Source organism: Mustela putorius, unplaced genomic scaffold (assembly GCF_011764305.1).
Source record: "Mustela putorius furo isolate JIRA1106 unplaced genomic scaffold, ASM1176430v1.1 tig00000139_pilon_pilon_pilon, whole genome shotgun sequence".
Classification (NCBI taxonomy): domain Eukaryota; kingdom Metazoa; phylum Chordata; class Mammalia; order Carnivora; family Mustelidae; genus Mustela; species Mustela putorius.
Window position 1 is genome coordinate 14,781,630 of NW_025421293.1, and position 534,917 is coordinate 15,316,546.

Sequence of the window (534,917 nt, forward strand, 5' to 3'; positions counted from 1 at the left end):
GGTCTTTAATAAAAATTATTAGGGACAAGGACAGAAGACCTGTCCCAGCATGAAGGAGACTGCACATATGATCATGGATGGGACCCTGAAACAAAAAGGAAAAAAGAGACACTGACAGTTGGCAAAGTCCAATGGAGTCTGTGGACTGGACCTTAATATCGCTTTGATACTGACTGCCTCATATGGATGGTTACAGACTGGTTATGTAGGGGTGTCTGCTCTGGGGAAATATACATGCAAACATTTCAGGTGATGGAGAATCATGTCTATAGCACATTCTCAAATGGTTCAGAAAAAGACTAAGGAAAATGGGTATGTACATGTACGAACACACACTCAGGCACGATTCTTGTTACTTGTGAACTTGCCTATCTGCTAAAATTTATTTGTAACTCCAAAATCAGTACTTGAGGTACTTCAGCAATTATGGGCCAGCATGTGCTAAGTGGCAAAAAACTTGAGTTGCCTGAGAAAACACACCTCCAGTCAGGGTGGGACAAGATGACACTGGCCTTTCTTGTTCCAGCACTGATACGGTAAATAAGCTTCCATTCCGTTGCCTATTTAGTGTTACGGTCTTCACATTTTTGGCCTTTCTGGTGGCAATCTTGCAGTTTCAAGTGGCCCTTAAGCTGGTGCTTAAGGGCTGTCCGGTTTCCTAAGTACCAGGGCTGCGATGTACCTTACAGAGAAGAGCCGCAGACAGGCTGGGTTCGGGCATGACTTACATACAGCACTGCTGGCCATGAGTTCAATGTGAACAAATCAACAACACATCAGTGCAAGTTGTCTTTAAACAGAAACACACATAAAACAAGGTTAGGCGGTGACGGCTGGGCGTGGCCAGAGGCTTCCAGGGAACTTGACCAGGTACCCCCAGAGCATCCGCTCATTCAGTTCGCTGAGACTTCACACAGTAACCCGCTGGGAGACAGAAAACCCACCACGTACATTTGGGGGAGTGGGCAGGAGGGCGCAATGGAACCGGTAAGGAGATATGGTAAAGTGACCCCATGAGAGGACTGTGGTGGGTCCCAGTGAAGATATGCAGAAAGGGGACACAGTGAGGAGAGGCAGGGAGGGGACCCAGTGAAAGGATGCGGGGGGGGGGGGTGCCCAGTGGAGGGAAATGGTGAGGGGGGCCGATGAAGGGACATGGTGAGGGGACGTGGGAAGCGGAACCAGTGAGGTGATGCGGGGAGGATCCCACTGAGGGGACCGGGGTGAGAAGACGCGGTAAGGGGACGGCGGTGAGAGGACCGCAGTGAGAGGACCCGTGAGGGCACCGCGGTGAGAAGACCCGCTAAGGGGACCGCAGTGAGAGAACCCGGTGAGGGGACCGCGGTGAGAGGACCGCAGTGAGGACCCGGGGAGGGGACCGCAGTGAGAGCACCCAGTGAGGGGACCGCGATGAGGGAACCGCGGTGAAGAAACCCGTGAAGCGACCTCGGTAGCCCCCGGGTAGCCCACTAGGCAAGAACAGGGAAGCTCTCCGTCAAGAGCTTTCCCAGGGTCAAGGCCCCTACCCCACTCGGGGCGCCGCTCGGCAGTGCCGGCTGCGTACCTCGCGGTGTCCCCTCTGCGGCGCGGGCTCTGCCTCCCTCCGCGCGCTGCTCCCCGTACGTCAGACCCCTCCGCACGTCTGCCGGGGGCCTCAGCTTCGCCGCCGTGACTCAGCTTTCCCGCGCCGCGCAGTCGGCCAAGAGCGCCTGCGCGGAGCCACTTCACCGTGACTCAGCGGCTCCGAGAAGCGGCCGGACTGTTCGAGAAGGGAGGCGGTGGAGCGAGGAGTGGCGGGTCCACGGAGCCGCGGGAGGTCGGGATTGGCCGGCCGGGCCGTGACGTAATCTGGGCGCGCCGGGAACGCCGAGCCTCCGCGGGGCGGGATTGGCCGGCCGGGTGGTGACGTTATTGGGGCGCGCCGGGCAGGTAGGGGCCCCGGCGTCTCTCTGAGCCCTAGGAAGCGAATAAATGGCCGGAGCTTTGGCGGTATGCGATGCTTCGCACTTCCGCGGGCTTGGACGGCGGGGCGCCGCTCGTCGGATCCCATTTTCCCCGGCTTTTTGGACTCGTCCCCTGCGGCTGGCCGCTGGAAGGGACATCCATCTTCCCGTCTCCGCCGCCTCCTGCTCGCCTCCGCAGCCACCCGGACGCCCGACTAGAGCCAGGTCCGGGGACGGGTGCGAGGCCCCGGGTCGCAGGGCTGGGAGGGCTCCAGGTGCCAGCCGAACGAACCCACGGCCGGGGGCTGGGCCGGATGAGACAGCGACGGGCTCACCTGCCGCCGGCCTGCGCTCCGGGGCGCGGGCAGTGGAGACGTCGTGCGCGCTCGGGACCGGAGTGGGTGGGTGCTGGGACGGGAGTCACAGCGTTCTCTGAGGGTGTGGAGAAGCCGTGACGGTCGGGGCAAAGGCCCCTTCGGAGGAGTGACTCTGAAGCACGATCCGAGGGGAGGAGCGGGGGGGTGGGGAGACTGGGGACAGCACGGCGGACGCTCCCCGGAGTGGACGCTCCAGACCTGACTTCTGGGGGCGGGGAACTGGGGACAGCACGGAAGACGCTCCCCGGAGTGAACCCTCCGGACCTGACTTCTGGCGGGGGAGGGGGAGCTGGGGACAGCACGGCGGCGTACGCTGCCCGGAGTGGTTCCTCCGGACCTGACTTCTGGGAGGGGTTCTTGAGAGGGTTGTGGGTGCTAGGTCCTGGAAGGGATCTATCTCATGAGGCCTGTTAACGGACTCCAGTTCCCTCTGGAGCGCAGTAGCTTCACCCTTCGTCCACCTGCTTTCCACGTGAGTTAAGCGCTTGCTCTTCTCCCTTATCAACTCCGGGTTGTCATTAGGGAGCAAGTTCTGAGTAAACCTCAATGCATGAGGGAGTAGAGAACAGCAGGGACAGAGCTGAAGCTCTTCTAATTCCCGTGATTTGGCGCCTGGCAACGGTTTTGTGTGTGTCAACAAGTATACTCACTCCATGAAACTGTGGCCCAACTTTTGGCCGGCGTTTGTGTAAGTTGAATATGGAAAACCCCTGTCAGCGTGAGTCAGAACGGTTTAGCCTGAATTCCGGGTGAGATTCTTCAAGTAGGAAATTAAAAGACCCAAGAAACAGTGGCTGTCCTAATAGGGTGGATTCTGAAGTATCAGCATACTTGTACTCAAACTTCTTTTTCTCTTTGCTGAAAAGCAGCAAGAATTTGTGATGCTTTACTGCCCTGCGGGGGCCAAGGATGACTCGGGAATTGAATGCTTCCCACAGAGCATGTTTATTTTCTTAGCCCTAAGTTATGAACTCTGGGGACTAAAATGATGGCCATCTTTCCTTACGTAACTGTTTTAATTCTTGTAGGTGATCCATCTCTCTGTCATCTGTGTTTGGACACTTCCAAATAATGGAGTTCCCTGATTTGGGGAAGCATTGTTCAGAAAAAACTTGCAAACAGCTAGGTAAGCACTATTAAGAGAATGTTGATAGGCAATGTGTGTTTTGTTGGCTGTTTAGTCAGGAAGAAGACTGTTTTATTAATTAGCTATTCTCTGGGTCTTGGCTCTGGTGGCTTTTCAATATTGAGAGGCTGGCCTGAGGTTCGGTTTCTATTCAGCACTGTTACTCAGGGTCTGCTGAAGGCCAGGTACCACGGCCAGGGCCAAGTGGATACAAGTGTGCTGATTATATATTTGTGATATTACATGGGATGGGGCTTTTTTGAAAAGGTAGCTTTAAAGGGGCACCTGGGTGGCTCGGTCAGTTAAGCATCCTACTCTTGGATTTTGGCCCAGGCTGGTGAGAAGGAGCCTGGAGCTGGGCTCCTGAGCTCAGTGGGGAGTCTGCTTAAGTTTCTCTCTGTGCCCTCCCCCTACCCCCTGCGGCCTCTCTCTAAAAAAAAGAAATTAAATTAAAAAAAAAAAGAAAGAAAGAAAAGATAGCTTTATAAGTTCTTCAGTTTTGCTGGCATTGTGAAATTTATGATCCCTGAAGTTTTTCTCACGTGTTTTTCTCCTCAAGGATATATTTGGTAGGCATAAAGAAATCAGTGTAGGTAAATACCTGTTTAATGTGCTCTAGAATTCTTTGGTCCTAATTTTTAAAATGGTATTGTTTTTTTGTTTTAGATTTTCTTCCCTTAAAATGTGATGCATGTAAACAAGATTTCTGTAAAGCCCATTTTACTTGTGCTGCACATAAATGTCCCTTTGCATTCACAAAGGTAATTTATCATACTTTATTCCAATGAGTCTTGTTTTTCATTGTCTAAAGCTGTGCTGTCCAAGTAGTAGACATTAGCCACATAGCTAATTAATTAGCCATATAGCTAATAATTTCATTCAAATGAAGTGAGATTTAAAATCTAGTTTCTCAGTCACATTAGCTACATTTCAGTTGTTCAGCAATCGTATGTGGCCAGTGACTACTGTGTTGGACAGTGCAGATGTGGCGTGTTTCCACCATCATGGGGAGTTCTAGATGGCACACCTCTAAAGCAACAGGTTTCATTTTTAGGGGCTCTTAAAGTCAGATTGTACCTAAACCTTCAAAGCTTGCTTTGCATGTTAAAATATTCTGTTCTTTTGATTCATTATGCTGAGAAAAAAACAGGAGTATCTTTGTGAAGTGCAAGAAATACTTGACAAGGTATCTTACCTGGGAGGTATTAAAAATGCTTATCTGGGGGTGCCTAGGTGGCTCAGTGGGTTAAAGCCTCTGCCTTCAGCTCAGGTCATGGTCCTGGGGTCCTGGGATCGAGCCCCGCTTCGGGCTCTCTGCTTAGCAGGGAGCCTCCCTCCCCCTTGCCCCCCGCCTACCTCTCTGCCTCCTTGTGATCTCTGTCTGCCAAATAAATAAATCTTTTTTTTAAAAAAAATGCTTATCTGGGGGGCGCCTGGGTGGCTCAGTGGGTTAAAGCCTCTGCCTTCAGTTCGGGTCATGATCCCGGGGTCCTAGGATCGAGCTCCGCTTCAGGCTCTCTGCTCAGCAGGGAGCCTGCTTCTCCCTCTTTCTCTCTGCCTGCCTCTCTGCATACTTGTGATCTCTGTCAAATAAATAAATAAAATCTTTAAAAAAAAAAAATCCTTTAAAAAAATGCTTATCTGGGTAACTTTACAGTCTTGTGAATCTTTTTTTTTTTAATTGTATTTATTTATTTGACAGAGATCACAAGTAGGCAGAGAGGCAGGCAGAGAGAGAGGAGGAAGCAGGCTCCCCGCTGAGCAGAGAGCCCCATGTGGGGCTCAATCCCAGGGTCCTGAGATCATGACCTGAGCTGAAGGCAGAGGCTTTAACCCACTGAGCCACCTAGGCGCCCCATCTTGGGAATCTTTTTAGGGCAAATAGTACCTGGTAGAAACAGGAAGATGAACAGGACTCTAAGAAAATCAACTTGTGTGAGTCCAGAGGTGTAATACCTCTGTTACTGACTTTGCACGTGGCCCCCAGCCTATATTCATTTTGTTTCTGGTGGTTCAGAGGTTATTTTAGTGACTTCTTTGGGTCTGTACTGCTGCTTCCCTAATGGCAGTTAGAAACACGAATGACTTAGCATTATTATGTGCTTTCATTATTGTTGGCCAAGGTCTGACCCTCCAGCATTTTCTAGGTCATCATGAGGGTGTCGGGGAGGGTGACTCATATTTACCAGGCCCCGATGACTAGGCCACACAACCCAGTTTATTTGTTGGCTGTGACCTCCTCATGTCTCTAGATAGGGAGAGTCTGGTTAGAGATCATTAGTAATGCTTTATTTCTCAATTTGGCAGACTTGTCATCTGACTTCTGGGTGACCCTTCAGCTCAGCCCCTACAGACAGTAGGCCCCATTAATTCTGTGATTATCTGTTTGGATGTCAGTTGTCACCTCTGTTTTCTTGCGGAGCTAAGTTTCTTTAGCTCCTGCCTTGGCTCTAACTGCTGGGCATGTAGCCACTGGGTGCCTTGTTCTTCCCTCCAGAGCTGCACAGTCTTGGGCTTGGGTGGTCATTATGTACCTGAGAGCTCAGCCTAGCTGTGTGTTCCCTTGTCAGGTGAGTGAGTCTCCCTGCGTGTGAGAGCTGCAAAAGGATTAGATAGGCTGTTGGCAATTGAAGGCAACCAGAGGGTCTTTATGGCTAGTGTTTTCTTCTTTTTCTCCATTCTGAGGGCTTTGGGCTGCTTCACCACTCACTGAGATGATGCTGGACAGAGCCAGGCTGCCCTGAGACCAGATCAGTTTCACCAGCTTCTCTCCATGGCTGTCTTTTACTAATTGTTTCAGGGTCATTTGCACAGTTAGGTAATAGTCTGTCATGTTTAAATTCCACTAGATTCCACCTTTGGCAGCTCTGCCCTGAATCTTTAGGGTTCCCTTACTGTAAATCCTTTGTGTTAACTGTATCCCCTTCTAATGAGTAGTCGAAAGATCAGTGTGTGTTCACTATGTGATTTTCAATGCGTTATGCTGTTGTACCTTTTTCTTTCGAGTTTTGATTGTCTGAATCTGGAATATTCTCTTATATCATTATTTTTAGGATGTTCAGGTCCCAGTGTGCCCACTTTGTAACAACCCAGTCCCAGTAAAAAAGGGAGAGATACCAGATGTGGTGGTTGGTGAGCACATTGATCGAGACTGTAATTGTCATCCTGGGAAGAAAGAGAAGGTAAGGACGAATTTTGTGACTGTTGGTTTTCCTTAGCGGGGAAAGGTCGATTATCTAACTGTGGTCTGTAGTACTCATCATTTGTGTACAAAATAAAAGTTTCCCATGTTGTCCTGGCTTGGGTTCTTACGGTTATATGAACATGCTCTGAATATCAGAATCTACTTTGGGATTTGTTTCCCTTATAGGATTCTTACCTTTTTCTCTCAAGATGGAGCGTTAAGGTGTTTCTAGAATCATTCTGTTAATGTGTACTTTCCCTAAGCTCGTCTAGGAAAACGTAAAAGGATACATAGAATTTGAACATTCAGTGTTCTTGCTTTTGTAGTGTTAGTATCTTTGTGAAAGCTCTCCGTTTGTTCATTTGGAGTAAATCATGTTAGGAAACACAGTAGGCCCTATTCTCCACAGCAGGTGCTTTCAACTTGTTTGTTGGCTCCGACTCCTCCTGAAATACAATGAAAATGACAGGAAGCAGATTCTTTTTGCTCGTCTTGTTTGGGGTACTTCCTTTTTCTCCCAAGTATGTGTCTTGTTTTCTTTTAAGTTTGTCTTGTTCCCTGTAGTTTTGGGCATTGTGTGTTGACCACAGTGTGGGCTGAGCATCGAGTTCCCTCCCCCTGTTCCCATGTGGTCAGGTCTCTTGCCACCCCTGCCCTCCCAGCAGACATGGTGTGTGCTCCTGGACCAGTGTCCCAGTTCTCCATAGGTGAGAGATTCCCTCTGCATTTCTCTTATGCTAGATCCTAGTTTCCTGCATCTATCTCCCTTACGAGGGCTCTCTAACCTCCTGTCTTGTGCTTTTCTTTCTTAGTTTTCACCTTATTTGGGGAGAGGCATATCTTCCACGTGCGAAGGACCATGGAAGATAAATGGGAGGTTGTGTATGTCGCAGGGTCTTTGTTCTCTGTTATTCCTTGCTCAGCTGCCTGGGGGTAGCAGCCTGGCTTTAGAATCTTTGTTTGAATATATTTGTGGGCGCTGGTTTGTTTTCTTGCTGGGAATTTCCCAGCTGTTCTCCATTGGGCCTTTGTGGGACCAGTTTTCTGTCTGTCAGCTTGAAGGCTTTCTCCTCACCCCATCCCTTCTCTCCTCTGCCCCATCCCAGAGTTCCGAAACTTCACCCTGACTGTTCCTTGTGTGGATGCATTCTCATCTGTCGTGCTCTGTAGACAGTGGACCCTTCCAAACTGGAAGCTCCAGTGTTTCCATCTGGAATGCCATATTAGATTCTTTGATTTCCTCTAGACTCCTGTCCCTTGGGTGCTGGGCCTCTTGGATAGGTCTCCTTATTTCCTCTGTAAGTTTCCTTTCCCTGTGAATTCTGCATCCGGGGTGTTTCTTGTGCGTCCCAGTGAATGTGCTCCTCACGAGCTAGGCTGAAGCCGAGTACTCAATCGCATGGTGGCGGCAGCTTGGACTCTCACCTTTGCTGTGGGTCTTCTGCCTGGTCCACCTTCTGTGCTCTGTGATTTCAGGTCTTTCTCTTGGGCTAATCGGATTCCCCTCAGAAGGCATTCTGTTCCCTGCCCGGAGAGCGTGCTGTGGCTTCCGGAATTGTGGAGCTAGGTGGAGAGAGCTCTCGCAGCTCCTCTGCAGGGAGCGTGAAGTCCTTACTGCCTTCTGAGTGCTCATCCTGTGTTTCTTGTGCTTCCCCTGCCCATTGATGACCCTCCCAGGCCAGCAGCCTCTCTCAGACCCTCAGCCAAGCGTGCGCCTGCTGCTGGGCTCAGGTGCAGCACTGCAGGTCTGTTCTCATACGCGCTGCCACTCCTGTGGTGGTCCCATGGCACCCTGAGCGGCTGCTACAGCCAGTTTCAGATATATTGGGAGTTTTGTTTATGTATAGGGGTGTTTCTTGACCTTCCCCACCAGCTTACAGTTTGGCTTTCTTGTATCTGCCAGGTTCATTATTACTTGAGTGCTTTTTCCCCCTAAAATCTTATAACTGTTTTTTTTCCTCCTAATCTTGGTCCTTGTGGGTTTATCCCTTTTCAGAAAATCTGCTGCTTGTCATTTTCATTGTATTTCAGGAGTCAGAGCCAGTATACGTGTTCAGTTCTCCTTCCTTAACCAGAAGTCCAAGGATCCTCAAACTGAACTTGCCCTTGGTTGACAGCACATAATGTGTGCCCTCTCCCCTCAGACTGCAGATTCTCAGATGCTCAGGCCTTTCTGGGGTTTGGTCTCAGCCAGCTCTACGGCTTGCCCTTCCCAAAGGCCCTACCAGGTTACTCAGGTTTGTTTTTCTGAGATGCCCTGCTCCTTTCTTACTGCTCTCCAAAATAGCATATGGGCTTTCAAGGAGCTCGAGACTTCAGGAAATGGGCATTTGTCAGGCTTAAATCTCAGTTTCCAGTCATGAATCCTGGTTTATAGTTATAAACTACCTGGTTATGTTACATTATTTAATGTAATAAGTAGAAGTTTTGTTAACCCCTGCTTGCTGTTTTCAACCTCCAACATGACAGAATAAGCTCTGTATGCCTTAGCCTAGCACCCAAAACCTTTTATTCACCAGCCAACCCCAGTCCCCTCCATAACCCCATTCTCTCTGTGAGTCCTTAGAGCTTTGCCCTCCAATCATTCTGGAACTTCTAAAACCTGCCTGCCTCTATATAAGACCACAGCTGCACTTGGCATGCTTTCCTCCTGAACTGACAGGGTCAGTTGACAGGGTCTTCCTTGTTCTTGGCCCACCCCAGATTCGGGACCCAAGTCCATCCCCTGTCCCCACGCCTGCATGCACATGTTCCAGTCACTCAAGGCAGCTTGTGCCTACCCATCTTTGCTGGAGAGCTGCCCTTGGGCTTCTAGATGGATACCTTTTGGCCAGCATCCTTGCTCTACAGAGTCGGCAGTGCCTGGGAATTTATATCACTCCTTCACCCCATCCCTATTGCCCCCTGCGAAAAAAACCCCGAACCCCAAAAACATAATGGGTATAGAGACTACAGATTCTTAGCTCCATGGAATGTCTTCACAGCCCCTGGAACCAGCTGCCTTCTATATAACTGGCATGATTCCACAGTCTTGGTCCCCACTCCTGTGGAGGGTTTTTTTGTGTGTGTGGTGTTTTGTTTTGTTTTGTTTTGTTTGGCCTGAGAACACCTCCAGTCGTCCCACAGGAATCCCCAACTTAAGATACTGCTTTTGTGTTTGTTAAAACTTTGCCGTCTCCTTGGTACTCACCTGTGTGCTTGGCAGATGTTTGAATGAAATCTTGACATCTTCATTCCTTGTAGTGAAGAACCATTTCTCGTTTAAATGTTGGTAGTCTTATTGGGGCTTGTTAAATAATTGCTTATTGAAGCAATTCTTGCTTTCTCAGATTTTTACGTTCCGGTGCTCAAAAGAGGGGTGCAGGAAGAAAGAGATGATGCAGGTGTCTTGTGACCAGTGCCATGGGAGTTTCTGTATTCAGCATAGACACCCTCTGGATCACAGCTGCAAGCACGGGGGCCGCCCCATCGGCGCAGCTGGGTGAGAAGCGAAGCTGCCTGTGACGTGCTGGCTCATGTACAGGGACACCCATGGGACCGCCTGACCCCCATGGTGGGGATAGGGCAACTCTGAGCATTTACCGAACTAAGTTGTTGAGGTGGAATATTTGTTGTAGGAGTTTGGATGAATATAATCTAAATTAAAATTGGATTTTAAATTAAAGTTGGATTTTAGTTGTGTTTCTTCCTGTGGCTGCCAAAACAAAGCACCATGGCCTGGGCACCTTCATCAGCAGTTCAGTCTCCCTGCTCTAGAGGCACAAGTCTGAGATGGACATGTGGTGGGGCGGGCTCCTCCCAGAGGCTCTGGGGTAAGCCGGTTCCAGGCTGCGCCCAAGCTACAAGTGGTTTGCTGGCAGCCCTTGGCATACTTTGGCTGTGGGCATCTCTCCCCCAATCTGTGTGTCCATCACTTAAGTTTTCCTTGTGTGTCTATGTCCATATGTCCCCATTTTATGTGGACATGGTCATACTGGATTAGGGTCCCGCCCTTCTCCAATCTGAGCACATTTCAGCTAATTACACCTGTCATGACCTTACTGATAAATGTCACATTCTGAGGTCTTGAGTATTTAAGACTGTGAGGCTATCACTTTGCTGGGGACATAATTCAACCTGTTCACAAGTGGTATAACAGAGCATCTTTCTCAAGTCAGTGAAAACGTTTTCCTGAACTGGCAGTGGAATGCTAAAGTTTACCTTTTCGTTCCTGGTAGTTTCTCAGGTCGCCCCGCACGCAGCTCTCCAGGTGAGTGATGAAGGGGTCGATGACTGTTGGTCTGACCTTTCTGAATAGGTGCACAGCTGCCCGAGCCTCTGAATCCAAGCCATCGGGAGCATTAAACACACTGTCCACCAGTTGGCTGGCTCGGCGACTCAGGTATGGGTCTGGATGGCATGCACAAGGGCAGGTGCTTTGTACCGGGGGCGTGGTTCTTGTCTGAGTGACCAGCACTGCAGAGTCGTTGCAGTACTATTAATAACTGACTGGTTAAAATGATGTGCTCGGGGTGCCTGGGTGGCTCAGATGGTTAAAATGATGTGCTCGTCCATCGGCTCAGTGTAAGGAAGGCTGAGAGATCTGGATATGAGTTTTCTCAGGCCCTGAGTTACCAGCACAGTTCATTCCAGCACAGACCGTATCAAGAAGTAACAGGTCTACAGCTGGTTGCCGAAATACCTTATTTAGCCTAGTGCTTTTGTGTGATGCATTGCTCCTGGTTAATCAAGACAAACCTAAAAAAATAAGCTGTTCTTCTGTTCTCTTTCAGGTGGAAAGTAAAGAGGTGATGGGACTATGTCAGCCCACAGTGGCTTGGTGGCTTGTGTGTATCACTGTAGCAGGGCAGGTAGTGTTGATGCTGTAGTGGCTCTGTACTTCTCCTCGCAGGTAGTGTGGAATGCCATTAAAACTTTCCCAGTAAACTGTACATGTTTTGGCAGAATAAACAGAAGGATTTTGATATTCTAAGTTAGGCTAAGCTACTCCATCAACCTGCTTCCTCCAAATAAAGTGACATAAAGGTTGATCTGGCACACTCGGATCCTTCAGAGGGCGGCTCTGCCCTGGCCTGAGTCCCTCAAGAACAACCCAGCGTTCTGGAAGCCTCTGTCACTTATACAACCACACAGCTGATTTATTCTGTCTTCATCTTGTGGCTGAGGTACCTGAGCCCAGGAAAGGTGGGAGAGGCCGTGGGCCTACTGTGTTAAGGTCCTTGTTCAGAGGTGGCCCCAACACACAGTCCCTATTCCACTGAGCAAACAGCTCTGTGGCCATACAGACTCAAGTGCTGGGCTTACACTGACAGCCTCAGTCCATGAAGCATCCCCATGTCCTGTGACCCTGGGCACTGGGAAACTGAAGCAAGATGTCATTTGAGTTGGGTTCTGATCTTAACCCACTGGTCATCCACCTAAACATCCAGACCTCCCTTTGCTCTTGTCCAGGCGATGACTTCTGCTTTTAGAGCCTCAAAATGCAAAGCAGGGAGAGGCTTCTGTTCAGTTTCCATTCCAAAAATAGGTGATCAAAACTATTTCTGTGGGCTTAGTTGGTGGTACGTGTTCTGGACCAGTGGTTCTCACACTTCCCAGGCTCGTAATTGTGTGGAAGGCTCCTCCGAAGGGTGCTGGGCCCCACTCCCAGAGTCTTCTGGTTCTGTGGGGCTGGTGGGCCTTGAAAATTTGCACTTCTAGCAAGTTCCCAGCTGATGCTGCCGGTCTGGGGACCCCACTTAGCCAAATAACTTCTCTGTACCCGTGCTGTCCAGTACATGGTGACTAGCCAGAGTTTATGGAGCATGGGAAATGCATTTGGCACAACTGGGGTTGAATTTTTAGTTGCATTTAACTTAAAGGCAAATTAACTTGTGCTTTTTAGAAAACTCTTCAGTGTGTTAACTATGGTATGTGAGTCTTCTTTCATCTATAAATTTTAAATAAAGGTCAACCCTTTCTCATGAAAACATAATACCCAAATTGAGAATCAAAAACACTGAGCTTTGAAGACAATACCAAAAAAAGTATGTGATTGTTGAAGTTATTTACATGTTGAAATGCTAATATTTTGGGTATGATGGATTAAATAAAGCAATAAAGTTGATCTTACTTGTTCTTGTTTTAACTGTGGCTACTAGAAACTTTAGAAACAGGTAGGTGGCTGGCATTATATTTCTTTTTCTTTTTTTAAAAGATTTTATTTATTTATTTGACAGAGAGATCACAAGTAGGCAGCAAGGCAGAGAGGGAAGCAGGCTCCCTGCAGAGCAGAGAGCCCGATTCGGGGCTCGATACCAGGATCCTGAGATCATGACCTGAGCTGAAGGCAGAGGCTTAACCCACTGAGCCACCCAGGTGCCTCCTATTTCTTTTTCTTTTTTTTTTTAAACAGTTTCGGGGTTTTTTTGTTTTGCTTGAGAGACAAAGAGTGAGCACAAGCATGAAGAGCAGCAGAGGGAGAAGCAGCCTGATTCTCTGCTGAGCAGGGAGCCCAATGCAGGGCTTGATCCCAGGACCCTGGGATCATCACCTGAGCGGAAGGCAGACACTTAACCAACTGAACCACCCAGGTGCCCTCCAGCATGTTATATTTTTTTAGTGTTAGAAGTTTGTATGCATTTTTGAGAAAAATGTCACACGGTTTTGTGCTCTGTGTTCATGTCTGCAAGGTAGGAAGGGACTCACTTTCCTTATCTGTTGCAGTGCTTCTGTGGCAATGTTTGAGAAGCACCAGGCGGTAGGAGGAGCTTCCCAAGCAGGACAGGATTGCATTTGCTCAACCACTTGAGGAGGACCTGGAGCGAGCTGGAACCTGTTGGCTGTAGTTGACCTGCAGACAGCCACAGGGGTGATTGGGCGTGAGTGGTGTTCTATTAACAGGTGCCACGGCATCCTGTGTGTTCCCTGCCATTGAACATCTCCAGGGCAGAGGGTCCTTGGAAGCTCAGGTTGGATGTCTCAGACGGAAACCCGAAGCTTTGCTGAGAGGAGTGGGCCTCCAGTGTTCACTCTGTCCTGGGTCCTCTTCCCAGCCCATGAACCCACCACCCCCTCCTCTCCTAGACAAGTGGGCGTAAAAGCCAACCTTTTGAGGGTGTCTTGCCTACCTTGTCCTAGGGAATTTGGATTTGTGGCAGATGGGAGTGATTATTGATCTATAAGCTGGGTGTTTTCTTGCTGGCTGGGACAGACACAAAGTGGGTGTCCCGAGTCTATCTTGGCACCTGGACCCAATCAGCAGGTGACAAGCACCATGGGAGGCAATGCTTCCTGCCTGGGTTGCCTTCCTGCTTTCCCCTGAGTTGGCCTTGGGCTGGCACCAACCAGCTCTTCCTGGGCGAGGCCCAGAGCCAGGCTGCCCGTCGTTGTGGTGTCTGGCCTCTAGTCTGCAGCCTGGAGGGACTGGCCACTGCCTGCCCAGCGGCATGCGGCTGCAACATCAGACATTCACAAGGCATCACCAGAGGCTGTCCATCTGGATGGTGGTGAGGGCTGATGGGAATGTTGGTTGCTTTGGGGAAGTCAGGTGCAGTGTCACAGGGAGATTGGATACAAGAGCCATCAGCCCCACGTCAGCGTTTGTAAGTCATCCATGATGGGAGGGATTGGGGTTATTTTAAATGTATTTTTAATTAAATGTATTTTAATTAATCTCCTGTATTCATTCTTTGCAATAAGCCTAAGACCAAACTCAAAACATAGGCTTGAAACTGGCCTCAGTTGCCTGAACTGGCCTTGGTTCTCCAAGCTTCCGGTCTGAGAGTCAGGGTCTCTGGCATTCATCCAGCGTTGCAGATGTCTGGAGGCGGTGGTGGTGTGTTCTGGGGAACGTGCTGAGGGAAACAGGTCCGACTTCTCTATTTGGTCTGCCAAAAACTTTCCTCAGGGAGGTTTTGATTTGCTTTTCTGTATTTTCCTGAAGTGATGTAGACTTCTGATCGCGGTAGAGAGTGTAGAAAGTGCAGTGGGGAGGAGAGTATCCGGCTGAGGCAAGAGGTGGTTTGCTGTTGGTTTCTAATTTTTTTGTCTTGAGTGTGTCTGCCTCTCTAGGACGTTAGGGGGAGCTCTGCCCAAATCCACAGTTGCAGAGTTTATGCACAACCTTGTTCTAGGTGATGAGATCTTCTCTTTTGAATGCACCACCAGCTAAGATTTTCTTGAAATAAATACTACAAAAGCAACCTTTTTAAATGGTCTTTAGTAAAACAACAACAAAAACATGCCAACAGGCAGAGCAGTTGGTTAATTTTACATTCTGTAAAATTATCATTCTGAACTGAAATAAAGCTACTTATGTAAATAGCTTCGCTTTGGCTCAATCTTAAGAAGAAAGTGCACTGGGGCGCCTGGGTGGCTCAGTGGGTTAAGCTGCTGCCTTTGGCTCGGGTCATGATCTCAGGGTCCTGGGATCTAGTCCCGCATCCGGCTCTCTGCTCAGCAGGGAGCCTGCTTCCCTCTCTCTCTCTGCCTGCCTCTCCGTCTACTTGTGATTTCTCTCTGTCAAATAAATAAAATCTTTAAAAAGAAGAAGAAGAAGAAAGTGCACTAAGAGTATCTGTGGGCCAGTGTCTCCCTTCCTGCTTTCCTGTGAACATGCCCTGGAGAAGGAGAGCATTGAGAAGGGCCGCTGTTTCCATAGCACTCAGGAAGCTTATGGGATGGCAGGGAAAAAGTCAGGTCCTCTGTATAGAGCGAGCAGCTGTTGCTGCATACGTGCTGCCCAGATGTGAGATCGTGGCTGTCATTTGGCTGAGCATTCGTGTCATTCGCCTCCCCCCACAGACGGGTCCTCAAGCTGCTGTCCCACAGTGCCAGCTACAGAGCCCTGACCACAGGCAGACTCTTTGGTCTGTTGGGGCATGTGCCCTCCCGCCCATCTTCCCACTGTCATATACCCCTGTCTCATGGAGGGTGGTGACCCTTGCACGGTTTGCCTAAAGCAGGGGTTCTCAAACTTGTTCTGAGCCTGGTACTCTGCCACAGTGGTGTGTCTGTGCTGGAAGCCTGCTGAGCTGGAGGCCGCGGTAACCTTAGTGGACAGGATCAGATCCATCTCAGCATCCAAGGGTGAGATGGAGTTTGTAGGAAGCATGACAAGTGGAGAAAACAGTATCACTCATTTTTGCTGAGTTAGGAAAATTGTAAATTAGGAAAGCAGTTTTGCTGACTTGAGACTAGAGACCCGTAGGGGGCGCCCAGGAGTGTTTGGCAGGAGTTGGGCTGGATGTGTGTGGTTGGAATTCCTGCCGCAATGTTGGGAGATGGCACCATCGTCATGTTTCCTGATGGTTACTTATTTCAGCTATAAGCCCAGAGTAGGATCATTTCAGATTTGACCTTTCTTTACTTGGTAAACGGATTTTTTAGAGCAGCTTTGGGTTTCATGGCAAAACTGAGCAGAAAGCACAACCCATATCCGTGCTGCCCTGCCTCCTCCATATCCACATCCGCACTGCTTTGGTTTGCTGTGGTAATTCAGAGAGTAGGGAAGTCGGCCTCAGCACACGTTGCTTCCGAAAGCATGAACTCCATCACAGTAACGAATTCCAGAGCCGTTGTGTGTGGCCGGAAGGAATACAGACTTGATGTGCTCTCCTGTTGTAAGGTTGGCACTTGTATGGTTGCACTATAACGTGCCTTGGTTGCAAGACCGGTAGGGGGCTCCCACCTGGCAGATGTGGAGACTAGCTACCAGGCTGTAGGATGCTGAGGAATCCTTGAGGGAATTTTAAAATTATGGACATGAAGGGTGCCTGGGGGGCTCAGCCAGTTAAGTGCAGACTCTCAGTTTTGGCTCAGGTCATCATCTTGGGGTCCTGAGATCAAGCCCCACACTCAGCACAGAGCTTGAGATTATCTCTCCCTCTGCCTCTCCCATGCACCCTCTCTCTCTCAAATAAATGAATCTTTAAAAAAAAAATTAAATAATCAGATTACAGACATCGGGGGCTCCATCCATGGACCATATGACTCTTGATCTCAGCATTGTGAGTTCAAGCCCCATGTTGGGCATAAACAATATGTTAAAAAAATTACAAACATGTTACTCTCAAAATGAATAATATAGTAATCTGATCCACAACCTAAAGTGATATTTCTGGCCGTTATAAGGTAGAGAATGCATTAGGAGGACAGAGTGGGTGACCTGAGTGCCTGGGGTGGAACCCTATAATGGACGAGGGCAGGAGACATGGAAAGTCTTGCTGTTAAGTTAACAAGATGTCCAGGGTGACTGGGAGGAGTGGGGATAGCACCTTGCTTTTCTTGGTGGCACTTAGGCTCTGTTGGGGGTGGGCAGGGTAGTGAGCAAGGGAAGAGGTTTGAAAGGAAGAATCCAAAGTTGGGCTGTGAGCATGTTCTTGTTGAGATATTTACTGGACTGCTGTGTAAGCCATGTAAGCAGGTGGGTAAGCGATTCCAGGGGGCAGGGTTGAGATCAGAAACAGGATTTAGAGTCACTGGCATATGGTTGGATGGAAAGCTATGGCAACAGATGAAATCACAGTGGAAGAGAGGGAGAGGGAACGAAGACCTGGCACTGGGCCCAGACAGAGTACTAGGGAATAAAGATCTGGAGGAAAGGAGAAGACAAGGGTAGTGTCTCAGATCTCTGTAACATAGTGTTCAGTGAAGTAGGACGTGAGATATAATTTCCATAAAATCATAAAACGTATGTAGCTCCTCTAACAATGTAAAAGTTTCAAGAGGCGACAAGATACAAAACATGCTGCCATCAATAGCCCTCATTGCCATAAATGACGATCAGAAGATACAAAGAGCAAAATCCCATCTACAATGGCAGTAAAGACAAAATACTTAGGGATAAACCCAACAAGATCTATGTAAGACCTAGAGCGGACAAAACTTTAAAACACGAAAGACACAAAAGTAGACACAAACCATCGAGACAGGCCTGTTCTTGGAAGACAGCATCATAAAGATGTCCATTTTGCCTAAGTTAATTTTATTTTTAAATTATATCCACCAATTTATTATTTTATTCTCCCTTATTTTTAGTTCTTTATATATAGAAAGTAAAGATAGCAAAACAGCACACAACCTGGACAACAATGAGTACTATTAAAGAGAGTTGGTACACGACCACTTTAACATAAAGACCAACTCTGCTCCAAAAAGTAGAAAGTTTCCCACTCCCTAAAAAATGTTATCAGTTGCTATTTTTTTTAAAAGGTTTTATTTATTTATTTGACAGAAATCGCAAGTAGGCAGAGAGTCAGGCGGTGGGGGGGGGGGTGGAGAAGCAGGCTCCCTGCTGAGCAGAGCCCAATGCAGGGCTCTATCCAAGGACCCTGAGATCATGACCTGAGCCAAAGGCAGAGGCTTTAACCCACTGAGCCACCCACGTGCCCCCAGATGCTATTATTTTAATGGTCAGAACCATTTTAAACTTCATCACCTCTCTTTGTCATTTTTTGTTTGTTTTTTGGTTTTGTTTTTTTTAAAGATTTTATTTATTTGTTTGACAGATCACAAGGAGGCAGAGAAGCAGGCAGAGAGAGAGAAGGGAGGAAGCAGGCTCCCCGCTGAGCAGAGAGCCCTACGTGAGAGGCTCAAACCCAGGAACCTGGGATCATGACCTGAGCCGAAGGCAGAGGCTTTAACCCACTGAGCCACCCAGGTGCCCCTTTGTTTTTGTTTTTTTGATAGCAGTTTTGACAAGTGCCTTTGTAAGAGCAGTTAATCTACTTGGAAACTTGGCAGTTTCCAAGTTTTCTATTTTCCTTCTAAGTGTCCTTGCAAAGTGTGTGACTATAGAGCTCAAGGCTTAGAACGGTTGTGTCTTTCCTGATTTTTCTGTGGTCTGCTGTTCATTTTGGCTAGCCTAAATTAATTTTAAATCTAAGAGGATCCCAATAAAAATACCAACAAGCTGCTTCTCTGGAGCTCCACAAGTCGGCACCGGAGTCGTGGAAAACTACACGTGGAGGAAAACTGAAGGAGCACAGGATGAGAGTCCTGCTTGGTCTCACGGCTCACTGTAAAGCCTCCTGCGGAGAGCAGCGCAGTGGGCACAGCAGCGGGCAGCCCGTGTAGTGGAGCAGGAAACCCTGAAACCCAAATGCATGTGGAAACTCAGGTGTGATAAAAGGTGTATCTTGGGCATATGGGGGCTCTGTTGGTGAAGGGTCTGCCTTCGGCTCAAGTCAAGATCCCAGGGTTCTGGGATCGAGCCCCGCCTTGGGCTCCCTGCTCAGTGGAGAGTTTGCTTCTCCCTCCGCCCTTCCCTCCCCGACTCCTGTGTGTGTGCTCTCTCTCCTGCAAAAATAAATTAATAATTAAATCTTATGAAAAAAAAATAAAAGGTGTATCTCAAGTCCGTGGGACCAAGATGGGTTTTTTGAACAGCAGTGTTGGTTCAACCAGGCAGCCACTTAGAGAAAGGTCACACTGGCTCTATACCCTAAGTCACACACACAGAGGGACCCCCATCAGAAATGTGAATGTAAGAAGTGAAACCAAACAGGGTATGGGAAGAAAACTTGGGTGAATTTCTCCAAAACTGTGTATGGGAAAGGCTTCCCCACAATGATTCAGAAGTCAGAGGGATGAAGGAAAGGGCTGTTAGTGTCAAAGCACAGTTGCATTGTGGAGAACAAAGGACAGGTGACAGACAAGGACAAGGTATTTGCACATACATCACAGGTGAAGGTTGATATCTCTAATAAAGAATGGACACACTAAGGGGAGAAAAGATTAGAAACCATAGCAGGGGCGCCTGGGTGGCTCAGTCGCTTAAGTATTCACCTCAGGTCGTGATCCCAGAGTTCAGGGATCAAACCCCGCATCAGGCTCTCTGCTCAGCAGGGAGTTTGCTTCTGCTTCTCCCTCTGCCTCTCTCCCTGCTCGTGCTCTCTCTCTCTGTCTCTAATAAATAAATAAAATCTAAAAAAAAAAAAAAAGTTAAAAGAAAAAGCAAATAGGAAGATGGGTGAAGAATGAAGTGACGTAAGTGTATAAAGATGATCCTGGGATATAGAAAGGGATGTTCCACCTCACTTGAGTTAGGAAAGATGTAAATTAAGACCAAACTGAGGTCCCATTTCTTAGATTAGATGAGCAGAAATCCAAACTCGAACGGCATATTCTATTGACAAGGCTGTAAGCAAGAGAGGTGTCCACACATTGCTGGTGAGGATGCCAAGTTGTCAACGATTATGAAGGAAGATCTGGCTATACCCAGCAAAACGGTATTTGGCAGTCCACCCCAGGAGCCAACCCTGAAGGCATACCACCATGAACAGTAAAATGCAAGTGTGCACGATTGTTCAGTGCAGCCTAATTTACAATTGCAGAGCTCGAGACTGAGTGCCCGTGTATGGACGCTGATTAAATGAGCCACAGTCAGTCCACCCACGGGGCCCCGCCAACCTGTAGGAAAGCATAAGAGGACGCCTGTAAATTGATGGAAGATTTCCAGGATGGACTGTTGGCTCGAAGGAGCAGGGTGCAGAGGAATGTGCGCAGTGCTGGCTGCGGTATAGGGAAGAAATATCCACACACCTGCTTGTTTTTGCCAGAGGAAGCTCAGAAAGGATAAACCAGAAACTAAGAAGGTTGGCTACTTACGTGAGGTTTCGTGGATGGGAATGAGGTAGAGGGTTGCGAGCATTAGAATACTTTCTTGTGCAGTCTTAACGTTTGGACTCCTCCTGTTGTTTCACAGATTCAACAAAGTTCAGCAAGACGGCAGGGGGTGGGGAGCCCCGCAACTGGAGAGACACAGACACCAACAAACAGCCTTTTTTTTTTTTAAGATTTTTTTTAAAAATTTATTTGACAGACAGAGATCACAAGCAGACAGAGAGGCAGGCAGAGAGAGAGAGGGGAGGAAGCAGGCTCCCCGCTGAGCGGAGAGCCCGACGCGGGGCTCGATCCCAGGACCCTGGGATCACGACCTGAGCCGAAGGCAGCGGCTTAACCCACTGAGCCACCCAGGCACCCCCAAACAGCCATTTTTGATGTGAATAAACACATTTTTGGAGGAACAAACACAATTTTTTTCATGATAAGAAACCCACAAAATTCACCATTTTAACCATCTTAAAGTGGATACTTCAGTACCACTTAGTACCTTTTCAGTGTTGGGTAATCACCACCACCATCTAGTTCCAGAACATTCTCCGTGTCCCCGAAGGAAACTTCATACCCATTAATATTCCCCATTCTTTCCACAACACCAGCCCCCAGCAACTACTAATCTACTTTCTGTCTCTGGATTTGCCTGTTGTGGACATTTCAGGTTAATAGAAATACACAATATGTGGTTTCAAAGAGCCTGTGGCTTCCCTTTTACATGCCCTTCTGTCCACTTGCCCCAGGGAAGCCAGCTGCCAAGTGAGCTGCCCTGTACAGGGGTCCCCATGACAGGGAACTCAGGGAGGCCTTTTGCCAATGGCCAGTGAGAACTGAGGCCCTAAACCCAGTGACCCTTGGAGAGTGAATCCTTCCAATAGCCACGTATGAGCTGGGAAATGGACTGTCCCCCAGGCAAGACTTCTGATGAAACCACAGTCCTGGCAGACAACTTGACTTCAACTTTGTGAGGGACCATGAATCAGAGGCACAGGGCTAAGGCACATGGGTGTTCCTGACCCCTCAGAGACTGTGACATGAAGCTGCTAAATTTATTGTTTTAAGTTTTGTGTTCATTTGTTATGCAGAGATAGAAAATACAATTTTCTGCCTTTTGGATTTGGGAGGCAGCATAGACCATATTTAATATGACCACTATTCATTTACTGGGAAACTTGGAAGTCGTTGGTGTTGAGTGAGGCCCAAAGCAAAGGAAGGCTCAGCACCAGATCCAGTTTGTGGCGCAAGCTGTCCTGCACTTGGGCCACATAATTTGGAAGGTCCAATAGAGCTAGAGAGGTATGTACATGGTAGCTGAGACTGTGTGCGTGTGTGTGTGTGTGGTCCCTGGCACCATCTCCTAGAGCTTGGCACAAAGCCATGCCCTCTGCTGCAGAGAATTACAGAACATCCTAAGCAGCTATGGATGTGCTACCTTGCCTTAGAGACTGAGCACCTGGCCGTGGACATCATCTGAGGATGTGACTAGAGCTGTCCATCAGGAGCAGGTCATTTTCAGACCCCTGAAGTTACAACGTTTGGTGAATGTGTCAGCAGTCCCTTGTATGGTGAAAGTGGTATCTTATTTTTCTGGATTTCCTATCACATTGTGTTGTCTCTTTGTGTACATGGCTGTTTCCTATTGAATGCTGGACATAATATGAGTAATTACAATTTGGGCTATGGAAACACTATACTTTGATTCTAGGGAGGTTTTACCCTTTTTTCTTTGAGCAGACTAGCAGCATCAACAGTAAACCCTGTATCACCTGAATGCAGTTTCAGAGTTGGAGTGAATTTAATCTGGATTTTATGAAGTCCCTACAAGCCTGGTCTACTCTGGTTCTATTCACTCTTACAGTGTAGCTGTTCAGGGTCTCAGCTCAAAGATGGGGACATTTACAAGAACCCTACCCCTTAGGAGCCCTAGCCCAAGCTGTCAATCTCTGTTCGGTTTCTAAGCCTTCCTGCTGCCTCTTCCAGAACTGACTGACCCCTGAGTGGAAAATGTTGCTTGATGTCAGGGGTAGTACTCTGGGTTTCCTTTTATCCCGTCAGAATATTTCACTCCGATGGCACAAAACAGCATTTCTTTTAAAGTTTTTTAAGTAATCTCTGCACCCAGGGCGGGGCTCAAATTCATGACCCCATGATCATTCATGATCAAGACTGGCATCTTCCACTGACTGAGCCAGCCAGGTGCCCCTAAAACAGAATTATTTTTAAACGATTATATTTTGGCCAGCTTTTTTTTTTTTTTCCTGTTCTCAATGGGAGGCTCACCGGAATCATTATCAGAGCTTTTTTTTTTTTTTAAAGGTAAAACTAAACAATATATTACACATTTATATATTTTTACATTATATGCTGTTTAAGCTTATGGGAGGAAATTTCTTGGCCGTGTGGCCGCGAGGCCATCGGGGCAGTTTGAAAACAGGACGGTTTTCCTGAAGTGAGCAAGGCTGGACGTGCTCACACGGGCGTGAGTGGGAGGGCGGGGAGCGACCGCACCCGCACCGCACTGCACCGGGGGTAAGGTGGCTTGTTACCCGAGCCACACCTGTGCGCGCGGGCAGCTACCCTCGCACCTGGAAGCAGTGGAGGCACCGCAGAACCGCGCCTGCTCCCGCCGCTCCCGTCCCTAGGCCCCCAGGGGCTCCGAGGCAGCGACAGTCACCCCACTAGAGCACCTGCCAGCCACGTGGGGCCGCCCGGGAGACCCCTAAGCCGAAGACCGCCTCCTGGGGGCTTCACCCGGGCGGCGTTCAAACATTGTGCACAGTTCCATGGTTGCAGCATCCTCAGTTCATACAAATGAACTGCGTTTAAGACGAATCTGGTGCGCGCAGGCAGACCTCTCGGGGTGGTCCGCCTGGGGTTCGACCAGAAATGGGATGCGGCGCCCTAGCCCTGGCTGCCCGCGTATGGGGCGTTGCTAGGCAACTCGCGGCTCCCGGCAACAGGCAGCGCCCAGAGATGACGCCAACAGCCCGCGTCCGCACTTGGACCAGCCCCCTCGCGGCCGCCGTATGCAATTGGCCGGCGGGCAGACGGAGGCGGGTCTCGGCCAATGGGCGACGCCGCTCCGGAGGGCGGGACCGTGTTACTAGGGCGGTGCGCCTGCCGGAAGCCCGCGGCGGCGGCCACGCGCAGGTGGGTGGGGTTGGCGTGGTCGGGGGTCAGGGGGTCGCGGGGCGGATTCCACGTGGGTGCGGGGACTCGGCGGTTGGCAGGAGGGACTGGCGGAGTCCCGCAGATGGCGCGCGGGGATCGAGCCGCCGGCTGCCCCGGGCTGTGCCCCCCGAGCCTGTCATTCCCTTCGCCACAAGCCGCCCCTTGACTAAATCGTGCGGTGGGCTCCGGCGCGTGCGCCTGCCCCAGGCCAGGGCTCGCGGCGGAACGACGCCACCTGGGACTCTCGCGTTCTGCGGGGACAGAATTAATAAGTAAGGTGGTGGTGGGCTTCTGCAGGGAAATGAGGCGGAGCACGGCGTGGAGAGCGGGCCGCGGCGGTGTCCGCAGACACGGCGGGTGAAGGGGCTCCGGGCGCAGCTGTAGCCACTGTGGCGAGAGCACAGGCCGGAGGGCGGGGGACAGGGGGCACGTCGGGCAGCCACGTGCGTCCGAAGGCCTAGGTGAGGTCGTGGACTCCTCCCCGAGCACAGTGGGAACCCTTGGGAGGGTGTCGGGCAGAGCCTGACTTGGGCATTCTCTGAGGCATTCCGCAGGCTGTGTTGGAAATGGACTGGAGGGGCAGGGGTGGGGGCTCTTGAGAAACGCAGATGGGAGGGTGGTAGTGGTACAGGGAGTGGAAGGGAGTCACTGCCCTCTGGACGTGCTTTAGAGACAGGCAAGCGGGGCTAACGGACACTGGAGTTGTGGGACACTACAGTCTTTTTAGCTTGAGCTAGAATCTGGATTTCCCCGGATGGCGGTTTGTTGAGAGGACAAATGCACAGGAAGATGGGTTTGTGGAGGACCATCAGAAGTATCCATGTTAAAAAAAAAAAAAAAAGAAGAAGAAGTATCCATGTTGATGCCTTGTGTTTGAGATGGTGTGTGAGGGAGTAGGTGATCCAGTGTATTACACTGTATCGGGTGATACAGTGTACTAATGCAGTTTCGGGAGAAGTTCGAGGTGGCCAGGTCCCCTGCCGATAGTTGGTGTTTAGAGCAGCACAGCAGGCTGAGATCAGTTAGCGGTTGAATGTAGGCAGAGAGGAAACTGGGCTCACAGACTGGAGCCCTTTAGTGCCGAGGGCCAGGGAGGTGAAGGTATAGGAGGAAAAGCAGGCGGTAGTGGGGTCTGTTTGGAAGCCAAGAGGAAAAAAGTATGTGGAGACAGAAGTGAGCATCAACTGTCAGATGCTGCTGTTAGGTCAAATAAGGTGAGTGCTGAGAATCTGCCATAAGGTTTCATGTCTGCGAGGAGCAAGCTGGACCGTAGTTTACTGTAGTTAAAGAGGTAAGGCTGGATTTCAATCAGTAATAACTGTTGCAGTAAGGATAAGAACTGCCTGAACTGAATTCACCTTGGATTTCTCCAGAGGTGACTGAGGGAATAGGGATGGGAAGGGGGAGCGGCACTTAGTAGACTTAGGAAGTGAAAAACTATAGAAGCTGGGGAAGGGGTGTTGGTCTGTGTGAAACCCATGTGGGTTTGCTAACTGGCACTTGTCAAAGGTAGGTTCCTACTCTTCCACAGAGCTGTTCGATGGGGCCCCATCATCGGGTGTCACAGCATTGACTTTTCTCAGGCAGGCACTTTTTAAGGGTGCTAGGGGCATCATAGGGATGGGGCCTTGAGCTGTTAGAAACTGTATTAGTGTTTTATTCAAGTCTTTGAGGGCCAAGGTTGAGGACCGGTGGAGAGAGGAGCCTGGTTAGAGTTGGGTCATGGAGACAGTCTTTGTCCTTATGGTATGGTTGGTGATCTTGAGAACAGCTGAAGAGTGGCGGAAGCCTGGTGGAAGGGTATGGGAGGGAACAGGAGGGAAGGGGTTATGCAGTGCAGGTAGGTGGCTCTTGAGCAGGAGGAAACAGAAACGGGGTAAAGAGCATGTGAGATCAAGAGAGTGGGAAATTTTGGTTGAGTAGAAGGGAAGCTGGACCCGAGCAGGAGAGGAATTGTTCAGTGTGATGTGGCTGCGTAGGCAGGGCATGGAACCCAGCGCCAAAGTGGAGGGTTTGGCCTCCGTTGGAAAAATGACAGGATCCATTGTAACAGGAGAAAAGGGTGGAGGGGTAGATGTGGGAGCTTGCAGAAGCTCCCTTCCAGTTGCTTTGATTTCCTCTGTGATCAGGAATTAAGGTCCTGTGAGAGAAGGGAGAAGACCTTGGCATTTTTAGAGGAGAGGCTTGTCCAGGTGAGTGGCTGGGGTGGGGAAATGTGGTAGGACCACCAGTGAGGCTGAAGGATTATTGGACCCTGGGGTGCTGGGGGTGGTGAGCTGCAAAGAGGGGCTTGGTGAGTGAGAAATTTGGAGCATTTGTAGTAACTGGGCTTCAAGTTTGGCATTTGGAGGGGGGAGAGGGGAGGGTAAGTACCAGGAGAGCAAAATCCAGAGGCTATTCTGTGTGGGTAAGTCAGAATGCAGACCAGTCTTGGATCAGAATGAACAAGAGCAGAGTCCCAGTCCCGGCACAGGAGCTGGGATTCTGCTCCTGGATTCCCCGGACAGATTTCCTCGAGGGTTGTGGATTGTGAGGGTGCACACCCTCCTCCAGGGGCCCTTCCTTGCAGCCTGCCTGACAGGACACATCAGAGGTATCATGCTGTGGGTGAGAGGGGGCATTAGGGCCTCTGGGTGGGGATTTCAGATTTAAGAAGACTCTTTTCCTATAGGCTGATTTATTTTTTAAAGATCCTATGGAGTTTCTTTTCAGCCCTGGAGACCCAGCAGCCTCAGCCCATTGGCGCTGACACTTCCTGACTAGTGACTGTAGCCAAGCCCAGATGGTTAGTTGGTCTCTGTGTGTCTGATGTGGGTCCTCAGCTTTCTGTTGGTGGAAGGGTTTGTTTGCTCCCCTGAAGACTTTTGAGCTGGTGTTTTAAAAGAAAGGTTGTGTTTCTGCTTTTGTTGTAGAAATTACAGAAAAGTAGAAGGGGGAAAACCATACTTGTAATTCTGACTCTCTAAAATGTTAATTTTTTTTTTTTAAGATTTCATTTATTCATTTGACAGAGAGAGACACACAGGGAAAGAGGGGACACAAGCAGCGGCACAGGGAGAGGGAGAAGTAGGCTTCTTGCTGAGCAGGGAGCCCGATGAGGGGCTCAATCCCAGGATTCTGGGATCATGACCTGAGCCGAAGGCAGATACCCAAAGACAGAGCCTCCCAGGTGCCCCAAAATGTTAATATTTTAATGTATTTCCTTCTAGTGTTTTTCTTCGTACATACATATTATTTTTCCTACAAAAGGAGGGTCATATTGTACATATGTAGGTTTCCGCCCATCTTTTCCTTTTATGTCGTACCCTGAGCTCTTCCTGCCCTGACTGAGTGCTTAGTGTGCTCAGGGCAGCCGTACTCCTGTGCGTGAATGAGTCATTCATTTGCCCGGTCCCCTATTGTTGGATAGTTACAGGGTTTTCCGCTTTTTAATTGAAGAGGCGTTATCATTCCTTTACAGTGCCATTGTCGTCCTTATATTTGAATCTCAGTCCATGATTATTTCATCAGGATAAGTTCTAGAAGTGGAATTACGGGCTAAAGCACTTGATAAATGTTATGAAATTGCCTTTTAAAAGGACTGTGCCAATTTATTCTCCTGTCAGTAGGCATGATAATGGCCTTTTCATCATTCTCCGGCTAACCCTGAATAATAGAATTTCAAAAATCGTTTATATAAAAAAAGGCATTTTTAACCTATGCAATTAGCTAAGTAATACGTACATACAGCTGGAAACCTGCAGCGGTAGCAGGAGATGGAAAAGAACAGCAGCCCACGGCTGGGCTGGGCCGCGCCGCAGAGGCAAGCATTGTCCTCGGTCAGCTTTGCAAACTGGGATCGCTTCCAGACATCCAGAGCACAGTGTGTGCCTTGGGTTTACCAGTTTTAGGCGTCATCTATTGGTCCGCCCCACTGATGGGTGCACCCCGGTTTCCTCACCCGAGTGCCGCCCTCAGCACTTAGCACAGGGCCTGGCACGCAGTGAGCGCTGGGTGAAGGTGGATGCTCACGGCCACCGTTGCTACGAATAGCTTTCCTGACACCCCTGCCCCCTCCTCCCGGCCCCGAGATAAGGGGAGAACTCGCTGGCGAAGCCTTATGAGCAGCTAGATGTTTTGCAGAAAAGCCTGTGAGGAAAAAGAAACGCGAAGGAGAGGTCTCAAGCTTTTTGAGGTCAGGGCACCAGGCCACTGAGCTGCTGCCAGCTTCAGAGGAAGGCGGCGAAGCTCCACCGCGGCTGCTTTCCTCGGTACCCTTCCTGGAGTCGTCAGGCAGCTCCTGGGGACACTGAGGAGTATTTGTTGGCTCTGGTTGTGCTGGGATGCTTGGACACGCTCTCGTGCCCCTCACAGCTGCTCTGAAATAGGGCTACTGCTAAGGGCAAAAAAAGGAAGAAGGAAAACTGGTACAGGGGCATCATATAGCTTAATTTATTACAGATCATTTGCGAGAGATTAGAGGGTTTTTCTTTCTTTCTTTGTGTGTTTTAGTGGTTCACAGGGCTCTGTGGCCATCACCGCAAACTGATTCCAGAACATTTTCCTTCTCCCAAAAGAAACCCAGTACTGTTCACAGTCACTCCCTACCCCTGTCCCCTTACCCCGAGCGAGCACCAGGCTACCTTCCTGTCTCTTTAATCACTCATTGTGGAAATTTCATATAAGCGAGATTATACAATCTGTAGTATCCTGTGACTGGCCTGTCTCACATAGCAGGATGTTTTCAAGATTTATCCAGTGAGTGCTTCAGTCCCCCGCTTTTTTGGCCAAATAATGTTCCATTGCCTGGGTGTACCACATTTTGTGATCTGGTTATCAGTTGTGGACGTTCAGGTTGTTGACACCTTTTGAATGTTATGACTAATGTTATGAACATTCAGGTTTGAATTTTTATGTGGTTGTGTTCATTTTCTTTGGTGGAGTTGTTGGGTCATATGGTAACACAGTTAACTTTTTTTTTTTTAAAGATTTATTTATTTATTTGACAGAGAGATCACAAGTAGACAGAGAGGCAGGCAGAGAGAGAGAGAAGCAGGCTCCCTGCTGAGCAGAGAGCCCGATATGGGGCTCGATCCCAGGACCCTGAGATCATGACCTGAGCCGAAGGCAGCGGCTTAACCCACTGAGCCACCCAGGCGCCCCCACAGTTAACTTTTTGAGGGTCCACTAGGCTGTGGTACAATGTGGCTGTACCATTTTATATCCCACCAGCAGTGAAGAAGGGTTCCGAGTTTTCCACATCATCAATATTTATGATTATCTGTCTTTTTGCTTATAGCCAACTTAGTGACTGTGAAGTGGTGAGTCATTTGATTTACATTTCCCTAACGATGAATGATGTTAAGCATCTTTTCTTGTCCTCATTGGCCATTTGTATGTCAGCTGTGGGGTAATCTGTATTCAAGTTCTTTGTCCATTTTCAAATGGGACTGTTCTGTTATTGTTGTTGTTGTTGAGATACAAAAATTCTTCATACATGGTGTTCACAAGTCTCTTTTAAGTTATATGACTTGCGAATATTTTTTTCCAATTCTTGATATTGTCTTTGTACATTCTTGCTGACATCATTTGCAACACAAAATTTTCTAATTTTGAGAAGTTCACAATTTATGTTCTTTCTTCTACTTCTTATGTTTTTGGTGTCATACCTGAGTCTGTTGCCTTATCCAGCATCTTCAAAATTTACTCCTGTGTTTTAGCTCTTACATTTAGGTTTTTGATCCATTTTGAGTTAATTTTTGTGTTTGGTGTGAGGTAGGGCTCTCAGTTCATTCTTTTGCATGTGGAAGTCCAGGTGTCCCAGCACTGTTTGTTAAAAAGTCTGTTCTTTCCCATTAAATTGTCTTGGCACCCTTGTTGAAAATCACCATGAATGTAAGGGAATGTCGTTTTCTGTAACAAACATTGATAGTCTCAAAGTCAGGAGACACCGTCTCTTAGAACTATTAAAAGAAACCTTTTTATAATGTGGAAAAGTCTTTCTCTCTTTTTAGCAAATAGACTTAGTGATTAAACTTTTTAATGATAACTTACAGAATGAATAAAGATTTAACTTAACTTTTATGGCAACTGGTATGTAAATATTTGCTAAACTTTCCTTATTTCTCCAACGAGGTAATTGGCTGACAGAGTCCTTTGTCATTTCAAAGCCCTTGTGTCAACAGTCTCTTGTTCTTTCACGATTTCTTATTACACTGCTAATTGAAATTTGTAGCCTCTGGCTTTGAATACTTTTTTTAGATAAGGCTTAATTAAAGACTGTGGAGCTTGGAATTTTTCTGATTCTACAACAGTAAAACGCTTTCATTGTGCTGTCATCAGTCACAGCCCCAAATGAGGCAGAGGGAGCCCTCCATGCTGGCGCTGTGTCCTCTTGGATGTGGCCCTATGATCACCTGTTTCCTGGGTGTTCCTCACAGCTTGATATCCCAGGTTCATCTTACACTTTACTTGCTCCAGACCAGCAATCTTAAGGAACTCTGTACCCCCCACCTGCACCCCTTTTATAAAATAGAGAATGCTATTTAGAACCCAAATCTGGACTTTTCATGTCTGCATTGCTTCTAGGCCCTTTACATTGTGATTACTCTATAGTTGCCCACCCCAGAATGCTTTCCCACTTCTGTTTGCCTTTGGGTAGCACTCACTGTCTTCTCATGGATCCTATATTTGCGTCCCCCCATAAGCATGTGAACTGTGTGTGGATAGATCTTTTGGACAGCCTGGCCTAGCCTAGAGCAGCTCATGGCCCGTACTCAGCACCCTGCAGGTGGTGACAGAGTAACCGGCAAGTGACAACACAGGAGCGGAGCGTGCCTGCGGTGTGATTGCTGGGATTGCTGGGTGACGGTGTGTGCACGCTTATTTCTACCAGCTAATACCTTCATGTAGTTGTCCCCTTATGTCTCCGTGGAAGCAGTTTTGCTTTGGGGGGAAATTTACATTTCGGAACATCTGTTCAGAGAGGACAGGCTCAGGACATACCCAGTTCTTGGTCGCCTAGCTCTGCCTGTGCTACATGCTCTGTCCTTCACTGGCCTCCTGGAGGCCTCCTGCCACTGTGACTGTATCGCTGCCTGTCTGTCACCTGTGCTCACTTTCTTCTGTTTTATATTCTTGGCAACCCCATGTAAAAGTGTTTTCTCATTTACTTAAATACATAGGTCTGTCTTTCCCACTAGAAGGGAAGCTTCATGAAATCAAGGCTCTTATTTGCCGTGCCGCTTGCCCTGTGCTCAGCCTCTAGCACAGTGCCTGGCACAGAACTGGCTCTCAAAAAATATTTGCTGAGTTATATTTTTAATATCTTTTGATAGAGTCTAAAATGAATTCTGGTGTCAAGAGAAGAGAACATTGGGTTTCTCTTTACCTATATACACAGCTTTGAACGGCATGTCTAAAATTAAATTTAAAAAAATATAGACATAAGTATGCAATAGATACATGTATTATGTGTGTGTGTGTGTGTGTTTGTGTGTGTGTAAAATCTGGAATATGGAGGATGAAGCCACTGAGAGTGAGTTTAGGATAAATAAAATGAAATACGTTTTTATAATTTGTTAGGATAAAAGCTGTAGTTTTAGTGTAGGCCTTGTAGGTAGAGTTTTAAAGGACTGGTATTAAAAAGTAACCTTTATTTTTTTTCCAATTATAAAACCTTGAAAATAAAAACTAAGCTTTAAATAAATAGAAAGTTCCTTGTAACCCCACCCCCAGATATAAATAAAGGTAAATGTTTTGTTTATATCCTTCAGACATTTTATATGTATGTATATATAAGTATGTGTATATATGTTTTTGTATATTTGTCTTATATACCTCCTCTATTACTTTTTTTTAAATATTTTTAAATTTTTTAAAAAGATTTTATTTATTGTCAGAAGAGAGAGGGAGAGAGAGAGAACACAAGCAGGAGGAGTGGCAGGCAGAGGGAAAGGGAAAAACAGGCTTCCCACTGAGCAGGGAGCCCAGTGCAGGGCCATCCCAGGACTCTGGGATCATGACCTGAGCCAAAGGTAGCTGCTTAACTGACTGGGCCACCCAGATGTCCCAGTGTTATTTTCTTAAAAATAAAATTGTATGATACTAAACATCGTGTTCTATGTTTTCCATTCTGTATCTGTAACACGATCTCATTTATTTTAATTATCAAGTTGATTTCCATTTTGCTGGTTTATTCTGATTTATTTAATCCTTTGTTAATGTGTGATTGGGTTGTTTCTACTAAAAACCACAGGTATGAAAAGCAGTATGTAAATGTTTGCAGGTGCTGGTTATTCAGTTCCCATCTCAGCTCCAAAAGCACATTTTACACTCCACATTGTGGTGCTCTGCAAAGGGCTTTTCTGTTTTCAGCTCCTTTTTGGCTCCACCCAAAGAGGGCAGTGGGGCGACTGGAGCAGGTGGGGAGGTGGGGGTGAGATGGGATGGGCAGCGGGTGGTGGCGCTTCTTGCTCTTGCTGTTCGGTCAGTGCCACCCAGCAGTGGCCTTGCCTGCAGCAGCAGGAGCTCGTTCAGTTCCTCACAGCTCCCTCCAAGAATCAGCCTGGTTCACCACTCCGAGGTCTGTCCTCAGAAATTCTCCCAGAAATGCCCCCCCACCCCAAGACTTCCCCACCCATTAGATGGCTCCCTTCGATGTCTGCCTTCGGATGTTCCCCTCAGACATCTTCCTTCAGACCTCCCTCCCTCAGAATTCCTCCCTCAGAGGTCCTTCCTTGGAGGTCCCTCCTTCAGATGTCCCCCCTCAGACATCCCTCCTTTAGATGTCCTCCCTCTGATGTCCCTCCCTAAGAGTTGCCCCCTCAGATGCCCTCCTTTGAGGTCCTTCCTCAGAGGTCCCCTCTCTGACCTCTTCCCTCAGACAGCCTGTCTGTTTTTCCCACAGACAGCCTCCCTGAGATGTCCTCTCTCCGAAGTCCTTTAGATGCTCCCCCTGCAGATGTCTCCCTCAGATGTCTCTCCCTCACACATCTCCTTCAGATCTCCCTTAATCTGACGTCCTTCCTTCAGATCTCCTCCCTCAGATCTCCTCCCTCAGATGTCCCTCTCTCAGAATTCCTTCCTCAGAGGTCCCTCCTTCAGTTGTGCCCTCCCAGACCTCCTCCCTCAGACATCCCTCTTTCAGATGTCCCCCCTCAGACCTCCCTCCTTCAAATATCCTCTCTCTGAGGTCTCTCCTTTAGATGTCCCTCCCTCAGAATTTCCTCCGATGCCTTCCCTTGGAGGTCCTTCTTCAGAGGTCGCCTCTCTGACCTCTTCCCTCAGATGTCTTTCTCACAGATATCCTCCATCAGAAGTCCTCCCTCAGACGTCCTCAGATGTCCCCCCTCAGACATCCTTCCCTCAGACATCCCCTCCCCCTAGACATCCTCCCTCAGACTTCCTCCTTCAGAGGAGTCCTCTCAGAGGTCCCAGCAGCAGCCAGTGTCCCTCAGTGGAGGGCTGTCCACTATGACCTCTCTGACATGCTTCCAGGTTCTGGTACTTCATCCAGTTCTTGGTTCTCCTGCGGCACAATCCTACAAATGAAATGGGTTTTAGAATTCACAGGCTTCTTTCTGTTCTTCTACAAGGAGTTCTAGATACTACTGTGCTTGAGAAAGTAGACATAATCAGATGCTTCTCAGATTGTGTGTCCTTCCTCTGTGTGGCCCTGGTTGATACTTCTTTCATAATCCAGTGAGGCCATCCCAGACTCATCGTGGTCCCCTCCACCCCTTGGTGACTGAATGCCCTCGTGGCAGGGTACATGAAGGTCACCTGTGGCCTGTGAGGCTGCAGCTTCTCCAGCTGATGGGAAAGGAGAATTGGGGATTTGACTTTGTTTTAATTTGTATATCCTGTATATTCTGAAATACCTTTGTATTTCTTCAGCAGTGGGACAGTCCTCTTCCTCCTTTGTTTAATAAAATGTCCCAGAGGCTGAGACCTTTTATTTCCCATGTATTTAGCAAGTTGCCTTCTCTGTTGCAGGATGGCAAAACAGAAGAGAAAAGTTACCGAAGTGACAGAGAAAAAGAAGAAAAAACTGAAGAAGGCATCGACAAAAGAGAACCTGCTGGCACCCGAAGCCACGCCGGGGACCAAGCAAGTGCACCCCGAGGTAGGTGCACGTGGGGTCGTGGCGGCCTCACCTCGTTTCTTCGCCAGGAGGGGAGGCAGCTGGGGCTTGGATTGCTGGTGTCTGTCCGAGAGGAACAGAGGATGGAACAAGGGACATGTGGACACACTCGGTGCCTTCTAGCGGCCACTGTAAGACAAATAAGAGGTCTTCAAAGTTTAGGTTTGAGTAGCCGCCCGATCTGCAGACCGCCGTTTGGGGTGCCGTGCTGCAAAGGGCTTGGCCCCGTGGCGGTGGCACGGTGACAGGGCAGCCCTTCGAGCAGTGCTCTCGGGTGGGCCAGCGCGGCGTGCACAAGGAGGGACACCTCGGGGGATGCATGGAACGTGGCCCGAGACTCTGTACTCAGGAATTCAGATCATAACATAAAAGTGTTCACGTCTAGCATGACGTAACTCTGCCACAAAAGTAGGTATGTGCATTTAAATTTGTTTAGTTACCACCATGTTCTGAGTGTTAGCATTTCTCTTTATTGAGTGGTCTTTACAGTTCCTACCATGCAGATGATCAAAATGGCGTAAGATATTATAAGTTCTGACAAATTGTTGCACATAAAGTAGAATTTGAGCAGGTATACAGCAGTAGCGATGCAGCAGCTTTCCCTGTTCATGCACCTGTGGGTGAGCATCCCTGTTCCTCGAGTGGGACAAGGCTGAGTGTGGGTGTTGGTCCTGTTTCCCACGCTTGCCTGTAAGCCCTGAACAGCCTTGTTCACATCAGTGAGTGAGGATGGAAGTTTGGTCGTTACAGCATTCTTAAATCCTCAAACTCGGAGACGGTTAATGTAATTTGGGGCACATTTTATCAAAATTTATTTTTAAAGATCTGCCATTAGATGACAACTTGACTAGATCCTTCTTCAGTTCTTTTGAAGAAAAAATTGGAAACTACCTGACTCGGTCAAGGATGTGTTGCTGGGGTAGTTGGGGTTGACTTCTGCAACACCAGTATTTCAAATTCTGTCCTTGCTTAGTGCCCCCCAGGTGTTTATGCCCTCAGCAGTGTTCCCTGGTAAGATTGAGGTGACAGGTGGCTTTTTAAAAAAAAGATTTAATTTATTTTAGAGAGCGAGAGCACGCATGTGAGCATGAGCAGGGGAAGGGGCAGAGGGAGAGGGAAAGAGAGAATCCAAGCAGACTCCACGAGGAGCTCACGATCCTGAGATCATGACCAACCCAAGTGGGAATCCGAGGCTCAACCCGGCGCCCCAGCAGGTGGCTTTTTCTCCAGAAAACAGGGAAAGGACCATTGTGCAGGGGGGAGGAGAGGAGGGCCAACCTGACAACCAGCCAACTTCCTGGCTGCGGGCCATTCTAGCCTTTACTTGGAGTAGGTTCGGAAGGACCGCTAGTGGCATTAGGGCCCTGGGAGTGCGCTCCTGAGACCACCTTTGCCACGCGGCTGCCCGAGCGAGTCTCGGTGTCCTTCAGGGTATGTGCGACCGCTTTGATGACTGTTGGTCCAGATCACTTGAGGTCTGCATCCACTGAGGCATCTCTGTACTTCTGAGAGGCGCTGTGAGCTCATTCAGAAGATGCTCAGCGGTGGCCATGGGGCCTGGGAGGTGTGGGGGTGAGCAGAGCGCAGGACCCTCACTGGTTCTGGGTACCCTTTTTCTGCATGCTCTTGGCAGAGAGCCTACCAAATGTGGCAGCTCATCTGATCACAGGCCAGTCTACTCCTGTGTGTGGAAGTGTGGCGGTTCACACAGCGTCGGTGTCAGGAACCTGGCTGGCATCAGTGGTGCCTGCGTCTTGCTCTGAGTGCGGGCTCTTCACAAACCTGTGACGCCCCCGGGGCCAATTCTTGTTAGTCTCTGTCCTCCGCTGCTTGAGCCCTGACTGGGTCTGTTTTTCTGCTTTCCAGCTCTCCGAAGGAAGCTGGCGTCCGGAGAGCTCCTCAAGCTCCTGCTCCGTGCTTCAGTCCACCCCGGTTCCTACAGAGCCGCAGTTACACATGATTTTCTTGGGCTCTTTCTAGGGTACTTTCCTGCTGCTTCTAGACTCCTCCAATTTCTTTCTCTTTTCTTTTCTTTTTTTTTTTCTAAGATTTTATTTATTTATTCATGAGAGACATGGAGTGAGGCAAAGGGAGAAGCAGGATCCCTGCAGAGCAGGAGCCCAATGCAGGACTTGATCCCAGGACCCTGGGATCATGACCTGAGCCGAAGGTAGATGCTTAACCAACTGAGCCAACCAGGTGCCCTAGACTCCTTAAATTTCTTTAAAATAAGCCCCATACAGGTGTGCATGCCTGAGTAGCTCAGTCAGTTGAGCATCTGGTTCTTGGTTTTGGCTCAGGTCGTGATCTCAGGGTCCTGGGATCAAACCCCCCATCGGGCTCTGTGCTCAGTGCAGATTCTGCCTGAGATTGTCCTGCTCCCTCCCCTCTGCCCCCCCCAAGTTGTACACATACACACTTGCTCTCTCTGTCTCACACATAAAAAAAATAAATCTTTAAAATATAAAATAAACCCCATACTATCACCTTGGTGAGTTTTAATTTTGTCACAGAACTTCCAGCTTTCCTTTCTTGATCTCTGCTTGCTGGCGGGACCCACAGACAGTGTGGGTTTATGGTAGACGCCAGTATGGGTTAGAATTTCTGCGTAAGATGCAAGGTGATACTCTCTGTTAAGTTCAGGTCTTTTTTTTTTTTTTTTTTTTTTTTTTTAAGTATGTGATTGTTTTTTGTTATTAAAGTACATGTTGATTGTACTTCTATATATTCCATATATGTTCTCATATATATTGTACTTACATATATTCCAAACAGAAGAGGAGCTTCCGGTTTCTCTTCTGGTGATTAGATTTTTGTTTGGTTTGTAACATAGTGGAGGAGGTTCCTGGTAGAGGCACGTGCACTTTTGCTTCCTTTTCTGTCCCTGGGTGTTGAGGCTCAGGGGCAGGCTGGCCCAGGAGTGGAGGAGTGGAGGAAGTGGAGGAGCAGGAAGTGGGCTTTGAAACCCACCTGTGGCCTGCGGAGGAGAGTGAGTGCAAAAGCAAAACCGGGACTGACCAGCAGGGGTCGCAGCCCCTCTGCCTTCAGGCAGCTGGTGCTTGTTTGCCCCAAAGAGCTGCAGCCAAGCATGTTTCCAGGCCCCGGGAGGATTTTTAAGTGCGTCTCCCAGTGAGGTGCTGTGCTTGCGGGCTTGTGTCCCCAAGACCCCTTCTTATACTGTCAGTCTCCCAGGGAAGTGGAGACTTCTCTGGGAGGACAACACCTTGGGCTATCCTAATAAAAGTATTTCTTTACTCTGTGGTTCTCATGGGAATATGGAAAAGCAATGTCAGGCAGTTTTCTAAAGAGAGAACATTGACCGCTGCACCTAATCTTAAGGAGAGTGGGTGGACCGGGCCTGGAGAGCACATCCTATTACCCTGGGAGCTCATGGAAAAGTACTGTGCTGTCCCCCCACTGCCCTGGCTCCAGGATCAACCTCTGGAATCCACATGAAGAACAGAGAAGCCTCTGTCCCCACTTGGACCACTGTGTTGTCCTCCCGGGACTGTCCGTCTAGATAGGCCTATGGGACCCTGTGTGGCCACTTCCCACAGCACAGGCGCCCTGAGCCTGTGCCAGGAGAGCTGACGTTTCCTCAGTGCTCGCCCTCTGTGGCCCCTGGGGGCAGCTTCCTCAGAGCCAGACTTCCCACTGGGATCAGGGGGCCTTGGCACACCCAGTGGGCTCATCTCTGACTTTCATGCACTCTGGAACGTAGAAAGCCATCTGTACAGCCCCAGACACCCCGAACCCCCCGTTCCACTCCTTCATTTGCGTGGCTCACTAGCCCATTAACCTGCCAAGGCCCATGAGGGTCTGCATCTCAGAGAAGAGGGTGTGTGTGATGTCCTGGGATAGGGCAGAGCCCTTCTGCTGTCTTCCTTGGTGCTTGGTAACTGGTTCTGGCTGGCTGGCCACAGACTTTACTAAGGACCTACGGCCTTAGTATGTCCTACACCTAGCAGGCGCTACGCCTTCTCCCGCTGTTGTGTTGGGTGGACGACCCAGGGGTCTGGCATAGAGTCCACAGGCCTGTCTTCTTCCATCCTTCTTCCACGTATGATGTCCTGGACCACAGAGTCTCCACCCATTTCCTGGCTTCTTGAAACTGTCCTGTGAGCCTGGGCTTTGGGACTGGTCAGTCAGACCTTTAAGTTGCTGGTCCCCTTCCACTGAGAGGGTTGTGAAGATTAAATCTTAGACAGCAGGTGTATTCAGAGGGGCTGCGACCCTATTATCAGCTGGCACAGGAAAGGGCAGGAGGTCGTGGTATTGCTCCTGCAGGTCTACCCAGCCCTGCTGAGGAGATCCTCCATGGTTTAGTTTCTGTCCCAGGTGCTGAGCCACATGCCTGGGAAATGGCCTCCCGCGTCTGTCCCCTCGGGCCAGTCAAGCTGCTACATGCCTTGACCAGCACGTGGGAGGGGCTGCTGCGGTGCCCACGACCTGAGCTGTCCGGAGACAGGAGGGGTGGCTGGCGGGTGAGTAGGGGCCTTCTCCCTTCATTTCTCAGGTGAGAACCCCTGTGTTTGCAGAGCACCAGAGTTCTCACGGGACAGCCCTGGGGTGCCCCAGGCCCAGGTGTGGCTGTGGTCCTGACTTCATGTATGAGTCAACTAGAGAGGCTGGTACTTGCTTGGTCACCTGGCCAGCTGGGATAGAGAAAAGACTCACAGTGGGGTTTCCTGTGTCTGGCTACCTTTTGGAGCACCCGAGGAAGACCAGGACAGGGAGCTGCAGCGTTGCCTGCCCTGGCCCTTTAGGGTAACTGGGCGGGGAGTGCCAGTCAGTGGGCTGCTCAGCCACGTGCTTCGGCAGCAGTGCCTGGCACCGTATAAGGAATATACCCAACTCCTTTCTGGCATCTGCTCTCACACTGTAAATGTTGGTGATGTGCTTGGGAGAAAGACCTCAGATTTGACGAGCAGACCGTCCCACATTGGGAATGACAGTGCATTCCTGAAGTCTGGAGGGCATGGTGACTTCTTCTTTCAGAATGTCATGTGCTGTGCATAAGCTGTTGGGCTCCCAAGTTCCTTACGTGCCCCCTGTGTTTTCACGGGCCCTGCAAGGACGTGGCTGGTGACAGCGGGGCTAGACGTGGCCCGGGCTCCGCATTTCCATACTCAGAGTGCTCGGAGTGTTGCTTATCTGGAAGGGAAGTAGCTACTCCATATGGACCATTTTTTTTCCTTCCTATGTAATCTCGAAAATGGGATAGGAGCTACGGGCATGAAGCCAACAAGCACTTTATAAAACCATCGAATGAGGTTGTGAACTTTATGGCCTTGAGAATTTGCTCAGAGCCAAAATACTTCATTCCAGTGGTATTTTGCTTAAGAAATATTACGGGTCTGGCAGTAGACTTTTTTGTTAAACTGGTGGGGGTGAGGGGATGCTAATCTTTATAGGCAGCTCCCTGGGAGCCTAAATTGTTTTTCCAGCAGAAATTCCCCTCTGCCATTGTTTTGTTTTCTACTTGGTGACTACTGAACACTTAAGTTGTCAGCCAGCTGGGGTTATAAACCAACTGACTTCAGGGCTAAAGGAGTTGAGAGGAAAGGCAGACCCAGAGAAGTTCCGTGACTCCCCTGAGGCCCATGGTAAGTTAATGGGAGGCCGAGATCCCCTTGTCCTGTCTCGGTAACCCAGCTCAGCCTCCTCCCGAGTTTTTTCCTTTTTGTGGCCGAGTAACACTCCACTGTACTTAGCACGCATTCGGTCCTCCGTTCACCAGATTGCGAACATTTGGGGTGTTTCCAGTTTGGGGCTAGAATGAGCATGCTGTGAATATGTGTGTGCAAGGCTTTCTGTTTTCATTTCTCTTGGGTAAATTCTCAGGACTTCGGTGGACCACATGGTAAGTATGTGTTTACTTTTTTTTTTTTTTTTAAAGATTTTATTTATTAATTTGACAGAGAGAAATCACAAGTAGACGGAGAGGCAGCCAGAGAGAGAGGGAAGCAGGCTCTCTGCCGAGCAGAGAGCCCGATGCGGGACTCGATCCCAGGACTCTGAGATCATGACCTGAGCCGAAGGCAGCGGCTTAACCCACTGAGCCACCCAGGCGCCCCTGTGTTTACTTTTTTAAGAAGCTGCTAAGCTGTCTTGAAAGTGGCCGCCCCAGTGCACGTTCCTGCCAGCAGTATGTGAGGGTTCCGTATGCTCTGTGTATCTGTCCACACTTGGTATTGTCAGTTTTTAAAATTTTGGCCACTCTCGGGAATGTAGTTATGTCTTACTATGTGTGTGGTTTTAAAAGGCACCTTTTTTGAGGTATAATTGACTTGGAGTAAACTGTTCGTTCTTGTGGTTTTTCACTAGCATTTCCCTGATCGCTGGTGGCGTGAGCATCTTGTGTGCCTTCTGGCTGCCGGAAGTTAAGTTATCTTTGGTGAAGTGTTTGCTCAGCTCTCTTCTCCATTTTTGTTGGGTTGTTTTCTTATGGTTGAGTTTTGAGAGTTGGTTACATATTTTGGATACAGGTCTTTTATCTGATTTCTGTTTTGCAAGCATATTTCCCCTAGTCTGTAGCTGCCCTTCTCATTTTGTGAGCAGTGGCTTTTGAAGAGCAGAAGTTCTGAATTTTGATCAAGTCTGGTTTCATCAGTGTTTCTTTATGGTTTGCACTTTCTGTTAACGTGTCCTTTGGCTCACTGTGTCCTACAGGTGACCCCGAGTCCCCCGTGTGGCTCTTCCTCATTGGTTGTAAGTTCTACTTACCATTTCCCTGGAGCGCGTCGTGTCCTCTCAGCCTCGCTGGTAACAGTTGTTTATCTTGTTTCTGTGTTTACCTGTGGAAATGCCTGCTGAGCGCACGTGTGTCTGCTGTGTGTGTGCACGTGACTGCTTCTCGGGGGCTCACACCTGGAAATGGAGTGGCGGGTGGGAGGATCGGTAGGGGAACACATGGTACACAGTGTCCAGGGGCCCCACTGCTTCTGTGTCTGGCAATCTGGTGGGTGCAGAGTAGGACCTGCTTGTTTGTTTGTTTGTTTAGAGAGTTGGGGGGGCAGAGGCAGAGGGAGAGGAATCCTCAAGCGGACTCCCTGCGGAGTGCAAAGTCAAACACGGACCTCCATCTGAGTAGGGCCTCTTTTAATTTGTATTTTCCTAATCACAAGGGACCAAGATGGTTTCTAGTCATTCTTTAAGGATTGGTCTTTCTCCATGAATTTCCTTGTCACATCTTTTGTCTTTGTTTATTTATTTATTTATTAAAGATTTATTTATTTATTTGACAGACAGAAATCACAAGTAGGCAGAGAGGCAGGCAGGGGGTGGGGGGAGGCAGGCTCCCCGCTGAGCAGAGCCGGATGCGGTTGCTCCATCCCAAGACCCTGAGATCATGACCTGAGCTAAAGGCAGAGGCTTTAACCCACTGAGCCACCCAGGCGCCCCTCTTTTGTCTTTTTTTAAAGAAACGTTTTCTTTTTGTGCGTGTATTACACATATTTTCTTCCAGTTTGACGTTGATGCGGATGCTCTCCACGTGTGCAGGCGGATGTCAAACCTGTCTGGTATCGTTTTTCCCTTATGATAAAGGCTGCCTTCTCTCTTCCACAATTATGAACATATTGTCTTACATATTTTTTTCTAAATTTTGTTGCATAATAGCCCATTAACTTGTCATGCCGTTATTTATTTAGCTTGCTTCTTGCCACATTGTGTGATTCTTCAGTTTTTATAAAAGCATGTTTTAATACTGAATAGAGGAAGTACTTACTGTTTTGGGGATGGTGTTCTTGGCCTTTGTCACGTATTTTCTTCTTTGTATGAGATTTGGAATCGGCTTTCAGGTTTCATGATGATAAGTCCTTTGTGGTTTATTGGGGGGTAGTTTTTAATGTCCTTCATGTAAGTGTCATGCTTTTCTCTGAGGAGATCTCCGTATCTCTCCAGGAGTGAGTGATCTGGACAAGGCTCCTGCAGCCAACACAGGGCGGACTCCATTGGTCTGTTTTTTGAGTCACATAACATCAGGCTACAACTTGGCGATGGTGGCTGGTCCGTGAGGAGCTATGGTCCTGTTGTTGCCCGTACCAGATACCCCCCGGGCCCCTTGGTGCCTGCTCTGGCCTTCCTGCTGTCCCTGCTCGGCCGCACGGTGTGGCCCTCCTCTCCTTCTGCCCACATTCCTTTCTGAAATTGAGCTTTCTGGCCTGGCCAGCCTTTTAATTTTCTTCTACTTTTTCTTTCCTCACATTCTCCATGTTGATCCCTCACCTAACTTTTCTATAACCGATCAAACCTAGTGGCAGCTCACTGGGATCAAACTGGGACATTTAACCTGTTCAGCAAGTATATATTAAAAGTTGTTTTTTGTTCTGCTGCAGACACGAGTTTTATTTAATGTTGAAAAACATATGTTTTCATATTTAAGATATTATCAGACTGCTCATTACTGTATATATTGTTCCATCAACTCTAATAATAAATCTGTTTTATAGAGGAAGGTGAATCAAGCAAGGTGATTTTTTTTTTTTTTAATGAGGGTTGGGGTAGAGTTTAGAGGACTTTGGGGCGGCCTCCTGTTTGTAGTAACCTGCAATGGCTTTTCTCACATATAACTTGTAGCAAAGCACACAGTATGTAAAACTGTACTTGTATTAGATAGATGGTTAATTTGCCATGTTGCTTAATATCTGGGTTTACAATCACATCAGTCACTGTTGGGGTGGAAAAATTGCATGAAACATGAGAAAACCCAGTGATGAATGGGTTCTGACCTTGGTAGTAAGTAGTATTTCTCACTGATTCCCTCCCATTTACATTAAGTAGCAAACACTGATCAGATCGGCCTAAGAAGGGGAGCCTGACGCAGGCCTGACCTTGGGTTGGATGTTTCCAGAAGAATGAAAAGGGCCTGTGTCTGTGGCCATTTTTCATTTCCATATGTGCTTGCAAAGCATTTGGTAAAATGTAACATCCATACATGTTTAAAAACAATCTCTCAACCCCCCCTCCCCGAAATAATCCTCTTCCCCTTAAAAAAAAAAACAGTAAAAGTTTATTACAGAATCAGACACTTTTTTTTTTTAATTAAAAAATATTTTATTTGTTTATTTGTCAGAGAGAGAGAGAGAAAGAGCGCACAAGCAGGGGGAACAGCAGGCAGAGGGAGAAGCAGGCTCCCTGCAGAGCAGGGAGGCCAATGCGGCACTCGATCTTAGGACCCCGGGATCATGACCTGAGCCAAAGGCAGACGCTTAACCAACTGAGCCACCCAGGCATCCCCAGGCACATCTTTTTAGATCTTACTTCAGCAGAAAGGTGCTCCCAGAATTGTCAAAAGGCTGAGGAGATTCAGGGTGGCTCTGCCACTGGGCTCTCCACCTTGGGGGGCCCTAGCCTTTGAGTCCCTCCCCTCGTCCTGGGAGGCCACCAGAGCTAAAGTTCGGACTTGTGGGCACCTGCAGATTGCCTCAGGACAGAATGGCCCTCATGTCTTGCCACGTCTCTGGTTCTAGATTCTGGGAACCACTCAGTTTGGGCCTGGGGGTTCCCTGCTCTTGTCAGTTCTTGGACACTTTAAGAGAGCGGCTGGTTTTTGTACTTGGCCAGCCTTTTGGTCACCATGCCTCTCCCCCACCTCAGAGAGTTGACCTAAACCAAATCAGGGCTTGGCCAGCTAGGAGCCTTCTGAGGCTCTGTGGGCCGTGTGGTCTGTGTCACTGCTCAGCCTGTGTGTGGAGGAGCAGGGCACCGACAGTGTGTAAGCAAACGGCCACAGCCAAATAAAGTTTATTTACCAAAATAGGCGGGCATGGGGCACTTGGCCCAGAGTTTGCATTCCTGGTCTAAACAGTCTGGCCCACCCATACTGGGCCCTGGCCCCCACAGCTGCTCCCAACCCACATTTGTTCCTTGCTCTGGAGCAGCACTCCCTGATGGAGGTCTGGCAGCTCAGGCTGCACATCTCCCGGCCCCAAGTGAATGGGTCTCCACAGTGTGAAAGGAAGCCCAGGGCCTGTACTTTGGGTAAGGGACAGCCCTTCTCGGGGACCCTGGGAAGGCTGGCAGGCCTCTGGGTTTGTCCTAGGGACTGCTGAGGGCCCTGTGTCATCGGGGGGATGTTGCCTTGGGCATTGCCACACAGAGGGCTAAGGAGAAAAAGAACACAACGTCTCTGAATGGCAGGGGAACATTTGATTTGAAATATAAAATTAGTATCTACATAGACAGGAAGTGGAACCACCAGTGGGTGCTAGTGTGCTGAGCTGGGACACCTGCGGCCTCTTCTAGACACAGCCCCGACGGTCCAGGGTGCAAGTGGGTGGCCTGCTAGTTACCTGCATCCCCCTGTCCCTGGTTCCTGTGTCCCGGGGGAGGCCACTGCTGAGATCCTGGCTGCAGCTTGTCGGGGGAAATGAACACAGAGCACAGAGGCCTTGACCAGCGATCTCAGAGGGAACCCTGTCTTGGGGTTTAAAGGCTGGTAGTACACCTTAAAGGCTGCAGAGGCTAGAACCTTTCGGTGCTGTGCTAGGGGGCATCTGGCCTCTCATTGCCCAGCCTCCATGTGGGGGCAGTTAGGGGCCAGGTGTCCCGAGGGCCACTAGGAGCTGAGGGGGTAGAGGGTCTGTGCGTGAGTCCCTGTGGCTGCCTCTGCATCCTTGAGGGGCTTTCTGGTGCCACAGCAGGCTCTGCGAGCTCTTGCGGATGCTCTTTCTCTGTCAGTAGAAGAAAGCACAGGGAGGTATATGTTGGCCTTGAATGAGGTGGTGCTTCGAAAATGTGGAGCCCTCGAGTACAGGCAGTGACTGTACCTGTGCTGGGGCACGCTCCAGCCAGCGCAGGATGGGTGTGTGGGGGGCGTGCTAGAGGACTCCTGTGAGGAGGGGGATGGAGGTGGGGGACACAGGAGGCCCCTTCCAAGTCCTCCAAACCTGGTCCCACCCCAGGGTCTTCTCCCAGCCACAGCCGAGCGTCCATGTGTTGGGATGGTGGGTTTGGGGGTGGGCCTGCCTGGGAGGGAGCCTTTGTTTCTGCTGGAGCCGCCCCGAGCTGGTGCACAGGGCCAGCTCGTCTAGAGGGCCTGGTTAGAATGAACTGTACCTTTGGAGTGCTCACTTTGATATTTTCTGAAAAAGAGTTTATTTTTTACTTTTCTAAGTAGGCTGCATGCCCAGTGTGGAGCCCAGAAGAGTTTATTTTTGATAAAATTATAAATACATAGGAAGTTGCAAAAATTATAGGGCCAGTGTGCCCTTTGCCCAGTTTCCCCCACCGATCACAGACCACAGTGTCAAAACCAGAAATGGACGGTGGCGCAATCCACAGAGCTCTTTCTGACTTTACTAGCTTTTGTGTAGTCATGTAGCACGTGTACCTGTGTGTGTGTTCACATGTTCACGTGCTCGCATTTGTGCGCACACGTGCCCTGCTGTGTGTGCTTGTGTTTGTGCTTACACGTGGTGCTCACGTGTGCCTGTGTGCACGTACGTGTTTGCTTGTGGTGTGCATGCACATGCAGCCTTATCGCCAGTGTAGGTGGCTGGGGCCACCACCACAGTCGGGGTGCAGAAGTCCCCTGTCACCGCACAGCTCCCTGGTCCCCTCCCTTTCTAGCCATTCATTCACTGAACGCAGGGCATTGGGTTGTTTCCAGGTTTTTGCTTTTACGAATAAAGCTTTTATGAACATCCGTGAGCATGAGTGCTCATTTCTCCGGGGTAAATGCCCAAGAGGATAACTGCTGGGCCATTTGCTATGTGCAAGTTTGGTTTCTGAGCGAGCAGCTGTCCCAGCATATGTGCCCACCACCATCCCGCCTGAGATGAGCCCCTCCACCTTCTCACCGGCATTTGGTGTTTCTCTGGTTTTTATTTCAGTCATTCTGATGGTGGTGCTCACAAAAGTGCCCTGGGAAGTAGGAGAGGGGAAATGAAAACTTGCTTTTCTCGGGTTTGGTGATTTGTGCCCTTGGCGTGCTCAGTTTTAGAAACTGCCGGTGGGCAGGTGTAGAGGCATTGTCCTGGCTTTGTGGCGGGGCCGCCCTGCTGGGGCCAGGTTTGACGTGGCCTCTGCCCTGCCCCTGTGTGACATCCTGTCTTTCGCCAGGAGCTTTTCGGGAGTGGCAGGCCTCCCTGGGCATCGTTCAGAAGTGGCTGTGGCCACGGGGCCCATGAGGCCCACGGTCAGTTAGGTTGGCCTCGAGCATGTGTTCCTCATGTTTTCTACAATGGGTTTTCTCCACTCGTTTGTCAAATCTGAAGAATTACAGAAAAGTTGGAAGCTGATAAGCTTTCCCTGCTGCCATGGAGACCTGGCAGCCCTCATTCTGGGCCAAAAAAACCAAGGTCCGCCCCCCACCCCCAGTCCAGCTGTCTGTGTATCCGTTGCTAATGCACTCCCTGCTGCTGCTGCCAGCCAGCCAGCGAGATGTTTGTAGCTTTGCTTCCTTGTGCTCAGCAGAAAGTAACTCAGCGAAGTGGAATTAAAAAAAAAAAAAAAAAAGGATTGTTTGTTGTTTTTCCTGACTTACACATGACCAGTGTGAAAAAAAGAAAAGGAAAGCTACAGGAAACGACACGGAAGAAATCAGAAAGACAGATAACCCTCCGGTGAAAATCTTGGAGTATATCCTCAGTATTTTCACAATGGTTCTGTGTAACAGAGTACCCACATCAGCCCTGGGCACTGTAATTTGTTTTCCGCGTTTTCTAGTATGACAGAGAGAAAGGTAGCTCACGGTTGCTTTAATTTCATTTTCCTTGATTACAGCCATGAATGGTCATTTTCCACATACATATCGGTCATTTGCTTTCGTGGATGCCTGTTGGGTTTTTTGTTGTTGTTGTTTATTTTTTTCCCACTTCTGTTGCAAAGCCTGTCTTCTCTGTATTGATCAGAAAACTTGCTCCTTATGCCAAGAGCTCTTCGTCTTTGCTTTATGCTTCAGATAGTTTTCCAGTCGAGTTCTTCTTGTTTATGACTTCCGCTCTGCCTCTCCCAGACTGCTCCCTCCCGGCTCTGCATTGGCCTCCCGGGCCTCTGTGCATAGACCGCCTCTCCAGACCCTGTCCTGCCCTGTGCCCTCTTGAGGTTCCGTTTCTCCAGCCATTGGGAATTTGAGGGGTGTGCAGCGAGGCGTCCCCTGGCTGCCTCAGAAAGCCAGTGGCCTCCTGGTTGAGGACTGGGACTGCTAGGCTGGCAGTGGGACCCTTGCTTCTGGGCTGCGTCTGAGCTTGGAGGGCTGCTCCACCCCGCAGCTGACGGAGACCCCAGATTCTGAAGGCCAGTTGTTTGGTTTTTGATGAGGAGTACAAAGGCAAAAGGAAATGTAGATAAACTTGAATTTCCTTATAACCTGCAGCCCATTGACAAATATTTGAGACAGACAGAGTAGAACATTCCTCCAGGAAGCTCCCGATCTTATAATGTCTTGCTAGAGGGAAAAACAACCCTAGCTTGACAATAGCTAGTTCTCCAGGATCTTGGGAGGTCTCTTTAGCAGATGGGAATCCTTTCAGAGTCTTCCTCTTCACCTCCCGCAGCTCGGTAGAATATAGTCAGTTGCCCCTCACAATCCCAGGCCAGCGGCAGCCCTTCCTGCCCACAGGTCCTGACCCTCTGTTTTCATAAAAACCACTTTTTTTGCACCTAAGATGTCTCAGGAACTCTTGGCCAGCAGCTCGAAACGCCAACATGTCCATAGCAGTTTTCACTGGTGATGTGCGTTCCTTTTTGTCAACTGCCTCCAGAGGCGTTTGGAGGGGAAGCGAAGAACGGCCGCGCAGGGCTTACAAGTACACGCCATTTCGGGCGAAGTCCTCCCACAGACCAGGTGCTGGGGTCTCCCCGCTGCTGTCCAAAAGTGGGTGGTAGCCAGCTTGACTCGGGTGGGTTGGTCGTTTTTTCCAGTCTCCTGGCCGGACCGAGCTGTGTTGTTTGCCTGCCTGCGGTCCCTCAGCCCCATGAGATAGGCTGAGGTGTGGCCACCACACTGTGGCGCTGGGGCATGAGTCATTCCCAGCAGTGTCTGGGGAGTGGGTGCGTGTGGTTTGGGTCCTGTCAGATGAAGGAGGGAAGGAAGGAAGCGGTTGCCTGGTAAACAGAAAGATGTCCTGGCTGGTGTCTGCCCCAGGTTATGTGTGGGGCCCTGAGATATCATCACACACAGACCCTGGAAGCCAGTCCCAGCTGAGGGTATGGTGGTGGGGAAAGGCTGTGACCCTCAGCCTCAGTCCAGGCTCTTGATGCCCACCCCCAGAACTGTGAGCATCACTTAAACGTTTTCAGTTTTTGGGTGCCTGGGTGGCTCAGTTGGTTAGGCAACTGCCTTCAGCTCAAGTCATGATCCCAGAGTCCCGGGATCGAGTCCCACATCAGGCTCCCAGCTCTATGGGGAGTCTGCTTCTCCCTCTGATCTCTCCCCTCTCATGCTCTCTCTCATGATCTCTTTCTAATTAATTAATTAATTTTTTAAAAAGAAAATTATTATATAAATTAATATAATTTATATAATATATATTTCACATTATATATAAATATATATTTATTATATATTTACATTGTTATATATAATATAATATATATTATATAGATTATATTGTATATTATATATTATATATAATCTATATAATCTAATATATAATATTTATATAATAATATAATAAATTAATTTTTTTTAAAGAATATTTTCAGTTTTCATGCCTGGAGGCTACACTCTGTACTTGAGGGAAGCTGTGGGCCTGCACGCTGATCTGGGAGTCAGGCGGCATGTGAGCTGTGACTGTTAGAATGAACTTGGAGTTAGTAGCCATGTGGGAGTGACCAGAGAAGGGCTCCGTGCCGTATGTGTAGGTTAGGCTCCCGAGGTGATGTGTAGGCCCACGGTTTTCAGCCCATGATGAAATTGGAAGTAATACATATATGTGTGTGTGTGTGTAAATAAAAAAGTAGCACATGTATGTTTATCGGTCTGGCTGATGGGTTGACAAGAGAAATACCTCCTTCTTCAAACACATAAACGTGCTTGAAGAAATGTGACATCAGAATTAATGTGACGTAACTAGGAGCAAGCAGGTATGCAAGAAATAAAGAAGCTCAAAGCCAGACTGGTGAGTGAAGCTGGAGCGGGTGGCCCCAAAGGTGTCGGAACTGGGCCTCCACTGTAAGGCTCGTTCTCGTGTACAGATGGTGCAGCTGAGCTCCTGACCCAACAACATGGCTGTGCTCGGCATGTACTTGTGTGCAGGTCGTAGAGCTGAGCTCCTACCCCAAATCCAAGAGCCACGTGTGCTTCACTCATGAATTAGAAAATCCTGTCCCTTGAGCAGACACAGCAGCAAGGCAGGGTGGGTGAAGAAAGAGTCTGTGGCACAGAATCGGAATCCCAGACCTACAGTGTGTGTCGGAACCAGACCCAAATCCATACCAACCCACAACATGGGAGCCCCAGGTCAAGAAAGTCATGGCGGGAGCACTTGAGTGGCTCAATTGGTTAAGCAGCTGCCTTTGGTTCAGGTCATGGTCCCAGGGTTCTGGGATTGAGCCCCAAATCGGGCTCTCTGCTCAGCGGAGAGCCTGCTTCTCCCTCTCCCTCTGCCTGCTGCTTTGCCTACTTGTGCTCTCTCTCTGTGTCTCTGTCAAATAAAATCTTAAAAAAAAAAAAAAAAAGAAAAAAGGAAAGAAAGTCACAGGGACACATGTTCAGACCAGTAGGATTCACGGACCCTCCAGCAGGGACAAAGGCAAAACCACCCCACGGGGTCTTCCAAGGAAGATAGCTGTCCTCAAAAAGCACAGTCTACGGGAGGAGAGACCTGTCCTCAAAGTCAGCAGGTAAGGCAGGGGACAGGATTCACAAGAAGTACAAGGCAGAGGACCGGGGAGAGTTTAAATGGATTTAAAGCATTTGGGTAATAATGGGAGAGCCAGCATTCTGTCCTTCTTTCCCTCCAGCCTGAGAACAAATGGGAAGAGTTGAAAGGAATCAAATTGAAATTTGTAAAAGTGAAATTCGCATCCTGGAGTACCATGGTGGGCCAGGCTTGGCTAAGAGGTGCGCACATGCCCGGCAGACACACAGTGATGTGTCTCCAGGAAACCTGGGAGGGGAGGTCAGAGGGCGAGGAGGGCAGTATTTGAGGATAAACTGGCTAAGAAATTTGTGGCATTGATAGTGGTGTGAGCGTCAACGAGGGGCGCATCCAGTCCTGGACTCAAGCGGTATGCTGAATAAAGCAGCCGGGCAGCACCATGGGAGCGAGCAAGCCGCAAGGCGAGGCGGGTAGCCAGGGCAGGAATGGGCTCACTGGGCCCCACCTCTGCTGGGCCAGGGTGTGGGGGCCTCAGGCCCGGACAGGCAGCCTCCCATGCTGTTGCCACGAGTCCCAGCAGATGGGGACATGGGGTTGTGGCTGCCTAAAGCTGCAGTGGGAGATGGGTGTCACGGGGAGGACATAGCAGACGACGGGAGTGGTCTCCAGGAGTTTTCAGGCATCTCCAAGTTGTGCACCATTGGTTTTCTTTTAGTGGAAAACTTGGCTGGGGGAAAGGATGAAAAATAAGGAAAATCTTGATATCTTTGTTCCGTGAGACTCTGCAGTGCAGCCTGGGAATGACTGCGGATGCGCTCTAGTGGGCTGCCGAGCGGCAATGCTCGGGCAGGGCCGGGCGCACACAGGCCGCTGCACATCTGTGTTCTCACGGCCAGTGCGCACGCCACCTGCTGTCATTCTTGGCCACCAGTTTTCCCCACCTCCCTCCTCCTGCCCGTCCGTGGGGGTGGGGAGCATTCTCCCCGCTGCCCCCTGGAGGCTGGTGGCAGCGACCACCCTGCCCTGGGCCCTTGCCCTTTGTGGGTGGGGTTTGGGAGCACTCTAGTCTGTCTCCCTGCGGACTCTGCACTGTGACTTGCTTCCTCTTCCCTGTTCATTTAACCCAGCTGTCCCTGGACACCACAGTGGCAGTGTGAGGGAGGAGCCTCTCCCTCCAGACCCCACAGCAGGGCACTTGTCTGGGAGTGAGGGGCTCAGTCGGGACCCCCTCCCCCCATGTAGGACTCTCCTCCACTTGTCACGGACACCATGGATCTGACCACTTCCACCCAGTCCCAGCCCCGTCACCTTCACCGAAAGGGGCCACCCCCTCCTTCTTCCTTCGTGGCCCTGGGAGCTCTCTCTGTCACACCCTGCCTGTGTGAGGGGTGGCTTCTCGCTGTAGGCAGCTCATGGCCGGAAGCTGTGGTACCCTCCAGGCCTCCATGTACCTGTTCTCATGCCCTTTGACCTCTCCTTCATCATCTGGTCACATGTCCCCGAAGACAGATGGCATCTTTGCTCGCTCTTCACCCTGGCCCCCAGCACGCAGGAACACAGCAGGTGCTCACGTGTTTCTTGACTGGCTCATTGTGGGGCCTTTATTCTGGCTGTGGTCTGGATTGTGTGCGTGGATTGTCCATGACACCCAGGCACACCTTGGGGGAACGATGCACTTGCCTGTCTTTGCCGAGAGAGATTTTGGTAACATCCCCCGGGACCTGGGGGACCTGCCTCTGCGCGTGTGAGTAGCCTGTCGTGTGTGCTGTGTGCCATGCCAGGGCTTGTGTCCCTCTGCAGCCTGTGGTAGCTGAGCTGACTGGGGTCCAGAACATAGAGGAATGAGAAAATCCTTGTTTCACATAGGTGCCCGTGGCCTGGAAATGCTTTGTTCACTGGATAAGTAGCATCGAAACAGTGAACAAGGAAAGTTGACAAAGGAAGCCCCCACCCCAGTTCCACCCTCCTGACATCCAGTGTGTTCCCTTTTTTTTTTTTTTTAAGATTTATTTATTTATTTGAGAGAGAGTGTGTGCACATGTGCATGTGCAGGGGGAGGGGCAGAGGGGAAGGAAGAGAGAATCTCAAGCTGACTCCTCGTTGAGCGCAGAGCCCAACATGGGACTTGGTCTCATGACCCTGAGATCCAGACCTGAGCTGAAACCAAGACTCAGGCAGGCACTATCCCCTACGGCGCCCCTAGTGTGTTCCATCTTTAAGTGTCCCTTCCATTCCCAAGGTACCGATCTCAGGCCGTGTCTCTCCCACACTTGAGCTCTTCCTGCACACTTGATTTATACATGACCGTTTTTCATGCCATTCTTAACTCAATTTTTGGAAACAAAGCCTCCCACCCCACACTTTATAAAAATAAAACACACCCATGGTGAAAAATTCAGAAAACGTGGAGAAGTTGAGAGAGAAACATTCAGTATGTTACCATATTTATTTATAAGTGTTTTCAAAGACATGGTTGGCTTTCGGGGGCGGGGGGCGCATGTCGCTCTGTCACAGTTTGTGAGGTAAGAATCACAGCCTCACCCTTAAGTCATCCTTTTGCCATTTTGGAGACAACCTCACTCCACCGGGGCTGGATGGCTCTGTCCTGCTTTCCTTGAGCCCAGTGTTGTCACTCCCTTGTCCCAGACAGCCTTGGAGGCCGAAGGCTGGGTCTGTCCCCTCCTTGCCCAGGAAAGCAGGGCCAGTGGGAACTTGGTCTCTTGAATGAATCTCTCCTTCAGTGGCTTGTTTATTGTTTTGTTTTGTTTTGTTTTGTTTGGGGGGGGTTTCCTCTTGGCTTTAGAAGGCAGATTTCAGAGAGTCTATGTCTTGAAACTTTCCATCCTGCTGTACATCAGGAGTTTTAAAGCTTATGGGAGCTTCTGCCCCAAAGGTGCCAGGAGCTGACTTGTGACATGCCTGTCCTCCTTTCTGGCTGGATTTGCCTGTGACCTCCAGGCTGTCCCCGTTATCAGAACCAATTTTCTAATATTCGTTGGCACATATTTGTAAGCCAAGAGGCAGAAGCGGGGTGCTTCCTGCCTTGCCCCTTCTGCTGAAATTATCTCCGCTTCCTGGCTGTTCAAAGGAAGCCACTAAATCTATTGTTTCCAGTTGAGTGGATGCTACATTTACTTAAGGAAGCTTATTTCATTATAGCGTTCGCTAATGTTCATAAGGAAGATTAGTCACTGGCTAATCAGACAGTGTATGCAAGGCAGTTCTCCAGTTTTGGGTCTAAAATACCAGAATAGGCAGATTAGGCTGAATATTTGTTCAATCTTTTCAAAATTATTTTTGTAATGGTATGAAAAGATTTCCCAGGATGAAGTATTCACAGCTGGGAAAACAGTTGTTGCTTTGAAGATGGTTTTCCCAGGCACAGAGCTCACGTCTCCTGCTGTTAGGAGCATAAACAGTGTCTAGTTTAAACTTGCCATTCTTGTGGTCAGTTTTGATGGCATAGGGTGGCCTTTTTCCGGCAGAGCTGCATGGTCCTCTCTCAGGAATATACTTTTATGAACCTGAAGGAAACCATACTGCCATTGGCAGATACATAAGGGAGTGCGATTGCAAAGGTGTGGCTATCTGACTTCGCAGGTACTTCTTGCTGATAGGTAATATCTTTTAAGGCTAAGAATCACAGTCGGGGTTGGGGACCTGGCTCACAGTGGCCAGGTCAGGTTGACCTGGATGATGCCATCCTTACCTCCTTGAAGCCTCCTTGAAGCCTCCATTGGTCCCAGAGCCCCACACATTCTCCAGGACTGAGCATGGCTGCCACCTGAAGCCAAGCACGTCGGCCCACTGGGTCAGCCGGGTTGGGTACAGGATCGTGGATCAGGGGCAGGACGGAGGTGTATGACTGCAGGACATTAGCAGGCTGGAATGAATCTCCAGGTGCCGCTACTGGGGATTCTGCAGTGGCCGCACCAGGCTCGGTGTGCAAAATGGGCTCAGTGACTGTTTTGGGAAGGAACCAGAAAGTAGGATCTAAGCATGAGGTTTACACACATGCATGGGGTATAGGCCAACTCTTTTAACACGGAGGCCCTGAGATGCAGTACCTTAAACCGGCAACATGTTTGTTTCACAGCCTGGGGCTGAGCAGCCCAGGCCTGGGTTGTCCAGGAACCTGTGTCCTGTTCATCTTACCTACCTGCCTCCCCCGGGGATGGTGTCCCTGCTGTGTGGTCAATGGCGGCTCACTGTGCTAGTGTTTCCGTTCTGGGGTGGGGGATAGATGGAGTGAGGGTTAGTGACTTCATCTTCAGGGAGATGACCGTGAAGCCTCAGGCGTGCCCTCTGCCTAGACCCTGCTGACCTCACCTTAGTCGTCCACTCCTTTCTGGCTGTGGCTGAGGCATTGACTGTCCTCTCCAACTGGGCAGCCAGGAACCTGGTCAAAACTTGGGGGCTCTATTCCCGAAAGCAGGAAGGGGAGTATGCTCACCAGGGGAGTCTCTCAAGGGTGTGATTGTCTCATTGTCAAGTTCACAGAGGAGGGCTATAGGCAACGGGATGAGGTGTGACCTGGGGCACCAGGCTTGTCTCTGATGACTGTCAAAGGGAGATCATGTGGGGATGGCGCGCAGGGGGGCTGTGAGGGTACCAGAGGTGATAGATGGAAGGGGGACCGGTGCCTGCGGTCAGTGAGGCTGAAGAAGCGGTTGTTGCTCCTTTCTTGCATGGTTCGTGTGAGGACATATATCCTCTGGGGAGGGTGGGATTCATGTTTGTGTGGGAGGCATAGGCACGATTTGAAGAAATCTCTACATTTGCTGAGGGCACTTTTATGAATTGGTGTTCTGTTTATGTTGTTACTTAGAAAAGCTGGTAGATTCTAGGTTTTGTTTTTTTTTTAAGATTTTATATATATTTTTTGAAATAGAATGTGTGAGAGAGTGATCACTAGCAGGGGGGAGGGGCAGAGAGAGAAACAGACTACCTACTGAGCAGGGAGTCCAATGCAGGACTCGATCCCAGGACCCTGAGATTATGACCTGAGTTGAAGGGATGCTTAACCAACTGAGCCACCCCAAGCCGGAACCCCACAGAAGCTTCCTGCTCCTCCTACCCCCAGCCCGAGGCGGAGTGACCCCTCTGTGCTCCAGCATCACATCTGAGAAGTCGGGCTGATCACAAACCTGGCTCGAGGGGGCAGTAAGAGAACCCAAGACCGTGCATGGCAAACACATAGCACGGCATTGGGCTGTGGAAAGCTGTCAGTACCTACCGCTGTGATTTGTTCTTTTAACCAAGTAATACATGAAAATGGGGTCTGGGTTTCTTATGTCTTGGATTTCATCCCAGGAGGTCAGACTTCATGAGCAGTTTGATCAGCAACGTCTGATGGTATGTCTGCGTTTGAAGAATTGAAACACAAGGGATGATGGGTGCGACTGCATGATGACAGCCTTCCCAGCCACAGGGATGGCATGGTGATCACATTTGTCTGTGTACTGACACGCTGTAATGAGCCCCGGTGGCTCCTGACGGCAGGATTTCTGTCCTTGCACATGTGGGGGGCAGACGATGGTGCCTCACAGAGCAGCTTCTGCTTCTAGCTAATGGACCCTCGTGAAGTGCAGAGACTTGCTTGTGCGGCCCATCCTTGATGTAAATAGTGTTGAAGGAGGTTAGCAGAACGCCATTCCTAAGGACCAGACATGGGGGTCTCACGTGTTTCATATCGGCAGCCGCTTGCATGCCTGCCTCTCCCAGGGGCATGTGGTCTCTGCCACCCTTTTCAGGATGGAGTGGTCTCTCCACTGAGCTGGATCGCATGGGTGGCATGCTTCCAGAGGGCAGGCTGGGGGGATCCCAGTCAGCCAAGATGTGGGTGATGCACAGGGGAGTGTGTAGGAGCCTGAGAGTGTGTGTGTGTGTGTGTGCACACGCATGTGTGAAGCTCCACTCTCAGAGTGCCCTAGCATCTTGCGGCCACATTCACTCCAGAGTTTGTGTCCTGCCCAGTCCCGGCAGAGCAGTGCGCCTGGCCCTGAGAGCCTGGGGCTGCGTCTTGCCATGTGGGGCCTGCCGGCGGTCAGTGTTCTCGAAGTTGCAGCTCATCCCCGGTCCAGGCGAAGAAGTGGTGTCGCCAGGCAGCTGGGCTGTGATGTGGGTGCTGGATGCACGGGCCGCCTGGCACCCCCGCCCTGCTCTCTCAGTGGCACAGGTACCACTGGCGTGTCTGAACAGGAATCATACATATGTAACTTAGAGCGGATGGTGGGGATGTTCCTGCGCAGATAAATGGAGTTTCCCTATGATATGCATTTTGTAGGGAAGAAATTCTAAACTGTGGTATTTTCTGTCTTTCCTGCTGCCCTCACATCCTCTTGAAACAAACACCCTGAGCTCCCACATTGGCAGCTTATGCGAGTAAACCCTCTGAAAGTTAGAACTGTCCTGGGTTCACACAACCTCATGGAACTTTGGTTTTAAAAAGAAAACAGAACTTTTTTCAAGAAAAACAAACAAGGGGGATTGTACTTTCAGAACGCAGATCTGGAGTGCTCGCGTCTGAGCAGGGCGCTCACTTGACTAATAAGTGGCTTGTTGCTGAACCGGGAGCCGCACAGCCCTGCGGAGTCCGGGCACAGGATGAACTCCAGGGACTGGCCCTGGAGCCTGTCCGCCAGCAGGCAGCTAGGGAGAAGGATAATTTGCTTGTAGGAAATGCAGTCTTGGGGAACCTGGGTGGCTTTGTCGGTTGAGTATCCGACTCTTGATTTCGGCTCGGATCATAGCTTCAAGGTGTGGGATCAATGCCCCCTTGGGCTCAGAGCCCCCTTCGGATCCTCTCTCCCCGCCGCTCCTCTTCTCTAAAAATAAAATAAAATAAATAAACAGAAAATGTAGTCTTGTTTTTTTTCTCAGTTTTTGTATTTATTACTGGTGGGCTAAACTGTACTTAAGAGTTTTTAAGGCAAAATTGTGTATCTCTGGAGCTTAAGGGAAGCAAGAAGCCAGAAATGTTTCTAGGTGTCCGTGGGGGAATGAACTAATGTAAGCTTGATGGGGCGACTGGGGGCAGAGCAGCTCGGCCCTTGGGGGTCCCTGGGATTGAAGGGGGTGGGAGCAGAGCCGGGTGACCCCAAGGAGGGAGCCAGGAAACGCAGGGAAGCAGTAACTCAGGACCGGGAGGGAGGGAGGTGGCACAGACAAAGGTGGTGTGTTTCTGTCTCTTTTCCCGGCTCTCCCCGACCTGCCCTTCCCTCTCAACCCCCTGCGATCTTCCTTCTCAAGTTTGCCCTCTTAGGGGCCGCTTCTCTCCAGATGGTGTTTTGAGGCATGGAGGGGCTGCTGCTTATCTTTTTTACTGAAGCTTCTAGTTCTGCGTCTCGTGTTACTAACGTCCTGTCTGATCTTAGCTTTACCTGACTTCAGCATTAGCAGTGTGGGGCGGGCTTGCACTGAAGAAGTGAGGCCATCTTAATCTGGGCAATGGCAGTGGCTATCAGTGCCAACTTCTCCTTTGAGTCTTTGGTTTTAAACCGAGCAGCGGCAGGTTTATTTATGGCTGCAGGTGGCCGGACTCCGTGGTGGACTCTTTCCCTCCTGTTCCACCTCCCCCTTCCCTTCTTCTTATGACAGATGCAGGTAGGGGAGTGCGTGCAGCCTAGAGGAAGCCACAGCCCACTCAGGAGATGGAAGGACACTGGTTCTTGGTCTCATCCCTGCCTTGTTTCTCTCCGGAGTTGTGCTGCTCCCCCGTTCATCCCATTACACAGTTCCGTTGTGCTCGTATTCCAGCTTTAGGTGGATGCACTTGCATTTTGCGTGTCTTGTTTTGTTTTACTTTTTAAGCTAAACTTTATCTGTATGCACTGTGTGCAGTGGCATATGGCTCTGGAGTGCCCCTGATTTGTGTGGTTTACCCATTATTCTGGTGGTGGTCATTTGACTTGTTTCCAGGTTTTGGCAATCATAAACAATGCTGCGATGACTGCTTCCATATGTGTGTCCTGTCCCACATGTGCACACGTTTCTCTGGGGCTGTGTACCTAGTTGTAGAATTGCTGGGTCTTGGGATTAGGTGATCTTCATCGTCACTGGATAAACCCACGACATTGTTGTCTGTTGTTGTGTAATAAATTACTGTGAAATGCAGTGGTTTAAAATAACCAGGTTTGTGTGGCTCTGGGTCTGGGTGGGGCTTAGCTGGGTCTAGGGGTTCAGTCTCTCAAACTGCTGGTGGGTGTGGCTGGGGTTGTGGTCTCACCCGAAGGTCCGACGGAGCGCCAGGGGTGGGGCTCTGTGTGCAGCCTATCTCCCTGGCTGTTGCAAGGATTCACCCTCACTGGCTGTTACATCGGGGGCCTTGCTTTCTTGCTGGCTGTTGGCCCGAGGCCGCCCTCAGTGCCTTGCCGTGTGGGTCTCTCCATGGGAAGTTCACCGTATGGCACCTGCTCTGTCACAGTGAGAGAGAAAGAGATCTTTTATAGCTGTTCTCAGAGGTGATTTCCCATCACTTTTGCTACAGTCTCTGGGCTAGAATCGTGTTGCAGGGTCCAACCGCCATACGAGGGTGTGGTTGTCGGGATGCGGGGACCCTTGGGACCATTGTAGAAACAGCCTGCCACACCCTCAGTGTCTTCTCAAAAGTACAGACCCAACAATGTTCCCATAGTAGTGGATGAGAGTTCACCATAGGCCTTTTGTATAGCACTTAGTCTCATCAGACTTTTAATAATATTGGGAGTTTGAGTAGCATCTCGTTGTGGGCTTTTACTATTTTGATGGTTATGTATTTAGAGATAAAGTTGACTTGGAATACCCAGCTTTGAAGCGTTTTGGTAAACGCAAGAACCTCTGTGCCAGAAGGCCTGAACCTGGTGCCTGGCTGTCCATGGGCTGACCTCCTCCCGTGCTGGCCTCCTGAGTGACTGGGCTGTGGGTGTGGGTGCCACTGCTCTGATGTGTTGCCCCACACAGACCCCACAGACCTCAAGCCTCTGCCCACTCAGTGTCCTGCTGGAACATCCAACAGTGGACTCAGGCATCACAGAGACTCCAGTGCTCCGTCTCTGTGGAGCCGTCTGCGAAGCCTTCCCTGGGGTGGGCTGTGAGAGCACCGGTACCCCAGCTGCTCAGGCAGAATGTTTTGCTTGTAGTTGTTCTTTCTTATCGTTGTAAAACACACATAATGTGAAATGGAGCATCTTCACCACTTCTCAATGTCCAGCTTACGGGCACCGAACCCATCCACGCTGCTGTGCAGCTGTCCCCCCATCCAGCTCCAGATTGTTCCATCGCCCCCACGGAGACCCTGTCCCCGTGATGCCTGCTCTCCCAGCCCTGGCCCCACCGTCCGCTCTCAGTGTCTCTGAGTCTGATGACTCCGTGTCCTCACACAAGGTGTCCCCGAGTGTGTGCTTTCATCTTCATGTTTGTCTCTTGATGCTGGCTGCTTCCCCTGCCCCCATCCAGTCCATCAGCGAGTCCAGTGACTTCGGAATATCCCGGAGCTTGGCCATTCCCTGACCCAGGTCCTCACCCTTCCCGGCCTCCTCCCCACCTCCCTCAAGGCTACTCTGAGCGCTGCTGTTGGTTAGTCATTTCCAGTGGGAGCCTCATTCAGCTTTGGGCCTGCTGTCTTCCACACTGAATAGATGGTCAGCATCCAGTTGAGGAAACTCTTCTACACCTCGCTTTGTCGAGTTTTTATCATGAATGGGTGTTGAATTTTGTCAGGTGCTTTTTCTGCATCAGTTTTTGCGCTCGTGTGATTTTTCCCTGTTAGCCTGTGGACTACGGCACATGACACTGATGGATATGAGCGTTGAGCCAGCCTTGCATCCCTGTGATGAGCCCTCGGTGCTCCCGGTGGATAGTGGCCTTCATGTGCTGCTGAGTTCTGTTGCCAGGATTTTAAGGACTTTTGCATCTGGATTTGTGAGGGACATGGATCCTCAGGGTTTTGGCACCGTCTTTGTCTGATTTTGACTCAGGGTATTTGGTGTCAGTTCTCGTAATGCTTGGTTAGCGTCAGCAGTGAACTCTGGGCCTGGAGGCTTCTTTCTCAGGGGCTTTCACTTCGTGGCTTGGTTGTCCTTGGTGCCGTGGTGCTCCTGGAACGATCTGTTTCACAGGACTTGGAGATTATGGAAGTTTGTGCTTTGGGAACCTTCGCTCTACTTCCTGTTTCTTTTTATAGTTTCATGTTCCCTGCAGATAGTCTCAAGTTTGATGCTTGTTTCTCTAAGTGCGATAAGCAGTCGTTTTAGGCGTGGCACGGGGTCTTTGAGCATGGAGCCTGTCGAGCCTGTCTCAGCTTGTCTCTGCCCCACTCTCACTGCATCCCTAGCTGTCTTCCCGCACCTCCTGGTCCCCGCACCCCCAGAAATCTTTGCGGGTGTTTCTGTTGCCTGTGCTGGCTACGTTCTCCTGGAAGCCTGTGCCGGCTCCGCGGCATGTCTGGGGTGCAGCAGACGAGCGCCCCCAAGTTCTGCCCCCTGGCTGGCAGCCTGGCGCCACCACACCGCCGCAGCCGTTTCCTCTGCCCCCAGCACTCGGAGGGTGCTGCGACGGTCGCACGCAGGTCGTCAGGTAGCCCTTCCAGCTCAGCCTTTTGCAGCCTCGGCTCACTGCAGGCCGTGTTGGGTGAAGGGCCCTCAGGACATCGCAGCTCCTCTCTCCTGGCTGCTGCGCTTTTCTAGAAACCCCCCTGCCAGGTATAGAAATGACGTATGTTACCTGACCGATCTGCATCTACTGTTGTCAGGGGCAGGTTGATGGGGTCACCTGGCAGATTTAGGTGTTGCTCTGGAACCTGGTCTTCGAGCCCAGGGCACAGGCTGCAGTCCCTCTGGGGCAGTTCTGTGCAGTGACTTCGAGGGCAAGAGCCTTCCACCTTTTCAGTCTTCAGCGGAACCGGGACCCTGCAGTGGCTTGCTTTGATTTTCTTCATTTGGCAGAATTTACATTTTTGAGTCCATGAAGGGAAATGCTGTGTTGTTTGCTGAAGACGGAGTTTCCTGGGCGGGGCTGTGTCTCCAACGAGCAACATGCCTTCCTTCCCTGCTGGCTTCAGGAGTTTGCTGTGACCCTCTTGGGAAAGACTGGTCTCCTGGGGTGGGTGTGGGTGGATGCTGAGGACTTACCTGTGCTCCAGGTGACCACTCAGAGCCACACTGAGGCACTGAGAGCTCCCGCTAGGGTCTTCCTTCCTCTGTGTAGTACTTCCTGCAGAGCCCTGTTATTGGTGCTGTGGGGTCTCATACAGCCCCTTCCTCTGGGGGCTCAGGTCCCAGGAGAAGCAGGGCCAGGAGGCAGAGGGTGGGCGAGCACGTTAGGAGCTGTCCAGGCAGGGTCAGGAGGAAGGAAGAAGGCATAGGAACTTGTAAGGGACCTCTTGTCAGTAGATGTCCGCATTCAGCAGAACCAGCGCCCCTGAGAGAGACTGGGGGACCTGGCCGCTTCTGATACTAGCTGGCATCTTTCCAGCACTCCCTACAGCTGATTGCTTGTGATAAGTGTTAGGTTGATTCCATCCTGCGATAAAGGCCTAGAATTACAGTCGGATTTGATGCACTTTTGTTTCGTGTTCCTTTGGCTTTTAGAACCCTTGTTCCCAGACAGAACCCCCACCCACTGGACAATGGCAAAAACCAGATTAACTCAGAGCTGCCAGCGCTTTTCTGCTGACTCAGAACTGGGTGTGGAGGCGAGGCCTGGGCCAGTGCGCATGCTGGTGGGCCTGTGTGGTGAGCACGCAGGCTCTGGACACAGGCCCCGGACAGTTGATTGGGGAGGGCGGGAGCCATGGATGGAGCCGTGCCAGGCCTCGTGTTCCTGGGAGCGGGTACCCCATCTGTCCCTGCTTGGGAGGGCCCCCCTGCGGCTGTCCTGCTGTCTTAGACAGGGCCAGCTCCCTTACCTTGGAGTCTTCTCTCTTTGGCAAGGGCTTGCTGACTGATGGTGGCTGCACAGTCCTGGGGGTTGTCCTGTGGGTGGATGGGGGCATGGGTTGGGCACTTGGGAGGGAGCGAGGGAGGGGCAGGCTGGGACCTGGTGGGCATTGTACCCACAACACCGCTTCCTCCCTCCCTCCCTCCTTCCAGTTTCTGGTGATTGCTGAGCTGGCTGACCCTCACCCTCCAGGAGCCAGGAAGGTGGAGTGCCCACCCACCCCGTCCACAGCCAGGCTGGGCCTCAGGGATGGGCTCTGGAAAGGTGTGCTGCTGATGAGTCGTGAGAAGAGGCATAGGCCTCTCTTCCTGGCGCAGGCAGTGAGCTCGGGTGCAGAGATGGGCCTTGGTGCCCAGATACCTCCCCTGACTTGAGAGGAGAGACGGGAACATGATGGGTGTGATGCACCTTGAGCCTCTGCAAGCCCAGGAGGGGCTCTGTCCCAGACAGAATGTGCGTGGTGGAGGTGGAGGTAAGAAGAAGTCTGGTAAGGAAGCCTCTTTTTGCTGGGGTCCTGAGCGTCTGGCCCAGTTAAGCTGCCCCAGCTCAGTAGGCAGCAGAGAGATGGAGAGATGGCTGTTGACATGCTTCCTTTCTGAGCGGGGAGCTGGAGAGTCAGCTGCAGAGGCTAGTGCCCTTGGGCTGCTGGCCCTGCCTGACCCCCCGACCTCTTCTCTCAGCCCTTAGTAAGTTCAGCTTTAATTCCCTTTTTTTTTTTTTTTTAAGGTGACTTATTTATTTATTTGAGAAAGAGAGAGAAAGAGCACAAGCAGGGGGAGTGGCAGAGGGAGAGGCAGACACCCTGCTGAATAGGGAGACCAAGGTGGGCTCCATCCCAGGACCCTGGGATCATGACCTGAACTAAAGGCGGACGCTTAACCGACTGAGCCCCCAGACGTCCCTTCAGCTTTACTTCTTACTCAAGTTCTTTTGGTCTGGTTCTGATTTGCCGGCATATCAGAAGACACCCAAATGCTCAGTTTCCCACCATGGAAAAGAAAATAAAGCCTGAAATCTGGGGCAGTCTGCAGGAGAGAAGGGGCTGGTTACGAGAAGGCAGCTTCGGGACCCTGGGTGGCTCCGCCCGTCCGTTGGCAGGTGCTGCCGTTGCCCGGCGAGAGGGCAGCAGGAGCATTGGCGGACGGGGAGGATGGTGGGGAGGACGGCGGGAGTGCCAGCAGACGGGGAGGGCACCGAGCAGGGCAGAACCGCTGTGGCAACACATGGCCTAGGCGGGGTGGTGGCTTCGTTTTTAAACAGCAGCTTTTTTTGAGATATAATTTACATAACATAAATTCACCTTTTTAAAGTGTGTACTTAGTGGTTTTTAGTGTATTCACAGAGTTATTTGACTGTTACTACAATCTAATTTCAGAATATTTTCTTCACCCCTAAGAGAAACCTGGTCCCTGGTAGCATCCCTTCCCATTTCCCCAGCCCCAGTGCCCACCATCTGCTCCATAGCTGCAGATGCTCCTGCTGAATAGAGTCACAGACCACATGGCCCTACACATCTGGCTGCCTTCTCTGAGACTCAAGGCTCTGGGGTTCGTCCATACCACGGCAGGTGTCCGTGGTTCATTCCCTTACGTGGCCAAGTAGGATCCGATTGTGTGGCCAGACCACATCAGCTGTTGGTGGGCCTTTGAGCTGTCAGCCATTGCGAATGGTGCTGCTGTGAATATTGACGTACAAGCTTTTGTTTGAACACCCGTTTCAATTCTTTTGGGACCACACCCAGGCCTGGAATGGACATTCCACACGTTTTATCCTGTTTGCTTTGACATTTGTATGCATGCTTCTCCTCAGGCTGCATCTTTCTGTGGAGATCCCCCAGCCATGAATACTGAAGGGTATGTTTTCTTAGAAAAAGGGCATTTTCTTATGTGCCTGGGACGGTTCTCAGCACCAAGCGATTCCTGCTGTCCCTTGGCCCCATAGCAGTAGCTGTGCAGCATTTCCTTGTAGCAGAGCATCCTGCTGAGGTCCCACGCTGCACTGACTTGCTTTATGTCTCTACCTGTCCTTAACTTGGGACACTCCCTCTTCCTTTGTCTCTTTGACATGACATTTTGAATCATTACCCTATCCCCATTTTGGATTTTCTTTTTCTTTCTTTTTTTTTTTTTTTAAGATTTTATTTATTTATTTGACAGAGAGAGAGAGATCACACATAGGCAGAGAGGCAGGCAGAGAGAGGAGGGAGTAGGCTCCCCTCCGAGCAGAGAGCCCGATGCGGGACTCGATCCCAGGACCCTGAGATCATGACCTGAGCTGAAGACAGAGGCTTCAACCCACTGAGCCATCCAGGCGCCCCCCATTTTGGATTTTCTGATACTTCCTCCTGACTAGGTTGAGGTCACGATCCCAGGTAGGACATGGTGACATTGTGGCCCATTTAGGTCCCACATCTGAACTGCCCGTCTCCTTGTGGGACCTTGTTGGCTTTCCGTGAAGGGCCCTCCTAACACCCTGCTATGCGGTGCCTCTCTCTCCCATGGGAAAGCAGCCAGAGGCAGGGGGAACACGAGGCCTCTACAGATGTCCTGCTCCTGTCACATTTCCTGGGTTTAGCCTTCATTAGGGATTCTCACCCGTCTCAAGCTACGCTGGGACCCCTGCAGTGGCCTCCCCCATCACCAGCCTGTGGGAACCCTCTACTCTCAGGGTGCAAGGCTCACTTACCCACTGCTGTGTATGACTGTACTGTGTTTGTTTCAGTATTCATTTCACTTACATTAGGTTTACTTGTATTCATTACTGGAATGGGTGCATGGATTCTTATCTTTCAGTAGTCTATAATTGTATTGATGCTCAAAGTGCCCTGGATTTGGCTAGTGAGATCCCTTCAAGTAGGTCCCTGTGTCCTTTTGATGTGACTGTGTCATTCTTTTGAAGCTTTCCTTTCTTCCGGAGGAACACCATGTGCCATGCTCACCTTGTACTCCCGCCCTGCCTGAATCAGCCATTTATCTGAGGAGGCTGGTTTCTTCTCTGGGGGACAGCCTGGGCACTGCTGGGCCCGCAGCCGCTCAGGCCCTTCCTGCCCCTTTGAGCAGCTGGAACTAGGGAACATATGATCACGCGTGTGCACACCACACACACATGCCTGTGCCATGCACATATATGACCCCTGTGCTGTCCTGCACATATCCTTAGTTTAGAGATCTTGGGGTTCACTGGACACCGCCGGTTCCATCCACCCTCGGGCCCTCACCTGCCCTTCTCCCTTCCACGTTGCATCTCCCACCATCCACTTGAGAAAACTCTGGGTTCACTGACGAACATTCTCTGTTCAGAATGCACGTAACGGTTTCGGGACTGCTTCACCGTAGCACCTTGAAAGACGCAGGGGGACATCCCAGTGAGGCTGTCATGACCTGAATGCCTCCACCCCTCCCAGGAGGGCATAGGGTCTGGACAGTGTCACCCCCGTAATCAAGAGTTAATTATTATGCACAAAGAAAATTCAGAAGTCCTGTTCAGTGCTAGCGCCAGTGGGTTTTGTGTGCTTACAGCTCTGTACTTTTGAGCTCTTGGTAGGGTCACAGAGCATCAGTGCCTGGGAGGGCCCGGTTACCAAGAAGCAGCAAGGCAACTGAACACCCTGATTTGATCTTGTGGCGTTCCTGACAAAGGAATTAAATCAGCCTCTGCTCTCAGACAAATGCTTCTGAGGATGGCCTCCACTGGAATGGGCCAGGCAGCCCGAGCACACAGGCTCCATTGTCTCTGACACAGGGTCTGGGGTCCTGAGCTCAGAAAAGACTCCAGCAGCTGCCGGTCCAGCCTCGGGCTCAGTAAGAATTCCTTTCTGTTGCGTCAGGACCTCTACCTTGCACTTACCCTTCTAGCGACTGTCCAGTGGACCCTTGGGGAAGTTGTGTTGCCGGTTTACACATCAGGAGTTGGGCTTCAAGAGGTTAGAGGTAGGAGCTGTGTCCAGCCCTGTTGGACCTGTGCCCCGGGCAAGCACCGGGCAAGCATGGCCTGGTGCAGAGCCCCTTCAGGAGCAGGGCCTGCCTTTTCCAGCTCTCCACCACGGGGAGGGCAGCCCATGTGGAGGGCCACCTGGGGGTAGCACGGCCCTGTCCTCTGGGGCTTTGGTCAGACATAGTTCCTGCCGAGACACCTTTGGAGGAGCTCTCCATTCTGCTCCTTCCTGCCAAGAGCATCCTGTGTGGTGTACCTTTGGGAAAGGATCAAGCCTGTGACCCTGATAGACCTCTTGATCCCTGAGTGCTGTAGAGGAAGGGATGTGGGGTTTGGAGAGGTGGGCTGTGGGTCTTGGCTATATCATTACCATTCAAGCTTTCAGGCAGTTCCAGACTCTGAGTAATGGGGACAGTGTGTGCCTCATGGGGTTGTTGGAAGGGTCAACGAGCAGGCCTGATGCCCTAGTGGTGCCCTCTGTCTCCCCTCTCACCCCCCCCGACTCCATTCTCCAGAGCTACACATGGGTCTCCAGGCTCTGTGAAGTCTTCGCGCCCTCCCCACCACTGCTGCTCCTGCTGGGAATGGTGTGCGTGTTTGATAGATCCCTGCACGGAGTCACATGCTTGAAGCTGGGGAGCAGGTCTGTGTGTCCGCTCTGCAGCTTGGAGTTGTTAGCACTGAGGTCAAAGGGAGGAATTGGCAAGGAGCAGGGTTTGCAGGCTGGGTCCCGGGCATGCCATCTGCTCTGACTGGGCCCTGGGCTGGGGCAGAGCCCATCCTGAGAAGCTGTTCCACGGTGGGCTCAGAGGATGTATGAGGGAAGGCGTGTTAGAACCTCTTCCGGCTTTTATAGGACGAGGTGCATCAACGCGGTGTCTGTACCCCACGTAGATTCACAACTTTTGGAGGTTCTGGAGAGGCAGAGGATGGAGGGAAGACTCGTCCTTGGAAGTTGCTCCCCTCACCTTGGCTGCAGGGTGGGTGTCCTGTGACAATGCAGCGGGAGAGCTCATGTGGCCACCCTGTAGTGATGTCCCCCACACCAGAGCCACTGGTGTGTGGGAACTGTCCTCAGCGGTTGGGTGGTTTTCCGGGCCTACAACGGGGATGTTTATTTAGAAAGTGAGTGTGAAGTGGGACTTGGGTGCTAGAGATGGCATTTCTGCAAGGTCACAGTTGGGCAATGCAAATATTCACTTGGGACAGACACCCTCTTTCTTAGAGATTTGCACCTATAAAAACCACTGAAACTTCAAATGGCCCATTTCCCTGTCACCCTATCACCTAAACATTGTCTCGCCTTCCCCACAGGAAGCCCTGCCAGTGTGAACATCCTTGAGGACCCATCTTTTGGGGAGATGGGCCCCCTGAATGGAGTGGCAGGAGGGATGGGGCTCATGTTTTTCCTGCCCCAGCCCACATTGGAGGCAAGGGCTCCCCACTCTCAGTCCACATTGGAGGCCAGGGGTCCCCAAACTCAGTCCCCACTGGAGGCCAGGGTTCCCACTCTCAGCCCATAGTGGAGACCAGGGCTCCCACTCTCAGCTCACAGTGGAGGCCAGGGGTCCCCACTCTCAGCCCACAGTGGAGACCGGGGTCCCCAGTCTCAGTCCACATTGGAGGCCAGGGGTCCCCACTCAGCTCACATTGAAGGCCAGGGCTCCCCTCTTTCAGCCCACATTGAAGTCCAGGGCTCCCCATTCTAGCCCACATTGGAGGCCAGGGGTCCCCACACTCAGTCCACAGTGGAGGTCAGGGGTCCCCACCCTCAGTCCATGTTGGAGGCTGGGGTTCCCAGTCTCAAACCGTAAGGAGGCCAGAGATCCCTAACCCCAGCCCACATCAGAAGGCCGGACCCCCGGCTCCTGTGCATTGGAGGACAGAAGCCCCCTCTGCCTCCCCAGCTGCCTTGTGAGCACTCTGAGCTACTGCAGGCACCGTGCCTGATGCTTATAGCACAGAGCCTTCCAGAAGAGCCAGGGCACGTGGTGCACTCCCAGGAATGTTTGCTCTGACACCCGGAGCTTGTGCAGCTGAGCATTAAATGCCCTGGAGATGCCAGGTGCGTGTGGGTGATGGGTGTAGATGTTTGCCCTGGGAGGGAGTGCTGGCTGGGTCGTGAGCCTGGTGACACCAGGGACAGGGGTGCCCTTATGAGGAAAGACTGGTTTTGCTGCCGAGGCTCAAGGACTGCCCCACCCATCCCGAACAACTCAGAGAATTGAGAATCAGGATGTGGCTATGTTTTATTGAGAAGAGCTGGACGTTCCTAGCAGTCACTAGTTTTTCTTTTGTACATTTTAGGGAGAGCTGTTTACATTGCCATCATCGTTGCCCCACTGTTGTTCTCAGAGGCCAACTTGGTCCCATGCATGCTGGCTCCCCAGCCCGTAACCCCATGGTCTCCTTCCCTGATGGTGTAGGTGCAGAGATGCCCAGGAACAGACAGCAGAGGGCCGGCGACTCAGACAGCAGCGGGGCTTCTGGTTGCAGAAGTGCTCTGGATTGTGTGGCCGCTGTCTGCAGGGCCACCCTGAGGGGGCGTGTGTGTGTGTGACGAAGAAGAAGCACTTCTCCCTTCCTCTCTGACTCGAGGGCACTTGTTAGTGTATGCCCAGTAAACCGTAAGCCACAGACGAGGCGGATGGTCCAGTTTCCAGTTCAGGTCTGCTGAGTGTGTTCTGTCTGCAGCATTCATTTTTCCCGAGGATGGCAGATTTATAGGAGATGGACCTTGAAACTAGGTCTCTCCTCCAAAATGTCCCCTTTGTTTTGCTTGCACTGGCCAACATGAGAAACGTCGTTTGCTGTGGGACACAGTGCATGCAGAGTGGACCGCAAGTTCACGCTGGTCCCCATCCCTACGCCAGCTCTCGCCAGTCACTTGCCCTGCAGCCGTGAGTGTGGGCGGGGAGCCCCAGTGCTGTGTACTCGGTCCAAGGTCAAGGTGGCTTGCAGTGAGGGCTCTTCAGAGCCCAGGTGTGCCCGCAGCTGGGGCACGGGTGGGCCAGCCTGTTCTGACTGGGCTCAGAGCGCAGTGTGGCCCAGCTGTTCCTCCCACCTTGCCCTGGGGGTGAACCAGCGTGGGATCCCTGTGGGTACAGAAGTGCCTCTACACGGCGCTGCTGAACCTCACGTCCGACTGCTCTGTGCTGTCCGGAAGGACCGCCTTCAGGGCAGCGTGGCAGAAGCGGTTCAGAGCTGACATGTTGGTTTTCTGCTCAATGTACATTCTCAGTTTGTCCCGAAAAGTCTCCCCCAGAAAGCTATAGATGAGGGGGTTCAGGCAGCTGTTGGAGAACGCTGCCAGGTTGACAATGTGGCCTGTTAGCGGGTAGGCGTGGCGGAAGGACTGCGTGCAGGGAGCGGCTCCCGGTGGGCTGCGCTGCAGGAGGTGGACGCTGATGAAGACGTTCTCCGGCAGCCAGCAGATAAAGAACACAAGGACCACCGCGAAGATCATGCGCAGGGCTTTCTGCCGCCTGGGGCGCAGGCCTCGGTGCTTGTGAGCCTTGACGAGCACGCGGACAATGAGTGAGTAGCACAGGCCGATGATGGCGAAGGGGATGATGAACCCCAAGGTCACCTCCAGCCACTGGATCTCTTTGACGTCTGCGAAGCAGAAGCAGACCTCCTCCGTGTGCTGCAGGTGCACCGCGGTGAAGGGCACCAATGTGGCCGAAACAGATGCCATCCAGATGAGGCCGCAGCTGAGCCGGGCGTGGTGCTTTGTGCGGAATAGGCTGGACCTCATGGCTTTGGCCAGAGCAATGTACCGGTCAAAGCTCATCCACGTGAGAAAGAAGACGCTGCTGTACATGTTGATCTGCAGGAAGAGTGACATGAAGGTACACAGCACGGCAATGTCATAGTACTGCTCGTCCAGGTTGAACACCTCGATGAGGGAGTCAGCCACCAGGATGAGGTCAGCCGCTGCTAGGTTGATGAAGTACAAGTCCGGGATCGTCATCTTCTCCCGGAAGCTGATGTTCACCACCAGTATTAGGATGTTCCCCACAAAGCCGATGGGGAAGAGGAAGATGGTGTACAGGCAGGACAGGAAAAGCCCAATCACATACTGCTGATGCTCAGAGAGCTCGCCCGTCTGGTTAGCCAGGACAGTGCTGGTGAGTGCATGGGACAGGTTAAGCTCCAGGGGGGTGCTGTTGGAGGCACCTGGGTGCATCTCCATGCCAGGGAGCGGCACTGGGGAAGTCACGTCCGTGTCCCCAGAGGCGCACCTTTCAAGGTTTGCTGTGTGGCTACCAGAAATCCGACTTAAACGAAAGCTCCATCTCTAGAAAGAAAGGTGACGCTCTTTGAAGTGAGCCAGATGCCTGTAAGAGTGGAAGTCATCGCAGGCACCACTGCAAGCAGCGTGGGTCCGTTTTGCAGAAAGCTGAGTAATCGGAGAAGGTGGTCCATGGCCACACAGCGGGCAGCGCCCTGGCTTGCTGTCAGCTGCCGTGATCCACGCGCAGCGTGGCGCCGCTACCTGTGCACCTGAGAGAAGCAGATGGAAGAGGAGTCAGGCTTTGGTTCAAGTCTTTAAGGCTTCTTGGCGAAGACGGTCTCTGTGGCCAATGGCCATGGGGACGGCAGGCATGTGAGTGTGCAGGGAAGGCCAGGACTTGAGGTCCTTAGCGTCTTGGAGAGGTGGTTGTCACTGAGCTGAGGGAAAAGAATTAAGTGTAGAAAATGCCCCACATTCTGTCCCCAGGGCTCCCGGCCGCTCAGTCTGACCGGAGCCTGGACTGTGAGTCATCCTAATGCACAGTGGACGCCTATTTTTTAAAATAGTTGAATAGCTGGCTTATGAAGTAACATGGAGGTTGGGTATGGAAATCTCAGGAAAAGTACTGTTTGCCAGCAGAGGAAATAAAATTTATTTCAGCAGCTGTTAGAAAGAGAGCTGAGATGGGAAGGGAAAAACCCAGCTTCTCTGAAGATAGTGGGCCCAGAATGCTGTGTGGAAACTGCTTAAGCAGAATCTCTTACAGTAAAATAGATAAAAGAAAACTGGTTTTTTTGTTTTGTTTTTTGCTAATCTAAGCTACTGCTTTCATGATATGAAATGAAAGAGAAAACATAATAAAAATGGTACTGGGGCACCTGGGTGGCTCAGGTTAAAGGCTTTAGGTTAAAGCCTCTGCCTTCAGCTCGGGTCATGATCCCAGGGTCCTGGGATCGAACCCCATATCAGGCTCTCTGTTGGGCAGGGAGCCTGCTTCTCTTCCTCTCTCTGCTTCTCTTTGCCTACTTGTGATCTCTCTCTCTGTGTCAAATAAATAAAATCTTAACAACAACAACAAAAAAAGGTACTTGCTTTAGTAGATATTTACCCAGTGTTTTCATAAATTATAAAATCTAATATATTTTTGTAATGTTTGTAACCTAGAAGCTGGGTACAAAAGAAAAAAACAAAATCCTAAGCAAAGCCCTTTAGACCTTTGAGGCCGACAGGTCTAGCCTCCAGGGCCCTTCACCACAACCTGGCTTGTCTGTGATCTCAATAGACAAGTCAGCCAGGGTTCGCTGGGCAGCTGGGGAGGGGTGCCCTTGCATTGAGGGGGTGGGTGGGGGCCTGCTGCCAATGACGAGAAGCCCCAAGGAAGCCGGCCTGGCACGTTAAAATGGACTTGAATTGTTTTCTGTTGAGAGTTCTTGTTTTACCCTGTGAGATCATTAGGACTCATTTCTGAAGTGTTGCCAAACCAGACTAGACATTTATTGAACCACTGCTTGAAAATACTGCTTTAAAAAGGCGGGGAGGGGCGGCGCAGAAAAACGTAAGTCGCAGCCTTGGGGTCAGTTACGATTTAAAAAGTATTCATTTAGCTTTGCTTAGCTGGGGTTGATAAGTTTATTACTTATTTTGCATTTTTTACTCATCTTTAGTAGATAATACCAATTTGAACCACATAAATGTCATCGTGCCCAGATACTATCTGTAACGTTAAAAGCCTCTGTTTTTAATTTCTTTGTAAAAAGTGCTCCAAGTGCTTGTTTTGCTCTCTCAATGTGGAAACTCGGGGCTGTTTTTGATGCTTCCAGAGGAAGGCTTGAAGGTGAAGGCACTCACGGCGCACACTCGTCCTCCTCAGTGCTTGTCAAGATAGGCTGTATGGAAAGAGTTGGAAAGCGAGTCCGCCACTGCCTTCCCATGTACACGAGTCTTTTGATCCTTGGCAAATACCGTTACTTTCATAGTAGCCTAGAACAGACTCAGAAAGTAGCATGGGTTTCCTACCTCCACAGCACCCTCCTGAGAGTTGACCATGAATTTTTAAGGATGAGCATGAAATAGTTTCGTATCATTTTGTTTCATGTTTCCACTGCTTGTCTAGTTCTAGAAAACTAAAGCCACATTTGTCAAATCTACTGGGTATGTGTCTTCGTGAAGCAATACTAATCCGCCCAGATGTGTGGCTTGGGCGAGTATTTTCATTGAGTGAGACATGATGCTGTAGACAGAGCCGTCTGACTGTCCTAACGTAAGACAGCCTCTGGCTTGAAAGAAATACGACAGAATACTGCTTATTATTTTCGGCATGCACTATAGAAAGAACCTTTGTGCTTAGCCTCCCCGGCTAAAGTCATGCTGAGATTGTTAGAGCCCCATCTGGGTCCTTAGTGGAGGAGAAGGGCTATAGCCTCAGTGGCCCTCTCACCAGAGGGTGGCCTGCTGCACCTTACATGAGACCACTGAGCCAGGTCTGCCCAGTGGTCCCGTGGTGGCACCGACCCTAGCTCAGAACCAGGAACCCAGGAGGGAGACTCACCTGCACCGCAGCCACTTTGGAGCCGACCCTTCCCCCGTCCCTCGGAGGGCTTGTCAGCCAGCCTCAGTGACTGTGCTCAGGGCTGGCTGGAGGCACAGCGGCAGCTCTCGCTCGGGCAGTGGGGATTCTGGACTTGCTTCCACCCGTCGAAGGGTGCCAGAGCGGTGGTCCTGGGATGGGAAGCCTGGTGCACGAGGCTGACCCGCCAGAATGCCCATCATCGCTCCGTCATCGCGCCGGACACCGGGACACCCGGGCACTGCAGGCTTTATAGGCTTCCCAGGGCCGCCCATTGTGCTCAGCACCGCTGGACGGCCTCCGAGAAGGCCAGCATTAACCATTTTTTTGCTGGCCTTTTTTCTCCCACACTGTGGCGATGAGCTCAGTCCCACTACACATTTTTATGGATGTTTCCAGACTTACCTGCTTTTCTTCACCCACTGATAAATTTTTTTTAAAGTGTGAAAACATTGTAAGTAGGTCTTGTGTACCTTTCAGATGACCCATCGTCATTTGCTGGAACTAAAATGGTATTGCTTGTTTTTAAAACGAGGCACTAGATTTCCTAAGCCGAGAAAGGATTGTACTAATTATACTTGGAGAATCGAACCTAGAACTAGAATTGGAACCTAGAACTTTCACAAAATCATTTCCAGAAAGAAATTTAAACCCAGGAGATAACAGGTATTTGGGGCTAGTACATTAGGAATCAGGGTTGTTTTTCTGCTCTCAGTGTTAGCCTGTCTCAGCTCTCGCTTTCTCTTTGCTCCTGAAATCGCCTAAGTGCACTTGTCCCGCAGGAGTCAGTGACCCACCCAAGAGGCCCTCCTCCTCCTCCTTGCCACAGCTGCGGCCCTTGTGCAGTCAGGGTGAATTCTGCCCCAGTCCCTGGGACCCCCCCCGCCCCCCACCCCAATGCCTCACCATCCTGCAGGTAGCTACTGTCTCCTGCCTGCCACCCCCACCCCAGCTGGTGGTTGGGTTTACCATCAACTCAGGGAAAGGCCAGCAGAGTCACTGGCCCCAGTTCCCAGGTGCGTGCACATCAGGTCTGAGGTCTGTAGGACTGGCCGCACCCTGGCTACTCGCACCAAGTTGTGCAGTGTTCGTGGACGTCACATTTTAATTGATCTCGTACTTTCCTCTTGGTGACCTTTTACTTTCTGAGTTTTTTGAAGCTGTGGGATTGACCTGAGCATGATCTTTTGGGTGACTTGAGTGTGAATAAAGCACACGGCTGTGGCGTTGGCAGCACAGAGACCGACACGTGCTCCTCCCGGAGGACAGAGGCTGGTTCCGGGCTTGGAGCAAGGTGTCCGGTTGGACAAGGGCATGGTGGCCGCAGGGTTCCCCTCCAGTGACGGGCCCTGCAGGCTGCCAGGTGGCTTCCCTGCAAGCTTTTTCTGTTTTGTCAGGATCCTGTTCCAAACGCTTGAAGGTATTCTGAATGGTAATAGTCTAACATCTTTCAGATTTGGTTTAATACACATGTATATCAACAGAAAATGTTGAAATGTTACGTTTTTTTATGGAAACATACTAACATCTAGTGTTCTTTCCAGCTTTAGAATCCAGACATAATTCTAATCTGTAATTCTTCAAATTCTGAATGATTTAGTAACGTGGATGAGGCCGGTGTGATCTCACACCTACCGTGGACAGCCACAGACTCCCAACAAGTCCAGCACTAACGATGCCTGAGGACACCATTTTGAAAGAAATGAGTCATGAGAAAGTATAACTTCCTGTTGTGTTAAAAAAATAAATAAAAATCCAAACCTTGAAATAGCCAAGACATGTCACGTAAAAATAGCCACTGCCCACTCGCCCCAGCCCAAGGCCTGTGGCCCCTCCGTCCCGGTGGCTGAGGAGGTGCTTCCCGTGGCTCCTGATGCACTATCCCTGCAGCTCCCCCCGAGTTCCCAGCACTATCCTAGCATGCTGGCCCCATGCAGAAGGCTTGCCATCAGCTCATGAGGGCTGCCAGCTGGTGGCCCTGGGTGGCTAGTAACCTGTCAGCCTTCATACGACAGGACCCTGCCTTAGGGATTTCAGTCCCCAAACCCGAGCTGATGTTTGCATGCATCAGGGATGGGAACATCTTATGGATGTCTCTGTAGAGCAGAAAGACCTTTCCATGTTAAAATTTACCCTCCAGTGGGCATTTACTCACGCCAGGCTCTGTTTGCTGACCACATTTTACCCATGGCTCATGTAGCCCTCACTGAGCACCCTGGCATGTGGGGGCTGGTCCTGTCTCTGCTGTGCAGGTGAGAAGCTTGAGCTCAGGTGCATTTGGCCCAGGCCTCCGTCTGGCTGACTCTGGCCCACGGTCCTCGTCATTGCACTGAGAGCTTCCCACATGGCCAGTCCCCTGTAACAAGGTTGTCTTGGGGCTGAATTAGACTTCTTTACAGATTTTTATCCATCCCCAGAATTGGATGATAGGGAAACTTCAAAGGGAGTCTGGTCTGCTTGGCGTTCGTTTAGTTAAATTTGCAGATGTAGTCCGGTAACAGGTAGCACATAAAGAACAGACATGTGGTAAAGCCAGGAGGTCTGCCTGAGTGAGGGCCCCACCAGAAAGAACCCTTACCCTCATTTCCAGTTCCTCCAGGCCTGATGCTGTGTCCCCCATCCCTGCCACCCCTGTTCTTCTGTAGCAAAGAATTGTCCCCCTGGCTGCAGAGGGACCCCTATGGTGAGAAACGTTTTGCCACAATGGGAACAAGCCTGGAACCCCCAGGTTCCCGTCGTCTTCCTCTGCAGTCAGCTGCCCTAGGGCCCTCGGTAGAGTGGTGGTAGAATGGGGGCGCTACATGATGCCCATAGGGAGCTATGAACACCAGGACACCTGGCCTGCGCCGTCCTTGTCCTCGGGTGGGGCCATGTGTCCACAGCACGTGCGTGTGCCACCCTTCCCCAGGATGGCCTGGTCAGCAAGACGCGAGCGGAGTCCCGGGCAGTCGGGCTCCTATTTCCTCTGGGTGCATCTTAGGGAGAGAGAAGCTCAGTCCCGATGTTTGGAGGCTTGTTGGCAGGATTCGGCTCATGGCTGAGACCCCAAGTGCTGTGGCAGCTGCGCTTCAGAGTCTGCTGGCACTGGGAAGCACAGCATGGCCTTTGTGGTGCTTATGGGAGGAAGCTCATGGGCACCGTGGGTGTGCCCGCTCTTGAGAGGCCACCCTGCACACTCCGCCTCTCGTGTTTTTTCTTGATTATCCTGAGTGGGGGGAAGCAGAGCCCTTCCCCTGCATTCTTTGTGACCCTTACAAAGCCCTTGGGGGCTTTTGTGGGCTTTGTGCTCACATGCCCTCAAGCATTCAGGCCAGCACCACTTGCTATAAAAACCGAGGCCAGGGCCCAGAGAGGGGATGGGGATGGGCTCACCTTGGGGGAGTGTGTGGATGGACGTCCTGCACCATCTTCATCGGCTGCAGGCTGGCATGCAGAGGTATGTGCTGTGGGGGAGTACTATGGGCCCCCATTGGGTAGCCGTTGGCCGGGGCTGAGTGTCAGAGCCCCTGATTCTGAGTGTGTGTGTGTGTGTGTGTGTGGCCCAAGAAGCTGGCCCAGGGAGCAGAGAAGTGACCACCAGGCACTCCCTTCCAGATGAGCTGTGCTCTGGAGACTCAGCCTGGAGCCTGTGTTAGCAGGAGTGGATGCATTGGCACTGTCCTCCCGTCCTCTCTGGGGCTACCAATCAGTGAGACCCAAGTGGCAATCTCGTGTGTGTGCAGAGCTGTGTGTCCATGCCGTAGCGTGCCAAACCACCGCTGTCTACACTGTCCAAAGCTGTTCCCTAGAGCTGCCTTCTGCAGACCCACTGTCCAGCCCCTTCCATTACGGGACGGAATGTCGAGGGTGCAGCTTCTTTCCGGCATCAGAGGCACCTTCATGCCCACTCACCCTGGGGGTATTTCATGACACCATAAAGGAGCCATCCCCGCGGTTTCGCCAATGTTGACTTTTTGGACAGCTGGGCTCCTCTCAGCCGTTGCCTGGAGCTTTCTGGACATTTCCTCTAATTTTCTGAGAGCAGTGTGCCAGTGGCACCCAGAATGCCGTGTGTGTGGCCCACAGAAGCTCAGTTAGATGGTGTCTACCAGGCTCTGCCCCAAGGGGGGCTGTTTGTGGGTGGCATGTTCTAGAATGCCAGGCTGGTGGCCTGGGTCCTCAGGGAGAGGCCGGGAGCCTCAGGAAGTGGCTGCCCCTCACCCTCCACCCTCTTCATTCTGAGCCATCTTTTTCAAATCGAGGTTTGGTGGGCACCTTCTGGGCTAAAGCAACCCCCCACGGTGGAAAACCAGTTCTGTGTGTTTTCTCCTCTGTGGCTCTTGACCTTTCTCTTGGCTTGGTTCTTGAGGAGCTCCTGTTCACAGTGTGTCCTGTCTGACCCAGGGCAAGGGGTGAACAGATGAGACCCACGCAGGGCTAGTGTTGGGGGCCGGGGGCACCTTGGTGCTCTAGGGTCGGGTTTCCCCACCTCCTCTCCCATCGGCACAGTACCTTTTAGTGTCTCAGACACTGGGCTTCCTCATAGGATTTGTTTAAAGAAAGGATCCTGTGGCTCAAAAGAAAAAGTTTGAGAACCACCGTTTTACATTCCTGTGGTTGAGTTCTAAAACTATTCCTTTAGCCAAAATACTGAGAAACTCAGTGGGATCAGATTCTCCGGGCTTGGCTTACGTGTTTGCTGTCCCAGTGTGAGTCGGCCATTTCTTAGAGGAGCCTGAGCACATGTGAGCCTAACCCCTCCTTCTGTTCTAAAACTAGCAGGCTGTTGGCTTCTATTATTGTATATTTATACATTAATTTAGATCCTTCCACTTCTGGCCGTAAATGAGTAACGTCAGGGAACTTGCCATAAACCATTAAAAGCTGGATAAAATAGAGGACAGAACTGTTTCCAGACACTGGGGCAGTGGGCAGTGCAGGCTCTTGGTCTCAGAGAGAAGGAAGGAGGCACAGTGAGCCCCCTTGTCCGGGGGCAGGAAGGGATCTGAGCAGCTCGGGTGACCAGACCACATTGAGGGGACGGGATTAGGTTTCTGGGAGGCCAGAGGAGCTGGAATGGCAGGAGATGGGGCTGGAGACAGGGAGCCATGTCAAAAAAGAGCTCCCGAGGTGCAGAGAGCTGAACCTGTACGTGCCTGGTGGGGACAGTCAAGGCCGGACTGAGAACAACTACAGGCCAGCTCCAAGCCGAACAACTCCAAGAGTTTACATAGGCCTGGGCCACATTCTCTTCCACCTGGTCAGACCAGAGATATTTCTGAGCATTTGTGACAACGAGGAGAGACCCCAGAATGGGACACACCAGACCATGACTAACAAAGCTTAAACACAACTCTCCAGAGAATCCCACAGGTCCGCAGGGAACAACATGCCTGCCGGAGTAAATGTCAGTACTCTTCAGGAGAAGAGAGCAGGGGCACCTGGGGGGCTCAGTCGATGAAGCGTCTACGCCTTCGGCTCCAGTCATGATCCTAAGGTCCAGGGATCGAGGCCCGTGTCAGGGAGCCCGCTTCTCCCTCTCCCTCTGCCGCTCCTCACCACTCGTGTTCTTTCTCTCTCTCTTTTGCTTGCTCTCTCTCTCAAATAAATAAAATCTTTTTTAAAAAATGAGAGTGAAATTTAATACCCAACAAGGGAAATGCCTGACATCCAGCATCTAGTAAGAATTACTCTATCCTGTGTGAAGGAGCAGCCTTGACATGTCCATCCTGATGCCATTTGTCCTGCTTGACCCTCCCGGCGGAAGGGAGCGCACTGACTTCAGATGCTCCCAGCTCCGTCCTTTGTGCACCCCAGCCCCTGCGGGCCTCGCGCCTGCCTGGGGTCCAGGGCCAAGGCTCCTGGAGTGTGTGAGCACACAGGAGCAGAAACAGAAGGGAGCGGGGTTTTAAAGCATTTAGTATTTTAATGGTTTTACAGAAGCAACTTAACAATGTAATCCAAATTCTTTTTTTTCCAAAGAAATAATGCAGATGTATCAACATCGAAGAGGCAAGTTCTTGTCCTGTATTTTGCAGAATAACATAAAATAGTCATTAAAATAGAAGCTATCCAGACAACAGTGTTAGCCCTAAAAAGAAACCAGCTACCAAGACGTGGAGGAACTTGACGTGCATGTTCCCAAGTGACAGAAGTCAGTGTGAGCTGGCTCCGGACTGTGGGATGCCAGCTGCAGGGTGTTCTGGAAAAAGCAGGACTGCGGGGACAGTAAAGATGGATGGGGGGCCCGGGACCAGGGACAGGGATGAAGGGGCAGAGCATGGGGGCTTTTCAGGCAGTGGGTCCTCTGTGACCCCACAACGAAGGCTGTGTGTCCGCATAAACCCGTCGGAACCATGGAATGTCCAGCACCAGGAGTGAGCCCAGACGTAAACTATGGACTTGGCATGACAGCGATATGTCAGTGGAGATCCATGACTTGTGACAGGCACTCCATCAGGGGGACGTCGGGGTGGGGGCAGGGCGTGGAGGGAACCTCTTCATTCCTTTTAATTTTATTGTGACCCTAAAACTACTCTCGAGGTTTTCATAAAAAACCAAACCTGTCAAAGGTATAGATTCCCACAACCAGAGACCCCTTTCCCTTCCACGCCTCCTTTCTCTGTTCAACCAAGAAAATCTTAATGTAAATCTAGCAAGAATTGTTAAGTGTGAATCTGCATTAAGATTAACTACTGAACTTCGTATTTTATGTTTGGTACCTTATGGTGGGCACCAACCACCTGCCAGGTCGCAGGGAGCCGGGAGCGCCATGTGACACTTGATTACCTGGCAGGGAGCCAGGAGCACCGTGTGACACTTGATCAGCCTGTGGGTGATACTCTCAGACCTCCAGTGAGGATGGTACACTTACAGAGATAAAACTGAGCTCCTTTGCACTTAGCAGTATGTCTGCGGTCCAGACTCTCTGGCAGTGTTAAAAGTTAACCAGTTAACGACCCTTTAGGGCTAGATTATAATATGGCCCCAAAGTTATTTGAACAATGTGTTTATTTTCAAGATTCTGTTGTCTGGCTGGGAAGGGGCAGAGAAGGATGCCAACTCGGGCTCACGGAACTGCCCACCAGCATGTAGGACGTCTCCATCCGGTCAGCCCTGTGTCTGGACAGCTTTGGCCCCCATAGTCGCAGAGCCCTTGATTTGCAGGGTTTCCTTTAGCTGCAAGCCTTGATCTAGGGTGTGGAGCCACATGCCAGGCAGCTGGTTTGCCATGCCTTCCAGACGATCCTGTCCCCCCATTGGTGCTCACCATGCAGACTGGAGTTTCAACAGATGGTCCTGTCCCCTCCCTGCCAGGAAGACCCTCTCACTCGTCCGGCTTGCTCGTCCACTGCAGACGAAGCCCTGCCTTAACCGCTGACCCTCTTTAAGGAGAAGCTGTCGCTGGGATCTGCCTTCCTGCACCGTTGGGTGATGCGCTCTGGAAGGTTCAGCAGTGCCAGCCTGCAAGGCCTGTGGAGGAAGAGGATGGCCAGGGAATTCATGCAGCTCTCCCCAAACAGGACCAGCTCTGCCAGGTTCATGAGCAGCTCATCCCTGGGAGAGCCAATGTCCCTCTGCAGCTTCAGCCGGGCCCGCTGCAGGAGTGCAATGTTGTAGAGGAGGCGGCAGGCAAACGTGGTCAGGGCCATGGCAAGCACAAGGCAGGGAGCGGAGGCCACATCCTTCTGGGGAGGGGCCGCCCGCCAGGCCAGCTGGACAACGATCAGGATGAAGAACGCCAGCTTCAGGACAAGGGCCAGCCCGAAGCCCAGGCTGACCTTGACGATTTCATACTCGGGCCAGGCGGTCAGTGGGTCCACCTGGCACAGGGTGGTTCTGGACAGCTCCCCAGATGTGCCCAGCAGGGCTGCCAGTCCCAGGGAGCTGCAGAAGGCACAGCCCCCGATGATGGCCAGGCTCTCCATGGGCCTCTGGGCCGCCTTGATGGCCACGGGCAGGCAGGGTGCAGAGCCCTGTAGCAGGAACGCAAAGAGCATCACCAGCTGCACATACTGCGCGTTGAAGTAGCAGACATTGGCCAGGAAGGAGAGGGTGGCACAACTCAGGTTGGTGGCGACCATGTAGTCTGGCCGGCTGATGGCGGTGAGGGACAGCAGCGTCACCAACACGTTGGTGATCGTGAGGTCCGAAAGGAATGCGTCCAGGCCACCCCACCTGGCACGGCCCTTGATGAAGGTGGTCAGGTTGAAGAGCCCAGCCGCCAAGCTCACCGGAACCCCCAGAGCCATGTAGACCTGCAGGCACCTAGAGACGATGCTCTGTGCGGCGATGACATCCTCGACTGCTGAGGACACGCGACTCGGGTACTGGACCCATGACATGTTGTGCAAGCTCATCCCAGCTGCGTCCGAGCTGCAATGGAAGCATACCACGCTATTTACCGGCCATCACCCTAGGGTCACGAGAAGGGTGGGGGCGGGGGGCCTGCCTGGAGGAGGGCCTCCCCCGAGGAGGGTGGGAAGAGGGATTGGTGTGACTACCAGCTTCCCTGTGGGGGTTCTGGAGCAGGGGCCTGGGTGCCCGTCCACTTCTCCCCACACATCGGAACGAAGCTTTCTGCTCTTAAGAGAGGCAGCTTCTTGGAATGAGGTCACGTCTTAGTCCCACTGCTAAAGCTTGTGCGCCAGGGGCCCCAATCTCCTGAAGAATTGCAGGGGAGCGGAGTTCCAGGACCCAGATTTAGAACTCCTCCTGGGCATCGTGCTCACTCAGGGCCTCAGCATCAGGCCGGGGAACGGCCGGAATCTGCATTCTGCGACACGTGTGCATGTGACCGTCCAGCTTCTGGACCCAGAGACCTGCACTCTGTCGTGTTGACTGTGGAGACGGAAAGGGGTTGTATGTGAACCCTGGCCCTGAGGATCACAGCCCTTCCTGCTCTTTCAACCAGGACCTGTTGGTATGAGCCAAGCTGTAAAGTCCTGACTTGGGGCTTTAAATCGCAATGTGTACAGACTCACATCCTTCCTGGCTGGTCTTTTGTCACTGAAATTGTTTGGTTTCTGTATACACACATCCTCCCCTTCAGTTTTAACCAAAGAGCCCATGAAGTCAGGAGATCGCGTAGCTGCTTGTTCAAAGGAGGTTGAGGGGGTAAAATGGGAGAGTTGATGTTCGTGGAATGCTCACGCGTAGGCCTGGCCCCAGAGCCTGCTTTCATGTTCTCCCCGGGGGGGCAGCCTGGGGCCTGGCTGACAGAGTCACACAGTGTGGTCACATGCTGCCAGCACGGACTTCTGAAGGAGAGAGCACAAGCGCATGGCCTCTCTTCCTGGCTACCCACCACCAGAGCCATCTCAGTAGCAGACTTTGCATCTGGAAGCACCTGTTACACACATAGGAGGTCTGACAGGTGGCCCCTTGCGTATGCGGATGTGTCATGGGCGTCCCTCCTTCCTGGACACGCCCAGTGCCCAGATGCATTGTCCTGGTTTGACAGCCCTGGGGCACAACATGTGGAGGTGACTAGCATGTGCTTGCCTTCTCTGGCACATCAGTGGCTATCCGTCCCACAGGCCTGCGGAGGTGACTTGAATGCACACATTTCTCCATGTCCGTGTCTGGCTGGCATTGTCTGAGAAACACAGGGAATTGCACTGTTTTCCATCTGCTACTGCTGAAGGTGATGAGTGATTGCCAGGACGCAGAATGCCTTCAAAATTAAGAATAGTGACCCGACAGAGAGGAAGTGATTTGGAATGTTAATCTTTAATTACGGCAAATTGGAAAGAAGATCTTGTGAACATTGACCACAGGTCAGGAAACAGCATTAGGCTGGGCCGGCGTCTGATCTCTGCATCTGGCCAGTGTCCTGGGCACTTCCTGGGGCCAACCGTACTCTCTCTGCTGGTGGTTTCGGGGCGCTCATTGTCAGAGGCCCCCAGCTTGTGGCAGTCAGCTCCATTACCTGATTTGGTAGCCAGGTTCTAGGTCAGAGGGTGTAGCCAGGTTCTGGGTCAGCCAGGTGGACAGAGGGTGTACGTCCCCAAATCTGGCTGTGAGAGAAGGTCCTGGACTCATCAGCTTGTTAACTGCTTCTTGCCTTTCTCGAGAGGCAAGGGGCCTTCTTTGGAGTGGGGTGAGCTCCAACCTCACGCTCCCTTCCGTCTGCTGTGTGAGTTGTCTGGTGAGAGGTCGTGCACCTGTGGGCCCACAGCCAGGAGTGGGTGTGCTGCCGTCAACACTGCTCACAGCGCCTGTTGACCCAAGTTCTTGGTCCCAGCTCCTCGGTCTGCACTCTGGGCTCATTCAAGGAAAGGAAGTTGCCAAGGATGGGTGGGGCGCACTGGCCCCCAGTGTGCCAACAGCACAAAAAGTGGGGTGCTGCTCCCTGCCACTGGGTGCCATGCTCCCTCTCCTGTATTTAACACAAGCGTGTGATTCTTTTGCCCCAGGGTGTGGTCAAAGGGTGGAATTCTAGCACCTTTTTATCCCTTCAGGATTGGGACCCAGGGGAAGGCATCCCAGCAGGTGAGACCTGATGCGCTTCCGAATCCCTGGCCGAATCCCTGGCCTTGCGGCGGCCAGCCTGGGAAAGTCAGCAGGCTCTCAGCTTTGCCCCCTTCTGGGCCCAAGGAGCACAGAGCTTCTCCCAGCGCACCGGCTGTGCAGCAGCCTCACCCACCCCACCCACTCTGTCTCAGGCCTGAGCCTTTGCCGGGCTGGGTGACCGCCAGCCTTCCCCTTACCACCACTTGTAGGTTTTATTCAGAAAGATAATAAAACGTGGAAGATATCTTCTCATGAAATTGTCCTTTGATGACGGCTCTTCTGGTGAATCCCCCACCCACATCCCTGACTCTTTTGCGTCTCTTCTCTGTTTGTGGCTTCTCTTTGGCCTTGACAGTCCTATGCCTCCTGCCCCAGCCCTGGAGGCTCACCCCTGGAGGGGAGCAATGGGGGGCAGGGCTCGTGGGAATCAGGGCCTTCAGTAAAGCCGAGTGTTCACCACTGCTGCACATTGTGGGAAGCACTTAACATGGGGTGATTTCCTTAAACCGTAGTTCTCCACAGGAGGTAGGGACAATTGAAATCCCATGTTGTGGTGGAGGTGAGCACATCACAGAACCATGGGGTCACTCGTTCAGTGAGCCAGTAGGTAACAATGGCGTCAAGATCAGAACCTGATGGTTTGGCCCAAGAACCTGTATACTTTTAACATTTACATGCGACAAAACTTACCCTTTTGGTGTATACCACGGATGCATCTGGTTACGTAAATGCCACCATGCACAGTTGACAGACGGGTCCATCACCCTCTAGATTCCTCTGTGCCATTTCTTGGTGCTCAGCCCGTCCCTGTGCCACACCCCAGGCAACCCCGCACTGTTGTCCCTCCCATTCAGACACTGCCAGGACATCACAGGAGCGGACTCTGGGTGCCTTCTGTGTCTGGCATGTTCCCACTGGGCGGCCGGCATCGGAGGCTCCCTGATGATGCATGGGCAGAGCTCACTCTTTGCTATCGCTGAGCCACGTCCCAGCCGCGCGTCTGCCATTCCGCTGATGTGGGGGCCATTTCCAGGTGTGGGTGCTTACAAACCAGCCACTTGAAATATTTGTGTATACGTTTTTATATACGAGCATATGGCTCCTTGCAGATGAGCAGAAAACTTTTTTCTTGGGTAAATACTTGGGAGCAGGATTGCTAGGTCTTGCTTTTTAAGAATTTTATTTGGTAAATTTGACATGGTTCACGTTATAATACGGTGTGCGGCGTGTGGCTGTGATACAGTGACGTGTTGCTGATCAGCCCGAGCTCATCAGCAGCACAGTAGGGCCCTGGGTCAGTCACTTCCTGATTTCTGTCTGTGCCCTCGCCAGACCCCCTTCCCATCCTTTCACTGGTTTGTTCTTGTTTTTGTAAGATTGATTGATTGATTTGACAGAGAGAGAAGGCACATGCGAGCTTGGGCGGGGCAGAGGGAGAGGGAGAGAAAATCTCCAGCAGACACCCCACTGAGCGTGGAGCCCGACGACGCTGAGATCATGACCTGAGCCGAAACCAAGGGTCGGAGCTGATTGTGCCCCCTAGGTGCCCTGGTCTGCTTTTTAAATAGCTTTAACTTCTTTCGACTGCGCGGCTGTGGTGACCTAAGGTACTTGTCCTCTCTGCCTTGTGGAGCATGGTGTGCTGTGGGCCCGTGTGTGCTGCCGTGAAGGGCAGTGTGTCCTCCGTCCCAGCCAGGTGCTGTCCCACTGTGTGCGTGTGTGCTGCACTGTCTCTGTCCGTGCAGCTGCTGATGGGTGCTGGGCTCGTGTCTGCAAGTGTGAGTCAGACTTGCGACGCTGCCAGTGTTCGCCTGAGAGGCTGTGATGTTTGGTGTCCCCTGCGAGAGCCTATGCTTTCCAGCATGGGTCTTAGCTGAGACTCCGAACTCCCCTAGAAGCCAGCCTGACCGTCTGAGGCATAACTCTACCTTGTTCTGGTGCCAGTTTCAGGCCAAGAACCAGGGCTTTGGGGGCCCTCTTCTGAGTCACACGAAAGGGCTGCCAGGGTCCAGCTCTAGGGTCCCCTGGGAGCTCTCCGTGGCCAGAGCCTTGAGAATTTTGTGTTCTTTACAGCAGCTCGTGGCTGTAGCTCCTTAAATAGGCTTTCAGAGTGGGAGGGGCATGTGGGGCGGCTTCCTGAGGGTTTGTGTACCCTTGGCCCCCCTGGGCCCTAGGTGGCCATCCAGCCTTTGCTCCGCTGGGCCCTCTCCCAGCAGCCCCTCCTCACACGTTCTGTGTTACAGGCCCACATTTATGTCCCTAGGAGCTCTGCTCAGGCACTGAACAGCAGGGTGGTTCAGTGTTTTCCCTGCATCCACATGGCCCTTCTTGTCATCCCCGTGTACGAGCAACAACTCTAGTTGCTAGGACCTCCCCACTGCAGATGCTTACGGAGTCTCTGAAGTTTTGATGTCCTTTTTTGCTGGGTGCTTTCCAGTTCTGGGCTCATTTCACATGTGATCCCAGAAAAGCTTGCAAACTCTTTCTATATGGAAAGAGCGTAAGCCTTTGAGGACGGGATTCTGCTAGGTGACTGCTGTGTCCTCAGCCTGGCCGGCGCGACCCTCTGCCTGGGGCTCTCCATGGCCCCATTGGTCTCAGATGTGAACCTCTGGGAACTGTCACCAGGACTCCTGTCACTCACGAGCTCTGGCTATGGCTGTCTCTCCACCACCAGCTCCTGATGTTGCAGGTGCATGAGAATGTGGTGGGCGCACTCCCTGCTCCATGTTCATCTAGTGAGTTACAGGACGGAGCACAGGGAAGGGAAACTGCCTCTTGTCCCTGCCCCTTGGGAGGATTCCTTCCTACTCTGTCCCAAGGCACCAACCCCATTCCCTCCTGGCCAGCTCTTCCCGCTTTCGCTCCCTCTGGCAGGACTTGGCTTTTTTAGCACCTTCTGGTCTCGGCTGCGTAAATGTTTCCATTCCATCCCAGTCTTCTGTGCTCCTGGCCGACAGGCAGCCGTGGGCCTGATGAGTCACCGTTCAGCCCATACATGGCCAAGCCCTGTGCTGTCCAGCCTGGCCAGCTTTACGGTGCTGTGGTGTGGGGAGCACGAGCTTTCGTGGACACTGGGCATAGGGTACCACCCAAGACTCAGGCCAGATGGCATGTGGAAACCGTCCACAGGCTCCCACCTCCAGACCCCACCTGGAGGCTAGGAAGGGAGTGTGACCAGCTGTGTGGCCCCGCTTACCCATACTGCGTTTGTGGGGACCTGGTACCAGGCGTCTCCCTCTTCTCCTTCCTGGTGATCCTAAGGTGCGAATACCTGAGCCGTTCTGAATGTGTTCTATGGGTTTTGGGGAAAACTTCACGGAAGTGTGAAGATGAAAAGGTTTCCACTTTGCTCCTTTCGTGTCTTCTGAGACCACCTCTGTCTTTCCTGGACACACTTACACGCACACATGTGCCTCCGGGAGACATAGCTGCTCCCTGTCTGACCCGGTGCTGGGCAGTCTGTTCCTCACACAGTGGACGTCCCTGCCTGGACAGGGACTGCCTCGCTGTCGTCCCTGTGCTTTTGTGGACACATCTTGTGTCCCTGTGTTAAGTCAGAGGCCAGAGCCCACTGTGAGAGGCTTACCTGTGTGAAGGCTGAGCTCTGGACCTCTGTGTGCTCATGGGATCTTCCTCTGACACACCACACTCCCTGATGTCCCTGTGGCCTCTCAGCAGACGTTCAGGGACACAGTGAGAGCCCCTTGTCTGTACTCAAGGGCCCTTCTTTTCAGACCCACCTCCCCCCCCGACCACCACCATGAGAAGCTTCCCACTGGTTCAGACGGTTCCGAGGGCAGAGACGATAGGGGTCTCCTGGCCTAGGGATGCCCATTTGTGTCCGCTGGCCGCTCTGTGGGCCTAGGTGTTTGCCAGCACGTCCCAGTGCCCTGGGGGCAGCCGTTCCCCCGCAGAGCTGAGCCAGAGAGAACTGCGCTCCAGCAAACCCACCCCTGGTCTAGAGACGCACACTCCATCCACCTGTCCCCACACACTTACCGAGCGCTTACGAGGAGCCTGGCCCTGACCACCAGGTGCCACTGTCCTGTCCTCATGGACCCTCTGTGCCTTAGCTCGAGAACACCTGGTCCCTGGACCTCCAGAACCTCTGGGGACAGGCTAGGCTGTCCCCTCGCATGGGGAGCGAGACCATGCACCCTACGGAGCATCGCGCCAGCAGGGCCTGCTTTAGGGTTTGGGCTTGGGTGGGTGATTTGGAGGAGGGTCTGAGGAAGTGGGCGCTCTCTGTCAGAAAGCAGGGGCTGTACCACGACCAGGGTCCTCAGTGGTCCTGCCTGATGGGGATGTGGCATCTTTGGTAAAGGGGCAGAGCGCACACCTGCACCGGACGGTAGGGTGTGGCTGTTCCGTGGCCTTTTGCGGCCTGCTTCATGCTGGTCCCAGGACTACATGGCACTGTGCTGTGGCACACTGCTCGGCCAGGTTGGCGGCCAGACCCTGGTTTTGTTTCTATCCTCCTGCACACAGCCCCTGCGGCGATGCCACATCGTGCTCTGGACCGCAGCACCAGGCCGCCACATGGCCCTGCGGACCCCTCCCCAGCAGTCTCTGCCCTGCTGTCCCCAGCTGTTTCGTCCAGCCCCACCCTCCTCGGCCCTAACCCTCCTCGGGGCCCTGACTGAAGGGCACGTGCAGAGCCCAGCCCTGTTACCGGAGGTCCTGGAAGGCTGTGCTCCATGGGCTTCCACTGATGCCCTGCCCTAGCAGCCCCTCTGTGAGGTGGACAGCCCCATGTCGCACTCCATAGGCCTGTGGTATTAGACAGATGCATGAGCTCCTGGGTGTGTGTCCGCAGCATGGCACCCCTGAGCGCCTTCAGGAAGATTTTGTCAGACCAGGTGGCACGTGGAAGGCACTCGGGTGGTTCCTTTCCACTTACAGAGAGGAGTCAGGTGGTCATAGAGACCCTTTCCTTCCATGCCATACTGAGTGGCCCTGAACACAAAGCATGCCTTGTGCAGAAGGCTGGCTGCCCTGCTTGCCTGGAAAACTCAGGCCTTTCCTTCTTCCTAGGCTCCTCCCTCTGGGCGGAAACACCACAGGGTCTGGGTGCCCCGCCCCACCCCCACCACGGTTCTGGAAAGGGGCCCCCCATCCCAAGCTTCATACCCCATGAAACCTATATGTTCCAGATGTGCCTCCTGAAAGACATTCGCTGTCTTCTGCCAGAATGTAACCTCTCCTGTTGCACCCTGGGATGGAGAGCTGGTGTGAGGGTGTGCCTCTGGCGGCTCTGGTCAGCACCCAGATGTGCGTGCGGACAGTTGACAGGCCTCTCCCAGCTCTGTCCTCAGGACACAGAACTAGAGCCACTGTGTGTCTTTCCTTATGAGGGGACCTGAGCGCTCTGCGCAGTCATTTGCAAGTTTAAATGCTGGCAAAATAAATCTCATTTTCGTTTTCACTGGAGCCAAGCTATTGCATAAAGAAACCTTCATTTTCAGAAAGAAATGGCACTTGGCTGTGAAATCACCCTCAGCCCACACTGTCAGCCCGCGCTCAGGCCACAGTCCCCGGGGTGGGGGCCCCCAGAGGCAGGGAGATAGAGAAAGCCAAGAGGGCCGGCAGCTCACCTGGGCGAGGCACACACGCCGCGTCCGTCTTCAGTCCTGCCTGTGCTCTGTGCTCACAGGGACGCAGGCACAGACCGTCGCTCCTGTATGGAAGACAGGAATCCAGCTGAAGTCTTGAAACTACACACACTGCATTTTAAGCAGAGTGTGGTTTGGCCACGTGACCCAGAAAACTTCAGCTTGGCCCACGTAGAGAGGTAACTTTGCCTCGCAGACAGAAAAAGTGAGGTGTGTACCTTGCCTCCCGGCGTCTGTGGGCATCCAGCGGTTTCCCTGCAGACTCCACACACTGACCGTTCACGAGATGGTCCCTCCCAGAAGGCAGGCAACGTCTGCAACTTAAAATAGGACCTAAAACCCCACCCATAACACAGGGAAAAGTGTTCCCAACCTGTGTAGCCCAAGGAAAGTCCCCCAGAGTTTGTCCCTTAGTGCGCTCCACCCCAGCCAGGCACTGCCCTCCGCTGCAGGGTGGATCAGCAGGCCAGAGGCCTGAGCACACAGCCTTGCAGGCCTGGGCCTGGAGCCTCCGTTGGGATCAGGCAGAGTCAGGATGCTGTTACCTGCCAGGGTCATCCACATCTGATCCTGTGCCCTGGCAAGGGGCTGGGCACAGGGCAGGTAAGAATCGCGGAGGGAGAATGGTCCGGAGCCCTGGGGGCGTGAGGAAGTAGCCCCGGGGATCCCAGATCCCTAAAGGAGATGACCTGCATAAAGGAAGCAGGAGTTCAGCATGGACCTGGAGGCTGGTGACGCTTCCCTGGCGGCTGTCCCCAGGCCAGCCCCAGCTGGAGACGTGACACGCAGAGCCCTCCTTACATGACTGCACCCATGGCAGCTGACCCTGTGTAAGATCGAGTAGCACTTGGGGGACGTTGCATGTAGCACCCAGCCCACTGGGGTCCCTGATGGCATCCATAGCCGCGTGAGCTCCAGGGAAAACCCACCGAGGCTGCAGGGAGGCAGAGAGTACCCCGGGAACCCCCCCAGTCACTGAGCCCAGACTGGGGCCAGGGATCACGTGTCGTCTGATGTCTCTTACAACTTGGACTCCCCACGTGGGTCCTGCTGTGTTGTTGCTGATGAGCACCTGAGAGCAAGCCACCCTGGGGCCTCTGTGCCAAGAGCCTTGAGTCCAAGCAGGGCTTAGGAGCTTGGTTAGGAGTGGGGAAGCCTCGCCGAGGTTTGAGGACCACTGACCGAGGCTAATCTCTCCAGATGGGAGACCTGAGGCTTGGACAGGGGCAGCTGGGTCTCTGTCAGTGTCACTGGCCAGCATTCGCTGCTCAGCTCCCAGGGTGATAAGGTGCCTTGCCGTTAGAGCCGCATGGCCATCAGCTCTGCCCACTGGTACCTGCAGGGAGGCCCCCAGCCTGGAGTCAGGCCCTGACAAGAGTGTGTGGCCACAGGGGAAGCGAGGCTCCCAGCCCCCAGCCTCCAGCACACAAGCGAGCAGAGGCATCCTGAGCTACTGTGTGGCTGGCACACCTCCCTCAGCCTCCCAGTGTCCAAGCCCTTGTGCACGACCCCGGCCAGCTCTCTGGGCTCTGAGTCTGAACGTGCCGCTTGCAGCTGGTGGCCGCAGGCCTCCCGCGCTTTGTCTTGTGAATGGGTTTATAGAGCTGCGCCTGCTTGTTGGAAGGGTGCCTCAGGACAATGGAGCTGGTGGGTGGGCCTCATCAGGCTCCTCAGAAGCCTGGCTGGGGATGGGGGTGCGGTGGGGGCCCTGCCCCATGTGGATGATGCTCATCTGTGGGTTCTGCTGCGTCGTAGGGGCATTGCTCCCGTGAGATCTGGGGCCCCCCAGGCAGGGTGAGTTCCCAGGGAGCAGCAACCACCTCTGTCTTAGGATTTGGGGCATCCTGCCTCCTGCTCACATGAGTTTAGGGCTTGGGGGTTTTGAGAGCCCCAATTTAGAGAAGTAAGCCTACCCTCTGGGCTCTCCCAGCCTTGCAGGGAAATGTCTGAGCTACTGGCCCAGCTGGCCTCTCCCCGCCCTGACCTCCTGGTCTTCCGTTAAGCTGAGAAAACCACATTGTCTTCCCCAGCTGCGTCCACTGGGAGGCCTGGTGTATGGTTTGGCTCCATTCTGCAATGTCCAGAAATGTGTTCCATCTGCACCGTGGCTGCTGCTGGCAGACAGGCAGTGTCCGCCTCCAGGCTGCGAGCTTGTACTGCCGGCCGCCGGCTGCTGGGCCATGAGAACCACCACGACACTGGAGCCTCCTGTTCTCGTGGGCGCCTTGCCCGCTGGGCCCAGCCCCCCACTTGCCAGGGCTCCCACCAAGCCATCGAGACTCGGGATGAACAGAACTGCTAAGAGAAGTAGCCACGCACTAAGCCTGAATTTCTGGTGCCGAGCGGAGGGGAGAGCCCGAAGCATTGAGATGAGGGTTGTGAGGGCAGGCCGGCTAGCTCCCAGCTCCCGTTCACTCTGGTCAGAGGGTAGTAAGTCCAGCAGCGCTGCACAGGGTATCTGAGGGTTAGAGGAGTTGGCAGTCCTAGACATGTGAAGCCAGAGACCATCTGTAAACACAGGTTTCTGTTGAACAGTGTGACCTGCACAAAGAGAGGGTCCCACATGGGTCTTAGTTGGGCCGGCCTCTGCAGCCCAGCCCCAGGACCAGCCTGGAGTGGATCCCTCTCCAGCCCACTGTCCATCTATCTCTGGACACCCCAGCACCCTCCTCCTGGGGTGCCTCGAGGCCTTGTCCCCGCCTTCTGTCACACCCTGTCTTTGCATTTCTGTGGATCTGATTTACTCCCCATAGAACTGTCTGCGCCCTGGGTTTGTGTGCTTCATATCAGGATTGGGGTGTAGGAGGACATGACTTCCAGGGGGAGTGCTGTGCCGCCTCATTCCTGGCCTGGCCCATCCCATGTGTCCCACACTTCCTCAGTGCCAAGGGTAGACGTTGGCGAAGAGGTTGGAGCGTGTTGGAGCTCTGCACATGAAGAGTGCGCGCAGTTACCGGACGTGAGTGAAAGTGGGAAAGAAGGTGTGCCCACGGGGCCGCCTGTCAGCTGGCAGCATTGTTCCACTTGCACGGGAACTGGCAGCGGTCTCCCAGTGCCCACTCCTCCTCCTGTGTTCCTGGCCCCGTGTTGAGAAGGCGATGGAACAGCCCGTTCAGGGAGCAGTGGCTCTCCTGCCCACCCCTCTGTCCCAGAACACACCGTCTTGGGACGTGTTGTCTTTGTGTATAAGCACAGGATGGTCAGGCTTCATGTTCTCTGCAGTGAGAGCATCTATCCGGGGCTTTGCCCACGGCCCAGCCCCAGTTATGGACGTGACTGTGCTGTAGTGCATGGCCTCCAGAATCTGGCACACCCACAGTCACCCCATGTTCGTGGCAGCTCTCCTTACAGTGGCTGCGGTGGGAGCGGCCTGAGGGTCCGTCAGTGGAGGAACGGATGAGAAACATCCCCACGCGGTATACAGAAAGGAGTGGTGGACTGATGCCTCCCCCAGGCCTGAGGGACCTTAGCAGGGACCGTTCTGTGAGAGAAGCCTGCCCCAGGGGACCATGTGTTCTGTGACTCCCCTGAGAGCTGTGTCTGGGAGAAGCCGATCCACACAGACAGGAAGATGAGTGGTTGCAAGGTGCTGCGGGAGCCGCCTCATGTATCCTGTTCTGAGATACCGGCACCAATGGCCCCTGCATGCGTCCCGACTTTTGTCACTAAGACATTTGTACATGTTTAAAATTGGCTTTATTTGAGACAGATGCCATGTAACTACACTAGTTATGAGAATGCGGGTCACTGACACTAGAAGCCCTAACCGTGGCCCACTCCAGCGGCCGCTCCGTCACCTTGAAAGGTCTCACCTGTGCGTCTGTGGCCAATCCCTGTACTGGACTTCTGGCTCTGCTCGCCACCAAGCTGTTTGTTTTGCTTTCCTTGTCCTGCTGCTGTGTGGTCAGCAAGAAGAGGGGAGAGTAGGCTGATTACGGACTGACTCATCTCAGTTCCAGCCCAGGCCACAGCATGTTTCTCCGCGGCTATGGGAGATGATGGGAGCCTTGGTGGGCATGCCCACAGGTGCTTCCAGGACAGGGAGACGAGCCAGAGCCGCAACAGGCAGTCCATCTGCCCGTGTGCCCGTGGCCCGCGGCTGTCCGCTGGCTCTTTCCCGATTTATCTCCGTGCTCATCTGACCTCATGGTCACCCAAGAGCCTTGGAGTGAAACCACAGTGCCAAGTAATGGGGCCTTTTCAAACTCTGGGGGGACTTGCTTGGGGTGTTTGGACAAATGTTTTCCTGAAGAAAACCACGTTCGGGTTATTTGTGGTCTGAACCTGGCTTCCAACACCCGCAGCCTATCTCTGCAGCCATGCGGTGAGCGCAGTCCTACCCTTAGGGCCCCAGTGTTCAGCCCAGTCAGCCCTGTCTGGCGGGCCATCTCCTCACAGAGGAGGAGCCAGGCGCGTGCAGAGGTCAGAGGTGTCCACAGAGGCTTGGGGGAGTGCAGGCTCCTCCTCCTGAGGGGTGGGGACAAAGGGCGGGCACTTTTCCGGAGTGCCCTTTGCACCATGTGGAATCGTGAGTCCATTGCAGAAGCATTTCCTTGATCTTGGAGCCTTGGGAGCGGGCAGAGCCTCACAGAGACGGGCCCCTCTGTGACAGAAGCATCTGAATGCTTCAGGCGACGGGCAGCCCGAGTGGCAGAGGCTGGACCCATGTGGCCTTCCACCTGGCCATGCAAGAGAGAGCAGGCCCAGAGGCCGTGGTCCAGAGTACTTCCCTCCTGCAGACTCCAGCATTCACCTGTGCCTTCTTAGATGGAAACTTTTCCAACAGTTTTTAGAAGGCATGTATAATCTTACGGCTAGGTCTTATGTACCTTTCTAGCCATGGCCCTTCTTTAGCTCCCTGAGATGTAGGACATTGCAGTGAGCATTCAGCTTCACTTAGTGATGAGAAATTCCAGGGAGAGGCTGCCCTGTGGACGGCAGCATGCTGAGCCTTAACTGCACAGCAGTCCAGCGTCACGGGCCCATACCTGGCTACTGTCCCTGCAGGTGCCTGGCCCTCCTGGCTCCAGCATGGCCACCTGGGGCTGCGTGGACTTGGCATGGCCAGCGTGTGTGTGTGCATGTGGGCGTACACATATATGTGGGTGCAGATACCTGTGGACTGAGCGCTCGTCTCCAGTGCTGCCAGGGCTGTGTCTTGGTAAAGGCACAGTTTGCTGCTCATTCTGCAAGCCTTGTGCAGTCTGGGCCTATGTCTGCAGGGATAGCTTGTGAAGGACAGTCCTTTCGGGGGATGTGTAGCAGGCTGTCTGCATTTCAGCAGCTGGTTTGGGGGTGAAAGCCGCCGTGAAAAATCACTGAGTTACATCACCAAATATGACCCACCCAACCCCATCCACATCAGGGCTAAAACCCGTGAGAAGCACCCTCTCGTGGCACAAACATGGGTCCTAGTGGCCCAGCGCACCGTGGCCCATAGTCGGCCGCCCTGCTGAGTGAAGGTCTGCCGGCGGCCACTGGATGGAGCTCCACAAACATGCCTGTTCTCCAAGGCTGGAAGATGGTTTAGAGTCATGGTTGGTCGGCTGAAACTCTAGAATGTCCCGGCTGGTCTCCTGGCATCTTGGGCTCTGGCGTCTTATTTCCCAGGTTCACATGATGTCAACAGCAGATGGGCCGAAAGAGCCTCTTGTTAAATGGTTTTAAGTATCAGGAGAAAGGTCGAGAACGCAATAGGCACTCAACAGATGCTTTGTACTGAGGACTCCTGTCTTACGTGCACGATCGACAAAACAAGGCAAATCATAAAAAGTCTTTAAACTGTATCTTATTTATTAAGATATTATAGGTATCTTCAAATTCTTTCATTCCTGGATAACTGTCACTTTTCAGCTTTATGAGAGCTCACTGTGTGCACAGCATGTTGACCACTTGCCGAGGGGGTCACACACACACACACACACACACACACAAACCCCAGAACTGCTGGGGCCACCAGGACACTCATTCTGTCCTCAGCCCTCAGGATGTGGTCAGGGATCTTTAAATTTTTATTCTCAGGGAAGAGTAACATTTTCAAGAGTCATAAGGCTGTCTCTGCTGGCCTTTGTGGGCAACCTGTGCGGTGGTGTTTGCAGCACACTCTGCTACCATCTGAGGCTGGCCACAAACGGTCATATTACTGTCATTGTAACCGAGGAGCTACAGAGAAACAACCAGAGATGGCAGGATCTGTGTCACTAGGGGAAATGCCGATTTTAGGTTAATACGTTCTGATCTATGTCCTATGCCCCTGGAAATACATTTGAAGAATTCCAAAATTGGGTAATACGTATCAAATAATTTAAATCTTCAAATGTGTGGGTTTTTTCTTAACAGGTTTTTCTTCCTCATTTATGTAGAATTTTAGGCCAATGGGTACATCATAAGATTTAACAGATGAGAAATGAAAAAGCCTCCAAATTCTCCAAGTGATTTTAAATTAAGAACAGGACTTGTAATTTAGCATCTTAAGCATTTATTCCAGGTTTATCTTTATCAGGTGCTTTCTATAAAAGAATGTTGACTTATCAACATGTCTGTCCCAAATAGCAGCACGTCTGGTTTCCTATGATAAATTCTATAACCTTCACGAAATAAACCTAAGATTAAGCTCATCTTTTGGAACTTTAAGCATGGCAAGATAGATGTGTGTTTGTGGATTAATAAAATTAATGAGCTTGGAACATAATGTTTCACTGGGAGAAATACAGATTGGTCAATTAAAATATATATGTAATCTTTATTTAGCATTGAGTTCACAGTCTACTTTAGCTTTTTCCAAATAGTTCCTCATTCTTATCTCAGCCCAAAAGTCTTTCCATTTTTTTGGCAAGTTCGCAGAAGCGCTGGAAGCTCCCATACCTGGAAGAGAAGTGTCAGGTCACAGCAGATTGATCCAAGATGAATTTAGCACAAGAATGTGGATGAAGAAATGTGAAATGGACAGTAGGTTCTGCAGCATGTGGGGTTGGTGGCAGAGGTGTCCCCAGCAGGGAGAAGAGTGTGTCTCACATCTGTGAGACCCGGGTATGCTGCAGAACTAGTGGTGGGGGTCTCTGTTAGAGGTAAGGGTCTGCACGGGAGCCCCAGCCTGCCTTGGGCCTGTGCTCCACCAGGAAAAGCTGCCAGGCTGCCAGGTGCCTCAGGGGCCCTCTATCACCAGCACACGTGAGTGTTAGGATGGGGGGAGGGATCCCTGGCAAGACCCACTCAGGCCCCCAGAAGGGGGGTCTGGAGGTCACCAGAAACAAGCCAGTTTGCAACCAGAGACACTGAGAAATGGAAAACAAATCAATAATTTTAGATCCCTCTCCTGTTTGAGGGACCTCAGCTGGGGTGAGGGACTCTGCCACTCCTCTCTATGCTGTTGGCATTTCCCTCTCTCCTAGGAGCTCTTTCTCCTCAAGCAAAGAGCAGAACAGGTAAGCAAGGAAAAGGGTCTTTTTATTTGAAATAGCACTGCCACTACAAACCAGCCCACCCGCTGGATCCCGTTTCCACTAATAACGGTGCTGGCTTCCTGATCCAAGAGCCTGGCTGTGTGTGGTGGACCTTGGCCTGACCCCTGTCTGGGGTCTGACTGCCAGCTGGGACAGAACTAGAGATCCAGCAGTAGCAGGCATGTTGGAGGTGAGAGGTTCTACGGCTGCAGTGTTGGGACCCGTGCCGTCACACTGGTCACTTAGGAACACCAGACTTTCCCAGGGGAGCCATGGCCTCGGGACTACCCATAGTTTAGCTCACAGCTGGAGTAGGGTGGAGGGGGTCAGGCCTGAGGCTTTCAGGATTTGAAAAGAAACTCCAGTGTATCTGAAGACCTGCAGCAGCAGTTGGGGGGGGGTGCACCCTTGGGTAGAACTAGCACATTCCTGACAGAAGCAACCTGGAGACCTGTCTCCTTCTGCCCCGGATCTACTGCCAGGGCCCCACAGAAGTGGTCTGGACTTTCACAGCTGGCAGGGCCGAGCAGGGCCAGGGCCCCACAGAAGTGGTCTGGACTTTCACAGCTGGCAGGGCCGAGCAGGGCCAGGGCCCTGCCATCCAGTGTACTTTATGGATCCTGCACAGGCAGACTCTTCACTCAGTCCCATCCCAGCATCCTAGAGGGGATACATTATGCAGATGGAAAAAACAATGGCAACCAAGTCACGGACTAAATTTCCCAAGAGATCAGGACCAAATGGAGCAACTTCCCCGCATGGAATGTGGCAAAAAATCGAGCCACACTCTGTTATCCTCAGACCAGATGTGTCAGAACTCAGAAGTTTTCAGGTTATCACAAGTTAGTATGTTAATATCTCCACTAGGGAACTAATATCCAAAATACATAAAGAACCCCTACAACTCAGTAGCAAAATAAAATCTGATTACAAAATGCGGAGAAGGTCAGAAGAGACATTTCTCCAAAGAACACGGACGGCCAACACATACATGAAAGGCTCTCTGCGCCCCTCACCACCGGGCAGGTGCACATAGAACCACAGAGGGGGACCCCCCACACACACCTGTTAGGGCGGCCGTCATCAAGAAGATGAGAGAAGAGCTGATGAGAATGTGCAGAAAAGGGAACCCTCATGCACCATCGGTGAGAATGCAAACTGGTACAGCCACTTAGTCAACACAGAGGTTCCCCAGAAGTTAAGGAACGAGAACTTCCCTACGATCTAGTCCTCACACTTGTGGGTACTTACCTGAAGGATACAAAACCACTAACCGGAAAGATGTCTGCGCCCCCATGTTCAGTGCAGCATTACTCCCCATGGCCGAGACACAGAAGTGGCTAAGTGTCCCTCAATGGACAAGTGGACACAGAAGACGTGGGGCGGGGGGCATACACACATGCGTAACACACACTAGGGAACAACAGCCATAAAAAGGAATGAAGTCTGGCCACTTGCAACAATACAGACGGACCTGGAGGCCACTGTGCTGAGTGAAATAAGTCAGACGGAGAAAGACAAACACCATAGGCTCTCACTTATATGGGGGATCTTTAAAAAAAAAATAACCAAGGTCAGAGAAGCAACAGACTGGTGGTTGGCAGGGGTGTGGGTGGTGGGAGAATGGGTGAAGGGGAGTGAAGAGATAAAAATAAAAAATAAATAAATAAATAGGGTGCATTACCGAGCAACGACCAAAAACAAAGCAGGTGTTTTTTTTCTGGATGCACAGCCCTAAAAGCAGGGTGGAGTTACCATATTACCAATTCCCAGCCCTGTTCCTCTGTAGCCGTAAATGGCAGGAAAATTTCGGTTGAAACATAAACCACATTTTAAGGAATGTGCATGTTTATGATTTTCCTTTTAGCAAACCACTTCTGTGGACCAGTTTTCTGCACACGCACACACACAGTTAACACGCCGCGTGTATTGCATGCTGGGGCAGGGCCCCCGTAATCACACTCCTCTTTCTGCAGAAAAGTGCCCTCCTACCACTGGAGGTCAGGGTTTGCTACCAAATGAACTTCCTGCAAACCTGAAAAACAGATCTTCCCGTTTTTAGAGTTTGGTGGGTTTCAGAGTTGGGAGTAAGGGGCTGCAGGTCTGGGGTATATTGTGATGGTGTGAGGGGCAGGGCCTTCTGTTTGCATAGTTGTAAAGTTGATGGTTACGGGCCACGGTGTAGAAGAATCCAGGCAGGTTTTGGGCTCCCCGTGGCAGAGGCCACGGAGGACCTGACGGGCAAGGTGGTGATAGTGGCCCCATACTCTGCCCCTGCGCCCCACGAGGCTCAGTTGTCCAGGCCTGTCTCTCCCCTGGGCAGTTCCTTCCAGCTTCAGCATTAACTGCCTTTTCCTCTCTTCTGTGTATTTTTATTGTTCCGTCTGGTGCCCACAGTGGGGAGTCGAGCTCTAAAGGTCAGCTGAGATCACCCATGAGGGCAGCAGGGGTAGTGGGTGCATTCAGCGGGCAAGGAGAGAACCGCGAGCTACTTTACTCTCGATTTAGACCAGCTACCACGCTGGCTTCGTCCATCGGAAACATCTTGACACCACCTCTGTGTGTGACACCGTGCGCCTCTGCTCCCCGCCGCCCCCAGGCAACCCTGCAGTCGTCACACCCACCCCCACCCGTCGGAAGAGGGTGCTCTTTTGTGTTGCTTCCTTCATTTTCATACTGTTGCGACTTTTCTGTCAAATCTTTCTTTCTATGAACAAAAGTAAAGTAAAAGAGGGAATCCAGGGTTGTAGCAAGACAGAGTATAAATACTGGCGTTTGACTGTCATCATGTCGTTCTGGGACCCGGTGTGGAGGAAGCTGAGGACGTGGCCCCGGGGATGGAGCAGTGCATGGGCCTTGGGCAGAAGCAGGTGGGCTGATGCAGCTTCCCTTCACCCCAGGCCCCTGCTGCTTTGAACAACGTGGCCTTGGTGTAAGAGAGGCCTTTGTGGAACAACAGCAGACTTGGCGAGGACACATCCAGTGCTGTCCTTTGTTATTGCCGCACTGACCTCCTGGGGAAGACAGCGACACGGTGCTGAGCACCCAGCTCAAGTGTCAGTCACCTGTCTCCCCGGAGGGGGGTGTGGGTCGTGCCTCAAGGCGCATGCACCCTCAGCCAGCGGCCAGGTGACTCCGCAGTGAGTGCTGGTGGTGGCCCCGGGACTGGCTGTCTATGCCATCACCTGCTGGACCCCCACCTGGTCTGGGGAGCAACTCTGATGCCCACAGTGCATTTTCTTGATGAGCCGCCGGAGTTTGCCAGGAAAGCTCCTGTTGATGTAATGGTAGAGGAGCGGCATCACGGAGCTGCTGGAGAAGGCCAGGAATCTCGACAGGTCCTTAGCAAAGAGCAGAATCCCCAAGTGGTGCCCATCCACGGGCTTCCCCCGCAAGGCTAGCAACGTGTGCCCCAGGAGGGTAAGGTAGTGAGGTGTCCAGAGCCCAAACTGCGTGCACACGGTGGCCACCAGAAGCCTGTGCACCGAGGGCTCCAGCCTCCCTGTGTCCTGGTCAAGGGGCGTGTCTTCCTTGCGGAGCCTTGCAATGAGCGCCAGCGCATAGAGGACAGCCAGGGTGGGGACCAGAAACCCAATGAACACCATGATTGCATCAGCAGCCTCTGTGTCCTGCATCTTGGAGCACTCGACGATCCTAGCCGCCACGTGGCTGCAGATGTAGAAGAGCAGGGAGGAGAAGCTGGTGAGCAGGGCCCCGCCCCAGACAAAGCCACACACGTGCCTGGTGTTGTAGACGCTGGACATGTAGGTGCGGGGCAGGGCCCGCTCGATATAGTAGTCGAGGCTGAGCAGGGCTGTGGAGTACATGGTCACCAGGGAGGAGACGTTGAACAGCACCAGCAGTGTGATGTGGGCCTCACTGCTGAAGCCCCACAGGGCCCAGCCGGAGGCTGTGGGGCCCAGCAGGTGCACGGGCGCCAGGGCGCTCAGCACCAGGCCTGCCACGGCCATGTTCACGAAGTAGACATCGGGCATGGTCATGCTGCTCTGGTCATACAGGTTGACCAGGACGAGCAGGGCATTGTAGCCCAGGCCGATGGGGACACCGACGACCAGGTAGAGCAGAGAGAAGAGGGACAGGACCACGTGGAAGTGCTGGCAGAGGCTGTGGTCCTCAGTGCCACCCGTGCCATTGAGTGGGCCGCAACTCCACATGGCGGTGGCAGCGGGCTGGGCTGTGTGGGAGAAAGCAGGAGAAGGTTATTCTGCCCCAGGCCTGCGAACCCCCAGAAACACAGAGGTGGTACAGGAAGAAAGCCTCGCTCCTTAAACTAGCAGAGAACGGTCAGAGTCTCAGATTCTGTCCTGCATGCGCGTCTCCTGTGAAAGCAAAGGTGCCACCCCACAGCTGTTTAAGTCCCAAGCTGGACCCGCAGGGTCACAAGGCTGTGATAATCTGACTGGCCATGGTGAGCCTCCCTAAGCCTGCGGCGGCAGGAATCTGAGCCATGGACGATTTACCCAGGATACTGCTAGAGAAGTTGCTCCCTGCGTACTCACTGGCTCCTGCTGGGTCCCTGCTTCTCTCTGCCAGGAGGGGACATTCTGCAGGACCTCCCCCACTCCCACTGTGGCCTCACCCCTCTGCCTAGGCTGCGTGGCTTTCAGTCCACGTAACACCCGCCTGCTCAGCCTCTTTACTGAAAGTGGGTTAGAAAGACAGGTGACTGTGGAGCCCATCAGCCAGGGTGGCACCCGCACAGCACTCACATTCCCGCACAGCCAGGACACGTGCCAACAGGGGCCTTCCTGAGACAGGGTGACCCTCCACAGCCCCCCAGGTGAGGACAGCAGCCTCTCTGTCTAGCAGGCAGGCCACAGCCTTGCCCAGACCCTTCTTGGCATGCGTGGGAATCGTGTATACCTTCCACACCTATGTCTTTGGTGTGGTGGCCCGAGACCCACCCTGTTTCACATGACACCAGGCTGCGACAGCAGGCTGTACCTCCAGCCCTGGGAGCGGGCGCGGGTGCACACGTGGGAGATGTGTGGGCAGCTGCCAGACTGACGTGTGTCACCGTGTGCAGTGAACGGAGCTGGGAGGTGGGAGGCTGCCACGGGCTGACAACGCTCATGCCTCCATCTCCACAGGGCCGTCACTGGGTCCCAGTGAGGCCACATCCACAAGAACCATCATGGAGCCTGGGGTTTCCTGGGGGATGTGCTCCCCGCCAGGGAGGGGGCTCTGCCCTGTCAAGTCGCCCGTGCCCATGCCAAGAAAGACAGACAGGGGTGGGCCATCGGTCCCAGCACCCTCACTCAGCCTCTGAGGCAGCGCTCCAACAGGGTGCAACCAAGCGGCCTGTGTCCCAGCACCTAGGAGGCATGGGCACACAGCCGGCCGTGAGAACCCACTGCATGAGGAAAGAACACACTTCACAAATGTCAGTTCTTTGGAGGAAAACCTTACTTTCAAAATGTAGTTTGGTCCAACCTGATCTCCTGCTCTCAGAATAAGAAATCCTCTTGGGCGAGCATATACAAAGCAGACATTTGTTTCCTGAGCCTTAGGACAGGGATCAGCCAGCCCTGCTACCCACAAAGGGGCTCAGGGGCCAGGCCCTGGCCACATGTACTGCTGCGCCACAGGCTGGAGCCTGGCGTGGAGGTGGAAGGTAACGCGGAGAGAGGGTTCTGAGAGCACAGACCTTACCCACTGGTCTGCCTCACCCTTGCCCCACCCAGGCCAGTGGGATGACAGGGGGTTAACAGTGAAGGAAACAAAAGGAGGCCAGGGGCCCCCACTGCAGGAGTGTGTCTGCATGGGAGTCCCCCAGCCTCAGACTGTGGTGGGCACACAGGTCATGCAGGCATCAGGGACATCCAATCCGGGGAGTGTTTTGCAAGCCTCACTTAATGCTGCTTAGCAGCCTGCGATGATGTGTGTCAGACGGCAGCGACACTCAGGGTCAGGCTGGGCACAGGGCTGGCCGGCTCTACCCACATTGGTTACATCATTGATACAGTGTTTACTGTCACCCACAGTGTAAGCTCGGCCCTAAAGTCTGGACAGTGCTCCTCAGCCTATGGCCCTGGTGGGCACTCTGCACCCCAGGGGCCGAATTCTGGGGGAGAAGGTGGGAGCCCCGGGCAGGTGGCACGTGTGTCCCACAGCCAAGGCACAGGGTTCCGCAGGGAGCTGGGGAGGGGAGTCATCTAGCTGATTACATGGCAGGTTTCCGTTCTCCTCCTTCCTGAAGGCCTCCAGAGCTGGCTGGGGATGTTTCAACAATGTGGCCTCTTCTCTGTTCTGTGGCTCCTCCGTGCTGAACCATGGCTCCAATAGTGAGCGGGGGGACAGGGAACAGAGGAGGCTGTGGGGCGCTCATCTGCCAGACTTCACTGGCCTGGAGTCCCCCAGAAACTACATTCTTGTGGCCACTGTGGACATCTTCCATCCCAGAGCATCTGTCTGTGCAGTGACCAGCTGGGCTCACATCCTGCCCAGGGACCCATAAGGTCTGCCTGAGATGTTCCACCTGCTCTCGTGTCCAAGCCTCTTTCCTTACAAGAGGAGAGAGATGCATCCCTGAAAAGGCAGGGCCCTGCGCCATCGTTAGGCCAGGCACTGGCTCAGTGGGGCGCTGGCCAGCAGGAATGGCCGGGACCTGAGGAGCCACACTTCTGGTCCGACAGAGCCCGTCCTCCCTCAGGCCTGCCCCAGGCTTGTGCGGGGCCCTCAGCCCTCCCTCCCGCAGCCTGTCCCTAGCATCACCCCGAGTGGCCCGTAGCCGCACCCGCGCCTCAGGCTGCTTACCTCTATCCTAAGTGCCCGTGTCTGTGTGCCTGGACCGCAGACCCCGTGAGCAACACGGCAGCATGGACGACAGGGAGAATCCTGTGTTTCTCAGCACACACACACCACCACCACCCCCGCCCGCCCTGGGTGCTTATCAGTGGCAGCCTCGCGGCGCTGGCTTCCTGCGCGGTGCGTGTGCGCACTCCGTGCCCAGCGTGGAAGCCACTTGTTTTCCTCCAGTAAATCGCTCAGTGTCGGCCTCCCTTGGCAGGCCCAGCGGCCCCTCCCTATCTCTGTTTACAGCCAGCTCCGCAGAACGAGGGCTGTGCCTGGAAGGGCCAGCACCATCGGGTCGGGCTCCTGCCCCGTCGCACCAGTTCCAGGAGTGCCAGGTTCCTTCCCCCTGCACCCCAGCCCGTGCCGAGTGATGGGGCAGGTGCGGCAAGTCTTGCCCAGAGCTCACATGGCCGTTCCTGACACTTGGGATATAGGGCGTGTGCAGTGACAAGTTTCTCTTCCCTTGAGCAAGGAAACTGAGAGGCAACTTAGCACAGAACCAGAGGCCACACCAAATCTCCATGGAAAGGGGCTGTGGCCTACGGCTCTGCAGCACGGGCCCCAGGGCTCTGTGAAGGGGCAGCAATGGCTGAGGACAGGTTCGGGACTGGCAGGAAGAAGGGCGGGTTCTCCCCTGTGTCGCTGTGGCACCCACAGCTGGCCTGAGCACGGCTACAGCGGAGCTGCTGGCCGGTGGCCACTAACCGTGTCCCCTCCCAGCCAAGGGCTCAGGGAGCCGCTGTCCTGCCTGCCCACGGCTGCCCCATGGGGCCGCAGGGAAGGGCCGCTGGCGAGCGGCCATCCTGGGCCAAGAGTGGCTCCATTCTTGGGAAACGGTCACGTGGAGCACAGTCTGTTTAGAATTTCCTTCCCAGTTCTCGTGCCTGTGTGGCCTGGCTCACAGGTCGTGTGGAGAGCAGGCGGTGGCCATCAGTGCTTGGTCTTCAGTTGAAATAGGCCTGAATTTCTGTTTGCTGATAGCCAGGAAACACAGAACGTACTGACTTGATTTCAGAAGCCAGAGTTCGCGTCCGTGCATGGTTCTCGTGTGTATGCAGGCGGAGGATGCCAGCTGTTGGCTTTCTGTCAGCCTGATGATGACAAGCTTTGCTCTTTTGTCCCAGCATTCTTCTAGGGAAACCACTTTGTTTTCTAAACACGGGCATGTGGTATTTGCCAAAACAGGAGTGTTCATTCCCGTCTGGGAGGATGGCGCTGAGAGGCAGGGCAGGGAAGGGAACAGCTGGCAGGGAGGCGGGGGGCCAGGTGCTGGGGTGACACCACCATCGCTGAGGCCACTGGACAGCCACATGCCCGCCCCAGGATGGGCTCACCCATGCCCTGTGCAAACCGAATGTGGGTCCCTGTGATCACGGGTGGTCCCGCTGCACAGGGGCTGCAGGCATGTGGCGCAGGTGGGCGGGAAGCAGGTGGAGGTACTCAGGAGGGATAGCGACTGTACTCCCAGAACTGCCCCGTGTCTGTGGGTCTGGTGCGTGAGCTAGCGGTGGTCCTGCCTAAACCCTAGTCACAGGCCTTTGGTGAAGCCTGTGCAGGTCTCGCAGCTCCTGGCTCACGTCACAGCTGACCTTCCAAAGGATGAGCACCAGGGTGGCTGGTGGTGGGGGCGGGGGGTCCTGTCCGGGCCAGGACTGCTGTCTACCATTCTGCACCTGGAGCCAGGCGGATGCCCCTGATCCCCCAGGCCTGCCCTCCTGGCTACACAGGGCCTCCAGTGGGGGCTGGCTCAGCCTGCCTTTCTTTGGTTCCTGTTCCCTTGTGGTGACTCCACTTCCCTTTTGCACACTCTGGTTTTGCAAGTCCAGGAACCTGGGAACAGAGACTTCCCTTCAGGGAGGAGGCAGACCTGGGAACAATGGTCTGGCTCCCGCCCTCCAGCCCAGGCCTCAGACCACCTTTCCAGCTCCTGAGAAAGAGGAACTTGGAGTGCAGCCGGAGTTGGGGGGGGCGGGGGGAGTTCCAGGAAGGTCCTCTCTGCAAGGCCACTCGGGGTTCAGTGCACTTCAGTGCCCAGCACTCCCCACTCCACCCATTCTCATTTGGAAATCTGCCACATTCTTCCAGGACAGCAGGATGGATAATCTAGCTTCCCGGGCCCTGTCACCTGCTGTGTGCCCTTAGCAGAGAGGGTCAGGATCAGTGAGGACCCCAGTGGGCTTCTCGTCTGGGCTAGCCTTACAAACAGGCTGGGCCTGTCTCCACACCTCCTCCCAGGACCCTCCTGGGCCCCACCTTGCCAGAGCTCCCTGCTGCTTCCCTGGCTCCTAGGCCTGCTTCCTCTTCCACGTACCCTAGAATCTTTTCTAGAAGGGTCTATTGGCAGAGCTCCCTGGTTTGCTCTGCCCGTCCTGCCCCCACTTCCTCCCACCTAACCAGCTCCCTGGTGCTGTTCCTTTGCCCTCCTCCACTGGGCCTGCCTCCAGCCTCTCGGTGCCAGACTTACTACCGCCTCTCCCCTGCCCCCAAGAGCTGCGCAGGTCCTGCGCCTGCAACCACAGCCTTGCAGCAGACAAGGCGCCAAGAATGGTCCCAGCACCTGTCCCCCTGCCTCTCCACAGGACTGTACTTGGGGTCCCCCTGGATTTCCACTCCTGCCAGCCCCAGGTCTCACCTCATCTGGGTGCGGCTTCTGTCACAGAAACTCTCCCTTCCTGGTTGGGGTCACAGCCTCCTGGAGGGGCCCCTCACAACCGTGACCATCCTCCCAGAGCACTCTCCTCTCAGTCCCAGATCTTCGTGGGGACAAGTGACCCACTCACCCTTGAGACCCCCGCTGAGCCAGGCCCATGGCGGCTTCTGCGTGCGTACGGTGTGTTTTCCGGTGAGCCAGGACTGCCTGTCAGCCAAGCTGCACAGAGCAAGAGTGCCCCGGACATGTGTAGGTGTCTTGCTGCCCACGTCCGTGGCAACGGCAGCAGCAGGCCTGCTGGGCCTCCATCCTCTCTGCGGCTGAAATGTGGGCCTCTGTGGTGACAGAGTGGCGGCCCAACTCCATGGCAGTGGGAGGGACCGCAGGAGGGCCGTGCACGGTCAGGCTGGCCTATTCCTCATGGGCACCGGGCATCTTGGCTGGGCAAGAAAAGGGAGGCAGCTCTTCAGGCCAGGGACCTCACACCTGCTTGGGGTTGTCCAAGACAGAGACCACTGTAATCTTCTGGCTTTTTCCACAAAGGTGACTCATGTACTCACCTTCTCTGAGGGCTCTGTGTGTGTGTGTGTGTGTGTGTGTGTGTGTGTGTTTTGTTTTCTAATGACACTCAGAAAGAAGAAAGCTGCACATCATAAGGACAGGGCCAGTCTTTCAGGTGTCTGCTCCCCTTCCTGGTCCTCTTCCCATGGGCTGGAGAGGCCAGGATGGCTTGTGGGGAGCAGTTCCAGGCCTGGGGGCTAGCGGGCACCCAAGAGAGGAGAGCAGATAAGCAGCCAGCCTGGTGGAAGGAGGAGTAGCTGGACCACAGGAGGGTTCTACGCCCCAGACCAGGTCAGAGTGCATAGCGGGGCCAGCCTGGGAAACGGCAGCCCCAAGCTCCCTGCTGGGCCAGTCCTCAGTGGCTCAGACTGTTACTGCCTCCACAGCCACGTGGCGCCCCTTCCCTGAGCTTGGCTGCATTCGCACCCCAGCGAGGGCAGCCTCCAGACAGGCCAGACATTTCCCTCCAGAAAAGCCTGAGAGGACCCGAAAGCTGAGCTGCCATCCCACTCGTGAGGCGGGCTGCACCGTGGGAAGCCCTGGGAGGGAACAAAGCTGTGGTCATTTCTTCTCCATGTGGAGCGGTCGGTCACCTCTTGGGTCTCAGAAGCCCTACCCTTTAGAGGTGAGCAAGGCTGAGGTCCGCAAGGACAGAGTCTCGTGGTCCAAGCTGGTGTCCATTTGTGGATTTGGTGCCCCAGCACTGCTGTCTGGGCCTCTGCCACCTCATGGGGTGCCCCAAGGCCAGACTATCAGAAGGGCCCAGTCCAGGAGCTGCCTCCTGCAGGGCAGAGAAGACCCAGTGAATGCTGGCCGAGATGGAGCGAGAGGCTGGTGGGTGTGCAGGATGCGTCTGAGTATCCGCTCGGAGGCCCCGAGGACATGGAGCCCTTTTGGGTTCTGTACCCCATTCCAGTTTCTAGGGTCTTCACAGTTTTCACGTCCTCTCTGTCCCTTCATCCCCAGCTGGAGCCTGTGTTTCCTCAGCTGGGTGACAGTCACCTGCAGATGCTCTCATGCATCAAAGAAAAGCCATTTTCTTCCAAGATGCCTTCTGGGCTTCAGTAATTCTATTTCAAGGAGACGCTTTCCTAGACTTGCCAGTTTCTAACCGCAGGAGAGTTCTCGGCTGCCTCCTGATCGCGGAGGCTCTCAGGCAGGGTTACGGGCTCAGCACATGAGTGTGAAAGGGCTGTTTGCCTCAGGCTGTAGGCATGGAGCCATCAGAGAATGCTGAGAGAAGGGAACCCGCAGCTGTCTGACCTGAAGACCCATGGGCCTGATGGAGGAGGATGTCCAGTGGCCGCAAGTCTGGCCTAAGCACCCCTCTGGGCAGCTGTCCTTACTGGCTTGGAAAACCAAGGAAGCGCCCTCTGCTCTGGGCCCTGAGCTGGGACTTTGGGGCTCTCCGGTTTCTTCCCTGATGGTACTGGCCAGCGCCCGAGCATGGCGGCTCTGTAGGGGTCACACAGACAGCCCAGAGGGCCAGTGCCAAGAGCAGGCACAGGCCTGGGCCCTGGTGGCTGCCCAGTGAATCAGCACACGGGGAGAGAGGGCCCTGCAGGCCGAGGTTTTAGTAGGAAGGCCTGTGGGTAGGAGGCCAGGCTGCAGGGAAGATGAGCTGACGGGAAAGCTGGGAACAGACAAGCCACTCCTCTGCTCAGCGGCCTGAGGAGCCCCGGAAGACCCGGAGGGGCAGGGTGTCCCAAGCAGCAGGGGTGATGCCCAGGCCTGGGGGACAGACAGGGACAGGTGCAGAGCGGGCCCTCGGTGTGTCCCAGGACAGACACCAGTCCTAGGAGTCCTAGGCGGCTTTCCTACTTTGAGGAAGCAGCTCTGAAGGCAGGCACTGCCTTGAACCCTGGCCTCCCTCCTTCCCCCTCGGTGGTGGAGGAGCTCTAATGCAGGTCTCTGCAGGGCAGGCGGCGGCTTAGGCAAACGCTTGAACTTCGCAGAGGGAGCAGAGTAACCACCTGTGACCTAGCGCTACACGCTGTCAGGAAAGGTGCAGGTGCCCCTCATTTTGCTCAGCATCCCGACCAGTCGGGAATTCCGTCTGCAGAACCAGCCCCCCAGATTGGTGCCCGGGCTCCCTGCTTCCGTACAGGGGGGCGCTGGTTAGGCGGGTAATGTACTACCTCAGTAGTACTACCAGCTGTACTACCAGCTTAGGAGACTGGTGTGACTGCTGGAGAGTGGAGCATGGCAGGGCGAGCCTCAGCAGGTTCCCGGAGGGTGGATGAGTAGGGTGCAGGCCCATACCCTCCTTCCTGAATGCGGGGAGCTCATAGAAGGCTGGCTGTGGACTTCTGCTCAGAATCTACCACCTGACGTGGAAGGCGGGTGTGGGAACGTGAGTGCCAGGCACAGGCCTGGTGCCGGCTGTTGGGGGCGGGGAGGGAGGGGACAGCGGCAAGCCTCAGACCACCGCTGTGCACCGCAGGGACGTCCCCATCCCAGAGGCTTCATGGTCTGGGTCCGGGCTTTGGTAACAACGCCAATGGCACATTTGCTGGTTTGGCATTCATGACACTGGGGCATGAAATATGTCCCCACAGCATACAGAGAAGGGGGGCCGGCGGACAGAGCAGCTCTGACCCTAACTCAGGAAGACTGGGGGAGGCCTCTCAGCGGTGATATATACCGCTGAGAACTGCTGGCAAGGCCCACACCCCAGTTAGGCCGCCTGTTAGAAGCATTTTGAGGCAGGACGTTGGCAGCTTGCTTTCTGTGCCTTTTCAAAGAAGAGCCTAAAATGGTATAAAGCAGCCCATCAAAAGTGGGTGTCTGTAAGTAATGAAAATGCTAAAATCCAGGGCTAAAGTAAATAGTGATCTCTGTGCAAACAGATGCCAGGAGTGGGTCAGGACAGCAGCCTGGGGGAGGAGGGGATCGTGGGCTGTGTGGACGCACGCGTAGCAGGCTGCTGCTGGGGTGGGCAGGGGTCACACCTCCTGGGGTCCTGCATGTGTGTGTATGTGTGTGCGCGCGCACACGCGCGCCTATATGTACAGAGCCCACAGAGACCAGCAAAGAGGAATCAGCCTGTTCCAGGGTAGCTGAGCTGGTTTCACTAAAACCTTCCCGTTATTTCCTTGCTCTGTTAATCAGGAAATCCTGTCGTCTGCTGCTGGGGGCCCACTGGTGCTGGGCCTCCTGCCCATCTCCCTGCAGCGCGGGGGTGCACATACTGATCCCCCTGCTCACTTGATAAGTGCTAACTTACCCCTGAAGTTTTATTTTGGTATCAGCACTGTGAGGGGCCCTCCCTGACCGTAGCCCCTACCCCCACCCCCAGCCAGTCCTGCTGCAGTCCTGTCTTTGCCACCTGCTGAGAGCTTTCTGAATGGGAGGGGGAAGTCTCTTGATTCTTGCCAGAAGCCTGGTTGGCTGGCTGGGGAGGAGGTTCGCTAGGTCATGTCAGAGGCTCTCCCCCAAGGTGAGCAATAGAGCCCACACCACAGAAGGTATAGGAGAGTGGGAGTGCCTCTTGTCACTAGGAGATCAGGCTGTGGGCATGGGGCTGTGGGGCACAGGCAGTGCACCCTGAGTGGGCAGACAGCTCAGCCTGGCTGACGGTCTTGTGGGTTGTTTCTGTTTGACGTAGACCTGCTGTGCACCATGAGACTTAACTTCAGATGAATGTTCTAGAACAATCAGAATGCTTTGAAAATGACTCCTGAATGTTTATTTCCTTTTGTAATAATGGGCAGAGGCTTTAGCTACAATTAACATCCAGCTGGTAGGAGCCAGACACTCCGGAAAGGCCAGTGCTTTCATAGGTTTTTCAATGCAGAGAGCTTACGCATACTGATTCCTATCACAAACGCTGTGCCCTCCTGGGGTGTGATAAGAAACTGTTCCTCATATAGATGGGTTGTTTTGGTTTTTATTGCCTTTTGCTTTTTATGGTTCTAAATGGCAGAGTAGTGAGCGAACCAGGCAGCATGGCTCACACATAAACAAGGAGTGGCCTCTCTCTCTCTGTGGAAGAGAACAGGCCTGTCCACTGGCTCAGGAAGGGCTGCGGGGGACTGAGACCAAGCAGCCAGGTCCAGGCCAGTGGGGCGCCTGTGCCAGGCCACCAGCTTCCTTCCCTGGAAGGAGATGGGACACACGTTCTTTTGTCAACAGAGCGCTAGTTTCTTGGGCTGTTTTTTCCCGGATTAACTTAGTTTGAGGCTAGTTCTCCTTCCAGGCACAGCAGGCCAGGAAAAAATAGAAACTAAAAGACTCACTTAGAAATTCAAGGGGCCGAGAACAGATCAGGTCTCCATTTCAGACTCTGGGCAGGCCTGGCAGCCCAGCCTGGCTCCCCGATCTCCCCCAGCCTTTAACTCAGTGTGCTCTTTACCTCAGTGGCAGGGGGCACTCAGAGCCGCTGATCTTATCAGCACCTTGTGGTTCTTTCCCAGGGAGGAACCGCTGGTTAGTTTTACTCTGCACAGTTGCTTCCTCAGTTTGCTGGGTTCTAATTAAAACTGGGAAGTTCCTAGGCACACCCCCGCTGGCCTGAATGGGAGGAAAGGGACCGTGGGTGGTCCTGCTGGGGGACACACAGGACACCTGGCCCGTCTCACCCTGTCCTGTGATGTGAGGGATGTTGTGTTTGCACATGGAGACTCCCAGGGGACTGAATTCTGTTCCCTGGCACCATCATATTTTGGCATCTCAAATTAGAAAGAATATCACCCTTTTTCTTATCTGGACTGTGGCCCCTGCCTGGGTGGTATTTTGGGTCCTAGGCATGTGAGGCCCCTTTGGACAGATGCTTCCCAGTTCCACAAGTGGCTTTAGCCTTAGAGCCAGCAGCTCTAAGGCTAAAGCCACTTGTGGAACTGGGAAGTGACGGGAAACATTGTTTAAGGAAGAAGCAGCATGATTTCATCATGTGTGCTAATGCAGAGGCCCCAGTTCTCTGGAAGGGAACTCATCCCCTTCCTCTGCTACCACCCCGAAGACACTGCCCTAGTGTGTGGTTGGGTCACTAGAGGCCAGGTGGCAATTATGTTTCCAGGATTCCAAATGACACTGGAGGGACCAGAGTTGGGTGCAGCTGCTCCAGGAGCCCCCTCCCAGTCCCATCCCAGGAGGCAGCAGGGCCCTCTTCCCACCTGTACATCACACAGGCGTAGTTCCTAGCAGTGATCTCCGCAAGTATGTCACTCTCTCATTATATAATAGGTAGAAATCAGTCCTCACATCCCAACCTAAAAACCTGTGTGGCCCACATTAAGTGGATGTACCTTGCCTGTCATCAGCGTACCCTTTGAGTTACAGGGACACCAGTACCATGCTGACATTTGCATTCTGCCCTAAGACTGTGTTTTTCCATCCTCGGGGTATTTCCACACTCACGACAGAAGCAGGACACTGCATGGTCCAAGAGCTGTGTGTGGCCCTGGGGGACGGCCTTACTGCTCCAGCCCCAGCTTCCTATGTGTGACAGGCCTGGTGAGCACTAAGCACATGCAGGTACTTATCTGGAGACCTGCTTCATTCAGGAAGATACCAGGGTCTCTGGTTTGGAGAGCTGGGTCCCACAGCAGTTGCTTACAGAGCTACGCTGCAGGTCCTGGACAGTGGCTGTCTACTGGGTGTAGTTTTCATTCTGCAGTGCCCCAGCTAGACCCAGTCAGGACAATGGAGGGTCTGGTCACTTTATGCATGGTCAGAGTCACTTTCCCATACCCTCGTATATGCAGGGATCCGGGAAGCCAGCTTCTGGCTTTTTGCAATTGAATGCTAACCTCTGCTAGAGGCTGGCCTGCTCAAATGTGGAGCTTATTACTTAGAGCTGGAGTGGAGATCTCAAAGGAGATCAGAGGGATAAATGGTGCTCTGGACATCAAATGTACAGTCACCCTCAGGCTCGCCACATCTGGGCCGGGCAGAGGCTAGGTAGATGACCACAAGCAGATGAAAACCCTGCTTAGAGGCTGAACTTAAGGTGTTTATGATACTAAGTTGCTGCTTGTTGTGTTTCTTGTTGCTTCCAGAGTGGATGTTCAAAGGCGGGGGAAGGGGGGGTGTCCCTGCCTTCCTATGAAGTTTTGCAGGAGCCTTTCCATGCGCGGGGAATTGTATATTTTCATCAAGTGTCCAAGATAGTTAACAACAGATTTGCTGTCTACATTTAGATGTAGTTCCAGAACTTACTAAAAACTGTGTAATCATGAAGAAGAGGAAAGCCCTAAGCATGCTGACCCAGGAGAACGTAGTCAGTACCCCTCCCCTCCCCTCCCCTCTCCTCTCCGCGCCGCCCCCACCCCACCCCGGCGCCGGACATGTGAGGAACCAGTGGTGTTGCTAAGCCACATGCCCCTCCACAGGTTAATGACCGCTGGGCAGCCGCACAGTCAGCATACAGCTGGAGACTGGCCCCAGATGCGGGACAGTGTCCCCGCCCCCTCAAGGGGACAGCACCCCTAAACCTCTGGGGGACATCGTCCCCGCCCCGCAAGGGGACAGCACCCCCAAACCTCTGGGGGACCCTGTCCCCATCCCGCAAAGGGACAGCACCCCCAGACCTCTGGGGGACACTATCCCCACCCCGCAAGGGGACAGCACCCCCAAACCTCCGGGGGACGGCGCCCCTACCCCCGGGGGACAGTACCCGCAAACCTCCGGGGGACAGCGCCCCCACCCCGCAAGCGGACAGCACCAGGGCGGGGCCGACGCACCCGAGAGTAGGTGCGGGACCGCCGCAGCCCCGGGCTCGCTCCCCGCGCGGGCCAAGACCCTGGACGTGCCGGCCGGCCGACCCCGCCTTCGGCGCCCACTCACCGGCTCGCTGGGCCGCGGGCCACGCAGTCGCCGCGGGGCGGGCAGCTCCGGGCTCCGAGGAGGCGGCGGCGGGGTTCACGGCGCGCACGCCGCGCGGGCCTGTGTACACACGTGACCGCCGGCCGGTCCCGCCTCCCTACCGGCTCCGCCCCCGCCCCCAGGCTCGAGCCGCACTCCGACCGCGCGGGGCGGGACGGGGCGGGGCGGCGCGCGTTCTGTGACCCGAGGTCAGCCGCGTGCCGGACGCAAACCCCAGGCGCGCTCTTGGGCTCCCTGAAGCGCTGGTGCTAGTTGTGCTGAGTCAGAAGGCGCTCTAATCTGTAGGGCACAGCGCCCCCCCCCACCCTCCAAAGGCCGTACCCACCCTCCAAAGGCCGTAGTCTGGTCGGTACAGGTGCACCTGCTCCGCCCCCGCAGCATGCGTGGGCTGCTTCCGCAATCCCCCGTTACTTCCTGGGCTTGGGAATTACCTTGTGGGCTGAGCGCACCGCAGGAAAACCTCTGAAGCACACAGTGCATTGTTTGCAGCCCCTTTAATTTTGTGGCTGTTGTTATAATTAAACGTTGGGAACGTTTGAAGACCAAGGTGATTTACTCTGCTCTACTTCTTACGGTGTAATGGTACCCTTAGCCGCACATTCCGGCTCAGGATCCGGGAGCATTTCTGTCTGAAAATCAAAGCATGCGGGTTGCAGAACTTAACACAGATGTGCTGCGTGAGCAGGGGCTTAGAGGAACTGCAACAAACGAGGATAGCAGCCAGGGCTGCTTCTGAGCGGCCCGTGCTGCCTGCGTGCTCACAGGGGAGCTTCCTGACCACTGATTAGAGAGGGAGGTGATGGGTGAGCTGGCAGGCCAGGCTCCCCTTGGTCAAAGGGCACAGCAGAGCCCCATTCTCTGTCCAACCCAGGTGTAGACCTCCTTGGCCTTCTTGTCATTGCCGTAACTTCTCAGCCCAGCACCAGAAGTGGGTTTGTGGGGTAGGCATCTGGCCGCACCTGACACTTCACACTGCTGGGGGAGCCTTACTCTGCCAGCTCCTCTAACAGGTGCCCAGAGCAGCCTCTGGAGGTATTTATTGCATATGTCATCACCCCCAAGACATCATTAATGCTGTATACACCACTGCTTAATGAACCACTGTAAAGAAAACAATTGGCCAATTAAATTCTGACACGTCAATTATAAGAAGCATCCCGATTTTAGAAATGTTAAAATGAGAGAGAAAATGTGTCTTAGCAGCAATGAAATACAATCCTCTCATGTTAAGCTGTATCAAGGCTCTGAAAGCTTATGCAACTTGCCCAAGGTCACACAGCAGCTGGTGGGGTCTGGACTTGCACCCAGTCTGCCCAAGTAAAGCACTCTGCTGTCTGAGTCACCTTAGCAGAGTTCTGTTCAGAGCCCCTGGAATGCCAGGTCCACTGAGGTCTGCCCACAGGGTGTTTGGTGGCCAGAAGAACAGCTGCTTGTAACTGGGGTGAGCTGAACAGCACTCAGGTCACCTGCACTGTCTTGTCTGCAAAGAAAGACTTGCTCTGCCAAGCAGGCAAACAGGGTCGGAAGAATGGCAGAGAGTCTGTGTGTAGGGAGGAGGGGGGGTGGGAGATCTTCAAAGTAAGCCCACCCTCCAGCTGAGCCAAGATCAGCGTTTTATAGCTAGGGACTGTAAATAGGCACCAGAGGGTTACAGCTTCATATCATGCTGCTAGCTGCTCCCCAACCATTCAGGCCAGTTCCCATGGATGAGCCTGGCGTCTGTGGGGACAGCAGCACCATCCTGGGCAGATGTGGCCAGGGGTGTAAGAGCCATGCGACAGACGTGCATCATGGGTTTCTGACTGCATCACACTCAGATGTCACTTTGTGAAAACCACGTGCAGTTGGCCTCCCCTGGATTGCTGGTGAGGGTTTCTGAGGAATAGGAGTCGGGTGCCCCTGGGCCCCAGGGCCCCAGGGCTGAGCCTTTGTAGCTGCATTCACTGCGGCCGTCACAAGGCTGGTGCCCTAATTGTGCACTGCACTCTGCAGTGAAAAGGGAGACTCCGGCCCAGTTTTCTGCTGAGATCACGGAGCTGCCGCTCCCTGGATTACAGAAACATCACAATGGCCCTTTGCTTAGCTTAGTCTGAAGACTTGGCAAGTCTTCCTGGTGATTTTGGAGTGGCAGTTGATAAGAAAGGCTGCATTCCACTTTGAGGGGACTCTGGACGACTGGTTGGGGACCTGAGAGTAACCTGCTACACAGAGTCATTCTCTTGGGGGCTGGAGACCGGGGTGTGGAGGGTTCCAACTGCCCTAACCTGGACAGAAAGGCAGGGTCATCTTCTTTTTGAAAGGGGAACCTTCTTTCAGCCATGATGTGCTTAAACTGTACATTTGATCCTAAGTAACGTGTTGATCAGGGACAATGAATGGTCAAAGTTAATTTGTTTTTTCTTATGAGTCTGGTTTTAGAGTAGGTTCTGTATGGTGACTTTTGTGTGGTTTCATTAATGCAAGTAAATGTTCTTCAGGGCTCCAGTAAAGTATAGTAGACTTTGATAAGGCAGCGTGGAGGGCTTGGTAAGAGACAGTGTCCCGTCGTAGGAAAGCCAGTGGGCTAGATGGGAAGCGTGTGACTGATGTCTAGCTGTTGGTTCAGAGCTGGGCCCGTTGTTTCTCTGTTGTCTTCACAGGCATACACGTCCACAAAAGCAGAGAACAACTTGGCATGTTATCGGACTCATCTGATCAAACTTTTCTGCCCCAGTTTTAGCCAGGAAGAACTCACCGTCCAGCTCCCACATAACACAGTTTATAAAGATACTCTGTTTCTTAGAGAAGGCTGTTCTTTGTAGTTATATACTTTTATTTATATAATCTTATGTCTGGATTTTATACTATACACATACACACAAATTATGTAATAATGTTAACCCTACAAATAGAACAGCCAGTTACTTTATCAGAAAAGTAGCTCCTTCTTCCAGAATGGCAAAGGAATCGCAATTAGTGCGGGCATAGCGAGGTGACCCACAGGCCAGTCTTAGAACAGACGAACGGGGCATGGCGATGCTGCTTGGGACGGGAGCCCACTGGAGGAGGCCGGAGTGAGGGCTTTCCATTGGCTGGGCTTTTGCTGGGTGAGTAGAAACCTTCTTCCTCTGGATCCTGGGCCTGGGAGCACAGGCTCCTCACCTCCTTTCCCATGAACACAGTTGAGTGTGGTGTATAGTGAAGGTAGACATGATGTCTGGGCTTTGCTTCAGAGTCATCCAAAGCTAGGGCAGGAGTGGAAAGACGAGTCATACTGCTGAACCCACAAGGATTCAACATAATTTTATGTATCTTTGGGATCTCCTGTCCAAAAGAGGGGGTCAAAGACAGAGACTGCGTACCGCTGCTCCCGGCATAGGGGCAGGTTATACCAGGCCTGGGCCCTGGGCTCCACAGGGCCTGGGCTCAGCTTGGTGGCCTCACGGGCCCCTGTCCCCGCCTCAGCCTCGGCCTGGGTGGGGCCTCGTGGGCACACAGATTTCGGGCACTGAGTCCCCGTGGGACTTAGCAGGAAGAACTGGAATCTGGAGGCTGGCTGTTTGCTTTTCCTCTTCTGAAGCTTTCATCGCTGTTAAAAATAGCGTGCTCAAGAGCATTTCCTGAACAGAGTGGGAGTGGGCGTGGAGGAGCTGGCGCCCAAGTGGGCCTGTGACAGCCGGCTTGGTCCCGGAGTGCAGCCACCTGCCTGGTAGGCTGCACCTGTTGTCTTCTGCCCGAGAAGCTCAGGAGTGGTGAGGCCAGAAGGGCTACCATTTCCACAACAGCAGAAGACCCCAGCCCCTAAGTCTGGCCAATGTGCCAGTATTCTACTGGGCGGGGGGCTTTGGGAGACAGTGGGAGATAGTTCTGCTTGGTACCCCCAGCACAGCCTGTCTGGCAAAGGCAGGAGGGGCCCAGGCTCCACATTCTGGAAAAATGTGGGCTTGGGGCTGGGAGGGAGGGGAGGGCAGGTTTGCTGGCTGCTGGGCCTTTGGCCAGTCCTGGAGACCAGTGAGGACAGAGCGAGGCAGGGTCCTGCAGTGGCCTTACTCCTGGCTTGAAAGTTGGTCGGGCTGTCACCAACATATGCAGCTTATGTGGGGACAGCTTGTCTGAGCCACGCCCAGCCCCCCCATACTGGGGGCACAGAAGTTGCTTTTTAGGTTGTGTTTCTGTTCTGGAGCTCGCTCTCTTTTTTTTTATCCTGGCTTTTTATTTTTAAATAATTATAGATTCCCAGGAAGTTGCAAAAATAGCAGAGAGCGGTACTTGTACCTTTCCCCCACTTTTCCCTGATGGTTATATTCTGCATGACTCTAGAATAATACCAAAACCAGGAAGCTGCTGTGGGCACCGTGACACAGTGCTCGTGTGTCCCCCCATGACCACCAACCGCAACACACACAAAGTCTCCTCCATGGCCATGCTACCCCTTACAGTCACACACACACACACACACTCTCTCTCTCTCTCTGCCCCTTTCTGGCAGCCACCCATCCCCTCTGTGGTTGTGTCCTCATGAGGATGTTACATAAATGGAGCCATCTGGTGTGTGTCCTTTGGGGATGGGCTGTTTTCACTCAGCCTGATGTCCTGAGAGGTCCAAGTTCTTGTCGTGTACCATTGGACCACTCCTTTTTACTTCCCAGCAGCAGTCAGGGGACAGAGGGCCGGGTTAGTGTTCACTCACCGCTCAGAGCTCAAGCTACGTCCAGCTCGGAGCTACTACAGACCAAGCAGCCCAACAGTTGTGACAGGTTTTTTGCATGGACATAAATTTTCATTTCTCAGTTGTTGGGTCATAGGGCAGGTGCATGTTCAGTGTTTGAAGAACCAGCCAGATGGTTTTCCAGGGCGGCCGCAGTATTTGTGCCCTCTCAGCGGCCAAGTGTGGCCTTGTCGGCCCTGGCAGTTGTCCCCGCAGCTCTCAGCTGCTTCGACGGGTGTGGCGTGGTCCCTCATGTTCTTGGTTTGCTGATGCACCATGATAGCACACGTCTCTGTGTGCTTGTTTGCCATCCCTGTATCTTCTTTGGGGACATGTCTGTCTCTCCCATTTTCTAGTTGGGTTGTTTGTTTTCTTCCTGTCAAGTTGCAAGAGTTCTCTGTGTGTTCTAGATATGAGACTTGTGTTACCCGTGGAGTTTGTAAATCCTTTGGCCTGGCCTGTGGCTTGTCTTTCTGCCCCCTCAGCAAGGTCTTTCAAAGAGAAGAGAAAAGCTCCTTTATTATTTTTTTTTAATGGATCTGCATTTAGTGTCATGGTTAAGAAGTTCTTCACTAATACCTATGTCCCAAAGACTTTCTCTTGTGTTTTCTTCTAAAAGTTTTATATTTGATAGATAAGTCTGTGATCCATCTGAGTTCATTTTTGTATGTTAATATTTGTGAGGATTAGGTCAGGTTTTTGTTTTGTATACTCTCTATACCCAGTGTAGGGCTCAGACTCACGACTCGGAGATCAAGTGGCACGCTCCTCTGTCTGAGCCAGCCAGGCACCCTTTTTTTTTTTCTTTTTTTGAATAGACTGTTTTAATGCCAGTTTTAGGTTCACAACAAAGCTGAGCAAAGGGTACAGAGATTTCCCATATTCCCCTGTCCCCACGCATGCACAGCCTCCCCCCATTATCTGCCCCCCCCACCCTGCATGGTGCATTTCTCATGGTCGATGAACCTACAGCGACTCGTCATCACCCAGAGTCCACAGCTCCCCGTTAGCGTGCAGTCTGGGTGGCGTACATTCTGCGGCTGTGACACATGTGGAGGACAGACGTCTGCCCTACAGCATCATACAGAGGAGACTCGCTGCTGGAAGAGCCTCTGGGCTCTGCCGATTCCTCCCCACCCTCCACCCACATAACCCCTGGCACCCCCTGATCTCCGCAGTGCCACCTTTTCCAGAACGTCATACAGTTGGAATCGTTCAGTGGAAGCCTTCTCACAACAGCTTCCTTCACTTAGGAACGCACATTTACGGCTCCTCCTCCGTGCCTTCCCTGGCTTCAGAGCTCACTTCTTTTTAGTGCTGCACAATATCCCACTGTCTGCGTGGACCATAGTTTGTTTATCCTTTACCTGCTGAAGAACATGCTGGCTGTTTCCAAATTTTGGCAGTTAAGAATACAGCTGTTGTCAACATCTGTGTGCAGGTTTTGGCATAGATCTAAGTTTTCAGTTCCTTAGGGTAAATACCAAGAAGGAAGACTGTTTGGATCGTGTGGTGAGAATACGCTTAGTTTTGTAAGGAACTTCCCAACCGTCCTCCAGAGTGGCCGCCCCGTCTCGCATTGCCACCAGTACCCGGCGGCTCCGCGTCCTCGGCAGCACGTTCTGGGGCAGTGTTGCGGGTTTTGGCCGTTCTCATGGATATGTGTGATACATGACGTTGAGAATTTTTTGTACGTTTGTTTGTCATCTGTACATCTTCTTTGGTTCAAGGTTCCTTTCTCACCTATGGATGTCCTATTGCTCCAGGATCATTTGTTGAAAAGACTGTCTTTCCTCCATTGAATTACTTCTACACTTTTGTCAAAATTCAACATGTGGATGAGACAGTTTTGGGCTCTCTATCCCTTTCTGTTCGTGCGTGTGTCTCCCTCCATCAGTAGCACCCTGTCTTGACTGCGGTAGCTATACAGTAAGTTTTAAAATGAAATAGAGTGATCCTTCCTACTTTGTTTTCCTTTTTCAGAATTACCCTAAGTATTCTAGTTCCTCCGATCTGCCATATAAATCCTAGAATCATTTTGTATATATGTGTGAAAAGTCTGTGGTTTTGCATGAAAGCGGTCGGATCTCCTCTTGGGAGGAAATGGCTTTACCAGGTTGGGTTCCAGTTTGAGAACACAGCGCATCTCCCATTTCCTTAGATGGATTTCTTTCATCTGCTTTCTTTTTGGTTTTCAGCATACAGCTCCTGAATATGTTTTATTGGATTTCCACTAAGTTTTGTTTTGTTTTGTTTTTTTGAGCAATTGTAGGTGGCATTGTATTTTATTTGGTTTTCTGTACATTTATCGCTAAGTACTAGAAATACGATCAATTTTTGCATGCTGATCCTCTGTCCTGTGATCTTGCTGGATTTGTGAGTTCTCGGAGTTGTTTTGTAGGTTCCTTGGGATTTTGTGTATTGACTGCCATACCATCTATAAATAGATGTTGTATTTCTTCTCTTCCAATCTGAATGTTTTTGGTTCCCTTTTGCTGCCTGGTCATGCAGGCTTAGGACTCTGCTAGCAGTGGGCTAGTAGTAGTAAGAGGATCTTCCTGTCTTGCTCCTGGACTGGTGGAGCAGGTAGGGGTGTGGATGTTATTTCTCAAGTTGAGGAAGTTTCCCGCAATTAGCCAGTTTCTGAGGTATGTCATGAATGGAATTTGAATTTTGTCCAGTGCTTTTTCTGCCTCAGTTGATAGGATGGTGTGTTCTCCCTTCTTTAGCCAGTTGATAAAGTGGATTATACAGATTGATTCTTCAGGACTGAATCAGCCCTGTGTCCCTGGGTAACCAGTTGTGGTCTGCGGTTCTTTGTATGTGTTGCTGATTAGGATCGTTGCGTTTATATTCATGAGGGATATCGGTCTGTGGTTTTCTCTGTTTCATGCTGTCAGGCTGGTACTGGCTTCATGGGAGCCATGGGAGCTGGGAAGTGGCCCCTCCTGGCCTGTGCCAGGCCAGAGCTTGTGTGGGGCTGCCGCGCATCCTCCTGTCAGCAGTTGACAGAACTCCAGGGAGACCACTTGGGCCTGGGCGAGAGGCTCTCTAGGAGACATCCCACGGCTGGAGTGATGAGGGCCCTGGCCTGCCGGGGAGGGGAGGGGCAGATGTGGCCCGGAGACCAGAGCTGGGAAGGCCTGCAGCTGTGCTTGGCTTGGCTTCCTCTTGCTCGTGGCTGACAGCAGACCCTGCTCACCTGCAACTTTACCACTTAGCTCCCTTGTGCCTCCCACGGCTTTTGTTCATCAGACATCATCACGCCCGGCAGGGCCTCTGCCTGGAGGCTTAGAGGGAGGAAAGTGCTGTGTCCCGGAGCTTTGTAGGGTGTGCCTATCCATATCTAGGTGGGGATTCCAACCCCCCTACAGCATATCCTATGGATTTCACTAATGGTTAGTCCTCTGGGAGGCCGCATGCCCAGAAAATTGGGCATGTGGATGGACCAAACATTCTAGTTAGTAATGTCTATGTCCAACATAGTTATTCTTTCTTTCATGACTCAGAATGATCAACATGATCTTGGAGGCCTGGCACCCTGGTTTTGAAGGCTCGTTTGTATTGCCTCTGGGGGAAGGTCTGGTATTTCATGGTTCTAGAACCCCCAGCCTCATGGGGTAGCTCTACATTCCTCCCGTGGCCCCAGCCACACAGCTTCTCGTCTGCCTCATGTGGGCCTCCATGCCCCCTCCCGAGGACTTGTGTGCTTACTGTACCCCTTTCTCCCACATACCGCAGGCCATTCTCTTACCTTGGGTCTCAGGTGCTGCATTCCCATCACTGTTTTTCTTGACCTTCATCCTCCCCTAGACGTTTCAATCACAATACATTAAAATCAACTTACTCTCCAACTATGCTCCCTAATTGTCCCCTGAGTATTTTAGTCTTCTCATGGAATCTCACTGTGGGCAAGTGTTCCTGTGACTTCAGGCCCCAGTAGCAGAAAGCCACAACTGGCGTGGTTTACAAAGAGACAGTGATTTCCCACAGTTCAGGAGGCTGGACGTTCAAGATCAAGGTGGTGGCATGGCCGGGTTCTGGGGAAGGCCTCCCCCGGTTCATGGAGGGCCATCTTCAGAATGTGTCCTCACATGGCGGAAGGGGCAAGGGAGCTCCCTGGGTCTCAGCCCTCAGGACCTGTGCATTTCCCCCAGGGCCTCACCTCTGAATAACATCACACCAGGGATTAGGTTCGAGCATATGAGTTTGGGGGAAACACACATTCGGATTGTGGATGCAGGCGTTTTTGTCTGTTTTTTACCCCACAGTATAATCACCATTCAGAGGAGTATTTAGTGTGAAAACATTGCTAAACAAATACATGTGAAATGAGTACTAGTACTCGATCCTGGCTCTTCCAGACCAGGAACTGCTGAGCTAAGTTGCCTGGAAAGGGTGGGGTTCTGAGGGTCACTGGGGCAGACGCAGGTACTGCTGCCAGGCCCACATGGCAGGCAGGGCTCTTGATCATTTCTACCAACTGGACCTTGTCCACAAAGGCTCTCAGGCTGTAGTAGGTACCATTTCTCTTGGGGCCCCCACCCTGAACCCCACAGGTTCAGTGAGTAGCCCTGTGCCTGCTGCTCTCTGGTGAGGCCCAGGCTCAGACAGCTGCTGGGAAGCATGGCCTGGCAGTGCCTGGTATGGGGGAGAGCCCCACTGCCCAGTGCCTGGGCCTTTGCATGTGCCCCAGGGGTGGTAGAGTGCAACCTGCAAGGACTGGAAGGGACAGTGGATCCAGCGTAGCCAGGTCTAGCACATTTGGGGCCCTCACTGAGTCCCAGGCCTTTCCTCTGTGAAGTGTGGGTACATGGCGAAGGGCCTGAGAATGCACTCAGAGCCATGTGTCCTGTTCCTGCGTGTGGTGTGCCAGGCCAGCTCCCTCCCCTTCCCGCTCCCTCTCCCAGGGCTGCTTCTGAGTCACCGAACCAGACAAGGGTTGTGAAGAAAGCAATCAATCAGAGGGCTCTTAAAGCTGAGTAGGGACAATGGAATGCACTAGAAAATCAGCACGTAGATCTTCTCGGACTCAGAATTCCCAGAATGGAGTCCTTTCCAGGAAACTGGCAGTCTTGGAAACTTTAAAAAAAAAAAAAAAAAACTGTTCTGAGTCTCAATTTCCTTATCTGTAAAGTGGGAATGCTGATGCCCGCATTCCAGGGATTAAGCAAGACAGCACAGGTGAGAACACTGTATATGTTCAAGGTATGCAGTATGATGGTCTGATCTCCATATATGGTGGATGTTCTCCGTAATAGGTTTAGTTAACATCTATCCTCTCGTATTGATACAAAAAGAAGAAAAGAAAAAATAGATTTCTCCTTGTGAGAGAACTCCAGCACAGAGGCTGTCCCCAACCTGCCCCCTGCCTTCCCCTTCATCCATCTGGCTCTGGCACAGGCCTCTGCAGTCCCTGTGTGCCTGCCCTCATCATCACCGTTGAGCAAGCCTCTGTGTGGATCAGCCCGTGGGTAGGGGTGAAATGACCCAGAGGAAAAGCACAGAAAGAGTCTATCCCAAGGGCGCTTGGGTGGCTTAGTCGTTAGGCATCTGCCTTCAGCTCAGGTCATGATCCCAGCATCCTGGGATCCATCCGGCTCCCTGCTCTGCAGGAGGCCTGCTTCTCCCTCTCCCACTCCCCCTGCTTGTGTTCCCTCTCTCACTGTATCTTGTATCAAATAAATAAATAAAATCTTAAGGAAAAAAAAAAAAGAAGAAGAAGAGTGAGTCTGTTCTGGCTCCTGCACCTTGGAGATCCTTATCAGACTGGGAAGATGGGACACCCACACCCGCCAGCCAGCACACAGTGGGCAAATGAAGAAATGGCTTCTTGAGCTGTCCCAGCAGCCAGAGTACAGTGTCCTGGGATGCCTGGCTTCTGATCCCTGCCAGAGAGGTGGTTGAGATGCCCTCTGCACCTGTCCCCAACCAACCCTGCCACTGGAGCCTTCAGTAGGCCCCTGGGTGGATTTGGAAATCTCCTGGCTGCCTAAGTGTGTTTTTTTTTCTTGGGTCCTAAGATTCACCTGCTGTCTTTCAGGAGGGAACACATCCTCCAGAAGAGATTGAGGTGTTCACATGGTGAGGGAAAATCTTTGTGACTGATTTATTCAGTGGGTCTCTGTTGAACACTTAGGTTTGGCTGGGCAGTGTCTTAGAGCCCTACTCTGCAGAGCCCCCAGTTGGGGGGTACTAGATGTTAATCAGTGGGTTCCAGTGGGTATCCACTTAGAGAAGGGCTGTGATTGGGAGGGTGCTCATAAGATGAAGCAGAGTTTTCTCAGAAACTGAGGCAGACTGGTCGTGAGGCTCCAGGCAAAGGGAAGAGCTTGTGCAAAGACCCTGGGGAGGAGAGAGCAGAACAGTTTCAATGAACCCAAGGGTGCTCAAGTGGTGGAGATGTGGGAGTGGGGCCAGAGCGCGGGACCAAAGCCTGACAGTCAGATGGGGGTCCATGTTGTGGGCAGAAAAATGGGGAGCGACTGGGGGCACTTCAGCACTGGTTTTCCTGACTCTGCTGTCGGGAGCAGCCCGGAAGCAGGGCCTGGAAATATGCAGACCTCTGCGCGTGGGCTCTTGGTGGCCCAGCTGTGGACCGAGAAGCTGTCCTGAATCGCCGTTCCTCTTCTGAACAAACTTTTTGAATAAGGAACCTGGCGCCGCACCTCTCCTGCCTCCTTTGGAGAGCAGGGCTCGGCCGAGGGGAAGGGGTCCGCACCCACCTGCGGCCACAGTCCCCGCCCTCTGCTTGGAGACACGCCCACACGCGGCGCCTGCCCGCCGGGTCCATCCTACCGCCCGGAGCCACGCCCGCACGCTGGGACCTCACACGCCGAGCGCGCGCGTGCTTGCGTCACCGCCCGGCCGGCTGGATCCGGTTCCAGCCGAGCCAGGCCGGCCTGACATGCGCAGTGCGCGGGCTCTGCGGCCGGGCGGGCGCTGGGCACACTGACGGCCCGGTACGCGGAGGTCAGTATGCCGAGCCCGGGAGCCGGGCCCAGTTGAGGGGGCGGGGGGCGGCGGAATTCCGCCCTGGCCGAGCGCGCGGAGGGCGGGGCGCGTCGGGGTAGGGGGTGCTGCGGGGGGGGCCTGGCCTGGGTAAGACGGGTTCCCGTAAGACGGCTCGCTGTGAGGGCGGGGTGCCCTTCCCTCTTGGGGTCGGGTGCGGGTGGGCCCACGCCGCTGCCGGGGTCACATCGTTCTGGGAGCCTCGCCCAGCGACCCGGGTCCACCTTCCCCCGCCTCCTGGGGCCCTGGAGTGCCCTGCTCACCACCTCCACGGTCTGCGCGGTGAGGAGGGGGCCCCAAGCTGTGTCCTGCACCGGGAGGTAGGGGTAGGCCTGGGGAGCTCCGAGCTGGGTCCTACACCGGGGGAAGTTGGGGGGCTCCGAACTTGGTCCTGTACTGGGTGGATAGCGGAGGGACTGGGCGGGATTGGACCAGTATCCTGCATCAGAGGGGAGGGACTCCGAGCTGTGTCCTGCTCCGGGGATGGGGGGGAAATGGGGTGCATGGGAGACTCTGAGCTGCGTCCTGCCCTGGGGTGGGAGGCGCGTGGGAGGCTCCGAGCTGTATCCTTAGCAGCTCCTGCCTGGGGAAGGCCTCTGAGACTGACCCTTGCTTGCTGCTTCAGAGGGCTGGGTTTTAGTCTCAGACCCAGGCCATGTGGCCCCACCGGAGTCCCCTGGCTCTCCTGCTCTTCTCTGTAAAAGCGGGGAGGGGTCTAAACCGTGTCCCTGCTCTGCACCCTGGGACTCACCTGTCCTTACCCTTGCCTCTCCTGGGATGGGTGTTGTCCTCTGGCTGGGACGGGTCTTCAAAGCTTTCATAGCCCAGGGCTGCCTTTACTTTGCAAGGCCCACCCACACATGGCACAACCTTGTTTGGGGGAGTAAAACTTGACAAGGGTATTACTGTACTGCTTGTGAAATTATGTGGCTGTAACTCACAATTTGGGCATGTGATTTTTTCACTGTACATTCAGGAGGTCTTGCAAAGTGAGAAAAATCTAACCCTTGGTTTCCAAATGTGATGAAATTATATTTAACAGTTGACTTAATGAGACACTGTAGACATTCAGTGAAGCCTTTGTTTGGATTTTGCTGTTTCATCATGGAGCCAGTAACACGTTTTGGTTTTTTCCCCATAGCTCAGACCTTTTGGGGGTCCTGACCAGCCCACAGGGCCCAGAAGGCAGTGGGGCCCCTGAGATGAGGATTTGGATTGAGGTGTCCTGTTCAGTTTGTATCCAGAGGCTCAGCTGTCTCCTCTTCCTCAGGGCCCAAAAGCCGCCGAGAGAGAAAACAGTCCAAAGACTGTTCAGTTGGAGCAGCATGAAAACATGTTGGAGAGTCTTTTGCAGAACTGTTGGCTATTTTTGGGGAGAGAAGCCCTGTCAGTGCTTCTTCCCACGTTGCCTCCACGAGAGCTGGCGCTCTGTGCCTGCTCCCAGAGCCCTGGGCCTGCCTTGACTGAGGTGGGGTTAGGTGTTTCACAGTTTTGTAGTATGCTTTCAAGCATGAAGAACCTGATTTTTGTTAATGTGTGGTAAGGTCAGCACTGCCAGATTAAGAATGGTGTCAGCAGATTTTTTGGAAGTCGTTGAAAAGTGTATTTTTTTGTATATTACATGTTATTTCTAGACTCATTTACGAGTCATACTTAATACTCTGCCTGGCTCTGCCCTGTTTGGTGTTTCCAGATTAAACACAATGTGCATGCAGCCTTCAGTTCCTGGCCAGTTCCACGTTCCCAGAAATGAAAGGAAGGCAGATTCAGAGTTTACTAGGAAGGAGGTGGGCGTGGCGGGGGGGGGCCTGCTGTGAGCACAGGGCAGGGCCTAGCGTGTGACCTTTGCCTTCCGAGCTAGCCTTCAGGCCTAGAAGGTGTAACTGACACTCTGCCTGACACTGTTGACCATGCCTGGTGTAGCTGGGCTCCACGCCTGTGCTGAGTCCAGATCATGAGTTACCTAAAATCAAATGAGGGCCCAGTTGGCCAGTCCTACTTGTGAATGACAAAGCTCATAGCAAGAGGAATCATCAACCCAAGGCAGCATGTGCTGGCACCAGGGGGGACAGGCGGCATGGCCCTCAGGGCCTGGAGGTCCAGGAAAACCCAGTGAGCTCCTTGCCTCCAATGAGAGGTTAGCCTTTCCCTTTAGAGGGGTGGTATCCGCACCTTCTCTGGGTGGCCATGAAGGGTTGGTGGTCTGCCTGGCCCGGTCCTATGCCTGCCTGCTGGGAGGCTTAGCAAGGAGAGTCCCTCACAGCCTCTTTGGGGACTTGGCCTGCTCTCATAAGGCCCTGAGACCGTGCTGGAGCAGACAAATGCTGTCTGCCGTAAATACCTGGTAAGAAATGCTGACCCCTCAACTGGGTGGGGCGGGCCCACTTACCAGCTTCCTTCTCTGTGGAGTAGATGTTCTTCTGATGAAGAGCATGGAGCCTTCCCTGTCCTCGTGCTCTCCTTTGCCGTGGGTTCTGTGATCTCATGACCCTGGTGCGTTCTCCCAGCCTGTGGGGACACTCAGGTTGACATGTGAGCATGTGTCCTGTGAGCTGCCCCCCTCCTGTCCTCCCTCCTCAGCTGCCACAGTTGCCATTTTCCTGGTCCACATCACCATTCTCTTCCCCCATGCCCTTTCCTGTCTGTGCAGCCATGTCCAGAGGCTCAGAGGCAGAACCACAGCTCAGCCTGTTCCCACGTTGGCCCTCTGTCCCCAGCTAGGGCCCCTTGAGAACTGGGTTGCTTTTCACTTCTGTCCATGGCACCTGACTTGTGCTTTGCCATGGACGTCCACCCCACGTGGTGCTCTGGGAAAAGCAGTGCCAAGATGGACCACGTTCCACGTTGAACCAGCCTCCAGTGACGGTGCTGACTTAGCAGTGCCCTGTCAGGGCCTGCCCACCACTCCTGCCAGGAGGGGCGGCTTGCTGGAGTCTCTACCAGTCAGGACTCTATGGCAGAGACGGGGCTGGCTGCAGATGGTTCCCTCTGGCCAATGAAGGAGAAGGAGGAAGGTGTCACCAAGGTCTTCAGGTGGCTCTCTCCATTGGTCCCCAGTCCCTGTGGGGAGCACTTGAACACCACCTTCCCTCTCAAACAGGAAAGTGGAGATTTGTCGCCCCCATTTCCCCCAAAACCCTAGCCCATCTGCTCCTGGTGTCCATCCATGTCTGCTTCCTCTAGAGAGAGGGCCCTCCAGGGACAGGGCTGGACATGCGGACTAGAGATCAATGGACAGACCAGCTGTGAAATGGTAGATGTGTCCTAAATAAAAGGAATGACTTGCAATATCGGAGGACTTTGTATCCAGATTGCTAACCTGACCTTTGTAAAGATGGCATCTCAGGGCTGGAGGTCACTTCTGTCTGCAGATACTTGTGGCGTCACACCTCAGGAGTGGGGCTGGGCAGAGCTCTCTCTGCTGGCTCAGGGCCAGCCTGTCTCCCAAGGACCCAGTAAGCTGGTCCCAGCACAGCGTGGGAGAGCAGTGGCGTCCTGACGCCCATCTCAGGCTGAAGCTCTGTGGGACTGTTCACAGGGTTTTGTGGGACTGGTCATCTTGCCCAGCTCCTGTACCCACGTCTTTGTACCTGGGAGTCTTTGGGCTTTTTAGTGCATATGGGTCTCTGACAAAGTTCACCCTCACACCACAAACTCTGTTTCCGCCCTGGGGTTACAAGAAGCAGCAACAGAAGCCGAGCCGCCTGGCGCTTCTGAGCCATGCTGGTCTCCTGGCTCTGGGCTGTCTGGTGCTCACAGCCTGCCCCGCACAAAGTGATGCTGTGTGGCGCTGGAGGTAGCCCTGTGGCTGGGAATCTGAGATTGGGAGGCGGGGCCCACTGACAGTCCAGCCCCTGGGGTTTGAAGAACATTGGTGTGGGACACCCTCTCTGGAGTGATGGACAAGACTTCACCCCTTGGACGACAACTCCTCCCTGAAAACCGAGGAGGTGAGCTCCATTGGGGTCCTGGAGTCTGTTCTTTGAGGTGTGTTCTGCGTGTGTGTTTCTGGGAAGAGCATCTAGGGGCTTCCATCCTATTCTCCGAGGCCAGTGGATTTTGATGGGGAGAGGTAGGAGGGGAAGGATCCTGGCTTTTCTGGGGTGCATGTGGTGGCGGACCTGCAGGCTTGAGGAGCTGGGCTTAGGTTGGGGTTACGTTCTTAACCCCGGCTCTCAGAGAGTTGGAGCCTGGAATTATAAATAACCTCTTGCTGTCTCTGTTGACCTTTATAGCATTTTCTCCCACTGTGAGTGTGGGCGGCAGACCACAGTGGCATTGGCGGGACCTGTGGAGGGCGTGGGTGTGTCCTGGCAGGTGGTGGGTGGAGACCGACCCCCCTGTGCTCTCGGGCACCTCCCAGTTACATTGGCTGTCACGCCTGTGGCCGTCGCTTAGCGAAGCACAAATGGGGTCTCTCCTGGTAATGGTCTCGGTCTCTGTCCCTGTCCCTGCGTGTCGCATGTGTTGTGTCTTGCATTTGAAAGCCTTCTGAGGGGTGCACAGGCCCCACCACGTGCATAGGCATCTGGATCCAGGAGCTGTGCTCTGCGAGGAGCCTCCGCCGCCCTGAACAGCTGCTCTGGCCGCCGCTCTCCCTGTCCTCCAGGAGCTCACTTACATCCGGCCGTGAGCTCCTCGAGGCCAGAGCCCGCGTCTGCCTCCGCTCAGCACCAGCGCGACACCCCCAGCACGCACACAGGGCCACGTGGCTCCGGTTCATGGCAGCTTCCATGGTTTATCAAAGCAGCTTCCCGAGTTGTCAGTGTGCACATTTTCTGAAGTTCCTGTTTGAATCCGGTGCTGCAAACAAAATGAAACGGGGAAATTATCCCATCCGTGCGGTAGCAGAGGCATCACTGTGTGGGTTAACTTGGGCGGATGTCATGGTTGGTCCCTACACCTTTTACATCACTGGCTCTATCTGGAGTCTGCTGGGTGTTGCTGTGAGTTTCTGGTTGCTGAAAAGGCCTGTTCTGGTTGCAGCCTTGGCACTAGTCCCGCAAGCTGTGTCACCGAGGAACCTGTGGAGGGGGTGTGCGGGGGGGGGGGTCTCTTGCCTCTAACAGCTGCATGTGTGTCAGCTCATTTCAAAATAAAACTCATTGAAAAATCAGAGGAAACACTCCCTTTTTTGTTCTTCATTGTTTGTAGAAAAGGAAAAGGTAGTTTGTTACCGTAAGTTATCTTTCTGAATTTTCATAACTAGGGTCATGAGTCTGATGAAGGTTCAGTCTTTGAACTGGAACAAAATTTCCAGTGGTACCACAGATGGAGCCGTGGGCTTCCTGCCTGCCCCGGACTACCTGGGTTCAGAAGCAGAAGGAAGAGGGGCTTCATTGTGGGGAAGACTGCAAGCTGGAGCCAACTTCCTTTTTTCCTACTGGTCCCTGGACCCCCGACTCCAGAGACCCTTCTGTCCCCTGAACTCTGGGCTCTGGAACAGTTGGTTTTGGGGTTCCGAGACTCAAAGGGTCAGCAGACCCCACTGTGGCACTGGGGGCCCCCCTGTGCTGAAACTGCGCCTGGAGCATTCTGGGCTGTTTATGGACGGACAGCTATGGTTGAAGATCGCCCAGAGGCGAGAACCAGCACTCCCGGAGCTGCTCTGGCTGTGACAGAGCAGGTGGGTGCTCTTTCTGCACCAAGCGGTGGCCTCATGTCAGGGAGAGTGGGCAGGACTCAGCCTGGGTCTGTCACTGGCCTGCTGGATGAGCTCTGGCCCTTCCCACCTCCTTCCCAGGCCTTTCCTGCACACCTGTCACTGGGGAGATGGGTCATGCCCGTCATGGACACCATCTGGGGGATGCTGCTTCCCCCACCCCTCCAGGGAGCCAGACCCTCCGGATTCATGCAGCAGGTACCACGTACCTCCCCTGCCATGTGCTGGGTTGGCTTGTGTCCTGCATGTGGCAGAGGAGCCCTGCCTCCAGCTTACCCCCAAACCCCCTCCCTGCCCTGGTGCCTCCAGCCAGGCTGCAGACCCCGTGGTGGGAGTGGGGGCTGTCCTCTGCGGGCCCAGGGCATGGGTGCCAGCAGCCCCCTGCCTTCCTGATGCCACACTGAGGTCTGGCTGGAAGGCTGCCTTCACTCTCAGCCTGCTTTCTGGTCCTCAGAGCCTCAGTTGTGTGGCAAGCACTGTTCTTGTCTGGAGGGAGCCAGTCTGGGATCTGCTCTGGGCCCAGGGTTAGCCTTGCCCCTCCTGCCATCAGCTGTGGCTAGAGGTCCTGTGAGGTAAAACCTGGCAGCACAAGGCACATTTTCTATTTTGTAGGGAGCAAGAGCCTCCCCCAGGCCTGGTTGGACCCCAGTGGGGCAGCCTCTGAGCCTCATACTCTGTGCCCCCTGTCCCCCAGTCCCTCCCTGGCTCTTCATGAGCGACTGCTGCCCTGGGCTTGCCTGGAGCCAACAGACCAAGCTCATCCAGGACCAGGCTCTGGGCTCAGCTCCTCTGTTGGGGCTGACAGCGGACATGGGCCAGGTGGAGACTTGTATGCATGCCTGGGGCAAGCCCTGGGGTTTTAGATGCCCTGGGTAAAGTCGACAGTTCATAAAAGTTGAACCTAAGAGGATCTGGAGTGCAGTCTTAAGCCCAACCTTCTGGAAGGCCCAGCCCTTCTCAGTTCTTGGTGCGGCCCCTGTCCACCTCTGAGAACCGGTCCTGGTGGGTCAGGAGCCAGCACACAGCCTGCTAGGCGGACATCTCTACCCTTCACGACCCTCATCCAGACCTGCCACAGACTGGCCTCCAGGTGGCAGGGCATCTCCAGAGCGCTGTGTGCTAGTCCACATCTGTAAGGACCTCTGTGAACGGGCTGGTGGAGATGAGCTCTGTCAAACCCCAGAGCTTTCGGCAAATGTCCAAAGTTAAAATAATAGCGAATGCGGTGGGAGGCAGGTACGGGCATCAGGAGCCTGCAAAGACCCATCCTGGCTGCCCTGGGCCAGACCCTGGAGTGGCCATGTGAGAGCCATAGAGGTGGGGCCCTGTCCTGACAGAGATGTGCTCTGAGCGTGCAGCCCGCAGCCATTGCAAACACTTAGCATGCAGAATTCCAACTTCTGTTGTTTCTGCGCTGTAGCGAGGACATAGTGTTGTGGCTGCGCTGGGCTGCTACAGGCCTGGGCTCCCTCTTTCTGCCTTGGATGGCACCTGCCCAGGCCCGAGCTGTGAGTCCCAGGGGCCCGAGCCCCCTGCATGGTAGAGCTTTGGGGTGAGCAGAGCTCCCCACAGCAAAGGGGTGTGCGCACATTTCTTTGTCTGGCCTGGGGGGCCATTGAGGACAGCCGGTAGCAAAGAGTTGGGGGTTTTCATCTGAATTTGGCTACATTCTAGATTCTATTTCTCCTGCTGGAGTTACTTTGCGTTTTGAAAAATAAAACGTGGCCACCAGATGTCAGGAGGCATTACTCCACCACGTAGACAGGCGGAGAGAGGGTTCCAGAGCCCGGGGAGAAACCTTTATCCCCTCCCCCAAAGCTGCTCCAATGCTGATCGAATTTTGGGTTTCCACACACGATCTCAGGGAGGAAAAACAGTTTCCCTTGCTTTATGAAACCTCATAAGCATTGAGTCTAGTGTCTCCTTTTAGAATTCCAAGTGGGAAAATCTGGAGGATGGCTGGTTTGTCCCCCACTCTCCTCTGTAGCAGGTGGCAGGACCATGCCAGCCTGTGAGGAGCATTCTCCATCACCCTCGGTCTTTGCCACGTCGCTGGACTTCAGCAGCTCTGGGCCCATCCTGGGCTCTGGCTGCCGTCATGCCGTGGCTGGGCCAGCTGTTCCGTCTTCTGCCCAGGCGACATTCCCTGCCCAGCTCTCTGTGTGAAGAGGAGCACTTGATCTCTGCTCCTGGATGCTCTGGGAAAGACAAGGGGCCTTTCTCTGGGACACAGAGAGCTGCTGTCCACTCTCCTGGGGCCTGAGCCAGGGCCAGAGGCTGTAGCTGCACGCCTGGGCCTGGGGTAAACTGTCTCTCCTGGGGCCCTGAGGCTCAGAGCCATCCACATTTCAACCAGGGCAGCTTCTGTGCTTGGGAGCAGGTGCAGACAAGTGACGAGGCACCCAGCAGTGTGTGGTCAGCACCCACATCACCCTAGCGTGCACTGCCTGTATGTGTGTGAGACCCCTCCCCTGAGTCTCTCATTTGGCAGAAAGCCCCCACTGGATAGTCTGGCTCAACCTGGACACTTGTGCGAGATCCGGGGGAGGGAGCTGAAGGGGCACATCAGCCAACCACTGGCACCACTGCTGGACAACCCCAGTTTCCAGAGAAGGGGTGGGGGACAATGCCAGGGGTCCGCTGCTTTTGGGGGTGGCAGGTCTGTATGGCCCAGTTTCTTGTGGTCAGCTCAGTCTAGAATGGGTAGTCTCCGCTCACACCATGATAGCCCGTCACCCAACGTCTCCGGCGCCCGAGCAGAAGGGTCCACAGGGCAGGCCAGCCATAAAGCCACACAGACCCATCGGAAAGCCTCACCCCGAAGGGCCCGATACCACAGGATACAGAGAGGGCCCCAGAAAAGGCAAAGTGGCACATTGAGCAGACTCTGGTGGGCTTGGCACCTCGTAAACACATGTTCCCGCTGTGGTTTCACCAGAATGAGCAACAGAAGGGCGAAACGGGCCTCCTGCAAGCTTGCTGTCTTGTGTGCTGGAAGCCCTTACCCACACGGCAGAGGACAGCCGTCGCCTGAGCCCACAGTGAGACCACTTGTTCTGTGGCTCGAGATGCCCCCAAGCCCACGTCAGCCAGCACAGGTGCCGCCAGAAGGCGACAGCAAAGCAGACACGGCCTCCAGCGTCTCCAGGTGACCCTAAGAACACAAGTGAGACTGGGCCACCAGGAGTCCTGGCTCCCAGCTGAAGCTGGGCCCCCTCTGGAGACGGGTCTGTGCTGTCTCCTGGGAGAACCAGAAATGTGGCAGGATTTCAGCTGCACATTTGAGGTCCTTGGGTACTTTTGGGGGTTACTTTGTAGCTCTGCCCCAGTGTGGCAGCCCTAGAGCAGGCAGAGAGACCAAGGAGTCCCCCTGCACCTGCCCGTCCCCTCTGGGGGTACTGGCTTCCACGAGCCTTCTGGGACACCCTATGCAGGTACATCCCCAGGGCCACCCCTGGAGGGAAACCTCAGACATGGCACCTCGAGGCACACGTGGTGCTATGGGCATCTCTGGGTCCCATCCCCTCTTGGCCCTGAACTCACCCTGGTCTGCCACAGATACCAGTTTCACACAGTGGGCCAGGATCACAGGTGTTCAGAGTGGCTGAGCCAGTGTGGCCATGGGGCTTGTGCACAGGGGCCTCCTCTCCCTGCACCCAGCACCGCACCACGCTCTGCCACTGCCACACCACCCCTGGCAGGTGTGGGTGCGCAGCCGGGACCATGTGCCCGAGAGCATGCCCCTGCTGGGGAGGGAGGGTGTCCTGGCAGACAGGGTGGTCAAGACCCCTGTCCCTTGGGGCACCTAGGTGGTTCAGTGGATTAAAACCTCTGCCTTCGGCTCGGGTCATGATCCCAGGGTCCTGGGCTCGAGCCCTACATCTGGCTCTCTGCTTAGTGGGGAGCCTGCTTCCTCCTCTCTCTCCACCTGCCTCTCCTCTTACTTGTGATCTCTGTCAAATAAATTTTTTTTTTTAAAGACCCCTGTCCCTTGAGTCCACGTGGGATCCTCCCTGCCTTCCAGGTCTGCCTTCTTTCCTAGATGAAGGCTCTGCTTCTTGATCCTGGAGAGAAGGAAGGTCTGCTGTGACCTGGAATCCCCCAGCCTGGGTGGGAACAGGGCACCCTAACATCAGCTGGCTGCTTTGGGAGCCAGCTGTCGTGTGCAGGACAGCAGCCCTCTGTGCTTCCTGGTGGCCCTAAGCTCCCGGTCCCGGAACTGAGACTCTGGCATCTGTCCCTGAACCCCTGTGCTTTCTGGTTATCCTGAACTCCCAGTCCTGGAACAGAGACTCTGGCATGTCCCTGAAACCCTGTGCTTCCTGGTGGCCCTGAACTCAGGTCCTGGAACCGAGACTGGCATCTGTCCCTGAACCCCTGTTCTTCTTCCTGGTGGCCCTGAACTCCCGGTCCTGGAACCGAAACTGGCATCTGTTCCTAAATCTTGGAGTTGATCATGCCCCAGAGGTGATGTCACCCCACTGTAGTGCCTGCAGGGACCACACACATGCTGGCGGCTTCCATGCCTTCAGTGCCCTATTTGTACCTCTTTTAAGGCTCAGGGGGCCTGGGGGAGCCTCAGTGGCCACTTCCCTGCCTGCTGTGAGGCCAAGGCAGCCTTGGACAAGGGCTCTGGCCAGGCTGTGTCTGGGGCTAGGGACACACAGTGGGCACCGCTGTCCTTGCAGACCATTTCTCAGGGCCCCAGAGCTGCCCCCACTCCAAAGGCCGCCTGGTCCCCAGGCCCCGGGACCACACTGCATTGCTGGGCTGCTGTACTGCGAAGGAGATGGGCTGGCCTGGGACAGATTGGGGGTCCTGAGGGGCTGGGACAGGGTGAGACCCCCGCCCAGCCTGAGGTGCTAGCTGCTAAGTGTGGCCTTAAGCCAAGGGCGCAGGACCGAGAAGCAGGTACACGCAGCCACCCTTTCCCATCAGAGGCTTAGACTGGATCTTCCAAAAAGCAGAGAGGCAGACAGATCAGGCACAGGATGCTGATTTGGAGCCATAGCCCCAGGAGCCTCAGCACAGCCCTGGAGGAAAGGTGAAGCACCCCTCCCACCCATAGGCCTGGCCCCAGTGCCCTCCAGAGCTTTAGGCAGGTTCCCATCACAGAGATGAGCCAAGGCTGTGGGGCCAATGGCCAATGTTGGCATGGCCGCCCCTCAGGAGTCCCATTTGTGTGGTTCTCCTCGCAGCAAAGCCACGGGGTGAAGGGAGCCGGGTCCAGGGCCAACAGCTCATGTGACCCTCCCTTCGTGAGGTCAGATACTCACCAAAAGGAGAGGAGGACCGCGATGGGTATCCGCCCCATCCCACGCTGACACTGCGGCTTGAACCTGCCAGTCCTCCCTCTGGCCTCCCCCACAGTGTCCCCTTCCTGGAGCACACCTCTGGGCATTCGCTTCCACAGCTCTCCTGTTCCGGGCCTTGGGCATCTGCAGGGGCACCCGTGTTCCCTGACTGAGGCAGGTGCCTGGAGAGGCGCCCTTGTGGATCTAAAACAATGTCGAGCGTGCAGGTCTGGTCTGAGGGTGTTTCTGCCTGGCCAGAACACGTGGTAGCCTTTCTAGATCAAAGTAATGCCATTTCTGCCTGCGTCTCTTGCCAGGAGTTACCAGGGTAAAAGAAAACGTTTATTTCATGCATTATATTTTCTCAGATACGGTCAGCTTTTCTGTCAGTGGTGCCTCTGAATTTCCTTGGGCTAATTGACTCTCTCTCCAGTCTGTGGGGCTTTTGGATTTGTGCATTTTCAGTACATTTAGTGCATGTACTCAGGGTTTTCATTGCCCTCAAAGCCAGTAAGGATTGTTTTTAAATGTATTTCTAATCACACGAGCACTCCATGACTTACTATCGTACATGAAAACATTTACATTGAGACACACTGAAGTGACGCAGACAAAATTCACCGTCTCTCGGCCACACCGCCCGTTGTCCCCTGCTCTCCCCTCCCCCAGTGGCCATGGTGGGTCCGTTTGTCCTGCCCAAAGTTTTCCATGCATGTTGAATTGTTTCTGTGCCTTTTGAAATGCAGCCCAGGACCTGTGTAACTGTAAGAGAATGTGTTGCCGCAAGTTGGGTTTCCCGTATTAGGAAATAGTGCATGCCGTTTGGTCTAGAACACCGGAGACCATAATCCATCTTTGTAGAGCTGTGTGTCTGCACAAGACCACATGCTGTCAACTCCACGTGTTTGTGACAAGCAGACAGGCAGCAGACGTGAGTGGTGGCAGCTGACCCCCTCGCGGTCGGTCAAGTCTGTATTTTGGAAAAGGGTCGTATTCACAGCTGCTGACTGGGAGAGCGGGCTGGGCCTGCGGGGGGGCTGGGGCTGCCGCCCCTCCCCACCTCATGTCGCTGTCTAAAGACCCCTCCTTCCCCTGAAAGTTACCTCCCCAGAAGGGGCCCCAATAGGCTTCAATTATTGGACTCCTGCATTCCTTCCTTTTCAGAATTTTTTGTGTTTATATAGGCGTTCCCAAGCCCTTGGGCAACCTTTAACCTGAGGAGTGTCAGGAGACAATGGTGATGGTGGCAGCTGTGTCCCAAGTGTTATTTGCTAATTAAAATCTAATTCTGTAGAGGGTTATCAGATCAGTGGCAACTGGAGAAAGTTCATTTGTAATCAGAAGAGATTAAGCTCCACCTCCAGGGACGGTGGGGTCACTGAACTCCCGGAGGGCGGTGGCTGGCAGATGCTGCACGTTAGAAATGGTTTTGCTTCCCGGGGTGCTTGCGCTGGCCTCCCACTGCAGTGACGACGCTGCGGGACGAAGGTAGCCAGAAAGGTCCAGATAGGCCCCCACTGCCTTCATTCAGACGTGCTGGGAGGTCCCCGGGTCCAGCCAGCCCCTCCGCAGCTGAGACAGCTCTGCCCCCTGCAGCCGGACACCCTCACAGGGCCCCAGTCATGATGGTGGCAGCAGTGGGGGCATCACCGGACCCAGGCCAGGAACGGTCAGGGCACTCAGAGCAGAGAGACCAGGCAAGGCCCACAGCTGGTCCACAGCTGCTGCCCCCGCCGGGTCACAGCCCTGCACACCCAGGCCCCACTTCTTTATCTTCCAGCAATGCCCGGGACCCTTGTGTTTTCCCAAATGGTTGCTTGGGTCCATGTGGTCCCCTCCAGGGCAAGGACCACAGCTGGGGGAGGGGCAGAGCTCCATCACTCCGTCCCCCTTCCCAGCAGCGACAATGGGAGAGGGGCTTCGGCTGCTTCCTTGTCATACCCTTTCCAAGGAAGAGAGCCAGAAAGGACCGGCTGCCTGAGCTTAGGGAAGGGAAGGCTGGCCCAGCAGGTGCGATGCAGGTGCGATGGCTGTCATGGCCTCAGGGCTCAGAGGTCTGGGGCAGAGGGGCCCTGGCTTTCTCTCCAGCTTACTGTGGGGGAGGGGGTTGGTCTCGCCCACAGGCTATGCATTGTTTCATTGAAACTGCCAGCGTTTAAAATTCAGGAGGTTTCACCTGTCTCACTCTCTGTTTCCAGCTTCTTTGGAGAAGCCTTTCGGCGTCGGCCATGGGCTGGCTGTGGGCATCTGGTGGGTCTGGACCCCCTCAGCATTCCTAGCTGGCCCCTGGCGCCATCGAGGGCGGGCGTCATGACCCTTTGAACAAGTCTGGAGTCATACTTAGCTTCCTGAGGACATGGAGCGCAGACTCCAGCCACCACCATGCCAGGGTGACCAGAAAGAGAAGGAAGCTATGTGTGCCCTTCCCAGGTTTCTATGTCTAGTACCACACATGGGCCCTTCATGCTGGGTGTCACAGAAGCCCCGGGCAACACCTAGGCTGTGCAGGCTACTCCGCACTTGGGTCCCAGCCGCCCAGCTGCTGGCCCCTCCATAGGGACAGGGCCCTCAGAATGCCCCGGAGTCCACCTTTCATGCGACAGGCTCCTCCAGCCTCGGGCAGAGGCCACATCCTGGTGACGGCTGGCCCTGTGAAGGGTGCAGAGTCATGCCAGCAGCCCTAATTGTGGGAGCAGGCACTTCCTGCTCTCACTGCCCCTCCCAGGCCCCCCTGGGTCAGTGTCCCCATGCTCTTGGCCCTGCACTACTACGGTCCTGATCTTGCTCCAGGACTTCAGCCCTAGGTGGCTGCTGACGTGCTGCCCACATGGCTTCCGTGGGGACAGAGGCTGGCCCGCACCCAGAGCTTGTTTGCTCCTCTGAGAGTCAGACTTTCTGTGTCGTCCGCAGTGCTGGCTGCCGTGGGCTGATGAGTCTGAGTAGTGGGTGTCCCCGTCACACTCCTCAGACCACTCCGCCCTTGGCCTCAGGAAGCCCCATCTGAAAACCAGATGCCTCTCAGGCAGCTAGGGGTGCTGGGCCTCTGGGGCTGTGTCTGTGTGTGGGAGACTTCCCAAGAAGGTGAGGGGGGTCCAAGGACCCTCCTGTACTGGCAGCCTGTAAGCCCCATGTGCGTGTGTCTGTGTGTATGTCTGTGTGTGTGTGTGTGTGTGTGTGTCTGTGCATGAATGTGTGTGCATGTCGAGGCTGCTGGAGTCTCCCTAGGGCAGGCCTGAAGCCCCATGGCTGGTAAATTCAGCTGTTTTTAAAGGAGACAGAGGAGCTGGAGAGAGCGGCTCTCTTGTTTTAGAAGATTCCGGAAGGATCTGGTATTGAGTTGGAACACAAAGGTTGTCAAGGCACTGGCATTTTAGAAGGGGGCCTGTGTGGCCTGTGGGGACACTGGAAGGGAGGGGGGTGCTGTGCAGACACTGAATGGCCCAGGGCAGTGTGCTTGCCCTTCCTAGAAGCATTGGGGGCAGTAGCCTGGTCCCTGGCCAGAATCACAGCGACCAATGCTGGCGTTCCAGGTTTTCCAGGAAGGGGGAAGTGTGCAGCTGCTGGAAGTCTTCAGCCTCCATCTGGTTTTATAGTGGGTGTCTGGGAAAGTGGCGGTGTCAGGAGGCAAGGGTCCACACTAGCGCCATGCCCCCCAGCTGCTTGGCCACCTGCTCCCAGGAGAGGTTCAGGCAAGCATAAGGGCCTCAGTGGATGTTCATGGTGGGAAGACTGCCCCTCCCCATCCCCTGCAAGCCGTGTGCACTCAGCACAGCCTCTGTGAAACCTGGGGACCAGAAACTCCTTAGGGTTGGGTGGGTGGGGAGGGGGTGGGGACAGGGAGGGTTGGAGAGCGTGGAGGCAGGTCTAGGGCCTCAGGGGATAGGGGCCCTGTCGAAGCCAGAAATCCTAGCCCCCAGCGCAGAGGCGCAGGTACAGGGCAACAGGGCTGAGGTGAGTGAACTTTGACCCATCCGGGGGTGGGGGTGAGATAGTCATGCCTGGGTCCCTGGGAGAGTGGGACTCTGAGCAGCCCCATCCCCAGCTCTTGGGGTGAGAGGGGCACTGGGGGTCCCAGCACGGGGTACAGAGGGGCTCAGCTCCCAAGAGCGGGGGTCCAAGATGCCATGGGACATCCTCACAGGCCAGTTTTCCCTTGCCTTTCAGGGAGACACAGTGTCGGGGACCAAGCAGGAGACGGCCCCCGAGCTGCCTGCGCTGACCCCAGAGGAGAAGAGGGTCCGGGACAGGAAGCTGAAGAAGGAGCGGAGGAAAGAGGAGAGGAAGCGGCTGCGGGAGTCGGGAGCAGCCCAGAGCCTGCCGGCCAAGCGCTCTGGGTCCCAGCTGGCCCTGGACTACCTCCGTGGGTAAGACAACCCTGTCCTGTGGGGCCCGGCCAGTGTCCCAGGGCATCTGTGCCAGGAGGGACACAGGCTCCACGTTCAGTGACCTGGCTCCCCTGTGGCTCCCGGGACCACTGGGACCCCAGGGTCTGTAGCGCCACCTCCAGTGGTGTCCCTATGGCCATCCTGGTGGGTGTCATCCACCCCAGGGGCTGTCTGAGGGAGGGGAGGGCCGCCACCCTGTGCCTCAGGAGCTTGCCTTGCAGGGGGAGCAGAGCAGGGCATGGTCACCAAAGCCTCGGCCAGAGCCCTGGGACTGCCTGCCGACCCTGTGTCAGTCATCCTGTCGTCACGCCCAGGCAGCAGCTGCCAAATGTATTCTAACAGCTTCATGGGAGACTTTCTAGGAGCTCCGGGAAAAGTGAGGCTGCTATGAGACCATTGGCTTCTGTTATCCGAGAAACTTACTGGGAAGTAGAGGCACGTGTTCCAGCCCGGTCCCTATGCCTGGTTCTCCTCCCCATGAAGTGGGTCCCTACTTTCTGCAATTCATACTCACTCTTCAGGCCGGGAGCCTTAGCAGCCAAGACCGAGGGGGAGGGCTGGGGACCCAGTCTTCACTCCACTGTATGGAGGGCCCAGCTCCCTGGCTGTCATCTCAGGGGTGGCACGCGCTGCGGCTCCCATCAGCTCCTCCAACTCCTTCCTCTGGGCCAGAGGTGCCCTGTCCTGGCCCCACAGCCCCGCCCCCAGTGGAGGGAGTTACAGTGGGTCACCCGCCTGGACAGGGTAGAGGCAGGGTAGAGGCCCCCGAGTGGGCGGTGATGCCACAGGGCGTGGAGGCCGGCAGGGTATGGAGCTCCAGCAGCCCAGGGCCTGCCTGCAGATGTGAGAGGCTGCTGCACCCCATCACAGCCGAGAACCCTCATTACACCTGGGTTCTGGTCCATGCACCACGCTGCCTGTCAGCAAGGCATCTCATGGGTGGAGTGGGAGCCCCAGCGGGTGGGCTGGCTCATCCCTACTCATCGCCACCATCTTGCTTGTCGTTGTCCTTATCGTCCTTGTTTGTCCGGGGGCCTCCGCTCTGCCTGTCGTGGAGGTGCTTGGGGCCCCCAGCTGGTGCCCCTCACTTTCTGTGGTCTCATGCGGCATGTCTGAAGCCATTCAGACACTCCCTGGGGGCTCAGGTGACCAGAGCCCTGGGGTTGGGTAGGGGGTGTGGCTTTGGGTTCACAGCCAGACCACGCTGTCCATATGCGGGTGATGGAGCCAGGTCCAGGGAGTCCAGGTCCCAGCCAATGGAGCTCAGAACCACCACACCTCTCTCAGCCCAGGAGGGACCCCACAGGCCCTGGGGCGAGGTCATGTGCCATCCTCGAGGTGGGGGGACAGGCCAGGGAGCAGCTGGTTGATGGAGGCACAGGGAAGTTTATTACAAAGAGGCATACTGAGGGCTTGCTATGGGTCAAGAAGCCGAGACCCAGGAGGAGCAGACTGAAGGGCAGCCACTCCCCCAGGGCTGCAAAGAGGCCCAGACGTGGCTCACAGAATGGCAGAGAAGTCACAGGAGCCGAGCCCACGGGACTTGCCAGGAAGGCTGCTCATGGGCTGTCTGGCTGTGGCTAGAGTGGACCATTGGCTCCTGGGGGTTGCTCGCCAGAACCAGGCTAGAAGAGCCTTCCTCTTTTATCCTGATATGTCTCTCCAGCACTTTCTCCTTCTATTGGCCCAACTGGCAAAGGAAGCCCTCTGTTTCTATGGAGCAGGCGATGGAGGAAAGTTTGAGGCAGAGGCCATGACTTGATGACCAGCGTGGGGGAGGGAACCCCTCGGGATTACCCTCGGGAACCAGTCAGAGGGTTTCTCTCTTCTTTCCATCCCTTCTTCTAATGCCCGCTGTTTCGGTGTCTGCTTTCCCACTTCTACCGGGGCCCATACTGAGTGCGGCACCTGCTGGTGTGGGAGGCTGGGCCAGGCTCCATTCCAGAGGCCTGGCATGCTGCTGCCCGAAGGGGGACCGTCAGTCGGCCTCCTGGCCTCAGTGATGCGTGGTAGATTCACACTGTGAATCCGACTGTGGCCATGGTGTCTGCTCCCCCAGGAGGACGGGAGCACTGGTCTAGTCTGGCTCAGGTCCTGCTCTGTGGCTGCCACACAACGTGCCCATGTCTCCCTGACACCGAAGCAGTCCAGACCAACATGGCCCTCCGGGTCAGGATTCTTGGCTCCTCCCAGCTTGCTGTTCCTCACCCCCCACCACACAGCTCTCGGTTTTGGGTTTGTGGTTTTGTTTTTTGTTTGTTTGTTTGTTTGTTTTTTAAGATTTTATTTATTTATTTGACAGAGATCACAAGTAGGCAGAGAGGCAGGCAGATGGGAAGGGAAGCAGATTCCCTGCTAAGCTGAGAGCCCAACTCGGGGCTCGATCCCAGGACCCTGAGATCATGACCTGAGCTGAAAGCAGAGGCTTAACCCACTGAGCCACCCAGGCGCCCACAGCTCTCAGTTTGAATGCTTTCCGCACTCTGGTCAGCAGATTCTGCTGTAGCACACAATAAAGGCTTTGCAAGAATGGCCGATTTCATGAAATTCCAAATATACATAAACTGGTGGCCTTGTCGAGCCGGAAGGAAGAGCCCCGTGCCATCTGCTGCAGGTATGGAAGCAGGCCCAGTTGGCCGAGGCCTCCCAGGCATGTGGAAGTGAGGTGTCCTCCCAGCACCAGGCCCCTGATCCCCCTCTGCTCCTTGTCGGCTCCCCTCTGGCTGGGGGCCCAGGGGACTGGGGAGCCACACAGACCCTTCCGCCGTCTCCTGCCGGCATCTGAACTTCCTGTCCTTGCTTTCTAGCTGGGCCGAGAAGCGTGAGAACTGGAGATTTCAGAAGACAAGGCAGACGTGGCTGCTGCTGCATATGTACGACAGCGACCAGGTGTGTGCACGCTGGGCGGGGAGGGGAGAGGACGCACGTGGTCGGGGACTAGGTGGGTGTGCGTGCTGTGGGGGGCAAGTGTGTGCACAAAGGGCGGGCAGGTGTGTGCGCACTGAGGGGTGGTATGTGCACACTGGGGGGTAGGTGTGGATTGTATGTCAGTGTGGACTTCCTCACAGGTCATTGTCCCTTGCTATCATCATCTACTTTGACACATGCAGTTTTCATGACAACTGTGGTGGCTCTGCGGCAGGGAGGTCGCGGGTGCCCATGTGCACATGATGGGGGTGATCTCCAGGAAAGAACCACTTGAGAGCCACAGCGTGAAGTGAGGCTGTGGGTGTGGCGGGGTGGGGAGGGCAGCTGTCCACACAAGGCCCAGGGCTGCAGGCGGTCTGGCCTATAGCAGAGCTCCCTCAGGGCCAATAGCACCACGCCCCTTCCCCATGACCCTGCTGTCCTGCACAGCCCCGTGCTAGCTCCCCACTCGGAAGACTTCTGAGCCCAGGATCCCAGCCCCAGGGACACGTGGTCCCCAGAACCCCCCGGAGCAGCTAGCACACGCGGGCAGCCAGTGGGAAGCTACGCACACAGACCTTGGTGCCCCGACCACCCTGCCCGGGCCTGTGTGCCCTCTGCTCCCGGACCTGGAGCCGCTCCTCACCTCCGGGGACACGCTACTCCCCGGGAGAGGGGGCCAGGGCGCCCCGGGGACCACTGCTGTGGCCGGCCCTTGCTTCCCAGTCGTGCCCATCCCACTCAGACCTGGTTGTCACAGTGGTGGGAGCTGTGCTAGGAATAGGTTGTCACTTTGCTGGTTGTCCCAGTAGTGGGAGCTGTGCTAGGAATAGGTTGTCACTTTGATGAAGCCTTATTTTCTCTATGTTTACTTTTGTTGTTTGTGTTTTCCACATCATAACTAAGAAATCACTGCCTAACCTGAGGTCAGGAAAATTACCGCTCTTTTCTGGTAAGGGTTTTTTAGTTTTTGGTCTTATGTTTAGGCCTTTAACACATTGGGGTGAACCCCGTCTGTGCTGATGTAGGTCTTCTGCATGTGGGGCCACACACTGTCCGTTGAGCTGATTGTCCTCCCCAGAGTGGAGGGACACTGCACCTTGCTGCTTCCTGGTGTCCTGCCAGTTCTTACATGTCTGCCCTGTTGGAACAGAGAGGACAAGGCTTGTCGGCCTCACTAGCCCTTCCTCGTGTCCTGGGCTGCCCTGGAAAAAGGGGCTATGTATCTGAAAACCCAGCTGGGGTACTGGTGGTTTTCGGGGGCTGTCCAGAGAGGATGCAGTAACTAGTGGATGGAAGGGTAGATTGATCGATGGCAAGCCTGCTGAGGTCAGGGTCAGAGCTCACCTGGGTCTAGCATGGGCAGTGCGATAGAGAGGAGCCCTGAGCCACAAGTAGGTGACTATAGCCAGGGTGCCTAGGGATGCCGGGAAGGGAGGGGAGGGCCAAGCTGGCTGTTGGTGGGTGTGGTCCTGATAACAAGGCCTGGCCCTCAGTTCAGCAGACACTCCCAGGGCCTGCGTGGCTCAGCAGGGTTGGGGGTGGGCAGCAGGGAGGGCAGTGGGGGAGCCTGGTGTGAAAGCCAGGGGGTCCTTTGGTGCTCTGAACCCCAGATTCTGTAGATAGCGGTGCCTCTGCCTCCCAGCCTGCATCCAGCTGCCTCCTGATCCCACAGTCAGCCACACTCCTCACGCTTCCCTCTGTGGCCCTCATGCTGTCCTGCCCTCAGTCTCCCTCCAGAGCAGCCTGCCACCCTGAACGGGCCCTGCACTGCTGGCTCCTGTGTGGCACATAGTTGGGCCTCTCTGTGACCCCCCCAGCACAGTGCAGGGATGCTCCTTGTTAGGACCTTTGCAGCAGTGGTCCTCCAGCGCTGCCTGCCAGAGCCGTGACCTGAGGCAGAATGGTTCTGCCGTCCCACACATGTCCAGTCTTCCTGGCGCACTGATGAGCAGAACCCAAACTAGCATCTTCCTCCCCTGGGAACCTTGCTTCCAGCCCCCAAGGCAGAGGCAAACACAGCCCGACGTTGTGGCGGCCATCTGGCTGCATAGGACAAGGGTGTGTTTGTGTGCGTGCACGTGTGTGTGCACATGGGTGTGTGTGCAATCCCCAGTGGGTTCAGGAGTGCTTCCTTCCAGGAGCAGGACATAAAATTGGGTTTCGGGGATGAGACAGATCCAGAAACCCGATCTAATCGTGAGGTGGACTGATGGGAGCTGGAGGGAAAGCCTGGAAGTGGCCCACACGTTCAGGACGCCCTGAGGAGGAGGGAGCCAAGGCCAGTCGACGGGGAAGGAATCTGTCCCCAACAAGCCGCGTGGGACCTGCTGGATGCCACACATCAGAGAATGAAAGTGATCTCAGCCGACCTCTAACAAAAGTGAAAATGAGCCCGAGCTGCAGGCTTCGGGGCTGACGCTCTCCCTTCATAACCTCGGGTCAGGCACAGCTGCCTTGAACACAGCCCCACAAGCACGGTGACACGGAGGGACGGACAGACAGGAATGAGACAGCCCCACAGGAGAGAGAAAGTGCGCATGTGCCCCATGTCCTGCGGCCAGTCTGCTACCCGGGCAGAGCCTTCCTAGCTCAGTGACAGGACAGCCCAGTTTCAGAGTGGACAGAAGATCCATGCAGACGCTTCTCCAGACCAGACAGTCCAGGTGGCCGGGAGCCCCTGCAGCAGAGCTCCGCGTCGCTGGCCCCCCGGGGGGAACACCCACCAGTCCATGGCAGCCAGGCCAGCGAGGGCGGCTGGTGGCACGTGTTGAGCAGGACACAGCTTCCCTCTGCCCTGTGCCTCTTGGAGCACCCTGTTCCCACGTTAGGTCTGATTGCATCTCCAGATTTCTCCAAGGACGGCAATAATGCAGTCTTCACATTTTGTTCTCTCCATATAACCTTTATTTTGTCCAGGTTGGTTGTGGTTTGTGTGCTTGGCCTCTGACTTTGGAATCAGAGACTTAGCTCCAACACAGCGCCCTGTAGGGGTGACCAAGGCTGCACATGCCCCAGTGGCCCATGCACTCCTGTGTGGGTTGATGTGCTAGACTCATGATCGTGGGTTTTCTCTCCTGTATCCTCCGATTTCAGAATAGAATCTTCTAGTCTAGCTGCAGGACACAGGCTTGGCTACTGACGCTGTGGAAGCTGGTGGAGGGCAGCCCATTGGAGGAGGCAGGGGCAACTGTGGGGGCAGGGCGTAGCATGGGAGTGGGTGGGCTGGGTGGAGGTCAGTAAGTAGAGGGAGGTAGGGTGAGGGGAGCCCATTGGTAAAGGCAGGAGGCAGCTGTGGGGGAAGCTCGGGTGGGGGGGCAGCCTGTCAGGGGAGGCAGGGGTGTAGCCCACAGAGGGAGGCAGGGGGCAATGTGAAGTGAGTGGGGGAAGCAGCTGGGGAGGAGGCCCAGGGTGGGGGGCAATGCGGAGGGGGTGGTGGGCAGCCTGTCAGTGGGCAGCGTTGGGGGCACAGCAGGGGGAGGGGAGGGAGTGGGGAAGGCTGCTGTCCAGCAGGCGAACTCTTGTCCCCCCTCCCTGTGCCCAGCCCACCACCCGGGAGTCCCTGTGCCTCCCGTGTCCGTGGCCACAGGCTGCTCTTAGCGCAGAGCTGCTTTGTGCTGAGATGAGCTCTAACTCATGCACCGTGACATTTAGCGCTGGAGCCTTTAGCTCGGATGAAGTTCATGTGTCTGGGGCTTATTTAGCTGCTCGTGCACTCTGTGTCCCATCTAAGAAATCGTGGCCCAATCCCAGGTCACCAAGATTTTCTGCAGTGCTTTCTTCTAAGAGTTTACAGTTTTAACTCCTCATTTGACCCATTCTAAGCTGACGTCCGAAGCCGGTGTACAGTAGGGTCCAGCTTCCTGCTTCTGCACTGGGACGTCCTATGGTCCCAGCAGCGTCCGTTGGAGCATTGGCTCTTCCCCACTGAAGGGTCTCTGTGCCCTTGTCAGAACTGGCTGACCGTGGGGGGTGGGGGGTGTCACCACCTGCTGACCATGGTGGGGGACTGTTGGGGGGCAGGTCACCACCTGGGCCCCAGCTCTGCCCTTGCCCTGGGTGTCTGTGCCAGTGCCTCTGCCTTCAGGACTCTGGCTTCAGGGTCAAGACATGGGAGTCACTGACTGCTTCTTGAGTGGACCTGGCCATTCCTTCAGTCTTGCCTCTGGATGGTACCAGCTGGACCCGGAGTCAGGCAGCCTGGGGTGATGGCAGTTAAACTTGGCTTTATCAGCTTCATCTCCCTCAGACCTCCGTTCTTTGTCCTAGAAGATCTCTCTCCTCACAAACACATCTGTCTCTTTAGTGGCATTTCAGGAGGGGTGAGAACCCAGAGCTGCTGAGCCTGAAGCCCGTAGAGGGAACAGCCCAGGACTGGGAGAGGGTCTCTGCAGGAGGTCAGACCTCCCTCCCTACCTCCCCCAGTCCCATGGTCCTACAGGAGGGGGACAGAGTGGGAGCAGGTGTGTGGCATGGGGCGGGGAGGTCCTTTCACCGGCACAAGGGTGCAGTCCGAGATGCCATTTGCTGGGCCAGGAGCCCTGCCCGGAGCCTGAGACCCACACTGTGAATGCCTGGTTTCCCCACCACTCAGTGTCCACACTTCCCTCGCCACCCCGACTGGCCCCTGACAGCCTCATCGTCTCCCCTCCCAGGTTCCTGATGAGCTCTTCTCCACCCTGCTGGCCTACCTGGAGGGGCTCAGGGGCCGCGCCCGGGAGCTGACGGTGCAGAAGGCGGAAGCCCTGATGCGGGAACAGGACGAGGCCAGCGGCACAGAACCTCTCCCGCAGGGGAAGACCCAGCGCATCCGGCAGGTGCTGCAGCTGCTCTCCTAGGGGGTGGCCGGCAGGATGCAGCCACCCCCCAGCAAAAGGCCCCGACGAGGAGCAGGTGGGGTACGCGCTGGCCCACTGCCCTGGGGACTTACAGGCGCTGAGTCCCTGTGCCTGTTGGCACCTGACCCTTGCAGGGACTGACTCTGCCTAGCCAGACTGTTTATAGACAGTGACACGTTTTTGTGCTTTTACAGCAGAAAGTGGCCACTGCGACCTCATCTAGAGGTTTATCCTGGCCTCCCAGTGGCCCTCAAGACTGCAGGGTGGTTGCTTGTTGAGAGAAAGGTCTATTTTTTTTACTCAGAATGTCTTAGAAATTGACCAGAGCCAGCCCATCCCTCCAGCTGTCGTCCATCCCCGCTGGGGGGGGAGGGGGGATCCCTCTGGTGCCGGCCACCTGCGTCCAGGTCACCTGCCTGTGTTCCCCAGCGGGTCCGGGCCATGCTTGCCCATCTGTCACCTCCTTCTTGGGGCCTGCTGGGCCCTCACTGACCAGTCCCAGGGAAAACCTGGCTGCATTTTCAATAAAACTGGCCCGTGTCGGCCGTGGCCCTCATTCTGTGCACCCCGTTCTTACTTGCCTATCCTGACTACGAAGAACTTGTCGTGAGAGTGAGCGTGCATCGGGCCAGAGCCGAGTTCCCCGGGGACAGCAAGCCCCCTGTGTGGCTCTCCTGCCTGGTGGTGCCAGGCACTTGCTCTGCGGGCCCGCCATTAGCAGGTGTCAGCAGTGTCCACACTGGCTGCCCTCGCACAGCCATCCCCGCCGGGAAGCAAGCCTGCTTCCCAGAAGAGCACGCATGTCGAGCCCCCTGGAAGTCACTTCAGGCATGGCGGCCCACGCTGCCTCGGCGAGTGGGAAAAGTTGGCAGGCCCTTGAGGAGGACCAGTGCTTTCTGGGACCCGTGGAATCACACAGGGTGGCAGATTTGTGCGGTAGTTTCAAAACTTCTCTCCCATGGTTTTGGCGCCCCGCCCTGCGACGTGGGTCAACTTCCAGCACAAATGAAGAAGAGGAGACGCAGTGTGACCCCTGGGATGAGGGCAGGAGGAGGAGGCATATGGCGCCCTTGAGACGCTTGCCATTGGGACTTGGCCTCCATGATGTGGGAAGACCCCCTCACGTGGGGAGGACACATAGGCCACGAGGGGTGCTCAGATGATGGCCAGTCTTCAGAGGGTGGCCTCCCCACGTGACACCGCGTGAAGCAGGAATGAGCTGTCCTCACCAAGTCTCGCCCATGTTGCAGGTTTGTAAACCCTACTGCTGGTACACGTGCAGTAGATAACCAGAGCAGCACGAAGCTGCATACGGTGACCTGCTTACAGTGTGCGTCATGGCATTGAGAGGGTCCCGGGCTCCAGGCCTGTGTGTAAAATTTTTTTAATTTTTTTTAATTTTTTAAAAATTTATTTATTTGATAGAGATCACAAGTAGGCAGAGAGGCAGGCAGAGAGAGAGGAAGGGAAGCAGGCTCCCCGCTGAGCAGAGAGCCCGATGTGGGGCTCGATCCCAGGACCCTGGGATTATGACCTGAGCTGAAGGCAAAGGCTTAACCCACTGAGCCACCCAGGCACCCCCAGGCCTGTGTGTAGACCCCTTATTCCAGGAGAGGCCTGGGGCCAGCCATGCTCCCCAGATGTGTCCCCTCCTCGTGGCATCCCCAGCTCAGGTTCTGCTGTGACTTCAGCTTCAGTTTCCATGGAGCACCTGTGCTGAGGGACGCTGCTGAAGCACAGTAGGGCGTCAGGGTGCCCAGACCCAGGAGAGGCCCCAGCTGCTCCATGGGGACCCTCTTCTCACCCATAACCCAGACCCCTGGCCTCTGAGGGTCACCCTGCCCCACCTCCCACCCAACACCTGTACCTGATGGCACCCCCCCCATGGAAAGGGGACATGATCCACCACGCCCTGGGGGGCATTTGGCCCTGTCCCCCACCCATGGATGCAACTGGAATTCCAGTCACACACATGAGTATGCGTCCAGTTCTGGGTGGGAGCAACTGGCCCGACTCCTCTTTGGCCCAGGTGGCCTTGAGGACAGATAAGTCCTGACTCTGTAGTATCCATCAGGGGAGAACTCGAACACGGAAGCACTTTGGAAGCACGTGTCCATGTAGGTCTGTGAGTGCGTCAGCAGACCGGTGTGTGGGCTTCACAGCTCCACAGATGATCTGGGGACATGGACAGTCAGACTGCCAGCCTCACTAGGCCTGAGTTTGGAGGCATCCCGAAAATTGCACTGAGAACTGGACATACAAAGGAAGACCCATAGATACAAAGAAAGGGCAGATTTTTCTTACAGAATCAGGGTTGACTGATTAAGAGCCATGGCTCTGGGTTTCCTGGCAGCCAAGTTGAAAAGGGAAACGCAATTGGTCCCAAGTCCTCAGTGTTTGTTACTGGATATGGTGGAGAGAGCAGGGTGCTCCCCAGTACCAGATTGGAGCACTTTCTGCCCTACGAGCTCCTGTCTGAGCCTGAAGTGCTGTTCCCTCAAGGTCCCCCAGGCAGAAGGGCAGAGGGAGGTGACACAGACATGTCACCTGGACAAACTGTCGAGAGGCATCACTTGGTGTGGGTCCAGCCTCGGTTGCTGGGGGGTGCCAGTCGGAGATGGCCCTCTGATGAGGCCCCAGGACAGTGATATGGGAGGGCCTGGGGCCGCAGGGCCAGGAAACAACTTGACCGTGGCTGCTGATTTCCCGCCATCACCGCCCCCACTGGAAATGACCCAGATGCCCATCAGCAGCCGAACAGGAAACCGAAGTGAGCACCACTCACCCACAGAAGGGAAGAAGCCTGGATACAGGTCACAGAATGGCTCTGGGTGGGGGATGATGGACCACAAGGGCACACCGTTGACACCACTCAAACAACATTCTAGAGACAGCGGGCCAGCTCATCTGCGGTGACGGAACCCCCGGGGCAGGGGCCAGGCGGGCACTTGGGCGCCAAGGTGGCTTGTCAGCTCCATAAAGCGAGGAGAAGGGAACAATATTCCCCAAACTGTGGCCTTGGCACATCTGGCGAGTTCCAGGTGGGGGGATTGCGAGGGGACCCTGAGATTGGGGGGCCCAGGGTTCCCCTGCAGAGGCTGGAGGGCTGTCCGAGGCCCTGCTCGCATCCCGAGCCCTGGACCGGGCTGAGTGAGGGTCCCGCACATACCAGCCCACAGGCCTAAGGGAGCCAAGCCGGGGGCACCTGCCATTGGGACCCTGGGAACCTGAGGTTCCCGTCACGGCCCAGGAGGGCACTGAGGTCACTGTGGGGATCTCCTGCCTGACGCCCACGCAGAGCCTCCCGCCCCGGGGAGGGGCCTCGAGCAACGTGTCTGTGGAGAGCTCCCACCAGGATCCACAGCTTCCACCTGGCAGAAAAGCTTCTCAGGTTTGTTCTTGGCAAATTAATCAACGAACCCTATTGGCTGCTTTGGAGAAAACTTAAGTCACCCAGGAAAGTGGTTCATTTTGACGCCTGTTCTTGTAAGTCAGGAGACGTGCAGCTTGGGTTCTGTATCCCGCCCCCGCCTGAAGCCCACCCACCTGGGAGGTGCCATGGGTCCCTCTCCTACACAGGGAGCAGCTTCTGGAAACAGTGTTGCAGCAGCACCAGATCTCCCACAGAGACAGGAGACCCTCAAACGCTAGTGTTTCCCCTGTTCTGGTTTTCTGCAGCCTCCCCCAGCAAGCCCTCCTGGAGCAGCCGAGTCTCCTCCACCCACAGCTTTTTGGAAGGGTTTCCACAGCCATTCTGAAATGTTCTGTGATGCTCTGAAGGATGTTTTCAGTTCTTTCACGGGGGTGAACTTCGGTCAGAGCCATTCTGTTTGCCCCGCGTGACCGCGGAGAGTAAAGTGGCCCAACCCTGCAGAGGTGCTCCCAGACCCTCCGTCAGTGTCAGAGGTGGCAGACAGACAGAAGGAATGCGACCACAGAACACACTCCTCACCCACTACCCAGCTTTTCCCAGAAGCAAAGTACACAGACCCCTCCCCAGAATAACCCCCTTCCCTTCCCCCGCAGGGGCCCATCATGAAAAGCGTCCGTCACGAAGAGACTCGCCCCCACTGCCCACCCCGGACACTGTTCCCCTGTGGGGACACAACCCGATCCTTATCCTTTCTCCCGTGGGGAGCACTCTGCGTGCACACAGCCTTGGGGACCCCCTTCTGCAGCTGCTCCAGGGATTGTCCTCATTCCTGGTTTGCCATGATGTCCCACCGTCATGTCCTCAGCCCCGCCCTCCGCCTATCCACCAGCTCCCTCTCAAGGTGTTCGTCCTCCCACAAAGAAAAACCTTTGAATTTAGAAAGCTAAGGCTTCCCTGTTGGGAAGGGTTGAGGGACAGACGAGGGATATGGGGGATCAGAAGGAACCAGGGAAAAGGCCCTGGGGCATGGCACTTCTCCTGTCCACCCTCTGTGCCCCCCGCTCAGAGCCTAGGTAGGGAAGGGTAACTGGGTGGCCCAGAGCCACCATGCAGCCAGGACAGGGCCAACCCTACCCCTCCAGGCTCCTAGGCCACCAACGGGTTGCCAGATACAAGACAGGATACCAGATAACGGGAAGTGTGTTGGTGCTGGGGTGGCCTATGGCGGCCCATGCTGGGGAGGACCCCGCAATGCACCCCGACCTGGCGTCTCTGGGCCCAGTCAGCAACAGCCCCCTGCCCAGAGGCCCTCTCCTGGGGGGCTTGGTACATCTTGGGCGTGGGGAAGAACAGAAGCTGGGCCTTGGGATCTGTGTCCCCACTTGCTTCAGGGTCATGTGAGGTTGATGGGGTCCAACATGAGGGGCCCCCAGTGTCCTCCCTGCAAACTCCTGCTCATCCTTCCTGCTCAGGCTCTGCTGTCACCCCTGCAGGGTCCCTGATCCTCTGGTGGCAGCTGTCCCTCGCTTGGTCCTGGCCCCACGGACAGAACACCTCCTGGACGTGGCCCCCCAGGAGCTGCAGGAACAGGGTGGGGTCTGCAGGGGACCCAGCGGCCCAGGGCCTGGCACAGCACAGACTGAGTGTGCTGGGAGCACGGGGCTCGGGCTGGCCTCTGGGTGGATGTCTCTCACACCCCAGCTGCCAGGGGCACCCCTGTGCCTGGTGGGTGCCTGGCCAATGCTGGCCCTGTGGAGAACTGGACGGGGGCAGCATGGAGGGGGCGTGGGGAGAGGAGGACACAGGGAACCCAAGGAGGCATGCATTGGTGTGTCGAGAGGGGGTGCTTCACCCCTGGGTTGTGAGGGCACCCTGAAGTACGGGTGGGGGCCTGGGTGCAGATAGAGGCAATGCTGATGCCCAAGGGGTCTGGGGGCAGAGAGCGGGGAGCTCAGGGCAGGGAGGGGGCCCCAGCTGCCCTGGAAGACTGGAGGAGAAGGGCTAGAGATGCCTCTGGGCAAGGGGAGCTGGAAGGGGGCCGAGCCCCCGAAAGAAGAGGATCAGCCCAGGAGGGGCTTTCCGCCTGTCCATCCTTTATTTGTCCTGCATCCGTCCTCCACAGAGCACCCCAGGCTGGGACCTGGGTCAGAGCTGGTCTCCTGGGTAAGAGCCTCCGGACCTGGGAACCACACAGAGGGCCTGGGCTGGCGGCCGCATGGTGAAGGCCGGGGCAGGCGTGGTGTCCAGGGCAGTGGGGCTGAGGCCGGGCGGGGGCAGCAGGCGGTATCTGTGGAGGAGGCCGGCAAAGAGCAGGAACAGCTCCGACCTGGCCAGGCTCTCCCCCACGCAGACGCGGCGGCCTGCAGAGGAAACCAAGGTACAGGGTATGGGCTCCAGGCCTGCCCTTCACAGGGCTGTGCCAGGGAGCCCGGCCAGTTTCCTGGAGCGGAGGGAGAGGGGAAGCTCTGGGAGGGCAAGGGAGGGCTGGAGCGGGGGCGATCTGAGAGCAAGTAACTGGGACATGGCCAGCTCGGGGGGCAGAGAGGCTGTGGGCAGCAGAAGGCCCAGCAGGCTTGACCCTGACCTTCCAAGTTTCCTGGGGTTGAGGGGCCCTGTGCTGTCCCCACCTGTGAGGGCTGTGGGTACCTGCAGAGAAAGGCAGGAAAGCGGCCCGCTTCACAAAGCGCCCCTTAGCATCCAGGAAATGGCCTGGGTTGAACTGGCGGGGTGTCTCCCACTGCGTCTCGTCCAGGAGCACCGAGCTCAGCAGGGGGATCACAGGCGTGCCCTGTGGGCAGGCAGCAGGTGGACGGGGCCCGCACCCCTCCCCACAGGGGTGTGCACCGAGGGAGACGGTCCCCCCAGGAGGCCAGCCTGGTCCTCGAGATTCCCAGCTGGGCTCACCCTGACCCAGAGTAGAAAGGAGGAGGGAAGGAAGGGGGCGGGAGGGCCCTGCCCACCCATCAGGGTCCGGGAGGGGCATGCCCACCTTGGGGAGCAGGTAGCTGCCCAGCTGGGTGTCAGCCACCGTGCACCGCGGCACATGGGGCAAGAGGGTGATGAACCGCTGGACCTCGTGCAGCACAGCATTGGTATAGGGCAGGGACCGCTGGTCCTCCAGCCGGGGGAGCCGCCCGGGCCCCAGCACACGGTCCAGCTCTGCCTGCACCCGGCCTGCGGGTGAGAGGTAGGGCCAGCATCTCTGGGCCTTGACGGACCCCCACCCACCCCGCAGGTGGCCGTGTCCTGGGAAGACAGGCTGGGAGCTCACCTTGCACACTCGGGTGCTTGCCCATCAGGAGGGCAGCCCACTGCAGCGTGGCTGACGTGGTCTCTGTACCGGCCATGACCATGTCCAGGGCACAGGCCACCATGTTGGCCTCGGCAAACAGGCCTTGGGGCTCTTTCCCCTGCAGAGGTGAGTTGGATGGGACTCAGCTGGAGGCTGGGCTCCATGGACCATCCACCCCGGACCCAGCTCTGGGCTCAAGAAAGGAGCATAAAACAGAACCTTGGCAGGAAAGCAGAGCCGAGTCTGCTGAGCACCTGCCACGTTCTGGGCTCCCTACATCCTTGCAGCCGCACCTGGAGGCAGGCACTACAAATGCCCCATTTCACAGATGGGGAGACCGAGGGGCCCTCAGCTTGGAGATGGAGGAGGTGGTGCAGGACCAGCATGGACCCCCTCCCCAATCCCACTTCTCCGGGGGGCCTCCCAGATGCCCCAGGCCTCTTAGGCGGTAGGGTGGGTCTGCCCACACCTGGCCCTGCTGAATCAAGGCGTCCATGTAGCTCTTCACAGGGCCTCCCCTGGGCTTGGGGGGCTGCCGCCCCTCCAGCAGGGTCCTCAGGATAGAGCGGACCTCCTCTATCTTCTGCAGGACAGGCTGGTGCAGCCGGAGGAGGGCCCCGAGCCAGGGGTAGATGTTGAATAGCTGAAGGCAGAGAGCAAGAAAGCAGGTGGGGTCAGGGTGCGGGCCCCACAAACCCCGCAGGTGTGTTCACCTGTCCAGGTCACCAGGTGCTGCCCCAGACTCCAGGCAGAAGTGCTAGATAGGTGCTGCCAGTAGCCACAAGAGGTCACTGGCTCTGTGTGGGGTTGGGGGGTAGGGTAGGAGCCTGGCCTTCCTGGTGGGATTAGCAGCCCAGAGGCTTCCAAAAAACCCTCCCAGGTCAGGAAGGGGGTGCCGCAGGACAGGTGCTGGTTTCGCGCCTGCAGACAGCTATGATCATGCCCGTCTCTGTCCACCAGAGCCAACAGGATTGTGGGGGCGGGGGGTGCCGCTCATTGAAGTCATTAAAACAAAGAAGAATTGGCAAACTGAAGAGCTTCAGCAGACCCCGCTGTGACCAGGTTGTCTGAGGGACCAGCACATGCCCGGCACGCAGATGTCCGTGGCTCTCCTGGTGCACTGTGACCTCTGGATGTCCCCTAGAGCATTAGTGATCCCTGGATGGATTACACAGGGCGCCTCTGTGATGAGGAACATTCTACTCCGAGCCCACGGCTCCGTTCTCCTGGGACTGGCCGTCCCGGCAAGGAGGTCAGGTCCTCCCGTCCAGAGGCTGTCAGAGGCCCCTAGGACAGGAGAGTGAGGACTGGAGACTCTGGCCAGCCCCTGCCTCACGCACATGACCGCGGGTCTATAAATACACGCACCGCGACCAGAGACATGTGCTCAGTGACCTATCGCGGAAACGGTCACGAAGGCCAACGTTTCACACTTTGAAAAAGAAATATGCCTGCTCCCAGGGGTTCTGAAAATGGGCAGGGCCTGTTTGCATCACTCCTGTGACACTGTGAAGGACCCACGTTGGGTGGAGTGTCCCCGGGTTCGAGGGCTGGGGGGCAAGGGGACATCGAGCCCCATATCCAGGGAAGAGACACTCAGTCCCCATCCCTACCTCGGAGCAGGTGCATCTGGGCCAATGGTCAGGTGTGGGAGGGGGCAGATGGGGACTCCTGCTCTACACCCTCATTGCCCAGAGGGCACAGAGGACTGGCCTGGGGTCACATGACCAGTGGGTGTCAGAAACAGGACAAGGTGCTGTTTTAGCAAGGTGGCAGCTCACCTCTCTCGGGCAGAGACCACCCCCTACTCTGAGACCAGGAGCAGCCACCTCTCACCTGCAGGCTGGGGGTCCCCAGGAGGACCATGACCTCATCGATAAGGCTCAACAGGGACACGAACACAGGATCCTGGTATTCAAACCGCCGGCCAAAGAGCAGCGCGAACGTGATGTTGGAGGGGGCCCAGCCCAGCAGAGCCAGGGGAAAGGGCTGGCCTGGAGTGGGAGGGAGACGGGCCTCAGGGGTGAGGGGACCCCCAGAGGGGGGTTCCCTGGCCCCCACTCACCTCTGTAGCCGTCCAGCTCCCCCATGAGGCACCTCAGCTCCTGCAGGACCTTGCTGGCTATGGGCCCCCTCCCCACACCCAGGCTGTGGAGGGTGCGCACAGTGAACTGGCGGGCGGCCCTCCAGCGTGCCCCGGATGAGAAGAAGATGCCTGCAGGCCAGACAAGTCACCCGTGAGCAACCCCGGGTGATGCAGGCAGGGAGCAAGGTCGGGGGGCCTGGCTGGGGCCTCAGCCCCACACCTGAGCCTCTTCCCCCAGGAGCTGGCCTTGGTGAGCCACGCCCACTCATGGTGTGTCATGGTCCCCGGCCATAGGGACACTATGTCCCTCCCCAGGAGCCACGCTGGGCACACTCTCCTGCTGCTTGGAGAGGCAGACCCCCCCCCCCGCCCAACGCTGGGGTCCAGGGACTCCTATGCTCAGCAGTCCTCTGCCCATTCCCTGCCCGCACCGCACACCTACCCCCACCACCCTGGATGAGCTGGAAGATGGCGATGGGGGGCCGATCAGCCAGCTGCGGCCCGGTGCCCACCAGGGCCTCCCTCACAGCCTCGTAGCCAGCCAGCACCACCGTCTTCTGGCGCCCCAAGTGGACAGTGAACACTGGCCCGTACCGTTCGGAGAGCTGGTGGGGACAGGCAGGAATGAGCCAGCAGCCCTGCCCCCAGGCCCCCATGAGCACCCCCAGGCTGTGCCCACGCAGGGTGAACACGGCAGATTTGGAGGCAGGGCTGGCACAGGCAGGGTCTGTAGAAACTGGACCCACCGCAGGTGTGCACAAGCAAAGGCCTGGGAGCCCAAAGCAGGAGCTGGTCCCCGGGGGCAGTAGCCTGCTGGACCCCACTGAGCCCCCTCCCCATCCATTCCTGGAAGACAGGGAGTGCTGCCGCTGGTGCTGGGTGTCTCCATCATGGTTTTCTTTTCCAGGGAAACAGCAGAGAGGTCTCCTTGGAACCCAAAGACGAGAAAGCAGGCAGTGAGAGCAGCTGTCTGCAGGGTGGTCTGTGCTAGAAGCCCAGGGGTCCTCACAGGGAGCAGAGGGTCTGTCCCCACTCCAACACCCCCCAGCATTGAAGCCCAGACAGACAGGAGCAAGGGGTGTCCAGACCTCCTGCGAGCCCTCCCGCCCAGTCTGGAGGCACAGACATCTGATGCCTCCGTGTGTGCCCATTCCCCTTCTGTGCCTTTACACATGGGGACACCGAGGCCCGGAGGCACGAAGTGAACTGCTGTCCATCACATGAAGCGAGGGACAGAGCCAGACCTGCCCTTCCTGTCCACACCCACTCCACTCCCCACACGCAGGGCAGTGGCCCCCAGGCCAGACACCAGGCACAGCCTAAGAACCCTGATGCCCCGGGTGCTTCCTGCAGCAGCTTCCCTGAGGGGCCAAGGCTGCAATCCTTTCCTCTCCACCCACATGCAGGGCTGGGGGTGGGGGGGCACCAGGAATCAGCAGTGCTTCTGGGGAAGGAGGGTGGAGTGGTGGTGGGAGCCATGGTTGCGGTGGGGGGCCAGGCCTGTACCTCTGCTTTACCTGCTGGGCCAGTGGTTCCTGGCTGCAGGGCAAGGCAGCCTGCCCACAGTCTAGCCTCCAGCCCAGGCTGGGAGCAGCCACACCGAACAGGCGCTCCCTACGCCCCAGGCACACCTGTGCGCTCATCCAGGTTCCTTTCCACGAGGGCCCTCTGCTGCATGGTACTACTCCCGGGAGCACCTGCCTCCTCCCCTCCCCTGCCCCCAATCTGGGCTCTTCTGTAGGTGCTCATCAAGTGCTTCCTCCTCCAGGAAGCCCACCTGACCTGACACTCCTGACGCCCTGCTCCTTAAATGGCCCATCTGCTTCCCCGTAGGGTGGGATGTCTTTCTCTTCTACAAGGCAGGGTGGGCACTTGGGCCTCTTGTGTCCCTGCCAGGTGAGCACCAGGCTGGGACACAGAACTACCCCCAAAGGGGTCCTGGAGCACATGCTCAGCTTCCCCTGAGATGGGGCTGGGCTACCCAGGACCCGCGTGCCCTACCTCCATCAGTGACCGGTCCTGCTGTGACATACGCAGCAAGTGCAGGTTTCCAATGAGTGGGAGTGGGCGTGGCCCAGGGGGCCATCGAGGGGCTGGGGAGGGGGTGCGGGTGCAGGTTCGCAGCAGCCCCCAGAGCCCCAGAAGCAGCAGCAGGATCCCCAGGAGCAGCAGGGCCATGAGGACGGCAGGCGGCGGGGCCCCAGCTCCCCACCCTGTGCCTTATAGGCTGCTGGGAGGGCGTGCCAGCGCCTCACCCCCCCACCCCGAGAATGTGGACCGAGCAGTTTACAGGGGACAGTCAGGCAGCTTAAAGTGACAGACGTGCGTGGAATGTGGGGTCGCATCTGTGGCAGGGGGCCAGGGGGCCAGGAGCTATCTGGGGGGTGGGCATCTAGACCTTGCCCTGGGGGCGTCTTTGTCCCTTGCCTGCTGGAGAGAACACACCACAGGGTCCAGTCTGCCCCTCCCGCAGGCCTCTGCCTCTGCCTCAGTCTCCCCATGAAAACCGGAGCTCATGGGGCCTTGGGATACAGGCCCAGCTCTGAGGGGAGTTCCGAGCCTCCCTCAGAAGGGCCTGTGGGGTAGAAGGTCCGTGGAGACCCTGGGGGGGGGGATGAGCCAAGAGGTTCCGCACAGCAAATGCCTCCCATCGCAGGGCCCTCAGGGTCGCCTGCAGCGTCCGACGGCGAGCTTGCCCTGAGTGACAGCCTGCTCCCTGATGGCTTTGTGAGTGTGGTCACCTGGAGCGGGAGGCCCTGGCCAGTGCAGGGCGAGGCAGGGGGTGGCGGCTGGGTTTACGAGCCCCCCGTCTGTCTGTGTCACACTCCAGTCTCCTCACCCCCGGTGCCCCGACTGGGAGAGGAGGAGGCGCCCCGTGGAAAGGAGCTGTGAGGGGCGGGAGGGCTGCTGGCATCAGAAGTGGCTAGGCCTGCTCCGCGCCACCTGCCCCGACATGAGGTAGTGGGAACCCTGTCCCCACGTGGGGCCCCTCGCTATGGGGCCCATCTCCTGGGTATGCCGTCCGTGCCCCTCCACAAAGCTCAGAGCCAAAGCAGCCTGACGGCCGCCACCCCTTTCCAGCCTCTACTTGCACACCTCCTGTGACGGGGTGCTCACTGTCTTGCGGGCAGACTGTCCCGTTGCATGGCCGGCGGCCGTGACGAGAGAGGACGGCTCTCTAACAGCTGTGTCTCCAGGTCATTTGGGCTGAGTGCCAGGTACCAAGGCCGCTACAAGGTGTGTGGGCTGTGGATCCTTGCGGCCCAGTAAAGTCCACTGAATTAATTCTGCCAGCATTTATTTAGCTCCTGTGTGTGCTAGGCTCCGCCCGTAGCTAGGGCTGCAGAAATGGGTGGTCTGGGGTCCAGAAAGGGCCCCCCAGCCCCGTGACAGAGACCCACGTGGCAGGGGCTTTGCCACTGAAAACACCTTGGGCATTGCTGCTGAGCATTCGAGTCACAAGGTGGAAGGGCGTTCCGGCCAAGCGAACAGGCTGTGCAGAGCCCAGAGCAGCAGCAAGTGAGGTGCTGGGTGGACAGCCGTGAGAGGAGGGACGGTGCAGTGTGGCCCAGCACGCTATGGGGAGGGACTCGGGGTCCCTGGGGTGAGGTTTGAGGGTCAGTTCTTCCTCCTCCTTCAGGTCGGTGAGGCCTGGGTGCCTGTGAGCCACACTGGGCGTGAGGCCCACATCTCAGTGCCCCGGCCTGGGTGGCTGCAGAACAGGTGGGTCCCTGCAGGGTGCAGCTGCATGGGTGGAGGGGATTTTTCCAGAACTGGTTGGGCTCAGCCAGTTCCTGGTGTTTTACCTGCAAGACCCTTGAGGTACTCCCAACTGCTGGGAGGCGGGGGGTCACCCCCATTTCTCAAGAGAGGAAGTGGGACCCGGGTTTGAGTGGCTCACAGCACCCCCCAGCCTCTGGGTGCACTGGCGGTGAGGGGGATCAGGGTGGGGGGCCCCCCACAGCACCCAGCACGCGCTCTGTGGGCATCCCACCCCACGGGGTAGGAGTGTGGTGGTGAGGGGCGCAGACTTGAGAACCAGAGTCATCGGATTAGGTTCCTGACCCTACCCTCTGGGCTTCCCGACCCTCCTGGTATTTCCTGGGATTTCATGTGGATGGAGCCAGCTGTGTGTGACCACGGGAACATGCCCCCCCCCACACACCCCATGCGCCAGGAGAGCTCTGTCCCATGGGCCAGGCCCAGGTGAGGCCAACCAGGCACCTGGAGCTTCTCAGGGCTGCAGCTGCCAATCCTGAATGGGGAACTAGCAGCTTGACCAAGAATCTCTCCAGGTACCATGAGTGGGGAGAGTTCTTCCACATCCAGGTCCTAGAAAGATGAAGCAGTGAGACCCAGCGGGTTGTCCCCACCTCCCTAGCTGGTGGTTCTGCGGAGCCACGCTGCCCCACCTCTCTGCAGACGGGCCTCAGCTTGGGGCCTCAGGGAACCCACCTGGCAGGAGTCCTTTCCTGTAAATGCAGGTAGAGTTTGTGCTTGTTCAAGTCCAGCCCTTTCAAGGTACGGTTCTGCAAGTTCTCACCAACTCCTACAGTCATGTGACCACCCCTACGACCAATATAGAAACAGTCCCATCCCCCCCCCACCGATTCCCGCTTGGGAACCAGGAGTAATGATTCCTGGAAACTTTAGATAGAAGGTGAAACTGAATTTGCTCATCAGCTGACCCTAAAGTTGGGACTGTCTTAGATTGTTGGTGGGGCCCAGTGGAATCACAGACCCAGAAGGGAAGGAGGCCGTGGAGGTGAGCCAGAGCGAGGGCCTTTTGGGGGGTCCCGGGGGCTGGCCGGGCTGCCCCAGGGTGGCAGGGAGAGCCGTACTGGACTCTGACCTCGGGAACAAATTTGATGAACTTGGGTTTTCAAGCTTCAAGAAACCCTCATTAAAGGGTTAGAGGCCACAGCCTGTAACCTATGACCTGTGACCTAGCTTTTGAGTCACCTCAGAGGGGCCCTGAGGCTGCCCCAGGCCCAAGGGGAGGGGAACTGTACACAAGAGGGGCAGGTTCTAGAAGAGTCTGTGGAAGACAGAGGCGGGGAGCACCTGTCCCATCTGCCCTCAGATTCGGCCCTTGTACCCTGGGGACGGGCTCAGGGTCCCTCCTCCCCAAGGGTGTGGCCTCTTCTGTGTGTCTCTGGTCCTGGGGTCTCGATGCCATAGACCTCATTGACACTGATGGTGCTGGCCAGGCCTTGGGAAGCCCCCTTCCCGCCACCCCCAGGCCACCTCTCCTCCAGCTGCTCATCCAGGGCCCTTCCCCTCCTGGGCCCAAAACTGAAGCAACAACAAGTGTCCCTCCCACAGGTCCCTTCCTCGGCAACTTCTAGAAAGGACTGCTGCCCCCCTGGCTGGACCCTGCCCCCCAGCACTGGGGAGGGGTCCTGCGCAGGTCCCTGGCGGCCCCACCCCTCACCCCGGTGTGAGTCCTGAGGCTGCAGCCAAACCAAGAACCACAGCTGGGCCTCTGAAACTCCAGAAATACACCCATGGGCGGGACCAGAAATCTGCACGGAGGTGTGGGCAGGCTGGCTCCCTGCGGGCTCTCGGGGAGGACCGGGCCTACCGCTCTGGCCTCGCCCACCATGGCCCACAGTGGTCTCACCTGGAGACCCTTGCCTTGCGTGCACAGACCGCTGAGCGCATCTTCCATGGGTGCCACCTGTCCACGCCCCACAGCACCCAACAGGCTTTCTCGGCTGGAGGCATTCGTGTGGCTGTTCATCCGTTCAGACAGACAACGGACACACACCCCGCTGGGGCTCCAGAGTCCACCAGGGGTCGTCTGTGAAGTGAGCCCCCTCCCCGCTAGGCGCCCCCGCCCCACTCATGCGTCCTCCCAGAGGCTCTTGGCATCTGCGTGTGCCTGCTTTTGCTGTGTTTGTAACTGTATTCACACAGCTGGTGTCCAAGGGCGCCGTTGGACGAGTTCTCGTATGCGCGCAGCCGCAGAGCCTTTGCCCATACCAGACCGTGAGCATCCCGTCCGCCCTGAGTCTCCTCCTCCCTTGTCTCCCTCCCTTTGTTCAATTGCCTTTTATTCTTTCAGTGACCATGTGGCCGGATCAGACCCCGGACGGGTGCCTCGTCTCCTCTCTGCCATTCTGTCTCAGTTGAAAACATTCCACTCAAAATATCTGCGTGCCCAGTTGCAAGGGATACACTGGGTAATATAGGTTCCCAGCACCAGAATCCCTGAGCCTAGGGGCTGCCCCTCATTAGATGCTGGCCTGGTGGGGCATCATACTATTGTCCCATGGGCAGCCTGGATCTCCCCACCACCACCCCCGTGAAGGGCATCTGAAGGGCCCTTGCCTCATTGGCTCCCCACCCCTCCCCATGCTGATGCTGGGTCAGGGTCCGCTGGGCTTCCACTCTGCCCCCTCTCGTCTCTGCTCACCCCTCCAGTCAAGGGCAGCTCAATAATTTTTCTCAGCATAAAGATCATCTTACAAACTTGAGACTCCTGAACATTGGGGCCCTGCCCACACCTTCTGAGCTCCAACCACCTATGGGGACTTTCTTTCATGTCTCATGGCTTCCGCACCCAACCTTTCTGTGCCATGTGGGACTCTTTGTAGGGGGACAATAACCCCAAAATAGCTGGAGTGTTGTACTGGGTGGAATGGCCTCCCTCCTCCCCAATTCATGTCTCCCTACAACACCAGAATGGGCCCATATTTGGAAATGGAGTCTTTGGAGAGGTAATCAAGTTTAGATTAGGATTAGGGTAGCCCTAAGTCCAGTGACGGATGTCCTTATAAAAGGTAGCAAAGTAGAGGACACAGACACAGAGAAATTCAGGGGAACTTAGAGTTCGAGAGGGAGGGTATGGCCCCAAGCAAGGAAGGTGGGGCCACCAGGAGTTGGACGAGGCAGGAAGGATGCCCCTCCCCAAGCGCCCCCAGAGAGAGCATGGCCCTGCCTGCCCCAGGTTCAGCCCTCTGGCCTCGCTGGTGGGAGAGAACATGTTCCTGCCCTCAAGCCAGACATTCACATGTAGGAAACAGAAAAGCTGCAAATGATTGTTTTTCCTGTAAAAACGCAAATCATTTCTTTCTGGCAGAAAAGATAATACCAAAGGTCACGGTTTATTGCCCTGTGAGCTATTAACCTGTTGTAGGTCCAGTTTAGCAACGCGACTCCGGCAGCCTTACTGTTCCTCCGACCAGCTGTGGCTGTGTTGGGGTTGGGCGCCCTTCGCAGAACCAGCTTTGCCATCTGGCCAAACTCCTCCATCCTGAGCGTTAAATGAAACTAACACATGTGCAGCTTCTATTTCTCTGAGAACCACGTTTTCAACCTTTTGAAAAATAGACTTTTGCAGCAGAATTATCAAAGTGGAAAGATCTGCGATGTCTCGTTTCAGGCAAGATTCGATCTAGGGGCTGTCTTCAAGCCGGAGTATCTCAGCCTGAGGTTGAGTGCCCCCAACTGATGCCGGTCAGGTCATCTCCACCAAGGCTGGCCCACGCTGCAAGTTCTTGGCAGAGCCAGTGGTCTCTGTTTTACACCACTGAGCTGGGGATGTTTGTTACACGGTGCTGGGTAGCTTGTACACTGGCTGCGTCCCTTTGGACATGGTTCTCTCCATGAGAGGTGAGGGCTAAGTACCCCTGCCTAACCGGGTTCATCCTCCAAATGCTGAACTAACTGAATTCTGCTGTATGCCCAGCACTGTTCCAGAGGCCTCATGCCAACAGCTTGGCACTGAAGAGGGTTTCCAGAAACATCAGTTCTTCCCCCACTTCTTGTATCTGAGCACCACAGATGGAAATCCTGTCCTCTCCCAGCCAAACATCTCATATAAAGCAGTAATCATTTGCCAGGTACAGACGTGTCTATTAAAAGCTGTCTGTCACTTCTGGGTCAGCAGGCCTCCAATGCTTCATTGGTCCCTCAGGGCTGCTGGACAGAGAGGCTGCAGGCAACCTTGGGGGGCAGGGCTGTCCTCTTTACTGCTGAGTGGTATGATCTAGTCAAGTGGAAAAGTGCTATTTGCTGGGTAATAAAAGTGTCTTTTGTTCACTGCTCTGGAAACATATTAATGAATAACCCAGTATGTGGCCCCTGGTTCCAGCTGCCTAAAACGGTCATTTATTTGACAAGATCAAGGTGCAGTTTTCCTTTTGTAGTTTTTAGTGGCCCCAGAACACTAGGCTGACCAAGTTCTCAACAATGGCAATGGGCTTTCCCTGTGGACCCCCACCAGCCCTGGCAGCATCAGGGTCAGCTCCATGCTGGCCCTGGACACACAGCTGAATGCAGCCTCAGGCACAGAGACCCAGTGGTGGACACCGCAGAGGGGCAGGCATGCTGGGAGGGAGCTGGAGGCCTTCCGGAGACTTTGAGGAGGGGGCAGGCACTATACTGCAAGGCCCCTGAGTTACAGAAAGTGCTCCTAGTCCTGACAGTAGAAGGAGGCACAGTGCTGGACCATGTCAGGAACTGGGGGTGGGGGGAGGCAGGGAGCTGGTGAGCCCAGTTCTAGGGCCCAGTACGTGGTTGGCATTGGGGTGGCAGGGATGCAGGTTCACAGAGCACAGGTGCGCTGGGAGGGCAGTGATTCTCTTCCTCCCCCCAGATGAAATCCAGAGTCCCATTTTTGGAAGGAGGGGTGGTTGCCCGGGGAACGGGGCTGGGAGGAGGCTCTGCATGGAAAGCTGGGGTCTCCACGGAGCCCTTTTGTTGTTGTTGTTCTTGTTGCTGTGATAATAGTAATAAGTGACCGTCAGAACCCTAACTATTCCTGATGCTCTTAGAGTTCCTTATAGGTGGAGCCGCCCCCCTTGCCCCCCACGAATGCATAGCTGAAGACCTAACCCCCATCACCTTAGGTGACCTTTTTTGGAAATAGCGCCCTTGCAGATGTAATTAGTCACGATGAAGTCGTTAGGGTGCGCCCACCCAATCTGGCTGGTGTCCTTGCAAGCAGAGGACATATGGACACAGACACACGGAGTAGGGGGGCCGGCACGGGAGGGTGAATGTAGAGACCGGGTGTGCGCAGGCGCTGAAGAGTCCTCGGACTGCCGATGACCAGGCGCAGCTGGGGCGCAGCCTGAAACCGGGTGTCCTCAGAGCCTTCAGGAGGAGCCAGCCCGACCAACATGTCCGTCTCAGACGTCGGGCCTCCAGAGCCCAGAGCAATCACACTTCTGTTGCTGGAGCTGCCCGGTGTGGGACGCTGTGTCGTGGTGGCCCTCGCTCCTTCCTGCTCAGTAGGTAGGCCCTGCGGACCCCTGGGGATGCAGAGGGGCCGCATAGCCTGCTGGGACCCTGCCAGCGCACCTGCTCTGGGCTTCCTGCGGGCTCAAGCTATGTGTCTTTGAGCTAACAGCGGAGCCTCTCTGGACTTCCGTCACCTCGTCATAAGATGACGGCTGGCCTCTACCAGTGTGTCTCGGCGAACGTCCGACAGAAGGAGACTGCCAAAGACTGGGCAAAGCCGCCAGATCAGGGCCTTTCTGAGCCCGGCTGGGGCGGGGCCTCTGGCGTGGGGGCGGAGCCCGATCTGTAAGGGGTGGGGCCTGCGAGGCGAGGCGGGGCCTGTCGCGGCCCGGGGACTGGTCCCAGCGGCGGGGAGGGGCCTTCGAGGCGGGGGCGTGGCTTGAGACGTAGGGGCGGGACACGGGGGTGGGGCCTGCCGCCCGCGCCCGCTCTCAGCTCGACTTGCTCGGCTCTCCCGCGGGGCCTGCTCGGCGCTCGGCCCGCCGTCCTGCGTACCGAGCGCGTCGCACTCTGAGGCTCGCCAACATGTCGACGGCGATGAATTTTGGGTCCAAGAGCTTCCAGCCGCGGCCCCCAGACAAGGGCAGCTTCCCTCTAGATCACTTCGGTGAGCGGCGGGCGCGGCGGGCCGTGGGTCCTGAGTGTCCGGTGGCGCCGCGCAGCCCCACGGCGCAGGTGGGGAAACCGAGCCCCGCGCGGGCGGGACGGGCCGGCGCCGAGCGGCTGGTGGGAGGGGGCGTGGGGCAGACCCTCCGCGTCCGGGCACGCACTGTTGAGCGCCTCCGGTGTGGGGCCGGCGTCCGGGTTCGCGGGGTCCCTCGGTGGAGGCCGGAGCGCAGAGAGCGGGTGACGCACTGTGTTGTCGACACCCACGTTTTCCTGTGGAACGTTCCAGACACGCCCCGAGGGGGAAACCGCTCCGCGGGAGCTCCCGGTGGCCGCCTCCCGGCGTGTCCCGCGTGGCCTGACAGTTTTGCTTGAAGAGGAGATGCTGTTTTCCTTCTCGTTCCAGGTGAATGCAGAAGCTTCAAAGAGAAGTTCATGAAGTGTCTCCGCGACAATAAATTCGAAAACGCTTTGTGCAGAAAGGAGTCAAAAGCCTATTTAGAATGCAGAATGGAGAGGCAAGTACCTGGTGACATGTGTGACTTCTGGAAGCTTCCTCGGCTCCCGGAGCATTTCTTCCCTGGCAGCTCATTGCAGCAGGGCTCATTGAGGCTCGGGCCTTTCACAATGGTAGAATTGCTTGTCCCTGGGATTGAGGCCCGCCAGATTAAATGGTCCCAGAAGTTGTGCAGCAGCCCTGGGTACATTTCCGTGAGTGACAGCGTCATACCTGACAGCATTCCTCAGAGTATTTTCTTTACAGATTTGGGAGCTGCTGTCCTGTCGTTAAGGTTTCAGAACCGTCCCTCATGAAAATGCTGACCGAGCCAAAAGATTTGAAGGTTGTGGGTACACAGTTTTTTCTTTCACATTCTCAGATCATAAAAATGTTGTTCGGTGTAGTCTCAGCTGTGCTTAAAATGTGACAGGGGAGACAATAGGCCATTTCAGAAATGATGAAAGATGAAGGATTTGTTCTGTCTTGATCAGAATTCACCAGAGCTCACTTTTAAATAAAACAAAGGTTTGTAACTATGATCTGTTAAGATTTTATTTAAGAACTGTTCTAGTCCTTAGTGGGGAAAGGCAGGTAACATATAATTATGTGGGAGTGGGAACTTTTATTTGATTTTTAAGCCCTTCGTTAGCCCTTCATTCACTCAGCTTTGTGTGAAGATAGGTTGACATAAACCAATCCAGTTGGAGCCCCATTTCCACTTTCCCATAACAAACTCAGACATTGGCCTCAGGGCAAAATCTCTTGTTTCTCAGGCCCACAGGTTTGTGGAGGGCTTTCTGTAGACATGTAAGGCCCTCACTCTGTCTCTGGAGTCGTTCAGGCTCACAAGGGCTTAGATTTGACAGCAGATCCCCCTGAGTCCAGTTCTTACCATCTTTAAGTAGCACAATCCTGGGATCATGTGTTCACATTACTGTCTTTTAAATTAACACATCTTTTAAAGATGGGAACTAAGTAAATTTTTTCTTGGAGCTACTACATTTGAAGACAGTCTGAAGTTGGTCTCTGTCAGCGTGAGGGTGTGAGCAGGTAATCCACCTCTCTGAGGCTTGCATTAATCATCTCTGTTCGGGCCAGAGGACCCAGCACACACAGGTTGCTGCCCCTGCTGGGAGCTGTTCCGGAGTTGGGCTGCCTGGGTCCCCAGAGAAGCTCCTGGCTTGCCAGGTGAAGGACCAGCAGAAGGGCCCTGTCTTCTCTCCGAATCTGACCCAGGAAGTGAGCTGCCTGCTCTCCATGTGTCCATGCCTTGCTCAACACAGCTGGAGACTGGCCTCCCCTGAGGCCTGCTGAGGTTGTTGGGGACGGAGGGAGGCAGCTGGCTACTCTGTGGGTTCCATTATTTCAGGTGGCTTCCTTGGCTGGTCAGGCAACATTAAGATAAATGTAAAGAGTGCATGTGTGTTTCTGACTTGGTCAGTGATTTCGGCCTAAGACTTTCAGATGTTTTTTTGTTGTTGTTTTTTTAAATATTTTATTTATTTAACACAGAGACAGAAATCACAAGTAGGCAGAGAGGCAGATGGAGTGAGAGAGGGATGCAGGCTCCCTGCTCAGCAGGGAGCTTGATCCCAGGACCCTGAGACCATGACCTGAGCCGAAGGCAGAGGCTTAACCACCTGAGCCACCCAGGCACGCCTCAGATGGTTTTTAATGAAAGTCTATGGCCACCCAGATTCAGTATTGAGATTCTGCACATTTGCTTCTCTTGCATTTTACAAACCTCTTTTTTTCCTTTTCCTTTTTTCTTTTTAAAGATTTTATTTATTATTTGACAGAGAGAGAGATATCACAAGTAGGCAGAGAGGCAGGCAGAAAGAGGGGGAGAAGCAGGCTCCCCACTGAGCAGGACCCTGAGATCATGACCCGAGCCAAAGGCAGAGGCTTAACCCACTGAGCCACCCAGGCACCCTTTTTCCCTTTTGTGCTGAAATCTTACCTGTTCTTGTATCTCTGTGCATCTTTATAAAAAAAACTGCACCACAACAAGTTTTTAAAGCTGCCTCTTGGGACGCCTGGGCGGCTCAGGGGGTTAAGTGGCTGCCTTTGGGTCAGGTCATGATCCCAGGGTCCTGGGATTGAGTTCCACATCAGGCTCCTTGCTCAGCGGGGAGCCTGCTTCTCCCTCTGTCTGCCTTTGTCTCTCTCTCTCTGACAAACAGATAAATAAATCTTTTAAAAAAATAAATAAGTAAAGTTGTCTCTTGAGACCTCAGCCTATTGTAGCCAGATGTGGAAGTATGTGAGCTGTTGTAGCTGCAGGCCATATTTTCTCACGGGAAGAACTGTCTGGGGTTACCAACAACAAATACACGAATGATCTGTGATCTCAAGGCTCTGTAATTATTTCAGTTTGATTCCTGTGCCGTGGGGTGGGCCTCTGGGATCACGCAGCCGCTTCCCAGAGTGCAGGTTGGCGTGAAGGCCAGGCCTCCCAGAAATCCAGCTGCCCTAAATAACGCGCTTAATGCTGCCTCAGTCTCTAAAGGATTGGACTGGAAGTGGGATGTTGTCTTCAGTCTCTTCCCTTATGCTAAAAGGAGGCATTGAAGTCATCCTTTGGGATTTAGAACTTGCTAAATGTTCTATTTGTTGTTTTTAAGGACCTTTTCAAGGAGCTGGATTTTGTGAAGATTTAGATTTGTAGAAAGAATATCTTGATCTGTGTCTTACTTGGTTTCTGTTGTTTTCCTTCCTGATTACTTCTTTGTGCTGCTAAACTCGCAGGTCCTTCCTGTCCCGACGCATATCGGGAGGAGCACCACTCGCCCCCGTGTGCCACCAGCCCACCTCACCTTCTGTAGCGGGTAGTTGGACATGGGTGTCGCCAGGCTCGGTCAGGGCATGGACAGGCTGCATTCCTTCTGGAGGCTCCAGGGCAGAGTTCCCGTGGCCATGCTCCTTGGCTTATAGCCCTCTGCCCTCTCGAAGCCGGCATGGGGTATCTCTGACCCTTCCTCGCTTCTTGTCTGTCATTTTAAGGGTTCACGTGATGAGTTTGAGTCCTGGGTCACCTCACTTCAGAATCAGCCAGTTAGTGACTGTACTTCCACCTGTGGCCTGAGCCCGAGGGTGACACAGGCTTCAGCAATAAGGGTGTCATCTGGGGGGTCGTTGCTCTGCTGATCACAGTGCGAGAGACCTCAGTTTTAAGAACTATTGGCCAGATGCCCTCTTTTGATAAGATGTGGTGAAAATTTATCATTGTTTTCCCCATTTGGGTTTAGGAGTGGCACATGCGTTCCATGCTAAGATTTAGTGTGCTCTAGATTAAATTCTGCGGACTGAGGTTTGCAGTTCTGGGCACATTTTCCTGAGGGATAAGTGACACTCCTTGTGAAGTTTGGCTAGAGATCATCTCTCTGCAAGGCATTGTGTTTCTGCAGAAGCGTGGCCTGCTCTCCCTGGGGCCCCGCAGAACCTGCAGAAAGCGGGTCGTCTGAGCAGGTGACTTGGACGGGCCGTGGTGCCCAGCATGCTGGCCGAGCACGAGGCTGGGTGCACAGGCTCTGCGGTGGGGGCCGGGTCATAGTGTGTGAAGTGATGGTGGGTTTGTGCTGGCTGAGCCCGGTGGTTCCTGTGGGGACATGCTGCTGCCCCCTTTCCACCCCCAGCAAGCAGGACAGATGCCTCTGAGAGTTGGGGTCGACCCACCACCCGTGACCCCCAAAACAAAACAGAATGAAAGCTAGGCCTCCCTTTGCCTGGAGCATGGGTGGCGGGAAGCCAGACTTGGGGAGACTACTGAGTTCAGCAGGGGCTCTGTGCCGGGCATCTCCGTCTTCATGGCCCTGACTTCTGTGGACGTGGTGGGAGGCTAGCAAATGGCTGGTCATAGGGAGGGGGTGGGAGCAGGGCATGGCTGCTGGCCAGCTATGGGGCCATGCAGGGCCTGGGGCAGGAGCGAGAGGATGGCAGAGCTTATGCACCACGCATCTGGGTGTTCCTGAGCTATGAGTAAAGCTAACACATGGTGACCATGGACAGCGCAGTTCTCCTTACATGCAGACTCTTCGATAAATGCAGTAGAGTCCTGGAAATATGTTTCTTCCTTGTGTTTTTCTTATTAGCGCTTTTGTTTTTTCTGGGTTATGTCTTGCTAGGATACACTTACATTATAGCTAAGGTTTCTGGTTAGCGGTAGGTTGTCGGTCCTTAAGCTTTTGGGGAGTCAAGAGTTGTGGATGGATCCTTGACCGCACGGGTGGTTGGTGTCCCTCACTCCTGCGTTGTACAGGGTTAGTTGTACCAGATAAAAAAGTCTGTCCTGGCCTGTCCGCACCTTGTCCAGGGTGTCTTCACAGGGACCTGGAGGTCAGGCGTCTGCTCCTATTGTTCCCTTGGGGAGCCTCACGGTGGTCTGCCCACTTCCTTTGGGTCCTGGCTGCACCCTGTGCGTGGGGAGCTCTGCGCACTGGTTTGCCAGCGGCTGTCCCTCTGGGGTCCAGAGGCGCAGGTATCAATCAGCCTGGAGGAGGAGGGCGCAGACGGTGACCCAGATGCAGCGGTGTCCCTGCCTGCAGGCAGCCCCCCAGACACCGGTTGGGCGGGATGGGAGTGAAAGCACAGGCCCGTGCAGACAGTGTTCTTCGTTTTCTTCCCTTCTCGTAGGCAGCTGATGGCACAGGAGCCCCTGGAAAAGCTGGGATTTGGAGATTTGATTGATGGAAAACCAGAAGCAAAAACTAACTCGTGATGGAAAAAGACCACTGGCTGCCCGGCCTTCTGGGATGGAGCACATTGTGCGACCTTGTCAGCTGACAGCCTAGGGTCAGGTCCTGTGATGGAGAGGTTCCAGAATGCCCTCCTTGACATAAAGAGCTCATCCCAATGTTTCCCAGGTTGTTTTGAAAACTTAACTATTACTTTTAAATCTCATTTTCCCTCAAGAGTGTTAGGTTTTATCTTTACATTGCATGTGGCAGAGTTCCTAAGAAGACCCGTGACAGGTGGGAGGTTGGAGTGTGGAGTCATGCCCACCTGGCAAGGGGACACGTGGCCTGGGGGACACGGTGACTCCATGGTGCTGGCGTGCTGAGTGCTCGCAGCTTTAGGCTCCACGGAGATAGAGGTGCTGTCAGAAACCACTCCCAGGCAGAAAGGGTTTCCTTGTGCTTTTGGGCCCCAGTTCACTTCCTGTTTTTCTAAACAAAACATGAACCTGGGAAGGAGAGCGGGTCTGGCCTTTGACATATTTGACTTAGTGATGTTTCCAGTCGTGCCTGAATGAATACCAAGTACCTTTTAACCAAAGGCTCATTTATGACCTATACAGATTGTGTTTATAAAACCAATAACAGTGACCGTGTATTGTAACTGAGAAACGAAGTGTTGGGACACTCGTAGCTCGCCACATGCAGGTGGTCTCCAGCGTCTCCCTTTGAAAGCACACCCGTATGGTCCTGCGGTGTCACCTCCAGGGCTACCCCCAGAATTGCCTGCAGTCACTTAAACCTCATGTGTGCCCTAACCCATCCAGGGTTTCCAGGCAGCTTTGCTACGTGGCCAGGGTTCTGTTCCCCTGCAGAATGCTGCGTGTGTGGGTCTGGGCCCAGCGCTGCCCTCACTGCCTCCTGGCCAGCCAGCTTTGGTCCCAGTGTGGCTAATGGAAGACGGTGGAGACATCCCCTCTTGGACAGTGGCCCTGAGAGGGACTGCCAGCCATGACCCATGCCTGGGCTCCCGAAATTCCCCTCTCCTCAGCCATGCGTGGTAGAGGTGTGGCCGTGTCCCAGTCTCTGCCTTCAGGTCCTTCTGATTTCAGCCCATCCGCGGTGGGTGCCTCTTGGCTTAGACTCTTCCTGGAGTAAGTCCCTCCCGCACTTGGTGCCGTTGCCACGGTTCCGGCTCCACCCCATGTACCCATGAGTGGTTAGCTCCTCCTGCTCCTGTCCGCTGTTTGTAACCGTCGTGTATTTGGGCTCTGTCTTACGCCGTCATCGTGCTACAGACTTTTTCATGTTAGCGTCCAGTTGCTAAGGTGCCTTGCCTATTAACGCCAAACTGAGCCATGAAACTAGTTTGTGTTTGCTAACCGTCTAGAATTACATACGCACAAGGTCGTTTATGTGGTATTGTTTATAATTATGGAATGCTGAAGTGACCCAGGTGCCCACAAGTACGATCTTTTGGTGAACCATGACTCTTTTGGGGGGCCGTGCAGGGAGTCTGAACTGACACGGGCTGGCCTCCTACCACAGGCACGCTGTATATAAGAAAGGCAGACTCTAGAAGCATCTGTAGTGACATTAACAAGGAAGAAAGGAAGCTAGAAGTGTCTGCACATTTGTGCAAACACAAAATTGAGGAAGGACAGAGCAGACGCTAAGGAGGATGGTGGCCGGCGTGTCATGAAGCCCTGACTCTGAGCCAAATTTCTGTTCTTTTTGCTCAGAGATGACATGGCTGTGGGGCACCCAGCATCAGCTGCGGTTATTATCAGACTGTTATGTTGTCTGGCCTGCTCTGAAAGCCAATGTTTTAGGACTAGAGAATTAGGGAGCACGGAAAGCCGGGGCCTCAGGGGTCCCTTTTGTGTCACAGATAAGGTTACTGCACAGAGAGACGTACTTTAATGTGTGCGTGTATCTGTGTGCACCTGCCAGCCCTGAATGCCTGGGGGCCTGGAGTGGTGACCCCTGCAGCAGGTGCTCACCCTTTCCCTGTCCCGGGCTGGAGCGCTCCTCCTGATGGCTGGAAGCAGGCTCCCAGAGGAAAAGCTTGTGCCCGGGCCAGAGTGGGAAATCCAACCTGAGCCTTAACCATTTGTGGCAGAAAGCAAGGAATTGCTGGAAATAGGATGGGGGCTTGTTGGAAGAATATAGGCCCCCCCCAGGGAGCTACATCCAGGTCAGTTGGAACAACAGAATATTGTTTTGGGTTATAGTCTTCAGAATCAGTGACTCTACACAAGTCCATGCTGATATAAATCACTAATGGGGTTAAGCTGTGGGCAGGGGAGGGACAGTGGGTGGTGGTGCCCAGCACAAAAGTGACAGGTTGGGGACAAAAGTCACAGCACAGAGGCAGGGGTAGAGACGAGAACCGGCTGGGAGTTCGGAGTCGGGCCAAGTGTGGTGTCAAACCTGGGGACTGTCCTGGGGCCTCCCTTCAGGGTGTGGTAGAGAGGACAGTGCACACTCGGTGGCCTACCCATGGCTAGCGCCCCCCTCTGATGCTCTCCTCGGTGTTCCTACTTCACTAGTGAGCAGATGCCAGACTAGACACATTCTGTAGAGTGAAGACCGGTGCTCTTCATGGGTATCAGGGTCCAGAGAAAGGAGGGCTCCGGAGAGATGGACGCACTGCCACACAAGTCCTGGGCCGGGAAGCACAGTGGCGGGCAGCTGCTGGGGCGAGGTAGTCTGCAGCCCGGTTACCAGAATGCTGGGATTCTTCTATGATTATGTTATGGTGGCATTTGGGGAAGCTGGATATGAACTCTCCTATTTTTGCAAATTTTTGGAAATCTAAAATTATTTGCATTAAACTGTGTGGTTGAACTTTGTGCGTGTGTGGTTGAGTAAATTCTCGTAGTCAGATGTATCCCGTGGACTTCGAGGCAGGTGATGTGACAAATGGTTTCGGCAAGTGGGGGAGGAAGCGTGGGAGGAGAGGTCCGAAAGCAGCCCCAGTTGTGGCAGACAGCTGAGCTCTTTACAAAGGGGCAGTGGCTTCCCAGTGTGACCTTTGATTTTCCACATCTGAGTTGCTGGCCGTACGGCATGTAGGGCACAGATGTCCTGTTCATACCCAAGCGCCTGCTCCTTCGGCCCTGCTCCTGTAAAGCGCCCGCACACTTTTCGCAGGAAGTCAATAGCGGTATTCAGTGACCCAGAGACACCTTCCAGAATGCTTTCCAAGTGTTCTCACGCGGGAGATAGGCCAGGGAACCTGGGCGTCCCTCAGAGGAGTCCCTTAGTCTGCTTCCCTCTAGCCCCTGGGGGGTGGGGCGTGCTCCGGATGCAGCGCCTGGATTCCCTTTGGCCAGCTATCCCACTGTCAAGAGCAAGACGGCCTCTCCTCTCCGTGAAGCGTCCTGTGCTCACTTAGGTCACCTCAGAGCCAGTGGCGTAAACAGGACAGATTTACGATCTTATAAACAGACCCACGAGGCTGCATTTCTGCGGGGGCTCTGGCCGGAGTTGTCTTCCTGGCTTTCCAGCTTCTGGAGGCACTCCGTTTTCCTCAGCCCGGGACCCATCGTCCAGGACAGCGTCCTCTCTGTCCTGACCTGTCCCTCCCATCTCGTCCCTGACTCTGATGCTCTGCCTCCTCACCAGAACCTTCCTGATGACACTGCCTACCCAGATAATCCGGGGTCCCCTGCCAGCCCAACATCCTTAACCTGATCAACCCCTGGCAAGTCCGATTTCACAGGGTCAGCCAGGGACACTGATGTGGACTCTGCCAACCACACTAGCCGTGGTGTGAGGGGGACAGAGAAGCATCGGGCCTGGATGGGGCTCGGGTCCGAGCTCTGGACCGGGAGCAGCTCCTGCGTGCCCGTGCCCAGAAGACGTGCTGTCATACGGCTGTGAGGCTTTGCCTCGTGAACGCAGCAACCTGCCACAGACTGAGTTTTCTCAGGGCTGGGTTTAAAGGCCATATTCTTCTGAAATCTTTGGCAGACAACGGAGAATGGATATGTGCTTGGTAAACAGCATTCGGTTGGAGCCAGCCACTGCAAGTAGGACGTGATCCCATTCCCGCCACGTGTTCCTCTGTAGATAGTTCGTGATGTTGTGGATATGAGAGCCGTGTCTGGGATCCAGGGCAGTAAACGGTCTGGGATCCAGGGCAGTAAACGTTCTCGATTCACGTACGGTTGAGAGAGTCGTGTGTATCATTTTTATAGAAACAAATTGTTCGTTTAAGAACTCACTGTGTGTGGTTATTTTGTATCACCTGTAAGTCACTGTGACTGTGATTTTACATTGTCCGTAAGTAGCTTGGTTGGTTTTTCCTGGTGGAACCTCACCGGTTTTGTGGCTGCATGCAGTTCTGCAAAGCACTGAGGGTGGCTGGGGGCGGGGGCCGTTAGCTGCTCACGGTGGCTTTGCGGGCTCTTTGAGGGAGGGTTGTGGCAGTCTGCTTGGGTCTCCCCTTTGGAGGCGGGGACCCTCAAGCCTCTCTGAATGAGGGCTACTCTCTGTGCTGCTCGCTTCATGCCGGTCTTACTGGGAAAGAATGAGCTGTCTGTGCCTGTCATTCCAGCCCCCAGCCGTTTGGATTCAGTCTTTCAGCAAGATTATTTATGGGCGAGAAAGCAGAGATTTTATTATTGCAAGAGACAGACGTCAGAGAACTTTTTATCAGGCCATAGAAATGACTGTGTGGACGTGAGTAAAATTACCAGCCTCCAGTTGGCAGGAGTGGAATCAGATTCACAGTGGCCTATGCGCAGAGGATGAGCAGGTCATGGTTGGTGCCTGGCTGGCCATCCATTCTGGCCTGGAACCCAACAGCAGCTCCGTCTGCAGAGAGGCCATGCAGATTCAGATGCGACCCAGGCTAGAGACAGACTAGAGGGATAGGATCACAGCCTGGCCTCCGGCCTCCTGGCTCTGACTGCTCGTCACCAGGGGCATCCAGTCCCAGGGTGGGCTGGGGGCCGGGGAGCCGTGCCCAGCCACTTCTTAGGAACCCTGTTGGAATGGCTCGGGCCCTTACACACTCACTTCCTGTGGAGCCTTCCCTCCTCCTCCTGGTGGACTCCCCTGATTCTTCCAGGCCAGGCCTGTGTCCCCTCCGGGAGCAGCCTACAGGGAGCGGGTGGGAGGCGCCTGTTGTCGTGGGAGCAGTTGGGTGTGTGGACACAGCCCGAGGCCACACCAGCAGGGCTGAGGGTATCTGCGAGACCAGGAGAAACCGGGAGAATGACCTATCTCTGAAATAGTGCTTGTGCATGCTTGTTAGCTTTTTTTTTAAAGATACTATTTATTTGAGAAAAGAGGGAGCATGAGCTGAGGGGAGGGGCACAGGGAGAAGCAGGCTCCCCGCTGAGCATGGAGCCTCATATGGGGCTGGATCCCAGGACCCCAGGATCATGACCTGAGCGAAAGGCAGACGCTTAACAACGGAGCCACCCAGGCGCCCAGTTTCTTTTTTTTAGACTTTTTATTGGGATATAATTCACATGCCATAAATTCACTTTGGAAAGAGTACAGTTCACAGAGTTGTGCAAACATCTCTAGATTTTTAAGTAAACTCCACCCCCAGCATGGGGTTTGAACTCACGACCCTGAGATTGAGAGTTGCACGCTCCACTGACTGAGCTGGGCAGGCGCCCCACTGTCTGCTCGGTTTCTAATCATTTTCCCTTTTTCTTCTTCAACTCAGAAGGTAGCCAACAGAATCTCCGGAAAGCTGTGGATTTACCGCTAAGCCCTGGCCGGGAGGAGGTGCAGGGGTGAGAGCGGGAGAGCACCTTGTTTGTGAGGTGCCCCCCAATTCTGGGCTGTCTTGGGGTTTGGGCCGGCCTCTTCCCCACATTCCGATGAAATCCCAGAGTCATATGACTGTTTCAAAGCCTTTGCACACATCCTGCACCTTCTTCGCTTAGGGTGGGCCTCTGTTCCCTCCCCTGAGTTTGGGGTTAGAGGCCGCTGAGCTCTGAGGAACTCCAAGTGAGTCCCCTTGGGGATCCCACATCAAGAGGGTGGGGAGCAAGAGGAGGGACGCATGCCTGCAGCCCCCACCCCCCGCTATAGCTGCACCTGGAGTCCTGGGTGGACAGAGGGTGTCTAGACCACAGCGCCCACGGCGAACGCTGACACGGGAGCGCTGAACAGCAAGCGAGATCCAGCATAGGTCACTGGAGGGGAAGGAGGTGGGAGAGGAAGTTACCGGGGCGCATAGGGAGTGCGAGGCAGGGGATGTGCCTGCAGAGCTGACCCTGGCACCCTAACCACTGTGTTCCGGCAGGGTGGGCTTCCCTGGCCATGACATGGGGGAGCAGGAGCTCCCAGGCCTAGACTCTGCTGCGTTACTGGTGTAGGTTTTACCTGCTGTTCTGCTGAATAGCAGAGGAGAGCCCTGCCTGGGGGACACTCGGCTTCTCTGTACCCCAAGGTGCAAGGGGAAACGGTTCTCTTGGGCGCTGGGGGTGGAACAAGACCTAGGGATGGAAGTGGGGACTGTAGGTGTGGGATCCAGGAGGTTCGTGGTGGGCAGGTAGTGTTGGAAAGACAACGGGTCCTGGACAGGTGTGAGGGACACCCCCAGGGGAGCATCTTTTCTCCAGGCATGTCCTGGAGCTGAGGGATGGACTTTTCTGAAGGTGCTAGTGTGGTTTCCACTTTGGGGCTTTTAGGGTTGGTTCCTTGGGGTCCGGTGGCTATGTCCCCCCACCCTTATTACAAAAGCCCAGTAATTTGGGACAGGGGTGAGGGCCAACCACTCTGAGGAAGCCAACTCTCCCTTCCCATTAACTTGCAATGGTCAGTGGCATCTCCGTGGCTGAATATGGTGGCATGGCGGCCCCTGCTGGACAGTGCTGGCACCGCAGTGCTTGACGAGGGTTCCCTAGAGGGGACTCTGCCAGGTTCTCCAGGAACTGCAGATAGGACCAGGGCTGGGTATCTCTCAGGCCCCAGGTCTTCCTGACTTAGTGGCCAGGCTGGGGGGTTGGGGGCTTAGAAATAAGGGGGGGCTTCAGCTGCCGCCACCGCCCCTGTGCCAACTTCCCCGTTCGTGTCAGGGCAGCACAGAGCTGGTGTGTGGGCCTGGCACCACAGGGAGTCAGTGATGGGTGGCAAGGGGTTCACTGCCTGCACCCACAAACTGTGCCTAAGGGTAGAGGCTACAAGGGGTAGAAATGAGATCTGGGGGTGGCAGGAGCCGCCCCCCTCCCAAGAGAAGATGCCACTGGTGACAAGAGGGTCACTATGAACAAGGAGCCTCCCGGCCCCTGGGACCGAGTGCTTAGATGTGGGTGTCTGCCCAGGGCTGTGGGGTGCCAAAGTACGTAGCCTTGTGGGCCCTGCTCCTCCAGGCTCCTCTCTGTCTCTCCCTCTCTCCCACCGCTGTGCCAGTTAGCCTTTTCTGGGCTGCAGGCCACCTCAAACTTAGCTTCAAACTGCAGCATTATATGGGACTGGTTGCTGCATCTGAGGGTACTCACTGCATGGGCATGGCCGGAACTTGAGCTGTGAGGCCTCAGCTTGGGACATGAGGGAGGTCATCAGGGATGGGCAGGGGCAACACCGTCTCTCTGAGCTCTCTCTGCATGGTCTCTGCAGTGGGGTGGCTGGGAGCCAGGCTTCGTACCTGGCAGCTCAGGCTCCCAAGGAGAGACCTAGGGTTTGGGGTAGAAAGAGAGCAACACAGAATGTGCACCAAATGGAAGTCACATCCTTTTATGATCCAGCCCAAGAAGTCTGCAGCCGTCCTTCACTGGTTGGAGCAATCACAACCCCCACTGAGACTTTTTAAAGATTTTATTCATTGAGGCACCTGGGTGACTCAGTGGGTTAAGCCTCTGCCTTCAGCTCAGATCATGATCCCAGGGTCCTGGGATCAAGCCCCACATGGGGCTCTCTGCTCAGCAGGGAGCCTACTTCCCCCTCTCTTTCTGCCTACTTGTGATCTGTCAAATAAATAAAATCTTTAAAAAATATTTATTTAGAGAGGGAGGGGGAGAAAGAGAGAGTGAGCACCTGAGGGAGGAGCAGAGGGAGAAGGGGGGGGGAGAATCTCAAGCAGACTCCATGCTGAGCATGGAGCCTGCCATGGGGTCCATCTTACAGCCCTGAGGTCATGACCTGAGCCCAGACCAAGAGTTGGAAGCTCACCTGACTGAGCCACCCAGGCGCCTCAACCCCCACTGAGATTTAAGGTGAGAATATAGATCCCACATCTCAGTGGAAAATGGGAGCAATGTCAATCACATTATAGATGACCGTGTAGGAGGGAAGACATGGATGGATGACAGAAGGATGGATGAATGGATAGGCAGATAGATGATAAATGATGGATGGATAGACAGTGGATGGATAGGTGGATGGGTGGGTGGCTAGAAGATAGAAGGATGGACAAATAGATGATGGGTAGATAGATCCTGGGTAGATGATGGGTAGATACAGATGCATGGGTGGATAGGTAGATGATGAATAGGCGATGGATGGATGGATAGGTAGATTTGAAGGAATGGGTGGATAGATGAAAGGCAGATGATGACTTGGTAGTTGGATAGATGGGTAAATGATAGGAGTTAGATAGAAGGGTGGGTGGATAGATGGATGGACAGATGAATGAATGGGGAGAGGATAGATGGGTGGATAAATAGATGATGGATGGGTAGATGATTGATTATGGGTAGATAGGTAATGGATAAGTAGATGATGGATAGGTGGGTGGATGGATAGATGATAGATTGATGATGGGTAGATAGACGATGGATGGATGGGTGGATGAATAGATGGTTGGGTGGTTAGATGATGGATGGATGGGTGGATCGATGGGTAGAGGATGGATGGATGGATGGGTGGGTGGGTGGATGGGAAGATGATGGATGGATGGGTGGGTGGGTGGGTGGATGGATGGGTTGATTGATAATGGATAGGTGGGTGGATGAATGGATAGAAGGTAGATGGATGAATAAATGATGGATGGATAAATAATGGATAAGTGGGTGGATGGATGGGTAGATAACTAAATAATGGATAGACAATGGAAAGATGGATGATAGATGATGGATGGATAATGTATGGGTAGGTGGACGGATGGGTAGAGGGATAGATGAATAGGTGGACGGGTGGATGGGTGGATAGTATATAGATGACGGATGGATAGATAATGGGAGGGTGGGTGAATGGATGGGTAGATGAATAGGTGAGTGGATGGGCAGATAGATAATGGCGGGATAGGTGGATGGATAGGTAGATGATAGACTGAAGATGGACGATGGATGGATGATAGGTAATGGTCGGATAGGTGGGTGCATGGATGAATAGATGATAGAGATAGATGATAGATGGATGATAGATCCAGTGTACAGATGAGTGGATGGGTAGATGGAAGAATGGATGGACGGATGGGGGATAAGCCAGGGACCTCCTTTGAGAAATGCAAGTCCTCTCTCAAATGCCTGGTCTGAGGCCTGTCATGATGTATAGGTTCATATACTCTGTTCATGGCAGATGGGCTCAGTGTGTGGCACTGATAAACTGTGACGTACTTTCACACCTTCCTTCCTGTGCTTCGTGAGGCTGCAAGGCTTCTTGTTGGATGTCCCTTGTGCTCGACCCTGTCCTTAGGCCTGTGATCTGGTCCTGGAGAGAAGCCTTTAAGATGCGTGACCCCGTGCCTCCCACCTCAGTCTCCCCATCCTCTAAGGGGTGTGATATTAGTCCTGTGTGGGGCTGCTGAGGGGTGGGAGGCAGGACCCCTTCATTCAGCCCACTCAGCGCAGGGGCCACAATGTCAGACACAAGAAACATGGAGAGCCGTTCTGTTCTCACTGGAACACAAGGGAAAACCCTTTCATGTTTGAGAGTTATAGATAGGTGTCACATAAGTAGAATCATACATGTGTCCTTTTGTGACCGGTTTATTTCACTGAGTATTGAGTGTTTTTTAAAGCATCTATTTATTTAGAGAGGGTGCACGAGCCAGGAGAGGGGCAGAGGGAAAGGGAGAGAGACAATTATCAAGGAGACCCTATGCTCAGCGTAGAGCCGGAAGTGGGGCCCGATCCCACGACCCTGAGGTCATAACCTGAACTGAAACCAGGGGTCAGATGCTCAACTGACTGAGCCTCCCAGGCGCCCTGAGGATCTCCTTTCAGGGATCACCAGACTGTGGTGTGTGTTGGTGCCTCGCTTCTCTGTGGCTCAGGGCTGCTCTGCTGTGTGGGCGACACTGGGACTGCGTCCACCTTTGGCTGCTGTGAACAACGTGAACATCCACATGCAAGTTACTGTGTCAGTGTGTTTGCATTTTGGTGGGGTCTGTACCTGATGGGGCACTTTCCAGGTCACTTGGGAACACTGTTGAGCTGCCCGGGGACCCAGCGGAATGTTCACACAGCGGCTGTGCGTTTTCCATCCCCTATCCCCAGAGGATGAGAGTTCAAGGCCCCACAACCCCGCCGCTCTTTTTCCTGGTACCGAGCTGCAGCTGTCCATGTGCGTATGTGTGAGCATGTATATGCATGCGTGTGAAATGTGTGCATGTGTGCGTGCGCGCATGTGTGTTTCAGGGGGAGTCGGACGGTAGCGGTTCAATTTGCAGCTCTCCGAGTGCTGGTGGTACCGACCGTCTCCCGTGCACCCTGGCCTTCGTAGTCTTCCTTTGAGAAATGTCTGCTCAGATCCCTTTCTTGTGGCTTCGCTCAGTCACTTGCCTGGTTTATTATTGACTTGTAAGCGTTCTAAGTGGATTTGTGGAGTTCTTTTGCATCACTTTGCACAGGAACTTAAGATGCACTGCTGAGTGTTGTTGCTGGAGGGGGACAGCGTCGGGGAACGTGAGCAAGCCCTGTGGCCTCTAGTGGGTCTCACCCTTCTCCCCACACTGCGTGCTGAAATGGCTGCATGAGGCCACCAGCCCCAGAGGACCTTGCATGCTGGGCCTGCCCTGGCCCTATCGGGGTGGCTGCCAGAGAGGCCTTGGGCACAGCGCGGGGCCCACACCCTTGCCAGCACTCTCCTGGCCGGAGAGCCTCCTGCCCCTCTGCCCCTTCCTTATGCCATTGGTCTTTGAAAGACCAAGCAAAACATGTGTTCAGTTGCCCCAACGCTGGTGAAGCAAACCACAGCTCCCACCCCACATCATCTGAGGGGCTCCCCTGTGGACCCCCCAGCTTCCAAGGGGGTTTCTGGGCCAGTGCCACTCCCAACAGGGACGTGGAGAGCATCAGTGGCCGGGACCTGCTCCCCCAGCCTTGCGGGGCTGTGACCACTACGCCTCTGGCTGTAGGGCAGCAGGGTGCCCCGCATCTCAGCCCTTCTCCTGCGAGAAGTTCCAAGCCGCTCAGGTCATCTTTCTTCTGGTTTTTTTGTGTTTCTCTGGGTAAGGAAACCAGTGAGCCTTTCTCCTGAGGGTGGGGCTGCAGGAGTTGCTTGGGGCGAGGCGGGCTTCAGAATGGGAACTGTCCCCAGCCACACCAGGAAGCTGTCCCTCGTGGTCAGGCATGTGGCTGTGTACATTCAGTGGTCTGCTTGCAGCCTCCACCCTCGGGGACTGGCTCACTGGGCATCATGCATAAGTCCCTGGGCCTCCCCATCCTGGGGGTTCTATTGGGGGCTTTCCCCACAGCTGCCCCTCGGGCCCACCGCCGAAGCAAGGGTCCCCCAGGGGTCTGGCATGGAGCAGGCCCATGGAGGACAGAGGGTAAAGGCACTAGGATGTGGCCGCCATGCCTGGAGAGGGCCAGAGGTGGGTGGTGTGAGGCCCTGGGAGGGTTCCCGGCCTGGTCCTGGTTCCTGCTCTGCTCTGGGAGCTTCTGGCTGCCCAGCCTCTGAGCTCCGAGGTGCTGTGTCTGCAGGGGGACGGAGACTGGGGTCTGCCCCCCTATCATGCCAGGGTCAGGGCTAAGAGGGCCTATACCTGCAGGGCCTGTACCAGGTGTGCCAGGTGGATGCTAGCATGGTGTGGACATGTCTGTGCTGGCAGCCGGGGGTTCCTGTTTCCTCCCCCACTGGCTGGCCGGCCTCTCCAAACTGCTGAGGGCTGTGCATGGAGCAGGTGCTCAGTGAATAGTTTTGAAGGGCTGAGGCTACCACCTTGTCCTGGAGAAGGAAGGGCCCAGGTGCCCAGAAAGATGGTGCCATGTCAACCAAAGACCACATACACTTGCCCAGTTCCTCCTGTGTGCCTGGGGCCAGGTGGGGCCAGGGATGGCTGGGATTGGCCTTCATGCTGGCCACCTCCCTCAGCCTGGGTGTGTCCCCTCCCCTGTCCTGGGCAGGTGTGCCAACCCCACCTGCTTTACAGAATTTCCTCCAGAATCCGGAGACAGTAGGTGTCTGGGCAGAAGAAGGGTTAGCAGACACAGGCGGCTAGTGGCCAGCACCTCTCAGGGCTTCTGGTGTCCAAGGAAAGGGGCCACTTCTTGGGGACAGTGGACACCGGAAGTACCCAGGCCTCTTGCTGCTTCCTTGTCTGAGCTTGCTCCTCTCCACCTGCTGTCTACTCCACAGCTTCCCCACTGTCCTGCCTCACACCTTTCCTGAGAGCTCTCCCCTGCCTTCTGCATGGCCCTCCTGTGGCCGGGTCACTTGGGCTCCTTTCCCCAGCTCAGTCCCCCCACACTCTGGGGGCTCCAGTCCCTGTCTCCAGCCCTCTGCTTCTGTGCCCACGATCCCCCTGATGGTCCGTGAGCTTTGGTGATGCCACCATCCCCAGGGCCTCCCATGGGCCACAGAGTCCTGAGTCCACCTTTCCCCACGTGCATGTCCTCCACACCCAGATGAGCACAGCTGTCTCCCTGGGGTCGTCGGTCTCAGGCCTGCCTTTCTCAGACACCTTCACATGGATCCCCAAGGGCAGACATAGAGTTGCTCTCCCTACTCCCCACACCCTCGGCACAGGGGTCAGCCCCCCTGAACTGTGTCTGGCCTTGAGACCCTCCAGCACTTCCCCTAAAGCCCCAGGCCCCCGTGCTCGTCGGCCTGAAATGCCTTCCTGTAGCTGGCTCACACTCACCCTGGGAAGCCCTGCCGACCCCTGTTCACCAATACTGGCTCGCCTTCCCTGCCCCCTCCAGCTAACGCAGGTGATGGCAGATCTCTTTCTCCTCTTTGGAGGCAGGGCCTGCCCTAGGGGGCCTCTAGCCAGGCTGGGGCACACAGACACCTGCTGCCCCTGGCCCTTCTCGAGGCCTACCCTTCCCCATCAGCCGCTGGAGGGAGGACGAAGAGGTGGGACCAAGAGGGGGTCCCACAGGAAGGCACAACCCTGGGATGGGTTGCAGGCCAGTGTTGTAGGTGGGAAGCTGGGGGCCCCAAGGAGGCTGGCTGTATGGAGGGAGCATCCTGGATTTGTTTTGGCTTCAAGGGGAAGAAAATGTGTCCAGACTGGGCCTGGGGTCTCTAAAGCCTGGGGACCCCCAGCCCCTTTGTTCTTATCTCACCCCAAGTTAGATTGCTTCAGACAGCCTGGACCCTCCCCACTGTTGGCAGGAGGCAGAGGGAGGGAAGAGAGGCCGGGGGTCCCCACGTAGTGGGCAGCCGTGGCAGCCCAGGTAGCCACCAGCCAGCTGTCAGTTTCCTGACTTTGTTGTACAAAAGCAGCTGAGAAAACCAAGGTCAAACTGTGTTCCTTTGCTTGTGAGGCTTTGAACTGCAGACCTTTGTTCCCTCCCAGTTCCAGGTCAATGACGGTGCCTCCTGGAGGCGCTGAGGGCGGGGCTGGCCCAGGCCAGAGTCCCCGAGCCCGGTGTGGTTCCTTGGCTACAGACACATCTCTCCCCACCCCTTCGTCCGTCACATGGCATTCTCCCTGCATGTTTGTTTGTGTCCAAACAAACATGCGGGGAGAACATGCGGGGTCCCTTTTATAAGGACACAGTCATGGAGCAGGGCCCACCCCATGACCTTGACTTGACTTGCTCCCTTGCAAAGACCCTGTCCCCAGAGAAGGCCACATTCACCCTCCCAGGGATAGGGGTTGGGCGGCAATTAACCCCAGCATAAGCCAGCAAACGCAGTAATGCACTGTGGAGACACTTCTGGCCCTGGGTGGGGAGCACTGTCCTCCAGGACCCTTCATTTCAGGGTTACTGCCCCCTGGGCACCTCAGGGGCCCTCCTGGCCTCTCTGACCTCTGCACCTGGCCCGCCCTTTAGCCCCAGAGCAAACCTCACTGGCTGCCTGGAGGTGCCTTGGCCAGATGCCCTGCTCTCAAAGCATCCCTGTGCCCCCTTCGCCTCCGGGAGCCTTTGGTTCTCTGTCCTGTCTCCCTGGCTGGGCCACAGGGTCTCTGTCCAGTGCCCACTGACAAGGCCAGTTCTCCAATGCGGGTCTCGATGACAAGGCCTGAGTTGGGAGCCCAGAGCATCCCGGCAGCTTCCCAGCGCACCTCACTCCTCTGAGCTGCAAGCCAGCAAGGACCAGGCTCCCTCTGCTTCCAGCCGCCTCAGCGGCATCCTGTCTAGGACTGGAAACATGGGGGAGGCTGGACAGAGACCAGGTGCCATTCTGCTGCTGTGAAGCCAGTCGCATCCAGAAGGCTTGCTGGGAGATCCCCGGTGTTCATATCAGTGCCTGCTTTGGAGATCTTGGAAATCTGGTTGGTAGAGTGAAAACACCTAGTTTATAGAAAGAAATTGGTTGAGAGGTGGTTTTCTTTTATATTCTTGTCAAGGGGGTGTTAGAACATGAGCTCTGGGCCTGAATATCTCAAAATGCTGGGCTGGGAGCTCTGGGTTCCATGGACAAAGTCCTGACACTGGTTTGGGGTCTCTTTCCTCATCTGGGGTTTTCTGCCTGGATGGTTGGGGAGGGCTTCAAGGAGGAGGTGGCAACAACCTGTGTGTATCAGCAGGGTGGGGAGCCTAGCAGTGCCCCCATCATCGACCTTTGGAAAATGGCTTCTCTGGCAGGCTGAGGGCAGGGTTCATCCCCGCCAAGAGGCCCAGGGCTGGCCTTGATTCCCGGAAGCCTCTGTTCACTCTGCTCCTTCCCTGGGAGAACCTGCCCCTGCTAGTGCCAAGGCGCTGCCCTGCTGGCTCAGGGCCAGGGCCCTGGTCTCACCTTACCGGCCGACTAGCTGTGCTGTGGGCACAGGAGCAGGCAGACCCAGCCCAACAGGAGCTCAGCGTCTGTTTTGTATGGCTCAGTGCTCCTGGGCAGGCGGGCACCAGGTCTCGCTGGGCCCCCCTCCCAGGCCCAGAAGATGATTGAGTAACTGGGATTCAGGGGCCTTTGTCTCAGCCTTGCAAAACGAGGAACAGCTGGCAGAGGGAGCAGGGGTTGTGGGGCAGGTGGGCAGGGGCAGTCAGGGAGCCCATGCCGACCCCGTGTCTCCAAACGCCGGCCCCAGTCTGGTTCTGGCCCAGCCCAGGCTGTGTTGTCACCGTCTGGATCCTGTGGGTGCCACCCCCTTGCCGGGAAGCCCAGGACAGGGGCTGTAGCTCCGGCTCTTGCCTCCTTTGGGGATTCTGGTTTCACATCCTGACTTCTCTTTTCTCACCCCCTGCCCCCACCCCCCGGGGATGTCATCACCTCCTCAGTCAGAAGGGAAGACAGAGATGGCAGAGGACCCACCCTGGGCAGGCTGTGGCCGTCTGCTCATGTGGTTCCCTCCTGCAGGAAGCCGGGGCCACACCTGCTCTTCCCCGAGACCTCTCTGCGGCCCCTCTACGGGTCCATGCTCCTCTCTGCCCTCACTGGGCAGCCTTCCCAGTGTGTGTCTCTTTTTCTGGTTCCGCGTTTACCCCAGTCCCAACATGTGGAACCCATGTGTGGCTTTGGGCCACTGATTGGATTGCTCCGTACCTCAGTTTCCCCATAAAATGGGAGTTAAATGAGAAAGTCCATTGAGGGCTTTAATCTGATGCCTAGTTAACTAGTTAGTAGCTGTAACTTGTCATTAACATCTTTGTTAAGCAACGTTCTCCTCATGTATGCTGGGTGGCAGGCTCCGAGCCGGGCACAGGGGCCCAGAGGAGAAAATGCCGTCTGTCTTTGCTCAGAAGGCTCCAGTCTGATGGCAGAGACGTGTGGCCAGCTGAGCACAGCGCACCACAGCCCCGCTGACTTAGCAGGGCAGAGCAGCGTGCCGCATTCTGCTGGCCAGATGGACGAGGCCCGGAAGCTCTGTGTTCCCCGAGGTGACTGCGGCCCGGGGAGCAGGCACCTGGCGGGACAAGGCTGCTGCAGCCCCACCACGGACAAGTGGCAGGGCTGCTGCCGATGGCAGCGCCTTTCCCCGTGTTCCGGAGGGCTCCTTTGTGATGAGAATCCACTCTAACAGTCATGGAGATACTGGCGGTGGGCGAGGGGGGGGGGTCGTGTGGCTGTGACCCTGACCCACTGAAAACACCCTAAATGCTCCTCTGCCCGTGGCCGGGTGCACACGTCACGGGTCAGCTGAGTAGAACGCAGTCACTGAAAGAGAAGGAGGTCTGTATGTATGGACTTGGAAGATATGTAAGGTCTTATTAAGTGAAAATTAACCAAAAAACCAAACCAAAACAAAAAACACCCAAAAACCCCAGTGGCAGGTCAGAAGGATTGGAGACTCCCCTGGTGTTCTCACAGGTGAGGACCGTTCTGGAAGGAGGCAGAGGGTGGTTCACAGAGCTTGGCTTGGAATTGCCTGGGATGGGGATAGAGAGAAACTGTAATCCTTTAATGGGATGCTTATTTCAATCGTGTGGATCATTGGATCCATAATTTAAGAAAATGGGAAGAATTCGGGAAAGTGCAGAGGCAGGCAGAGGAAGGGACACCCATTACCTGTCCCCTCTGTCTCTCTCCTCTCTCTCACTCCTGGGTCCCTGCCTCTTGACATGGTGGGCCTTTATTCCTGGCATGGGGACCCCACTGTGGTGTCCCTCCTGTGGCCGCTGGGGCCTGTTGGCCATCTCCTCCCTGGGGCAGGGATGGTGTGAGCAGGCACCCCTTCCCTCAGCCCGTGGGCCTACCGCCGGCCTGATTGGCACACAGTAGGTGTCCAGGTGTTGCTCCCCACCCCCAGGAGCTCAAGGAGGAGCCCACCTGGGCCTGCTCAGGCCCCCTCTGGTGGAGCTGGTGGCGCTGTGCTCAGATGGGGGTGGGCAGAGGGGAGCCCGCCGGGCTGGTCCCGAGGCGCGCGGGCTGGGGGACGGGTTGGGCGCGGAAGGAGGCCGCCCGCCCGCCCGCGCCGCTGGGGGCCGCCCGCGGGCCGTGCCGGCCAGAACGCGCGGTGCGCCCCGGGCCCCGCGCCGGCACACGCACAGCGGCCGCGGCGGAGACACCAGCGGCGGCGGCGGCGGAGCCGGGCCCGGCGGCAGGAATGCGGAACCGGCGCGCGGGCTGAAGCCGCCCAGGATGGCGCAGGGCCGCGGGCGGCGGGCAGCCTGCGTGGGGCCCTAGCGCGGCAGGGCGGACGCTCCGGGTCCCGGCCCGGCATCTCGGGCGGGCGGCGTCGCGGCCATGGCCAAGGAGCGGCGGAGGGCCGTCCTGGAGCTGCTGCAGCGGCCGGGGAACACGAGATGCGCCGACTGCGGCGCCCCGGGTAGGTGCGGCCGGGCGGGTTCCTCCGGGGTCGCGGCCGGTCCGCGTGGGTGCGGGGCCGGGCTAGCCGAGGGGCCGGGGGGATGCGGAGGGGGGCGCGTGCGCCCCTGTGAGGCGCTGGTCGGGGTGGGTGCGGGGCCGGGATGGGTGCGGCCCGGGGTGGGTGCCGGCCTGGATGCCCGCCCTGAGGACTGGGAGGAGAGCTGCGGCGCCTGCGTGGCCGGGGGCGCGGGCCTGGGGTGCACCTGCATGGAGCCGGACGTCGCCTCCCAGCGGCCCCGGGGCCTGCGGCTGTGTTGCCTCCCCTCCCCCCTTTCCCCCCACCCGCGTGTCTCGCTGTCACCCGCGGACCGCCGCGGCGTTGCGAAACCTCCGCTCCGCAGAGAAAGAGGAAATCGGGCCGGGCGGGTGTCTGCAGAGAGAGAAAGGGCAAGCGGCCCCCCGGCTTATGTGTGTGGGTGTGGGTGTGGGTGTGGGGGTCCACCTGGCTCCCCGCCACCTGGAGGTGACGTCATGGCCCCCCACCTGGGTCCACCCTTTTGCACATGCCCTGAGCAGAGGACTGGGGGAGGAAGGCCCGCGGGTGAGGGCTCTCCTGTCCCCACCCTGGCAACTGGCTGCTCTGGGCAGGTGGCCAGTTCAGGTGGGGCACCAGGGCCATCCTGCCTGTAACAGGCTCTTCGTTCACCTGCGCCATCCTCCCATCAGGCATCTCCTGGACTTTGCTCCTGGGTGGCCCTGCTCTGGGGTGATTTCCAAGGTGCCAGAGGCCTGAGGAGCTTCCTCTCCCTTCCCAGGGCGATTTGTCCTGGGATTGACAGGAAAAGGACAGGCTGTGCTTCCAGGCTGACAGAACCCTGTTTGTGAGCCATCAGCAGCAGCCCCTGGTCCTTGTGAGGGGAAGGTTGGGGAAGGAACAGCCCCTAGGGGCTACACCTGCTCCCGCTGCCCCCAGGAGGAGGGCAGCCCTGCTCAGGGGCTGTTCCCCCCAGGCATTCAGGGGGACATTGCACACCCCACTGGGGGCTCCCAGCTCAGAACACAGAACACTTCTCAGAACACACCTAGCTTACGTCCCCCAGGGGCAGGGGCTGCATTTGTCCTGAGACAGCAATTGGAGACACGCAGCCTCTGGGTACTCCAGAAGGGACCCAGTGGCCCGCGCTCCTCTGTTGCCTAACCACTGGGCTGGGGGGTGGTCTTTGGCAGCCCCGGGTCCTGGGAATCCGCTGGTCAGCTGCGGTGTTGCCAAGAGAGGCTACACCAGGAGCTTGAGTGTCCCAGAGCCGCCGACAATCTTCTCTGGAAGCCAGGCAAGCTGCAGTGGCCTCTCCCCCAGCCTCCTGAGCCGGGGAGCTGCAGGGCCCACCCTGATGGTGCCAGGGGCCGGGGGACAGCATTGGCACCACCGTTGTGCTCTGCTCCTGCCAGCTGGCTGGCTTGGCTCACTCTCTCCCTGCCTCCCTCCTCCAGACCTGAACTTTCACTTGTTCTGGAAAAAGGGACGCACCAGGGAGAGGTCACCGGCACGTTGAGCTCTCAGCCTGTGGCGGGGGTGGGGAGGAGAGAGGGGGTCACGGGCTGGAAAGCTGGCCCTGTCACTCTCCTTCTGAGTTACACTGCTCAGGAGCTGCGCCTTTGGAGCCAGAGCCTCTCTCCAGTGACCTCGGTGGGTGGGTGGGTCCAGCCTGGCAGGTGGGACAGGGGGCTTCCTGGCCTCTTGGGCCCTGCAGGGACCCCGCCCCTCACAGCAAGCACTGCCATGCCCAGCTCACCCACTCAGCCAGAGGGCACTGCTCCAAGGCAGGCACGCTGGGCCCTGGAGTGGTCTGTTCTTACAAGTCCAGCTTTCCCTGGCATTGGGCCAAGCCTCTGGTTTTTAAGAATTGGCCCATGACACCAGTGTCTTGCCTTATCTGTCTGGCAGCCCTGTGGAGCAGGCAAGATGCTGGCGATCTCCCCCATTTCACAGCTGGGGAAACTGAGGCCTTGGAAACTTGAGCCACCTTGGGGGACGTGGGGCTACAAAGGCAGAGCAGGTGTCTTGGTGTTATAGCTCTTCCCCCCTTCTTGGCCTCCCCTCTGCTCCAGCGGTGTTGGGCGCGAGGTTTGCTGCCCTGCACCCTCCCTTGTGACCCCATGGAATGCACGCCCACAGTCTCCGTTGCTTGGATGAAGCCACCTGGTCTGTCCAGGTTCTGTGCCTGCCGCGGCCCAGACGGGTGGCTAGGGGCCATTCTGTGGGGACCCGGACTGGCTCAGGGCTGCCCTGCCTCACCATAGCCAGTCAGGAGCCCGGCATTGCTGGGGGCAGGGGCACAGGGACCCTGGACTGTGGGCCAGCAGGCCAGGCCTGGGCCACCTATAAGCACCAGGCCTGGAGGGTTTTGCAGGAGATTTGGGCAGGCCTGGCCATCTGGCTCTGTGAGGGCTTCCAGGAGGGAGGCAGCCTTGGGGTTGAGGGTGTCCCCACGGCCCTCACAGGACCTGCTCCAGTAGTGGGCTGCCCCCACCTTTGAGCATGGGACCCAGGTAGCAGCCTCCCAGAGAAGTGGTTCTCGTGACAGGCCTGGGGGACTGGGTGTGTATGGGTCCCTTCCTCTGCAAGGCCTGGGTTGGGTCTCCATCTTGGGGGTCGAAAGGGGCAGCTCGGCACGTCCCCCAGGCTGCCTACCTCGTCAGGACAAATGACAGTCTTTCCCTTGAGCCTCAGGTCCGATGTTCCTGGAGGACTTGGGGGCTCTCACATCTTCAGTTGGGTTTTGGTGTGGGTGATGACCTTGTGGTCCTTTGATGCATGTCACCTGGGCATGAGTCACGTGGAAGCACCAGGTAAAGCCAATCTGGGAGCACGTGGGCCTCGGACACACGGGCGGCTGGGTGAGGAGGTGCCGGTTTCTGCCCAGACAGACGGTTTGGGACGGCTGTGTGGAGGCTAGGCTGCTCCCAGCATGTTTCTGGAACCAGGCCCTGGGGGTCTGACTCTGGCCTGGGGGGCCCGTCCTGGCAGCTAAGCTGCAACCTGAGTGAGTGCCCTCTCAGCCCCGCGGGTGACCTCAGAGCAGAAGCGGCTTGCTCAGCCCTGGAAGGCTTCATGGCGGACAGGACCTTTCAGAACTTGCTGTAAGCCAGGACAGAATTGGCTGGGGTGTGTGTGTGGCGGGGAGGGGGGGTCTTTCAGGAATTTGGCCTTGTTTGGAGAGGGCCCCCTGGGTGGGCGTGCGGCTAGCAGGGGGCTGCTGAGGAGTGGGCTGGGTGGCTGCACCCATCTCTGGTTTTGGGGGTTAAACCAAAATTTTTTTTAAAGTTATCATTTTAAATGATAATTTTTAATTTTTAATTGATTTTTTAAAAATTTTAATTAAAATTATTTTTAAAAATTTTTTTAGATTAAGATTATTTGGTGGGGGAGAGAGCACGCCTACACGTACTTGCAGGCGGGGGCACGAGCATGGGGAGAGGCAGAGGGAGAGAGGAAGCAGAGACTTCAAACCAGAGCAGGTTGTCTGAGGCCGGTCCGATCCTGGACCAGATCAGGACCTGAGCTGAGACAGAGTCGGAGGCTCACTGATTGCGCCGGCTGGGCACCCCCACTGTGACGGGCCTAGGTGTGCAGGGGTGTTAAGTACTTTCCTGTCCCTGCGCCCCCTCCTGCGCATGGGGCTCCAGAGCCTTACCGTCCTGTCAGTTGGAAACACGGGCCCCCATGTGCATCTCCAGCCCCACCCGCGCGCGCCTCTGGGTCGGTGGTTTGATGGCTCCTGGACCTGGTGGGATAGGAGTCCTGCCTTTTTTGCCTTGTGTCTGGTGCATTCCCTCAGCATGGTGTCTGCGGCCGTCCGCACTCGCGTGGCCATGCTTCTGTTACATGGACACTCCCCTCTCCGTCTGCCATCTACCCGGGACTCCTGCGTGGCTCCCACCTCTTGGCTGCTGTGAGCGCCGGGCTGCAAGCGTCTGAGAGGGCAGAGTCAGAGGACTAGAATGGCCAGGTCACAAGGTGACTTTCAGTCTGACATGGTGCAGGACCCTGCAGGCTATGCTCCTTGGCCCCAGGCCAGCAGGCCCCTTGTGCAACGTTCTGCTGCCGTGTCTGGGAGGCTGGGGAGCAGCTCCCCCCCACCTCCATCCCAGCAGGGGAGGCCCAGCCAGCCAGGGCTGCCAGACTGGGGGACACTCACTAGACTGAGATTGCCCCAGAGGGATGTGGAGCTGCTGGGCAGGCTGGGGAGTGTGAGCTGGGCCCTCGCTGCTCCAGGATGCAGCTCCTGGAAGAGGGACAAGGGCCTTGTACTCAGGCCCCACCCTCCTCGCTGGCCATTTGGGAAGCCCTGCTCCGACCAGGGGCCTGCCAGCAGCGGTCCCCCCATGCCTGGGAGCCGGCTCCTGGATCCCATTTCCCCGTGAAGGAGCCAGAAGTGGCTTCACCAGCATCAGCGTCCAAGGATGGCAGGCAGGGGCTGTGGGTTTGCCAGCTGCCCTGCTGGCAGAGGCTCCCTGGGGTCCCATCCCCAGGGAGCCGTGGTGGAGAAGGGCTCCTTCCCCCTTCTTTCTATTGTGTTAAAGTACGCATCACCTGGAGCGGACAGTCTCACCTGTTTGGGTGTGTCCATTTCAGGGGCCTTCAGCACCTTCCCCTCCATGCAGCCGTCACCACTAGCGGTCTCCAGAACTTTCCATCTTCACCAACTAAATCTCTGTCCTCACTAAACACTCATTCCCCCTCTACAGCCCCCCCAGCTGCCCTCTGGGGTCCCTCAGAGAAGTGGGGTCCCACACTGTTTGTCCGTGTCCACAGGTCCCTCCCTGTGGTAGCAGGTGGCAAAATTCCTTCCTTTTTAAAACCGAAGTACAATTCGCTTAGTGTTTGATGTTAGTGTCAGGGCACAGCCCGCCGATCCGGGATCTGTGTGTGTTGTGAGTGATCGCAGGAAGTCTAGTGAGCGGGTGTCCCCACAAACAGGTACAGCTCTGCACAGTGTTACTGGTCACATCCTGGGACCTGCTTAGCTTACACCCGAAGCTGGTGCCCCTCGACCCCCTCCGTGCGTCTCATCCCCGCTCACCCCACATCTGAAACCACCAGTCTGTCCCCCGTGTCTGTGAGCTCAGAGGTTTTATTTCCCTTGCATAGGGTATTTTTCTGTCTGACTCATTTCACTTAGCGTAATGCCCTCCAGGTCCCTCCTTTCTGTCACAAATGACAAGGTTTTCCTCTTGTTTACGGCAGAACAATATTCAGGGTGTGTGTACACACGGCGTCCGCAGCGTCCCCTTGTCCATCTGCGGACACTTAGCTGCTGCCGGGTCTTGTCCGTGGTGAACAGCGCCACGGTGAGCCTGGGGGTGACCACGTCTTTTCCAGTTAGTGTTTTGGTTTCCCTCGGGTAAATCCACACAAAAGGAATGGCTGGATCTTACCGTTGTTCTGCTTCTACTTTTCTGAGAATCTCCACACCGTTCTCCGCAGTGACTGCCCCGATTTTCTTTCCCCCCAGCAGTACCGAGGGTTCCCCTTTCTGCACATCCTCACTCATGCTCGCTCCTTCTTGTCATCTGGACAGTGGCCATTCTGACAGGTGTGAGGGGGACAGCACCGTGGTCCTGCTGTGCCTCCCCTGAGCATCCGTGCTGAGCTTCTCATGGACCTGCTGGCCGCCTGTGCGTGCGTCCCCTTTGGAAAAATGCTCTCTTCAGAGCCTCTGCCCAGTTTTTAAAGGGATTGTTCGGTGTTTTTCTTGTTTTGTTTTGCTACTGAATTGTGTGAGTTCTTTATATATTGTAGATATAATTATTAGACGTGATTTGCAGATGTTTTCTCCCGTTCCACAGGTTGCCTTTTCCTTTTGTTGTTTTCCTTGGCTTTGGTGGGCTGTGCAGACGCTTTCCAGTTCCCATTGGTTGATTTTCCCTTTTGTTGCCTTTGGTTTTGGTGTCAAATCAAAGAATCCTCACCAAGATCCACGTCGGGAAGCTCACTGTCTCTGTTTTCTTCTAGGAGATTTATGGTTTCAGGTCTTACACTCAAGTCTTTAATCCATTTTGAGTTGATTCTTGCATACAGGGTGAGGTACGGGTCCAGTTCCTTTCTTCTGCAGGAGGCTGGCCCGTTTTCCCAGCACCGTTTATTGAATGGACTGTCCTGTCCCCATCGTATATTCTTGGCTCCTTCATCATAGATTAACTGACCCTGTATGGGCGGGTCCATTTCTGGGCTGTCTCTTCCCTTCCACCGACCTACGTGTCTGTATTTACGCCAGCACCGTAGTATTTTGATCACTGTAGTTTTGTAATATGTTTGAAATTGGGAAGCCACCAACTTTGTTCCCCTTTCTCAGAATCGCTTGGTTATTTGGGGTCTCTTGTGATTTTATACAAAGTTCAGGATTAGTTGCTCTGTTTCTGTGAAACATACCACTGGACTTTTGATAGGGATTGCGTTGAACTGTAGATTGCTTTGGATAGTATGGATATTCGAACAGTATTAATTCTTCCAGCCATGAGCAGGGACGGCCTTTTCATTTATTTGTGTCTTCAATTCTTTAAGGTTTCCTAGCATTTGGGACACAAGTCCCTCACCTCCTGGACTGACCCTCTTCCTAGGTGTTTTATTGGTTTTGATGTACCTGTCAGTGGGACTGTTTTTTTACCGGTGTTTCCCATGGTCTATTATTAGTGTGGAGAAACCCAACTGGCTTCTGTACATTGACAGTGTCCTGTAACTTCACCGAATTCGTCGACCCATTCTCATGGTGTGTCTGTGTGTGTGTACACATGTGTGGAGAACCTCTAGGGTTTTCTACACGTAACGTGTCATCTGCAAACAGTGACAGTTCTACTATTTTCCTTTTGGTTATGATGCCTTTTATATCTTTTCCTCCCTGGTTGCTCTGGCCGGGACTACCGGTACCAGACGGAATAAAAGCGGAGAGAGGGCATTCTTGTCTTGCTCCTGAAATTAGAGGAAAAGCTCTCAGCTTCTCGCCGTTGAGTGTGATGTGAGCTGCGGGCTTGTCCTGTGTGGCCTTTATCGTGCTGAGGCACGTACCCTCTGTAACCCGCTCTGTTCAGGTGTTTCTCAAAAATGGATGTTGAATTTTGTCAAATGCTTTTACTGCTTCTATTGAAACCATTTGACTTTTTTCTTTCGTTTTGTTAGTGGAGTGTATCGCATTAATTGATTTGCGGATGCCAAATTGATTTTTTTTTCCCCCTCCCTAAGGACGTAGAAGTTTCTTGAACACACTGCAAGGGAGCAGCAGGCAGGACAGCAAAGGAGAGAGTGCTCGAGTGGATTTCTTGATCCAAACTAGCATCCCTGGGGTAAATCCCACTCGAACACGGTGTATGATCCTTTAAATGTGTTGTTGAAGTCAATGTATGAATATCTTACTGAGGACGTTACAATCTGTGTCTGTCAGGAATATTGGCCTGTAATTTCCGTGTCCTTGTCTGATTTCGCCAGGGTACTGCTGGCCTCATGAAAGGAGTTTGGAAATGTTCTATTTTTTTATATTCCTTGGTATTACTTCTTTAAATGCTGGTAGAATTCACCAGTGGGGGCGCCTGGGTGGCTCAGTGGGGTAAGCCTCTGCCTTCGGCTCAGGTCATGATCTCAGGGTCCAGGGACAGAGCCCCATGTCGGGCTCTCTGCTCAGCGGGGAGCCTGCTTCCCCCCTCCCCTACCTGCCTCTCTGCCTACTTGTGATCTGTCAGGCAAATAATAAATAAAATCTTAAAAAGAAGAAAAAGTCCCTCAAAAAATAAAAAGAATTCAGCAGTGAAGCTGTCTGGTTCTGGAGGTTTCTCGGAAGGTTTTTGATCACAGATTCAGTCTCCGTGCTTCAGATTCCCTTTTCCTTGATTCAGTCTTGTACATTCCTAGGGATTTACTAGTTTCTTGTTCCGTTTGTGGGGTGGGGATGTAATTATTCATAAGCATCTCGTAGGACCCTCAGTGTTTCCACGGTATCGCTCCTAGGTCTCCTTTTGCATTTCTGATTTTATTGATTTGAGTCCTCTCTCTTTTTTTCTTGGTGAGTCTAGCTAAAGTTTGTGAGTTTTGTTTGACTTTCCCAAAAAAAAGTTCTTTGTTTCATTGATCGTTCTATTATCCTTTTGTCTCTCTCGCTCTTTTTTTTCTTTTCTTTTCTTTTCTTTTTTTTTTTTTTTTTTTTGAGAGAGAAAGCACGTGCATGTTGGCAGAGGGGCAGAGGGAGACAGAGCCCCAAGCAGACTCCACGCTGCGCTTGGAGCCCAATGTGGGGCTCGATCTCCTGACCCTGAGAGCCCAGGCCAAGATCCGGACACTTCCCCAGCTGCGCCCCCCAGGTGCTCCATCTGGTTTTTTTCCGGTTCCTTGCAGTGCGGAGCTTGCTTGTTTTTCCACAGACTTTTCGTGTTTCTCCAGGCAGATGCCCCCCATCATGGACGTCCCTCTCACGATGGTTGTCGCTGGGCTCTCCGAGCTCCCGTGTATTCCATTTCCACGTGTCTCAGTTTTTTATTTCTCCCCTGACCCACTAGTAGTGCAGTGGCATGTGCTTGGATCTTCACACACGTATGAATTTCCCAGTGTTCTTGTCATGCATTTCTAGTCTCACACTGCGGTGCAGAAGGTGCGTCATGTGATTTCAGTCTTCTGAAGTTTATTAAGACTTGTTTTGTGGCCCAACAAGGAGACTTGTGGTCTTAGGTTTAGGTTCTTGATCCATTTTTATTTTTAAAGATTTCATTTATTTATTTGACAGAGAGAGATAACAAGTAGGCAGAGAGGCAGGCAGAGAGAGAGAGGAGGAAGAGCAGGCTCCCTGCTGAGCAGAGAGCCCGATGCGGGACTCGATCCCAGGACCCTGAGATCATGACCTGAGCCGAAGGCAGCGGCCTAACCCACTGAGCCACCCAGGCGCCCCTCTTGATCCATTTTTGAGTTAATTTTTGTATATGCTGTTGGGAGAGGATCCAGCCTCATTCTTTTGCATGTGGCATCTTCCCAGCACTGCTTCTCGAAAACCCTGTCTTTTCCCCATTGGATGGTCTTAGCGTTCTTGTCAACTGTCATCTTTGCAACAATGCAGAGGTTAATTTCCTGGCTTGTTCTGTTCCGTGGGTCTATATGTCTGTTGTTCATGCCAGTGTCACGCTGTTTGGATGCCTGCAGTTTATTTGTTTTTTGAGATTTTATTTATTTATTTGACAGAGATCACAAGTAGGCAGAGAGGCAGGCAGGGGTAGGGGGGAGGCAGGCTCCCCGCTGAGCAGAGAGCCCAATGCAGGGCTCAAACCCAGGACCCTGGGATCACAACCTGAGCCGAAGGCAGAGGCTTTAACCCACTGAGCCACTCAGGTGCCCCTGCCTGCAGTTTAGTGTTGGATTTTGAGTCATGAGGTGCAAATCTTCCAGCTTTGTTCTTTCTCCAGATTGTTTTGGCTCTCCAGGGTCCCTAGAGATTCTGTGTGAATTTTAGGATGGACTTTCCATTTCTGCAAACTATGTCATTGGGATTTTGGTAGGGATTGCACTGAGTCTGTAGATTTGCTTTGGGTAACACTGACATTCTGACAGTATCAAGTCTTCCAATCCATAACATGGGGTATGTTTCCATGTATTTATGTCTTTGGTTTCTTTCCAGAACATTTTATACTTTTCATGAGACAGGTTTTTTTTTTTTTTTTTAGCCTACTTGGTTATTTCTTGAGGATTTTACTGTCTTTGATGCTCTCGTAAGTTGATTTGTTCTTGCAATTTACCTTCAGATTATTCCTTGTGTATAAAAATGCAACTGGCTGCAGCCCCTGGCTGACTCAGTCAGTACTGCATCCGGCTCTGGATCTCAGGGTGCTGAGTGAGAGCCCCATGTTCGGTGTAGAGGTTACTTTAAAAATAAGTAAATAATAAAAACGTGGTGTGTCTTCACGTGCTGACTTTGTGCCCCTTTCCTTTGACGGATTCCCTTATTCCGACAGCTCCTTCCTGGAGTGTTCGGGTTCTCTGCATATGAGACCGTGTCCTACGCAGACAGATCGTGTTGCTCTTTCCTTTCCGCTGTAGATGCCTCTTCCTTCGTTCTCGTGCCCGGTGGCCCCGGCCGGAGTTTTCCAGGACTGTGTGGGACGGAGGTGGTGAGGGTGGGCGCCCTCCCCTCGTTCCCGCTCCTCGAGGAGGAGCTCTCAGTCCTTCACCGTTGAGGATCACGTTGGCCGGGGGGTTTCCGAGACGGCAGTCAGTGCGTGGAGGTCGCGCCTCCTATTCTGGTTTGCTGAGTGCTTATATGCGAGCATCGGGTTTAGTCCAGCGCTGTTCCTGCATCAGTAGAGATGGACAATCATGTGGGTTCCCCTCATTGTGCTGGCATGGGGCGTCACGCTAGCGGGTTTTCAGGGGGGCCCTCTGTGCATTCCACGAGTAAAGCCACTCGTTGTGGTGTGTTGTCCTCGCTGTGCTGCCGAGTCCTGCTTTCCAGAGGTCCGTTGAGGGTGTAGCCTCCGTGTTCACAGGAGTCACTGGTCTGTGATTTTTTTTCGTAGCATTTCTGAGGTTCTGCTGGCCACGTTGGATGAATTGGGAAGCGCTCCCTCCCCCTCGATTATTTTGGAAAAGTTTGGGAAGGACCGTGTTGGTCATTAAGGGTTTAGTAGAACTCCCCAGGAAAGCCGTCAGGGCGTGGCTGTTCTTTGTTGGGAAGTTTTGATGACGGATCCAGTCTCCTTACTGGTTCAGAGGCCCATTTGGACGGTCCACTTCTTCGTGATTTGGTCCTGGTGGGTTTTCCGTTTCCAGGAATGTGTCCACTTCACCGAGGTGACCCCGTTGTCGGTGCACGGCGGATCCCGGCAGGCTCTCCTAGACCTTTTCATTTCTGGCAGCAGCGTCCCCAGCCTTGTGTCCGACTGTCGTGACTTGAGTCAATTTCTTAGTCCGTCCAGCTCAAGGTTTGCCGATTCACTGATCTTCTCGAAGAAGCAACTCTCGCTTTCATTATTTTCTCTCTTGGTTCTCTTTTCTCTATTTCATTGATCTCTGCTCCGATCTTTATGCCTTCCTCCCTTCTGGCAGCTTTAGGCTTGTTTGTTCTTTGTCTGGTTCCCTCAGTCGTGAGTAGTCGTGAGTTCGGTGGTTGGGTTGACATCGTTCGTGTTTTGTGACGTCAGCACTGAGAGCTGCAGAGGTCCCCGTTAGCACCACCGGCGCTGCATCCGTGTTCTGGTGTCGTGGTTTGTTTCCCTTCCTCTGATTCCATTTCGCCTCTAATTTCCCTTGTGATTTCTTCCTCCATCCACTGGTTGTTTAAAAGTGTGTCACGTTTCGGCCACGTTGGGAACGTTCCCGTTTTCTTTGTGTTGACTTCTAACTGCACCCTGTTGTGGCCATTGACGATGCTGCATACGAAATCTACCTCTTACAATCGATCTGCACTTCTCTGCGACCTCACGCCTGGTGGGTCCTGCACAGCGGCATGACGCCCGGCGGGCACGAGGGAGGAATGCGTGTGCCGTCCCGGTCGGGTGGGGCGTCGGGTGGGATCTGGTTGGCTGTTGTGTGACGTCCTCTGTTCCTCACCCCTGCCGGATGTTTCTGTCCGTCACTGTGAGGGCAGCATCGCGGTGGCTGGCGAGGTCTCCTTCTTATCCCACCGAGTTTTGCTTCCTCTGCTTTGATGGTCTGTCATTCGGTGCATACACGGAATCACTACATCTTCTTGCTGTATCGAGGCTTTTACTCACATAGATTGTTCTCCTTCGTCCCTTGTGCCTTTTCCTGACTCAGTCCGTCTATCTGCTGTCCATGCAGCCACTCCAGCTCCCTCCTGCTGGCTGTCCACGCGCAGTGTCCTTTCCCGTCCCTTTGACTTTCAAGCCGCCGTGTCTTCAGATCCCAGCCGAGTCTCTCAGGGAGGCCAGTGGTCGCACCTTGTGTTTCTGTCCATCCACCGTTCTCTGCTGACCGGGGAGCTTCCTGTAATGTGAGCGCTGGTAAAGAGGGTCTCCCCCCGGCTTGTGCCCTGTGTGTGTGTGTGGCCTGCAGCTTCTTCTCCCTTGTTTGCTGGAATCCTGGTGTCTTCTGTGTTTAGTTCATGTGCAATGTTTGAATTCCCTCCTGATTTCCTTTTGTGTATTTTCTGTAGCTCTTTTCTTCCTGGTTGCCATGGGGATTACATTTAACATCCTAAATTTATAACCTTCTAAATCGAATTTATAGTAGTTTAACTTCAGTAACGTGCAGAAACCCTGCCCCTGCACAGCTGTCTGCACAACCCCCTTTCGGTGGTCAGTGTCCCAGTGTTTCATCTGTACACACTGTGTGCTCCAAGACATATAATTCATTCCTTCATTCATTTATTTGTTTATTCCTTAATTCATTTTTTAAAAAGTAATCTCTCCACCCAACTGAAATCAAGAGTGACCTGCTTCCCTGACTGAGCCAGCCAGGTGCCCCATAAATAATAATTATTTTAAATGCATTAGTCTCTTAAGTTATGTAGAAAACAAAATCTGGAGTTAAATACCAAAGTTATAGTAGTACTAAGTTTTACGTTAATAATTTTTTTTAATCAAATGAGTCAGTCTCTTGTATCGTGTATAAAACCACTGTTTTATTTTATTTGTTTTAAAGATTTTATTTATTTATTTGACTGAGATCCCAAGTAGGCAGAGAGGCAGAGAGGGAGAAAGGGAAGCAGGCTCCCTGCTGAGCACATAGCCCGATGTAGGGCTCGATCCCAGGACCCCGAGATCATGACCTGAGCCGAAGGCAGAGGCTTTAACCCACTGAGCCACCCAGGCACCCGAAAACCACTGTTTCAATACCATCGAACGCCACATGACCGCTGTTATAGTGGCACTAGCTGTCGTCGTTGGCCGTGTATTTACCTTTCCTGGGATCATCGTTTCTCCGCGTGGCTTTGTGGCGCTGCAGCTCTGGTCACAGACTCCCTCAACTCTTGTTTTTCTGGGAACATCTCGATTTCTCCCTCACATCTGAAGGACGGTTTTGCCAGAAATAGGATTCCTGGTTGACAGTTTTTCTCCTCTGAGCACTTGGCACATATCAGCCAACTCTCTTCTGGCCTCTGAAGTTTCTGATGAGAAATCTGCTTCTCATCTATTTGAGGATCTCTTGTGAAATCACATCTTGTGGAAACCATCACAAGTGGCTTTCCTCCTGCTGCCTTTGTGATCCTTAGGTCTGGGTTTTGGATGCCGAACCGTCATTTTCCTTGCCATGTGGCCTCTTGGTGTTCACGTGGCCTCATAGAGTTTTGCACTCCCGTCTCCTCACACTGTGATTTCTTCATATCTTCTCCCTGTTCCTTCCTCTCTCACTTCCCCCGTGTGTCCCACGCACGTCACTTGGCTCCTTACGTTCTGTTCACTTTTCTTCCATCTTTTCTGCCTGCTCCTCGGCTTCCGTAACTTCCATTGTCCTGTCTTCAAGGTCACTGATTCTTTCTCCTGGCTGCTCAGATCTGCCTTTGAATCCCTCTGGTAGACTTTCTACTTCAGTTACTGTGCTTTAACATCCAGAAGTTTTTTTCTGGTTTCTTTGTAGCGTAGATTTTCTGTCTTTATTCCTATTTCTCCTTTGTCTGTACATGGTTTTCTTGACTTTCTTCCCATATGGCATTTGTTCTTCAAGCATATTTACAACTTTTGTGAACATCTGTGTAATAATATCTGCCACTAAGTCCTTGTCGGGGACAGATTCTGTTCTTCCGTTCCTTTGAATGGCCATGCTTTTCTCTTTCTCTGTATGCCTCGGGGTTGTTTTTGTTCGACATTTGAAACTAATAATGTGGAAACTTGGAAATCAGATTCTCCCCTCTTCCCAGGGCTTGCTGGCTTAGTCGGTGTCTTTGTTTTGTTGTCATTGTTGTGGACTACTTGCCAGGGATCAGCCTGAGGTGTAAACTTAATGTCTTCTTGGGTCTTTTCTCCCCTTATTTATTTATTTATTTTAGAGTGAGAGCACATGAGAGGGAGGGGCAGAGGGAGAGAGAAAATCTCAAGCAGACCGTGCGCTGAGTGTGGAGCCCGGCACAGGGTTTGATCCCATGACCCTGAGATCATGACCTGAGCTGAAATCAAGAGGTGGAGGCTCAGCCAACTGAGCTGCCCAGATGCCCCTTCTCTGGTCTTTTCTAAGCTTTTCTGTGGTCATTCATAAATGTTTCCCATATGTGCAGCTGTCTTGAGTGCCCTAGTCTTTAATGCCTGGCTTCCAAGGGTGGGGGGCCCAGGCCTTTAGATCCTTGGAAGTCACTTGAGCTGGAGGGGAGTGGCTGCCTCCCTCCTGGGCACTGGCAGCAATCTGTGAGCAGAGCACAAACCTGATACCTGGAGGACAGGGTCCTCGCTGCCCATCCTGGCTCTTGCCAGCTGTGTGTGGTTTCTTCAGGAGCATTGCACATCTGCCTGCCTGGGACCGGGGACCCAGAGGTAGCTGGTCCCGAGCTAGGAGCTGACACTGGCAAGTACCCATCCACCCTTCCCCTGGTTCCAGATTAACCCGAGCTCCTTCTACAAGGTCCTGTGTCTTTCTCTAGAACATTCAGCTCTTTGGGCACAGGCTTTGGTGGAGGGATAGGTTGCACACGGTGTGATGGGGGAGGGCAGAGAAGACAGGGTGCTGTGGAAGGAGACGGGCGTGGACTAGTGGTCCCTGGTGTCAGAGCAGACCGTGGGTGAGCGTAGGTACTGAGGGGGCAAGTGTGAGTTTACTGGCAGTGGCCACGACTAGGGTGTGGTCCTGGGGTGTGGTTAGGTCTGGGGCTCCCTGAGCAGGGAGATGTCACCAGAAGGGGATGTGGGATAGGTGGGTGAGAAGACCCTGGGGTTTTTGGTGCTGGGCTTATCCAGAATTCTCCGCAGAGGAGGGGAGACAGCTTCTCCGGAAGAGGGGTGGGCAAAGCAGGTGCAGTGACCCCCGTCACTGTGAGCTGTGAGCTTTGTGTGCTCAAGGGAGAAGCAAGGAAGCGAGTATGTCCAGAGAGGAGAGTGGGGGACAGGCTCACCAGCAGCGTGGCACACGCAGAGCCTTCGTGCATGCTGTCAGGGTGGGTCCTGGGCCGGCAGAGGTGAGGTGGATGCTGGGAGACCATTAGGGGTCTCTGAGTCATCCAGATGAGAGGGGACAGTGGCTCAGTCTAGCATGCTGGCAGGGGTACAGTGAGAAGTCCAGTCCTGGATATGTTTTGAAATTTAGGGAGCAAGATGTGCTGGGACATGGGGTGTGGGGTGCCGGGCAAGAAGAGACGGGGACACTCTGGTTTAGAGCCTAGGAAGAAGGGAGACCGGGAGCTGGTGTGAGGGGCTGCAAGTGAGAAGATGCTACAGACCGCGGGCAGAGACTCGAGCTTGAGGAATGTTTTGGAGAAAGTGGCCGGAGGTAGACAGCAAGTAGCCAATAACTGATGATGTGCATATTTTTATTACTTTTTTTTTATTCCCTGAAGTGAAATTCACATAACATTAAATTGACCCTCAAAACCCAGCAGAGTCCAGTGGCTTTTAGAACATTCCCAGTGTAGTGCTCAGCTCCCAAGTACGGTTTTTGCAACCAGGAGATGAGATGGGGAGGGGTGGTCCAGAGCCTGGCGGTGGGCAGCAGGAAAGCCATGGGATGGGCGGGCCGGTACACACTGCCCAGCCCAGGAAGGACCCGGTGCCTCACCTGCAGGCCACCGGAGTCTGTGTTGGGGTGGGAGGTGCAGAGGATGCCGGGGCCATGGGGTCAGGAGATGGGCTCCGAAATCTGGCAGCAGGTGCCCTGAAGAGGGTATTCCAGGGAGGACACAGAATGTGCCAGAAGCAGGCGGGAGGGGAGGGTCAGGAGGGAAGTCTGGGGGGAGAGGGACCTCCTTCAGGGGCTCACCAAGCCCCTGCCCCATAGATCTGTGGATGGTCCCCCTCTTTGGTGACTCCTTGCAGTGTGCGAGGTGTGGAAGCAAACACCCTCCTCCCCCCCCACCCTGCACCTGTGCCCTCCTCCCTCCTGGCCTCGGTGTGGGATGGGCAGAGTTCTCAGGAGCCGGCCGCAGGGCCCTGCCAGACCCCTGCCAGACCCATGCTTCCAGGAGTGCTCCCTCCTCCCTGTGGGGCCTTGGTTGGGGGTGACATTGCCTGCTCAGCCCAGCCTGGCCCCAGGATGTGTCTCACCTGCCCAGATGCCTCTCTCTGCTCCTGGAAATGGTGAGGGGCTGGGTCACCTCTGCACTCCCTGGGAGAGGGCAAGGGAGTGGGGAGGAGGAGGCAGGGGTGTCTGGGAGGAGCTGGGAGAAGGCTGGCGGCCTGGGTCAGAGTCTGTCCCGGCTGGCAGGTGTGATGTCACCCACTGCACGGAGGGTGGGGCTGTGGCCTGGAGGTGTGCGGGGCAGCCCAGTATCATTGGTGTGGTTCTGGGGCTGGGCAGGAGTAGAGATGCGGTCTCATGCCTGGCCCCTCTCTGCCACCCCTGCCTCTGTCGGCATCACCTCTGTCTGCCTCCCCCAGACCAGCACATGCCCTGGGGTGTGGTCTGTGCTGGGGGTCACAGGCCCTGGAGGTCCACTCCAGGCCACTGGGGGAGGAATCGCCAAGATGGGATCCTCTGGTGCCCAGAGAGAGGATGGGCAGGCTTGGGACGGCTCCCTGCACTGTGGGGAGGGGGTGCGGCCAGAGCAGAGCCTGGAGTAGCATGGGGGCCCTGCTGCCTGGGGCTGGGGGTCCTGGTGTCGGGATACCCCCGCCCACCGCCCTCCCACCCTGGAGGGGCTCTGAGCTTGGGCGTGTAAGGGTATGTAGCCATGCAGACCCCTCATGCCTGGAGCATCTCTCCAGTCTCCGATGCGGGGCTGTGGGTGTGCACGCAAGCGGGCGGACCCAGCTGAGCTCCGGCAGTCCGAGAAGAAGCCACAGGTGCAGCCCTGTCCGTCCTCACTTGGGACCTCCCGCCAGCCTCCGTCTGGCCGGCTGTGTCCCTCCACCACCCGAGTGTGCACCCCGATCCGCTCCGGAGTCCAGACCCTCCTGAGATTCTCCCCGGAGCCTTTCTTAGGGAGGACAGCGGGGCTTGGATCCCAAGCAGTCCTGGCTCCTCCATGAAAAGCAGGCACCCTTCAGGAAGGGAAGCTCCTGCTCCCGCCCCTGATTCCTACAGGGGTGCTGGGGCTGCCCTGTGACAGGTGAGGGTGTGTGTGGGGCCAGCTGTGTCCCATGTGATTCCAGAGAGGTGACCACTTGTGGAGGATCTCTGCTAGGCAGGGGCACCCAGACCAAACGTAGTGTGACCATTAGCCTGAGGTTCATGGGAACCACAGTGGGTGCACAAGGTCACAGCGTCCCGCTTGCATGAGCCAGCCCAGCCCCCGCCCGCTGGTGCCTCCCAAGCACATGCCTCTCCTGGTGGCCTTCGCCTTGGTGCAATGTGGAACAGGATAAAGACGTCCCTTCCTCTTCCACTGGAAGGCTCAGAGCCTAATCAGGTGTCAACGGGCACTGGGGAGCCCTACCAGCAGCCGGCAATCCCCATGACCTCCTGTGAGCAGTGGTCTTGCCTGTAGACCTGGCCAGATGGCCCAGCGGGGGACACTGCTTCCACCCACAGGATTCATCTTCCCTCCCCTGTCTGGCACCTGCCTGTGTCACACCCGTGAAGGAAGGTAGTTCAGGGTCGGTGGTGGTGGGCTCTGGGAGACCAGTGCTGGTCTGCTCCAGTCTGCCACTGGGTGACCTCAGGCAAGTGTCTGACCTTCTCTGGGCCTTATTTGCCTCATTCTGTGCAACGGCACTAAGGGCAGGCTTGGCCTTGGCTGGAGCTGTGGGACCAGGTGAGCTGAGGTGCTCAGGCTTTAGCCCCCAGGGAGCGTGACGAGGCGGCAGTGCACCTGCCCCGGGGGGACGGGATGGCCAGGGAGGCTCTGGAGGGTGGCCAGGGAGGCTCTGGAGGGTGCCCAGGACTTTCCTGCTTCCTTCTCCAAGGCCAGGCCCCCAAATCAGCCGACAAGGCCCCCAGGTGCCCACTGGACGTAGCCTTTGGGAGAGTGTGGCTGTGGGTCTGGGAGAGAGAGAGCGTATCTCCCAGAGGAGGCAGGTTCCTGCCAACCCCACAGAGCACGGGGCCCCGGGGTCAGAGGCCCTGAGTTTTTCACTCCTCCAGGCTCTGGGGGAAGCCTGGGGCCCTGGAAACAGTCACTGCTTTCTTAGATTCACCCTTCTGGTGGTGTGATTTACACACAACAAAATGCACCCCTTCCAGGAGTGCCAGGGAGCTGGGAGGAGAGCACGGGGCCTTCGCCGCCACGCGCCCTGTGTCCCTGCCCCGGCAGACAGATTTCCCTCCGCCTCTTCTTGTCTCTGAGAGGGCCGTGTTCTTACCCAGTTGGAATGGTCCTTCGCGCCCTTTGGACACATGTCCTCTATCAGATACGTGATCTGCAACGTTTCTGCTGGTGTAACTCGTCTCCAAGAGCGTCCTTCCAAGAGCAGATCTTGTCTCAAAATTCTGATGAAGCTATCTTCTTTATTTGTTTATTTGATTCTGTTTTATGTTTTTCTGTGACCCAAAAAGTCTTTGCCTAACCCAAAGTCAGATTTCTTTTAGAACGTTTACAGCTTTGGGTTTTGCATTTAGCATGACGATGCATTTTGAATGACTTTCTATGTATTCTCTTTGTATATTACGTTTGTGTATGGCAGGAGGCGTGGATAGAAGCTGCGGGTTTCTGACATCTAACTGATGACGGTTCTTTCTCCACTAAACTGCCTTTACACCTTCGTCAGGAACCCGTGTGGGTCTACGTCTGGGCTTTCTATCCTGTGCCATGGATCTGTTTCTGTGCTGATACTGACGATAACTCTAACTTTACGATAAATCCTAAAATGAAGCAGTGTTAGTCCTCTGTTTTTGTCCAAAGTCATTTTGGCTACTCTGGGTCCTCTGCATTTGCATACGAATTTTAGAATCAGTTTGTTAATTTATATTGTAAAAATCCTGCCGGAATTCTGATCGGCATTACATCGAACCTGTTGATTAATTTGGAGACAATTGATAACTTAATGATACCAAGTCTTCCAACCCACGAGAGTCCTCTGTCTTTCACAACATATTTAGGGTGTCTGAGACCTTGTCGTGGTCGTTGTGCTGTTTGTGTACTTACCTGAGCTATTTCATTTTTTTTTAATGCAATTATAAATGGTGTGGTTAACTTTTCACTGTAGCAAAGTACATATAACGTGGAACTTTCTATTTCACTCTCTTTTAAGTATACAGTTCAATAGCATTTCAAACATTCTCGTTGGTCGGCAATCTCCAGAACGTAAACGGTTCGGTTTCCAGCTGCTTGTTGCTGAGAAATACGAATCATCGTTGCTACTTATCTTATGTCCTGCAGCCCTACTGGTTCTAGTAGTGTTTCTGTACAAGCCTTCAGACTTTGTACATTGATGATCATGTTGTGTATAAAGAGGTTTTATTTCTTCTTTTCCAATCTGGAAGCTTTTTATTTCTCCTATTGCCTTAGCGCCCTGACTAGAATCTTCAGTCCAGTTCTGAATAGAAATACTCACTCAGGACAGACGTTCCTGCCTTGGTCCTGATTTTAAGGGGAAAGTGCTCAGTCTTCCTCCAGTGCGCACGGCGCCAGCCGTTCCGTGGATGCTGTCTGCCAAGTTGGGAAAGTCCTCCTCTACTCCTAGTTTTCTGAGAATTTTTACCAAGATGGTGTATTTTATCACATGCTTGTTCTGATCTATTCACCCAGTCCTATGGTTTTTCTTCTTTAATCTGTAAATACGATAATTTGCACTGATCGGTGTTCAGATGTGAAGCCAACTTGGCATTCCTGGTACCAATCGCTGTTGGTCATGGTTGTTCTCTTCCTTGTAGATTACTGGGAACGCAGATCTCCTTGTGGGCATGTTTTCATTTCACTTTGCTAAATACCGAGTAGAACTGCTGGTGGACAGGAGAGAGATGTTTAATTAGGTGAGCAACCGCCACACTGTTTTCTTTTCCAAAGTGAGTCGAACCCACTTAGACCGGTGCGCACGCCGCCGGGGAGCCCAGCTGCCCTGTCCTTGTCACTGCGCATCGGTCCTGCACACATTTTAGCCCTTTCCGTGGGTGCGGAGCAGCCTTCCATCCCCAGAGCTTCTTAAAAAAGTCACACGCGATAACTTGGTGTCCTCTAGTGTCTCCGTTTCTTTATTTTATTTTATTTTATTTATTTGACAGAGAGAGATCACAAGTAGGCAGAGAGGCAAGCAGAGAGAGAGGAGGAAGCAGGCTCCCTGCTGAGCAGAGAGCCCAATGCAGGGATGGATCCCGGGACTCTGAGATCATGACCTGAGCCGAAGGTCGCGGCTTAACCCACTGAGCCACCCAGGCACCCCTAGTGTCTCCGTTTCTTAAGTTCAGGCTTCCTCGAGCCCTCCTTGGAAGCTGCCTCTTGAGTCATGGTTGCGGGCACGTGTGCCTGTGCCCCTGCACCCAGGCTGGGTGGGTGGGCGGGTCCCGGGGCAGCTGCGGGATGCCAATGCCAGGGCGGGTTAGAGCGCCTCCTTCGGCCTAGGAGCCCTGTTGTCAGATGAGTATTAGCCGGTGCTGTGCCCTGCCTCCCCTGACCCCCTGCCTCCCTGGGGCTCGCATCTGTCTCTCCCTTCTTTCCTCTAACACAAGGCTTGGCAAATGTTTTCTTAAAGGACCAGAAAGTAGACATTCCAAGCTCTGCTGTCCACACCTCCTCTGTCACAGCCACCCAACTCTGCCATCCTGTCGCAGAAGCAGCCCCAGACCAAGACATCCATGATGGGCATCTTCGCCGTGTGCCAATAAAACTTTATTTACCGAAATAGGCCTGAGAGCCACGGTTTGCCAATCCCTGCCGGCGTGCTCGGGAAACGTCTTCCAGCACAAAGACCACCTTGTCCCAGAGCCTGTGCCTAAGGATGGGGGGCAGCTGAGCGGGAGTGTTTGGTGGTCTTGGTTCAGCCTGTCTCAGAATTCCCACGCAAGTCAGGGAAGGCTGTGAGGAGAGAGGCCCCGGCTGGGGGTTCACACTCAGAGCGGATGTTAGCGAGTGGTAGGAAGTGGGGTCTCTCCTGCACCCTAGTCACTTTCCCAGTTGGGCTCATTCTGCATGTCACCATTATTGTCCCATCTCGCAGAGGAGCAGAGTGAGGCCCAGAAGGGCTGCTGCGTGCCCAAGACTCCGTGCTGCCGGGCCTTCTGTGCACAGCTGTTGACTGAGCAGCTTTGGTGGTGGTTTCCGGGGAAGACAGGCGTAGGGCTGCTTGCATCACGAGCACTTGAGCCCCTGGTTCTGCCTAGATACTGCATTGGGTCCTGGAGACACCCACAGTGAACAGGGGACAGACTGTTAGCCAGGCCGGCGGCTGTAACGGCCCCACAGCTCAGAGACTGCTCTTTCTCTTTGCTCAGAACCCAGTGCTTTCCAGAGGGACCTGGTCCCTATTCTCTGGAACCTATCTGCTCCAGAGCGTGACTCAGGCCTCCATCCTGACCCCTGCCAGAGTCTCCCCACCCCCACCTGTCAGCCAAGGATGGGGGCACGGAGTACCATGGGTGGGTGATGGCCATCGGCCAGGCCTGGAGGGCCACAGGTCCCTCTGATCCCATTCCGCAGGCCAGAATCACGGCCACGCCGACTTCCATGAGGCTGGGGAGTGTCGTGCATGTACTGTGACCCCGGGGAGGAGGGGAAACAGACGCAGGTGAGCCCCAGTGGTCTCTGCCACAGCCCCGTGCTCTGGGAGGGCTGGGGAAGTGAGCATCTGAAGCGGGTCAGGCCAAATGTGCCGCCCTGGGAAGATCGGCAGTAACCGAGCATTGCATGTTCCGGGCCGCTCCCGCTGCGGTCCGTGTATGAGTGGTCTCAGTGTCTTTGATGGAGTCTGTCCACTGTGCAGAGGAGGAACTGAGACACAGTGCAGTGAAGTCATTTGCTTTGGGACACACAGCTCGGAAGAGTGGGGTGGGGGTGGGCCCAGCCCGCCCGGCTCAGGGGGCAGTCTGCTCAGCTCTGGAGCATGTGTGACAGGGACTATGGGGTCCTCCCTGGTGAGCGGCCAGTGTGGCCGGCCGGGGGTGGGGGTGGTGCCCAGGCATTTCTCCTGTGAGTGTGAACGGGGAAGGAACCACAGGCCCCCAGTCTGGCCTTGGGAGGATGCCCGCTGCCCTGCCCCAGTGTGATTTTTCTGCTGGGGATCTGCTGCTTGGGCCTCCGGCTCCATGTCTGGCTGCTCCTGCTGGTGGCTCACTGCTGGAAGGGCCCGTTCTCCCAGGGCAGCAGTGCCAGGGAAAGGGTGGGAGCGGCCCAGAGCCCCAGCCCAGCCAGCCCACATGGGTCTTTCCTGCTCACGTTCCCCGGACCAGAGGAGGGGCTCATTTCCTGGTGGGACAGCATTTTCTTGAAGAGGGAGTGGCTCCTGGGGCCCAAGGAGGGTGGGTGCGCCCAGGCATCCAGGCCAGCGGCTGAGGGTGGGCTGTGGCCGCGGGACGGGGGTTACATGGGGCAGGGGCCTGGCATGGGGGAGTACCAGGGGCTCTGGTGTGCCCCTTGGCTGCAGCGAGGCATTTTCTTGAGAACGATACCAAAATGCAGGGCATGTGTCTTCTGAGAGTCGGGGATCGAGGTGGATGGTTGGTTCATGCAGAGCCCTGGACCCTTGTCCTGCTCCCGGCGTGTCCTCTGCGTGCCCCCTGCACGTTCTCTACACTCCCAGGTTCCTGTGGACACTTGGGTCACGTGTGGGGTCTTCACGTAAGTCTGTGCTGCCGAGAGCACTGTGGCGGGAGGCTGGTCTGTGGCTCTCTGACCCCCACCCAACCCTCAGGGAGGCATAGAGCTGGGGCACGTGGCCTTCTCCCCGCCCGATCTCCCCTACTGCCCCATCTCTGGGGTCCCCTGCTTGCCCGTCCTCCCTGCCCTGCAAATCTCAGTACGTTGGAAGCCTGGGTTCTGGCTGCAGTCAAGCCCTGTGGCCAAGATAGCTCCCTGGGTCAGTGCTCAGGGCAGCAGGGTGCTGTTCTGTCCCTTAGTGTCCCCCAAATCGTCACCCTGGGCCAGTGGGAGGGAGCTCAGGGACATGGCTGTGGGGGCCATGTAGACACCTGGGACCGGGCTGCTGGGAGGGGGCCCAGAGCACATTGGGTGCCTGACCTGTTTGCATTCTAGGGGTCGGGACAGGCGGTGCTCAGTTAACAGGCAAAAGAAGGTCCACACCAGCCTGGCAGATGGTGTGAAGAATTGAGAAGGGCATCATAACGGGGGACGCATGAGGGGGCCTCCAGCTGGTGGCTGGGGCCCTGCGAGGGGGACATTTGCACAGAGTGGCGCAGAGGAAGGGGCCGGCCAGGCGTTGGGGGCTGGAGCAGTGCCTGGGGAGGAGCCAGGAGAGGTGGTGAAAAGTCCCCGGAAGGTCCCAAACAGAAACTGATGTGATGCGATGCTCTGGCTTCCTGTGGGTGTGGGTGGAGCCGGCAGAGGGGCCGTGGGGGGGGACAGCAGGGAGCGGGGGTGGATGGTGGGCATGTCCGGGATGGTGGAGGGGATGGGTTGGTGGTTGGCCCTGCCCTTCTGCTCACAGCTCTTCTGAGCAGGGCAAGGCCCCAGAACCAAGGCCGAGGCCTCGGGCTCCCTGGGCTGGCCCCAGTGGAAGGCTGATGTCAGCCAACCCCACACAGGGTGGAGGCGGGGACTGGGGCCCCAGTGGGTCTCAGAGCGCCAGCCTCCAAGTTCCTGGGCAGGAGCCTGCATCTGTGCGTGGGGTCACTTCCTCCCCTCAGCCCCCCAGACTCACCAGGAGTCCCACCCTGCACCAGCCGCCCCACCCCCTAAACATGCATCGAGGTGAGGGCTGGGAGGGTCCCCATCCCCCACGGACAGGCGGCCCGTGGGGCTCGGCACGGGGCCCACCGGTGACGTGGCTGTTTTTCTCCTGAAACTTCTCTATTCTGGGGGCCACTTAGAAGCGACCTGCCTTCCTGGCCTCCACTTCCTCTGCTGGACCCCAGAGCAGGTTGTACACCCCACGGGTGTCATGGGGCTGGGGACAGGGATGCTGTGTGCTCGGCTGCCAGGTCTGGAAAGTGAGCAAGGCCTGTAGCCACCAGGACCCCTGTGCTCACCGGCCCCCGTGTCCCTCTCGGATCTCACAGCAAGCCCTCCCTTGTCTCCTCAAACAGGCAGGGAGGGAGGCTGGGGCCCAAGGCATGTGCCGGTGCCCTGGGGCCACTGCAAGGCCAGGGCCAGGGGCCTAGGGCCAGAGCTCTCGAAAGCAAGGGTGCCTGGTGCCCAGCCCCTAACACCTATGCACACACACATGGGCACACACCCTGTGACACGCCTCTAGCACACACACAGGCACACCCAGACAGGCATATGCCCTGTGACAGGCCTCTCACACAGTGGTGGGACCTGTGGGCCAGCCTTTGGTGTTTGAGGAGAGGCCTCGGGTTCCTGGCCTCTGGGTTGAAACCAGCCCGAGGCAGGAGAAGCTTTTCTTACGAGTGGAAGGTGCTTCGCTCCTTCAGCCCCCAGCCCCACACTCGGTTACCGGCACGGGGCGTGCCATGTTCCACCGCTAGCCCAGGTCAATGGGAAAAATCGCCAGCATGCTTCCCCCTGTCCTGGACCCGGGGTGGGCCACGCAGCCATCTGCACCGGCACGTTGCTGCGCACACAGGTTCCCAATGCTTTTTGCGGTTGAGTGAGATGTCCGGGTGTGTCCAAGTGCATGGTCAAGCCAGTGTCCCTGTCATGCCTTGAGGCGCCAACCACGTGGCATCGTCTAGCACGTCTCCCACGGCCATGGGTTGTCCACCAGCGTGTCTGCGGAGCGGGCAGACGGGAGGGTCCTCGTGGGGGACCCGAGCCCGTCAGCCTCCGGGATCTCCTTGCCAGCCCCCTCGGCACAGATGGGGACACTGAGGCCAGAGAGAGCCCTGGCTGTACCTCATTCCCTGGAACGGAGCCTCCCTGAGCATCTGGCCTTTGTCTTCCAGATCCCGACTGGGCTTCCTACACCCTGGGGGTGTTCATCTGTCTGAGCTGCTCTGGGATCCACCGGAACATTCCCCAGGTCAGCAAGGTGAAGTCCATCCGTCTGGATGCCTGGGAGGAGGCCCAAGTGGAGGTATGGGTCTGCGAACAGGGGGTCGCGGCGGGTTGGGGGGAGACCCTGCAGTCCTGCTGCTCCCTGGGTTCCCTCGGCACGGCCCCCCAGCTCAGACACCCCAGAGGTGCTCCCGGCTGCTCACTGGGGCCAATGCTCTGGGGCAGTGGGTGGTGGTGGTGAGGGATACAGGGGTGAGGGCGGAGGGGTGAGAGGGAGGGGCTGGGGAGGCAGAGGGGAAGAGGGGTAAAGGCACAGGGTGGGGGAGGGGAGGGGGTAGAGGGTGGATGCGGTGGGAGGGATGGGGATGTGAAGGGGGATGGGTGGGGAGTGAGGGTGGGGGAGGGGGAGGGACTGGGGGGTTTGGGGACGGGGCAAACGGGGAGGGGGCGGCCTGCAGGAGTGAGACGTGTCCTGTGCCATTGGCCTCCAGGTCACCTGTCTACGGCGCACCACTTGGCGGCCCTCGGTGTGTTCACAGGCCGCTGTCACTAAGGTCACCTGTAGGACATTTCACCCTGAGAAAGGAGCCTGTGGCTCTAGCCGTCACTCGTCTGCTCTGCATCCCTGAAGATGTGCCCACTGTGGGCATTTCTGTGGAAGGCATCGGGCAGCGGGGGGCCTCGGGGTCCAGCTTCTTTCACCAAGCTCCCCGCGTCCAGGGTCGCCGGCGTGCTGGCTCATCTGGACTTCGCTCCTTTTATGAGGGGATGACGTCCACCGTGTGGACAGACCTTGTTTTGTCTGTGACGAGCCCCGGGAGGCTTCCCTGAGGCCGTGTGCACACAGGGAGCATGTGACTCAAGGGGGGACCCCCAGGTGGCCAGCCCTGAGGTGCCCCTGAACATGGGGTCCCTGTCCTCCCCGCGAATGCAGATTTATTCAACCCGATGCCTGGAGGTTCAGTGACCGCCGGGCAGGTGCTCCTGTGTCCCTGCAGGACCATAGGCAGCTCTAGGAAGCCTGTCCCTGCACGTGGGAGCTCAGGGTCCAAGGCCACGTGACTGCAGTCCCCACCCTAGTGGCTTCCCTGCCTCCCCCACAGGAGACCCTTTGCAGCATCCCTGAACACTGGCCCCTGGGTCCCTCCTCGGCTGTGTCCCTGTGGGGTCGTCATGTGGCATTTCTGGGTCTTGAAGGACACTGAGCACCTTGTGACATGCTTTAGAGTCTGTGGCTTTCTCTGCACGCCCTTGGCCCCTATGCTTTCTCGTGTTCTTCTATATTTGGGGATTTAACCCTTTGAGGTGGTTGTAGGAGACAGTGTTTCTGGGTCGTCTTTTGACTTTGCTCGTGCTGGGTTTTGCAGTGGAAACTTGTTGACTTTGATGCAGTCTCATCTGTTGGTCCTCTGTGGTTTTCAGGGTTCTAGGGTATTTCGATGGGCCTGTGCTCTCCCAGGCCGGTTTGACTCATCATGGCATCACTGAGGCGGAAGGCGTATGCCATGTACGATGGGGGCTTCACTACCCACCACGGCTGCACAGTCACCCCCACTGCCCGATCTAGGAAGATTTTCCCCCGACGAGTCCCCCAGCCCTGCCCCCTGCCCCCCACGACTGCCACCCGGCCCCCGCTGGAGCAGGAAGGTGTGCTTTCTGTCCTGTCGCTGCCCCCTGCTTGTGAAGCACCATGTGTCTGGGCTTCATCCACGGGGTGGCAGGTGTCCTAGCCACACGCCTTTCTGTCACACAGTAATTCCTGCTGTGTGGGCAGACCATGCTCGGCTGCTGTCCCCACTCACTGGCGGTGGCTGTATGGGTCCTCTGTTTTCCACTGCCGTGAATAATGCTGCTGGGAACTGCCCTGGGCCAGCTCGGCGTGGCATGGCTGTGTCTAGTAGGGATGAGCCAGCCTGCCTGGCACAGGGGTGTGGGCCCGCTGGCGCTGCAGGACGGCCCCGGTCCCCCCAGCCCTTCATGGGCTGATCTCCGACTCCAGCCTCCCTCACAGCTGCGGGTGGGCCCTGCTGTGGCCTTGACTTGGGTCTCGCAGGCAGTGAGCGGTGGGGAGCACCTCTTCCAATGCTTGTTGGCCATCTGTGTGTGTCCTTCGGAGATATAACCGTTCAGACCCTTTACCAGCTTTATTTTTTTTTAATATTTTTATTTATTTATTCAATAGAGACCACAAGTAGGCAGAGAGGCAGGCAGAGAGAGAGAGGGGGGAAGCGGGATCCCCGCTGTGCAGAGAGCCTGACATGGGGCTTGATCCCAAGACCCTGAGATCACAACCTGAGCTGAAGGCAGAGGCTTAACCCATTGAGCCACCCAGGCGCCCCCCTTTACCAGCTTTAAAACCAGGTCGTCTCTCTATTCTGGAGCTAGGAGCGTTTACGCAGGATCCTTTCTATGTTCTGGACTTGAGTCCCTCATTGGATCCAGTATTTGCAGATAGTTTTTCTCCTTCTGTGGGTTATCTGTTAACTTACCTTTTGAAAGAAAATGTTTGCAAAGCTAAGTGTGCCGTTTATGTACTCCAGGAGCTGTAGGCATGTGTTTGTTACTGAGCTGAGAGTCACATAAACCCACCATGTTAGTGAACAGCCCAGTGGCACTTACCATGTTCATGGGTGGGGCAACCCCCACCCACGTTTGGCTCCATGTATCCCCAGCACCCGCAAGGAGTGGCCCTCCGGCCCCGCGGCTGCCCGGCTGCATCCTGCGTCTGGGCAGATGCCCCTTCCAGCCACTGTGCGCCAAGACAGCCACGCACTGTGGCCTTCAGTGGCTGGCGTGTCCCATCTATTGTAATGTTTGCACGCCCTCAACAGCGTCCCTAGAAGCACAGAAGGTTTTAACTTTGATGAAGTTCCATTTTTTTTTTCTTTTGTTGTTTGTGCTTTTGAGATCACATCTAAGAAACCATTTCTTAATCCGAAGTCAGATTTCCTCCCGTATTTTTCTAAAACCATTTCTTAAAGTTATACCACGGTTTCCATCTACTACTTTCACTGTTTGATTTTGGAAATCATGTCTTTAATTCAGCTGAGCTTATGTGGCTGAAGGGTTGCGTCCAACAGCACTTTTTCTTTGCTGGTTTCCCCGTTTCCTCCCCCAACTGTCGATCAGCAAATGCGCCCCCCCCACCCCCATTGATCTGGACATGCATTAAATCCAGTGTCAAGTATTAGACCTTACTGGATCTGTTTCTGGACCTCTTCCTGGTGGCATTGATTCGGCTCTCCAGTCCGTAACAGGTCTTAGTATCTGGTAGGAAGAGTATTTGCAGAATTTTCTAGAACATTTTTGCTCGTTAATTATGAAATGAACTTTAGAATTATTGCTAGCTTTAAAAATTCTTCTTCTTCTTTTTTTGACAACTTCAAAAACAACATAGATCAACATCAGGAGGGAACGTGTCCCCCCCACCCCCCGCCTTCCGAGCGTGTCTCTGTGCAAGATCTCTGGGGCATCCCTTGGGGGCGCGGATGTTCTATCTCTGTGGAGACTTTGAGCATTTCTCACGAGACTGGCTCTTCCATATTTTGCCAAGATCTTGATTGAGGTTTTAAGATAGAAAAGCAACTGATTTTGAAATTCTAATTTGGTACCAGCCTTTTGCTGAAGTGACTTATTGTCGGTGATTTTTCCCAGTTGACCCACTTGGGTTGGCCATGATCACGAACTGATCATCCTCAGAGCTCAATGCCTTTAGAAGAAAGGCTTTCTCTTGGGGGTGGCGGTGTCAGGAAGGAGGCAGGATTGGAGCAGAAAGAGTTTCCTCTGCTTTCCTCATTTTTGAGGCCACCATGCGTCAGGCCCCGCTGGTCCCCTCCCTGCTCCCCGCACCAATCCATCCAGAAGCATCTGCTTCAACACACCTAGCACTGCCCCCAGGGCCTTTGCACCTGCTTCCCCCCCCCCACTTCCTGTGTAGTACCTGCTCCAGCTTCCTGACTCCTGCCACTCTGACTCCCCCTCAACCTTGGGGGAACACAGACCTTTCTTCCCCAGGCCAGTTTCCATCTCAGGGCCCTCACTGGGCCCATTACTCAAGGGCTGCCTATGGGGTGTGGGTCAGAGGAGTGGAGAGTGGGCCTTGCGTGAGGCAAGGGAGCTGCGTGGGCTGAGGGAGCAGCTCTGCAGCCCCGGGCGGTGTGAGGAGCACCCTGCCCACCCTGCCCAGAGCCCCTGGCAGAACTGCAGGTGCTGTCACTGAGGCCATTGCAAACTGCTTTCCCTGGGGCAGGAGGGCCCTGGGGTCGGCTGGCCCCTGCCCTGGGCCTGGGCTCTGGGCGCACTGACCCCATCCTCCCTCTGCAGTTCATGGCCTCCCACGGAAATGACGCTGCGAGGGACAAGTACGAGTCCAAAGTGCCTCCCTTCTACTACCGGCCTACGTCTTCCGACTGTCAGTAAGTCATGGGGGGTCTCTCTGGGGCTGGTGTCAGAAGGACGCACCGGGAGGGGCAGTGGCTGCCGCCTGGGAGCTGGGGAGGGCGACCAGGTCCCCAGAGCCTGCCACCCCGGCCCTCCCTTTGGGTCTCAGCCTGGGTCTCCAGGGGCCTCGTGTGCCCCCAGGGGGTCAGAGGAGGACACTGAGCAGCTCAGGGTGGTGCCCAGCCCTGTCCAGGTGCCCCTTCTCCCAGTACTTCTCGACCTCCCGGAATCCCCTCCCTCCCTGGGGGCCACCCCCCAGCACAGGTCCTGCCCCTTGGGCCTTCCCCAAAGCCCCCGACTGCCCTGTGTCTCCTGGCCGGAGTCCCTGGGGGCTCAGCCACGGCTTGGAGATTAATGGCCCTTTTTGGACAAGGGTGCTTCCAGGGCCCAAAGGGGTTGAGTGAGTTTTCTGGGGTGACACAGAGGCCAGCAGACAAGCTGGTGAGAACCTGGGATGTGGGCTGAACACTGGGCACTCCCTGCTCCTGTCCACCTGCCTGGGGGCGGGTTTCTCCTTGGAAAGGAGGGTGAGGACCTGGCCCACCTGCCTACAGGGCCGGGGAGATGCTGCTCCTGGCTGCAGGGTCTCTGGAGACAGGACACCTTGCAGGAGGCTCCCATCCTGAGCCTCCCCCTGCCACCAGCCACGCCTGGACTCAGGGGAAAATTGGAGCCTGAGGCCCCGCCTGGCCTTCTTGTTCTGAATCAGTGAGGCTGGGCAACTATTTCTGCAGCCTGATTTCATCACCTCGGCCACAGGCTGTGCTCTGCGGTCTGCCTATCTGCATGCGTGCTCTGTATCTCCCTTTGGAGTGGGTGACAAGGGACAGCCTGACCCCAGGCCGCGTCCCGGCCACGACGCCCGGCAGGTGCCTCTGTGTCCTGGTCCCTGAGACGAGCTCGCAGAATCTGTCGCTGCGCTGTGTCCGGGTAACTGGGCAGCCTGGGAGGGAGCAAGTGGACCCTGGGCAGTCCTTGCCTTCCAGAAGCCTCCACGAGGTGAAGGCTTGCGGGAGCTGAGCCTGCCACTGTCCTCATGCTCAGTAGGCGCTTAGGTGTGCCCAGGCCAAGCTCCCGAGGCCCAGGAGGACGCAGATGCCTACAGGGCTGGGGTCCAAGCCCCTTGCAGGAAGTGCTAATTGATTGGGCAGCGGCGAGGCCGGTACGTGGCAGCCGACACTCCGAGCTCAGTGCGGGGTGCCCTGCGTGGTGGGAGGTGTCATTTGAATCCCTCTGTGCAGCACCCCCAGAAGGGCACTGTTGGAACAGGGGTCTGCCGCGGGCTCCAGGGAGGCCCCCTGGGGGTCCTGAGGACAGAACCATGGGATGTGTGCCCTCCCCCCACCTCCCATCTGGGGCTTGGAGCCCACGGGCGAGAAGGCTGGGGGACAAGGTCATGTTCGTGTCAGACAGTGACTCAGAGAGAGGCGGGGCCCTGGGCCCCCTTCCTGTGTTCGCCCACTGCCCTCGGGTTCAGCTCTGGTGTCGCGGGAAGAAGGTCAGCAGGGCGCCTCTCGGTTTTGCTTCTGTGGCGAGCCTGGCCCCCCTGCTTCCCTTGCAGGGGCCTGGGGGAAGCCTGGAGCCCTCGGCGGGCAGGACTCCCAGCTGGACGGGCCTCTGTGCCCGCTTCCTGGGGCCGGGGGGACGAGAGCCTAGCTAGGTCGGCTCGCACAACAGAAGTGCACTGTCTCACCTCCTGGGGGCCAGTGGTCCAGGTGTGCGGGGCTCTAAGCCCAGGAGGGGCCTCAGCCGACGCGCCCCACTTGGCCGTCCCATGTCTGCCCAGACCCTCTCTCTGGGGTCGCCCCCATTATCTGGCCTGACACACTGCAACTCACCAATCCACAACCGTCTTCCTTCCAAACGGACCCATCTGTAAGGGGCTGGGGGTTAGAACGCCAACATATTTTTGAGATTGGTGGATGCAGTTCAACCCATAACGGCCTCAGAAATCCGGCAGATGAAATGATAGGTCTGGGTTCGCCTTGGAGTGTTCAGAGGGCGTGGGCGTGGGTGGGGCACGGCGGGCGGGGCACGGCGGGCGGGCCGTGGGCTCACCACTTGGGGAGGGTGTATGGTCCGTTTCCCTGCGGAAAGGAAAGACACTAGCGGGGTGAGCTATCCACCCTGTGGAAGGGGAGACCGAGGCGCCAAGGGCAGTGACCTCCCCAGGAGGGAAGGCCCAGGCCTGGGACTTTGGGCAGAGTGTCCTGGAGCATGGGACTCAGAGGCTGATGGAACCGGGGGCAGGAGGGCGGTCAGGAATGGCGGTCAGACGCCCGCACCAGACACCATAGCCAGTAAACAGCCACGTTTTTGTAGGGATCCTGCTGCAGCTTCGGGGGGTCGGGGGATGGAAGGGTCTGCTGCCTGCCTTGCTCTGGGGGCACCCCCAACAAGCTGTGTGAATGTGGGAGGTGGGCTCTGGGGGTCGGAGCAGGGTAACTCCACGGTGGGGCAGGCTTGGGGACCACTACACACCAGGGCGGTGGTCACCCCACTGAGCTGGCCGCCCTCTGCCCTCCCAGCTCCAGGCGACCTGTTCAGCCCACATCCCAGCTCCGCAGTTGCTCTGGGTTCAGGGGACCCATGCTGACCCCAAGACCCTGGTGTCTTGGGGGAGGCAGTGAAGGCTGTTCCCCCTAAGTTCCCAAGAGCACAGGGTTGGTCTCAGGTTCAAGAGCAGCGTCCGCCGGGGCTCTGGGGCTCCCTTGTCATGAGGTTTGGTGGAGAGTGGGAACCCCCTTCGATGCTGGTTTTCCCTGGTGGAGGAGGCGGGGCCGGATGGCTTCAGGGGGTCACCCTGGCCATGTCGGGGCCCCTGGTGACTGAGAGGTTTGGGATCTGTGTGCCGAGCAGGGTGGGGACTCCCCGCTGGTGGCTGCTGCCCAGGCTCTCTCCTACTGTGGCTGAGAGCCTCTGTGCCAGGCTCGGGTGGGGCCTTGGGGGCTGGCGTCCATGCAGAGGCACTGGCCTGGGCCCTATGGATGCCCTCCATGACAGGGTGTAGACAAGGCCACGGAAGGGCCGTTAGCTGTCTGTATCCCAATGACATGCCAGGACTTGGCTCGCACACGTGTTAGAGCAGCTGGGCATGTGGGTCCTGTGTTACAGAGAAGCAGGTGTGGGAGGGAAGCTCCCTCCCCGGGGTCCTGTCAACAGGCAGGTCAGGTCTGAACCGCAGGACCTATGAAGGGCCCTCCTCTGGGACCAGGGTCTTTGCAGATGAATTAAAGGGCCCGGAATGAGGGCATGTGGGTTCCAGGCAGCAGAGCTGCGAGGGCGAGGGTCCTCAGAAGAGGAGGGAGGGGTGCTGGGACCCAGGGAGGGTCTGCGCAGAGATGGGCAGAGACCGAGGACCCCAGAGGAGGGCCTGGTTCTGCACCTGACCTGGGGCCTGGGGACCCAGAAGATGGTAAATCCCAGGAGAGGGGCTCAGGAGGCGGCTTTCAGAGGCCCCTGTGAGTGCCGGTTGCGGGTGGCCCCGGGACCATGTGCACGCCCACAGAGCTGGGCCCCCAGAGCCTGGTTTGGCCGCATGGGCCCCGCATGAGGCCTGAGGTGGCCTGTGTGCTGCATTCTGTGTGCCTGCCTGGGCTGGGTTGCGGGCCGGGCTGGGGTCCCAGACACACCTGGGTCCAGAGCCAAAGGACCCCTGAGGGCTTGAGCGCTCTGTCGTGATGCCTGCCAAGCTGACATGACTGGGATGTAGGAACGACTGCCAAGGCCGCTGTCTGGGGACAGGAGGGGTTGGCACCGCTGTGAGAGTTGGAAGATGGGGGCCCGGGGGCTGCCGGTGGTGCTGAGCTGGGGATCAGTGAGGGGCTCATCAGCACCGGAAGAGCCAAGGCAGGGGGGCCACGGAGGGCTCTGAGCGGCTCCAGAGAGCAGACCATGGGGGTGGCCCGGGTCAGGGTGGCGGCAGGGACAGGAGGCCGAGCCGAGCCCTGAGGTCTGCCGAGGTACAGGGTGTAGAGCGTGAGGAGCTGGAGCCCAGGGGTCCATGGCGGGGGCGGGGGGGGGGGTGCAGGGCAGGGCACAGCAGCCGTCCTCTGCAGCCACTGTATCCTACCTGAGGGGTACACCTGAGGGAGGCCTGGGGCGGGGATGGCAGGGGACTGAGCTGCGGGAAGACATGGGCACGATGGGCAAGTGCCACAGCGAGGGTGAACCGCAGACGCCACTCTGTGCGCCAGCTGGTCACAGAAGGCCACACCTGCGGCCACACAGCCCCGCCCACACAGCAGGGGCCTGTGTCCTCTCTGGGGTGTTGGCGGGACCACCTTGGGAGGGACTGTGAAGCTCTTTATTTGACGCCTTCCTTGACTTCCTTCCTTGCTCATATGTGAATTAGGACTTTTTAATATTTTTTTTTAGCAGTCTCTACACCCAGCATGGGGCTTGAACTTCCAACCCGGAGATCAAGAGCCGCTCACAGCAGCGACTGAGCCCCCAGGCGCCCCTAGAGCTGCTGTGTTTTCAAAGATTTATCTGTTTACTTTAGCATGTGAGCAAGGGAAGGGCAGAGAGAGCAGCTCATGCAGACTCCCTGCTGAGCGAGAGCCCCACGCAGGCCTCGGTCCTGAGATCCTGAGATCGTGTCCTGAGCTGAAATCGAGTCAGATGCCCAACTGACTGAGCCCCCTAGGCACCCCAACTGACTTGTTTTTAAGGAGAGGTTTTAGTAGTAAAACTATTTGATTGGCAGACAATTTTAAACGTGAAAGCTGGCAGCCCTTTAGCTCCCCTTTCCGAAAGTGGTGGACACGCATGTTGCCCACGGGGCACCGGCAGCCTCCAGGAGCCCTGAGGTCCAGCCCAGCATAACGCTCTCTCTCCTCCCAGACTCCTGCGCGAGCAATGGATCCGGGCCAAGTACGAGCGACAAGAATTCACCCACCCGGACAAGCAGGAGCCCTACTCCGCAGGTGAGGCCCGCACTCTGTGCCCCCCTGGTCTCCGTGCCTCTCCCTCTGGCCCTGCCTGTCTGTCCCTGTGCCTGGGTCTCTGTCTCTGCCTGTCCTTCTGTCTCTGTTTCTGTGTATCTCTCTATCCTTGTCTCTCTTTCTCTGTTCCTGTCTCTTTGTGTCTCTGTATTTCTGTTCCTCTCTTGTCCTCTGTCCCTGTCTTTGTCTGTGTTTCTGTCCCTGTGTCTCTCTCTGTTCCTCTCTGTGTCTCTGTCCCTGTCTCTTTCTCTGTCTCCATTCCTCTTTCCCTGTCCCTTTGTCCCTGTCTGTCCCTGTGTCTCTGCCTCTCTGTCCCTGTCTGTCTGTCCCTCGGTGTTGGTCTCTGTACTCCTCCTCCCCGGTCCTGGCACTGCCAGATTCATGTCAAATCTGAAGGATGGGCTAATTGGTCTGGGCCCATGTCTGGTCCTTCCGACACCAAGCTGGGTGGCCTGGTGCTCAGGTCCCACAGCCCTCAGCAGCCCAGCTCAGATGGGGCAGGTGCCGTGGGGATGGCAGGGCTGCACTGGGCACCCTGGCTGGTTGGGGAGGTGGCCCTGTGCTGGGCTGTGTGCAGGGGGAGCAGTTGCTGGTGGGAGGGCCTGGGCCCAGGTGGTACTGAGTGGCTGCGCCATGGGGCCCAGTCACGGAGGCTGGGAGGTGGGATATGGGCCTGCCTCTGGGTCCTGGAGCTGCCCTCTGGGGAGGAAGCAGGGTCTGGGTTCCAGAAGTAGGGGGTGCACACAGGGCAGCAGCAGCACCGACAGACCTCTCCCCTGCATGATTGGGTCCATTCCAGGTGCGAGGGCCTGTGAGGGCCAGGTGTCCCCCTCAGCCTCCTGCCCCCGGAGCTCTGGAGGTGGTATTGACCCCCTGACGAGCTGGGGTCCTTCCTGCCTTCCTGTCCTGGGTCCCCCAGTAGAAGGCATTCCTCTAAGCTCCTGGTGCCATCAGCCACTGTTCCTCTCAGGCAGCGGTGAGACGTCGGGCTGGGGACAGAGGGGACGGCAGGAGGGACATGGGGTAGGCCCTGAGCCAGGGGCTCGGAGCCGTGGCTTTTCCGTCAGCCCCTCCAGCCCTCCGGGGCTCCATCCCACCTGCTTCCAGCCAGGTCTGCCGCAGCCGCCATCCTGGGGGAGGGGCCCGCTGGCCCCAAACGGCTGCCCGTGGCAGAAGCCTCCCTGGTGCCTCCCCATGTGCCCTCCTGGGGCCCCACGCCCCACAGCCTCTGAGGCCTGGCCAGCCAGGTGCCTCTAGACCCAAAGCCCGTGCAGCCCAGGGGTGGCAGGGGGCAGGCCCCCCGCCCCACGGAGCTCCCTGCCGCCAACCCCAGTCTGGCGGAGGGGAGGAGCAGGGGCACCGGGGACACCCCCGAGGCTCCCTGACCCTGCGGAAGCACCAGGGGATTCCTGTGGGCTCTTGCTACTGTCAGAGCCCTGTCCCAGGCAGGGGCCGGACATGCCCACCTGGCCCCTCCCACGAGGAGGAAGGGGGCGGGTCTCAGGAATGGCTCCGGCCCTGGGAGCCACGTGAGGCCCACGGCTTGGAGAGGCCGCGGGGACCTGCAGGGGGCACGGTGGGCGTGGGCCGTGCCACCCACAGCTTGTCCCGCTGGGCCTCCCGCGAGCAAGGGCTCTAGGCACCAAAGCTGGATGTGAGGGCAACAAGACGGGTCACAGAGGAAAGGCTGTGAGCTCTGCCTGTGGCAGGCGTGGGCCAGGGAGGGAGGAGGGCTCAGCCCTTCTGACAGCAGAGGGGGGTCCACTGTCCGAGCAAGAAATGGGGGGAGGGGGCCATCAGCGGGCGAAGGCCCCAGCGGGACAGGTGTGGTCTGGACCACGCCAGGCACCAAAATCCGAGGAAGCTGTGGGGGTGGGGGGGAGGGCACACGAAACATGCTTATCGGGAAGTATCTTCCCCTGGACGTGCCCTGGGCTGGAGGAAAGGGCCCGGCTGGCCGAGAGCTGCCGGACCCGCCTCCCCTCGTCTGGACGGGGCGCCGGTGCCCGGACTGTAGCGTTCCTGCCCAAGACGCACAGCTTCGCCTTGGCCTTGAGGAGACGCCACACAGACCCCACTGGAGGAACCCTGAGCAGAGTGACTGACCAGCAGTCCTCAGGAACGTCAAGGTTGAGAAGCGTCCGGCGTGTGTGCTCAGAGGCGTGCATCGTGGGGCAGACGGGAGTGGGAGTAGTAGTGTCATCCGGGGTGACCGCTGGGCTTGGGGCCCTGCCATGGCTTCTCTCAGGTCGTGTGCATCAGAGCGCTGACAGGCCAGGCATCAGCTGGTGTCAGGGAGTGAGGGCCATGGGGAGGCTGCAGGGCCCGGGGCTCCAGGGGGCACCAGGCTGGTGCACCCCGCCCTCGGCCAAGGTCACGGGTGTGTGGAGAGAAGGGCCCCCGCCCTGGCCCAGCTCACAGGGGTGACCCTGGAGACAGCTGCTCCTGGCTCCCTCCCCACACTGCCCCGCCTTGATCCACAGCCTCAGTGGCCGCCTTTCACAGACCAGACAATGCCCCCTGTTGTCCCGAGGGCCAGGCCGCCTAGGCCGCCCCCAGTCACCAACAGACACAGCACTTCCTGGTGAGGTTTCGGACCCCCTCCCCCTGCCTCCTGTCTGTGCAAAGCCGGGCTGGTCCCAGAGCTGCCGCCCTGCCCCGCCTTTGTCCTGAGTTTCCCTGAGGTGGGGTGGTGGGGGTGGACAGAGAGCCCCAGAGGGCTGCGGGGCCAGGGCTCCCTGAGGGACAGAGCCCGCCCCCCCGTGCCTCAGTTTCCCCTTCGGGGTCGTCGTTGGAAACACTGACGTCAGGTGTGGGGTGCCCGGCATCCCTGGGATGGCCAGGGCAGGCCTAGTCAAGGGAAGGCGCTGTGGGGTTCAGCCAGATGTGCTTCCCCGCCCTCCCACTGCTGGATTTGCTGTTGGCCACTTCCTGGCAGCATCTTCTGCGTGGGGACCGGGTTTGGGGCACATGGACTTGGCCATGCAGGAGGTTGTGCTGGGCTCTCGGGTCAGCCTCTCAGGGAACAGAACCTATAGGCCTGAAACCAGGTTCTGGTGCTTCTGGGAAGGTGATCAAGGTGGGCCTCAGTTTCCCTGGTGTCTCCCCAGGTCCTGGCTCTGTGCCCAGAGGACACCTTTTAACCGGCATCCCCTGGCAGAGGCCGCATGGCATGGGTGCCTGTCTCTTGCCCTGGGAGGGCAACCCGCGGTGTGAGCCACCCAGGGAGCCCTCCTGCCCCTCAGAGCAAGGCCACGTGAACATGGGTTTCTGGGTCGTGTGTGAAGCACGTGGCGGTTCCTCGTTGATTGAGACGGGGTCTCGAAGTGACCCCACCGTCCTGCAGGGCCTCCGGCGAAGGGAGCGCCGTGCCTGTGCGTGTGCCTGCGCCTGGGGCGGGCTGTTTCATGGCAGGGTTTGGCCATTTCTGGGGGAACAGTGGCCTCCGTTCCCCACGGACAGTGCTGAGGTTCCTTGTGCTTCCTCCAGGTGCTCCTCAGGCAGGCTTCCAGGAGGAGGCAGCCGGGGAGGCCCCAGGGAGCAGGGCAGCCCTCCCAGCTCCCAAGCAGGTGCGCCTGGCACGCGGTGGGTGCTGGCTTGGGGTAGGGCCCAGCATGTAGTAGGCGTGGGCATACCGTAGGTGCTCAGTGAATGCGGAGTGAAGCATCTGACCTCTGCCCCGGACTGGCCGCTCCTTTGGGAGGAAAGGAAATGGCCCAGCTGCAGGCCTACGCTTCAGGAGGCACCGCTGGGTCCTCTCCAGTGCGGGCTGCTGGGGGAGATCCCTCTGGCAGGGGTGCGGTTGGCAGGGGCGTGCGGGAGGGGGGCAGCACAAAGACCCTGAGTCTGCGTAGACGACAGCATGGAGCCCTAGAGTCCGCAGGGGCCCCCCAGTGTGACAGGCAGGCCGCTGGCTCGGGCGGAGGGCCAAACGGGTGTCCCTTGGATGGGGCCAAGTCAGGGACCCTGGCCAGCGCCTTTCTGAAAATATTGCTGCCACTGTCGCGGTGCCTGAAATTAGGCCTCCTGGCGGCTGGCTGGTGGGCAGCACACGGCCCAGGAGCCAGACAGACTTGGGGCCAGAACTTCCCTCCACCCGAGGCTTCCAGCCCAGCCTGTGCCAGTGGGAGTGTGGGGTGGCCGGCTGTGCTGTGTCCCCACCCCCGGGCCACTGCCTGTCAGGGCCTGAGACACTGCTGCCACCTGCTGGGCCCGGCAGGCAAGGCAGGCAGCAGGGGTGAGGGTGGCTGGGCAAGGGGGCCTGCGGGCCAGGAGTCCCAGCCAGTGCCGAAGGTCAGTGCTGGCTAGCAAGGTGACCTTGGACCAGGACCTCGCATCTCTGTGCCTCAGTTTCCCTCCTGTACAAGGAGGATGCTGACTTGGAAGTCCTTCTGGGGCCACCAGGGCTCATGTGCTTGGCCAGGGCCTCGCCCTGGGCACCGTTCAGAGGTGCTGGCGGGCCCCCCCTTGCAGGTGTCAGGGCTCCGGCAGCTGTGCAGAAGCTGCCCGTGAGCCCTCCCCTGTGTCCATGGCGAGGCCGACCTGCAGGCCAGCGGACTTGGGCTTCAGCCTGGGCGACTGCTCATATGCTCGTTCAGGGTAGGCCCCATGTGGGCCTGAGGACCTGGTGGTGGCCCTGCTCCCTGTGCACAGAGCGGGGCTGTGCCTGCTGCTGCTGCTGTACGCAGGGGGCCCAGGGGGCCAGGCTCCTCAGCATTGGGAGGGGACAGGCCCCATCTGGTGCTGTCCCACGATAGACTGAGAGGCACCAGCTGCCCCCTCCCCGATGCCAGGCTGCCGCCTCTTTATGGCCGCATGTCTCCGAAACAGAGAAAATAGCTCCTTGTGTCTGTGGGGTCAGGGAGGGGCTGCCGGGCTGCAGGGGCGGGGCATGGATCAGGGCCTCGAGGGGGCGTCCGGCACGTGAGCTGGCTGCGGCTGTCAGTCTGGGCTCTGCCTCGGCCGCACAGCCTGCACCAGCACGGACCGCCCGTCAGGCCTAGTCTTCTCCTCCCATCGTGGGCTGGCCTCGGTGGGCGCCGCACAGCGCTGGGAGCCCCTGCTGCCGTGGGACGGGTTCCCTGGGGTGGGGGGTGCCCTGAAACCCAGGTATGACTGCTGGGTGGTCTGTATGGGAACCACAGACCCCGCCTGTGACCTGCGAGGCCCCGAGGAACACACCCAAGGAATGTGGGTGTCCCCAGAGCTTTGATCCTGGTGGGCATGTTTGAGCTCGGAGTGCGGCAGCGGCCTCTCCCGCCGCAGCCCTGTGGAGGGACAGTGTGGGGACACACAGGTCAAGCTCCTTGGGCCAAGGTACTGGAATGGGTGTCACCGACAGGAGCGTGATGGGAAGTCACGGTGGCACGGCAGCAGTAATCCCTTCTGACGGCTGCAGGAACAGCAGGCCACAACCTGCAGCCTGACTGGTGCATCTGAGCTCGGAGCCCCACAGAGTCAGGGGCTGGAGTGGAGGGCTGGGCAGGGCCGGCTGCTCCCCACACATCTGGTTTCCATGCTCCCTTCTCCTTCCCCCTTCCCAGTGCGAGGACCCCTGCCTGGGATGGCCTTGGCCCTCCACCCCCGGACAGTTCAGGACCCTTGCCTGTCCCCAGACATATGCGAGTCCTATCCCTGTGCTGCCCTGAGGACTTGGCTGTGGGCACCTTAGTCTGCTCTGCACCCACCCTGGCTGGCCACACAGGTGCACCTCACACGTTCACCGTGGGCCTGCACACAGGGCAGCACACCGCTTCCCGTCCCGTATTTGTTATGGGATGTCTCCAGAAAGAAAGAAGACACCCCAAGCGGCGGGGGGCAGCTGTTGGAGCAGGGGTGGCCTCGGGTCCCAGCGCCGTGAACGTGTCGGGCCTGCGCCCACCAGGCTTCGCAGCCCTGAGGCCGACGGGTCCCCGGGCCAGCAGTCTGGCCCGCTGGCTGGAGCCCTCCCGCCCACACCCTCTGTGTGGGTCAGGACAACAGCCTCCACTCTGGTCCACTCTGACCCTCTGACCCACGCCTGGTCTCTCCCCAGGATACCGAGAAGGCTTTCTCTGGAAGCGGGGCCGGGACAACGGGCAGTTTTTAAGCCGGAAGTTTGTGCTGACGGAACGGGAAGGCTCGCTGAAGTATTTCAACAGAAATGATGTGAGCGCAGCACAGGGCCTGAGTGGCTGAATGTTGTCCCCAGCTGCCCTCAAGCAACGCCTGGCCTAGAGTGGCTGCCCCCTCCCGTGGGGACACCTGTCTGTCCACCCCTTGGCCACAGTTGCTCCCTGGGGCCAGGTTTGGTTTGGTACTGCTGGGACTCCCGGGCCTGAGAGGGTCATCCAGGCAGTGAGGGGGAAAGGGCAGGTGGGCTCCGAAGGCCGTGACTGGCCCGGCCCTGCCCCCCACAGACCAGCTCCAGGTCAGGACATCCCCAGTGACAGAGGCAGAGGGCATCCGCAGGGCAGTCCGCCCGTGGAGAGGAGAGCCGGGCTGGCAGGACAGGAGGGGGTGGGGCGCCACACCAGACAGGAGTGGTGTGCCGAAGGGGAGAGGAGCAGTCTGCCTAGGAGTGGAACATCCCCCTTCCTCGTCCCCGGGGAGGGCGATGCTGTTACCCTAGACCTATAGATCAGGAAGCCAGGCCCAGAGACGGTAAGTAACTTCCCCAAAGCCACACAGCACTGCCGGCACCCACAGGCCCACCTGTGGCTAAGGCACGGCCTTGCTTCCAGGCCAAGGAGCCCAAGGCTATCATGAAGATCGAGCATCTGAACGCCACCTTCCAGCCCGCCAAGATCGGCCACCCCCACGGCTTGCAGGTCACCTACCTGAAGGACAACAGTACCCGTAACATCTTTGTCTACCACGAGGACGGGAAGGTGGGTGCCCGGGCTGGTTGGTGGGGGCAGGGAGCTGGAGCGCCCCACTCTGCCCTCCCCTGCCGGGGAGCGGACTTGGAGCCCACAGGGGAGAAGGCGACAGGCTGGGGCCACGTGTGCCATGTCCTGCTCTGTGGCCGACACACCCGCCTCCCTCCCAGATGCTCTGCAGGGCGAGGGGGCCAGGAGTCCCCCGCCAACCCCGCCAGGTCTGTCTACTCGGCACGGGTGGCCCCTCCTCCTCATCACTTGGTTTTCCATTTTTACCTCCGCAACATGGCCCGTGAGTTAAAAGGCGAAATGTGTCTGCAACATTTTAGAGACAGGGTCTGGCAACCTTTCTTCGTGTGTACAAATAACCTAAAACTCACCATTATCATGATGTTCAAGCATATGGGTCTGGCCACATTCATCGTGTAGCTGTTCCCCCACCGGCTCCAGAATGTTCTATCCTGTCCCCGCGACGCATGGATCCCTACCTGCTCCCCCAGCCCAGGCCCCGCTGTCCACCCTTTGTGTCTGTCAGCCTGACAACTCTGGGTCCTCGTATCTGTGGGGCCCCCGGGGTGTGTCTTTCTGTCTGGCTGGGGTCCTCGGGGCTCATCCCCACAGGACAGGGGTCTGGCTGCTCCGAGGCTGAGCGATCTGTCGTGTGCACGCAGAACAGTCTGCCGGCTGTTCCCGTGACGGGGAGAGGGCCTGCTCCCACCTGGTGGTTTCCTGATGGCTGCCGCTATGAACTTGGGCTACGACACCTCTGAGCCCCTATGTTCAATTCCTGTGATTATGTGGCCAGAGGTGAAATTGTGGGATCACTTGGCGATGGTTTTTTTTTTTTTTAAGATTTTATTTATTTATTTGACACAGAGAGAGATCACAAGTAGGCAGAGAAGCAGGCAGAGAGAGAGGAGGAAGCAGGCTCCCCGCTGAGCAGAGAGCCCAATGCGGGGCTCGATCCCAGGACTCTGGGATCATGACCTGAGCCGAAGGCAGACGCTTTAACCCACTGAGCCACCCAGGCGCCCTGGCGATGGTTTAATATTTGGAGGACCCTCCCCGCTGCAGTCCACGATGGCGGCACACATTGCGCTCCCGTCAACAGAGCTCTCGTGTTTCCACGTTCTCCAACCCCCGTTTCTGGGTTCGGGCAGCCACTGTGGTGTGAACTGCTTTCGCCTGCGCTTCCCTGAGGAGACGTGAGCACCCCCTGCACACCCCGCTCGGCCGTCTGCTCATCTCCAGAGCAGGGTTTGTCCGGGTCCCGTTCGGCCCAGTTCGGATTTGCATTGTTCGCTTCTGGCGTTGAGCTGTAGGGCTTCTGCTTCCTGGGTATTGGGCCCGCATCAGATCTGTGCCCTGAAAACGTTTCCTCCCAGTCTGGGGCTTGCATTTCACTCTGTGGATAGTGTCCCCTGAAGCACAAATTTTTTTATTTTTCATGAAGTCCAATTTGTCTTTTTCTTCTGTCGCCTGGGCCTGTGGTATCAGACCAACAAAATCCTTGCCATATCCGACGTCATGAATCTCTTGCCTCGTTTTCTTCTAAGATTTCTACGGTTTGGGTTCTATGTTTGGGACCTTGATCCACTGAGTTAAATTTATTAAAGATTTTATTTATTTGAGAGAGAGAGAGCACGAGGGTGGGGAGGGGTGTTGGGGGGGGAAGGGGGAGAGGCAGACTCCCTGCTGAGCAGGAAGCCAGACTTGGGGCTCGATCCCAGGACCCAGAGGTCATGACCTGAGTCACCCAGGTGCACCTCCAGTTTTTTAATACGGGATGTGAGGTTGAGTCCAACTTCATTTTTTTGCCCGTGGATATCCAGGTTTCCCAGCGCCGCGGCGAAGACTGTCCTTTCCTAGTTAGTGCTGATGCACTTTCTCAACCAAGGAGACCGATTTCTGGGCGCTCTTCTACTGCACTGGCCCATGTCTGTCTTTATGCCGGTGCCATAGTCACAGTCTACTGTGACTTTGTCCAAGTTCTTCCCGTTTTGTTCTTGTTTAGGGTTACTTGGCTACTTGGGTTCCCAGATATTCCATGTGCGTTTTGTCAAATGTTTTATCAACTAAGATGATCGAGGTCCGTTTTTCCTTCCTTCTGTTCATGTGGTGTACTGCCTTCTTCAGTTCCATGCGGAGAATCCCTTGGATTTTAGGACTAAATCTCACTTGGTCGTGGTAGGTAGTCCCTCATATGCTGCTGAATTCTGTTTGTGAGTATCTTGTGGAGGATTTTCGCATCAGTGTTCACAAGGGATACTGGTCTGAGCGGTCTTGTATTTGTGTCACGTCGGTCTCCAGGCTATGCTGGGCACGGTACCAACACCATACAGGGTGAGTTAGGAAGCGCTCCCTCCCCATCGGTTGTTTCGGAAAAGTTTGGGAAGGACGGTGTTGGTCACTCAGGGTTTAGTAGAACTTCCCAGGAAAGCCGTCGGGGCACAGCTGTTCTTTGTTGGGAAGTTTTGAGACGGATCCAGTCTCCTTACTGGTTCAGGGGCCCATTTGGACGGTCACTTTGTGATTTGGTCCTGGTGGGTTTTCCGTTTCCATGAACGTGTCCACTTCACCGAGGTGACCCCGTTGTCGGTGCACGGCGGATCCCGGCAGGCTCTCCTAGACCTTTTCATTTCTGGCAGCAGCGTCCCCAGCCTTGTGTCCGACTGTCGTGACTTGAGTCCATTTCTTAGTCTGTCCAGCTCAAGGTTTGCCGATTCACTGATCATCTTCTGTCTTGTGCCCTGTGTATGTGTGTGGCCTGCAGCTTCTTCTCCCTTGTTTGCTGGAATCCTGGTGTCTTCTGTGTTTAGTTCATGTGCAATGTTTGAATTCCCTCCTGATTTCCTTTTGTGTATTTTCTGTAGCTCTTTTCTTCCTGGTTGCCATGGCGATTACATTTAACATCCTAAATTTATAATCTTCTAAATCGAATTTATAGTAGTTTAACTTCAGTAACGTGCAGAAACCCTGCCCCTGCACAGCTGTCTGCACAACCCCCTTTCGGTGGTCAGTGTCCCAGTGTTTCATCTGTACACACTGTTGCCCCAAGACACAGTCATTCTGTTAAATGCAGTATTTCCTAAGGTAGGTATAAAGAAAGATTTGCAATTACAAACAAGTTATAGTAATAGTAGCTTTTAATTCCTGCTTACTGTTTTCCTTAGAAGTACTAGTTTGTTTTTTTAAAGATTTTGAGAGCAAGAGAGAGAAAGGGACAGCATGAGCGGGTAGAGAGGGGGAAACGTGCCTCTTCTTTGGCAGGGAGCCCAACATGGGGACTCGATCCCAGATTGTGACCTGAGCCAAAGGCACACACTTAACTAACCGAGCCACCCAGGTGCCCCCAAAGTCTTAGTCTTTTAAGTCACGCAGGGAACGCAAAGTCGTCAGGCAACTTCCCTGAGCTCATTCCTCCATAGAGCTTCCAGTTACTGCTGTCCCTGTTGTCATCCGTTCCTGGTCGTAGGGGAAAGCACTGCTCTTCCCTACAGCACGCGAGGGCAGCAGGAGGCCTGTTGCACAATGAGGCCTCTCATGTCGACCCGCGTCCGTCTAACCCCTTTGGTTTCATTGTGAAAGATGTTGTACTTTGTCAAGTGCTTTCCTTTGCTTTTTCTTCATCTATTGCGATGGTGTATGGTTTTTAAGTGTTTGTTGAGGCGACCAATCTGGCTGACGGGCTGGCAAATATTGAGCCATCCTTGGATCCCTGAAGAAACCTACTTCACTGTGCGTCTGGTTTGCTATCAGGGTAACGCTGGCCTCACAAATCTGGAAGCTTCCTTTCTATTTTTTTTTTTGCTGTGGTTTGAGAATAGCTCTTCACTCTTGAAGTGTTTGGTAAAATTCGTTGGTGAAGCCATCTGGTCCTAGACTTTTGTGTGTTTTGAGTTCTTTGGTTACAGATTTCATTTTGTTACTAGTAATCGGTATGTCCAGATTTTCTGTTTCTTTCTGACCTGGTTTTGGAAGATGACATGCGGTATTAACAGCTTTTAGGTGAGACATGGCTGAAGGCACATGTGCCAATCTTCAGCTTTATCTAGAAGCCTCCACCCTCGTCATCTTTGGGACCCCGAGCCCAGGGACCTTCTCTGTGTGTGGCATGATACTCTGCGGCTGTGCGTGCCCAGCAGCCTCCCCCAGGGTCAGAGGGCTGTGGTATGGCACCTGCCTGGGCTGGGCCCCGTGCCTAGATACAGGTAAGCCTGTTTGCCATGGCTCTGGCCTCTGTGAGTGACTACACAGTTCGCCAGTAGACACAGGCAGGAGTCAGAGAGTCCTACTTGTACTGAGGGCTGGGCACAGTGACTGTGCATAATGGGGGCGGACCACAACCCAAGGGTGGTGGCAGGTATTGGGATGGCATGTGCAGAGGCCCTGTGGCCAGATGGAACAGGACACACCTGAGCAGCTGACAGGCTGAGGCTGGCAAGAAAGGAAGGGCCTTTGGGCTGGGGAGAGCCCGTAGGGCCTGTAGCTGGGCTGTGGACTTGTGTCTTTATTGGAGGGGCAGTGGTTTGCTGGGAAGTTGTCACGGCCGAAGTTGAACTTTCACTGACCTGTCCAGCTGCTGCAGTTCCAGTGATCGGAGGGAGTCCCGCGCTGGGGAGTAGGCAGGAGATGATGCCTCCTAAGCCCAGGGGAGGGACTGGAGAGTTCACTGGTGGCCGGGATGCGGCTGGATGTACCATGGGCGAAGGCGGCTGTGGGCAGGGCCCAGAGCGTACGCCCTAGCCCGGATTGGGAACCCTGTGCCCTAGGTGGGGAAGACAGCATTGGGGTACACGCTGCAGGGCAGGGCTGTGAGGAGGTATGGCCAGCTCCTGGGGGTTGGGGGGGCGTGCAGCAGGTGAGGGTGGTGAGGAGGCATCATTTCCAGTATGGTCTGGTGTGGGATGACCCCGCGAGCAGGAGTGGGCTCCAGAGCCCTAGAGACGTGCAGGTGCTGGGTGGCTGGCAATGGCCCGGTGTTGGCAGGGGAAGGAGGTATTGGGCTCACCCAAGTGGGGCAGACTCCAGCGTCTGGTCGGCGGGGGACTCTGCACGGCAGCAGGAGAGGGAGGGGCTGCGGGTCCACCCTGTCCAGCAAGGGGTTTGGCTCACACAGAGCAGCTCTCTTCCTTCCTTTGGAGATGGGAGGCAGCAGCTCTGGGTGGATTTAAGAATAGATGAGCCTTGCTCTGGGCAACATCTTTGGTTTGAAAAAATAACCCCACTGGAGAGAAGAACCACCCCATACCTGAAGCCGCATCAGGGCCTGGGGCCGGCGGGCTTGGACATCAGTCTCCCCCGTTTGTGCCCTGCCCATCCCAGGCCGGCGGGCCCCAGCACGGCCTGGCTCCTGTGTGGAGCCATCGCTGTCCACCCAGGCCGCCCCCGGGGCCATCCCCCAGCAGGTCTGCCTCCCACCTGTGTTCATGGCTGCCCTCGGCTGGCCCCCAGGGGGGCAGCGCTCAGGGCTGACACCCGCTCTGACCCGCAGGAGATCGTGGACTGGTTCAATGCGCTCCGAGCCGCCCGCTTCCACTACCTGCAGGTGGCCTTCCCCGGGGCCAGCGATGCCGACGTAAGTGCCGGTGGCTTGTGTCTGCTGGGGCTGGGGCGCTGGCCAAGGGTCTCCACGTACCCGCTCCTTTCTTCTGGGGCATGTCAGCTCAGCAACAGCGAGCTGGGGGGGAGGGGGGAGGGTGCCGGGGACGCACTGGGGGAGAGTGACTGGGAGGGCCCAGGCCTGAGCCTGTCTTCTGCCCTAGTTGGTCCCGAAGCTCTCCCGGAACTACCTGAAGGAAGGCTACATGGAGAAAACGGGGCCCAAGGTGGGTCTGACCGGCTGGCCCGAGCCCCTCAGAGATTAGGGTCTCAGCTACCCAGGGCTGGGGTGGCCGTGGAGAGTCAGAGTGCCAGCAACAGTCCCAGGCAAGGACTTCCAACACATCACTTTGGTGTGTGGATGGCCCTGGACCCCACAACCTTCTGTAAGCGGGGGCCCTGTGGAGCCAGGACTGTGGGGCTCTGGGTTGAGCCGAGCCTGCCTCGTGCCTTTGCCCCCTTCCATCGGTCCCTAGAAGGGCAGACTCGGCCCCTTCCCTGCCTCGTGGACGTGTAGAAGGGGTAGCCTCGCAACCAAGATGGGCTCTAAGGACGGGCGAGGAGGAGGAACTGGTGTGGTGGGGAGGGGAGGGCACGTACCTGGGAGGAACAGCATGTGCAAAGGCCCTGGGGGCAGCCCCCTGGCAGAGCAGGACGCGGCACCACCCACAGAAAGCACAAATGAGCGAAGGATGAGTGAAGGCATGTGGGGGTGCCCTGCCTCAGGCTGACCGGCGGGACCCCGGCACTCTCTGACCCACAGCAAACAGAAGGCTTCCGGAAGCGCTGGTTCACCATGGATGACCGGAGGCTCATGTACTTCAAAGACCCTCTGGTAAGGGGGTCAGGGAGGGTCTCGGCCCAGGTCAGCTAGGGCCCTTGCAGGGTGGATGTCTCCGCTCCTACAACGTGGAGACCAGCTGTCGTCTGCTGGCCGCAGGCGGTGGGGATGGGTCTGGGCTTCCCCCACTAGGAGCACAGCTGCCCCCTTGCCTAGGGGCTGCCTGGCCTCTGCCCACAGGATGCCTTTGCTCGCGGGGAAGTCTTCATCGGCAGCAAGGAGAGCGGCTACACGGTGCTGGACGGGCTCCCGCCGTCCACCCAGGGCCACCACTGGCCCCACGGCATCACCATCGTCACGCCAGAGCGCAGGTTCCTGCTGGCCTGCGAGACGGAGATGGAGCAGCGGGCCTGGGTGGAGGCTTTCCGGAAGGTCGTGGACAGGCCGATGCTGCCCCAGGAATACGCAGGTGAGTGTGGGTGGGGTGGCAGGGACCGAGCCCAGCACCTCCTGGGTGGCTATGACCTGGCTGGACGCCTGTCCTTTTCCAGTGGAAGCGCACTTCAAGCATAAACCCTAACGAGAGACGGTTCTGGAGGCCCGAGGGAACCGGACTTGTTGGAAGTGGCCCTCGAGGAGGCAGCAGTCAGACTGGGGGGCTGCCAGATGGAGGAACCAGCTTCGTGGCCCCGGCCCCAAGCGGCAGCCCCGGACACGGCCACGTGGGGCCTGAGCTTTAGCCACTAGGACCCTTTTCTCTGGAACCTCACTGCAGGCCGGCCTGACCTGCTCTCAGACCCCACCATGCTGCTGCCCAGCGCTGTGACCCCTGCCACCCTCCCCCCCACCACACCCCTCCACTGAACCCCCCTTCCTCTGAGGCCTGCGCCCGGCCTCCTGGCTCAGGGCAGCCCGGCAGACCCTCCCTACCTGCCCTTGCCCCCTGCCCGCCTGAGCAGGACCCTGCCCCTGAGCAGGAGGCTGGGCTGTGGGGACAGCGGGTGGCCTGCATGCCTCCCCTCCCCCTCTTGCCCTTCCCTCAAGTCTCTGTCAACAAGTATTTATTGAGCTACCTGCTGTGTGTCAGTCATGGGGTCCTGGGTGCTAGCATGGGGCATGGCATCGTTGTCCTCAACCAGCTGACGTGGCATGTGCCTGAGGGCCTGGGGGTCAGAGACACCGGGGAGTTGCAGCTCACTGGGCCCCAGCATGCTTGGATGGGGAGGGAGAAGGGAGGGGCAGCTCCTGACTGTTGACCGCCACCCCCCCCACCCAGCCACTGAGCCCTTAGAAGATGGAAGCCCAGGGTGTCCCCCATCAGGACCCAATGTGCCACTGGCCAGCCGGCACTTACAACCCTCGAGCATCCTCCCCAGGGGCCCTGGCTCCCTGTCCACCCTCGGTGGAGGGTTGGGACAGAAGCAGCAGAAGCAGGGGTACCTGCTGGGTGATCTGGGTCGTCCCTCAGCCCCCCTCCCATACCCTCAGACGGTCCTGGACCAGCCCTTGAGAGGTACAGGAATCCCCAAGGCAGGGTGTCGTGTCACGCCAGCCCTCTGAAGTGCGGACGTCCCCAGAAGGGTGCCCCAGGGCCTCTGCCTGTCCTTGTGGGCCCGACTCCCACCACCCCATCTCCCTGCTGCCCCTGAGCGTGGGCTGGCCCCCTCAGAATCATGTCAACCTGGATGGGGGGGGACCAGCCGCAGGGTCAAGAGGACAGCAGCGCCCCCCTCACTCCCATCTAAGCTGCAGGCCCCAAGACAGCCGGGCCGGGGAGGTAGGACAGTCCCAGGGTCACCCAGGGCCCCTGCCCCCTTCTGCCCCAGGCAGGTACCCCCTCCCCAGCCGTGCCAGATGCCACCACCCACAATCACTGGCCTGTTGTCCCCGCTTCCAAACAAGGACACTCAAGTCCCAGAGGTAGGGGGTCTCCTCCTAGGTGGAAACGAAAAGCCAGAGGTCCCCGGGACTGCCCCTCCCTTTGTGGGGAGCAGCCCCAGCCACACGTTCTTGGGGACTGGCCTTCTAGACCCTCTCTGAACCAGATGCAAGGGTGTCCTGCCCAAGACACTAACATGTTAAAAAGAAACAAACACTTACCACTGGCAGGAGAATTTCTCCCAACGAGGCAGGAAGCTCATGGCCCACAGATGGTGGTCACTGTGCGGACCTCACAGGCCTCGGCACACCGGGTTGCTGGGAGCTGTGGCCTTCAGGCCGGCGTCCGCATCCCTCACGCTCCTCCGTAGAGATGTGGGCAACGCACGGCCTGCACGGCTACACACGGGACGCCGCGTTCCCAGAAAATGACAGCACCATTCACAACTGCACGAAAAACGTGGCCGTGCTCCCAGGGAAAGTGGGATCGGGCGCACGGGCCCACGGCGGCCCTCCGACCGGGGAGGGAGGTCTCCACGTGCTGAGGGTCGAGACAGACGCCGCCACCAGGAGGAGCATAGCGGGACACAGGTGTGCGTGCTCTGTGTTTGTCCATTCTGGCCGGGGCAAATTCCACAGAAAAACCCAAGCGCTGCTCCAACATCCTGCCCACTGACTGCGCTGCACGCATTTCGTGGTTTCAGAACAAGCATCACGGCTCCAGGCAGGGGGCCCACTGTGGGCTTGGGGCCTGCCCCTGGTGAGGGCTCCCTCCACTAGCAGCCTCCTCAGTGCGCCCCGGGGCTGCCCAGTGGGGGAGGGGGGGGGACTCTGCACTCCTTCCCCCACCTTGGTGGCCTGCACTTAGAACCTGTGACAAGGCAGGACCCCACTGGATTTGGGGTCTCGTGTTTAGAGAAACCTCGTAGTTACACACCAATCACAAGACCCCGACACTGGCCACTCGTAGCTGCCCACAGCGCCCCCTGCGGGCGCGGCAGACACAAACCGGCCACTGCGGATGGGGTCTCAGGCCCTGCTCCCCCACCCGCCAGCCTCAGGAGCTCACTCAGAAAGGACGAGCGCCGCAAAACCCAGTATAAAGGATTTATTTCAACTCAACAAGTAACACAAACCTTCGTTTAAATTCCATTTTACAGTCAACGAGAGTGTATATCTCACTCCTTCCCATGCATGATCACTGTGTATTAATCTACAACTCTTACTTTAATTGTGAAAAAATAAAGTGTTTCCCCTCTCGTCATTGCTCTGCGAACATCTGGTACAGCGTCAGTGGGAAAGGGCACATCTGCTCGCTCCTGGACTGGTCACAAGGTTAACATCTACCACGCCAGGTCAAAGGAATCCATCACCCAGTGAAAATAAATACCACGTCCCGAAACGTGGAAAGGATCCTGCTCCCGCTGTAAGAGCTGCCCCAAGGAGCCGTGGCCTCAGTGTGGCCTGGAGCAGCCACCCAGACGCTCTCTGGGACCCCACGGGACATCTGTGCAGGGCTGGTGGGACGGCGGCCGCCCCCCACGCCACCTGCGACAGGGTCGGGCCCGCGGCACGTGCCAGACACCAGGTCGCCTCCCCAAGCAAACCAGACACAAAGGACAGGGAAAGAGGATGGTAGCGCAGCAAGGCCCGTGCTTTATTGTGGGTCAGTCTGGGGGTGCAGGGCGGCCCAGCACAGCCGCCGCAGGCCCCGCAGCCCCGGGCCGGCGCCGAGGCCCACGTGGCCCCCGCCGCCTCAGGCGGGACCCCACGGCGGGAGCCCCGTGGCGGGAGCCTCACGGCGGGAGCCCCGGGGACGAGGGCGTCTTCATGCAGGCCGGGCGGGCGGGCTCAGTCGAGCTCAATGGGGCTGCTGTCGTCCTGACTGTCCTCGCCCTCCTGCTCCGAGGCGCCCATGAGGCTGCTCAGAAGATTCCCTGGAAGCAAACAGGTGCTGTCAGGGGCACAGCACGCGCTCGGCACCCCTGGCTGCCCGGGGAACCCCACCTGCCAAGCCGCCGCATTCCCGGGCTGGGACGGCATGAGTCCCAGGGAGTGCTCAGCGTGCCTGTAAGGACCTGGCAGCTGGGGAAAGACCCCGAGTGCCCACCCGTGGGACACAACCCGGCCGCCAGACAGCCCTGGAGAATCGTCCTCAGAACCCCGTCACGGGGAGGCCACTGCTGAGCGGGCACGCGCGTGTGCATCACAGGTTCACGGAGAGGTCAGGACGCATTCCCAGGCAGAAATGGTGGGGCTGCCACCACTGACACTTATCTAATTTTTAGTCAAAGAACGACGATTCAATATGAACTCAGGAGATCAGAAAGTCCCCTGAAGCCAAACCATCATGAAAAGAAACAAACAGAAAAGTGAGCAAGGTCCTCTGCACAGACTCGGGCCCATGAAATTGGGTCCAAGGAACACGCCACTTGCGGCCTGGGACTGGGAGGGGCGAGGCGGAGGTTCGGGCGGGAAATGAATGGACACCGGCGTCGGCTCCCCTGTGTGAGGGGCGACGCCAGTGACCCAGCAACAGCACCGGGGCTTCAGACACACGGCCCGGCCAGGCCCGCATGGGGCTAAAGCATCTGCCACACAAGGCTGAACAGCAGCCAATGACTTTTGAAATCATCTCAGACCAAAAACCTTTCCATGGAGCGTAGTTTGGCTCCAAGGACAAAAATCCCACCCAGGCCAGCCCTGCAGGGCCCCTGGGGCAGGGTGCCGCCTGGATCTAAGGGGTGGGGGAGCCATCATGGAGCCTGGTGGGACCAGCAACCCCCACCCCGCCCCCCATCACCTGGGGCTGCCTCCACTCCGGCAGGAGCAGGCTGGCATCTGTGTGGGGGACGCGTGCCACCTGTGACTCTGCAACGTCCCCCCAGCAGGAAGCTGAGGAGGGAAGCCTCCATGCTGTCGGGCCACAGGAGCCCTCTCCAGGGCTGTGTAGGTGGGACTAGGTGCATGTGGGTGAACGATGAACTCTGGGGAACACGCTCAACTCAAAAATACCACCACATTCAGGCTCTGAAAAGCCACATTCAGAAGAACAACTAAACTGGCCTCTGGCTGGTGGAGGAAAGAAGTCTGTACGAGACCTCGGGGAAGGCCAGACCATGTTGCCAGGCAGACGTGGGGCGGAGGCCTGGCCTCCAACACCCACCAGGACCAAGTCACAAAGAAGTGACCATCCAAACGGGCCTCTGAACCAGTAAGGAGACTGGATCCATCATCAAAACTTCCCAACAGGGCACCTGGGTGGCTCAGTGGGTTAAGCCGCTGCCTTCGGCTCAGGTCATGATCTCAGGCTCTCTGCTCAGCAGGGGCCTGCTTCCCTTCCTCTCTCTTTGCCTGCCTCTCTGCCTACTTGTGACCTCTCTCTGTCAAATAAATAAATAAATAAATAAATAATCTTTAAAAAACCAAAAAACAAAAAACAAAAAAACAAACTTCCCAACAAAGAACAGCCACGCCCTGACGGCTTTCCTGGTGAGTTCTACTAAACCCTTAATGACCAACACCGTCCTTCCCAAACTTTTCCGAAACAATCGAGGGGGAGGGAGCGCTTCCCAACTCATCTGACGCGGCCAGCAGAACCCCAGAGATGCTACAAGAAAAATCACAGACCAGTGACCCCTGTGAACACAGAGGCTACACCCTCAACGGACCTCTGGAAAGCGGGACTCGGCAGCACAGCGAGGACAACACACCACAACGAGTGGCTTTACTTGTGGAATGCACGGAGGGCCCCCCTGAAAACCCGCTAGCGTGACGCCCCATGCCAGCACAACGAGGGGAAGCCCACATGATTGTCCATCTCTACTGATGCAGGAACAGCGCTGGACTAAACCCGACGCGCGCATACAAGTACTCAGCAAACCGGGAATAGGAGAGGCACGACCTCCACGCACTGACCGCCGTCTCGGAAACCCCCTGGCCAACGTGATCCTCGATGGTGAAGGACTGAGAGCTCCTCCTCGAGGAGCGGGAACGAGGGGAGGGCGCCCGCCCTCACCACCTCCGTCCCACACAGTCCTGGAAAACTCTGGCCGGGGCCACCGGGCACGAGAATGAAGGAAGAGGCATCTACAGCGGAAAGGAAGGAGCAACACGATCTGTCTGCGTAGGACACGGTCTCATATGCAGAGAACCCGAACACTCCAGGAAGGAGCTGTCGGAGTAAGGGAATCCGTCAAAGGAAGGGGGCACAAAGTCAGCACGTGAAAACACGCTGCGTTTCTTTACGCCAACAATGAACAATCTGGAAAAGAAATGATAAAAATATTCCATTTACAACAGCATCAAAAAGATTAAAATACTTAGGCACTGACCTTAACCAAGGAGACGAAGGACTCACCCATGAAAACCACTGACCACCACGGAGAGAGACTGAAGTCATTAACACATGGAAGCACTTCCCATGTCAATGGGCTGGGGGGCTTGACACACTGCCTAGACCAAGGCCACCCAATGCCATCCACAGATTCCATGCCGTCCCTTTCAGAATCCCCATGGCTTGTTTGCAAGAAAAATATCCTAAAACGTATATGGAATTGCAATGGACCCAAACAGCCAAAATGATCTTGAAAAAGAACAAAACTGGAGGGCTTGCACTTCCTGATTTCAAAACTTCCTACAGAATAATCCCAGCAGTATGGCATGGGCACAAAGACACGGAAAGCCCGCAGAACACAACAGAGAGGCCAGAAAGAAGCCCACGTGCATGGCAGTCAAGCCATCTCTGACAAGGGTGTCCAGACCACATGGGGGAACAGGTTTCTTCAAGCGAAGCCAGGACACTGGACCCCTACCTCACACCAGGTACAAAAACCCTCTACAGGGATCAAGGACCACTGTGGAAACCCAAAACCAGTAAAATTCTTAGAAGACGACATGGGGCAAGAGCCTCACAGGCCTGGGCCGGATGAGGACATTAGGGATTGACACCAAAGGCAGGAGCAATAGAGCAGAGACACCTAAGCTGGACTGGAGGAAAATTGCGAATTCTGTGCATCCCAAGGCAGTGCCCACAGAGACAGAAGGCAGTGCAAGGTGGGCAGACAGGATTTGGGGGACAGAAACAACTCTGCAGGGCTCTAATGTGGACACGTGTGTCCAAACCTATAAACGTATAGCATGTAAAGTATCCCCAATGTGAACCCCAAACTTCAGGTGACATGCCGTGTCCGTGCAGGTCCAGGGTTCTGACACAGTCACCACTCAGACGGGGACGCCGTGAACAGCTGGGGCCGGGATGAAACGGATACACCTTCCTTTGTGTCTTGCCGGGAAGCTAAAACTGTTGTAATTTACCTTATTAAAAAGTTACTTATTTATATTTCATATTTATTTATTTTTTATATTTATTTTAGAAAGAGTGCATGTGAGGAGAGGGAGGGGCAGAGGGACAGGGAGATTCCCAAGCAGACTTCACGCTGAGCACGGAGCCCAACATGGGGTTCGATGTCATGACCCTGAGATCAGGACCTGAGCCGAAACCAAGAGATGGATGCTCAACCACCAAATATACCACTCAGATGCCCCGCTGAAAACTGCTTTTAAAAACTAAAGTCTTTAAAAAAAAAGAGGCAACCCAGAGAATGGGAGAAAACACTTGGGAATTTTATATCTGACAAGGGATGAGTATCCAGTACACAGAAACCACCACCCTGACTCAAAAACAGGCACATGACTTGAATGGACAGAGACATACAAATGGCTAATAAGCACAAGAAAGGACGCTCAGCACCACTCATCGTCAGGGTGATGGGACTCAGAGCCATGGTGAGAGCCGCACACCCACTACCGAGGCACAGACAACAGCAAACATGGCGGGGACATGGAGAAACTGCCCCTGTTTGCAGCTGACGGGACAGGGAACAGGGCCGCTGCCATGGAAGACATTCTGGCAGCGTCTGAAATTACACCAAATCTCGCCGTGCCCCAGCAATCCCACCTCGGGGGTGTTACCCAGAGCAGTGGCTGCAGGGGCTCAAAGAGACGCACGCGCCCCCATATTAACAGCAGCAAAAGGGGTCCCCCACAGAGGGATGGGTGACACAGTGCTGTCCATCCACACCACGGAGGACGGGCTGGCCTTCTAAAGGGAGGAACGATTCCCCTGCCCCCACAGGGACGAGCCCCAAGGACACGAGCCAGACAAAGAAGGGCACGCACGGGGAACCCCCACACAAGGACCTGGAGTCATCAGACTCACAGACACAGAGAGCAGACGGCGGGGCTGGGGGAGCGGGCAGGGGTCTGTGCATCACGAGGACAGGGTCTCCATGTGGGGATGGAACGTTCTGGAGCCGGACCGGGGGATGGTGCCCCTGAACTGGACACTGAGAAATAGTTAAACAGCAAATTTTGGGATATGTGTATTTTACCAGAATAAGAAAAGAAGAAATCCGCTTTGGCTCTGTGGCCAAAGGAGGGGGCGAACTAGGGCCAACGGGATCCTCTCAGCTGTGTCTGGGACTCTGCTGGAGAAGGACTTCGAGGCCAGGCAGAGACACGGAGCCACAGGAGAGCGACAGCCCCTGGGGGGGGAGGCCAAGGGGTGACGCGGCCAGGGCGGCTCTCCTCCCCCCACCCAGGAGCACCCTGCTTGGGCCTTACCTAGCAAGCCCCCGTAGGAAGACGTCTGCTTGGGCGGCACACCGAAGAACAGCTGTCCTATCCTGTCGAGGTACTGGAAGGGCAGGGGCACGGGGTCACCGAGGAGCGCACCCCCACCCCGGCCCCCCAGATTGCCTGCCCCACTGCGGCCCCGCCTCTCACCTCGTTGTACATCGGGTCCCGCCGCAGGGACGGCTGGTACTGCTCGCACAGCACTGTGAACACTGTCAGTTTGCCCCTGGAACACAACAGGAGGTCCGGCTCCGTTTGCATGACAGTCCCAGAGGGCCCCGAGCCCAGCGCGGCCGCAAGCCCCGAGCACCCAAGGGCTTACCCGTCCACAGCCAGCAGCAGGAACCAGATGAAGTTGAGCAGAGGCTGCACGAACGGAGGGCCGTGCTCGATGGACGGGTGCTTCTGTGTGTACGTTGTGAACACCACCGACGCGCTGCTTTTGTTCTTTAAACAGAGAAACCTGGAACCGAGAGGCCAGTAAGCGGGCTGCTGGAGGGGGACGCCGTGGCCTTTAGCAGGGGCTCAGGTCCACGCCGGCTCGCGGGAGAATGCTGGCCGACAGCTGTGGGGCTGCCTGCTCACACCATCCTGCAGCTCCGGCCAACGCGGGCCCGCCGTGCCGAGCTCTGTGCTCAGCCCAGCTGCCATCCCCACGCCCCCGTGAGCAGGGCACCCCCTGCTTGCCACAGTTGACCGGTGAAGGAATGAAGCTCGGGAAGGTGACCATCCCAGGTCAACGGAGCTCGGATGCCGTGGGGAGTTGCCCAACTACGGCTGGCTTACACCCATCAGGCCCCTGCCTACAGAGCAGTCAGCCCAGGGGCCTGAGCTCTCTGTCCCCGGGGAACGTCTCTGTCCACAGGGGCCCTGGGCGACAGCTGGACGAGCTGTAGTGGGGGGCCTCTACCTTGTTAAGGGATAAGGGCCCGAGAAGAAGGTGTCTGGTGGTTGCACACGATCCCGCCCAGCCTGGGGACTCTGAGCACTGGATACTGCACAGGCTGGGGCAGGGAGCTCAGGTGTCTAGGAAACGTCTCCGTTTCTGAGTTGGGGACGGCAGCCCTGCGTTGCTGTGCAGGGAGCACAAGAGCATGGAAGCCCCAAGCGCTGCTGGGTGTGTATGGTGAGCGTTCTGGGGCCCCAAAACCCCCTCAAACCCGTAAGACGTTTCCTATCCTGACGCCCAGCCACCAAACCCGCCTCTTTCTACTGGACAAGCGTAAGCAGGAGAAGCCTGGAGCAGGCCGGCTACGGGCCAGGTCGTAGATGAGGAAGCGAGGCCTGATGGATGGGGACAGACTCGGGACACAGCTTTCGAGGAACCTTCAGATGCGCGGGACGCCTGGGAAGGCAGGAGCAGGCTTGGGAAAGCTTTAAAGGCATGCGCACTCCCCATTCCAATACACCTCGTAAAATTCAATAAATATACATGCCCATGGCACCTCGGTGGCTCAGTCGGCCAAGCATCTGCCTTCAGCTCGGGTCATGGTCTCGGGGTCCCAAGACTGAGCCTGCATCAGGCTCCCTGCTTAGCAGGGAGCCTGCTTCTCTCTCTGCCTGCCACTCCCCATGCTAGTGTTCCCTCTCTTTCTCAGTCAGATAAATAAATAAAATCGTTTAAAAAATAAACAGACAAGCCCTACAAGAAACAGTGGCCTGATGCTAACAAAAACAAAACCCACCAAAGAGGTGATGTGAGAAAACAGACACTGGGGAGCCACAGCAGAACGCTAGCTCTGAACAGACACTCACGTCCGTGGCAGCCCGACAGAGTGGAGAGGGACAGCGTGACCTGTCCTCGGTGGGAGGGGGAGGGAGCTATCTGCGGCAGGGCCACGGGGCAGACCCGGCAGCCGTGCAGGGAGACGGGACCCCACGAGTGTGGTACTTACTGCAGCACGGCCTGGGCCACGAACATGTCCACCTCGCTGCGGAAGCCCCTGGAGGTCGAGTACTCCACCAGCATGTGGGCACAGCCCTCGCCGTCCGCAGAGTGCAGGAAGTGGTACCGGGACTCACAATAGTTCTGCTCTACAGAGGAGAGGGGACACCGATGAGCGTGCACGGGTCTCTGTGCGGCCCCTGCCCGGCTCTGCCGTGTCACATTCAGCAACGCAGGAAGCTTTGGGGCTAAGAACACCATGGGCACGTCTGCTCTAACACTCAGCTGTTCGTAACCACTTCTATTTTTTAAAAACAACAATCAAAATCCCAATCTTCTCAACATCAGTAAATGACTCAGGCTGTAAACCTGCTCTCCCCATTCATCACGGGAAAATCGATCTACCTCCTGCCCCTCTCCCCGCCCCACCCCCGTGGACAGAACACAGGACACCCAGAGTGGCTGCGGTGCCGAGCAGAGCCCCAGCCTAGGCCATGCCACCCCCGCCCACCGTGGTCTGTCTCCTGGAGCAGACGGGCTCACACCCGTCCTGCTCACAAGCCACCTGGTTCCCACACCTTTCCAGGGCTCGGGCCCTGTGCCTCAGCTGCCTCCACCTTCTGCTGGGAACACCTGCTCCAAGGACCCGGCTGCCCTCCCGCCCATGGCAGATGCCCTCAGGGCCCAGACTGCCGCCTTCAGAAACACAGACTAATTCTGAGTCGGCATTGCTTTGTGTACCTGTGCTGTCTCTCCTCTCTCCCTCAGACCCCCTGGGATAACTTTTTGGCTTTAGAGCATCATGAGAAGAGAAGTTAGGCAAAACCACACCCACAGGCCCTGCCCCGCACAAGGCTCCCTCCACGAACTGGACTGCAGCCCGCCCAGGAGCAGCTCAGGCATACTGTGGGCCTGACTGCAGACCGCAGCAAAGCAACCTCTTCAAAGCCAGTCAAGCTTTCAGGTTTCCCAGGGCGCGCAAGAGCTGTGCTGAGACGGGGGTCTGCTGAGTGTGACAGCACGGTCTAAAGCCCAGGTACGTGCCTTCAGAAACAAATGCTTGATGGCCACGAGACGCTAACCCGCTCCTGAACTTCCAGGGAGTCATCGTTGTTGCTGGAGGAGGGCCTGCCTCGATGTTGGTAGCTGCCGACTGATCGGGGCTGCTGGCGGCTGGGGCAGCCGTGCCACATTCTTAAAATAAGTAGGCTATGATGTTTTCTGCACACACTGGAGTGCGTGATGCTGTTGGGTAGCATTTGCCCACAGGAGAACATCTTTCAGTGTGCAAGTCAGTCCTCTCTCTCAAACCGCACTGCTGATTTATTAGCTCAGTTGATGTCCTCCTCGGTATCCTCTGTGGTCACTTCAACAGTGGTCACAGCAACTGCACCAGGAGCGGATCCCATCTCAACAAACCACTTTCCTTCTCCTCCATGAGACGCAGCTCCTCATCTGGTAAAGTGTGAGATGGCAGCGGTTCAGTGCCACGTTCAGGCTCCACTTCTGATTCTAGTTCTCTTGCCATTTCACCACATTGGCAGTGACTTCCTCCACAAAGTCCTGAATCCTCAAAGTCATCTATGGGGGTGGGAATCAACGTCTAACAAACTCCTGTCACTACTGATGTTTTGACCTCTTCCTATGAATCATGGGTGTTCGTAGTGGCATCTAGAATGACCAATCCTTTCTGGAAAGTTTTCTATGGACTTTTCCCAGAACCATCAGAGGAATCACGGTCTATGGCAGCGAGAGCCTTACAGAGTGTGTTTGTTAAATAAGAAGACATGAAGGTTGCAATGCCTCGTTGATCCACGGGCTGCAGAATGGATGTCGTGTCAGACATGAAAACGACATCTCTCCTGCTGCCCGTCTCCATCAGAGCTCTCGGGTGCCAGATGCTTTATCAGCAAGCAGTAATATTTTGAAAGGAATCTTTTTCTGAGCAATAGGTCTTGACAGTGGGGTTAAAATGTTTAATAAACCATGTTGTAAATAGACACACTGTCATCCAGGCTTTGTTGCTGTATCTATCTACAGAGGCCAAGCAGAGTAGATTTAGCAGAATTGTTAAGGGCCTGAAGATTTCCAGATGGTACACGAGCACTGGCTTCAACTTACCATCACCAGCTGTATTAGCTCCTAACAGCAGTGTCAGCTTGTCCTTGGAAGCTCTGAAGCCGGGCGTTGACTTCTCTCCAGGTACGGAGGTTCTGAAAGTCCTGGAAGGCATCTCCTTCTCTCTGGCGGTTTCTCCTATACCGAGAGGTTGCTGTGGAGCGCAGCCCCATCAGTAATGACCTCAGCTCGCTCGTCAGTGTCACCGGCCGCAGCTTCTAGGTTATGGAGAAGACTTCTTTCCGGAATCCACCTCGAGCCGGCCTCTACCAGCTTCACAGCCCCCTTCTGCAGCCAGCTCGCTTCCCTCAGCCTTCATGGAATCAGAGAGACTCAGGGCCTCCCTCCGGATCAGGCTCTCGCTTGAGGAAACATCATGGCTCAGCTACTGTCCCAACCACTCCAACCGCCTCCACATCAGCCAGAGGCTGTTCTGCGTCCCCATTATCCAGCTGTCGCCAGAGGAGCTCCTGTCACGTCCTCCTGGAGCCTGTCCTTTGAGTTCACTACCTGTTCTTTGATGCAAGAAGCCCGGCTTTCGGCCCACCTCAGCTTTGGACAAGCATCCTCACCGAGCATGACAAACGTTCTGCAGTTTGTCATTTAGAATGACAGACATTGGACTCTTCTTTTCACTCGAACGCAGACAGGCCACCGTAGGATCAGGAACTGGCCCAATTTTGATATTTCTGGATCTCAGGGAACAGGGAGGCCGGAGGAAGGGGAGAGACCTGGGAGCGGCTGGTCGGTACAGCAGTGAGCACACACACAGTTATCCAGGAAATTCACCATCTTCCATGAACGTAGTTCCTAGTGCACCAAAACCAGGACCATATCAAAGACCATGGTCACAGACTTCATAACAAGTTATAATGGAAAAGCCTGTGCCATTGCTAGAATGACCGACGGTGGCCCAGGGACACCAAGGGAGCAAGTGCTGTCGGAAACATGGCGCTGGTGACCTTGCTCGAGGCAGGGCTGCCACAAACCCTGAGTTTGTGAGACACACGTAGTAGGATGAGGGACTGCATGACGGACCCCCCCCCCCAAAGCCAAGGTCGTGGAGAGAGACTGGCAGGACGGCGGGTGGCTCCGTGCCCACTGGGCCACACCTGCCTGGAGGTCCCGATTGGGGGCCCGCCCCCAGGCACTGCAGCTGTACAGACATCCCTAAGCACGGCCTCCGGACACAAGCTGTGGACACTATGGGGCAGGACAGGACATGGACTCTGCGCTTGTCTCCCTTGGGGCTTGGGGCTCAGGTACTACATGTGATCGCGGTCTCTTGAATTTGAACATCGTACTAGTAACTGTCCATGCCTTACAGTTGGCTCCTAGCCAACGAGGGCTCTGAGGAACTCCTGCAGCCTGAGTTCTGCTTCTCAGCCACAGACGCAGGGTCATGCCCCATTTCCCGCCCGGTGTCCCCCATGCGCCACCCAATATTGCCTGGGCAAAAGTGGTGCCAAATATTACTTGCTGGCAATAGCGGTTTGCCACAGGTGCACCTGACTGGCACAGTCACCAGGCCATCCACCCGCACGTGCAGACTCAGCACCCCCTGAAGTCGAGGTGGGAGTCAAGGGCAGGGGCTTCTGGGACTCCCCCACCCCCGCCAGGCAGGCAAGCACAGATGGCCTCTCTCCGAGGTCAGTGAATAGGACACACCAGTGTCCCGTGGGCAGGACAGACAGAAAATACATGGGGACCACGCCAGTTGGAAAGGCCAGGATGGCCTGGGGGATAGAGGAACCCGTCACCAGCAGTGGGTGAGGCCAAGGTTGGAGGAGCAAGGCGCCCGTAGGGAACGCACATCAGAAGAGGAGGGAGCCTAAGACGGCCTTGGCCTCAAAATGCCGGATGCTCTTTCTCGGACCCTGTGTGCTTCTTGGGTGGTCTGGGGAAGGGACTCAGCCACACCCTTCAAGGAGGGCTTCCTTAACTGTCCAGCCTTTATGGACGTCTGACCATTTTCTCTTCCTATCCCTCTGGTGTAAAAGTAGTGCTGGCAGGCCGGCAGGCACGAATGCGGAAACCTCCTGCCTCGTGGGTCACAGCAGGTGGGGACACAGTGGAGTAAGCGCATGGCCCTCAGATGCGCACACAGCTGGCTTCCCAGCCTGCACAAGGGCCGGGTTCGTGGTGGGCACCCACCACATGCGTGCTGCTGCATTAGAAACAGCAAGAAGGCACCCTGGGCCTGCTGGCTGTGGGGGAGACAGATCCGTCTGTCTGACCACCGCACGGCTTGCTGGAAGCAGGCTGTTTCTGGGAGGAGCCTGCTGTCACAGCCGTTCCTGGTGAAGGTCCTTGTCCCTCAGCTCCCACCAAGGCCCCTACCCCGCCCCACGCACTGCCGGGCTGCTGGGAAGGCTGCGGCAGCGTGAATGAGCTGCCTGTGGGTGCTCACCACACAGGACAGAGCTCTTCGAATTCTCCAGAACAAATGCTGGTCAGAGCACCCGACCATGTGCATTTTCCAGTGGGCAGCAGCCTCTCAGCGCAGGATGGGAACCACATCCAGAAACTCCCAGGATCCCCCCTCACGGATCCCCCCCATAAATGCTTACTCAGAAACTGAGATAAATATGAAGAAAACACAGGGCAGGTGCCATCAGAGGGCCGGTCTAGGGAAAATGTCCCAGGAAGGAGGCTGGAGGGGCTGCGCCCGAGGCCCATGGACAGGTAGGGCCAAGCCAGTGGAGAACAAAATCTCCCCTCATATCCAGTGTCCCAGGAGTTTACCTAATTAAAACAGCTAACCCAAATAAAAGACACGTACATAAAAAGAGACAGCGTTGCCGGAACTGCCAGCACCCGCCCAAGAGTATCTCTGTGCACAGGTGCCCCAGACCTACCTTTCCACAGCGTGAGGGCCAGCAGCTGGTGGAGCCGGGGGTGGCCCAGCTTCCCAGATCCTCCACTGGACCACTTCAGGGCTCGAGACACAAAAGCCACTCGCTCTGGGGAATTGGGGTCCATCAAACTGAACAGTTTGGCCAGATTTTCTAGAACAACATGAATACAGACTCTTACCCACAGAAACACGCTACTGCTCAGCTCTGTGTCCCACATCTTATAGTTCACGAGAACTACTTTGCTTCAAAACCTGGGAACTGGTGTGCTGGGGTGGCCTCATGCACTCCTCCCCCCAGGTCCCAGGTCCCAGGACCCCCCAACCAACCAACCTCTTGGCTGCAGAGCCAGCAGCCATATGCTCTTTAATGGCCTCACAGCTCAGCGTGTGCCGGGGAGTGGGGGGGGGGGAGGAAGGGGGGTACTCTAGCAGGAAGCCCACCCACACAGGAGCAAGGCCTGGCGGGTAGGGGGATGACCCATGGGAGTGCAGCAGCGGGTGCAAGCTGCTCCTCCATCCTTCCAGCTGGGCAGTCCCTAAGGAGGACGACCCCCACTGCGCCACATGGGGCCCGCAAGCCAGGTCTCCGGGACCAGAGGCCACCATCGCCAAACAGTGCATAGGGGTGTCACCACTCCACACTTGCAGGTGCCTCCCGCACAGTAAGAGTCTCACCCAGCAGCTCATCCGCCACCTCGACTTCCGCCTTCTCCAGCGACTCTAATACCAGCATGGACAAGTCTGCAGCACTGTTTTGCTATAAAACATGGAAGCAAGAATCACAAAAACTGAGCTCCGGCTCGAGCTCAGCAGCTGTGGCAGACCTAAGCTAAGAAGACCACTCCGAGCACAGAGCTCACTTGGCAGCACGGCCTGAAGGACCGAGACCCCAGCTGTACGCGCAGCACCTCAGACAGCGCCCCGCGACGTGAACACACTGGCAGGGTCAGGGCTAAGCACAGCCTGTAGCCCTCCACCAGGCCTCTCCCAGCCTGCAGGCCCCACGCAGAGAAGGGTATGAGGTCACTGTGTACCTGGCCGTGGCTGAAGAACAGCAGCGCCCCCGAGCACATGAGCTCCCGCGCTTCTGTGTGCTTGTTCTGTGACATGTATCTGTGAGAGAGAGAGCGGAGCCCCAGTTAGGTCCAGTCGGGCAGACACCCCCCCAACGGACGCAAGCGCTAAAGCACGAGGTCCCGCACACAGGCACGCAGGCGCGCGGGCGCACGGGCCTCCTACCAAAGATGGGAGTGCAAATGCATTCTCTTTGCTGAGCCCACTGCCTTACCCGGCAGTCACGGCGCCCTGCCCCCTGAGTCTGTCTAGCCTCCACACTGGGGTGGCTCCACAACCCAGGTCCCCCTGGTGTGCACAGAGTCCCTGCTGTCAGCAGCTCCGACCTCAGGGTAACAGCGGACCTGGGCGCCACATGTGACAGCAGCACCGGCAGGGGACACTGTCTGTGCCCAAACAGCCCTAGAGCAGCTCAAGGGTTTCTGCAGGACCCAGAGAAAGGCTGGATGACTTACACCACGAGGCACGTCCAGCCACGGTGGTAGGAGCTGCATGTGGGACACAGTGTTACACTGGGATTCCACTGGAGAACTAAGGGTCAAGGTAGCACTCAGGGGTCGGGAAAGCGAGAGCTCCAGGATAGAGACCTCTCAGGTGGGGGACACGCACACACAGCACCCACTGTGATGACTGCACCGACGGTCCCTGCGGTCCCTCCCCCATCCCTGTGCTCTCCTCTTGCCCCTCCACCCCTCTGTCCTGCCTCACTATCCCACTTTGAACACATTTCTCAGTTTCCCTGAACTCCAGAGACAGAAGCACAGAGCAGCCAGAGCCCAGCCCGTAACTAAACCCAAACAAACTGGACAATGGTCCATCCGCAACAGACAGTGTTCAGCGAAGCACCTCTGGGCTCCCCCAGAATGCACAGCAGGAGGGAGTGCCTGAAGGCCACACGCACACGCGCTGCCGGATGCTCCAGTCATGGGCGGGAACTCAGCTCCACAATCCTCAGAAAAGAAGTACAACCAAAAATACAACCAGTAACGTCTGTGCCTCCCAGTCCAGACACAACAAACTAGAGATACTAAAGCAGCAGCCCCAAGGGGCTACCAAGACAGACCAACACCAGACACATGCACCAGGGAGCCTGTCTGCAGCTCACTGGGACCGACAGGGCAGGGGGGAACGTGAGGGCTTGGTGTTCGACTAACCACAGAAAAGGTCTTTTCTTCAAAAAGTTCCATAACCAGACACCCCCCTCCCCGCCCCAGAGAACCCAACCCCATCACAGTCACACACAGGGGAACCCAGTGGGCCCAGACATGGCCCCAACAGAAGACCCCATCTGCTGGGTAGGGGGGTTGGGCCAGCGAGAAGAGCCTATACCCCAAGAAAGGAAACCACTGCCAGCCCACCGTCATCTGTGCGGCCTGCGGTTTCTGTAGCAGGACTTCTGTGAGCCGTCTGTTTGTCTCTCTCCTTTGCACATGTACACAGCCTACTCCCACACCAACCGAGCTCATCCCGGTCTGGTTCTGCTGGGAGCCGCCCTGCCCACGACCCGTGGCCAGCATTGCCACAGGCAGTTCTGGAAAGATGAGTATGCGGAGGCACACCACCTCATGTTGCCATTTCCATGGACACATAGGCACTTCTTCTAAGTGACAATCTTGCCAGCGTGCTACTGCTTACGCAAGATGTGACAGAACTCTAGACTCCTCCGTCTGATGCAGTGCAAGAGACAACCTCTCAAAACACCCCAAGAAGGAAGCTGCCAAGGAGCAGGTAACAGCAAATCCCTGGGGTAACACCCACGGTGTTCAAGCACCCACGGTGCCTCCCTTCCTGGGGTTGGGGGCCAAGGGGGAGTGGGGCGATGTGCCACAGCCAGCACTCGTCCCATCCACATAAGATCACCTGTTGCAGATCAAGGAAAGCTGGGGGGGGGGCGGATAAAGGCAACGCTGAGAAATGAGCATCCTTCTTTCGGCAGAACGCGGGGAACAGGAAGGGATTTAGTTGTCTGAGTCCAAGGCTTGGGAGGTTGCTGAGAGCAGAGGGAGCAGGAACCCTCCAGCCCGGCACCATCCACGCAGCCCTGCTGTCTGCACCCCCATGCCCACACCTTTGGAAGGTGTACATGCTCAGTGCACCTGGGGGACACATGCTGGTGTCATCTGCCAGCTGCCAACTGATTGGAGACTGGGGTGGGGGGGCGGGTGGGGAGCAGAGGGAGAAGCCGACTCCCCATGGAGCTCCATCCCAGGACCCCAGGATCATGACCTGAGCCAAAGGCAGACGCTGCACTGAGACACCCAGGTGCCCCAATAAGTTTTTCTTTTAAAAATTTTTCTTCATTTGATTTAAGAGGCAAAACCACACAATTCTCAGAAATGCCCCTGGGGGGAGGCAGGCTGGCTGCAGAGCCCCTCCTGGGAGGTGGCTATCCCAACACTGGGCCAAGGAGCCCTATGGCCACCCCGCAAAACAGCCATGAATGCCAGAAAGTGGGTGGAGGATGACCAAATGCCCAAAACACAAAAGGTCTGGAAAACAGACTCCCTCCTCCTGGCAGAGAGTGGTCTGAAGACACTAGGTGGCCATCCGCTGGCACCAGCTGAGCCACCAGGCCTCGACTACTGCCCACAGCTGAGGCAGGTGCACCGAGGAAGTCCAACCCACTGGACCACCAGATTCCATGCCCCCTCTCCTTCAACTGCTGTGAAACACAACAATTAAAACAGTGCAATTTGGGGGTGGGGGGCGCCTGGGTGGCTCAGTGGGCTAAGCATCGGTCTTCGGCTCAGGTCACGATCCCAGGGTCCTGGGATTGAGGCCCCTGCTTCTTCCTCCCACTCTGACTCTTCCCTTCCCCAGGCTCCCTTGCACATGTGTGCACTCTCTCTCAAATAAAAAAAATCCTAAAAAAACAAAACAAAACAAAAAAATAGACACCAATTTGACGAATGTATCCAACAGGTGAGTGGGTAACAAGCTGTGGTCCCTCACAGGACACCATTCGTCAATAGGGATGAACTAATGCTTTACACGTGGGGAAATCTCCAAATAATCATGCTGTGTAAACTCAAAATGCACAAAAAGCAGATATGATTTCACTTACAAAACATTCTAGAAAATGCAAGTCAAACTATGGGGCCACAGAGAGCAGTGAGTGCCTGAGGGTAAGGGTGTGTGAGAGATGGATTCTGAAAACAGAGAAAAGAACCTTAGCAGTAATGGCTGTTTTCCCTATCTTGGTTGGTGATAGGTTCATGGGAACATATGGGCCATAACTCCTCAAAGTGTTATGTTTCAGGTAAACAAATACAGACATGTATGTTGACTTACAAAAAGGCCCAGAACCTAGTATAACTCAGTGAATCAGACTTGTCCAAGAGCCACACCCCCAGCAGGGTCTCAGCAGCGCTGGGATCACAGGTCTAATGGACAGCACCTTGGAAGCCAGGGACAACTCCAGGATAGTTCAGCCAGGCCTTAAGGACGACCACAAACGCCACCATTAACTTTGTCCCCAGTGGGGCCAGTGGCAGATTTCTTTTTCCCAACTCCTGAGCAGTGTCGGTGCACACCAGATGTCCCACGAGGAAGCCAAGGCTGGTCTTAGATCACAGAGCACACATGGAATTCAAAGCCAAGTCAAGGCTGGGGTGGAGGAGAGCCTGCTTTCCATCACCACCCCCAAACACACCATGGGCAGAGAGACTTGCCTCTTCAAGGCTCATCCCACAAGGCAAAACTGTCTCAAAACAGGAAACATTGTTTCTTGTTGGGAAAATGGAATTTTGCTGATTAGTAATCCCGAGAACAGCAAGCACCTAGCTCAGAAAGCTCCCCTCACACGGACTTCTGGTAGGTGAAGCTGCCTACGTTCAGCAGCACGCACTCCGACCCGGGCTCCTCCAGCCAGCCGAGCCAAGCATGGCCGGGACAGGATCTCAGAGTCTGCGGAAACACTGACCCCTCTTGCCACTTGCATATCAAAGTCTGGGCCTGGTGGTGAAAAGCCTCCCACAGCCCTTCAGCTCCCCGCCACACAGCTGGGGCAGAAAAGGCCCTCCACGGACCGGACTAAATTCTTGCACCTGTCGTTCAGGCCAATCCCTCCCAGCGAATCCCCTCCACTGCTCCGCCCGGACCCTCCAGGGTCACCGAACGCCCCGCGCAAGCGACAACTCGGATCACAGCAGCCACGCGCCACAGCACAGCTCTCGTGGCCCCGCAGCCCAGGCGGGGACCACCGCAGCCCACACGACACCCGCCGACGCGGCACCTTTGATTTCAGCGCGCCCGCAGCAGTGTCCGACCCCCGCACGTGCAGTGAGACCCACGCGGCCCCGGAGCCCCCAGCGCCCCCAGCCCCCGGGACTCGTCGCCGGGCCCCCCACATCCCACTCCCCGCGCCCCCATCGACAGAGCCCGTGGCCGCGCAAGTGCAGGCGCGGCGCCGGGCTCAGGGACACCGCTGCCCCAGCGCGGGCCGCTGGGGTCGCAGGGGCCGCGGGGCAGGGGCACGTTTCCCTAGCACAACCGGACCGCCGGGGACCGCAGGGCCCGGGGCTCGGTCCTGGCAAGACCGCGGATGGGCGACGCCGGGTCGGGGCCCGGAGAGGGGAAGAGGGTCCGCAGGGGGGAGGGGAGACGCCGGGTCGGGTGTCCTCCGTCCTCGTCCCCCGGCCGCCCCGGGCTCCGACCGCCGCGGCGACGGGCAGCAGCGCGGGCCAACGGGGGCGCGGGGCGGCGGGCGCGGCCAATGGCAGGCGGCCGGGGGCGGGGCAGCGGCGCGGCGGAAAGCCCTGGAAGGCGGCGGCGGCGGCGGCTACCTGAAGAACAGGGTCCGGTACATCTGGTGCGCCTCGTAGTAGTCGCCCTTCTCGACGCTGGCGCGCAGCTTGCCCTCCACGCGCTGGACACCGCCGCGGTTCCGGGCGCCGTTCCGGGAGCTCTCCTGCTCGGCCATCGCCGCCGCCGCCATCAGGCCGGCGCTCCGCGCAGGGCTGACGCTGTCGCAGGCGCGGTCGGCAGCGCCTCTCGGCTTCCGTCCCGGCGGCCGCCAGACGCCCTCTACGGTGGCCCGCGAGGAGCCGCGCGAAGCTGGAAGCGGGCGCTTCGGCGGGCGGCCACGTGACCGCGGGGCGGGGCCGCGGCGGGCGCGCACGTGATCGCGGGGCGGGGCCGCAAGTCTGCGAAGGGACGGCCGTGAGGCCGCAGGGCCGCGGGGCGGGGCCGCGGCGGGAGCGCTCGTGACCGCGACGGGGCACGCGGACGCCACAATGGCGACGGCGCGTGACGTCAGAACGCGGGCGCCGGGCCTACGCGCCGCGGATGCGCCCAAGGCGAGTGGCCCGAGGCCCAGCAGCCACCAGTTGAACGGTCTTTGGGATTCCAGGATTCTGAAATTAAAGCTGTGTTTTCGTGCTTTCTGCTGCGGGCCGCCCCGGGGAGGTGAGGGTGACTAAAGCCGCGTCCTGTTTGGCCGGGTTTGGGGACCAAAGAGAGATCAAGTCCAGGTGACACGTCACCGCTCGAGGAGCCGTGGTCGGCCCCGCTTGGACGCAGCACGGACTATTAACGCGGAGCTGGCGGTCTGGGGGAGAGGGGACAAGAACGGACGCGGGGTCGAACCCGGGGACGGGCACGGGGACAGGTTTTCCATCTGAAGGCCCCTGGATTTCAGGGTTAGACGCGCGAGGGTATGCAGTACAGAGCTCCTGTTTGCACATCTGTTGGTGGTGTTGGGAGAAGTTCGAGCAGATGTCCATTCGTTGGGGACTGGTTCTAACTCAAGAGTACATCCCTGCGAACAACAGTAGAGCTTTTCTTTTTAAAGATTTTTATTTGATAGAGATACAGAAAGAATGCAAGTAGACAGCAGCAGGCAGGGGGAGAGGGAGCAGCAGACGCTTCGCCGAGCAGGGTGCCTGATGCGGGGCTGGATCCCAGGACCTGAGCCGAAGGCAGACGCTTCACCCACGGAGCCACCCAGTTGCCCCAGTAGGGCTGTTTTTTAACAAGCTCATTATGGATAGGCGATGTCCACGATCCGTTCCATAACCACAACAAGGGAGACAGGAAACCATACGCTGAGTCCGCCGTCATCTGTGTGAGCAGTGACGGAGGAGGATACGCACATTTTTACTAGTGGGCGGAGGGGTATACAGAAGTATGGAAACAACGTGGGAATGCTCGTTGCCCCTGAAAATCCAGTGTCGGGGTGGCACCAGCAAAGCTGGACCGGGCCCCGGGTTGTCCTGGCCCACCAGTGAGTCTTAGCTCAGTGATCCACACTGTGTTTACTCAACGCAGCGACCCCCAGGGTAGGCTTGAAAATGAGCTTGAGTTCCACACCTGCCTTCAGTAGCAGTCGCCCTGATGACATGTTAGAGGGCAACTGACCTGGAACCCCAGAAGGCAGAGGCCCCAGGAATATGCAAAGGGTCCCACCCCTACCCGCCCAGGGGCAGGAACAAGGCAAACAGAAGAAAGAAAGAGTTTATTCTTCACTGGAAACATCACATGCACTTTTAAAAATTTAAACTCTTTATTTAAACATTTCAATAGCATCTTATCAATTTGGTGGCAGCAAAAGCAGCACTACCAAAGACAAGTATTTTGAAAAGCATTTACAAAAATACCGTGCACAAAGTCCTATTCTGCATCTTTAAAAATAAATATTCAAAATATTTCCACCCCAACTCCCAAATTTAGTTTTATATAGGAAATTTTGACTTATATATTTATCCTGTAATATCTGAAACATCTGTATACATTTTATCCAACTAAACTGCATAGGCATTATTGAGTCCCAATTCTAAAAGTGAAAAAAAATGCTACTTTATGGAGTTGAGGACAGTTGTGCAGTACACATAAAACCCCAGTCAGCACCATCACTTTCTGTTTCTGAAAATACAGTGTTTATGAGAACACGGAAAGAACGGTCTTAACCCAATAAAACTTAAATAATTTTTAAAACATCTGTAACACTTTAAGTGCCTTGCAAATATCTCATTTATAAAGTCTGCTCAGTAAAATAGTCTAAATATTAAATATTAATTATAAACAAAACAAGTCTCCTAGGAATTGAGAATGGCCAACATTTGTATTAAGAGGCAAATCCCGACGAAAGCCAGGAAGAAAAGTGCCGCCGTAAGAAAAATTATAAACCTACAACATAATGGTGAATTTGCCACACTGGACAGTGTCCTTGGAGAACCATCAGTAGAGTAAAAACTGAAGATTCTGAAAGACTGGGAGCACATTAGTGTTCAACTTTGCAGCAAGATTTAAAACAAAACCTGATGACACCCCCAAGGTTGGATTTCTGGGCTCCTACGGACACTGTGAGGTCCAACTCCAGGGTGGCCCCAAAGGGCGGAGACTTGCTGAGACCTGAGCCCTCTGTTCCAGCACTGGCTGAGGTCCAGACCACCACCCTTCTCAAATCAGTCCCACTTCAAGCCCACAACCAATCAACCCATCCTGGATTCTGAACAGAAACAACACACCCAGGCCTGACTCTGAAAGTCTTTCTCAAGTAGGAGCAAACTAAGTAGAAAAAATTATTCCCTTCCTCCACCTGGGAACTTAAACTAACTACTGATGCTGAATAAAGAAGCAGCCCTCTCCTAAAGGAAAGGAGTTCAGAACTCTGAAATTTGGTGACGTTTTTCCCTGAAAGAAATGTGTGCTGGATGGAACAGATGAAACAGGTCTGCCCCCAAAGTCCTTTAGATGGACCAGTGAAAGGCTAAATATCAAACTTTCAAGAACACCTTGACCTTTAACTTCACTTGCTCTGTTCCTGATGCCGAAAGCATATAAGTATCAAGAGCTTTCTGTTCAAAAACAAACCCCAGAACAACTAAGCATTCCGCCAGATTCCCGCAGAGACGGGCCGTGGCCAGCTGGTCTCGGGGAAGCCAGGCATTTGCCAGGCAGGGTTTCCTGCGGACAGAAGAGCAAGCTGGGCGTCAGCCCCCACTGGCAGTCAGCAGCGTTTATTGAGGGGTGACATCCTCCCGATGCTCCAGGTGCCTGGTTCAGGAAGGGCTCCAGTGTTTGAGGCTGTCCCCATATATACAAAATGTACAAGAACCACAGGAGGGTCTCTACTCGACCGGCTCTCCATGAACTCTGAACCGATAGAGACACGTGTACTCAGGATGACCCCAGTTGGAGAGAATCCGAAGCTCCACTATCTGGAAAGCTCCGTCAGGTCTCTTCTGAAATGGAAAGGGGAGGGGAAACACCTGATTCACAGTAACAGCCCAGGCCCAGTCACTTCCCCCACTCTGCCATCCGACAGGAAGTAGCCATGTGGGAAATTCAGTGTCAGTGTCAACTCCGTCATCTGTCGTCAGACACAGAGCTCAGGCAAATGGGACTCCTCATAAGCCACAGATTTACTTTCAGCGTCAAAAACAGGATGCCTGTGTGCAGAGCAAAATATACACTACAAAGGCTCGTTTGGGAAGAACTAGGAAGCTCAGATTCCACTTCCCTCTGGCGCTGATGCCCACATGCACCCCGGCAGCTCTCCTGCCCACTGGACAGAAGGAACCTACAGGCCCCAAAGAGCAGTGCAAGTTCTTACCAGAACGTGGAACATCTGGAGTGATTCCCCTTCCTGATCATACACGAACTGTCCCAGAAGCTGCCCTTCCTCTTGGTATTCATTTTCTAATCCCTGAAACCGAAACCAGATAGTCCTCAAGTAGAGGAATAAGGACGCCGCCGTTGGTTAGGACGGGAGGAGGCAAGCATCCCTATGACCTTCCCCAGAAGTCCTGTCAAATGCTCTGCACCGTGTCAAGGGCTTCCCATAGTCACAGCAGCCCCAGGAGGCAGGTGTTACTCCTCCTGTCACACAGGTAGGCAAAACCACACCACAACTGGCGAGCTAACAAGAGACATGGGACTGAATGTCCAACTGCACAGACCCCACCGTCACCCAGTGGCTCACAGTGCCCTCAACACCCCAAGTGGAACTTGAGGAGCCTGGAAAAAGGACAGTGGGCCACCTCACACTGAGAACAGACGGGGGTGCCGGGGGCTGGTGTGCAGTGGGGGCAGAGTCTCCGTCAGGGAAGATGAGCACGTTCTGTGACGGAGAGCCGTATAAAGGAGCTTTGTCCAGGGAACTACATGCTTCAGACAGGGAAGGCAGGGCTGTGCTGTGTGTGTTGCCACAAGGAAGTCACCAAAAGGAAACAGAGGTGACTGCTAGAGCACGTCATCACGGGGAAGGACTGCCTGGTGTGGGATGCCTGGAGGCAACAATGGGCCATGGGCACATGTGGCCAAATGCTGAATCGAGACCGACACCGGAAAGTGCGTCTGTATGTGACCCCTGACTAGCGTTTCTGTACAGAGCAGCTCAGGTATGCATGGGGAAGCTAAGATCCCAAAAGATAAATGAGTAAAAACGAAATGGACCTACAAAAAACAAAGGAAAGTACATGTGAAATGCACAGCAACATCGATGAAATATGCGGTTTTCACCTGTCAAGTTAGCAGAGATTAGAATAAGAGGGCACAGAGAGGTCAGTGCTGGTCACCTGCCCGCAGCAAGGGGTCAGTGGCCCTGCAGACGCTCGTGCCCTGCCCGCCCCCTCTGCAGTGAGGCACACAGGGCTGTGAGCGCCTGGTCTGAGGGAGTGAGGGAGAGCTGAAGTCACAGCGGGCAAACTGGAGAGATACATCCGGGTTTAGCTACAAAATGGTATTTTGTGCTATTTAAAGATATGCGCAGAGTTAATGCCATCAGGACACCTGGGTGGCTCAGTCGGTTAAGGGTCTGCCTGTGGCTCAGGTCATGATCTCAGGGTCCTTGGGATCGAGCCCTGCATCGGGCACCCCGCAGAGCAGGGAGTCTGTTTCTCCCTTTCCCTCTGCTTGCTGCTCCCCCCTGCTCTGCGCATTCTCTCTCAAATAAAATCTTAAAAAAAAAAAAAAAAAAAAGTTAATTGCCATCAAAAAATATCTATGGAAAGTTTGTTTTTTTACACTAAGAAACGAAATTTTATGAACCGTGTTTTCTCGACTGTATTTTTTAGAAAGAAAGGAGAGCAGAAAATGCCGCAGCATGAACAATGGCTTTTCTGGGGGCTCTTTTTCCAACTTGTGTGTGGGAAATGTCCTGTCAACTGAGCAGGAAACAGTTTACAGCCCAACGGCCCTATGTTCTCTGGAAACAGAACTCGGCAGGTCCATAGACTGAGGAGCAGCAAACACACTCTGTATAAGCTGCCTCCCCAGGGAAGGGCTGAGATGGCGCCCTCCGCGTCAGATCTGCTGAGAGCACTGAAGGGCTTGGTGGGGGGGACAGAAGCCAGCCTCTGCCACTGGGCTCATCTCCGGGTAGGTCCCAGAGCGGGAGGAGGAGGAGAACGGGAGCCAGCTCACTCACATAGACGGCGAAGTCCTTGGGGGCGCTGGTGATGTTGCCCGTGGGCGAAAGCGTCTTCGGTATGTGCTCCAGGGTGAAGGTGGTGGGGCGGATCTTCATGGACAGCCGGACCACGAGGTAGCCCTGCGAGCCTCTGAACGCCCAGCAGTTACCTGGATGGATGTCAGGCTAGGGAAGAGGCAGAAGACGACGACTTAGTCCACCTGACCCTCGATCCATGTGGGGGCTGGAGCACTGACCCTCCCTGCACTGTGAGAACTCCATCTGGAGGGGCACTTGGGTGGCTCAGTTGGTTGGACGACTGCCTTCAGCTCAGGTCATGATCCTGGAGTCCCAGGATGGAGTCCCGCATCGGGCTCCCAGCTCCATGGGGAGTCTGCTTCTCCCTCTGACCTCCTCGCTCATGCTCTCCCTCACTCTCTCTCAAATAAATAAAATCTTTTAAAAAAAAAAAAAAAGAGAGAGAGAACTCCATCTAGAACTTCTGACTCCCTACACACTTACCCAGTAACAGCCCACAGGTGACCAGAAGCCTCACCTATCACAGGAGGTCGATCAACACATGGCATAGACGCATATGATCTGCTGTATTCTTACAACGAAATAAGCTGGAGGAAATTGTAAGAGGAAACCTACTGTTGTCAGCATTTCGTTTATAAACACACATCTGCCCGAAGGGAGGCTGCTCAGCTCAAACCCCCTTGTGAAGGGTCAAATGCAGGGATACGAGCTCTTTAGAACGCACCTGACATTTTAAAACTTGAAATACAGAAACACGAAAACAATAATAACACGAAAGACTTTTTGCAAAGTAAAAAAGCCACGATAAAAAAACTGAAACGACAAACCAGGGAAAGGCTTGTGCAGAGGGGGGCCGTCTCCAGTATGGGAGTAAGCCTCCCAACATTCATGTCAGCCAGCACCTTCAACAAAACTGGGCGAGGCAAGCATGTTTAAAAAAAGTAAATTTACATGGTCCTCAAACATAGGAAAAGGTGCTCCACCTACAGAGTAACAAGAGAAATACACACTTAAGGCACAGGTATCGTCCTTTCTCACCAAAAAGATCAGCAGTAACACCAGGACCCGTGGAACCCTGCATGCTAACAGCTGGTCAGTACACACAACATACCCCCTTTAAGGAGCATCATTTGGCAATAGCCAGCAGAGCTCCTCACCCACTGACCCTCTGACCCAGCAGTCCCCTGCTATCCCTAAGATACACTGGCAAAAACAAATCACAGGCGTGGGCACCTGTGAGGCTCAGTCGGTTAAGCATCTGCCTTCAGCTCAGGTCACGATCCCAGAGTCCTGAGATTGAATCCTACGTAGGGCTCCCTGCTCCACAGGGAGCCTGCTTCTCCCTCTGACCTTCCCCCGTCATGCTCTCTCTCTCAAATAAATAAACAAAAAAACCCAAAATGACAGGTGTGGGGATATTTTGTTGGGAGAGGACTCCAGAGAGGAGCCAACATGCCTATTGCCAGGCTAGCTGAGTGTGCGGTGCCGACCAGAGCACGCCACCTGCACGTGTGCGCTCCCAATGCAGAACAGGCAGGGAAGGGGCAGGCGCGTGGTGATCCCTCCACCAGATGCTTACACTTGGAGTCATTCTTGGTGGATCCTTTGTTCTCACCATGCAGCCTTTCTGCCTGCCCTGTGAAAATGATCTGGGCCCTCCAAAGTTATGCTCTGTCCCCAGATGGCACTGCAGGGACACTGCAGGTCCCCTGGGCACCCCTCTGGGCATTGTTGACAGCGAAGTGCCTCCAGTAGTCCCCTCCCTGGGAACAGTTTCCCCAGCACCGTGGAGACTGGGCTTCGCATGGGTTCCCAGGGAGTGGCACCATTCAGTGAGCCCTGGCTGTGCCCTCTACAAAAAAGACTGGGCCTGAGCCCCAGGAGGGCTGGAGAGCAGTTTCGGACACCCCCACCAGGGCTCTTTACTTCTTTACTTCTAAGAAGCCAATCACCTATTCCTCCAATCTCATTCCAGATAATGGTTCCTCCTCTGCAACCCTCCCCATTCCGGTTCCTTTGGGAGTTCTCCTGACAATGCATTCCCTCACTCACAGGGCTAACATCTGAATGCCAGCTCCTGGAGACAGCTGGATGCAGTCGCCTCACAGACACAATGCCGCGGGGTCCGTGTGGCATCGCGGGGATGCCAGAACATCAAGCCCTCCGCACTGTCTGAGGCCGTAGAGGCGATGCCTGCCCGGGAGGTCCCGTGAGCGGCTGCAAATTGGAGCCGGGGGAGCGATGGCACTGCCTGGCCGGTGCTCACGCCCGCAGGGAGGCCGCCCATGCACACCCATCACAGCCGGGTTCCCAAGGACCAGAGGAGGACGACAGCACCAGGGCATCGAAATTTTTAGTTAACTGATACTTCATGGTCAGATGAATTAGTAAACTCTTGTTTTCAAAGAAAAGGACAACCACCGTGGGGATATTTCACACAAGAAGAATTGTTTGAATCTTCTTCAGAACAGTCATACAAGGCAGCACTTTAGGAAACAAACGTGCACATGTGACGATATAAGTCCTTCCTCCCCAGCCTCTGTAACTGACTGTGTGACACGAGCCTTGTGCAGCAGCCGTGCAGCCCATGGGTGGCCCTGGAGGCCCTGACGGAGCATGGGCAGCCTCGCCAGCTGGTGTGAGCCAGGTGCCACGCACAGTGGCGCAAGGGAGGGGTCTCCACCCGCTCTGCCCCTTCAACAAGCAGGGAAGCACGAACCTGTCTCAGCAGGGACCCCTGCAGCCATCAGTGGAGCTGGGCCGCGCTGCAGGTATGCACCAGAGGGACAAGGGTGCTAGGCATAGCCAAAGCCAGGGCACCAGAGGGCTCCCATGGGTGTGCGGACCCCCAGAGCTAAGCCATCAGGCCAGCAGTCCCCTGCAGGGACACACGCCATGCCATACTCACAGGCAGCCACAGAGCGGCTCCTGGCTACCCCCGCGACACAGGGGAGGGGCAGCCAAATCAGGACTAACCTGGATCACGACGCGCGGGGACTGTGAGAAATACCAGAGCGGGATCCCAAAGAGGCTGATGAGCGCAGTCTTGGTCTCGTATGTCTCAGAGCAGCGCGTGCTCAGGATGCTCCCACCTTAAAACAAGGTTCAGAGCAGCCTCAGTGTCTGCACCCACCCCCGACCCCCAGCCCCCAACCTAGAGCCACCTCAGCATCTGCGCCAACCCCCAACCCCCAGCCCCTGACTCAGAGCCGCCTCAGCGTCTGCGTTGACCCCTGACCCCCAGGCCCTAGCCCCTGACTCCCAGCCACTGACTCCTGGCCCCCAACCCAGAGCTGCCTCAGCAACCCCCAACCCCGGCCCCTGACCCTTGGGGAGGGGTCTACCCCCTGCAGGGACCACCCAGCAGGGATTCGCTGCAACAGCTGAACATTCTCAAGCTTCCACTTTGACAAACAGCAGTTGACTTCACGGTTGGCCCAGCCTCACACAGATATCTCCCAAGTTCGGGGGACACAGGCGCCACCCCCAAAGCAGCAGCCTGTCTGCCACTCTAGCAGCAGTGACTTGGAATGTGCTTCCGTGCCTCTTACTAGAGAAAGAGCAGGGGCGCCTGGGTAGCTCAGTGGGTTGGGCCACTGCCTTTGGATCGGGTCATGATCTCAGGGTCCTGGGATCAAGTCCCGCATCGGGCTCTCCACTCAGCAGGGAGCCTGCTTCCCTCTCCCTCTCTCTCTGCCTACTTGTGATCTCTCTCTGTCAAATAAATGAATAAAACCTTTAAAAGGAAAAAAAAAAAAAAAGAAAGAGCAGCGGCTCTGATAGGCACTGTGGTTCCCTGACAGGTGTGTGTCATAGAGGGCCAACCGTCCCCGGCATGATAACAGGCAGACCTCAATGGCTGCCCGGGGGGCCGGGGTCAGGAGCCACATCTGCTAACCTGACAGGCCCAGGGCTCTATCTGGGGTGACCTAAGTATTCCGGAACAACTACACTGAAAACCACTGAATCCCAATGCTTAAACAAGGTGAAGATTAGCTTATGTGAATTCTATCTCCATTAAAAAGAAAAAACGAAACAAAAAATATATCCAATTGGCCCCTCAACAGGAAATCAGGCAGACAGGGTGCTGGTGCCATGACAAGATGGTGTGGGAAGCAACAACAAATACTCGAGAAAAAATAGTATAAAATAAAAGCTGCTGAGAAGTTTGTATTCCAGGCAGGGGGACTGCCAAGGTGGGGGGCCCATCAAAGCCCCCCGACAAAGGCAGCTGTGGGGCTGCAATCCGACTCCTTCTCTGATCGTGAGCCAGCAGAACCAGGAATTTAAAGAAATCAAGACCTTGCTGATCAAAAGACCTGAACTTCTGAACCTCTTGATTACCTTTTTAAATGTTCTAGCCTCATTTAAATAAAAAAAAAAAAAAGAAAGAAAAAGAAAAAAACTGGCATACTTAAATATGGGCCCCATAAAAAACAGTTCTTTAACTTACAGAGTCAACGAATGCCCTGAGTAATGACAGAACCTTCGGTTCAGCATCATCAAAATTACCACAATTCTACAGGATGTACAAGTCTGTCAGGATCAGCTACGTTCCCGAGAAAACAATGACCCAGCTGAATGGTTAAAACAGCATTTGATGTCTCTGAATTGAAATGGTTTCTTCATTAATCACTGCATTTCAAAAATGTGTAATTAAAATCACTTAATATTCTAAAAAAAAGTCATTCTCCACAAAAGTCATTCTCCTCTGACAACAGTTCTGAGCCTTCCTGACTTGGGGACACTGGGAAGGGAAGGGGGTCGCGCTCAGCAGAGCTCCAGGCCGGCGCAGGGCCTGCAGGGACCGGTTCCTGACCAGGGCCCTCACACGGATTGCCACACTGGCGGGGGAGAATAAACCAAGTCACAGCTACCCTACAGGGCTCTCTGACCCTTTCATCAGCTACCATGCATCAAGAACCTCCTTTCTCTGAGAAAATGCTGGTTCAACTAGCCATTGATCTACAAGTCCTATATTTTAAGAAAACCACAATTTTCGGTGACACAGATGGTAGATACCAAAACCTCCCCTAAACATACATGATGTCCCTTGGAGCCTTCACCCCTCATGCAGTACAGACATTCACCCATTTCCTCAAAGAAATGCTCCCATGCTTGATCCAGGGGCACCATCCCAAATGTCACCAAAGGGGCAGGTGACAGAAGACATGTGGACCACAACGCTTCCCTACAGCTCCATTCTGGTGGCTCACACACACCTGGCCCAGAGGACAGAGGCCCAAGCTCGGTGCCTTGCACCACTTGCCCCAACTTAACAGACCACCACGTTCCCTTTCATGTCTCTGCAGAACTCAAGCAGCCCCCCACAGCTCTGCTCATGGTGAGGTATCACAGATAGCCTTCTGTCTGCCACCTGTCACCCCCACGGAGGGAAGGCTCCCACGGGGCTGGTCCCCACGTGCAGCAGGCATGAACCTGCCGCTCACTGGATACCTGGAGGGACATGTGCTCACGCCACCAAGCGTTCTGGGAAACAGTCTGAGAACTGCTGCTCTAGCGTCTGTTATGGCACTTCTACATTTCAATTAAAAAAAAGAGAAATCACACTTGACCCCACGCCAGATCACAAACAACCAATGCTTCTGCGTCAGGAAACTGATATACCCAGAAGAAGCCAAAAGTTTTCAAATGCCCCCAGCCTGGGATTCTGCTGATGCAAGGAATTTACACGGGCTTCTGCCAACCTATGTGAGAGTCACACAGGTCACCAGCAGCTTGTCCACGGGAGAAGCTGACAGTTCCCTAGATGGAGAGCGCGAGGGGCGTCCCTGGAATGATGCCCTTTCTCAGCATCAGCTTCCAGACTGCTTATGAGTGGGCAGGCAGCAGCTGGCCACCAGGTGACCGCTAAACTCAGTAAGCAGGAGCTCACTCACCACCAGACTCCAGAGCGAAGTCCACCATGCCAGTCTTATCCTGGGAATACAGCTTTAAAGCATTGTTGACAATGACACGTGCTTGCTGGATGGAGCCAAGGCACCGTGGGGAAGACAAGACTCAGCGTTAATGGGAAAATGAAGGCCAGACGTTTCCTCCAAGAACACATTTTCAGTTAATTGTATTTGGGGGCAATAAGGTTGGAGGGTTCAGTCCTGTGCCCCCACCGCAGGGGCCTTCATGTGGACGTGGGACAGGGCTGCCCTGTCACCCAGGACTTACACGGCCACAACAATCCTGAGTGGGAAAATCTGTGGGTTCCCCAGAATAAAGCAAGGACTAGGGTCTGGGACAGCAGCTCGGCACCACGCTCCTGGGCAGTTTCTGTGACTGCAGATGCTGTTCAGCTGCCCGGGTGGACGGAATCTCTGGGATGCGAGCAGCTGGGTCCCAGCCACAGGGCTGTACTGAGCGCCCGTGGCATCACCGCCCCAGCTCGGGCACAATATGCATGGCACCCCAGTCTCCTACGCACTCACCGCCTCCGTGATTCCCGAAACCCCTGCCTCCTTGGCAGCAGACACCACAGTTTCAGAATCTGGAACCTGCTTCGTCACGGAGATGTAGTGCGTAATGTTCTTCAGGATCTGCAGCTCCAAATCCCGTAACAGAGCCTGCAGGTCGTCCTTGCTCACGAACCGAGAAGACAGCGCCTGCAGCAGCCAGTCTGGGGACCTGCCCTGCTCCCCGTCCGAGAACAGGAGTCTGATGGTTTCTCGGACCTGGGCATCTACCTAGGAAAACCACACACAAGCAGAACGTGAAGTAACTATTCTAACAAAATCCTCAACACTCCTCTTCTGTCACCTGAACACGTCGAAACTCTCACAAGGATTCTCAAATATCCATCCTGTAACTGCGACAACTCTCCTCCTTTACACTTTGAGAAGCACTCCGGAAATGCTGGGTTACGGACAATGGGAACAGAAGAGCACCCGGGGAGCTGAGGTGAGAGCGCCTCCGTCCACCTTGTCAGCAGGTGTTCGGCACAGGGAGCCCCGGAGGTCGGTGCAGAGACAGGGGAGCCCCTGGTCTTTGAACCTGGACCGGCGGGGAACCAGCCACGCCAGCAACTGAGGTGTTACTTCACGTACACTAACAATGCCCTTGCGCGTCATTTCCACACCCCCCTCTCGCTCGGCTGGGGAGAAATAACACAGGGAGGCCCAGCCCGGCCCCTCAGAGCTCCAGGGCATCGCACACCACAAACACCTCTCTACACCCTCCCCATCCCCGCCTGCCAGCACGTCCACTTCTACTGGGGGAGCCCCGAGAGTATGGCTGCTACTGGCTAAGAGTGTGCATCTTTGTAACTGCTCGGCACCCCCAGACAGCCCACCCCCAAAACGCTGTGGGTGTTCACGACGCCGCCAGGTCAGCCCGGGAGCCCTGTCCTCCTCCTCCCCGCAAATGCCGTCAGGGGAATGCTTCCTCCATGGCACCATTGTCCCCTCTCCTGGCGACTTCAGGAGCTCTCTGCTGAGCAGAAATCAGTGTACCACCTGTGTCGGAATTCCTCTTTCCCAACCCGCCAATCCGCCTCTGCCTCGCGATGACGATGACATCTACCGTGCGAACCTTCATGGCTGCATTTGCACGCAACTGTTCACGTATGAATGTCCGGACTTTCTCTCTGTATGGGCGGCGTGGGCCCAATGCGCCCGACACGCGACCCCACGAGGCAGAGGCAGCGTGACCCCGCCGGGCTGGCAAGTGGCCATGTGCATGTGAAGAAGCGTGGGAAGCAGCACAGTGAAGCATTCACGAGTTACAGGAAATCTCAGGAGAGCTATTCACTACTTTATCTCCGATATTTAAACATTTCATATGTAAGAAGATAAAAGGTTCTAGAGAAAGTTGAAATCAACTTAATAAACCTAAACTTCAAGCGTTCTTTTCCTTTCTGTGAGACTTTCCAACTTGCCTTTCCGTGGATGCTATGGACCTCCTCACAGCTGCTTTTCAGATGCTGCCAACTGGACAGTTCGGACTTCAGCCGACCGAGCTCCAGCTCCAGGTGCGTGACCACAGAAAGGAGGCGCTGCTCTTCCTCAGCGCCGCTGGTCAGTGCATGGGAGGAGGGAGGAGGAGAGAAGTCCGTGTCAGCAGTCACACATGTGTCAACGTGGCTACAGACTCATGGGGGGGACCAGCGCCACCCCAGACCAGTCGTGTCTACACCCGCCTCCACCTGTCCCACCTTAACGTGGACACCAACCATCAGCTTCGAGTCAGAGCCCACAGAGACCCCGCCCCCACCAGTCCACGCAGCGTGTCCACGCACCCCATTCGTGTCCAGTCACGCACCCGCAGAAATGAGACATATTTATCAATAATCATCATAAAGTTGAATATGAAATTTTCAAGCTAATGGAACAGATAACTGAATTAAAAATGTATGGCTTCAGAGTTTAATAATTCCATTTTATATAGGAATTATACATTGTAACGCAATATATTGCAATATTATATTTTTTTAATAAGTCAGTGTAGTTGGTGAGACACCAATAATTCATTCCTCAGAAAAGCAGACTTCGGGATAAACCTTTTAGGATCTGTGTGTCAGCATACCAACACACCTTTTTATGGCAGTAAAGGGTCTGGAAGGGAGTAAGATGTATTAACACTCAAATCTATCCCTTAGGAAGGATACATGGGACTTGCAGTGACATAGGGTCTCTAACACACACAGGAGCCAGAGATGGGATGGTGCTTAGTTAAAGCTCATGTCTGGTCCGAGCAGAGCTGCAGGAAACCCTAGAGCAACAGGAGGGGACAGGAGTCCCATCTAGACATACATGGCAGGGGTGCACAGAGTCCATGTCAATAAAATGAGAGGTGCGGGGAAAGGTGCGGTGAGTGAATCGAGGGAAGGGCAAGGCCACACTTCCAGGAGAATTCAGGGGGATAGACAAAAGCAGCCCACGTACCACACCCCCAGGAAACCATCAGGGACAGGAGGGTCACTCAGATTGCCAAAAACATAGGTCGTGGCTCACAGAGCCACACACATGCCTGAACAGCTGCCGTGACACCGAGCCCAGGTGCAGATGTCTGCCCGCACCAGGGTCCTGGCCTGGCTCTGAAAGCACCCTGGGCTCTTGGTCCTCGGGTGGCACCAAGGGCCACCCAGAAAGATACAGCTGGGAGCATGTCCACCAGAAAGCCCAGAACGCACGGTGCACACAGCGCCCCCTCAGGGACGTCTGCTGCGTTCACACAAACACAAGACCAGTATTAACTCATCTGAAAGTAGCCTACCTAGCTGTTCTCAGCTTGGTCTGTTCTAGCTCCTTCTGGATGGCCTAAAAAGTATGAGAAAGAATTGTTTAAACAGGAGCTATATACCAACATTTCATAAATCACACACTTAACATTATTTCTATATGGAACTACACGTATTTACCCGTGACTTTTTCTCCCTGTAGTTCAAAGCCCGGACCTGCCTGCTGGTTGGAAGGCAAGGGATTTTTACTTTTTCAAAATAAATGTGGGGTTTTTTGGTTGTTTTCTTAAGGATTATACCATTCTTTTTTTTTTCTTCTTCTTCTTTAAGTAATCTCTATACCCAGCATGGGGCTTGAACCCACGACCCCAAGGTCAAGAATCACACGCTCTTCCAACTGAGCCAGCCAGGCACCCCTCAAAATAAACCCTAAGAAGACATACAAGAAATATTCAGAGAGGCGCAGAAATCACATGAAACACCTTGATGGACATTCAAAACAGCAGCTCCTGCAACCAGCACCCAGGCCACGGAGAACACCATTGGCACCTCTGGGAAGTCATTTTTGAAAGGGGAAGGACCAGACTGTGACAGAGTCACACATGGAGAGAGGACTCAGGAACAGGGTCTGTTCACAGATGGGGGCTGACACCACCACACCACGTGGGGAAGCCATGTCCATTCAAACTCCAGCTAAACGAGGTCAGAATCCCCCAGCACAAAACAAAGCAAGGACTACGCTCCTGGCCTCTGGCTTCCTTCTCCAGCCATCCCCTCCCCATTGATACCACAGATCCTGCTGTCAGCAGGTGACTGGGACTCACCTGGTTCCACGTGCAGGAACAGGAGAGCTGCCCAATACCCCCCACGCTGCTCCATGTCAGCCCTGAATCCAACGTGCCAGAGCGCGCCACTGTCCCTGCGGCTCAGATCAGTGCAAACATCCCAGCCACCCCCAGCCCTCCACCAATATCTGACAATAATAGCTTTTCCAATAGAAAATTAACACTGTCTAAGGTTCTTGCTCTACAAAGTCTCTCTGCAGGAGGCTGTGTGACCTCAAGGAGAAAAAGGGGCTCAGGCCCCCTGGAAAAGATGCCTTTCTCTTGGAGTCCATGAAAAAGACACCCTTGTTGCAAATCGTATAATGAGCTCCCGGGGCGGAGGCAACACTGAGAAAACTCTCTCCTCGCACACTGAGGAATGCGAGCACACAGACGGATGCAGGTGCCCTCTCGCAGAGGGAAGGTCGAGGCACATACCTCAGACTTCTCCGTCAGCTTTCCAAGAAGGTCTTCTAGGTTGGAGAGGCGCAACTCCTGCTCTTGGCGGACACTCACAGCGTCACTCTGGGAAAGGAACACAAGTGGGAGTTACGCTCCTTCCACACAGAACCCCAAACACGAGACCGCCTGGTCACAGCCTGGCCTGGCATCCTCAGGGGGGCCCCTCAGTGTCCGCACATCTACCCCTCACCTGAGCGTGCACATGCCATGTGGACAGCCCCCCCACGTGAGGGAGGGCAGACACACCGACCCGCTCTCCGAGCTCACACACAGTTGTGCGACACATGACGAGGCTCTAGGAAGGACCCGATCAGAGCACCACCCTGCAGCACAGTTTCCTACATGCCTCAAGGGACTTTCTTAGCACTGAACACACAAGCTACTCCTCCAGCTCATGAAACAAGAGAGCAACAAGCGTATCAGAGAAGCGAGGGAACTGCTAAAAAACTATGGTTTGCTTAACCTATGCCCAGCCAACTTGTTCAGCAATTCTTAGAAGGGAGAGGTACATGCAGATTGTCAGATACCGTTCCTGGATAAGTCACTGCCAACCATCCGCTCAGAAGGCAGGGACGGGCACCGAGCGCCCTGAAGAGACTGAAACCCAGGCCAGAAGATACAGAAACAGAAAGTAATTTGAATCTTTCATTACTGGAGGTCATGCTTATTAATCAGACCCCATCTCTTCCAAATTAGAACCACAATGAATTTATAGAGGCTTACATAAAAACAAATTAAAAACGAGATAAACCAGAGCACAGGGATGAAGGCTAGCTAGACAGACAAACCCAAGTCGCTGACACACAGAAAGGGTGGCCACAAATGCCGCCGTGAGCTTCCTCACCATTGCTGCCCGCCACCGAACTCTGTACCACGACGAGAGGGTCCACTCTCTCGGCTGTCCACCAGTGCAGCTGGGAAACTAGGCTCCCACTGCCCAGGCAGCTGGTGGCGTGCTCGACGGCACGGTGCAGATGCAGGGCACAAACACATGCCGGGAGGGGTGGGGGAGGACCAGAGGACCGAGCGCAAGTGTGAGCTGAGCACAGGCCACTTCAGAAGCCAGCCTGGGATGGAGGGATGCCCCTGAGACAGGATTAGTGTCACAGGTGCACGTGCGCACAGGAACATACCAGAGAATGGGGTAAGAAGACGACGCTTAAGCTGTACTCAACTAATCTAATTCAGAACCCAGTTCTAAAGTGAGCCCAGACTGTGTAAGATTTGAGAGTTCACAGAACACAACACAACTGATGCTTCGCTGTTTTTCTGAACCGTCATCTCTTTTCTCTACAAGAGAAAGAAATCACCACAACTGAAGGTTGCCAAGAGAATTAGGATTTCACAGCCGTATCATCCCTGTGGTGGGGACAATTATTTCAGAATGCCTCACCTGAGAAACCCTCCTTAAGATCAACACGTTTCCTGCCGTGACTCTACACTCACCTAGGAAACATCCCGCTCACAGGGACAGATTTCATGATCGGCCACCTACAACAGTCCAGCTATTTTTTTTTTTTTTCCCCAAACAGCATCTCCCTTGAGATGGACGAGCTTCAATCCTACCTACTGGTCCAACGTCTCTGCAAAAACCCAGCTAAGTTCCGTTCACCCTTTCCATGTACAAAGCTGTCAAACAACCAGTAAAAACAGGCCAATCACAACTGTGTCAACTGGATTTTACCGAAATCATCTCGGTTTGAGGGTCAAGAAGCTGAAAAGCAGCAAAGACCAAGGAATCAATGCAGGATGCCAAGTGCACCTTGAGCAGTTGTGGGAACTCCACGTATGGCCACTACGACCATGCGGAGAAGGTGCCAGCATGCCCTGTTCCCTCGGGTCCCGTGCTATCAGCACATTACAGTGATAACTACTGATGCGCCTTGGGCCAGACCAGAGTCAAGACAAGGGCCATTCATTCACCATCACAGGTGAGAAGATAGTAACCTAAAAGGTGGGAGGGAAGGTGGTTGTCAGGGAGTACCCGGCCTGGGGACTCTTGGCCTGGAGCCAAGTCTAGCTGAAGGTTTCAAGGAGGAGAGACAGGCCTGCTCAAGAGCACGGCAGGACCCAGCTTTGTGCAGGACCTTGGGGAGGCCTGGGAGTCCCCGGGCCGCAGACATACTGCACCGGGGGCGGAGGGGATCAGCAGTTCCTCCTCTACTGTGCTGAGGACAACTTAGGTGGAGGCGCTCTGAGAAAAGACACAGGGAGAAGCAGGCTGTTCGCGCAACAGGCAACACATATTTTAAAGACTTCCTTCCAATGTACCTAAATATTGAATAAATACTCATTTTGAAACTTAGGAAAAGAAACACAAGTTTTGGGGAAAACTGACAATTCTTTCCTCAAGGATACTGAATAAACAAGACATTTTTATTTTTGTTCAGGGTTCCACACAGAACAGCAACTCCTCTGAACTTCATTACTGTGAGACTGATCACAGATTTGAACATTTTAAATCAGTGTTGCACGAAATGCAAATCAAATCACAGCTGACAGGGAAACTTCACTGAATTAGTAGGTTCAATCCTTTGTCAAAGTAAAATGCGGGTCAGGAGCAACTCACAGACGGCACCAGGACCTGTGGCTCCCAAGAGCAAGCCTCCCACAGTGACTCTATGCCCGATGGCTGCTGCTCCCAGCCCCCCAGCCCCCAGCGGGATCTCCTACTCTGCCAGTGTTCCACAGGCTGCAGCTCCCAGTCCCGGGCAAGCATCAGGAAAGGCCCTGGCCCTCAGCACACTGCTCCCAAGAGCCAAAAAGCACAACCACTTGTCACAGCAGCACCTCTCCTGTTCATCCCCAAACAGAAAGCAAACACCTGAGAACCCCTCAGCATTACCTGAGAGCCCGACAGTCTGTCGGCACCTATTTCCTTCAAGTGCTGCCCTACCACACGCTGAACCAAGGACAGTGTCTCCTCGCTGTCGCCGTCCATCTGGTCCACCCGTGCCTGCAGATGCTGAAGCACAGCAGCCAGTTCTCTAAGCTTCTCATCGTGGTTGCGACACTGTCCAGACAGCAAGGTCATCTCCCTTTCCACTTCACTCATCCGATGCCAATGGTAAGCCTGGTCTCCCTCCTACAACAGTAAGAGCAAGTCCAGCAGCAAAAAGGAGACATCAGGTCTGGCTTCAAATAACCTCAGGCACAGACATAGAGCACAGTATCACAGCGGAACGTCCTTACAATAAGTGTGGACACGCTAAAGGACTGGACAGGACAGTGCCCATTCTCAGGGATTTTCCTTACAGGGCAGACTATGGGGGCTTGACTTCCCTTCTTACTTTCTATATTTTCCAAAGTAATGCATACTACTGTTTTTTAAATTAATATTAACTAAATGAGATTATTTACCTATGCATTACTTGGACTACCTCAGAACACTTACGGAGCTATAAAGCTTGCTGATTTGACATTTAACAACACTTTCTGAACCAGGGTGCCTGCTCTCTGCAGAACACAGAGGGGGAACGCCGCAGAAGAGGGCTTCTGTGTGGTTACCTCCAGCGGCCGGTGCAGGTGAGACGCATCTGGTGTGAACGTGCTTTCGGGGCTGCCCACCCACCAGGCTCCATATGCGCGCGTCCAGTTGAACACAGGCAGGCCTGAGAGGAGGTCCCCCTGGCCATACAGGGACAGACCTGCACCTGAAGGGGACAGGGGCCAACCATATGCGTGTGTACGGACAAGGCTCTGTGACTCATGCACTGAAATGCTAAGTTCTCCCCTCACTGACGTCTTCATGTGCAGATACTCATCATGGAGCTAAATCAAAGTTTACTTACCTAGTAAAAGTAATAATGGAATGAGCAAGATTAAAAACTTGCAGATATTTCGAAGGCACCTAGGAACAAAAAGAAAAACTTAACTTGGATATAAAAGAGTTACCATTCTACTTTATCTCTGGGTAATTTTACACAAAATAACCTTGCCCTTATCTTAAAAAGAAAGTCTACAGTATTAGAAATGCAGTTACAATTATTTTTTTTTTAAAGTAGGCTCCATACCCAACATGGGACTTGAACTCAGGCCCCAAGATCAAGAGCCTCACATTCCTCTGACTGAGCCGGCCAGGTGCCCCAGAAACGCAGTTATGGTGTTATCTACAAGGTCTGTATACACCTGCAGGGACCTGTCTATGAAACAGTGTCCTGGCCCACAATAACAACCATACACACTCACTAATTAGTGATTTGTACGGCATTGTGCTGGGCACTGAAGGACCTTGGCTACTGGCCCACTATAGTTACTCACCCGGGGCTGGGGATGTGGGAGCCAGACCCTCTCCCGATCTGCATTATCCATGACAAAGCCCATAACTCCTATCCACTGGGATTCTAAGAATAACTATTGCCTTTCCTTTCTTATAGTCATAGTTTGAAAAATTACATAAAAACACGAAAACACTGTAAAATATAAAGTGATATAAAAAAGATACGACGTTCATATACCAAACTATAAAAACAATGTAAACATAAACCAAATCATTATTTTAAAAGAACAACAAATCAAATTATATCCTGCAATGAGCACAAAGTCAACTCTTAAAAACACCAAGTTGATATGATATTGGTTTCCTTACCTTGTAAGAAGAAACACATTCAGCCAGGAAATCAAAGTAACAAACTGGTACCATCCAATCCCTAGCCACCAGAATATTCCAGAGGCTGCTTTCCCTGAAAGATAAAAGACCGAACATTCTAAAGACATGCTCTTTGGAAAATCAAACTCCTAAATGGATCGTTCTCGTGCAGGTCAAGCAAGAAGCACAAGGACATCCGCTAACAAATACAATGTAAGTATGTGAAGATGAAGTTAGGGATGGCACGTCCCGAGGGGGAGTATACACACGCTCAAACACGGCAACACTGAGCAGCACACAGGACGAGCTACAAACGAGGAAACCCCACACCCATGCATTCTCCATGCCAGTTCAGCAGAGCAGCTGGACGTCCACAGGACCCAACACAGCAGGGAAACGACGAGCGCTCATGCACCCAGAGCATGTATGTTAGCACGTCTAAGGCAATGACATGTGTTAGACCAAGGAGCAAAATACAGGACCCTCAAATGAACCTTCCATTTGGCTACATCAATCATTAACTGTAGGTGCCTAACGGCCAAAGACTTGCCGAGAGTGCTGACAGAGAAAGCCAAAATAACCACCTGGAGCCACCACAGCCAACCAGAGGACCGACAACAGTGTCTTCGACACAGACCATCCCCAGCCGCCGATCCTTCGCAGCGTCTGCACCAGCAGGTGACCTGTGACAGATAACGTGTGCAAGAGGGGCACACTCAACACACACCAGAAAATCTACTCTCGTATGCATTTTACCAAAATTCTCTCAAATCAGTTCACAGTCTCTTCTCAGGGAAAAAAAAAACAAGCAAGTCCAAGCAAGACTGAAGTTCACGTAGGAAGTGGTGCTACATACAGAATGGCTAATCACCTCTTCCCGCAGAAACACAGATGCCCTGGGAGCATCCCCCATGTCCCCCTCCCCTGCCCACATGTTCACAGTTGGTGCCAACACAACGTGCAGAGAAAACCCCGCAGACACCAGCAGTTAGCTCCAGCTGATAGCAGGAGGGCTCACTGCTCCCAGACCGTTCTAAAGTCTAACCTTTTCAGGAAAAAAGTATCTGGGGATTACAAATGGTAGCACCACTGGATGGCCTAATAAGACAGTAAACTTTGTCACATGTCACACATTACAGAAGGCATAAAACTGCTTATGAAATCCATTTTGGTTCAGTTTTTTAAGAGTAACTGCTGGAAGTCATACACTCCTCTAAGAATGTGTATGCTGACTCCTGACACTATACTTGATGTGAAAAGAAACATGGTTTAAAGGGATTCTTTTAATCTATTGTTTTATTTTATTAGTAGTTAAGAGACCATTATTTTTGAAGCTCAACTTAAAAAAAAAAAACTGTCTAAAAAAGGTGCCCTTTGGGACGCCTGAGTGGCTCAGTTGGTTAAGCAGCTGCCTTCGGCTCAGGTCATGATCCCAGCGTCCAGGGATCAAGTCCCACATCTGGCTCCTTGCTCCGCAGGGAGCCTGCTTCTCCCTCTGACTCTGTCTTCCACTCTGTCAGCCTGTGCTCGCTCTCACTCACTCTCTCTGACAAATAAATAAATAAAATCTTAAAAAAAAATAAAAATAAAAATAAAAAAGGTGCCCTTTGGCAAGAAGCTTACAGGTATAAATTGGAAAACCTCTAACTTCAGGTGGACACCTCCGTCTGGCAAAGGCTCAGGACACAGCAGTCACCGGAGTGATGCCGTGTGTCCCTGCAACCAGGCAAGGGACAAGCAGCTTCTTGTCAGACCAACTGCCCCATGGGAGGGCAACCAGCCTTTCTTGGCCTCTGATTCACCTCAAAGCAAGCTACTTGACATACATGTAACTTTTACTAAATACATTTACAAAAAAGCTTTTCAAGAAAGACATCCTCTGTATTTTAAGCTCAAATCAGTATTACAAGCACCTGACGGGCCAATACAAAGAAGGAACTACAGCATTTGTGAAGAATACGATAAAAACAAAATAAAAAGGTGCAAATGACAACCTGCATAAGAAAAGATGTGCCAAATGGCCCCTGCTACCCTTTTTGGACTCGAGGACTGCGAGCGGACAGCTGTGTGCGTCTCAAGGAGTTCCTTCCTCTTATAGTCATCACCTGCGGGTGGTGGTGACAAGCAGTTAATTTGACAAATTACGATGCAAACCTGGTCCATTGGAATTGTGCACAACAATGTCAGTTTGAGAAAATTAGGAAATTACACACAAAAAGAGAACAATCTAAGCAAATGCAATCTGGAGGCTCCTGGCCCCTGCAAGTGTGCATGAGCGAGGGGGTGCCCGGTCCGCGTCGGCAGCCCCACACCGCCCCCTGTGGGAGCCCCCGCACCGTGAAGCCATACTTACACAAGGACTCCCCTGTCACACTGAGGTGGCCGTCCTCTCTGAGAAGCCCTCCTACATGCACTGTCCCATAGTGACTGGAATGAGCTGCAACACACGCAAAACAGTCTCAGAGACCCTTGTCCAGGTGGGATTCTGATGCATCCCGGGCGCCGACAGGGCCACACGGTCCGAGAAGGCACGTGCCAGGCTGACGGCCGCTGGCTCCCGTGCACAGGTGAGGCATGGTGGGGCGGTGCAGGGTGCAGGTGGCAGGCCGGGCTGTGGGCGGAGGGAGCCTCAAGCCCCACCCGGCCAAACAAGGCCCCACAGCCAATGCAACACTGAGACAGGCCCGCTTAGGAATGGCTGCCAACAACTACATTCTAAATGCCACTCATAATAAATGGTTTCTGCTTTAAAGAGGTCATAAGAATCAAAATTTGAGTACGTTTAGTTTTTTAAAAATGACTTTAAAAGCGCTGAAACACCATTCCCCTTTCAGAAAGTGGAATCAGTACAAGAGCATAGAAACCTCCATCAGCTCCTCACAGGAAGACCCCAGCAAAGCGTCACGAGAACATCCGCATAAGAGCATGAGAGGAGAAACGTGGAGGAAGCACCACGCTGGGAAAGGAGTGTTTTTTCCACCTTGAAAGCATTAGTAGGTGGAAAAAAGAGGAAAAAAATGATTTAAATACCTTTTGATTCATGGCTTTTTGATTTATAGCTTTTTGATTCACATTCTTTTGATTCGTAACTTTTCAATTTGTAATTTTCTGATTCATAATTGAGCTTCATTAAAACCACTCGAAAAAGCTGGACTAAGAATGATGACAAGGATGACGAAGTGTTCTTGGCCAGCCACAAAATCCTATCCATGTGGAAAGGGGCACCGCCTATTGAAAAACCGTGAACACAGTTATTTCTTCCCAAAAAGTCAACACTTCCTCCCCCTGAAAAGTGAGCCAAATCATTCACTTTGGGCAAAAGAGAACCAACTTTTCACATGTATATCAGAGATGACAACCTGGGAGGAGCCATAAGGATACATGTCACCTCCTGACGGAGGCCGAGCTGCACAGCAGCCCCACACTGAGAGCCGCCCGCCACGTCTTGGTCACAGGTGAGCCTGCACGGAAGAGCCTGCGTGAGGTGACTGCACCCCAATCCTGCTCACACACACTCCAAAGCCTAGATACCTGCTCACCACCCACCGTCCTCTGTCACCTAACAGGAAAGGACCCCCAGACTTGTCCAGTAGCTTCAGCGACGTCTGCTAGAGCGTCTATCTGCAACCAGCAGCATAAGCCTCTGTGAGGAGCAGGACCATCACGGGACCCACTGTCCTCTGCTACCTGTCTTTAGTGCCTGCGGCTTCAGAAGACACCACCGAATCCCTGACAACTTTTCCTCTGTTACCCTAAAATGGGTAAGGTGAGAGTCTACAAGTTACAGCTGCTAGAAGTTTTTATTCCATCAAGTGTAGACCCAGAAGCACTTCTGAGACCCGTCCACATCCTCTCCTGGTTTGGGAAGCCCTGCATGAGGTCAGGATGTCTGGCATGTAGCCAGCTGGGACCAGTGAAGTAGAGGTGGAGAGATTTTAAAGAAATGAGTTTTTTCATGTTTCCTTTTTCAAATCGCCTACTTGGTAGCCACCGGCAATCAGAGCACCACGCCGAAATGCCAGTAGAACGCCGGCAAGTAGACCCCGCCAGCAGCACCGAAACTGTCGCCCACCGGCGATGCTCCGCGAACACAGGAAACGCTTATGAAGAGGTGACCTGTGGTCCATCCCGCTGGTAATCACACACACTGCAAGCCCATCTCTTACCCAAGGAGCCGACAAAATATGGGCAGCACAAACACACAAAGAACCAGCGGAGCACACGGTGAGGATGTTCACGCTGCCGAAGGGTGAGAGCACCGGGCTCCGGTTTCTGGGAAGCCAGCACGAGTTCACTTAAAATGGAATCACACAACAACTTCTCTGTCCCCAGAAGTGACTTTTACTTAGAAGGTGCAGACTAGAACTACTTTTTAAATATTCCTTAACTGCTGGCTACAGTTTCTTTGGGAGAGCGGGGCCGTCGGGGCTGCCTGGCACAGGAAGAGCGCATGCGCGGCTGCCTCCCCAAGCCCACAGCCCTGTCCAGGCAGCCCGCCGGCTCCAGCTGCAGCCGCGACCGACCGGTGGGATGGGAGCACTGGGCTCCTCCGTGGGCCCAAAGGAAATGGGCACAAGTTCCGATTATTCCAAAGCCTGAGGCTGGTTCCATGAGCCACATGTGGGCTCTAAGCCACCAAGTTGAATGACGATTTTTCATCAAAAAAAAAAAAAAAAAATCATGTCAAAGCCGTGGCCTCTCTCCTTTCTAAGCTACAGCCAACGGAAGGTTTAAGTTCAGACCTGCCACAGGCAAAACAGAGGACACGGAGGGCTGTTTTTTCCATTTCTCATTTCCTAGGTGCCTCCCTATGAGGACTGGGAAGGCCCCGAGGGTCCAGATTTCCATGCTTCGCAGGAGTTCTCCTGTAGAGCACTGGTGGATGTCCCAAGGAAAAGACTTCCAAGTCTTTTAAAAAGCCTACTGGAGGGACGCCTGGGTGGCTCAGTTGGTTAAGCAGCTGCCTTCGGCTCAGGTCATGATCCCAGCGTCCTGGGATTGAGTCCCACATCGGGCTCCTTGCTCCGCAGGGAGCCTGCTTCTCCCTCTGTCTCTGCCTGCCATTCTGCCTGCCTGTGCTCGCTCTCTCTCCCTCTCTCTCTCTGACAAATAAATAAATAAAATCTTAAAAAAAAAAAAAGCCTTCTGGATGGACACCAGAAATTCACATCCTATCAGGGCTGCATTTCACCCGAACCTCGAAAGGCTGAGGACTCAAACCATATGGCTCAAGTGGGTCTATGAGCACGAACGCAGCCGTTCTCCCTCCAGTCTGTCTGCCCTAGGGAAGGGTTTGCCCACATACACAAATACATACACACTAGGGACACACCTGGGCAACACTGTTTCCAGAAGCATTCAGAGGGGTGCCTCCGTAGCTCAGCTGGTGAAGCATTCAATTCTTGACTTCAGCTCAGTCATGATCTCAGGGTCATGAGACTGAGCCCCCGTGTCAGGCTCTGAGCTCAGCACAGAGTCTGTCTGAGACTCACTCACTCTTTGTGCCCCTCCCCCTGAACATGTACACCAGCATGCTCGCTCACTCTCTCAAATAAATAAAATCTTTAACGACATACAAACAGAAAGAACGTGAATGTCCATTAGACATACACTGATTGGGACACCTGGGTGGCTCAGTGGGTTAAGCCGCTGCCTTCGGCTCAGGTCATGATCTCAGGGTCCTGGGATCGAGTCCCGCATCGGGCTCTCTGCTCGGCAGGGAGCCTGCTTCTTCCTCTCTCTCTCTCTCTGCCTGCCTCTCTGCCTGCTTGTGATTTCTCTCTGTCAAATAAATAAAATCTTAAAAAAAAAAAAAAAAAAGACATACACTGATTAAATACACTCATACAACCATAAAGGCAGTGTTAGGTAAGCATCGGAAAGAATCAAGTCCACCCAGGGCGCGTGGGTGGCTCAGGGGTTAAGCCTCTGCCTTCAGCTCAGGTCATGATCTCAGGTCCTGGGATAGAGCCTCGCATCAGGCTCCCTGCCGAGCTTCCCCCCTCTCTCTGCCTGCCTCTCTGCCTATTTGTGATCTCTGTCAAATAAATAAATAAAATCTTAAAAAATAAAAAAAAGAAGTCAACCTGAACAGGCACAGAATACAAAGCTGCAAAGTCATATCCACACCATGCTAGCATGTAGGATATGACATTATAGAAATACATGACATATTTCTGTAAGTGCACAGGAGCAAAACGGAGGGGTAGTCGCACATTGTGAATGTACTAAAAATGCCAGTGAATCATATACTTTAAGATGCTTAAAAGCTAATTTTATGTTAGGTGCATTTTACGTCATTTTAAGAAGCAGAAGAATTCGCCGTGATCTCCTAGTCCTAGCTCCAGTTCCCTCTAGAAGGGAGACCAGACAGGGATGGAGGAAGGAAAGGGGAAGGAACCTCTTCTATCTGTACCATTCCAAGACTATACAACCAGAACAATAAGTAAAAACAAAAACGAAGACAGAAAATGTGTCGGGTATTAATTCATGCTCGAGAAGACTTGTATGCATTTTCAGTAACTGCAGTAACGTGACAATTCATGCAGTATGGTCTCCACAGGCAACGGGGGAAAGCTGGCTGGACCCAGCCTCCCCTCTGGATGGTAGGTTACAGGCAACTTTAATTTTCTTCCTTGTGCATGTCTGGGATTTCCAAATGGTCTTTGATAAACGCTTTACCCAAATAATCAGGAACAGAGGTTTTTAAATTAGTGCTGATTGTAATCATTATTATAATTTAAAACAGCAAGGAAGGGGATAAGCACAGAGGCCCAAAGTAGATAAAAATATAGCTTGTTTTCCCAAGAACATTCAAAAGAGGGGGTGCCTGGGTGGCTCAGTTGTTAAGCATCTGCCTTCCGCTCAGATCATGATCCCAGGGTCCTGGGTCGAGACTCACGTTGGGCTCCCTGCTCGGTAGGAACCCTGCTTCTCTCTCACTCCCCCCCTGCTTGTGTTCCCTCTCTTGCCCTCTTTCTCTGTCAAATAAATAAAAAAAATAAAATCTTAAAAAAAAAATCAAGACCAATTCAAGCAAAAAAGTACAAGAGATGTCCAGAGACTACTCCCAAAACCACATCTGGCCCACTGCATCTGAGCTGAGCTCAGACCATCAACACCCACCCACAGCCTCAGGATGAAGACAGCTGGCTGCTGGCAAACAGAGGTGACCTCTACCAGATGCGAGCAAGAGGCTGCAGGAAAGCAGGGAGTATCTCTACACATGCTCAATTTAGCAGATATCGCATGAGGTTACGGTTGGTGGAACATGCTTTTACTATCTTCCTCTTGGTGACAGCATGCTTCAAAACACAGCCTCCATAAAGCCAGACACACGGTATGTTTGACAGCAGAATACAGTACAGTTGGGTGCCGGGCCTGGCTCCTGGGCTCCACCCAAATGGTTAGCCCTCAGGAGGTGGCACAGCGCCTTGGGAAGAGCACCCTGGAGGCCTGACATCTGGCTCCAGGTTCCAGCTCCATCACTTACCAGTGAGCTTCTTGAGCCAGCTAAAGCCCAGTGTGCCAGTATAGAAGATACGGAGAGCAACAGAACTGCAGGGCCGGGGCGCAGGCCAGGGAAAGCCAGAGAGGGCTCTGCGATGCTGGCTGCCACAATCCAGAAGGTGCCAGGAACGAATTCCTCAGACCAACTCTGCCCCCTCCCCTTCCTGCCTCCCTGTTTTGATCTATTAATGCCAACAGTGTCAATAACCCAAAGTAGAAGAACCAGAAAACCGAGCCACAAGGATGAGACACTAAGATGGAAATAACTTTTAGTCCTGTTACCGTCCTGCATGACGTTGAAACAGTCATGTGAAAAACACTGAATGCCCTCACATGGAGGACAACAGCCAGGAACACAGTGACAGACGGCATGTCTGCCCTTTTGGATTCCTGCCCACCTGACTATGCCCTTGAGCCTGACCAAGCAGACTGGCTTAAACAGACGTGGGGGGGGGGGGCGGGGGGGGGGGGGCTGAAGACAAGGCAACCAGGGATCCCTGGCTTTTCCATGATCACAAGACAGGGAGTCATGGACAGGCGTGAGTGCCCAAGCCAGCAGGTATGTCTTGGCCGAGCAACAGAACCTGGACAGGGATCTGCTGCTATGCTCTCCCCGGGGACCCAGGCAAAGAGGAGAGGCAGCGAGCACCCAGCCCAGGGGGACGGCCTGCAGGCCAGCCTACAAAAGCTGTGGCAGCCCAATGGATCCGGAGCCACTTCCGAGGGCCTCTCTGTTCAAGCAAGTGCAGCCAGGCCTTGAAGCCTACCGCGGCTAGTGAACAGGCCACAGGCACACAGGCCACAGGCCCATGACGACTCCCCACGATAACACCATACACTCCTGAGGAACCCTGAGCTCACGGACTCTTATGTAACCACAGAGACCACATGCTCCTCATGTCATGGGCATGAACCGCGACCAAGATGTTCTCCCACTCACGGGAGCATCCATGACCCTGTGGGAAAACAAAGTGGCCACACACTGCCACCAGGATTCCCTGAAGGAGAGTCTGCCTCTGCTCCCCTGAAGCTCAAATTCACAGAATTTCAGACACTCCAGGCACAAAACTATGAACAAAAAAATTTAAATTCAAAGAGGATAGATAAATAGGAACAAAGTTCATTTTTGGTATATTTTTAAAATTTTTATCAGACAGGGACACCTGGGTGGCTCAGTCAGTTGAGTGCCTTCGGCTCAGGTCCTGCGATGGTGTCCCACATTGGGCTCCTTGCTTGACAGGGAGCCTGCTTCTCTCTCTCCCTCTGCCTGCCACCCTGCCTGCTTGTGCACTCTCTCTCTCTCTCTCAAATGAAATAAAATCTTAAAAAAAAAAATTTCTATCAGACTAATTTTGAGTTCAAGCAATGACGGGAAACAGTAAAGATGTCAAGAGCCCTATAAAACCAAGTTTATAAAAAAAAAAAGTAGAAATGTTTGGACATGAAATCTTTTTCTAACCTTTCAAAGAGACAGACTCCTGTTTCTGACTCATGTTCCTTGAGTACAACCTCGGTGACGCCCCATGGGGGGCCGAGTGCACAGTGAGAGTGTCCCTGCGCTCGGACAGCAGGAGGCAGTCATTGCACGTGTAGCCGTTGCTTCTGGTGCCTTCTGCTGCCAGGTCCCCGTTTCCCTGAGTGGCAGCTTTATTTCCACCTAAAGTTCACAACAAAGTAGAGGAAACCAGTGTTATCACCATCTGGAGACACCTAAAAAAGAAACTTCCATCTTGAAAAGTGGGTAGAAAAAAAGGACTAAAATAGTTACCTTTAAGATCTCCATCGTCGTCAAGACCTAAAACACACACACACACGTTTGCTTATGACCCCCAATTATCACAACAAAGCCCAAATACACCAAAAGTTAAAGGTACAATGATTAATAATCAGCATGTTGGCAACAGTCAAGACTTATTTCCTGAAACGCCTGCAACTAATGGAAACTCCTTGAGATATATATAGGCACCATCTTCTGATTCAAGATAAAAGCACATCTCCAGAAAGATCGCCTCCACACACCTCCACACATACACACGCCTGTGCTCACATGCAGCTACATACATCGGCAAGCACACGCACATCTAGCTGCACACACACACTTGCACAGGCACACACCTGCACTTCCACCTGCCCCCCTGCTGCACAAGTACACACACCTGTGCTCACAAAAAACTCACCTGCACAGGCACTCACACACACCTGTGTTCACAGGCACCTGCACACAGCCCCACCTGTGTTCACACACACCTACACACAGACACTTGCACATGCCTAGGAACCACCCTGGCTAGCCGAACCAAACGGAGCAAGCAGCAATCCCAAGGTTGCCCCAAATGAGCACACAAACTTCTGGGAGCTGATCTGCATCTTCTGGTCTTCTCAAGGGGGCCGACCAAAACATGGAGAGGACCAAGCAAGCAGGTGCATATCCTGTGGCTGCCACCCAACCCACGGCAAGGACAGGGTCACAGCCGCTGCCTCAGATAAGAAGGTTCACGAGCCACACTGCTTCCTAGAGTTAATTCATCCATGTGGGGTGCTTCCTAATGACAAAAATACTGTCTGCCTTGCTGCTGAGAGCTATCTGGAACCTGACGTTCACAGGTGAATTTTTTTTTTTTAACAACCGTGCTCCCCCATCTTATGGAAACAGCACGCCCAGATTATGTCCTGACCACTTCTGGTTCACATCACCAGGGAGTGTGCGCGAGCACAGCCAGCAGAAGCAGCCAGGGTTTATAAGACACTGCCTACATTCTGCACTTGAGTCTGGAGGAAAGTTTGGCCTTCCCGCTGTTTCTCCCACCCTGTAAGGGGCAGATGACTCACCCCAGAAGTGGTCCACTTTGGTCTGTTCACGGATCAGAGACTCATCCAGCACGGGAGGCCGCAGGCAGGCCGCCCCTGACAGCGTGCTAGCAACACTCTGGCCTGCGGCACAGGACACAGCCTTCCTCGAGCTATGGTTTATACTAAGAGCTGGCTTGCTTGCACTCCTGCGCTGTTTTACTGTTCTAAGAAGAAAAGAATAAAAGGAACAAGTTTATAGACTTCTTTCCTATGGTAAATACAAAAGAATTCTATTTTACCAATACAAAATCTCTAAAAACAAATAGAGTGTTTTTAAGGCCATTTTCTTCTGTCTTCTCTGCTGTAATGAAATACCCATTGATCTAACACAGGAAACCTGAAGCTGGGGTCAGAGCGGCTTCTAAAATTGTACACACAAGACAGTTTTCAGATTATTTTAGGCCTCACGACCCAAAAGTAGTTAAAATTTAAAATGATCTAATAAAAAGAAGTTAAAATAAAAATTGTGATGTATAAATTTAACTCCTCCCCTTTCCAGAACAAGCGAGTTCACACAGATACCCGCTTAATTTCTCACTCACTGGTAAAGATGGAGCGGCACTAACGACAGCAAGGAAAGGCTGCGACCTCATGTTGTGTACCCGTATTCAGCACAGACAACAAAACCGCTGAAGACAGACTTCATTAATGTCAGCACCAGGCTGGATAAGACGACTCTGTCCTGGAGGGAGTGAGCCAGGACACAGCCACGTGCTCTTAACCTGAGTATGCAGTGCCCGGATACCGCCTAGGGCCTTGCCCCAGGGCAGACAACAGACTCACTAGGGCACACACAGGGAGTCACTGGCGCTCTCCAACACACGTCCTGAGTCTGAGGAGGTGCAGTCCCGTTCTCCTGTGCTCCGCGTAACCCACAGTGAGTGTGCGGCACACGCGGCCTTGGCTGCCAGTGCCCGGCCCGGCTGCAAGCTGGCCTTCCACCACTGTCTTCACAGGGACTGCCCCAGTCTGAGCGTAAGATGACCATTCAGATGGGAAACTCATCATTCTTACATGAGCAACAGAACATTATCTTGAAATGGCAGGAAGACTTCGCACACTGCGTCTTCCTGGGTATGCACGTGTGACGGGCACACGGAGAGCTCAGAAATCAAGTGAACGCAATCACGATCAGAAGTGAACAGCTAAACCTCATGGATGCGTCTGTTAGGTCACACAGATTTCAATCAACAGACCAAGTGTTAACGATGCAGAGCTCAGCGCCACTCAACCATCTGGTAAGGCAAGGCCCCATAGATGACGCCGGAGGCCAGCTGTCGGTGCAAAGAGCCCGTGAGCTAGCAACCTTAGCCTGCACAAGACCAGACAAGCCACACTGTCCCGAAGAAGGGCTACAACTTCAGGCATGTGTGTGCATGTGCACACACACAGCCTTAGACACAAGAGTGTGATTTCATGGACCTGAAAGCTTGCTCACTTGGCTTGCACGGCGTTCAAGCATGTCAGGGGACACGGGAAGCAGCACTCACCTGGCAACGCGGTCCTTCAGGGACACAGCGCTGTTGGTGCAGGAATGAGCATCCCCAGCCTGGCGATCCTCCACAGCACACGTGGTGGTGACCAGCCGCAGACTACGGCGGGACATTCTTGGAGAATCAAACACGGGGTCCAGTCTGTGCTCAGCCTCGAAAGCCAGGGCATCAGAAGAGTAGCTTGAACTGGAAGGAAAAACACGGTCAGAGACGAAGAATGCAGACAGCCACTTCTGAAACATCCTCCTCACCAAAGAGTGAACACAACGGGTACTGATCTGCTCACCACAGACACACTCTGGCCACAGCATCTATGGGATCGAGGCTCCAAGTACCCAAATATCTCAGTCTAGAGCTAACCCTAACCTGTGTGAGGATGTGCTCACGAGAACCTCCACCTGGAACTACGTCAACATCCTTAAAGAGTCAGAATGCATTTACTAGCAGACTCTATGCCTGCCAGAGCAGTTAAGGACCTGGTGACCACAGGACCACTAACCCCACAGGGAGAAAAGCAGCAGAATGCTGTGCCGTACGCAACTAACTCACCAGGAAGCCAGACACAAGCTGGTCACAAAGTCACTTCAATACCCCTGTACATAATCATCTCCAACTAAAAGATGCATACTTTTGTGCTGTTAGAAAGTTCTTCCAAATTGAGATGCCTTAATTAAGCATCTATCCTGTGCCTCCCCTGGGAAGGGAAGTGTACTTCCTGATCTGCCCAGACCATCCCGCTGACGACTGCAAGGTTCCCACCAGTGAGCACCCCACACTTACAGCTGGAGATGAGCCATGCTCGGCAGGCATGGTGCCGTGAGCAGAGGAGCATGGGCGGAGGGTTTCCTGGCCAAAGAGGGCAGCAAAGCGGGCAAGAGACAAACTTGGAGGCTGAGGAGGGGCTGCCTACCCCGCTGGAGGGGGGGCCCCTGTCCTGCAGGTCTGTTTACCCACAGGGAGGCATCCAGGAAGCAGAAGGACAACAGCCCCGCTCAGGAGAGCAGGCTGGGCTGAGCATCTAGAAACCATCAGAAACCATGAGGCTCTCAAGCAAAGGAAGCAAGCTAAGGACAAGTTTGCCTTATGTTTTACATTATATCAAAGTAAAAAAAAAAAAAAAAAAATTTTCAGAATCACGTTCACCATAAATATATTAGATCTGATACTGAAAACTTTTCAAGCAAACCAGCAGTAAGTAAACACCAGCTGCTCCCACCTGCCACGTGCACTAAGGGGTCTCAAACAGCCCCAGTAAGCACCCCTTCCTCACTCTCACCAGAGACTGGGGCAGGGGCTCAGACATACCACACTCACCCACGCTGAGCACACGGCAAGGACGGAAGCAGAACTCGAGTACAATCTAAAGTATGGGTTATACTCTTCTTCCAAAAATATTTTATACAAGTACAATCTTAGTTTAAGAAAATTCTCTTCTTTCCAGTCAGAATTTACTGTGTAACTCTGGACCAGTCCCCTCCCCCAGCACACTCTTCCTCTTCATCTAAGGACAGCCATTTATGAAAAACCTGAACGTCAGAAGACAATGATATCCAAGTCCATCCACCTCTGTCCAAGCCCCAAAACAGATGTGACTCTGGCCACTCTAGACAAACACGGAACTCGGTAGGTGAGTGAGCTGACAGGATGCAGCCCAGCTCACGGGCTCTGAAGGCCCCAGCCTGCGACACTGTGGCTATCTGACGGGGGCCCAGGATTCCAACACAGAACCTGGAATGCCTTGGCCATCAAAAGAGTGTTCTAAACCCTGTCAGTGTGATTAGAAGGGCCTAGAAGAAGCAAATACAGGAGTGTTACAACAGCAGACAACTGGGAACTGTCCACCAGCAGGGGAACAGTTAAATGAACCAGGCTACATCTGCCTAAATTCTGTAACATGATCATGAGAGATCTGTACATACTGTTAAACAGAAAAGGAAAAGACGCTAGTATCATTCTATTTATGTTACAACAAACTATAAAACAGAAGCACACGGGACATTTACTCAGTGGATCGCGTGCCACGCTGATCTCCAGGTCGTGAGTTCAAGCCCCACGCTGGGCCTAGAGCCTTCTTAAAACAAAAAACAAAAAAAGAGAGGGACCCCCTGGGTGGCTCAGTCAGCTGGACAACTGCCTCTGACTCAGGTCGTGTCTGGTCCAGGGATCCAGTCCTGCCTCGCACTCCTTGCTCGGCGGGGAATCTGCCTCTCCCTCTCCCTCTGCTCCTCCCCCAACTCATGAATGCACATACACTTTCTCTCCCAAATAAATAAAAATCTTAAAAAAAAAAATGGTCTATCCCCTTAAAAAAACCAGAAGCCCACATTCGTATACACACACAGGTAAGGGAAAGGCACAGAAGAGAGCAGGAAGGCGCCTTCAAACTGCTCACAGTGGTTACCTCTGGAGCAGAAAGCAGATGGGGCCTCAGGCCCTTTCAGTCTGAGGTGGGCACACTGAATTCCAAAGCAGGAGGGCTCGGAGGGAGGGAGGGAAGGAGGGAACAGCCAGCCATTCCAGGTTCTGAGTCTGGACACACCTGTGGGGCCCCTTTCCCCGGAGACAGAGCTAACACAGGCCACTTGGTCTGGGTCTCCATGCTTACATGGTGCCTTCTGGATGCACGCCAGGGCTGCGGTCCCAGGGCCACACCAGCCAGGAGTGCCCTTCTACCCTAGGCTGGGATCCCAACCATTATTCCTACAAGGTTCTTGCAGGCAGATGGGCCCAGAGCTGGGCAGAAAGGTGCAAACATCTGCAGGAGATGTGAGCCACCAGGCACCCAGACCAGCCAGCCCCTCAGCCAGCGTCATGTCACAGTCCATTATTATAACTAGTATATACGACGAGTACAGAGACCCCGGAGATAATGACACACCTAATCCCTCAGAGCAGAGTGGAGTTTGGGTCCCTTATCAATGAAATGTTCTTTTAGAAATGTCAGTTATTTAGATGCACTTCTAATTAAAAGACTAGAGAACAATGTACCACAGACTGAAGCCACGAGCTGTAAAGGCCGGCCAGTGCCGCGCGGCTGGTGGTGCCAACCCCCTCCAGAGCTGCAACATCATCACAGAGCAGCTCGGCCGCTGGGCAGGGGGACAGCGCAGAGCAAGTCCCATATAGGAATCTGCCCCAACCCCCATGGGTCCCAGTTCTTCTCTATGTGAGCCCTGCGGCCGCCCCTGAGCCAACCATCCATCACCCGCCCTTTGGGATCTTTTGCTACAAGGGTCCTTCAGCCTCACTTGGGTTCTGCCTGGGGATTATTGCCACAGCCCACTGGCCTCTTGGTCCCAGCAGTGGGGACCCCGGGACCAACCCAGCTGTGCCGCTATACCAGACAGCTGCCAACCCCTGGAAACCACAGCAGTGCGCTCCTGCCTCACCCCACCTCTACTGTAGGGTGCAGAAGGGCTTGCCCCTCCTCCTCTCCAGGAAATCAGGCCCCTCTCAGGCAAGCGTATGGAATGACTCCCATTCCTGTGGCCCTGTCCTCTTCCTTCCCCGCAACAGCAGACGCACCATTCCAACGGCCATCTGTGTGCTCCGGGCAAGCTTTCTCTGTTTGGTGCCTCTTCCCTCCACTGCAACCTCTGTGTGGCCCCCAACCATCAGCATGTAGACACCCTCCCATCTGTGCCCATGGTGCCAGAAAAAACAAACGTCAACAGGGCCGGCCCTTTCTCCTTCTCTAACCAGCCACACTGGCTAAAACGTTGTCTACACTCACTCGACGTGTTTCATTCCAACTCCTGCCCCCGCTGCTGTGTTCAGGTTGTGTCTGCGCAAACTCCCATGGAGCTGCATTCCCAGGTATAGCCCTGTCCTCGGGACCCTCCTCGACACACTCTGGCCTCATGGCATCTGTGGCAGAGACCATGGTAGCACAGGGTGGTAGTCAGACCACTGCCTCCAGTGTGGGCTGCCACCTGAGCGGGGTCTCCTTGTCTCTGCAGGGGCCGGGGGGCGGGCCTCTGAGAACCTCGGCCTCCTGCTCAAGTCAGTGTCCCCACAGCTGCATCCCCATCGTGTGTGGAGCTGGGGGCTCCTCAGGGACACCAAACCAGATGCCAGGCCTCCCCTGCTAGGAAGGAAGGGTGTCGTCCTGCCAACGCACACACAAGCCCCGCACTGATCGAACCTCTGTGTCTAACCACCAGCTCACAGGAACACCCAGAGGAGAACTTCAGAGGCAAACACTTAGGGAAAATGCAAAATCATGCTGATTTAAAACAAAGATGAAGATCTGAGAAACTGAGCAGTGACTCTCCGGTGTGTTACAGAGGTACCAGGGGTTGTTTTAAATTATTAGGAGCTGGGGCGCCTGGGGGGCTCAGTCAGTGAAGCGTCTGCCTTCAGCTCAGGTCATGGTCTCAGGGTCCTGAGATTAAGCCCCACTTGGGGCTCTCTGCTATCTGGGGAGCCTGCTTCTCCCTCTGCCCCTCCACTTGCTTGTGTTCCCTCTCTCTGTCAAATAAATAAAATCTTTCTTTTTTTAAGGTTATTTATTTGAAAGGGAGAGAGATCACAAGTAGGCAGAGAGGCAGGCAGAGAGAGAGGGGAGGAAGCAGGCTCCCTGCTGAGCAGAGAGCCTGATGCGGGGCTCGATCCCAGGACCCTGGGACCATGACCTGAGCCTAAGGCAGAGGCTTTAACCCACTGAGCCACCCAGGTGCCCCCAAATAAGTAAAATCTCTTAAAAAATAAATAAAAATTTAAAAACTACTAGGAGCTTTTGGTGTGATATTAGTATTCTGGCTAACTTTTTCAAGTATCATCTTTTAGAGATGTGCTTTGCAACACCCCACTGGAGAGGGAGGGAGGAGCCTAGTGCCAGAAGCATGGAAACTGGGGGGAAGAAAGAAGGGCTTATTCCTGCCCCCCAGACTTTTACACTAATGGCAATCTCCATGGTAGAAAAATATTTTAATTAAGTAACTGGAACGCCCAGGATGCTGGCGGATCCTCCATGCGCACAACGGAGACCACAATGAAGACATGCTGGACAGCTGTTGGCCAGGGATGCAGAGTCCCCAGCACTGAGGGGAAGGACCCACCAAGGCGGCCAGGTGGCTGGGGACTGTGGGGACCCCCAGTTTCCAGCAGAACTGGGTGATGGGGAGGTTTCAAAGGGAATACAGAGGTGCAAGTGGAAAGACAAGAGGCGAAAGTCATGCGTGTGAGCCTCAGCCTTGTGCTCCGCCCCCCCCAACCGGCTGCCCCCTCACCATTTGACCCCCTCACCCCAGCAACCGGGGCACAGCCCTACACGCCACACCAATGCCCAGATCAGAGACTGCCACCCATCCTCTTGCCTACAACCCCGCCCCCACCCCCAGTCCTACCAAGTCTCCTGCTGAGGGCTCTGCTCTCCCCACCCTCCCTTCCCCCATCTGCACCCTGGGGCCCACACAGGGACCTGCCCCTCCCACAGCCCCCGGCTCTGAACACCCTTGCTCTGCCCAGCACTCCCCAGTGACCTGGTCTCTGAGCAGCTCCCGTCCCCTAACCCGCTACCCACCTTGCCGGCCTTGGCACCCTTCTGAGCCCAAGCCTAGTCATACCACTCCTGGCTTCAAACCTCTCCCTGGGTCCCACTGCCCTCAGACACAGTCCAAGCTCACAGCCCAGCACAGGAACCACACCTCCGCTTACTTCTCCTCTGCTTCCATGGCCCCCACCCACATGTCTACCTGAAGGGGGGTGGTGGGAGGGATGGTGGTAGTGCTGAAACTCACAGGGCCATGTCCCCAAGGGGAGACCTACACACGTGCATTTCTAAAAACCTGTATTTAAAACAGGTTCTAAAGACTAAAAATAAGTTGCCAGGAGTAATTATTTTTACACTCTACAATACAGAGTAAGGAATAGTTTTACTTGAGTCAGCCCACTCCCTTTGTTCTAAAATATTTCAGGACTCTTGACAAAAACAGTCAAAGGTGACATAATCTAAAACTGTGAACTAAACACTTCAATTATCAAATATGAAGTTTGACTAACACAGTTAAAAAGTACCTTTGCTAGAGACGCCTGGGTGGCTCAGTGGATTAAGCCGCTGCCTTCAGCTCAGGTCATGATCTCAGTGTCCTGGGATCGAGCCCTGCATCGGGCTCTTTGCTCAGCGGGAGCCTGCTTCTCTCTCTCTCTCTCTCTCTCAATCTGCCTGACTCTCCGCCTACTTGTGATCTCTCTCTCTCTGTTAAATAAATAAATAAAAATCTTTAAAAAAAAAAAAAAAAGTACCTTTGCTAAAATACCTTCCAGTTATCTTACAGTTTCTACTCTAGTTTTATCCTTTAGAAGATTAGCCACTGGAAAACTTCACAAAGGCATTTTCCTCGTGTGCCTTGGAGGCCCCGCCCAATGCTGTGCTGCCTGGCACTAGGCCAAGCTGCACAGGGCTTCAGCCTCGTTTCCGTGACCCCTCCCACCCTGTGAACTAGCCAGGCCTCCCAGACCTCAGTATCAGGTTAGGAACAGCACAGAATGCGGAGCTGCAGGAACTCCTGAGACCTGGGGCTTCATTTTTTAAATAGATTTTATTTATTTATTTATTTGTCAGAGAGAAAGAGAGAGAGCACACAAGCAGGCAGAGACAGAGAGAGAAGCAGGCTCCCTGCCGAGCAAGGACCCTGATGCGGGACCTGACCCCAGGACCCTGGGATCATGACCTGAGCCAAGGCAGCGGCTTAACCCACTGAGCCACCCAGGCGTCCCGACAATTCTGTTCTGATACCTCCTCCTCTCAAAGGCAAATCACTTTCCAGGTTATTTCTGTTAATTTCAAATATCCCGCCATTAATACCAGTCGCAAAACCCTACCCATAACCACAAAGACTTACCCGGGAGACCACAGCCACTTGGGTGGGGTCTACAACAGGACATGGGCAATGACTCACCCTGAGTCACCAGAACGTTTAGTTTTCAAAACAACCTCACCATCTCCATGGTGGTTTAGCAGTCTCCTAAAGCCGCAGTACCATAGGAACTTAGCAGTTATTTTCCCTTTCAAAAGACAGCATTTGGCTGCAAGTGGCAAGAAGCTCCCATGGAGGGGATGGCCCTCCCTGGCTTTTATGAGCGGACAGGTGACAGGTGACAGAGGACGAGGACGAGGACGGATGCAAGCGCGCTCACCTGAGGGCATAGGTGTAGCCAGTGTTCTCGGGCACGCACTGAGGAGGGGTGTACATGTGAAGCCGAGAAAAATCCATGGTCACGGCCTCAAGTCATACTGCAGAAGTGGGGAAAAAGCAATGCAGGGTGTTAACAGGGTAGAAACACACAGACAAGTCTGTCTGTTGCAGCCAACCCAGGGCACACACTTGGGGACCCAAACATCACCACCACAGTTTGAGTGAGACACACTAACAGTCGTTGCTTTTATTGGTTAAGCAAAGGAGACAAAATTTTCTCATAGTTAGAAGTCCTTCTGTTTAGTTCCCTAGAATGACAAATCCCTAGACTACTCACTCATAATTATGACAATTGGGGCACTTTCCAAAAACCAGGGAGTGATTCAGACCTTTTTTAAAATATCTTTTTAAATTCCTAAAGGCATCAAAATGTTCTCATTCTCCAGCACTAAGTTTTCATTGTTTTTTGTTTTTTTTAAGATTTTATTTATTTATTTGACAGAGAGAGATCACAAGTAGGCAGAGAGGCAGGCAGAGAGAGAGGAGGAAGCAGGCTCCCTGCTGAGCGGACAGCCTGATGCCAGGCTCAATCCCAAGACCCTGAGATCATGACCTGAGCCGAAGGCAGAGGCTTAACCCTCTGAGCCACCCAGGCACCCTAGTTTTCATTGTTATTAAATAAAATAGAACGGCCTCCTAATCCACGGTCAAGCACTCATTCTAGATGCTGTTTGCCCATGCACCGCCGAACAAGAAGACTGCAGGCTGAATGACACATGAGCTGAAGGCATGGCTTACACTTTTATTTTTCCCCCAAAGAACACTGATTATCTTTTAATTAAAAAGGTTTGGGGCGCTGCTTGGGTGGCTCAGTCCAATCGATCTCAGGGTTTTGAGCTCAAGCCACATTTGGCATAAAGACTACTTAAAATTTAATCTTAAAAAAAAAATTTTTTTTTTAGGTCACCTGGGTGGCCCAGTTGGTTAACCGTCTGACTCTTCATTTTGGCTCAGGTTGTGAGATTGAGCCCCTAAGTCAGGCTCCCTCCTCAGAGTGAGGAGTCTGCCTGGGATTCCATTCTCCCTCTCCCCGACCCCCCCCCCAAAGTGCACATGCACTCTCTCTAAAAATAAATAAATTATTTTAAAAAGGGAAAGAAAGGTTTGGGGGCGCCTGGTGGCTCAGTCATGAAGCCTCTGCCTTCAGCTCAGGTCATGATCCCAGGATCCTGCGACTGAGCTTGCATCGGGCTCTCTGGTAGGCGGGGAGCTTGCTTCTTGCTTTCCCACTCCCCCTGCCTGTGTTCCCTCTCTCACTCTGTTTCTTTCAAATAAATAAATAAAATCTTAAATAAATAAATAAACAAACAAAAAATGGTTTGCTGTGCCCAGGAGGCTCAGTCAATTAAGTGTCCAACTCTTTATACCAGCTCAGGTCTTGATCTCACATAAGTTTCAGCCCTATGTTGGGTTCCACGCTGGGTGTGGAGCCTACTTAAAAAAAAAAAATTTTTTTTTTTTTTTTAAGATTTTATTTATTTGTGAGAGAGAGAGCGAGCACAGGCAGACAGAGTGGAAGGCAGAGTCAGAGGGAGAAGCAGGCTCCCTGCGGAGCAAGGAGCCCGATATGGGACTCGATCCCAGGACGCTGGGATCATGACCTGAGCCGAAGGCAGCTGCTTAACCAACTGAGCCACCCAGGCGTCCCCAAAAAAAATTTTTTTTTTAATTAAAAAAAAAAAGTTTTGTTTTCAGATTGTCATCTAAATTTCTTTGGAATGACTCAAACTTTCCTCTGGCTAAAAATATTCTCTCTCACACAGTCTCTCACGCGCACACACACATACACGCACACACACCAAATTAAAAATAAGCAGGGGCATCTGGGTGGCTCAGTCCATTAAGCTTCTGCCTTTGGCTCAGGTCATGATCCCAGGGTCCTGGGATAGAGTTCCACATCGGACTCCCTGTTCAGTGGGGAGTCTGCTTCTCCCTCTTTCCCTCCTCCTCACTCGTGCTTTCTCTCTCTCAAATAAATAAAATCTCTTTAAAAAAAAAATTTAAAAACACACGGTAGTGAAATGGTTCATAACCTATTACTGAAAAATCTACGGAATAAAAATTAAAAATAAAAACCAGCATGGGGGCGCCTGGGTGGCTCAGTGGGTTGGGCCGCTGCCTTCGGCTCAGGTCATGATCTCAGGGTCCTGGGATCGAGTCCCGCATCGGGCTCTCTGCTCAGCGGGGAGCCTGCTTTCTCCTCTCTCTCTGCCTGCCTCTTTGCCTATTTGTGATCTCTCTCTGTCAAATAAATAAATAAAATCTTAAAAAAAAAAAAAACCAGCATGGACAAAAAATATTTATGTGTAAATGACTATTTTCTCGGAACTAAACCAAAAGTACTCTGATTCACACCATTTTCTTTGAAACAGTCCAAAACAATTTTTTTTAAGTGGGCTCCACGCCCAGTGCAAACCCCAACACAGGGCTTACACTGACAAGTCTGAGATCAAGACCGGAGGGGAGATGCCTGGTCGGTCAGATGCATAACTGAGCCACCTGGGGGCTCCACGGATGTTCTTTATGGAGTTAAACACAGAAATATTAACTACTAATTTCAACAAACACCACAAAACTCCTCATTTCCACTCCTCATTATTCTCAGAGACCCAGCCACTTGCCCGTGAAACATCCTTTAACATGCGCTCCTCAGCCTTCCGTGGCACTGGAGTGCACACGCCAACATCTCCGCACCGATCAACGCACTATGGCATTACCCGTGTGCTTGCCCACCTGCTCTCCTGCCTAATCTCCCCCAGGGCCTACTCTAGCCAACGCTCAAGTCCAGACGCAGGGGCAGCAGGACAGCAGAACCAAGCGCATTCCTGCCACGTTCCCTCCCAGCAAGGCTCCCGGCACGCCTGGCTCCCTGGCACCTGGCCTCGAGGACTGACAGCACACACACACACACACACCCGCCCCCCCCCCCCGCCCAAGCTCCACCCCAGCCGCGTCACAAAGGCTCCTGACAACTGTGGGCTGAGCACTCACTCAATAGGCAGCCATGAAAGGCCTGGGAGGGGGACACTGTAAATGCCCCATATCTATCCTCATTCTCCAGAGGTGACCATGGACTAGGTTCTTATTCCCTATTAGTTACCCACTGATTAATGGAACCCCAACTTCCCAACTTCATTCCCACTTAATATTCTCCAACACCTGCATTACCAACGTTAAACCCCAGAAAAAGCTGTCCTAATCACTAATTTCTACCAACTGTGCTACAACTGGTGTCTGACACACCCTTAGTGACCACATCCCTGAAGTTTACAGAGGTCACCATTACAAACAAACAAGGGCAGAAGCCCTAAAGCCAATACCTGAGCATTCACTTCCAAGATCAAGACCAGGACACAGAGACATTAGAGCCTGCTGCTAAGGACAGGGCGGAGTCCTTGGATCTGGGCTCCGGTCCCAGCTCCGCCCCTACTAGCAGACTGTGGAGGGGGGGCCAGCTCTCCTGACAAGGCCGCTGAGGACCCAGGAGCTCCAGCCCATGACTCAGCACAGAAAGGGAGCTCAGAGCCTGAGGAAGCCCTGTGTAAGAACTCACAGACTCATTTAAAAAGTTAACATTTATATGTTCTCACATTTTCAACCACCTGAAAGAGATTCTGGTTAGTTTCTAATGGTGTTTTCAGAAGCTAACAGGAGGTGTAAGACCAACTACAGCCCTATTTTTCAACCTGGTTCTTCCCATCAATGAGCCAGATGACAAGGCTGAACCATACCACCTCTAGCCAGGTTTCAGGTAGGCCTTACACCACAATTTAAAAGTAAATTTAATTTGGGGGCACCTGGGTGGTTCAGTTGGTTGATTGTCTGACTCCTGATCTCAGCTCGTGTCTTGATCTCAGGGTCATGAGTTCAAGCCTCGTTTGGGGTCTGGTTCTGGGCATGGAGCCTACTTTAAAAAAAAAATTCCTAAATAAATAAACTGAATTTCTTGTCACTGAAATAAATCCAACCAAAGAAGCAAGCACAGCCACTGGCTATCATGGGATCCCAGGAATGACAGAATTCCAGCAGCGACTGCATCAAAAACGTAACCAGTGAGAACCGGGAGATACAGCAGACAGTGGCAGATTCCTGGTAAAATGGGCCTCGAGGAGACATGGACATAATAACATGCCCAGAGAGGACACCCTCCAAAGGACCAGTGCAGAAAGACACCAGACTCTAGAAGGCTCACCAGGCAGTGTGGCTCTGGAGGAAAGGAGGACAGGAGGGGACAGTGGAGGGCGTGCAGAGGGGACGAGAGGCACTCAGCAGCTGCTACAGCCCAGGCCCAGTAAACACGCGCCTACCTCTTCTAAGTAGTTCTGATTTCACTCCTCGGACCACATGAAGTGCATCCAGGTACAGAGCCATATGCAGAGCCTGACCTGTGGCCCAGGGGTGTGTTCTGGCCACAGCTTAGTCCACAGGACATTAAAACCACTTCTCCCCTGTAGAAGCACTAGAGGACCAAACACCCACAAAGCAGAACTACAAAGAGGCGGGACCCAGAGTCTCCGAAGGAAGGGATGATGGGCTGCTCTCTTCCACGCTCACTGCAGCAGAGTTCCTGGATGTGACGGTGAACGGTCCTGGAATTTACCCGGTGCTTCTCTCCACTGATCCTGCTTTCTCCCATTTTCCCTCCCCCTGTCCCCTAACCCTAATACTTGAATCACTCTTCAGTTCCCTCCATGAAACGTGCGCATTAAATACAGAGAAGGAAAATGAAATAAGGTGGCAAGAAGGATGAAATGAAATCGTGTGTGCAAGGCAGTGCCTGGCACACAATGCTCAGCAGTGAGCTTGAGGCACGCCTGGGTGGCTCAGTTGGTTGGACGACTGCTTTCGGCTCAGGTCATGATCCCGGAGTCCCGGGATCAAGTCCCGCATCCGGCTCCCAGCTCCACGGGGAGTCTGCTTCTCCCTCTGACCTTCTCCTCGCTCATGCTCTCTCACTGCCTCTCTCTCAAATAAATAAATAAAATCTTTAAAAAAAAAAGTGAGCTTGAACATCTGGTAGAACGGAGTTATACAGCTGTGCTCTCAATCCTTTCAACATTGCTTTTCTTCTGAGTGAGCAACCGCTGAGATGGAGATCTAACTCACTCCCAGGTCTAAAGGCAAAGACCATCAGCAACGTGGACAGCTCCGACCAGGAGCCCACAGGTGGGAACGTCAGCCCGGACCTGTCAGACGCATGCCAGAACTCCCAACAGCAAACGTGCAACTTGGGTTCTAGATCCACTGATAACTAAACGGGAGCACTCAGCAATTTCAAAACGCTGCTCCCAGCCTCCATGTCCATCCCCCGAACACCACAGCCTTCCTGCTGGTATCAGGGCCCTGACTCTACTGGCCCCAGCCTGAGACTCAAGGGAAAGCTGAGTTGCACTCATACAACAGTAGATAAAAAAGCAGATCGAGGGGCGTCTGGGTGGCTCAGTGGGTTAGAGCCTCTGCCTTCGGCTCAGGTCATGATCCCAGGGTCCTGGGATCGAGCCCCATGTGGGGCTCTCCGCTCAGCAGGGAGCCTGCTTGCCTTCCTCTCTCTCTCTCTCGGCCTCTCTGCCTACTTGTGATCTCTGTCAAATAAATAAATAAAATAAAATAAAATAAAATAAAATAAGGCAGATTGAAAATGTCTTCAATGGCATCAGAAAACCCTGGAAAGAATCTGAGGCTGACATTCTGCAAATGCATGTGCTACAGAAGAGGGGCCCTGTCCAGGTTCCACTGTCCTCAGAGTGCTCTGCTCTGGCTGCTAGGACCTTATGAGGGGCCACTGCAGGCCCCAGGTCCAGAGCCCCAGGGCAGGACTTTCCCTGCCTGGGCAGTCTGGGCAGAGTGCACAAGGGCGCCTCCTCCATCCTGGTGAAAGACAGCTTCTTTTTTTTTTTAAGATTTATTTATTTATTTGACAGACAGAGATCTTAAGTTGGGGGAGAGGCAGGCAGAGAGGGAGAGAGAGAGAGAGAGAGGGGAGGAAGCAGGCTCCCTGCTGAGCAGAGACCCTGATGCCTGCTGAGCAGAGACCCTGATGCGGGGCTCAGTCCCAGGACCCTGGGATCATGACCTGACCCGAAGGGAGGCTTTAACCCATTGATCCACCCAAGCACCCCCGAAAGAGAGCTTCTTCAGGGCGGGCACGGAGCTGCCATGTCCAAACAAGAAAAGCACACGTTAGGGGCCACAGGGCTGAGTGCAGCATCTGCAAGTAGAAAAGATCACTCAGTGTCTCCTTGTACCTCGATCTACCTGCAGCTAAGAGAACATGCAGGCTGGCAAGCACAGGAGGAGTAGAGGGCCTCTGTTCAGGCTGAACTTCAGTTACAAACCTGAGGACTTAAGAACCTTTACAAATATGCAATTCTTAGTAGGGTTCTAAAATCAGAATTTAAAAAAATGTTCAGCGGGGCGCCTGCGAGGTTCAGTGGGTTAAAGCCTCTGCCTTCAGCTCAGATCATGATCCCAGGGTCCTGGGATCGAGCCCCACATCGGGCTCTCTGCTCAGCAGGGAGCCTGCTTCCTCCTCTCTCTCTCTGCCTGCTTCTCTGCCTACTTCTGATCTCTGTCAAATAAATAATAATCTTTAAAAAAAAATGGTTAGGGACACTTGGTGGCTCAGTCGGTGGCACATCTGCCTTCAGCTCAGGTCATAAACCCGGGGTCCTGGGATCGAGTCCCACATCCGGCTCCCTGCTTAGCTGAGAATCTCACTCTGCCGGCTGCTCTCCCTGCTTGTACTCTCTCTCTCTCTCTGGCAAATGAAAAAAATAAAACCTTTAAAAAAAGTAAAAATTTTACAAGTTTACAGAAAGTTATAAAATCAGAGTTAAGATTCTTTTTTTAAAGTAGGTTCCCCAATGAGGGGCTCAAGCTGGCGACCCTGAGATCAAGAGTCAGAGGCTTAACCCACAGAGCCAGCCAGGCACCCAGCGAGGTTTCTCCTTCAATGCCCCTTGAGTACATACTGCTACACTGTCATCATACGGTAGAGACAAAAATATAAAGCTGTTTGGTTCTTGAATATTTTAACCAAGAATGAATTTTAGTGCTGTGGGCACATACAATTTGAATTTTTTCTATTTAGAATGTCTGTACTAATCTAGTTAACAATCTAGAAAATGTGCCTGAAAAATCTCAAAACTTACAAGTGTCACACAAGAGTTAAAAACAGCTTTGACTGGGTGGCTCAGTGGGTAAAGCTGCTGCCTTCGGCTCAGGTCATGATCTCAGGGTCCTGGGATCGAGCCCCACATCCGGCTCTCTGCTCAGCAGGGAGGCTGCTTCCTCCTCTCTCTCTCTCTGCCTGCCTCTCTGCCTACTTGTGATCTCTCTCTCTCTCTCTGTCAAATAAATAAATAAATAAATAATCTTAAAAAAAAAAAAAAAAAACAGAGCTTTGAGGAAATGGCAAAGCCAAAGACACAGAAAAAACTAACATCTCTGAAATAATATTAGCACACAATATTTTCTTAGGAAATGCTATCTGTTCTTAAGAAACACTGGAAAAAGGAACCTCCTTTTTACCCCTGGAGGCCCCAAGTAGCATTCCCTAGTCAACAATACATTTTTTTATTTTTTAGTGACATTATCTGTTTATTTGACCGAGAGAGACACAGTGAGAGAGGGAAACCAAGCAGGGGGAGTGGGAGAGGGCGAAGCAGGCTCCCCGCCGAGCAGGGAGTCAATGTGGGGCTCAATCCCAGGACCCTGGGATCCTGACCTGAGCCAAAGGCAGATGCATCACCGACTGATGCCCCAGGCACCCCGACAGTTTTATTTTATTGAACAGTGCACAAAGCACTGGGTTTACAGAGATGGGTAGGTGACAAATCAAACTTTCAGCTGATTTGGACACTGACAAAGTGGCTAAAACAGAATGAGCCCAGGCAGAAGAGGCCAGTGCCACCTCATGATCCGAAATCCTCACAGAGGACCTGCTGCGGGTCCCCCTGAGGCCAACGTCAGAACCTGTGGCTCTTGCCCATAACCCGTCCTCGGGGACAGAAGCCATCAAAGGGGACAGCGATAGCCAGAACGTTCCCCCAGCACTTGGCACAGCTCCAGACACGCCATCTGCCACGGTGCCGTCCCTCTGGGACACTGGGCGCGGCTAGCACGGGGTTCCTATGGTCCCACAGGACTCAGCGTGACCGGCCAGCAGTGGGCGCTCAACAGACCTTCCAGAGAGGTCCCAGGGCCGAGTGCACCCGCAGCAGAAGCGACATTCTATCACCCGGGGCCGATCCTTATCACCCAGAGGGCGGCTGCCCTGGCTGTTTCCTTTGTCCTCCTCTGCAAAGAGGGTTACTTTTCAAAGTAAAATGCCAAGGTGGCCCTTTAAAACTTAGAACTAATTTTTTTTCAAGACTGTATATAAGGTCAAGGTGGTCCACACAGGGCGTAGCATTAGCTACAACTCATCTGCTGCGGACGACACGAGGGCTCATCCTGCCACGTGCCCCCCCTCGGTGCCCACCACCCTAGAACCACATCTTAATGTAACTGTCCCACTCAACAGGAATCCTGTTAAACCTAAATACTGTAGAGACTAACAAAGACATCAGTTATCTTTGTCTACATAACCAAAAAAATCTTAATTTGGTCTAAGTAAGACCATAAAAAAGATAATAATTTGGGTTAGAAATGAGTGTTTTCCAAATGTCATGCTCAATGTAATTACTTCTACCATAAAAAATAGAAAACTGGTGTTCATCTGTTTTTATCTTAAGCAGTAAAACAATGTTTACAAAAAGCTGTGATTTACACTAAGTGAGGACCCTAAAAATGAACTGAGTAAAACAGTGAATTGGACACAAATGACTAAAACAAAAATACTTGAAAGCTTCACAGAACGCTACATGTTTTATGTATACACACACATACACGAATATGTTTTTAAACTTCAAGGAAAACACCACTAAATTTCGTGGTAAATTATACAGACTGAGACTTCTACTCCTCACTTACCCCTCCTGTACTATTCAACATTTTTTTAAAAGAGCAGGTATTAGCCTTATAATTTCAACAACTAATCCAGTAACTATTATCTTCTGCAAACAGTTTCTTTGTTCTCCATCCGTGAAGAGGTATGGGCAGGCAGACCCACGGGTTCCATTCGGGCTCTGTCGCCCAGCTAGGAGAACCCGGAACAGAAGGGAAGGACAAGGTCCTCACACCTCCGGGCGCCGTCGACAGAAGTCTCCACAGCGCCCAAGCCCAGAGTGTTACTGGAGGGTCAGCCAGGGAGTACCCAACCTGCTCGGTGCTGCCTGGCACAGAATAAAAATACTCAAAGTCAGTTATTAGCAGCAAGTCTGTGCTGAAAAACAGTGTCCAGCCAAGGCCGGGTGTTTCTTTCCTTTTTTGGGAAATGATGAGTCAACAGCAGGAGAGGTAGGCCGATGGGCTTGTTTACATAAGAGAACAGCTCTGAGTTTTAGGAAAGATAATTACTCCTAACAGAAAACAGTTATCACATGCTTACCTCTCCTGATCAAAAGTGCCCCAGATCTTTTTAATAAAAAACCCACTGCCTGATAGTGGTATTATCCTAGTATTTCAGCAGAAGCCCAAAGTCAAATTATTTATTCTGTCCATGTGAACATAAAGGTCTTCGTTCTGAGAGTCCAGAAAGCATGACCACAGGGTTGCATAGTGTCTGCTTCAACCCGGAACGCACTCCATCTCCTCACAAGCGGCAGTCACAGGGGCTGCCCACGACGCCATTTCCATGGCGAGATGCTGTCCCTGCGGAGGGCCATCCCACAGTAGCACTGCACAGTGAGTCTGGGGGCCTCTCCCACGGCTGACGGGGCCCCTCCTGGCCCTTGTAGGGCCGGACAGTGTGACGACTTCGACGTGGGAAGAAGAGAGGGGGTGCTGCCTTTTTCTTACTGTCTGACGGGAGGCTGACCGTACGCATCTCATCCGTGTCTGGGACACCCCTGCCTGTCACGGAAGCAGTCTCTAGTGACTCGGGCTGCACTGCCAGAGGTTCCCGCCTCTCCGGCTGGCTCAGAAAGGCTCCCTCCAACCCAGCAACATGCCAACAGTCTGCTATGGATTCTACTGCTCATCTGGGTCCCTCATCCGTCCCTGAGTCCTTCGCGTACAGCGAGGTAAGCATCAGGAGTGCACGCTGAGCACGTCTGCGGGATCATCCACAGCACCCATCAGTCTGGCCCTCCCCTCCCAGGGGGTCACCCCCTCTGCCTTCCGGCTCCCCCTGCTGCTCCATCTCCTGCCAGCTTCCAGCAAGCACTGACTAGCTCCTGCCCTCCAGCCTTGACCCCTCTAGCTAGAATACTGCCAGGAGGGGCTGTCTACAATCAGAGGGACCACCTCACCGCCTTCGCATCCCACCGTGGCTCCCTAGCACCCACAGACAGGGCCCAAGAGGCGGCCTGCACCAAACCCTCCATCCAGACGTCCCACTTATCCTCTCCATCTCCCAGCAATCCACAGGGCAGCTTCACTGAGGCCCTGGACCCAGACAACCCTCTTCTTCTGACCCCAGGTACACAGTTCCTCTGCTCCCTCCTTGGCTGGGAGGCCATCCTGATTCCCCACCCTCATCCCTCGGTCTCTTTCCACCCCACTTGCTCCTGGCTATCTTCTGCTCAGCCTCAGAATTCAGCTGAGAGTCCACGTGCAGGGAGCGCTCCTGGAGCCCCCACCCCGCATCCAAGTCAGACGCTCCCTTTAGTGCTCCCTCCAGCACTCATCACTCCACGGAGACTGTAATCACCACTTACTAACAAGTCTTCCTCTCTGAGGAGACCTTGCACTCTGAGCGCGGCCCCCGAACATCACTTCAACAGATCAACACCGTGTAGGCGCCTGCAGAGCGGGGAGAACTCACTGCTGTGTGGGTTCCTCGCTTTGCCTATCACCCGAAAATCCAGCCTCTGCTGCTCATGTGACCACACCTGGCAAAACCGTGCCGAGAGCGATACAAACGTGAGATAAGCAGGAAGGGTCGTGCACACCTGGGCCCCCTTATTCTATCTCCTAACAGACTCAAAGTGCTTCTCACTTGTGCTCATCAGATCAGAACAGCTGTGTCTTATTCCTCCTATAACTGGGAATGCGAATTAGAAACAGCAATCACGGGCTCTTATTTGAACTGCAAACGCTTAATCCACACGAGTTCTCAATAACTCTTCTCGTGCTGTCCCCACAAACATGAAGCAGTAGGCTCAAAATCGGTGTCTTCTGGTCCTGAAAAGCTCTGCAGCATAGGTAGCAAGTGAAGAACTCATCAAGTTGATCTGTTTTCCATATTCTAGATGTAGCTCACATCATCCAATAATACTGCCAACGACTGGAAAACAAACCAACCAGGGAAAGCACACCTTTGTTTTCAAGCTACACGTGTCCCCAGGGGAAGTGGCTCCTTCCCCATCGGGAGCCACTCACCTATGCTTCACCGCTCTCCATATGCATCAAGGACCTGCACTCCTATTATGCACAAAGATCAAGAAGTGTGCCTTGCACAGCTCTTATCTCCTAAACTAAAACGTGCAACCCAGGACCACTCGCTGAGTGCACCTGTGACTAAATGGTCACCCTTTCATCGACAGATAACAAGCATGGTTAGTTACAGATGTGATTCAAACTGCAGAACTGCCTAACAAATGACCCAAGTCACTTAACGAAATAGAACCAACAAAACACAGCATAAGCAGCAGGGCCATGTACTGTATTCCCATCTGCCAATCCTGCTCATTTTGACCCAGTGCAAGCAAACGGTTTCAAAAGCACATCCTAGGTTCAGTCTCCTCTACCCGAAATCAAGAAGGGTCAGCAAGCCAAAACAGCCATGAGTTCCAAATCTGGGAATGGAGGGAGCAAGAAAGGAGGAACACGGTTACCCCAGTGAACAAGATGGGGCTGCAGCTTGGCTCCCACAGCACTCCTGCTGGGACACCACCACTGTCTGGTTCCCATGTGCCCTGGAGCCTACATGTGAGCATAACCTTCCACCAGGTGCTCAGGCCGACCACCCCTGCATCTCAGTGGGTCTCATAGGTGCCATGACTCCCCGCACTCTTGCCTCACCTCAAAATATTCAGGTGGGAGCAGGAGATGCAGGGCTAAAAGATGGTTCCCTCCCATGTCTCTTCTACCAAAAACTGTTGCCTGGCGTTTGTAATTGTGAGCAAATTCAAATTGGCTCTACTTTCAGAATCTGGAGATCATCCGATCATCATAAATTCAGAACCAGGAACCAATGGCTATGAGCAGACACTCCATCAAACGCCAGTGTTCCCTGAAAATAGGTCACCCAGTAATTTCCAGTTGAAAATGGTACAATGAACAAAGATGGTAGCTCCCACTCTCTTCTGATACGCCTCCTAAAATGAGATTGTTCCTAAAGGCACACAGCCACAGATCAAAACAAAACCAAGAAAAGACAACAGCAAGAAACCTGGAAGGTAGAATGCAAATTAACGAAAACACAACTAAGCCAGAAAAAGCTGAGTCACAAGCTTGCAAGGAGAAGCACTGAGAAATGGTCCAACTGTCATCATGGAACCCCCGAAAGGTTACAATAGTGGCACCTGACTCCATCTGGACGGGAGGGTGGAGACTGGAACCGAAATACAGCAGGAATTGAACACTGAAAGTCCATTTAAACGCAGTTAGGCAAAACCCATGATCACACCTCAATCAATGCAGAAAAGCACTTGGCAAAATCCAACACCCTTTCATTATAAAATATTCAACCAAGTAGGAGTAGAAGGTAACTTCCCCAAGCCAATAAAGGGCATTCACTGACACCCACAGCTCACATCATCCTCTGTGGGAAAGGACACACAGCTTCCCCCTAAGATCAAGAACAAAACAAGAATGCCTACTTCCAGCACTGCTATTCAACATGGCACTGGAGTTCCAGCGGGAGCCATTAGGCAAGAACAAGAAACAAAAGACCTCCAATTGGAAAGGAAGCAGTAAAGCTATCTCTACTCACAGATGACATATCTCATATATAGAAATAAAGGATTCACAAACAAAAAAAAACTATAAAAGCTAACAAATTCAGCAGAGATGCAAGTTACAAGATCAACACCCCAAAATCAGTTGTATTTCTATAAAATAGCCATGAACAATCTGGAAATGAAATTAAACAATTCCTCTTACCACAGCATCCCAAAGAAAAACAAACTTAAAGAGTAAATTTAACCGAGAAAGAACAAGGCTCGTACACTGAAAATTACAAAACACTGCTGAAAGAAATTAAAGAAAAATACATGGAAAGACTTCCCTTGTTCATAGACCAGAAGACTTAATATTTTGAAACATGGCAGTAGAAGATTACTAAGAGATCTCCAGATTCAATGCAACCTCTATGAAAGTTCCAATGGCCTTCTTTGCAAACACGATAAAGTTAATCTTTAAATTCATATGGGGGGGCCTGGGTGGGACTCAGTTGGTTAAGCATCTGCCTTCAGCTTGGGTCGTGATCTCCAGGCCCTGGGATCTAGCCCCAAATTCAGGCTTCCTGTTCAGCAGGGAGTCTGTTAGCTCCCTTTCCATCTGCCAATCCCACCAGCTCTTGAATAAATAAATAAAATCTTAATGAGAAAAGAAAAGAAAGCAAAAACAAAGCAAAAAAGATAGTGAATGCAAGAGAGCATATAGAGAAACTAGAACCTTGTATGCAGCGGGTGGGACTGTAAAGTGATGCAGCCACTGCGGAAAACAGTCGGGCAGTTCCTCTACACATTAAATTAGAACTACCATATGATCCAGCAACCCCACTCCTAGATACATACCCAAAAAACGGGAAAACATGTACTCCAACAAAAACCTGTACACAAATGGTCATGGCAGCAATACTCATTAATAGGCAAAAAGTAGAAATGACTCAAATGTCCACTAACCAATAAACGGATTAAAAAAAACTGTGGTATATTCATGCAGTATTCTTCAGCCAAAAAAAGAAATGCAGCTCTGATACGTTACAACATGAATAAACCTTGAAAACATTATGCTAAGTAAAAGAAGCCAGACACGGAAGGCCACATACTGTAGGAATCCACGTCTATAAAACAACCCAGAGCAGGAAAACTCATAGACAGACAGGAGGTTAGTGGGGCCAGAGGCTGGCAGCAACGGGGAAGTGCCTGCTGACGGGTATGGGGTTTCCACTAACGGGCGAAACAGACCATTCTGGAACTAGACCGTGATGAGGGCTGGCCCCTCCAGACCCATCAAAGGGGCAAATTTTATGTTGTGTATTGCACCAGTCACACAACAGCAGTGGTTAGGCTCAGCCAGTGAAACATCTGCCTTCAGCTCAAGTCCCAGATCCCCAGGTCCTGGACAGAGATCCACGTGGGGCTCCCTGCTCAGCAGGGAGTCTGCTTCTCTCTCCGTTTATCTCTCAAAGGAATAAATAAAATCTTAAAGAAACAAAAAAACAAACACCAAGGGGTCTCTATAGCAGAGGATAAGGGGAATCCTGAAGCCCCAGGATGTCCTCCTAGAAAGGGAGAGGAACAGCACTTCCTTACTCACTTTTGAAGGCCACAACCACACTCTTCTACCCAACTTGGAAAACTAGGCAGGAGACTGGAAAGCCCTTGAGAGGATAAAATGCCCAATAAAGGATAAAGGTAATGCCCCTCCCTATCAGCCCAGAACTACCACAGGAGCGGGCAGGGTCCTGCTCTCCAATGTGCTCAACCAGGATCACCCAACATGTCACAGAACACAGGCCAAAGCAAGCAAAAACTGAGGTCACGGAAGAAGAGAATGAGCCACTACCGTGTCTACGAAATAAGAAACATGGCTGAGGGGCGCCTGGGTGGCTCAGTGGGTTAAAGCCTCTGCCTTCAGCTCAGGTCATGATCCCAGGGTCCTGGGATCAAGCCCCCCCCCCCATCCCTCAGTGGGGAGCTGCTCAGTGGGGAGCCTGCTTCCCTCTCACTCTCTGCCTACCTCTCTGCCTACTTGTGATCTCTGTATGTCAAATAAATAAATAAATAAACAAAAATTTAAAAAAAAAGAAAGAAAGAAAGAAGAAACATGGCTGAATTTTAGAGGAAAAAAGGAACCTCCAAAAAAGCTCTGGGAAATTTAAAATACGATGACCAAAATAAAATGCTAAATAAAAGAAAAAAAAAACTGAGGAAATCTACAAAGTGAAATGAAAAGACAAAAATGGAAAATGGGATAGATAAAGATTTTATATTTAAAAAGTACAAACAGGGACCAAAAGGGCTAAGTCCCAAGTAAAAGCATTTCCAAAACACACAGAAAACAAAAGTAAAACATGAAAAGTGTCCAAGAAAACAGTGCAAGAAAATGCCCCAGAACTAACCCTCCTGAGCTTCCAGACGTAGAAAAACTACACAATGTCCCATGAAACGGAGGCGAATAAACCAAAACCCAAGTTTCCAAGCACTGCAGACCCTGGGAGTGAAAACAGTGCGCGCACCCGGGGTTGAGACCGAGCAGCACGTACTGGGGCAGCGGGCCGCCCGCACCCTGGGAAGGCAAGCCCCGCACACCGGAGTGCTCCTGTGGGCACGAATAGGTCCCCACAGGGAAGGCAGGCCCCGGGCCCCGCCCCACCCCGGGGCTGGCAAGCACTCCACACCTGCTCACTCTGGCGGGCGGAGGGTGAGGGCCCAACCAGGACCAGCGCACCAGGTGCAGAAACTCTGGGACCTGTAGGAGAGCTGCAGAGCAGGTCAAGGGGGCGAGCGCCCCACCCCGCGCTCCAGCGAGGTCAAGCACCCCGAGGCCAAGCCGGGGACCCTGGTGGGGGGTCAGGGGAGCCCAGATGACGGGGGTGGGGGTCTCCCGTGTGTTGGGGGCGCGGGGATCGGAGGCACCGGAGTGTTGGGGGTGACAGGGGTCAGGGGCACCCAGGTGTGCGGAAGGCTGGGGTGCCAGGTTGTGGGGGTGGTGGGGGTCGGGTGCTCCCGTGTGTTGGGTGAGTGGGGGAAGCGGGGACTCCCGGGTGCCGCGGTTGGGGAGGCGGGGGCTCCCGGGGGTCGGGGTCCGGGGTGTCGGGGGCTCCCGGGTGTCAGGGTCGGGGATGGCGGGGGTCGGGGATGGCGGGAGTCGGGGTCGGCGGGGGCTCCCCTGTGTCGGAGGCGGGGGTCGGGGGGGGCGGGGGCTCCCGGGAGTCGAATCGGGGTAAGCGGAGCTCCCGGGGGTCGGGGATGACGGGGACTCCCGGGTGTCGGCGTCGGGGGAGGCGGGGGCTCCCGGGTGTAGGCATCCGGGGCGCCCGGGTAGGGGCGGGCGGCGACGACATAAGTCCCCGGGTGCGCAAGCGTCCCCACAGCCCCGCCGGCACCCCGCTGACGTCGGGCGGAGGAGACGCCCCCGGGACCCGCCTGCCGCAGACTCGGGCCAGGTGCGGGGACGCGCAAGGCCGAGGAGGCGGCGGCGGCCGTTGGCTGCACAGGCGGGGCCCGTGGCACAGTCCGTGCCCTCCGCCCCCGGCCCGCAGCTCCCGCCCGCTGTGAGAGACGCCCTAGCCCCATTCCTGTTTCCCCCGCCGACCTCGCTCCGGCCCCCTCACCCCTCCCACCTTTCCCCTCCCCTCCCCAGGAACTCACCTGCCTCGCGCCACAGCCACCACCGATTGCGCCCCCGCTGCCGCCCCAGGCCTGATCCGCGCCACCCAGACCCGATCTCGAGAAGAGACCTTGGGGGCGCCAGCCAATCGCGGGCTGCGACTGGAGGCGGGCGGGAGCAACGCAGACTTCCACCAGTCTGGAGCGCGCCACCTGAAGCCCCTTGGCCAGTAAGAAGGCGGCCTATCTAGGAGCCTGGCCAATCGCGAGCTGAGGCCGACCGCTCAAGAGGAGAAGTGGGCGGGGCCGCGAGGCGGCGCGCCGGACCGTACGGCGGGAGGGGGCGACGTACGCTGCGGCGGCCGTACGGCAGAGGCGGGACCGCGGCCGCCGCGGGAGGGGCCGCACGGAGGCGGAGCCATTGTCTCCGCCCCGCGGTGTCCGCGCCTCCCGCCTTGAGTTGCAGTTGGGGAGCTGATGCGAGGGTGGCGCCCCGCCCGCGGTCCGCCCTTGCCCGGGACCCGGGTGGAGACTGAGGCTCCGGCGGCCGGGGGTCCCCGCGAGTCTGCGCCGGTCCGCTCGCAACCGCACGCTGCGACCTCGCTCTCTCGGAGGAGCTCGGACGCCCTTTCCCCGGGGTGGGTGTTAGGGGTGGGGACTGCTGGGGCGGTGGGCGCGGGCTGCGGTGGGTCCCGGACGCGCGCGCCACGGGGCCGACCAGATGGCCTCGCAGGTGGGGGAGGGGTTTGGCACGTTGCCCTGCGGAGGACTCCGGGAGCACGAGGGATGCTCTAGGACGGAGAAGCGCTGGAGAGCAGGGTAGGACTCCTCACGCACACGTGCAGTGCGGGGAGGAAACCTGCGGCCCGCTGTGTCCTGGAGCTGCCACCTGGGAGAAAGGCCGCACCAGGGACGGGGGACCCCTGCACGCCTACCTGGCTCCCGCCCCCGCCTGTGCGGGGTTTGCGTTGGCTTCGTCTGGGCTCAACTAGTTCCTACTGACGGCAGCAGGCTGGAACCCGTTTGCATGGGGGAGCTGTGTGCAAGAGTCCCTCCGCTGCCATCGCGACGCGGGGCCTCCCGGCCTAAGGAGGAGCACTGGAGAGAGCACCTAGTCCGGCCTCACGAGGAGGCCCGAGAGGGGACACTTCTCTGTGGGCTCCGTCAGGGTCAGGGGCGAGGGGGGTCCTTGCTTGCCCGGTTCCCCTACTCTGCCCCCCTCCCTCTGGCTGTGGGCCTTCTCCGCTCCCCTGGGCCATCTGATCCCTTTATTTCAAACCCAGCATGTTCACTCCCGGACAGCTCCGTGGGCGCACTCTCCTCACTGGGGTTGCACGGCAGGACCCCATGTTCACTGGATGCCTCCTATAGCAGGTGCATTTTTGAAGCACGTAGAAAATCACATTATCTGTCCCCACATTCCGATGGGAGGAGTTCTGTGTTTCTGTGCAAGCTTGGAGGAAAACAAGCAGAGGCAGGGCTAAGGTGTGGGAGGCCTGCAAATTATGAATGTGGCAGGCAGGTGGGGACACAGGAGACATAAGGGAGCAAACCAGCAGCATTCGGGGCAGACAGAAAAGCAGATGCCAGCACCCTGAGGTGGGGGTTGAAGATTTAGAGGCCTTCATTCACTGGTCAAGGAAGCCACGTTTGTGTGGACACTGGCTTCCAGAAAAAAGGAAGAAATTCTTCAAGTGATGTCTAGGTGTGAAGTCGCAATAAGGAAACGTGACTTGAAGGTGACATCACAGACTTAAATCATAAAGGAGACACGTCCAAGAACAAGGCTAGCTCTTCAAAATGAAACAGGCACCTGGGTGGATCAATTGCTTTGGACGTAGACTCGGTTTCAGCTCCAGTCATGGGTTCCACTGAGTATGGAGTCTGCTGGTCTCTCTCCTTCCTTGTCTGCTCCTCCCCACCCCTGCTCTGCTTCTCTCTCTCAAATAAATAAGCAAAAATCTTTAAAAGAAAGAAAGCACTTTATAGTGCCACATAAATGTAGAGACTGGGCCAAGAAATGCACTCAGGAAATGACAAGCCATTAACTGAAAACAGTATATGCTGTGGGATTTCATGTGTTCACACTCACACTCTCTCTCACACACACACATACACACACAGCTTGGAAAAATGATGCCAGCAACTCCAAGTAGGGGCATTGCTCTTCTAGTCCTACTTGGTGTTACTGTATTTTGTACAATGAACTCAACAGTTTTAGAAGTTTTCAAAGTTTCTAAGTGTTAAACTATAAGAAAGTACTGTGACATCCACCTTGATTCCACTATCCCAAATTAACTGGGACTATCTTGTCATGTCCCTTTTTGAAGTTTCATTTTTAAAGAAATAAAACCAGCTGCTTGATAACTGGAAAGCCAAATGAAAAGAAACACTCTAGTGTCTAGAGGAGATGTCAAGGAGAATTTGTTTCCCTGCAGCAGGGAAGGATTTCTTAAAACCTCAGAAGTACATCAACGGCAGAACGCGGATGAATTACGTTAAAATGAAGGGTGTCTGGGGGCGCCCAGGGGGTATAGTCGGTTAAGCGTCCAACTCTTGTTTTCAGCTCAGGTCGTGATCTCAGGGTCCTGGGACTGAGCCCCACGTCAGGCTCTGCTTGAGATTCTCTCCCTCTCCCTCTGCCCCTCCCGCTCATGCTGTCTGTCTGTCTCTCTCTCTCTCTCTCTCTCAAATAAATATAATCTTTTAAAAAAAGTCTGTTCCATAAAAGACACCATGACAAGTCAGCAGCTGGTGACCAGTCAGAAGATATTTGCCACATTTAAAACAGACAAGGAGCTACTGCTTAGAGCGTCCAAGGAGCTCCTGGAGATCATCAAGAGGAAGACAGGAACACAGCAGAGAAGCAGGCAAAGGGTGTGAACAGGCAATGCACTGGGAAGAAACCTAAATGCATGACAGGAATAGAAGAGATGCTTGATGGGGCACTTGGCAGGCTCAGTCAGTGCAACTGTGCATCTCAGGCTTGTGAGTCTGAAACCCACGTTAGGTGCAGAGAAAAAATAACCTTAAAAATTATACCTTAAAAACCTTAAAAATTTTCAAAAATCAAGAAGAGATGCTGGAGCTCATTTGGGATCAGAGAAATGCAAATAGAATAATTCCTCCTCGCCCCACCTCCATCCAGTCAGTAGCAGAGAGGGAAGGACGCCAAGTGCTGGTGGGCGGGTGGACTTGGGGATCCTGGTGTCCGTGAACTGCACACCCGCCCCCAGGCCCCTGGGAAGGGAACTTGAGCAGGGCCTTCCCTCCAAGGTGCTGGTCCCGACACTCTGCCCTGGGCAAATAGGGACCCCCCAGGCAGGGTGTCCCAGGCCCGCTGGGCAGACAGCATGCTGGTTCACTTATTCTTCAGCTGGCCAAGAGCATCCCTTTTTTTCTCCACCGTGTGTTCTCTCCAGGCACACAGTGGACTGGGCGAGCCCCACCCACTCCCGGGAGAGCCATCTGCCTGAGTCCATCTATGGAATCAGATGTTTACCTCACCCGGAAACTCCCTCGCAGACAGTCCAGAATAATCTTTGCATGAATATCTGGGCTCCCGGTGGCCCGTCCAGCTCTTCTCCTGCCTTTAGATTCAGACAGGCTGGAGCTTACACCAGCAGCCCTCTTGGGTCTCCGCTGCTGCGTGTTCCAGCCTCCATAACCCCGTGAACCAGTTTCATATATGCATATCTCTCTCTTTCACATGTACACACCTGCCCCACGTGCCGTGTCTTCCACCGTCTCTCTGGAGAACCCGGACTGACACATACACTCCCCCCACTATTCTGCATAACACCATTCAGGTGAGTGAAGACACACCGAGCAGGGCTGTGTGGGTAATAAGGACACTCACGGCAAGGAAGAGAGACACCAACCGTAAGACCTTTGGGGAAGAGGACAGCAGAGGAGTAGGGAATGATCCAGAGAGTAACTGCGTGAAACCAGGAGGGATCAGGATAACAGCGGGCCATGGAGGAGGGCTGAATTCCCTCCCCCTTCCACCCTGGAAGGGATAGATGGAAGTCAAATAAATAGGCAAAGATAAGATGGATAGATATCAATAGATGATACATAGACCTAAGGCTTGCTGGTCCCCTTTGCAGCCCTCAACGTCTTCCCTCAACAGGGAGGCTGATGGACAGACTCGAGGCAGCTTGGCCTCCCACCCACAAGCCGGTTCCTGTAAGGGTGCATGCCCTGCTGCGGGGGTCAGGTGCGCGGAGCACCAGGGCATGGCTGTGCTGCTCAGTGTGCCTCCCTCCCCCCACGCTAGGCCTGGATACCAAGGGCTCTTCTCCATTCCCTGTACTGGATATACCCCCTCCACAAGAAGAACAGAGTAAATCAGACCTGTTCTCGCCAATGGGTGGTAAGCCCTTCCTGGGTCTCACCACTATGAACACCACCTGTGGGGGTGTCTTCTGCCCAGCAGTAGGGCTTCTCAGCACAGAGACAACACATACCAATTTTAGATAGACCCAAGTTATCTTTATACTAAATGTTTGAAGGGTACCTGGGTGGCTCAGTGGGTTAAGCCTCTGCATTCGGCTCAGGTCATGATCCCAGGGTCCTGGGATCGAACCCTGCATCAGGCTCTCTGCTCAGCGAGAAGCCTCCTTCCTCCTCTCTCTCTGCCTGCCTCTCTGCCTAGCTGTGATCTCTCTCTTGTCAAATAAATAAATGAAATCTTTAAAAAAAGTAAACGTTTGATTTAATGTGGTTATGTTCCATAAAGAATTCTTATTTTATAATATTTGTAAAGCATTTATTAACATGTTACTAAATATAGAAGTGCCTGGGTGGCTCATTCAGTTAAGCACCTGCCTTCGGGTCGTGATCTCAGAGTCCTGGGATCGAGCCCCACATTGGGCCCCATGCTCAGCGGGGAGCCTGCTTTTCCCTTTCCCTCTGCCCCTCTGTATCAAATAAATAAATAAATAAAATCTTTTTTAAAAGTTACTATAGATTATGATTACAAACAGCACATTTATATATCATAGGAATAAATGAAGTGGGTTCCATACGTTTGTATATCGTGTGAATTAATACAACTATAATTCACTTATGACTACATACATTCCAAAGAATTAACGAAGAAAAACACACTGGATTTCAGTCAAGGCAGAGGCAACCTAATCAAACTTTCTCCGCTACTTTCCCATGGTTTAGAGCTAAAAATAACTTCTCAACATAACTTCACGTCACTTAAATAAATGGCAAAGAGATGCCACTTTGCAATGCCTTAACCCAGGAGTATGGAATAAAATAATGACAAGTATTGAGGATGGAAGCTTCTAAGTTGTTATGTTCTCCTGAGGGGTAAGTGGGAGGAGTGTGGGCTGGGGGCCAGCAGCTCTGACCCCACCCCTACCCTGGCTCAGCCAGCTGGAGCTGTGGGGCACTGACCCAAGCCCTTGGCCTCCCTGGGCCCCAGTGGCCTCCCCTATCAACAGGACTGATTGCGTCTGCCTGCAGGGCCTCCAGAGAATGGCAGTAACATGTTGGCAGCTCCTGGCCCTTTGGAAGCAAGCAGTAAGTGATGTCCATGGTCACAGAGGGTGATGGTGGGAGTGCTGCCTACAGCTATGCCATGGAACTCAGGGTGGGCTCTGGAGCAGAGACAGTCTGAGGCCAAAGCCCACTGGAGTCTGGGGGCAGGCAGAGGGCTCAGGACCCCCACTGTGGGCTCGCAGGGAGGTGGGCCACACAGCTCCAAAACCCCAGCATCTGCGGGCCCAATGCACCACCTTGCACTCCTGCAGACCAGCCCAAGGGACACTCACAACTGTCACATGTCACGGGCGTGAAGACAAGGTCTTTCAGAGGCATGGCTCGCGTTGGGGCCTACTCCCTATGCTCTGCACCAGAGCCCACTGCCTGGGTTTCTCCCTGGAGAGGGACCTGGCACCAGGACCCGGCCCCTGGGGGTGCTGGGCCTCTCCCGCTGGGGTACTGGCACAGCCTGCAAGGCCTCCATCCAGAGAAGAGGAGCACAAGGAGCAGGTGCAAGGAGGGATGCGGACAGGCGGGCAGGAGAGCATAGCCGGGGGCTGCTTCTCCGCCTGTGCATCAATCAGCCTACTTGGAGCCTGGGCCAAACTGCCTGTCCCTGAGACTCCCTGTCTCCCCGCTGCTGCTGGGCAGGATGGTCCGACAACCAGGGAAACCAAGGCAGAAGTTGCACCAGCAGCCTGGCTAGTGTGGACAGGTGAGGCAGGCGCTACGGTCTGTGGATGCCTGTTTTGCTAAGCTCCCAGAGGGAAGGACCCTTTCTTCTCCGTGCCGCACATACCTCCTGTCTAGCAGCAGGTTCTGGCTGTAAACAGAACCTGACTCCTGGCAGAGGAGTAAGAAAGACGGGGTCAGAAACCCAAGCCCGAGCTTTGTGCATCTAGACGATGGGGCCAACGTGAGATAGAGGGTAGAGCTGGTGGAGAAGCCAGGAAGGAAAACTACCAGGAGCAGCATCTCAGGGGAAACAATCTCACGTCTCCTGGTGCTGGTTCCTGTCTTGCCCACCTCAGGCTCCTCCTGGGGCCCGGGGCTCAGGCGAGCGCATCCCTTGAAGGCCACCCTCCGTGGCTCCCAGGGTCCGCCATGGCATCCCATGCATGACAGACATAGGGATTCCTGGAAGCACCCAGACGGACAGCAGTGGCCGTCGTCCCTAACTCTGGAATTCAAAGATCCATACCTAGAGGCCCTCGCTCTCCACACGGGCTTCTGTTTTATTCCCCCTGCATCTCTGGTTCCCGCAAGCCGGTGGCTGGGGGCAGCCGCATCTGGGTTGGGCCCGTCCTCCACACACATCCCCTGGCTGTCTGGCTCCTTCCTCATCCCTCTGACCCCCGCATGCTGAGGAGTTTGGGGCTCATCCTAGGACTTCCTATTTCTATCCAACGCCATTCCTTTCAACACGTCCTAAGCTGACGAAGCCAAGATTCATGCCTCTAGGCGGGAACCTGGGAATTCTGGAGGCAGGTGTCCTCCCACCTGTACCCCACCTGCCCTCGGGTCCTCCCTGCCATTCAGACAGATGCCCCTGACCTGAGCCGCCACCAGCCTTAGCTCAGAGGATCACGGGAGCCTATGCCCACTCTTCACCATAAACCTTTCTCCACCCCATGACTGCTCCATTCACAGCCTCCCCTGGCTCTCAGGTCACTCAGGGGAGAAGCCCCTGTCCAGATCCTGGTCTCTTGAGCAACACCCCACCCACTTCTAACATTTTCTTTTGATTGAGGTGAAGTTCACCCAACACAAAATTAACCATTTTATGAGCGTGTAGGGTGGTGCAGTTGGCATAAAACAGGCTGGCACCCCTGAGCGACTGGGCAACTCCACGGTAGGGGGTGACCAAGAGAACCCAAAGAAGGACCTCCAGAAACACTGTCCCCCCCCAACACACGCAGGAGGCGGCCCACGTGTCCACTGTCAGCTGATGGATAAACTTGAGGTGGCCCGTCCACGTGGTGGGCTGTCCCTCAGCCACGCAGAAGCAAGGAGACTCTGAGCCCACTACCGCAGGGACGAGTCTGGAGGTCATGTGGCCCCGTGAGATAAACCAGGCACCAGATGACAGACAGCGTGTCGCATCCCTGTCTGAGAAGGCCTGGAGCTGTCAGACTCACAGACAGTGGGCAGTGGGGCTGGCCGGGGGACAGAGTTTGTCTTGCCAGGATGCAAGAGCCCTGGACACGGTGGGCGGTGGGGACAGTGTGAACAGGCTCCACAGCCCAAACGACCCACGGCAACATGGTGAATGCGGTACATTGTACAGCACGTGTGTTTCAGCACAACTCTGCGGGCCGTCTGGGAAGCCAGCTCCCCGGGGCCATGGAACTCAGGAATTCAGTTCTCCTGCTGGGTGTGAAACCACCTGCTCAGGGACTCCAGCTCCTTGGTGGAGAAAGGGCAACCTGCATGCGGGGACCTGGAAGCCAGCGGGGAGGGAAGGGAGGCTGCCCTCTGACCCGGCGGGGAGGCCACCCATGGCGGGGAGCTGCTCTTGCTCAGTTTTTTATTATTATTTTTTTAATATTTTGTTTATTTATTTGACAGACAGAGATCACAAGCAGGCAGAGAGGCAGGCAGAGAGAGAGGAGGAAGCAGGCTCCCCATTGAGCAGAGAGCCCAATGCGGGACTTGATCCCAGGACCCTGGGATCAGACCTGAGCTGAAGGCAGAGACTTTAACCCACTGAGCCACCCAGGTGCCCCTCTTGCTCAGTTTTTATTGTTTTTTCCACTTCACAGATAAGCTGTGTTGTAGAAAAAAAAAGAAAAAGAAGAAGAAAAAAAAAAGCCCCATGAGGTGGCGGGGGCGGGGGGAACCTAATATTACTTTAAAATATCGGGGCGCCTGGGTGGCTCAGTGGGTTAAGCCGCTGCCTTTGGCTCAGGTCATGATCTCAGGGTCCTGGGATCGAGTCCCGCATCGGGCTCTCTCCTCAGCGGAGAGCCTGCTTCCCTCTCTCTCTCTCTCTGCCTGCCTCTCCATCTACTTGTGATTTCTCTCTGTCAAATAAATAAATAAATAAATAAAATTAAAAAAAAAAAAAACAAAAAAACAAAAAAACAAAAAAAAATAAAATAAAATATCATAGCAACGGGGCACCTGGGTGGCTCAGTGGGTTAAGCATTTGCCTTCTGCTCAGGTCATGATCTCAGGGTCCTGGGATCAAGCCCCCACATCGGGCTCTCTGCTCAGCAGAGAGCCTGCTTCCTCCCTCTCTCTCTGCCTGCCTCTCTGCCTACTTGTGATCTCTGTCAAATAAATACAACCTTTAAAAAAATAAATAAATATAAAATTTTAAAAATCACAGCAGCAACTCACAAAAAAGAACAGCCTTTCATGTTTTAGACATGACATACTTCCTTCTTTAAACAAAAATGGAGTTGTCCTGTACCTTTTCTCGTGAGAGCCGCCATCATGGTCAGCGCAAATCCCCCAGTGACATTTGCTCCTGGCTGGAGATGTCCCACCATGAACGGAAACCACCTGAGCACCCACCTTTGCTCTGGCTGGACTAGTTCCTTCAAGAAATTTCTGCAAGTGAGGTCACTGCGTCAAAGGCAAGAGAGATTTTGGGTGGCTTCTGTTCCCTAGAAACGTTGTGCGCAGAGAAAATGACCTCCTCCTGCGAAGCACAGAGCCAGGCAACAGTGCTCAGGCTGGGGGCTCCCCGTGCCCCAGGCTCTCCCAGGGGAGGGACGCCAGACAGCAAGCTATTAGCGGAGTATGTTGTTCCACTTCTAAAATTCAAGTACTGGTTAGTACACACACAGCGGTATGTTAGTCTTGGGGCCCAACAGAGGGAGTCATCCCTTCCATACATCAGCCCCTGCCACCCCGCTTATCAAGACAGGTGCACCCTGAGTCCCCACCCCTGCTTCCCCCTCCCCCCACCTCCCTTCTGCTGACCATTAGTGGGTCTGTACCCCGTGGCTGACAGTCGGTTCCTGGGTGTCTGGGTGGCTCCGTCGGTGAAGCATCTGCCTTCGACTCAGGTCATGGTCCCAGGGTCCTGGGATGGAGCTCTGAGTTGGGTTCCCTGCTGAGGGAGCCTGCTTCTCCCTCTCCTCCTGCCCCTCTTACCACCTGTGCTCTCTCACTCACTCTCTCTCTCTCAATTAAATAAATTAAGAGTCTCTTTCTTGGTTTGTCTCTCTTTTTCTTTGTTTGTTAGATTCCATGTAGGAGTGAAATCATACAGTGTTTGTCTTTCTCAGAGTGACTGACTTTGCCTAGCATTATGCTCTCTGGCTCCATCCACGTCATTGAAAATGGCAAGATCTCATTCTTTTTTATGGTGGAGTCATTTTCACACACATACATGCACACACATACCACACCTTCTTTACACATTCATATCAGTGGACGCCTGGGCTGCTTCCATAACTTGGCTCCTGTAGATAATGCTGCTGTAAACATAAGGGTGTGTATCTCCCTTTGAGTTAGTATTTTTGTGGGGTTTCTTGGTAAATACCCAGTAGTGCAACTGTGGGGTCGTGAGGTAGCTCTGCTTTGAACTTTCTGAGGAAGCTGCACGCTGTTTCCAGGCTGGCTGCCCCGGCTTGCAGTCCCACCAGCTGCGCACCCAGCTCCCCTTCTGCGCACCCGGCTCCCATTCCTCCGCACCCTCGCTGATACCCGTTGTTCCTTCTGTTGTTGAATTTTGCAGCTGTGACACGTGCGAGGTGGTACCTCCTGGTGGTTTTGACTCGCATGTCCCTGATGATGAGTGATGAGTGATGTCCAGAGTCTTCCCATGTGGCTGCTGGCCCTTCGGTTATCCTCTTTGGAGAAATGTCGGTTTACCTCTTCTGTCCTTTTTTTTTTTATGGATTGTTTGCTTTTTGGGTGTGGAGTTGTATCAGTTCTTTATACACTTTGGATACTAACCCTTTATCAGATGTCATTTCCCACTCAGGGATTCAAGCAGGGGAGGAGTGGGGAGAGCCAGCCTGCTCCAACCGCACTCAGGTTGTGACACAGGGGCGGGCTCAGCCACGGCAGTACTGCCCACTCGGGCACAGTATGCGCATCATTCCTGGTAATTTCTGTTTGTGCACACAGCTGGATTCACAGCTGCGTGACAGCCAAGAGCGCAAGGTCTTTATGTTTAGTTTCCCATTTGCACGGATTTAAGGAAGTTTACAATTAAAATAGTTTAAACACCCTGGGATGGAGGTGGGGATCCATGAAGGTGATTTCCACTGGAGAGGGGCCATAGCTCACTTTAATTTGACGATGCTGGGTCTGGGGCTTCTGTGGGTTTTGGTGGCGGACGTCCTTAGGAAACCCCAGGCACCTATCTCTCCGGACTATGTCTTTTAGTGGGCTGCCTCCAGCCCTGCAGCCCCAACTCCCCCAAGCCTGGCCCAGGAGTTCAGTGAAGGCCCAAATGAGCACCTATCCCCGCTCCCAGTCACTTCTGCTTCAATAGAAGTGTAGTGCGACCCCTTCTTGCAGAGATAACCCCCAAGTCCTCGCCACCAGTGCCCTCTGGGCTGTCGCTGCCCGGGCGCCTGAGAACCTGGGATGGCATTAAGGGACCGAGGGTTTAGAATGCCAGCCTAGGATGAAGACATACCAGACCTCACCCCAAAACACAGCGCTATCATAGAAAAGAACTACCACACGTATGCTATCACTTCATACAAACAATGAAGAAAGGTGTTTTTTGAAACCATGCATTATTTTGTAGTACTTACTTTTCTGTTACATTAATACTATTCTTTAAACAAAAACACCACAGGACTAGTTAACAGTGCAATTAATAATAATGAATAGAAGAAATCATGAAGAAATTGTGTAATGTTTCTTTCTGTCTGCCACCACAACACATGATTTTACACTTAAAAAAATTCCTTTACTGGACATTTTAATTTCGGAGACTATGTTATTATGTATCCTGAAGACACACACAGACAACTTTCTGCTTCACTGAAACTTCTGAGGTAACTGTAGACTGGCATGCAGTTCTAAGAAATGAAACACCCCTTCCATCCCTGATAGTAGCATTTTGCAAAGCAAGGGTGCACTGTCACAGGAGATTGACATGGATTCAATCCACCCGCCTTATGCAGACCTCCCGGATTGCACTGCAGGCTGGGCCTATAACATGTAGTTGCGCGGGTTCTCCCCACTGGAAGTCTCTCTGGGCAGTTTCGGCCTCACGGGGGTCTTCCCTGCGGCCTTCTATAACCACCCCATCCCCCCCGCATCCTCCGGTCCCACTCCCCTGGGGCTTAAACCCTGGAAACCACAAATCTGCCCTGCTTTTCTACAATTCCATCATTTCAAAAATGTTATCTCAATCTGCCACCTGGCTCAGTGCGCAAAGTGTGCTGACTCTTGGTCTCCAGGTCACAGGTTGCTCAAGCCCTGCGTTGGGCATAGTTTACTTGAAAGAAATATTATATAAGTGGAATCACACAGGATGTAAGCTTTTGAGGTTGGCTTTGTAAACTCATCACAGTTCCCTGGAGATTCATCCAAGCTCTGGTGTCTGTCCATACTTTGATCCTTTATAATGCAAGACTCTTAAAGGGAGAACACCACCACAGTAAGACTAATTAAGCAGGTCACAACCCGCTTCCTTCTGTCCCAGGACGCTCTGAGCAATCTCACTCCTCGTTTCCTCTTCCAGCACCCTTTCTCTGAACTGCGGACATCCCTCTCTTCTTTTACGCAGCGGGAAACGCGGAATGTGGTCAAGCGCACAGCTCAGGCTGACTTACAGCGCTGTTCTGTCAAGCCGCTGAGACCCCGATTCCTGGTGTCAGTCCATAGGATGACAACTTATGAGGACTTGTGGGAATTTGCTCACTCTGGTAGACCAGGCCCGCCATTGATTAATCAGGCTCTTCGCATATGTAAATTTATCATTTTGGTTCCCCCACAGCTAAAATGCCCACTTACATTTTTTTTTTAAGATTTTATTTATTGGACAGACAGAGAACACAAGTACACCGCTGGGGGGGGGGGTGGGGAGCAGGCTGCCGCTGAGCAGAGAGCTCAATGCAGGACTCGATCCCAGGACCCCAGGATCATGACCTGAGCCAAAAGCAGATGCTTAACCACTGAGACACCCAGGTGACCTGCATGTGAAAGTTTTTCTTAAAGTTAAAAAGATGTACAGACTCCTTTAATCCCCACCACCAAGAAGTAACTTTTTCAAACATTTCAACGCCTATTCTGTCACTTTTCTCTGTACGTACTACATATTTTTATAAAAGTGAATGTTAGGGGGGCACATGGGTGGCTCAGTGGGTTAGGCCTCTGCCTTCGGCTCAGGTCATGACCTTAGGGTCCTAGGACTGAGTCCTGCATTGGGCTTTCTGTTCAGCGGGGAGCCTGCTTCCCCCTCTCTCTCTCTGCCTGCATCTGCCTACTTGTGATTTCTGTCAAATAAATAAATAAAATCTTAAAAAAAAAATGAGTGTTAGGGACACCTGCTTCTCTCTCTGCCTCTCCCCCTGCTTGTGCTCTCTCAAATATATAAATGAAATCTTAAAAAGGGGGGGGCTGGTGTATGTGCTGTTTCATAACTGGCTTTCTCTACAGAGCCAGTTGTGTGGATGTCGTACCGGCAGGCAGAAATCCTACCACAGGCAACCTCCTCCCTCTCACCTGAGGCCTCAGGGAGATGACTGGCAGAGACTAGTGACGTAGGAGGACGGAGGCAGCAGTTGGGGAGAGACTTTGAACATTTCTGGGGAAGAGGAAGCACAGGCAGAGCGGTGGGCAGTGGGCAGAGGAGGCTTCATTTCAGCATAGGCACTGGGGGCTGGGGTTGGGCAGAGGGGGGCTTGTGCCCCCTGTGGTCTCAGAGGCTCAGCCTGGGTTGGGTCTGGGGGAGAGGCCAGCACCGAGGGGATTAACCGAAGCCCTGGGCTGGAACAGCTGCTCCTTCCCCAGGTCTGCCACACAGCACCGGCTCAGGAGGTCACAGATTTTGTCTCCAAAAGTGCTTAGGAGCCTTTCTGAGCAGATCTGGTCTTCCCAAGTAACTCCCTCCTCAATCTGCCATCTGGTAAGGTCTCCAGTGCCCTTCCTCAGTCTGGCATCTGGTGAAGTCTCCAGTGGCTCCCTCCTTTCCATACCTCACAAAAAGACCCCAATGCCCAGTGAGCTCTTGGACATGAAGCTCCTGCCAACTTTTCTCCTGAGGTGGGAGGCCTGTGAGGGGCGCCGAGCTACCTGGCACATCTCAGAACGTGCTGACCACACCCAGTGCCCGCAAAGACTCAGAGCACATGCAACTCCTACGTTTCTCCAGGGAATGGCAGATGATACAACTCCTTTGGAAAGCACATCAGCCATTTAGTATGTACTTAAATACACACCACACCGTCTAGCTGGGCCACTCCTAGGGAGCCGCCCAAGCAAGAGCGAAACATGTCCACACAAAGACCTATGCACTTCTGTTTACAGAAGCATCATTCAAACATGAACTGGCAAAGCACAAACACCAGTCAACCGACAAACAGTGTTAACTGTTGTGTTATGTGCACACAGTGGAATCCATTCAGCAATCAAAATGTAAGCTCCTGCTGCCAGATGCAAGAACCAGGATCCCAAACACACTCTGGACCACCACCGTGGTCCAGAAAACACTGCTCCAATCTGCAAATCCCATCAGTGGTTGCCCAGAGCCTGTCAAATAAATAAATAAAATCTTAAAAAAAAAAAAAAAAAAAGTGAATGCTAGGGACGCCTGCTTCTCTGGCTGCCTCTCCCCGTGTGGGTATTGGTTGGGGTGTGCCTGGGAAGGGGCCCAGGACAACTGTGTTTTGACTGTGGTGAGAACAACAAAACTGCACAAGAACTGATCAAAATGTACACTTAAAATGTGACCACTTCATTGTACATAAATCCAGTATCAATAAAGTTCACTTAAAGAAAACTAGACTTTTCTAAAAAAGATTTTATCTATTTGAGAGAAAGAGAAGTAGGGGGAGGGGCAGAGGGAGGAAGAGAAGCAGGGAACCCAACACAGGGGATCCTGGGCTTGTGATCTGAGCAGAAGGCAGACACTTAGCCCTTTCAGCCACCCAGGTGCCCCAATAGAGACTTCTAAAAAATAAGTGGTCGGGGCGCCTGGGTGACTCAGTAAGTTAGAGCCTCTGCTCAGGTCATGATCTCATGGTCCTGGGATCAGCCCTGCATCGGGCTCCCTGCTCAGCAGGAGGCCTGCTTCCCCCCCACCCCCACCCCCGCCTGTCTCTCTGCCTACTTGTGTACTTGTGATCAATCTCTCTCTGTCAAATAAATACAATCTAAAAAAAAAAAAATAATAAGGGGTTGAAATAAAAAGGTCAATAGAAAGAAAAGGAGAAAGAAGAGAAGAAAACAGGTGAGAAACGACAGGAGTGAGGGTGATGAGGGAGCAAAAGGCTAGCTAAGGAGTACAAAGCAGAGGCTGGCACCCTACATGCACCTCCCTACCACCTCCCCGCCCTTGTGACATGTGTGACATTCCTCAGGCACTCCTGGCTGCCCTACAGGAAGAATAAATGGTTAACTAGTAGAGATCACAGTCTTGCAGGACAGGAGTCTCCCTCAGTTTGCAGGACCGTCTCCCTCGGTTTACAAATGTCCTAGTGATTTACAACAGCCTAACTTCTAGAAGACTCCCAACTGTCTTCATGTTGGTATCTCATTAGAATAAAAATTTTAAAAACCCCACAACTTGGCTTGACAATAACCAGGCCTCCAGTATCCAGAGTCTTCTTTACCACATGACAGCCCTTCTGAACACCCCCTTTGTCCTCACCTCCCCAACTCTTGCGAATATAAACAGCCACTCCAGGGGACCGAGGGCCAGTAGCTCTTTCTGCCTATGGGTCCTGTCCCTGTGCTTTGATAAACCACTATTCTGCACCAACACATCTCAAGAATTCTTTCTTGGTCGTCGACTCTGGACCTTACTTACATTTTAAAACTTTGGGCCCCTGGGTGGCTCAGTGGGTTAAGCCTCTACCTTTGGCTCAGGTCAGGATCCCAGAGTCCTGGGATCGAGTCCCGCATCGGGCTCTCTGCTCGGCAGGAAGCCTGCTTCCTCCTCTCTCTCTCTCTCTCTGCCACTTGATTTCTGTCAAATAAATAAATAAAATCTTTATAAAAAATAAATAAAACTTCATCAAGGGGGACCAGTTCAACACCATGCACACAGACGTTCTAGAACCAGAGAATGGAGGGAACTAGGAGAAAGGGCCCCTCCTGCACAGAGCAGAGTGAACGAAGAAAAGATCCCATCTAGAAGTGTTCTTGTGAAATTTCAGAATATTAGGGGAAAAGGATTAACAGCATCCAGAAGTAAAACTCATGACTCCTAGAAAGGAAGGATCATCAAACTGTCAACAGCAAGACGCTAATGGAGCTGTGCCATCACAATTCTAGAGGCAAATTTGGGATCTAGAGGTCTATGTTTGGCTATGAGGGCAAGTTAAAGGTCTTTTTGGTACAGACACCCCTTTCTGAGGACATGCTTGCGATGTACTTCACAGAACAAGGGACACCAAGAACAGGGAAAGCACGGGACCAGTGGAGCAGTCTGGAGGCCTGCGGGGTGATGCCCAAAGTGATGGTTGGGGAGCAGGCCTGAATGGCAGAGGCTGGAGGGTTCTGAGACATAAAACTCCAGGGGAAAAGGAGAACATTTGGGGCAAGATTTAGCACGAGGCTGGTCAATGTGAGGATATGGTGAAGGCACACTCTTTTGTCAATGACAAAAAAATAAAGGCAATCAGAAACTCAATAAATAAAAGAAAAAGCTATAAACCTAAGCTGTGGTCCAAATACGAAGCAGACCAACTGCAGCATTCGCTTGGGCAGCTCATGGAATATAATCATTTTAAGGCCATTGAGCATAGAGAGGGGCAAGTGCTAGTGAAACAGGTTGTTCAATAAGTTAAACACATGCAGCCATCAACAGGAAAACCCCTGATGGATTTTTAGCCTTGAGACTCCCATCTATGAATAAAGCATGAAGAAATCATTTTCAATCTGTTCTAATGACCGGCAGCAACGTTGACAATGTGCAAGCCAAAATCTAGGTGACGTGAGCTGGGAGGCGGGTGGAAGCAGGGCAGACGGTCAAGGATGGGTCCCTGTGTTCTGTGGTACGAGAGGGCAGATACTGTCCCATGCTGCTGGACAAGATACAGCGGTTTAAGTTCTAAGTGTTACACAATGCTACACAGGTAACTGAGAAAAACCCAGTACTAAACGGAGTTGGGAGGGGTGCCTGGGTGGCTCAGTGGGTTAAAACCTCTGCCTTCAGCTCAGGTCCTGATCTCAGGTCCTGGGATCAAGCCCCGCATCAGGCTCTCTGCTCAGCAGGGAGCCTGTTTCCCCCACGCCCAGCTACTTGTGATCTCTGTCTGCCAAATATTAAAAAATGGAGATGGGAGATGTGAAGGGGTAGAATGAGAAAGAATACCTTCTCTAACCTCACCTGATGGGGCCTCACCCATCTGATGCTTGCTGTCTGTCCAAGCTCGCCTCCTGCAATCTTCCTCCTGCTCATCTGGCTTCCTTGCTGCTCTGATTTGCCAAGCCTGTTCCTGCTCGGGACGTTTGTACCAGACAAGCTAGCAGAGGCACACTGGGCACCAGGGAGTTCATGAAGGGGCACCTGTCCGAGCTTCTCATCAGCTTGCCCTCCTGGGACACAAGCGAGACTATCCCTTGCTCACCTGGTCTAGCAGAGGGATGAATTCACCCTATCCCACCTATATTTGGCAAAAAAAAAAAAAAAAAAAAAAAAAAAAAAGTCACAGGGAGTTCCCAAATGCTTTTTGCCCAGTTTCTCCTAAGGTTAATATCTTGTGTATCTATGGTACAAACATCAAAGCCAGGTAATTAATTCTGGTGTAATACTGTCTTGGTCTGTTTGGGCCACTGTAAGAAAATAACACAGGCCAGGTGCTTAAAAAACAATTTATTTCTTGCAGTTCTGGAGGCAGGAAGTCCAAAACCAAGGTATAAGCAGATTTGGTGCCTGGTGAAAGTCCACTTTTGGGTTCACAGACAGCTGTCTTTTCTCAGCTCCTTTCCAAGGGTACTGAAGCCATTCATCAGGGTTCCATTCTCATGATCTAAGCACTTCCCAAAGGCCTTACCTCCTAACACCATCACACTGGGGATTAGGTTTCAATAGATGAAGTTCCAGGAACACACAAACATTCAGTCCACGGCAGATACTGTCAGCTATACTACAGACTTCACTCAGATTTCATGGTTTTCCACAGTAGTACTGTTCCTAGTCCAAGCCAAACTGCAACCCCACATTGCATTCAGTTGTCATTCTCCTTAGACACCTCCAGCCTGGGACAGTTCCTCAGAATTTCCTTCTCTTGGGAGCTTGGCCCTTTTAAAGAGTACTCAGTTACGCTGTACCACGTCCTTGCTTGGATTTCTCTGAAGTTTTCCCATGATCTAATTGAGGGGATACATTTTTGGCAAGAAAACCACAGGAGTGCTGCTGCATCTTTCTCGATGCATTAGGACGTCGGGGGCTGATGCTGTCGTTGTATACCTTAATTACCTGGTTGAGGTGTGTTGATCAAGTTTTTCCACTATGAAGTTACTCTTTGTCCCTGTTAATAAGTATCTTGGGAGAGAGATTTGAGGCAATAATCGGTCTCAAAACTTTTGCCCACTAGTCTTAGCATCTATGAGATCTGGCTTGCAATTACTATGCTGTCATTCGCCTAAAGTTGTTTTTCCAGTTCTCTCATTCCTACTATGTCTATTAATTGTGATCTTTCCACAGGAAAGAGCTGTTTCTTCTCCCTCACTTACTTGTTTACTCTTTATCGCTATGGATTCTAGAGTATTTCTGTTACCCTGTAAGTTAGAACTCAGTATTTGCTCTGCAGCTCACACAGTTCCCGCACTGGCGGTTCAGGTTGGCTCCTGAGTCCTTGCCCATCCCACCATCATTCTGTAAGCCCCTCCCTAGCTCTAGTGACACAGGATGCGCCAGGTTCATCTTGTATTTTCCTGTCCCCGCCCTGGAACTGACCACTCGTTTAAGTGGCCCACTTCTAAGTGCTGGTTGATTTGGAGTAGCAGGTGGGTGTGGTGAAAAAGGAAGGAAGGGCACTCCCAGCCTCCTCCTCCCACCCCTGGTCTCAGAGAAGTATACTTCCCACCAGGAAGGATGTGGCTAAGAGCACGTGGGTGGCTCTTAGTGGACCACACCCCAAAGCCCTGCAGCACCCAGGGTGCTCCCTAGGGGTGGTATGGGGTGCCAGGCTGCATTGGGAGGAGCAGGGCCACCCGGGGGAGCGCTAACTGCCTACCTTAGGGGCTGTACGGGGATGAGCAGGACAGGGACTGGGAGCACCCCAGGGACTCACTGCCCACCGCAGGGGCTGCACGGGGACGAGCAGGACGTGAACTCGGGGCACCCCAGGGACTCACTGCCCACCGCAGAGGCTGCACGGGGACGAGCAGGACGGGGACTCGGAGCACCCCGGGGACACAATGCCCACCCCAGGGGTTGCACGGGGACGAGGAGGACGGAGACTCGGAGCACCCGGCGTAGCGCGGACTCACTGCTCACCGGAGGGGCTGCACAAGCAGGACGGGGACTCGGGGCTGAACCCAGGGGCGCGCGGGCTCACTGCCCACCGTAGGCGCTGCACCGGGACGAGCAGGACCGGGACTCGGAGTACTCCGGGGGAGCGCGGACTCACTGCGCTGTCGACGAGCGCTTCTCCCCAACTCGGGGCTCCTCCCCCACTAGGAGGGCGGGGGGAGTGAGCGCGGCGAGGACGGCTCGAACCCTAGCGGTCCCAGTACTTGCCGTCAGGCAGTCCGACGCTCTCGAGACGGACAAAGCCGACCTCGTCCAGGTCATTCCGACCCGGGCAGGCATCTGACTCTCGATCGCAAAGCTTCCCCCGCCAGGGAAGAGCCCGGGGATGGACCATGGGGCGGTGCTGGGGTAGGCGCGGCCTCGGGCTGGGCATGCGCAGAAGCGCCAGCGCATTGCCTTCCGGTGCGGGCGGCGTCGGCGAAGGAGCGGGTCCGGGTCACGTGGCCGTAGCCTTGGCCGCGCCCTCGCCCCCGGGGCGACTGGGAAGTGGGGGCGCGGCCCGCGCGGGAGCTCTTAGTCAAGGTCCTGGGTGGCTGCGGGGCGCGGGAGTGGGCGGCGTCCGGCGGCGACAGGTGCAGGCGGGGGCTGGCCAGGGTGGCTGGCTTGTGGTCACCTGTTCGCCGCCGCTGCAGGGGCACCTGTCGGGCTTCTGGGAGGCGCCCGGGCGCTGGGGGCGCGGGCGCGCACCGGGGCTGCTGAGGGTGTGGACACTGGGGTGCTGGGGGGCCTGGGGCAGCGGGCGCTGGGGGCACGGGGCTGGGATGCCCTGAGCTGCACACAGCCCCGGGCGCTTGAGCGTGGCCTGGCTGCTAATTGTTGAGCGGGGTGTGCGCGCCTGCACCGAGGCCGGGCAGGGCGCAGGGCTCCAGGGCTGGGGTCTGAGGCATCCACTTCGCGCAGTTGTGGGAAGGCAGGATGTTATCCCGGAGCCTTACGCTCCCGCGTTAGCAATGCCTGTCGGTGGTTTTGGCACGACCTGTCATCAGCGGCTTTATGTCGTTTCTGAACCATCAGCTTTACTTCGTGGATAAGGGGAACAAGGACAGATTCGGGCACTTTGATGACAGGTGTTAGTTGCTGAAGAGGCCATTCCTCTGAGAGCAAGGCCCTTCTTGAGGATAAACAGACTTCCTACTAGGGTAATTTCCAGCACGTTGTTTACCTGTAAGCAGCAACACTGATGTGTGTACATTAAAACCAGAATACCTCTTGCACGGACAGAGAGAGCCCAAAACAGTTGATCATGAGGATTAAAATCTCAATCGAAATGCCTGTCGTTCGGAGACTCTGAGACAGATCCAGTGTCCCCAACACCAAACCCCATGAGTTCCCCTTCCTTACTTTAAAAGGCCATTGTTGGTCCCTAGTTCATACTTGCCAACCCAACTGCCTCTCTTTGCTCTCAGTTGTAGCCAAAACCATAAACACACTCTGAAGGACAGAAATACAAAGAAGCTAACAAAGTCCTAGAGGAAGAAAACACCTAGACTTCTAGAAGATCCTTCTGTCTAGGGTTACACTTGTCTCCCAGCAACAAGTGCCATTCTCTTCAGATTACACTTTCCAAGACCAGAAAACCCCGCCCAGATGCCTAAGAACAATCAGCGAGTACCACTGTCCTTGGCACAGGGTCCAGGTCTTAGTGTCCCAGCCGGCTCCTGAAACCATCGTTTACTTATAGAAAGGGTCACAGGAGAGGGGCTCAGACCCCTGGGTACAAGGCCAAGGACATGCTTAGGTCAAAAGCGGGACAGGCTGTGGACTCAGTGGCAGCCTCTCTCTGAGGTCCCAGTTGTCATCCTCAACAGCACTGCCCATGGCCTCTGAAAAGGATTTTAAACTTCTGAATGACTCAATGTCAGGAAAATAAGCTATCCATAGCCCGCCACCCCAAGTAACATCCAGTGATTGTTTCTCTTATGTCTTCTATCACATGGGCAGTGGCTGCATGTCTGAATGATGTATTTGGAGAGTCCTGGAACATGGGGAAAAGTCTGGAGGGAAGATTTATCTTTACAGAAAACTTAATTTTCCAAACTGGTTGTAAGGCAACTGGCAGTGGAAAAGTGGGTCTTTGTAAGGGGACACCCCATTTTGTGCTCTGGGTTGGAGGAGAGGCAGAGTCTGAAAGCACTTAGTCTTAGCCTCTGCCTTCCAAGCTCAATCCACGATTGTTTTGAAGTTTCCACACTTTAAGTTATGAAAAAGCTCACACAAAATTCACACACAAATAGAGAAGAGGGAAGAACAGCCCAGCCCCTGTGGATCTGCTTTGCCTGTTCTAGAATCCTACAATCATTTTCACGGAAACCCTGGCTTCCTTAACACAGCCCGATGGCTGGGAGAGCCACCCCGTGGCGTGCGTCCGAGTGTGCTCCTCTCGTCTGGGCGCACTCTTCAGTGCAGTGGACAGCATAAAGATCCACTCATAACTGTTGATGGACATTTGGGGCTGGAGGACAGCTGCTATGAACACTTGGGTGCAAGTGTCCACATTTTCATTTCTCAACAAAACAACCTGTTGATAAACGTCCAGAATATCCTTGCCTGGAACGGGACCCTGTTCTCTACAGAGGAAACAGGTGTGCTGGCCTCAGAGCTAAAAACATCACCAGTGTCCGTGGGTTGCTGATTGAGGAGTCTCAGCAGAGTTGTGTTTTTGAATAAGAAATACATGCGCAAGAAAGTAAATTCAAAGGCACCAAGAAGCGTAGACTGATGTCCCACTCCAGTCCCTGTCATGCAGGTTTCCCCCCCCATCCCAGAGGCAACCACCTGCTTCTTCTGTACCCTTCCAGAAATGCTGTATCTGCATGAAAGCAGCTCAGCAGCTACTACCTCTTTCCTCCTTTTATTTCTGGTTCATTCTAGACAGCGCTGTGCTCCTTGTTTATGATTACTAATGCTTTTTAAAGATCATCCCATACTGTCCCATATAAGACTGTCTCTGGTTACTAAAAGGTAGGGGTTTTATTTTCAACCAACTTACTCTAGAGAGATCTCCTAGTTTCATTCAGATCACAGGAGATTTTTTCTTTTTCTTAAGATTTTATTTATTTATTTGACAGAGAGAGACAGCGAGAGAGGGAACACAAGCAGGAACCTGCTGAGCAGAGAGCCTGATGTGGGACTCTGTCCCAGCACCCTGAGATCATGACCTGAGCTGAAAGCAGATGCCCAATGACAGAGCCACCCAGATGCTCCGAAAGGAGATTTCCAAAGGAAGTAAAGCTTGCTTTTGAACCATGGTGTAGGTACAGCAAGTAGAGGAATCATCTTTATGAAAATAACTTTTTTTAAAAAAAGATTTTATTTATTTATTTGATAGAGATCACAAGTAGATGGAGAGGCAGGCAGAGAGAGAGAGAGAGAGAGAGATGGAAGCAGGCTCCCTGCTGAGCAGAGAGCCCGATGCGGGACTCGATCCCAGGACCCTGAGATCATGACCTGAGCCGAAGGCAGTGGCTTAACCCACTGAGCCACCCAGGTGCCCCAAAAATAACTTTTTGAGTTTGAAATTTAGGAAGTGAAATTTTGGTGGGAGTGAATAATTTAGATATAACACCAGAAACATAATAAAAGAAGATACTGATAAATTCCTTCAAAACTAGAAACTTCTGTTCTTTGAGACATTGTTAGAGTGAAAACAGAAGTGCCCAGCTGGCTTAGTTAATGGAGCGTGCAGCTCCTGATCTCAGAGCTGTGATCTTTTTTTTTTTTTTTTTTTTTAAGATTTTATTTATGTATTTGACAGACAGATCACAAGTAGGCAGAGAGGCAGGCAGAGAGAGAATGGGAAGCTGGCTTCCTGCTTAGCAGAGAGCCCGATGCGGGGCTTGATCCCAGGACCCTGGGATCACAACCCAAGCCGAAAGCAGAGGCTTTAACCCACTGAGCCACCCAGGTGCCCGAGAAAGCCTGATTTTTAAAAAATGGGCAAGAGGAGGGCGTGTGGGTGGCTCCGTCAAGTGACTGACTCTTGGTTTTGACTCGGGTCATGATCTCAGGGTCATGAGGTCCAGTCCCACGCGTGGCTGTGCGCTCAGTGCAGAGTCTTCTTGGGATTCTCTCCTCCTCACTCCGCCTCTGCCCCTCCCCCTGCTTGCATGCACACGTGGGCTCTGTCTCTAAAAATAAATAGATTTTTTTTTAAATGGGCAAGAGATTTTAGGATAGTTCGCCAACAAAGAGCTACAGATGGCCAATAAGCCCATGAAAAAATACTCAACACCATGAGACATGAAGGGAATGCAAACTAAAACCATACAGAGACATCAGCCCATGCCTGTTCCCATGGCTGAAACGGAAAAGGCTGATGTGTCAGATGTTGGCAGAGATGAGAGGAACTGGGACTGTCATACGGTGCTGGCGGGAAGATAAAGGGGTACCGCCCCCCTGGAAAACAGCTTACAGTCTCTTAAAAACTTAAATAGCATCCAGTGCAATTGCCCATCCTCTCCCAGATGCTTCCCTGGGGTGAGGATGGGGGTGGTGAGAGTGAAAGCCAAGTCCTAACAGAGACTTGGGCACCAGCCTTGGGAGGAGCTTCTCTGCAGGAGCCGGGAGCTAGGGGCCAGCCCGCATTGAGGTTGCGGTGTGGTCAACCAGTGCAGTACTGCCCAGCAATGGCGAGGACCGAGCAACCACCCATGGGTGCTACGGCGTGGACACAGCTTGAAACAATTGTGTATGACAAAAGAAGGCCAAAACACTGAAGGGTGAACATGTGCTGCGTCAGTCCAGAACACTCAGGGCATACTGTGTGGCAACTGGACCAGACCAGAGTCGTCTGGGGTGGGGTGGGGCTGCGGGAGAGGGCAGGGAGAACTTTCAGGGTGGTGGGAGGTTCATGGGTGCACGTGGGTCAGGACTTGTCAAACTGCCCGCTTTAAGTATGTGCAGTGAACTGTAGGGCAAGCATCCTTCCACCGAGCGGTTGAAAACAGTAATCCCTCGATCCGTCAGGGGCTACAAACGTATCAAATACACAGGCCATTTTGCCCTGAGGAGTCCCCAGACAGCAGAAGCATGCCCACATGGGTCACAGAGTCCACAGCAGTTCTATTCACAATGGCCTCACGCAAAGTGCCCATCAGTGGGTGAACGGAAAATAGAGTTGAGACCTCAAAGCCTAAAAGGATGTTCTGGTCCTTCAGAAAGAGGGGTTGCTGACCCCTGTACTCCGCACAAATAAATCCCCTCAAAAACTCTGTGCCAGGGCACCTGGGTGGCTCAGTGGGTTGAGCCTCTGCCTTTGGCTCAGGTCGTGATCTCAGGGTCCTGGGATCGAGTCCCGCATTGGGCTCTCTGCTCAGCAGGGAGCCTGTTTCCCTCTCTCTCTGCCTGCTTCTCTACCTACTTGTGATTTTGCTCTGTCAAATAAATAAATAAAATCTTTAAAAAACAAAACAAAACAGAAAAAGCTCTGTGGCACGAGAAAAAAGCCAGACTCCGAAGACTGCAGAGATGATTCCATGTATGTGAAGCAATCTAGAACAGATGCCAGGTTGGAGACAGAGTGGCTCAGTGGTTGTTGGGCCGTGAATGCAGGGGTCAGCTGCACTAGGGCTCGGTGACGCTCTCCGGGTGACACAGGTGTCCGAAGACAGCTCTGAAGATTTGCTGACTCCCACCCAACTGCATACCCAGCGGGGATGACTGTCACAGTGCCTAAGTATGTCTCCGTAATGCTGCCAACCCTCAGGGGCTACATCCCACACGTCCCTGTTTTTCCGCACCTGTGCCGGAAGGTTAACGAACCACAGACAGCTGCTGGTTTAACTGAGCAGCGTGGATGACTTTCAAAAAATATTTTTTTAACATTTTATTTTTATTTGAGCGGGAGAGGGAGAGAGAGCATGAGCCAGGAGGAGGGAAAGAAGGTGAAAAAGGCCTCCCTCGGAGCAGGGAGCCCCACATGGGACTCGACCCCAGGACCCTGGGATCCAGACCTGAGCCGAAGGCAGATGCTTCACTCACCAAGCCACCCAGACACACCAAGAATTTAAAAAACTTACGAAGAGGGAGATGTTGGTTTTCAGGTGTTTAGCTAACTTTTGTGAGCTGAGGTTGTGTGTCTTTCTCTGAACACACCCACCTGTAGATGCCATGCCAGGTGGCACTGACCTCTGCGATGCTCAGAATGCTTCCTCTCAGAGGAAGAGACGTCCAGAAGCTGGAATGCCATGCCCATCTTTCTATGGCAGCCAGCTGCCAATGCCAGCATCCAACCACGCCTGCCTTGGGTCTGTGACCTCCAGCCAAGGTCTCGGCCACTTCCGTTTGGCTCCTGTGATACTTTGCGGCTGATCCGAGATGGAACATGGCGCTCTTGCTGAACATGAAAGTGTGTGGGGCTCCCCAGTTTAGGGGATCAATCCCCTGGAGGGCTGGCCATCGGGCCCACCACAGATCTGGGCTGAGACCCCATAATCTGCATTCCTTGCAGGTTTCCAGGTGATGGTGAGGAAGGAAACAGCAGAGCATATAGAGGGCAATCAGGGAACTGGTGGGTGACGTCCCCGAGGACACCCTAAGCCTCCACAGCTGCTGTCACTCACAGAACAGGCTCACACCCTGTCACATCTCTGGAGGCTTTCCGAGGTGGGAAAGCAGCTGTCACTGCAGGTTGGGGGCACACTGCCGTAAGGCTTGGGGGCAGTAACCGAAGTCTGTCGTGCACATTCGGGTCCCACCTTTTGTCCAGGCCTACTGACCCCAACCAAACAGCCAGGCTTCCCCACGGATGCCCTCCTGATGGGGTTTGCTGCCCCTGCCACCTGGTGTCCACAGAGGGCACTGCACCGAGTAGTGGAGGAGCCCGTCCCACAGCCCGCAATTCCTAAGGTCAGCATCACTGAGAGGTTAAATCTAAGGAAAAATGAGCACCTCTAAAAATGTCAATTGACTACCAAACACATTAAGACAGGTATACAAGGTAATTATAATAAATAGTTTTAATTACATTTTCAAACACTTAAGCATAAATGTTAATATCTGGTTGCTAGAAAATACACACAATATTTACCCCCCTGTGTTAACATAAATATTTGGCTTTTGGAAATAATATCCATTTAAAATGAAATTTTTTTTAGGCACTTGGGTGTAGAAAGTGCTAGAGAATAAAACCCAATTATACTTTACTCCTACTTATAAGAGAGCAACCGAAATTATATCTGATTAAGTATTCTATTTTCAACACGGTTTGCATTACTGACAGGAGAAAAAAACATGACCGAATGTATCCATATAACATTTTGAGTTCCAGAATATTTTAAACAGGAAAAATTTGATTGATAAAAATTTCAAGTTCCTTTTAGTCTGTTCACTGTGATAGTTTTAGTAGACATAACCCAAGGAAAGAATAATTTCTTTTTAATAACCTTTGCTTAAAAAAATAGTCTTGGTGGGGTGGGGTTAGGTTAGAAATCCTAACTCAAGAGCATAGCAGGTGCACAAAGCTTTGAAACAAACAGGCTGATCAGGCTGCGGGTGTGAGCAGATGCCAGTGAGGTTTAATATCAAATAACCTATAGATTTTTGCGAGAGTGGTCAAAGAACTGTATAAATAACACAGTGAACATTATTTCCAAAACTCCTGGGCTGGAGCTCTGTCTCAGGAGAACCCTGGGCACATTTCTTAGGGAATACATTCTTGCTCTTGGAGTCCTGCTCGTAAACGTCTCAGGCTGTCAACAAGCAGGTGTCTCATCGTGAGGTTTGAAGGTCGCACCCTCCTGTGGTGGGAAGGACAGGAGCTGGGTCTGGCTCCGTGGTCTGGGCTCCGCGCTCACTGAGCCGGCGGCAGGGTCTGCAGGTACCTCAGAAGCTGCTGGCAGTGGGCAGGGGAGCGGTGCTTCTCGACAACAGCCTCCGTCTCTCTCACCAGGAGCTCAGGGAACAGAATGCTGCCTGCTTTGAGGACCTCTGTAAAACAGGAACACACCCTCAAAACGCCAGGAATCAATAATAAACCATTGCTGCTTATGGCAATAAGCTTCACAGCCCAGTTAAAACAGCCAGGAACAGAGCAGACTGCAACGCGAGGCAAGTTATCTAGGACTGAGTGGCCGCGCGTGACTCAGTGCGGAAGGGTCTTACTCTGAGAAGACATGAGAATCTCTAGTACAGACATGCCTGATAACAGAGCACCAAACTACACGAGGCCAAATGGACAGGGTTGCAAGGAGAAGCAGGTGAATCCACACTGGCTAGACTTCCACACCTGCTATCCCAGTGGACAGACCCACAGGTGGAAGGTCAGCGAGGACACGGCCGACCCCTGCAGCACCATCCGCCAGGAGCCACGACAGAGTCTGCAGATGGGTCTATCCAACAGCAGCCGAACACACACTCTTCTCCGGCCCCCAGGCCCACTCATTGGGCGGGCCACATTCTGGGCCATGAAAAACACCGTAACAAATTTAAAAAACAGAAGTCCTACAATGTCTGCTCTCAGACCATAATGGAATTAAACCAGAAATCAACAAGAGATCAAATGGAAAATCCCCACATACTTGGAGAATAAAGAACACATTTCTGAATAACGCAGTAGTCAGAGACGAAATATTTTGAAAAGAAACCAAAGACCATTTTGAACTGAATGAAAATACAACCAAAATTCGTGGATTGCAGTGAAAACACTGCTTGAAGGGGAATTTACAGCATCAAATGCATCTATGAGAAAAGAAGATCTAAAAATCAATCATTTAATTTTCTACCTAAGGAAACTAGAGAAAGAAAGACAATTAAATCCAAAGTGAGCAGAAGAAAAGAGTAAGAATTAAGTACAAATCAGTGAAATTGGAACAGGAAATCAATAGAGAAAATCAAGAAAATCAAAAGCCGGTCCTCTGAACAAGTTGCAGCCCACAGATACAAGGACCCCAGGAGGTGGGCTGGTCAAAAGACACACAAGGATAGAGGACCTACATCAGAGAAATGGAATCAAGAATTAACAACCTCCCAACACAGAAAGCACCAGACCCAGATGGGTCCACCGGTGAATTCTACCAAACTTTCAGGAAGAAATGATACCAATTCTCTATACTCTTCCAGAAGTTGGAAGCTTCCTAACTCAATCTATAGGGCCAGGACGACCCCAGTACAACACCAAAGGCATTACAAGAAAATATAAACCATTATCTCTTATGAACAGAGATGCAAAAATCCTCAACAAAATAGTAGCAAATCGAATCCAACAATGTATAAAAAGAGTTAGGCATGAACACCAAGTGGGGTTTATCCTAGGTATGCAAGGCTAGTCCAGTACTGCAATTAATCAATTAATGTGGGGCACCTGGGTGGCTCAGTCAGTTAAGCATCTGCCTTTGGCTCAGGTCATGATCCCAGTGTCCTTAGGATTGAGCCCCGCATCAGGCTCCCTGCTTTGCGGGGAGGCTGCTTTTCTCTCTCCCACTCTCTCTGCTTGTCTTCCCTCTCTCACTACATCTCTCTCTGTCAAATACATACATAAATAAACAAATCTATCTTTAAAAAAAAATCAATTAATGTAATCCATCCCATCAACAGGCTGAAAAAGAAAATCACGTGATCGGAGCTCCTGGGTGGCTCAGTCGGTTAAACGTCTGTCTTCCTCAGAGCATGATCTCAGTGTTCTGGAATCAAGCCCCACATCAGGCTCCCCACTCTCTCTGCTGCTCCCCTTGCTTGCTCTCTATCAAATGAATAAAATCTTTTTTAAAAAAGGTAATGTACAAATAAAACAAATAATGTGTAAGTAAAACAAAGGTAACACAAATAAAACATAATAAAATACATGGAGAGAGCCATGTTCATGGATAGGTAGAGTCAATATTGTCACAATGCCAGTTTTCCTCAACTCGATCTGTAGCTTTAAGACCATCACAATCCCAGCAAGTTATTCTGCAGATACCGACCAACTCAATCTACAGTCTGTGTGCAGAGACCGAACGAAGCCCCCGAGTGGCCAGCGCAGCCCTGAAGGAGGAAGGGGGCCGACACCGTCTGACTTACGACTTTCCACAATCCCAGAGAAACGGACAGTGTGGTCTTGTTGGAAGAACAGATAGCTTGGTGGACCAGAAGAGAGAGTTCAGACGCAGACCCACAGTTGATATGGACCCACAGTGGACGCAGGCCCACGGTCCTTTGATCTTTGATAACAGAGCAGCGGCAACACGGGAGCAAAGGCGGCCTTTTATGTCAATGGTGTGGAACAAGTGGATACCCAGAGGAGGGGGAGAAGGGAGGAGGGAAGGGAGGAAGGAGGGAGGGAGGGAGATCTAGACGCAGACTCCACATCCTTCACAAAAATGAACTCCACATGGATCACGGACTGGCATACGAAACTACAAGAGCTACAGGATCCCGAAGGAAACTAGGGAGAGAACCGGTGACCCTGCATGTGGTGATTTTTATTTACTCATGTCATCTGACTGCCACAGACATGGTGGAGCAAGGACATCTAACAATCTGCCTGCTGTGAGTGCGCCCCCCAGTAAGGGACCATTTACAGCATCAGGGACCCAATAATCCACTTCTCGTCTCTAAATCCGCCAAGTGTAGGCTCTGTGGGTCCCCTGTGACTCAGGTCGGCGGGGCACATGCAGCAGGACTCGCAGCCATCCTAGGGCACCTGAGTCACTTCTTCCAAGAAGAAGCCACCTTCTCAGGCCTCTTCTACTGATGTGAGTTTCTCTGGGTAACACTGTAGTCAGTATTCGTTCTGCTTCCTTTAGCTGTTTTCGTAGTTACTGAACATCATGGTCTCTCTCTCCACCTCCTTTTTTAAATCTTGCATTTCATGATGGATTTTTCCTTGATTAAGTGCCAACTTCACCAGGTTCTGAAATCCCCATCTCTGTGAATTAACAACTCCAGGACTTGGTTTGCCCCATCAGCGGCAACAACTTTTGGTTTCTTGAAATTGCCTGCATGTCTGTAAGTTCTCTCAACGAGAACTCCAGAACACACGAACACGTGAACACAGCGCATGTGAGAGAAGCACGAGACCCCGACCCTGCCCAACCCGAATATGGCACACAGGAGAGACGCAGGAGACCCTGACACTGGCTGATGTGAACAGGGCACACGTGAGACGTAGGAGATCCCGACACCACCCGACACGAGAGATGCAGGAGACCCCGACGCTACCCGACGCAAACAGGGTGCACGTTAGAGACGCGGGAGACCCTGATGCCGCCTCAAGGAGGAAGAGACACCTCAGACCAACATGGCTGAGAGATGCCCCCCACAAGCTTGCCTGTCCCCAGGGAAATGGAGATGTAAACAACAGCACACACAGCCACACACTCATGAGAACGGCCAAAACCCGCAACACCATCCCCAGCCGGTGCTGGTGAAGACATGGAGCCGCGGGGTACAGGTGGCAATGAGAGACCGGGCGGCCACTCTGGAGGACAGTTTGGCAGTTCCTTACAAAACTAAAGAGAGAGCAAGATGTGAGGGTTTGCGAGAACTTGGCCTCGTAAGCCAGACTCCGCCCCCACACCTGGTATGGCTGCAGAGTGAAGCCAGCACACTGGGGTGTCCTCCAGCTGCTGGCACCTGGAGAATACCGCCCAGCTGTCCACACAGGCCACATGGCCACGCACTCCCGCCTGCAACAGCCCAGGGTGGCGGCTCTGTGTGCACGAGGGTCCCTGGGGGTCCTGTAGGACCTTGGGTCTGGGAGTCAAAACTGTGTCCGTAACTCCACCAGGCATGGCTCTCTGCTCACTATAGGCAGGGTCCATGAGCCTCCAATGCCCCTTGAGTTTCCTCAAGAATGTCCTCAACAAAGCAGTAAAAATTCCTTTATTAGGTCAGTACTCCGGCACCCAACTTATACCTTAATTCATGAGTTTAGAGTTGTGATTTTTTTTATTGACTTGACAATGCCTGCCTTTAAACTGGAGCGTTTGGCTCATTAACATGCCACAAGATTGCAGCCGAGGCTGGATTTGGTCTGTTTCCTGTTTGTCCCTGTTTCTGTATTCTTCCTGTCCTTGTTCCTTGACTACTTTTGGGTTACTGGCATATGTTTTACACTTCCGCTCCAAGATCTTGTAATCGGTATTTTACATACACGCCTCTGCAGGACAATTCCCGTGGCTGCTGTGGGACACTGAAGCCAGACTCCCTGGGCTCACTGGACCCAGCTTCTGAGCATCCTGTGCACTGACTGGGGGGGTGCACAGCAGGGGTGTGCTGGGTCCCCAGCATGCCACATACCCCGCTAAGAATGACCAGCTGAAAAACAACAGGACAGAGTCAGCCTGGGCACACTCAGGCCCCCGGCAGGACACCTGCTCAGAAATCAGTAGAGAGACAGCATTTGCGGCTTTCCAGCAGAAATGGCAGGTACAGGGAACCTGCTTCTGCCCCCACGAGTCCAACGGCTGCCACAAGTTTTTCTTCCCAAGACTGTTCGGAGCTCTCTGCTCATCAACGTGACTTCTAGATATGCGTGACGTGAAGATGGACCATTAGGCGTGAATGTCGTTGGGGTCCCCACTCCAGGCACCCCCCTGGCCAGTGTAGGGCAGTAGCCAAGCATGACCACAGGGACCTACAACAGTGCCTCTCTTCCAGCTGCGCACCTGCTTGAGGCTGGATTTCCTCCACCTTCCCTCACCAGTGCCACACATCAGGGCCACCGCCAATGCTATGAATACCTAGCTGTCTTCCACGGAGAGCCACAAAGTGAAACACCACCATTCTTCCGGCTTGTTACTTGGCTTTGGAAAATATATCTTCCAAAGCCACGTCATTTATGTTAACACACAGTGGCCTTACTGTTACTCTAAACAAATCAACAAATATCTAAGATTTTTTTCTCAACTTTTTCTTTCTTTTTAAGATTTTATTTGCTTCATAGAAAGAGTGCATGAGTGAGGTAAGCACTGAATGGAGGGAGGGTCAGAGGGAGAAGCAGGCTCCCTGCCGAGCAGGACTCGATCCCGGGACCGAGATCATGACCTGAGCCAGAAGCAGACACTTAACCAACTCAGCACCCCAGTCGCCCCCCCAACTTTACTTCCTATCATGGCCTATTACGGGCTATAACCCACAAAGACAAAGGCCTTGGGTCAGCACTGATGTGGGTCCAAAGAGACCCCAAGGCCGTGGACCTGCTACCCTGTGCTCAAAAGGCCAGGCGTCCATGTTCCAGACAGGTCTTAGAACCAAGCGCCTGTCACGCCACGCCTACCTAACACCGCATCCTGGACAGCAGCCTCTGGGTCATCGAGGTACACGAGGAGCTCTCTGTACAGGAACTGGATGTTGCTTTGGTAGTGGGCCTTCCCGTCGTCATTCGGGACACACGCCAGCCACGTGACCAAGGCGGAGGTGGCCGCCAGCCTCACTTCATGGGAAACGTCATCCAGACGCTTCAGGAGCTCTGGAGGAGGGCAGGACAGGACAGTGAGACAGGGACTGGAGCAGGCACCTGACCCCACAGCGGGGGGCGCTCACCCTCAGGCCCCAGGAAACCCACATCCTGTGGGGAGCCTGGTGTTCACACACAAGGAACTGAGGTAGCTCCCAGTGTCCTGGGAACCCTTGACTGCACTGGCCAAGAGGTAGACACAGGGAGTGCCTGGTCCTGCACGTGCTGTGCCATGTGTGCAGACCTGGGCTGCTCTACCCTGTGTCCTCACCCGCGAGGCAGCCCCATGCCCTCTTTGGCTCCAAAATGCTCAGAATCTCTCACCACGAGTATCACACATACAGCTGGCTGCCCCATCCCCTTTGATGTGCAGACACCCCCCTCCCTCAAACTGCAGGCTTGGGGACAGCACTCAGAGCCTGGTGACATGACAGCCGACACCTGCATCAGGTTTGTTTCTGCTGAGCTCTGAGGCCGGACCACTCAGCCGCTGAAAACAGTAATCATCAGCCATCACAGGCAGCGGCTCACTCAGGAAAAGCTGGCTTGCATGTGGCCCGTACCAGGCATATGCATCAGAGTCGTGGGAGGTCTCAGAGAAGGCAGCTCTGGACACAGGCCCTCTGCAGCCAAGTGGCCATACTTCTGCCAACACACCGCTCCCGGGAGCATGAAGCTAGAGCTGCAAGTAAGGGGGCCCACTGAGGAAATCCTCCTGGACTTAAAGTAACCCCAAATGCCCCCAAATTAGCCATCTTTTCACTGGGTTTTGTTTTAAAAAGTGAGCAAAAGTCCAACAAGTGTGGACAGTCCACAAACCACGCTAGCTGGTTGTGTCCACAGATGGGAGTCTGGAGGTCATCGTTGTCGTGATGGAAATAAACACAAAACCAAAAATGAACTTGCAAGAACGTGTGGGAAAGGTGACTTCGACTCTGGGTTTCGTCGAGATGCAGAGCCTGCCATTCCAGAACATTCTGAGCCGCCACCTCTTCTGATGCTGGCTGTCCATCCGTCCCTCATTCTGGAGCTCTGCTGCACAGCCCGAGCCTCCCCCGCAGACACGCATCTTCCTCTCCCGGCAACCGATCTCTGCCACATTTAGTCTCGTGCACCCAGCAGCCCCCCAGCTGAATCTCATTTCCAGGAATTCTTATGACCACCTCTTAGAATCACTACATGCTGAGGCTCAGGGAAGGACAGGTGGCTGTCCACCAATCACTACACGCTGAGGCTCCGCTGTGTGCCCGCGGCTGACGGTAGGAGTGGAGAGCCACGGGTGTGTCCAGACACTGCAGCCCCGGCCAGCGCCAACACCGCTCCTCCGTGTCCACAGGTGCCCTCCCTGGAGTCTCTGCATGGCATTCAAGAAGGTCTCCTGGGCTCTTTCTTAAGCACATCTTAGTTCCCATTGGCATTTCTGTTTGAACTTGGAGGTGGGTTCCAGAATTCACATCTCCCCTCCAGTAATGAGGGTACCTACTGTCCTTCCCCATGCTGGGTTTCCTGGGTATTTTAGGATCCTCTGCGTCCGTTGTTCTGCTCCTGCATCTGAGTGGCGCCCGGTGCTTGGTGCCACAGAAGGGCAGAGACACAGGACTTCAGGCATGAACAGGTGCTCACCCTTGCACTGCAGGACCCCTGCTATGTGGTGGGACTGCACCCCTAATTCCTGGGCACAGGCCGCCCCTGGACTATGCTATCTACCCACAGACAGTTCATCTGTCACAGCCATGCGGGGACTCAGCACCAACCTGACCGAGAGTCAAAGGAGCAGTTTCTAGCTTCCCTACAAAAGAACAGAAAGAAAAAGGTCCTACCAGGGTAAATTTTGATGAACTTCTCTGGATCAGTCACACCGCCGGAGGTTTTTAGAAATCTGTTAATGATCTGGCACGAAATTAATCGTGTCCTCTGAGAGTCCTCTTCCAGGGTGGTTAGAACGTCCGGCATGAGCGTCTCCTGCACTTCCCGCATCTGCAAAGAGAGAATATGAGGGACTGGGGCCCCAGCCCAGCAAGGACACTGCCAGGGACATGCCGTGTGCACCTTGCCCGTCATGCGAGGGGCCTGGCTCTCCTACAAACAGAAAGGAATCTGGAATACCATCTGGAAATTTTACATAAGAAAACCTGAACCTTAACCAGTCGTTAAGCATCTGCCTTTGGCACGGGTCATGATCCCAGGGTCCTGGGATCGAGTCCCACATCACATCGGGTTCCTTGCTCAGAGGGGAGTCTGCTTCTCCCTCTGCCTCTGCCGGCTTGTACGCTTTCTCTTTCTCACAAATGTGTAAATAAAATCTTTAAAAAAAGAAAAAAACCCTGAGCCCTGATTTTAAAACCTCCACGACTTGGACAATTTTGCTTAACTTGGTGAGTTGAAAAATTCACTGTTCACAGTCTTGGAAACACAAATGCTACCTACTCTCTACTACTGTCTATTGTGTCCAACCAAATCTGGGGGACGCTATAACTCAGATCAGGGTGGTTCAGCGTAGTAGGAAGGGGAGCTCACACACTAGCAAGCCCCTAGCCATGCGTCTGCAGATGTGAGGCTGAGCACAGTGACAGCAAGCAGGCCCCGCTTCCCTGACAGTCCACAGAAAGCCCAAGATCTGCCTAACTCAAGTGGGTTCCTGTGGTTATGATCTCTGCTCTGCTAGGAGTAACATTTAGTATATATCCCAAGAAAACCCCCGATGATCGAAACACAAGCTGTTGCCTGCGGGTCACACTGGCCTGTGGACCCATGCTCCCCTCGCCCCCAGTGGCTGCAGAACATGGGGTCTGGCAGCTGTGTGCATGTCCCCCAACCCTGCTGGGGCAGGTGACCTTGGGAGCCCCACCTGCTTCTCCGACAGGATGTCACTGCTGATGAGTGCCCAGAGGCAGGACACAGCTGCCGTGCGGATGGCTGCTGCAGTCTTCCCTGCATGCCACTGCAGACTGGGGACCAAGATGTCTTTCGTCACGGTGTCGAGGTAGTGGTGAAACTGCCTGGGGTGTTAACAAGGGAGCGAAGTGGAGAGAGCCAGGGTGAGGGGAAGCCAGAAGCAGAGGGCCACGGCTTCCCTGGGGGCAGGAGCCCTGCAGGGGTGGGGTGGCCTCCCAGGGCTCCTGCTGGCCTCTGCTGGGTCCAGTGCACATTCTGAGCCTCCAGGGTGCCCCCCCAAACCCGCTGCAGGGGCTTTGCCCGTCTCTCCTGCCTCTGAAAGAGGAGGAGAGCGCTGACCATGCCAGCAAAGTCACTTGCGCGTGTGGCCCTAACCATCCCCTGTGGGCACACGTCCCTCCACCCCAGTGAGGGGCACCGCCGGTCTGAGCCCAGGGCTTGAACGCCACAGCTCGCAGAGACGTGGAGGCCCCTGCCAGCTGTCAGGATGTGTCATTTAAACGGTCAACTCCCACGTCCTGGTCGGCTGGTCCGGCTGGGGGCCGTAGAGCTCCACAAAGAGAACTCACTGAAGCCGCACTGAGGACACCTGAGCACCCTCAAAAGTCTCACTGTGCCACCACTGTCGTGGCGAAACACGTTTGGTTCAACAAAGAATCTGTCAACTCCTTTCTGAGCATTATTCTGAAGCATGTTTCAGAGGCAGCTCACGTCCCAGATACCAGCTGCTCTGGGAGACTGATGAGAGGATGCCTGCAGGGCGAGGCCGGGCTGTTCCCTGCATCCTGCCCACTGTTCCTCTGGTCCCACTGTCCCTCTGGTCCATCGGATGGGGCCTCGGCCCCCGCTGAACTTCCCCTCTGTGGAAGGCTGCACCTGCTGACTTCCAGCAGGGGGCACCCCAGCACCAGCAATGCAGGTGAGTGATGCTGGTTCTGGACAATTCTCTCTCTCTTTCTCTCTCTGACTCACACACACACACACACACACACACACACACACACGGATTAGGTTTCCAATGTGCTTTAAATTCTCTCTCTCTTTCTCTCTCTGACTGACACACACACACACACACACACGGATTAGGTTTCCAATGTGCTTTAACTTCCATGCAAAGAACTGCTGTTCCTTGCAAAGTGATTCACAAGAGGTCTCCTTAGAAAGACCTAACGCTGACAGGGGTCCTCCTGGACCCCCGACAGGTGTCCACGTCAAGTGGCTGGAAGAGCAGAGGCTAAGTACTGGTCAGATTGTGCTCGGCCGTGGGAAGACAAGCAGGCCCCACACACAGCCGGGGTTAGTCAGAACCCATGCAGGAAGCAGGGACACGTTGTGGAGGAAGACCTGGCACCCAACTTTTTGGAATGGGGACTCCTAGCATGGCAAGACGCACGTGGGTTGGTGGGTGGGTCCCCGCTGGAACGAGGACGCATCCCAGGAGACCATGGGCACACTGGTCTGTGACCCCGGCCACCTTCGACCTCCTACCATCACCATCACCCCTTCCCAGTCCTCAGTCAGCCTCGAGGAGCCAGCGGAGCCAGCTGGGTGATGGCCAGGAAGGCCTGTCACACGTCCATAGACGCCCTGGAGAGCGAAGGCCATGCGCCAGGGGCTGGCACCCACGGCCCATGCTTGGGGTGCTCTGTGGGAGGACCAGCTCCGTCCATGGAGGGCCCCACAAAACACCTCCTCACACCGAGAAGCCACATCCTGTCCCCATCAGATAACTCGTGAGACTGAGGACCCAGGGCAGCCCTCTCAAGCACCTGCCCTCTGCCACTTCTGAGCGGGGCCTGCGGGGGGCATGCTGGCAGCAGAGGGTCAGCAAGGCACCCCCGGGGCTCCCGCTGTCTGGGTGCTGTTCCAGCTCCTCACGAGGATGCAGGGGAGCACAGGCTCTAAGGAGCCCGCCAAACCATGCCCATGCTCCCTCCAGCTCAGCCACATGGAGCCTTGCCCAGGGTGGCACTCCGATTTTATGGCCCCTGAAGGCTCGGAGTTTGTACCAACAAGCAGGACGTGGAATTCCCTGCAATTCGAAGGGCCGGGAGAGCCCACAGCAAGCATCCTGGCATGCTAGTGGCGTGGAGGGAGCTGCTCCTAACAGACATGCTTCTTCCGAGGGGACAGGATCCCCGCATGTCTCAGCACCCACCCCTCCCAGCACCCAACTCTGCTCTGGACAGGCCTCTGTGCTGCCGCGGATTTAAGTGGGCCCCTCCCTCCTGCCAGCGTCCCTGCTGTCCCCTCCCTCCCTGCAGATCATCACGCTGGGGGCTCTTCACGTGGTTGCGTGGACAGAAGTTTCTTCTAACACTTTAACCACCAACGGGGAGTCAGTCCACTCTGTTAGGTTAGAAAGACTTTTAAAACCAGAACACCTAATACATAAACCATTAAGTTAATGTTCCCTAAAACCTCTTCATTTGCTGGAATTTTAATGGCTGCACAAAAATGACTTTGACTTTACATCTGCGCAGGTGGGCGCTCACTGCCGGAGCCGTCTGTTTACCCAGGGAGGGCGGCCGGCGCCACAGCCCAGGGGTGATCCCCGCTTCCGTCGGAGAGTGTCCTGCAGAGGCCGGAGGCTGGGAAAACCTACCCCTGGGAGTTGACGGTCTCCTGGGCACTCAGCAGCACCTGAGACAGGGAGGAGAAGAGCCTGAGGCGCATCTGGGGGTCTCTGGCCGGCTGGAGGCAGCTCCGGAGGGCGGGCACAAGCTGGGGTAGCACTCCTCCCAGGGCTGGGCCTGGAAAACACACACACACCCAGTCCCCGCTGTTCCTGCTCACGGAGGGGGACATGGCCTGTGGCGGCCAGGCTGGTGGGTCCCTCCACAGGACGCAGACTCCGAGGAGGGACCACAGCCTGTCCCATCACCTTCCCATCCTTCCGGATTGTGGTGTCACTATAAGAGAAACCATTTAACTCCCAAACCATGCAAATCATTCAATGTGGAAACTTTCTATTTCCTTCTTTTTTTCCAGGTTTTAAAAAAAATTCAAGTCAAGTAATATTTTAAACATCAACCAAAATAAATTATTCAGAACACGTAAGGTGTTTAATATTTGCCCCTACACTTGGCAGCCGCTGCTCTTCTCCAGCCTGCTGCTGGGTGGGCACGGGTACAGGTCCCCTGAGCTAGCAGGGGCTGCAGACACGCGGAGTGACCCTCAGTATCTGGAATCGCACTGAGTCGTGATTGGAATAAACAGTCCCTGGGGTGAGACACGCACTCTGACTGCAGGGACACGGGTCATGGGAGCGCAGCAGACCCCCCACGCCCAGGCAGGCCCTCACAGCATTCCACAACCAATAGGGCCCCTCCCGGCCACCCAGCTCATTCTGCAACAAGCCCAAGAACAAGCAAAGCAAGTGGAGTCCCCCCAGATGCTCTGACTCAGACCCAGCGTCAAAGATGCGAGATGGAAAAACAAGGGGTGCCTGAGGGCTCCGTCGGTGATGCAGCTGCCTTTGACTCAGGTCATGATCCCAGGGTTCTGGGACTGAGCCCCACATCGGGCTCTCTGCCTGCTTCTCCCTTTACCTCTGCCACTCCCCCTGCTTGTCTCCTTCTCTCTGGACCAAATAAATACATAAAATCTTAAAAAAACAACAAAAAAAAGAGGATGGAAAAGCAAGGCCCATGGTTAACCTAAGGCCAGGTGTGAGTTTCGGGGAAGAAAGAGAAACAAGACCAGACGGGACACGTGGCTCAGGAACAGGACACCTGCACCACAGATAAGTGCCCTGTGTTCGCTCTCACACCCTGCAGTCTATCTCCCTTTGACATGCACCGAAGGCCAAGGTCCAGACGACTCTCACCGACTCTCACCGGAGGAGGAGGGTGTGGTCATTCAGTAGTCACGATCTCGCGCTTTGTCACACGACACAGAGAAAATGCAGCCGCAAGAGGACAAAGGAGTTTCAGGGAGCGTCTTCCCGCCCCTCCTGTAAACACGCTTCCAGCTCATGCCCGGTCCCACCCTAACCAGTTAGGCATTTTTAACACATCAAGTCTGTTAGATGCTCTCCATAAAAATAAGAAGAAAAAAACCCATCCAAACTGCAAGGCATTTGTCCACACTAATGGGAAGGAAAGCTGGGCCGATCTGAGCTCCAGCAGGAAGACCTCCAGGACTGCATGGGCCTGGAGAGCCGCAGAGCAACCTGCCCCCCTGCCCGCCGCCCCGCCCCGCGTGTCCTGGGCGTGCCCGCGCCACTAGGGTCACTGGGCACCTGGAAACGAACCCCTCCAGAACACACAGGATACATTCAAACCAAGGGCGCAAAAACACTATATTCACGCTCTGAGAAAACACTTGGTTCACTGAAGGGAAAGTGCAAGCGTGGCCACTACACCCCTGCCTGACTCCTACCACTTCACCCCTGTACCTGGCTGATGGCCCAGCCTTTCCTGATCAGCCCCAATGGCTCACTGGCTTGCAGCCTCCGGCCGCTTTCTAAATTGCAGAGGAAAGCTGCCAGTCAGGGTCTGACAGTGATTTTTGTTGTTTTTTTTCAAGAATCATCTTTTAGGGACACCTGGGTGGCTCAGTTGGTTGGATAACTGCCTTCGGCTCAGGTCATGGTCCTGGAGTCCCAGGATCGAGTCCCACATCGGGCTCCCAGCTCCACGGCGAGTCTGCTTCTCCCTCTGACCTTCTTCTTGCTCATGCTCTCTCTCACTGCCTCCCTCTCAATAAATAAATAAAAATCTTAAAAAAAAAATCTTTTAAAATGAAGTAAGTCCAGTGAAACCTTCTCCACCGCCGGTCGGAGAGAGGAATCTCTACATGGCAGGGAGGAGGCATGGGTGTGAGCATAAGCTCTGCCCAAGGGAATGTTCTTCCATGGTCCGCGGCTGGGCGGGACAGGCCCGGAAGACCACACAGAACTCCTGTTTGCTGCACTACGTGCAACAACGCTGAAGCATATCTGGAGAACGTGGGCGACACAGGAGGCCTGAGAAATCACACCTTCAAGGTTTAACACCGAAACCAAACGCATGGCAGACTCTGAAGAGCCACATTCTTCAAAAACAATGCTCTTGGCATTTTTAAAATGAAGGTTTTGGTGCTCACAGTGCTGGCTCCCCCCGGGTGGGCGAGACTGCTGCTCCCTCGTGGTCTGAAGCAGCCTGGGCATGGCGGGGACTCACCTGCATGTGTGAGCAGCACGTTGAACTGCAGGAGCTCCACGGAATGGACGGTCCAGTCCTGGTGCGAAGCCGCCAGCTGCTCCAGGAGGGGACCTGCGTGCTCTTGGTAGAGGTCCTGGCTGCCGTCCACTCCCTGCACCGCGGCCAGCGTGTCCATGGTCTCCTGAACCTGCATGTGCGAGTCACAGGCTGGGAAACCCTGCTCCCGAGGCTCAAACGCCCCCATGGAGAGCCATCCTCATCACTGGAGAAGGAGAGCTGCTCAGGCCAACCTCGAACACTCCACCAAGCACTGCAGGTGCCCCCCGACAGCCACTATGCTCACCGCGCCAATGTTGTCAAATAACGGGGACAGACGTGCATTTATGAGAGATCCAGCCACTGTGCCCCTGTCCTGCACAATGCCAGGCACGCCCAGAGCAGACACACAGTCTGCTGGCCCGAGATCACTCTGAGACCTGTCTTCCTGTGGAGACAACTGTCCCCTGGGGTACAGAAGTGGAGGGGACAGGAGACAGGCCAGGAGCCACCTCGTAGTCTGCAACCTGACAGCTGGCTAGTGTCCTTCCCTCGGGTTTCGGGTGTGCAGATCAAGGCTCTGCTTTGTGGTCCTGTAGTGACAAGGGGCCTGCTACAATATGTGTTCTTTGGAAAGGCTGTTTTTGAAGAAATAAAACAAAGTTCAGAGGACCCAGAAGGGAGAGGGAAACCAGAGGGCCTCCTGGATACAAGGTCCCATGGAAGTGCCTGGGCGCTTCTCCATCATGCAGGCCAGCTCCCAGAGAGAGATCTGCCTGTGGCTGGGGAGCGCGAGCTAGAGGGAAAACCACACTCTCCTGGAGAGGAGGCAAGACATTGTGCTCCTGATGGTTCTGGAACCCAGGGGACCTGGACAGCAGAGTTTCTAGAGCTCAGACCCAGAGCTGAAGGAACAGAAGTAATTCTGTAAAGCCAGCCTGTGATAAAACAGGAAATCACGATGCTATCTTCCCTTCTCTGAAGATGTTAGTCACGCACGTATCTTAACACAGACTAGAGGTGAGGACGGGCTCCCGTCCTGTTCGCATGTCAGCAGCCGTTGTCCCTCTGAGACACAACAATAAGCGGGCAGCTGGGAGTTTTCCAGAAACCAGGGCACCCCTCAGGCCACCTCAGGAGCGACTCATCCCAAATGTCCCCCATATTCCTTCGCCTTGCTCGTCGGCTGAGTCAGGTAAGCCCAAGGCTTTGGGCTCCAGAACAGGAGGATTTTGGGACAGAGATTCCATCTGCTCAGACAGGAGCACCTCCGCCAGCATGAGCTCCATCATCTGCATAGCTCACCTTGTCGCTGAGGCCCGTGGCAGCCGAGAAGGCCAGGATGGTCACCAGCACCTCCACAAGCTGCAGGCTGCACCCCCTGCAGTCCTCCTGACACACGGAAACCAATGTCTGCACGCAGAGTAGCACGCGCTCCCCGTAAAGGCGCTGTCAAGAGGGCAGGGAACACCGTGAGCCAGCTCTCCCCCTACATATGCCCCCTACAAACCCCCTTCCCACCCCTGGGGCCCCCTGCCACCCTCCCTGACCCTCTGCACACCTTTGTCCAGGTCCTGCCGCCTTTGGCCCCAAGGCTGCCGTACTCCCTTCCCCATCCAGCCCCCCATTCCTCCCCAGGTCCATCCCCCCCTACCCCCATGGGCCCTGCTGGTCCCTTGTCTTACCCTGCCCTCCTATCCCCCCACCCCGAGTCCAGCCTCCCCCTACCCCCCCGCCCCAGGGCCTCCCTGTTCCCTTCCCCTACTCTACTCTCCTGTCCGCGCCCCTGCCCCCTGTCCAGCCTCCTCACCTCCATGCCAGCCCCCCGCCGCTCCCTTCTTCTACCCTGCGCCCCACCTCCCCCAGTCCAGCCTCCTCCCCAACCCCACACCAGGGACCCCCAGCTCCTTCCCCCTTGCTCCCTCCCATCCTGCCACCCCCTGCCTCAGGGCCCACACCAACAGGACATAGCACACTAGGGCCACAGATTGAAACACACGGATCACAGGAGTGCCTTCTTTCATGGGAAAACTTCATGGTGTGCTTTTCCAGGGGAATCTGAACATGGCCCGAGAAAGAAGTGCTTAACAGTCTCTTGGTTATATTTAAAGAAGTTCTTTTTTTTTTTTTTATATTTATTTATTTGACAGACAGAGATCACAAGTAGGCAGAGAGGCAGGTGGAGAGAGAGGAGGAAGCAGGCTCCCCGCTGAGCAGAGAGCCAGATGCGGGGCTCAATCCCAGGACCCTGGGATCATGACCTGAGCCGAAGGCAGAGGCTTTAACCCACTGAGCCACCCAGGCGCCCCTAAAGAAGTTCTTATGCATTAGCCACACATCCTGTAAAATTCACAAGGGAAACGACAGGGCATCTTAGAGCTGCCTGCAAATACCCAGCCCTCCCAGCCTGCCCCCAAGGGTAACAGAAAAGGTAGAGGAAGTGGACAGAACAGGAGCACCAGAGCCCATGGCTGCTGAGGCTGGGCGGGGGTGGGGCTTCACCCACTTTTCTCTCTACTGCTTTGTCTTTCTGTACTGAGAAGTTTAAACAAAAATAAATACGATTCTGTGGTTTAGGACATGCTTCCTGATGGACGGGGACAAGGAGGCATCTTGGCCAGGGCCATCCAGCCAGCCGCTCACCTCCCGGACTTCAGCCTCATCAACTGTGGGGCAGAACTCCTTAATGCCGTGTCCACATATGCTTCTCATATGTCCCGCCACGTATGTGTCCCATGGGGTTTCACAAAGGACAGAAAGGCTGGGCTGGCAGTCACGGAGCAGTGGGCTGACACTGGAGCTGTGTACCCATGCGGTCTAACGGGGCCAGTCCAGAGGCGGTTCTGGACCTCTGTGGCTCATGCACAAGTGACATAAATCACAGGATTTCAAAAAAAGAATTCATGCTGGATCACGGAGGAGCATGGTCTGCGCATGTCCGACAGCTCACGTGTGGAATGGGAGGTAGCCACGGCACTGGTGTCCAGCTCCCCCAGGGAAGCCAGACCAGTATTTAATTCACATTCTCACTTGTCCCACAGCCCAATTTCCTTCAGGCATGGATGGGTGGCCCCCCAGTTGCTGAGGATGTGATTTCAGCTCGTGTCTAGAATGACCTGTACTAAATGCTCACGGAGCAGTCACTTTCAGTTAAAAGGGGACTGGGCTCCTGAGACGGGAGCCACCTTTACAGTGGGCTGGCTGTCAGGGCCACACCGGGCCCCGGAGCCCACGAGGAACCTCATGCTTTCCCAGCTGTCCCCTCCTGCGGGGAGCATGGCACCATCTCTGGGAAACTGGGCCTCAGCGCTCATGGCTTTCTTTCCACTTAAGCAGACAATGTTCCCCTCCGCCTGCACCCCAGAGGCAGACAAAGGCAGGGGGAGGCGACAGGTTCCAAAGTGACGTCTTAGTTTCTGCTCCTGAAACTCAGTGTCATCGGATGTTGTCGAAACTTCAGGGGAGAAAGTGCTAGAGGCTGACATTTCTATGGCGACCACGCCCCTGCACTCCTGGCTTTTGTTCGTTGAAGAGGAATAAATGAGTTATCCTTATGGTATCAAACAATTTCCTCAGCTCAGTTACCTGTCACAAAACAAACATTTCAAAGGAAAGGATCCAATTCCCTCAGCTCAGCCCCAGGTGCAGCGCTGGCCAGACACACCTGGGGAGGCACCTGCCGCGACCCCGCCCACAGCACAGGAGGCCCCATGATTCGAGGCCTGGCATGCACCCTCAGGGCACCTCTGTCTGGCTGACAGAGAGTTTCTACACCTCCACGTGTTCTTGAAAAACGTCCACAGCCCGTCTTCCCAGCTCCTGGGAATCAATGGCAGGAAGCTCGTTCTCCTTCCCATGCCACCCTGGCCACACCAGATTCTCCTGCTGCGTGGAGAACAGGGCTGCATCTGGTGCCTTTGCCTAAACCCGAGCATTCGTCCCCTTTGCCAAATGTCTGAGTCTGTGAGGAAAGGGACAGAATGCCCATCTAGGGTTTTCACTATGGCTGGTTCCTCAATCTGAGCTTGGAACACGTCCGGTGAGACACTAAGCATGATCCTGCTGTTTCAAACATCACTACAGGGGCACCTGGGTAGCCACTCAGTTAAGCGACCAAGTCTTGATCTCAGCTTAGGTCATGACCTCAGGGTTGTGAGATCAAGCCCCGCATTGGGCTCCCTGCTGGGCACAGAGCCCAATTTTAAGTTTAGCTTTTTAGGAAAAGGAAAGGTTCTGGCTCACAAGCGTACATAGAGGGATCAGACTCCTTTCCAGCCGACCCTGAGTAAGAATGCAGAATTCACAGGGGTTGGATGATGATGTTAAAAACGGGTCTGGGGGGAGCCTGGGTGGCTCAGTGGGTTAAGCCGCTGCCTTCGGCTCAGGTCATGATCTCAGGGTCCTGGGATCGAGTCCCACATTGGGCTCTCTGCTCAGCAGGGAGCCTGCTTCTTCCTCCTCTCTCTCTCTGCCTGCCTCTCTGCCTAATTGTGATCTCTCTCTGTCAAATAAATAAATAAAATCTTTAAAAAAAAAAAAACGGGTCTGGGAAAAGGCAAAACATGTTACAAGCACCAACAGCAGACGGAACGGTTCCTGGACGCTCCCTCTCTGACACTTCGGCCCCACTCCCCACTCGCTGTGTTTTAAGAAGCCTTGAGGATGGATCTGCAACCATGACAGGAACCCCTTGTCATCCGAAGCCAAAGGACCAGACGACCCAATGCAGAGCGTCCTGGAGCCTGGCCGTGCCCGAACACACTAGCTGGTCCCCCACCTCCAGGCCAGTCATGGCCCCAGCCACCGCTGTGGGGCCTGGAGCCTGCACCACAGGGGACAGAGAAGCGGCCTGCGCAGACCCCCGTTCCCTACAGAGGAGCAGGCCACACCCAGTGCTTACAGGATGACAGGGTTGAAGCCTGTGACAGCCAAACAAAAACAAAGTCCTTATTTTTTTCTCAGTAGCGAACAATCATAAATTATTCCAAAGCTCGAAGCCTATCACCCAGACTGCTCCAACATAGAAGAAAGAGAACACGGAGTAGCCACGTGTGTACTCCCATACCCTTTTCCCAGCTGTCAGCTTGTTTGTTCTGAGCACATCATGACAATGCCAAGGGACACGAGTGTGGTTAGAGGCTGAGGACCAATGGTGGGGACAGGAACGGGTGCTGACCACGGGATACCCAGCGCTGTGGCCCCGCAGCCCGTTCCCAGCATGGGCCAGCCTGATCCCATTCTGTCCTGCATGGTGGCCACTGGGCACGTGGAAGGTGGTCTTCGTGAGGCAGGACCTGCACTTTCCAGGTGTTTAGTTTCAATGTGAATGACCACTGACGGGACAGAGCAGTAGACAGCAGGCACACGGGTCCCCAGACAAGACAGTGTCAGTGGCAGGACCCTGGCTGCCACTCCCGTGGGCCTGGTGATCTACTGATAATGAGCACCTGGTAGGCACAGAGCGCCGCACAGGGTGCGGGCGCTGCCCACCTCCCCTGCACAGAGGACCAACCCCACCATGCACTCCGCCTGCCTCCCTTCCCGAAGCTTACATTTTCAGACCCTTGACAGATGTGGGGCCGGGCCAGCTCCGTGGCGATGACCTTCAGGTGCGGCTGGAGGGCCTCCCTAGAGCAACCTCGGATGACAGAAGCAAGGACGAGGAGGCTGGAGGGGGAGGGCGACTTCTTCAGCATGGATAAGAGGAGCTTCAGAAACACTTCCGGGCTGACGAAGGCCCCAATGAGCTCTGCAGACCTGGTGCACTGCGGGAGAAGGCCGGGGCTGACTGGCTGCCCACTGTGTAGCCCTTGGCCCTCCTGCACCTGCCTGCCGGGCTCCCAGCGCAGCACACGCAGCTCTGTGGAGGGTCTGCCCCACGTGTGGGCCACAGGAAGTAAGTCCCCATGGCCCTTAGAGCTTCTGCAGGGGCCTGGTTCCCAGGATGGCCAGATCCTAGCGGGGCCTCACGCCCCTCCTCTGCTGCCAGTGACCAGGCTTGTTATGAACACATGGCCCCATGCGGGGTGGTCACAACAGCGGGCTTCGGGCAGCAGTCAATCTCTAAAAGACACTCGCTATGTGATTCCTGTTCTACGATGTTCCCAAATGACATCATATGGGGACATTGCCCAGTGTGCAAGGCTACTGTCACGGGCCCACAACATGTCCTCCGGGCAGGTGTGAGCAACCCTGCATGCACCAAAGTGAGGTCCACGTGGCCCATTGCTCAGCAAAGGCGTCCAGTGGCCAAGCTCAGGGGGCAGGGTGGACAAGGGAAGCCAACCCAGCTAGGCTCCCCTTCAATGTCTAAACAGGTGGTGGTGCTACCCGGCAGCCAGTGGGCGGGTGGCCGCAAGAACTGGCAAGAAGGTGCCGGCTGCCACGGGCTGGGCCAAGAGTCCCTGCCTGGCTTTCCTTGTAGAGCCCATGGGCACACGAGTGCCAACAGAGCCAGGGAGTGGCCTGCCTGCCCCAGTGAGGCGCACAGGGACTGTCTGTCCGAGGCGCGGCTAGTGCGCTCGTGCAATCCGTCTGATCGTGGTGAGAGAGAAGGCACGGGGGTGGGGGGTTTGATTCCCTGAACAGTGTACCTTTACATGCTGCCCTTCATGGGCCCAGAAAACAAATCTGTGTGGTGGGGGATGTGAGTAGGGGCAGTGCGGACAGATGCCAAGACCCAAGGGGATCTCCTGGTGACTTGAATGTGACCTTAGCTGCGGTGGCAGTTCCACATGGCTCACATTTATCCAGACCCGCAGACCTGTGACCTGACACGGGGGAATGCCACGGGAGCTACACTACTAATGTGACCAGAAGAAGGCAACTCACATTGCTGACCACAGTGCTGTCGTCGTCGGCACAAGCCTGGTGCAGGGCTCGGAGGATGACTTCCAGGTGCTGCGTCATGTGGTCCTCGGCATGCAGCAGCAGCACCGCCAGCAGCTGCGCTGCCTTCACTCTGGTCCCCGCCACCCAGTCAGTGATGTCGTGGCACACGGCAGGAAGGATCTTGGACAGGTTTCTGAAGACAAGCTCCCGACAGCCCAACACAGGGCGGTTTTCTGGAGGTGGAAAGAACAAGCCGGGAAATTCCCAAGTGAAACCATAATGGGTCCTGGGGAAGCAGACTCACCACACGTCCCTTGTTTAAGGGGCACCTACATGCTTCACTCTGAGATCTTCTAAGCGCAAACCAACTCTGAAGACAGAAATGAAGTCCCAGTGTCCTCGCTGAGCTTAAAATTTTTGTACAAAGGAGCATCTGCGTGGCTCTATGGGTTAGAGCCTCTGCTTTCAGCTCGGGGCATGATCTCAGGGTCCTGGGATCGAGCCCCACATCGGGCTCACTGCTTGGCGGGGAGCCTGCTTCCTTTCCTCTCTCTGCCTATCTCTCTGCCTACTTGTGATCTCTGTCTGTCAAAAAAAAAAAAATTTGTACAGAGACGGATGTGTAAGGGACACACAATAAAAATACACTGAGTGCCTCATTTGCTCAGTTTGGACACACGGACACACATCTCGAACTACCGGTGTCACCAGGACACAGATGCACCCATTACCACAAAGCTCCCTGCACCCCTGCAGGGCCCTCAGGACTCTCCGCCCACCTAGGTGGCTGTGCTCCATTTCCTGTCACTGCAGATGGACCGTCTCTGGGCAGAACTGCAAGGTCCACACTTGAGTTGGCCCGACTCCCTTCCCCGCACGATGATCCCAGGGCCATCCACGTGGCGGTGTGCCTTCATCCCTCTGCCTGTCGGTTCCCTGCTGATGGGCCTCAGGCTGCTTCCCGGGCTGGGTTGTTGCCAAGAAATCTGCGATGAGCACTGCACACAAGCCTGTGTGGCCACGGGGGCCGCTCCTGATGCTGAGTGCCCGTGGCTACATCTGCTAGGTTTCACAGGAGGCAGCATTTGATTGAAGAAACTGCCAAGCGGTTTTGGGCAGTGGCTGCCCCGTTTCCTGTCCCCATTGCGGGGCAGGGACTCAGCTCCTTCGTGCCCTCAACCGCAGTTGGGTGGCCGGTCACCAGTGAAAGGCACTGAGAGGGTGTGCAGTACCCGCCATGGCTTCACGCTCGCTTCCTAACGTGATTACTTGTATCTCTGTTGGTGAGGTGCCCTTTTTAGGGGCACTTTCTTTTTTTTCTTTCTGCCCACTGAAAAACCGGATTATTTCTAAAGTTTATTTATTTATTTTTAGTGATCAATGCTGAAAGACCACCCGTACGCCACTGAACAGTCATGGGGCCTGTCCAAGACTGGCTGTCCATGGATGTGGGCCTCCACTTTGGTTTGCGTGACCTCCCTGCCGCTGCTCTCCGCACGCCAGCCCCTCAGCCAGCAACCCTGTGCTCTCGGTCCGTGGACTACTCTGAAACAGGAAGTGCTAGCCTCTCAACTTGGCTCTTCACAGTCAAAGTCCTGGTGGTCCCAGGTCCTCTGCATGTGCATGGGATTTTACCATGTTTGTCAATTTCTACAAAAAGGGCTTCAGACATTTTGATTAAAGGTTTGATCTTAAAAAATCAAAACTTAGTCCTCAAACTATTCCAAAAGTAGAAATGGAAGGAAAACTTCATGTGGCTAAGCACTGTCCTGATCCCAAAATGAGAGAAAGACTCCACACACACACAAAAGAGAACTACAGGCCAATATCCCTGACGAAACTGGACACAAAACTCTGCAACGAGTAGTAGCAAACCTAATCCACAAAAATATTTTTAAAAACCTCCTGTGGTGCCTGGTTGGCTCAACTGGTTGATCAGACAGTTCGTGATTTGGACTCAGGTCATGATCTCAGGGTCCTGGGATCGAGCCCACATCCCACTTTCTGCTCAGTGGGGAGCCCGCTTCTCCCCCTCTCTCTGTCTGCTGCTTTGCCTACTTGTGATCTCTCTCTTTCTCTGTCAAATAAAAAAAAAAAACTTTAAAAACAAAACAAGTAAAACAACTACAACAGCAGCAACAAAACCAACCCTCATTCACCATGCTCAAGTGGGGTTTATTCCTGGGCTGCAAGGGTGGTTCTGTATTTGCAGATCAATGAACGTGACATCAACGAGGGAAAAGACAAGCAGCATCTGGTCCTCTTCTGACAAAGTACGGCATCCAGTCACGGTAAAAACCCGCAACAGAGTGGGGTGAGAGGGAACACAGCACAGCATAATAAAGGCCACATATGAAAACCTACAGCTCACATCATACGCAATGGGGAAAATGGGGAACTTTTCCTCTAACTGCAGGAACCAGATAAGGACGTCCAGAGTCACCACTGTTGTTCAACATGCACCAGAAGTCCCACCCTCTGAAATAAAAGACAGCCAGATTGTGAGGAAGAAGTGAAACTTTCCGATTTGCAGATGACATGATGCTCTCTGTACAAAATCCCAAAGGCTCCACCAAAACGCTGCGACAGAACCGACGACACAGCAGTTCAGTAACGTCACAGAGTGCAAAATCTAGGTACACACGAGTGCTGCACCTCCACACACTGACAATGATACAGTGGAGAGAGAGAGATGCAGAAAGCAATCCCACTTACAACTACACCAAAAATAATAAAATATCTGGGAAGAAACCCAGCCATGAAAGACATGCCCTCTGAAAACTAGAAGACACAGATACAGAAGCTGAAGAGGGCACAAAGGAGTGGAAACACATTCCATGCTCGTGGGTTGGAAGAACAAATATTGTTAAAATGCCTGTACTAATCTTCACATTTCAGGTAATCCCCATCAAAATACCGAGAGCACTTTTCACAGAGCTGGAACAAACGATCCTACAACATGTGTGGAACCATGGGAGACCCTGATGAGCCAAAGCAACCTTGAAAAAGAAAAGCAAAGCTGGAAGCATCTCAATTCTAGAGACTGAGTTCCAGTATTCTATTCTAGATTATTCTATTCTATTCTTCAATTACAGAATGGTTGTGATCAAAAACTGAATGGTACGGCACAAAACCAGAAACAGAGCAACAAAACTGAACAGCCAGGCAGGAACCCACAACTCGATGGTCAGTTCACCTTCAACAAAGCAGGAAAGAGCACCCACTGGGAAAAGGACAGTCTCTTCAACAAATGGTGTTCGGAAAACTGGACAGCGACATGCAGAAGAATGAAACCGGGCCAGTTTATTACAATACACACAATAAATTCAAAATGGATGAAAGACTTAAAATGAAACCTGAAACCATAAAATCCTAGAAGGGAGCACAGGCAGTAACATCTCTGACACGCTGCAGCAGCATGTTTCTAGACCTGGCTCGTGAGGCCGGGGAAACAGAAGCACAATAACTGAATAAATGGCCTCGCAACAGAAAGCTTCTGCACAGCCAAGAAAACAACCAACAAAACTAAAAGGCAGCCCACAGGAAGGGAGAAGATATTTGCAAATGACATCTCTGATAAAGGGTTAGTATCCAAAGTGTGTAAATAACTGATACAACTCCACGCTCAAAGAGCAAACAATCCAATAAAAAAATGGACAGAAGAGGTAAACCGACATTTCTCTGAAGAGGACCACCGGAGGGCCAGCAGCCACATGGGAAGTGGCTCGACATCACTCATCATCAGGGACATGCGAGTCAAAACCACGAGGAGGTACCACCTCACACCTGTCGCAGCGGTGAAAATCAACAGAAGCGACGGGTATCAGCGAGGGTGCGGAGGAAGGGGAGCCGGGTGCATAGCTGGTGGGACTGCAAGCCGGGGCAGCCAGCCTGGAAACAGCGTGCAGCTTCCTCAGAAAGTTCAAAGCAGAGCTACCTCACGACCCCGCAGTTGCACTACTGGGTATTTACCAAGAAACCCCACAAAAATACTAACCCAACAGGAGACGAGTACCCCTATGTTTACAGCAGCATTATCTAGCCAAGTTATGGAAGTGGCCCAGGCATCCACTGACATGAATGCGTAAAGAAGATGCAATGCATACGCACGCACACTTGCAGACACACTTACACGCACACACATTCTCACATACATGCACACCTGCCCACACTCACATGTGCACTCACACACGCCTGCACACATTCACATGCACACACACTCATACATGCCCACACTCACTCACATGCATACTGGCGAGTGCACACACACACTCAAATATTACTCAGCCATAGAAAGGAATGAACTTGGGGTGCCTGGGTGGCTCCATGGGTTAAGGCCTCTGCCTTTGGCTCAGATCATAATCTCAGGGTCCTAGGATCGGGCCCCATATCAGGCTCTCTGCTCAGCAGGAAGCCTACTTCCCTTCCTCTCTCTCTGCCTGCCTCTCTGCCTACTTGTTGTGATCTCTGTCAAATAAATAAAATCTTAAAAAAAAAAAAAAAAGGAATGAACTCTTACCATCTACAATGACAGGAACGGAACTAGAGCATATTATGTGAAGTGAAATCAGTCAAGAAAGACACCGTATGACCTCACTCATCTGTGGAATTTTAAAAACCAAACAAGTGAGCAAAGGGGAAAAAAGAAAGACAAACCAAGAAACAGGCTCTTAACTCTAGAGAACCAAGTGACGGGGACCAGAAGGGTGGTGGGAGGGGGAGGGGTGACTGCATCAGATGGGAATTACGGCGTGTGCTTGTCGTGATGAGCACAGGGTGATGTAGGCAAGTGTCGAGTCCCCCGTCATACACCGGAATCCAACAGAACACTCTACATTAAGTCCTTGCAATTAAAATAAAAACTTGATAAGAAATTCTTTTTTTTTTTTTTAAGATTTTATTTATTTATTTGACAGAGAGAAATCACAAGTAGACGGAGAGGCAGGCAGAGAGAGAGAGAGAGGGAAGCAGGCTCCCTGCCAAGCAGAGAGCCGGATGCGGGACTCGATCCCAGGACCCTGAGATCATGACCTGAGCCGAAGGCAGCGGCCTAACCCACTGAGCCACCCAGGTGCCCCGATAAGAAATTCTTAATTAAAAAACTCTAAAGATAGAAATTAAACCATAGGGGTGCCTGGGTGGCTCAGTGGGTTAAAGCCTCAGCCTTCGGCTTGGCTCATGATCCCAGGGTCCTGGGATTGAGCCCCACATCAGGCTTTCTGCTCAGCAGGGAGCCTGCTTCCCTCCGGCCCACCCCCCACCCCCCACCCCCCTACCCCCGCCTGCCTCTCAGCCTACTTGTGATCTCTGTCAAGTAAATAAATAAAATCTTTAAAAAACAAAACAAACAAAAAACAACCAACCTACCAGGAAGTTCCGAGGAGAACAATGAGCTAAGTGGCCCAGGGATCCCACCCTCCCTCCACGCCCAGCTGTTCCCGTCGCTCTCCCCTCAGCACGTGCGGCTCAGCTCTGGTGACAGCAGGTCTTTGTGGGACACGGGGTGCCCACCAGCCCCCGGGACACAGGCAGCTTCCACACAGCGCACAGCTATGACCCATGTATACATGAACCATTCCTCATCCTGGGAGAGTTTCTGGGAAGTGGGCGTGGGGGGGGGCAGGCAGTGTTTCCTTTATTTACATTTAGGTCAAAGCCATGCTCAGACACAGACAAGGATCATCAACACCAGGCTGATTCAACCGCTCAGTTCGTAGGGCAACAACCTGCACCTAGAAGTGTCCAAAGCAGTCATTTCCCAAATCATCAGTTTGGCAGAAGCAAGCCTCGCTCCCTCTGAGCGTGTGGTTATCGCAACACGACTTCCTCACGAATACATAAACAGAACGGGAGGTAGAAGCCAGAAGGATTTTACTGGCATCTAGAACCATCCTGAACCAAATGGCAATGACACGGAGCTCGTCAGGTGGCCAAGCACAGAGGCCTGTGGCCAGGGCAGCCCCACACCCAGCACTAGCCTCAGCAGCTCCCATGTTCAAGATGTTCAACCCAGATGTGCTCCATACCACCAGGGTGCCCGGCTTCCTGGGCAGCACTGGCAGCCTCGGTGCAGCGGCTCCAAGGCCCATCACACGAGGGCATCCCAAGAGATTGAGGCCCTGCAGGGGAAGGGGCTGCCGAGGTGCTGTCTTCTGTGCTATGGGGCAGGGAGCCGCCAGGAAACGCTCGCTGAACACCAGCAGTTTGCTAATACTGACAGAGCTTCTACGGGTCTCCTGGAAACAGCTTTCACGAAGTGTCATCTACATGTCATCGAAGCCAATTCTGAGTGCACACGCAGTCTCAGGCTGCTTGCAGCTTGCCAGGGGCCCCACGCTGCTCGCAGTCAGCCCCTCACTGCTCCCCCCCAAGCCCCCGGAGCCACAGGTCTGCCTTCCCCACCGACAGTTCCGTCTTTGCTGGAGATCTCATAGGAATGAGCTTTTTCACTAAACACGACGTTTCTGAGCTTCATTCGTGTTGCAGCATGTGTCTGAATTTCATTCCTGCTCAGGCCGAGCGCTGCAGCTCGGCACGGACCAACACAGCTTGCTGACTGACCCAGGCTCCAGTGCTGGACCTTCGGTTGTTCCCACTGTACTTCCAGAAATCCCCGAACTCTTTCCTAAAGTTTTGTTTGCATTGTGGCATGGCACTGTAATGTTTGGGTTCTTCTGTCTTTCTACCAGCAACATGTGCAGGTCCTGTCTCCCGACATCCAGGGCCTCTCCGTATGGGATTACTGTTGACTTTAGAAAACAACAGCAAGGTCAGTGTTTCTGTCTGTCCGGGAACCTGAGGAAGCCCCGGAGGCCTGAGCGATGATTAACTTCTTCTGCCCAGAGTCCAAACTACAACTCAACCACTATCTCCTCATCTTTTGTTTGAAAACATAACTGCAGTACTTCCGCAAGCAACAAGCATGCAGAAACAGTGCCAGCGGACAAGCCGGCGGGGGGGCGGGCAGCGGGCATGGTGGGCGGGCTCGGCCCACAGAACCAGGGGCGGTTCTACAGCTTTGCTCACTCTCACTATAAGTAGACCAGATGCAAATCTTCGTAAAGCCAATTTGTTTTCATAATTGAAACAAAATTAAATATCATGGCAACAGAAATTGCTTAACTTTGGTAGAAACCAACAGTGAAGGTCAGGAGCAACACAGCCGTCCCCCGTCACTGGAGAAGGGGATGCCATCTATAAAGGTGGGCTGGGAAGGAAAGTCAGAGCCAGCTGGGTGTTAAAACTCTGTATATGCAGGAGGCGAGAGGCTCTGGGAACTCTGATGCCCAGGTCTGAGGGTCAGAGTTCAAACCCTTGCTCAAAGCCTAAGTGAGCTTTGTCTTCCCCTTCAGGTGCCCCTGATTCCTCCTAAGGGCATTTTTTGGATCTGCTCAGCTGAGGCTTTATCTCTGATATGGGCAGGTGCCCGAGGCAGGACTGAACCATCCCCATTGTGCAAAAGAACTTTGCACAGCCCCTTCCTTCACAAGGAGTGTGAGCCCTCCCTGGTGGGGCGAGGGTGGTTACCAGGCCTGTAGGTGACACCCAGGTGCAGACAGCAGCAGCCTGAGATGAGTCCTGATTCAAGGGGAAGAGGGGCTGTGGTCTGCGGATGGGCAAAGCACTGCCCCCCCCCATCCCTGCCCCCACAACAGCGCCTGAGTTTTAACTCAAGGAGAGGTCAACAAAAACCCTGACTAAGCTGGACCAGAAGCAGATGGAACATTAGATCGGATTGGTTTTGCACAGTTAGACAAAGTATAATTTAATTGCAAGCAGAAAAACAGATCATCAAAAAAAAACCCACATTTTTTTAACCAAGTTTATCGAACTCAGATGGCAGGTCTACCCATACTATGTATTTACAAACCACCATAAACAGGCAGGATGACACTGGGTGCTCTGCACGAGGTTCCAGCTGTTTGCAAAGCAGGGGTATTTCACAAATGACCAGAGACTGACCTCCTTGAAGAAATGGAGGCCCCGCAGTGTAGGGGGGAGGGGCAGCGGGAAGGGTATAAGGGAGGGTCACCAAGGAGGACCTGAAGCTGCGAGAACCTGAACCTGGCTCAGCTGGACACAGGTCCTGACAAGCTGCACCCACCCCTTTGGGGTTGGGGGGCCTTACCGGCTCACTAAGGAGAAAACCAGGTATGTCTGCAGCCGGAGTGGTGGGGCCTCACCCCTCTCCTGAGCACTCAGCAGGGAACTACTCTGCTCCCCAGTACCTGAGGCTAGCTCGAGTGGGTAATACTCCACGCCACAGACCCTCACGCCACTCACCCCAGTGCAAACCCACCCCCCATCTCTCCTCTGCACAATGTACCTTCTCTGACGACTCCCCCCTCCCCAAATACTTGGATGAAACAGACCAGCAGAGCAGGTCTGAGCTCTCAAGAAAACGTGAAAACCCTGAAGGGCATAGATCTAAGTTACAATGGAAGCTATTCAAATGGGACTCCACTGATTTCTCAAGTGGGGGACAAAACTTGACTCTATTCTCTTGCGTCAGAAGATCTGGCAAGCCATTCACCGTTATGAAGAGATGCTTCCCTGTTCACTCAAGCATCCCCAAAGAAAACAGTTTTAACAGGAGGCTAATTTCCAGCAGAAAAGACCCCGGAACCTGCTGTCACCACCTGATCCCACTGCTGGCAGTTCAAGGGTGCGACGGGCGGGCAGATCCTCTCCAAGCATGAACCTGTCCTCTGCCCAAGAAGAGCACTTTGTTCAGGGAGGGACTGACTCGGGGACAGTAAATGACACCCTTCTGATCTTCCCAGCACGTAGCTGGGTTTTAAAAGTGCAGCTACACTTCCGTGTGGCAACAGGAAACTTGTGTTTGTTGAAAGGCAAACCGTGTGGTAACAGATGAGGTCCTATGCTATCTGCACCTTGTCTTCCCAGCAAAGTGGGCACGGGACTCTGACCTGGACTTCTGGCCCCATGTTCACACCAAGCCCTGACTGGACAGCACAGGGGCCCGCCTGGCAGCAGTGAGCCCAGCACCTCAATCTGTCCGTCCGCACACTCATGGAAGCATGCAGCGAGAGACACACAAGGCAGAAGGGGCCTCACCGACCACGCCACTCGGAGCGAGGCGGGAGCAGGCCCTGCCAAGACCCTGGCTGCCGATAAGCAGGGAATGTCAAAGGGAAGACAGTCAAAGAGAAGGCTCCCAGCACAGATCCGACAGAGGCTGTTACCCAGAATGTATGAACAGTTCTCAAAACTCCATCATAAGATAATAAACAACCCAATTCAAAGTTTGAACACACACTTGACCAAGAAAGGGATGGGGACAAGCATGACAGGAGCGCCCGACAGACCAGGTATGCTGATGGGGACCAATGGGAACCCTGCCTCCTGCAGGTGCGACACAAACCCGCAGCCGGCCAAGGCCACAGACGGGAAGAGAGGCAGCTCCCAGCTCCCAGTGGGCCCACTCCCCGGGGCTTAACCGAGAGAGTGAACTGAGTTCACACAAAGACGGTACACAAGTGCTCAGATCGCCCTTGTCTGAAATCACAACCCAGAAATGACCCAAACATCCTTTCTCCCAGTCCAAGGTAAGATCCACAAAAGGGAATACTCCTGCAGCAGGAAGGCAGCCCCCACGTAGAGCTTCAGGGCATGAGTGCCGGAAGCCAGGCAGGCTACGGGCAGCCTGCATCATGCATGTGAGAGCGTCCTGGGACAGACAGAAGGGAGTGCACGCGGTAGGGCCGGACATGGTCGGGGGCTGACAGAATGTCCCAGGTCTTTTTTTTTTTTTTTTTTAATAATGTCCCAGGTCTTAACAAGTGGCGGTCACACAATGATGCGCTTGTCAAACTCTACCTTCAAAGGCTGAGGATAGTGACGAGAATCCCGGGGCTGCGGCGTGGCCGCGGAGTGGGGACAGCACAGGACCCGAGGGGAGGCAGCAGTGGAGCTGGAGGCAGCAAAAGGGCCATGTGTTTGCAGAAGCAGGCGGCCAGAGGCAAGATTCTGAGGAAGTGGCTGATGAAATCTGACATGTGAAATGGTGTAAAAAGAATCTGAAAACTTAGATTGAAAATTTGTATTTCAAAATAATTTTAGAAGAAAAAGCCAAATAATGAAATATGCTTATCCTAACTTTTTTTTTTTAGAGGTTTTATTTCTTCGAGTGAGAGAGCGTGCTCACATGAGCAGGAGATGGGGAGAGAGAGAGGGACAAGCAGATGCCCTACTGAGCAGAGCTCGGCAGTGGACTCGATCCCTTGACCGAGATCATGACCTGAGTCAAACCAAGAGCTGGATGCCCAACTGACTGAGCCATCCAGGCGCCCAGATCCTGCCAACTTGATTGGAATTCATTCTAAATTCATTCTGCTTGGACTGAAAAAAGCCTTCGGAGCCTGACCGTCCCTCACTGACAGCCTGTCGTGCCCCTGTGCCCCTCTCTGCAGTGTGACCTGGCAGTGTGACCTGCAGTGTGACCTGCAGCACAGCCAACGCCACGCCAGCACCAGATAAAAACGTCCCTGCAGCATGAGGACGGCCCTGTGCACACACACCACATGCGGGCAAAGAGCCACAGTGACTCGTGCAGAGCTATCAGCAGACAGCCTCAGGTTCTGTCCAGGACCAGGAAGGGAGGCATCCCGGACCTCCCATCCGACGCCGGTCACGGTATCCCGACCTTGGTGAGAACCCAGCCAAGACTGCCCGTAAGCAAGCCTGCACAGTCTGCTGCCAGGGACAATGAGCGAGACGCCGCCTCCAGGAAGCCAAGGGGGACATGCGGGGCTGGATAGGATCCGCCTTCAGAACTCTGTTTCCCTCACAGGCAAGGAGGGCATGCTTAAAAATAAAATCCCAGCAACCTTTATGTCTAATGTCTACATTTTTATTTATTTTTAAATTATTATTCTTTTTAAATTATGTAACATTAGTCACCATACAGTATGTCATTAGTTTTTGACATAGTGTTTCAAGATTCATTATTTGCATATAACACCCTGTGCTCCATGTCTGTGCTTTTAAAAAGATGTTATACTGTCAGACTTTACCAAATCAGAAAAATCCCTGCTAGCAACTAATTTTTGTACCTTTTTTAAAGTTGTGTGATCTCCCCTCATACCAACTGTGCCATCAGGAGGCAAGGCCACATGAGAAGACACGCTGAGCACAAGTGGTTTCCAGAACAGAAGGAACTATGGTGTGCAGGTGAGCAAGGCAGGGAGGGGGGCCCGCTCCCACAGGCTCCCCGCCGACACTGCTCACATGGAACTCAGGGGCTCGGAAGACACGCACACACCATGCACGCGTGTGCTCAAGCGCAGCAGGGAGCCACCCTGAAGGACGGATGGGAGGCCATGAGGCTACCTCGCCCGAGTCCCACAGGCTGCACCTTAGCTATGTCCTGGGTGCGTACTCTCTGTGATTGTTTGGGTGAGGCTTAGAGCAGCTCTTCTTCTAGGGGACAGAGCACCACATGTTCCTAAAAGGCCTGCTGCCACCAGCAGCCACACACCATGCTGCACAGACCCATGCATCCACGGCAGCCCACACACTCCCTTGGATAAAGCCGGCCTGGGGGAGAGGGCACCACAGAGGCGTCCTCACGGCTTCGAGTGACACTGGAGGCTGGGGACCCAAGTCCTGGCCAAAGTGCCTCTCTGCCAGCATGCCGCCTGAGCCCGGTCCCCACGGCGCAGCTTGGGAATGCCCTTCTCCTTGGATAGAGACCCCCACCCCCACCCCGCCCATTACGCAGACCTGGGGAAGGCTGCACTCACCTGGTGAGGGGTGACGGGCTGGAGGGGGAGTGGCAAAGTCAAGCTTGTCCTTGAGGTCATCTTCATTCTCCCTCTGCCACTGCAGGCCAACCTTCTCCCAGAGGTTGGCGGCCGCGAGCCTGTGAGCACAACATGCATCAGGGCCAACAGGTTGTGCAGAGGCCAGGTGGAGGGTGCTGCGGATGAGGCCCTAAGTCTCTCCCCACAGGGGGCTAGGGGTTCATCCGTAACCGATGTCTGTATGTGCGCCCCAGGCACTACAAACAGAAGGCTATTTACAAACCACAAACCAGCAAATACAACTGCGAGGACAAGGTGGGCTTTCAGGAGAGACTTGTGCTCTCGGGGACAGATATCCAGAGAATAAAGAACCCCACACTCGCAATAGGCCTCTGAGCCCCTTAGAATTGAAGGCCTGACAGTCCCCCCAGCACTACGGCCGCTTACGCGATCTCTGGTATGTCGTCTTTGAGGCTGCTCAGCAACAGCGGGATGAGCTTGTGAAAGAAGGAGTAGCGATCGCGCAGGTCCAGCAGCCAGCCCCCCACCACGCTGGTCACCGTCTGCCGCACCTACACGAGAAGGCAACAGGAGGCTTTAGCTGGGCACCAAGAACTCAGGCACTGGGCACCCGCCGTGCCACCCGTCCAGGCTAGACGCCGGCCTGAGGTCCCAGAGCAGCTCTGCCATCCATGCTGGGCTTGCAGAGAAACCGTCTGGGCCACCTTGTCTTGCTCGTGCAGGCCCGTGTCCCTGGGGCATGGCCTGATCCGCTGCCGGCTGAAGCAGAACCACGCTGCAGCCCCAGGCATTGCAGGATGCCCGCCCTCGCAGTCTTCTGTGTGGGACCCTCCCGGCCAGGCTGGGCACTGATGGCAAGCCCCCAGGAAATGTCAGCTTCCAGAGGCCACGCTGCCAAGCCCTCAGGTCCTGGAGCCCCAGGGCCTCCCGGGGAAGCCAGCAGGGCACCCTAGCTCTGCTGCTGGTGACCTGAGAAGGTGACGTGCATGCTTCTGCCCACTGTGCCCACCACAGGGAAGAAACGAGCTCAGAAACATACTCAGAAACACACGAGGTGCCAAAGGTCTAGCTCCCCGACAGCGGAGCCTGAGGCAGGAATCCAGGGGTGAATCATCACAGGAAGGAAGCAGGATGGGGCAGAGGCCAAGCGGAGATGTGGCTCAGCTGAATCCTGGGGGAGCTCAGGAGCACAAAGGCACCACACGGAGGCTGTCTCACCAGGGGCAAGGGCCCAACTACTGGCAGTGTGTGTCTGCTGTTGGCTGGGGCTGACTACAGGAGGGAAAGCACTTGCAGGGACTGCGGGTGAAGTGTGCCCCGGGCGGCACCCAGGTCAGGGTGTATGTAGGCACTTGGACTTGGGGTAGGCAGCTAGACAAGCAGAGTGCACCCTGACCTGCCTACTGCCTTCTCCGAAGCTCATTCTCCCTTCTGGAAAATGAGAGAATAACAGGACACGTGCCACTGGCTCCTGGTGAGCAGGGAAAGCCCCTGGCACAATGCTCGACTCTCGGGAGGCGCCGGGGCACCGGGCTCACTCGCCCGCCTGCCAGTGTAAACAGCACAGACGGTGGGAGGCAAACATGCCTGGGAGCAGGCCCCTGGGGCTCCTGCTACTGTTGCAATTTCTTGTATTAAATTAGTTCAAAATACAAAGTTGCAATATGAAATAAAAGGCTGGTTATTAATGACATAAGCAGGTAATTAACAATCAAAACCACAACTAAAGATCCCAGAGAATCTCAGATATTCTTTCAACAAAAACATGCCCGATTAAAGGTCCAAGGACCTAGAAACAACTGGACACCTGCAACAGCGAGGAGAGACTTAGCAAAGAGCGATCTCTCCGTGTTGTCCTTGTGCGTGATCCTAGTGGCCCCAAGGCTGCTGCGGAATCAAAGTGCCTCACAGCTAATGCTGTGAGAGGCCCAAGGGTCATTCTTACCATAAAAGTACCTGTAATAAGCAGCACCACACTCAAAGCTCAGCCTACACCACGTGCTGGTGGCACTCGAGAGCTCAGCGGACACCGAAATCCAACTGTGACCGAGTCTGGCATCAGACAGATGCAGAGTGAGTGGGGCCACCGCGGGGACAGTGGCAGGCACTCGGGAGGACCAGACCCCAGAGGGCTCTTAACGAAGGTGTGTCAGGCTAGTGGGGGGCATCAGGGACCTGCAGGGACCCACAGGAGCCCATCTAGCTGCGCTCACATGACCCTGACACTCTACCCACATGTTGGCACAACAGGGGGGCCCCATACTCTGGACAGTCACTCTGACATCCCCCAAGACCAGGCTCTTTTGCAGGTTGGAGACTTCATGTGTCCCCACCAGTGAGCTGGGAGAGCCTGGGGGCTGGCCTCCACGCAGCTCCCGAGCCGCACAGATGGGTCTCCCCCAGCCTCAAAAAAGCTGCACACCCCCATTATCACGAGACTAATTACCCCTTTCTCTCAGCTCAGGAAAACAGCTCTGAGCAGAGTTGCTAAGTAACAGTTTGACTAAGCAGGAAATCCGTCATCTTGAGGAAAAAAAGAAACATGCACTGAGAATTCTTACTCTCCTAAGACAGGTTTATAGATCTGGGATGTTGGGCTAGGGAACCCACACACATCCGATCTGTTAGGTCGGCACGCAGAGCCAAGGGGGAACACACGTACATGAACACGAAAGAGAACTTCCCACTCTCCTTTAACTTGGAACATCTCACCTCTGCTTTTTCAGTCAAGGATGAGAGAACTGTCCAGTCCTCATCAGGAGGCCCTCTAGTCCTGCACCCCGTGCTCCGCAGATGCCAACAAAGCACCCATCAGCCCACGGGGCTCTTCACTGCACCTGTCAAGACCTGACGGTAGCCCTAGGCGCTGCCCGCTGGACCAAACCACCTTCTCCAAATTCACTCTGAGCTTGAGCATTTCAGACTTGAGCGTTTGGGGGCTGGGGGAGGCAGCGGGATCTTTTCTACCCAGAACCTGTGTGTAAACAACTGTCTCGTGAAAGTGGCTCTGCAGAACACCACTCTGGTCCCATGCTGACCAAAGGCCTTGGATTTTAAACATCTTACCTCATTTTAAGACCCATTTTTAAAATAAAAAAAAGTTTTACTAGTATCAATATTTTGTTTTTTAAACATTTTATTTATTTATTTGACAGAGATCACAAGTAAGCAGAGAGGCAGGCAGAGAGAGAGAGAGGAGGAGGCAGGCTCCCTGCTCAGCAGAGAGCCCGATGCGGGACTCGATCCCAAGACCCTGGGATCATGACTTGAGCCAAAGGCAGAGGATTTAACGCACTGAGCCACCCAGGCGCTCCTAGTATCAATATTTTGTATCTAGTAACAATATTTTAGGAACAAACCAAATTTTATTTCAAATATATAGTATTCAAATTCTGTTAAAAATTAGCAAAAGAGGCTTCAACTGAATCTGTAACATTTTCATTTTTCAACCTGAAAAAGATTCCGTGTCATATTTACTAGGCATGCAGCGGATGGGAACAGCCACTGTATTTGTTGTTATTCTTCCTTCGGCCTGACATCAGGGGACAGAAAGCGGGAAGGGGGAGGCAGGAAGATCGCAACCAGCAAAGCGCACCCTGTGCCTCATTTTCCCAAACTCACATATGCTAGGTTTTCACCGATGTGGTAGAAATCTCATACCTCCTCTAACAAAAAAAATAGCCACAGAGCGTAACCCTTCTCTGACAGAGCAACAGGCTTCTGTTTTTTCGATGTTCTGACTGGGCCAAGGATTCTGATACCTGTTCACCCTCCAGCAGGACTCCATCCCCCTGCAGCCTGGAGTTTATAACATCCAATCCTAGAGACTCTCCAAAGCCACCAGAACTGATGGGGGAACACGATCCTCCCCGCACACGCCCCTCTGTCCCTACACCCCTCATTCCTCAGCACCAGTGAGATCCTCGGAGCTTGTGAGACTATGTCCCCTGTAAGAGCTGGAGCAGGACCTGCTCATTTCCATGCGTCATTAGGATGCTGTGGAGGGCAGGTGCCGGGAAATGCCTGAAACCTATCCTGGATGCCTGCCGGGCCCCCAGCAGTGAGGCAGGTAGGCCAGCCAACCTCCAGCGTGCTGAGCTTTTCCAGGCATGCTCCCACACAGACACCCATGTAGCTCGCATGTCCCAGGCGCTTTAGCAACAGGGTCAGAGTGCTTTATCCAAACTACAAAGAACACACGCGATTCTGGCTTCCAGCCCAAACATTACCGCCTGCAGTAAGGTGGAGTGGTTCTCAAAAGTAACTGTGACCCCAGGGCAACCGAGGCCTGTAGTGAACACGTGACTACGGATCACGACAGAACCCTAGCTGGTACTCCTCCACTCCCATGGCACACACAGGATGAGGTGGGCCTCTCTGGGCCTGGAGAAGCTACCTTAGCCCCACCACACTGGGACAACTCCTTTCTACATCCTCAGACATGTCCTGGAGACCCGAGGTGACAAAGCTCCAGAGGGAGAATTCCAGGAGCTACACGGCCCATGCTCTGAGCACCCATGTCTCCTTGGTGAGCTTTGTGTCTCTCGTGCCCTGCTTCCCTACCTGCGAGGTGCAGGTCACCACAGACTCCCTCCAAAGGACAACACACACGAAATGGGTCAATTCAGGCAAAGCACTTAGAGGAAGTGACTTCCAGGTGGCCACTCACTCCATAGCTCAGTGACCTGGAACACAGCCCAGTGGGTACAGGAGTTGCTGGACGTTTTCTGTAAGTCACAAAAGCAGTGAGAACCTCACCTTCTGCACAGAGGGTGGTGGGATCCTGACAGCCCAGGGCTGTTTATGGGACTGAGGGTCTATAAGTGGCCTAGCCCTTGAAGTCCCAGCAAACATCCACAGAGCCCAGGACCATGAGGGCCTGAGAGCTGATGCAGACACAGGAAAGAGGCGTGTGACTTCCCTGCCCACTCGTAGGAAGGAACTTTGTGATCACCCCACGGACTGGACCCCACATCAGCATGAAAGACGTTGGGCAGTGGCCACACTGGATTTGAAAACCCATCTCAACCGGCCCTGGAAATCATACAGAGCAAACCAAATACCACCGGGAAGAAATGGAAAAAAAAAAAAATAGTGTTAACAATGGAGTGCACTTGTTTTGCAATATCAAGTAATAAAAAAATAGTTGCAGCCCCAAAGTTCAGGAAAGCCTGTGACCAAAGAAACACAGTATTGTCCTTGGTGGCCACAAAGAGAAAGCAATCAGCTGAAGACTATCTCCCTCTTCTGTGGAAATGCAAGCTCTTACGACCTGGAGTCAGGGCACCAAACACCCATGTTGTAAGCTCAACAAACAGATATAAGCCATTCCCCAGCTAGTTATATATAGAGACCTACTTACAGGGAACGATGGATACACAGTTAACACTGTTTACAGCGACCAAGGGATAAACAGTGACCAACGGATACACAGTTACACTATTACAGGGACCTCTGTATACACAGTCACACTATTTAGAGGGACCTATGGATACACAGTCTCACTATTTACAGGGACCTTCGGATACAGTTACACTATTTTCAGGGAATGGATACATAGTTACACTATTTACAGGGACCTATGACATAACTACGCTATTTATAGGGAGCTCCTGATTGATACACATAATGCTGCTTAGAGAAAGATGCCAATACAGTTATTACGCTACCTTGAGGAAAGCCATTTCATCTGTGACACAAGGAAGCCTCTGTCTTCTCCGCCCCTGCCCTATCTCAAGCAAGTTGAGGCCCTGTCCCAGTCAGGGCAGTGGTATTGTTTTTCACTGGAATCCATTCTGGCCCTCACTTCCTGCAGCCAGGTCTCTGTGAGTGCTGACCTAGCACCCTGCCTCCTCCCTTGGCAGAGCCCAGTTTTGCTCTGGGTCCCTATGTCCAATGCTGTGACATGCCGACCCCACCCAGCTTCAGGAGGGGCCCGTTACACTCAGCTGGCCCCGACACTGAATGGACAGACTGGTTCTTGGCTGGAGGAGGGTCCCTTTGTCTGTCCTCACACCCTTGTTACAACTCAGGGAGATATGCAGAGGATAAAAGCCAGCAAGGAAGGTAAAGCAGACATCCCGGGCAGGCAGTGTGCCACGCCTGGACCCTGGTCCAAGACATCATGGACATGCACCTAAGTGGGGCCTTCTGTCCTAGCCCCTAAATCCCCAAAGGGTACCAACATCCTGCTGAGAAGGATGCCCAGGGTCACTCCCTCTCACCTCTCACCTCTCTGCAGGGGCGGCCCGAGATACACCAGACTCAAGGGAGGAGGTCAACACGATGGTCATGGCTTCTGCTTCTATGAAGCACCGAGTAGACACAGTCACACTGAGAGAAAGAGGTTATCAGAAGTGGGGGGGCAGGGAGGAGTGGGGGCGTTACTGCTCAATTCTGCTCGGGATGCTAAAAAGTTTTGGTTGGTGGCAATAGTTGCTTTACATTGGTAACATACTTAATGCATCTCAACTCCACCACAAAAATGGTTGAAATGGCAAATTCTGTGTTGCGTATCTTTTACAAAATACTTGAAAAATAACATAACCTACCAAAATCATTGAACACTCAAATGAGGGAATTACATTGTATGTGAGTTGTGGCTCAATAACACTGTTTAAAAATAAAACGAGGGGCGCCTGGGTGGTGCAGTCAGTTACGTGTCCAACTCCTGGTTTCAACTCAGATTGTGATCTCAGGGGCATGAGATCGAGCCCCATGTTAGGCTCTGTGCTCAGTGCAGAGTCTGCTTAAGATTCTGCACCCCCCATGCTCCTCCCACTCATGCTCTCTAAAATAAATAAATCTTTTAAAAAATTAAAAAACCAAAGTACCTTGTGAGAAAACTCAAGTGTGCTTATGGTTGGCAGGCCGGACAGTGCCAAAGAACAGTGTCCCTGGATCTGGGCCCGGAGGCCAGCTCTAGCTGGGTGACCTTGAGCAGGTAACACAACTTCCCAACCGCAGGGGCCGTGCAAGCCACGGATGTGAAGGATGGAACGAGACGGCGTGTGGACAGCAGGAGGGGCACACACACGTGCTTCAAGCATGTAACCAACCCTTCCACCATCAGGACAGCAGAGGCCACGCCACCACACCACCAGCTTTTCAGTCCTTGGCCACCCAGGCCACTTTGTATCCTGCCGGCTATGAGGCAGGGGCACTTTCTAACCACCCAGGGGACTTCGCCACCTACCACTGCTCCTCCCACCCCATGTAGCCAGAAGCATGAACTCCCTCCTCACTTGTCTCCTCCCCCGGGAGGGGGCCTGCCCACTGTGGCCTTTGCTCTGCTCCCCACTGCTGTCGGAATTTGTGAAGTTCTAGAAGCACCTGTGGCCTCAGACCCACAACGCGGCCTCTAAGCTGACTTCCACCAACACAAAAGCCAGTAATCTCATCTCTGCCTGTCTCGCTCCACAGGTCCCAAGGCCCAACAGAGTGATTACCCGCATCCATCCTTCCCTCCCGGGTCGGGTACCCCCACCACTGTGGTTTGTCAAGTAAATGTGCCTCCCTGCATCAGCATGTGACCGATACCTCTGAAACTGTGGTGAAGGCGTGGCCAGACTGTTTGCCGAAGAGGATACAGCCCTCTTCCATATTGTTCACAATTAAGAATAATGAATACATTAAAACAGTTCAACTCTCCCCAGTTTCTCAGAGACATGAACTAAGAACACTTTGGGACTGAAAACCGTAAAACATGTTTGTTGTAACAAGCCAACAGTTTCAAAAAAGAAAAAGGAGTGAGTTCCAAACAGCATGTTTTTGGTGCAGAGGAGAAGCTCCTGTTACCTGAGGGACGTCGTCAAAGAGCCTCTGAGCGAAGTGAGGAAGCACATCGTCTACTGACTTGGCGCTGCCGAACTGGATCACGGTGCCCGTGGCCTCGGTGACAGCCACTCGCACCTTCCAGTGCTGGTGGGAGATGCTCTGCATCAGGGGGCCGATCAGGGACTCCGACTGCATGTGGAAGTGGTCTGTGAGACAGGGGAGGATACCCGTTACCAGACTTGCTCCTCGTGGGCCTTGACCTAGCCCGGCGCCATGGGCTCACAGAAGGACAGGCCCCCTGTGCCCTGGAACTTCCTCTCTGCACCCAGGTTCTTGCTGTAGGCACAGCACTCAGCTCAGGCCTGCCAAAGCACAGCTTTGTACCCCTGGCACTGGGAGAGGCACAGGACAGGCATGTGACCCAAACAGCGCCAAAGGGAAAAGGCTGAGGGCTTGACCCCATCTCAGCTGGAGGCAGGAGCTGTGAGGAAGAGTCTGAAGTTGGTAACAGTGGCACTGGGTGCCTGAGAGGGACGCAGACCAAAGTGGAGAAACAGCCTAGAGGACGCTGTTCAAGTCCCCACATCAGGTGTGCCTGAAGCCAGAAACCAGGTGCTACCACAGAGAGCGGCGCCAACAGTGCTTTGGGCAAAGCCATTCCACTTTCTACTTGTAGGGGCCTCCCAGAAAGTCAGAACCAGAATGTCTCTGAGAGTCCTGGTCTTGGAGTTCTAACCTCAGTTCTGCCGCTGCCTGAGACCCATCCATAATATGGCTATTTCAGGGATGCTTTGGTTGACTTCTTTAACTCTGAGGTGCTCAGATCAAGGCAGGATGTTAAGCTACTACTACCCAGTGTGATGGGGATCCAGCACAGGCCCCTCACCAGAAGAGGGCAGAGAGGGGAGATGGTTTGGTTTCCTTGGGTCTCCTGTCCACCAAAACCTCCTTCTCCCTCATCCCTCACCCAGTTCAACAGGAAATCCTGCCAGCTCCGTTCAACATCAATCCATTTCCCTCCGTCTCTATTAGCAGACTGCTCACCCCCACCCAAGGCCAAACTACCCGTTATCTAAATATGGATTAATTATGACCCCAACCAACTTCACTTCTTCTTGTCATCTTCGTAATCAACTCTCCATGAGCACAAGAGCAATCTTTTAAAACTCTGAATCTTAGCCTCTCACTCCCCTTCTCCACACCCTCCACAGGCTCCCCACTGCGCTTAATAATTTCAAACCCCCAGCAGCTTCCCCCTGCCCACCCTCCTTCCCTCTGGCTACCTTGACCTCCTTTTTGCTTCTCAGATCTACCAAGCTTATTTCTCAAAGCTAGGTTCCACCTGACAACAGATCACTGATCTTCAACTTAGTTGTTGTCTTGCAGGAACCCTTCCCAGAGGCCTCCTACCAATGCACATCCCAGCCCGAGGCAGCAAGGAGAGTTAAGTGGGGCAAGATCCTGCAGAAATGGCTACTTAGAAAAAGGGACTGTCCTGATCAGATTAGTTTTTGTTTTTGTTTTTTAATAACGGAGAATGGATTAAAGGAAAACAGGACAGATGCGGCCTCTCTCCATTTAGGACAGCGGTCCAACCCAAAGAGGGAAGACAGGTAGGCTCTGTGGAGAAAGGGGGATAAAACGTTTAGGACTGCAGCGGTGTTTGGCGAGGGGCAGTTACGAAAACGCACCGCATTCCAGACCCTCTTAGCAATTTCTGCCACAGTTTCCACGAATCTGCATTTTGAGAACCACCGGATGGAGGAGAGCAGCGGCTGCTGCCGAGGTCCAGAAGGAGCCCACAGGGGGCGACCGCCCCTCCACCTCCCCGCGCCCCCATTCCCGACCCCAGCAAGAGGAGGGCACCTGGCGTGGCACGCGCCAGGCTGGCTGCACAGTCGCAGCTCTCGCGGCGCACCGCAGCAAAGGGGTCGAGAAGAGTGCAGCGCAGCGCGCGCACCGCATCGTCCAGATGGGGCGCGAGCGCGGGGCCCCCCAGGCGCACCGCCAGGCTGAGCAGCTGCACGAGTGCCAGGCGCAGCTCCTCGCAGGCTTCCGGCGGCCGGCCGCGCGCGGACTCGGGGCCTGCCAGGCGCGCGGCGAGCGCGGGCAGCAGGCGCGGCAGTGCGTCGCGGGGCCGCGCGGCGCGCCGCAGGCCCAGGTCCAGCAGGTGCACCGCCAGCGCGCGGCAGCCCTCGGCCGGGTCTGCCAGGCAGCGCAGCAGGCGCGGCAGGAGCAGGCGCGCCCACGGGCCCTGGAAGGCGGCGGCCGCGGCAGCGGGGTCGGCGTCGGGCGCCTCGGGCCACGCCGCCTCGAGCGCGCTCTGCAGCGCCTCGAGCGCGCGCCGCCGGCCCAGCTTGCTGTCGGCTTCCAGCCCGGGCAACAGGCGGCTCAGGGCGCGGCTCAGCTCCGCTGCCTCGGCCGTCTCAGACGTCTCGGCCGCCTCGGCCGGCCCCGGGGCAGCCGAGGCCTCCGCAGCCACCAGCGCCGCCATCTTCCGCGCGTTGCCCGTCGCCCGGGGAGACCGGCGCTTTCACGACGGCCGCGGTGCGGTTTACGGCTCCTCTTCCGGTTGGCTCCTTACACAACTTTATCCGCAGCTCCGGGCACGGACAGGATACATCCGGGGTGGGTTGGGGGCGGGGAGCCGGAAGCCCCGTGGTCCCTGCGCGCTGAGGGCTCAGCCTAGAGACCCGAGGCACGCCTTGGAAGTGTATGGTCCTGAGGGAGTGAATGGCAGAGGAGTTTGGAGTGGGCAGGTAAGGCTCGCCCGCGAAATGCCAACACAGGTGACTGACAAGAGTTGGTGAAGTTAGCTCCGCAGAGGCGGTGGCGGGAGACTTCTTGGGGTCTGAGGGCAGGCAGGAGCGAGAGGCCTGGGGTGAGGGTGCTGCATTGAATTGTGCTCCCCAAAGTTCGTGCATGGGAATCCTAACCCCCAGGGCTTCAGAATGTGACCTTATTTGGAGATAGGGCCCTTCCAGGGCTGATCGAGTTAGAAATAGGGCATTGGGAGACCTAGTCCAATGTGACAGTGCCCTTCTAAAAGGAGGGGGCCGCAGCATACAGGGAGAATGCCACGTGAACGCGGATGGCGGTCTGCAGGTCAGAGAGAGCAGCCTGGAGCAGACTGCCCCTTGCAGCCCCAGGAGGCACCAGCCCCTGCAGATGCCTTGATCTCAGGCTTCCAGCCTCCAGACTGAGGAAATCAGCAACCAGTCTGTCCGGGAGCCGATACCTGGGGCGCCCTGATGCTGTTCCAGGAGGCGAGGCCAGGGACCCAGAGGAGAGTAGGGATGGGAGCCAGGAGGTGCATGGGTCAGGCCACTGGGGGCCTTTTAATTTAGTTATGGGAGACTGGAGGAAGGCTTCCTTGGTGAGAAGGTTGGCCCCATCAGGTTTGCTTCGCTGCAGGGAGACTGGCTAACTGGGGTCCTCAGGACTGGGTGGTGGCATCACAGTGGGTTCTGTGGGTTTTCCTGTTTTCTCTTACAGGTTTCCAGAACAGGTGCCGGAGAGGTCTGCAGCTCAAGCCGGAACTGCCTGCAGGCCACTGTGAGTTTCACTAAAGTAGTCCATGATCTTGCTGCCTCCACGTCCACGAAGTATGGCCAGGCAGCCTGCAGAGCCTCTGGACCAGCACCAGCCTCTGCCATGAGCACACGTCCTAGATAAAGCCTGCAGAGTCACAGTAAGTCAAGTTCTTGATGTCACTCTCCTACAGCCCTTGAGGTAAGCACCTACCCCTGCTGCCCAGGGCCCACCCCATGTGCCTCTTACACAAAGCCCCTGCAAAGCTTATCAAAGCCCTGCTCTTTCTGGTTTGAACTGACTGATCCGGCCTTAGCCCAGAAACCCCAAAGCAGTCCATCCACAGATGCTCTCTCTGCCTGCACCCTGCCTGGATCTCCCTGTATGCTGTGCCTACACCCTGCCTTGATCTCCCCATGCTGTGCCATGTACCTTCAGGACCTCTGAGTCATGAGTTTTTCTATTCTGCTTTCTCACCTGGTCTTTGTTGACACCCCAGGCTTCACTTAATGAATGTCCATTTAACAGGGTTATGGCACAGGCAAGAGAACCACAAGAAAAGCCTCCTCTTTCTGGCTGTAGGACTGGGAAAGGGGAGACCCAGGAGAGACCTGGTGGGGAGCCACACCCACACCCCACAGTATGCACTGGCATCAAAGCCCCTTCAGGCCCACCAGCTCTTGCAGTGGTGGTGGGCAGTGCCCTGCATAGGGGCAGAGTCTGTGCAGCCCAGCGTCTTCTGGCTTTCTACCTGCCACCCAGCAGGTGCTGCTCCACTCTCCCAACAGCCGTAGCAGTGCCCAGAAGAAGAAAGCAGACCAGGAGAGCATTGCCAGACTCACTGGCACCATGAGCCACAAAAGTAGGCCAGATCTACATGCTAGACCTAAATAGGGCAACTTTCTGCTAAAATAGCAGATTTCAGTAACGTCAGAAGTCTGCTGACACAATACGCAAAATGTTGAGGACATATTCAGAAATCACTTTTCCTATCAGGAGCCAGGAAAACTGCTCTTTGGGGCAAAAGACAATGAATTGACATAAATGCCAGGGTAGGCGTTAAGATAAATGCCAATGCAGGCGTTAGAATGACCTGACAAGGATTTTAAAGCAGTCATCATAAAAATGGCTTTTAAAAATCATTCATGAAGTCTTGTGGCACCTGGGGGGCTCAGTCAGTTGAGCACTTGCTTTTGGCTCAGGCCGTCATCTCGTGGGTTGTGGGATTGAGCTCCACGTCAGGCTCTGGGCTCAGCCAGGAGTCTGCTTGAGGATTCTCTCCCTCTGCCCCTCCCCTCTCTCTTATGTATGCATGCTCTTTCTCTCTCACTCTTTCTAAAATAAATCTTTTAAAAAAAATTGTTGAGTCTTTTGAGACAAATTTTTAAAAAAGAAAGTTGCAGCAAAGAAATAATAACTATCAAAAGAAGCCAGATGGAAATCATAGAACTTAAAATTACAAGAGCCAAGCTTGTATTGCATCCATCAGTAGACACAGTGTTCCTTGTACCTTTGGATGGACACAACAGCAGAGGGGAGACAGGGAACAGAATCAGGGAACTTGAAGGTTGAACAACAGTGTTTACTCCATCTGACAGATCAGATGGACCAGACAGAAGGAAAAGAGCTGAAAGACCTGCAGGACAGTGATGCATGTCACCAGGGTTCTAGAAAAAGAGGAGGAAGAACGTGGGCTGAAGATACAGTTAAAAGAAATAATGGCTGAAACCGCCCCAGATCTGGTGAGTGACTGAAACACAGGTTAAAGAAGGTAAGCAACCCCAAAGTAAGCTAAGACCTCTAGAAACCCACACCCAGACACAGCACAGCTAAACTTCTGAAAACTGAAGACGGGAGAAAAAATGGTCAACGTAGCTACAGAGAAACTGCATCACCCATGGAGGGGTGCCAGTGTGGATGGAGAGCAGGCATCTCATCCTAAGTCATGGGCCGGGAAGGATGTGCGAGTGTTGAAAGAGGAGTGAGGCCCAGCAGCAAAACCATCCTCAAGAATGAGGGAGGAAGAGGGTGGCGCCTGGGTGGCTCAGTGGATTAAAGCCTCTGCCTTCAGCTCAGGTCATGATCCCAGGGTCCTGGGATTGAGCCCCGCATCGGGCTCTCTGCTCAGTGGGGAGCCTGCTTCCTCCTCTTTCTCTGCCTGCCTTTCTGCTTACTTGTGATCTCTCTCTCTGTCAAATAAATAAATAAAATCTAAAAAAAAAGAATGAGGGAGGAGGAGAGACTTCCAGACAGGCAGACAAGTAGAATCGTTGCTAGCAGACTTGCCCTTGGTGAATGATGAAAGGAAGCTCTCCAGAAGGGAAGACAGTTGTAACAAGAAGGCAGGGACCCTCAGAAAATGATAGGAGGGTGGGTGAACACGGCAGGAAACATGACTGACTGTCTTTCACTTTGTAGGATTCCTCAGTCACGGCGGACAGCTGAAGTACGAGTAGTAACACTGACGCAGTGCTCAGTGCACGCGGAGGGAATATTTATGATAATTAGATCTGAAAAGCGGGAAGGGGGAAGGCATAGAAGTGGCAGGAAGGTTTCTATACTGCGCTCAGTGTGACACGGCTCTCGTAGCAGGGGACTCCTAAGTGCCACGTGTATGGTGGTGTCTAGAGAAGCCACTAAGGAAACTGAACAGCAATACAAGCAAAAACATTATGGGGAATTCTGAAGACTATTGCAGGATCTCACAGAGCACAAGAAAGGGAACAAACACAAGTAACAAAACGAACTCCTGAATGGAGGCCCTAATACGTCAATGATGACTTTAAATGTAAATGGTGTAAACACACCAGTTAGAAGACCTAAATAAGTGGCAGAGTGAGTAGGAACTGTGACCCGGCACTACATTGTCTAACACAGGCTAGAATTCACTCCCGCCACGATGACATGGGTGGATTGAAAATAGAAGGATGGGAAAGGATATATCATGTAAATACTACTTTTTAAAAAGCAGACTATAGGGGCGCCTGGGTGGCTCAGTGGGTTAAAGCCTCTGCCTTCAGCTCAGGTTATGATCCCAGGGTCCTAGGATCGAGCCCCGCATCGGGCTCTCTGCCCAGCGGGGAGCCTGCTTCCTCCTCTCTCTCTCTCTGCCTGCCTCTCTGCCTACTTGTGATCTCTCTCTGTCAAGTAAATGAATAAAATCTTTTTAAATTAAAAAATAAAAGCAGACTCTGTTAATATCAGCCAAAGTGGACTTCAGAGCCAAGAAAATGGCTCGGAACAAAGAGGGACATTACCTGACAATGAAGTGATCAATCCATCAGGAAGATCTAGCTGTCCCATGTACACGAAGACTTTATATGAGGACGTCCCTACCCGTTCCCTAACTGTTAGGGAACGGGTCTAGTAATTGCTAGAATTACTAGACAGACACTCAGCAAGAACATAGAACACCGCCATCAGCCGACAGGATCAATGAACATTTGAGGAAACCTCCACCCAACCATAGCAGAATATACATTGTTTTTCAGTGCCTGTGAAACAGACTCTCGGAGAGACCAAATCCTGGGCCAATGGAAAGGATCGAAATCATACAGGGTATGTCCTTCAATGAAAATGGAATCACACTGAAAATCAGCAGAGGACCAGAAGAGCTTCAAATGTGGAATTTCAACAACACGGTTCGACCCAGAAACGAAGGAACGAACTGCGGATAGACAGGACGGCCTGGCGACTGTAGGGAATTATGCCAAGTCAGATGATCGCTGAAGGGGGACTGTAGCATGACTCCATGTACATGATGTTCATGACAAACAGCTTCGTGTTCTCTGGGGTCAGGGGTGGGGCTAGGTGTGCATAAATGCAGCTATAGAGCAGCTGCATAATAAATGCAGCTATAGAGCAGCTGAGTGTGGTGATAGACGGTATTTAGGTGTCTTGGTGATGATGGTGGCTGGACAGACATTTAGGTGTTTTTTTTTTTTAAAGATTGATTGATTGATTGATTGATTAGAGTGTGAGTTGGGGGAGGGGGGAGAGGGAGAGAGAGAGAGGATCCCCAAGCAGACTGTGCTGAGTGTGGAGCCGGACATGGGGCATGATCTCATGACCCTGAGATCATGACCTCAGCTGAATCCAAGAGCCAGATGCTTAACTGATTGAGCCACCCAGGCGCCCCGCTAAGTGTTGATTTTTCTTTTTAAAGATTTCATTTATTTATTTAACAGAGACACAGCAAGAGAGGGAACACAAGCAGGGGGAGTGAGAAAGGGAGAAGCAGGCTCCCTGCCTAGCAGGGAGCCCAATGTGGGGCTTGATCTCAGGACCCTGGGATCATGACACAAGCTGAAGGCAGATGCCTAATGACTGAGCTATCCAGGCACCCCAAGTGCTGATTTTTTAACCCAGTAGCAAAATATACAGACAAGGGGCGCCTGGGTGGCTCAGTGGGTTAAAGCCTCTGCCTTCGGCTCAGGTCATGATCCCAGTGTCCTGGGATGGAGCCCCACATCAGGCTCCCTGCCCAGCGGAGAGCCTGTCCCCCCCACCTCAGCCTGCCTCTCTGTCTACTTGTGATCTCTCTCTGTTAAATAAATTAAAAAAAAAAAAAAATATATATATATATATATAGACAAATCCAAACCCAGTAAGAGAAAGAGAACAGTGGAGGTTAGAACAGAAATACCCCAAACGGATCACATAACCTCCTTAATCCCTCCCAAAGTACAAGAAATGGAGGATTCCTAGGAAAACGTGATTTACTAAAACTTATGCAAGAAGAAATAGGCAGGAGAGTCCAGTGTCTGGTAAAGAAACCGCCTTTGTGATTTAAAAGCTTCCCATGATAGAGGCTGGAAGGATAGCTGGACAGCTATTTATTAACTACAAACACTTTCCTGGGAAATAACTCTCATCCTAGACTCTTTCTGACAACCGAAAGAGGGACCATCTCCCAATCCCTTTTGTGAGGCCAGCGTCACAGTGACAGGGTCAATACACAAAAGGAATGTTACAGATCGACCTCTTTCATTGGACACAGGTGCACAAATCTTCAACAAAATATCAACCAGTTCAGCCTGGAGATAAGGAATTTTAAAAGAATACATTGAGTTTACTCCAGGAATATGAGGTTAATTTAATATAAATTACTGTTGGGGCGCCTAGGTGGCTCAGTGGGTTAAAGCCTCTGCCTTCGGCGCAGGCTGTGATGTCAGGGTCCTGGGATTGTCAAGCCCTGCATCGGGCTTCTGTTCAGCGGGGAGCATGTTTCCCTTTCACTCTCTGCCTGCTTGTGATCTCTGTCTGTCTAATAAATAAATAAACTCTTAAAAAAAGAGAAATTACTATAATTTACAACATTAAGAAAAAAACTGAAGGAGAAAAATCACAGGATCATCTCAATAGATGCAGAAAGAGCATTTGATGCAACAGGACACCTGTTCACCACAGCAGCTTGGCAGAGGAGGACCAGAAGGCACATCCACAAATACCCCACAGCAAATGTCCTATTAGATGCAGTGGGTGGGTTCCAAAGAGAGCTGCTGACGTTTCTCCCACGCCCGTAGATGGATCCAGCCTTGAGTGGAATCTGAGCTGGCCTGCAGACTCCCCAGGGGCCCTGGCACACAGCAGAAAGGGTGCCAGGTGGCTTCTCTGCCCCGCATAGAGGAGAGGGGCAGCCCCTCACATCCACGGGGAGGGCTATCACCAAAAAAACCCCACAACACAACGAAATCACCACCAGAAACTAACAAGCACTGGCAAAGACAGGAGAAATTGGAAGCTTGTTCCAGTTGCTGGTGGGGAGGTAAAATGGTGCAGCGGCTGTGGGAAGTAGCCTGGGGTTTCCGTGTGACCCAGCAAATCTGTGTCCCCTTAGGCTGCCAGATACCTGCGCACTTGTGCTCACTGCAGCCGAGAGGCAGAAGCGTCCTGAGTGGCCCTCATGGTGACAGAAACACAATGTGGTTGGTCACACGATGGGCTGTCCTTTAGCCTTAGGAGGGAAGGGCGGCCATGGACTGTGACGGGCGTGGACCTCAGAAACATGCTCAGTGAGAGAAGCTGGACATCGGAGACTGTATCCTAGATTCTCCTTCCGTGGAGCCTCTGACCATGACACGGTGGCCGGGGCAGTGACTTTCTTCTGGGACGTCTAGATGCCAGAGGCTGTTTCGATGCAGGAGAAGGCAGAGCCCCCCTGCTCAATGAGTTTGGGGAGGAGCTAGCAGACCCCTCGCCGGCCCCCCCTGCTCGCAGACACGCCTCCCCGGAGGACGATGTGTTCCAACTCTCTGAGCTGAGTCTGGCGTTTCCATCACTTCCTAGCTCTGGACACTTAGAAACACTGAGCTGACACTGGGTTTGTACCTTAACATAACCCTAGAACTTTGGATTCTCTCTCCTTGAGCCAAAATGTGATGCAGCTGTTCAGATGTGTACCACGGGAGAGACAGAACTTCCTCCACCGAAGGAATAAATACTAAAGAGCTGGGAGAGGTAAGGAAAGGGGATTTCCATGTCTGCTCCGGAGTCTTGCTTGTTCGTGTTCTGGTGATACAGACTTTAAAGTGTGTCATATAAGTCAGTGTAATAAACTGATTTTAGCAGATAGCACGTAGCTGGTTCATTCATTCATCATCTCATCCAACAAGTATTTGTGGGGCGTTGAACATTTCCGGGCATCCTGGGAGGCGCTGGGACACTGCAGTGAGTCAAAGCCGATGCAGTCACTTCTCACACAGTTGATGGCTGGGAGGGGAGGTCACTGGCCAAATGGTGACACCAACGGGACCCTCAAGCAGTGCGACGTGGTGTGGAGGGACTCTGGAAGTAGGGTCCGAGGCCCAGGAGCTCAGCGGGCACAGAGGAAGGGAGTGCTGATCTGGGGAAGGAAGGGGAGCACAGGGGCCTCAGTTGACTTGAAGATGTCACTGGCTTTGACCTGTCCTGAGGGGCGAGTCAGGAGGCAGCGGGAGGGCTGGGAGGCGGTGGGGCCTGTGGGCAGGACCTGAGTTCCTTTGCAGAACCCAGCAGCCACTGGGGCGGAGGAGGAGGGTGACGTTGCGGACGCTCCGGGTCTCTGGCTTGGGCCTGGTGGAAGGCTGGGGCCTCGCTGGGAGGCAGCTCTCCACACAGCTTCCTTGGTGGGCAGCTCTAAGGCACCCAGTGCTGCATTTTAAATCTAGCCTCAGGATGCCTATGTTGTCACTGGCTCTGCAGCCACACGGGCCCTCGGGGGAAGCTGAGGAGAGGGTCACAAGCCAGGAGCTCGTGGGAAGCCCACTGCCCTTAGGCCCTGCGTCATGAACTGGGAGCCTTAAAGACTCCCAGCGCCTGGGGCCCCAGGCATTCTATCCGGTAAGGGGCTGTGGTCAGCATCTGGTGTATACTTGTTTACGCAGTCACCTCGTTTCGGTGTGGCCCCTTCCCTGTTCTGGTGTGGGGGTGGTGTGTGAGGCCAAAGCTTCCCTCACCACTGGCTCTCACTTCCTTGGTGAAACTGTCCCTGAGGTTTTGGGGGATTCTGTGGTGTGAACTGGGTTCTCGATGTTTCCAGTTCACCGATTAGTATTCTTGGTTCCGGTTAGTCAGTGATGACTCTCCTGTCCTCTTTCAGGCTCCCAGAATTTTCTTATGGTCTTCTCTGGGTCTTCCAGTCCTTGAGGGCGTGACTTTAGAAACAAAATCCCTTTGGGGAGCCTAGCTAGTGGGTGACCTCCGGCTCAGGTCATGATCCTGGGGTCCTGGGATCAAGTCCCATGTTGGGCTCCCTGCTCAGTGGGGAGCCTGCTTCTCCCTCTCCCTGTGTCCCTGTCTCCACTGGTGCTCTCTGTCAAATAAAAAGAAAAATCTTTTTAAAAACCCCTTTATTGTGATTTTAATGTGGTTTGTGGAGTTCATAATGGGTGTCTTGAATTCCTTTGTCTTTTCCAGGAAGATTTTAAAAAATTTAATAGAAAATTACTCTTGAATAGGTAATACATGCATTTGGCATACAATTGGGACAGCACTTGGGACATGGTCCCTTTAGGACTGCTGCCCTCCCTCCCCCTCAGGCCACCTCTGCCCTTCAGGTCTGTCTAGAGGTATCCTATGCCCTATGCCTGAATCCACATAAATCCAGATTGTAGTCAACTCTCTCTCTCTCTCTCTCTTTTTTTTTTTTAAGATATTATGTATTTATTTTAGAGAGACAGCCTGGGAGCAGTGGGGAGGAGCAGAGGGAGAGGGACAAGGCTCAGCTCAGAGCTAGACGTGGGATTCAGTTCCATGACCCTCAGACCATGACCTGAGCCAAAACCAAGAGTCGGACCCTCAGCTGACTGTGCCCCCAGGCGCCCTGTGAAGCCATCTCTTCAGTGGTGGCATACACGCCAAGTTTCCTACTGTGGTTTTTGTGTTTTTTCACTTAGGAACATACGGTGGAGACAGGCTAGGCTTAGTCCAGCCAGTGCAGCCGCATCTCTGTGAATAGTGGGGGCTCTCCCTGGTCTGCAGCCCCCCCCCCCGCCTCCACAGACAGACACATTCAACCTCAAGCAGAAACATGCACAAACAGGAACAGTCACTGGAATATTGGCTTTTTATCACGCAACGCTGGAGTTGCTGGGCTGTGTCTTTAACTCTGTGCAGGAGGTTCCTCTGCATGGGGGTCGCCGAGGCTCCATGGGAGCCCCGTGTTGGTGAGGCCTGTTTCCTGCGCCCTGCCCGCACAGACATGCCTGCCTAGGGGGACGCGTGCTAGCCTGCCAGGTGGCCCAGGGCCCCTCTGTGTACATTAAATTTGCACTACTCTTGGTTTGCATGAAGCTGGGCATCTTCCTGCCAAGGAAGCCCTTTGTGACAGGGCGTCGTGAATCTACTTCTTGTTTTGTTTTTATTTTGAACATGTGAGAGCTTTTGTGCACAAAGTTTTCATGTTTATGGAGTATGTGGATTTGTACATTCATGGCCCCTCAATATCCTGGTAGGACTCAAAAGGCCTCCTGTGTCCCGAGATCCTAGAACATTTCCCAATGCTGCTTCCATGACTTTGGTAGTTAAATTCCAGATCCATTTGAAGTTTATCTGTACGAAGAGGCACACGTGACTTTTTTTTTAGTTCTCCCCAAAGTAATTACTGAATTATTATTTTCCCCGCAAACATGTAATGCCACCTTTACCACATACAAATTCCCTATAAATTTTGGTTTGGGTTTATTTCTGGACTCTTTGTTCTGATCCCTTAAGGTCTGTCCACTCCTGTGCCAGATTCATAACACTTTTTTTCCTTTATCCCTATGTTTTCACATATGGCCTTCCTGAGTGCTCAGGCCTCCTCCCGCCTTGGTCTGTTCAGAAGGACCACGGACTTGTCTCCCTCACGGCTCTGGAGGCTGCTGTCCCAGACGAGGAAGCTGGGCCCTCGTCTCCACTGCGCTGTCCCCTTTCTGTGTCCACGCACAGCTGCAGAGGCAAGGGCATGCTCTGGGGTCTCTGGCAAGAGGGACCCCCCCCCCCCCCGACCGACTCACCTGAAGTCCCCCTCCCGACACCCCACACAGGGGGTTAGGATTTAGCAGGAGTTTTGGGGTGACATGGCGTTCGGCCCATCGCATTCTTGCCACGGTTTCCTCCTTGTCCAGACACGGGGCTGGGCCTTTCCTTGGATTCCCCTGTGACAGCTCTCAGGAACTGCCTGATGGTCACCACAAACTTAGGGGCTTAAAACCTCACACACAGAGGATCTCGCGGTGTCTGCAGATCGGAAGTCTGGGTCCCCTAGCTGCTACACACGGGTCAGCACTGGGTTCTCCCCGGAGCCTCCACGGGTGTCTGCTTCAGGGAGCGCTATTGGCACATGGCCACCAGGGGCCACACCCCAAGGCCACCCCAGGGAGCACGCGTGATCAGAATGCGCTGACACGCGGTGGCTATATGGAAGTGAAATTTTGCATCCCAGACTTACCTGGTGAGCTGTTGTGAAAGGTGAAAATTAGCACTGTTCTTACCACGGCTCCCGTGCCTCCTCCCAGGGAATTTCTCACCGATGGCCCCTTCTTTCAGAGGCATGGGGCTGGAGGAGTGGTTCCCGCCTCTCCCCTGCCCTTGTGTTCCTCCGCAGCTCACCTCTCTCTTCCCCTGTGGCCTCGTCTTCAGCATCCCTCCAGGTCCCTGCCCGTGTGTCCCAGGGACGGGACTCAGAGGTCTCCTTGAGGAACGGCTGTGGCCCTGACAATAGTAACCAGTGGTGTTCATGGCCACTGGGTCCCTGCCCCGCGCGCTCCTCCCCATACCCCCAGCCTCAGCCAAAAGCTGCTCTGGAGTAGGGCCCACCTGTTGGACTGAGATCTCACGAGATTTGGAAGTGCCCACTTGGTGCCTCTTCCAGGAAGGTCCTGGCACCCTGTTGTCACCCCAGGCTAGGTGCTGCTCTCCACATCAAGCCAACAGACTCACACAGTGCAGCATTTGCCAGGAGAGCTACAAAGTATGGGGAGTCCACCTGGTCTGGAGGTGCGGTGCAGAAGGAGCCCTCAGGTTGAATCTTGGGGGTAAACTGGAGTTAGCAGAGGTAGGAGTCTGTGGGTGGGCAGTGGCTGGGAGAGAATGCAGCTTTGAAGCTGGGTCTTCACAAGGCTTGGCTGCCCCGGTTCTGGGGTGAAATAAAGACCCCCGGAGCTGGGCAATGTGACTGCCTCCTGCTGGGGAACACAAGAGGGCTGAGCACATGGGATGGTTCTTCCCTGTGGGTTTATGGGATGTTCTCAGACAAGCACAGTTTACTGGGTCACCTGACACCTGTGGTATGTTTTTGATGGAAGGATGTGGCTGCTCAGACATCCTACAAAAGCCGGGGTTTGTCACTGTCAGAGGGGAGGCGACCTAGCCAGGAATGCCCGCATGGTGGACCCCACGGCTTCCCCTCCAGCTCTGTGAGGGCCATTCCTCACGTAAGGGGCTGGCTACCAGTAGTCCAGCCAGCTTCCCTGCTGACCCCTGACCTCCCCCCACATCGAGGGCAAGGGCAGGGGAAGCAGAAAGGAGTTCCCAGGGACGCCTGGGTGGCTCAGTTGGTTGGACGACTGCCTTTGGCTCAGGTCATGATCCTGGAGTCCCAGGATCGAGTCCCACATCGGGCTCCCAGCTCCATGGGGAGTCTGCTTCTCTCTCTGACCTTCTCCTCGTTCATGCTCTCTCTCACTATCTCTCTCTCAAGTATATAAATAAAATCTTTAAAAAAAAAAAAAAGAAAAGAAAAGAAAGGAGTTCCCAGTCTGTCTGCCTGAGTGTGACCTGTTCTTCACCATCACACAGACAGGTGGGAGTGGGGCCAGTCTCAGCCCTGCTGCAGGGGCCGGCGGGGCGGGGCAGCCACGCTGCGGTCTGTCTGCTTCAGTGGACATGGGACTGTGGGACAGGGGACTATAGGCTAGGTTATTGTGGACAGGGGAGGGGAGTATGGGAGAGCTGAACAGATACTGTCTGCTTCCCCTTCAAGGCCCAAGCTCCCTATCCCCTCTGCTGGTGCACCACCCCTCTGTGGAAAGGGTGGGGACCCCCAAGTGATTGAAATGAAGTTTCTGCCACCACCTGCCAGAATGCGGGCAAAGCATGACGTTGGTTAACAGGAAGAAGGACAGTCCCCTTTCTGCAGGTCTGGGCTTGTAGATTAGGGAGTCAACCCAGGGGCTCCACAGGCCTTCGTGACCTCTTGGATGTTGGAGGATGGTGGGAAGAATTCAGCATGACCCAGTGATTTCCCACTGGGGCATTGGGGTGACGCTGGAGTCCTGAACCAAGAAAAGGAATTCAGCTCCCTTCTCCGGGGCTATCCTGGGGCCCTCTGGCCTCCTCTGGCCGCCCTGAGCTGGAGGGTGGGGGCTTGCAGACAGTGGCTGAACCTGCCAGTGGTGAGCAGTGGGGGGTCCTGGCCATCACCCTGAGGCTCCACCAGCTGCAGCAGCGAGGACAAGCCATCACAGGGTCTCCAGTGGAGGGGTGAGGAGGTGTGAGCGGGTGGTGGAGGGCAGTGGTGGTAGTCTTGGCGGCCTGTGCATGAAAACCTGGGGCTTTGTCCACCTCAGTGAGGCCTGCCCAGGCTTGCTTCAGGGGCGTGGGGTCCTTGGGGAGGCCAGCGAGGGGGAGGGGGAGGGGCGCAGGGGGAGCTGCGGGGGGAGCGGTCTGTCAGTGCGCAGATGGAGGGACGCTGAGGGGCGGGAAGCCGAGGAGGAAGGGGGGTGGGGAGGCCCGATGTGGGGGCGGGGAGGGGGCGCGCGGGAGGGGACAGGGCCAGGCCGGGTGCAGGGGGGTGTGGGGGTTGATCGGCGCGTCGCGGGGGCGGGTGGAGGGCGGCGCCGCTGCAGTGCGGGGACCCGCTCGCCCGCCGTCCCCGCGTCCCCGCCGCGTCCCCGCGCAGCTTCCTCGGTCTTCGGGCGCCGCGCATCCAGGTACGCCGGGCTGGGATGGGGTCTGCGGTGGGATCTCCGGCCTGCGGCGGCAAGGGGCTGAGCTCGGCCGGCCAAGAGGCCGGGGGAAATGCGGGCCTTTGCGGAGCCCCCGCCCCCTTGGCCGAACCGGGGCTCGCGGCGCTGTCGTGGAGAGGAGCGGAGGCCGGGGGCTCAGGGGCCGGAGGCGCCGGGGCCTGGGGCAGGGAGGCAGGGGCTGGGGGCTCGGGGCCTAGAGAGGCGGCTGGGGGCGCGCAGAGGCCAGGGGCAGGGCGCGGGGCCGGGGGGGGGGAGGGGGCGCGGCTTTGGGGCCTTCCTGGCAACTGGGAGCCCGGACCTGGGTCCCTGGGGCGGGCAGCCCCGTTCCTGAGCCGTCATTGTGACAGCTGCGAGCGCTGGGCTGACAACGCGAGGCCCTGCCATTGTTCTCCATGGACCATCCTTTCACAAGGCTCTTTAGCGGGGTTTCAGCTGTTTGCCTTGTTTTCTTTCTGTTCCTGCCGAGCAGGCTACCGGGGCCCTGGAACAGCACCTCTCCATCTCCCTGGTTCCCACAGTTGTTCCTAAAAAGGGAGGAGGGTTAGTGGCAACTGAGACCACGTAAGAGCTGGGCTGGGCGCATGGCCCTTGGGACCCCCGGGGCCCCCGCTCTCCCCCTGCAGATTTCTCAGAGACCAGGGCTTTGCTCAGCCCTACAAATCTGTTCTTCCTCCAAGCCCACAAAGATCTGTGAGGTAAGGCTTTGCGCTGTCATGTTCAGGAGGACAGACCCATGACCACAGACCCTGGGACCGTGTGCCAGCACTCACTGGATGAGAGTGAACATGCGCCCCCCAACGGCCGGCCTTGGGGGCCTGTGGGATCCCACCTCCCTGAGCGCCCCCCTGATGTGCATCCCCCCACTCCAGGCAGCCAGAAGTGGGGTCACCATGGCGTCCCCGTCGTCCTACCAGGCGGAGGAGGACGAGAGCCTGAAGGGATGTGAGCTCTATGTTCAGAAGCATGGCGTTCAGCAGGTCCTCAAAGACTGCATTGTGCACCTGTGCGTCTCCAAGCCTGATAGGCCCATGAAGTTCCTGCGCGAACACTTCGAGAAGCTGGAGAAGGTCAGTGACAGCCACCGCCTGCTTCCAGCAGGTGTGCTGGGCCGCGGCGCCTTGCACCTGCTCCTCAGGCCTTGCTGGCTCTTCTGGGGAGTGTGGAGAGAGCAGCCGTCTGTGGGGGCCTGGCCTTGCCTCACACGTTCCAGGGCTTGGCCTTCCCGGTCATAGGCCCTCTCTGTCCCCCTGCACTGGGGCAGGCCCTACGGCATGCAGAGCCTGGGGGAGAGCTGCTGGGGCCAACTGACAGTGGAGGGGGGCAGAGATGGGGACTGGGTGTCATTAGGTGGCACTGGCGTTTGGGATGGAAGAGCGTAGCTGTGGTGGGGCATGCAGTGGGGGACATTTGAGACCTGATTCCCTGGTAATGTGCACATGGGAGGCGGGGGGTACAGGCAGAGGAGAATGCCCCTCAGACTTGTGCAGTGTGGGGAACACACGCCCATCCACGCCTCTCTTCTGAGAGGTACCCCCCCATTCCTCCGTGAATGATGGTGCTCCTGGTTCATCGGCAGGAGGACGGGCTCAGAGCAGGAGGGGTCTAAGCCCGTTGGCCACCTGTTCCTCCATGGCAGTCTTCCTCTTTCTGGGGGTACAGCTCCATTCCTGTGAGAGGCAGAGCCTGCAGCGGGGTATCTGTTCACGTAACTTAGACACTCCAAAGCGGATGCTGGGGGCTGAGTGAAGCATGGGCCTGGGGCTGAGGCTACATATTATCCCTGGGGACAGATGGCTCTGAGCCCCCCAGAACCTAAAGTCCCTGAGAGCCCATGGGTGTCTCCTCTGCCTTCATGATGGCTTGCCCCGCCAGCTGCCCCAGAGTGTCTATGATGGGGGCGCAGGAAGGCTCTTTCACTCTGGGTGTGGCGGAGCCTGGGGTCTTGGGCCCCAGGAGCTGGGGCCCTGGGGGAGGGGCAGAGTTCCAAGCAGCACCCCCGCCCCCCATGAGGCCAGCCGAGTGGCCAGGATGCCCGGAAAGGGGGACTTCTCAGCGTGTGTGACAGCAGGAAGCATGTATGCACGGCCCGATAAAGCCCTGGGAGGATGTTGCTGGGCCGCACAGACCAGCGGGGATGGCCCAGCTCCCGGTGTGCTGTCCCGCAAGGCCACGTGTTGCCACCAGCCCTCAGGCCTTGGTGAGTGACTTCTTCACCGCAGGCTGTTTATTTATTTATTTGTTTGTTTGTTTTTTAAAAGATTTTATTTATTTATTTGACAGACAGATCACAAGTAGGCAGAGAGGCAGGCAGAGAGAGAGGGGGAAGCAGGCTCCCCGCTGAGCCGAGAGCCTGATGCAGGGACTCGATCCCAGGACCCTGAGATCATGACCCGAGCTGAAGGCAGAGGCTTAACCCCACTGAGCCACCCAGGCGCCCCACTGCAGGACGTTTCAAAGGTCCAGACGTGAGGGGGTAGAATAGCCCTTACCCTCCAGCCAAACACAGGCGGGGCTTCTTCCCGGGACATTGGCTGAGGCTTGTGCAGTCCTTGGTCCTTGCAAGGACGCCCGTTAGATGCTGGAGGAAAGCGCCTGCCCCCTTCCCTGATGGACCCCCCTATGTTTCTCTAGCAACTTCCTTAGCACGCATAGGCGTGTGGACGTGGGTGGTTGTGGCGTGTGCGCATCTCTGGTCTGGCTCTCCTCCTTAGCATCACTGTGTGACGTCTGCATGGGTCACATTTACCGTTTGGGCCACTTCGAAGTGTCTGCGTTCTCCTCAGTGGCATTGTTACGGTGTCTGTGGCCATAAAACCATGTGGGGTCACAGATTTGCCTTTATCTGCATTGTTCTATGATTGATGGTCTTCAGGTTTTTCGTTTTCTACAGAAAACGCCTCAAGGCCAAGGACTGATTTGTGGGAGGAGGAACACTGACGCTGTCAGGGCGCATGCTCTGAGGCCAGGGTCTGGCTCATTTCCATGGCTCTAGAGCCCTGTTGCCCCTTTACTCCCAGAGATGGAATGAGTTTGTGGGCCCCCCCTGCCCCCTGTAGGAGTTGTGCTGTTTTCCTGAATCTGCGCCAACATCCGCTTCTCTCCTAGTTGTTCTTGTGCTACCTTGTGGGTATGGACACGTCCTAGCCGCACAGGGGGCTCCTTCCCTCCTGGTGGCCCGGCGCCTTCCCTGGACGCTGGCTCCAGGGGCATCACACGAGGAGCCAGACTAAGGTTCTGGTCTTTAGTGGAAACGAAAGTTACGCTGTATTTTGCTTTCAGAATGAGCAGACACATCGGAGAAAAGAGACCTGAGGCCACTCCCCTCTCCCGTTAAAGTTCTTTCAACTAAAATACTCTGGAACTTGTGCTTGGTGGTGTGCAACTGTGCGGGTTCTGACAGGTGTATCGGGTTATCTACCTGCTGCCGTCCCCTGCCTCCTGCCCTTGCTGACCAAACCATCCTGTCCGTGTATCTCCTGGCAACTGCTCAAGTGTCTGCAGTTCTGCGTGTTCCAGAACATTCCATCAGGGGAGGCCTACGGCATGTAGCCTTTCAGTCCGGCTTCCGTCCCTTCCGAGGGCATCTGGGATTCGTGCTAGTTTTGTGTGCGTCACGAGCGAGCGTTGTTCCACTGTGTACACTGATTGCTGTCTGCTCCTCCCCTGCCCAGCGGAGGGACCTCTGGATCACTTCTGGTTTCTGACGATGACCAGGCTGCTGTCGGCATGTGTTTGTCTTACTGATTTTTGTAGGTTTTTAACTGGAGAAAGTGTCTGGGTTGTAGGGTAAGCGCACGTTTGACTTGGTAACGAACGGCCCAGCAGCAGCGTCTTTGTTCCAACCAGCTGCGGCTCTTGGCCCTAAGACTGCCAGCACTCGATACTGCCAGCTCCCGAAAACTTGAGCCATTCTGACGGATCCGTGGGGCCCTTCTGCTGGCCGTCTTGCTCATTTTCTCATGACTGAGGACGTGGTCGTTGCCACGATGGCAACGCTTAGTTGCCATCCACGTGTCTCTTTGGGGATGTGCCTGTCGAGGTCTTCTGTCCGTGTGTTTTGCCAGGCTCTTCTCCTACCGTTGAGCTCAGGATTGCTTTATGTACTCACCTCATACTCTCACCTCCGCGGATGTGAGTTGTGACCGTCCCTGCTTTGCAAACACCTTCTGTCCGTCCATGGTCTGTCTTCTCATGTGCTCACCAGTGTCTTCATGGAGCGAAAGTTTCTGCTTTTTAGGTCGGGTTTATCTGTGTATATACTTATTAATGAATTGTGCTGTTGTGCATAAGTTAGTGGAAGCGCTCTGCACTGACTCCTCCCCCAGCAGCCGTCTGTGCCTGGGGGCCCTCGCCGTCTGGCTCCCTCTGTCTTCATGGGAGCTATCGATGTTTTCCTGCGTCATTCTTCTCCAAGAGGGTTTCTGCTCCTTTCCAGGTGTATTTTAGAGTGATCTCAGTGAGATGGCCCAGGAAATCCTCTTGGGATGTTGAGTGGGCTTACACTGAGCATGTAAATCCGTCAGAGGAGAATGGAGAACAATCTTGAATCTTCACTTGGGGAACAGAGAGTAGCTTTTCATTTACCTAGGTCTGTGGTGTCTCTTCTGTGAGAGAAAGGCTTTCATTTTCCGGGGTGCCTGGGAAGCTCAGTCTGTCCAGCATCTGCCTTCAGCCCAGGCTGTGTTCTCAAGGTTCTTGGGATCATGGGATCGAGCCCCACGTCCAGCCCACACGCAGCCATGCTTTGGGCTCCACACTCAAAGGGGAGTCTGCTGCTCCTTCTCCCTCGGCATCCCCCTGGACTCATGCATGCCCTCACCTCCCCCAAAATAAATCAATACAATCTTTAACAAAAACAGAAAGAGAAGCTTTTATTTTCAAGATACAGATCACTTACATGTTTCGGTAGATTTTTGCTCTCTCGTTTTTTTCTATTTTCAGTGGTACTCCTTTGTAATTGATAGGCTTTACTTTTGCTTTTTAAAGGTTTATGTATTTGTTTGAGAGGGACTGCGTATGGAGGAGTGGGGAAGGGGCCGAGGGAGAGGAAGAAACTCAGGCAGACTTGTCACCAATCACGGGGCTCCACGCGCAGCTGGAGCCCACAATCCTGAGACCTTGACCTCTCGCTTAGCCGGCTGACCGTGCCACCGACTTTGCTTTTCAGAGCCGCTTCAGGTTCACAGAGAAATTGAGCACGACGTGCCACGTGCCCACAGCCCCCCTCCTTAGCCTGAGCCCCTCCCCGTGCACACGGCTCCTGTTAATGACGCTCACCTGCTGAGGGCTCATTACATCTGATGAGGGACGCCATTGTCAGCTGCAGCCCAGACTTGACCTTGGGGTCCCTCCTCGTGCCCACAGTCCTGTGGGTTTAGACAAGCACATGATGTCATGTATCTCATTCAAGCCTCATGTCACCTCGTGCTGCTGCCCTAAGCATCCCTTGTGCGTGCTCCCTCCAAACCCCTGACCTTTCCCATCCCCGCAGCTCCGCCTTCTCCAGAATCCCACAGTCCGGAGCCTCCGCACACTCTCTCTTAGGGACATGCGTGTCCTCCTGCCAGGAGGACCCACGCCGCCCGCTCACCAAGCCAGCCCCTCCTTCCTGCTGCCTCACAGCCTCCTGCTGTCCAGCCCGCGGTCCTCCCACCAGGCACACGGCAGGTGGGGCCTGCTTCCCTTCCGGCATCTCGCTCCTCTTCCAAAACGGGGATTTCTTAATTTTCTTACGTTTGACTTTATTTCCAGAGAGCTTTTATAACTGACATTAGGAACCACAGAAAATAACCTTTGCTGACAGAACCCTACATGAGCCGCCTTCCCTCTTTTCCACGCGTTTGTGTGCATTGCACTTTCCGTGTGCTTGTGAGGTGGGTGTGAGCTCAGGGTCCTGCCCTAGCCCTCCCTGCCCGCCAAGCAGGTTTGGCCCGTGGAAGGTGCTTGTGCAGACAGGGGACGGAGGGCCTGCTGTGGGCACCGTGTGTGGGTGTGATCAGGGACACAGCCGTGAGGACCCGCGCCGACCCGGGACCTGTGAGAGGAACCGTGGCCCGAAGCTGTAGGGAGCACCGCTGCTCCCCCGTCAGCTGGAAGGCTGGCCGGGGCGACCGGCAGACCGTTAGAGCGGTTTTCCAGAGAAGGTTTAAAGCTTCAGGTCCTGCCCAGTAACATCAACAAGAGAAAGGTTGATTCCACATTTGGGGAAATTTTAAGAAAGTAGAGAAAGGATCAGGAAACAAAGCTGCCCCGTCCGCTCTCTTGAGGGAGAGACCATGGCGTCCTTGTATGTCCTCCGAGATGTGTTTCCCAGAACTGCTCTCCCTCCCACGTGCAGTGTGATGTTGGTGTAGTAGTTACGGAGCAGAGACCGCTCTCTGGGGTGGCACAGGCCTGCCGGGGAATCGAGCATGACGTGCAGCGCTGTCCTCACCCCTGCCACCCCACCTGGCCCTGGGATGACCCTTCTGGCCCCTGTGCCCCCCGCTGCTGATGAGCAGCGTCCCTGGCTCACTGTCGCTCACTGAAGTCCACTGCCTGCCCCAGGCTGGTGTCTGGGTGTGCACACTTGTGCAACGACATGTATCCGATTACGATACAACACAAATCCACTGCGATCCGCCCCGTGCCCCTTCTCCAAGCCCCCTGGCACCCAGCCTCTGGTCACCGTCCCCGTAGTCCCGCCTTCTCGGGAACGCCCCCCTCCCCGCTGGAACCCACAGTCAGGAGCCAGCTCAGGAACATGTGTGTCAGGGTTCCCATAGCTTCAGAGCTCATGTCTCTGCAGCACTCGAGTCACCGTCCACCGTCCACATGGCCCACAGCCTGGGCATCCGTCCCCAACTCCAGGACACCCAGGTCGTGTCTCAGTTCGGGCAGCTGTGGGTAACGCCGCTGTGGACATCCATGTGCCGGGGTCACGTGGACCTACGCAGTCATCTGGGGTAAATGCCAAGGCGTGCTGCCGCTAGATCGCATAGTGGGCACGTGGCTGGTTTTGGAAGAAACCACAGGCCCCTCCCAACGCGGCAGCACCTTCCCACGTTTCCAGCAGCCACATGCAAGGGGTCCCGTGGCTCCACGTCCCGCCAGCGTCTGGTGCTGACCTGTTCTGGTCCATGGCCATTCTGCCAGGGGGCGGCAGCGTCTCCTCGCTGCTTTCCACTGCATGTCTGTGAGGACACACCATGGGGGAAACCTTCCCACATGGGTGTTCACCGTGCAAATGCCCCCCCTGTTGCTGAGTTTGAGATGGTTTTTTGGGGGGTTTTCTGTACATTTTAGACATGAGTCCTTTCTGGATGTGTGTTTTGTAGATTTTTTTTTCTCCCAGTCTGTGGCCTGAGTTTTCATTCCCTATATGTGATTTAATTCCCGCTTTTGGTTTTTTTTTTTTTTAATTTTATTTATTTATTTGACAGAGAGAAATCACAAGTAGATGGAGAAGCAGGCAGAGAGAGAGAAAGAGAGAGAGAGGGAAGCAGGCTCCCTGCTGAGCAGAAAGCCCGATGCGGGACTCGATCCCAGGACCCTGAGATCATGACCTGAGCCGAAGGCAGGGGCTTAACCCACTGAGCCACCCAGGCACCCCCGCTTTTGGTTTTTTAAACCAAACTTTATATGATTGTTTAAAAGAACACTAAATGTTGCTGAACACATGATTTCAGGGCACAGTGATTCCTGTTATACAGATGTTTCTGGATTGACTTAAACAGTTTCTTATTGCTACTTGGATTAAAAAAATTTTTAACATTGTAGAGAACATTCTAGTGCCCATATCTCCTTGAAAGCTCTCATTGCTTCGCTAGGATGTATTTTAAGAAAAAGAATTATGGGGCTTGGATGTACACACGGATTTATGAAGCTGGCTCTTGGGCAAAAAAGGTTTATTCATTCACATGTTTATCCACAGATCCTTACTGAACCCCTGCGGCAGGTGCTGTGCTGTTTCGGGTGCTGGGTCCTGATGCCGGGCACGGGGGTCTCCAGCTGTGTGACCCCCGGGCATGCACCACACCCCTGCACCCAGCTGCACGAGGTAGCAGGCCCCAGTCTGCTGTGGTTGCTACTGAACTCTGTTCTTTCTGGGTCCCGTCTGTGTGTGATCAGGCAACCTACGAGATCTGGGAAAGGTGTGTGTAAGTCAGGGATTTCCAATCGAGTACACAGTGGGACATGTTAGTTGAAATGATGAGTTTAATCTTTTAAACCAAAATCTTTTAAACCCAGATGAGTTTAAATCTTTTTCTTATTCAGAAACTATATTCTTTGATTATAATCTAATAGTCTTTTTATTATTGTTGATAGAGCAGTAACCAGAAAAAAAGGTGGAAGCCAGTCTCCTCCCACGCTTTGAAACCAATAACAAACTTTTGTGTGATTTATCAAAGAAGACTGTCGTTGTGGGGCACCTGGGTGGCTCAGTGGGTTAAAGCCTCTGCCTTCGGCTCAGGTCATGATCCCAGGGTCCTGGGATGGAGCCCCACATTGGGCTCTCTGCTCTACGAAGAGCCTGCTTCCCCCCTCTCTGCCTGCCTCTCTGCCTACTTGTGATCCGTCTGTCAAATAAAAATAAATAAATAAATAAAATCTTAAAAAAAAAGAAAGAAGACTGTCATCATAAAAAATCATGAAATAGCTGAACTGAGTGACAAAGCATTCCATTCTCAAAACTTGCGAGTTGTGGCAACCGGTCCTTATAGAGGGGAAATGACCGTTTGCTAGGTGCCGCCCGGCCCTGTACCTAGTCCTTTGTGCTTCACACTGCTACCATTGCTGACTTTTCCCGTCTTCCCTGTTAGATGGACATCTTCACGACAAAACTGTGCCTTTTCCTCTGTAGAGCAATCTCTGTGTGAGGCTGGTAGACAGAGGTACCGGACAAGAGATGGAAACCGCACTTTTATCTCCTCACCCCGCCGCTGGAGGTTGAGTGCCCCTGGACACGGCCCTGGTCCTCTGCTGGCCTCATAGATGGGGATGGCGGCCCCGGGCCTGTCTTCTGCTGTGACAGGCTGCAGCCCTGAGACGGGGGCTTGTGGTCAGCCTGGGGCTGGCACCAGTGACCCCGGCCCAGGACACCACACATCTCCAAATACCACGGCGTCTATTCGGCCGGAGGGGACGGAGTGGAGGGACTGCATCCCCAGGGGATCCCAGAAATGCTAACCATGCGCAGCCACTTGGAGTCTGGCCGCCACGCAGGGTGTGGCCTCTCCTCCTCTGGGGTGTTCAGGGCCTGTGCACGGGGTCAGGCTGACACGGCTAACCGCCCAGCTGTGTCCTCAGCAAGCGTGCTGGGGCGTGGGGCGTGGAGGGAGGGATTCTGCCTGTCCCAGGCCGCAGGCATGTGGGCTTCTCTCAGGAGTGGGAACTCAGGTCCAGAGAATCTCCCCACGTCCCACCCCTCTGTGGCTGAGAATTTTCCCTTCTCGGGCCACGAGTCTGCCTTTCACCCCTTGTGCCAGAAAAACGTGGTCAGAAGTAGACTGTGACCATCATTTATGATCTAGGGAGCATTTGGCCTTGGGGGCCGAACGGGGACAGTCCCTGGAGCTGTGTTAGGCATTCCTGGGGCAGATCCTGGCCACGGAGCTTTCTGGAAATGTGGTTCCCACACTGCTGTTGTGAAGCGTCCTATGACCCTGTGCCGTTGACTGTCCTGCAGCCCCAGACAGCTCATCAGCGTGAGAACAGGAGGCAGGAAGGGGGCTCCGGAAAATGAGAAGTTTTCCTGGAATCCTGCGGGGGAGGGGAGGGGGGGTGCCATCCCATTTTCCCATTTCCGCCCAATGCCTCCCCAAGTGGCCTCGAGCTTTGAAGCCTCTGGATCCCGCCCAGTTAGGCCCTTGGCTGCCCAGCATGGAAAATGGCCTGTGGTAGGACAGCGATGTCAACGGTCTCAAGAAAGCAAGGCCCCAGCACGCTTCCCTCCTGGTTTACACCATAGCATGAAATAGGATGGCTTCATGCTTCTCTCGGGTTTCTCGGGTTCCCCGGGAAGCTTGAACTACGTGCTGTTGGTGGAGCAGGAGGGGTGCTTTGGAAGGTGGGGCAGCGGGCATCCGGGAGGAGCCATTGGGGCGTGGGGGGGGACTCCTCCCTTCACGTTCTTGCCGGGTGACTGCCAAGGAAAATCAGGTGCGGGAGGTTGCCAGGTGTGGGTGTTTGGGGAAGGTGGTCCTTGCAGACAAAGGGGACAGAGGCCTTGTCCTGGGCACGTGGGCAGACAGGTGAGGGTCTGTTTGCCACAGACCCCCACGTCCCCCTGTGCTGTTCCCCGTGGTAACCCAGCCCATCACCAGACTGCTTCTGGGACGTGGGGATGTGGCGGCCACAGGGCCGGGGGTGGGGGCCCTGCTTGTCAGGCAGTCTATGTTCCTTCGTGCTTCTGGAATCTTGTGCCCTCTGCACGCACAGTCGTTAAAGCAATTAAATAATGAAGGAAGGAAGAAAACAAAAGAGATTTGCTTTCCACTCACGTATTCACCTTCCATTTCCTGCATGTGTGCTATAGGGAAGTGGGGGTATGGGACTGCCTGACGGAGACCTCAGACCTCAGGCACCTGGTACCCAAAATGTCGCTTGTGGTGAGGGCAGGCAGAACCCCTCTGAGCTGGCGCTCTGTGGGGTTGGGTGGTGGGGGAGAGATGGAGGTGCCCTCGAAGCTGGGGGTCTGCCGGGCACAGAGGGAGGAGGGCTGGACAGGACTCCTCGGTGGCACTTGTTGGTGGATAGGCCACCTTGGCCGCTGCTACCAGCCCTCCCATGTTTTCCCCCACAGGAAGAAAACAGACAGATTCTGACACAGCAAAAGTCAGACTCTCATGACGAGGAGGTCTCCCCGACCCCACCAAACCCTGTGGTGAAAGCTCGCCGCCGCCGAGGGGGCGTGAGTGCCGAGGTGTACACCGAGGAGGATGCCGTGTCCTACGTGAGGAAGGTGGGCCCCCTCGTCCTCACCCCAGGGTCCCTGCTTCCCTCATCCTCACCCTGGGGTCCCTGCTCCCATTCCCCATCCTCACCCTGGGGTCCCTGACCTTGGTCGTGCTCCCTTCTGCTCCGAGAGGGGCCACAGTGGTAGACTGTCATTGTCACAGTCACTGCCCACAGGCATGTGGTGTGTGGGTAGAGGAGACCGGTATCCAGATCACGTGACCCTGTCCTCCTGGAGCCCGGCCTCAGAGCCACCAGTGGGGACTTCCTCCTCCACGTTGCTGTCCCTCAGTATTCATTCCTCAGGGCCGGCGCCCAGCCCTCCGCTGTTACAGGGCAGTGGGTGCACCTGCATCAGGACGGGCTCTGGAGCGTGAGAGCCCACAGGGTGTCCCTGTGTGCAACAGCGTACGGGCCTGGCCTCCCGCCTTCCCTAGCACGTGGGGCCTCTCGTTTCCACCTTGTGTGTTTATACCCTCTAGACCCTCATTTTTACTTTTTCTCTTGGTATTTTTAGTTCTCGATCTCTTAAAAAAGTTAATCTGGTGGAATACGTGTAACATGCAGCTCCATGTGTCTCTGAGCCCAGGTGACTGTGACGCTCACTCTTTCTCTGTCTAGAGGCCTGGTGTCCGAGAGCAGGTGCCGGCAGGCTGGTTCTTGGTGGGAGCTGTACCCTCTCCCGTGTGCTCTGGTGGTGAGGAGAGCGGGAGAGCAGGCTAATCCCGCCAGGGCCTGCCTCCAGATGCCACACACTGGGTGGGCCTTCAGCGCACAGGTTTTGGGGACAGTCCATCCGTGCAATACTCGGGTCGCATTTCTGTGCAGAGTTGAGCGGCCTCAAGCACACACGTGCTGCCGAGCCGCTATCCCCTGTCTGTCTGCAGGACCCTCGGGGATGCTCACAAGTCTGACTATGGTTTCCCCTGCAGGTCATCCCCAAGGACTACAAGACCATGACAGCGCTGGCCAAAGCCATCTCCAAAAATGTGCTGTTTGCTCACCTGGACGACAACGAGAGAAGGTAGGAACCCGTGAGATGGTGGGGCCAGGACCGACACTTCTCCCTGGGCCTCGCCGGCCCCTGGACACAGGGGACACGTGCCTGCCCAGGTCAGGCTCTGAGGCTTCCATCTGCCCTGGTCATCCACAGACACCCATGGCCTCGACGCCAAGTCACACAGCCCCCACGTGTCCCAGGAGTGGCCGTCAGGTGGGGTCTTTCCAGGGAGCAGCTCCCAACATCTGTGGGGGCCTCAGGGGCCGAGTACCAGGAATTGAGACCCTACAGATAACTGGGAGAAAATCCCTGAGACTGTTCTGGGTTAGTGCTTGTGGATTTATGCATGTGCGTGAATTCTTGTCACAGATTGGGCTCACAGCCCGCATGGTTTGTCCCGCTCACGGGGCGGGGAACGTCCATCTGTCAGGAAGGGTTTGTGTGGTTTGTAGTTCCCGGTTCCGCCGAGCTGCTCCTCAGCCCTTACTCCCTTCCCACGGCTGCTTCCGCGTTGTCACGGTCCACGGCACTTCTATGACCACGGCTGTCCCGGGCGCTCACCTTCGGTCTTTGACCGTTTCTTCCCTCAAGAAATGTGGATGTGGATGAAAGGCTGTGTAGGGTTTTGGTTTTTCTCTCTTGTTTCTCAACTTCGGCGAATTCTGTTTCTCGATTAGATGACTGAGCATGTTTGGACGATGGAGCTCTACGGAGTTCAAATGGCACATAAATCCGTGGACCAGGGAGACAGCCCTCTCACGGCCCCGTTCCGTGATGGCGGTGGGCCCTTCTTCGCGAGTGTCCCGGGCTGGCGGGCGAGTGCAGAGAGCTGCCTATACAGGAGGGGCCCTAGTAGCAGAGAGGCTGCGGCAGAGAGGCGGGCAGGGCAGGGGAGTGGGGGGGGGGTCTTTGTGGGTATCGTGCATTTTCTTGGGCTGCTGTGGCATCGCAGGTGCAGGCCACCTGGGAAGGTTGTGGGTGCATCCAGAGGCCTGGCGCTCCGGGCCTCGCCTGGGGTGGGACCGCTTCTGGAGTGTCTATGGTGGGGTGCAGCTCGAGCCGTGATCCAGAATGTCTTGGGGGTGTGTGCAATGCCTACCCCTTGGGGCTACACGGGCACGACGGGCAGGATGGAGAGGCCAGGTCTTGGCGTGGGCCCCCCCACAGCCCCAGCAGCCCAGGGGGGTCTTGCCATACTGAGATGCTCAGGATTCAGCCTCCGTATGCCCCAAATGCAGTCTCAGGTCCTTGCAGGAGGGGGCACAGGGGGAGGTTGCTCCGAAGAGGAGAAGCCCTGTGACCACAGAGGTGGAGACGAGCAAGGTGACCTTGGGCTACAGGCCAGCAGCCACTCCCAGAGGTGAGAGGGGCTGGAGGGGTCCTTCCTGGAGCCTCTGAGGGCACAGGGCCCTGCGGCCTCTCGATTTCCACCTGCTAGGGCTGATTCTGGGCTTCTGGGATCCAGAACTGGGAGACTGAATGCTTCCACTGTTCTCAGCTCTCCTAATGGTGTGCACCTGACAGTTATGGTCTCTGTCACCAGGTGGGACCAGGTGACTCAAGAGCTGTATCTTTATGAAGTTGAAAGTGAACATCAATAACTCCGTCCAGATTTAGACCTGGCTTCTGAGTAGGTGATGCACTCACATGGATCGAAACCCAGAGGTTCCAGGGGTCCAGAGGGAAGACGTGAGCTGTATAGAGGTGGCCCCCGGACACTGGCTCGTCCCTGGGTCCCTCTGCAGGTCTCTTTCTGCAGACAGACTCCCCACCCTCAGCCAGGAGGTCAGAGGCTCCCCTCAGTGGCCACACAGACCTCTGTCCTTTCTTCACCGGGTTTCGGTGGTCAGGGGACAGATGGCTGTGGGTCATGCCTTGGTCCATTGGGGTCCTGCAGATGTGTACTTTGGTGCCAGCCTGAGGGAGGAGGCGCCCCTCTGGGTAGACAAGAGGACACAGCCGCCCAGCGGTGCAGTTGAACTTTGATCTCAGAGCGGGCCTGTACACGGCAGGTCCTGGTCCCATTCCTGCCAGCCAGTAGGCTGGGCGCTCCCCCAGATCAGGCCCAACCCTGAGTGCAGGGAGGGAGTTTGGGGCACAGTGATTTGGGATCCTGGGAGCTTCCCTTCCTGTTGCCAGAGCCACAGGGGAGGCTAACCAAGCATTGTAACCTGGACATCACGGAGCTTAGCAGCCACGCCCCTCTTCAGAGCCTGCGTTCTGACAGACGAGGCCACTGTCAGCAGAGCAGGGGAGGTGTGGGCCCTGCATGTTCATGGAGGCCCAGGCTCCTCTGGCTGTGGTTTGGAGACGTCCTGTGTTGCCACCAGAGATGTGTGCTGGCCAGAACCACGAGCCTGGCCTGGCTGCCGGGAGACTGTGCTCAGAGCGGGGAGACGGGGAACGGGCTCCTCGGCAGCCTCCACCTGACCTCCCATGTGGCTTACAGCTCTGTGAGCAGTGCCCTCTGTGCCCCCGTGGTCTGGCGGTGCTGCCTTCCCTGTGTGAGGCTAGGGGGTCTCCCGTTGTGCAGGGTATACCCACTTATCCACTTACCAGTTGGGGGACACTTGGGCCACTCCCACTTTTGGGTGGTTGTGCAAAACATTCCTGTGAACATGGCTCTTGGAGCCTGTGGGCCGCACACCTCGAGGTGTGGGTATTGGAGCCTCTGGGGCACACACCTAGGAGTGGCCTTTAGGGCATGTCCTCTCTCCACGTGTGCCTTTCCAAGGAGCCCCCAGACTCTGCTGCCCTTCTGGCCCCACTGAGCTTTGAGCCTGACCTTCTGTGGGGGCCATATGCCCCCTCCATGGCAGCTGTGTTTGTGGCACAGCCTTCACACCCTTTCGGAGCCCGTCCCCAGCTTCCAGGCAGGGGTCCCAGGCAGGAGCGGGTGCAGGGCTGGTGAGGCCTGGAGACGAGCAGATCTGAGTGAGCTCTCTGGCCGTCTTGGCTGCGTGTGTCCAGGAAGAGTTTGTGCACGGGTCCTGTGCCCTTGGCCCCGAGTTTCCAGACTCACATGGTTCCCACTGCCTCGGGCTTTTCTGCATCCAGGAGCTAGGTGGACCAGAAGTGCAGGAAGCAGATGGTCAGATTGGAAATTCCTCTTGGCGAAGCGGGCTTGGGAAGAGCGCTTTTCTGCCGCAGGAAAACTCACTTTCCATTTTGAAACCCTGAGGGGAACCTTTTTCTGGCTGAGGCCTCTGAAGAAATAGGCGGATGGTTCAGGAAGTGGACTCCAGAGGGAGCCGGCCGGAGACAACGTCTCTTGACCTTTCACTTGATGTCCTCTGCACAGCATCCAAGTTCTTTGCTTTTTCCAGTTTACTAGAAGCCGGGCTCGGCAGCCTGGGCTGTGGTTTGGGGCACATTCTTTCCAGGTTCGCAGAGTGCCTGGCACGCCTCGACTCAGAGCTGCCTCCCGCGGGGGTGGTGGAAACAGCCCTCTGCTCCGCTAGTAGGGTGAGTGTCTTTGTGCATAAAACCTCCCCAGGAAGTTCAGATGGGAGACAGGTGACCCGTGGCCACGGGAAGGGTGGTCTTGCCCTGGTCAGGTCATGATGGCATCTTTAGGGCCACAGTTTGTGTGGGGGTGCTCCTGTGAGTTGAGGGGTAAGGGGTTTGTTTGAGCTTCTTTGTTCAGCAGAAGGTAGTACAAAGGAGCTGTGGGGGAGGGCCGCTCACCCTCCCAACATCCTTGTTCTCTCTCCTGGGACAGCACACCCTCCCCCCACCCAGGTGAACGTTGCTGGAGGCTTTCTCTGGCTGTTTCCCCATTGTCTGTAACAAGGGTGTGTCTGCTGCCGGAGGCCACACCGACTGTCATAGCAGAGCCAGGGCTCTAGCAGGAGTCCCTGAGGCTCCAAAGCCTGTGCTCTCCCTCTCCCACTCTTGTAACCATAGGTCATGTGCTCCTGCAGGAGGAGGGAACACGGGAAAGCAGGTGATCCAGAGATGGTGGTCAGGAGGTGCCCAGATGTCCTGGGGTGAACTGGGAATGCAGGGAGTTGTCTCTGGCTTGCAGGTCTGGGCAGCCACAGGGAGGACCAGGAGACCCCTGAACACACCGTGTCAGGCCAGAGACATGTTAAACACACACCCAAACACACACACACACACACACACACACACCGGTACACATATGCAAACACACACACACTTCCGTGTACACACAGACAGACACACACGCACACACATGCTACAAAATTGAATGTGTGTTAAAAGATCTTTTGGAAGGAGACCATTGAATCATGTCATTAGGGTATGTGATGACGTTCTTTGGGACTCGGGTTCCTCAAGTGTCAAATGAGAGTCATAAAACCTACTTTGAGGGTTACAGTGAAGAGCAAGTAGAGTAATGTTTATGGGTATAACATTGTCCTCATCCCACCATCCCCATCCCCATTATCCACCACCATCATCACCATCCCCATCATCATCAAAGCCATTGTCACCATCACCACTTTCATTACCATCCCCATTATACCACCACCATCATCCCTATCCTCATCATCCCCAGCATCATCTCCGTCATCCCTATTGTCATCATCATCATCACACCATCATCCCCATCATCATCATCACCACCATCATCCCCATCATCATCACCATCATCCCTGTTGTCCTCATCATCACACCATCATCACCATCATCATCATCACCACCATCTCCATCATCCCCATCATCATCATCATCATCATCCCTATCATCATCCTCATCATCACACCATTATCCCCATCATCATCATCACCAGAATCATCCCCATCATCATCATCCCCATCATCACCACCATCCCCATCATTGTCATCACCATCATCATCATCATCCCCATCTTCCCCATCATCATCACCATCATCCCTATCGTCGTCCTCATCATCACACCATTATCCCCATCATCATCATCACCATCATCCGCATCACCATCATCACCATCACCACCATCTCCATCATCCCCATCATCTCCATCATCCCCATCATCATCATCATCATCCCTATTGTCGTCATCATCATCACACCATTATCCCCATCATCATCATCACCATCATCCGCATCACCATCATCACCATCACCACCATCTCCATCATCCCCATCATCTCCATCATCCCCATCATCATCACCATCATCCCTATCGTCGTCCTCATCATCACACCATTATCCCCATCATCATCATCACCATCATCCGCATCACCATCATCACCATCACCACCATCTCCATCATCCCCATCATCTCCATCATCCCCATCATCATCATCATCATCCCTATCGTCGTCATCATCATCGCACCATTATCCCCATCATCATCATCACCATCATCCCCATCATCATCACCACCATCATCTCCATCATCCCCATCATCACCAGAATCATCCCCATCATCATCATCCCCATCATCACCACCATCCCCATCATCATCATCACCATCATCATCATCATCACCTTCATCACCATCACCCTCCCTCTTCCCCTCCTCACCATCATAGTCTTCATCCTCCTTCTCCTCCTCTTTTTGGTAGCTCTTTTGTGCGGTGGAGGGCAGGCTGTGTCAGTGGGCTTGTCCCTGGATACCACTTTGCCCCTCTGATGCTGGCCTAGACCCCCACAGGGACCCCACAGCCAGGCCTTACTCCTCTTAGTGTTTAGTCTGAGGCCACTCCACAAGCTCGTTCCCAGGTCCATCCTGGGCCTACGGTAGGTACGCTGGCTGCTCTGGGCCTCAGGACACTGCAGAAAGGCATGTGGAAGGCCTGCTCATCCCCTAACATCAGGGTACAGAAGAGGGTTTTGAGGCTCAGTGAGGGGAGGGCCCTTCACCATTGTCCCTTGCTCCAGGTGACAGTAGACATGCTAGCTGGGGCTGGAGCCCCTTGTGCCCTGGACCGGCCCCTTGCCACCCCTCTGAGCCATGCAGCAGGTGTCCTGGCTGGGGCTGGAGCAGGTGTCTTCCTGCCCCTCCATCACCCCTCTGCTGTGTGGAGTTTCTCCAGGTGAGGGTGCCTGTGGCGGCTGCAGACTCCCTGCTCTATGTGAGCTACTGTGAGCAGTTGCGGATCTCCTGTCTTTCCTGGGGATGCCAGGGGCACCCTGCTCAGGGACCCAAAGAGCCTCAGAAGGCAGCCTGCAGTATCCTCTAGGCCCTGGGCCATCTGAGAACCATAGCCTGGCCCTGAGGGTATACCCCAGACTGAGGGAGGGAGCAGGGAGCTGCTGGGTTCAGTTGGGTCCCTTCCTGGCTTGCTGCACTTCAGGTGCCTGGAGATGAGCATCGCCGTGCCTCTGGGAGTCTAGAGCGCGGTAATGAGGAGGCTCCGTGTGTGCGGTTTGGGCCATGCAGGCAGCGCTGTGCTTTGGGCCCTTGACTGGGGCCTCATTACCAGAGCCGCCAGACGGGCGGACGAGGGCATCTCACCCTGGGGTGTGGCCTTCCTGGCAGCAGCCCTGATCTCTGCAGCTCTAATTAAAACAGGCTCTGGCGGGAGCACCGCACCGCTGGCCCGAGCAGCTGTCTCCTGGTATCTGCCACCGGCTCTGCCGCCCGCCTGCGCATCTCCTGCAGCTTGTTTTTCCCCAGATTGGCTGGGGCCCCCAGGTGATGGGAAAAACACGCCGTCTGCTGGATTCACATGCAGCTTTTGCTCCCCAGCTGCTTCGGCCCCTTCCCTCCCACCTGGCTCTGGCACAGGCCTCGAGGCTTCTCTTTGAGGCAACACGAAAACACAAGATTAGCATTTGGGGGAATGCAGGGCCTCCTCTTAGGAGGAGGTTAATGGTCAAACAAGCAACGGGTTTCGTGTTCGTGTTGCATACAGCCTCCTGCTCTGGGCAGAGACCGCGAGGCTGCTAACTTCCGGGGCATGGGAGCCGCATTCCATGTGAAGCTGGGAGCTGGAGCTTGCATCACATGATGTGTTCTGAGCTGGTCCCCAGATCTCAGGCCTCATGGGCACCGTCGTGTTAGAACAAGGCAGACAGGGGCACCTGGGTGGCTCAGTGGTTGGGCATCTGCCTTTGGCTTGGATCGTGGCCCCAGGGTCCTGGGTTGGAGCCCTGCATTGGGCACCCTGCCTGGCGGGAAGCCTGCTTCCTCCTCTCTCACTCCCACTGCTTGTGTTCCCTCTCTTGCTGTCAAATAAATAAATAAAATCTAAAAAAAAAAAAAAAAAAAAAAAACCAAAACAAGGCAGACTGGCTTTGCTGCTGATGGTGCTGTGTGCAGAGAGCATCAGCCAGCGCTCAAAGGCCCCCAATGAGGATAGGGAGAAGTGAGGACTGGGCTGCACTGGGCTGACCCTCTTCCCGTGTGCTGGCACCACCCAGCTCAGTGACCCCCCCAGGAAAAGGGACAGTGTTAAAAAGTGACCAGGGTCAAGTCATGAGGTCGGAAGTCGAACAAGGTGCAGTTTCAGTTTTCTGTGGCGTCTTAGCTGGGGAGGGGCGTCCAGGGCCTGTGTTCCTGGGGATCCGGGTCGCAGAGCCCTGCCCATCTGATTATGGGATCAGTGGGAGAGCCTCGGGGCTCTGTTGTCCAGTGTGGACATCTAGCGGCTTGCCGTGGATCCTGCCTGTCTGTGGTCTCGGTGGTTTGGTGCCGTGATGCTTGAAGACGTCCAGAATCAGGAGGGGCTGTGCCCAGGGTGCCACAGACTCAGCCATTCCCCATGTTCCTGCCCCTAATCAGCTCCCCTGTTGATGCTGCCCCACGGGCTCCCAAAGATGGTTGGTTTGGGCGCCCAAGGTCTTTCTGCTGCGCGTGTCCATTATATGGAGGCCCTGGGAGGGGGTAGGACGGCCCGGTTGCTCAGGAGCAGGAATTGAGTCCTGGAAGGATGCGTGGCAAGATGCCCCCTGGTGGTGAGCGGGCCCACTGGCTTCCAGACCTGGTGGGTGCCTCAGGTCCTGGGTCCCCTCCATTCTTGAGCGGTGGCCACTAAAGTTAGGCGATGTGCCTGCCAGCTGGCTGGGGTTGGGGGGTTGTAGGGAGAGGCCAGGGTGAAGGTCGGGTGGCCCGGGAGGAGGACTGTGATCCCCCACCCTTGTCCCCATCTCCATGAGGACTCCATGGGGGCCTGGCCAGTGTCCCTGCTCCCATAGGTCAGCCAGGAAAATGGGGCCCAGAGGAGGCAGGTGAATGGTCCAAGGTTACATGGGTTCTCTGGGACATCCCCGGTCTTCCTGAGAGAGACTGGCACACGCCCCAGGTTCATGCAGAGTGAAAAAGCAGCATCGTTATGGGTAATGCTGGGTCCTGGGTCAGAGCCCAGCAGGTGGCTGGCAGCTCTGGGTCCCTCCTGACCCACACAGCCCTGCAGGTAAGTGGTGGGCTGAGGGGCACCTTGCTTGCCTGGGGTCCCACAGCTGGTGACTAAACCAAATCCTGATGCTCGCTGATGAGGCCCTGTGGGGGGCATGTCCCTGTGGGTGTCAGGACCCCGAGACACAGCTGTATCTCCTGCGAGATCCCTCTAGTGGGGATGGGTACTCACACAGTGAACAGTCCTTTTCCGAGAAGTGGCTGTCCCACGGCCATCTGCCCAACAGGTGGGGTCGCAGAGGAGGAGCAGACCCCATCCTCCCTGTCCTTTTGGGGACCTCACTTACTAGACCCAGTGACCTTTGAGCCGGTCTTCAAGGACAGGCAGAGGAGAGTGGGGAGGGCGTTGGAGTGGCGGGAACAGTGTGAGAGAAGGAAGGACGGATTTGCCACGTCAAGTGCTGAATTCGGGCAGGAGCCATGGGCTCCGTGGGAGGCCACCGTTATCTTAAGTGCCAAGAGGTACAGACGATAACCCAGGGGGGCCCGTGTGGCCATCCCCCGTGCAGACACTTTCGGGGGCATTCTTCCCACACGGGGTGTTGCATTGGCCCCCCTTGGTTCTGCCTTATTCCTTTCAGGTGTCAGCGCCCTGGGGTTAAATGGCATCCCCTTCTCATTTTGGAAGGTGCCTCGGGAGAGACGGCCCCACCTTCCAACGGCCCTGTGCTGTGTGTGGCACCTGTGCTGGCCCTACCTGCCCTTCCTGCTCACCCCAACATCTGCTGGGAAATGGCAGCTCGAGGTCAGGGTCATTTCTGGGCGTGGACCCTGGGCTTGGGAGGCCCCCGCTCTCCCTTTCACGCTCTGCCGTCCTGAAATCTAGAGTTTTTGCACTGGAGCCCCATGTGGCCCCCAAGCAGGGCGCCCATCAGGGTGAAGGACCCGCGCTTCTGTCCACCAGTTACTTGGTTTCTGCATCCTCTGCAAATCGCCCAATTGATCCTGTGCTTGTTGTTTTTTTCGACAGGTTTGCGTGAGTTATTGTTCAACTGACAAAATCAGGCCTTTGATGATTAGCTGTAGAGCAGTTATTTTGTGATTGGACTCTTCTGTTTGCCTGTGAAATTGTTTTGTCATATGGAAGTTTAAAAATTTTTTCCCATAATTCTTTTATTGTGGTAAAACATGTACAACTCAGAAATTTACCATTTTAACCATTTCTCAGTGTCCAGTTCAGGGGCACTGTCTATCCCGTCTGGCTCCAGAATGTTCCATTCCCCCACCTCTGCCCAACAGAGACCCTATCCACACGGATCCCCGCCCGCTCCCCCAGCCCTGGCCTCGCCGTCTGCTCTCTGTGCCTGTGAGTCTGACAACTCCAGTTCCTCTTGTGCGTGGGATCCCCGTGCGTGTCCTTTCATGTTTGGCTGGTGTCCTCAGGGCTTTTCCCCGTGGGGGCAGGGGTCCCATCTTTCTGTCTTGACGGCTGACACGTTGCTCTTCCATGGAGTGGGCCACAGCACTTTCGTGTCACCTGTCCACGGGCAAGCTGTCCTTCATGTTAGCAGGCTGACCCTCCTTACTTTATGGCTCCTGGCATTCTACAGAATGCCTCCCAGACGTCAGGACCGTAAGTAAACAAACACACTGTGATCTTTTCTAGAGCCTTCCCAGTTTGCTGCTTGTTTTTCTTTCAGCGATTGAAGGCTTGACTCACCAGGGATTTTGTTTTGGTTTAAGAGCATAAACGCAGCTGAGTCTTCCCAGACAGCCGTGTATGTGGACTCTGCCCTCCGCATGGAGCTGGCCCTCCGTCTGCTCACCCGAACCGTCCCACGGGTGGGGGTCTGTGTCAGGACGCCGTCTGCTCTCTGGATGGCTGGGGCTGCATTTTCAGAAGGCCCCTTTGATGGGGTGTATGGGCCTGGAGACCCCAGGGGATGGCGGCTCTCTCTGGGGGGAGCTGCTGCTGGCCCAGCATCTGGGTGGGGTTCCCAGGAGCCTCTGAGGGGGTTGGCCCAGGATTTAGCAGCCCCTAGGGGCGTCCAGGAAGGCACGTTCAGGTGTCTGTTGTGGGGAGCCCACCGGTGGTGGGGGGAGCACGTGTGTGGGGGTTTCAGGTCGGCCCTGCTGAGAAGGGGCACACGGACATCCCAGATCTGCGTGTGTGTACACGCGTGTGTAGTCTGTGTGCGTGTGGTGTGTGCATTCGCGTGTGTGTGGGCGTGTGAGGCGTGTGTGTCCTTTACTACCAGAGAACTCCTTACTCTGGGGCGTTGTGCAAACCGTTCTAGTGACTCTCCGTTAGTAGAAATGACTGCAAGGTACTATTTTTACAAGTTCTTTTATGGTGGGGAATCGCAGACGTGAGCAGCCGGGGAGGCAAGAGCGTGACGAGGCTCGCGGCCCCCGCGCTCCCGCTCCTGCTCCGCGCCGCTCCGTCCTCTCTCCTCCCTCCCACTCTCCCACCCGGATTCCCGGATTCCCAGAGCGGGCCTCCGCGGTCAGATGGCTGAGCCGTAAATATTTCAATGTGCGAGGGCGGAGGTTTCATCCGCGCCCGTCCCTGTCACTGCTCCATGTTTGGCACGCGTGTTCGGGGTGGCGTGGCTCTGCTCGCCAGTCACGCCCAGAGCTGCCAAGGGCCGGCTTGCGTTTCTGAACGGGGCGCACTCCTTCCTCCGTTGGATCTGGCCTCCTGGATGGTCCCCCGGCAGGGTTGGTGCTGTCCAGGGTGCCTGCGGATCGTGCCCTGAGCATGGGAGCCCCCCAGAAGCGGAAGGGAGCCAGGGTCCTCCAGAACTTAGCCGGCGGGGCTCTGCGTGCTGTCCCCGTGGCTCCTGAAGGCCCAGCCTCCCTGAGCTGCGTCCTGTACGGCAACAGCTGGCCGGCCTCGTCCTTCGGGAAGAGCGGCAGTTGCTGGGACTTGGCAAAACAGAGATGGGGTGCTTTGACTCCAGGAGCCGCCATGGGGAAGAGCGACCTCCAGCCGTCAGCTGCTAAATCCCCATTTCCAGACCTGCCCGCAGCGTGGTCTCTGACCCTGCCTGCACCCCTACTGTGAGACTGTTGGCACGAAGCCCTCTCGTAGCAGAGGCTGGCCCCTGTCACTGGGGGAGGGGGGCCGGGTGAGCTCCTCCGGTCGTCCCTCCATCACTCACTCCTTCTTTCGTTCCTTATCCACCCAGGTTCCCCTGACTTTTCCTGAGCTTTTTTTTTTTTTTTAAAGATTTTATTTATTTATTTGAGAGAGAAAGAGCACAAGGTGGGTAGGGGCCAGAGGCAGAGGGAGAAGCAGGCTTCCCGCCGAGCAGGGAGCCCAACGCGGGGCTCGATCCCAGGACCCTGGGACCATGACCTGAGCTGAAGGCAGATGCTTCACTGACTGAGCCTCCAGGCGCCTCTCCCCGACCTTTTAGAAAAGACAGTTTTCTAAAGACTAGTTGTGGGGCTGGAAGACATCACTGTCTCCAGAGCTGGTTTTGCCCGGGGACTCACAAGTCTGTGGACCAGGGTTTCCTCCCTGCTGCGGGCCCGGAGAGCCCTTGATCTGCGTGATCTCATGAAGCTCTCAGAGGGACCCTGGGTCAGTGTCTGGCCAGGCCCAGAGGGCTCTTCTCTGCTCTGGGGCAGGGGGTGAACATCAGGGCTGCCAGGTTCCCTGAGCGTGGCCGTGTGCTCTGTCCTGGGCTGGGTGCTGTGAGGGGTCATGAGCTGGGTGGTAGAGCATTGGCTCCTACCCTTGAGAAGCCCTCAAATTCCAGGCCTGAGAGAGTATCAGCACCAAAAGGGAAGGAGCCCAGGGAAGCTTCTAGAAGGTGGAGGGCTTGGATTACGCTCTGAGAGGCAGCAGTGCTGGAGACTGTTTTGCTGGTAAGTGGAGGCTGAGTCAGGCAGAGGAGCCAGAGGTGTCTAGGGAGAGCCACCTGGGACGACCTTGGGCTCAGGCCTGGCCTTGCCGTTTGCTGGTTATGTGACTTTGGCAGACGACATGGCTTTCGCGAGCTTTGGGAGTGCTCCCTCTGTCTCGGAACGCAGAAGCTCGCTCCCCGCATACTTGCTCCTCAGTGTGTGATTCTGCATCGTTCTAGAGTGGGGAAGGGTCTCTGCCGGACACAGCAGCTAGGGAAGGCCTCTTGGGGGGCCAGGGAATGTTTCACCCAAGACCTGCAAAGTGGAGCATCAGGAGGCTCGTTTCTGGTCTGACCACCAGGGACAGCCCAGGTGGTCAGAGGGGACCAGGTATGGGGGAGGAGAGAGTGACCTGGATCCTGCCTTCTGCGGGCCGGGGTCTTCTAGCAGGACACTCGGACCCTGGGGTGCAGGCCCTCCAGGGGCCACTCACAAAGGGTCAGAATCCCCAGTTTCAGCTTCAGATTCATATTTGGGTCTGAGTGGCTGGAGATGTGTTTACAGTTGCTGTCACCTTTCCCAGCCTTTTCTCTTAGAATGACCTCCAGCGTGAGAGGGGGTCTTACCTGGGTGGGTTGCCTGGAGTTGTAGAACCCTTAGGCCACCAGACATTGAGACAGAGACCATTTTCAAGCAAAGTGCAAAAAAATCAGTGCAGGTATAGAACCTCTAAGTGAGAGGCGTCTGGATGGTTTAGTCGGTTAAGCATCTGACTCCAGATTTAGACTCTGGTCTCTGTGCTCAGCGGGAAGTCTGCTCCTCTCTCTCTCTCTCCCTCTCCCTCTGCCCCTTCCCTCACTTGCACGCCTGCTTTTTCTAAAATAAAGAAATAAATCTCTTAAGAAAAGCCCCTGAATGCCATGTTTCCAGAACAATTGTAATCTTTCAATTCAATAGTTTATAAAAAAAATGTTAGTGTTTATGTTTAGTCAGCCAATATTAAAAAATACTCCGTGCTCAGTGACGTCTTGTTTTCAGTAGCTGGTGAGTGTCTGGCCACAGGGGCGTATGGGTTCTTGGAGAGATGGGGCCAGTGGGACGCAGGTATACAGGAGGCATCTATTACAGGAGCCAGTGTGCATGGTTGAGGAGGCTGAGACCCAGCAGGGCTGGCCGTGTGGTCCGGCCAAGTCTGAGGGCCTGAGACCCGGGAGCCTGGCTGGGTGTGCTCCAGGGACAGGAGAAGGCAATGTCCCAGCTCAAGCAGAGAGTCCACTCCCCTGCTCCCCGTTTTGTCCCCTTAGACCCTCAATGGATGGGACAGGGCCCGCCTGCCTCGGGGATGGCCATCTCCCCTCAGCCCTCTGGCTCAGGTGTTCATCTCCTCCAGAAGCACCCCGCAGCCTGGAGAGAACATTTGGCTGGCTGTCTGGACATCATCTGGGCATGCCACGTCCCAGTCAGCAGACACTTAACCCATCACACTACGGGTTTGTAGTGCCCGGGTCTGTTTACAGAGGGACAGGGCAGGTGGTGTCTGTCTGCAGCCGGCCAGAAATCACCTACTGTGCAACTCAGTAAACATGCAACAAAACATTTTAGCTGTTAACTTAGAAACACTTGCCCTGTTGGGAAGCATCACGGGCTCAGATCTGCCAGGCCACCCCACTCCTGTGTGACAGTGAGCTTAGCTGATGGACCTTCTTGATTGAACCGCCTTCCTCTTACCAGGGGGCCAGTGGCCCACGGAAGCATTTGTCTTGGTTTTAATTTCATTTGTTTAACATGGCTTGTTCTTAATTACCTGGGGCTGTGATGGCCTGTAGTTCAAAGCTAATCATCTCATGGAACAATTAATTCGTAATCCATTTTATGTGGCTCATTGTGGGTTCAGGGGTCGCGGCCAAGAACAGGCCCATTTCCAAGTGATGCTTTCGCAGAGAACAAGGTTTGATTGTGTGGAAATGATGATGATTCTGCAAGTGGCTCAGTTCAGGGAGCGTTCTGCTGTTCTTCTCAGTGATTTTATAGCCGTTGTTAGAATCTAGGAAGGAAGCAATGGTCTTCTGATGCCCTCTCCACCTGCCACACTGCCCCTCAGCACTTGGATTTGCAGAACCGGAAAAGTTCATAAACATTAGACTTTCCCAGTTTGGGGATTTGTGCACCACCCGTCCAGAAACACTGAAACTCCTCTTAGAAAGGTAGCGTGAGGCTGAGAGTTTGGGGGGAGCTGCAGCTCCTGAGATCCAGGGTCCCGGGTCTTGCTGGGCCCAGCGTGAACTTGACCATGGCCGCCCTGTGTCTGGACTTACCTGCATGTGTGTCTGTGGGCACACGACATACCAGATCTGCGCCCCTGTCTGCTGTCTGGGGGCCGTGTGGCAACATCGCAGAGCCTGCCATGGCATATGAAGGAGACAGTATATGTAAACACACACAGCACCCTGATGTCCATCCACGTGGTCCTTGTGATGTGAGGGCGCTGCCTTCCATGCACAGAAGCTGTGACTGCGTTTTCCAGCCTTGGGGTCATTACAGGGCCTTCCGTTGTGCTGCCGTCAGGCACCCCTGAGTTCACCACTGTGTCCAGTTAAAGCAAACTAGAGGCAAAATGAAAGGCGCGGCCCTGCTGGGGCTCCAGTGACAACAGTGCATTTCCTAGAATGTGCTGGGAGCTCTGGTATAAGGTCCGGGAGATTCGATGGGGGTTTCTTTAAGAGTTCTGCACAGGCGAGATCCTAAGGACACTGACGGGAGGTTCAGTCTGATCAAGAACGCAAGGTCAGCTTGCAAAAATCACCTGTTCCCATATACAAGCAACAACCTTGTGCAAACTGAGATGAAAAATGCAATGTCGTTATGGTCACTCTAAATTGAGTGAAAAGCTTAGGTCCAGACTCCACGTTTGCAAGATGTGTGAAGTGAAAATTACAAAATGCTGAGGAAACAAGTCAGAGAGCCCCAAGTAAACGGAGAAATGTACCGTGTCCGTGAGTTAGAAGACCCCGCATAGTAAAGATGTCACTTGTCCCCAGATTGAGCTGTGGGTTTAATGCAATTGCTCCCAAGATCTCAGCAGTGTTTCAGATTGACGTAGATAAGCTCAGGCTTATGCTAAAGCTGATATGGGAGGGTTCAGAGCCTGGGAGCATGAAAACAACATGGCAGAGTATGAGATAGTATGGGGGGGAGGCTGGTCGGTGCAGACGCACAGCCCCAGGGGCACCACAGAGGAGCCACACGAGAGGACGCAGGGGGTGGGGAGGGTTGGCTTTCAATGCGGGCCTCGACCGAAATCTCCCATCTTATTCAGAATTTAACTCAAAATGGATCACAGACTTAGCATAGGGCTGTGAAACTGGGAGGGGAAGATCTTTGGGCCCTAGGACTGAGCAGCAGAGTTCCTCAATATCAGGGCTGCGATCTGTGAAAGGAAAAGCAGTCGGCCAGCCTCCTCACAGGGGAGGCATTTGCTCCTTGAAGGGCCCTGGGAGGAGGGAAGACACGCTTGCAAGCCACCGGCCCAGATGAGGCTGGGTGTCAGGAGCACTCGAGAACCTCCCCAAGTCAGCAATGCAAAACGAATCCGTCTGCTGAGAAATTGGGCAGAAGGCGGGGGGGAGACCCTTCCCTGAAGACGGGAACACACGCAAGAACAGATACTCCGACCACCAGCGTCTAAGGAGACGGGAGTTTGTGCACGGGATGCCAGGGGCCGCACTTGTCTGGTCGCTGGGAGGAGCGGCAGGCAGGGCCCTGCGAGCTGGCGGGGATGCGGAGAAGCGGGGTCATGGCTCCGGGAAATGTCAGATGGTAGACTCTGGAAAACCAGGCCTGAACTGCTGGCCATGTGACCCAGCAGCGGCGCTCTCGGGCATTTGTCCCAGAGCAGTGGCGGCACAAGGCCGTATAAACACCTGCGTGTTAGTTTTCCCATTTTTCTTTTCTTTCTTTCTTCCTTTCTTCCTTCCTTCCTTCCTTCCTTCCTTCCTTCCTTCCTTTCTTTCTTTCTTTCTTTCTTTCTTTCTTTCTTTCTTTCTTTCTTTCTTCCTTTTTTTTAAAGATTTATTTATCCGAGAGAGGGAGAGCACAAGCAGGGGAAGTAGCAGAGGAGGCAGAGGGAGAAGCAGACTCCTCGCTGAGCAGGGACCCCCCCCCCGACGGGGGACTCGATCTCAGGACCCTGGAATCATGATCCCAGCAGCTTTATTTGTAATAGCCCCAAACCAGAGACCACCCAGCGCTCTGCACAGTAGACTGGGCATTCTGGGTGTTTTGGGTTTGCTGTCCAACCTCCACAGCCGCTAGCCGGGAGGAACCGGCCACCTGGGGTCACTGTGCTCCAGCTGTCGGAGAAGGAGGGGTTGTCTGGGGCAGGAGATGACTCAGGACCCACCCCCACTGGAGGAGCCTCGGCGCCCTGTGAGGTAACTGTGCCCTCTGCCAGTCACTGTGCCTGTGAGCTCGCTTCTCTCTATGGCGTCATTTTACAGATGGAGAAACTGAGGCTCAGCTTGGCTTGTGGTCACCCTGCAGGCGTGTAATGGATTTTGACCCTCTTCCTGGCTACAGAGCCCAGCAGCCTCATACCTCTCTGTGCTGTGCTCCAGAGAACTGAGGGTCCCAGCGCTGGGCCTTCCCTCCACCTGCTGCATCGTGGCAGGAGCTGTGTGTTTCCCTGCACTGTGCCAGGCGTGGAGTCCCAGGGACCTTGGAGGTGCCAGACATGGCCCACATGTTCCAGCTCCCCAGGGAGCGGCCTACGGCTGCCAGACTTGGCCTCTCACGGCTTGGGCATGCCGGGGCACCAATGTCCGCACAGCCCCCCTGGACCCCCTCGGTGCTCCCTCAGAGAGGGCAGTGAGGCCTATGGGTGTGGACGTGCAGCCAGTCTGGAGTCCAGGAAACTCCCATGAGCAGCTGGGAAGGCCCCCTGCACTGTGGAGAGCACTGGGCAGTGTGGGCCTCCCGAGACCTGTGTTCCCCCAGGAGAAGCCCTGGCTGTGGGCTGCGGGACAGTGAACCTTAATCCCCGTTCCTAAGGGGCTCAGACCAACCATTCTGCAAACGAGCACGAGAGCCAAGGAGCCCTGACTGGTGTGCAGGGGGAGGAGTCCCAGGGATTTCTTGGAAGAGGTGAAGACAGACCAGGCTGGGGAGCTCTGTGCACCTCAGGTGTCCCACCCGAGGAGTCCGGGATGGGGGGGCGAACGTGCTTGCCCACTGTCTCCGGCTAGCCTGCTGGGAGGCCATGCTGACCCCGGCCGAACCTCAGATGAGTTGCTGCTGGCGGGCTTTTCTCTGCGCTACTGCTGCCCCCCCTCAACCTGACCCAGAGCTGGAAGCCCGGTCCTGGCTGCCAGCATGAACTCCTTGAAGAAAGATCCAGCATCTGAGTCTCAGGAGATGGGCCCTTAGAGGTGACTCCCTCTCTCCTTGGCTCCCAGGCCCTGTTTCTGAGCCCGTCGTGCAGAAGTGTGATGAGATTTCCAGCCAAGCTTGGTTACATGTGGGACATGGCCCTGACCCAGAGCCTTTGGTGCCCGTCCTCTGTTTCTAGTTGATACGCCATAAAAACCATTACTGGACCCCCCAGGTCGAGGAGCCACCTGCTGATGGCTGTCCACTCAGGGGCACGGATACCTCTTGTGAAGTCTTTGCCAGGTGGCAAGCCGGGCTAGTCTTTCTCACCTATGTTCTTGCCACAGGCTGAGGCAGGAAGGATACTGGTCCTCTGTGTTTGTTGAATGGCTAGAAGGCCCCATCTACCCTTGTTTTGCTGGTGTCTCTAGAGGCAGGCACTGCATGTGTCTTGTTCTCCATGGTCTCCCGGTGGCTGAATCAGAGTTGAGTGTGGCCCCAACGGATGGATGGTGCTTGACCCTCCAGTCAGGCCTGTGTGCCTAAGAAACCATGGCAGCCCCTGAGGCAGAGGCCCCCCGGGGTTTACAAACACCGTGTTCCTGGGGCTCCAGCAGAAGTGGGTGGGACCTCACATCTCAGCACAGTCCTCAGCGATGCCTGAGTTATCACTGTTTAGAGAGAATTATTTAGAAACTCGCAGTCTGTAGAGAAAAACAGTGAGCTTTCACCCAAACAGTGGAGACGCCTACACACAACCCAGGGCCACTGTGTCTGGAGCGCTGGCTCTGTCCCTCCTGCTGAGACCTGCAGCGTCCAAGAGGACATTGCCGTGGTGCCCAGCACCCTAGGGCGTTGTCTTAGGCCTAGGATGCTGCCTTCTTTTGGTGACAGTGGCCCGCAAGCCAAATAGCCAGGGAGAGATTCTCCCCAGGGCACAACAGCAGGTTTGGGTCTTTCAGACCTACTTCTAGAGGGGACGGACCGATGTCAGGGGCACTTTCCCCATCCGTGCGTCATTCTGGAGTCAGCAAAACACACTCGTGAGCACTGGACATGTTTCCTGCAGTCCGGGTGGTCTCTGTTCTTTCTGGTCCTCGTCAACACACACGCATGACTTTGTGCAGACCTACCATGGTGCATCTGAGCCATGTGGCTCTCTGCTCTCCTGACGTCACCAGTTGGGGGTAGGACATGCTTCTTGCTTGGACCCCAGGTCCCCCTGTGCATCCAAAAGTCTCACATCTTTCAAAACAGGACGTTTCAAGAAATGAGGGCAGGCCAAGACCTTCTGGCTTCATTCGCATTCACTCCCAGGGGTTCCTGAGATCTGCGTGACCGTCTTTGCAGGACTAGGAGAAAGGGCTCCCCGCTGCTATGTGTGTGGGATCTGGAAGTGGCAGAAACGCTGGCTGAAGCTCCTGACCAGGCTTCGCGAGCATCAGTACCTGGGTTAGGCTCCCAGAGCTCTAGGAGGGCGGACGAGCTGCTGTGCCCATTCTACAGACAGATGAGTTAAGTCCTTAGAGATTCAGCCCCTTGGGTCTCTCCAGGCAAGTTTACAAGTGGCGGCAGGTCCCTGGGTTGCTATCAGGATGACCCCCCCCCCCTTGTGAAGAAGTCCTACATGGGCACTTGCCACGCCCAGAGCGTGAGCCACACGGGCAGCTTGGCACATACATGTGGCCGAGGGTCGGGAATCCATGCCCTTCCGGGGATCGTGGCAGACCCGAGAGCTTGTGCTCTGACCAGTGTGGGGGAGTGGGCTGAGGTCTTGCTTTGTGAGAGCGCAGGATCCATGTTGCTAGAGCTTCCTTTTATTTTTCGAAGAAAAGCCCAAAATTTGGATTTTTCTAACTCTGTCAATCTTTAAACGTTGGGAACTAACTTTGAAAATGGTCCCACGTTAGCACGTGAAGAAATAGAAAATGAGGAGCAATCGATTAACGCCAAGAAAGTCCACACCCCCCCACTCCCCAGTCCCCATCCTCCCACCTGTCCAACCACCATCCATCCATCCATCCAACCTCTGTCCTTCCAACCATATCATACCAAAGACCTATGGTGAGTCAGACGGCCGGCACGGAGGGAGGCAGGAGGGCTGTGAAGGAGCCTTGTGTGGATGTGGATGGCCTTTCCCTGTCGTGAACAGGCTACTGAGGCCTGAGCGGTGCCTGTGATCTTGTCCCCTGAGGGTGGCGTGGGCGCTTCCGTACGTGTCCTGGCTGTTGCAGATCATCTTGGAATATTACTCCCGTGGCCCCCTCAGCACTGGGGTGGTCGCTGGGCCTGCCTGACCTCATGGCATGAAGCGGGAGCACGGAAGCCCAGCCTACGATGCTGCAGGCCGATTCTCAAAGCAGTTCGCTGCGTTTCCGTGCTGTCGATTTCACTGGTTTTTCTATTTACTCTACTTTACACCCATAAACCCTTAATCTGGAAGGGCTGTGTAGGCAGAAGCGGAAAGCAGAGGTGTCTGTGCTACAGCAGGGCAGAGAACCAACCCCTGACCTGGAGGGACAAAACCCAACAGTACCGATAGATAGTTATAATTCAAGCACAGTTAACAGGTGATGCCCCTGGCCCCGTCCCTCCTGGTCCAAAGCTGAGGGTCCCTCGGCTGCTTGGGCTACCTTGGGAGTGTAGGGGGTTTCTGGTGAAAAGCGCCCACGGGGCTATAGGGACACTGGGATAAGGCAAGCAGGCACTTCAGCTGCTTCCTGCAGTCAAGGGAGCAGCACCTGCTCTGGCCTGGGTCCACCCGGGGGCCTGAGCACCCCACCATCGGGCTGAGTGGGGGGGCAGGGAGCAGCCTCTTTGTCAGGGCTGCCTCTGGGACCGGAGGGCTCTGCCTCCTAGCAATGACCAGCACCTCTCCCTGGCCGATGACTTCCCTGGGGTTGGCATCAGGACCTCCCACCACCTGAGACCTGGAAGGCCCTGTGCCCCCAAACACACCACCCCTTCCATGCCTGGAGGCCTTGCTTAGCCCCGGGCGCCCCACAGAGCCCTGCGCAGGAAGACAGGAGGGCGGCCCGGCCTCACCTCTTCCCAGCTGTGGGCCTTGGCAGAGACCCTTCGCGTCTCTGGTTTCCTCGTCTGGATGAGACAGCCGCGGGTCTGACCTCGGAGCAAGCGGACAAATGAAGAGCGCTCGGCCAGTGCTGGTCCCATCCTTGGGGCCTCCCGGAGTGAGGACTGGAACATCTTCACAGTTCTGTGTCCCCGGGCCTGGCAGAGCCCTGATGCCTGAGTGCCAAGCCCAGTGTCCCGGATCCTGGCGGGGGCGGTGGGACCCACGTGTCCGACTCCCTGAGATGTGGGCGACAGCTTCAGGAAAGCCTTCCAGAGGTCACTTCCAGACTAGAATAGAAAACCGGTTTTCTTTTCCCAGCAGAAGCAAACAGGGGCTTTGAATACCATTAAGTGCTAAGAAGCAGGAAGGATTGGGTTTTGTTTGAGGACTCAAGATGGGGAAAGAGAGGGCCTCTTGGGGGGTTGGGCCGAGCCAGCGGGAGCGCGAGCGTCTGTCCCATATGCCGCCTGTGTCCAAGCCTTGGTGATGAACTGGGGGGCGCTGGGGCCTTATCTTCTTCCAGAGGAAGTGGGGCTCTCTGACTTTGCTGTTCACAGATTGGGATCCGTTGCTCTTAACGTACCCTGTGTGGTCAGTGGGGGGCTGGGTCAGGCCCAGGGACGACAGCCGCTAGGGGATTCACCACATCCGCATTTCTCCGTGGAAGCACACATCAAGAAACAGGACCTCCGTGTGAATGATAGCCATAGGCCTTTTCACAGGTTCGTCTGTGTGCCATAGCCCGCCGGCCGTGTGTGCGGGAGGCAGTGGGCTGGGGCCCACCGTGGGGCTTGATGGCCGTGCAGAGCCCCTGACCAGGCTGTGCGTGGTGCTGGGTCCTAGGGTTGGCTTCACTGGTAATGGCATCTGGGGAAATATTTTACCATTACCACTGCAAGTTTCTAAACAGTGAGGTAGGAATTGAAAAATCATTTCTTAGCGATCTGCTCATTTTGAGATCCCTGATGCTGTGGTTTTGAAGAAATGCAGAAAACCAGACCAGACCCGTCTGCTCCCCCAGGGAAGGTGTGGTTGAGAAGGGCCGCCCAGGCCAGGGGACAGACACCAGGTCTGTGCCGAGTGGGGAGGAGATGGGGCTGGGAGCTACTACTTTGAGAAAGACTTGTTAGCATTTCCTGGACCCTGGGAACAGCAGGGCCCAGGCGGCTCACATATCTGATTCCACGTTTGCTCCTGGCGGCTGGGCGCCCAGCCCGGATTCAGTGCCTATGAGTCCCCCCTGAGGTCGGACTAGCCTGAGCAGACGGGCGAAGGTCTCTGAGACTCTTCTGGTGGGAGGAGGCAGGCCGCCCTGAGCTCTGCCCCAGAAAGGCCCCAGCTGCCCGCTTGTCCGTCGGGAACCTGTGGGGGATGGGGTGCTGTCTCTTGAAGGCCGCTGTGCATTTTAGGAGCAAGAGCCTGGCCCCTGACACTGCATTCTCCTTGCGGTCAACAGAGACAGAGTCCCCAGTGGGCACACTCCCCCTCCCCACTGTCCGTGTCCTGCCTGTTTGGCCCATTCCACCGCCATAGTTGGGAAATTAAATGGCCCAGCTGCCTGCTGGCACCACTGGAGTCAGGCTCTCCAGCTTCTGTGTGTCTAACATGTCATTCTGTATCTGGGGTCTCAGGACGCTGCTTGAGGGGAAGCGTCTCCCCTTGGGTAGCTTGCAAAAGATAGTGTTTTCACAGGATGGTGTTTGCCGCTGGGAGAGGGGGTGTGTTATGTTTTTTGTGTCCAGAGCAATGTGTCCGGTGTGATTCCATTTTTGACAGACCCTTTCTGTCCCCATGTGGGGAGCCAAGCCCTTCACTCCATGGGAGGAGATGCCGTGAGGTCCTTGCGTGCGCCCCCCCCCCCCGTCACTTCGGCTCTGACACATGGTGTGTTTTCTCTTCCAGTGACATCTTCGATGCCATGTTCCCTGTCACGCACATCGCTGGGGAGACCGTCATACAGCAAGGTAGGTCTCCTGCTTCTCTGAGCCAGAGTGCTGGGGCCGTGGGCCATGGCCGTGCCTGGGGGTGAACACAAAACCCGTTGTCCGCACTTGAGGAAGGTCACTAATGAGACAGAGCATGTCACTTAGCACGCCCATTAAAAGAGTCAAACAGGAGCACCTGGGTGGCTCAGTGGGTTAAGCCTCTGCCTTCAGCTCAGGTCATGATCCCAGGGTCCTGGGATCGAGCCCCGCATCGGGCTCTCTGCTCAGCAGGGAGCCTGCTTCCCCCTCTCTCTCTGCCTGTCTCTCTGCCTACTTGTGATCTCTGTCAAATAAATAAATAAAATCTTTAAAAAAAAAAAAAAAAAGAGTCAAACACCTCACGTGAGACATGGGTGACTGCGCCACGGGGGACCATGTGCCGGCCGCATACTGTGTCCGTGGGTGGTCTTTGTAATAAGCTTTATTTTTAAACAAGGGAAAACCGGTGGGACGCAGAGTTGCATGGCCTCCGGGAAGTGAGGTACTGTGCCCGGGGAGGCCATGAGTGCCATACGCGGTCCCCTCCACAGTGTCTACAGCCTCTGCTTTCTTTCATTCCAGGGGACGAAGGGGATAACTTCTATGTGATTGACCAAGGAGAAGTAGACGTGAGTGTCCCTTACCCGCTCTGGAAGGTCGCGCCTCTGTCCGCGGCAGGCTCAGTGAGGGAGCGTGTCTCATCTAAATGGCAGGAGGTGGGGCCTGCACCTGTGGGCGGGGGTCCTTGCAGCTCGGCTGGACCCTGCCCAAGGCAGCGGCTGCAGATGTGGGCCTCCTCCCCCGCCGTGGGCATCAGGGCCTTGGCAAATGGGCAGGAGGGAGCAGTTTATGGACGCAGAGGCCAGGACGATGGCTGTCCTGCCCACATGACCTGGAGCCCCACCGTCTGGCAGAACAGCGTTCCTTCCTGTTCCTGTTCACCCTGCTCTGTCCACTTCGCCGGTCACGGGCTGAGGGACACGCGGTGTGGACCTGCTCCCCGTGGGGGAGGCCCGCTCCTGTATCCGCGTGTCCCCAGCTCCATGCGGGGCCCTGGCCGAGGGCTGAGGGCATCCCTCCCTGGGCCCGCAGGCTGCCGTCCACGTAGGTCCTCGCCGACTGCACCTGAGTGCTCCGGTCTCCGGTAAAGCCCTCCAACGGGCTTCTCTTCGAATGAGGCCCAAGCCCTTCGCGAGGCCACGGGTTGGGTCTGAGCCCACGGTGTTCTCTCACTGTCTGTGATCCATGGGCGCCTTGCTGCCTCTGCGGGGCCCCCACCGCCCCCTCCTGTCCTCCATTGCCTCCCTCTGTCATCCCTCCTCGGCCTATGCATCTGGCTCATGGCTCTCTCTCTGGCCAGAGCAGCCTCCTTCCATGACTTGGCTCAGTCTGTGGTTGCACATGGGTCCCCTCTGGGCCTGGGGGATCTCGGTCCCTGCACATCTCCCCCTGCACCACAAAGGTAGGATGTGACTGACAGGGAGGTGGCTGGCTTGGCCTGCTCATCCTGGCAGGACACCCTGCCCGCCGCCCAAGGGAGGTCCCAGAGCCTGGCCCCAGGGCCCCCTTGGGATGGGACAGGGGCTGACCAGCCATCCCCAGGCTCAGTGTGCCAGCTACCTCATGCCGTGCCAGGAGCCGTAGCTGGCTTTTCTTGAGGCGGGGGACCCATGGAAGCAGTCTGGGGAGTGGGAAGAGTGAGGTCACCTTCTTGCAACCAGAACTCTCCAAATATGATGTCTTGGCAGGTCCAGCCTCCCAGCACTAGGCTCAGAGGCTCAGGTACAAAGGCGGATTTAAGGTGCTCGCCGGACTGGGCTTGCCTGAGCCAGGATGTCCGGGCCCCGTGGGTGGACGTCTGCGTCCGGCTCTAGTCTCAAATTTGGGCCAGCCAGCCCTTGAAGGGACAGGCAGTGACCTGTGGGGCCGCCCTGTGATGCCCCTCGGGGTCCCCTGCCAGCCCGTCCGGGTTCCTGGCTGGCTGGCGGGCAGGGAGCCCTCCTGTGATGTGGGACACTCTGGGCAGTGCAGCCGTGTGGGTGAAGGCCACATTTAAGGGAATCAAAAGAGCTCAGTCAGGAATCTGGGATGAAAAAGTGGCATGTTGGCTAGCCGGGGTGAGTTATGGGGTATGTATTATAATAATGACTGTTATTACTGCTCGCGGTGTGAAATCGTCCCAGATGCTCTGAGGCCTCGAGCGCCTTCCAGGACAGAGTGGAGTGACCTGTCTGACCTGGCCCAGGGTCGTGCCCAGGATGGTGTCAAGGCTGCTGAGCCCGGTTCTTAGGCCTCAGGGATAATGGTCTCGCTGGGGGGCAGAGGGGAGACACTAAGTGCCGATGCCCCACAGGAGGCAGGTTCCCCTGGACCCCACCGTGGTCCTCTGCCTGGCCAGGCTCGGGGCTGGGCATCGTGAGTGCCCCCTCCCCTTCTGCAGGGTGGACGCTGCCCTCTGACCAGAGGCGCCCGAGGGGAACGGCCAGGTGACCCGTGCCAAAAGCGCTAGGTTCAGTTTAAATTATGGTTTTCCAGAGAGACACCGCAGCATGTGTGTTGCCAAGAGCTATAATCCATTTTTCTAAGTATAAAAATATCTTCCAATTTGTTTTATTCGTGGAACATAGCATTTCTACTTAAAAGGATACTCAGCTGCCGATTTTAGGGCTCAGGAACGTAGTTCTGTCTGAGGCCCGGCTCCTCCCTAATCCTGCGAGGCCTTCACTATTTTCGGACCCTCCTTTGTGCTGGGACCCTCCCGCCCTCCGGCTGCTGCCCCATCTGGTTCCCAGCCTCTGAGGCGGTGTGAGACCTCTGAGCTGCATCCCTGGGACCGGGCTGCCCAGGAGGCGGCTGTCTGGTTCCATGGGTCACTGTCAGTCGTTCAGTGTTTGCCTGGAGCTCTGGTTGTTGGTTTTTTTTTTTTTTTAAATTGCTAAAACAAAATTTGCCATCTTCACCACTTCTCAGTGCCCAGTTCAAGGGCACCAAGCATATCCACGCTGCTGTGCAGCCGTCCCCCCGTCTGGCTCCAGAATGTTCCACTGCCCCCACGGAGACCCTGTCCCTGTGGCGCGCAGAACCCCCAACCTCTCCCACAACCCTAGCCGCACCATCTGCTCTCTGTGTCTGTGAGTCTGATGACTCTGGGACCTCGTGTGCGTGGGGTCCCCTTGCGTGTCCTGTGTCTGGGTCGTGTTCTCAGGGCTTGTCCCCCATGGGGGCAGAGGTCCGGTTTCCCTCTAAGGCTGTCGTGTGGACAGATCCCACTGTGCCTCTGTTCATATCAGGGGAGACCTGCATTGCTCCCACCCCTTGGCCGTCACGCATCTCGCTGTTACGGGCACAGGTGTCTGGCCTTGCTGTGCTGGGACAGTGGTCTCCATCATTCGTCATTGGTTCACCCGGGCCCAGCTCTGAAGCTTTTCTGCAGTATCTTGGGGTATTCCAACCCATTTCTCCACAGAGCGCGTCTGGGGATGCCCTTTCCATTCTCTGCTGAGGCCCCGGCAGCCCAGCCCACTGATGGGGAGGGACCTCAGAGGCCCCATCAGTCACTGGTGGTGACGTTCATACAAACCTCACTCCTGCTCCATGTTCAGGAGGGGCGCTCAGGATCCCCCCATAATACCTCCCTGAGAGCTCTTGAGTGCGGTTGGCATGGGAGAGGGCAGGAGGAGGGCCGTGCACCCAGACGGCTTCGGGGCTCCCCTGGGGGGAACCCTAACGGAGACGGAGCCCACACGGCCCGGCAGACGGGAGCTTTGGGACGACACCTGTGCAGGCCGGGGTGGGGGGGGTTGCTCTGTGAGCAGTCAACTGAGCACCCCCTGGCCTCCATTGAGCTGAGGGACTGTGGTGGGAAAAGCAGCACCTGGAGGCAGAGCTTCTGCTCCCTTCAGGCCGCTGTGGGCAGCCGGCTGAGGGCCCAGGACCCAGGTGCCTGCTCGCCACAGGGATGCACCCGCTGCTCGAGGCAGGAGCCTGGGAGGTGGGAGGAGACAGGCCGTTGGCTTTTCTCATCATCTGTGAGGGCAGAACAAAGGTTTGGCCAGTATGCAAACCACGGCCCCTTGGAGAACCCTGGGCCCTGGTGTTCTGTCGCCACGGCCCAGATGCTTTCCGCTGGTCCATCTTTGTTTCCTGGGGAGCAGAGCGCTGCCCCGAGATGCGCAGGTCAGGGAGGGCAGGCAGCGGAGCAAGGGGGCAGCACGCCCTCAGCCCCCATCTGTGCCTGAGGCTCCAGATGCCAGGGTCACAGCTCGGGACTTGACTGAGCAGGACCTTGTGCCTTCCGTCCCATCACCCTCCACTTCCTGCCACTTCTGCGTGGAGCAGAAGCAGCGTGTCTGGTGTGGGCCACGTCACTAGCCACCTGGGGCCACGCCGGTCCCTGGGCCTTGGCCCTAGGCTCTGACCCAGCCAGTGGGACTGCTGGGCCCACCAGCCATAGCCACCTGTGGAGTGACTCCCCGCTCCCTCCTGCTGCCCTCCGGCAGCCCCCCCCCCCATGCTGTTCTCCACACTCCACCAGAGGGAGCGTCACAGTGCAACCCGGTATCCTGCTGCAAACTTCTGTGGCTTTGCTTCTAGAATAACATCCCAGCCCTTCCCTCCCCTACCCCACCCGCTGGGCATCTCTCCTTGCTTGGTCATGCCGCATCTAGTGCCCTCCATTTTACTGTGGCCCCGGGGCCTTTGCACATCCTGTCCTCAGCCTCAATTGCCCTTCTCCCACATCTCATGCTGGCCCTGATGCTCAGGACCTGGCTCACGTTCTCCTTCATGGAGAGCCCTCTACGCACAGTCACTGCATGGTCCTTCTGAACGCTGTGCCTCCTGTTCTTGCCACGCCTGGAGCGTGCTCCATGATGAACGGGTGTTCGTACGATCGTTCGCCTGCAGACTTTCTCCCAACTGGTGGGTGAGTCCCCGTGGACAGGAACCCACCTGCCTTTCCCTGCTGACCGCCAGCACTTAGAACATGCGGGACACAGAGGGGCGCTCAGTCCACACTGGGGGGCGATGGGCAGATGGATGGATGAATGCAGGAATGCAGAAGGCCGGGTGGGAGCTCTGGGTTCAGCCAGAGAAGTCGCTGTCAGTGGTGGGACCACAAGTGTAGCCCAGTGGGGCCTCCCACCATTTTTCTTCTAGAAGAAGAAGAAGAAACAAAAAATGAAACAAAGCAAGAAGTAGCCCCTTTGAACGCCAGCTGGGGTGGGGCCCAGGGCTGCACTGGCTGCGGTGACAGAGACCAGTGTCCCGAGAAGGATGGCCCCTTTGTGCTCTGTGGGGCAACCCGCAGTGTGGTCCTGGGCCCGTCTGGGGCTCCACACAATGGTTTTCTCTGACGCCTCACAGGGAGTTCTCCGAGGCCTGGGCTTCTGGGCAGGAAGGGGGTCCCCGGCGGCCTTTGGCAGTGACGCACAGGTCCCCTGAGTTCCCTGGGTCCTGTCCTGCTCTGCTGAGCCCCCTTTCTCTGTCCCCTGGTGCGTGTGCTCTTTTGCTCATGGGCATCTGCCCCCACCATGCAGCTGGTTGCAGTGGTGCCTTCTGAGCCCCCTCAGGTGGGAGGGGGAGACCCCCCGCACCCCCAGCCACTGTGTCAGGCAGTCTCCTCACACAGACCCACATTCCCGAGTTTCTGTTGCCACCCGACTTGAAGAGGCCCCTGGGAAGACGTGCCCTGTGCACTGGTTGGGGGGCGCCCTTGAGTTCAGCTGTTGGGGACAGTGTTTGCAACACCTGTGCACACACAAGGGCCTGGCTTTCACCCTGGTGAAGTTGCAGGGAATGTGCGTCCCTCACCGCATGGGTGCCTGCTCTGGCTGTGAAAAACAGAGCACCAAACCCAACAGCTCGAACCTGGAGCCACAGAAGGATGCACGCCATGGTTCCTTCTTGCGGAGCCGTGCTTGCTGGAGGGAACCTGTCACCTGAGGGGTCCCGGGGGAGCAGGGCCGCGTCATCGAGATGCAGAGCTGGATCCAGGCATGTGGGTGTTTGTGAGTCAGACCTCCGTGGGCAGGACTTCACAGGAAGCAGAGTACGGGGAGGGCCGACTGGGGGCCGGGTTGCCAGGACCCTCAAGAAGTTGTCCCTGCCCCCGTCCCCACGGGCCCTCTGCCCCTTGGAGCAGACTCAGTTCGCAGCTCCTAGAGGGTATTGTCTGTGGTCCTAAAACTCCTGGGACAGGCGTCCCTGCCTCATGGGAGGGACGGAACAGGGTCCTGTTCCTCCGGGGCCTTGTGGCGAGGGACCCAGCAGCCAGCCTCCCAGTGGGAGACAGAGAGCACAGCCCAGGGGCAGGCACTCCGTGCTCTGGCAGACTGCTGAGGTTTCCGGGGACACGTGCATGGGCCCTTGAGGACGACTTCACCTCTGTGTGTCCATGGTCTCCTGCCCACCCAGCTTCTTGGCCGGCCGGCTCCCCAGCCCCTAGCTTGTGTTATCATCGGCGTGCCGTTTTCCTGCGGATACGCGGCTCTGTGCCTCTGTTATTGCCCAGATAATGACTCATTGATTCCAGTAAGAATCGCGCCCATGACTCACGGCAACCCGTTCTTCCCCGACGTGCACCCAACGTGCAATGGGCACTATTCTTTGGGCTCACGGACACGCCGGGGAATAAAGCAGCGTTGTGTCAATTTACAGCAACGGGATCTGCATCGGCAGTGCATAATAAACAATCTGCACCATTCTTGCACGATATGGGACGCACAGGGTCAATGCATAGTGGCCGCACTGTGTCCGGTCACCCACACAGCCTGAAAGGACCCCTCTCAGCCAGGCCTCATCGGCGCCCCGGCAGCGTTCCCGCCGACCCCAGGCCCTGGGAGCCGGGCACCATGGCCCCAGGAGGGAGGCCCCATGAGCACGGGTCTGTATGGGCGCAGAGCCCAGCCCAGACCCCATAGTCCAGGGAAGTACAGAGTCTGAGTCACTGTGTGTGGCTGGGGAAATGGGCTGGAGATCCCTCCAAGGCTGATGAGGACCCGAGGCTGGCCAGGGAAGTGGGCAGGGCTTCTGCACAGATAGGAGCCCTGGACCATACATCCGCCTGCCATCCAGGCCCGTCTCATGGTCGGTAGAGAGCGGGGATGCAGAGGCCACTGGCATGCCCGTGCAGCAGCAGCTCTGCACAGTGTTGTGGGTGAGGCAGGCAGCACGGCCAACAGAGACCCAGGACAGCCTGGGCAGGGGACGGGAAGCTGTGCCCATGGGCTAGTGAGCCTGGGGGCTGCGGCCGCACATCCCTTTTTTACCGGGCCCGCTCTGGTGGGCTCAGAGAGGGCTCTCAGGGTGGGACGGGCCACAGTGACCCCACATGCCCCCCATGACCTTTCTGACCGTTCTCGCTGTGTCCCCTGAAGGTGTATGTGAATGGAGAGTGGGTGACCAGCATCAGCGAAGGGGGCAGCTTTGGGGAGTTGGCGCTCATTTACGGCACCCCCAGGGCAGCAACCGTGAAGGCCAAGACAGATCTCAAGCTCTGGGGCATCGACCGGGACAGCTACCGGCGTATCCTCATGGTGAGTGGCTTCCTGGCACATATCCACAGCCAGTCCTGTCATGGGAATACTGGCTTTGTCCAAGTGGGGGGATAGCTAAGGGCTGACAGGGTGGGTGAGAAATGTGGGATGGAGTCTGGAAACTTCTTATGAGGTAGGCAGGCAGCTGGGGAGCCTCCTTGCCCTCCCTATCTGCTTTTAGCTGTCTGGAATGAGGTTGTGATGGCTGGAGCTCCAGCTTCTCTTCTGGACCATGAGATGACTCTGAGGCTGGAACCCATTCATCAAGGTGGTGGAGCCAAGAGATGCCGGGACCCTGCCTGTCTGGGGCCCCAGCACAGCGGGGCCGGCCTGCCTGGCCCCAGATGTCCTCATGCCTCTTTCATTTTAGGTTTTCTCTCCCATTCGGCCACATCCACTCTTGGCTGTGTAGGTGGTCAGGTGGCACAGTGAGCTGTGGATGGAGAGGTCCTCCCCAGGGAAGGAGGCAGGCTCTTCCCTTGCCCACTCAGGACTCCTCCCAAAAGCACCACCTGCCGGGCAGTGCTCTCAGTGCTGAGATGCATCAGGGAGCCTCATGGAGGCAGCACCCACCCTTGGGAAGCCAGCATGTTAGCAGAGGAGTCAGGGAACAAACGGGTAGTTCAGGTGGCCACAGTTCCATGGAGGTAATTACAGCAGAGAAGGGGGTGAGGAGACTATGAAGTGGGGAGAGGCTGCTGTTTTAGAGAAAGGCCCAAAAGAACCCCTCCTGGGATAAGATGGGGTTGGAGCAGAGGCCTCTGAGCAAGGAAACAACATGTCCAGGAAAAGAGTGTCTGGGCAAAGGCCCTGTGGCATGAGCTTGGATTCTCGTGGAGCAGCAGGCAGACCCCCGTGGATGGGGATGCAAGGGTCCCGTTGTGGGGTACAGCTCACACAGAGCCCTCAGCTCACACCTGAGTGTGTCAGGGGAGCCCAGCAGGGGTTTGAGCAAAGGAGCTCCTGCAGCCAATTGGGGGCTATCCTGGAGAGGCTGGAAACCATCCTACCCTGGGAGCAGCTAGGAAGCCAGAAGGCCCTGGGCCAGCCACACTGGTCCGTGTACATCCCTGCTCGGTCCAGGTTCTCCATCCCTCCCCCGTTGCCAGGCTGAGGCCACTGGAGCTGAGCACCTGGCCTTTGGGGAGCCTCACTCCTCAGCCACCTAGGCTCACCTGCAGATGGTTTCTGCTCAGACCCAAGTCCCACAGAGCCTGGGCCTCAGGCAGGGTGCTGACAGGCCCAGAGGGAGGAGACCGGGGCGAGCTCCGGGCTGAGAGACCTTTGGCTTCTCCCACATGCTCTCTGGGACTTGACTGTCTCCCTGAGACCCGTCTGGACAGTGCAGCTTCCAGGGAGGGGCTGTGATGCAGGAATGCTCTGGGGGAGGTCTGGGGACAGTCCTCAAGTGGTTTAAAACAGCCCCAGAGTGCAGTCAGGCAGGAGCCTGCAGATGGGGTCGTGCTCGGGCTGCTCCTTCTCTTGGGAACATTGGCGCCCCTGCCCATCCTGGTCCCTTTACCCCACCGCGGGAGAATTCAGTGCGGTCTTGCAGGCAACCGATCAGATTTGGTGTGCATGAGGACCCTATCATCCACGCACTCAGTGACGGGGTCTTCTAGGTCCATGGATACAGCAAGAGAGAGCTGAGCTCCTCTTCATCTTCAACCCGCTAAGTCCTGTCTTCTCCAGAAGAGGCTGAGAGCGGGGTGGGTGGGGCGCCCTGAGGCACCTGCACCCCTCCCTCCCACCCGCAGGGGCAGGTTTGGGTAAGGGCCCAGCAGCCTCCGTCTGTCCACCCCGTGATCCCTCCTGCGTGCACCTGGCCCTGTGTTGCATAAGCCATTGATTCTCACTGTCTCCGGTGCCGAGTCCTTCTCAGCTGTGGGATTTTTGTGGCTGCAACCTTGTATTCAGGGAAGTTCCCAAACCATGGTGGCACCCGGCACTTCCTCTGTCTTAATTCTGGATCCCAGTGGGCTAAGAATAGCCATGAATGTGCTGGGAGGCTGCAGAGTGTCTGTGTCTCGGCAAAGAAAATGACAGTGCTGGCAGACCCAGAAGGGAGTGTCCCGCAGGACAGTACCCGTGTTTGCATCCGTCCTGGGTTTGGGTGGATTTGGACGTATCCGTCATGCAAAGTGGACCCACCGTGCATTCACTTGGCACCAAACTGGGACTTGCCAAGAGGGAGACTGGGCAAGGGGACTGGCCAGGAGTGTCTCCGGGGAGAGCGCCCCTCCCTGTGCATTCAGGCGATAGGGATCCCAGGGCGTCTGAGCCAGAAGCTTCCCTGGAACATCCCTTCTCTTCCCTTTGTAGCTCCGTGTGGTGTAGAAGGATGGATGGAGCTCAGTGAGGGCACTGAGCAGGCCGGGCTCTGTGTTCCCATCGGGAGCAAGGTGGGGGTGGGGAAGCACTGCCTGTGGCCTCCCTGCCCGTCCATCCTGGGTCAGGTGTGGGGTGCCCACTCCCTGAAAAATGGAAGCCTCAGGCCACCCCATACCCATGAAGCAGGAGTCACACACCAGTCTCTTTGGCACAGAGCGTCCAAGGGGAGTCTCCTGCTGGGTGTGTGAATGCTGGGAGTCCACCCAGAGCCTGGTAGCCCCCTTCCTCTGTGTCTCAGTGGGAAGCAGACAAGGAGCTTGCTGGACCAAGGTGGGGATGACACAGCCAAGCAGCGGTGGGGAGTCTGGAGGAAGGTGGGCAGGTCAAAGTCTAGGTCAAAGATACAAAGAACATGGCACTGATGTCCCTTCTCCTGATGGGAAAACTGAAGCCCAGAGAGGATTAGATTGCACTAAAAGTTGGGGAGAGGGTGGATTATGGGTGATCTGGAGTTAGAATGGGAGTGTGTTGATCCTTCCTGTCAGCCCTCCTCCACTGTGCTCAGAAAGGACCATCACTGCTACCACCATCATCCTCACCATCGTCACCATCATCACCATCCTCACCATCATCTTCCCCATACTCATTACCATCATCCCCATCATCACCACCATCATCCCCATCATCACCACCATCATCCCCATCATCACCACCGTCATCCTCACCATCACCATCACCATCATCACCATCCCCATACGCATCACCACCATCACCGCCATCACCAAGCTTTGGGGCATGTGGAGCCCAGTCTTGGTTCATTCCTTCTCCTGTGGTCCCATCTAGGTAGTCACTTGCCCCTCTGAGCCTACCTCTTTTCTCACAAGGTTGGGCAGGCCCCAGTATCTGGAAGTCCCTCTCCCCTCCGCTGCCCTGGCCTGAGCTCTTTTAAGCTGTTACCATCCTTCCTCCCACCTTTTGCCACATCAGGTGTCTAGTCTGTGGTCATTGGACTCTCCATCCTTTTCACATCGCAGGTGACCTTCCAGCTCCCGTTGATGGATACAGCTGCTGGTGGGCTGCACATCCCTGTTTTCTGAATGTGTGGTACTTACCAGTGCTCATTGGCAGGGCTGCCATGTCCAGTTGTAGAGTGTGTACACTGTGCAAATGCTCTGGGCAGCAGGGTGAGGAGTTGAAGTCCAGATTGCTCTCTCCTACCAGGCTGGCACTGGCTGCTGGGAGGCTGGACCTCCTCCTTGTCTGCTTGGGCCACCAGCTCACTGGGACGCATGCTTGAAGAAGAGGGTGCCTTTTTCTCCTTCACATTCAAATTCTAATTTTTGGAGTGGATTCTAATTTCTAATTAACATAAAGGCTAATGGGACCCTTCTCGCTGGATTTGTCTTATTCATCCAGTGTTTGGTTGGCTTTTCTCCCCAGGGACCAGTGTCAGGCGTGTCTGATTCAGAGACCTCGCCGTAGCTGGCTGCGCCCTCTAGAGTGCATGACCACGTGGTTCTGTAGCCTGCCCCAGCATCTCCCCAGACATGTGTGTCCGGGGGAGGGGTGGGGTGCTGTGAGCCTGCTCAGACAGTGCTCTCTCCATCCTATCTTGGGGACACGTGCCCTCAGCCCATGGAAAGCCGAGCGCAGGACTCTGGTCGGTCAACTGCTCGTTATGTGGGCCGGTCACCGGCCCAGGCTGGATGAGGTCCCTGCAGCTGGCCGATGACAGGTGGGGGAGGAGTGCAGCTGCTTGGATGAGGGGGGAGGTGCAGGCTGGGGTCTTTGAGGGGCTTCCGAGACGTGGGATCCTCAAAGGGCTTCCTTTCAAGAGTTGAGAGTCATTTGGGGGAACTTTGGAGATGCTAGAATGATTCAGGAACGAAGAGCCACCTTCTCTGTCTTCTCATTTCTCCCAAACAGGGCAGCACACTGAGAAAGCGCAAGATGTATGAGGAATTTCTCAGCAAGGTCTCCATCCTGGGTCAGTGGCCCCAGCCCCGGTTACGATGCTCTGTGCCGTGCGGCCTCCTCCGTCTCGTCTGAGTCCTGCCTGCCGGCCCCAGCCATTTCCACGTTCCCTGCATGCCTGGCAGGTTCAGCGCCCTTGGTGATGTGCAAGTGTGGGACACGCACACGGATGCACCCACACAAGGCATGATCGCTCACACACACACAGGCACACTCACACGCTTGCACACATACACACATGCACACAGGTATGACCACACACAGGCACGCCCACAAGCTTGCACACACAGGTATGACCGCACACATACATGCATGCACACACACACAAACACACACAGGCACACTCACATGCTCGCACACATACACACACGCACACACACAGGTATGACTGAATGCAGGCACGCTCGCATGCTCGCACACATACACACATGCACACAGGTACGCTGCACACAGGCATGCTCACGCTCACACGCACACACACAGGCATGCTCACACACTCGCACACATACACACATGCACACAGGTATGACCACACAGTGCACTCACACACACACAGGCACACTCACGTGTTCACACACAAACACACATGCACACACAGATATGACTGCACACGTGCATGCTCTCACACACAGGCACGCTCACACGCTCGCACACATACATGCATACACAGGCACGCTCACACATGTACATGCACATGCACACATGCACCAAGAGCTCTGTCTAGTCCCCTAGGGCACTGTTATCCTTCCCTCAAGTGTCTGTGGTCTCCTCCCGAGCGCTCCTCTTGTCTGTCCCTCTTGCCACCAGCGTCACCTCCAGCCCTTTCTCTGTGTCCGTCAGTTCTCAGCCACAGTCCCATCTCGTGTTTTAGTAAATGTGGCCCGCTATGTTGAACTTCATCCCCCGACCTGTTCTGATATTTTCCTCAATGTGGTTTCTCCTGCTGCATCTCTGCCCTTCCTTGTCCTGGGGTCTGATAAGCGCGATGGCTCCATTTCTGTTGATTTTCAGGAGTGTCAACAACATTTCACCGACAAGAGTGTTTAAGTGTTTTGAAGTTGCCGCAGCGTGTGTGACGGTCATGGGCTGATGCACACCAGCCCTGTCTGGGGAACTTTCAGCCACGAAGCTGATATTCCTTACCTGTGTCCAGCCTGTGACATGCGGCTGGAGACTCACACTTTGGACGAGGTGGCTCTGGTCCATGGGAGCAGCGGTGCTCGGGAAGGTGAGGGGCTGCTGAGCGCTGAGCCTCCGGGAACCGCTGGAGACCGCCGTCCAGCAGCAACCCCAGGCCAGGCTGCCGGGTAAAGATGCCGAATGCAGAGTATCCTCCTTTCCCAAGAATGTGATGGACTGAGGAAGGGAAAGCAGCAAAGGGCTGACGCTCAGGGATGAGGGCACAGGATTGGGGCGGCGGTCCCCGTCCCACGACCATTCCCCTGCCTGCGTGGTGTGAGCCGGTGGGGACCCCGGGCTGGCCCTCAGCCCTGGAGCAGCCCCGGCTCCCCGCTGGGCTTGGGCTCTGCCTGGTTGCTGCTGTCCAGACCACAGAGATGAGAAGAGGTCTTGCTGTTAGCTTTTCCAGCACAGGATCAGAGGGAAGGACAGGACAAAGCCCCCACTCCAGCTCGTGGCAAACGTGGACAGGGGGAGGGAAAGGCCGCGGCCACTGCAAAGACCAGCCCCAGAGCCAGAACTGCAGAGAAAAGCTCGGAACCAGCGGCAGACAGAGCAGGACCCAGTTAGGAAGAGATCGTGTCCACAGAAACAGAACACGGATGCAGGGAGCCTGCGTGGAGGGAAGAGCTGGGAGACGTGTCCCAGCCAGAGCCTCGGAGGTCGGCCACGGCCACGGGAGCAGAGCCCGTGCAGCGAGCCCCCCAGCCCAGTGGCCTTGCCTTCGGGTGTTCCTCGCGGGGGGCAGAGTCCTGGCCACGCATCAGGGAGCGGAGTCCGTCTGAACGTGACGTCTGAGGGCCTGTGGTTTCATCCATGGTGTGGGACACGTCTCTAAGGAATAGACACGAAGATCGACTGTGCTTCAGTAATAAAAGATTTAACAAGTCAGAAGCCTTAACAAGTAGATCTGAAGCCATTATGACAAAACAGTCACAGGATTTTACTCAGGAGAGACATGGGCTGGTGGTCATGACGTATTCACGCCTGTTTTGATGAAATTTTCTCTCCAAATGAAGACAAGTGGACAAAATTGAGCGTAGAGCCGGTGATGTGCTGCGATGGTGTGAGGCAGCTGCAGAGCCATGGTGGGGCAGGACCCCCATGAGGACTTGCCCCGGAACCCAGGGGCTGGGGAAGGACGGGCTGCCTAGAGACAGGGGTGGGGGGGCAGAGCACAGGTGCCCAGCCAGGCCTGAGGGGCCCATGGAGGGCCAGCGCCCCTGCCCCCAAGGCAGGTTTCAGAAGACCCTGGTTGGGGTGAGGGCCCTGCAGTGCATTCACGCCTTCATGGGCCGCATCAGGGAGCCCAGCCCAAAACCTGTAGGGAGGCCAGGTGGGCCCGCTGTCAAGGCGAGCCCCCAGAGTGGCCCGTTTTCTATCCCTTTGGACCTAAAAGGTGGGCATTCTATACAGTTCAACCCGGGAACTTTTTTTTTCTATCATCTTTCTTAGAGTAATCTTTTAACAAAGAATATATCTTACATTGAAAAAAAAAATACTCTGTTATTCTTGTTTCTTTTTCTTGTGTTGAACTCAAGCATGATAGATAGAGAGTTTAAGAGTTAACATTGAACAAGACGACACAGCCGGCGGGTCCTATCTCTGGGAGTGTTTCTGCTTGTCTTTCTGTCCATCCTTCTGTCTGGGTCTGGGCCTGGAGACAAGGCCACGCTGCACGTTGTCACCACGTCATTTCTGGGCGGCCCTTGGCAGTTTTCCACATTCTTTACACTTTGCTATATTTCTTGAGTTCTTTGTAGTGAATATGAGTAATTCAACCCAAAACAGGCCCGGCAGGGAGGGCACCTGCAGCGGGTTGACCTCATGTCCTCATAGAGACCCTGTGAGATGCTGAGAGAAGGTTCTGCTTCTTCTTTTCCTCTGGTGGTGAAAATGCATCCCATGGCAGGCACCGTGTCTGCTGTTTCTAACTTGAGGGCATCTGCGCCCATCACCACTCCATGGTTCCAGAACCTTCTCGTCACCCGTCCCAAGGAAGCCCTGTGCCTGTGAGTCTGTCCCTGCAGGTGCTTGGTCTGGACGTGTCCTATGAAGGCACACTGGGCTTTGTGGTTGGTGTCATACTTGACGGAACAAAAATTGGCTGCTGAATGAGCTGGTCCCCATGGTTTCATAGGGGCTGCGTGAAGGGTACTGTAGCCCCATGAGACAGCCCTGAACCCAGGACCCCGGGGCCCACGGTCCCCTTCCACCTCCTTTTCTCAGCTGCCAGATGCTCTCACGTGCTCTGCTCACCCTGTCCACAAGCTCTGTTCCCATCGATTGCCAGCAAGTCCTTCTCCGTGGCCGTCGGGTGGTGCGGCCTGATTATTCTCACCCCAAGGAGAATAATCCCTTCACCCCTCGGTCATCCTGGCTGCAGAGAATCCTCCAGAGAGAAGCCTGCAGCCAGCGTTGGGAGGCCTTGCTCTGCACCGGCCTGCCCTCAGCCCGCGTCCCTCCCTCGTCAGGAAGGAGCATGAAGGGGACGGTGATGCTTTGGGACCTAGAGGTTCTGGCGCATGGACATTGGGCTCCACCTGTGATGGTTATGGAACCTGGCAGGCTTGGGGGACACGGGAGCCTGGAGGACACCCTGGGGCTCCGTGTCTGGGGCCTGGCATGATCATGGGTCGCAGCTGCCGGCAGGACGCCAGGTGCAGAGTTGAGATCCCGCTCAGAAAGGGGGTGGTCAGAAAGGCGGCCGGTCGGCCCTGGAACTCTAAGACTCGGGACCCCAAGTGCCGTGAAAACACCCACAGGGCTTGTGCGTCCTGCGTTGCCTCAGAGACTGGGTACCGTGGAAAAGCCAGGCCAGCGTCTTCTGATCTCCGGCCGTTGGGGGATACAGCACCGCACGTCCCGACTTTCAGACCTCAGGGTGTCACCCGTTTTAGATGGAACGGAGGAAACTGTTCATGGGACAACGGGAGCGGACTCCCCCCTGGTGGCCTGACTCGCAGTTATGTGGCCCTCGGGCTGGCTGGCGTGCCGGTGTCCCGGTGAGCACAGAAACATGCCGCCAGCTTTGGGTCCCTGAGCAGCCCCGGCCGCGCAGACCTCCCCTGACTTCCCGCCTATGCCGGCGGCTGGCGGGAGCTGGTCCTTTACAATTCGCGGTACTGGCAGACGTCTCACAGTGGAGAAATCCCGCTCCTAACCCAGTTCTAAAATAAATGCTTTGCTTTGTATTTTTAGCCACTGACCTACTTAAGTAGCATCTGATAAGTGCAGGCCAGGGAGGGTTTTTCTGCCAAAAAAGAAATAGTTAATCAGGGAATCGTTTTCTTCCAAAGGAGCGTATTGGGTTTTTTCTCTTTTTCCTTCCCGAGGGCTGGGGTGGAGGCTGACGGGGTGGGAAGGCTCAGGGAGAGGCGGAAAGGTACCTAGAATCCGCCAGCTGTAAAGAGGAATTAAGCATTTTGACCTAAAATAATGGGAGGGGGGATGTGCCCGGTGCGGCAGCATGGGTACGCCTGCAGTTGAACCGTGATGAATGGTATTTCTTCTGGACGGGTAATCGCTCCAACCGCTCTGAGATATTTTACTCTGCGTAGTAGCCCCATGCTTAGCGGTGATGGTGTTTTTGCCAGAACACAGGCAGCTTATGTCTGGAGTGTTTTCCCTCTGGGTTCCCAGGCCCCACTTCCCGCACCCGCCGCCTGACTAAACCGCAAGGCGCCCGCTCCAAGACCCTGTCCCCCTGAGGATGGAGCGCTAGCCCGGTACCTCCCGCACAGCTCACGGTGAAACTCCCCGGCCCTCCCAGCAGGGATGTGGGCACCCCATCTCACTCACTGCTGTCCCAGCGGAGGCCGTCCCGCGGCGCTTCCTGGGGAAGAGTGAGGGGGCAGAGCAAGGGCGCATGCCATGGTGACGGTCTCCTTGTCCTGCTCTAGAGTCCCTGGAGAAATGGGAGCGCCTGACTGTGGCAGACGCCCTGGAGCCCGTGCAGTTTGAGGACGGAGAGAAGATTGTGGTCCAGGGGGAGCCTGGGGATGACTTCTTCATCATCACGGAGGTGAGTGCCGCCGGCTCGGGGTGCAGGGGACGTGGTGTCCCCTCGCTGCTCCCACGTGCGCCCTCTGTCCCGCTCACCACCTCGGGCCCACACTGACACTCCTTCTTGCCCTCAAGTCTCTTAGAGAATGGCATTGGGTCCAAGCCCACATGTGTGGTGGCGGGTGAGGAGGCCACACAGCACTGAACACACGTGTGGGCTCGGTGTGGGGAACATGAACACATACCGAGACCTAGAGTTCTGTGTTGTTGGGGGACATGTGTACGTTTAGGGCACGCAGAATCTTTCCACGCAGTTGCTTAAAACTCCATGCAAGTCTATAATGATCTCATTAAAAAGCTTGCTGCTTTTTTTTTTTTTTTAAATGGTTCTGGGTTCTTAGCCTGGACACACATGAGTCTCTCTGACGAGGCCCCACGACAGCTGGCTCTGGGGCTGTAATCCGTGGCACTGACAGGGGCGAGCAGCTGCTGTGGCCGCCTGTCCCTGGGGCGGGGCGGAGCTGAGACCCCCAGCGCGAGCCCCCAGCCAGCGATGCCCGGAATGAATGGGGGGCCCGCCGTGCGGTGTGGGCAGCCCTGGTGACGCAGGCCCAGAGGAATGCTGCCGTCTGTTGGGCTGGCTTCCTCCTCCCGTGGTGCTCGAGGGCGGAAGGATTTCACGTTCACGCTCATTAAAGCACATTCTTCAGCTGTGTCTTTTGCCGCCGGGACAAGGGGAGCCCTTGGCGTGGCAGCGTGGGGGCCCAGCGTGGCGGTCGGCCATCCCTGCTGGGTCTCGGACACAGAGCTCAGCGCCTGTGAGCCATGTCCTCAGGTTAGAATAAGATAAGGCGAGTCCGCTGGGCTGCAGGTGTGGGCAGTGAGGCTTGGAGCCGAGCTTGGTGACACGCAGCCCGTAAAGCACGAGCGACATGGCTAAGTTCCCATGGACATGCAACACAGATTTGGTGTGTGTGACTCTAGTCTGGGCTCCTGCAAAACCCTTCCTAGGAGGCCATGTTTGGGTCCCTCCTCTCCATGGCTTGTCTGCCCCCTCTGGCAGGAAATTTCCAGAAGGCCGTAGAGCCTAGCAGAAGAGCGGAAGGGGAGATGCGGGTGTGCAGGGACACATGAGGCCTCAGGGTGGTGCCGGGTCGTATGGCGAGCATGCTCACAGGGGCCTGGTCACCTCCCCTACCCCGTCCCAGCTCTGGGGCTGGGACAGAACCCGCTTGCAGGTGGTGGGTGGGCCCCACGTGCATGGGTGCGAGCAAAGGAAGCTGCTTCCAGCCTGAGCTCCTTGAGAGCCGGGTAACCATCTCCAAAGGGATCCCCAGTGCAGAAGCACTCTCAGGGGCATGGCTCGAGGTCCTGAGGGCGGGAGGCCCACTCCTCACATTTCCTTGAAAAGGAAAAGGAAGGAAGGAGGAACGACAAAACCCTGGGCAGGATGCGGGCTGAATGTGGTCCGCCCTGACTCGGATCCCGTCATCGGGGCGGAAGGCCCGCCAGGCTCTCGTCTTTGCTCCTAGAGGTGACGTTCCCAAGACTCTGCTGCAGGGTTGGGTGGGCGGCCCCGTTTGTATCCTGTGGAGTCCTCCTGCACATCCAGGAAGGGAGCTGGGGCCTCTGACGAGAAATCTCATCCTGCTTCCAAAGCAGCCATGGCTACCATTGGACAGAGGGGCGGGGTGGGGGGAGGGTGCCGCCCCTCGGCCCCATGCCCCAGACCATCTGACCTCTCACCTGTGGCCTCGGATGTGACACCCTGTCTGGGTCTGTGTGAGCCTGGCGTTTTGCGGTTAAGAAATGAGTCTCTCATGGAGGTGGAGAGGGTCCCTCCAGTCACCCCGTTCCCCGAGTCTGCATTATAATGTGACCGACTGCAAGGTTCTCGCTGCCCTCCTGGGCAGGTGGGGTCTGACTCATGGGAAGGCCTTGGCAATGTGCTGGATGCCTGGGACATACCAGCCCTTGTGTGGGGCACCCAGGCTGGTTGTGGGGGGCTCTCCGACCCTCGTCCTTGGGGCTGTCCTTCCTGGTGCCAGTGGCTATGCTCGGAGATGCCTCAGGCCTCGGCTTATCAGTGGGGCTCGGAGCTCCGAGTCAGTGGCCACTTGACGGCCCCCCTTGGACATCCAGCCCACTGCGTCTCCACACAAGCAGCCCCAGCTGCCCACTGCCTGCGTCAGTGGAGACCCCCGAGGGAGGGTGCCCGGCCAGGCCCCAGGCCCAGCGGGAGGGGACAGACGGTGGCTGTAAGTCATTGAGCCCCCCCGGAGCTGCCTGTCATCCTCAGTTGTCCCCACAATGATCCCTGTGTGGGGCCACCCTGGGCCTGCTCAGATGACTGGGGCCAAGGGGAGGGCGTGACACCAGCAGAAAAGCACAAATCCTTTCCTGCTCTAGGTTTAACTACATTAATAAGAAGCTTGTGCTCACAGGGCTGATTTGGCCTAGAGATGCATTTGTATTGGCCTGTACAGTGCGGTTTTTTGAAAAAACATTTGAATTAATTGTCAGTATTTAAAAATCAAGATATTTCCCATAACAATCTGGATCTCTTCCCTTTAAAAGTATGGTACCTGACCACCTTGGACCCGCATCCCTATCTAGCTGAGACCAGCAGACCTGAAGGGTGGGCCCCTGGGGGTGGCAAAGGGCCCCATTAGCCTCAGTCCCCACCCGGCCCTCTAGCCTGCTCGGCAGGCCCTGCAGGCTTTGACGTTGGTGGCCTCAGTGCTGTGGTCTCTGATCCATGAGAGTCACACACATCAGCCCCGACAATTGTCCATTGTTTGCTCTGGACCGAGGCAGCCGCCCAACCGGGTCCAAGACCACGGCATGAAGCTTGTGTGAGAGGCACCGAATGGCGAAGTACCCTCGCAGGACGCCAGGGAAGGGAGTCGTTACCCAGTGTGTTCCTCCTGATGACGTGAGCGGGTGATTTCCGGGCCCAGGATGTGTTATGTGAGTGTCTGCTCCCCGCCAGGGAGGTCTGGTCAGGGCTCAGCGATGCTTCCTGGGGGGACACAGCCAAGGCCGCACTGCCCGCCAGTGTCAGCTGCGCACCTTGCTGGCTGGGTCTTGTTCCTTGCTTCTGCGTGTCCTTCCGGGTGTCCGCTGCGTGTATAGGTGTACTTGGGTACATGTGCGGGTGTGTTCGTGGGTACGTGTGCATGTAAGTGGGTACGTGTGTGTGCGTGTGTGTACGTGTGCATGTGTGTGCATGGGTACGTGTGTGTGTGTGCGTGGGTATGTGTGCGTGGGTGGATTGCGTGGGTGCGTGTGTGTGTGTGGATACGTGTGGGTGTGCGCAGCAGAGGGTCGCAGCATGCCTCGGTCTCGTCAACGGCACGGAGAACACCGAGTGCCACTCCTTGTGTCCACACGTGTGTTTCTTCTCCCTCCACTGGCTGCAGGGCATGCTGGGGAGGTCCTTCCTGGGGTCGCGCCTGCTCTGCAGGCGTCCCTGCTGGTCATCCCCCAGTGGCGTCGGCAGCCAGCTCTGAGGGCTCAGGGGGGCAAGCCAGGGGACGGTGCGCGGCCAGGGGAGCGGTGGGGTGATGGGGGCTGCCCCGGCTCCGTCCAAGGACTGTGTCCTCCCCGTGGACGGGCGTGGGAGCTCATGCACACCAATGCAGGTGTGTGGCTCTGGAATGTAACCCGATGCTCCCAGAAATGTATTTGAAGTCGTCTCCTTGGCAACTTGGATTTTTTCCCTTTTCCTGTGATCAGCCGGGTCGGGTAGGTCACACGGGACCCCGGGGTTTGCAGGCATCAGAGGCTCGCTGTGGTTTGCTCTGTGGCCAGAAGCAGACCCGTGGCCATACCTGCCAGGCACACAGGTCAGGCCCACCAGCCCCGCTACCCCCCCTCGTGCCCCATGAGCTCCCAGGGGAGTCGCAGGTGGGGCTGGAGGACGCTTGTCCCCTGGGGGTGTCACCACAGCCTTGGGAGGCTGCCTGGGTGGTCCCTGGTTGAGATGCCCAGGAGTCGACCAAGAACGTTCTAGAACAAAGCAGGAGAAGGTAGTGCTGGTTGTGGGTTTGTAGAGCAAGCACTTTCGCTCTGGACGCTGTGCCCTTGGTTAGATAGTTTTGGAGACCCTGCTGGGCGTGGCTGATGTTTCCGTGGGAGCAGAGACACCCCACGCCACACACATGGGACATGCAGTGAGGACGACCTGTGTTCTTCTGGGAGACTTGGCAGGAAGCATCCAGGTGCGTGATCTCTCTGGTTTGAATTGTCCTCTTTTCCTTCTGCTAATGGCACACGTGCATGTTATAACGCACTAACTGCCAGTTTCTCGCAGTGTGACCCCCTGCCCCACGGAGATAGCAGGAAAGGGCCCTACGTCCCCAGATGTCAGAGGTTTGCTCAACCCCACTCTAGATGTTTTTGCGGAGGTTCAGATGGGATTAACAGTGACATCAGCTGATGTTGGATGAAGGGGCGGGTCTTCCATGGTGTGGGTGGGCCTCATCTGATCAGTTAAAGGTTTTCCTTGAGAGAAAGAAGACAGAGGCCCCCCAAGAAGAGACACTCCCTGCCAGCCGCTGGCCATGCAGATTTTGAACTTGTGGTCCCCGCTGTCATGCAAGCGAATTCCGTAAGGTGAACCTCTATCCACACACACATCCCACTGGGGGTTTCTCTGCAGAACCCCTTTCTGATGCCCCTGCTTCTTGGCTTTTCCAGAACAGTCTGGTCTTTGCATAGGTGGGTGTGTAGGGCCCTGAGGCCCAGGTCTGGGCACTGGGTGCCTGCTGACGTACTTGCTGTGAGGAATGGGGCTACAGACCCAGGCTGGGGCTTCGGCGGACTGGCTGGCTTGGTGCTGCCCATCCTAGTTTCATCAGAGCAACAAGGGGCACCAGGCCCCTCGTCTCCTCATGCCATTGCCCGGCTGAGTGTCTACTCTGTTTGGCAGAAGGTCCTTGAGTTTGCTTCCTTGTATGTGTCCTCCCCGCAGTGCGGATCCCCCAGGTGTGGCTGAGCCTGGCAGAGACCCCCCTGTCCTGCACAGGTGTGGACAGTGGCCCCCACAGACACTTAGTCATGAACACCTGCCGGCGGGTGGGAGCCCAGTGTGGAAGGCTGAGTGGGGCTTCAGGATCCCCGGGCTCAGCTGAGCCCGGGGTGGGGTGTTGTCTCTGCGGGGCAGGCCCCCCTGGGAGAGGCGGTCTTCCTGTCTCGCAGCCCTGCAAATACCGGCTGTGTCTGAATCTCCTCGACACTGGATCCCCAGAGCTCTAGGGAAATGTTCCAGCAGTTGAGTGAGACCCTTGCCCTATAAACCTGGCAATGGACACAGAGCAGGGACTGGGCCTTCCCAGGATGGGGACCTGCAGCAGCCCGTGGGGTGAGGCCGACCGGGGCCTCTGCAAGGAGAGGGCGTCGGGCAGAGAGAGAACAGAGTGTCTGTGCCAAGACCTGCCTCCTGGTTTCCGTGCTCCAGGAAAATGGACAAGGATGTGGATGGGGCTCGGCGCTGGGCCACGTGGCCCCACTTTGCATGCCCACGAGGACCCCGCCAAGACCGGGGCTGGGTCATGGGGTTGGGGGGGATGATGAGGGCAGCTGGTTCCCATAAAATTCCAACAGAGAGCTTCACGCTCCGTCCTGTACCAGCTGGCCACTGGGGAGGCGTTACCATGGAAACTCCAGATTTGGCTTATCTGCCCTCTTAGCAAATTACTTTTGTGAATGTCCACTGTGCTGAAGTGATGGGACTACCATTGCTCCCCAAGCCGCCTTCTGGCCAGTGCCTCGCCCTGCTTACCGCTCAGACATGTGGACCCCTCTGGTGGGCATGCAGATTCACCAGGATCTTGGGGAGCAGGAAGGGGGTCGCCCCATGCCCTGCTGGGTGTGTTCTTCTTTGCTTGGGGTTGTCTGTGACTCGGCCGTGCTGTGCCCTCACTGTGCGCTGGCTGGGGAGTGGGTGGCAGCTGCTACCAGCTAGGTATTTATTTGGGGAGGAGCGAAATCACCCCATGGACTTGGCACAGACTTGCCTTGGGTCCCAGGCCAAAGCAGGGTCCCTGGAAGTGGCACAGTAACCCGCGGTGGTAGGAGGCCTGGTGGTAGCAGGGACACCCCCACCGACTGGGATGGTGAGGTGTGCAGGTTGGGGCTGGGGGCTGGAGGTCCAGACGGAGATGGACGAAGGGTGTGTGTCCAGGCCGAGGCTGCAGGTCATTGGTGAAGGATGGTCGACTGGCCCAGACGTCTCTAGCACAAAGGTCACAGCTTTCCTTCTGGGCCAAACTAGAGGAAGCCTGTTTCCAAGCTCCTGGGGCCTGGGTGGGCGCCCTCTCTTAGCGCCCAGGCTTGGTGGGGGTGGCCTGAGGTCACAGGTGTTTGCTGGCCTGCTAGCCCCAGTCCCCGGAAGGAGAGACAACAGAGTTTTCAGAGTTCTTACTCCCTGACTTGTAAGACTTCATTTTTTAGGGCAGTTTGAGGTTCACAGCAGAATTGAGTGGAAGGGGCTGAGATTTCCTGTATTCCCTGCTCCCCCAAAAGGCTGCCCCATCATCCATGTCCCCCAGACGGGGTATCTTTCACAATCAGCCCCATGCGAACGTGTTGTCGTCACCCAGAGACCACAGTTGGCACCCGGGTCCCTCTAGGTGGGTGTGCATTTTGTGGGTCTGGACAGTGATGACCGGTGTCACCCCAGGGTGTCCCCCAGTGTTCATGGCCCTGAAAGTCCCCCGGCACCGTCTGTCCCTCTGCCCCGAAGCCCTGGCGGCAGGCCTTCCCCTCCTGTGTGCACAGCTCAGCTTCCCCAGAGTGCCTGGCCCTTAGGGTCCCACGGTGTGACATTTGGGTCGGTCTCTGTAATCAGTGTGCAGATTCGTGGCCTGTGGTCTGCACGGAGCATGGGAGCTGCTCACCTGCTCGGGGTCATCTTGCTGGTTGTGATGAAGTGTGTAGACATCCCTGCGTGAATTTTCTGTGGACCTAAGTCTTCATCTGGGCCCTTCGGGTAAATGCCAGGGAGCATGATGGCTGCATCTGACAGGCCCATGCCGGCACCCACTCCACACCTGGATGTCCCTCTGGGGTGACTGACTGCCTGGGCCACTCTGACCCCAGAAGGGGCTCCATCCAGGGAGGCTCTGATGGCCCCTGAGAGGGTTTCAGGGGCCTGAGGGGCTCCTGGGCTCTGACGTGTCTCCACCTGGTTGCCCAATGACCTCCTGACCGGGCACAGCCACACATCCTGCTGACCCATCAGGTAGGACCTGGGCAGGCCAGGCTCTCTGGGCTCCGGAATGACCTTGGCACATGGGCTGGAGGGTGGACTCAGTGCACGTTCCTGTGACCCGGGGCCTTGGTGCTGGCTGCCCCCGGATTGTTTGTGGATGAAGACTCTAGGCTGTACAAGTCACCTTGCTGGTGGCCGAGGCTGGACCTCAGATGAGAGCCTTTTCTAAGAAAACCCCAAAATTGAAAAATCGTGTTATGACAGTGTCATTTGCTGGAATAAGGCCAGTGACACGGAAGAGTCTTTAGGAAGGCGTAATTTCCCCGCCTCTGCCCACAGCTGCTTGTGGGCGTTCCTGACAAACGCCTGCCCCTTGACGGGTTCCTCCTGGGTTTGCTGTTGGCATACAAAATGCGAGGAGTCTGGGGAGTGTTTCCCCAGATGGAGAGCGCCCCCCCCCAACAAAGACTGGAGACATCCCGGGGCCTGTGATTCCAGATCTTGTCTGTTGCCCATGCAGGTGCCAACAGGCCTGTAGGTGCTCCCAGAGGGGGCCGCGGGCCATGTGCATGCTGGCCACAGGATCCTGCATGGTCCCGCTGGGTCCCTGGCCCCGCAAGAGGAGGGCCGAGAAGCATGCACACCACTGCCACGAAGACAGTTAAAACCTTACAGATGTGCCATTCGGGACGAGTTAGGTTTTGGGGTGTCAAGTCCCCCACCTTGGAGCCAGGGTCCCCCCGGGACTCAGGGCTTGCAGGCCCCACCTCCAGAAGTTGGGATGCCAGGAGTGGGCCAAAAGATGAGTGTCCCCAGTGTGTCCCTCTGGAGGGACAGCCGAGTGCTTGTCTGCAGCGTGGGCAGCTTAGTAATAAGCACGAGGCCCCCTGCCCGTGAGCTGCTTGAGACAGAGCGTGGATGTGGACAGGGGGCCATGTGGGGTGCCCAGAGCATGACCCCAACATGCAGGAACAGGAGAGCCCAAGTCTAGGCACAGGGCCAGTGGGAATTCCCAGGGCCGGGCCCTCCTTGAAATGATCTCCATTTCTCTGAATTGTGGTAAAACGCACACAGTATATGACTTGCCATCGTGGCTACTTCTCAGCGTCCAGTTCAGGGTCACCGTTCCCTCCCCCATCCAGCTCCAGAACATTCCATCCCCGCATGGAGACCCTGTCCCTATGATGCACGGACCTCCACCCACTCCCCCAGCCCCACCGTCTGTTTTCTGACGACTCTGGGTCCTCGTGTGTGGGGGAGGGTCTCCATGAGTGTCCTTTTGTGTCTGGCTAGTGTCCTTGGGGCTCGTCCCTGTGGGGGCAGGGGTTGTTCCTTCCTTTAGAAGGCAGGCTGACATTCTCTCATGGACCACAGGAGTCTGTCCAACCAGCTCTGTGTTCCGTCTGCTCCCAGTGCTGGTCCTGACAGAGTCTGCCATTGCTTCCTGAGCTCACTCTGTGTCCCAATGATCCTGCGAGTCCTTGAGGTAGTGACTGTTACCCTCTCAGTGCAGAGAATACCAGGAGCCTCCCAGTGATGCTCACACCCATGCTTCCATGGATCCTGGCCAGGGCCTGGGGGGAAACTGAGGCCAGGAGAAGCAGGGACTAAGCTCACAGCTCCCCAGACAGCCAGGGTAGAAGTCATGGCTTCTTGGTGCCAGGACTGGCCCAGGCCTGCCCTGTGACTCCAGGCCCCCAAAACCCACCACCTGTGGCCTCATCGTCCTTCTGGTCCCACTAGAACTTCCCACGGGGAGCAGTGGTCAAGCAGGAGAGAAACCTTTTAATTCACCTTCTCTCTCAGTTGCTCTGGCTGGGGCCACACTCGGACCTTCCTGACCTGTCCTACATGTGTTAGCCTCTCTCAAAGGAGGAGGTGCTGTGCGTGCCCTTGGGCTGGGCTGGGGGGCCTTGGGCCCGGGTCTGCAGGCTGAGGCAGCTGTGTCCTGGGAGCACAGGGGGTGGCTGCCAGCCCAGTTGTGCCCACTGTCACCCTACCCTCCTTTGGGTCTAAGGGTTGAGTCACTGGAAGCCATCGGCTCCCCCAAGCCCAACCTCACCCAGGCCACCCAGAGGTCTCGCTGGGACACCACTGAGTTGGCAAGCTCCTGCTTATCTCCAGCCTTGGCCTGCAGAAGCCATGGGTGCTTGCATGGCAGGGAAGAACTGGGCATGGGGAGCAGAGCCTGGAGGGATGGAGCCGTGCTGTGTGACCCACACACCCCTGTCCTTCCGCTCAAGGACACGTGTGGTGGGGCCACCTGCTTGTCTCCCAGACATCGCCCCTGCCCACCGGAGCGTGGGTCGCCAGACACTTTCCTGAGCTTGTCACGGGTGCTGCCTGGCTTCAGAGGGGATGAGACCATTCCCGGTTTGGAGAAGGAACCCTCCCTACGCAGGGCCTGTGGTGCCCCCCACTCTGGCGTTCCCCACCCGCTTCTTGGAGCCCCGGTCCTGGGGCCCACGTACCTGTGCCATCCTCCCTTGGCCTGGCCCCGGCCTCACGGAGAATCCACTGGACACCAGTAGGAGTGCAGGCCAGTGTGCGCCCCGCGTGGCTAGCCGCGTGCGTGTGATGCCATCTGCCGAGTGTTTTGGCCACACTGCCGAGAGGCGGACTTGTGCTTGGGCAGTGATAAGGGTCCAGCTCCCCAGAATGGATAGAGGACACCCTCTCTGGGCCCGACACCGGGACACACTAACGTCTGCCGAGACGATTACTCCGTTAGAAACCCAACATTGCCCACGCGGCCAATGCAGGAGGAGCCTCAGAGCTGGTGCTCAGTCACTCAGGGGTACATGTAGGGTCTGAAGGACGCCGTCCTTCCTGAGCCTGGACTGGGGGCCGTCGAGGGCCAGCAGGCATTGGGCGTCTGCCCCCAGCCCCCAGCTCCCACTAGACTTGGCCACATCTAGCATCCCACCAGGCTGGGGCTCCAAGAGGCGGAGGGGGAGGTGGATAGGGGCGCGGGAAGGCACACCAGGGAGAACGAATACAGGGGGTGTAGCAACGACGCCTGCTGCACACACAGCACGGGTCCGGAGCCCGGGTGTGTCCCCGAGGGCCCGTCCCCCTGCAGGACCGGTCAGGGGGCCTCTTGGCCCAAAGCCTCGGGCTTCCTGCCGGGCCCTCACAGTCACTGCTGCCGCCTCTGCTGGGTCTCTCAGAAGTCGTCCCTGCCTGCCTGTTGTAGGAAACCAAAGCGATGGTTAGGGTTTTGCTTTCAGAGGCGACGTTTAAAACTCAAACAGATGGGGCTCCTGGGTGGCTCAGTGGGTTAAAGCCTCTGCCTTCAGCTCAGGTCATGATCCCAGGGTCCTGGGATCGAGCCGCACATCAGGCTCTCTGCTCCGCGGGGAGCCTGCTTCCTCCTCTCTCTCTCTGCCTGCCTCTCTGCCTACTTGTGATCTCTCTCTGTCAAATAAATAAATAAAATCTTAAAAAAAAAAAAACCAAAAAAACCCAACCTCAAACAGATGCTGAAGGAAACGGGCCATTTACGGTCCCCGCCCCTGGACGCCGGTGCTCTCTTTGGTCCTGCGTCCTCCCAGGCCGCGTTCCGTGTGACCTGGTTTATTTTCAGACCAGGGTTAGAATCACTGAGTGAGAAGTTTGGGGAATATGATCCGGAGTTTTGGCAAGCACGTTTTTCCAGCCCAGAACGTTCCAGCTCACGGTCCCACGAGGGTGTCTCTGCTGCCCTCACAGCGGGCTGGGAAGCACAGCTCGGACTGGAGGGTTATTTCCAGGACCCGGGGCGTGTGGTGCCGTGGGAACGGCTCTCTGCTGGGTGGAGGTCTGCACCCTTCAGGGTCAACCTGTGCTGGGCAGACAGTGGTCCTCAACAGTCCTGCCAGGGCGCTGGGGGATGGTGTTGGGCTCGGGGAGTCGGTGCTGCTGGGTCGGGGCCCCAGAACAGATCGGCATCTTCTGTTGAGCATGTGTCCTGGGCCAGGAAGCTGTTCCACGTGGCCCTCCCACGTGGCTGGGGACTGGTGTCACAGCCACGCAAACAGAGTCTGTCTGTGAGAACAGGGTCACGTGGTCACGATCCCCATGAAGGAGGCCTGGGGCTTCGGGCTCACAACCGACAGGGCTATTCCCTACCCTGTGTTTGCCGAGGGCTCTTCCTGTGGGCACTTTCTTTTCGCGAAGCCTGGTGGCCATCTGGCTGAGACAGGGATACCCGCATGCAGGAGCACACACGTCCTCCGAGGGCCCGCAGATAGGGTGCGTGTGCTCCCCCGTGTTGGAGGTCACAGCCTGCCTCGTCTTTGTGCACCACCAGAAAGGACGTAGGACCCGTCGCATGGGGGTTGGTGGGCTCAGGTGAATGTCCATGTGGCCGACCTGAGCTGCCCCGCACCGAGCCCATCCTTGCTCCTTCTGTGAACCCAGCCAGGATCCCCAACCCCTCCCCATTGGTGCTCACCATTTCTTCAGCAGCTCCGTGAGCGTCTGACCTCGTTGGGTCAATGCAGCATGAGGAGAGGTTGCTAGAAGCTTCTAGAAGGTTTCCTGCTGATAGGAGAGCTGTAGGAGGAAGAAGTGGGTTCTCTGCCTGCTGATGGCAGGGGAAGACATTGGGTGACTCCCACAACAGTGGCAGCGGCTGTGACACCAGGAGGGACCGAGGTCACCAGAGCAGGAGGTGGGAATAAGCCCAGGTCCCTGGCCCACGTTTGGGCGGCTGAATCAGCCAGCTCCCAGGCCTTGCCACGTCTTGTGGTTCTGAGGCCTGACAGTAGCCCCCAGCCCCTCTGCTTGGGTTTGCTAACATTGGGGGCTTCAAAGCCTCTGAAGGAAGCTGTAGGCCTGGAGTGTCCCTGAGTAATTCTGCAAACCAGAAGCCTCCAGGTCCATGCCTGCAGTTTTGGAAGAAGGAAACGATCCGATTGTAAAGTGGAAAGTTGTCTAAAACGGGAATGAAAGGCATGTAGATTACGTGCATCACAAGTTAAAGGACGTCAGTGTGAAAAAGAATTAGGTCGGCACAGTGGGGTATCGAGACAAATAATGCCTGTCCTGGTGGCCCCAGGCACAGCAACCACATGTGGGGTTCAGGTGACCTGCCCCACGTCCCACTGCAGGAGGACCAAGGCTGGTGACATCAGAGCCACATGTCACCCTCAGCCGTCACCCACAGTGTGGGCCAGGGTCCCAGGACTTCATTCCTTCCCAGGGCTCGGGGAGGGAGCCCATGTTCTCCAGGCCCCCCGGCAGCCACAGCTCCTGGGGGTGGCGGCGTCGCCCGGCTGTTCAGACGTCTGGCGCCATCCATCAACTAGCTTCATAAACACCCTAGACACGCACGAGCTGAGTGGTCCCGGCATGGGGAATCCAGCCGGAGGGGTTGCCGATAGGTGCTTGGAGATTCTAGGCTTGGCTGCACTGGCAGGGTCTTTTGACTGCCGCGTTTCCCTCCAGACCGTAGAGAGGCAGGAGTTACTCATTAACCCATACACAGTGAGGCCAGAGACGGTGAGCCGGAGAACTGAGCCTACCTTGGAGAAAGATCACGTTTATTCGTGCGGCAAGGGCACTGGGGAGCTGGGCTGCAGAGCTGTGGGCACACCATAGTGGCAGAGGGTAGTGGGGGGCGCAGGGGCCTGCGTCCTCCTGGGCCAGTCCCCTTGGCCACCCTGAAGAAGCAGGTGACCCCTCCCGGTGAGGAGGCTGCAGGAGGGACACTACGTGTTGGTTGACATCCCTTTGCAGGGTCGGTGTTGAGCCCTGTCTGGGTACTCTGGGCCGTTTTTAAAGCTTCCCTTTCAGTCTCCACAGTGGGGCCAGCCTGCTGGCAGGTGTACAACAAGGCAGCATGGATGAGGCTGGTGTTCAGTTCCCCTAAACAGGGCCCAGCCCGAGGGCTTGGCAGGCGAGGGGGTCCTGGGGTCAGAGCCGCCCAGCGCCAGAGCTTCCACACGTCCCTGCCCCGGTGTGAGGCTGCCAGCCCACCGAGCGGGAGACTTCGACTGCCTCGTGCTGGCCATCCAGGCCTGCATTAGTTATTGAGCTGGTAGCGTCTGCAGACACCCCTATTTGGGGGTCAGGAGGGAGCCACGCTGCTCAGAGCGGGACCCAAGGCCACGCCCATCCTGCAGGAGTGCCACGTCCTTGAGAGCTAGCCCAAGGTCAGCTCCAAGATCCTCCCCACTGCATGGCCTTTGGCAGCCTCATGCCCTTGGCCAGACCCCAGCATGGTTCCAACCCCACACCCTTCTGTTTCCAAGGAGGAGAACCCTGAATTCACCTTAGAAGGGGGAGCACATGGATGGAAGCTGGCAGGAGGGAGATTTGGTCATGTCCCCTTGCTGGGTGACCTCTTACCTGTGGGCCCTGCTTGTGACTTCCTCACCTCTGACTTCTTTACATGTGACCCCCCCAGCTGGGTGTGACCCCAACTTTGGTGGCTGTGACCCCCTACCTGTGCACCCCCCCACTGTGTGTGACACCCCAACCTATGACCTCCTGCTGGGTGTGATCACCACCACCACCACCCCCCCCCGCTGGGTGACTTCAGGCCATCCTCCCCGCCCCCGCCCATGCCCACTCCAACCACTGATCCTCACGTATCCCCTTGGCGTCTGCAGGGCACGGCCTCCGTCCTCCAGCGCCGGTCCCCCAACGAGGAGTACGTGGAGGTGGGGCGCCTGGGGCCTTCCGACTACTTCGGTGAGTCTGGAGTCCCCGCACTCACAGAGTGTGAGTCTCATGGTGGGGTGGGGGGTTCCCTGGAAGGGCGCTGAGGTGGAGAGCCATGGGGGGTATGCAGGGAGCAGGCTGGGGTGCCCTCAATGGATGTGTCCTGGACGCAGCTGCCCCTGGGAGGGCATGACCTTGAACCCCTAGCCCCCCAAGCCCCTGCGGGGTCGGGGGCGCGGCAGATGGATGGGAAACTGCGTGTCGGTGCTCCCGGGAGGAGCTTGCTGGAATCCAGTGGACCTGAGCAGTGCGGGCAGCCCTGGGGGCCGGGCCCCTGACCACCCTCTCGCTCCCCAGGGGAGATTGCGCTGCTGCTGAACCGGCCCCGGGCGGCCACCGTGGTGGCCCGAGGGCCCCTCAAGTGTGTCAAGTTGGACCGGCCCCGCTTTGAGCGTGTGCTGGGCCCCTGCTCCGAGATCCTCAAGAGGAACATCCAGCGCTACAACAGCTTCATCTCCCTCACCGTCTGAGCCCCGCAGCCCCGCTGCCCAGCTTCTGTGTGCTGGCGAGCTCGTCTGTGTCCACGGGCCGCAGAGGGGGGTGGGCACCCTGGCCACGTGAGGCCACCCCTCCCTCCAGGCTTTTGTTTGGAAAAAAACAGTCACCCTGTGCACTTCAAAAAAAGGTCCCCAGAGACCCCTGGGCTGAGGAGATGCCAGCGGCCCCTCCCCACGTCCCTCCCTGTGTGTCTTCTCTGACCAGCCTGCCCCTGGGTGGCCAAAGGGCCCAATGAGAGTCCAGGCTGGCTTGGGTGGGCTGAAGGTCATGTGATCAGGGCTCCAGTCCTGAGGGTGGTGCGGTGACCTTTGGGGAGTGTCTTGGAGGGACCCCCAGCTTCCGGGGAAGTCAGTGTGAGGGACAGAAGGCCCCAGGCATGAGAGCCTCTGGTGACCCAGGCTCACAGGAACCCTTAGAGGAGGACATGGTCGAGTGGCACATGCCCTCATCTCCCCTGGGCGGTGCCCCTGGGGTGGCCTGGCACATGAGGAGCTGGGGGCGCCCCACCATTTGAGGAGCACTGCTCTCCCGGGGACAGGGGGTCAGGATGATGTCTGCTCTGCAGCTTGTTTGTAAGACAGCTTCTTGGCGACCTTCCGAGAGAGGGGAGAGGTCTTATAGACACGTGCTAGATAACGTGAGAGCCAGGGGCCCCTTCTGAGATGCCCGGCAATGCCCCACTGGACTCTGCCCTTGCCCAGGAGACATGTGCAAACGAAGCTTCACCCTCCTATAACAGGAAGAGGAGCAAACAGCCCCAGGCCCCACAGTCCCAAGGCCAGATCCATTCAGCTCCCCCCAGATGTGTTTTCTGTCCAGGTACCCTGTGAGTGAGAGAGGCCTGGGGGCAGTGCAGAGCCTCCCGGAGCCAAGAACCACATGGCGCAGTTCCCCTGGTTTTGCTCTCCTGTGCACGTCCGGGGGGCCCCCGCCAGCCCTGCCTCTGCCCGCGGAGTTTCTGTGACGTGTGAGCCCACCCAACTCGTCGCGATGTTCTGAATGCTGCATGTCATATTAAATGTGCAATGAACTCTCCCCTCCCGACTCGATCTCTTGGTCTGAAATCCTTTACAGAGGAGCGTTTTCTTTTTGTTTCTCTATTGTGGTAAAATACACGTGACCTAAAACTGACCACTTTAACCATTTCTCAGCGTCCAGTTCAGGGGCACTGTCTCCCCAGTCCAACTCCAAAATGTTCCATTCCCACACATGGAGACCTGTCCCCATGACACACGGATCCCTGCCCGCTTCCCCAGCCCCAGCCCCACTGTCTGTTCTCTGTGTCTGTGAGTCTGACGATTCCCGGTCCTCGTGTGCATGGGTTCCCCATGCGTGCCTTTCTGTGTCTGGCCGGTGTCCTCAGGGCTCGACCCCATGGGGCAGGGGGGTCCGGTTCCTTTTAACGGCTGATTGACACCCACTGTGTGGACCACGTCGTATTTATCCATCCACCTGTATGAGAGTGGGGCTGTCTCTTCTGTCAGTGTGGGTGTCCCTGCCCTCCATCCTGTTATCAAGAACTCACTATGGTGCCTTGGGTGTAGGGCACTGTGGGCAAGGACACAGGCCCCTTGCCCACCTGAGGTGCTTTGGATGGGCCGGGGTTTCTAAGCCAGGAATCGGGGGTGATGACGGGGAGCCCCCCTGACTCAGTCCTCGTATCCAGACTTTGGAAGCCGCAGTTCTGGGCAGAGCCTAACCCCATGCTGCTAGCTTCCCCCAGCCTCTCCCAGGCCAGCAGGCAGGCTTCACCCTGGAGTCAAACGGACTCACACGCAGCCCCACCGTTTGGGACTGCCGGCCTTGCTGTGGGGCTGGGAAGGGCCCATAGGAGCCGGGCGGCCACCAGCCAAGTGCCTTTTCTCATGGCTGGACGGGGGCCAGGCTCCTTGGGAAAGCCACTGCCAAGCCAGGAGCAGGGATGCCAGCACCCATGCAGGTCATTCTGCCCTGGTCTGGCCATGCAGGAACTCCAGAATGAGGAATGACCTAAAGAAAATCACTGCTGCTGGGCTGGGCAGCAGCTAGTGGGTCCAGGATGGGGAGAACCCTGCGTGCACCCTCCCCGAAGTTATCCCTAGGCTAGGAGAAGGATCTCCACTCACAGAGGACATGGGCGAGGGGTGTGGCTCTCAGCTCTGAGCCATGAGGCTGGGGGAAGTTCTAGTGGGACCCAGTCCACCCGAGTTCTGGCCAGAGGTGAGGTTCTGAGGGGCGTACTCAGGAGGGCTCACCAGGCGGTGGTCCATCACGCTAAACCACGTGGTCTTTCCTGGGAGGCTCTTCTGGACCCCCATGCTGAGCCTGCTGGCCTGCTCTTCTATCCCACCACCCCCAGGAGCTTCCTGAAGGACCGCAAGTGCTGGCCACCTGAGGTTTCTAGGCTCTGCCCATGAACTCGGGGCCATGGGGCCACCTGGCCTCCAGCTGTCCAGGTCGTGTGGTCCCAGATGCTCAAAATGGGCAGCCACAGGACCTCACAGCAGGGGCAGGGGCCTGGGACTGGCAGTGGTCTTCAAACCGTTTCTCTGTTCTGTCTTAGGAATTCAACACATATTCTGCTCAAATTTCTTGCCAAAGTATCTATTTGAACAATAAAAAACCTTCACACTTCAAAGCACGGCATGATAGCAATGTAACGGGAGCCCAGTATGTCATTCTGAGTGTTCTGGTGCCACTACAAAAACAGGAGCAAAAGCAAGTGAGATTCAGGTTTTTGAGTTAAAATAGACATAACATAGAGTCTAGCGTTTTAACCATTTTTAAACATACAGTCCCGTGGCATTCAGCGCATTCATAACCATCACCGCTGTCTTGTCTCCAGAACATTCCATCCCCCCTCAATGTCCCCGTGACACACTAACCCCCACCTGCTCCCCCAGCCCTGCCATCGGCTTTCTGTCTCTATAAAAAAGTTCATTTTAATGAAGATTTTATTTAGAGGCAGCTGGGTGGCTCAGTTGATTAAGCATCTAGCTCTCGATCTCAATTCGGGTCTTGATCTCAGGGCCGTGGGTTCAAGCCCCGCACTGGGCTCCTTGCTAGGCTTGCCGCCTACTTAAAAATAGTAATAACACTAATATATCTTATTTAATTCAGTGCTCTGAAAACATTGTCATTTGTGCTTCGAACATCTTAACAGTATAGAAAACAGTGGACAAGAGACACCGTGTTCCGGGAATCACATCTTCGGTGTTGGCACCTATATCGCGAAGCCCTTCTCCCAGGCACGTTCCTGCATCCCACAACAGCCGCACGCCACTGGTGGCTGCCCCTCGGGACAGCGCAGGCGCAGACCTGGAGGGCACCCTTCCCGGGCCTCCGGATCCTGTGTGAGTGCGGGTTCCCCAGGAGCCGGTGAAAACAAAGTCAGTGAGGAAATACCCCGTCTCTGTGAGGCCACCATCTACAGCCCTGGACACATACTGTCATTGTCAGCGGCTTCCTCCTTCGCTTTTGTGAAAGTTACACGTGGACCTGGGAGGGACGTACGTGTGAATTACGGCCTTCTAAGTCCATTACAGATCTTCAGCATCCTATGGCTCAGTGTGGAAGGTCCTGGTTTGAAGCTAGAGCAGAGCATCCCAGAGGGCAGGGGGCCCAGGCGCCCGACCCCAGTGGGACCCTGGCGTGTTGGGCTGGGCTTGGGAGGGACAGCGAGAAAGACTGGGGGAAAACTCCAGGCACAGTGGAGATGGGTCTTGAGGGACCCACTTAAAGGAGGCAGAACTGGGATTGGGGCCTGAAGCCTCTCTGTTACCTCTTGCCACGTAACAATTTCCCCAAATTTGGCAGCCCCAGTCATCACGTGTCTGCTGTGTGGCCATCTCCACGTGCTGGGCAGGACCTGAAGCAGCTTAGCTGGGAGGTTCTGGCCTGGGTCCCTCAAGAGGTAGAGGCCAGGGGGCTGGGTCTGCGTTCCCTGGGGCCGCCTCCCAGGACTGTCCCTGCTGTGGACAGAAGGCTCGGTTCTGATGTGGGACGGCTCCCAGGGCCACATGGGCTTCCCCATGACTCAGTGATGTGACGTCTGGCTTCCCCCAGTGAGTGGCCTGAGGGAGCAAAGAAGCAGATCTCGTCCTGGAGGTCACTTTGAACCATGCTGTCATTAGTAATGGTCACACTTGCAGAGAAGGGTGTCACGGAAACTTTGGGCAGCCCCGAAGGCAGGGCTCTCACTGCTGAGTTGTGCTGGCTACTGCCATGGCTGTTGGTGGTCAGAGAGCCCTGTGAGAAGTGGAGCCCTGAGCCGTACTGGAGGCCCCGGGCACCTCCAACATTGTGGCATGGGGAGTGTCCAGACAACCACAGGCAGAGAGGTCACATTGCACTCTGAGGTCTCATTTTCCAGATGAGAAGCTGGAGGCTGGAGGCTGGAGGAGGTGATCGCTGCCCATCAGCTTTCCCTCGCCCCTATGTGCAAGGCTGAGCCCGGCCGTGGCAACAGGCATCCTTCCATTGTCTTCAGAGCCCGGTTCCCAGCGTGGGCGTGGAGGCACCGGGGGACCCAGAAGGAAGGCAGATGCTTTGAGTCCCCAGGCCTGGCAGTTTGTTACAGCAGCTGAAGGATGCTCACACAGACGCTGAGCCGGGATTGGGGCCGAGCTCTGGGCCCATCTGGGAGGCTGGGGTAGACCACCAGCTGTGCCACTTTGAACGTAGTCCCCCTCTCAGGAAGCCCTGGGCCGGGCAGGGTGGGGCCCCCTGACTTGGAGGGTGGGCTCTAGTCCCTGCTGCCCACTGCGGGGGTCGTGGGCCAGAGCAGCATCTTCCCCAGCTGGGCCCTGGGCCTGTTCCCTCTGGCGCCTGGTGGGCATAGACCGGGTCTTGTAGGGCTTGTGAAAGCACACTTTTGTGTGCCTGAGACAACAAGCCAGGCGATTGTTCCTGTCCTATCACGGCCCCCAGGGCGGTGCCAGGGGCGCGGTACAGAATAGCTGCCGGGATGGGGTCTGCGGCGGGTGGGGGTGGGGGGGGCAGGCGCTGGGGACTGTGGCCACGTAGACTGACCCACGCACTCCCCCTTGGTCCCCAGCTGCCGTGGCCAGGACTGCCTCCGTCCCCAGGGGCCCCGTGTCTCCTGGCTGCTCAGGGGGCTGATGCGGACACCACAGTCCTGAGGGGCTTCCGGAGGGCCAGGGCGTGGCTGGGGCAGGCCCGTGGGTGAACCCTGTGCGCGCAGGTGCTGGGTGCCTCGCAGGGCCGGGCGCTCCCTGGGCCCCAAGAGACATTTGAATAAACACATAAAGGCAACCTCCTGGGTGAAGGAGGAAAATGCTGGGAAAGCCAGCCTCTGGCTTCCACAGGTCGGGAAAAAAAAGGGAAACTTTGACCAAGGTCCCCCAGATTCTACCAAAATGAGCTCAAAACAGCTCACAGCTTACATGTAAAGACAGAAGTATAAAACTTCCAGACACACAGACAGAAGCTCCTCGATGGCGAGCCGGCTGGGGCATTGCTCTGAGACTGAACCCCCAGCGCGCCGTCCGCAAAAGGGAAATGGGATTACGTGGAATTCCTGGAAATGAAAACCATTTGTCCTGCAACAGCCTCAGAAACTTCGAGCCACAGATGAGAAGAGGTTTTCAAACCACATGGCCCACGAAGGGAAGAGCTCTGGATGCTCGGCTGGGGCGTGAGCGAACGTCCCACCCAGGCGCCCAAGCAGGTGGCAAGATGCGGGGACAGAAGAACATGCACGTGGTTAGGGTCCGCTCTCCACACTGGTCAGGGCGGCCGTGGGGAAACGTGGTGACAACGCCCAGGGCCACAGGGTCATCCACTCACGTGCACTAGCGCTGTCTCTCTCTTTAATAAATAAACCTTTTAAAAAATACTAATAAAAAATTTAAAAATCCCACACCTAACCAGGGACCACTGTCTGGCCCAGCGGCTGTGCTGTTGGGTACTTGCCCCAGAAAAACGCAGCACCTCAAGGGGAGCCTCACGGCAGCCTTATTCACATGGCCTCAGGCTGGAGGCTCCCCAGGCATCCTTCAGCGGGCTGTCCACGAGCTGCCACGGGATGTGGCTCGGCTACGGTGAGGAGCCAGTCGGCAATACAGCAGCAGTAGTTCTGGCGCGTCAGCCAGAACTGAGCAGAAGAGCCAGCCCGAGGGTCACGGGCTCTGGAATTCACATGCCACTTGCATGCTCTCTGTGAAATGATGACACATAGGAGGGGAGCCAGGCTTAGGTGGGGGGGGGTGGGGAGGGAGTGGCTCGCACACGGCGCCCCTCGCACCGATGGGATGGCCTGCGCGTTTGCTAGATCCACATGGAGATCTGGCTCGTGGCACCGCCCACGTGTTTTGCAAGACGTGGGCACAGGGGGGGCACCGGGTAAAGGGCAGCCCAGGTTTTGATCCCAAGGGAAAGAGAGAGAGAGAGGCTGGGTGTTTCAGGGGCAGTGAAGAGAGCGCAGAGGCAGGGAAGGCAGGTGGCCCCGGGGATGGGATCAGACATTCGTCTACACCTGCGGAACGGGGACCCCAGGAGCCAGGAGTCTGGTGTCCCTTAGAGAACCTTGGGCCTGACTGGGGAGGAGAGCAAGGAGGACAGCCCCGTGGGGGAGGCTTCAGAGGGGGCAGGAACACAGGAGGTGCTGCAGGTGGGGTCGGCAAGCTGCGTCTTCACCCCTCACAGCCAGGCAGCACAGCCCGGCCTGGTCTTGGCCCCTTTCCCCACACACCCAGCGTCCCCCAGAGCCACTCTGCCACTTGCTTTGTGACCTTGGGCCAGTCGCTGGGCATCTCTGGGCCTTACCACCCTCCACGACACCTGGAAGGGAACACAGTGGTCCCAGATCCCCTCCCTGACCTGGGGAGGGCTCATGGGAGGCTGGGCGCTGGGAGCCCCAGAGTCAGAGGCCCGCCCTGCGGTGGACACCCGGGCCCATTCATTAGTTCGCCATCCTGTCTGCCCTCTTCTGCTTACTGTGCTCCTTTGACACTATTCTGGCCACGGAGGTGGCCTGGCTTCCCCAGAGACACCCTTTCTGGCCGTCTGACCTGGGCATTCAGAGGATGGACCAGTGCTGGGCCCAGCAGCCCCTCTTGCTGCCCATGCATCCAGGTGCGGCAGCTTTTCCGGGGGCTGCCCTGGGTGCCCCATTCCGTGACCCTGTCATGGGTCTCACGGGCGTGAGCCTCTGAGCTGCAGCTTTCCCGTCCATTAGTTGCGGGTAGAGAAATGAGAGTCCATGTGAAATGAGAGTCCAGCCGGCAGGAGGCAGCTTGCCAACCAAGGCCGTCCCGCACACCCTGCTGGGAGGACACCCCTGGCTGCCACCGCCCTAGCCTCACCTCGCCCAGCCTGGTGGCTGAATCAGCCAGGCAGTGACTCACTTTGAGGTCTGGCACTTCCCTCCCAGGCCCACGGTTGCCAGGATGCGCCCAGGGGCGGCTGACTCCTTGTCTGGGAAGTCCTCGCCCTCAGCGGTGGCCTGTCCGTCTGGGGCTGGCTCGGGGGACCTGGGCCCTGTGGTTCAAGGGCTCCCCTGGCCACTGCTGGCCATGGGGGGTCCAGTCCCTGAGACTCAGATCCAGACAGGGTCCCTGGGGTCTGCTCCCGGCTCGCCAGAATGAGGCTCCACCCCGTCCCCTTCCCGGAAGCCGCAGACTGCGCTGACCTCCTTCTCCCCTCTTGGACTGCTCTTGCCTTCTGGGATGTGACCAAATTAGGAAGTTGGTGACTCACTTCTCTGCCCCAGCCTCACCTCCCTTCGGGCAGAGCATCCCCTCTCTCGTGGGGGTCAGCTAGTCTGGTTCTAACTTAAGCGCCAAGGGCAGGGAAACCTTTAATTAGTCTCAATCTGGGCCTGGAAACCCAAGACAGTGGCATGCTTGGGGACCACCAAGGCCCTCGGGACCCTTCTGTGGGAGATACTTCCCAGAGGCCGAACCTGCATCACTTCTAGAATCCACGTGCAGAACTCTCACTTGGCCACGTGGAAGGTTGTTGGGTTTTCTGCTGCTCCCGCCATGGGCGGGGGGGTCTGCTCTAGCTTGGACAGAGCCCCGCGCCAGGCCTCTGAAGACCTCCCTTTCAGCCGCCCCGGTCCATCACTGCTTTTACTTTCACAGCTGCAGAAATTAGGCTGGTGTATTTCAGGAACGTGCTGGGCCATGAACTCGGCCATTGCTGACCTACCACCCCGTGACGGTTCCAGGTGGGCATACACGGGGCTTGAGAACCCACAGAACCCTTCGGGTGCTGTCTAACCTGCCCCGAGTCCTGCTGCTGTTTGCGGCAAGGACAGTCTCGTCTCCTCTGCGAAGTGAGAGTGCGAAGCGATGTGCCCTTGACACGGGGACACGTGGGGTCGGAGCTACGGATCCCAGAGCCTGCGTGTTCAGAGCCCCGGGCTCCGATGGGGGCGGCCTCTGGGCAGCAGGGGGACCCTGTGGTGGCGCTCGGCCTGGAATCCGGGCAGCTACACCGCTCCCCCCCACACAGGCCAGCTGGTCCTGTCTTCTCCTCCCCTCCCTTCACAGGGAGCCTCCGCCGCCCAGGGCCAGCCTGGAGCACACCCAGCTGCCACTTGGGGGACCCAGCTTTGTGGAGGCGACGGACAGTCCTGGGATCCACAACGTCCCCCGGGTGTGGTTTGTGGTCACCATGTAGTGTCCCACGGAGGACTTGCGACATCAACGACATCAACAGCCACCACGGGTTCTGTAGATTAAAATGTGGGATGGGGCCCAGTGTGTGTGGCTGGTCTCTTCTCCCCAGTGTGGGGGCCCCGGGAACTAAGGACCTGGAAGAATAGAAGCGGGGGTGGGGTGTCCTCCTGCCTTGTGCGGGATGCTCTGCTGGGCCCCGATGCCCCTCTGGGGCTATGGGCCTCAGCAGCCAGCTGGTCTTCCTACATGGGCATCAGCCCCCCAGGGTGAGCCACCCGACCAGAGGTCCCCTTAGGCCCTGGGCCCGGTGTCTCTCCAGGACCTTAGGAGGGGCCCCTCTGCAGTGCTGGGTGGCTGAGGCTGCTGGCCAGCTTCTCAGTGTGCACTAGGCTGTGTGTCTCCCTGCACAGGGCCCTCTTGGTCTGGTCCCCAGCTGTCTGCCCGCCCCTCTAGCCCCACACATACGTTTGTTGAATGAATGCATGATTGGCTAAGCCACACAAAAAGGCCTTGTAGGGACTGCTTGGATCAAAATGAACTGAACTGCTGAGTCAAGGGTCCTCAGGAACCTTAAATGAGGCACAGAGGCCGAACCAGAGCCAGAGGGACTCTGCCGGGTCCCAGTAGATGCCGGAGCCAAGGTTGGAACCTCCGCTCTGGGCACCAGACCCCCACACAGCCCCTCCAAGCTACTGAGTCAGAAAAAACGTGTGTTACTTTGCATGTCGTTGGCTCGTCATTGTTTCCAAATGCACTCCAGCAAGTTGTGTGCAATTCCGAGGAAAGTGCCCTGGTCATCCCCGGAAACACCAGGGGCCCCCAGGCTTCATTTTTCTACGGGCTAAAGAGGTTGCCCAGAAAAACTCGACACATTTAGACAATTCCAGTGTGAACTCTCCAAATTACCCAGTGTCTGTGGTATGTTGTGTGTGGGGGGAAGTGAGGGTGGCCGGGGACAACCTCTGTGATCCCTGGCCTGGGGGAGGGGGCAGGGGTGGACTCTTTGGTGCTCCAGGCCCGACCAGGACCATACTCTGGGGACTGGGTTTTGAACACTCTGGTACCACGAGGCCTAGGTCCCAGGGAACTGGAAGCTGGCCCTGGTGGGGCTGGGGCTCAGGGGAGCCTTGGCCAATCCAGGTTGCCCCCCAGCCCTCCATGCCCGGCGCCCCCACACATACCAGTCCAGGGCTGGCTGCCTCTGGGCTCCCTCTTCACCTCCACGGCCACCCCTGGTCCCAGTCTCTGGTCATTGGTCACCAGCCTCCTGGGGCTCCCAGCCCCCATCCCCTCTTACCTTCTTCGAGTCCAGTCCCAGAGTGGCCCCAGGGACCAGGGAGCCTTCAGACAGAGACCAGCACAGACCAGCCCTTCCCACTGCACCCCTCCCTCTCCTGGTATCCCAACCCCCAGATCCGGGCAGCCCTGATCCTCACCATCCCTCCCCGTGCCCCTCCTCGGTGCTTGTCCTGAGCTTCCCCTGCACCCCACCGCTGATTCCAGTGGCCCCTTCTGCCCTACTGCCCACTCTGCCTAGGCCTGGCCCATGGTGGCCTGTGCCTAGATATCTGAGGTGTGGAAAGAACAATGGAGAGTCTCAGGCTTCGGGGTGGGGCCCGAGTCCAGACCACCAACCTGCTGGGGTAGGGGGTTTAGCTTCTGTGGGCCTGGAGGCCCCCAGCCTCACCCTCCCTGCTGGGCCATGTGGGGACCGGGGGACATGCCAGGCCTCAGCTCTGGAAGGAGGTGTGGGAGTCTGGGAACCTTCTGGAATGGAATGCAGCCTGCCTGTGGGTGTTGAAGCCTTCCTGTGCAGTGACCTTCAGTCCTATCTTCATCCCTCAGGGGGCTGCTGCTCTAGAACTGGGGGCGTTGAACTACTGGACCTCCAAGGACCCTTGAGGTGCTGGGGAGGGGATAGGGGTCTTGGTTCTGCAGTGTCCCTGTGGCCTGGGGGGAGCTGGGGGCCCATTCCTTCAGCAGGAGGAGCAGGAGAGCCTGGTCACCACCCCCAGAGTGAGGGTGCACCAGCTGAGGGGTTCTGAGCCCCTCAGGGTTGCTCCTGGGAGACCTCAAAGCCCATCTCATGGGGCCACCAGGAGCTGAGGCCATGTCACTTAGCAGGCCGGTGCCAGCCAGGGCCAAGGGGCTCCCCGCCACCCTGCTCCAAGCCTCACCAGCAGCAGAGCCCAGTGACAGCTCAGAGGGGCCTTGGCCTTCAAAGGGGGAGCTGGTCCGGTGTTGGCCATGGCCTTGACACAGAGCCACCCGCCCAACCGCTCCTGCTGTGTGTTGAGGACCAAGTGTGTGCCAGGTGTGCACTGGGTGTGTGCTGCGTTCCACGGTCCCCACCACACAGAGCCCCTGACAGCCCATAGGACCCATTTTGCAGATGAGGAAATGGAGCGCGAAGAGGGCTGACACCTGTGGGGGCCTCTCTTGGGCTCTGAAGGACTCCCTCGTGTCAGCCTGAGTCTCCCTGTTCCCACTCAGCGGCGGTCTCCCTCACCCAGGACCTGGGATCTGAGCCTGCCCCTGTCATAAGCCCTCTGTTTATGTCCCAGGCCACCCCCCAGCATGCGGGGTAGTTGCCCAGCAGAGGCCTGTCCTTGAGGCCACTTACCCGGCCACCTCATCTTCTACGCTGAGCTGAGGAGAGAGTAGGCAGAGCAGGGGCCTGGCATATCCCACAAACACTGGCAGGACCAGGGTCCCGTGGCCAGTGGGCCCCGTCCTGGAGCCCTGATCTGGTGGGGCCATGAGACTGTGTACGGCAAGCAGTGAATTTCAGAGTGTTCTGTGAAGAAAGAAAATACAGCCAGGCCATGGCTTTGACAGGGCTGGGGTGGGGGTGGGGAGCAGATTCCCCATTGGGAACACAGATTCCCCGCTGGGAACACAGCTCCCCCCTAGCTCCCTCCTGGAGGTCAGCCCTGAGGAAAGCCCAGCAGCCCTCTTCTGGAACAGGCTGCAGGACTGGGCAGAAACCCCAGCACCAAACAGGCCACCGAAGGTGGACGCCTCCCCCGGAGGTTCTGCCAGCTCCCCCCCCCCCCCCCCCCGCCTTTCTGCACAGTGAGCCTTGCTGGGCTCCAACTACCTTCAGGACCGCTCCAGGGTCCGCAGGTGAGCTGCGGAAGGCAAGGACACGTGAAGGAGAGGGGTTGCCTCGAGGAGCAGACAGGGCAGGGCTGGATTCCACCCTGTGCTCACCACTTGTGGGGCCACAGCCCGGGAAAGGGGGCCCACAGAGGCTGGGCCCAAGCTATGGGCTCAGAGGGGATGCGGAGCAGAGAGAGTGTAAGCACGCAGAACCACCGGATGCTGCCCTGCCGGTCCCCACACCAGCGGTACAGGGAGACCATGGAGACATGGTTGACCATGGAGACCATGGATTCCAGGTGCCCCCTCCTCCAGGGAGACCACCAGGAAAGCATGAGGCCCTGGTTCAGCAGCTTCCAGAAGCCAGCGAGGGGAGCATTTGAGTGTGGAGGAGATGGGCTGGGAGGTTCTGGGTTGGTTGGGTCGTGGCTGGGAGGGATGCTGGAGCCGGCACTTCCCCCTTGGGCCAGCGGCTTGTGGGCAGGTCCCTGACGAAGCCCCTCCCTGGGCTGAGAACACCCCTCCTCCCTCCGGCCCTGGCCTCCTGGGTGATAGGGAACCCTAGGGAGTTCCTGACCCATCCTCCATACCAGGGCTACCAGGCCGGAATCTTGCGCCTGGGTCGGGAAGTGATGGGCTGGCACTTGGGGGACAGGACCGGGAGGGGGAAGATGGGGACCGCAGGGGAGGGGGAGGGGCGGCGGAGGAATTGAAAGTGCATTCCAGACTGATGACTCAGCGCTGCCTTCGGGCGGGGAGGGGAGCCGGGGAGCCGGCGGGGCTGCCCGCTTGGGAAGGTCCCTGGGATACGCTCCCGGGAGAGGGAGATAAGATGGGTGGGGCCCGGCTGGAAGGAAAATTCCTGGCCTGGGGAGCCCAGCTGCCGGCGGCCGTCCTTCTAGGCTCGACTCAGGTGCCGCCACCTCCTTGAAGCCTTCTCAAATTCTTCTGCTGTCTGGACCCAGGGGCGCCCTTGGGGACCCTGGCTTCATTCAGCCTCCCATCAGACGCGGGCTAGTCCCCAAACTCTGGGGCAGGGTCCAGGCAGGCCAGGGGGATGGTGGGAGCTGGGGGAGGGTGTTTTGGGGGGGCCTTTCAGCAAAGCCATAGGCCATGACACCATGCACATGCACCACTGGGAGGGGTGCGTCCCTTCTGCTGGACGAGGCCCTGCGCCCACCAGCCTTGTGGGGCCTGGGTCACCGCTTCCCTCTGCATCTCCGAGGATGGGAAGCTGCCCAGGGCCAGGCCTCTGGCACGTGCCGGCAGCGGCGGGCGTGTCCCCGTGTGAGTTCACCTAATCCTTGAAACCACTCTTAAGTCAGGGGCAGCCGCTGCTGGGCTTCGTGCCCTTGCGTCCTCCCCACCCAGGCGGAGTCGCGGTCTGTTTACCAGGAGGATACCTACTGTGGAAGCAGAGGACAGGGCCTTGTGGGGGCCTTGGTCTGGGGGTCCCCTGCTGTGGGGAAGCCGGGCACCCGGTCACAAGGATGCACAAGCAGCAAAGGCAAGGCACTGGCACCTAGAACCACCTGGCTGGCCTTGGGACACAGATAGCTATGCACTCTGCAGTGGGTTAACCTCTGGGTTTGGGAGAGGTTGCTTAGGATTCCTCAGAAGCCAAGGCCCAGAGTGGCTCCCTGACTTACCCATGGAACATGCTAAAAGGAGACAGCATGGATTAGGACCAGGATTTGTTGGGTACTGAGCTGCCCTCACCTGGATCCCACAGCCGTTCGAGTTCTGGGGTCCTTGATAGACTCTCGGGGACACCGGGAGGGCCTCTCGGCTGCATAGAAGGAAGAGAGCCCGGTGGTGGTCCCAACTCCGGGATCTCACAAGAAAGTGCTAGGCAGGCCCTGGGCCCCAGCCCGGGTGAGACCCCGAGTGGCTGTTTCCTGCCCACACCAGCTTTGCCAGCTGGAGCCTGGACAGGGAAGAAAGGATTATTTATAACCCACTATCTGCCGGGACAGTGCTCTCTAACTCAGGGGACGGCCCAAGACTTGGCCATGGGGGTGCTGGCAGAAGCCACGGACACCAGCCCTGGGGGCCATCGAGTGCATTCATGCCAGAGCCTGGCCACATGGCTCATTTCCCCCTGTGATCTGGTGGCTTCCCCTGTCACTCAAGCAGAGGAGAGGAGGGCTGATCCATCTGAGGGGCTCACTCTAGCTGTAGGACTGAGATGGATTGGAGGGTAGGGGGTGGTACCCAAGATGATGGGACAGGTTTCCTGGAGGAAGGTGGGGGCTAGGGCCAGGAGGCGAGATTGGGTGGGCACTGCCCAGGTTTCCAAGACATCTTGAGGGCCGAGTCACCAATGTTTCCTGACACACGGGATGTCCACTCAGAGGGCTTCGGGGTTGACTCCCAGGCTATGGTCTGAGCAGCTGGGAGGTTGGGGTCCTCAGGGTCAGAGCTTGCAGTAGGTCTGGGGGTCTGTCTTGGTCGTGTGAGGGTTGGCTTGTCTGTCGGACCCCCAGGCAGAGGTGCCGAGTGGAGTCTGGGGCTCAAGAGGGAGCCCTAGGTTTGAGATCTTGACAATGGGGAGTGGAGAAAGGGACATGGCAAAGGCCTCCCACCATTTTGGGCCAAGGAGAGCATTCTGAGAAGGAGCTACATCAGTCTTGGGAGAAACAAGGGGTACAACGCTCTTGCTCTTTCTTCCTCGGTGTGAACGAGGAAGCCCAAGCGGCTCCTGCTGGCCATCTTGTCACCACGAGGACATCTGCTGAAGGAGGATGCCAAGGGGAGAGGACCACTAACACACAGAGCTGGATCCTTGATCAGACCTCTCCTGAAGCATGACCTCTGTGCTTCCCAGTAAGATCCCTCATTGTATAAGCTTCCTTCTCTGGAGCTGAAAGCATTCAGCCAAGGACCATCAGCAGGCAGGTAGGTCCCTTGCTTCCGTGTTTGCCACCCATCCCCTCCACCTTCTGGGAGGTCAGCTCCACGAGGGCAGATGTTGTTACCCATGCTTGTGTCTTTGGAGAGACACGGTGTTCCCACGAGGTGCATGACAAATGTCTGCTGAATGAACGCATCTTAGTGTGTTGTCAAAGCAGGAACTGGAAACAATCCCCATGTATACCCAAGTTCAGGTTTCAGGGGCTGGTGACTTTATTTTGGACTCTCTGGATGAAGGTCTCCCTAGGGTTGTAGCCAGACATGGAGGTTTGAAGGGCCGAGCTCAGCACTGTCCCAGGTAAATGAGGGCAGGTGGCGTGGGGCATGGAGGGCCCCGAGGGGTGTCTAGGATGTCCCTGGCTGTCTCCGGCTGCCCCACCCAGGGCTCCTGGGATCCGGGGGTGGAGGAGCTCAGAGCGGTGGTGGAACCGCATGCTGTGCTCTCCATACCCCAGTGCTGAGCATTTCCCAGGCAGTGTGAGGCCACAGGGGCTCAGAGAGGTGAAAAAACTGGCCACAGGTCACATAGCAGATGGTGGTGGAGTTATCCTTAGACCTGGGTTGTCCCCTTGCCAGGCCTTGGACTTGGGCTCTTTCTTGCCCCTCTGACACCCCCACAGGCGGGTGCATAGTAGGAGCTCAGGAAACCGAAGGACCTGTATGTATGCTGCTGGCCAGAGGGAAGCTTGCTGCAGAGGCTGACAGAACCCCCCCCCCCATCTCCCGAGGGTCACAGCAGGACAAGGATAAGATTATCTGACGTACTTTGCTCTCTCCTGTCGAGAAAAACAGCCACAGATGAAAATAGCTTCTCCAGCAGTCACAGACAGGGAGGGGTTGTCAGGCTCCCCCCTGTCGGGCCCACAGCCTTCGTCCCCTGGGGGGAAGGACACTGCCGGGGTCGCCAGGAGCAGAGGTGGGAGCCCCTGGCTCCCGTGCCCCCATCTGGATGCCCCACCTGGCAGGGGTCACGGTTGCTAGACCAGGACGGAACAGCCCTCGTGGGCAGGGCTGGGGCAGGTCCCGGGTACACCAGGGCCTGGGGTACAGCGAGGCCTGTGAGTAGCTCCCCAGCTCCGAGTGCTGACCTCCCCTGGAGTGGGGATGAAGGGAGCCTGGGGAGCAGTACCACCCACCTCCCTGGGGCAGCACGAAGACAGTCCTTCAGGCCCCAGGCCCCTGCCCACTAAACCAGAAGTGATGTGGAATCGCTCAGACAAGTCGTTTCCACCCATCACAGACCACCTGGATGTGGGGCAGAAGGAAGCCAGACCGTGGCCCCACGCTCTGACCCCGCTGTGGTCCGTGTCCCATCCGTCCGTTTGCACCCCACGGGAAACCCTCTTCGCCGCCGCCCCGGGAATGGACGTGGATTCCAGCCAGAGGGCCAGGAAAACAAGGCCTGCTCACACCTGGGCTTTTAGGTTGTTTCCAGTGTTTGTGGTGTCAGCCGTGCCTCCCGGAGTCCGCACGTGGCTGCTCTGCCGCCAGGCCATTTTCTTAGGCCAGGTGCCCAGACACGGGGCTACAGGGTCAGGTCACAGCCATGTCCCCGGTTCCGGGTGCCAAGTGGCTGTCAGTGTAGCGGCAGCACCCCCCTCCCACCCGGCGCTGCCCCACCCCCACCGGACGCGTTCCCTCGGCAGGCTCATCTCGCCTTGTCATCCCTCTTGTCCACGTCAGTCCACGGTTTCCCGAGGAGAGAACGGGTGGGGCAGAGACCCAGCAGATAAATGTCTGTTAAATTTTGGCTGACACACGTGTTCTGCACAGATGGGAGGTACCCAGGTAGCCAGGACACGATTGGAACCCTCAATGCAAGGGTTCCATTGGTTCAGGTCTTTACGTTTTAACCCTTATGTTTTACATTTATTTATGTCTTTTTTTTTTTTTTAAAGATTTTATTTATTTATTTGACAGACAGAGATCACAAGTAGGCAGAGAGGCAGGCAGAGAGAGGAGGAAGCAGGCAGGGAGCCTGAGGCGGGGCTTGATCTCAGGACCCTGGGATCATGACCTGAGCTGAAGGCAGAGGCTTTAACCCACTGAGCCGCCCAGGTGCCCATGTTTTACATTTCTATATTGTCAGATTGGATTTTTTTTTTTTTAAACTTAAAGAATTTGAGATAGGACCCTCCTGCTGGTTTTTGATTTGTGATTTGTATTGTCATCTGGAACTCTGAAAGTTCTCAGCCTTTGAGAAGTTTGGGAAACTCTGGGAAAATTAGAGAATAGGAATTGGCCTTTTATTTTTTTCCCCATAATTTTATGTTTTGAAAACTTTCAGCTTTACGGGAAAGTCGTCAGAATGGTACAGTGAGCAGCTACGAGCCCTTCCCTTCTCCCCCCAACTCCCACGTCCCCGTCCACATGCACCGAAGCATCTACGGTCCTCAGTCTTCTGTCCATCATCATTGTATCGATCAACCCATCTATCTGTCATCTGTCTGTCATCTATAGTCCCCAACCCCCAACCACTAAAAATAAGCCACAGACCTCATGATGTGTCACCCGGTCCCATGGCCTCTCTGAAGAGGTAGGGAGACCACCTACACCCCGACATTAGTGTTACCAGGATCCTTCCTGGGTCGACCAGACGCTCTCGACATCTGCTGTTCCTGGAACAGCCCCCTCCAATGCTTCTCTGCAATGATGATATTCTGAAGGTCCGAGCAGGCATCTGGGGATGCATCTCTGTCCCGATGTGTCCCCTTGCTTCCTCAAGGCTGACCAAGATAAGACACGTTGGCAAGAGTGTGACAGGTGGCCATACGAGCTTCTCTCGACACCAAGACCCACACAGCGCACACTCGTTCCTGAATGTCTCTCTAGACATTTCTTGATCTGACGTGGATTTGGTGTTGGAGGGTAAGGTGAGGGTTCAGTCAGGTCGCTTTTCTAAACTGTCTTATTGAACAAACAGGCTCATGGTTCCAAACCATTTGTCACACGAGAGCTACGCTGTTCTGATTATTATAGCTCTAGGATGCGTTTACTTCCTTCTTGTACATGTCCATGCTCTTCTTCCTTCTAGAAGTCTCTGGGCTTCTTGCACGCACCTTCAGCCCCCAACCCTGGCTGCTGCAGGCCACTTGGCATCTCCCCTCTCCCCCAGTGAGTGAGGCCTGCACCCCCGAGTTGACCCCATGGCTCTGGTCTGCTTTGTGCTCCTGTGGAGTGGGGGGCAAGCCCATTGGGACACAGGAGGCTTTTCCATCTGAAGGGAGCAGGTCTCTGGATGGTGTGACCTCAATGTCCTCTCCAAGGGAGGTGTGGCAAGCCTGTCCCTCCCTCACGCCCAGCCTGACACTCTGACCTCTGTCTGGGCAGGGCTGAGTCCTGTCTTGTCAGATGGCCAAGGGGCACTGTGGGTTCTTCCCACCCCATCCATAGTCATGAACCCAATAGGGACCCAGGGTGAGAAGTGTGGGGGTGGCTCTGGGTTCAAACTGGGTAACCAGCCCCATCCTTGGAATTCACACCCACCACACAGAAACTTGGTCCAGAAGACCCCAGGAGGCAGGGGAGGGGAGGAAGGGTTTGCTGCTTTGGGCTGGGAGGCTGGCAGCTAAGCTTCCCGTCTATGCTGTCACAGTTTGTGTTCCCTGCCCCAGCTCTTCAATGCCTTCCATGCCCCTGGAATAAAATCCAGATGCCTTGCTTTGATCTTGAGGTGTGTGTGAGCTGCCCCACTGCCTACCTCTCCTAGCTCACCTTCTCCCACCACCTCCTGCCCCTTGCTGTTCCTTGAACAAGTCATGCCAGTTCCTGCCTCAGGGCCTTTGCACGTGCTGTGACTGTCTCTGCTTAGAATGCTGGATCTAGACTTTCTCACTGGTCAGCTGGCTCCCTCTCAAACAGGCCTTACTGACCATCCCCAAAATATGTTACCTGAAATAGCGTATGCTTATCCGTTACTTGCTTACAGAGAGATGCCAAGCTCCAGGAGAGCTTTGTTTTAGTTTGTGTCCCTAGCACCCTGTGTGGTGCTTGGAACATGAGTATCTATTGGATGTGTGAGTGAGCATTCCTTAAAGCAACCCTCCTACCTGGAGGAGGATGTTGATGCCATGCAGTTTGCTCAAGGTCACATAGCTGGTGAGGCTGGTGGGCTGTGACTGAGCCCTGGATCCAGCCCTGGTCTTGGGGTCTCAGAGGTTCCAGAGCTCTGCTGGCTTCCAGACTAGGGGTGGCCCGCCCCCACTCACCTGGCTGGCTCTACAGTGCAGGTGTGAACTCCGTGCATCTACACTGGCTTCGCCCAATAGAAATACCATTTTAGCCACATAGGGCATTTCAAATGTTCTAGGAGTTGTGTTAAATAAAGAAAAACAAGCGAATTTAATCTCTTGTACATAATACTATAGTTTATTTAACTCAATGCCTCAAAAATGCTATCATTTCAACGTGTAATTCACATGAACATTCGTAACGGGAAATTTCACACTCTTTGCCTCCCGATGAAGCCCTCTCGGCTGCGTGTGTTTTGCCTGTGCAGCCAGTCACTGGGCAGAGCAGCCACGTTTCACATGCCCGTGGCCACAGGGGGCTGGCGGCTCCCGCACGGGACAGCATCTGAGCCACCAGGTGTCCTTGAGCGCAGGTCTTCCTGCACAAAATAGTCACAAGATGCCTGTGAGCTCAGAGCTGTTTTACACTCTGTTTCTGTTTGTGTATTTAAAAAGGAAAATAAAAGCATTTAATAGGGAGTAAAAAACAACACAGAGAATGCCTTCCTGGCCCTGTGGGCAGGTTTCTTACCACTTCTGGGGAGCCTGGGCTGGAAAGGCCCAATCCCAGCCACTGGGGCCTGGGGCAACCTGAGCTAACAACGTAATGAACGCCCCCACAGGCACTCTTGATCTCCAAGGAGCCGTGCCCACTCGGCTGAGGCTGCTCCTGGATGAAGAGCCCTGAACCCAGAAATCCTTGCCCTGAGATAAAGGGAAATGTGGTGTTTCGTCATTACAAATTGTTCTGAAATCCGCTCCGGCTCTGGAGGCCTTGCTGGCACCCTCCCGTGCCAACCAGCCTGGGTGCCAGGGCCCTACAGCTCTGCATATGGGTGTGTGTGTGTGTGCACGCATGTGTGGATTTGTATGTGTGCGTGTGGGTGGGAGGGAGTGTCGTTGGCCGTGGGAAGGGTGGTTGGCCCCCATTTTCCAGAGAGAACTGAGACAAGGCAGTCTAAGTACAAACACATGCCAAGACAGAGGGCAGCCAGGACTGGGGTGTGCCCCTCTTGCCCTGTGCATGTTGGGCCTGGGGATCGAGTGGGATGGGCTCTAGTCCTGGTGCCTGTGCTGCTGGGGGACCCAGCGTCGCTCATGCTCCCATCTGTGTGCCTCGGGACAAATGCCCCCTGAGGACTTCTGCTTCGGTGTATTAACAGGGTTTGCACAGAGGAGTCTGTGCGGTCAGAGCTGACCGCTGGGGGCCACGCCACTCCTCGGCCCTGACGCTGTGGCAAATAGCCTGGCTTCCGGGCCCATACATGTTCCCATCTGTAACGTGGGGAGAAGTGGGAGAGATCCATTGCTCGGTGTCTGTGTGTGTGAAATGAAATCACGCCAAACTGGAGAGGCTCAGTGGGTGTCGGCCAGGACTCCTGCAGGGGGAACAACATCAGAGCGATGAGGGAGCAGGCAGACAGAGGCACATTGGCAGTGAGGTGGACTTAGGGGGACACGCACCCTCAAGGTGCTTAATAATGGCAGATGCCCCTCCCGCAGGTCCCCTACTTGGCTCTGTGGAATGGCCAAGGCCCTTCCCACTGCTCCGGGCCTCGGGGTCATGGGCAGTGCCTGTAGGCCACCAGCAAGGGGCGGACGCCCAACGCCCAACCAGTCACCCCTGCTGCACAGCAGCTCCGCTCTCTGCCTCTTTGGAGCACCTGACTCACTTTAATTATGGGCCTGCGGGCACGTCGGGGCGCGCCAGAGACGCCCAAGATAGCCCGGAAGCACCGGCTCCGGAGGCGACCGGACATCCCTGCCCTCTGCCAGGTGCACCGTCCCCTCCCGCCAGCACCTCCCCACCCTGGAGATCCCCGCGGCGCCCCCCACTTCCGCGCGGGGCCCTCTGGCTGGCCTCCCGGACAGTTCCCTGGGCTGGGGGTCAGATTAGCCTAGGGGCAGCGCACTGTGGGCAGGTCTTCCTCCCGCTAGTGGGCCCTAGCCTCTGCTGGGGCCTGGGCGGGGATGCCCACAGAGCCGGGAACGCCGCTCCCACGCACTCGGCATTGCCGCCCACGCCTCCTCCAATTCCCATGTATATTCAACCTCATTATCAAATACTTGCAATGAACCGTGCGAACCGCCTAATAGTGGCTGGAAGTGAAACTGGATCCCGGGCGGAAGGAGCACGTGACCACGCCTGCCCGGCAAGGATCAGGGACAGCAGCGCTGGGCAGGTGCAGTAGCCTCCGGGCTCACGGTCCCCTCTGGGGGGCAGGGGGAGAATCTGAAGCCCACCTCCTCACCCGGCCACCCCTTCACAAGGGCCAAAAGGAGGGTGGTGGGAACCTGAATAGGTTGGGCAGGGTGTCGGGAGGAACCAGGGCCAGGGAGGGAGCATCCGTGGGGGTTCTCATCTAAGTTGGTGACCTCTTGGTCAAGTCGGTTCTCCCGTCTCCATGTCCCGTTCTTGGAAACTGGGTTCCTGGGCCTAATTCTGCTGGTTTCTTCCAGGGATCAGGGGAGGTTGGGGCTCGTGGGGCTGGGGATCTTTGCCCCACCCCAGCTGGAGCACACACCGTGTCCTAAGTCCCCTCCAGAGGCGCCTGGTGGTGCGGTTTGCCACTCTCCTGCAGCCACTGTTGTCTGGTCGCTATGACGACTCGTCCAGGTTTTATTTTTAATAGCCGCCAGCGATTAGAGAGGGCCGCCAGAGGGAGGGCCTCAGGCGCTGCTCCCCCCCTACCCCCCCATCGCTCTCTAGTGGTGGTGGGGGGGTGGGATGCACCTAGGCCTCGCCCTAGGTGCCCTTGCTTTCCCGCCCTGGAGCTGGCCTGACTGCTGTGGCAGGCTCCCCCTTAACTCCCCTGCTGGCGGCAAACTCCAGCTGGGCACCCCTTGGAGGTCAGGGAGAAGGGGCACACATGTGGCGGGGTGGGGTCTGGAAGGGCCCCATGCCAAAACACAAGTCGGCCTTCCCTCCTTCACTCCTATACCCACTGTGGAGCCCAGTCCCTTAACCCTGAAGGCGTGTCCTCAGGTCCCTCTGCCCGAGGGGAGTCCAAGGCTCACACAGCCCTGAGGCAGTCCCGTAGGGCTGCAGAGGCGATGGCTCAGATGGAGTTCAGCCTGAGTCCTGGTGGTGCGTGTTCCGTCGGCTTCCCCAAACCCGCCGGGGTGCCCCCTCCAAAATCACAGAAGGTTCCACCTGGATGGACAAGGACTGGCCCTCACGTGCTTCTGAACGTCTCCAAGTTTTCCCTGGTTCTGCCTTGTCCTCCTTCACCCTTGTCACCCTCAACACTCGGAGATTGGGCTTGGTGGTGGGTGGTCTCGTGAGGCTGCTGCCTGGGGATGGCAGGGGATCTGGGAGGCTGCAGGGGTGTGAAAGCCTGTGGAAGGACGCCAGTAAACCCCAGCCTTCTGGGAGTGGCAGAAGAGATCCCCCCTCCCCCTCCCCAGGTATTAGGGGGAAAGCGAGCACCCCCCGAAGCGCCCTCCCGACTTGGCCTTTGAAATGCTGGAGCCCGCCGAGCCAAGGATGAAAGACTGCCCGCGGGGCTACGCCTTTACTGCCTTTGTCTGGCGGGAGGGCGGCCGCGGCAGGGCGCAGGCCTAATCCACAGGATGGGGCCGAAGGGGGCGGAGGCCTGGGGCGGGAGGAATTCCCGGCCGCCGTCCAACCTCCCACCCGCTAGGGAGTCTCCGAGCCTTCGGGGCCTCGCCGTCTAGCTTTGGGGTCGCAAGGCCGGTCTTCCCTCCTAGCCCTGCTTCCAGGCTCGGCTGGGCCCTCGAGGGACCCGCTGGTCCGATCCCACCTGCCGTAGGCGGACAGGATCTGCCTCGCTCGGGTGCACCTGCCCTTTGGTGGCCGGGGAGCGGTCCAGCCGCCTCAGGCTTCGGCCTCCGGCGCGCTGCTCCCCCGCATCGCGCTCGGTACGGCGCCTCGGCCGGAGGTGGCGCTCTGTGCGCCCGGCGGATCCCGGCGTGGGAGGCTCCGACTCCGGGGGTTCCTCGCGAGCCGCTCCTTTCTCTTCCTTCCCTTCCGCCCCCTCGAGTTCCCGGCTCAGGCCGCAGCCCAGGCTTCTCCGAGGGAGTGGGGACGCGGGCTCCCAGGGTGGGGACCAGGCACGCTGCAACCCCCTCCTCCGACTTGGGCGCTCTCCCATCTCGGAATGCGGGTGGAGGTTCCTCACTCAGGCGCCCCAGGCATCGGATTCTGGGCGGGGGCGCGTGGCAGCCGCCAGGTGAGTGCCCCAGACGCGCCCCTAGACCCGCCCCACCTCTCACCAGAAACTCACTCCCCCTCCTTTTATGGAGACGGGGAGGCCGGGGCCCTGGATCCTAACGGTGGAAAGAGGCCCGAGCGCCGGGGCGGGGGGCCGGAGGCGGGGGCAGGTTCGCTTTTGCCCTTTTTGGCGTAGCAGCTCTGGGCGCTGCCCTCTGCCGCCGCTGGGGCCCGAGGGAGGCGATCCGGCGACGGCGGCTCTTCTGCGGCGGCCTCCTCCCCTCCCCGTCCGGTGCCGCAGGATTGCAGCTGCCACTGGAGGGTGGGCAAGCTCAAGGGAGGGGCGCGCGGGGAGCCCGCCGGGCGAGCGGAGCCCCGCGGCTGTGCTCGCAGCCAGGCGCGGGGCTTTGATGGATCTCACTGCCTGCGTGAGCGCCACTGTGTGCTCACTGCAGCGGCGGCGGCGGCCGGGCCCTGCCTGGCCCGTGCGGCCCCCGCGCGCTTCCGAGGTGCGGGTCCCGGGCCCGGAATCCGGGGGAGGCGAGGGGGAGGGGGCGGGGGAGGGGCGCGGCGGCGGCGGCGCTATAACCCCCTCCCCGCCGCCGGCCGGCTCCACACGCGCGCCCTGCGGAGCCCGCACAACTCCAGCGAGCCGGGCCTGCCCGCGCCGCCGCCTCCTCCTACTCCTCTCCCCGGCGGCTGCTCCGTTTCGGCCCAGCACCCGCCCTCAGGCCGGCGCGGCGAGGCCCCAGGCGGGCGGCGGCTGCCAGGCGGCGCGGCCGCGGGCGCTGCCCAGCTCCGGCCGGCGGAGGGCGGAGCGCGGCGCCAGAGCCGAGGGCACGCCGCGGAGGGGCGCACGCAGGCCGCCGGGCCGCGCCGTGCTGGGCCGCGCCGTGCCCGGCCGGGCGGCGGCTGCGAGAGGAGGCCGGAGGCGAGCGCGGGGCCGGCGGTGGGCGCGCAAGGCCGCCCGCAGCCCGCAGGGAGAGCGCGAGCCCGCGGCCGGGGCCCGGCCGGGCGTCCAGACAGGTGATAGGTGGTGCGGCGGCGGCAGCTCCAGCCTCGCTCCGGGGTCCCTCTCGGGGCTGACGCCCGCAAATATGCAGAATTACCGGCCGGGTCGCTCCTAAAGCCAGCGCCGGGGAGCGAGCGCGGCAGCGGCCAGCACCGGGAACGCACCAAGGAAGAGGCCCAGCCCCCGCCCTCCGCCCCTTCCGTCCCCACCCCCTACCCGGCGGCCCAGGAGGCTCCCGGCGCGGCGGGCGCGGCGAGCGCGCACTCCCTGCTCCTCCTCCTCCTCGCTGGCGCTGCCTGCCTCTCCGCACTCGCAGCTCGCGCCGGGCGCGCTCCGCCGGCTCCCTGCTCTCCGCGCCACCCTCCTCCGGGCCGCGCTCCCTGAGGGATGGTACTGAATTTCGCCGCCACAGGAGCCCGGCTGGAGCGCCCGCCCCGCGGCCTCGCCTCCCCGCCTCCCCGCCAGCGCCTCGGGACGCGATGAGGACCTGGGCTTGCCTGCTACTCCTCGGCTGCGGATATCTCGCCCATGCCCTGGCCGAGGTGGGTGCCACCCCCGCGCCCTGTCCCCTCTCCGACTCCCCGGGCGCACGCCTCCTGCAACCACCCGCGGGCCGGGGCGCCTCGGGCTCTGGGGCTCTGCAGAGCGCGTTTTGATTTCTGCTAGGGTGGTCGGATTTTTTGATTTTTTTCCAACTGGGTTTTATTTTCTGCCATGCCGAAGTATGTCTGGTGAGTTTCCAGCGTGTTGCGTCGCTCTGCCGTGGAGGGACGGAGTGGCGCGGGGTGGACGAGTGGGGAGAAACTTCGGGGGGCGCGGGCTCCTCTCCGGGGAGGGGGGCCCGGGGAGCGGCGGACAATGCAGTATCGGGGTGCAGGGGGCGCGGAAAGGGGTGTGTGTGTGACCTGGCGGAACCTGGGAGGGGAGAAGAGCGGCGGATAAACACGGCGGTTGCGGCGGAAGCCCCCGGCAGGCAGGGTGGGCCGTGCGGGTCCGCAGCCCCCCGGTCCCTGCTCTTGAGCCCGGCCGGGCGGCTGGGCCGGCGCAGTCCCGCCCGCCCAGGGCCTGCTTACAGGTGGCTGAGCGAGACGAGCCGGGGCCGGGCCAGGCGCCCGCGTCCTCCCACCGCGGGCGTTCCCCCCGCCCCCACCCCCATGTCCAATCCCTATCCCCGGGAGCTCTGCTGTAATGAATGACTTTTCTGCAGCCCCCGTCGTGGGAACTTAGTGCCTGAGACCCCTCCCTCCCACACCCACACCCACACAGCGACCCCCGACTCCCTCTAAAAATCTGGAGAGTGGGGAGAGCCCGGGAGGTGGGGGTGGTCTGGGCAGGAACCGGGAGCCGCGAGAGGTGGAGATTTAACCCCCCCGTTGCCGGGCAGCCTTTCCCAGCCGTCTGCTGGATTTGGGGCGCCTTGGGCGGTGCTAGGACCGCAGCCCGGCCAGAGCGGGTGGGGCGCGCGTGTGAACGAGTGAGTACGCGCGCGCGCGCGCGTTTTTGCGACGGAGACCCTCGACCCCACAGGTTCGGCCCGGGATTCCCGGGTGTGAAATTTAAGCCGCTGGCTAGATTAAAGTGTTAAGGCTGCCGTGACTTTCGTCGCCGATCCGTGACGCATTTCAACTTGATCTTTCTGGATGTCGATTTCACTATTAAAATCAGAAACTCCACGGCCCCCTCGCTGCCGCTAGACCTCCTGTAACTGACACCCGGGGCGGTGGGGCCGGGGTGCCCGGCTTTTGTTTGCAAATTTAAAGGTGGGGGGGGCTTGCTTTCTGCAAAGGCGGACCTGGATGGGGGCCGGGAATTTGGGGTCTCACCCAGTCCCCTCCCCCCGCCCCTCCCCGCGTCTGACTTCAGGGCCCCGGGCAGGGGTCGGACGGCCGGCGAGCTGGGAGGGCCTGGGACTTGGGACCGGGCTACCGCGGCTGGGGGACCCGGCGCTCTCCGCTCTCGCGGCGTGGGTGCGAGCCGGCCGGGTGGCGGGCGCTGACCGTGTGGCTCTGCTTGCAGGACGCTGAGATCCCCCGCGAGGTGATTGAGAGGCTGGCGTACAGTCAGATCCACAGCATCCGGGACCTCCAGCGACTCCTGGAGATAGACTCCGTAGGTAAATCGCGCCCCTTCCCTCGGCGCGCGGGGCGGGTGTGCGGGTTGTGCGTCCCGCGCCGCCTCCAGCGCTCGGGCCGGCCGGGCGCCGCGCAGGAGCGCACCGAAAGGTCAGAATCCAATCTCGGGCCATAAAAGCCCAGGCGGATGAGTCAGGAGTTTCTCTTCCAGTCCCCACTTTCTCTCCCCGCGGCGGCGGCCGCGAGCTCCTCGCTTGCCCGGGGATTGTTTTTGCATTTAAGGATAATGCCGCGCGTGTCACACAAAGTTCAGCAGCGCAGAGGGCGCCGGCGCCCGGGCCAGGTGTGCGGGCCTCGGGCCTGCCCTGTGGGGCCGGGAGGAGCGGCTGAGTGGGCCGGGGCTTGGGCACAGAGCCCTGGACGCATGCCCCGCGGGCAGGCACGCGCTGGAGGAGCTGCCCCTGGCCAGGGCGGCTTTGTCATTGCCGGGAGCTGGTGGCCCGTTCCCGCCGCAGCTCTGCCTTTGTGGTTGCAGGAGTCCCGTGCCTTTCTCTTTTTCACAGGCCCATAAAGAGGCGCATCTTGGACACATCTGGTATCTGGGGACTATTTTGGGGCTCACCGTCAGGCCCTGGAATCTAGCCACTTTAGAGGAGAGTTTATTTGTAAAGGCATAGTTTTGAACCTCATTGGTGTCAGTGAGAGAGTTGGAGGGGCTGGATGGACAGGGAAAGGTCACCAGGGACCCAGGCTGTTGCTGGTGGGGTGGGGGCCATGGTGTGGCGGGGAGGGTGCCTTTTCCTAGAGGACAGGGATTCTGGCCCACATCTTTGCGGTGTCCTGCTCCAACAACGCTGGTGTGAGGGTTAGTTACAGAAACACGTCTTATTAATGTTTGGTTAAAAAGAGGCCCCAAATGGGCTTGTCAGATGGAAGGCTGAAGGTAGCAGAGGTCGGTTGGAACAATTCTCAGTGAAGATTTTGCTCTCACTGCAGGCTACCCTCAAAGAGGGGGGCGTGTGGGGGGGGAATTAAGTAAAATCACATGGTCTAGTCATTTGGAAATTTGTACCTAATTATGGTGGTGGAGAGGCCTGAACTATTTTCATTTCATGCCAAGACCATTTGCTAGCAAGGCCGATGGTTTCTGTAGTTTCGTGACCCAGGAAATCCTTTGGCTGATTCTTATCAGGAAGGGGGTAGAATTTCACTTGGAGATCAGAGTTGGGCCAGGGGGGATTTTGGTCTGGTTCCTTGATGTGTAACCCTGGGGAGAAGGATTTGGCTTCGGTTAGCTGAGGAAAACACTCGCCTACATTCTGCTGGTCCCTGGCAGATCGGTGAAAGTGGGGAGGCTGCCTCCCCAAGAAGATTCAGGCCTTTTTTTCTTTTTTGGCTTGCTGGAGCAAGGCCGGTGCAGGGCTGGGGCTTCTCTGTGGGATGGCTTTGGGATGCCACCGGGAAATGGGCCATTCACTTTCTGTTGGGGCCATTCTTATTCTGGTCTCTGCTGTCCCTCCCCCGCTCCATTAGCACTTTCTGCATTGCAGCTTGGTGGGTTATGCTGATGGCATTCCTGACCTGGGGGCCTTTGGGCCCAGAGCCTCTTTGGGAGGTTCCAAACTGTAAAGGCAGGACGCCTCAGCCAGTTCCCTGGCTGGTTTCAAATTGCCCCCTTATAAAAATCCCTGGGTGTTTCCCTTCTGCTCTCCACCCCACCCCTGCCTTCCACCCTCTGTCACCTGGTTTGGGGTCTTACTGACTAGGATTCTGGGGATTCTGGATTCCTCATGCTTAGGAAACTGGGGTGCAAACAGAGGGGGTTTTCTAGGATCACCTTTACTCCCTGGGTTTTACCCTAGGAGACCCTTTGTGACACAGATCCCAACGTGGGTCTCCGTCCTGGTCTGGCACCCTCCTGCAGACCGGGAAGTTGCAAGCCAGGGCAGGGCATGGCCCAGTTTCTGGCCGGAACCTGGAGCTGCCGTCGGGTGCTCCCAAAGCTCGAGTTGCTCTCTTTCCCCCAACACCCGTTCCCGCCCAAAGCTGGAGCAGATCTTGCTGCTGTGGGGGTCAGTTACCTGAGGACTAAGGTGCTCTCCAGGCCCTGGACGCCCCCTACCACGAGGTCCAGCTGGAGGTCTCTGTAGGATCCCTGAGAAAGGAGCTGGGATGTGGAGAAACCCATTTGGTAGTCCAAGGATGAACCAGCCCCTTCAGGTTGGTGTTTTTTTTGGGTGTAGAGCTAACCAGGCCTGGGAAGCAGACTTTTTCTCCCAGGCCCTCTCCTCCCTGGTGGGGCCTTGTGATGGACTCTGGATGGGACAGCAGGCGGCCGCATCCTCATTTTACAGATGAAGCCGGAGGCGATGGGATTCTTCTCCCAGGAGCAGTGAGAACTGCATGGAGCTGGAGAGTTCCCAGAGTTTGCGTGGAGTTCGGGGGCAGCTGACTTTGCACGCAGGGCTTTTGGGTGGAGAGACAGTGTGTGGTCTCTGAATGACCAGTGGCTGGAGTTTGGGACTTGTGCGTTGAGTGTGTTGAGAAATCAGCCATCAAGCAGTGAGACAGCCTGGGAGCTTTGTTCTCTGAGTAGCCTGGCCTGGTGCCCATGCAGTGGGGTCCCTGAGGGGTGGACACATGAATGTCCCCATCTTGGGCCATTAGTGCTCCCCCCAGGACTGAAGGCAGGATGACTGGTCCCCATCTTGAGCTGTCACTTGGATATTTGCGTGCAAAACAAAAGGGAAACCCCCTTGATTAACTGTCCTGAGCCTTGTTCCATCAGCGTCTTCTCTGCTAAGTCACTGCTGGGTCATTTCTCAAGTGGTGTCAGGCTGAAGGCCACTCCCCCATCAGTGTGGACCGCGACCACCCATCTTGATTGGGGGCCAGGAGAGGGCTCTTGTCTTGCAAGATGTCCGCCCGGGGGTTTGGGTTTCAGGGCTGTGGTCTCCTCTGTCTGTCCAAGCAAGTGGCTGGAATGGGGTTCCCGGACCCCTCCTGCGGTCCTGTCCTTGCTCCTCAGACGCATCAGGATCCAGTCACCCGTGGAGCTGGGACACCTGGCTTTCAGGCAGCTAGGAAGTTGGTGGCTGATGGGACATTTTCTCCCGGAGGCCAAGGATGGGCCGGCTGCTCTTTGGTTTGAGGATGGCAAGATGGCCACCACCAGGACGTGACTCATAAATGTCACTTTTTGGTGAAAAAATGCTTCTTGTAACAGTTGGTTGATGGGAAATTCTTACTGCATGAATAGTTGTGTTCTGATCTTATTTTGGGTCTCAGAAAAATTAGTGGCAGTGGAACATTGAGTCATTTGAAGTGAGAACTTGGGTTCTTCCCAGACTCTAGTTTTCTGAAAAGACGCATCTTTTGCTGTTTGCACCTTTTGCCTGGTTTTCAGTTTGCATTTTAAGGGAGCAGCGGTTTTGGATTTGCTGGTTTGTGGACAGTCGCTGAGGCCCCGGTGGGCCGGGCACCCAGTGGGGGGCCTCTGGGCCGGGCTGCTGGCCAGGAAGACACTTGCCTTCTCCGGGAAGGGACAGCAGGACACGGGGGAGGTCTGAGCAGCTGCCGGAGCCCTTCGCTGTGGGGACTTGCTTCTTAGGAACTGGTGCCCCTGCTAATCTACTGGGGAGCCAGGGATGGAGGGGGAAGTAGAAGGAGAGCCTCCAGCTGGGTCTGGGGCCAAGGCAGGGAGGCCTAGAGTGACCCACCTCATCCTGGTGGGTAGGTCCTGGTGGCAGGTGGTGGGACCGTGTGTCTCTTCTAGGAATCTGAGAGACCTGGGGCTCCTCTAGGCTGCCCAGGAGGGGGCTCTGGGGCGGGCAAAGGCAATGTACCAGGCACTGCAGCAGACCTGGGGATTGGGGGCCAGTTCTGACTTTGACCCTGGGACTGTGGGTCTGCTTCTGGCTGCCTGGCCCCTTCTGCCAGGCACCAGGATTCCTGGTCATTTATTCCTCCACCTGTATTTCCTGTAGCCTCTTGAGTGGACTAACTCCAGGAACAAGCAGAGTCTGGCTGTCGGCCCAATTGGGCCTCGAAGGTTAGGGTGCTCCATGGTTTAGTAAGAAGAGAGAGAGAGAGAAATGCACACACATCAGGGAAGCCACGGCAGCCTCATCTGCCCCTTTGGGACCGTTCCCGTGGGCCTGGCTGGGAGCAGCGGGCCTGGTAACACTGGGTCTCACCAGTGGAGATCACCTGCCCCTTCCATAGGGAACAGGACACAAACACCCCCCCTGCAGAGCACAGCAGGGGTGCCACATTTGGAGGCCCTCCATGTAGGCTTCCCAGAGGTTGGCAGGAGATTTTTAATATGTGGGAGTGGCGGCTCTCCCAGGGGACCCCGTCTTTCTCCGGGAAGCAGGCAGTGCCGCTGGACAGGCCCCCGGATTTGGGCCCGCTGGTCACCGTTTCCTCTTTCTGCCTGCAGGGGCCGAGGATGCTCTGGAAACGAGTGTGAGAGCCCATGCAGGCCGGGCCCCCAAGCATGCACCTGAGCAGCGGCCCGTGCCCATCCGGAGGAAGAGAAGCATTGGTGAGCCCTGGGCCTGCCAGGGTGAGGGGAGGGTGCATGGGGCATCTAGGGGGCTCTCCCCACCAGGGCTTCAGTGAAGCAAAACAAAGGCCCGTCTGCACAGGGGCCCCAGCGCCTTCAGCCCTGGCCTCCCGCCGTCTCTCCGGAGGCCTCCCTCCTGCCCCGGCCCGTCTGCTGCCTGCTGCAGCCTGGCCTGGGCCAGGAGTTTCCAGGAGAGGGGAGCCGTCATAAATTCCTTAAGTGCCCGGTCTTGTCGGGGCCTGTTTTGGAGGAGGACTTGCTGCAAACGTGGTTGCGTTTCCTTTCCAGTCTGGAGTGCATGGCCTGGCAGGCGGCTGCAGCTCGGGCCACCAGCAGATGCCCCTGCCCCTGGCCCCCACCCCACTCGCTGGGCACAGGTTTGGGGGGGTGTTTGCGTCCTGTTCCCTAGCAGAGCACCCTGTGTCTGCCTGGCCTCTTGAGGCTGTGGGGGTTTTTGGGTGGCTCAGTTCTGAGACAGAACTTGGCCTGCAATTTGCTGCCAAATTGGGAGCGAGCGTGGTCAGGGAGTGTGACTCCCCCTGCCCGGAGTCCCATGCCACCCGGGGGTCCCTCCTCCATTCCTAACTGCGTGGGATGCCCCCCCCCCCACTGCTGTTCCCTGCCTCAGAGCTTAGATTTCTCCCGGGATGTAGACTTAGTAGCTTTGGACTGGGGTGCAGCATGTGGGCGAGGGTTCCTCCTAAAGGCAGGTGGGCCCACCCAGATGACGTTGTGGTAGGCTTCCTGTCCTCCAGACCCATGTCACAGGTGAGGGCGCTCCAGCAGGCCTGTCCTGTTCCAGATGGGGAGCCCCGGGCCCCATCCGGCCAGGGCCCCCAAGCCCCTTGCAGCCAGTGGGCACTGGGCTGCTTGCCCTGAGCAGAGCCCTTTCCCCACACTGGGGCGGCCAGATTTCCAGTGCCCAGCCTTCCGTGTTGGCAGGCCTGCTCTTGGAGACCCAGCGGTCCCCCTATCCAGGTGCTTCCAGGATGCTCCCCTTCCTGGGGAGGAGGATGCAAGCCTCCTAAGTCCCTGGGGCTCTAAGGAGTCTTCTGGCCCTGGTGGGGGTGACGGGCAAGGGAGAGGCGGGCACCTGTCCCTGGGGTTGGGGTGGAGGCAGGCCCCTGTTGTCCTTCAATTGCATTTCAGGCTCTTCCGCTTGTCTGCAGGGGGCGGGGCCCTGCCCTGCCTGGTGCTGGCCGTGGGGGTTGTGCTGGGCCCTCTGTGGGTTCTGGGGTCCTTGCCCGGGCTCCCCAGCCCTGTATTACTCAAGGCCCAGTGGCCCTGGGGGCTGGTGTGGATTTGTAGGGCAGCATGTGGGGAGGAAGGTGCATGTGCTGGGGTCCCCAGGTGGACGTCTCATTGGGCAGTGGTGCCCTGGCCTCTGCTGTGTTTGGGGCTTCGGGTCAGACAGATGGGCCTGTGCTGAGGAGCACAGAGCGGAATGTAGAGCCTGTCCCTCCTCTCTTGGTGACCTTTAGTGAGCAGGTCTGTGGCTCGTGGGGTGGGGAGGTGGACCTGAGTCCCATGTCCTGCATCTCCTGCTCACCTCGGGTGTCCTGCCTTCCTGGGCCTGGCTTGGTAGCTGTGGCAGCTGCTGGGGCTGGGCCCTGATTGGTCCAGTGGCTGTGGGGTCCATTGCCCTCTCGCTCTTGGGGTCCCATCCTTGGCTTCCCTGTTTCTCCCCATTCTCCACTAGCCGTGGGAGCTCCCTAACCATCTGTGCAGAGACTACCCCCGACCCACCCCATCAGCTCCCGGTCTCTCCCTACCCCCTGCAGGCCGTGTCAGGCTTTCTTGTTCACGTGGCCCCCTCTGCCAGCAGTGCCCTTCCCTTGGAGCCTCCCTGCCTGGCCCTCACTACTGCTCCTTGGGCCAGCCCGAGTGCACCCCGTTGGGGGCCCAGTGTGTGGACCCTAGGGTGGCCTGATGTGCTGCAGGGATGCGGCCACGTGGGGACACGCCCCCTTCAGGCCTTCAGGTGGGGGGGGGTGCTGGGTTCCTGTGGGCCACGGGGCATGGCCCGGCCTTCACCGTGGCTCTTGCTCTGCAGAGGAAGCCATCCCCGCGGTCTGCAAGACCAGGACCGTCATTTACGAGATACCTCGGAGCCAGGTCGACCCCACGTCCGCCAACTTCCTGATCTGGCCGCCGTGTGTGGAGGTGAAGCGCTGTGCAGGCTGCTGCAACACCAGCAGCGTCAAGTGTCAGCCCTCCCGCGTCCATCACCGCAGCGTCAAGGTGAGCCGGCCCGCCCCGGGGTGCCCGCCAGGCCCGGGCACACAGCAGGGTGCTGGAAGAGCCGGGACCCGGGGCTGGGCCGGCTGCGGGGGAGGGGGGGTAGGCGTGTGGTTCCCTTCCCCCTGTCTCCCCATGAAGCGACATCACGGACCAGCCTCAGGACATGGGCCATGGCACGTGGCAAGACGGGCGCGGGGTCCTCTCAGCCTTTCCCCAGAAGCACAAGGGAAGCAGGGCCTACCACATTGAGCCTCCGTCCCTTGTCTGTAGGTTAGAGAGGGCACCCTTCTCTGCTGTGGGGTGGGTGTCCGTGGACTCCTGCTGAGCGCCCTCCTGGGGGTGCCTCAGTCCTGGGGGCTGGGCCTGCAAAGCCAGCCCCTCCCCTCATACTGGGAAGCTGTGCTCTGCTCAGATACCCTCATGATGGGCGCTGGGTTGGCCGTCTTTGCTATAGTCCCTGGGTGCTGGCACACAGCTGGGCGCCTGCCCCAGAGCCCTGTCTGGGGCTGGAGACTTCCAGGTCACGTTCAGATTACCTGTGCGGGGGCTCCTTGTTCTTCCTGCCTTAGTCCTTGCGGGAAATCAGCCTCTTCCGTTCGCCCTGGGCTACTACACTGGGGTCTTGGCCAGACAGTGGTGTTTTGGACCAGTGGCTGGAGGGGTTCCTGGGGCATGGGTCTGTTCCTCTCTGGCCTGACTTGCCCCATCTGTGAAATGGGTCTGAATCATGGTGATGTGCTATCTCAGGCTGTGTGGGACATGGGTCCCGGGGCAGCTGGGCCCCCGTTTGGAGGGGAGCTGTTCTGCGTCCGAAAGGATAGCACCAGAGTGTCTTGGTCTCTCTGTTGTGTGGCTAGGCTGTAGAGTCCTGGGTGCTCCCAGTCTAGGGGAAGGGGCTGCCATCCCTGGAAGCTGGCTCTGGGAAGGCTGTGGTCCCACGAAATCTGGGTTGTGGATTTGGGCAGCGGGACACCTACTGAGTGGCAATGGCCTGCCCACTCAGCTAAGCCTCCAGTGTTCCCCAGATTCTGGGGGTATGTCAGAAGCCATTCCTTAACTGGAGATTCAGAGCCTGTGTGCCCGCTGCCAGTCCAGGGCCCCTGGATGTGGGGCCCTGGCCCCAGAGTGAAGTGCAGGGGAGACTTTCTTACTCACAGACCACGGAGCTGGTTGGGACACTTGTTTGTCACGTGAGAAGGCACGTCAGGCCCATAACTGGGGCTCCACCTGACCTCTGGGGACTTGGTCCTTGAGCACCTGGGGCATTGAGTAAGCACATTCCACGGCTTGCCACACTGTGCTCTCCACGGCGGAGGCTCCCAGCGGCCTGGTGCACTTGCCTGGGCGCTGGCTCTGGTCTTGGCAGGGCCCCCAGCTGGCATGGGGCCCAGCTCTGCACCCTTTGTTAAAGGGAGAAACAGAGGCTCAAGGGGATGGGGCTGTGCGTTCTGCACCAAGACTTGTCCCTTGCTGCCTGCTGTGGGACCCCTTGGGTCTCCATGTCCTTGCTTACGGGATGTTGTGAGGGGGTCTCGTGAGCCCTGAGAACCCAGACACCTGAGATCTTTTGTTCCTGGGAGTGGGGGTGCTGGAGCTCCACATGACAGTCCCTCATGTGGGTGCAGGGCGTAGGGTTGCCCTTTGGGCGTCCAGCTGGTCTCTCAGAGACACAGCGGTGCTGGAATGAAGTGGGGCTCCCTGCCCTGTGGGCTCCTGCCTCCCCTGGGTAAGGACTGGGGTGTGTCTGGTCCCGGTGTGGGCTGTGATCCCCTCCTCCCAGCCCACCCTGAGTGGGTGGACGTGTGGGCATCAGGGGCTACTTCCTGGGAGGGGCCACCATTGGCCTTGGGCACAGGCCTTGGGCACAGCCAGGGCTCCTCGCACAGGCCTTCATCTGCTTGGACAGGGTCGCAGTCTGTCCAAGGGGACGGACAGGCTGAGTCCTGCAGCTGGAGCCTGGTGGCCTGCTTCCATGTCCGGCCCTGCCCTTCTCGGGCCCCTTCCTCGTTCTCCCTCAGGGAAGGCAGCTCCTTCTCCCTGCCCACCCATCAGAGGGTTGGCAGGAAAACATCCGGCCCTAGACACTGGGGGTTTTGGCCGAGAAGGGACAAAGGGTCAGTGAAAACAGGAGGTCCATTGTGGAGGGTGGCCTGGTCCCCTCGGCTGCCCAGGAAGCTGTGGCCGCTGCATTGGGGTGAGGCGGAGCGGGCTGGTGGGCCTGGCGGAGTCCTGTGCTGAGTGTCTGTGAGGGGTGCTGGGGCCAGCGGGGGCCCATGTGGCTGTGCAGGTGGGATGTCTTGCCCCGAGCTGACACGTGCCTGGTTTTTTGGTTTACGGCTTTTTGATCACAATTAGAGGCCCTTACTGGAGAAGGTAAGGGGAGGCTGAGAGCAGCCCCAACACGAGGCCCAGATGCTGACTTGCCTGGTATGCTTCACTGAACGCCCCCAGGACTTAAACTGGGGTGGATGGCTGCCTCTACTCCGTGACCACCAGGGACAGTGGCCTGAGGCTCCTAGGCAGGGCCTCTAGCCCTCTGATGGTCTCAGGTGTGGGCCCTTTGCTCTCTGGGGCTGGGCTCTCATTTGTCTCCTGGGACCTGCCTTCAGTGTGGTCCCCTTGGGGTTGCAGGGACAGCTGTCGTCAAATCTTGGGGAGGGATGAACACGTTGTCTGGGCTGGAGCCACACCTGTGTGTCCCTGTGTCAGCTCGCCATGCTCAGCATTTGGGGTCTGCCTTTAGGGGGGCCACGCGTGCTCGCTGACTGGGGTCCTGGATGAACCAGCTCTTCCTCTCCCCAGGGAATGCTGTCCCCAGACCCTGTAGGCAGCTGACCCTGTCCCCTAGACCCCAGGCTTGAGGGCTAGGAGAAGGGGTGGTGTAGATAGCGGGACCCAAGACTCTGGTTGCACCCGCTGGGGCTGTGGGGCGGACCTCCAGCCTCTCACGGCATGGCGTTGGAAGTTGGGGGCTCCTGTTTTCTTCAGGGCATCCTGTCGGTTTACACCCAAGTCTGTTAACTTGGTTAGGCCCCCAGGTCTCCAGAAGCTGGGACTCAGCCCCTGGACTACACGTGGGGCAGCCGGCTGTGGCTCTGTGTCACCCAACCTCAGGCTTCTGGAAGCTGGGTCTGGGTGTGTCTGCCAAGGAGCCCAGGATGGGCCTCTGAACCCTGATGCAGTGTGTGATCCAGCTCAGGGACCTTGGGGGGAAATCAGGGTGGATCTCCTGTCCGAGCTGCCTCAGTGTTCCCGTCTGGAAAACAGACTGTAATTGGGTCCTTACAGGGTAGCTGTGAGCATTGCAGTGAGCGACACAGGGGTTCAATAAATGCTGGTGTTTGTCATGGACAGTGCTGTGCCCTTGACTCTGGGGTGGTCAGGCCATAACCTGGGGAGGGGGTCCCCAACAGGGGCATTGCTCTCCCTGGCCCAGCTTGGGACACCCTGAGTAGCAGGAGCTCAGGGCTTCTGTGTTCGATGTCTCTTTTCTGGAAGGAGTACTGGCATCACTGGATGGTGCACTCGGGTGGCTTTGCCCTGTGAGTGTACAGGTGGGATGGTTCTTGCCAGGCGGCCTCACCACGGCAAGTGGATTGTCCTCTCTATAGGGCGCAGCTCAGACGCTTGGGACACAGACAGAGGGAGAAGAGAGGGAGGGGTGTGGGGATCCTGTTTGGGCTGCAGGATGGGTCTGGGGGCTGAGGTGACAGGAACGAGGGTCCCAGAGACACAAACATCTTGTTCTGGGGACTTGGCTGGTTTAGAGGCTGCTTGGAGAAGTTAATATTCACAGTGTGTTCTTGGGGGAAAAATGCAGCTACTTCCTGGCCAGACGGAGGTGGTGGAACGGCTTGGAATCCTCACATACCCAGAAGCAGGTGCAATCATAGATCGTTGTTTGTTTTTCTTTGATAAAAACAGCCCGTCTGCAGAGAAAGTGGGTTCCCAGACTGGAGTGGCCGGTGTTGGGAGTGCTATGCCAAGGGGACAGTGGAGGGGGGAGGTTCTGGAGCACCTGCCTTCTCCGCCATGGCTGGTCTGTGGAAAACAAGCCTGCCACCCGCACCCAGAGCCGGGGTCCAAGTACCCGCTCCCCTAGAGTAAGTAGGTGAGGTACTCGCCTAGCAGAGGTCGTGCTGTGCAGAGGGCCAGGCCCCTGCCTGCCCCAGCCTCCCTGTGTCCCTCAGCACAGTCCAGTGTGCATGGGACGCTTGAGTGCTCCAAGCTGGGGGCCGCAGCCTCTGACCTACCGGCTGAGAGGCCCTGGGGCTGGGTTGGGGCGGGAGGGGGCTGAGGCCAACCCCAGGTTCTGATGCCCAGAGGGCTGGCACGCTGGCCAGGTTCAGGCAGGGGTCCTCTGCCCTCTCAGGAGGCCCGCTGAGGTTCACCCCACCCAGTGCCCTCAAGGGGAGGTTCACTCTGGGCCCCGGGGGCTGGTTTTGCTAAGCTCAATGTGCTGAGACAGGGTTTGCTTGTTCCGAACGGGAGGTGGCCCAGTGGCAAGTTCTAGGTGCTTGTCTACATGTGAAGCCCTGGGGCACAATCCTTGTTCCCATTTTATAGACGGGAAAGTGGAGACTTTCTGCGCCCATGTCCTGAGGATCTCTCTCTCTTTTCTCTCCCTCTCTCTCTCTCTCTCTCTTTTTCTCTCTGTGGTCCTGGTCTCCTGGAGCGGTAGGTGCCATGAGGAGCTGACCTGGCCCCGCAGCTGGAGTTGCTCATATCCGTGGTCCTTTCCTCTACCTCTTCCCTCCTTAGGAAACCTGCCAGGCCTAGCCCCAAACCTGGCCTGGCTGCCACTCCACCTCTGAGCTCACACCTGGCTGTCTGCATTCACACCTGAGGCCACACACCACTTCCCGCGGCTGGCGGGCACCCGGCACCCTTTGCACGGCGGGTTAACCATTAATGTGGCCCAGCGGCTACGGGTGGGTCTGGACAAGCCCTGAGTCCTGCTCACCTGTGGGGGGGCCCATCCTTCTTGCCTGGGGTCCACTGGCTTCTGGGCTCCAGGCCTCTGTGTTAGAACTCCCCCTCCCATCACCTCCCCTCCCATCTGCCCCAGCCTGGGGGCTTCTGCTCTCCACCAGGGAGCCTCTCACCCCTGCCAACTCCCTGATGCCTCCACATGCTTGGGGTATAACCTGCGGGGACCCCTTTCTGCTCCCTTTCTGCCTCAGTTTCCCCAGGCAAATGGGGTGGAATGGCTATCCCTGGAGGCCAATCCCAGGACTGCAGCCCAGTGTCAGCACAGATGGGAGCATGGGCTGTGTGCCCAGATCTTCGGGGTCCAGGGCAGTGGGGACATGGTGGTCCCACCCCCGCTGGGGACTGAGCTCAGGCTGGGTGCTTTGGAGGGGAGCCCCCTGGAGGAAGGCTTGCTTATCTAGGGTTCTGTATCTCCTCCGTGAGTTGGGATGGAGTGAGCCCACCTTGACCACGCTCACTGTGAGTGCCATGTGCACATACGTGTGAGCATGGAGCTTGTTCTTGGGACAGGACATGTGTGTGCACATGCGTGTAATTGTGGAGGGTGGACTGGCGTTCCCACGACAGAGTGAGCCAGTTTCCCAGGCCCGAGCTGGGGTCCGTAGGGACTCGATTTCTCAGCTGCCTTGGTTTGTGCCCATGGGCCGGACACAGCCATGTGCTCCTGGTGGCTCCCTGAGAGAGGTGCAGAGAGAGGCAGTTCCACTATGTCGTGCCCCCTGATGATTTGGGCCGACAGAGGTTTGAGTGGACGGGGGAGGCCCAGCTGCAGGGGTCACTGGCTCTGGGCTAGGCCTGATACGGCCTGGGACCCCTGCCCATTCTTCTGACAAGGCTGGCGTTCCTTTGGCCAAGGTGAGCTGGGGGAGCCACGGGAAGGCCTCCAGGTGGCTGCGGGGGGCCTGGCGCCTGTGGAGTCCCCCTTTGCGGTCTGTCAGGTTCCAGTGAATGTGCCGCAAACCACAAATGCCCACAATTACCTCTCCCCCTGGCGCTCCTGCCTTTCTGCGGGGAGGTGAGAGGTTGGAGGTCAGAGGTCAGCCTGGGCGGGGTTGAGCACGTATGCACGTCGGGGCTCCCGGTGTACTACATGTGGGGCGTGGCCGCGGCGGTCATGGCGGGGCTGTTGTCTCGGGCAGGTAGCCAAGGTGGAGTACGTCAGGAAGAAGCCAAAGTTAAAGGAAGTGCAGGTGCGGCTGGAGGAGCATCTGGAATGCACGTGCACCGCCGGAGGGCCGAACCCCGACCACCGGGAGGAGGAGACGGGTAAGTCCCGCCTCGGCGCGGCCCCTCCCACCCTGTCCCCTCAGCCTCCGCCTCAGCTCACTTGGCACAGTCCGCGGGGGGCGCCCGCCAGCCCCGACGGCGTGCTGGGGGACGCTGGACGTCCCCGCCCCGGTTGGGGTGCCTGGGAGCCGCGCGGCTGGGGCGGCGCCGGGACACCTCCCGTCCCCCATCCCAGGCGGACTCTGCCCGGAGGCAGCGTGGCGTTCTGACCCGCGGCGTCGGGCCCGATCCAGGGCACCAGGAAGTGTCTCTGTGCCAAAGCTAATCGCGTTTTCTTGCAGAAAGACAAACACCTCAGCTATTTATTGCCTCAGGTCCGCAGCCCTAACCCTTAGGCCCGCTCACACTCCCTGCCCTTCTGTTAACAGGAAGGCGTAGGGAGTCAGGTAAAAAACGGAAAAGAAAAAGGTTAAAACCCACCTAACGCAGCCAACCAGGTAGGCGCTGTGTGCGGCTGCGCCGTGGTTCTGCGGGGGGGAGGTGCCCGGCTGATCACAGACGAATCCCTCCCGCGGCAGCCAGCTCGCGGCTCTGATTGATCGGCCCTGATCGGCCTGCAAGCTTCCGGTGTCTGGCTGGGCTGCGGGTCTGCTCGCTCGCGTGTCCTGCTGCTCCCGAGTCCCCGCTCTGGCTTGGGTCTCTTGCGTTAATGGGGGAGGCCCTGGCGTCACGTGAGTGGAGTGAGTCGGGTTCCTGAATGGCAGTGGGGTAGCTCTGATGTCTGTTAGCCGGGATCACCTTGGGCAGGTTACCCGTCCCATTTGACAGATGGAAGACTGAGGCTTACAGGGATGATAGGTGAGGGAATTGAAGACTGTGCGGGGGGGGGGGGGGGTTTCCTGTCTGGAAATGTTTCACAGACATGTAGGGCTGTTGACTGCTGTGTTGGAAACTCTTTGGCTGCTGGTAATACCAAAACCAACAAGGGCTGGGGTGAGGCAGACATTTAGGAGCAAGTGTGGTGTCTGGGGGCTGTCTATCCTCAGAGTTGCCTCATGGCTCAGGATAGCTGCTGAAGCTCCAGAAATCACATCTACACTCCAGGCTGGAGGAGTAAAGTTGGGAGAGGGACAGAAGAGCCCTCTTAGAGAAGTCCCACTCAGTGACTTCTGCTGTGATACCCTGGCTGTCCTTCAGCTGCAAGAGGACCTGGGCAGCGTAGTTTTGTAGAGAGGCATGCTGCTTCCCAGAAGAAAATGGGATTTGGGTAACCACAGTCATGATGAGGGTAGTTTCCAGCCTTCTTGCTCCTTGTTGTTGGCCTGGAGAGCCTGGTCCTTGCCTCTGGTCACATGTGATCCCACAGCATCCCAAACAGGTGGTTGTGGGAGATGGTATCTCAGAGCCCAGGTGCTGGTTGAATGACTGCAGAAAGCTGCCAGGTCAGCTGCGTTGAGGTTGGTGGGTCTGGTGCATTCCTCTGGGGAGGAAAGGATCCACTAGGGTGGGTTCCTGAAGCGGCCTCAACACAATTTTTGCCTGTGATTTTTGCTTTCCCTGAGGGTGTGGCTCTGGGGGTGGTTTTGTGCCTGCATGTGCACCCAGTCTGCATACCATCGATTGGGCTCTGGCCTCCATGGGCCAGCCAATGACAGAGATGTCAAGTGCATGGGACGTAGAGTCCCTGCTAGCTTGTGAGTGGTACAGGTGATGTGGATGAAGAAGAGCTGTTCTTAGCCCAGAGCTCAGTGTAGATTTGCCTGGTTACCAAGACCCTGCCTGTCTGCCTGGCAGCACCCATCCTCAGTGTTGTCTTATGGCCCAGAATGGCTGCCAGAGCTCCAGAAATCATATCAAGCCCTCTGTTGGGGTGGGGGTGGAGAAAGAACACGAGGAAAAAGGCAAAGAAAGAACCATTCTGGGCCTCAGTTTCCCTCATCTGTACAATGGGAGAATGGGGCTTGTTCTAAGGAATGTTCTGTGAGATCCCAAGAGCCTCGTCCCAGTTCTGGTCAGGAGGTTACAGAAAGGGTACTGAGGCATATTTGATTTGGAAAGTGCCACAAAACCCTGAAACCCCGAGATTTGTCTTGGTGTGTGTGAGTGTGTTTCCCTGTGGTCACTATCCCTGCGGCGGCGTGCGTGCTCGGCTCCTTGTCAGTGTCCGTCTCTCTCCCCTCTCCCTGCAGATGTGAGGTGAGGATAAGCCAGCAGCCCTTTTCCGGGACACGGATGTACATGGCGTGTTACATTCCTGAACCTACTATGTACGGTGCTCATTGCCAGCGTGCGGTCTTTGTTCTCCTCCGTGAAAAACTGTCTCCATGCACACTCGGGAGAACAAAGAGACAGTATACATTTGTTTAATGTGACATCAAAGCAAGTATTGTAGCACTCGGTGAAACAATAAGAAGCTTCCTTGTCAAAAAAAAAAAAAGAGAGAGAGAGAGAGAGACAGAGCAAACAGAACCACAAAACATGACAAACAAAACTGACTCACAAAAATATCTAAACAGTTGTCGGAATGGAGGGACACCCCGTGGGATGGAAGCGACGTGCCTCGGCCGACCGGATTTCTGTCCAGGGTCACAGGTGCTTCTGCCAGGGACACAGCCTGCTTTCTGGAGGACTCCGGGCGGGGGCCGAGGGCCCTGCAGGGCAAGCGGGAGCAGGGATGTCCCAGAACTGCCACGGGACTTAGAAACACATCTCCTTGCTGTAGTGTTTAAGTCTATACAGAAACCTTCCCGAGAGCCTTAAGTGGATTTTTTTTTTTTTTTTTTTTTTTTTTTTTTACACCATAAAGTGATTATTAAGCTTTCCTTTTTACTCTTCGGCTAGCCTTTTTTTTTTTTTTTTTTTTTAATTATCTCTTGGATGACATTTACACCGATAACACCAGGCTGCTGTAAGTCAGGACAGTGGGACCGTATCTCCCCTCGCAGGATGCGAACAAATGAGATGTATTAAAATAAACATGGTATATCCACCTATGCATCACTTCCTAAATGTTTCCGGCTTTACGTGTTTGTCCCCTGCCCCCACTTTATCTTGCCTTTTAATTTAAGCCATTTCGAGAGAACTATGCGTGAACCAATCGAGTCCGTCCCGGGCCTGCCGCTCCCAGTCCTCGCCTTGGTGAGGTGGCCCTGTGCCAGTGTTTGGACAGAATCTGAATTCTTTATTTTTGGTAAGATGTTACGCTTTACATGTATTCAACAGAAATGTGTGTGTGTGTTGTGTTTTTGTTTTTGTTTTGTAAAGGTGAAGTTTGTATTTTTATCTAATATTACCAGTTTTGTATACCTGAGAGCCTGCTATGTTTTTTTCTTTGAATCAAAAGGAAAAAGAAAAACCCACCAACAAAACCCATACACGTGAGAAGTGCTTTGTGGTCACATTTTTCTAGTTGCATAACTGAGTCTAGACCCTGTCTCCTGGCCCGGGGCTGTCGCTTGGGGGTACCTTGGGCCACCCTACCACCAGAGCCTGTGCGGCGAGGCCTACCCTTGGGATTCTGGGATCTGATGGTAATGGGCCAACAATGCCATCCTGCCTGGGTGTGCGGCCTCGTGGAGACGGAGACCAGGCGCCCACCCGAGCAGCGAAGCAGACGATGGCCTTCATCCAGAAGTGAGTTGACTTCAGTGTCTGCGGGCTGAACCCGGGAAGGCCAGCCGCCCTGTGTCGCCCATGACCCGCTCTCCCTGCTCCAAACAGAGGCTGTGTGACTGTCATGATCCCTTTATTGCCTGTGGGGTCTCCGGAGCAAGAGCGAGCATCTCTGGAGTTGGTGTGTTCGTGGGAGAGTTTCTATAAAAGCATTCCTTCAGCAGCCCATCTTCACGGTGTGGTTCCTGGTCTGCAGTTCACGCGAAGGGCGGCAGGGGGTAGGGGCTCGAGGGGCGGGCCCAGGTGGCAGCATCCCCTCAGCTTGTGCTCGGCTGTGTGCAGCCCATGGAGGCTCCGTCCCCGTGCTGGGCATCTCACAGCTGCGCTGCTCGGGACATGGGGCGGTGGAGACGTGTGTGATGGTAGGTGGGCAACATGTGATTTATGGATTTATGTTTCTCCGAGATGCTGACAGTACTGCCCAGTTTGTTTTCCTTTGCCCAAAGCTGCCTGATGAAGGACCTGTCTGTCCATTAGGGTGCTTCTGGGGAGGGGATGGTGCTGGAAGACGGCTCAGAGCCCTGGGGCGTGTGCCTGTTGCCCTGGCCAGGGCCTGTGCTGCTGGGGCAGGCGGGTGGCCTCCACGCCCAGCCAGGAAGGGGCTGCTGCCCGCCCCGTGGAGGCTGCGGTCTGTCTGTGGCGGGATTGTTTCTGGATTGCAGGCCTGCGCGGCCCACAGGCTTTGTTGCGGCTTTGCCCTGCATTCCTGGCATTTCTGCTCCTGCCTGGGCCCCTCCCGGCCTGTCACCCTGGGCTGCACCTGGGTGCGCCCAAGTAGTCAGCGTCTGCTTGGGGCTGGTCCCTCACACTCTTGCAAGGCCTGTGCCCTTGAGCCACAGGCCTCTGTCTGTACCTCCTGGGGATGGTAGCCCGGCACACAATAAGGATTCTGTATTAGGCGCGCAGGGACCCAGCATGGGCCTCAGGGTCTCTGGCCTCCCTGTACAGAAGCACGTCCCCCCACCCTCGGCATACCCTCTTTTCTGTGGGTCTGGCCCTGCAGAGGGGCAAAGCCCTGGGCTCATGGGTCTCTCATGGGTGCACCTGCCTGGAGACCCGTAGCCACTGGTCACACCTGTCCTTGCCCTGTGTCGGAGGTCCCACCAGGTGCCAGGTGGACTAGGTGCCTCCCCACCTCCCTCGGAGCAGCTCCTGTTCCACACCAACTTGGTGTCCTGGTTTGCATAGTGAGTGCACCTGGCTGGGTGGCTGTCCCTGGTGTGTCCCCGTGCCACCCGCCAACCTGGGCTAGTCTCAGCTGCTGCTGGGGAAAGGCCTCTCGTGCTCGCCTCCCACATTCCAGGGGGTGGGAACGAAGGACAGGGCACTGTGCCCTTGGCATGCCCTTGACCCTCCCGGGGGCGGGGTGGGGGGGAGCCTGAGCAGAGAAGCAGTGGAAGGATGGTGGGCAGCGTTCTGCCAGGGGCCAGCGGGCCAGGCCGGACGCTCCACACTGCTGGGGCCTTGGTTGGCCCTGTGGGTGTCAGGCACCTGGGGCCCGAAGCAGCCTTTCCATGCCCTTGCCAGCACGCATCTGTCCCTGGAGCCGCAACTGTGGGACCCAGTCCAGAATGGCGGCCACCCAGGCCCCCAGGGAGAGCAGCAGAGGAGGAAGAAGCCTTTGGGTGGGGGGCACCCAGGGCCCTGAGCTCTGGGCTGTCCCCAGAGCAGGTGCTCCCCGGGCACATGCTGCTGAGCTGGGGTCCTGGTATGGAAGCGTGGCTGGCATGGTGCCCTGCGGGCTCCAGACTCACAGTGCGGAGACTGGACCGCTCTCTCCATTACTCCCATGTTCCCCGCAGGACGGTCCTTCAGCCTCACCGACTGCGTTCCCTGTGCTCTACTCCCATGCCTGACTCCCTTGTCCTGTGAGCCCCTTCCCCCACTCCACCCACCCTCCACCCCCAGCAGTGCTGAGTTCTAGCTCCTCTCCTTGTCACTGCTGCTGACACCGTGTCCCACAGAACACCGGCCGGCCCACCTTTTATCCCACGTGCTCCCCCGTCCTGCCTCACCTGGAACGGAGCCGAGACCCCCGGTCCTGGGGCCAGGCCTCTGGTGGGTGTCAGGGTTTTGGGAACAATTGTACCAGTGCCGTCCATGCCAGGGCCTGTGATCTCCTCGTGCAGATCCAAACAGAGGTTCCGAGGCTCAGACATCCCCCAAGGCAGCAGCTGGAGGTGGGACTTGAGTCTGGTCCCCTCCCCGCTTGTGTCCACTTGGGCTCCTGGCTGCAGCTCCCCCGGGAAGCCTGCTGTTGTCCCCATCTAGCCCCTGCCAGCTGCATCCCAGGTGGCTCCCAAATGGCCCCGTCCCGGGGCTCTGGGTCCCAGGGCCTGGCTGGGCTGTGGTAGGCACCCCAGACCCTGCCAGCAGAGCCCTCTGGGGATGGAGGCAGCAAGGGGACATATGTGGGTCCGTCTGTCCTGCCTGTCATGTGGCCCACTCTGCGGAGGCCCAGACTGAGACTCAGTGTTTCCCCGTGTGGCTGGGACGGGTCTGTGTTAGCTGAACGTTGCATTGCAAATTCAGTTCACCTTGGTTCCTTGGTGCTGTGATAGTTCATTTTTGGCAGTGATATAAAGTGACTTTTCTGCTTCAGTTAACAATTTAGGTGGAACGGGGGTCAGGCAGTGCCGGGTGGCTGAGTGGCTGGCAGCCTTAACCAGGCTTTGGGGACAGTCATACTCCCGGGTGGCGGTAGGCGGCTGGCTGTGTGGACACAGAGCTGGGGGCCATGAAGTTGTGCCCTGGTCATACCTTTAACGCGGGTTCCCTAGGCCAGAGCCAGAGAAAGGCTGCTGGGCAGGCAGCTCTTAGAGAGGAGATCCCGGGATGAGGCAGGGAGCCCTGAGCACCGCCGGTGCCCACCGCTGGGCTCCAGCCAATGGGACCCAAAGGGCCTTGCCGAGTGCCCAGTGCCTGTGTAAGTGCTGAGTTCAGCAGGGGCCCTCCTGACACCAGAGGAGGCGGGCCGAGGGCCCAAGGGCACTGTCAGGCCGCCTCTGCTTGGGGGGAAGTGGGTAGATGGGACACGCCTGCGTGGGCCTGAGTGGGTGGGCCGGGAGGAGCTAGTGTTTCTGGGGCCCATGAGCTGAAGCAGAGAAATGCCCCGAGCCCATCCTGGCTGAGCAGGGCTCTTTATAAAGAGTTCCGTCATGGACCCTTTGCGTCCACTTGTTGGGGGCAGCCAAGGGTGTGGGGTGAGAATGTGGCTCTGTTGGGCTCTTCCGTGCTCTGAACTACCCGGTAGTGTGATCTTGGGTATCTCCTATGACCTTGGATGACCTTGCCATGTGACTCTGGGTGTCCTCACCGTGTGACCTTGGTAGGTCTCTTCCTGCTCTCGGAAGCTGTTTCTGGACAGCTGTGCTGGTGTGTGCAAAGGGCTTGACCCCAAGCAGATTGGGGTGGGGTGCCAGGGTCCTTGCCACACAGAGGAGAGGTAAGGGAGGAGCTGCCCTCCAGGCTGGGGGAGGATGAGTGGGAGGCGCACAGACCCCAGAACTCTCAGACTTACATGTCCACCCACCCAGGCGGCTTCTCAGGGATGGCAGTGTCCAAACACCCGCACCTGTCCCTCTTCCTCACCAGGCTGGGAGCACAGGGCATGCGGTGGATGTGCAGGAGGACCCCGTGTGAGGGCTGGGAAGCCTCTCCGCTCTTCCCTCCCAGTCCAGGCCACCTGGGCCAGTCACACCTTTAGCTGAAGTGACTTCCCGGGTCCCAGTGTGTCTCCTCCCCAGCTGGGGAACCACAGGCAGGGCTGGGGGTCTGGTCTTTTCTGGTTCCTCAGCAGCCCATGAAGGGAGGGGATGGGCCCCTGTGGTCCATCTCCCGTTGTCCTGACTGCACCTAAGGAGGAGGCCCTGGTGTCACCCAGCCTGGCCTCGGAGGAGATAGCAGAGGACAGGAGCCGTCCTGTCACCCCAAGCTGCCCAGCCCCCAGGCAGCCGCAGCCGGACTCCACCCCCACGCCCTGCAGGGCACCGGGACGCAAAGCGTGTGGTTTCTGCAGAATAAAACGGTGACTGTTTCCAACCAGGCCCTTGAGCCGCCAAAAAATGTGGCGTATTTGCTGTCTGGCCCCCAGCCGGCTGATCGTGGGCAGCGTTCCTGGGAGGACGCCCCGCCGTGCACCAGACACCATTCCCTGCTGGGCCTGCCGCCGGAGGCCCCTGCCTGGCAGTCCCCGGGGATGGAGCTCCCCCAGCCCTCACCCCAGCCCTTCTGGCCCCTGGCTCTGTGTTGCCATGCTCCATCAGGGCTTCCCAGGTGCTGTGCAGCCCGAAGGCCCTCTGTGATTCTGATGTGCAGGGCAGACAGACAGATGGACAGAAATACTTCTTTCCCCTCCAAGTTTCTCTGAGATGGTCCCTAAGTGGGGTCCCCCTGCAGGCTTCAGGGTTGGCTGGGGATGGAGGGGGAGGGCTATGTCCCTCCCCGGTGGGGTCAGCCACAGAATGTGGGCAGTGAGTCCCCATCCCCTTATCTGGGGTACTCTAGGCCTTTCAGACTAAATGTCATCCTGACTGTCAAGGGCAAGGGGCCCAGAGCACAGAGCTGTGTGCGTTGGTCAGGTTTCCCAAACCTCTGCCAGTGGCCCAGCCCTGTGCTTGTCACCCCTCTGGGCTCAGGGCTGACTGTGCCCTTTTAGAGGGTGCCTGTTGGAGGGCCTGGGCAGGGCACCCCATTCCTCCTTTCCCTGCTGGTCCTGAGATGCCTGCTGGTGTAACGGGCCTGGGTGGGCATGTGGGGTGGGGGGGGTGCACCAGCACCTTCTCTAGGTGTCTTGAGGGGGTCTTCCTTTGGGGCTGACAGGGGACAGGCCCTGGGACCCTGGCCTTTCCTTTCAGCTGCCCCCAGGGTCCTTCCTGGTCCCTGCGCCTCCACCCCTGGACTTAGGGAGAGCCGGCAGCTGTCCCTGTCGTATCCCCCCGGTGCCTGCCCTTAGGGGCCCAAGGTCTCCTTAGGCCCCAGAGAGAGCCTGTGAGCCTTTCCCTACAGCTGCATTTTTGGTGAGAAAGAGGCCTCTGCAGACTTGCTGGGACCTGCGCTCCCAGAGAGGCGGCTGCCACTCGGAGCAGGAGGCTCTTTCCTGCACGGTGCCAGGACCCGGGGTCTCCTGGCTCAGCACCACCATGCCTGCTGTGAATTCTGCCCAACCCTGGGGCCACCTTCCTATCCTGTGCTGGTCCAGGGCCCTCCACCCTGTCCTCCAACACAGCCTGGCAGTGTCCATGCTCCCTGCCCCTTCCCCCAGAGCAGCATGCGCCTGGACGGCCTCCAGGGCCAGCAAGCCCCAAGTTCTAGACAGCCAGAGGCTGTGGCTGTGTCTCCAGGTTTCCAGAAGCTCCTCATTCATTCGTTTGTCCTTGTCTCGGAGAGAGCCCACACCAAGGTGGTTCCTAGACAGGGGTGGGGGGCAGCACACAGGGTTGCCCCCTCTCTGGGCCTCCCTCATCTCACCTGTGATCTGAGACCATAGTACGCCAGAGTTGCCCAAAATTTGTGCGCCCGGGATGATTTTAGGGGATGCAGCCCTGAAAATTTAGAACCATGTTTTCTCCTAAGAGTTTATAGTTTTAGCTCTTCTGTTTAGGTCTTTGACCCATTCTGAATTCATTTCTATATGTGTTGTGAGGTAGGGGTCTACTTTATTTTTTTGCACATGCATGTCCATTTGTTGAAAGACTGTTTTCCTCCCGTTGAATTGACCTGACACCCTTCTTGAAACTCAGTTGACAGTGAATGTAAGGGCTTATTTCTGGACCCTTGAGGCTTTGTCCCTCCTTTGCGTAGCCCTGCACCGTCCTCATGATTGTGGGGTCTGGTAAAGTTGACGTCGGGAAGTGTGCGTCCTCCAACCTTGTTCTTGGTCAACGCTGTTCTGGCTATCGGGGGTCCATTGTCTTCCTGTTTGAATTTCAGGATCAGCTTGGCAATTTCTGCAGAAAAAGCAGCAATCAATTTGTCGGGGCTTGAATCTGTGGATCAGTTTGGGAGTTTGCAACTGTAGTATTGCATCTTCAGTTTGTTTCAGTGATGTTTTTGTAACTTAACATGCGAAGCTCACAATTCTTTGCCGAAATTTATTCCCAAGTATTTTATTCTCATCCATGCTCTTATAAATGGAATTGCTTTCTTTCTTTTTTTTTTTTTTGAGATTTTATTTATTTATTTGACAGACAGATCATAAGTAGGCAGAGAGGCGGGCAGAGAGAGAGAGAGAGAGAGAGAGAAGCAAGCTCCCCTCTGAGCAGAGAACCCAATGTGGGGCTCGATCCCAGGACCCTGGGATCATGACCTGAGCCGAAGGCAGAGGCTTTAACCCACTGAGCCACCCAGGCGCCCCTGGAATTGCTTTCTTTTTTTTTTTTTTTTTTTTTTTTTTTTTTTTAAAGATTTTATTTATTTATTCGACAGAGAGAGATCACAAGTAGGCAGAGAGGAAGGCAGAGAGAGAGGAGGAAGCAGGCTCCCTGCTGAGCAGAGAGCCCGATGCGGGACTCGATCCCAGGACCCTGAGATCATGACCTGAGCCGAAGGCAGCGGCTTAACCCACTGAGCCACCCAGGCGCCCCTGGAATTGCTTTCTTAATTTAATTTTTCTCATTGTTTATTGCTAGGGCATACTGATCAATATGCAATTGGTGTTATGTATTGATCTTGTGTTCTGCAACCTTCCCGACTTGTTTATCAGCTGTGTGTTTGTGTGTGTGTGTGTGTGTGTGTGTGTGTGTCTGAATTCCTTAGGATTTTCTCTGTACAAGACCATATCATCTTCAGATAGGGTAGTGTACTTCTGCCTTTTCAGTCTGGTGTGTTTTTTCTCGTGTGTGTGTGTGTGTGTGTGTGTGTGTTTAGTTGCCCTGGCTGGAACGTTCAGTACATTGAGTCGAGGTGGGGAGAGTACCCAGTGTTGTCTTCCTCCTGATCTTGGGAAGTACGTTTTAAGTCTTTCACTATGAAATACGGTGCTTGCTTAGTCAATGCCCTTTATCCAGTGAGCAAGTTCCCTTTTGCTTCTACTTTGCTGAGTGTTTTGTTTTGTTTTAAATCACAAAACACTGTTGGGTTCTGATCAAATGCTTTTTCTCCAATTGAGGTGATCATGTCTTTTTTTTTTTTTTTTTAATTCCTTTAATAGAGTGTATATATGATATGGTTCTTGTATGTTAAACCAACCTTGCATTCCTTGGATGAACCCCATCTGGTCATGGGGTATAATCACTTATTTTACATGTTGCTGGATTTGGTCTGCTGATACTTCCTGGAAGGTTTGTATGTCTGTACGTGAAGGGTAGTGGTCCATGGTCTTCTTTTCTTGTGATGACTTGGCTTTGGTATCAACACATAAAAATAATGATTCCATGAGAATGAGTTCCTTCCTCTTCTGCTTTTTTCTGAGCTGTTCTTCTGAACACTTCTGAAGTGTTCATGAAGCCTTGGTGTTAATTCTTGTTTAAATGTTTGGTAGAATTCACCCAAGAAGCCTGGCCTTGTCTCTGTAGGAAGTCTGTCTGTCTGTCTTTCTTTCTTTCTCTCTCTCTTTCTTTCTTTCTCTTCCTTTCTTCCTTTCTAAATGAAGTCATTCTCTGTGCTCATTATGGATCTTCATTTTTCTTGGAATCTTTCTTTTTGCGTTAGTTTCCATAGTTTGCAGGTTTCTGGGAACCCATCCATTTCATCCAGGTGATCTAATTTCTTGGTGTACAACTGTTGCGAGTACTCCTTATAGTTCTTTTTATTTCTGTGAGGTTAGTAGTAATGCTCCCTTTTTTCATTCCTGATTTTGGTAATTTGAGTTCTCTCTCTGTGGGAGTAAAGCTAAAGGTTCAACAGTTCTGTCTCTCTTTTCAGAGCTTCGACTTCCGACTTTGTCAATATTCTCTCTTGTTTCTCCTCTGCATTATCCTTTCCCTCTAAGCTTTGTTTATTTCATTTGCCTGCTTGCTTTGGGTTGAGTTTGCTCTCTCTCTTCCAGTTTCTTAAGACAGAAGAGTAACTTACTGATTGGAGATCTTTCTTTCTTTCTTTCTTTTTTATTTTTTTTAACAAAACAGGAGTTTGTGGTTATGGATTTCCCTCCAAGTGTGGCTTTGGCTGCACACCATGAGTTTTGGTGTTTGTATTCTCATTTCCGTTCACCTTAAAAGTATTTGCTAATTTCCCTCCCTCGAGTACTTCTTGCACTTCTATGTTTTTTTTCTACTCACGAAGAGTACCTTCCCAGCTATTAAATATTCTTCAAAACTGTGATTTCTTCTGGCTCCCTGGGTGCGCACCTGGGTCCAGCCACCACCTGATGATGTCCCTCTGGGGCTGTGGAGGCGACCGCCTTGTCTCCTATCCCCTGTGGGATCTGGCTGAGTCCCTCAGCGGGCAATATTTCTAGAAATGGAAGCACCGTGAAAGGTCCTTGTCACAAACATCCCTTCCTAGTGGTGGGTGTCCCTGCCCTGTCCTGGCTGTGTGCAGTAGCCCAGTGTCCTCGGGCCAGTGGTGTAGCCTGCACAAGCACAGGGAGACAGAGCCCTCCTGCACAGAGAGCAGGTGCTGGACTGTGTGGCCAGCACTGTGAGATGCCCAGTGTGTGTGGCACCGAGGGGGCATGGCCATTGGGATGGCCTCTGCATGGCCTTTAGAGGCAGAGGGTAGTCCCCTCTATGATGCACACGGCCTGCAGAGCCCTCCACCGTTTGAGCAAATAGTATCGCTTTCACCTGGAGGCCGAGCCCCAGGCTGAAAGCAGGTCTGGGAACACTGAGCAGGTATAGTGCACAGGCCTGGCTGTGTGACCTCTGGGAAAGGCCTCCTTTCTCTGGGCCTCAGCCCCTGGGTCCTGGTGATTGTCAGGGGCTGTGTTTCGCAGAATATTTGCGGGTTAAGGAGAGTTTTTTTCAGGACTTCACATCAGACACCTTAACCTGGCATCTCACTGTGATACGGATCCTCTCCGGTGGGGCAGTAGGAACAGGGACAACACTCACTGGTATCCCCCACCAAAGCGGGCCTTCTTCCCTCCCCTCCTCCCTCCTCGCCTCCCTCCCTCCCTCCCCTCCTCCCTCCTCTACTCCCTCCTTCTTCCCTCCTCGCCTCCCTCTCCTGTTTCTCCTTCCCCTCCTCCTTCCCCTCCTCCTTTCCCTCCTCCCTCCTCCTCTCTTCTCCCTACCCTCCTCCTCCCTCCTTCTCCCCCCTCCACCCTCCTCCTTATTCCCTCCCTGTCCCTCCTCCCTCCCCCTCCCGGCTCCTCCCTATCCCTCTCACCTCCTCCTCCTCCCCCTCCTCCCCCTCCTCCCTTTCCATTTACCTCCTCTCCCCTCCCCTTTCCCTTCCTTCTCCTTCATTTGTTTGGAAACCACCTTCCTTGGGATTAGGGCTACCTTGGGAAGACCCTGGGGACTGCAGCTGTCCCCTCCCAGACCCAGTCTCAGGCAGCAGCCTCAGCAACAGGATTGGGTTGGGGGGGAGCTTTGTACAAGGCCTGGGGCTGGGGCCGTGGGCAGAGGCCTCTGTTTACCTAATGCCGGGTGTGGGGGGGTTGGCAAACAGCCCTTGGCTGCTCGCCTGCCTTGTCTGTCTGCCTGGGTGGCGGCTAGAGGCCCCTCAGCCCTGCACACCTTCCTCCCTGCCCCGCCCCCCCTCACACACTGACCTTCGGTGACCCTGAACGCAGGAAATCCCTGAAGCTAACTTACACGAGGCTGGTGGGAAGTGAGCTTGTGTGCGTGTGTGTGGGGGGGTGCCCTTGGGAGTCACACCCTCTCACACCTTCTCTGGCCCCAAGCTCCCAGGGAAACACCTGAGCAGACTCCAGGCTGGCCCCTTTGGGGAGGCTGAAGAATGTGCCAAGAATCTTGGGTGAGCCAGCCTTAGCTCTAGGGGCAGAGAGGGAGGGTGTGTCTGAGGACACAGAGTGATGCCCTAGGCTCTTCCTGGGGCTCAGGGACACCCCCCCCCCAGAGCCTGCCAATCTTTAGGTCCCCCGGCCCGCACCCTGAGCACACGCACTGGACTTCCCGCCAGGTCCTGCAGGTTCCAGCCCATGACTAGGAGGAAGTGGGAGGCATGACTGGGGACAGCAGAGGGATAGACCCCACTTTTGGAGGCGGGCTGGGTTCCCGTGCCAAATTCATAACAGCCCGAAAAACACCCTCTGGAAAAAAGCAGCCCAAATCTCGTGTGCTTAAAAAATTCTGGCATTTTCCCCCTCAAAATCTGTCCTAGTTATGCTTGAGATCTCCTGACCCCAGAATACTTTTATTTATGACAGAAAATTCATCTCCATGGCAACGTCTTCGGAAGCCGCAGCCTAGAGATGATAGCTCTCTGAGCAATGAAGACAATAAATGGATTTTTCACAAAAAATGGCAAGAGTGACTCCAGTGTGAAGGGCATCCAAGGGAGGGAGTAAGAGGGAGGGACCCGGGGAGGTGCAAAGCCCACCAGGTTGTAGGGTGCGGGAGGACGCTCCACAGTGATCTCTGTTGCAGCTTTTGAAGAACAGTCAGTTCTAACATCCCACAAATGTGACCCAGCCCGGGACAGCAGTGGAGGCCGTGGCAAATGCCCCTCCCCAGGCACAGCAGGGCTCTCCCCATGTGGGCCTGACCCAGCCCCTGCCCAGTAACACCTGGACCTCCTATCCCTCACCTGGGGGGTGGGCATGGGGCGTGCCAGAGCTCCCATTGTCCTGGTCCTTAGGAGTCCAAGGCTGAAGCCCTTCTCTGTGCTGTGCTGTAGGGTGGCCCACATTCCACAGGGAGGCAAGCATTGGTCGGTGCTGGTGGAGAGTTTCTCTTGTTGGGACCCAGCTGGGTGCCTCTTGTGGGCACTGCAGTTGGACATCAGATTGTAACTGCCTCGTGTGTCTCTTCCATTGATCTACCCATCCACCTACCCTCTCACCCATCCATCTGTCCATCCGTCCATCCATCCATCTATCTGTCCATCCACCCACCCCCATCTACCATCCATCCATCTGTCCATCCACCTACCTCTCACCCATCCATCTGTCCATTTGTCCATCCATCCATCTACCCACCCACCCCCATCTACCATTGATCCATCTAGCCATCCATTGAAGCATCTGTCCATCCACCTACTTCCATCTACCATCCATGCATCCATCCTTCCATCCATCCATTCACCTACCCTCATCTACCTACCATCCATCCACCTACCCCCCATCTAACGTCCATCCATCCATCCATCCATCCGTTGGAGCATCCAACCATCTATCCATCCATCTATCCATCCACCCCATCTACCATCCATCCATCCATCCATCCCATATACCATCTATCCATCCATCCATCCATCCATCCACCCACCTACCCCCATCTACCATCCATCCACCCATCCATTGAAGCATCCAACCATCTATCTATCCATCTAGCCATCCACCTACCCCCATCTACCATCCATCCATCCGTTGAAGCATCCAACCATCTGTCCAGCTATCTATCCATCCATCCACCCCCCATCAACCATCCATCTGTCCCATTCATTCATCCATCCATTTATCTGCCCATCCATCCATCCATCCATCCTCCATCCATCCATCCTGGCATCTACGCATCCATCCATGTGTCCACCCACCCATCTATCCATGTATCCATCCATCCATCTACCCATCCATCCATCTTCCATCCCATCCATCCATCTATCTATCCATCATTCATGTATCTAACAAACATTTCTTGAGCACCTACCAGGGGCCTATCACTGTGCTTGGCACTACGAATCTTTATTTTCATGGAGCTAACCATGGAAAAGAGGAAAGTTGGGCATTAATCACGGAATGAACAAAAATTGCAGAGGGATGTAAGGGCTTGAAGGAAAATGGCAGTGGTGGCTAAAGCAGCTTGGATCCCAATGCTGGATTGGGTGTTTGATTCTCACAACCATTCCACGGGTTAGGAGTCATGAGCAGCCTCGGTTTTCCAGGAGGAGAAAGTGAGGTGCAGGCTCAGAAGGGCAGTTGCCCCAAAGCTCATAAGCGGAGGAGTCAGAATTTGAACTTGAGGCTGTCTGGGTTTTAACTCCTCGGGGTCTTCAGCCTCTCTGGGGCTTGAGGCTGCCTGCTGATGGCACCCGCCCTTGTCTGGTGGCATCAGGGAAGAGTCCCAGCGTAAGTGGTGGCCCCAGGACTAGCAGGGGCCCTGGATGAAGCAATGGGGGAAGAGTGTCCCCCACAGGGCCAGCTGAGAGCGCCCTTTGGCAACTCTGGGAAGCCTCTGCCTCTCACAGAGTCCGGGCAGTGGGGGCAAGAGGGAGGAGGATGTGGGGCGGGAGAGGAGGGAGCTGCAGTCCTTCCTTGCCGCCCACCTCCCCACCCCAGACCACCTGTCACCGAGCTCTGCTGAGGGGCTGCCCCTGAGGACAAGATGGAGAGATTAGGCGAGGTTAGCCTTCGGTTTCCAAACATTAAAAAAAAGTTAGACAAAGCCCTTCTTCAGAGGAGACGCCACTGTCTGGAGGCCAGACGCTCCTGGGCTTGTGCTGTTCCTCGGGGCAGTTTGAAGCCATTAATTAGTGGGATCAGGTGCTGGCTTCCTGCCGCCACCCAGCCTCCCCTTGGCCTTCCTGCTTGTGGTGGAGGCCAGCCTCTGTCGGGGTGCCCCTCCTGGTCCTGGCTGTGAGTGGCTTGGCCCGGCTCCTGCAGCTCGTAGGACCTGTCCCAGCACGCTTTCTGGCCCTGCCCGTTCCCCTGGGGTCCATGGGAAACTGAGGCCTGTGCTGCCTCCCATCCTGGGGTCCTATGCTGGGCTCACTCCTTCCTGCCCTTCGGCTGGCTCTCTGGGCCTCCTCACCGCTGAATCAGGGACCTTGGTGGGGCCAGACCCCTGGTGCCTCCTGTGCCCACCCTACCCTTGCTCAGCATGCCTGGGGCTTGGCCTGGGGTCCAAGCAGAGAGCAACTTGGTTTGGGGTGATAGGAACCATGGAATCAGGCCACTCAGTCTGGGGCTTTTCTGGGAATCTTCGTGCCTTGTCACCCTGGACAGATGTGGGAGAAGGAGACCCCCCAGAGGGTCAGTAGCGCTTCCCCCAGGCCCCAGTGGAGGTCAGCTCCCCCCAGGGCCACAGGGCAAGCGCTTGGCCCCTGCCGCCCCCCCACCCCACTTCTGGGGCCTGCGGTCCTGAGGGACCAGGCCTACCTCATTCCACCCCAGGCATGTTGTCTCCCCCGGCTCTGTTTCTGTTGGTCTGCTTCATAGCACCCCCAAAATGTTCCTTCCCAGATCTAGAGAGAGGGGATATCTTTCCTCCTCTGGTACCTGAGCTGGATTACCCGCTCCAGGTGCCTGCCCACATCCAGGCTGGGCATGCTGGGAGCACAGAGGGACCCATATCCCAGCCACTTCCCTACTCGCTCCTCTAGGCCTTGGACACCAGCCCCACCTTCACCTGACAGGAGCTGTAAGCAGGCCTCCCACCAGCCCCCAACCCTGGGCAGCTCTTCCACCTGAATCTTAAGGTGCTGCCTGCAGTGGCAGTTAAGGGTCCTGGGAGAACCATGGGACAGAGGCTTCTAGGGGGACCCCTCCCCATGGCATCACTGGGCCAAGCCCCCAAGTCAGTTCCTGACCTGCCCCTCCCAGGCTACAATGAGACAGGGGCCATGGATTTCTAGGAGGGAAGACAACCTGTGGGCTTTTTGGCAAACGAAGCATCCAGGGATCTCGGGAAAATGAAGCCTGGTGCTGATGCTCTGTGCTGGGGCTGCTTGTGCAGAGGGCATCCCCCCTCGAGGCCCCTCTGGGACAGCACCTGTCTACCCATTCTAGAGGCTTGGCTCTGGCCACAGTTTTGGGGAGCTGTCCCTGACTCTGCACCCAGCTTCAGCAGAGACTGTGCTGGGTACGTAGCAGTATGTTGAGCTCTGGTTGTGCCCCTGGGGCCTCGAGCTGAGCTGTGGGCACAGCACAGGGCCCTGATTGTCCTCGGCTAACAGATGAGTACCTTGGGGGTCTCTCCAGGTTTCAGGACCTGGAAGGGTGGCTGCCGGAGCCAGGGTTCCTCAGGTGCATAAGGAGGGAAGCCCCCCCCGAGCCTGGGCTTGGCCGAAGTCCTATGCTCAGTTCCAAGCAGTGTTATCTAGGCCTTGCCCGCTAGACCATGACCTTCAGGGAAGGATGGTATCTCGGGTCTGTGGTTTTTGGAGCAAGGGACAGATACATGGTAGTTGTGCAAATTTTGAGTGCCACACTGGAGAAGACACACAGCCAACAATAGGCAGACGGGGAAGGATGTCCAGTAGCATCAGCCATAAAGGAGATGCAAGCAAAAACCACGGAGGGATGAAAATGAGTGCACTGGCAGGACCATGTCCTGCCTGGCCCTCCCTCCCTTACAAGAGCTCTGGGAGCACCTAGCCCTTCCCCAGGCCCAGGTGCTGGTGCATGTAAGGAAGAGCACCAGGAATGTTCCAGTTTATAGCCACAGAATGTTGGTACCAAGCCCTCAGGAGCCCCTCGGCCGTTGTTTGGTTTGGTATGCTTGCTCTGTGGATAAGAAAAGTGGGGATCCAGAGTGGGGGGCGGTGAGGAGGCCACAGAGCGGGCCAACCCCTGGGGCTGCGGGATCCAAGCCCACCCTCCTGGACCACGTCCCTGGTGCCTGCCCGCCTCTGGTCCCTGGGGTGTCATGACCCACGGTGAGGGCCGTGGGGTGGGGGGTGGGGTCTGCTGGGAAAGGCCCTCGGGTAAAACAGCCCCATTTTAGGAGGGAACCCCAGTTTATTTTTACACATGTTTGGAGAATGGGTTGCAAAAATATGAATAATTCATCTCTCCAAGAGCTCGGCTTCTCAGATTGAGGTCAGAAGAGGCTGAATTAATTTTGTGTCTTAATGTGACAAGAACAACAACAGTGATGCATTGGTCTACCCCATCGTGCAACCTGCTGAGGACACAGGAGGGTTTGTCCAGCCATGGGGAGGGCCAGCACCCAAGCCAGGGCAAGGGGTGCCATGGACACAGAGCCCTTGCTGTCTCCTTGCAAACCCACACAGTGTTGGAGCTGTGCATTACCTGAGCTCGAAGTGCTTTCTGCTCAGAGGCTTTGGGGTCTGTGCCCTGAAACCCTGTTTCCGCATCCCAGCGGGGCCATCAGGAAACAACCACTTTACGCGGTGTCTTGTTGCCATGTGGTATGGTGTCGCAGTGTGTGACTGGAACCCGGGTCCCCATGAAGGATGCTGGGCAGCCAGCGAGGGAAGCTAACCCCTTCTCTGGACAAGGGCAGAGCTGTGCTTCCCGCAGCCTGGGTCCCTGAATGATCCCGGGGCAGGCTTCGTGTGAGGGACGCAGAAGCTCCTTCTATGCCAGGCTGTGCAGGTTTGGGGTTTGTGAGAATGGCCAGGCCAGACGGCCCCTGTGAGCTGGCAAAGGAAGCTTCAGGTGAGGTGACTATCCTTGTGTTGTACAAGGATCACACAGCCTATTAGTGAAAAAGGCCTTACCTACCTTGAGCCCTCCATGCCAGAGTGCAGCCAGGCGGGGGGCACCCAGGAGCGATAACCAGTCCTACGTTTGGGATCTGGGGTTTGCTGTGGTCTCGTGTGTGGCCCTGGCTTCCCAGGACCCACTGTATCCGGGACCTTCCCTGCAAAGCCAGGATTGCCCTGGAAGGACCAAGCCCATGGTTCTAATGCCACTGACAAGAGGGTTTCTTTAGAAAAATATATTAAACTTTCTTTCTTCATATTACAAAAGGAATACATGTTCACTTTAGCATAAAGATGAAGAGACACACTTACTGCAGTCATTTTGGTGATGGGACTTCAGGGACGACTGCTGGGGGTTTCTGAGAATATCCTCTTGGCTCTTCTAAGGACACACCAGCCAGGGGTGTCATTAGAGGTTAGTGGATAAGGATGTGATGCCTGGAGCTATAGCAGTCTTCGTGCAACCATGAGGACCAGTTCTGAGGACCAAGGCCAAGTGAGGATGGCAAGACAGATGAGGAGACATCCCATATCCTGTGATGTCACATAATCCCTAAGGGCCCCAACCCGAACTTCCTGTCACACTTGAAAGCCATTCCAAGTTGGCTCTTCTATACTTCAGCCAAAGGCCTCCTAAGTTGTTTACGTCCTTGTGTATGCACATGCAAGGACTTGTGTATTAACATGTCCCTTCTTATTAATGTGAACTTGGGCCAAAGGCTGGCTTCCTGTGCAGAGCAGGCTGGGAAAAGTCAGTTTTAGGAGAGGAAGTGACAGAGAGAGGGGCCCGAGGGGCTGTGACCAATACTGAGCCAGTCCTGTGGGGCTGATGCCACAGTGGCATGCTCCTTGAGTGCTGTCCCCTCCTTGTCACCAAGGGACAGTGCTGGGGGAGCCGCATGGCCACTTACCCGCTATAGGCACCCCCCACCAGAGTTCCTCCCATACTTTCTCTGTGAGCTGGGCTAGCTCTGAGTTAGCGGGAGGCCCGTGGGGTCAGCTGTGCAGCTGCCGGACTCTTTCCCACAGAACTCTGAGGAGGGGTGAGTAAGTCGAGCTATTTTTAATGTCCTCAGTCCTCCGAGTTGCTATCTTAATTTGTAAGACGTAGTTAATGCTCCTTAGAAACTCAAGCCTGCCTGGGAGCCCCTGGGGAGCTGCCAGGACAGAGTTCGCCACCAGCCCTCTGGCCTTCCCCCTCTCGGAGGGAGGAGTGTGTGCCTGGCCTGGGCGGGCCGTGGGAGGAGGCCCAGCACCACTCTGGCGTGGCTGCTTTCCAGAAGCTTCCTCCAACCCTGCCTCCCTCCCGGCCCAGTCCCCAGGGACTCTGGGGGGCAGGCGGGAGTGGCGACATGCTGCACTTGCCAGCCACCGTGCTGGACACGTGGCTCTGTGGAATGGATTCCCCAGGACCATGTGGCACAGGAGTCCCATAGGCTTGGTGCGACACTCCCAGGTTTTGGGTGAGGACAGCTCCCTCCTCGAGACCCACCTTTGTCCATGGCTATGGTGGAGACTGGGGTGATTGCCCATCAGACCCTGGGCATCCACTGACCCACTCCTGGGTTAGCCCCAGAGGCAAGTGTCCCCTGGCTCACAGTACTGAGGAGGGCATGAGGGCTCAGGCAGGTGGGTGGCTGACCCGCTCACCCAGCAGATCCAGGCTTGGGAGCCAGGCTGATCTTTCCCCCATCCTCTGCCCGGATCCAGAACGTTCTGCCTTAGTGTGCACGACATGACCGAGGCCTTGCAGAGGCCTGCGATCAGGCGCATGGTGGGTGTTGTGTTGCTCATCCCCTCATTCAGCAGGTGTTTGTTGAGCGGACGCCATGGGCCAGGCTCTGGGTGAGCCGTGGGGATGAGACAGGTGCCGGACGCAAGAGGTTATGCCCTGGAGGCTGAGTAGATAGTGGACAGAAGAGCACTGTGGGGTGTGGCTCACATGGTGAGGGGGACACAAGGGAGCCGCAGGGTGGGGGCATGCTGGGTCAAGTGGTGTCCCCCCCAGAATTCATGTCCACCCAGAACCTGTGCAGGAGGCCTTACTTGGAAGGACTCTGCAGGTGTGATGGTTAAGGGGAAGTCGCGCTGGAGCGGGGTGGTGTCCTCACAGAAGAGGGGAGCATGGACACGCACACCAGGAGGAGGCCAGGCGGCAGCGATGGTGGGGCGCAGCCCTCTGTCCATGAGCCCAGGAGCATCAGGGATTGCCGACAGCTGCTAGAGGCTGGAGGGGAACACTGAGCAGGTTGTCCCTCACAACACCAGAGGGACCCGTGGGCCAACTCTTTCCTCTCCGACTGACAGTCTCCAGAGCTGTAAAGGGGACAGCCCTGGTTTGCAGTCCTTTGTTCTGGCAGCTCTGGGACACCCATCAGCTTTTTGGCTTGCAGCTCTGGACCCTGAGGACGTCCTGATGCTGCTTCTCGCCTCCGGGCCAGTGCTGTCCAACACATTAAGCACGTCCACTCACACGGGAGGAGCTGCTGTCCACCATGGCAGCCCCTGGCCTCTTGTGTCTACCAGGCACCGGAAGTGTGGCCTGTGTGATCGAGGGACCAAAGGGTTAAAATTTCTCTTCTCTAAAATTTCTCTTACTTCTTACTTTCTCTTACTTCTACTGTCATGCGCTGCACTCGGTCCTGGGGGATCATCTCTGTTTGCAGCCCGCTCTCCCTCTAAAACAATTCCACTTTCAACTTAAATGTAAGTGGCCATGAGTGACGAGCGGTACTGTGTTGGACAGCAGTGCTGCCTGTGGCCCGAGACACGTGTGGCATGGCTCTTCTGTTTGTGGCCGTCTTCGGAGGGGCACTTCCTCCTTCCAGGCTTCCACCGAGAAAAGCTTGAGTTCAGGGTTCTGAGATGGGGGGAGGTGAGGGGTGGGGTACCACCATGTTGGCTCTGAGGAGAGCCCAGGTGCTTCGTACAAGTCATGGAGTTTCTATAAAGTTGGCACTTTCGGGTTCATTAGGAAAAGTGAAGAGTGTCTAAATATGTGTGGATTACACAGAGCTTTGCAAACAGGATCTCAGAATGATTTTTAGCTGGGCTTCCCGTGGGCACATCTCCACATCTGGGAATGGGGCCTTGGAGGGAACTGGTGGGGCCATGGGACCAAGAGCAGAGAGGCAAGAGTCCTATAGTTGGGAGTCTGAAGACCCACGTTGGAACTTTAGGGTTTGCCACTTGCCTCGGGACTCCAGATCTTAGTAATGAAGGAAGTGGGCTCAGAGGGGGGTGATAATGGTGTTGAAGGTATGGGTGTGGTGGTATGACAGTTACAGGAATGAGAGATGGTGGTGATGGGGAAGGAGTGATGGAGGTGATAATGAAGGTGATGGAGTAATGGTGGAGGTGATGATAGCAGTGATGATAGAGCTGATGAGGTGATGATGGAGGTGGTGGGGGAGGTGATGGTGGAGGTGATGATGGAGGTGATGGAGGAGATGATGGAAGTGATGATAGAGGTGATGCAGTGATGGAGGACATGATGGTAGAAATAATGATGGAGGTGATAGAGGACGTGATGGTGGAGGTGATGATGGTGATGGTGGAGGTTGTGGTGAAGGTGATGGAGGAGATGATGGAGGTGATGATAGAGGTGATGTAGTGATAGAGGATGTGATGGTGGAGGTGATGATAGAAGTTATGGGTGTGATGGAGGGTGTGATGGTGGAGGTGATGATGGAGGTGATAGGGTGATGATGGAGGTGATAGGGTGATGATGGAGGTGATGGAGGACATGAGGGTGGTGATGATAGTGGTGATGATAGAGGTGATGTGATGGAGGATGTGGAGGTGATGATGGAGGTGATGGAGGATGTGGTGGTGGAGGTGATGATGGAAGTGATGTTGGAGGTGATGGAGGGCATGAGGGTGGTGATGATAGTGGAGATGATAGAGGTGATGTGATGGAGGATGTTGAGGTGATGATGGAGGTGATGATGGAGGTGATAGAGGAGATGATGAAGGTGATGGGGTGATGGAGGACATGATGGAGGAACTGATGGTGGAGGTGATGGTGGAGGCAGTGGAGATGACGTTGGCAGCTGTGGTGCTGGTAGGTGCAAGTGTGTGGTGATGGGATAAGGTCCTTGGTGATGCTCTGGACTTTTCCATTTGCCCCAGTGTCAGTGAGTCCTGAGGGAACCTGCCTGGCTCGATGGGCCTGATACCCTTTTCCTGGGACATCACAAGGCTGGAAGGACAGGGCTGAGATCTCAGTGTGTCTTCATTTGTAATACCCACCACAACACTCTAGTCCTGGAGTCAAAGTAGGCACCCATGTCCACCTGGGCTGAAGGGCAGCCATCTAGCAAGCTCTCTGCTTGCTAGGTGCTGGTGGTGGGACCACTTCTTCTCTGGGGCCCCCACCTCTGCCTTGGGTCTTTAGGGACACAGCTGTAGTAGGGTTGGGCTGTGGGAGCATGGGATATACCTCCAGCATTTACCTGACTTTCTACAGGGTTCTGTTGAGATGCACAGATCTGCACGCTCAGCTCCATGACTTCTTACATGCATGCACTACGGGGTTGAAGTGTGGGGCATTTCCTGGTGCCCAGGAGGCTTCCTTGAGGCCCTGTAGCCACCCCCCCTCCACCGAGGGCACTGCGAGACTGGTGCCCCAACTCCAGCATTCACCATGACGGAGACAGATGCCGTGTGTCTCTGGTTTGTAGCCTTCACCCAGGTTGTTGAATTTGCCAGCAAGTCCATATACCCTTCTCACGAGGGTCCCATTGTGCACCCCACCTGTGCACCCCACCTCACCACCTGGTGGCTATTTGCATGCATCCCATTTTGGGGACAGTTATGAATAACACCCGTGTGAACCTCCCGGCATGAGTCTTTGTGGACAGAGACTTTGGTATCTGTGGCTGAGACGGCCTTTGCAGGGGCGCAGTCGTGTCAGGGTCGGCGGCACTTAGTGCAGCCCGCAGATCCGGCGTCCACGTGCACGTGACTGGGGTGCGTGTGGGGCCTCTGTGGCTCTGCTCTCCATGGCACAGAGTGCTCTGCTGCCCGAACCTGGCCAAGCGTCCGGAGCTCCGCAGCAGCGGCGTGGGGAGCGGGGAGACGGGTGTGGAAACGCGTGTTCACAGCCAAGAGCGCACAGCTGTTTCCTCTTGTGGCTTCCCCGGCCTCAGATGATTTGTTTTATTAGAGACGCGTCGTGTTTGCTACCGACTGACAGCCCAGGCTGCTCTGGGGAGGCACATGCCTGAGAGCCACCCGTGGCCGCCTGTGGCCTGCTTGTCTGGCTGTGTGCTTGGTGCTGGTGCCGCTGGCCTAGGTCCGGGGTGGCTGGTTGGGGAGTCGGGGCTCTAGGAAGAGCTGGCCCATGGGGCCTGGCCTCCTGGAGCACACATGCGGTGGGGACCTCATCTGCCTCTCACCTCTGCACGGTGGGGCTGTGGGGCCGATCTGCTGAGATCCATACCCTCCTGAGCAGGCAGGGCCCCGTCTGCCCCTGGATGGGCAGTGGGCTCTGGGGGGGGCTCAGTTCTGAGCACTGTCTGTCCCTTTCTCCTAGGGGGCCTTGGCAAGCCCCCTAATGCCCCCAGACTCCTGAGCCTTCTTCTGTGATAGGGAACTGTAACTCCTGCTCTTGGGATGGCTGTGAAGCCTGGGGGTGTCCCATGTGTGACCAGCCTGCCACCCTACACATACCCCACTTTCCCTCCCAAAGCAAACCAACTGTAGTCGCAGTGGCTGGTGGGGGAGAGCAGGCCCCGGACCGCGGAAGAGGCTGGGAGCCCTGGTCCCAGGGTTCTGCTGGGCTCCGAGGTGGGAGCTGTCTTGGAAGACGTTGTTTCCTTGTACCCCCTTGCCCCCTACTCCCCAGTGACCCCAAGCCAAGTACCAGAAGGCTTTTGGTTCACTTCCCGGCGCAGGTTTGACTGAAGGCTGTGCTTCCAGTCAGCAGGGTTTGTTCTGATGTTGGGGCTGAAATTTAGTCCACAAACCCTGAGTATTTAGCCCAGAAGTGGGTTTTCAAGGGTGTGCCTAAAGCTTCTGCTTTAGTGTCTAAGTGTGGCCACTGGTCAGCAAGTTGGACTAGGACCTTCTCTGGCTGTGATGCGACCTCTGCCCTGGGGTGCTGATGCCTTGCCCCAGAGCACAGTCCTGGCCAGAGGGAGGCCCAGGAGCTGTCCCTGTGGTCTTTCCAGAGAGCCACCTGCCTGCTGGGGGACAGTCACACCTACTGAAGCCTCATTTCCATGCTCCCCCTCTGGCTGCCAGCAGCAGTGTTCCTTCCCAGCCGGGCCCCACGCATGCTGTGGCTGCTTTGCACCTGGCTTTATGGGAACCTGTGAAATGAGATTTTCTCAGCATTCTGTGTTTGGGGGTGGGGTGGGTGGGGCTGGGGAGGAGCCTCCTAGGACGTATGAAAACCCCCAAATGGACGGATTTATTACATAAATAGTGCACGCAGGCTCTGCCGTTAAATCACTCAGCTAGCATGTGTTGGAGGGCTGTCCTGTCTCTCTGAGCTGCTCTGGCGGAGCCTTGTGACTTTTTATTAACAGCAGGCTGGCGGGGACCCTGGGCCTCAGCATGGAAAATCTGTCTGGGTTCACAGCTTGTGCTGGAGGGCGCCCAGCCCCACGCGGCCTGAATGAACACACCCTTTATGTGCTCTTGGCCCTGCGTTGCACCCTGTGTCCTCCTGGCTTCCCCTCGGTGGGGCCACCCCCAGGGCTGCGTCCGCAGGGCGCTCTCTGCCCTTCCTGCAACCCCCCCACCATACAGACCACTGGTCACTGGTTCGGCGGGAGGGGCAGCAAGCTGGGCGACCTTCGGCCCTCTCCCTCTCTGGGCTTCTTCCTCACATGGTCAGCACGGTGCTGTTGGGACAAGGTCACTGGTTGGTGGTCGGTGGGTTCAGGTCCCTCTGACCCACGGAGAGCAACGGCATCCCTCATTCAGAGACATGACCGGCTCTTCTGGGCTCGCCGTGCAAACTCTGGCTTGAGCCTGAGCCAGGCCATGCTGGGGTCCCTGCCGTGCCGGCCCCAACCAGTGGCTCTGGGAGCTCCCCCAGGGGAGTGTGCTCTGGGGACTGTAACAGAGAGCAGGAGGTCTGGCCCAGCTCCGGGGCCTGAACAAGGGGAAGGGAGCCCCGTCAGGGTTTCTCAAGGGTGTGGTTTTGTGCAGCCCCCCGGAAGCTCCTAGGGCCTGGTGTTGCTCCTACAGGGCTTGAGAGGCAGGGGTCTTCCATCCCCACCCCTAGGGGCTCAGCTGGGTGTCTGCTTCTGTGGACAAAGAGAGCTCGACCCCATGTGGGCATCAAGGAAAGGCCCTTCCTGACAGGGCCAGGCTGGGGCTGGGAACTCAGAGGTGAGCAGGACGGCTCTCCAAGCTGGGTCAGAACCACAGGCAGCTGCTTCCATTCACTGAGTGCCCATGGACCCCAGCACTGTGGGACCTCCTCCCCGGGGGCCTGGCTTCCTTAGCTATTAGCAGCAGGGCCTGCTCCAACTAGTTCATGGCCAAGGACACTTGTTAAGGTCACTTACTAAGGGTAGCCCCCAGACTCTGTGCACAGGACTTGAACAGACCCTAAATAACCTTGGGGTGCTGCAGGCCACCAGCCCTTGGGAAGGGGCAACGGGGCCACCTGTGCCACCGGAACCAGCCTTCCCATACCAGCTTCCCGGGGAGCCCTACCCAGAGTTGCGAACCAGGTGAAGGGATGGGCAGGGGCAGGTCTCGGGACTGCGTTCTAGCTGCAAGGGAGATGGGACACCCTCACCTCATCTTGGGGATCCTGCTCGCATAGGTGGGACATTCTCTGAGCCTAGGGAGAGTGCACGCAGAGAAAGAGCTGTCTGCTCTGCCATGGTCCCGGATGTACCCCTGCCAGGTCTCCTGGAATCTGTACAGCTCGGCCTGCTGGGGGGCGGGGTGCTGGGCATCTGAGTGTTGGACCTGAAACAGCTGATGCTTCAGGCCCGGGCTCAGTCCTGGGTCCCCACCCGGAGTCCAGCCTCCCTCAATGGAGGGTAACAACCCTTGGCATGTGGTGAGTGCCTGTGTCCCACCTCCTACCAGTGTCTCCAGCCCCGCATGGCCCCAAGGCGGGTGCCTGACATAGTGGACGGGGGTTGCATGGCAGGGGTTAGACCCTAGTCTCCCTGACACTCTGGCCCGGCACCCTTCCTTGTGTCCAGGGGCCTCTCAGCAGGATGCTGGCTGAAGGCATGGCTGCTTCTAAACTCTGAGCTGGCAGGACAAGGACCATGCTGTCCCCTGCCAGGGTCAGCGCCAGGCCAGGCAGCGGGCAGAGGCCGGAGGTGGCCGTGAGGGAAATGGTTGAAATTTGCAGCCAGGGCAGGAAATGGACAAATTGTGTAGTAGGAGTTGGAATGCCAGCTGGAATGCCACCATTCGGAGCCCCTCCCAGCCTCCCCTCGGGATCTGAGCCCGGGGTCAGGAAGTGCCTGCTGTCTTGGCTTTGGGAGCTCTGGCCCCCGCTGAGTGGGTGCCTGCCCTGCACACCTCCGGTTCCCAGCCAGACACTTCTGCGGGAGGGGAGGGTGTTGGAAGCAAATGGGAGGGGCCCCAGGGTGCTGGAAGAGCAGGCAGCTGCAGTGACGACAGTGGGACGTGTGGGGCTCCCCCTCACCTTCCCCTGCTGGTGCACGAGGCCCTCAGCACGTTCACAGACGACACCCGTCCACATGCCCTGCTTCTCCCTGGAGGAAAACTCCTATTCAGCATCAAAACCCTCTTTGGCAGCAGCCCCTGGATGCCTGTTCCTGAAACAGCGCCCCCTGCCATGCTGTACCCTCCCTGCAGCACCGACTGGAGCACACAGTTGGCCCCGCGTGTTTGCTGCCTCGTTGTTGAAGAAACTGTGCTTTCCGCTGCCCGAGGGATGGCCTCGGGGTCAGGGCCCATTTTTGTCTTCACCCAGGATTGTTGCAGTTCCGACGTCGGCCTCCTCTGTGGACCCGTAAACCGGCACTCAGCCTTGGGGGTCGGCGAGCCTATGTCCAAACTCCGGGTCCCTGACCGCAGGCTCTGCTTCAGCCCCCAGCCTCGGTTTCCTCCTGTGTCGGGGGGCTCATAGCACGCCCACCTTGGCGGGCGTCGGCTTGCATGCCCCTCATGCTCTGGATACTGCCTTTGTTTTGGCCGGCTCTGGCCTGTGTGTGGGCTCCCAAGGCAGGGGCTTGTGACTGCACCCCTTATCCGAACGTGGGCTGGGGGCCTTTGTTCAGCTGGTTACAAGAAGCCTTCCCAGGAGAATGTGGGTTGGTGGAGAGAGGCAATGAGGCTTTGCTGGGAGGGTCTGGAGGCTTCATGGCCTCATTGGGAGTCTGGCCGGGGCTGTGTTTGAGGTCCCCTCCCTGGTCTTTGCTCCAGGGAGCAGGTGCCATGAGCACATGTCAGGTGCCCCTGGCCTCTTCCCTGTCTCTTCTCTCTCTTATCCACCTTCCAGGGGACCTGCTGGGCCTGGGACAGACAGGACTGAGTCCTAAGGGACAGCCGAGTGCTGACTGTGGCTGTCACAGGTTAGGAGGCTGCCTTTTGTGTTTTCCAAATGATCTCCGAGCATCCCTTTACATTCAGAGCGAGGAGGTTGGGGCGTCTTTGGGAAGAGCTGCGAAGTTAGATCTAACCCCACTGGCATCCCTCTGGTGCCCCGTGATTGCCCCTTGGGTTACCTGCCCTAGGATGAGAGCCCTTCTGCAAAGTGTACAGAGGTACCCCATGTGACATCCCATGTGACCCATATGACATGGGGCTCCAGTAGGGAGAACAGAGGCTGTATGGGGGCTGCGCCGGGGCCAGACCCCCTTGGGGTATCCTGGCTGGGGAGGCTACAAGGCATAGAGAGCTGTAGGCTCTCAGTGGGGTCAGGGAACCCTCTCGCTTGCCGTGTCACTGCTGTCCCTGAGCGCCCAGCGGCAAGGCCTCCCTTGGAGTCTGGACCTGGACTCAGCACTTCCCGAAATTTACTGCCAGAGATCAGACTTGAGTTAAGGAAACGTTTATTTTAAATGTAAACCGATCACAGTGGAATTCGTGGATGGGCTCTGCCGGCCACAGCCCGTGGACAGGGACGTGAGGCTATAAATAGGGCACAGTTGTTGCTGCCCTTAACTCAGAGGGGCCCTGCTGATGGCCATGGCCAGGGGGTGGCCTGCTGCAGGGGCCTTGCTGGCCTAGCCCGACCCCCTGAACCCCAGGGACCCCAAGGCCTGAGTGGTCCTGCTCTCCCTGCACCCAGGCCCCAGCCCCCTGCCTGTGCTCTGCATGTGGGGCTGCATGGCCCCTTCCTCATGGTCAGTCCCCTGTCCCTGCCACGGGTGAGGGAGCTGAGACCCCACTGAGGATCCTGAATCACATGGAGGCCCTTTCCCGCCACAACTCCTCTCTTCCGGCGGACCCCGCGTCATCGGAAACAAAAGCCAGGAATGCCAAGGGGCCCCCGGGACGAGTTACGGCATCTGGCTGGGCTCCAGAAGTCACCCGCAGGCTGTCGGGGAGCTGGCGGGCAGCCAGGAAGTGTCCTGCCAGCCGCTCTGTGAGTGTAGGGGCAGGGAGCCCATGGGACAGGCTCCTTACCCTCCAGCCCATCCCCTTGCACCGGAATCCAGCCCTGTCGTGGGGCCGTCCATCCACCTGGGCTGGGAGTCTGGGGCCAGGAATGCCACGAGTCGGCCTTCTCTAGCGGGAACCCAACTGAGGGGTGGGGAAACCAAGGCTCAGAGAGGGAACCAACATCCTATCTGTCCCCTGCCAGCCAGAGCCCAGCATGCCCCTAAGAGTATGGCTCTGTGGTTCAGGCTTCAGCCCCGGGTCTGCGGGAGAGCCCACACCAGCCTTCTCTGCCCGCTCCTCACCCAGGCTTCAGCACACCCATAGCCCCGGGGTGTGTGACAGCCTCTGACAGCCAGCTCCTCCCCGGGACTCAGGGGTCCTCCTGACCTGGCTTCCTTCCTGCATGGGTCTCTGGGGCCGGAGTACAGGACGGGCAGCCAGTGTCCACGGTCCAGATGCACCGTCCGCTGTGGGGACATGTGACCCCATGTAGACCTCGATGCCTGTGACCAACAATGAAGGCGGGTGCTGGCCACAGGGGGCACCCCCCTGGGCGTAGGTCTCTCCTGGCCCAGCTGTGACATTGGGCGTGGCTCACACCTCTGCCCTTGGTTTCTTCATTTGAGAGAGGGGCTTGCAGGCTGCATTTTGAGGGCCTGCACTCAGTCAGCACATGTCCCTGTGCACAGGACCCACGACATTCAGGTTTGGGAGCATACCGTGGCTTCTTTCTAGGCTTCCCTGTTTTGCACACATGCTCACTGTCATGGTCTGGGCCTGCAGCTTTCCTGTGCAGCTCTTGCTGGACGTCGGATGGAAGGGACACAGGCCAGGTGCGGGCTGTGGCCTCCATGTGGCCCAGAGGATGGGGACGTCCTCTGGCAGGACATGGCCTGGGCATAGCGCCCACCCCAGGCTGTGAGGCAGGACGCTAGGCATGTGCCTCTTGTTGGGTGGGATGGGGATGTGCCTCCTGGGCCCTGAGGCCGCCTCCTCTGGCAGGGGGCCGGGCATACCCCCAGGGATTTCCCTCCAGCATCTTCAAACCCCCAGGGAGGCCCCAGTCAGCCCTGTAGGACATGCCAGGTGTCACTGAGACACACAGACCACCTCCCACTGAGACCCCAAGTCCCCAGTGCAGCCTCCCTGGAACAGATATCTGGCCCCTGTCCCCGATGGGTCCTCTGCCTTCCTTTTGAGTGTCCAGTGGCCACAGAAAAAGCCCACTTGGAAAGACAATGGGTGTGGCTGCAGGCCCCTGGGGGGCAGATGGGCCAGTTCTCCCCATCAGGCTGCCCTCCTCCCTTGGCCTGGGTCCACCAGGTGTGCTCCTTTGGGCCCTGGGGTGGGGGCCACCCCAGCCAGGGGCTCACCCACATCTGGGGCAGGAACCCGGGGCCAAGGCAGAGGCCCTCCCCCTGCAGAGGCCGTGGCCCCGCCGTGATCTCCACGGATGATCCACTGTGATCATGCTGTGCCTGCGTCTGCTTATAGCAGGTGTCCTTGTCAGCGGCTGACTTCTTGGAATGCTCGCATCACCGCGAGGGCTCAGAGACCAGGACAGTCCCCTGGCAGATGCGGTGCCTGAGGCCTAACGCCCAGCAGAGATGGCAGCCAGTGATCTTATGTGACCTTGGGCAGGTCCTCCAAGTCTGTTGCTGGCCCCCATCTCTGACATGGGGTGATGCCAGTCCTTCCCTCCCCGGGGGGCAGCGACCCACACCTAGCGTGCACTCTCCCATGATACCACGATGATTGTCGCAACCAAGGACCAGACATCAGCTGAGAACAGCAGGTTTCATGTCCCACGGTTCTGGAGGCCACACTGGGCAGGGTGCCCTCCAGAGGCCCCAGGGAGACCCCTTCCCTCCTTCCATGTCCCACACTTTCGGCTTCGTTGGTTCATTCAGTCAATCATTCATTCATTCCCAGTGGAATGGAGAAATCCCCTTGACTCCCGTGGACAGCTCCCGGGGGAGCTGTGGCCCTGCTCCTCTTCTGGAATTATCTTCAAGGCCCCTTGAACATCAAAGGCCTGGGAGCCCGGTGACCTCTGTCCTCAGCTGGGCGTGGTTTCCGGGCATCCCTGGGGTGGCGGGCAGCTTTGGGGGCTATTCTGGGAATGCCACAAGGGTCATCCTCCTCCCGCCAATGGGGACTTTTCCTCAAACACGGCCGAGATGGGGATGATGTCACCCCAAAGTACAGGGGCTTCACTGGGGTGGGGCTGGGAGAGGGCAAAGGCTGCAACCCTGGGCACCTGGTGGGGGGCCCACCCCACCGCCTTTGCCTGTGGGCAGGCCTGGAGCCCCCCAGAGGGACCATGTGGCCGTGTGGGGTACGGGGAGCGTCTGGGAACATTGGACATGCTGGGCACAGTGCTGGCTTGTTTATCTAGGATGGGGCAGCTGGATGGGACAATTCCAGGGAAGTGACTAACTGGCCTTTGTCATTTCCAGGGCAGCCCGGCCAGGCCCAGAAGGGAGGGCTGGAGTGGGGCCCCACCGTGGAGGAGTTCCATCCCGGCTGGGGCCTGCGTAAGTCGGGCTTCTGAATGGGCCCCGCAGGAGGAGGCTCAGAGGGGCCTTGTCCAGCTGGCTGGGATGCTGCCCGGGACCTCCACACCCTCCCCTGGGGGCAGAACAAAGCCCCTGCTCTGAGGGGCCAGGCTGGACTCACCTTTAGCTCCTCTGGGGCTGCTGGGCCTGGAGGGGCGGGGGACTGAGAGGGCAGAGTGTCCCATAGCTCTCTTCCCAAGAGAGCTGTGATGGGAGAGATGGGAGGGGACAGAGAGAGAGAGTCAGAGATAGAGAGAGAGGCAGAGACAGAGTCAGAGACAGAGACAAAGAAAGACAGAGGCAGAGAGAGAGGGGCAGAGACAGAGACACAGAGAGGCAGAGACAGAATCAGAGACAGAGAGAGGCAGAGACAGAGAGAGTCAGAGGCAGAGAGAGTCAGAGACAGACAGAGAGGTAGAGAGAGAGAGACAGAGACAGAGGCAGAGAAACAGAGACAGGCAGAGACAGAGACAGACAGAGACAGAAGGGGGAAGGGAGGGAGGGGGCTTGACCCTCAGGGAGCTGGACTGAGACAGGCGTGGGACTTGTGACAGGGCAAGACGCTCTTCTGTGTCGGTCCTCAGTTTACCCAGATGTACCATGACAGTACCTGGATGTTTAGGGCCATCTTGGTCTTTGCTTCTCTGATGTCCACTGCACTGCCGTTTACCCAGTAGTTTTCTTTAAATCCCCTCATGGTGGCCGCTTGGTCTCTTTGAAGCCTCAGAATCCGCCAGGCCAGTCGGGGGCGGGGTGAGAGACCCGGGCGAGGGGCGGCCTGCGCTGCAGACGGGGCTGCAGCAGGGACTGGGGTGAGCGTGTTAGGACGATGATGGGGATCAGGGGCTGGACAGTGACCCCTGGGGATATTCACACAGGGGCATTGGAGAGGAGGCCTGGAGGGTGAGGAGCACTGGGGCCTGCACTGGGTGGTAGCTGAGTGGGGGCAAGGGAGGGCCAGTGGTGGCCTCCAGGATGCCGGCTGGTCCGAGGCTGGGGACAGGCGTGTGGGTCCTACTTGGAGTAGAAGGGACCTGTGTGTGAATTTGAAAGCCCACCTCTGTGCAGACGCAAGGACACTGAGGGCTGTGTGTGAGGGGTCCCCAG

General features: G+C 55.4%; 13 protein-coding genes, 3 long non-coding RNA genes and 1 pseudogene across 43 annotated transcripts; 7 read left to right on the forward strand and 10 right to left on the reverse strand.

Annotated features, from left to right (window-relative positions):
- The first annotated feature begins 871 nt into the window (after positions 1-871).
- On the forward strand, positions 872-12,736 carry ZFAND2A (zinc finger AN1-type containing 2A). Of its 6 annotated transcripts, none has more exons than XM_013047791.2 (7): positions 872-987; positions 3,349-3,446; positions 4,113-4,207; positions 6,500-6,628; positions 9,960-10,111; positions 10,928-11,011; positions 11,403-12,736. In XM_013047791.2, the coding sequence occupies exons 2-7, from the start codon at positions 3,392-3,394 to the stop codon at positions 11,419-11,421; spliced, it is 534 nt and encodes a 177-aa protein (XP_012903245.1). In that variant the 5' UTR covers positions 872-987; positions 3,349-3,391; the 3' UTR covers positions 11,422-12,736. The 6 variants fall into 6 exon arrangements, with proteins under 6 accessions (XP_012903245.1, XP_012903244.1, XP_044931123.1 ...); XM_013047790.2 differs by lacking the exon at positions 872-987 and adding an exon at positions 1,937-2,168; XM_013047792.2 differs by lacking the exon at positions 872-987 and adding an exon at positions 2,667-2,792.
- A 10,578-nt stretch (positions 12,737-23,314) lies between these two features.
- CUNH7orf50 (chromosome unknown C7orf50 homolog) lies at positions 23,315-147,688 on the forward strand. The gene is made up of 5 exons (XM_004776323.2): positions 23,315-23,379; positions 33,376-33,505; positions 139,167-139,366; positions 142,195-142,276; positions 146,950-147,688. The coding sequence occupies exons 2-5, from the start codon at positions 33,377-33,379 to the stop codon at positions 147,130-147,132; spliced, it is 594 nt and encodes a 197-aa protein (XP_004776380.1). The 5' UTR covers positions 23,315-23,379; position 33,376; the 3' UTR covers positions 147,133-147,688.
- Positions 67,374-72,272, reverse strand: GPER1 (G protein-coupled estrogen receptor 1). Of its 2 annotated transcripts, none has more exons than XM_004776319.3 (2): positions 71,928-72,272; positions 67,374-69,816 (listed from the first exon to the last, which is right to left on the reverse strand). In XM_004776319.3, exon 2 carries the CDS (start codon positions 69,335-69,337, stop codon positions 68,258-68,260), a length of 1,080 nt encoding a protein of 359 aa, XP_004776376.1. In that variant the 5' UTR covers positions 69,338-69,816; positions 71,928-72,272; the 3' UTR covers positions 67,374-68,257. The 2 variants fall into 2 exon arrangements, with proteins under 2 accessions (XP_004776376.1, XP_004776377.1); XM_004776320.3 differs by having other exon boundaries at positions 67,374-69,648; positions 71,928-72,271.
- Positions 77,836-88,203, reverse strand: LOC123390710. Its single transcript, XM_045075189.1, has 2 exons — positions 88,037-88,203; positions 77,836-80,300 (listed from the first exon to the last, which is right to left on the reverse strand). Exon 2 carries the CDS (start codon positions 80,282-80,284, stop codon positions 79,295-79,297), a length of 990 nt encoding a protein of 329 aa, XP_044931124.1. The 5' UTR covers positions 80,285-80,300; positions 88,037-88,203; the 3' UTR covers positions 77,836-79,294.
- Positions 94,777-112,458, reverse strand: GPR146 (G protein-coupled receptor 146). Of its 2 annotated transcripts, none has more exons than XM_004776322.3 (2): positions 112,310-112,458; positions 94,777-99,691 (listed from the first exon to the last, which is right to left on the reverse strand). In XM_004776322.3, exon 2 carries the CDS (start codon positions 99,669-99,671, stop codon positions 98,670-98,672), a length of 1,002 nt encoding a protein of 333 aa, XP_004776379.1. In that variant the 5' UTR covers positions 99,672-99,691; positions 112,310-112,458; the 3' UTR covers positions 94,777-98,669. The 2 variants fall into 2 exon arrangements, with proteins under 2 accessions (XP_004776379.1, XP_004776378.1); XM_004776321.3 differs by lacking the exon at positions 112,310-112,458 and adding an exon at positions 102,274-110,292.
- A 4,893-nt stretch (positions 147,689-152,581) lies between the features above and the next one.
- Positions 152,582-158,067, reverse strand: LOC101688654 (cytochrome P450 2W1). The gene is made up of 9 exons (XM_004776318.3): positions 157,885-158,067; positions 156,326-156,488; positions 155,863-156,012; positions 155,634-155,791; positions 154,267-154,440; positions 153,777-153,915; positions 153,495-153,679; positions 153,152-153,293; positions 152,582-152,865 (listed from the first exon to the last, which is right to left on the reverse strand). Exons 1-9 carry the CDS (start codon positions 158,059-158,061, stop codon positions 152,651-152,653), a joined length of 1,503 nt encoding a protein of 500 aa, XP_004776375.1. The 5' UTR covers positions 158,062-158,067; the 3' UTR covers positions 152,582-152,650.
- A 7,470-nt stretch (positions 158,068-165,537) lies between these two features.
- On the forward strand, positions 165,538-173,760 carry LOC101687325 (cytochrome c oxidase assembly protein COX19). 2 transcript variants are annotated; one of them, XM_013047762.2, is made up of 5 exons: positions 165,538-165,739; positions 166,145-166,256; positions 166,502-166,580; positions 167,336-167,552; positions 170,870-173,760. In XM_013047762.2, the coding sequence occupies exons 1-4, from the start codon at positions 165,658-165,660 to the stop codon at positions 167,549-167,551; spliced, it is 489 nt and encodes a 162-aa protein (XP_012903216.1). In that variant the 5' UTR covers positions 165,538-165,657; the 3' UTR covers position 167,552; positions 170,870-173,760. The 2 variants fall into 2 exon arrangements, with proteins under 2 accessions (XP_012903216.1, XP_012903217.1); XM_013047763.2 differs by lacking the exons at positions 166,502-166,580; positions 167,336-167,552 and having other exon boundaries at positions 165,564-165,739.
- Positions 173,761-188,117: 14,357 nt separating this feature from the next.
- Positions 188,118-237,173, forward strand: ADAP1 (ArfGAP with dual PH domains 1). The gene is made up of 11 exons (XM_004776317.2): positions 188,118-188,422; positions 213,422-213,552; positions 217,797-217,888; positions 222,759-222,841; positions 228,894-229,006; positions 229,582-229,728; positions 235,214-235,297; positions 235,485-235,547; positions 236,084-236,155; positions 236,342-236,570; positions 236,653-237,173. The coding sequence occupies exons 1-11, from the start codon at positions 188,341-188,343 to the stop codon at positions 236,679-236,681; spliced, it is 1,125 nt and encodes a 374-aa protein (XP_004776374.1). The 5' UTR covers positions 188,118-188,340; the 3' UTR covers positions 236,682-237,173.
- On the reverse strand, positions 232,848-235,218 carry LOC123390711. The gene is made up of 2 exons (XR_006605288.1): positions 234,291-235,218; positions 232,848-233,687 (listed from the first exon to the last, which is right to left on the reverse strand). It is a non-coding gene; the product is annotated as an uncharacterized LOC123390711 (long non-coding RNA).
- Positions 237,174-239,612: 2,439 nt separating the features above from the next.
- GET4 (guided entry of tail-anchored proteins factor 4) lies at positions 239,613-257,619 on the reverse strand. 2 transcript variants are annotated; one of them, XR_006605287.1, is made up of 10 exons: positions 253,005-254,720; positions 252,510-252,588; positions 252,151-252,232; positions 251,477-251,626; positions 246,511-246,649; positions 244,938-245,078; positions 244,766-244,841; positions 244,604-244,676; positions 244,372-244,524; positions 239,613-239,916 (listed from the first exon to the last, which is right to left on the reverse strand). XR_006605287.1 is itself a non-coding variant. In XM_045075201.1 (9 exons), exons 1-9 carry the CDS (start codon positions 257,483-257,485, stop codon positions 239,831-239,833), a joined length of 978 nt encoding a protein of 325 aa, XP_044931136.1. In that variant the 5' UTR covers positions 257,486-257,619; the 3' UTR covers positions 239,613-239,830. The 2 variants fall into 2 exon arrangements, 1 of the variants encoding a protein (XP_044931136.1); XM_045075201.1 differs by lacking the exons at positions 244,372-244,524; positions 253,005-254,720 and adding an exon at positions 257,334-257,619.
- Positions 257,620-258,988: 1,369 nt separating this feature from the next.
- Positions 258,989-313,786, reverse strand: SUN1 (Sad1 and UNC84 domain containing 1). Of its 11 annotated transcripts, none has more exons than XM_045075191.1 (23): positions 313,638-313,786; positions 296,993-297,089; positions 289,850-290,038; positions 288,339-288,523; positions 287,278-287,304; positions 286,969-287,166; positions 281,031-281,228; positions 280,354-280,437; positions 279,995-280,105; positions 278,585-278,683; positions 278,001-278,094; positions 277,204-277,262; positions 276,920-277,065; positions 276,258-276,497; positions 273,389-273,475; positions 272,162-272,205; positions 270,825-270,960; positions 269,380-269,634; positions 268,840-268,924; positions 265,916-266,031; positions 262,919-263,086; positions 261,104-261,196; positions 258,989-260,732 (listed from the first exon to the last, which is right to left on the reverse strand). In XM_045075191.1, exons 2-23 carry the CDS (start codon positions 297,067-297,069, stop codon positions 260,619-260,621), a joined length of 2,805 nt encoding a protein of 934 aa, XP_044931126.1. In that variant the 5' UTR covers positions 297,070-297,089; positions 313,638-313,786; the 3' UTR covers positions 258,989-260,618. The 11 variants fall into 11 exon arrangements, with proteins under 11 accessions (XP_044931126.1, XP_012903218.1, XP_044931130.1 ...); XM_013047764.2 differs by lacking the exon at positions 313,638-313,786 and adding an exon at positions 300,372-300,414; XM_045075192.1 differs by lacking the exon at positions 258,989-260,732 and adding an exon at positions 260,742-260,939.
- Positions 313,787-331,038: 17,252 nt separating this feature from the next.
- LOC123390712 lies at positions 331,039-333,117 on the reverse strand. The gene is made up of 2 exons (XR_006605289.1): positions 332,683-333,117; positions 331,039-331,725 (listed from the first exon to the last, which is right to left on the reverse strand). It is a non-coding gene; the product is annotated as an uncharacterized LOC123390712 (long non-coding RNA).
- Positions 333,118-339,659: 6,542 nt separating this feature from the next.
- Positions 339,660-383,096, reverse strand: DNAAF5 (dynein axonemal assembly factor 5). Of its 2 annotated transcripts, XM_045075202.1 has the most exons (13): positions 382,431-383,094; positions 380,586-380,770; positions 373,215-373,339; positions 372,768-372,886; positions 361,003-361,235; positions 359,724-359,936; positions 355,477-355,620; positions 354,154-354,322; positions 351,594-351,741; positions 348,942-349,092; positions 347,914-348,070; positions 345,914-346,105; positions 339,660-340,644 (listed from the first exon to the last, which is right to left on the reverse strand). In XM_045075202.1, the coding sequence occupies exons 1-13, from the start codon at positions 383,056-383,058 to the stop codon at positions 340,508-340,510; spliced, it is 2,601 nt and encodes an 866-aa protein (XP_044931137.1). In that variant the 5' UTR covers positions 383,059-383,094; the 3' UTR covers positions 339,660-340,507. The 2 variants fall into 2 exon arrangements, with proteins under 2 accessions (XP_044931137.1, XP_044931138.1); XM_045075203.1 differs by lacking the exon at positions 345,914-346,105 and having other exon boundaries at positions 382,431-383,096.
- Positions 342,449-345,907, reverse strand: LOC101686082 (annotated as a pseudogene).
- Positions 383,083-388,088, forward strand: LOC123390713. 3 transcript variants are annotated; one of them, XR_006605291.1, is made up of 4 exons: positions 383,083-383,323; positions 384,060-384,255; positions 385,694-385,837; positions 387,587-388,088. It is a non-coding gene; the product is annotated as an uncharacterized LOC123390713 (long non-coding RNA). The 3 variants fall into 3 exon arrangements; XR_006605292.1 differs by lacking the exon at positions 387,587-388,088 and adding an exon at positions 386,514-387,116; XR_006605290.1 differs by lacking the exon at positions 387,587-388,088 and having other exon boundaries at positions 385,694-386,175.
- Positions 388,089-395,774: 7,686 nt separating this feature from the next.
- Positions 395,775-463,449, forward strand: PRKAR1B (protein kinase cAMP-dependent type I regulatory subunit beta). 3 transcript variants are annotated; one of them, XM_004776310.3, is made up of 11 exons: positions 395,775-396,038; positions 397,393-397,590; positions 407,307-407,465; positions 408,391-408,482; positions 430,907-430,968; positions 431,551-431,597; positions 438,345-438,503; positions 442,761-442,821; positions 447,890-448,011; positions 461,805-461,886; positions 462,214-463,449. In XM_004776310.3, exons 2-11 carry the CDS (start codon positions 397,414-397,416, stop codon positions 462,384-462,386), a joined length of 1,134 nt encoding a protein of 377 aa, XP_004776367.1. In that variant the 5' UTR covers positions 395,775-396,038; positions 397,393-397,413; the 3' UTR covers positions 462,387-463,449. The 3 variants fall into 3 exon arrangements, with proteins under 3 accessions (XP_004776367.1, XP_004776366.1, XP_004776365.1); XM_004776309.3 differs by lacking the exon at positions 395,775-396,038 and adding an exon at positions 396,336-396,487; XM_004776308.3 differs by lacking the exon at positions 395,775-396,038 and adding an exon at positions 396,824-397,218.
- A 21,724-nt stretch (positions 463,450-485,173) lies between these two features.
- PDGFA (platelet derived growth factor subunit A) lies at positions 485,174-504,877 on the forward strand. Of its 4 annotated transcripts, none has more exons than XM_013047774.2 (8): positions 485,174-485,475; positions 486,881-487,010; positions 488,485-488,581; positions 492,982-493,086; positions 495,161-495,348; positions 501,480-501,606; positions 501,996-502,064; positions 503,757-504,877. In XM_013047774.2, exons 2-7 carry the CDS (start codon positions 486,948-486,950, stop codon positions 502,049-502,051), a joined length of 636 nt encoding a protein of 211 aa, XP_012903228.1. In that variant the 5' UTR covers positions 485,174-485,475; positions 486,881-486,947; the 3' UTR covers positions 502,052-502,064; positions 503,757-504,877. The 4 variants fall into 4 exon arrangements, with proteins under 4 accessions (XP_012903228.1, XP_012903229.1, XP_044931139.1 ...); XM_013047775.2 differs by lacking the exon at positions 485,174-485,475 and adding an exon at positions 485,608-485,626; XM_045075204.1 differs by lacking the exon at positions 485,174-485,475 and adding an exon at positions 485,639-485,965.
- The last annotated feature ends 30,040 nt before the right edge of the window (positions 504,878-534,917 follow it).

Excerpts from the sequence above, each read along its gene's own strand:
- ZFAND2A (XM_013047791.2), top strand. The coding sequence starts at position 3,392 with ATGGAGTTCCCTGATTTGGGGAAGCATTGTTCAGAAAAAACTTGCAAA. Across the intron at positions 3,447-4,112 it reads AAAAACTTGCAAACAGCTAG|ATTTTCTTCCCTTAAAATGT; the intron begins GTAAGCACTATT and ends TTTTTGTTTTAG. Across the intron at positions 4,208-6,499 it reads GTCCCTTTGCATTCACAAAG|GATGTTCAGGTCCCAGTGTG; the intron begins GTAATTTATCAT and ends CATTATTTTTAG.
- CUNH7orf50 (XM_004776323.2), top strand. The coding sequence starts at position 33,377 with ATGGCAAAACAGAAGAGAAAAGTTACCGAAGTGACAGAGAAAAAGAAG. Across the intron at positions 33,506-139,166 it reads CCAAGCAAGTGCACCCCGAG|GGAGACACAGTGTCGGGGAC; the intron begins GTAGGTGCACGT and ends CTTGCCTTTCAG. Across the intron at positions 142,277-146,949 it reads ATATGTACGACAGCGACCAG|GTTCCTGATGAGCTCTTCTC; the intron begins GTGTGTGCACGC and ends CTCCCCTCCCAG.
- GPER1 (XM_004776319.3), bottom strand. The coding sequence starts at position 69,337 with ATGGAGATGCACCCAGGTGCCTCCAACAGCACCCCCCTGGAGCTTAAC.
- LOC123390710 (XM_045075189.1), bottom strand. The coding sequence starts at position 80,284 with ATGAGCTTGCACAACATGTCATGGGTCCAGTACCCGAGTCGCGTGTCC.
- GPR146 (XM_004776322.3), bottom strand. The coding sequence starts at position 99,671 with ATGTGGAGTTGCGGCCCACTCAATGGCACGGGTGGCACTGAGGACCAC.
- LOC101688654 (XM_004776318.3), bottom strand. The coding sequence starts at position 158,061 with ATGGCCCTGCTGCTCCTGGGGATCCTGCTGCTGCTTCTGGGGCTCTGG. Across the intron at positions 156,489-157,884 it reads AGGACCGGTCACTGATGGAG|CTCTCCGAACGGTACGGGCC; the intron begins GTAGGGCACGCG and ends TGTCCCCACCAG. Across the intron at positions 154,441-155,633 it reads TGGGGACCCCCAGCCTGCAG|CTATTCAACATCTACCCCTG; the intron begins GTGAGAGGTGGC and ends CTCTGCCTTCAG.
- LOC101687325 (XM_013047762.2), top strand. The coding sequence starts at position 165,658 with ATGTCGACGGCGATGAATTTTGGGTCCAAGAGCTTCCAGCCGCGGCCC. Across the intron at positions 166,257-166,501 it reads TTAGAATGCAGAATGGAGAG|ATTTGGGAGCTGCTGTCCTG; the intron begins GCAAGTACCTGG and ends TTTTCTTTACAG. Across the intron at positions 166,581-167,335 it reads CCGAGCCAAAAGATTTGAAG|AGGACCCAGCACACACAGGT; the intron begins GTTGTGGGTACA and ends TGTTCGGGCCAG.
- ADAP1 (XM_004776317.2), top strand. The coding sequence starts at position 188,341 with ATGGCCAAGGAGCGGCGGAGGGCCGTCCTGGAGCTGCTGCAGCGGCCG. Across the intron at positions 217,889-222,758 it reads CCTACGTCTTCCGACTGTCA|ACTCCTGCGCGAGCAATGGA; the intron begins GTAAGTCATGGG and ends CTCTCCTCCCAG. Across the intron at positions 236,571-236,652 it reads GCTGCCCCAGGAATACGCAG|TGGAAGCGCACTTCAAGCAT; the intron begins GTGAGTGTGGGT and ends GTCCTTTTCCAG.
- GET4 (XM_045075201.1), bottom strand. The coding sequence starts at position 257,485 with ATGGCGGCGGCGGCGATGGCCGAGCAGGAGAGCTCCCGGAACGGCGCC. Across the intron at positions 252,233-252,509 it reads TGTTCTTCAGCCACGGCCAG|CAAAACAGTGCTGCAGACTT; the intron begins GTACACAGTGAC and ends CATGTTTTATAG. Across the intron at positions 244,842-244,937 it reads CTGCTGCTGGCTGTGGACGG|GGGCAAACTGACAGTGTTCA; the intron begins GTAAGCCCTTGG and ends GTTGTGTTCCAG.
- SUN1 (XM_045075191.1), bottom strand. The coding sequence starts at position 297,069 with ATGGATTTTTCTCGGCTTCACATGTACACCCCTCCTCAGTGCGTGCCC. Across the intron at positions 278,684-279,994 it reads GCACATCTTTTCTTATGCAG|GTCACCTGCTGGTGCAGACG; the intron begins GTTGTCATTTGC and ends TATCTGTCACAG. Across the intron at positions 263,087-265,915 it reads CCCCGCGCGTCGTGATCCAG|CCTGACATCCATCCAGGTAA; the intron begins GTTAGTCCTGAT and ends CCTCTTCCCTAG.
- DNAAF5 (XM_045075202.1), bottom strand. The coding sequence starts at position 383,058 with ATGGCGGCGCTGGTGGCTGCGGAGGCCTCGGCTGCCCCGGGGCCGGCC. Across the intron at positions 354,323-355,476 it reads CCACGGGCCTCAGCGACAAG|GTTCAGGAGACCATGGACAC; the intron begins GTGAGCTATGCA and ends TCGCACATGCAG. Across the intron at positions 351,742-354,153 it reads CGTGCTGCTCACACATGCAG|GCCCAGCCCTGGGAGGAGTG; the intron begins GTGAGTCCCCGC and ends TGTGTTTTCCAG.
- PRKAR1B (XM_004776308.3), top strand. The coding sequence starts at position 397,105 with ATGGCCCTTGGGACCCCCGGGGCCCCCGCTCTCCCCCTGCAGATTTCT. Across the intron at positions 431,598-438,344 it reads TTGACCAAGGAGAAGTAGAC|GTGTATGTGAATGGAGAGTG; the intron begins GTGAGTGTCCCT and ends TGTCCCCTGAAG. Across the intron at positions 442,822-447,889 it reads CAGCAAGGTCTCCATCCTGG|AGTCCCTGGAGAAATGGGAG; the intron begins GTCAGTGGCCCC and ends GTCCTGCTCTAG.
- PDGFA (XM_013047774.2), top strand. The coding sequence starts at position 486,948 with ATGAGGACCTGGGCTTGCCTGCTACTCCTCGGCTGCGGATATCTCGCC. Across the intron at positions 487,011-488,484 it reads TCGCCCATGCCCTGGCCGAG|GACGCTGAGATCCCCCGCGA; the intron begins GTGGGTGCCACC and ends CTCTGCTTGCAG. Across the intron at positions 501,607-501,995 it reads CCACCGGGAGGAGGAGACGG|GAAGGCGTAGGGAGTCAGGT; the intron begins GTAAGTCCCGCC and ends TTCTGTTAACAG.